This window comes from Macaca mulatta, chromosome 11, assembly GCF_049350105.2.
Source record: "Macaca mulatta isolate MMU2019108-1 chromosome 11, T2T-MMU8v2.0, whole genome shotgun sequence".
NCBI classification, from domain to species: Eukaryota; Metazoa; Chordata; class Mammalia; order Primates; family Cercopithecidae; genus Macaca; species Macaca mulatta.
The window spans coordinates 118,959,401-119,532,266 of record NC_133416.1 but is presented as its reverse complement, the minus strand read 5'-3'; the positions used below and the strand labels follow the sequence as shown (position 1 = coordinate 119,532,266).

At 44.2% G+C, this 572,866-nt stretch overlaps 12 protein-coding genes, 10 long non-coding RNA genes and 3 pseudogenes across 86 annotated transcripts in view; 8 read left to right on the top strand and 17 right to left on the bottom strand.

Moving 5' to 3' along the window:
* HECTD4 (HECT domain E3 ubiquitin protein ligase 4) overlaps positions 1-140,699 on the top strand; it is a 228,744-nt gene extending 88,045 nt beyond the window's left edge. Inside the window, exons 8-76 of one of the 8 annotated variants that reach the window (XM_028829925.2) lie at positions 14,599-14,791; positions 18,813-18,971; positions 23,316-23,429; positions 24,480-24,620; positions 27,802-28,034; positions 28,413-28,558; positions 31,002-31,072; positions 31,980-32,085; positions 32,660-32,780; positions 33,738-33,860; positions 36,462-36,586; positions 38,944-39,097; positions 39,618-39,718; positions 41,745-41,943; positions 44,092-44,211; positions 45,744-45,848; positions 47,137-47,300; positions 47,889-48,122; positions 49,756-49,948; positions 50,097-50,201; positions 50,703-50,791; positions 51,172-51,347; positions 54,237-54,372; positions 54,485-54,626; positions 54,730-54,896; positions 58,221-58,367; positions 59,020-59,204; positions 61,152-61,305; positions 62,471-62,751; positions 62,992-63,181; positions 64,733-64,814; positions 66,098-66,300; positions 67,011-67,146; positions 67,942-68,124; positions 68,985-69,149; positions 69,533-69,702; positions 71,057-71,172; positions 78,372-78,475; positions 80,697-80,858; positions 80,971-81,119; positions 81,518-81,597; positions 84,907-85,070; positions 87,446-87,683; positions 89,039-89,175; positions 89,673-89,799; positions 93,117-93,254; positions 94,944-95,080; positions 97,913-98,073; positions 103,983-104,164; positions 105,535-105,740; positions 106,018-106,148; positions 106,364-106,569; positions 108,494-108,673; positions 113,658-114,964; positions 115,891-116,098; positions 119,866-120,089; positions 120,181-120,332; positions 122,727-122,833; positions 123,571-123,694; positions 127,721-127,911; positions 129,332-129,478; positions 130,147-130,266; positions 130,951-131,106; positions 132,691-132,794; positions 133,073-133,294; positions 136,624-136,790; positions 137,149-137,344; positions 137,622-137,844; positions 138,364-140,699. In XM_028829925.2, the coding sequence (XP_028685758.1) occupies positions 14,599-14,791; positions 18,813-18,971; positions 23,316-23,429; positions 24,480-24,620; positions 27,802-28,034; positions 28,413-28,558; positions 31,002-31,072; positions 31,980-32,085; positions 32,660-32,780; positions 33,738-33,860; positions 36,462-36,586; positions 38,944-39,097; positions 39,618-39,718; positions 41,745-41,943; positions 44,092-44,211; positions 45,744-45,848; positions 47,137-47,300; positions 47,889-48,122; positions 49,756-49,948; positions 50,097-50,201; positions 50,703-50,791; positions 51,172-51,347; positions 54,237-54,372; positions 54,485-54,626; positions 54,730-54,896; positions 58,221-58,367; positions 59,020-59,204; positions 61,152-61,305; positions 62,471-62,751; positions 62,992-63,181; positions 64,733-64,814; positions 66,098-66,300; positions 67,011-67,146; positions 67,942-68,124; positions 68,985-69,149; positions 69,533-69,702; positions 71,057-71,172; positions 78,372-78,475; positions 80,697-80,858; positions 80,971-81,119; positions 81,518-81,597; positions 84,907-85,070; positions 87,446-87,683; positions 89,039-89,175; positions 89,673-89,799; positions 93,117-93,254; positions 94,944-95,080; positions 97,913-98,073; positions 103,983-104,164; positions 105,535-105,740; positions 106,018-106,148; positions 106,364-106,569; positions 108,494-108,673; positions 113,658-114,964; positions 115,891-116,098; positions 119,866-120,089; positions 120,181-120,332; positions 122,727-122,833; positions 123,571-123,694; positions 127,721-127,911; positions 129,332-129,478; positions 130,147-130,266; positions 130,951-131,106; positions 132,691-132,794; positions 133,073-133,294; positions 136,624-136,790; positions 137,149-137,344; positions 137,622-137,844; positions 138,364-138,500 (11,916 nt within the window). In that variant the 3' untranslated portion in view covers positions 138,501-140,699. Of the gene's footprint in view, positions 1-14,598; positions 14,792-18,812; positions 18,972-23,315; positions 23,430-24,479; positions 24,621-27,801; positions 28,035-28,412; positions 28,559-31,001; positions 31,073-31,979; positions 32,086-32,659; positions 32,781-33,737; positions 33,867-36,461; positions 36,587-38,943; positions 39,098-39,617; positions 39,719-41,744; positions 41,944-44,064; positions 44,217-45,712; positions 45,849-47,136; positions 47,301-47,888; positions 48,123-49,755; positions 49,949-50,096; positions 50,202-50,702; positions 50,792-51,171; positions 51,348-54,236; positions 54,373-54,463; positions 54,627-54,729; positions 54,897-58,220; positions 58,368-59,019; positions 59,205-61,151; positions 61,306-62,470; positions 62,752-62,991; positions 63,182-64,732; positions 64,815-66,097; positions 66,301-67,010; positions 67,147-67,941; positions 68,125-68,984; positions 69,150-69,532; positions 69,703-71,056; positions 71,173-78,371; positions 78,476-80,696; positions 80,859-80,970; positions 81,120-81,517; positions 81,598-84,906; positions 85,071-87,445; positions 87,684-89,038; positions 89,176-89,672; positions 89,800-93,116; positions 93,255-94,943; positions 95,081-97,912; positions 98,074-103,982; positions 104,165-105,534; positions 105,741-106,017; positions 106,149-106,363; positions 106,570-108,493; positions 108,674-113,657; positions 114,965-115,890; positions 116,099-119,865; positions 120,090-120,180; positions 120,333-122,726; positions 122,834-123,570; positions 123,695-127,720; positions 127,912-129,331; positions 129,479-130,146; positions 130,267-130,950; positions 131,107-132,690; positions 132,795-133,072; positions 133,295-136,623; positions 136,791-137,148; positions 137,345-137,621; positions 137,845-138,363 lie in introns of all 8 variants that reach the window. The other 7 variants (XM_028829923.2, XM_028829924.2, XM_077955094.1 and 4 more) reach the window with 7 other exon arrangements.
* On the bottom strand, positions 105,061-121,352 carry LOC144333098 (uncharacterized). Its single transcript, XR_013401455.1, has 2 exons — positions 118,803-121,352; positions 105,061-105,367 (listed from the first exon to the last, which is right to left on the bottom strand). It is a non-coding gene; the product is annotated as an uncharacterized LOC144333098 (long non-coding RNA).
* A 10,016-nt stretch (positions 140,700-150,715) lies between the features above and the next one.
* On the bottom strand, positions 150,716-179,476 carry TRAFD1 (TRAF-type zinc finger domain containing 1). Of its 5 annotated transcripts, XM_028828950.2 has the most exons (13): positions 179,418-179,476; positions 178,887-178,951; positions 174,073-174,131; positions 169,160-169,295; positions 168,967-169,020; positions 162,801-163,206; positions 161,727-161,933; positions 158,294-158,370; positions 156,029-156,259; positions 154,458-154,578; positions 152,178-152,517; positions 151,818-151,890; positions 150,716-151,585 (listed from the first exon to the last, which is right to left on the bottom strand). In XM_028828950.2, the coding sequence occupies exons 3-13, from the start codon at positions 174,117-174,119 to the stop codon at positions 151,529-151,531; spliced, it is 1,749 nt and encodes a 582-aa protein (XP_028684783.1). In that variant the 5' UTR covers positions 174,120-174,131; positions 178,887-178,951; positions 179,418-179,476; the 3' UTR covers positions 150,716-151,528.
* On the bottom strand, positions 163,671-167,605 carry LOC144333080 (uncharacterized). The gene is made up of 2 exons (XR_013401432.1): positions 166,963-167,605; positions 163,671-163,999 (listed from the first exon to the last, which is right to left on the bottom strand). It is a non-coding gene; the product is annotated as an uncharacterized LOC144333080 (long non-coding RNA).
* Positions 179,477-194,666: 15,190 nt separating the features above from the next.
* LOC144333088 (uncharacterized) lies at positions 194,667-199,916 on the bottom strand. The gene is made up of 3 exons (XR_013401444.1): positions 199,052-199,916; positions 195,172-196,356; positions 194,667-194,836 (listed from the first exon to the last, which is right to left on the bottom strand). It is a non-coding gene; the product is annotated as an uncharacterized LOC144333088 (long non-coding RNA).
* A 100-nt stretch (positions 199,917-200,016) lies between these two features.
* NAA25 (N-alpha-acetyltransferase 25, NatB auxiliary subunit) lies at positions 200,017-285,683 on the top strand. 2 transcript variants are annotated; one of them, XM_015152849.3, is made up of 24 exons: positions 200,017-200,084; positions 216,530-216,615; positions 218,785-218,923; positions 221,838-221,956; positions 228,818-228,892; positions 230,853-230,960; positions 231,328-231,406; positions 233,809-233,920; positions 234,843-234,932; positions 238,176-238,345; positions 241,463-241,575; positions 249,611-249,818; positions 250,634-250,723; positions 256,384-256,564; positions 257,300-257,399; positions 262,514-262,665; positions 263,190-263,315; positions 268,630-268,873; positions 269,283-269,406; positions 270,388-270,453; positions 271,974-272,071; positions 273,204-273,314; positions 279,720-279,866; positions 283,458-285,683. In XM_015152849.3, the coding sequence occupies exons 1-24, from the start codon at positions 200,027-200,029 to the stop codon at positions 283,578-283,580; spliced, it is 2,919 nt and encodes a 972-aa protein (XP_015008335.1). In that variant the 5' UTR covers positions 200,017-200,026; the 3' UTR covers positions 283,581-285,683. The 2 variants fall into 2 exon arrangements, with proteins under 2 accessions (XP_015008335.1, XP_015008337.1); XM_015152851.3 differs by lacking the exon at positions 221,838-221,956.
* On the bottom strand, positions 267,552-268,235 carry LOC107001024 (low molecular weight phosphotyrosine protein phosphatase pseudogene; annotated as a pseudogene). The gene has a single exon (XR_001448218.3). The product of XR_001448218.3 is annotated as a low molecular weight phosphotyrosine protein phosphatase pseudogene (transcript).
* A 4,273-nt stretch (positions 285,684-289,956) lies between the features above and the next one.
* ERP29 (endoplasmic reticulum protein 29) lies at positions 289,957-300,589 on the bottom strand. Of its 2 annotated transcripts, NM_001195735.1 has the most exons (3): positions 300,407-300,563; positions 293,182-293,320; positions 290,418-290,920 (listed from the first exon to the last, which is right to left on the bottom strand). In NM_001195735.1, the coding sequence occupies exons 1-3, from the start codon at positions 300,548-300,550 to the stop codon at positions 290,418-290,420; spliced, it is 786 nt and encodes a 261-aa protein (NP_001182664.1). In that variant the 5' UTR covers positions 300,551-300,563. The 2 variants fall into 2 exon arrangements, with proteins under 2 accessions (XP_028684782.1, NP_001182664.1); XM_028828949.2 differs by lacking the exon at positions 293,182-293,320 and having other exon boundaries at positions 289,957-290,920; positions 300,407-300,589.
* Positions 297,073-300,618, top strand: LOC144333087 (uncharacterized). The gene is made up of 2 exons (XR_013401443.1): positions 297,073-297,215; positions 298,966-300,618. It is a non-coding gene; the product is annotated as an uncharacterized LOC144333087 (long non-coding RNA).
* A 245-nt stretch (positions 300,619-300,863) lies between these two features.
* On the top strand, positions 300,864-429,722 carry TMEM116 (transmembrane protein 116). 16 transcript variants are annotated; one of them, XM_077955225.1, is made up of 14 exons: positions 300,864-301,027; positions 314,873-314,919; positions 316,639-316,702; positions 328,342-328,473; positions 332,013-332,139; positions 332,422-332,456; positions 335,837-335,941; positions 338,658-338,762; positions 344,322-344,371; positions 345,284-345,367; positions 345,699-345,837; positions 349,155-349,299; positions 350,559-350,632; positions 351,381-351,911. In XM_077955225.1, the coding sequence occupies exons 8-14, from the start codon at positions 338,724-338,726 to the stop codon at positions 351,585-351,587; spliced, it is 738 nt and encodes a 245-aa protein (XP_077811351.1). In that variant the 5' UTR covers positions 300,864-301,027; positions 314,873-314,919; positions 316,639-316,702; positions 328,342-328,473; positions 332,013-332,139; positions 332,422-332,456; positions 335,837-335,941; positions 338,658-338,723; the 3' UTR covers positions 351,588-351,911. The 16 variants fall into 16 exon arrangements, 14 of the variants coding, with proteins under 14 accessions (XP_077811351.1, XP_077811350.1, XP_028685747.1 ...); XR_013401418.1 differs by lacking the exons at positions 300,864-301,027; positions 332,013-332,139; positions 332,422-332,456; positions 335,837-335,941; positions 351,381-351,911 and adding exons at positions 314,090-314,226; positions 410,376-410,729; positions 421,875-421,981; positions 423,597-423,796; positions 429,336-429,722; XR_013401416.1 differs by lacking the exons at positions 300,864-301,027; positions 332,013-332,139; positions 332,422-332,456; positions 335,837-335,941; positions 351,381-351,911 and adding exons at positions 314,090-314,226; positions 397,606-397,776; positions 410,376-411,593.
* Positions 319,385-319,911, top strand: LOC144333072 (immediate early response 3-interacting protein 1 pseudogene; annotated as a pseudogene).
* LOC107001021 (solute carrier family 25 member 3 pseudogene) lies at positions 326,133-326,945 on the bottom strand (annotated as a pseudogene).
* On the bottom strand, positions 367,108-376,358 carry LOC144333097 (uncharacterized). The gene is made up of 3 exons (XR_013401454.1): positions 374,672-376,358; positions 373,392-374,007; positions 367,108-367,172 (listed from the first exon to the last, which is right to left on the bottom strand). It is a non-coding gene; the product is annotated as an uncharacterized LOC144333097 (long non-coding RNA).
* Positions 385,632-388,377, bottom strand: LOC709999 (disintegrin and metalloproteinase domain-containing protein 1a-like). Its single transcript, XM_015152831.3, has one exon. It carries the CDS (start codon positions 388,146-388,148, stop codon positions 385,647-385,649), a length of 2,502 nt encoding a protein of 833 aa, XP_015008317.3. The 5' UTR covers positions 388,149-388,377; the 3' UTR covers positions 385,632-385,646.
* LOC106996133 (disintegrin and metalloproteinase domain-containing protein 1a-like) lies at positions 401,915-405,035 on the bottom strand. Its single transcript, XM_015129240.3, has one exon. It carries the CDS (start codon positions 404,627-404,629, stop codon positions 402,152-402,154), a length of 2,478 nt encoding a protein of 825 aa, XP_014984726.3. The 5' UTR covers positions 404,630-405,035; the 3' UTR covers positions 401,915-402,151.
* A 238-nt stretch (positions 429,723-429,960) lies between the features above and the next one.
* Positions 429,961-433,660, bottom strand: ADAM1 (a disintegrin and metalloproteinase domain 1). Its single transcript, NM_001195734.1, is given in 1 exon segment — positions 429,961-433,660. A coding segment is annotated over 1 exon segment (2,736 nt). The 5' UTR covers positions 433,311-433,660; the 3' UTR covers positions 429,961-430,574.
* Positions 429,973-491,394, bottom strand: MAPKAPK5 (MAPK activated protein kinase 5). 7 transcript variants are annotated; one of them, XR_013400608.1, is made up of 16 exons: positions 490,864-491,394; positions 468,928-469,001; positions 468,023-468,098; positions 466,588-466,685; positions 465,393-465,501; positions 463,863-463,952; positions 463,054-463,149; positions 452,910-452,990; positions 449,370-449,557; positions 447,075-447,195; positions 444,544-444,674; positions 444,138-444,259; positions 442,999-443,103; positions 439,842-439,897; positions 437,893-437,976; positions 429,973-433,985 (listed from the first exon to the last, which is right to left on the bottom strand). XR_013400608.1 is itself a non-coding variant. In XM_077952928.1 (15 exons), exons 1-15 carry the CDS (start codon positions 490,897-490,899, stop codon positions 439,289-439,291), a joined length of 1,434 nt encoding a protein of 477 aa, XP_077809054.1. In that variant the 5' UTR covers positions 490,900-491,394; the 3' UTR covers positions 439,152-439,288.
* Positions 490,868-517,642, top strand: LOC114670951 (putative uncharacterized protein encoded by MAPKAPK5-AS1). Of its 14 annotated transcripts, none has more exons than XM_077955231.1 (5): positions 490,868-492,294; positions 493,151-493,295; positions 509,259-509,405; positions 515,207-515,453; positions 517,164-517,642. In XM_077955231.1, the coding sequence occupies exon 1, from the start codon at positions 490,868-490,870 to the stop codon at positions 491,285-491,287; it is 420 nt and encodes a 139-aa protein (XP_077811357.1). In that variant the 3' UTR covers positions 491,288-492,294; positions 493,151-493,295; positions 509,259-509,405; positions 515,207-515,453; positions 517,164-517,642. The 14 variants fall into 14 exon arrangements, with proteins under 14 accessions (XP_077811357.1, XP_077811353.1, XP_077811355.1 ...); XM_077955227.1 differs by having other exon boundaries at positions 515,207-515,962; XM_077955229.1 differs by having other exon boundaries at positions 515,207-515,978.
* On the bottom strand, positions 494,438-497,755 carry LOC114670950 (endogenous retrovirus group K member 25 Env polyprotein-like). The gene has a single exon (XM_028829908.2). The coding sequence runs from the start codon at positions 497,753-497,755 to the stop codon at positions 495,698-495,700; it is 2,058 nt and encodes a 685-aa protein (XP_028685741.2). The 3' UTR covers positions 494,438-495,697.
* On the bottom strand, positions 507,790-511,463 carry LOC144333105 (uncharacterized). Its single transcript, XR_013401463.1, has 2 exons — positions 508,577-511,463; positions 507,790-507,938 (listed from the first exon to the last, which is right to left on the bottom strand). It is a non-coding gene; the product is annotated as an uncharacterized LOC144333105 (long non-coding RNA).
* On the bottom strand, positions 512,487-518,069 carry LOC144333093 (uncharacterized). Its single transcript, XR_013401450.1, has 2 exons — positions 514,927-518,069; positions 512,487-513,459 (listed from the first exon to the last, which is right to left on the bottom strand). It is a non-coding gene; the product is annotated as an uncharacterized LOC144333093 (long non-coding RNA).
* A 4,812-nt stretch (positions 518,070-522,881) lies between these two features.
* Positions 522,882-562,251, bottom strand: ALDH2 (aldehyde dehydrogenase 2 family member). 14 transcript variants are annotated; one of them, XR_013401413.1, is made up of 14 exons: positions 562,109-562,251; positions 553,307-553,426; positions 546,121-546,225; positions 544,856-544,996; positions 542,485-542,564; positions 540,540-540,651; positions 539,911-540,039; positions 539,051-539,164; positions 538,298-538,400; positions 537,654-537,838; positions 531,820-532,021; positions 530,019-530,222; positions 529,068-529,182; positions 522,882-523,320 (listed from the first exon to the last, which is right to left on the bottom strand). XR_013401413.1 is itself a non-coding variant. In XM_077955213.1 (14 exons), the coding sequence occupies exons 1-14, from the start codon at positions 562,220-562,222 to the stop codon at positions 523,288-523,290; spliced, it is 1,674 nt and encodes a 557-aa protein (XP_077811339.1). In that variant the 5' UTR covers positions 562,223-562,251; the 3' UTR covers positions 522,882-523,287. The 14 variants fall into 14 exon arrangements, 12 of the variants coding, with proteins under 12 accessions (XP_077811339.1, XP_077811346.1, XP_077811345.1 ...); XM_077955213.1 differs by having other exon boundaries at positions 530,019-530,176; positions 531,857-532,021; XR_013401415.1 differs by lacking the exon at positions 553,307-553,426.
* LOC144333103 (uncharacterized) lies at positions 540,948-560,989 on the top strand. The gene is made up of 4 exons (XR_013401461.1): positions 540,948-541,097; positions 541,436-542,232; positions 559,162-559,628; positions 559,954-560,989. It is a non-coding gene; the product is annotated as an uncharacterized LOC144333103 (long non-coding RNA).
* On the bottom strand, positions 547,009-552,050 carry LOC144333081 (uncharacterized). The gene is made up of 2 exons (XR_013401433.1): positions 550,495-552,050; positions 547,009-547,988 (listed from the first exon to the last, which is right to left on the bottom strand). It is a non-coding gene; the product is annotated as an uncharacterized LOC144333081 (long non-coding RNA).
* On the top strand, positions 562,198-565,600 carry LOC144333073 (uncharacterized). Of its 4 annotated transcripts, none has more exons than XR_013401422.1 (3): positions 562,198-562,695; positions 563,553-564,140; positions 564,737-565,600. It is a non-coding gene; the product is annotated as an uncharacterized LOC144333073 (long non-coding RNA). The 4 variants fall into 4 exon arrangements; XR_013401423.1 differs by having other exon boundaries at positions 563,553-564,149; positions 564,746-565,600; XR_013401424.1 differs by having other exon boundaries at positions 563,553-564,149.
* Positions 565,601-572,866: the final 7,266 nt, after the last annotated feature.

The following is a 572,866-nucleotide window of genomic DNA, read 5'->3' as shown; positions in this document are numbered from 1 at the left end:
TCTTCTCAGCCAAAACCTGCTACCAAAACTCTAGGTGCATATTGATGTGGCTGTTTGCTTGCATGTGCACAGAATATTAGACTTCCCCAGTTGGAAATCTGATGGTCACCTCAAGCTAAATATGCCCCCAGCTAAACTCCTGAGGTTAGCTCAGATTTCCTCCTTCCAAAATCTTTCCCATTTCAGATAATAGCATGTGTCTTTCCAGTGCTCGCCAGAGACCTTTGGTGTCACTCTGGACTCTGCCTTCTCCCCCTACCCCTGCCAAATTCCATATCTAGTCAGCAAATACTGTCTACTCTATCTTCAAAATGTATCCCATCCCATTACTTCTATAGAGGTGCTGAATGATTGGGCCCCCATTGCACCTACACCCTCTGTACTGCCATCCACTGCACCTACCACCTGTTGCACCTACACCCTCTGCACCTACATCCACTGCACCTACACCTTCTGCACCTACATCCACTGCACCTACACCCTCTGCACCTACACCATCTGTACCTACATCCACTGCACCTACACCCTCTGCACCTACACCATCTGCACCTACATCCACTGCACCTATACCTTCTACACCTACATCCACTGCACCTACACCCTCTGCACCTACACCCTCTGCACCTACACCATCTGCACCTACATCCACTGCATCTATACCCTCTGCACCTACATCCACTGCACCTACACCCTCTGCAGTTACCACTTGCTGCACCTACACCCTCTGCACCTATACCGTCTCCATCTACACCATCTGCACCTACATCCACTGCACCCATACCCTCTGCACCTACACCATCTGCACCTACATCCACTGCACCTATACCCTCTGCACCTACATCCACTGCACCTACACCCTCTGCAGTTACCACTTGCTGCACCTACACCCTCTGCACCTGCACCGTCAGCATCTACACCATCTGCACCTACACCATCTGCACCTACATGCACTGCACCCATACCCTCTGCACCTACACCATCTATCTGCACCTATATCCACTGCACCTACACCCTCTGCAGTTACCACTTGCTGCACCTACACCCTCTGCACCTACACCGTCTGCATCTATACCATCTGCACCTACATCCACTGCACCCATATCCTCTGCACCTACACCATCTGCACCTACATCCACTGCACCTACACCTTCTGCACCTATATCCACTGCACCTACACCATCTGCACCTACATCCACTGCACCTACACCCTCTGCACCTACACTTTCTGCACCTACATCCACTGCACCTACACCCTCTGCACCTATACCGTCTGCACCTATACCATCTGCACCTACATCCACTGTACCCACACCCTCTGCACCTACACCCTCTGCACCTACATCCACTGCACCTACACCCTCTGCACTTACCACTTGCTGCACCTACATCCAATGCACCTACATCCACTGCACTTACATCTACTGCACCTACACCCTCTGCACCTACCACCTGCTGCACCTACACCCTCTGCACCTACCATACCTTCTTGTTCATGCCACTTAGCCATGCTTCCTCCATGTTACTCACACACACCAAGTATGTTCCCCCTCTGTCCCCTTGTGCTGGAATATTGGACTATAGATAACCACATGGCTGTTTCTCTCACTTTTTAAATATCTCTGCTCAAATATAACCTTATCAGGCCAGGCACAGTGGCTCACACCTGTAATCCCAGCACTTTGGGAGGCCAAGGTGGGAGGATAGCTTGAGGCCAAGGATTTGAGACCAGCCTAGGCAACAGAGTGAGACCACATCACTACAAATATTTTTATATATATATATTTTAGTTTAATGGTGCACATCCGTAGTCCCAGCTATTTGGAGAGCTAAGGTGGGAGGATTGCTTGAGCCCAGGAGTTTAAGGCTGCAGAGAAGTACAGTCACACCACTGCACACAGCCTGGGCAGTGAGTGGAGTGAGACAGACCCTGTCTCAAAAAAAAAAAAGAAAAAGAGGGCCGGGTACAGTGGCTCATGCCTATAATCTCAGCATTTTGGGAGGCTAAAACAGGAAGATCACTTGAAGCCAGGAGTTCAAGACCAGCCTGGGCAACAAAGTGAGGCCCTGTCTCTATTTAAAAAAAAAAAAAATTACCATTAGCCAGTTGCTGAGGTAGAAGGATCACTTCAGTCACTTCAGTCCAGGAGTCCAAGGCTGTAGTGAGCCAGGATTACACCACTGTATTCCAGCCTGGGTAACAAAGCAAGACCCTATCTCTCAAAAAAAAAAAAATCACCTTACCAGAAAGACTTTTCTGTACGAAATATTTCATGTAAAACAAAAGACCATTCTATATGAAATATTTTGTATAAAATAAATCCTCTCTATCCTCTTTGCCCTGCTTTAGTTTTCTTCTTACTACTCATTTATTTGCTTTTTTATTGACTGTCTCCCCTGCTTAGAATGTCAGCTCCAGCACCAAAGGGATTTTTGTTTCTCTCTCTCTCTCTTTTTTTTTTGAGACGGGATTTCGCTATGTTGCCCCAGCTAGCCTTGAACTACTGGACTCAAGTAGTCCAGCCTGCCTTGGCTTCCCAAAGTGCTGTGGCTGTAGATATGAGCCACCGTGCCCTCTGGTGCTAGAATAGTACCCAGCACACAGTAGATGCTTATTAAATGTTTGCTAAATGAATGAATGGATGAAACATCACAAGAGACTGGAGGCATTGGTTTCCCTGGGGAAGGGAACTGGTTGGGGCAAGACTTAACTTGCCACCATTGATCTTTTCATGTGTTTTTAAAGTTTAACAATGGGCTCTTTAGAAAAATTAACTTTTAAAAAAGGAATTTTTTATAAAAAGGAGAACTTGTTTAACAGCATTGAATTCTGCTGGAGAAGTCAAGGTCAGACTGAAAGAGGCCTTTTGAATTATAATATGGAGGCCGTTGCAGTGCTAACAAGAGCTGTTTTGGGGAATAATAGGAGTGGCAACCAGATGGAATTGGTTGAGGGTAAGGTAGGGAGGATAAGATGGAGAACAATAGATCTTTCTCTCCAGGGGTTTGATGTGAAAACAGGAGAGAAATTGGAAGGGGATGATGGAATGGACTGTGGGAACATTGAAATATTTTAATCTCATCTTTAAAAATTTAAGTTATTGAATAGATTTTAAAAAGTCACCTGTTTCTAAATTCACAAATGATAGGGCTTAGCCATAGACCTCCTGTGATTGGCTGGGCCAAACCAGGCAAAAAACTTTATGAAATGATGCTTTGGATGAAATGTTTCATAGAGTTCTAGCCCTGAAATTCTCTACTGAGTTATGATTAATCTTGGTTTCTAAATAATATAGATACTTGTCACATAGATGTGGCTAATAATAATTACTGGAAGGAATTAGATTTGCTGGGAATTATGATTTCACTCCGATACTTAGGAGTACTGATAAGTGCTCACTTCAGCAGCACAGACATCCAAATTGGAAAGATACAGAAAAGATTAGCATGGCCTATAAGAAAAGAAAAAAGAAGACCAGTCTGAGCATCAAAGTGAGACCTCATCTCTCCAAAAAATAAAAAAAAAATTAGCCAGGTGTGGTGGTGCACTATAGTCCCAGCTACTTAGGGGGCTGAGGCAGGGGGATTGCTTGAGCCCAGAAGGTCAAGACTGTAGTGAGCTATGATTGCGCCACTGCACTCCAGCCTGGGTGACAGAGTGAGACCCTGTCTCCCCAGCACCACAAAAAAAAGAAAGAAAACTAAGTACTGATAACTTTCTCTTCAAGGTTGGTAATAGCTATGTTGTTTTAATTAAAAATATTTTTAAGGCCGGGCGCGGTGGCTCAAGCCTGTAATCCCAGCACTTTGGGAGGCCGAGACGGGCGGATCACGAGGTCAGGAGATCGAGACCATCCTGGCTAACACAATGAAACCCCGTCTCCACTAAAAATACAAAAAAATTAGCCGGGCGTGGTGGCGGCGCCTGTAGTCCCAGCTACTCGGGAGGCTGAGGCAGGAGAATGGCGGGAACCCGGGAGGCGGAGCTTGCAGTGAGCTGAGATCGCGCCACTGCACTCCAGCCTGGGCGACAGAGTGAGACTCCGCCTCAAAAAAAAAAAAAAAAAAAAAAAAAAAAAAAATTTTTAACATGATATTCACAGTTATACAACTCAGAAGGTACAAAAGTCTGTCACCTACTCTGCTTCCTAGCCCAGTTTCCCTCAGAGGCAAGTGAGGTTGGCATTTTCTTCTATATCCTTCCACAGACTGAGCACATACAAACAAATGCATGTATATATTTTGTTTTTCCTTTTCTGTTTTTTACACAAATGGTGATTTATTATACACATTCTTCTGTACCTTGCTCTATTATTGAAGTAAAATTCTACTTTAAAGCAAGATGGATTGATTGATTGATTTTGAGATAGAATCTTGTTCTGTCACCCAGGCTGGAGTACAGTGGCACGATCTCAGCTCACTGCAACCTCTGTCTCCCAGGTTCAATAAATCCTCCTGCCTCAGCCTCCCGAGTAGCTGAGATTACAGGTGCAAGCCACCACCACCACGCCCAGCTAATTTTTTTTTTTTTGAGACGGAGTCTTGCTCTGTTGCCCAGGCTGGAGTGCAATGGTGCAATCTCGGCTCACCACAACCTCCGCCTCCCTGGTTCAAGTGATTCTCCTGCCTCAGCCTCCTGAGTAGCTGGGATTACAGGTGCCACCACCAAGCCCAGCTAACTTTTGTATTTTTAATAGAGACAGGATTTCACCATGTTGGTCAGGCTGGTCTCAAACTCCTGACCTCAAGTGATCCACCCACCCCAGCCTCCCAAAGTGCTGGGATTATAGGCGTGAGCCACTGCGCCTGGCCCTCATTGGATATTTGAATTCCCTCAATAACATCCCTCATGAAAGATTTTTTAAATTTTTTTATTTTTTACACAGAGTTTCGCATTATTGCCCGGGCTGGAGTGCAGTGGTGTGATCTTGGCTCACTGCAACCTCTGCCTCCTAGGTTCAAACAATTCTCCTGCCTCAGCCTCCCTAGTAGCTGGGATTACAGGTGCCCGCCACCACCCCTGGCTAATTTTTTGTAATTTTAGTAGAGACGGGGTTTCACTATGTTGGCCAGGCTGGTCTTAAACTCCTGACCTTGTGATCTGCCCGCCTCGGTCTCCCAAAGTGCTGGGATTATAGTATAGGTGTGAGCCCCCGCGCCCGGCCAAAAGATTTTTTCCTGGCATTTTTATTTTGTGGCATGCTAGTAATCCTAATCCACTGTATACAAATGGAAGCTTCTCATCCAGCCTTACTGACGTGAGTTCTGGGCACTTCATGCAGTAGCCTCAAGTTTAAGTAGCTATGTCTTCACATATTCATTCATCTCCTACATTACAAAGGGCCTTCTACATGCGAGGTAGTATCCTAGGAGCTGGTGATACAGTATAGAAAAGACAGTGAGATATCTGTCCTCATGGAGCTTACATTCTAGTGGAAGAGACAGAAGCACAGTTTCAAGCAGTGGTAACTATTAAAAAGGAAGATGAAGTAAAGCAATAAAAAAATGATTTAGTGTGTGTTTGGTATAGGACTAATCTAGGTAATGATCAGGGGAGCCTCTCTAAGGAGGTGGTATTTGCATTGACACCTGAATAAAATAAAGGAATGAGCCATGTAAAGATCTGGCAGAAGAACATTACAGACAGGAAATGGCATGTGCAGAGGCCCCTGAGATAGGCATGAGGTTGGCATGTTGAGGAAGAACAAGAAGTCTGTGTGTCTCAAGTGGAGTGACGAGAGTGAGTAAAGGCAGATGAAGTTGGAGAGGTAGCCAGGGCCATATCTTATAGGGCCTTGCAAAGTATTGGGATTTTATTCTAAGTGATATGGGAGACTCCTGGAAAGTGTTGAGCAGGAAGATGATGGGATCTTGTTTTAAAGGTTCATTGTAGGTTTGGGGTAAAGAATAAAGCCAGAAGAGATTTAAAGAGACAAACCAAATGTATATAATGTCTAGGTTGTATCTTGTTTGGTTCCTGAATCAAACAGACCAACTGCCAACTGTAAAAAGTATTTTTTTTCCTTTTTTCTTTTTTTTTTTTTTTTGAGATGGAGTGACGCTCTGTCGCCCAGGCTGGAGTGCAGTGGCGCAATCTCAGCTCACTGCAAGCTCAGCCTCCCGGGTTCACGCCATTCTCCTGCTTCAGCCTCCCAAGTAGCTGGGACTATAGGCACCCACCACCACGCCTGGCTAATTTTTTGTATTTTTAGTAGAGACGGGGTTTCACTGTGTTAGCCAGGATGGTCTTGATTTCCTGACCTCGCGATCTGCCCGCCTCACCCTCCCAAAGTGCTGCAGGTGTGAGCCACCATGCCCGGCTCTTTTTTCTTTTTTTTAAAGATGGGGTCTCACTATGTTGCCTAGGTTGTCCTTGAACTCCTGGGCTCAAGTGACCCTCCCACCTCAGCCTCCCAAAGTGCTAGGATTACAGACTTGAGCCACTGCACCTGGCCTGTAAAAAGTATTTTTGAGAAAATTGGGGAAATTGAATTATGGACTCAATATTAGATGATGTCAAGAATTATTGCTAATAATAAGTGTGATTACATTGTAGTTATTAAAGAAAATATCTATATTTTATAGTGATATACACTGAAATATGTGGGGGTGAAATGACAATGCCTGGGAGAGATGAAGCAAATATGTCAAAATCTTGATAACTGTTGTATCTAGAGTGGATATTACTTATTAGATAATATCTAATTACACTTAGATAATATCTAAGTGGATATTACTAGTTCTTTTTGTGTATATTTTAGTATTAAGAAAAATTTTGTAATGAAACGTTTTTTAAAAGAATGTACCTTGCGAGAAGGGGGCAAGAATGGGATTAGTAGGAAGCTATTGCCACAGACCAGGTGAAAGATAATAATGTGTTGGACTGAAGGTGAAGTAATGATGGAGGTGGTAAAAAGTGAACAGATTCAGGATATATTCTTTTAAAAATTGGTGACAAATCCTTTTATTGATCCCAGTGGTATCATGCAGCATCCAAAACTATCTGTGATTTGTTTCTTTTTTTTTGTCCTTTTTCTGAGATAGAATTTCGCTCTTGTTGCTCAGGCTGGAGTGCAATGGTGAGATCTTGGCTCACCACAGCCTTCACCTACCGGGTTCAAATGATTCCCCTGCCTCAGCCTCCTGAGTAGCTGGGACTACAGGCATGCGCCACCATGCCCAGCTAATTTTTGTATTTTTAGTAGAGACAGGGTTTCACCATGTTGGTCAGGCTTGTCTCAAACTCCCGACTTCATGGGATCTGTCCTTCTCAGCCTCCCAAAATGTTATTATTACAAGTGTGAGCCACCGCATCCGGCCTGATTTCTTTATTATATTTTATTATTATTATTATTATTTGAGACAGAGTGTTGCTCTTTTGCCCAGGCTGGAGTGGAGTGGTGTGATCACAGTTCACTGCAGCCTAGAACCTTGCAGGCTCAAGCGATCTTCTCACCTCCGCCTCCCTCACAGCTGGGACCACCGGCACCTGCCACCATGACCAGCTAATTAAAAAAATTATTTTCTAGAGCCTATGATTGATTGATTGATTGATTTTTTTTTTTTTTGAGACTAGCTCTCACTCTGTCACTCAGGCTGGAGTGCAGTGGTGTGATGATGGCTTACTGTAGCCTCAGCCTCCTGGGCTCAAGTGTTCCTCTCACCTAGCCTCCCAAGTAGCCGGGACCACAGGCACATGCCACCTTGCTGGGCTAATTCTGGTGTTTTTTGTAGAGATGGGGTTTCACCATGTTGCTCAGGTTGGTCTCAAACTCCTGAGCTCAAGCAATCCACCAGCCTCGGCCTCTCAAAGTGCTGGGATTAAGGGCGTGAGCCACTGTGCCCGGCCTGATTTCTTTAAATGCTAGAACTTAAAACATTAACTGATTATCCCCTTAAAAAGAAAGAATAGGCCGGGTGTGGTGGCTTATGCCTATAATCCCAGCACTTTGGAAGGCCGAGGCGGGAGGATTACCTAAGGTCAGAAGTTCAAGACCAGCCTGGCCAACATGGTGAAACCCTGTCTCTACTAAAAATACAAAAATTAGCCAGGTATGTTGGCACATGCCTGTATTCCCACCTACTCGGGAGGCTGAGGCAGGAGAACTGCTTGAGCCCGGGAGACGGAGGTTGCAGTGAGCCAAGATCATGCCACTGTACTCCATCCAGCCTGGCCGACAGAGCGAGACTGTCTCAAAAAACAAAAACAAAGCAAAAACAAAGAATAATGGTAGCTTTTCTTATTTATAGTTTTCTTTCTTCCCCCCACCAAGATTTCCAAGAGTAACCATAAATTAGTTTTATCATTAGAAAAAAAAAACCTAAACATTAAAAAAATTCTTGGAACACCATCTGTATTCCTCCATAATGTCACTTTTTCCTAAAACAATCAGCTTAGTTTAATCTATTATACCAAATAGATCTCTTGGTACCTAAGACTCAGGGAAAACTAATGGATTGAAATGACTAAGATCAGAGAGCAGAATCTAACTAGCCATGCTTACCTCTCAAAATGATATCTTGTTAACTAAGCATGGAATTAGATAACTAATTGTTATAAAAGGCAGACTATAGAAATCTATTTAGGCCAGCCTGGGCAACATAGTGAGACCCCGTTTCTACAAAAAAAATTTTTTTAATTAGCCAGGTGTGGAGGTTCACACCTGTAGTCTCAGCTACTAAGTAGCATGAGGTGGGAGGATAATTTGAGCCCTGGAGGTCAAGGCTGCAGTGAGCCATGATCATGCCACTGCACTCCAGCTTGGGTGACACACCAAGATCCTGTCTCAAGAAGAAAAGAAAAAGAAGAGAAGAGAAGACATATATTTAGGAATATGATGTAACAAAATGGAATGTCGAGATTATCCTGCTTAACTAACAAACTATTATTAATATAAAATGACCTCTAACATTTGGATCACAGAATTTCTCTGACTTTTATGGTATTTCAGTTATCTACTTTTACTCAATGAACAATCCCCAAGCTAAGTAACTTCAAGCAACAGTGATTTATAGGTTGATGGGGCTCAGCTGGGTGGTGGTTCTGCTCTGCGTGGTGAAGCTGAAGTCACATCTGCAGCCTCATTCAACTGGGAGCTTAGCTTGGGCTGTGCCATTGAAGATGGCCTCTTATCCTCTAGGGCCTCTCTCCACTTGGCACCTAATATTCAGTAACCTATGCTGAAGCTCTTGACATCATGGAGGCTAGTTTTCAGGAAGGAGCTTTTCAAGAGGACAAGTGGGTATCAAGCCTCTGCTTGTATCATGCTTTCTTTTTTTGATATATTGTGTCTCTCTGTGGCCCAGGCTGGAGTGTAGTGGTGCTACTATCTTGTCTCACTCACTACAAATTCCCTGCTTTGGGCTCAAACATTCCTCCCACCTCAGCCCCCTGAGTAGCTGGGACTACAGGCTCATGCCACCATGCCCAGCTAATTTTTGTATTTTTTGTGTAGACTGAGTTTTGCCATGTTGCCCAGGCTGATCTTGAACTTTTAGGCTCAAGCAATCCACCTGCCTCAACTTCCCAAAGTGCTGGGATTACAGGCATGAGCCATCGCCCCCTGCTGCATCTTTTTTTTGTTTGTTTTTGAGGCAGAGTCTTGCTCTGTCACCCAGGCTGGAGTGCAGTGGTGTGATCTCGGCTCGCTGCAGCCTTTGCCTCCTGGGTTCAAGTGGTTCTCCTGCCTTGGTAACTAGAATTGCAGGTGCAAACCACCATACCTGGCTAATTTTGTATTTTTAGTAGAGATGGGGTTTCACCATATTGGCCAGGCTGGTCTCAAACTCCTGGCCTCAAGTGATCCACCTGCTTCGGCCTCCCAAAGTGCTGGGATTATAGGCATGAGCCATCGTGCCTGGCCAGCAACTTGCTTTCTAATGTGGGGAAAAAAAAAGGCATATGACCAAGTCCAGACTCAGTGTGGGATGGGGACTATACAAGGGCATAAATACAAGGATGCATCATTCATTAGGGGCCACCAATGTGACAGTCTACCCACCTGGAGCAACAGGCGTTCTGAAACTCTAGACACAGAATTCTGGCCTTTAAGACTACAAAATAGCTGAGGCATGGAATCTTTCTGCCTGATTTGGCTACTTCTACTCTGGATGCATTCCTGCTTGAGAATCTTCTATAACTCTTTTTTTCTTTTTTTAGAGAATGGGGTCTCACTGTGGTCTCTAACTCCTGGGCTCAAGCTGTTCTCCTGCTTCTGCCTCTCTACCTACTGGGATTACAAGTGTGAGCCACTGCGCCCGGCCTATAACTCTTTTTTACCTTTTCAAGCCTCTTTTGAAAAAATATCCTCACATCTGTTTTGTTCTGAGTGGTCTTTTGCTCCCATGTACTCTGTATAAACTGCAGTTTTTAAAGTGGTTAGATTTAGTGACAATTTTACTGCTATTTTTCTCTCCTCATGTAACTTCCTAAAGATATTGTCAGTGTAGTAATGGACACACTAGGTGTCTTTCCCCCCTTCTCCCTAAGGGTTTGTTATTTCCTTCCAGTTATGATCCAGATTACTAAGCTACCCTTCCTTCATTCTGTATTAATTGAGGGCCTATACTATATTGCCGTATCTGGGTAGCCCAGTAAATAAGCTTTTGTTTTCATGGAGCTTATATTAGAGTATGGGAAGTGGGACAGTACAGAAGTAAACAACAAGAATGAAATAATTTCAGCTAGTGATAAATGCTGGGGAGAAAATTAAAGAGGATAATGTGAGAGGGAGTGCCCGGGGTAGAGATGGGGAGCTCCTTTAGCTTGCAGGGCACATAAGGCCTTTGTAAAGAAAGACATTTGAGCTGAGACCTGAATGATAAGAAGCCATCCATCCTGACAGGGTGACCAACTATCCCAGTTTGCTTGAGACTGAGGGATTGCTCAGGACATGGAACTTTTGGTGCTGAAACCTGCAGTTCCAGGCAAACTGCAACAGATGGGTAGCACAAGAAGAGGGAATAGCAAGTACCAAGGCCCAGCATTAGGAGGAAGCATGGTATTTTGGAGGTGTGACAGAAGGCGAGTGTGGCTAAAAATGTGGTGAGAAAGGGTTGAGTTGAGGCAGATGTTGCTGAGGAGGTCAGCAGTCATTGGCCCTTGTGAAGCCCTGTCAGTAATTTGAATTTTATCATAAGTGTGTTGGAAAACCACTGCAGGGTTTTAAATGAGGGAAGACGTGGTTTTACTTTTTTTTTTTTGGCGGGGTGGGGTGGGATAGGATCTCCCTCTGTTGCCCAGGCTGGAGTGCAGTGGTGCAATCATGGTTCACTGCAGCCTCGACTTCCTGGGCTCAGGCGATCCTCCTGCCTCAGCCTCCCTTGCAGCAGGGACTACAGGCGTATGCCACTGCCTTTGGATAATTTTTGTGTGTGTGTATATGTGTGTGTGTGTGTGTTTGAGACAGGCTGGTCTCAATCTGTGTTGCCCAGGCTGGTCTCGAACTCCTGGGCTTAAGCGATCTTCCCTTCTTGGCCTCCCAAAGTGCTGGGATTACAAGTGTGAGCCACTGTGCCTGGCTTTATTTACATTTTTAAATGATCACTGGCTATGCAGAGAGTAAACCATTGGGGTGCCCGTGGAAGTGGGAAGACAGGTTGGGAGACTGGTCTAATCATCTCTCTTGAGATGATATTGACTTGGACCAGAGTGGTTGCCAGGAAGGAACCTGGGCTGCTTCTCACTCCTCCCAGCTCTTCCTCTCCTTCCTAAATCAGCAGCTTCTTACCCTGAAGAGTGTCTTTGCTGAAGTAGGGATTTCCAGCAGATTTACCATTTTGTAGCAAACTTCAGCCCTAGTTGTATCACACAGGTGCTTTATCAGTTTTTCTTTGCAGTATTTTCATAGTACTCAAATACAATAATATAGCGTTTTGTTTGTTTTTAAAGTATCTATTGATTTTCTCATAGGGCCAGATTGGGTAATGCTTTTGAATGCCAAGCTTAAAGGGATTGATTTTTATCTTGGATGCTTTTGAAGGAGTATATTTAGAATTGCGCGACATAAATAGAGCTATGCTTGCTAAAAGTTAATCTAGTAGGAGAGTTGGGGTAAGACAATGAAGTAAGAGGTGGATGTGTTGAATTTTAGGTGACAGGAGGCTGTTCAAGTAGAAATGTCGGTGGGGAGGGTGAGGGGCAGTTAGAAAAGTAGAACTAGATCTTAGTAGCAAGGTTGGGTCTGTAAATAGAAATGTGGGAGTCACCATAGAGAGGCGGAGTTGGATTTGGGGGAGGGCCCTCATCTGTTTATTCAGCAAGCAATTGAGTATTCATTGAATGCCTCCTAAGTGCTGGGGATGTTAAGGTGAACAAGGCAGGTGGATCCCTGTTCTCAGGAAGTTGGCATTCATTGGGGTATGTTAAAGTAGAAGGGCAAACAATAAATGACTTCATGAGTAAAATAATTTCAGAGAGTAGTAAATGCTGTGTAGATAATGAAACAGCATGATGTGCTGTGGCTTGGGGATGCTGGGGAAGAATCTTTTTTAGATTGGCAACCAGGGCAGGCCTCTTTGGGTAGGTAACATTTAACTGAGACCTGAATGATAGGAAAGAGCCAGCCTCTGGAAGTTCTAGGGATAGAGCATTCCAGATGAAGGTCTTGGACACCAGGGCTAGGTCTAATCTTGGGAAAGGTCCCATTTAAGCAAATGAAGATGTTGACCAGCAAAGAGAGACAGGAAGGAAAGCAGGGACTGTGCTGGCTTCACTCACCAGCACAGTGAGCACTTTACACAGAGGTAAGTGTTCATGTTAAAAAGAAACAAACCAGGCTGGGCATGGTAGCTCACGCCTGTAATTCCAGCACTTTGAGAAGCTGAGGCAGGCAGATTGCTTGAGCCCAGGAGTTCAAGACCAGCCTGGGCAACATGGCAAAACCCTGTCTCTACAAAAAACATTAATACAAAAATTAGCCAGTTGTGGTGGCGCATGCCTGTGGTCCCAGCTACTTGAGAGGATGGGGTGCGAGAACCATCTGAGCCTGGGGAGATTGAGGGTTCAGTGAGCTGTGATCACGCCACTACACTCTAGCCTGAGTGACAGAACAAGACTCTGTCTCAAAAAAAAAAAAAAAGAAACCAGGATTGTGTTCTGCCACCAACACTAAGGAATCAGAATCCCAAGAAGGATGGCAGTGATGGCACGACCTGCAAGAAAGTCGAGGAAAAGGTCACTGGTTTTGGGGTTAGGTCACTGGTGAACCATTGAGATTGCCGACTCATTAGAGGGTGCTGAATTCAGAGACCACCAACTGCAAAGGGTTAAAAAGCAGGGAATGGGGAAATAGAAGCAGCATTTTTGGACTCTGTAACAAATCTTTTTCTTTGTCATTTGTGAACATATCTTAAAAGACTCCCCCACTAAGTACACCCACCTTTGGGAATCTTTCCTGGCTGTGCTCCTGAGTTTACTCACTTTCTCTTGCCCCTTCTGTGTTACCAACCTTTCCCTGTTCTCTCCTCTTTTGCTTTCCCTTTGCTTCTGAAGATTTGCCATTTTGCACTCCCATTCCCTTTTATCTCCACACCCTACAACTGCAAGCCAGTCCTGCCTGTCTTTGCTGGTGGGGGCCTGGTTCTTGGATCTAGAAAGGGGCCATGACAGATTTGACAAAAGGGATGATATTTCGATGGGCCACCAAGGTTTTGTTTAAGACCTGTGAATATTTGAAAACAGAGAAGGAAGTCAATGGAGAGGGAGGCACTAATGATGAAGAGGCAGAGGGGAGCACAGGACATGAGGCAGAAGTGGAAGGGTTCATCTTCATTAATATGAGGTGAAATCCTTTTTCCTCTGAATTAAGACGAAGGAAATAATACATGAGGCTGGGTCCCAAGATTCTTAAGTTGAAAGAGACGTGAGTAGGAGAAGCTTATGGTAAGTGGTCTGGATCTTTTTAGCAATACGGAAAGCCAGGTGGAATAAAAAAAAAAAAAAAAAAAGAAGAAGAAAGAAGAAAACCAGGTGGTCTGCTAAAAGTTAAGCTCAGAATTGGTGAAGGAATTTTGGAGTCACCACTCCAAAGATTTTTCTGGGGAATAACCAAGTGGTGAATGAAAGAACCATAAAGCACCAGCAAAGATCCAGTTGAAGTTGATGTGTATTTTTAGCAAAATCTGCCTTTGTCCAGGCTTGCTCTGCCAGGGCCTGAGCAGCTGGTGCTAATGTTAACTGCTGTTAATAAAGAGTTTGGATTTTAGCCACTGAAGATATTTTGAGACATTATCCTCGTAGTTGTCCTTAACAGTAAATCAAAGACTGATTGATTTGTTTTCCTCTCGTTTGACTTCAACCTGTCAGAGGCATGTAATTAGTAAGTGCTGCCTGTGGAATCCAGTATAAGGAATTTTAATCAACAACTTTTCATAGACTTATTAAACATTATAGCTATTATGAAAAGTGAAAGCTCTCAAACTTATCATAGTCTCTTTTGTTTGTAGTAGTTTCTATAGCGCATTTAAGTTGTAAGGTGTACATCTACTCAGGTGCAGTTTTTGAAATATTTTTGATTTACTCACAATAATATCCTCAAGTAGAAATTTGCTGACAAAATGGAAACAGATATCATTTTAGGACCTCCTTTTTTTCTATATTAGGTTGAAAATGGTGTATTTGTAGCCAACCCTCTTCAGGAACGCACAATTCTAATGAGAAAAGAGGGCGAATCTGCAAAAAGCATTAATGAGATGCTTCTAAGTAGACTTTCTCGGTATAGAGCCTCCCCGTCAGCAACCCTTGCTGCCCTGACTGGTTCCACCATCTCCAACACACTAAAAGAGGATCAAGCAGGTATGTTACTCTGTGCTTCCCAGATCTGTTTCCTTGTATAGCTCTGTTCAGCTACGTCTTATTGTGCACTTCCTCCATGCTGTGCAAAGCCCTTTCCTTTGCATAGTTGACCTTATTTGGTCTTCCAGTCATTGTCCAGCTTTTTATTCCAAGCCAATACATGTTGTAGGCTATGGACATAAATTCATATGAACCTGTAGGAATGCAAAACAACCCCATGTTAAACTATAAACATCTTATCATCGTCACCATTCGTATAAATTAGTTGATTTCATATTTCACATATGCTTTGTGAATGTGAAAACCTGAAAGTTAGCATCATCTTCCCTAAATACAGTCTTGACCAAGCAAATAACAGAAAAGCCTTCTACAGTAGATATTTTGTTTTTTAGAATTTATCATTTAGTTTTTGTAACTTAATGTTTTAAAATAGATAATACATGTACAGAATTTGAAAGTCAAAATAATGTAAAAAGGTATATGCGGCCGGGCGCGGTGGCTCACGCCTGTAATCCCAGCACTTTGGGAGGCCGAGGCGGGCGGATCACAAGGTCAGGAGATCGAGACCACGGTGAAACCCCGTCTCTACTAAAAATACAAAAAAATTAGCCGGGCGCGGTTGTGGGCGCCTGTAGTCCCAGCTACTCGGGAGGCTGAGGCAGGAGAATGGCGTGAACCTGGGAGGCGGAGCTTGCAGTGAGCCGAGATCGCGCCACTGCACTCCAGCCTGGGTGACAGAGCCAGACTCCGTCTCAAAAAAAAAAAAAAAAAAAAAAAAAGGTATATGCGGAGAAGTCTTATTCTCACCACGTTGGTAAATTTTATATTCTGCCCCCACCCTACCCCACCACAGGTAACTATATTTATTAGTTTTCATTTATCCTTCCAGTGTTTATGCAAGCATAATTAAAGATGAATTTATATGTTCATAATTTCTGCCTTTTCTTAATAAAAGGTAGTATACTATATACACTATTCTGCACTTTTAAAGTAGGAATTCTTAACCAGGATACACCTTTAAGGGAATGTGTTTAATAACATGTTATTAAACATACTCCCTCAAAGTTTTAGATATCATTTTATATGTATCTGTCATAATTTTCATCAGATTTTCAGAGTCGTCTATGACCCCCCAAAACATTAAGAACCATTATTCCGTGGAGTTTATAGATTACATACCAAATATTTGGATTAATAACAAACTATGAACTGTAGTAAAAGATAAAGCTAGAAAAAGATACCATATGTAGAAAACTGCATCTGAATTAATAGGCATTTGATGAATTCAGTGTAATTTTATGCTTTATTTTTATAGTTAGAAATGCTAGGAAGAGAAAATATTTATGGTTAATTTGTTATGAGACTACCAAATTAAATACTTATTAGTCCATATTAGAATTTAAGGACAGTATTTTATTTTCACAGGCTTCTATTGTATCAAAGATAAGTGGCAAAATTGTTAATAGTTTTTGTGATTTGGGTAAGTGGATAATTCCAGCTGTAGAAGATACTTTCTAGAGGATAGTCTTTTATGTTTCTGTTTTTGTTGTTACCTAAATAAACGTTTTCATGACAAGCTGAAGGCCTGATCTGGGTTTGTCCCTTGGGAGAAAAGGAAATCTTACCCTAAACAATGGAAATACTAAAGGAATGCTTATTGAAAATATGTATAATATCAAAACAAGACCTCAGAAAGCAAGGATATATTTAGAATTTGGTAGAAATGTGCACGCTTTAGTAGCACGTATACTGGAATTGGTAGAAACTGGTATCTATATTCTAAACATGTGGTCTCATTGTACTTTTTTTTTTTTTTTTTTAAGAGATGAGGTCTTGCTATGTTGCCCGGGCTGGTCTCAAACTCTTGGGCTCAAGCAGTCTGTGGATTCTTTAACATGATGTTGCTACATTAAAAATTCATCAGTTATAAACCAAGAAACTTTTCAAAAGTAAGCGAACATACAAGGTGTCTATACGTTTTTGGCCAGGCGCAGTGGCTTACGCCTGTAATCCCAGCATTTTGGGAGGCCGAGGCGGGTGGATCACCTGAGGTCAGGAGTTCAAGACCAGCCTGGCCAACATGGTGAAACCCCATCTCTACTAAAAATACAAAAATTAGCCGGTCTTGATGGCGGGCACCTGTAATCTCAGCTGCTTGGGAGGCTGAGGCAGAATTGCTGGAACCCAGGAAGCAGAGGTTGCAGTGAGCCGAGATGGCGCCATTGTACTGCAGCCCAGGCCGACAATGGTGAGACTCAATTTTGAGACTCAGTCTCAAAAAATAAAAAATAGAAAAGTTTTTATTCCGTTATAAACTAATACCTATTACCATGTTAGTAAGGGTATGTCTATTAAAAACATCTTGGTGAAAATGTTATACTCACAAAGTTGCTAATTTTCCAGTTATTGCTGTCTTGAGGTTTCTTACCTGTGGAAATTTATCTTCTTGAATTTATGTCCTTAATGAAGAATATACTTGGTGGGGGCTTGCAGCTTAAAAAAAATAAAACTTTTTAGAAGCACAAACATTCAAAACAAATATCAGATAGATTAGGTTTCACTTTACTCACTCTTCTAATCTATACCATTTAAAAATGATTTTCATCTATCTAGGCTATAGATAATAAGTTATATTTTACAGCCTGACAGCTTTCTAAGTAAAGCACTCTGGGCCGGGCGCGGTGGCTCAAGCCTGTAATCCCAGCACTTTGGGAGGCCGAGACGGGCGGATCACGAGGTCAGGAGATCGAGACCATCCTGGCTAACATGGTGAAACCCCATCTCTACTAAAAAATACAAAAAAAAAACTAGCCGGGCGAGGTGGCGGGCGCCTGTAGTCCCAGCTACTCGGGAGACTGAGGCAGGAGAATGGCGTGAACCCGGGAGGCGGAGCTTGCAGTGAGCTGAGATCCGGCCACTGCACTCCAGCCTGGGCGACAGAGCGAGACTCCGTCTCAAAAAAAAAAAAAAAAAAAAAAAAAGTAAAGCACTCTGATTGATTTTCTGTTGACATAATCAATCCTTGCTAGGCTTGTATATAGAAAATCCGTAAATTCACTCCATGTTTTAGATATGCCAGTAAGGGAGATTAAAGTACATTTTACACCTCTTGATTAGAAACAATAATTATTTCCTAATGACAGTTTATGTCATTGACCCTTTTAAACAAGAAAAATGTATGTAAAGGGTTATAATAAATTACACAGCTATAAAACTGTTTTGTGATAGATATTGTGAAAGCTTTCATTAGGTTGAAATTTTTGGCCAATTTCATGTTGAAAGCTGTTTGTTATGAGTTTAATATCACAAACCTTTCAAGAATTTGTTCTATATAAAATGGAAAAAGAACCCAAGATCTTGATTAGAATATAGGTTGTTCATCCCAAATCTAAAGATCTAAAATGCTCCCAAATCTGAAACTTTTTGAGTGCCTACATGATGCTCAAAGGAAATACTCTCACTAATCTCAGATGTAATGAGTAAAAATAAATAAAAAACAAAGGAAATGTTCATTGGAATATTTTGAATTTTGGATTTTTCAGTTAGGAATGCTCAACTCTTAAGTATAATGCAAATATTTTAAATTCTGAAAAAATCTGAAATCCAAAACACTTCTGGTCTTAAGCATTTCAGATAAATGTACTCAACCTATATCAGTTTTCTAGGGGAAACGCAAATAAATAGTAGGATTCTTCTCTTATTTTGAGATTTAGTCCACGTGAGGATGTTTTTTTTTTTTAGAATAATTTGTGGAGGCATGATGGTATATTGAGGATTGGGAACACATTCAAGAAATGTTCAGACCATATAAATAGGAGGCTCAGGGTCAGGCTGTGGAGCCAGAAGATACTTATTTTTTTCCTTAGCTATTACTTCTTACTCTGTTTTCCTAATCTGGAAATCTGTTTTCCAAATCTTAGTTTGAGTTTGGGTCTCCCTCTTTATATCCTAATCTGTGTTGGTAATCAAATTAATTTTTGTGTCAAGTATTTTGACTTAGCATTTTTATTTCTTTGTCCAGCAAATACTAGCTGTGGGCTGCCTCTGAAAATGCTGCGGAAGACACCCATATATACCTGTGGCACCTACTTGGTGATGCTGGTGCCTCCTCCAGGGGGATCAGGCAGCTCTGCCACCCGATCTCTTTTTGGTGGAACAAGTGGTTTGTCATCTTTAAAAAGTAAGTGAATTTTACCTGTGGCACTTTCCTCGATTTATCTCAAACTCTGAAATTTAAGGCTCTCTTATTAATTATTTAAAACTTACTTTGTTAAATAGTTGTTTGCAATAGCTCTCTGATAACAAAAAATACCAATTATCAATATAGGCTAGGAAGATTTAACAATATAATTTTTTGTGGATGACATATTAGTATAGTTTTTGAAAACTATTGTCCTGTAAAATTAATAGAAATAATCAGTTCAACAAAGTTTTAGGAAACAAAATAATATTTTGTCACATTATTTACTGATGATATAGCAAGAGATCTACTCACTGTGATAGAATTTCTTTTTTTTTTAGATGGAATCTTGCTCTGTCGCCCAGGCTGAAGTGCAGTGGCATGACCTCAGCCCACTGCAACTTCTGCCTCCCAGGTTGAAGTGATTCTCCTGCCTCAGCCTCCCTAGTAACTGAGATTACAGGCACACGCCACCATGCCCAGCTAATTTTTTTATTTTTAGTAGAGATGGCATTTCACCATGTTAGCCAGGCTGGTCTCGAATTCCTGGCCTCAGGTGATCCACCCACCTTGACCTCCCAAAGTGCTGGGATTACAGACATGAGCCACCACGCCCTGCGGATAGAATTTCAAAGCTATTAAAATACGTATGCAAAACACCTCCATTTTAGGACACATATACAAAATACTAAGCATAAGACATAGAAAAGCAGATGTGGAAAAATGTATTAATATTTTAAAATATACATATATTTGTATAAGGAGGCACACTACAGTAATTAAAGCAGTGTAATTTTGGCTTCAGAGTGGACACATAATTAAATGGGATAAAGTATAGAATTAAAAAAATGTTCCTCAGGCTGGGGACGGTGGCTTTATTGAGATATAACTCACACACCATAAATTTTACCCGTTTAAAATATACAATTCAGTGGTTTTTAATAAGTTCACAGAGTTGTGCAGTCGTTACCACTAATCTACCCATCACCCCAAAAAGAAACCTCATACTTATCAACAGTTGCTCTCCTACTCCCTGACCCCTGGCATCTACCAATCTACTTTCTGTCTCTGTGGAGTTACCTGTACTCTACTTTTCATGTAAATGGAATTATGCAACATACGGCCTTTTATGACTGCTTTTTTGTTTGTTTATTTGCTTGATTTTTAATTTTTGATTTTACTTGATAGTAGCAAAATACCACTTATTATTTTGTCTCATTCTGTGCATATTATGGTGGCTGAGCTATGAATAAAATCAGGAGGAGCTATAAAAGTAGACAGACATGTAAAAATCTTGTTTCTTCCTTTTAGTAACTATTATCTTGGGAAAATTAATCATTCAAAGCCTCAACTTTCCCATTTAAAAAAATGTGCAGATGATTATACCTACCACATAGGATAGTGTGAGGACACTTGACACATTATGGAGAGTTCTATATAAATATAGAATCATTTTTCCCTCTATGTAAATATAGTTGAGGATTGTGTCAACTGGAGAGCTGTATGATGTGAGAAGAGATGGAGAGTGTTCTCTACTCATGCACAATTCCACCCTCGCTTGTGGATACTCCTTGCTGTAGTGGGCGTGGTCTCCAGGAAGAAAGTACATGGAATGAGGTTTTCTCCTTAGTGCTTGCAAATGTGCATTTGTTACTGGACACCAATGATCCTAGATCTTTCTCAGTCTTTAGCCATGGAATCACTACGTGGTTACTGAGGCTCAGACAGGTGAAGTGATGTGGTCCAAGTCTCTTGACACCAGATCCAGCTCTTTTTCATTGGTTGCAAGTTGTTCTATCCATCAGTTACACATTGCTGGGGAGGCCTTAGGAAACTTACAATCATAGCAGAAGGCAAAGGAGAAGCAGGCATCTTCACACGTTGGCAGGATGGAGCGAGTCTGTGACTGTTTTTTAAACTTAACATAATGTTTTTGAGGTTCATCCATATTACAGCATGAATCAGTACTTCATTACTTTTTATGGTTGAATTATATTTCATTGTGTAGATAATATCCCATTTTGTTTATCCATTCATAAGTTGGTGGACATTTGAGTTGTTTCTACTTTTTGGCTATTTTGAATAATGCTGTTACGAACATTCGTATATCAGTTTTGTGTGGACATTTTTCATACTATGGGCGCATACATAGGAGTGGAATTGCGGGGTCATATGGTAAGTATATGTTTACCCTTGGAGGGACTGCTAAACTGTTTCCCAAAGTGGCCATACCATTTTACGTTCTCATCTCCTAAGTATAATAGTTCTATTTTCTCTACATCCTCGCCAACATTTGTTATTTTCCGTTTTTCTGATTATAGCCATCTTTGTGGATATGAAGTGGTACCTCATTGTGATTTGTGCATTTCCTTAATGACTAATGATGCTTAGCATCTTTTCATGTGCTTATTGGCCATTTGTATATCTTCTTTGGAGGAATATTTATTCCTCCAAAGTCTTTTGTCCATTTAAAGATTGGGTTTTTTGGCTGGGCGCAGTGGCTCACGCCTGTAATCCCAGCACTTTGGGAGGCCGTGGCGGGCGAATCATGAGGTCAAGAGATCGAGACCATTGTGGCCAACATGGTGAAACCCCGTCTCTACTAAAATACAAAAATTAGCTGGGCATGGTGGCACGTGCCTGTAGTCCCAGCTACACAGGAGGCTGAGGCAGGAGAACTGCTTAACCCAGGAGGTGGAGGTTGCAGTGAGCCTAGATCGCGCCACTGCACTGCAGCATGGCGACAGAGCGAGATTCTGTCTCTAAATAAATAAATAAATAAATAAATAAAGCAAAAGTAAAAATTGGGTTTTTATGTTATTGACCATCAGTCTTTTTTTTCCCCTCTTTTTTCCTACTATTACTGCATATTATGACCATTGGTCTTATTAAATTGTGTTTAGTCTCCTTGGCATGGCTTTTTTGCTGAACTGAAATTGACCCCACTGAATTAAAGTGGGTCTTGATGGTACCATTCTTTCATGAGGATATAGCTTACACAGTGATTCTACTTTAGCGCAACAAACCAGTAAATGCTTAAATTCCTTCTATGTCATGAGGTCAAGAGATCGAAACCATCGTGGCCAACATGGTGAAACCCCATCTCTTCTAAAATACAAAAATTAGCTGGGCATGGTGGCGCATGCTTGTAGTCCCAGCTACACAGGGGTGTTCCTCTTTGGCTACTGTGGGGGCTGCTCAGAAAGTGGAAGAATTGGTGCTTGCCTTTAACAACTCGTAGTCTAGTTAGGAGAGATGACGTAGGTGTGTGAGACAATGAGAAAATGATAGACAGTGCTGCATCCCTGCTGGAAGGATCCACGTGGAGCAGATTTGTGAGCTGCAGAATCTGAGAAAGAAAGGCTCATTGTGGAGTGGGGTAGAAAGGAGAGACTTCATGAGGTTTTGAGTTTAAGCCATAAAGAACGGGTATTATTCATATAAGTGGCCAAGTGAGGAGAAAGCATATGTATGTTAAGTACCATGAAAAGAGATTTGGAGATCTATTTTCTACTGTCCCATTTTGTTTAATGGAACAGTAGAAAATAGAAAAAAGAGTATCATTTATGTTATAACTCAAGTTAGGCATGATGCAGATCTGGGCTACTAGGGTGATGAGAATATGAAAAAGAAGCAAACTTGAGACACAGTGCTAAAGTTTTGTTTGAAAATGGGGAAGAAAATAAAATCAGTGATAGCAATTAATGTATATATATGCTGGTGTGGATCCTTGACATATTTTAACTCATTTACTCTTTACAATAACTGTATAAGGTAGGTACTTTTATTATTTCCACTCTAGAAATGAGGAAACTGAGATGTTCAATGTCTTTCCCAGGGCCACCCAAAAGTGTTAGAGCTGGAATTGAAACTCCGAAGCCCAAAGTCCATGCTCTTTACCACTGCACCATCCTGTGTTAAGGGAAAAAGTCAAGGTGTATTAGGAAAGATTGCAGCTAAGTGTACACCAAGCTTTATTGAACACTGACTAACTGCAAAGTGTTTCTTGTAAACATTTTCATCTTGTGATTTAGTGATGGTAACCCCTCTTGCAATTACCCTTTTGATAATGTGTATCAGAAAGAACCATCATGCAAAAGGTGCCGTTTTAAAAACACTTTGAAAACTATGGTTCAATGTTAAATTTAGGAAGATTTCTGGTGGTGACAGTTTTCTTTCTGTGGTCTTATGCATGTATTCTCCATCCCTTTACCACCAATTACCACCAATACGCAACAATAAGAAAGGGGTGTGATTTTTATAAAAATTTTGTTAAAAGCCTAAAATTTAAACTTTGAAAATAATCTTCAGGCTCATTAAACAGCTTAATGTTTGTTTCCAAAGTCCTAGCCTCCAGCTTGGTGTATAATATTTCGGATGGTCAGTTTACAAGTCGTGCAGATCTCATAGATGCTGCTGGAAGCTCACTGGGGCGTGGTGCTCTCGTACCAGGATTGGGTAAGAAATAAACGTGCACATTTCTTTGGAAAATTTAAAGTTTTAGCAAATTTCTCTTGAACTATCTTGCCAGTTCCCTGTGGCATTCTTGTTTCCTTGAAAAGAAAGACGTTTTTTGTTTTGTTTTGTTTTTTTGAGACAGGGTCTCTTCTGTCACCTAGGCTGGAGTAAAGTGGTGCGATCTTGGCTCACTGTAGCCTCCACCTCCTGGGCTCAAGCAGTCCTCCCATCTCAGCCTCCTGAGTAACAGGGACTATAGGAGTACACCACCATGCCCAGCTAATTTTGTTTATTTTTTGTAGAGCCAAGGTCTCACTATGTCACCCAGGCTGATCTCAAACTCCCGGGCTCAAGCAATCCTCCTGCCTCAGCCTCCCAAAGTGCTGGGATTACAGGCATGAGCCATTGTGCCCAGCCAGAAAGAATTTTTTTAATATTAAATTTTAATTTTGGGAATGAGTATAAGAAATTGCCATATGTAAAATTCCTCTGAGTAAACTGCAATTGAAGATACTGTTTATTAGGTTGTGCAATAATGCCTATAGGAAATTCTCAAGGTTTATGCCATGAAAAGTTTATTTCCTGTGAGGAATTGGTATACCTGTTATTGCTAGAAAATGAACGTTAAGTAATATTCTGGATTTTCTCTTTGCCCTGGGTGGTAGGAAGCTTATTTCTAAGTTTTAGGCTCAGTTATTAGGGCTTTTTACTGTGTATTAATATTAAGTGGTTTATTATACCTGGGTTTTTAATGTAAGACACTTAAATCCTTTTTGGAAGTAGGTCACAGATAAATCAGTTACTAAGAGCTCTCTATTTTGTGAGACTTACTCCTTCTCACACAGGAGTTAAGCAAAATTAAAAATTAAATGCTGGCTTCTTGCCGAGTCCCCACCTAGTACCTTGCCAAGTAAATCTATGGGACTAGGGATGTGGGTTGTCAACATTAGAGAGCATCCTTGCCCTTCCACTTTGTAGCAGTGCTTGTGAGAAATATGTATACAGGTAGCTGGTGGCATGATGACTGAATACAGTATGCTCTTTTTGCAGGAGCATGTTATGACACAGTGAATAACATGCTATGGACATGCTCAAATGACTATATCGATCAGTGGTGTAACCCTGGGAATCAAGCCTTCCATTATGTCTGCCAGAGACTTGGAGTCAGTCACATTATCACTGAGCCCAAAGGTGAGGTGCATTCAGGGTCTTGCAGGAAAAGATTTCCTTCTGAAATATGAGAGAATACCACAGCATTTGTAGGTGAAAACATAGCCCAACCCCAGAATGTGTCCCCAGTTTTCCCTCTTTGAACTTTTGAAACCTAAAGTCCTTTGTTCTCTGTAACCATGAAAGATGAGTTATGATTAAGTGAATAAGTATGTAAATAAATAGAGCTTTTGAGGTGGTCAATAGACTTTTTTAAAGGAAAATTGTTATGTCCTTCCTGAAATTGTTGGAACTTTGTTGCAAAAATTATTTGTATTTGGCATGGGATTGTATGCTGTTGTAATGTTTTGCATTGATAATGACTTATTTATATACAAACTTAGATGGAATTACCAGTGAAGGACCTTTGTATTTTTTAATATTAATATGAACATTCTTAATATTAAGTTAATATTAACTTAAAATCTTGTGGCTTTAAAGTCAACTATGCTAATACGGAGGAATTAATCACTCAGCAAGTCCCCTACCCATAAAGCAACACTAAAACAGGTAATTATCAAAAACAACTATTTCCAGGCTCTGGAAATTGCCAAGGCATACACCAAATTGAGAGTTGTTATTCATTTTAAAAAGCCCTGAACTTTGGGTACTAGAACTGCTCCGATCCTCCACCTCAGTCTGCTGTGGGAGAATTACTGTGCTGACCACCTCAAGCTTGGTCAGCATAATAATTCTCTCAGGGTGGGGAAGACTGTGAAAAGCAGCAGCTTTGCTGCCAGAGGGGGCTGACTTGATAGGGAGCAGAGCGTGGAAAAACCTCATGTCCAGTAGCATTGTCAGTAACAGTAGTCATCTTGGTGGCAAACAAACAGAGACCTGTGGCTCAGCAGGCCTTAGATCTTGATCCCAGTTAGGGCAAGCAGTGGCCCAGCTGACTAGCTAGAAGTTTACTAGTGAGATCTGGATAGTGAGAAAGCTGTGGGGGACCACACGCCTACACAGAAGAGGCCTAAGACAGCCTAAGCTACTCGCACAATTCTGGCGAAACATGAGTCTGCATACACATGCAAAGATGTGAGAGGGCCCAACAGGAAGCAAAAACCAGAGCAGAGTTTAAAACCCTGTGAACTTTGCTGCACTTCCCCCAAAACACACAGATCCATCCAGGGTGAAAGTGTTACTGGCTCAAGGTGTTGGAGTACAATCATTGGTTGACAACCACTAAGGAATACAGATAGGGGTGACCCCTAGGAAGCCAGGCTGAAAAAGAAAAACAAGAATAATTAAAAATAAATGGAGCTGGGCGTGGTGGCTCACGCCTGTAATCCCAGCACTTTGGGAGGCCGAGGTGGGCAGATCACCTGAGGTCAGGAATTCGAGACCAGCCTGGCCAACATGGTGAAACCCCATCTGTACTAAAAACACATAAAAATTAGCTGAGCATGATGGCAGGCGCCTGTAGTCTCAGCTACTTGGGAGGCTGGGGCAGGAGAATCACTTGAACTGGGAGGCTGAGGTTGCAGTGAGCCTTGATCACGCCATTGCATACCAGCCGGGGCAACAAGAGTGAAACTCCATCTCAAAAAAATAAAATAAGATAAGATAAAATAAATAAATAAATAAATAAATGAAAGAAAGAAAGAAACAAGTATTTGAGAAAATAAACTGAGCAGAAAAATCAGTAACCACGCAATGCAGGAGAAACGCAGATGTTGGACTAATGACTTTAAAGTCAGATGAAGACTTAAAGCAGCCGTTATAAATGCATTTAAAGAACTAAAGGAATCCAAGTTTAAAAAAATCAAAGGTAAATATGATGACTATGATCAAGCAAATTGAGAATTTCAGTAAAGAGATTATTTAAAAACAACAACAACAACAACAAGAAAATGGAAATTCCGGGTTTGAAAAGAAAAATTCAGTAGAGTGGCTCAACAGCAGATTTGAGCTGCTGGGAGAAGAAAGCAGCAAACCTGGACCATAGATTGGTAGAGTTGTTCTGTCTGAAGAGCAGAACAGGACACCTGGGGAGTACTAGTCAGACGTTTGTAGAATAGAATGTCCTTCCCTGTGGGTTCATCTGATGCTTTCTTATGGTTAAACTGAAGTTATGGATTGGGGGAAGAATACCACAGAAGCAATATCCCCTTCACATTACATCTATTCCAAGGTACATGGTATTGACATGACTTATTACTAGTGATAATAAAAACTGATCACTTGGTTTAAATGATATCTGCCAGGTTTCTCCACTATAAAATTACTACTTCTCCCTTTCAATACTCTGTTAGTCTCAACCACACTGAAGGGAAGGGTAATTAAGCTCCACCTCCTAGAAAAAGTGTATCAGAGAACTTGTAGACTTGGTCCTTCAGAGGACCAAAGCCAGTTCATGTGGATAGACGAATGTTTATCAGCACAGTAATTATTATCTCTAGGGTCAGTTTTTTTTCTCAGCTTTCACTCTCGAATTTGGTGTTTGTGTAAATTTACTAAAACTTGGTGAGTTGTGCATTTAGAGTGGGCGAGTTTTATGGAATATAAATTATATCTTGATAAAGCTATTTTTTTGAAAAAGCAAAAAGTAGAAAAGAAAGTCCACTTTGTATTACTGACTCACAAGCCTCTTGCCTGAACGCCAGACTATGGATTCACTTCCACTTGGTTATCTAATGGGCATTTTCAGCTTAACATGTCAAAACATGAGGAACTATTTATAGACAGGAGTTCTAATATGGAGCAGCCATAGGATATGGAGAGGTTTTACTAGAGTGGTTACCAGCAGGGGTTACCTCAGGGGCTGTGGACTGAGGTGGCCTGAATCCAAATCCCGGTTCTACCACTTCTTAGCTATGTGACCTAGGGCAAGTTCCTTAACTTCTGTGACTCTTGGTTTATTGCTCTACAAAACAGGGCTAAAATAGTCTAAGTTGAGAACCATGTAAAGCATTCAGCCCATTCTTCAGCATATAAAAAGGGCTCAGTAAGTGGTAGCTACTTCCGTTCCAAACAAATGAACTCCTGAAGTGTTTTCACCCCAGCACCTGTGGCAGGGAGAAGGGTTCTCTGGCAGCAGTGAAAGAGATTATAGCCAAAATACCCTTTTCTAGTGTGCACACACCTTTTGTATGTCAGAGGTCTGTTCTTTGGGGACCACCCATAGAGATGTCTTTCCTCACTCAGTTTCCTTTTCATCTTCTAGAAGAGGCTATAACCACGAATGAGGTTATAAACCAATTATTGCACCACGTTGGTGCGATGTGCATACACCAACTTAATCTTCTTGCCACCAACCCCAATCTTCCAATCACAAGTGTCTTGGGCAAGCAGCATCCAATTGAAGCACACCATCTTAGCAGTATTTGTGACATTATGGAGAAGGCCATGGTTAATGGAGATACCTGTATTATACGCTGCATTCTCGTTGTCTTTCAGGTAAATACATTGTTTGGAGATAAATAAGATGATAGAGAAAAGGAAACGCAAACCTTGGCTTCAGCCAGTTCATTTTTACCAGAAGAAAAATTTAATGACTTTCCTGTTCTGTATCCTACCACCTTCTAATCCTGTAGTTAGAATTATCGTATTCATTGCACTGTGATTAATGGAGTATTGCTATACATAGCTTATTACAATTAATATATGCAAAATATTTACTATAATTATACCATTACACACTAGAAGAGATTGTGGTTAAAAAAAATCCACCTGGTTTATTTGTTCATAGGGTATCTACCATGTACTTTCTTTGTAGGGATAATTTTATCCCCAGTAGAATTAGCATTTTTAGATAGACTCCTTATGTTTCTGTAGGTGGTATTTAAATTTTTCTTCAGCCCACAAACTGAAAGGAATCGAGACATCATTCGACGGTCAGGATTGCTTCTTTGGCAGTTGTTGATGGCACCAAAAGATCAAATTTGCCCTGAGATTCAGAAGGAAGTCTGCCTTGCCATCAGGTAAACAGCTAATGATTTTCGTAGTGCTCTCTGCAAAATGGTTCTTCTGCAAGGCATTGTAATCCTCCCTGAAAGCTGGTAGTATAAATGCCTCTTACCCCATCCCACAGTCAGGACCTCATAGATTGGGGATAATTTCACTGAAGAGGGGTTTGTAGCCCCACCTGTAGAGGACCAAAGCCAACTGTGTACTTGCATTTCCTTATCTCACTGTTTGGATCTAAAAAAAAAAAAAAAAAAAAACCCTTTAAGTGGATATTTTGATTATTTGCAGGCTGATGTTCTCATTTTGCAGTGTGGCAGCGTGGTTAAGAAGCAGGCTTTGGCAACAGGCAGATCTGGGTTCTAGACTTTGCCACTCACTAGTGTGACCTTGGTTTAAGGTTCGCATTTCCTTAGCTGTAAGATGAGCATAAAAATAGCACCTATTTTATGGGTCTGTGAGGTTTTCCTAAGGTAAGGCCTGATGCAAAGTAAGTGCTCAAAAATGCAAGTCTTTATCAACCTGTTTAAAGCTTTTGAGACAAGAGAGCAGAATTTATAGGCCATTTTCTATTTCTTGTCAGTCTTTTTTTGTTTTTTTTAGTTCAGTGAACTTTTTTTCTTTTTGCTTTTTTGAGACAGAGTTTTACTCTTGTTGCCCAGGCTCGAGTGCAGTGGTGCGATTTCAGCTCACCGCAACCTCTGCCTCCCAGGTTCAAGTGATTCTCCTGCGTCAGCCTCTCAAGTAGCTGGGATTACAGGCACCTGCCACCACGCCTGGCTAATTTTTGTATTTTTAGTAGAGATGGGGTTTCACCATTTTGGCCAGGCTGGTCTCAAACTCCTGACCTCAGATGATCCACCCACCTTGGCCTCCCAAAGTGCTGGGATTACAGGTGTGAGCCACCATGCCTGGCCTCAGCGAGCTTTTATACAGGAATACAGCCTTAAAGTGACTATAACTATAATTTAGTTTCCAAGAGAGAGCTGAATGGTTGATCTGAAAGATCTGTATGACAGGGGTGAGCATAGATGACAGGAAGTTGTTTTCCTTCCACAGCGCATTATGCTTCAAATCTCTTTCTGTGGAGCATTAAGGCAGTGATTGAAATCTGGTGCTCTGAGGAAACTTTTGGAGGGGATGGGTATATTCACTATCTTGATTATGGTGATGGTTTCTTTGGTGTGTACATATGTCAGACTTATCAGATTGTACACTGTAAATATGTGCACTTGATTAAATGTTAAACCTCAATTAAAAAGAAAAGAGGCTAGCCGGGAGCGGTGGCTCACGCTTGTAATCCCAGCACTTTGGGAGGCCGAGGCAGGTGGATCACCTGAGGTCAGGAGTTCAAGACCAGCCTGACCAACATGGAGAAACCCCGTAAAAATACAAAATTAGCTGGGGTGGTGGCACATGCCTGTAATCCCAGCTACTTGGGAGGCTGAGGCAGGAGAATCGCTTGAACCCGGGAGGCGGAGGTTGCGGTGAGCCGAGATCGCGCCATTGCACTCCAGCCTGGGCAAAAAGAGCGAAACTCTGTCTCAAAAAAAAAAAAAAGAAAAGAGGCTGAATGCGGTAGCTCATACCTATAATCCCAGCACTTTGAGGGGCCATGGCAGGAGGATCGCTGAGGCCAGGTTTGAGACCAGTCTGGGCAACATAGTAAGACCTTGTCTCTACAAAAAAAAAAAATAAAAACAAAATTAGCCCAATGCCCTGGCAAGCACCTGTAGTCCCAGCTATTTGGGAGACTGAGGTGGGAGGATCACTTGAGCCTGGGAGGTCAAGGCTGCAATGTGCCGAGATCACACCACTGCACTCCATGCATTCCAGCCTGGGCGACAGTGAGATCCTATCTAAAACACACACACGCACGCACACACACAAATAAATTAATGAAAAGAAAAAAGATTCTGATGCCATTTGCAATGTTGTTCTTCCCTTCTCTTTGAAAAAGCTGAGAATTAGCAATTTACTTTCTTAATTGTTTTTTTGGGGAGGCACAATTGATATATGTAGGCTTGACTACATTGACTTTTCATAGCTTACCAATTCTTTTTAACCAGTTCTGCGTCTAACCCCAAGTAACTTATTTTGGTAATTCACAGGAAGAGGAGGAGAGGGATGACATTTATCAGGGAAGTGATTGGACTGTATCGTGACAGTGAATTTAGATTCAAATGCCTTTTTAGGCCAGGTGCAGTAGCTCACACCTGCAATCCGAGCACTTTGGGAGGACAAGGCAGGGGGATTGCTTGAGCTCAGGAGTTTAATTAACCTGGGCAACATATTGAGACCCTGTCTCAAATTTTTTTAATGCCTTTTTAGTGATAAAAGTTTTTTCACAGTTTTATATAATCAAATTGACATCTTTAATAAAAATAAGAATTTAAATATTTAGAGTTTTGATTTTCTAGAATTTTTGCTTAAATGTTTTTGACTTTTTTGTCGTTTCAGCTCTGGTTTAAATATCTTGTACCCAGGTGAAACTGAAATCAATAACTTACTTAAACTGGTCTTAACAGAAGGTAAGAATTATCCTTTAATTATCTTTGAACAGCCGTCCTTTTTTTGTCTCGAAAGAAACAACTGCGTATTAAGATAATTGATACTTCTTCATATATGTTAGTTAGCATACCTTAAAAATGTATCTGCAGGCCAGGCACAGTGGATCACACCTGTAATCCCAGCACTTTGGTAGGCTGAGGCGAGAGGATCACTTGACCCAGGAGCTCAAGACCAGCCTGGACAGCATAGCAAGACCCTGACACTACAAAAAATAAAAACAATTAGCTGGCCATGGTGGCCCATACCTTGTTTTCCCAGCTACTCAGGAGTCTGAGGCAGGAGGATTGCTTCCGCCCAGGAGGTTGAGGCTGCAGTGAGCTATGGTGACACAACTACACTAGCCTGGGCAACAGAGCCAGACCCTGTCTCAAAAAGAAAGAACGAACGAACGTATCTGCATATATGCTTACATTTCAACCAACCGTGTTTTATATATCTTCAAGCTTTATAAACTGTCTCCACTGCTTAGCATAATGTATGTGACTATAGATGTTTAACAAATAAAATGATCACTTATTGGTGATTTCTAAGCCACTTGTCTTCACACATTGGAGCCTAACATTTTAAGTTACACTAAACAACACAACAAAAGGTACTGTGTTAAAGACAGTTGGCATTTAAAAGCAATATTAAGGAATGAAAAATCACACTTCATAATATATCAAGAAGGTAATTACACTTTAATCAGGATGCTGGTTAAAAAGTCGGATTCATTGTGATGTCATTTTTGCTGCTTTTATTTCTATAAGTCCGTATGTCTGGTGCCCCTAGCTTGCCGAGAATCTATTTGTTTAAAAACTTTTTAAAAATAGCATCAGTTTTCGAGGAGTCATTACCAGGGTAGTTGATGGAGCTTTGTTCTGTTAGGAGAGAGAAACAGTGGACTCTCCCAGCTACGGGATGTGATCCTAACCAACCTGGCCGAACAGCTCCAAAACAACCGATTTGGCAGCGATGAAGATGATCATTACAGGTGACACAAGTTATATTATTCACTCCTAGCCTTTGTGTTCTCAGTCATTAGTTTTCATTTCAATGTGTTTGATCAACTTTAGTCTCCTGTTATAATTAATATGATCGTTAGCATGTTAAACCTAAAGCATGGACCAGATGAAAGATAATAGATTCTATAGTTCCCCTCAGAACTGATAATTGCACATTTCAGTTTTATCAGTAAAGTAAGTTGGGCTTGGGGAAAGGGTCTTTAGCAAAAATAACAGATGGAACTTATTTAGGAGATCTTGGTTCAGAGTATTGTCCAAATTGCTGGTTTATGAGAAAGGCTGAGTATGTGTGTTAGAGCTGGTGAAGCAGACGAAGGTGTTGTTTTTCTATGTTATTTATAAAATACTTTGACTTTATAGGTGGGTGCCATTTGATTTCTATAAGTTTGATTTAAATAGTGTACCTAGTTATTAGCATTATTACTAAGGTGATTTGCTTACAGAATCAATTATGTATCTTCTATTTGTTATCTTATACTAATTATATAAAATTTATCCTTTTATGAATAAACCATCAATAAACATTTTTCCTGCACTTTAAAGACTAAATGATGAACTTTTACACTACATTCTGAAGATTGTTGTACGAGAATCCTGTATCTTAATCACCAAGTGCCAAACTGTCTCTAAAGATGATTTTCAAAAGCTCCTTTCAACTGTGCCTGTAAGTAAAAATGTGTTTAATGAAAGCAAAATTATATCAAGCATCCCTGTTTTCATTTTATTGTATTGACAGGTGTGTACATACATACAGACTTAAAATAATTTATGAAAGGCCGGGCGCAGTGGCTCATGCCTGTAATCCCAGCACTTTGGGAGGCCAAGGTGGGTGGATCACCTGAGGTCAGGAGTTCAAGACCAGTCTGACCAACATGGTGAAACCCCATCTCTACTAATAATACAAAAATTAGCCGGGTGTGATGGCGCACATTAGTAATCCCAGCTACTTAAGAGGCTGAGGCAGGACAATCACGTGAACCCAGGAGGTGGAGATTACAGTGAGCTGAGATCGCGCCACCACACTCCAGCCTGGGTGACAGAGCAAGACTTCGTCTCAAATAATAATAATTTATGAAAGTCAGTGGATGACTCCTTACCCTAGAAATGTAGACCTAGACAAATGCACTTGAAAAACTTTCCAAAGACTATTCCCCCTGCTTAAATTGCTTGATGCAATAAATTGATCAGATTTGGGGGTTTTTGTTTTATCTAGTGAGAGTGTTTTTCCCTTATTAATTTTTAATTTTACATTGTTTTCTAAACCATGGGTGTTTTATAGAGACCAGTAGGAATCAAAAGATTCTTTTAAGGGTTTGGGTATTCTTCTGTAATGGAGATGTGTGTGAGAGGGAGGAGGAAGGATAATTATTAAGAGGCAAAAATTCAAGTAAGTATTCTAATTAGTGAGGGTTGTGTACCAAAAGGCAGAAAGTTATAGTAAATGTGTCAGAGTATGCATGGAAAGCCATGTGGAAATAAGTCACCTGAAAAACTAACTTGGTCTGTTTTGTGTACTTTCTCTTTTTGTTTTCTTTGTCAAAATCTTTTAAAAACGTGAGGATTACATGATCGCTCTTTCAGTAGGGTTTAGATCATTTAAATGCCCTTATTTGTATTAAAGGCTGCATCCTCCTGCCTGCGCTATCTGATGGCAGTTCAGAATCACCTTCTCAGTAACACTATTTTGATTAAACCTGATGAGAATGATGACAGTGACAGCTCCTTGCAGGGAGAGACATTGAAGGTACAGGTAAACACCAAGCTTTATTTTAACGATGCGTTCTACCCAGTGTGAAAAGCAGCTTAATTGGCTAAATTTCTGTGTATTATGATGTCAGAATTCACCTTGTGGCTTATATTCCTGTGAGAGGTAACATTAGGCCACTCATTCCATAGATTTTTTATGTCATTGCTCAGTAGTCACCTACTTGTGACACTCATAATGTGTCATCCATGTGCTCCTGTCAACCTTTTTGTGCCTTTGTTTACTTCCATCTTCTTTTAAGAACTATAAAATATGGCACTTACAAGTGATCTCATGTGTACCTGAAAGTTACAGTTACATAGACATATATATATGTATGTATGTATAAATCAATCTTGGAGCATTAAATAATTTCAAAATTTTTGATGGTTTATTATATTCTCTTGATTAAAATAACTTTTAAAAGGTTATAATTTTCACAATTTTTGTATGAAATAATCTAATTTCTAAACCTATAGTCAATTTCATTTTCTATAATTATTTTTAAATTAGCTTCTGTGTAAACTCACTAACTTGTTCCCACTTGACAATTTATAGCAGTCCAAAGATTTTTTTATAGCCGTGGTTGTTATAATTTTGACAGATGCTCAAGGCTGTTGTTTGCATTGTTCTTCAGAATTTCATCTTTGTGGGAGAATCAGAGAAATCAACAAGAACTTTATTCTTTCTTAAAATGTTAAACACACTGAAAAATCAACCAAGGAAGCCATAGTTGAAGATAAAAACCAATGCAGTTTGCCCCTTTCTTACTCCTTCATGCATATATACTATGTAAATCATACATCTGATAGTTTGTACTTATTGTACTTGAGTTTATTTCATTGTATAATCCATTTTCAAATAGGCAGACATACATGCACTTTTAATTTAAGTTGTTGATAATATTTATTTAACTTCTCTTGCCTTAGTTTTCTCATCAGTAAAAAGGGACAATAACATCTTCTTTGTAAAGTTGCTGTATTAACAACAAGCCCTGTAAATACCTGGCACTTTGCTGCCATGTGGTATGGAGTCAGTAGATGATTGTGCATGTCATTAGTGTGACTTAAAACATGATTTGGCTTATCATTAGTTCAGAATTCCTACTCTCTTAATGATAAAAAAAAATCTCAATAATACTTACAACAGCTAGGTGTGGTGGCTGACACCTGTAATCTTAGCACTTTGGGAGGCTGAGGCAGGTGGATCACTTGAGGCCAAGAGTTCGAGATCAGCCTGGCCAACATGGCGAAACCCCGTCTCTACTGAAAAATACAAAAATTAGCCAGGCGTGATGGTACTCCCCTGTAATTCCAGCTACTTGGGAGGCTGAGGCATGAGAATTGCTTGAACCCAGGAGGTAGAGGTCGCAGGGAGCCCTGATCACGCCACTGCACTCCAGCCTGGGTGGCAGAGTGAGACTCTGTCTCAAAAAATAACAATAATAATAAAGACCCCGGAAAATTCCAACAATGAGAAAGTTTTTTCTATTTGAAGGCTAAATTTTAGCCTTAGTAGATTCTTTTTTGTTTTTTTGGTTTTTTGAGATGGAGTCTCGCTTTGTTGCCCAGGCTAGAGTGCCGTGGTGCAATCTGGCTCACTGCAACCTCCATCTCCTGGGTTCAAGTGATTCTCCTGCCTCAGTCTCCCGAGTAGCTGGGATTACAGATGTGTGCCACCATGCCTAGCTAATTTTTGTATTTTTAGTAGAGACGGGGTTTAACGTGTTGTCCAGACTGATCTTGAACTCCTAACCTCAAGCGATCCACCTGCCTCAGCCTCCCAAAGTGCTAGGATTATAGGCATGAGCCACCGTGCCTGGCGTAGCCTTAGTAAATTCTTAATTAAACCATAGAGAGAAAGGTAAAGACTCTTAGGAAAGGCTGAATAGGCTCAGTTGTCTAGGTTTCTGGGGAAACATGTCCCCTAAAGAGTTTGTATTTTTTTAACTGAAAATCATTGTAAACTAAACATTTCTATAATGTTAGCTAGTCCTTCTTAACACATTATTTAGTATTTGTACTCCCACGAACTCTGTAATAGTTATTTTAATGTTTAATAGCCTGTAACTGCTTGCTACCTTAATTGAATTTTTTTAACTGCCTGTTTTTAACTGTGATGGCCTAACTGTGATTAGGACATTGAGTAAAAGGTCACTTGTACTGTTTCAGAATGTTGTGTTTTTGTCTCATTTTATTCACCGCCTCTACATGCGCATTTTACTGTTCTGTTTTTCTCTTTAGCTATCCTCATACCACCCAAGGCAGTCTTCCACCTGGACAGTTTCTGGGCTGGCCACCAGGAGCTCTCTTGTGCTGGATGGGATGGGAGATATTTCTTGTGCTGGCTGGGATGGGAGCCTTTTCTCCTAGGGACTCAGTGTGATCCCTCTGAAATACTGCATATTTCTGTCAGCTCTCCAGACCTTGGCCTCCCAATTTGCTACTTGTCATTCTAGCAGAATTTACTGCTTTGGGCTTATTCTGGCCACCTCATTATTTCATTTGGAAATGCATCATTAAATACATCATTTCATGTTGTCATTGTGAACGTATGTTCGTCACAAAGCTTAAAAATAATATGATGATATTTTCTGCCTAGGAGCTAAAAGTCAGTATTTTGGCTCTTGCCACCCAAATCCTGACTGGATGTGATGAAGTGTTGGAAATGCTACAGCAGGTCACAACTGCCCTCATAAATAGTGACATAGCAGACCGTGAGCAGAGGTAAGGAATGGATGGTGAGCTGTGACCAGCTGCCCTGTGGGAAGAAAAATTTGTTTATTGAAATTAAATATTTTTAGAATATAGAAGGATCAATTTTATATAGAGAGATTTTTGTGAGAATAGGCTAAAAGGGCAAGTGTTTGAAAGCCAAGTGCAGTCACACTCTTTCGTGTGCTTTCAGGTGAGATTGGGCCAACAGCCATGATCTAAGGGTAGCGAAGTTGTGGAGGGCACGGCCTAATCTCTGCCACTTGAGACTTCTACTGCCATCACTCCCAAAATGGCCTTTCCTTTAATTATCGAGGTCAGCACCATGCACACTTAGTTTCCTCATGATAAAGACTTTTGGGAGGAATAAGTGACTTGTCAACTGCTACACAAAGGATGACACTGATGTGGTGCCTCAAGATTTTACTGTAATTTTACTTCTCCAAATACATGTCTGACCTCTCTTTCACAGTAATAAAGCCCTTTCTCAGCCCTTCACATTAAAATTTCTGCTGTAACCCCGTCTCTACTAAAAATACAAGAAAAAGGCCGGGCGCGGTGGCTCAAGCCTGTAATCCCAGCACTTTGGGAGGCCGAGACGGGCAGATCACGAGGTCAGGAGATGGAGACCATCCTGGCGAACACGGTGAAACCCCGTCTCTACTAAAAAATACAAAAAACTAGACGGGCGCGGTGGCGGGCGCCTGTTGTCCCAGCTACTCGGGAGGCTGAGGCAGGAGAATGGCATGAACCCGGGAGGCGGAGCTTGCAGTGAGCTGAGATCCGGCCACTGCACTCCAGCCTGGGCGACAGAGCGAGACTCCGTCTCAAAAAAAAAAAAAAAAAAAAAAATACAAGAAAAAAAATTAGCTGGGCATGGTGGCAGGCACCTGTAGTTCCAGCTAGTGGGGAGGCTAAGGCAGGAGAATGGCCTGAACCCCGGAGGCGGAGCTTGCAGTGAGCCGAGATTGCGCCACTGCACTCCAGCCTGGGCGACAGAGCGAGACTCCGTCTCAAAAAAAAAAAAAAAGACAAAATTCTGCTCTGGTTTGATTTTAGAGGTGCATTGCATACTGTGTTTTTTGACGATTTGCATGTTGGAGCTGTAGATCTAAAAGAATCCTACAGTGTAATTTTTGCTTCTGTAACCCTGTCTGTTCCTATGGACTTGGTTCTTACCCACTCCCAGAGAGCAGATAGGAGGTTGGGATTGAGAACAATATAACCCAGATAGGTGTTGCATTGAGGCTTAGTAATACGTAGTTCAGTCTAATGGGAGAGCCTGGGTTTCTGGTTCCACTACCAATATCCTAAGTAGCCTTAAGGAATTTACATAATCCTTTCTTTCTGCATTCCTTAATTCTTCTAGCAGAGGACAGGGATATTAAAAATGTGATTTTAAAGATAAATTAAAAATTTGCCTACTTAAATGAGTCAAAATCATAGAGACAGAAAGTAGAATGGTGTTTACCGGGGGCTGGGGGCAAGGGAAAAATGAGGAGTTATTGCTTAATGGGTATAGAGTTTGGGTTTTATAACACAAAAAGAGTTGTGGAGATGGATGATGGTGATGGTTGCACAACATTATTTAATAACAGTGAAATGTACCCTTAAAATGGCTAAGATGGTAAATGTTATGCTATGTTTATTTTACCGTAATAAAAAAAAAATTGGGGGAAGAAATCTGCCTGCTTCTGCATGCCCCAGACAAGCCTCAATTTCTCTAGACCAGTAATGGATGTCACAGCTCTGACATCCAGGTGAATCAATGTTGATTCCAGGTGAATCAATGTTGTAGCCATTCACTTCCTCCTTTTTAGAGTCACTGTGTAGCATAGTGACCAGCAGCCCCAGAGGCAAGGGAACTTTACAGGTAGTAACCATTGACATTTTAGAATCCATTTGTAAAGTACTTCAAAGGTGCTATGAAATGCACCATGTAGCAACCTAGAACCTAGAACATAAGTGGTTCATACACCTGTAATCCCAACAATTTGGGAGGCCGAGGTGGGAGGATCACTTGTACCCAGGAGATCAAGGCTGCAGTGAGCTGTGATTGTACTACTGCACTCCAGCCTGGGTGACAGAGTGAGACCCTGTCAAAAAAAAAAAAAAAAGGCAGCTTATAAATTTTTTGGCAAAAATCAGAGACTGAAGGTGAAATCTATTAATAGCTTTCTTTCTGTTCTTCCCCTCTCCCTCAGTGGCAGAAGGTGGAAAATTTGTGGACTGAATTGCTATCACTGAAAGTGCTTAAGTGGTTTAAGGAGGTGCAGTTTAGGAGAAATTGTCAGATAAAGATGACATTAGTGCTTCTTCACATGTTTGGGCATTGCTTAGGCTATGTGTTTTTCTTGAACTTTTTGTAGGTTAAAAGGCTTGGAACAAGTTACTAAGGCTACTATGCTTGGTCACCTTCTTCCAGTGTTACTGACCTCCCTGATGCATCCAAATTTACAGACTCTGATTATGGCCGATGCCCTGATGCCTCAGCTAGTGCAGCTGGTACTCTATACAAGCCAGGTATGATCCTTGGTGTGCCAAAGTGAACTGCTTTTTGGCCAACCTGCTTCACAAGGTGGCTGTTTGCTTTCACTGAAGGCAGAATAAACATAATCCTGCCTTTCAGAAACCAAGGGAAATAATGATGGAATGAAGAAAAATATTGTGTCATAAAAATAAACAAATAACAAGGGAAAGCATTTTATTTGTTTGACTAAATTACTAACTGCAATCTTTTAGCAAGTGTTCATGGCTGATCAGCTATAAAAATGCTAATATACAATGCTACTAAAAACCTACCATTATAGTTTGTCTCCTGAGTCCTTGCCAGCTAATAGTAGCTAATATAAATGATGCATTCCATTCTAGCGTTAAGTAAAATAATATTAAGTTGTCTAAGTAGCACAGCATATTTTAGTGAAGGAGAGCCGACTAGGATTGTAAAAAGATGATTTAAGAGAGATCTCTAAGTTTGGCTCTCATACCATTTAGATAACTGACAGTAGCACTGGAAGACATAATGATGGTTTTTGTGTTTCAGACGGCTTTGCTGCTTAAAACCCAGTGTCCAGTTTTTGCTGAGGTGGGCTGTTCCCCGTGTGGTGCACCAGACCAGAAGTGCAGGCTGTTCCCTGATGAGAGGTAATGAATGCTGCTTCCTTTCAGGAACCTTTTTCTTGTTTTCTTCTGGTGAAAGCCTAGTAACTCCTTTTATGAAAATGATTTTTAGCAGGGATTATCTATGTGAAAAGAAAAAGACTTCGAAATGAAAATTTTAGATAACTGTAACATTGCTTTGTAGAGTTACAGCAACTGGTTAGAATAAATTTCCCCATGGAGCAAGAGATTAGTTCAAAATTGATCTGAAATTCTTATATGCTAATAGTGGGGATGTAAAATATTATGACTTTGACAGGCAGTTTGGCTGTTTCTTTTTTTTTTTTTTCTGAGACGGAGTCTTGCTCAGTCACCCAGGCTGGAGTGCAGTGGCTCATCTCAGCTCACTGCAACCTCTGCCTCCTGGGTTCAAGCAATTCTCCTGCCTCAGCCTCATGAGTAGCTAGGATTACATGCGTATGCCACCACACCCAGCTAATTTTTGTATTTTTTAGTAGAGACGAGGTCTTACCATGTTGGCCAGGCTGGTTTTGAACTCCTGACCTCATGATCCACCCACCTCGGCTTCCCAAAGTGCTGGGATTACAGGCGTGAGCCACCGCACCCTGCTGGCTGTTTCTTAAAAACTTAAACATACACCTATTGTATGACTGAACTATTTCACTTTTAGGTATTCACACAAGAAAAGAAAGCACAGGTTCTTACAAAGCTTTTACATTAAGGTTCGTAACAGTTTTGGTTAGAAGAGCCCAAAACTGGAAACAGCATAAATGTCCATCTGGAAACAACATGAATGCCCATCAATAAGTGAATGGATAAGCAAATTGTGATGTAGTCATACAATGGACTCTAATCAGCAATAAAAAGGAATGAACTATTGTTATATACAACAGTGTGTATGTAATCTCAAAATACTTAACCCTGAATGAAAGAAGCCACGTCCCCTTAGGTCACGTACTATATTATTTCATTTATATAAAACTCTAGAAAATGCAAACTAATCTCTAGTGACAGCAAATAAATGATCACCTGGGGGAGAAATGGAGTGGTTACAAAGAGGAAGAAGGAAACTTAATGGTATAACAAATGTCCAAACTTATCAAGTTGTATGCTTTAAATATGTGCAATTTATTATGTCAATTATGTTGCATTAAAGCTGTCTTTTAAAAAGATTTCCTGGGTTTCCTCTAGAGCAGCGGGCTATGGAATTGAGCTTTTCGCAGTGATGCAAACTTCTATCTGTGCTGTCTAGTTCCATAGCCACAGGTTGTTATTGAGTGTCTGCAGTGTAGCTAATGTGACTGAGGAGCTGAATTGTAAATTTTATTTCATTTAAATTCAATTTAATTGAAATGGCCACATGTGACTAGTAGCTACTGTATTGGACAGTAAGGCTCTGCAGCTCAAGCTTCAGAGTTGAAAGAATAAGAGAATTCTGTGGCAACTAAGTTTAAGTATTAGGAGTTTGTATTCCGCAACCTCAGGCTCCATGCTGTCCTTGAGAGTTCAATTACAGTAGGTAAGAGAACCTTTGAAGGCACCTTTCCTTAGTAAAAATTACGGTGAAAAGTAGCTATGTAGACTCCTGGAGTTTTCAGCAATTGGCATGTAGATATCAACAAAAGGAAATTTTTACAGGATGCTAACCCTGTGGGATTTGCAAAGTGGCCAATCTTAAAGATCCTTTACAGTACCTTTTTTTTTTTCCTGAGTACATTTAAATGAGAGTTGATCAGGTCTTCTCTTGGATATCAATTGGGCTTCTCCCTTGAGAAAAAGAAAGAAAAATGAAAATATATCTCTGCTTCTTGTCCTAGAAAAAGGCAAAAAAGAAAAAAAAAAGCAAATATAATATCTAACAACAAAGAAAGAAAAAACCCTTAAATGTGGGAATTTTTAAAATGTTTCTGATTGCCACTGATATCAAGCATGTAAAAGCCTCAGTGTTATCATACTGCATGCTGTGGAAAATTAAAGAGCAATTTAATGTTTATATTGTTTTTCCTTTCCTTGGCTGCTAAGCTAAATCACTTTCTCTATTTCTGTTTAGAATGTTAGAAGAGAAGGAAGAGCCAGGATTTCTCACTGGTTTAAAGATTCCTGCCCCATGGGCTGCTGGAAAGACTGTGGAAACAGTCCACCCCGTCAGAGACAACTATAAATTTAAAGAAACGGTCCATATCCCAGGAGCTCGCTGCCTGTACCTTAGATTTGATAGCAGATGCTCTTCACAATATGACTATGACAAAGTAAGTAAGAACTGGGTTATTATTGGTTCCACCTCAAGTAAGCTGATTCTTAGATGCTTCTTATTTTTCTTTGCTGCTGGTCACCATTCTTGACTGATTTCTGTCTGTAGCTATCTCTAAGGAGAACTTTTCTAAGATAAAGTTCTTATCTTTGAAGGGTAGTGATTTAAGGAAGTTAAAGAAACACCACCTCTGCAGTCTAAGAACAGTGTTTTAATGATATGTTGAAAGTGTACTTTGTAAGCTTTCAGGTGCTTAGATGTGAGTGGAAGGAAATGTTCCTTTTCATTCTGCTTACCCCTGCCCTCCCTCTGTGCTTGAAGTTCTCCCAGATGTGTGATGTCCATTCATCTAGAAAGGTCTCACTGCCCAATTCTTGGGGCTTCTCATGTATCTTTTGGGAAAAGGTGGCTTTTTAGAAGGGTTTCAGAGGTGCTAGGATCTGGTTTATATTTATTTAAACTTTTTTTTTTTTTTTTTTTTTTTGAGGAAGAGTAGTTTCCAACCTTGTGGCTTAACAGTTATGAACAAAAGGAAGCATCTTAGGGGTTGAAACATTTTCTTCCACTTAGAATTATTGAATTGTAACCTGTCATGTGGTCTTAGGGGGAAAGGCTAATGAAATATGTAACATATGAAAGAACAGCTGGAGGATTATCTAATAGCTTTGTGCATACTATTTTTATGTAGCTTGTTAGTGATCTATTGTGTCTCTCTCCTGTGAACTGTGTGAGGGCAAATGGGCTTAAATCCTAGCAGGGGATTCTGACTTCTGAGGCTGGCTTTTAAAAACATTCTATCCGGGGAGGTTTTTAGGTTAAAAATAAAGGACTTCTTAACTGTATATACTATGAGATGGTGAAACACATTTCTGGACAAGTTATAGAATCCTCTTCCCCATTATCTTTTAGGATAGTGAAGATTCCCAGGTGTCACCAAAGCCTTGTCCTCAAAACTCACCTTAGCTGGAACCAAGAAAATATATGAGATGATCTTTAGTAGGCCTTTCAGAAGCATATCTCCTACCATCAGTCCACTGTAATTCATAGCTCCTGGCATTGGCTACCCCCATTTCCCAGGTTCAGGTGAAGTGACTTAATATAGAAATGGGAGAGTCTGCTGTTTTAGTTGGTGTCATTTTGTTTCTCCTTTAAAAACTGTATTTTGCATTTCTGATATGCGCTAACTTATGCCTGCAGTAGACATTAGTGTTAAATGATGAAGCACAAAGAGGCTTACTGCATGGATGAAAGTACATTTACTTTTCCAGTGGTCCCTGGCTGGTGTCAGCAAAAGACCCCAAAGGGTAAGACATCACAAAATGATAAGCATTCAGGGCTGAAGATGGAGCTTCTAAATCTGAAGTTAGATGCAGTGAGAAGCAGTCACAGTACACATTAGAAGATAGGGTTTGGTATTTACAGAAGCCAGAGCTTTATTTTTCCTGTGGAATGCCAAATGAGCTATAAATGTTTCTTCTGCCGATTAGAAAGTCAGCTAGCTGGTTATACATGAATTAGAGAAGTATTGATACATGAAAACTGACCCAAGAAGCAGCCACCCCCTTTCTGGCCCAAATTTGTATCATTTTCTTTTTATACCATTAAGCAACATCCTAAGAATATATGGCTTATTTTCAATTTGTTGCATTTTTTTAAATTCTTATTTATTCATTGATTTTTTTTCTTTGGTGCTTTTATTTGTTGTTCTGTTAGATATAATCATATTTCCATCTGTATTTGCTCACTTTACTAATTTTGGGGAGGACTTAAGGGGCCAAACTGTTATTAATGAGTTATATGTTATTAATTAGCATTAAAATAACTATTTCAAAAATATTGATGTACAATAGCTGAGTATAACTATTTAATGTGAGGTCCCCAAGCCAATTAAAGTGTGCTAATATAAAAAATATACTTCTTTTTATTAAGAATTGTTATTACTCTGTGGCTTCCCTGTAAATACCAATGACTGATTGCATCCAAACTAGTATCAGTTATACCTAAAAAAATCAGGAAATATTAGTTATAATGACACCAATGCCTGGTTATAATTGTATTTTGAACAATTTTTTTTGCAGCCTTTTTATTTGTAGATGTTGTTTTTGTTTTTCTTTTACAGTCTAACAGTATATTTTCTGTTTTGAAGTTGGTGATATATGCGGGGCCTAACACAAACAGTAGGAAGGTTGCTGAATATGGAGGCAACACACTGGGATATGGCAGCCGTAGTGTCTTAGGAACTGGTTGGCCGAAAGACTTGGTGAAGGTATGGTATCCAGTCATAATCGCTTCCTAGAAAAGAAAATGAACTTGCAGTCCTCACAGGTCCAAGTACTAACTGTAATCCCAGAAAAACATTTGCCCTGGGGGCTTTTGTTGAGGTGGGGCCACCTTACTAGGCCTATCACCTCACTCCTATTCAGAATGGTCCTCCTTTCACTTGTAGGACATCAGACCCCTGTTCACTCCCTTTCACAAGTTGCTCCATGGATAGAATTTGTCACAGCATTTTCTTCCTTGTTGATTAAAAGGGTTGCTAGATCTTTTCCAGCTTAGTTCTCCTCTATACTCCCTGTTGACAAGTACCCTAGAACCACAAGGCCATTGCAGTGTAAAAGTATTGAGTTAATGTGTTCAGATGAATTTGGGCCTTTGGAGCAAAAACAATTATCCATTCTCAAACTGATGAAATGAGTGCCATGCTTTGTAATTCGGCCCTCAAACTACTTACTGTGTATCTGCCTGGGATATGAATATAAACTGAAATGTCTGTTAAAACCCAAAAATGTCCCCAAAGTCTATTCCCAGGGCCTTTATTTCATATACGTTATGGACCCTCTTTAATTCAGCCATAGATGGCAAGCCATTTGTTAGAAATTATGGCCAGGTGCAGCTGCTCACACCTATAGTCCCAGCACTATATCACTCAGGTGATCCTCCGGATCACCTGAGGTCGGGAGTTTGAGACCAGCCTGGCCAACATGGTGAAACACCGTCTCTACTAAAAATACAAAAATTAGTCAGGCATGGTGGTACGCGCCTGTTATGCCAGCTACTCAGGAGGCTGAGGCAGGAGAATCATTTAAACCCAAGAGGCGGAGGTTGCAGTGAGTCAAGATTGTGCCACTGTACTCCAGTCTGGGCGACAGAGCGAAACTCCATCTCAAAAAAAAGAAAGAGAGAGAGAGAAATTATGCTCAAGGCCGAGCAAGGTGACTCATGCCTGTAATCCCACCACTTTGGGAGGCCAAGGTGGACAGACTGCTTGAGCCCAAGAATTTGAGACCAACCTGGGCAACATAGTTGAGACCTCGTCTCTACAAAAAAAAAAAACAAAAACAAAAATTAGCTGGGCATGGTGCCACACACTTATAGTTCCAGCTACTCAGGAGGCTGAAGTGGGAGGATTGCTTGAGCCCAGGAGGTTGAGGCTGCAGTGAGCCATGGTTGTGCCACTGCACTCCAGCCTGGGTGACAGAGTAAGACCTTGTCTCAAAAAAAAAAAAAAAAAAAAAATATTCTCAAGATTTGATTAACCTTTACTTTGATCTTGCTAATGGGCAACTGTGGCCCATTTCACAGATGCCTCATCCCAAAGGCTACCTCGTCAAGAGAGACACTTAAAGGACTGGGTGTCTAAATGAAAGGGAATGGAATTTGAATCAAAAAGCAAGTGAGAAAAGGAGTGAAATATTGCTGTGGTCCTTTTTGAAAGTAACCTCTGAAATTCATTGCTCTTTTGAAAATTGTGTATCTTGTTTTTAAAGTGCATTTCCCACCCCCCTCTTAAATTTTAAGGTGGAAGGAGATACAGTCACCTTCTCCTTTGAAATGAGAAGTGGCCGTGAACACAACACTCCTGATAAAGCCATGTGGGGCTTTGCTTGCACAGTTCGCGCTCAGGTACTTGAATCTAACCACTGCCATGGACAAAATGTACTATCTGCTATGTGCCTTGATTACTTACATCATATTTGCCTTGGAAACAGGGCAGAATATGAGTCACTCTTTCATCTTTCTCTTCTAGTTGGCACTAGTCAACTACTAGCAGCTAGTAGTACTTTTACAGAATAAAACTAGCCATGACCTAATATCAGCTCAGCAGCACAGAAATACATCTATTGATTGGGGCTGCCTCTTCAAAGCTTGGGGAGGTGACCTGACCCCAGCATCTTTCCATAGGGCAAAGAGGACTCAATAGAACTTAATAGAAATAAGCACTTGGATCCTGGGTTTTAAGAGTAGTTAAGCATCCAGCTGAGCATGGTGGCTCACACTTGTAATCCCAGTACTTTGGGAGGCTGAGGCGGGCAGATCAACTGAGGTCAGGAGTTCGAGATCAGCCTGGCCAACTTGGTGAAACCCCGTCTCTACTAAAAATACAAAAATTAGCTGGGTGTGTTGATGGGCACCTGTAGTCCTAGCTACTTGAGAGGCTGAGGGAAGAGAATCACTTGAACCGGGAGGCAGAGATTGCAGTGAGCTGAGATCGTACCACTGTACTCCAGCCTGGGTGACAGAGTGAGACTCCGTCTCAAAAGTTAAAAAAAAAGAAAAAAAACAAAACCAGAGTACTTAAACATCCTACTGACCCCTCCAGTTGCCTGATTCCAAAAACGTATTTTAGATTTTGATGTTTCTTAAGCTTAACCACGCTAAGACTCTCCAGAGTGGCATTAACTGCTAGAATGTAAGCTCCATGAGAGCAGGGATCTTCATTTCATTCTCCGATGTATCTCAGGCACCTAGAACAATGGCTGGCACACAGAGGACACCCAGTAAATATTTCTTGAATGAATTCACTGCAGTCATTGACAATATCACAGTTTGAGCACAGGATGGAAGTGAAAAAACAAAATAGTGGTTTATACTTAGGTAGGCACAACAAAGAGGAAGCTATCAAAGAGTCAGGCTTCTTTATTTCATTTATACTATTTATTTGATTTGTACTATTGTATATGGGGTCTGATCAACTATTTTCTCTTCAGAATTATGTTGAGACTTCACTCTGGTCATTGCAGTACCACCATCTAGTCATGATTTGGGTGCTGTACCTATGTTCCCTAGCAGTGATACTCGATGCTGCTCTGTAGAACCCTGTGGTTGGGAACAGTGCAGTGTGGGGCAGCACAGGTAGCAACCTCTGCCAGCGTACACTGACCATTGTGGTTTACCCCTGTCTGCATTGTAGGAGTCTTCGGAGGATGTCTCAGGAGGCTTGCCCTTTCTGGTAGACCTGGCTTTAGGTCTGTCTGTGTTAGCTTGTTCCATGTTAAGAATCCTGTACAATGGACCAGAAATTACCAAAGAAGAAGAAGCCTGTCAGGAGCTATTGCGGTCCAAACTTTTACAAAGGTAACAAAAAGGTTGAATTTGAGCTGGTGTTGCCTGCAAAGGAAAAAGGACTTTATGTGGAAAAATCCTTTTGGTACATTTCCAGGGTGATTGTGCCTACTGCCTGGCAATCTCATGGGTGTCATTGTGTCTAAGAAATAAGATGAAAATTACACCATAGTGCTTTCTGGCCCTTACTTTACTAAATTTAAGATTACATCTTTGAACTGCATAAGCTTTTCTCCGACACAATTATTGTCTAATTAAATTGAATGATCCCCAAGAGGATGAGTGGATGTGTGATAAAACAAACACAGCAAATGTTTATTGTACAATCTAGACAAATGTGTCTGTGGACATTAACCATGTCATTCTTTCAGCTTTTCTGTACATTTAAAAGTTTTAATGATTAAATATTGGGGGGGAGCTAGATCCCCAAAGATGGGCTTTCATACAATGCTCATTTTTCTTTAGCTTCTGGAGAAGGTTTGATGAGTAATTAACACAGAATGTGATTCTTCATATGTTTGATGTGTCTGCAAACATCCAATAGCTTTCCAATAATCTTGATGAGAGAGGAAGTGAAGAGCCTCTTTTCTGTCTGCTCAGGTGCCAGTGGCAGGTGGAGGCCAATGGCGTGATCTCCCCTGCCCTTACTCCGAGCCCCTCTCCACTGCCTCTGACCATAGAGGAAGACAGAGAATTCACCTACCCCTCTGATGTCCTCGTGCCTCCTGTTGGAAACTACTTTGATCTGCCTCGGATCAGGCTGCCTCCAGGAATCATGATAAAGCTCAGGGAAATTTCTGGGCGTGCTAGACCTCAATTTAGACCAAGTATAAAGTATGTTGCTGTGTAGTGTTTTACTTTTCCCAGTAGGAAAAAAAGTTTAAACAATTGAAATGGGTGTATTTCTTCTGTGGTATAGTAAATGAAACTTTAATTTTATGTTTACTCTATGAGTGTTAAAATTAACCGAGTCTGGAGGGCCCACCAGGCAGTATTCCAGATTAGGGGCTCTCAAAATTTGGTCCCCTAGTCAGCAGCATTGGCATCACTTGGGAGCTTGTTAGTTCTTGAACCCCATTTTACACCTATTGAATCAGGAGGTCTGAGGATGGGGCCCAGCTTAACAAGTTTCCCATGTGACTGATACATGCTAAAGTGTGACAAGTGCTAGGTTTATCTCTAGTGTTTTGACCTTCTACTAGCAGTCAGCCTCTACTTTACTTTCCAGAGTCTAGAGATATGTGTTTATTTTTGATGCCTAGAGAAATGGTGAGGAGTTCTGTAATCTAGAATGTACAGACTTACAGTTACAAATGTCTGTGGTGTTCTTGCTTCAAGTCAAGTCTGTTTTGCAGGCCTCTGCTCTGCCTCCTGAGGCAGGATTTCAGAGAGAAAACTTGGAGAATATATGAAATTTGAAATGAAAAAAATACAGAAAACACTATTGTTTTCAGCCCAACATCCATATGCACTGAACACTGCAGGCCATAATACTGCATAAAATTAATTAGTGGATAGATGCTGCTGAAGATCCTTTCTTAGCCTTAGCCCTCTTCCAGCTCTAATATGTCTCTAACTCAAAATATAGCAATCATAGAAAATGAAGTCTTTTTTTTTTTTTCTGAGAGGGAGTCTCGTTCTGTCACCCAGGCTGGAGTGCAGTGATGTGATCTCGGCTTACTACAACCTCCGTCTCCCAGGTTCAGGAGATTCTCCTGCCTCAGCCTCCCGAGTAACTGGGATTACAGGGACATGCCACTATAGCCAGCTAATTTTTGTGTTTTTAGTAGAGACGAGGTTTCTCCATGTTGACTAGGCTGGTCTCGAACTCCTGACCTCAAGTGATTCACCTGCCTCGGCCTCCCAAAGTGCTAGGATTATAGGCTGAAGTCTCTTTACTCTTGATTTTCAGCTTTATCAGCCAATGTCAGTTTTATCAGTTAATATACTAAATTATTTGCCAACATAAGACTCCCGACAGTGCCATTATACTATGCATACCTCTTACTCTATTGTAACAAAGGAGGTGTGGTGAATATTTAATATCTTTATATCAAAGCCTAAGTTCTCCAACCTATAAAATGCTCTCTTGGGCCTGGGGCATGGTGGCTCATGCCTGTAATCCCAATACTTTGGGAGGCCAAGTCAAGAAGATTGCTTGAGCCCAGGAGTTCAAGACCAGCCTGAGCAACATAGTGAGAAACCCCCACCCTAAAATTTTTTTCTCAAATTAGCTGAGCATGGCAGCATGCACCTGTAGTCTCAGCTACTCAGGAGGCTGAGGCAAGAGGATCCCTTGAACCCAGGAGTTTGAGGCTGCAATGAGCCATGATTGCTCCGCTGAACTGCAGCCTAGGTGACAGGGGGAGAGACCCTGTCTCTAAAAAAATTAAAAATAAAAATAAAATACAGTATTGAGAAGCTGAGAGCATGGCATACATCTGACTAATTTCCATTGTGGTCACAGAGAAGTAATTCAGCCAGACGTGATGGAGGAAATGGTGGTATCTTGTGTTATTAAACACTTGAACTTGGTTGATGCACTGCAATCTCTAATAAATTTCCAATATCAAGAAGAACATGCTGAAGAATATGATTTATTGTGTAAAATTATGGGAGAGACTTTTAAGAAGCTCAATGCCATGGAGAGACAGCTGCAGGTAAATGTCTGATAACTGTTGGAAATAATTTCTTTCATGGAAATTTAAAGAAATTTAGAATGTGATCTAATTTTTAAAATTACTATTGTGACTAAAATTTTGAATTGTACTTGTTTTTATTTTGCATCTATTTTAATGTATTTATTAGAGTGTTGCAGAACTGGAACAAAAATGGCAAAGTGAAGTTGATGATGCCATGCAGGGGAAACTGGAGAACAACATGCCTTTCTTTTATGATTACCATTTTAATGAGGTGAGCAAAGTGTATGATTTGTCCCTGGGGCATTGTGTGTGTGTGTGTGTGTGTGTGTGTGTGTGTGTGTGTAGAGGTACAATAATGTCATTTCCTAAAATGTTGCACACTCCAAAACTGTACCCATTCTTTAAAAGAGGTTAAATGAAAATTGATTAGATCAGCATGCAGTATACAAATAATTACTCATGAGGTTGTTTTTCTAAATGATTAATAGTTTTATAAAGATATATAAGGAAGTTGTCATCATGGTCAAATTTTGCTTTCAAGCCTTAAAAAACAAAAAATAGGCAAAATTATAAGCCCTGAAAGAATTCCCAGAAAGTAGTCAATGCCATTCTTAATCATTAAAATATCAAATAATAACTTACAAATGAGTTTCAAGCATAGACATATGGACCAAAGGTGGTGGTTTTTCTCTGAAATTTTCTGTTCATTTTAATATATGTATAGTAAAACTTGGTTCTTGCAGATCCTGCATACATCTTTTTTTTTCTTTAGAACAAAATGAAAGAACTAGAACTTTTGTGTTCAATGAAGGAAGTCTCCTTTGATGGGAATGATCTTGAAAACATGGTCCTATCACTGAGGTTAGTGGTATTAATAACTATTAAGGCTATTATCACCTTGATGCTCAAAACACATTGTAAAGGTCTAGTCTCTTAATAGATATATTTTTTTATATTGTGAGCTTAACTAAATATTTTAGAGTTGGAACTCATTTGGTAAATTGGAAGTTTTGGTTTTAACCTTCAAAAGTTAGCATAGGCATTTGAAACAGAAAAAGAAACCAGAAGTGGCCAGATTTTCTAACACTGTTCCTTGGATGAGGAAACAGGGAAGTAAGTTGATTAGGTTACTTTTGCTTAGTTTCCCCTGTGTCTTCTCTTATTCTTTGTAAACATTTTTTTTAATGGTTGTTTTTGGTAAGCTAGAGAACAACTCAATGCACATCAATCTTTCTTTATAGGGAGAAGTTCCTACAAGAAGTGAATTCTCTTATTCAGAAACCCTCACACCCACTGGCTAAAACAAAGACGTTAGTGAAGAGTTTAATGAACCGAGCCGAGCTTTTGCTGCATGTCACCATCGCGGCCCAGTCAGGCCTCACAAGAAGCATCTCTGGGACCCCTGCTGAAACACCAGGTACTGCTCAAAGATAGCCCCTAATTGGCTTCTGGTCCTACTCTGTTCATATAAGACACGTCAGCTATATTTTGAAAAATTCACTCTTCGGTACTCCAAGAAAGGAAAACAAAAGGAAATTTTAACATATTTAGTTTTGCCTTATACTTTCTCTACAAAGCACTTGAGTGACAAAAGAAAAACAAAGAAATACTTGTATGTCATTAAATTCCTGTAGTCAACTTCTTGTTTCTTTTATATTATTTTACTTTTTGAGACTGAGTCTCGCTCTGTCGCCCAGGCTGGAGTGCAGTGGCGTAATCTCGGCTCACTGGAACCTCTGCCTCCCAGGTTCAAGCAATTCTGCTTCAGCCTCCCGAGTAGCTGGGACTACAGGTGCATGCTGCCATGCCTGGCTAATTTTTGTATTTTTAGTAGAGACGGGGTTTCACTATGTTGGCTAGGTTGGTCTTGAACTGCTGACCTCAGGTGGTCCGCCCGCCTTGGGCTCCCAGCATGCTAGGATTACAGGTGTGAGTCACTGCGCCCGGCCCTGTTTTTGTTTTCATACTAACATATATAATTAGATTTCATAGTATCATATACAATTAGTGAACATCATGAATCTTGTAACATCATTTTTCCCTCTTTACTTGAAGCTGAGTTTGCATTTCATCTTTAGTAATTATGTGGAACCTTGTGCTATGACTTCCTGGGAGTTAACTTTTTCTAGGTCACATTTTATTTATTTATTTATTTATTTTATTTTTTTTTTTGAGATGGAGTCTCGCTCTGTTGCCTAGGCTGGAGTGCAGTGGCATAAACTCTGCTCACTGCAATCTCTGCCTCCCGGGTTCAAGCAATTCTCCTGCCTCAGCTTCCCAGGTAGGTGGGATTACAGGCACTTACCACTATGCCCAGCTAATTTTTGTATTTTTAGTAGAGACAGGGTTTCGCTATGTTGGCCAGGCTGGTCTTGAACTCCTGATCTCAGGTGATCCGCCCACCTCAGCCTCCCAAAGTGCTGGGATTACAGGTGTGAGCCACCATGCCCAGCCTAGGTCACATTTTAATTGTTAGCCTAAAAATGCATCTCTCAGGAAAATCATTGAGTCTTCTTACTTAAGACAGGATCTGTAACATGGCACAGCCCACAAGCATTCATTCTTAACCTAAGAGATAAAATTAAATAAACATGTTCTTAAATGGAAGCGTCCATGTTACATAGCCCCACTGCCCAGTGAGCAGTAGGGAGCAGGCAAACTTGTTTTCATCCCAGCTGGTCATCTAAGGCTCTTCTCACTTGGGATTTGAAGTCTAGGAGGACTCCCAAGGTCTCACTCTGTAATACAGGTTCTCCCTGAGAACTTCAGGGGAAGACACAGGTTTGGGAGAGAGACATGTGCTGAGTGTGTGGTACAATCACATGCCAGGATGGTCTGCTATACACATAAGCCCTTGGTAAAGGTCTTGTATATAGACCTGACCACTTGGTAAGGCTGTTAGTACTGTCCCAGAGGCTCTTGACCTCAGAGATAACAGTATCTTCAAAAATTATATACTTTTTTAATATTTAAGCTGTCTAACCACTCTTAAGACAGATACAAAATGGTTTTCTCAGCTGGGCACAGTGGCTCATGCCTGTAATCCCAGAACTTTGGGAGGCCAAGGCAGGAGGATCGCTTAGACCAGGAGTTCAAGACCAGGCTTTGCCACATAGCAGGACCTCGTCTCTACAAAAAAACATGAAAATTAGCCACGCATGGTGGTGTGCACCTGTAATCCCAGCTACTTGGGAGGCTGAGTTGGGAGGATTGCTTGAGTCCAGGAGTACAAGGCTGCAGTAAGCCATGATTGTAGCACTGCACTTCAGCCTGGGCAACAAAGCAAGACCCTGTCTCTAAATAAATAAATAAGTGAAAATTTTAGAAAAATAAAACAAAATGGTTTTTTTCTGCACTTTCTCAACACCTTTTTTCTTAGCTAGTCTTGACGTATAGTTTTATCTTCTTTCCATTTAAGGGTTGTTTTATAAAACAACTATTTCCCTGGACAGGGTTAAGGAGTATGTCTTATAGAAAGACCCATTCAGATTCCAACTCAAGTGTGATATTTATTCCTACCAACTATGATCAAAGCAGAGGTATCATCAAATGACAATAAATCAGCTAAATAAATCTGGGGTTAAAGTGGGGATAAAGGCCATCTCTGAAAAAAATGGATTTGGATGTATTTGAATTAAGAAATTTGGGCCAGGTGTGGTAGCTCACACCTGTAATCCTGGCACTTTGGGAGGCCAAGGTGGGCGGATCACTTGAAGTCAGGAGTTCGAGACTAGCCTGGCCAACATGGTGAAACCCCATCTCTACTAAAAAAATACAAAAGTTACCTGGACGTGGTGGTGCACGCCTGTAATCGCTGCTACTTGGGAGGCTGAGGCAGGAGAATCACTTGAACCTGGGAGATGAAGGTTGCAGAAAGCCGAGATCACACCACTGCACTGCATCCTGGGTGACAGAGCGAGACCCATCTCAAAAAAATAAGAAATTTAAAAATGTTAAAAAAGAAATTTGTGCTTTCTGGCAATTACTTGCTATGTCCTCCTTGCTTTTTAGAATGCTTAGGTTAAAGTGAACATTGATAGCTATGAAATTAAATGAATTTTTCAGCTTTTCTTTGGGAAACCAATTTAATAAAAAGATTTTAATTTTTTTAAGTTAAAATAATTTTTAACCTAATACTTAGGTTAAAAAATTGATGTAAAAACCATCAGTATGCTGTGCTAGCTAGACTGGTGGCTGAACTGTGATAGAAAGCAAAGATACACTTAAACTGTTGGGTAGTTCTGTGTTGCATTTGGCTGTTGTACAGATAGCAGAAATGTCAGCCTTTTAATTCCTTTTTTTCCAGCTTGTAAATCAGCTTCTGAAACAAAAGTGATATCTCATGCTGTCAGGCAGCCTGTTTTTCTTCGCAGCATGTCAGCTCCTTCTGACCTGGAAATGATTGGTAATGAAGATTTGGAATTTACTAGAGCAAATCAGAGGTAAATGGCTAATGGCCAGGGTTGGGTTCCCACATGCAGCTGAATGCATTCATCAAAACAAGCTCCCTGAGTGTGTTTCTCGTCTTGCCAGTCTGTTCTATGTTCCCTGTAGGCGTCGCCACGTGACCAGCCACCGCAGCAGCTCCTTTACACTCCTGCAGTCGCTGGCCATTGAGGACAGCAGGGACAAGCCCACCTACAGTGTCCTGCTAGGGCAGCTGTTTGCTTTCATCGGCACCAACCCTGACCAAGCTGTACGTTATGTTTTGCAGGCTCCCGATGAATAGCACCTAACAGCATGAGGGGTCTTGGGGCAGTTAGCAGGAGTCAGGTGTCCTTCCTTCTTGTGCATTTCAGGTGTCCAGCAGCAGTTTTCTTTTGGCTGCACAGACAAGATGGCGGCGGGGAAACACTCGCAAGCAGGCACTGGTGCACATGCGGGAATTGCTGACAGCTGCCGTGCGAGTCGGGGGAGTGACACATCTTGTGGGTCCAGTGACAATGGTCCTTCAGGGAGGACCCAGGTTAGTTGTTTCTGTTAGTTTATACTGTCCTTTCTAGAATGGTCAGAGCCATTCCAAAGATTATTCCTGGGGCCCACACATAGGCATAGTATTTGCTAATGTTTTCCTCTAAAATATTTATATAAAAGTGGTACATGATCTTGCAAAAAACTCATCATATTAATAGAATGTAAAACTCTTGGTATTCACCATTTTCTCCTAAATTCCACTCTGTCCATTAAGAGCTCATTATAGCAACCATACATGCATAAGCAGCTGTATAATTCTTCTTGTACACATAAATGTGTTTGTGTATAAATTTTTTCAACTTAATTCAGATTATATTATCCGTGCCTTTCTATAACCACGGTTGTTTTGCTCAGTATGTCTTAGATATCTCAGGTATCTGTTTTCATATCAGTACATATAGGTCTGGTCTGCTTTATCTTTTTTTTATTTGACATAGCATCTCACTCTGTCACCAAGGCTGAAGTGCAGTGGCACAATCTCAGCTCATGGCAGCCTCCGCCTCCCGGGTTCAAGTGATTCTTGTGCTTCAACCTCCTAAGTAGCTAGGATTACAGGCACATGCCACCACACCTGGCTAATTTTTATATTTTTAGTAGAGATGGAGTTTCACCATATTGGCCAGACTGGTCTCAAACTCCTGAACTCAGGTAATCTGCCTGCCTCGGCCTCTCAAAGTACTGTGATTACAGGCATGAGCCACTGTGCCCAGCCTTTTTTTTTTTTTTTTTAACAGGTTCTCATTCTGTCACCCAGGCTGGCATGCAATGACGTGATCATGGCTCACTGCAGCCTTGACCTCCCCAGGCTCAAGCGATCCTCCCACTTCAGCCTCCCAAGTAGCTGGGACTATGGGCGCGTACCATCATGCCCAGCTAGTGTATTTATTTTTTGTAGAGACGGGGTCTTGCCATGTTGCTGAGGCTGGTCTCAAATTTCTGGGCTCAAGGGATCCTCCTGTCTCAGCCTCCCAGACTGCTGGGATTAAAGGCATGGGCCACCATACCTGGCTGCTTTAAGATTTTTAAGAGGTCATAGATATACATTATATAGATGACCTTTTCTAAAAAATTTAACTCATCCTCTACTGATGGACACATAGGTTCATTTGTCTTTATTTCTTTTGTTTTTGTTTTGTTTTTGCATTAACAACCTCGTTTTGCCTATATTTTTGTATATTTCCATGACTCTTATTACTGAACCAATTTCTAAAAATGTAATCGTAGATACTAACTCTGAAGATGGTTTTATAACTCATTTGTGAGTTGTTCTATATGAGTTTCCTATTGGGCTTCAAAGATCTTCAAGTAGAAATAGAAAATGCATTTCTCTACAAGCCCTGGACTTGAGCTGCTGGAGGTGAGGAATTCTGGCCAATAGGCAGAGAGGGTCCAGTGACTGGAGGAAAATGGGTTAATTAAGGCTGAAGTGAGTATCTTGAGAAATCTTGAGATCCTCCCACCTCAGCCTTCCAAGTAGCTGGGACTACAGGAGAGGTCAGACTATTCTTTGGAAACAAGTCCAAAATTTCAGTGGCTTAAAAGATAAAATTTTTGGGGGCACAGTGGCTCACACCTATAATCCCAGCACTTAAGGAGGCCAAGGCAGGAGGATCACTTGAGGCCAGGAGTTCAAGACCAGCCTGGGCAATATAGTGAGACCCTGTCTCTACAAAAAAGAAAAAATTAGCCGGAGTGGTGGGGCATGCCTCTGGTCCCAGCTACTGGGGAAGCTGAGGCAGGAAGATCGCTTGAGGCCAGGAGGTTGAGACTGCAGTAAGCCATGATCGCATCACCCTGCACTTCAGCCTGGGCAACAGAGCAAAACCTTATCACAAAAAAATAAAAAGAAGACAGAATTTTAGGTCTTGCTTCTGTTCGTGATGGGTTCATGCTGGCTCGTGGTAATCACAGAGGAGGAAACCACCACCTCGAGAGCTGCCAGGCTCCTTGTCAGAACTCTCGCTCATTGACCAGACTTGCCACTGTCCAGCCAACCACAGGGTGCCCAGAAAGAAACAGTGAAAAGCCCTCATGATTACCATAGCCTATTTCCAGAATTTAATTTCTCCATAAAACTGGCAACACTATTCCTTTTTCCCTCGATTATTGTCATTTGTCGGAAACTTGAAAAAAAATGTAGAAAATGCCAAAAAATAAAATGAAAATCACCTACAAGTACACCCTCTTAAGGTAACATTTGTTAACGCTTTAGTGTCTGTGTTCTAACCATAGATGTCTCCCGTAGTGTTCTTAGTGGTTCTGTAGCACTGCATTATATGCAGTGAAACTTTATATTATATGCTTGAAACTTTAACAAATTCCCTATTTTTGAACATTAGGTTAGTTTTGCTTGTTTGTTTTTGCTATTGTAAACAATACGATGTTGCATGTCTTTGTAGACAAATCCTGATAGTCTCAGTTCTAAACTAATATTAATTGGTATAGAATCAGCCCTATATTGTGTTTTTTTCATTGTGAAAGTTTTATTTTTTATCAACTAGGCTTTCATCATCTGCTAATAACTGAAGTGGGAACTCAAAAACAGACACTTAGCTAATCCATTTGAGCTTTAGTTGTCTCATTAATAAAACTGCCTTGGCTAGGCACAGTGGCTCAGGCCTGTAATCCCAGCACTTTGGGAGCCGAGGTGGGAGGATTACTTGAGCTCAGGAGTTTGAAACCAGCCTGGGCAACACGGTGAAACATCATCTCTACTAAAAGTAAAAAAAAATTAGCTGGATGTGGTGGTGTGCATCTGTGGTCCCAGCTACTTGGGAGGCAGAGGTGGGAGGATCACCTGAGCCCAAGAGATCAAGGCTGCAGTGAGCTGTGATTGTACCGCTGCACTCCAGCCCGGGTAACAGAGCAAGACCGTGTCTCTAAAAAAATAAAAAAGAAAAAGCACTTACAGTATTCAATGCTACTTAGATTATTGTAGACATGTCTGAAATAACTGGTTTCATGATCAAATATGTTTGGAAAATGTTGAATGTCCTCTGCTTGTAGAGATGCCATTCACTTTACCCTTACTGAAGGCTCTGAAAAGTCTACAGTAGTCTGTTTTAATTTCCCTAACCCAGGATTTCCCAGACTTTTCTGGAGTGTGGACCACTGTTTTGGAGGCACTCCTAAAACTTCTGTCCAGCAGTCTTACATAGTTTGGGAAACACTGAGCTGGATGTTCTCCAAGATCCCTTCAGTTCTGGATTCATCCAGAAACTCTAGAGTTTCTCAAGAGGCCTCTCCTGCTCACATGGTCACAGCCACTGTTCTTGACGTGGTTCAGGAAGCCTGAGCTTTGGTTTCTCTTTCACAGAATTGAAGAACTCACATGTGGTGGGATGGTCGAGCAGGTCCAGGAAGCCTTTGGCGAGACCATGACCTCCGTTGTGTCTTTGTGTGCTCGTTACCCTATCGCTTGTGCAAATAGCATTGGACTCTTATGTACCATACCTTATACCAGGTAAGTACGGAAAGGCCTTTTGTTGTATGTAAGTTACACTGATGTATAGTCAATTAAGTGAAAGTATTTTTAATTTTAAAAATTGGATTTTTTGCTTTCATTATCCGGAACTAGCTATAGAAAACTTTTCTCCTGAAAGACACTTAAGGTTCCTGTGTAAATTTCTTATTATTGAGTTCCTACATGACTAAATGCAGCCATTAGGATTATATTACATTGTGAAGATACAGAGGTTCAAAGAAAAATAAAAGGTCCCTAGGAAATTACTTACATATTTGGCAGGAATATTTTGCATATGCACATTTATTTCCTCTTTTGGGTCACTTAGTTACTAATTTGAAGATGTCAAGCATTCATTGAATCCCCTTAGGACAAAATATATGATTTTTTTACATCACTGCAACATTGAGTTGATTCCATCGATTTTTGCTTTGATATTGTAGATAAATAAATCAGAATTTGAAGTTCCTTGTTAATGAAGGGAATCATCGTTATAAGAAAATCATTTTGTGTTTGATTGCACATGGCAGTATCCTAAGTTGTAGGGAAGGAACTACAGCAGCATGTTTTATGCCCCTTTGAACCTCACGTAAGAGTTTCCTGAGTGTTGGTCAGTTACGTTTATCTAGTGTAATCCATGACCCTTTGTCAGGAGTGAAGAGAAGTGCCTGGTACGCAGTGGCCTTGTGCAGCTCATGGATCGACTGTGTAGCTTGAGCAGTCAGACCGAGTCCAGCTCCAGTGAGAAACAGACCAAGAAGCAGAAGGTGGCCACCATGGCCTGGGCCGCCTTCCAGGTGCTTGCCAACCGCTGTGTTGAGTGGGAAAAAGAGGAAGGTGAGATGCCGGACTCCTTTCTAGAGCTCACTGATTTCTTCTATTGGTGTGTTAGTTTATTAGGTTTTTTATGCTAAATGAGAGAGAGAAAGGCTCCGTTAAATGACATGATCAGATGGGTTAAATCAGTGGATGATTTCATGAGGGACTTTTCCTCAGTGTGGTTCTATGAAAACTTACAGCATTACGATGAGACTAAATATCCCCGTACCCTGAAGGAGTACAGTTATCCCAGGAAATTGAGAAGGTATTTTTTATTCTCTCCCTGTCAACACTGCTAACAGTTTCCAAATATATTTTTTAATTAAAAAAATTTATTAGGCCGGGCGCGGTGGCTCACGCCTGTAATCCCAGCACTTTGGGAGGCCGAGGCGGGCGGATCACAAGGTCAGGAGATCGAGACCATCCTGGCTAACACTGTGAAACCCCGTCTCTACTAAAAATGCAAAAAATTAGCCGGGCGAGGCGGCGGGCGCCTGTAGTCCCAGCTACTCGGGAGGCTGAGGCAGGAGAATGGCGTGAACCCGGGAGGCGGAGCTTGCAGTGAGCCAAGATCGCGCCACTGCACTCCAGCCTGGGCGACTAAGCGAGACTCTGTCTCAAAAAAAAAAAAAAAAAAAATTATTAGACACAAGGTCTGTCACCCAGGCTAGGGTACAGTGGTACAATCATAGCTCACTGTAACCTCGACCTCCCTGACTCCAGTGATAAGCGATCCCCCAACCGCAGCCTCCCAAGTAGGACTACAGGTGCACACTACCATGCCCAGCTAATGTTTTTTTGTTGTTGTTGTTTGTTTTTAGAGTCAGGATCTTGCTATGTTGCCCAGGTTGGTCTCAAAGTCCTGGCCTCGAGCAGTCCTTATGCCTTGGCGTTCAAAAAAACAAATACTTTCTGAAGTGGCTTTTCAGTTGCATTTTCAAGGTGATGTTTCCAAATTTTATTTTTAGTGACCAATCCAAATAAAAAGTAAACCTGGGCTAAGTGCAGTGACACATGCCTGTAGTCCCAGCCACTCAGAAGGCTGAAGTGGGAAGATTGCTTGAGCCAGGGAGGTCGAGGCTGCAGTGAGCTGTGATTGTGCCACTACACTCCCTGGGCAACAGAGCGAGACCCTGTTTCAAAAAAAAAAAGTAAATTTGAAGGATAAATTTCCCCATAAGATTCCAGGCCTGTGTATATAACTTGTTTATTTATCTGTTTATTTGTTCACGATGCATTTTAATGTCTTGAGAGTCTATTATATGCCAGGCAGAAGATAAATAAGGCATTATTCCTCTCTTTAAAAATATGGTCTGGCAGGGAACTAGACTAATAAGCAAATACTTATAGTGTAATCAGTGCTACAACTGAGGTGGATAGGAAGTGCAGTGGGAGTGTAGAGGTCCCAGAGACCAGCTGTGCTAGGGATCCAGCAAAGCTTCTCAGAGAAGGTGACATGGGAGTTACTCTTGAAGGATGGAGAAGACTTTCAAGCAGAACAAATAGTGTGTGTAGACTCAGGGATCTAAAAGAGCATGGAAAGTTCAGGAAACAACAAATACTTTTTCATAACTTCTATATGCTTGGGAGGTTCTGGAACTATGGTGAACATGGAAGAATCCAGAAAGGTCTTTTATTATGTTTGGCAAAGTATGAGTTAAAAAATCAAGATGTTTTCATCACCAGTGAAATAGTGATTCTTCACTATCAATCAAAGTATGTTCTTTGATTATATATGGATTAATCATATTCAATTTTCATGAATAGTAATGTCTACTCCCAACATGGGGTTATTTTTAAAATAACTATTATCCTTTTTATGTATAGATATTATCTAATGAGGAGACACTATTAGATGGTTCATGAAACATTAAGCAAGATAAATGGACAGGGCTCGCCACCCCCGCAGGCTCACCATGGCACCCTTAGGTTTTCACCAAGTTCTTTTTTTCTTTAACTGTGAAGGTGGCTCCACAGAGGCTGTGCACTCAGGTCTGGCCCGGCAGGTGTCCAGCCTTCTCACCAACCATCTTGCCCGAGCCACAGAGTGCTGTGGCAACCAGGCTGCTGGGAATGATGCGCTCCAGGATGTCCTTAGTCTTCTCAATGATCTCTCAAGGTATGCAAGGTCCAGCCTGGAGCTCTGGGAGAAGCTGGCTTTCCTCTTGAACGATTGGGGTTTCTTTTGGTGGTGGTTGTCTTTTCAAAATAGCTAAATTACTAGGCCATTTTGACACACCCTTGCCTCAAAAAAAAAAAAAATGGAGGATGAAGTGGTTGAAACATAGTATTTAGTTCTAAAGTTTAAGGATTATTTAGGTGAATAGCTAAATCATAAAATAATATATTATCATTTGCTTTAATACCTTACTGACAGCAGCTGCTAACCTTTCCCATAGATGCAGTTGTATTCATTAACCAAAAATCTTACCCTCATTATAGCAAGATTAAAGAGTAATAAGTCAGGGCCTGTAATTAACTCACTTTCTCATGCTGTGTCTTTAAAAGAAGATATTCTGTGCTGGTTGTATACCCCCTGTGTGAGCCATGAGGCCCATAAAATATCCACGTATGACTGACTGCATGATATTTAGCTTTCTTGGAATGTAGCAGTTTTAGCTGTGGCAGATCCTAGAACACTGAAGGCTGTACAACACTGTGTGATAGCTTTGGTCTTGAGGCACTCATTAAGAAAGAATAAATAACATAAATTCCAAAGAGAACTATTTACAAGTTAATCTCTGTTTCCAGATCCAGTCATTCTCCCTGGCAATCATTTATTATAGAATGCTTCTCCCCTCTCCCATAACCTGGTTTACCAGGATCCAAGCCCCCATTCTATCTGTAACCTCAAGATGGTAGATAAGCTTCTGTAACTCATGGAAAATTCAGTCTTCACTCTGAAGGCTCCTGTGTATACATGTTAAATAAATTTGTGTGTCTTTTTTCCTATTTAAAAAAATGAAAGAATAGATGACAAACTGAAAAGCTCTTAGTTTGAGTTTGTAAGTCTCAGTGCTCCATGAATCACTCTGAATTTAGGATTTCAAGTAAGCATCAGAGACCAGAAAATATTCAAAAATCTTTCTTTTTAAGTATTAGTGTTGTTTGATTTCATCAAATTTTCCAAAATTCTTAATTCTTCACAGAAGCATAGTGCCAAATTCATGTCTTCCTCATGAAATCAAATTTCATTAGTTTGTTTCATTCAGAGAACTCTTGCTTCTGAATGTCTGTAGATCAACATTTCTAGCACTGTTTAGCTTTTCTTCCTTTTTTCCCAGGAGCCACATAGGTAAAGCCATCCTGAGCCAGCCAGCTTGTGTGTCCAAACTCCTCTCCCTGCTGCTTGACCAACGCCCGTCTCCAAAGCTGGTCCTTATTATTCTCCAGCTGTGCCGGGCGGCGCTGCCTCTGATGAGCGTAGAAGACTGTGGAAACGTGGAGCTCCCACCCTGGAGCTACTCTGTCCCCTCCTTAAACAGTGAGCAGGAGGATCCCAGCGACCCAGCTTCCAAGATCGCCTCCTTGCTCTTAGCAAAGCTGGCAGATTACGTGGTTCCAGGTGAGAAGCTCCTCAACAGGAGAGTAGCATGGCAGTGCAGCCTTTCTGGGCCCAGTCAGGTCCCCACTTGCATCTGTGCTTCCTGTGATGAAAGACTGAGTGACAGAGAAGGGAGTGGGGACAGAGGAATAGAGAAGGGGGAAGAGAGATTCCAAATCCCAAACCATTATTTTTCATTTTAGCAGAGCCGCCAAAACACCACTGCAGTTTTCCTGAACGAGCTTTGTTTTTTACTTAAAGGATGTCAGACAGTTCTTTCTCCAACCGCTTCTGAACCTGACACCACATTGACAAAAACCAGTCCCAAGAATTCCTTGAAAGGAGATAAAGATCCTGGAGAAGAGAGTGAGGCTGTGGATGGCAAGCTCTCGATATTTATCCACAAGCGGGAAGACCAGTCATCCCATGAAGTCCTTCAGCCGTTGCTAAGGTGACCGTAATGATTGTGATAGCTACACGTCCTCAAGCACCACCCATGTCACAGGCACTGTGCTAAGTAAGCCCTGTACATGTATCGACTGCCTCGGCCCTCTTTACACCCCTTTCAGGTAGACACTGTCACTGTGATTCCTGTGGTGACACAGAAAGAAACTGAGGCAGAACTGAAATGCAGATGTAGTCCTCTCTGACCACAAAACCCAAGCTCTGAACCACAACTTGGTGCTGTCTCTCTAAACACAGCTGAGAGCTAAAGCCATGTGGACAATGTATTATTGTCTATGGGAAGTCTCCAGTGTGACTTGGGCTTTGAGGAGGAATAATGCAGTTTGATTTTTAGTTATTGGCATCCTTCAGCTGTCGGTAAATTTAGGTAAACTCCAACTCATTGACTGTGATTTGGAGAAACAAGAGACACTTTTCTAAAACTTTAATTGGTTGAAATATGAAATGGTATGATTACTCAAGCAGGAAGTAAAAATATAATCATTGCCCAAATACTGCAAACCTGCAGGGCTTTGTTAGTGGGATCCAGGGCAACAGGAAGGCTTGCCACATAGCACAAGGGAATTCAGAGCAGGTATTTATGTCTCAGATGGAAGAGGCCTCTCTTTACTTAAATGCTCTGACGATGTTGTCATCCTCATAATTGAATCTGCTGTCTGCCATTATGGCAACTGAAAATATTAATGGGACCATGGTATAAACTAAGCAGGATTATGGCAGGTCAGGGCTTACATGAGGAAATCTCCAGGAAACTTTCCTGGACATTGCAATGCATCATAGTACAAATCTGGTGAAAAATTTTTTTTGGAGAGCCAAGTTCAGGAGGCGGGGGAAGCTGAACTGTTAGAAAGGAAGATCCAGTCATTTGCCAAGGGATCACATTTATGGTGTCGTTAAAGTTCCCTCTCCTTGGGGTTTAGATGATGTCCTCAGGCCCTGCCTTTGTTCTGGGTTCATGTCAGTTTTTCATTTTGTGCATTATTTTCATCTGGATTTCTAGATTTACTTACAACTCTAAAAACGCTGTTGTTTTGGGCCCTAAAGTGCTATAATTAAGCAGTAATAAATGATTTCCTTTTTGAAAAATTGAGTCTTACTGTGGATTTTAAAAGCTAGTGTTAGAGGGCCAGGCATGGTGGCTCATGCCTATAATCCTAGTGCTTTAGGAGTCCAAGGCAGGAGGATGGCTTGAGCCCAGGAGCTCGAGACCAGCCTGGGCAACATAGCGAGATCCCGTCTCTTCAAAATATACAAAAATTAGCCAAACATAGTGGTGTCAACCTGTGGTCCCAGCCATTTGGGAGACTAAGGTGGGAGAATCACCTGAACCTAGGGAGGTCGAGGCTGCAGTGAGCTGTGATCACGCCACTGCACTCCAGCCTGGGTGACAGAGCAATACCCTGTCTCAAAAAAGAAAAAAAAAAGCTCATGTTAGTGTATAATAGGGCCTCACCATGACTGGGTGGCCCCATGACATGCAGCCCACTTTTGGCAGTGCCTGTAAGGTGTGCTCTGCTCTCTGCCTGCCTTTTTTTAGTAGTTCAGAAGGACGACCTTTCCGACTTGGTACTGGCGCCAACATGGAGAAAGTTGTGAAGATGGATCGAGACATGACCAAGGTAACCTCATGAGGTTAAACCGATTAAACCCGAAATTGTAGAGTATTTGTCATGCTTTAGATTTTCAGAACAAATTAAGAAAAGAAAAATTAGTTCAAGTTCCAACGAAGAGGCAACGTGAGAAATTGAAGTCAGTGCCTTAATTGAGGCCATTTTAGTCAAAATCAGTTTGTCAAAATCAGAACTTTTAGTTTTGACCTAGAAATTTTTTCTTAGCTCTTTTAAGAAAGTTTAATAGTTTAAAGTTGAAAATAGTTTAATAGCCTAAAAATAGTTTGAGATAGGTGAGATAGTTGAAAATAGGTGAAAGGTTGCTAAGAAAATAACAGATAATAAGAATTACAAATACCTTATTAAAAATATAAAAATATGCCCAGGCTCACACATAATCAAAGGAAAGGAATAAAAACAATAGTAATACATCATTTTCCATCTGTCAGACAAGTAAAGTCAAGAAAAATTAATAATAGCCTTTATTGTCAAGGTGAGGGTAAATAAAGTCTCAAGTGTCCAGGGAGAAACACAGGGTGTTCTTCACAGTTTTGTTTGAAAAAACAAAATAGGCCAGGTGCTTTGGCTCACACCTGTAATCCCAGCACTTTGAGACACCAAGGCAGGTGGATCACCTGAGGTCAGGAGTTCAAGACCAGGCTGGCCAACATGGCAAAACCCTGTCTCTACTAAAAAATACAAAAATTAGCCAGGCATGGTGGCAGGCACCTGTAATTCCAGCTACTTGGGAGGCTGAGGCAGGAGAATCGCTTGAACCCGGGAGGCGGAGGTTGCAGTGAGCCAAGATCACACCATTGCACTCTAGCCTGGGCGACAGAGCAAAACTCAGTCTCAAACAAAACAAAAACAAAAAATAAGATCCACGTACTCATAAACAGGGGATTGGTTAAGAAATTATTACAGTCATATAATGAAATGCTGTGCAACTATGAAAAACAATGAGATAGATCTCCATGTATTGATATGGAAGAGTCTCTGTGATATACTGATAACTGATAAAAGCAAAATGAAAAGCAGCCTGCATGTCGGGGCCCTCTGATAGGTATGCCAGAATTTGCACGGAAGTGATCTAGATGACTAACCATTATCTCAGCCTGAATGAGGTCTGGGATGTCTATGGAAATTTTACTCTCTACATATAATATTTTATGTTTGAATTTAAAAAAAAATGAGCGTGGATGGCTTTGGTAATTGAGGGGAAATAGACTTGAAAAATATAGTGCTGGGAAGAATGAAATGAATCTTCTCAGCGTCTTCAACCTCACCCCTAGGGTGGCTGTTGTGAAGTGATTACAGAAGAGGCTGCAGCCGCCCTGCGGAAAGCCACCAAGTGGGCACAGTCGGGCCTCATCGTCAGCATTGGGCCACCTGTAGAGTCTATCAACCCAGAGGCTGTGAGTGGACTATCCACAGGTGACAAAAAGAAAACCGCCCAAACTTCCATTTGCCGAGAGAGGAACTCGGAGCTTGCGAGGTAAACCTTCCACAGGTAGAAGCTATCCACACTCATCTCAGGTTTACTTTGTAATGGGTTTGTTTTTCGTATTTTAATTTTCTACCATCCTCTTAACTTCTTGGAAATGAGGCCTCCGTCTGCTGTAGTAGTTGCACTCAAGGTACAGCCTGGAGTACTTCAGAGAGTAATGACTATCCAGGTAGATCTGAGGTTGTCATGAAAGAATAGAGGGATGGTCCTGGCTGAGGGGACATTTATAGCCAGAGGATTCTTTTGAGTAGTATTAAAAAACTCTGGTCTTGCTACCTTTATTTCTTGCAAATGGTACATCTCCACTGCGCCAACTGAACACACACACACGCTTCTTTCTAGGAGCAGAAGCAGCAGTTAAGTGTTACCTCTGTGAAGTTGGTTCGAGGTGTTTTGTGCTTGAAAGCCAGGAATAGTTGCAATGCAGTGTCTTTCCCTGATCCTCATGGCTTATAAATAAAGTTCGAGGTCCATTGTTCGAGGTCCATTGTTTGAGGCAGTTCTTCAGATACCACAAGGAATATGACACAGTGATTTCTTCCTAATGATAATGCAGCTTCTTGTTTTCTCAGTCAATGGAATCCACTTTTTCTTATGTAAATAGAAAAGGTTTCTCTCTGATGGTAACCCTGAAAGCCACTTCCCTGCTGTCTTAATCATCACTGGGCACTGACACTTTTTCCTGTTGACACTTGCAGGACTGATCCCGTGCGTCCCTTCATCAGTGGGCACGTGGCAAACAGCATGGCTGCAGAAGTGATCGCCTTGCTACATAGCTTGCTCATGGCACCCGAATCAAATGCTGCTCAAATATGGACCACAACAGCAGAGAAGGTTAGCACAGTGTTGCTACTCAACTGAGAAAGTAAGAAGTAAGCTAATTAGAGTTAGAATCATACCCAGCAAGGGACATTTTAGTCCATATTCGTCAGATATACCTGTTAACTGACTTTCCCCTGGAATTTGCCTTGCTGTAGTAGTTTCAACCCTGTTAACCTATATCTCCTGTCACTGCCAGTTCTCATTTTGCAGAAGATAGGACAGTATTCCCCGGGAAAGAGTGACAGGCCTTGTTTCTCTTCTTCTTGCTTATGTTAGATTGGTACTGACATTAGGAGATCATGCAGCACTGGTTTATTGGATTTAAGCGTACTCGCTAAGTCCAAGGAGGCCTCTGTGTGATTTACACTGCCTGAGTGCCCTATTAGTAAGTGATTCATCATTACAAACAGTATCCCAGTTGCCTGAAACTACAGATCTGTAATCAATTCCCGCTTTCCACAGCTGCTCTTCAAGTGAACCCCTTATGACATGTCCTGAAGGTAATTGAGTGTTGACAAGTGGACAGTATGCTGGGATGGTTTTCCTTCAGATAAATGATTGTTTCATTTTAGAGGTTTTAGTGACATGATGTTTTATTCTCCCAGTTGTGTATTTCCAGTTTTGTCCAGTTACATAGACAAATATGGGCAAATGTCATTGGCCATACCTGATAGCTTTTTGGTCCCTCACATGTCCAGAGTTCTTTCAATACATGGGACCCAGGCCCTGTTGTAGACACTTTGTCACCCTTGGCATCAAAACAACCAAAGCTTTAACTCCTAGTGCACGGGCTGCTTTTATATTTAGGTTCTGTCTCGAGCACTGATGTACATTCCACAATTGGGGAAATACGCAGAAAGCATTCTGGAAAATGGCAGCAGCAGTGGCAGGAAACTTGCCAAACTTCAGAGAATTGCCCGCCAGGCTGTTGCTGCACTGTGTGCACTTGGAGGCTTCAAAGAGACAATCAAGATAGGATCCGAGGTTCAGGTACCAACCACCATTTTCCCCAAATCATTGCTTCTCCCATATATATAAGCATCCATTGGTTAGCTGATCATCTGTAAGACAAGTATTATCCAACCAGCTGGACAAAAAAACCTGTTTCTTCAGGTTAAATAAGGAATCTGAGAAACTCTTGAATTCAAATCCACACTGTGCCACACATCATTCAGATATTAATGCAATACTATCTTAGGTTAACTGCAATACTTGTGTCCTGTAGTGTGATCAGTATCAGTCTTAGAATTGATGATGGAATTAGAATGGAAGGAAAAGAGTGTCTTCTTGCAAAAATTTATTTACCGTTAAAGAGCAGTAACAAGTTTTTTGTTTGCTTTGAGACAGAGTCTTGTTCTATTCCCCAGGCTGGAGTGCAGTGGTGCAATCTCAGCTCGCTGCAACCTCTGCCTCCCAGGTTCAAATGATTCTCCTGCCTCAGCCTCCCAAGTAGCTGGGATTACAGGCACCCACCACCTTGCCCGGCTAGTTTTTGTATTTTTAAGAGATGGGGTTTCACCATGCTGGCCAGGCTGGTCTCGAACTCCTGACTTCAAGTGATCCGCCTGCCTCAACCTCCCAAAGTGCTGGGATTACAGGCATGAGCCACCGCACCTGGCCTAGCAGTAATGAGTTTCTGTTTGAGAGGACAGCACATTGTGATCACCTTGCAGTTAGGTTTTAGGGCCTATAATAAGTCATGTCTAGGGATTGATATCTGCTACGCTGGTAGTATAAACTACTGTAACGCCAACAATGGCAACTATAAATTTACTCTTTCCTCTTGTGTCATAACACAGCTGCCCACACATCAGAGCTGGTTGGTAGTGCTAATCTATCTCTGTCTCCAGGTTTTAGGTAGAGGAATCTCAGGAAGCATTGGAGTAGTGGCTTCTATCAATGAACAGGAAGGTATAGCTACAGTCAGATTCCCACCCATAGACTGTAGAAAGACTTCGCAAGCATCAGACACATTGACTATTCCATTGTCTAGACTTTGTGTTCCAAGATCAGAGGTAAGGTGATTTTTAAATGCTTCGTAAAATATCTGCCAATGGTAACTGTACTGTAATGAGTCTATGCACATGCTCAGTGCAGAAGCACAAATGCTTGGTTGTCTTAAATTGTACTTGCGATGTATGTTTATATATTGGTTATAGTTATTTAATAGTAATGCTTATGTGAAAATTTTCATCTAGATGACCAAATTCATTTCTTTGTTCGTTAGGGCTATTCTACAGTGTATTTTTAATTGTTTTGATGTGTTTTGCATTTTTCTGTATGGTGATTTTATTTTTTTAACTGAAAATTTAAGAACTCCAGATAATAATAACACCCTCATTTCTTATAAACTAACTACTTGAATTTAACTTTTTGCCATGCCCCCCACCGCCATCAGGCATTGCCTCTTCATAAACTGTCCATTACTGAGAAGGTAGTACAGGCAGTCCAGTCCATGTTGCTTCCTCAGGAGGGAAGTCTCTCTATTCACACCTCACTTCCTGCAACAGGAGATGGGTCAGCTCCTGTGATGGCAGTCGTTCGGCTCCTTGCTGAAATAAGGACAAGGTGAGTACCCTTCCCATGTTGCTTGATGTGCTGATGTGGTGCAAGCTGACAGAAGAAGGGATCCTTGGTGGGCCCCACCACTCCCAACTTAATGAGTCCACAGCTTGAAGCTCACACTAAACTGAGCAACAGTAACCATTCTTTTACAGTTTTTTCCACAGTTCGTTGCATTCCTTAATTTCTGCAATTTTTGTTGCATTCCCCCATGTCTACACTTCAAAATAAAGTTTAGCTGTTCACCTAAGAAAATAAACATACAAATGAAATGTGATGTATGAAACACATATATAAGGCCCCACTGATTTGCTTTGTTAAATAGAACTTTGTTCCAACACAGGAATAACTCTACTACCTTGAGGCAGGAGAATCGCTTGAACCCAGGAGGTGGAGGTTGCAGTGAGCTGAGAGTGCACCACTGCACTCCAGACTGGGCAACAAGAGCAAAACTGCATCTCAAATAAATAATTAAATAAATAAAATGATTCAGGCCACATTGATACATATCTGGCCTATCACTTTCCAAACTGAAGATGGGAAACCTAGGATATGCACACAGGGGTTGGTGTTGGTCTTTTCCTGCAAATACATTTATTTAGCATTAAATAGCAATAACAAGTGTCTCTTTTTGACAGTGGAACTTCTTTTTTTTTTTTTTTTCGACACAGAGTCTCGCTGTGTCACCCAGGTTGGAGTGCAGTGGCATGATCTCGGCTCACTGCAACCTCTGCCTCCCTGGTTCAAGCGATTCTCCTGCCTCAGCCTCCTGAGTAGCTGGAATTACAGGCGGGTGCCACCACCCCTGGCTAATTTTTATATTTTTAGTAGGGATGGGGTTTCGCCATGTTGACCAGGCTGGTCTCAAACTCCTGACCTCTGGTGATCCACCTGCATTGGCCTCCCAAATTGCTGGGATTACAGGCGTGAGCCACTGTGCCTGGCCAACAATGGAACTTCTTAGAAACTTCTAGTATGTATTTTGCATCAGGTGAGAGCGATCACCATACAGATTTTCCCAGTTTTTGAATCCCTCTTGCTTCCCTAGGGCACAGTTAGGAAAAGCTTTTAAGAGACAGTGCTGATTTCTCACCCAGCACTTTGTGTCTCCATTTAGTGGCGATGGCAACCATTTTTCTCTTTTCCAATTCTTCATGCAGTGTCAGCAGTTACTATGTGGCAAAAGAGAAGTTATTTATATATTTCCAAGACAGTCCAGCTCAGAAAAAAAGCAAGAAGAGTTGGGAGTTTGAACCTTGTAAACTGGGGGACAAAATTGATTGAAATGTTTTTCACAGTTGACTTTTTTAGACAATGAACACTGATGACTTTGAAATATTGTAAATCTTTTAACATTAAGAGCATGCCTGGTCATGGCCCAGCTTTTAGAAGACAGCTTATTTTGTGAAGAATTCATACAACAATGTCCAGCAGCTGTTGAAGTTCTTAACCTGGTAGCCCAGGAATGCAGTGCTGGTAAGTACCTGAACTTTCTTTACCACCCTGTTTTATTGAATTTTCTCAGCACTTTTGCAATTTGATAATGGCATGTTAAGTGTTTTTATACACACACGTCAAAACAGCTGAGCTGTAAGGACAACACCTGTCACAACTCACATGCATCACAGACCTAGAAATGTAAATAAAATGCTTTAATCTATACCAGTTAGGAAATCAGCATTTTTCAGTTTAGCTTTAAGACCATCTCAGAGTGTTTTCTTTTCTTCATTCCTATTGATTTGTTGCCTTTATTTACCTATTAGAACTATAATATTTAGGAGCTGTCCTTAGGCCTGGCGTGTACATTTTGACTGTTGTCATTGGCTACACTTGAATTCCCAGTCAAGAGTTTGCACTAACATCTATCCTGGCATGTGGGTGTGTGTCTGTGTGTGTATGGAAAAGTCTAAACAAACAGCAAAACTGAGAGACTAGTATCATGAACCTTTAGGATTCCATTATCCAGTTTCAACAGTTGTCAACTCATAACTGATCCTATTTTATCTGTGCTGCAACCCCTGGAATTATTTTTAATCCTAGATATTATTTTATTCATAAATATTTTAGCATATGTCTCTGAAAAATAAAGAATCTTAAATAACTACCACACCATTATCACCTACCTACATTATTAACAGTAATTTTAAAATATTATTAAGTATCTAAGCTGGGCATGGCAGCACGTGCCTGTAATCCCAGCTACTTGGGAAGCTGAGGCAGGAGGATTGCTTGAGCCCAGGAGTTTGAGTGCAGCCTGGGCAACATCGTGAGACCCTGTCTCTAAAAATATGTGTATATACATATCTAGTCAGTGTTTAACTTCCTAATTTTCCCATAACGATCATTCTTGTTTTTACATTTATTTATTTGAATGGGGATCCAAATAAAGTTTACAAATTGTTACTTTGTTGCTGTGTCTTTTTAATCTATCTTAAAATATAGATTCCTCTTAGTCTTTGCTTTTTTTGTTTTGTTTTTTTCTGCCTTACAATTTGTTTGTGGAAGGTTTCCTAGTCTGAATTTTGATGACTGTATCCCTGTGGTATCATTTACTATGTTCATTTACCCTTCTGTTTCCTGTAAATTGGTAGTTGGCCTGGTTAAATGAAAATTTACCCTTTGTCCCCAAGGATATAACTGGACCCTAAGTGAAATTGTTCACAATTCAATTAGCATTCCTTCAATGCTCTAATGCTAACATTTTCACAAACTTCATGTTAGAAATGGACAGCTTTAAACTCCGTTAGTGTTTGTAGGTTCATCCTCTTTTTTTTTTTTTTGGTCATTTAAAAAATCTGTATTACTTTTTCTCATGCCATTTATTTTGTCAGTAACTCTCTAATATCTTTTCTGTTTGTAATTTTTGTTACTCTTTCACATTGTGGTCATTTCTGTTGTTTTCTTTTTATTTTTAAATTTGTCTATATCTGTTTTACTTCTCACATCTCTTTCTTTTGATAAGGGTAGTGCCTTGGATTCAGCAGAAGCTCCAGCTGGGAGATCCAGGAACCATTAATAAACCTCAGAGAGATCCTAAGAATAGAGAACAAGAACAGAAGCAAGGGGTGTGCTAGGCTTCAAGGGTGAAATTACTTGTGACTTCGTTTTGTACTCTTAGTAGGTCCTTAGTTCACTGCCTCTGACTTTTTTTATATTGTTGGCTTAGATTGCATTCAAAGACATATTTTGACTGATTATAGCAGCATATAACATGCTGAATTAATCATTTGATTTTCTATGATACTGTTTCTGGGTATCCTCTTTTATATATTTTATAGAATAAAGAGGTCTTAATTGTGAAATTTACATTGATTCTGAATGCACAGGGTAGGATTTGTAATAATTTAGAGCAGTGGTCTCACGTGGTTTTGATCATAGTCCACCTAACCTGTTTTTCCTAGCGGAAAACCACTTTGCGGTAACAAAGAGTTGCAAAGAAATGTGTGGGAAGTGCTTGTTAATTACTACAAAAAAGACTATGAGCTTATGCACATTGATTTGTATTCTAAATAGTATCCTATGTAAAGTTGAAGAAGCCTTGGGCCAGGCGCGGTGGTTCACGCCTGTAATCCCAGCACTTTGGGAGGCCGAGGCGGGTGGATCACGAGGTCAGGAGATCGAGACCATCCTGGCTAACACGGTGAAACCCCATCTCCACTAAAAATACAAAAAATTAGCCGGGCGTGGTGGTGGGCGCCTGTAGTCCCAGCTACTCGGGAGACTGAGGCAGGAGAATGGCATGAACCTGGGAGGCGGAGCTTGCAGTGAGCCGAGATCCCGCCACTGCACTCCAGCCTGGGTGACAGAGCAAGATTCCATCTCAAAAAAAAAAAAGAAAAAAAAGAATCCTTAATAACTCACTTATTAGGTTACCAGGAATGGTTCTGACATTTAAAGTAAATAGCAAAGTTTACTGACTCCAGTATCAGTGATAAAAACCAGAGGGAAAAACCTACATTCTGGGTTACTTTGCAGAACAGTGGTAGATTCTTAGGCCTACAAGGGAAGCATAGACTACGCTCAGGAGAAAAACTGTTTAATAAACAAGATTCAAGGTGAGGGGTAGGTAGAGGAGAGAGAGTTACTTGATTTCATTTTTTAAAGTATTAAAATTTTTATTTTATATATGAAAATGTCATGAAATTTATCAGCGATAATGTATTGATACTCAAATTTTTAAAATTTTTAAATTTTAAAATATTTTAATCAACTTCCATTATTTTTCCTCTTCTGGGATGAATTAAGTGGCAAACTTGGCCATTCTAATATTTACTCACTGATAGCTAAATTTTATAGCATCTCTATCTAAAGAAGACAGTACCAGATTCCATTTGGTCTAGGGAGATAGCACTACAAAACTTTTTTCCTTGAAAAAATATTCCTGAAGGACGGGTGTGGTGGCTCACGCCTGTAATCCCAGCACTTTAGGAGGCCGAGGCGGGCAATTCGAGAATAGCCTGGCCAACATGGTGAAGCCCTGTCTCTACTAAGAATACACAAATTAGCCAGGCGTGGTGGGGTGTTCCTGTAATCCCAGCTACTCGGGAGGCTGAGGCACGAGAATCGCTTGAACCCGGGAGTTGGAGATTGCCATGAGCCGAGATCGTGCCACTGCACTCCAGCCTGGGCGACAGAGGAAGACTCTGTCTAAAAGAAAGAAAGAAAGAGAGAGAGAGAGAGAGAAAGAAAGAAAGAAAAATATATTCCTGATACATTAACTAGATCCCTTGGTTGAAATCACAGAGGAAGCCGATTTTTGAGCCTGAGGAAAAGGCACATAGAAACCAAAAAAGTTCTCAACATTATTTTACCCCCTTGCAGAAGCTAGAATCTCCCAGTTTCAGCTGTTTCCTCTTCTCCCAGCTTCCTAATGTACTTATTCCCTGAGCCAGATATTCTCCAACTTTGGAAGTTCCTCGGAACTCCCAGGAAGCATGATTACAAAGTCAGAATTTTAAGTACAGGGTGGTCCCAGATGGCAGGCTACAGGGACCATCAGACCTCACTGGAAGAAACAGGGCTCCAAGTTTTGCCCTGACCCTCCTTTACCTACCCTTCTCCTGAGCTTTCCTGGATTCTACACTGAGCAATCCCTCTGCTGAGATCCAGGCTTAGCAGCTACTTCTTTAAAAATATCCCCCTCCCCAGCCTCATGAATGCACCAAATTGATAACCAAAGTCATTCCTTACTCTGGAATCAGCTCTCCTTCCCGATTTCCCTGCTTTACTTAATATTCAGACTAATTTTGTTTTTGTTTTTGTTTTTGTTTTTTGAGACAGGGTTTTGCTTTGTCGCCCGGGCTGGAGTGCAGTGTTGCAATCAAGGCTCGCTGCAGCCACAACCTGGGCTCAGGCAATCCTCTTGCTTCAACCTCCTAAGTAGCTGGGACCACAGGTACACACCACCATGCCCGGCTAATTTTTTTGTTTTGTTTTTTAAAGGCAGTCTCACTCTGTTGCCCAGGTTGGAGTACAGTGGCACGATCTTAGCTCACTACAACCTCTGTCTCCCAGGTTCAGGTGATTCTCCTGCCTCAGCCTACTGAGTAGCTGGGATTACAGGTACCCGCCACCACACCTGGATAATTTTTGTATTTTTAGTAGAGATGGGGTTTTACCATGTTGGACAGACTGTTCCCAAACTCCTGACCTCAAGCGATCTGCCCAGACCTCAAGTGATCTGTCCAGACCTCAAGTGATCAGCCTGCCAAAGTGCTGGGATTACAGGTGCAAGCCACTGCACCCAGCGTAATTTTTTTAATTATTAGAAAAATGAGGGCCAGGCGCTGTGGCTCACACCTGTAATTTCAGCACTTTGGGAGGCCGAGGTGGGTGGATTACCTGAGGTCATGGGTTCCAGACCAGCCTGTACAACGTGGTGAAACCCCGTCTCTACTAAAAATACAAAAATTAGGCCGGGCGCGGGAGCTCAAACTTGTAATCCCAGCACTTTGGGAGGCCAAGGTGGTGGATCACAAGGTCAGGAGTTCGAGACCACCTGGCCAAGATGGTGAAACCCCATCTCTACTGAAAATACAGAAATTAGCCAGGTGTGGTGGTGCACGCCTATAGTCCCAGCTACTCAGGAGGCTGAGGCAGAAGAATCACTTGAACCCGGGAGGCAGAGGTTGCAGTGAGCCGAGATCACACCACTGCACTCCAGCCTGGGTGACACAGTGAGACTACGTCTCAAAAAAAAAGAAAAAAAAAAATTAGCCGGGCATGGGGGTGAGTGCCTGTAATCCCAGCTACTCAGGAGGCTGAGGCAGAAGAATCGCTTGAACCCAGGAGGCAGAGGTTGTAGTGAGCTGAGATCATGCCATTGCACTCCAGCCTGGTCGATAGAGCGAGACTCCATCTCAAAAAAAAAAAAAAAGAAAAAGAAAAACGAGATGGGGTCTCCCTATGTTGCCTCTGGGCTCAAGTGATCTTCCCTCTTTAGCCTCCCGAAGTGCTAAGATTACAGGCATGAGATACCGTGCCAGGTTAGTTTTGATGCCCAGATACTGAGTCAAGTATAATGCCTCTTCTTTGTCCCTTCACATCCAATCACTTGCCATATCCAGTTCTTCCTTTAAAATACTCCTGAGGCTGGGCACAGTGGCTCACACCTGTAATCCCAGCACTTTGGGAGGCCAAGGCGGGTGGAATGCTTGAGCCCAAAAGTTTGAGACCAGCCTGGGCAAAATGGGAGAAACTCTGTATCTACAAAAAAGCCAGGCATGGTGGTGGATACTTGTAGTCCCAGCTACTCGGGAGACTGAGGTAGGAAGATCACCTGAGTCCAGGAAGTCAGCACTGCAGTGAGCTGTGATTGCACCACTGCCCTCCAGCCTGAGAGAGAGAGTGAGACCCTGTCTCAATAAAATAAAATAAAATAAAGTGCTCCTGAAATTTATCCCTTTCCTGCCCATTTTCACTACCAACCCTTTAAAACAGGTGCTTTTTTTTTTTAATTGTAATTTTTATAGCCTGGGCAACATAGCAAGGCCTTGTCTCTACAAAAAATACAAAAAATTAACCAGGTGTGGTGGCTCACACCTGTGGTCCTACCTGCTTGGGAGGCTGAGGTGGGAGGACCACTTGAGCCTGGGAAGCAGAGGTTTCAGTGAGCCGAGATCACGCCACTGCATTCCAGCCTGGGCAACAGAGCGAGAGACCTTGTCTCAAAAAAACAAAAATTTGTAGAGACGGGTTCTCACTATGTCTCCCAGGCTGGTCTCAAAGTCCTGGGCTCAAGCAGTCCTGCCTCAGCCTCTAGAAGTGCTGGAATTATAGGCATGCACCATCATGCAGGGCCAAGGCAGGTGCTTCTTATCTCTTATTTATTTATTTATTTGTTTGTTTGTTTTTGTTTTTGTTTTTTTATTTAGAGACAGAGTCTTGGTCTGTCACCCAGGCTGGAATGCAGTGGCGTGATCTTAGCTCACTGCAACCTCTGCCTCCTGGCTTCAAGCAATTCTCATGCTTCACCCTCCCGAGTAGCTGGGATTACAAGCATGTGCCACCACGCCTGGCTAATTTTTGTATTTTTTGTAGACATGATGGTTTGCTATGTTGGCCAGGCTGGTTTTAAACTTTTGGCCTCAAGTGATCTGTCTGCCTCAGCCTCCCAAAGTGCTGGGATTACAGGCGTGAGCCACCACACCCGGCTTTCTAAGACCTAACTTCATGATATTTTCATTAAGCCTTTCTGGATGCTTGAATGAAGTCACTGCTCATTCACCTGTGCCTCTGCTTGTACCTTGTATTACATAATCACATACTGCAGCCTTGCACTGTGCTCTTTACCATGTGTGTGTGCCTGTGTGTGGTGTGCGTGTGTGCGCACCTTATTTTCCCTCCATAGTAGGAGCTTTGGCTCATTTATCTTTGTATTCTCCAACACCTTGCAGTGTGCCTTGCTCATAGCAGGTGCTCCATAGATACTAGATTTTTAAAGATTAATTTAGATGATAAGGATAATAGTCTTCATTTATTAGATGATGAGAATAATAACACATTTATTGAATGCCTGTGCCAGGGACTTAGCCACAGGCTTTACTTATTTCATCACGTCTTCACAACAGCCCTGTGATACACAGGTGCTGTTGTTACCCAGTATTGCAAGTGAGATGATAAATACTGAGTACTGAGGCCAGGTTCTGAATCCAGGAGTTGGACTGCACCAGAGGCTAAGCACTTGCCCTCATTGTTGTGCTGCTGAGCTACGTATGGAAGACAAAGATGTCTCGGGGCATTTGTTCTTTTGTAAGAATTTCAGGCCAGGCGTGGCGGCTCGTGCCTGTAATCCCAGCACTTTGGGAGGCCAAGGCAGGTGGATCACCTGAGGTCAGGAGTTTGAGACCAGCCTGGCCAACATGGTGAAACCCTGTCTCTACTAAAAATACAAAAATTAACCAGGTATGGTGGCACGTGCCTGTAATCCCAGCTACTCGGGAGGCCGAGGCAGGAGAATCTCTTGAACCCAGGAGGGGAGGTTGCAGGGAGCCAGGATTGCACCACTGCACTCCAGCCTGGGCAACAGAATGAGACTCTGTCTCAAAAAAAAAAAGATAGAATTTCATTGAGCTCTGTAAGTGCATTTTATTGTTTTGATGCTGCTCCAAAAGAGTCAGCATACTCTTGGGAGTAGCAGGAACTGTTTTCACAGATTCAACATGTACCTTCTACAGGAGAGCGACTTGCAGTTGTGGAGGTACAGTGTGAACGGCTGAGGATGCTGTACCGGGACTGTGCTCGGCCCCCACCGCCTCCTTTGCAGGCTGACCGGAGACAGGTGAGCCCTCTGTGGTGCTTTGCACCTCCTGCAGCCACCACACACATCATTGAGTAAGGCCAGCAGCAAGTTAAGGATATTTAGAATAAGTGTTTGCAAAGCTGTTTGGAGGTGCGTTCTTTTGCGGTGACATGCCCTCCTTTGCGGTGCCATGCTTTCATCTTTGACTATCAAAGCAAATTAAGCTGACATTCTGAATATTGGAAAATTATAGCAGGGGAACAAAACTTAGTAATTTATAAATAGCTTCTTTGTGTTGTCAATAATAAAACGAAAGCTTTTTTTTTTTAAGTTTAGAGATACAGTCCCTTTCATAATAGAGAATATGAGTGAGTAATTAAAAAACAAAAGTGGGCTGGGCATGGTGGCTCATGCCTGTACTCCCAACATTTTGAGAGGCCGAGGTGGGCAGATCACATGAGGCTGGAAGTTTGAGACCAGCCTGGCCAACATGCTGAAACCCCATCTCTACTAAAAATACTAAAATTAGCTGAGCGTGGTGGTGCACATTGGTAATCCCAGCTACTTGGGAGGCTGAGGCAGGACAATCGCTTGAACCCGGGAGGTAGAGGTTGCAGTAAGCCGAGATTGTGCCACTGTACTCCAGCCTGGGGGACATAGCAAGACTCTGTCTTCAAAAAAAAAAAAAGAGGGGCAAAATGTTAAAAAATAGATACATCTGTTAATGTTCTTAGCAGCATTATTCACAATAGCCAAAAAGTGGAAACTGCAAATATCCATCAATTGATGAATAAATAAACAAAATATGCTATAGCCATGTAATGGAATATCATTTGTTTATAAAAAGGAATGAGGTTTTGATATATGCTACAACATGAATGAACTTGAAATTACACTAAGTGAAAGAAGCCAGACACAAAAGACCATCTTTGTAAGTCCATCTATATGGACTTTGTAAGTCCATCTTATGTAAGTCCATCTATATGAAATGTCTAGTACAGGTAAATCCATAGATATAGAAAATAGATTAGTGATTGCCAGGGGCTGGGGGCAAAGGAGAGTTAAGGGAAGAGAGGAACAGGGATTGACTACTAAAGTGTATGGAATTTCCTTCAGTAGGGACAAAATTGTTCTAAAATTAGGTCACGATAATAGTTGCACAATTCTGTGAATATACTAAAAACCATTGACTTACCCCATAAATGTATACACCTACCAGGTACCCATAAATATTAAAAATCAAAACAAAACATTGACTTATACACTTCAAATGGGTGAATTGTGTGTTACATGAATTCGTTTTTTTGGTTTTTTGTTTTTTTTAAATGGAGTCTCGCTCTGTCCCTGAGGCTGGAGTGCAGTGGCCTGATCTCAGCTCACTGCAACCCGACGTCCCGGGTTCAACCGATTCTCCTGCCTCAGCCTCCCGAGTAACTGGGATTCTGCAGCCTGGGCGACAGAATGAGACTCTGTCTCAAAAAATAAAAATAAAATAAAAAAATAAAAAATAAAAAAAGATGCTTTTATCTGATAGAGAAGCTTGAGATTTTTATGGTTAGAATGATTAAAAATAAAACTGAAAGCAAGACAACTAACCTTTAAAAAAAGAAAAAGGAAGTGTCACTATGGTACCCCTGCTTAGCTTTGAGCTGAATATTAAGTCATGCATTTATAAATTGAACTAAAATTTGTTCTGTAACTACATGGGGACTATAAGAGGATAGGGACCAGACCTTGGAATTGATGATAATGGAAGATAAATAGTGTCTTAAAAGGGTAGTAAAAATTTTATTTGGAAAAAAGATACGCTTTTTAAAAAATATATGTGCCTGGCGGGGCATGGTGGCTCACGCCTATAATCCTAGCACTTTGGAAGGCCAAGACAGATAGATAGCTTGAGCCCAGGAGTTTGAGATCAGTCTGGGCAATATAGCAAGACCCCATCTTTACAAAGAAATACAAAAATTAGCTGAGTGTGGTGATGCACACCTGTAGTCCCAGCTACTGGGGAGGCTGAAGCAAGAGGATCACTTGAGCCCAGGAGCTTGAGGCTGCATCTAGCTGTGATTGCACCACTGCACTCCAGCCTGGGTGATGGGAGTGAGACTCTGTCTCTAAATAAATAAATGTGTGTGTGTGTGTGTGTGTGTGTGCGCGCCTATATTTTAATTCTATCAGATAAAATTTTTTTCTTCTTTGAGAAAATAAAGGGATTGGTGTTTGCAGTTCTACTGAATATGGGTTTTTCCCCTCAATGCAGCCCAAAGAGATTACTTGGAGCCCCTCACGAGTGTTTCCGCCTGTTCGAGCCTGCATGTTCTCATCTCACCTTACCTCAGTCACCTTCCTGGCTGACCCCAGTGCTGGGGGAGGCCTGCCCCGGGGCACTTTTATCTATGCCACATCACCACTGCCAGTTCAGGTGAGACATCACATGACACACTGTCTTTTGCATTTTCAAATTTGAAAGAGAAAGCAGGTCTCAGGCCCGGGTTTAGCCCTCTGATTGCTTCTCTCTTCTGGCATCTCTTCAGGCCCCGTCTTTTTACTGGGAAATTGAAATCGTTTCCTATGGAGATACTGATGATGACACCGGGCCCATAGTTTCCTTTGGCTTCACTACAGAAGCAGAGAAGCGAGATGGGGCTTGGACTAATCCAGTGGGCACTTGTCTTTTCCATAAGTAAGTAAAAGAAGTAGCTCAGCGTGACAGAGAACAGTAGCTTCCCACAAGGTGTGTAAGGTGTTCAGGAAGTCAAAATAGAGTTCTGTCTTCAAGTGAGTTTGGAGAAAGGAGAGCATTATTTTTCCATTCTGGAGATTTCCAGTGCACATTAGTAAGATTCCTTCCTAGTTGTCCTGTAATTTTTTAAAAACCTGTTTATTTTCCAAATTCTATAACCCTTTATTCTAGGAATACAGTTTGGGAAATACTGGTGTGGGTATTTTAATACTGAAGTGATATTATAATAAATATCACAATGCTGACCCCCCCCCCCCTTCACCACTTCCCTGCTTGTGTGTTGGCCAGTGAGGCTTATCTTTCTTGTCTTTGACCTCCCTTCTTTGTATTTTTCATAGCAACGGCCGAGCCGTGCACTACAATGGCTCCAGTTTGTTACAGTGGAAGAGCGTTCGCTTAGACGTGACTCTCTCCCCCGGTGAGTGCAGTGGGAGCTTTTCCACCCTGTGTGATTCTGTTGGTCTCAGATTTGGGTCTAAACAGGTTAAAGTTAAATAAATTTAGCAATTGGAAATGGGCAATTTGTCATTTAGTGAAAACCAAACACATCCTTACTGCCCTCTAGTTTACACCAAACACCTCACTTTATGAGCCCTCACCATTAGAGCCTCCATTTGGTAACTCCAGAGTTACATGTACTTTTGTGCCTTCATCATTAGATAATTCAGAGATTTTGCTTCTATCTGAAGTTTAGTCTTTCTTCACTTATTCACTAATGAGCAGATAAATAGCTTCAAAAAAAGAGAACTCCACCTCTAGCTGTGAGGCGCTGGAGAAGTGCCTTATCAGGCCAGGCACAGTAGCTCACGCCTATAATTCCAGCATTTGGGGAGGCTGAGGCAAGAGGATCACTTGAGCCCAGGAGTTCAAGACCATCCTGGGCAACATGGCGAAACCCCATCACTACAAAAAATACAAAAATTAGTGGTGGCACATGCCTGTGGTCCCAGTTACTCGAGAGGCTGAGGCAGGAAAATCACTTGAACCCAGAAGGTTGAGGCTATGGCGAGCTGTGATCATACTACTACACTCCAGCCTGGGTGACAGAGTGAGACCCTATCTCAAAAGAAAAAGAGAGAGAGAGAAATACCTTATTGGTGGTTATAGCCTATAAACATCTGGTCAAGCTTTGACAAATATTCTGCCTCTATGTTTCAGTCACATAGACAGTCAACTCAATAAAGAACCCTTTCCTCCTTCTTTTTAGCCTCTGTAAATAACTAGATCTATATAGTAGTTGAATTAGGATTGGCTCTACATACTCCAGCTGTAGCAAAAAAAACAGAATTGTCCTGCTGACATTTGAAGCAGCCGAATATGTTGGTTACTTATTTTTAGACAATACATCTTAGGCTTCATCTATAATAAAACTTAAATTGAGATACTTAGTAAGCAGTCTGGGATGATGAGATGGGGAATATGAAGTCACTCCAATAGGTAACCTCTTGTAGCTGCCTGGAGGGTACTTTTGCCATCACTTGTCCTTAAGGGAGCTGCTTGTTAAATTACGCTTTTCCTGGGAGCACAGTGTGGTTTTTTTGTGTTTTGTTTGTTTGTTTGTTTGTTCTTTTGAAATGGAGTCTTGCTCAGGCTGGAGTGCAGTGGTGCAATCGCAGCTCACTGCAGCCTCCACCTCCCAGGCTCAAGCAATTCTCCTGCCATAGCCTCCCGAATAGCTGGGATTACAGGTGTCTGCCACCACGCCCAGCTAATTTTTGTATTTTTAGTAGAGACGGAGTTTCACCGTGTTGGCCAGGCTGTCTCAAAACTTCTGACCTCAAGTCATCTGCCTGCCTCAGCCTCCCAAAGTGCTGGGCTCTCAGGTGTCAGCCACCACGCCCGGCCCCTGGCAGCGTAGTGTTTTTACTCAAGCCAAGCCATGTTATGACTTGGAAATCATTTCAGGGCAAAGTAGTTTTTCTCTTACTTCACAAAGCAGAACTCAGACATCTCAGCAGAGTACTTACCTAAGTGCTTTAAACACAAAAGGGTGTGTGGGGCAGGGGGGCGGTGGTAGGTTGGGGGAGTGTTTTCAGTGTTTTTATTTTCTTGTTGCTGTATTTGTTGTTTTATCAGTTTTGCTTTTTGAGAACGTTTAGGACTGGACCACGGGCATACAGACTACCCTCTTCCTAGAGAAATGTGTCTGCAAAGGAATAAGAATTACAACCCAATCTGTCTAACAGAATCTCAACCCCTCTACCAATACATGGGCTTCCATTCATCAGCAGATACTTGCTGAGCATTTCCTACCTGCTAGGCCCTCTTCTGTCCCCTGGGGATGCCGTGGCGAACAATGACAAGTCCCCAACTATTGGGAAGCTCGCATTCCTGTGGTACCTAAGCCATAGGAGACTCTGTGATCAAAACAGCACCTTAGAACTTCATCCACTTATTGCAGAGTTTAGAAAAGATAAATTATAAGGCCACACATGCTAGCAGCTTGCTTGAGACAGCTGATGTAAGAGAGGCTGATACGATTGACAGGCTCCTCTTGATTCTGTGAGTCCTACCTCGGTGTCCAGTCATCTTGTCAGATAGCAGCCTGGATTATGTTAGTTACCTTCACTTTTTGCAAAATGCCTTAAATGCCTATAAGTAGGGAACATAATGGAATTCAATGGTCTATCTTTAGCTTACATTGTGAATGGAGTTTAAAATTATATATGTATTTTTTTCTTTTCTTTTTTTTTTTTGAGACTGGGTCTCACTCTGTCACCCAGGCTAGAGTGCAGTGGTGCAATCATAGCTCACTGCAGCCTCGACCCCCTGGGTTCAAGTGATCCTCCCACCTCAGCCTCCTGAGTAACTGAGACCATAGGCACACACCACCATGCCTGACTAATTTTTGTATTTTTGTAGAGATGAGATCTCACTGTTTTGCCTAGGCTGGTCTTGAACTCCTGTGCTCAAACAATCTTCCCACCTTGGCCTGCCAAAATGCTGGGATTACAGGCATGAGCCACCACATCTGGCCTTAAATTATATATTTTAAGGCCATTTCTGAATATTCCACCGGAGATGATATTACTATTACCTTTTTACTTGTTTGTCATAAGTAATTCTCCATGTGTCAAAAGAGAAAAACTTCCATTTTTTCTATTTCAAAAATAGTACCTAGTGTTTTTCATTTTTGTCTTGCCTGCCAGGAAAATAAAGGCTAAATTTAATATGTAATTGCGGTAACTGATTTAACACAGACACTAGGCATTTTCCTTCTAAAAAATTCTGACAGCTTCTTTAAATGGGTTGTTTCTGTTATGTTGCTTTATATCTAAGTACAAAAACTTAGGCTGGGTGCGGTAGCTCACGCCTGTAATTCCAGCACTTTGGGAGGCCGAGGCAGGTGGATTGCCTGAGGTCAGGAATTCGAGACCAGTCTGGCCAACACAGCAAAACCCCATCTCTACTAAAAATACAAAAATTAACAGGGCATGCTGGTGGGCGCCTGTAATCCCAGCTACTCTGGAGGCTGAGGCAGGAGAATTGCTTGAACCTGGGAGGCAGAGGTTGCAGTGAGCCAAGATGGCACCACTATACTCCAGCCTGGGCAACAGAGTGAGACTCCATCTTGGTAAATAAAGAAATACAATAACTTCATGTCCATTTCAGAAGTAAATGAGGGCATAAATAGTCAGTGATGTGTAGGGTGACACTCTGGTTGCAAATTTAAATTTTACTTAATAAGAGAGAGAAAATGTGTTTTCCTTCCCATTCTCTGCTATAGGTGACGTGGCAGGAATTGGCTGGGAGAGAACCGAGGGGACTCCACCTCCTCCGGGACAACCAGCCAAGGGCCGGGTGTACTTCACGTACTGTGGGCAGCGCCTCTCACCGTATCTCGAAGACGTCTCTGGTGGCATGTGGCCAGTGGTTCACATTCAGAAAAAGGCAGGTTACCTTATTGGGAAAGGAAAACAAATTCTCCTTCGTCACCTGTTCCTGTTAGACATGGAAAAATGAAAGGGAGCAAACAGGCCCTCGTTGTACATAATATTGGTACACAATGGCAGAGGAAGGGCAGAGCCAGCCTGAGCGAATGCATGCCTTCCTTTGTGTTGACCCCACAGTCTTAGATTGAATGATGCTATATCAGGAACTCAGTGCTTCATTGCTTTGACATCTTTTTAGCAACCTTTCCCAGACAACAATGCAAGGAACACTAGAGTTCTTTCAAATGTCAGTAAAATGATTCCATGATCAAGTAAATTTTGAAAATGATTCTCTTTGGTTGCTCAGTATGTCAGAAACTTGGAGAGATCCTTCAGTAAAGATTTGTAAGTTCAACTTAGTTAACCAGCATCCCCATACATATTTAATGATGGAACTCTTGTTTCTTAAGGAGCATCTATTAATATCCAGTGTTCTGGAACATTATTACTTACTACATGCTGGTAGCTCCCAAATCCATATCTCTATTCCAGACCTTTCCCTAAACTCTATGCTCACATACCCAGCAGCCTGGGCAGCATCTCTAAAGAGATGCCTTATTGGCATGTCAAGGTTAACATGACCGAGACTGAGCCTAACTCTTCCCCAAACCCAAAACCGCCACTTCCCCAGTCTTCTTCATCTCTCAGGAAATGTCAGCTCCATGCTTTTAGTTGCTAAGGCCAAAAACCTTGATATTCTCCTTGACTCCTCTTTTTTCTCCTGCTTCACATCCAACCTGTCAGCAGATCTTGGTTCTAACCTTCAAAATGTATCTAGAAGCTGACCACTTCTCCCATTCCTCCATCAGCAACCCAGCCCTACCACCATCTTCCCTTGGGTAGCTCATCACAGTGTTCTAACTCCTCTCCCAGCTCGCATTCTTGCCTGTTCACGTCTTATCTTTTTTTTTTTTCCCCCTTCAGGACATCTCTAAGGTAATACATGTCTTTTCAACCCAGCAATCACAATGATCTTTTTAAAATGTTAGTTGGAATGCCACTATCCAGTCAGTGGCTTCTCATGTCATGCATTTTAAAAGCCCAAGTCTTCACAATGACTTACAAGGTGCAAGGTGTAGTGGTGCCAGAATAGTCCCCATGGCTCTGGAGGCTGAGGTGCAAGTATCACTTGAGCCCAGGAGTTCCAGGCTGCAGTGCGTTACGATTGCACCTATGAACAGTCAGTTGCACTCTAGCCTAGACAACATAGTGAGACTCCATCTTTTTTTTTGTTTGTTTTGAGATGGAGTCTTGCTCTTGTTGCCCAGGCTGGAGTGCAATGGCTCGATCTCGGCTCACTGCAACCTCCACCTCCCAGGTTCAAGCATTCTCCTGTGTTAGCCTCTGGAGTAGCTGGGATTACAGATGTGCACCACCACACCAGGCTAATTTTTGTATTTTTAGTAGAGATGGGGTTTCATCATGTTGGCTAGGCTGGTCTCGAAATCCTGACCTCATGACCTGCCCACCTCAGCCTACCAAAGTGCTGGGATTACAGGCAAGAGCCACCGCGTCCGGTGAAGACTCCATCTTTTAAAAAAATAATCTATAAGGTCGTATAGGATCTGGCCCTGTACCATGCCTCTGATACCATCTTTTATCTCTTTATTTGTTGAGTGAATTAATGATGCCAATAATTTAAAGCAGCAGTTCTCAGCCTGTTCCATTCATGCATTCAACAAATATTTATTGAACACTTACTCTATGTCAAGCACTATGCTAAGCTCTGGGTATATGGCAGTGAGCAAAACAGATACGATCTCTGTCTTCATTGGGTTATGATCAGTTGGAGGAATAAGACCGTACCAAATAATCACATAAATATACATGTGTATGTATGTAATCACAGACTAATAAATGCTGTGAATGAGAATCACAGACTTCCTGGAAGCAAGTGGCAGGCACATCTGACTTGTATCTCTTAATCTGAAGAAGTGCTGCTTGAGCCAGGTCTGGAATATTATTAGCTGGTCTTAACTAGGCAAAGTTGGACAAAAGAATATTCCAGGTGGAAGGAACAGCATGGGTGCTGGTGTCAGGTAGAGAGAAGCAGTATCAGGTAGAGAGGAGCAGTGTTGGAAACAAGAGAGGTCAATGCGTTTGAGCAGCAAAGTGCATGAAAGTGTGAGATGAGGGACGGAGAGGCAGGGCTGGCTGTACAGGGCTCTGAGGGCAGGTGTGTTCAGTCCCTTCAGCCCCTGCCTGGTTTCTGATGCCAGCACACACCTCAGGCTATTCTTCCAAGGTGACGTTTAGTGAGCTGCACCTTGGGCTCTTGCAAAAATAAAAATAAACCTAAGTCTTTCCAAATCCTTCATTTGGTCTCCTTTCCAGAACACCAAAACCCGAGCTAACTTTGGCTCCCGGCCGTTTGCCTACGCAGAAGGGCAGGCCCACCGCAATGCTGCCGACCTGTGCACCGACCTAGCAGAAGAGATCAGCGCTAACTTCGAGGCCCTTCCCTTCGCCATGGCATCTGACAGTGACAATGATGCTGGCACCAGTATTGCATCAGACCCAGGCACTCATGGGCCACCATGCCGGATTGCTGCTGTGGCCACCGCTCAGCAACGTAAGTCACCTCCTGGGAGTTACTGCCTCCATGGCTTCCTGAGACCGTGAATGTTATGAATTCCATAAACCCATTGCACTTGAGCATCCTCATTACAATCAGGAATTGCAAACTCAAGTGCCCATTGGTAATGGGGTCAAATCTGGTGAAAGAAGGTGGGGAGCAGGAGGAAGCACAGCAGACCACAAAGTTCATCCCCATTTCCAGGAAGCCTGCTGTGCCTCAGGGCAGCCAGTGCAAGACCAGTAGAGCCCCAGCACTTTGTATGAAGTCTCCTCATGTCACGTGTTACTCATTTTCAAAACTTGTCCTAAAATTGAGGTAATCACAGAATAATAAAATGCTAGGCAATGGGTATATAGGTGTGCACTAAAAACTCATGATGGTCGGGCGAGGTTGCTCACACCTGTAATGCCCACACTTTGGGAGGCCGTGGTGGGCAGGTCACCTAAGGTTGGGAGTTCGAGACCAGCCTGACCAACATGGAGAAACCCCATCTCTACTAAAAATACAAAATTAGCTGGGTATGGTGGCGCATGCCTGTAATCCCAACTACTCAGAAGGCTGAGGCAGAAGAATTGCTTGAACCGGGAGGTGGAGGTTGCAGTGAGCCAAGATCGCACCATTGCACTCCAGCCTGGGCAACAAGAGTAAAACTCCATCTCAAAAAAAAAAAACCTTTTATAATTACTTGTAACAATTTTGTCATAAAATTAAACAGCTCACCAAAGTAAGGATGTCTGCAAGCCATATTTGGCCCTTGGGATACTGGTTTGCAAACTATTTTAAGATTCTGTTTAGGGCCAGGCACCATGGCTCACATCTATAATCCCAACACTGGGAGGTCAAGGAAGGAGGACAGCTTGAGTCCAGGAGATTGAGACCAACCTAGGCAGCACAGTGAGACCCTGTCTCTACAAAAAATTTTAAAACTAGCCTGGTGTGGTAGCACATACTTGTAGTCCCAGCCACTCAGGCTGTTGAGGTGGGAGGATCACTGGAGCCCAGGAGGTTTAGCTGCAGTGAGCTGTCTTCGCACCACTGCATGCCAGCCTAGGCAACAGAGTGAGCTTCTGTCTCAAAAAAAAAAAAGGTCTGTTTAGTTCTATCCATAGTGAAGGACTTTCTAAATTTTCTCTGAATTGAATGAATTATACTCATAAAAACTATTTTAGGATTCAGGGTAATTATAGATAATTAGTTATTCCTAGACTCTGTGATTTAAAATTCCTCAGCATACTAGGAGTCTTCCTATCATGCAAATTAAGATAATCTGGTTTGTCTAAGGGTAAGAAGTTAAGGATTTTTCTAGCCTGCTCTTGTTTAGAATTCACTGTCCTTGTGCTCTGTTACAGAATATGATAGTGACACCTCCTGTCATTATAAAGTCGAGCTCAGCTATGAGAATTTCATCACCTCTGGCCCAGACCCTCACCCACCTCCCATTGCAGATGATGAGAGCGATGATGATGACGATGATGACATCCCGCAGGTAAGAGACCCACGGCTTAGATCAGGACTCAGCAGCATTTGCTTAGCTCCCTGGTGACTAGGACAAGCCTCACGGAGTGATTTTGATGTGCGAGTGCAAAGCTGGTGTTGTTACTCTCAGTGACATCATCGTGCTTGAACAGTGAATGAACCTTAGAGTGTTCATTTTTCTAAACCTCTATCAATAGCGATATCCGTTGGGCCATTTTGCCCAGTTAAGATCCAGAAACTGGAGAAGTGAAGTGCTTTGCAATAGTTCAGAATCCTGTGACAATGCTTCTATGGCTTCTTTAGAGGGAAAGGAAGAGCTTGCCCTAGTCTTGCCGTTCCCTGCCCTGGCATCTGGGGGTATGTCTAGTACAGGGGTCCATGCCTGATCTTTCTATTACTGGCATTTAAGTGGGGTGAAGACCTCAGGGTGAGGGCTGTAAGTTAGGGAAACAATGATACCTGCACCAGGTGTTCCTTCTGCATTCATGAGGTTCCTTCTCCTTCCAGGAGGACCACTACGCCCTGCTGGTGAAAGCATGGGAGACCAAGGTTTTTCCTACCATCCGAAGACGCTTCCGCAATGAAGCAGAGCGGAAATCGGGCCTGGACCAGATAAAGGGAGCCTTACAACTAGGTCTGGTACTTTTTGTTCTGCTAAGGAGGTTACTTCATGACTTGAAGTGAGGAGTTGCATGAAAATCAGAACGTAAATCAGGAGAGACTCATCTAATGTTGCACCAGACTTAACAATGTCTTTGATCTTACCTTTAGTGAACTCTGATCTTTTGTTTTCATTGCTGGACTTTGATTTGCTTGTCAATTTACCTGAATATTTTGGGTTGATGGGCTGCTGCAATGAAGCTGGAGTGGTTATAATAGGAAACTCTGTGGTCTGGTGGTTAACAGTCACATCTGAAGTCACACTATTTACCAGCTGTGTGGACTTAAGAAAATTACTTAACATCTCTGGGCTTTCCCCATCTTTAAAATGGAATTTGTGCTCTGCAAGGTTGATATGGCAGTCTCTCACTGTTCCCTGATTCTGCTTATTAAACAGTATTTTTGGCCGGCCCTGGTGGCTCACATCTGTAATTCCAGCACTTTGGGAGGCTGAGGTGGGTGGATCACCTGAAGTCAGGAGTTTGAGACCAGCCTGGCCAACATGGCGAAACCCCGTCTCTACTGAAAATAGAAAATTAGCTGGGTGTGGTGGCACACGCCTATAGTCCAAGCTACTCCGGTGGCTGAGGCAAGAGAATTGCTTGAACCCAGGAGGCAGAAGCGGCAGTGAGCCAAGACTATGCTACTGCACTCCAGCCTGGGCAACATAGAACAAGACTCTGTCTCAATAAATAAATAAATAAATAAATAAATAAATAAATAAACAAATGGTATTTTCTTCTCATACCCACTGTTCCTTTTGAAAACATTGCAAAGATTATTGTTCCCTAATCTTCTAATATTAGGCCACAATTTCTTGTTTATTCTAACACTTATTTCCAAAAGCATCTGTCTCTAATCACAGCCCCCTTTTAAACTCTGCTCAGAAAATTGCCTTACTTTTTCCTTACAGTAAGACCAGTGAATAAAAGAATGGTAGATAGGTGGGATGGAGTTAGGCCTTGTATTAAAAAAAAAACAGGTTCTAGGCTGGGCACAGTGGCTCACGCCTGTAATCCCAATACTTTGGGATGCTGAGGCGGGCAGGTCACGAGGTCAGGAGATTGAGACCATCCTGGATAACGTGGTGAAACCCCGTCTCTACTAAAAATACAAAAAATTAGCCAGGAGTGTTGGTGGGCGCCGGTAGTCCCAGCTACTTGGGAGCCCAAGGCAGGAGAATGGCGTGAACCCAGGAGGCGGAGCTTGCAGTGAGTGGAGATTGTGCCACTGTACTCCAGCCTGGGCAACAGAGTGAGACTCTGTCTCAAAAAATAAATAAATAAAAATAAAAAGCAGATTCTATCAACACCCACTTTTTACATTATTTTTTTGAGAGAGTCTTGCTCTATATTACCTGGGCTGGAGTGCAGTGGTGCGATCATAGCTCATTGCAGCCTCAAACTCTTGGGCTCAAGAGATCCTCCTGCTTCAGCTTCCCCAGTATCTGAGACTACAGGCACTCACTACCATGCCTGGCTAATTTTTTTATTTTTTGTAGAGACAGGGTGTTGCTATGTCCCTCAGGCTGGTCTTGAACTCCTGGCTTCAAACAGTCTTCCCACCTGAGCCTCCAAAGTGCTGGGATTACAGGTGTGAGCCACTGCCCCAGACCAACACCTGCCCTTTCACCCACAACGTCCTGGGTGCTATGGGGCCTAAGGCAACAACAGGATATGGAGGAATTGTGCCCATTTTGCTTTCCTCCCATAATGCTTTTCCTCCTAGGTCTTTGGACATTTATTTCCTTAGTTTATTAATCAATAGTAGCTATTGCTATCAAACATAATCATATGTTCTTTCTCTGGGAAGAAAGAGCAATCTCAGTAAGTGGGTAGAAGAAGCTCATATAGCCCTCTTTCTCTCCTAAACAAGCAACATGTGCTTATTGCAGTAAAAATCAAACAGTACAAAAATATATAAAGAAATAAACATGGCTCAGCACAGTGGCTCACACCTGTAATCTCAGCACTTTGGGAGGCCAAGGCAGGCGAATCACTTGAGGTCAGGAGTTTTGAGACCAGCCTAGGCAACATGGTAAACCCCCATCTCTACTAAAAATACCCATTTCTACTAAAAATACAAAAATATTAGCCAAGTGTAGTGGTGCGCGCCTGTAATCCCAACTACTTGAGAGGCTGAAGCATGAGAATCGCTTGAGCCTGGGAGATGGAAGTTGCAGTGGGCTGAGATTGCACCATTGCACTCCAGCCTGGGCAACACAGCAAGACTGTCTCAAAGGGGAAAAAAAAAGGAAAGAAAGAAAGAAAAGAAAAAGAAATGTTACCCTCACTTTCTTCTTCCTCTCTGTTTGTCCTGTAATTTGTTTTGAGTTAACGAAAATGAAATAACTGCAAAATAATGGACCATTTTTAGCCATTTTATACTGATGAACACTTCGGTTTTTTCCACTTTTTTGCTATCTACCAACAGTGCTACAGTGAGTATTCTTATACCTTTGCACACTAGTGCTTGTATTTCTTTCTTTTTTTTTTTTTTTTTTCGAGACAGAGTCTTACTGTGTCTCCCAGGCTGCAGTGCAATGACTCAATCTCAGCTCACTGCAACCTCCACCTCCCGGGTTCAAGCAGTTCTCCTGCCTTAGCCTCCCAAGTAGCTGGGATTACAGGCACCTGCCACCACACCCAGCTAATTTGTATTTTTAGTAGAGACGGGGTTTTGCTGGTCTTGAACTCCTGACCTCAGGTGATCTTCCCACCTCGGCCTCCCAAAGGATTACAGGCATGAACCACCACGCCTGGCCTTTTTTTTTTTTTTTTCTGAGATGGAGTCTTTCCCTGTCGCTCAGGCTGGAGTGCAGTGGCGCCAGCTTGGCTCACTGCAACCTCTGTCTCCCAGGTTCAAGCGATTCTCCTGCCTCAACCTCCCGAATAGCTGGGATTACAGGTGCCCACCACCATGCCTGGCTACTTTTTGTATTTTTAGTAGAGATGGAGTTTCACCATGTTGGCCAGGCTGGTCTTGAACTCCTGGCCTCAAGTGATCTACCTGCCTCAGCCTCCCCACGTGCTGGGATTACAGGTGTGAGCCACTGTGCCTGGCCTTAGTGCTTATATTTCTGTGGAAGAGATTTGAGACATTCCTAAAAGTACTGCATTTAGTATTCCAAACATGGTAGATACTGCATAATTTCCTTTGCCAAAGGATTACATGCTCCTATAAACAGTGTTTGAAAGATTCCCTTATCATTTCACTCTGCATGTAACTTAGTGTCGTGGTTGATCTGTGTGAACTCTTTGGGGAGTTACCCAGTGCTGTTATATTTTTTAGGTATGGTGGATATTGCCCGACAGACGGTTGAATTTCTCTATGAAGAGAATGGTGGCATCCCAAGAGATCTTTATCTTCCCACCATTGAAGACATTAAAGACGAAGCAAACAAGTTCACAATTGATAAAGTTCGAAAAGGTTTTGCTTTCCTCCTTACTCCACCTATGAAATTTCCTTTGAAATGAGAGGTTGAATTTTCCTTAATGTGCACAAGCAGCTGGTAGCTCTCCTAGGGTGACTCTCCTTACTCTTTGAGCTGACCTCTTCCACACGCCCCATGTGAAGCCTTAGAGCAACCCTGGTGGAGCCTTTCCCGCTTCCCAGAATTCAGTAGCATTAGCTGAGTGGGGCAGGCAGCTGTACAAGAAGAGAGGTAGGGCCCAGGCTGAGGATTACAGATGGGCCTCTCAGGCTTAGTCCTGTATTCTGAGATGATAAACCACATGCACATGGCTAAACTGGGCTTTTTAGAATTTTAATAAAATGTATTCTCTTTGGTTAAAAATCTATTGCATATTTTAAAGAATTGAGGGAAATACAGAAAAGCACAAAAAAAGAGAATTGAAAAACCACTATTTTTAGAGTTACCAGAAGACCTTCATAAAAATACCAGAACATCGTAGGCAAGGCAGGAGGAATATATATTTACTTTTCATCTCTCTTTTTTTGCGATGTAATTCACACATCATAAAATACCCTTTTAAAGTATACAATTTAGTGGTTTTAGTGTATTCACAAAGCTATGCAACCATCAAAACATTGCCTCTAATTCCAGAACATTTTCATCCCCACAAAAAGAAATCGTGTGCCCTCATCACTTCTCATTCCTCCCTCCCCTCTGGCCTCTGGGAACCACTAATCTACTGCTACTACTGATACTGCTATGAACATTTGTGTGTACATTTTTGTGTAGATATGTGTTTTCATTTCTCTCAGGTATATATATGGGAATAGAATTGCTGTATCACATGGTAACTTTATGTTTACCTTTTTGAAGAACAACCAAACTAGTTTCTAAAGTGATTACACCATTTTACATTCCCATCAGCAATGTACGAGGGCTCTAGTTTCCCCACATCCTTGCCAACACTTGTTATTAATTGTCTTTTTTATTTTGGCTGTTTTAGTGGGCATGAGGTAGTACCTCATTGTGGCTTTGACTTGCGTTTCTCTAATGACTAATGATATTGAACATCTTTTCATTTGTATCTTTCCATTTCTCTTTGGAGGAATGTTTATTCAAATTCTTTGCCCACTGGCCAAGGGCGGTGGCTCACACCTGTAATCCCAGCACTTTGGGAGGCCAAGGCAGGCGGATCACCTGAGGCCAGGAGTTCAAGACCAGCCTGGCCAACACGGTGAAACTCCACCTCTACTAAAAATATAGAAAATAGCCGGACCTGGTGGTGCACGCCTGTAATCCCAGCTACTCCGGAGGCTGAGGCAGGAGAATCACTTGAACCTGGGAGGCAGAGGTTGCAGTGAGCCATGATCACACCACTGCACTCCAACCTGGGCCACAGAGCAAGGCTCTGTCTCAAAAAACAAACAAAAAATTCTTTGCCCACTTTAAACTGGCTTATTTGTCTTTTTATTCTTGAATTGTAACAGCTTTTACAACGTTCTATTATATTACCTTCCCGACTGAGTTGTGTTCTTGCTTGGTTATAACAAAACTGAGGGTTCTGTTAAAGCCCGTAGAGCTATTTTATTTCATTTTATTTTATTATTTTATTTTTATCTGGAGAGCTATTTTAGATGCTAAATGTAAGAACCCAGATGCAGTGGTACTTTTTCCTGAAAAACTTCTCCCTCTACACTCCTCAGGTCTCACAGTAGTAACCCGCTCTCCAGACAGCAATAATGTAGCCAGCAGTGCTGTTGGAACTGCTCTGCCAAAATTTGCCATCCGAGGGATGCTGAAAACCTTTGGGCTTCATGGAGTCGTCTTAGATGTTGATTCAGTGAGTGAACAGCCATTCTGATTAATAAGCTATTTTATGTATACTGAGGCTGTCATGCCCAGATTCTCAAGTACCTTAAAAAGTGATTATACAGATAAGTTTCTCTTCAAATCAAGGACGAAGACACAAAGCAAAAATGCTCTAATGCCAATTGACTTGCCTGAGCTTTCCTCAGGGACTCAGATCAGGGCTGACAGTAGATAGTAGGCTGTCCAGTCTCAAAGCTGTCAGTGCCTTCAGACCACACCACCTCTACCAATATTTTCTGTCCGACACGTTCAGACTGTTCCTGCATTGTATCTACCTAAGTTCCCAGGGAAAAGTCCCCATTGTCCTTGATGAATGGTTGATCTGTCATTGTCATAATGGTCATAGAGACACAAATCAAAGAAATAGGCTGGGCGTGGGGCTCATGCCTGTAATCCCAGCACTTTGGGAGGCCGAGAAGGGAGGATTACTTGAGCCCAGGAGTTCGAGACCAGCCTGGGCAACATGGTGAGACCCTGTCTCTGCAAAAAATTAGCCAGTCATGGTGGGCATATCTGTAGTCCCAGGTATGTGGGAGGCTAAGGTGGGAGGATTGTTTGAGTCTGGGAGGTCAAGGCTGCAGTGAGCTGTGATGGCGTCAGTGTTCTCTAGCCTGGGCAACAGAGTAAGTCCCTCTCTCCAAAGGGAAAAAAAAGTTGTGTCATTTTGATTACGTCATCTCACTGATTCTCTCAGCCTCAATTTCTGTATCTGTAAAATGAGTGTATTAAACTGGATCAGTAGTTTCCTCCTCCATTTTGCAAAGCTCTCTCCTAGAACACAGCTAGGACTTTTAGGGGTGGGGGCAGAGAAGTAAGAGAGTGAGAGAGGACAAGGCCAGAGCTTTCTTTTGAAAAGAGACTCTGTTTGAAAGCCATGACTGTGATTCTGAGGTTGCATGCACATCCTTGTATTTGAGAAGCTTCCTATGCAGGAAAAACTGGTGAAATAATATACAGATCAAGCCTGAGAGTCTCTGATAAAATATTAATATTATCAATCACTGTATAGATATAAACTTTGGTATCTGTCTAGAGAGATACAGATGATATTAGATTCCATTAATGCTTTGAAATTTACCTTGAAAAAATGTACATCTTTAGGCCAGGTGCAGTGGCTCATGCCTGTAATCCCAGCACTTTGGGAGGCCGAGGCAGGTGGATCAATTGAGGTCAGGAGCTTGAGACCAGCCTAGCCAACATGACGAAACTCCATCTCTTCTGAAAATACAAAAATTAGCTGGGTATAGTGGCGCGAACCTGTAATCCTAGCTAGTTGGGAGGCCGCGGCAGGAGAATCACTTGAACCCCAGGGGCAGAGGTTTCAGTGAGCCGAGATCATGCCATGGCACTCCAACCTGGGCAACAGAGCAAGACTCTGTCTCAAAAAAAAAAAAAAATTACATCATCTGACTATTTTGTCAGAATGTAATTTAACTCATTAAATTTGTTTAGAGGGGCTATTGACTGGTGGTCACTGAGGTGAACTTTCAAATGGAAAATTCCATCAATAATACTGTTAATCTCCCACTGCCTTCTGATGCAAACTTCTGACTCTGATTATAAGAAAATACATTACTGACGATATTTTTGAGCAATCTAAATGTGTGAAAATAAAAGTTAGAAAAATAGAAATGTCCTTATAGTAATCATTCTGTTGTTTCTATGGTAATTTCTCTCCATTTTAATAATCCCTAAATGAAAATTGCATTGGTATTTGCATCCAAAATGCATATGTATGAGCTTACTTTTTATGTTCCTAGCAATAAAATAGAGAGATCAGACAGATTCCCTCCTTTTAAGATATTATTAACATAAAAACAATGAACATAAATTTTACCTAGCAACAGTGTGTGCTGGAAATATAGCACTATTCTCTTTAAATTGCTAACTTATGATTACATTGAAAATCTTTATTGTATCAATTAAAATTTTCCATCTGGTATGGAAAAACTAAAACACTCAGTACTAAGCAGATGTCTTTGAACTTAGACTAAATCAATAGCATGAAACTAGCATTTATTGCTATAGTCTGGTTATACATATGTATAAATATATAGATATATATATTAGTCTGGTTGTGTGTGTGTTTATGTATATATTATCTTATACTGTTTTTATTTTGATTGAAGTTTTTTTTTGTTTTTTTTTTTTAATAACTGGCTTTTGGCCTTTCTAGTATATCGTTAATTCACATTTATATTTAAGAATTCATTTAAAATCTCTGTGATTCCTGGCTGGGCATGGTGGCTCACGCCTGTAATCCCAGCACTTTAGGAGGCCAAGGCAGGTGGATCACTTGAGGAAAGGAGTTTAAGACCAGCCTGGCCAACATGGTGAAACCCCGTCTCCACTAAAAATACAAAAATTAGCTGGTCACAGTGGTGGGTGCCTTTAGTCCCAGCTACTCGGGAGGCTGAGACAGGAAAATCTCTTGAACCTGGGAGGCGGAGACTGCAGTGTGCCAAGATGACGCCACTGCACTCCAGCCTGGATGACACAGTGAGACTCCATCTCAAAAAAAAAAATAAGATCTCTGATTTCTGATGTTTGTTATTTTGTTATTTTCTTAGAAAAGCATATAGCAAGTTTATATAATAATAAGACTACTTATGTGTTTCAACAATGTATTGTGAATTCTCTTTCATTTGTTTTGTCTATGAAATTGCAATTAGTTACAGATTATAATACCTAAAAGCCTGGACTAAAAATACACACACACACACACACACACACACACACACACACGTACACATGGAAAACAAAAGCAAACAGCACAAACAGACATTTTCTTTTCCTATTGTAGGTGAATGAATTGGTGCAGGTAGAAACATACCTCCGCAGTGAAGGTGTGCTGGTGCGATACTGGTATCCCATTGATATGTTGGAAAGGCCCCCAGCAGGCTACCGAAGGACTGCCACCAATGGGCTGGTCACACTGGACAATACCAACCTTCAAATTCACAGGTACAGTTGGGCCCTTCTTTCTACTGGGTCACAGAACTCCACCAACCTCACTCTACCACATGTACCATTTATCCTCGGCAAGAAAGTTTTTCCTTCAAAGCTAACACTTAGAGAAGGCAGCTAATAAAGATAACAGCAAAATTGCAGGAGGTGTGAAGAAAAGTCGGGGGATCTAGGGGCCAGGCACGGTAGGTCAGGCCCGTAGTCCCAGCACTTTGGGAGGCCCAGGTGAGCAGATCACTTGAGGTCACAAGTTTGATACCAGCCCAGCCAACCTGGTGAAATAGCATCTCTACTAAAAATACAAAAATTAGCCGATCTTGGTGATGGGCACCTGTAATACCAGCTACTCTGGAGGCTAAGGCAGGAGAATCTATTGAACCCGGGAGACGGAGGTTGCAGTGAACTGAGATTGTGCCACTGCACTCCAACCTGGGTGACAAAGGGAGACTGTCTCAAAAAAAAAAAAAAAGTTGGGGGATCTAGAATCATCTGGCTTATGCAACATGCACGCTGCTGTGATTTGGAGGGACTACTGGATAGCTAGAGATTGACTGACTCATTGAACTTAAGACCACCCAAACGCTGCAATGCAGTCTTAAACGGAGACAGCAAGAGGTCTTGCCATCTAGACAGATAAGCGTATCTGGAGTTCCAGTGAGAGATGAGAACTGGAGATATACTCAACTTGGTTCAAAATTGTCAACATCGTGAGAATTTGTGATGGCTAATGGATGAATAGCCATCACATTCCACAGATTGGAAGAGCGTCATGGAGTAAGTTACAGAGAGTAAAGCAAGTCAAGAAAAGGTAAGAAGATGTCCAGATACAGTGTAAGCTCCTTTCCCTGTGAAGCTGATCAGGTATTGCTTGAGTGCTTTCTATGGGCCTAGCACCATGCAGGCTTCCAGAAGAGAAGAGAAGGTGTTTGAGGCATGTGCCTGCCCTCAGTGGGCTGAAACATAAAGATCTGGCAAAGCTCCCTCATAGTCACCATTACCAATTCCCCTGAGAATTATTCCTTTCCATCTTAAAATTTCTTGCAATAATTCAGAGAAAAATATAATAATAAATGGAGTTCTCTAATAAAAATTTCCAGAAACTATTTTTCATGCTGTTCATCCATTAGCCATCACAATTTCTCATGATGTTGACAATTTTGAACCAAGTTGAGTGTATCACCAGCTCTCATCACTCACTGGAACTTCAGATATGTTTATCTATCTAGACGGCAAGACCTCTTGAGATAGACCATCTCTGCTTGAGATTGCATTGCAGCGTTTGGGTGATCTTAAGTTCAATGAGTCAGTCAAATTCACAAGACCAAAACAGGTCACACGTGACCTTCTTAGCTTTACTTAGCAAGATACAGGACAGGAAGTAGGCATACCACAGGCAACATCACGAATGTTTCTTCAACAGGGGTCCTCACAGTCATCCCCATAGAAGTTCACGGGTTATTCCCTGACCCTACCTACTGACCCCACCTACCTACCCAAGTGTCAACTCCAGTGTGAAGGAGAAATGTCCCACGGCAGGGCTCCTGCAGCCAGTGACTGAACAGCCCCATGTCCTAATCCAAGCTGATATATCTTGTGAACACTCCACAGGCATGACTTCCAGGGATTTCAGCAAGAGGCATGCCCAGTTACAGGCATCGCCATGCTCCAGAAGCCTCAAAGCTGTGGCTTCCCACCAAGAATGTTCTTCACAGTCCTCCCCATTTAGACACAGCTTGCCTGTGAGGGGTCACTAGTATCATAAGCAGTGCCTTGTGATGTTGCCGACATTCTTTGTCACGTTTTCAGAAGAACTGACTTTAAAACAGCTTAACCAAAGGCAGTTCTGAGGTAGACAAGGATACGGTTTTGTTGACCCTTAACTCACAAATAATCTCATAAGCCCCTAAAATTTAGTGTGTGAGGTGGAATCTGAATTTTTCCCCAAAATCTCCTCTACCACTGGCCTTCCCATATCTGGAAGGGGCGCCATGAGCCATCCTTTTTCCTCAAGAGAGCTGTCGGCAAGTGCCATTGACTGTTCCAAAATATGTCCCCATCTGCACATGTCTCCATTCCCACCTCCACCACAACAGCCCAGGCCTCGGCTCTCCTCTCCACAACAGCTGGAGCGATCTTTTAGACACAGAAATCAGTTCTCCCTTCTGTAATGCACACCTTCCCATCGAGTACATTCAAACCCTAACCTGCCTCACAAAACCCCACAGGAGCCTCTGAGCTTGGCAGCCCCTCATCTGTGGTGCTCACACAGCTAGTGTGCTTCTTCCTTAGGGATGGCCCGAGTTCCCCCTGACTGTCTCATTCTGTGATTCAGATCTCAGTGAATTCTCACCTCTTCAAAAAGCTCTGCCCTCACTGTCTGAGGTGACTGTCCAGGCGCTCTTTGTCAGGAAACTACAGTATTTTAATGCTTTCCCAGGACCTGACATTTTTACTGCTGTTATTTTGCTTGTTTGTTAAAGTTTGTTCTTGTGGGCTGGGTGCGGCAGCTCACACCTGTAATCCCAGCACTTTGGAAGGCCAAGGTGGGTGGATCACTTGAGGCCAGGAGTTCAAGACCAGCCTAGCCAACAGGTGAAACCCCAACTCTACTAAAAATACAAAAATTAGCTGGGTCTGTTGTCATGTGCTGATGGTCCCAGCTACTCAGGAGGCTGAGGCATGAGAATCACTTGATCCCAGGAGGCAGAGGTTGCTAGAGTCCCCAGTGCCTAAGCTAGGCCCTGACACACACTGTAGACCCAAAACAGATGCTGAAAAAGGTCCCCAAACATACACGCTTGAATATCAACATGGTATTATTAAGAAGACATACATGCTTGAATGTCAACATGGTAATTAAAAGCTTTTAAAGCTTTATTTAATAAGTCTTTTGGTCATATTTTTTAGCAAACATCTTTGATAGATGAAACCTGTTGACTGCTGACTAGCAACTGAGAGAGAAGGCAAGAAAGTCCTTGTAGAGTTACAGTCAACTTACAAGTGTAGGACGTTTACTCGGTGTTACTGCGGTGGTCTTGGTATTGGAAGACATAGGAAACATGCCATGCAGATCTGTGTGATCATTCAGTGGTTGGATTTCTGGTCCCAGCACAGATTTTCATCAAGATTGTTTTCTGTGCTAAAGCGGTCACAGTGGTTTTAAAGAAGACTTTGGTGAGCTGGGCCTGGTGGCACACACCTATAGTCCCAGCTATTTAAGTGGGAGGCTGAGGCGAGAGCATTGCTTGAGCCCGGGAGTTCAAGGCTGCAGTGAGCCGTGATTACCAGTGTCCTCCAACGTGGGCAACAGAGCAAGACCTTGTCTCAAACATTTTTTTAAATAAATAAATAAAGAGGATTTTGGAAAACAGAGGCTAGAGCAGCAGTGGCTTCAGAGGCATTAGCAGTGCACAGTGTCCAAACCGGGGCTGCAGGTCAGAAGCGAAGCAAGCTTATAGCCAGGCGCGGTGGCTCACACCTGTAATCTTAGCACTTTGGAAGGCCGAAGAAGGAAGATCATTTGAGCCCAGGAGTTCAAGACCAGCCTGGGCAACATAGAGAGACCCTGTCTCGGCTGGGCACAGTAGCTCCCACCTGTAATTCCAGCACTTGGGGAGGCCGAGGTGGGCAGATCACTTGAGGTCAAGAGTTCGAGACCAGCCTAGCCAACATGGTAAGGCACCGTCTCTACTAAAAATTCAAATATCAGCCAGGCATGGTGGCACACGCCTGTAATCCCAGCTACTTGGGAGGCCGAGGTAGGAGAATCGCTTAAACCTGGGAGGCAGAGATTGCAGTGAGCCGAGGTCACACCACTGCACTCCAGCCTGAGTGACAGAGCAAGACCCCATCTCAAAAAAGGAGAGAGAGAGAGAGAGACCGTGTCTACAAAAATAAGAAAAAAATAGCTAGGAGCAGTGGTACATGTCTGTAGTCCCAGCTATTCAAGAGGCTAAAGCTGGAGGATCGCTTGAGTCTGGGAGGTCAAGGCTGCAGTGAGCTATGATCACGCCACTGCACTCCAGTCTGGGCAACAGGACCCATCTCAAAAAAGCCCAAGAAAACAAAACAAGCAGTTCTGTCCCTGGTAACTTTGGCCTATAAAGTCTGAGGTGAAAGCCATGGGGAGAACCGTGGAGTTCTCAGCTTGCCCATTCAGTCCTTATCAGTTTTGCTGCCATTGTCCTAATGTGCTTTGTTAATGCAGTGAACACATGGGCTTCCAAGGAGGGAGGAGACAGGAGAAGTGTGTTTATTATTCATCCTGGCATGAGAACCACAGAGACTGGTGTTGATAAGGAAGAAACCACCTACGATGTAGTTTCTTAGCTGCCTTCTTTTTGTTTATCTTCACTTCACACATACACTCATCAAGTGTTCCATGTGGGGTTGTTTCTTTAATTGCCATTACACCTAAATTTGAATTATGATATACCAACATTAAATTTAATTAGAGTCAGTAGGAATATCAAATGACCCCCGTGGGTTCAGAGTGAGTTTGGGGCCTAGGTTTTTGTTTTTTAGAAACAGTCTTGCTCTGTCACCCAGGCTGGAGTGCAGTGGCACAGTCATAGCCCACTGCAGCCTCCAACTACTGGGCTCAGCAGTCCTCCCACCTCAGCCTCTCAAGTAGCTGAGACTACAGGGCGATTTCTATTTTTTTGTAGAGAGGGAGTGTCACCATGTTACCCAGGCTGGTCTCAAACTCCTGAACTCAAGTGATCCTCCTGCCTTGGCCTCCCAAAGTGCTAGAATTACAAGTGTAAGCCATTGCACCTGGCCCCGTAAGATGTGCTTAGGCACTAATGAGCTGTTATTCAAGTTGAATGCCGATCACTTCACAGATTTATCACATTAAAAAAATGCCCACAATGGTATTTTTGTAATAGCTTTATTGAGATATAATTCACATACCATACAATTCACCCATTTAAAGTACACAAGTCAGTGGTTTTTATTATATTCACAAAGTCGTCCAACCATTACCACAATCAATTTTAGAACATTTTATCACCCCAAAAGAAACCCCATACCCATAGCAGTTACTTCCCTTCCTCTTTCCTACCATCTCCTGGCAACCACCAATCTATTTTCTATTTATCTGCATTTTCCTCTGGACAATTTACAGAAATGGAGTCCAATATGTGGCCCTTTGTATCTGGTGTCTTTCACTGAACATGATGTTTCAAGGTTTATTCCTGTTGTGGCATGTGTCAGTCTTTCATCTGTTTGATGGCTGAATAATACTCCATTGTATAGACTTACCATTGAGTTAATGGACACTTGAGTTCTTATCACTATTTGGCTATTATGAATAATGCTACTATGAACATACATGTGGGTTGGGCGCAGCGGCTCACGCCTATGGTTCCAGTGCTTTAGCAGGCCGAGGCGAGCGGATCACAAGATCAGGAGATCGAGACCGTCCTGGCTAACACAGTAGAACCCCATCTCTACCAAAGGTGCAAAAAATTAGCCGGGTGTGGTGGTGGGAGCCTGTTGTCCCAGCTACTCGGAGGCTGAGGCAGGAGAATGGCATGAACCTGGGAGACAGAGCTTACAGTGAGCCAAGATCGTGCCACTGCACTCCAGCCTGGGCGACAGAGTGAGACTCTGTCTCAAATTTAAAAAAAAAGCAAAAAACATACATGTACAAATTTTTGTGTGGATGTGTATTTTTATTTTTTTCCCTACAGTACTTTTTTGAGCTGGGAAAAATCAAACTTAACAATATAACTCAATGTGACTTTTGTTTAAAACTCAAGTGACTCCCTTAGGGTTTGGAACATCAGGCTGGAAGAGAAGCCTGCGATGGGATCCTCTCCCTTCAGAACCTGCGGCCTGGTCCCAGTATGGGGGCCGGAGCATCAGGGCTTTGAGCATCTCACCTACCTTTTCCCTTGCAGGGAGCTGCTGCGCTGCGAGGCTGCGCTGGCCAGGCTGTACTGCCGCATGGCCCTGCTCAATATCTTCGCCCCCAAGTTGCCTCACTTGTTCACCCGCCTCTTCCACATCCCTGCCATCCGGGACATTACCCTGGAGCACCTGCAGCTGCTGTCCAATCAGCTCCTCGCGCCTCCCCTCCCAGGTAAAACTTGGCTTTGCTGCTGTCACTCTGGAACTCAGCACCAGGCGGGTGCTGTGCATAGTGTAGTCATTCCCTGCGTGAGGGCAAGAAGTGCCTCATTGTGCACATAGGCTCATGTGAGAAATTGCACCCAGGAACTGGGATTCTCCTGGCAGGGCTTTCTCACTCTTTGAAAAATGTAATGGATTACTCTCTTGAGTCATTACTCTGTTAAGCATTCATCGAGTTTCCCAGAATAATTGTGGATCAAAGAAAATTAAGTATTATTTATGAAGCCAAGTCACGGTATTGTTGCCACAGACAGTGTATTTGACATTAGAAAGAAAGGGAATGTTCCTGTCATCAGCGTCCTCCAAAGCAGACCTATTTGGTTCATCATAAGTTCTGGTGAGGCTGTTCCAAAGGTCAGCCCTTGGCATGAGGGCTGTGTCTGCTACCCAGTGAATGCCAGGTGATGAGTCTGCCCTCAGCCCTGTCCAGGACTGAGGGGCCCTTTCTGTCTTCCCCTGGCATCTCAGCCTCTGACCTGCCCCCTTGATCTCCCAGCAACTAAGATGGAAACAAGAGGTCTTAGCTGGGCGTAGTGGTGGGTGCCTGTAGTCCCCAGCTACTCGGGAGGCTGAGGCAGGAGAATCACTTGAACCCAGGAAGCGGAGGTTGCAGTGAGCCAAGATTGTGCCACTGTACTCCAACGTGGCAACAGAGCAAGACTCTCTCTCTCAAAAAAAAACAGAGGTGAGGCAGGCAGGGGGCACCCCTCAAAGCTCACTTGCAGATAGCATTCTGAGCTCAGTCAGCATCCTGGGTAGCTGCCCTCCAGCTGACAACTGTGGGGTCCCACCCAGCCAGGGCATGTATGCCCTACATCTCTACTGGCCCATATGAGCACCTGGGGTCCACAGCCCACCCCAAGAACTTAGATGCCCTGAAACATACCTGGAAAGCATCAAGTGTGGTGGCAGAAGCTTTGCCATGATGATCTAACAAGCTTCTCTACAGGCTCTGCCCTGAGGTACCCTGCGAGGGCGGGCCAGGGTAGTCAGACAGATCAGGTTCTAGGAACCCCTGGATCCAAGCAGCCCCATTTGATATATTTCATAGACCTGGGCCTCTCTTTAGATTTTATTTTAGGAAACAGTTTCACAGCTGAAAAGAAAGCAAAAGTATGATGCCCATTGATCTCCTGGGTCCCCCTCCACCATCCTAAAGCAGAGGATCTGAGTGCCGGCATCTGTTATCCAGGACATCATATCCAGGATAACCCTCCCATCTGGGGTTTCCGGATGGGTTATTCATTGTCTGTTACTTAGACTCTCGCAGCTACTGGCTGCTTTGATTCTTGTCAACTTCTGTTTCCTTTCCGTCCCCAGACGGCACCATCAGCTCCAGCTCGATCCTCCTGGCGCAGTCTTTACAGCATTGCATCCATTCCCAGAACTGCTCCGCCACGGACCTCTTTTACCAGGGCAACTCCCAGACAGTGAGAGAGTGGCTCAACGTGGCCATCACCCGGACCCTGCACCAGGGCGAGGAGAGCCTTTTAGAGCTGACGAAACAGATCTGCTCTTTCCTGCAGGTAGAAGTCTAAAGCTCATGTTCCTGCAGTGTGGTTACCGTTTTTTACTGGGAGTCTCACTGGCTTGCTGAAAATGACTCTCCTTTCCCCTCCAAGTCCCCATTCCTCTCAATTTCCTTTTCCTAGAAGCTCTTCTGCTTTATCTCATCTGTAGGTTGCTTCCTTCCAGAGGGCTATTTAGTCGTTTGGCTGCTTTCCTGGGCCATGTGAGATGAGAAGATGAAATGCTGTCCCTATGTTTAGCCTGTGGCTTTCCTTATTCAATGTCTCTTTGCAGACAGCACCAGAGCAGTTCCCCTCCGAAGAGTTCCCAATTTCCGAATCCAAAGTCAACATGGACGTGAATTTCCCTGGGGCAGCTTTTGTTGTTGTGTCTTGTAAAGAAAGTCAATCTGGATTCCGCAAAGAGTAAGTTGCCTGTTCTCAAGAAGATGGTGATGGGGAGAGGAAAGCTAAATAAATTCTAGTGAAACTGGCCAAGGAAAAAAATTCAAATCACTTTGATTCTTTAATGCAAATGACTTACAGTTCTCTTCATATTTCTGTGTTTGGGGAATTAGTCTATAAAGAATGACCTTCTAAACTAGACCCTGTATTAACACCCACCCATCCCTCTTTCTCAGCTCCTCTCTGTACAAGGCGCCATGGGCACGGGTGCTTGTATACGGCCTCGGCCACAAAGTGAAGCGAAATGGCCAGCTGAACCTCATCGAGGCCGCCTGTTACCCACGGGACGCATCCCCGGCCAACACTGGGCTTGCACCTCCCCCCACCGCTGACCAGTACCCCTCTGTGGTCCTCTCCACAGACAGGGTCCACATCAAACTGGGTGAGTCTCCAGCAGCTTGTCGTGATGAGAACAGCTGGAGTCATTCTCCGCTTGCCTTCTTTGTGAAGCTATAATGAATTGTGTACCTTGCATTTTCCAATTCCTATTGATAAAGAATAGGACTTCTTGGGACTTCTTCTAGAAGAAACTGCTGTTAGGCCGGGCGTGGTGGCTCAAGCCTGTAATCCCAGCACTTTGGGAGGCCGAGACGGGCGGATCACAAGGTCAGGAGATCGAGACCATCCTGGCGAACACGGTGAAACCCCGTCTCTACTAAAAATACATAAAAAACTAGCCGAGCGAGGTGGCGGGCGCCTGTAGTCCCAGCTACTCGGGAGGCTGAGGCAGGAGAATGGCGTGAACCCGGGAGGCGGAGCTTGTAGTGAGCTGAGATCCGGCCACTGCACTCCAGCCTGGGCGACAGAGCGAGCCTCTGTCTCAAAAAAAAAAAAAAAAAAAAAAAAAAAAAGAAACTGCTGTTTCTTTTAGAGGCAGTAAATTAAAAGACTTATCTTTCCTACCTAGGGAATGCCTGGCAGATGCTGTCCAGAGTACATTGGAGATTTCGTTTCTTTTCACAAGTGTGTGCTGAGATGTGTCTGTTTAGAATGATATAACCAGAGCAATCACAACCTTACAGCTGACTCAGGCTATGATAATCCCAGTTGCCATTCCTTGAGTTCTCATTAACCAAATTCTCAACATGGCTCACTGGGGCACTGGCCACTGTGAGCGTCTGCTCCTCATCTAACTGGAAGCTCGATTGCTCTCATCTCCTGGGCATTTTTTTGAAGCCTCCATGGTTTTAGAGTTAGATGAGGGCTCTGCCTCCACATGCCCTGAAGCTGTCACTGCCTGTCCTCTGTATGCACCAGGGCCCGCTGGCTCTGTATCTGAGTATGCACAGAAAAGAAAGGAAATCCTTGTCACAGGCCTGCACTGCTCCTTCTTGGCATGCTTGACAGGAAAAGACTGACACGTGTTTGCCAGAGACAGAAAACATATATGAACTTTTAGCCAAAATAACAGGCCTGGGCTTCTCCACAGCCCCAGTCCTTAAGACACTGCATCTTAGGGAATGAAATGAAACGACATTTCTTAAGTGATTTGGTCATTGCTAAACAACTTTATGGTCTTTTTTATTAGAGTCTGTTTTTCATAGTATTTTGCCTATACTAGCTATATTTTAAACTTTACATTTAAAACAGAGGATCTCTGTCATTCCACAATTATCACCATGTAAACATTCACCCCAGAGTACACAAGCTAATGTGGTTTGCTTCTGACTTGTCCAAAGCCCTCTGATGCCCTGGCTTCTGTCTGACTGGTGTTTATAGAGGGGCTTGGGGTGCAGTGCAGGATGTGAGGGGGATCAAGCCTTGGACCTTCTTCCTTTCACCGTAGACAGCTTTGGTCACACGTAGGCCACGGCAGTGACAAAAGGTGATAAGATAATCAAAACCCAAGGTGCCAGTAGTCTTAAGTCTTGGGGACCCCTTGCTGGTCCACTGTATAAGCATAATGGTCTTAGTGGGATTGCAGCCATACCAAAGGACTGATTATTTCTTTACCAAGCTGGGAATATCCCAGTGAGGCATCTTTTAAAGTGTTACTTACTGTCCCTGTTCTAGTTGGTATCTAACTGAATGACAAGTGCGTGTCCTCTGTTCTCATCTCTGCCCTTTGTCGCATTTGCTGAATCCACCCCAGTAAGAGGACTCCCTGGAGGGATAGCCTCCATCTCCTCGTGTCCCTGCAGCCCACTGTCCGGAGTGTCGGGAGTTATGTGTCCTCATCCTGGAGCAGATGAGTGGGTGGGCTCTCCAGCCCTGTTTCTGTGTGCACACCCGGCAGGATCTTTTGTGAGGCTTATTTGGGTCAGGTGCTGCCAATCACCTGCTTTCCTCCTGGGTGCTTCTTGCAGGGGTGTCTCCACCTCCTGGAGCGGTTCTGGTGTTACATTCCTTGCCCCTGGAGTTCCCACTGGCTATGGCCTTCGCAGAGCAGCTGCTGTCCTGGAAATCAGAGGACAGTGAAGGGAAGTCCGAAGATGAGCCTGACACCATTCCGACATCCGTCCTCCTGCAGGTGGTGGAGCTGCTAGGTGAGGCTGCCTTCCCTGGGGATCGGAATCTAGGGTGTGGGTGGAGCTGGCATGGTGCCTGAGGAAGGAGCTTGCCAGCTGGTGCAGGGAGTGGCCACAGGTAACCCAGGCAGCTGCAGCCTCCTTCAGATTGCTGTCGTTTGAAGTGGGCTTGGGGAATAGATCTTAAGGTACAACCTAGACTCCCAAATCCATGATTTGTCGGGTATTTTCATTATTTTGAGGAGTGGCAACTAACGAACGACGAAAATAAGATTAACTTTATCCACTTCACTTTAAAACAGAAGTATACGCCATTATTATAACTTTAGGGGTGAAGGGTGGTATGGAAATGAACAATGTTGCAAAATCAAAGGTTATAACTGCATAGGTCCTCAAAGGGTCAAGAAGGTTGCAAAACTCATGGAATGATAAATGTAAAAGTTGTGCATTTTACCATATGCAAATTTACCTAAACAAGTTCTAAATAAATATTAAACTTTAATTAATGATATACCTCTTTAAGTGTGTAGGGAGGAAGCATACAGATGTCTACAACTTATTTTGAAATAATCAAAAACTAAGATGGGTGTGTGGATGAAGAGAGGGGTAGATAGACATGTAGTAGAGCAAATACACAACATGTTTATGGTGGAATCTAGCTGGTAAGTACACAGGTATTTACTGTATAATTTCTTCAGGCTTTCTGTATTTTTTAAATTTTTTCATGATGTTGCAGGGAAGAAAACATTGCACACTCGGCCGGGCGTGGTGGCTCACTCCTGTAATCCCAGCACTTTGGGAGGCTGAGGTGGGTGGATCACCTGAGGTCAGGAGTATGAGACCAGCCTGACCAACATGATGAAACCCTGTCTCTGCTAAATACAAAAAATTAGCCGGGCATGGTGGTGCATGCCTGTAATCCCAACTACTCAGGAGGCTGAGGCAGGAGAATTGCTTGAAACCCAAGAGGCAGAGGTTGCAGTGAGCTGAGATTGCGCCATTGCACTCCAGCCTGGGCAACAAGAGTGAAGCTCCATCTCAAAACAGAAAACGTTGCACACTCGGATGCCTTCAGTGCCTTCAGGGTTCAAACAGATCAGCTAAATGAGGGAAATAAAGAGGAAAGTTGGCAGGGGGACTTTGGTGAGCCGGAGGCACAGAGGACACGTGTCCTGTCACCCACTGCTACAGGAGAACATGGCCCTGCTCCTGCCAGAACCGTAATTTCTTATTTCAAGAAAATCCAGGAATCCAAATGTCGATGTTAATTTCTCAATTTTTAAATGTTGGCAACCAAGTCAAATTCTTTCATACACCCTGGGAGGGCCGAGTGCAGTGACTCACACTTGTAATCCAGCACTTTGAGAGGCTGAGGCAAGAGGATCGCTTGAGTTCAGGATATGAAGCAACATAGCCAGACCCTTTCTCTGCAAAAAAGATGAAAAACACCCAGGGAGTGAATAGGGGGAACATAAGCGGGAACACTGTCTGAGAATGAGTTTCAACTCATAGGCCGCCATGTATAATTTTGGTGAAGAACTATCTCCAAGGTCATCTTACATGAATGCTAAACGGTAAAGCAAGGACAGCGGAGGTGACGTGAATAGTTCTAGCATCTGAGGGCCTAGCCCTGTGCCCCAGTGGAGAGGGGAGCATGGACACCTGTCCTCTGTGAAGGTTCTATGAGAGCCCATGTTCCAGGACAGTCACAAACTTGTTTCCAACCAGAATTCGCAAGCAATGTCAGTCCTGAGAGAGCAGGAAGCTTGGTCCCCTCGTTGGTAGGTGCTGGACTTAATAAGTCAGCTTCAGCAGGCCCTTGGGATTCCCCCGGCCAGTAATCTTTTATCCTGTACAAGAGCCATCTGGATGTAGCAAACTGCAGTTCGCTCTTTTGCAGGGTGAGGGCTCAGCTGGCTCAGTGGGATGCAGGCTTTAGATGTTCATGATCCCTAATCGTGTCTTACGTACATGAGCTTTCTCTCTTTCCACTCAGATCCAGGGTATGTGTGAATGTAAGATACGCGTCTGGTACGAAGGAGACCTTGGCACAAACGTGTGGTCCTAGACAGTGTTTCCCAAACTTCAGTCATTATCATGCCACCATTGTATGATTGTTGCCATGTCCACAAATTGTGCCTATCAGCATTTATTTACTTACTTATTTTATTTTTTTGAAATGGAGTCTCGCTAGAGTGCATTGGCATGATCCACTGCACCCAGGCTGGAGTGCAGTGGCATGATCTCAGCTCACTGCAACCTCTGCCTCCTGGGTTCAAGTGATTCTACTGCCCCAGCCTCCTGAGTAGTTGGGAGTACAGGCGCCTGCCACCATGCCCAGCTAATTTTTTTGTATTTTTAGTAAAAACGGGATTTCACTATGTTAGCCAAGCTGGTCTCAGTCTCCTGACCTCAGGTGACCCACCTGCCTTGGCCTCCCATAATACTGGGATTACAGGCATGAGCCACTGCACCCAGCCAGCATTTATTTATTTAACAGTTTTTATTGCAATCAACTCCTCCTTTTTTAAAACTTAAATTTAGTTTAAAGGAAACCTTGGCCAGGCACGGTGGCTCATGCCTGTAATCCCAGCACTTTGGGAGGCCGAGGTGGATCACGAGGTCAGGAGATCGAGACCATCCTGGCTAACACGGTAAAACCCCTTCTCTACTGAAAATACAAAAAATTAGCCGGGCATGGTGGCGGGCGCCTGTGGTCCCAGCTACTCGGGAGGCTGAGGCAGAAGAATGGCGTGAAACCAGGAGGCGGAGCTTGCAGTGAGCCGAGATCACGCCACTGCGCTCCAGCCTGGGTGACAGGGCGGGACTCTGTCTCAAAAAAAAAAAAGAAAACCTTTACATCACTTCTCTAAATACAAAATTAGTATCCATTGGCATAACTAAAAGGTGCCCATAAAAATAAATACAGGCTGGGCCTGGTGTCTCACACCTGTAATCCCAGCACTTTGGGAGGCTCAGGCAAAAGGATGACTTGAGCCCAGGAGTTCAAGACCAGCCAGGGCAACACAATGAGACCCTGTCTCAATCAGTCAATCAGTCCATCTGTCCATCCATTCATCCATACATACATACATACATTCAAAGAAAAGAGTTGCCGTCACAAAAATCTAGCTGAATACTGTTCCCTGTCAAAGGCTCTGGGACTCTGGCCCACTTTCTCTTAAGGATATGCCAGCCGGCCAGGCACAGTGGCTTACACCTATAATCCTAGCACTTTGGGAGGCCGAGGCGGGTGAATCACCTGAGGTCAGCAGTTAGAGACCAGCCTGACCAACATGGAGAAACCCTGTCTCTGCTAAAAATACAAAATTAGCCGGGTGTGGTGGTGCATGCCTATAATCCCAGCAACTCGGGAGGCTGAGGCAGGAGAATTGCTTGAACCCAGGAGGCAGAGGTGGTGGTGAACCAAGATTGCGCCATTGCACTCCAGCCTGGGCAAGAAGAGCACAACTCCATCTCAAAAAAACAAAAAAGAATATGCCAGCCTTGGCCAGGTACAGTGGCTCACACCTGTAATCCCAGCACTTTGGGAGGCTGAGGCACACGGACCACTTGAGGCCAGAAGTTCAAGACCAGCCTGGCTAACATGATGAAACCCCATCTCTTCTAAAAATATAAAAATTATCTGGGTGTCCTGGCACATGCCTGTAATTCAAGTTACTCTGGATGCTGAAGCATGAGAATTACTTGAACCTGGGAGGCGGAGGTGGTAATGAGCTGAGATCACGCCACTGCACTCCAGCCCGGGTGATAGAGGCAGACTCTGTCTCAGCAAACAAAACAAAACAAACAAACAAACAAAAACAAAGTAGCTTCAAAAATTATTAAAGAAGGCCAGGCACGGTAGTTCATGCCTATAATCCCAGCACTTTGGGAGGCTGAGGCGGGTGGATCACGAGGTAGGTCAGGAGTTCAAGACCAGCCTGACCAAGGTGATGAAACCCTGTCTCTACTAAAAATACAAAAATTAGCTGGACATGATGGTAGGAGCCTGTAATCCCAGCTATGCGGGAGGCTGAGGCAGAGAATTGCTTGAACCCAGGAGTCAGAGGTTGCAGTGAGCTGAGATCATGCCACTGCGCTCCAGTCTGGGTGACAGACTGAGACTCACTCTCAAAAAATAAAAAATAAAAAAATAAAGTATTTTTAAAATATGATTTAAATTTTTAAAAAGATTAAAAAAAAAAAAAGAATGTGCCAGCCTCATGGCCAGGCACAGTGGCACACACCTGTAAACCCAGCGCTTTGGGAGGCTGAGGTGGGAGGATCACTTGAGCCCAGGAGTTCTAGACCAGCCTGGGCAACATGGCAAAACCATGAAAACTGTCTCTGCAAAAGAAAAATAATAATACAAAAATTAGCTGGGCATGGTCTCACACACCTGTAATCCCAGCTACTCAGGGTGAGGTATCGCTTGAGCCCAGGAGGCTGAGGCAGCAGTGAGCTATGATTGTGCCACTGCACTCCAGCCTGGGTGACAGAGCAAGACCCTGTCTCAAAAAACAAACAAACAAAAAAAACCACCCTCAAAGTAAGGCTTTCTTGTTGACAAAAATCAGGACTAAAAGAGGAGTTTAAAAGGAACAATGTTTCAGTGTGTGTTTTAGTGCCATTTGGTAAAATTGGCTTGTGTGCCCCATAGTAAGCATCCAGTACTTTGGGAAACATTATTCTAGGGACTTATCACCAACATGCTGCATAACCTTTTGAGACAGAAAATGATGGTGTTTTGCTGGCACCCTGCCATTGGGCACAAGGGTCAAAGCCTTCACCTCTGGGGCCGACCCCTCAGCTCTGAATCCCAGCTCTTTTGTCTAGTAGCTGTGTGACCTCCAGCCAGGCCTCCACCTCCCAACCTCTGTTTCTCCATCTGTAAGAAGGGACCGAATTGCACAGTCTCTGTTCACAGAGTTGTTATGAGGGGCCTGGAACGTAGCCAGTGCTGCATAGTAATTACTGTTACTATTTTCATTTGCCTCAGGAAACTTCCTGTGGACCACGGACATGGCAGCCTGTGTGAAGGAGCTTGTTTTCCATCTCCTGGCAGAGCTCCTGCGCACTGTGCACACTCTGGAGCAGAGGCGGCACCCCGCTGGCCTGTCCTCCTCAATCGCCCTCCAGCTGAACCCCTGCCTGGCCATGCTGATGGCCTTGCAGTCGGAGCTCCACAAGCTGTACGATGAGGAGACGCAGAACTGGGTCTCAGGCAGCACCTGTGGGGGATCCGGGGGCCCGGCGGCCGGCGACCAGGGCAGGTTCTCTACGTATTTTCATGCACTCATGGAAGGGTGCCTGGCGGTGGCCGAAGTGACCCTGCCTACTAACATGAGTGTCACAGCCAGCGGGGTGACCTCAGCGACCGCCCCAAATCTCAGTGACTCGTCCTCCTCCTCCTCGTCCTCGCCAGGACAGACCCCGCAGAGTCCCAGCCTCCTCTCCAAGAGGAAAAAAGTCAAGATGAAGCGGGAAAAGGCCGCCTCGTCGGGCAAGCGCCAGTCTTCCCGCACCGTGGACTCGGACCCCACTGTGCTCAGCATCGGAGGCAGCAAGCCCGAGGACATGCTGTGGTTCCACCGCGCACTCACCCTGCTCATCATCCTCCGCCACCTCACCAGGAAGGACCCACAGGGGCTGGGCGTGACGAGTGACGCCATCGCTGATGCCTGCCAGGCCCTGGTGGGCCCCACCGCCCACAGCCGTTTGCTTGTGATCTCCGGGATCCCCACCCACCTGGACGAGGGCGTAGTCAGAGGCGCCATCCGCAAGGCCTGCAACGCCCACGGCGGGGTCTTCAAAGACGAGATCTACATCCCGCTGCAGGAAGAAGACCCCAAGAAGCCGAAAGACAAGGCCGAGGGCGGGGACGGGAAAGCTGAGCCCGAGAAGACACTGGCCTTCCCTGGCTCAGACAGCATGGAAGTCAGCACGTCCAGCAGCCTGACCCCCGCCATGAGCATCAGCGCCTCTGCCTCCACCAGCCAGGCTTCCATCTGCAGCTCCCAGGGCATCTCCCAAACTGTCAGCGACCTCTCCGTGGATCCGCTGCCTGCCGGCCTCGAGCTGCCCATCCCTCCGGGCCTGTTGGAGCCCCACGTGGTGTCCAGCCAGGAGAGCCTGGACATTTCCCTGTGCAGCACTGGCAGCCTGGGCAGCCTGGGCAGCCTGGGGGAGCCCCTGGACAATGCAGAGACGGCCTTGGTGTCAGACATGGGCTCCATGTACACAGTAACTTCCCTGGACCACCAGCCCCTAGTGGCACGCCCCATCAAAGGCTTCGCAGTGGTGGAGGTAACAGCTCTCAAGCCTCTGCAACCACTAAATCATGACCCATTTCAATCCCCCAAGCCTCTTTAAACCTTCCAAATTTATTTCCTAGTAGGTAATGGTAGAGCAGTCAGGGGCTCCCTGGGATAGCCCTTGGAATGAGCACAATGAGTCTGCTGGGGATGACATCTCTAAGAGTGACACCAAGTCCCATATCACGAAGTAAAGGGGAGCCAGAGGGCTCAGGGCCTGGCCTTCCATGGTGGGTGGCTGCCATCGGTGCATTCTGACTCAGCCCCGTCGCATCTTCTTGAGCAGCCTTGGGTTCTTTTTGTTCTTTTTGGTGTTGCCATTGGCAGGAGGGATGGTCACTGAGCAGTGTGAGGATAGACGCTTGCCATTCTGTCCCAGGTGATTCTGAGTTTCAGATAACCTGCATGCTAGCGAGTCATAGTTCCACTGCAGGATCCCATGTATTTCTTAAGCCTCGCTGTTTAGAAATCCTGCATCAAAGCCTTTCTGTGCCTTTGCGTAACAATACAGGTAGGGAACTGACATGCGTTATACTCTCCCAGCAGGCTCTGCAAGGAGGGTTCAAGGATCAAGCAGCTAGTTTCTTTCCTAGAATCACTTCTTTGAATCCATCCATCCTCCTTCGTGGGGACTTCCTCAGTTAGGCATGGATTTTTACTCCCTGGGAAACAGAGGCAAGCCACAGACCTAGCCGAGGTTTAGTGACGAGATTTCAGGTTGAGTCGTTTGCTAAAAGTTGCTGTTGCTGGCCTGTGGGAGAAAGTTTCCCAGGAGGTCCAGCTCACCGGAGTCGGGCAGCTCTCACATCTCTCCAGACAAATAGAGAGTTTCCAGGAAAAGGTGGAAGGGAGAAGTTCACTCACACTGAATGCCTGGTCACGCTACTCAAATCCTGACCCTGTTCTCTGTTCACACAGATAAGATCCCGAGCCAAAATTGAGAAAATCCGAGCAAGTTTATTTAACAATAATGATTTGATTGGTTTGTCAAGTTTGGATGGTGAAGATGAATTGATGGAAATGTCAACCGAAGAGATTCTCACCGTGTCTGTAGTAAATCAGAGTCTCTTTGATACTCAAGGGAGCCCAGGGTTAGAAGATTATTTCAATGATAAGTCAATTAAAGGTGGGTTCTGGATTTGTTTTTAATCTGTAGACTTTGTGGAGCAATTTTAGGCTCACAGAAAAAAATTGCATTAAAATCTCCTCTCCTCCCCAGTGTCCCCTATTTTTAACATCTTGCATTAAAGAGGAACTTGGCAGCTATTCCTGGGTTGCAGATTTTGAAAACAATTCAGACAGTGTTGGGGAGATGGGACAAGAGGCTCCATTGTTTGCCAGTAGGGGCTGATTGTGTGCATCTTTGTATGATGTGAAAAGAAGAAATGTTCCCCTCCTCTCCCAGCTGTCAGGGCGCTGAAGGCCATGGGGGCAGCCCCTGCCACAGGCCTGCCGTGTTCCAGCTGGAGAGGCTACCAGGGGTGGCTTTGTACCGCCTGCAACAGGCTTGAATGTGGGCTTGTATTCAAGTCATTTTTTCCTTTTTGTCTAGCCAGGCTTCCCCTGGTTCAAGTGCAAGTGTATTTATTTTGTTCTGTCCTATGCAGCTAGAACATTGCTGGTAAGTACTTGGTCATATGCTTGAGGACAGCTCATGCCTCTCCCTTGTAAACTGACCCCTGGGAAAGAAACAGTTCCAGCCCTTTTTTCTCTGAAGTCCCGTTTGCCAGCCCTTTTGCCATTCTGGTGGCTCTTTTGTGGAGCAAACTCTGTCTCCTTCCCACTAATTTCTTTTTTTTTTTTTTAATTCCTCTTTTTTTCTTTTTTTATTCCTTTTTTCTTTTTAAAATTCTTTTCTTTAAAAAAAATTATTTTACTTATTATTTGTACAGAGAGTCTTCCTATGTTGCCCAGGCTGGTCTCAAACTCCTAGACTCAAGCAGTCCTCCAGCCTCGGCCTCCCAAAGTGCTAGGACTATAGACGTGAGCCATCACACCGGCCTTAATCTAATTCTTTAATGTTTGAAATTTCGTCATAGAGTTGCTATGTTGTTTTGTGTTTTTGAAGTACAAAATTGTAATTTTTTCTTTTTTTTAAGACAGAGTCTTGCTCTGTCACCCAGGCTGGAGTGCAGTGGTGCAGTCTCAGTTCACTGAAATTTCCACCTCCCGGGTTCAAGCAATTCTCCCTGCCTCAGCCTCCCCGGTAGCTGGGATTACAGGCACACCACCATACCCAGTTAATTTTTGTATTTTTAGTAGAGGCGGGGTTTCACCATGTTGGCCAGGCCAGTCTCAAACTCCTGACCTCAGGTGATCCGCCCGCCTCAGCCTCCCAAAGTGCCGGGATTACAGGTGTGAACCACTGCACCCAGCCAAAAAATGTAATATTGAGTAGAGGTTTTGTTGTTTAAAATTATGACCCCAGGCCCGGCAAAGTGCCTCATGCCTGTAATCCCAGCACTTTGGAAAGCCGAGGCAGATGGATTGCTTGAGCCCAGGAGTTTGAGACCAGCCTGGGCAGCATAGTGAGACCTCGTCTCTACAAAAAATAAAATAAGCTGGGCATGGTGGCGCATGCCTGTAGTCCCAGCTACTCAGGAGGCTAAGCTGGGAAGATCACTTGAGCCCAGGAGTCGGAGGCTGCAGTGAGCTGATATCACACCACTGCAGTCCAACTTGGGTGACCCCATCTTTTAAAAAAAAAAAAAAAAAAAACTTGCTTACCCCAATCATGAAATCTGGAAATGTTCCCTCAGAGGTAGGATCAGGGTGAGGTAAGTGAGATCTTGGGGACACAATTTAATGGGGCTCCAGAAAACTCAGTAAGATAAATATTCTAGTACATTTTTTAAGTCAAAATTAATGTAAAGTATCCATGATCAGCAAAGTGTTAAAATTTTAAATAAAGATAGGATCAGCATTACTGATCTTTTTCTCGGGCTCTGATATCGGTCAGCACAGCACTGTAAATATTTTGCTTATTATGGAGGTTTTTTTACATTAATTTTTTTTTTTTTTTTTTGAGATGGAGTCTTACTCTGTCGCCCAGGCTGGAATGCAGTGGTGTGATCTCGGCCCACTGCATCCTCCGCCTCTGGGGTTCAAGCAGTTCTCCTACCTCAGCCTCCTGAGTAGCTGGGACTACAGGCACCACCATGCTGGCAAATTTTTGTATTTTTAGTAGAGGGAGGTTTTCACCACGTTGACCAGGCTGGACTTGAACTCCTGACCTCAGGTAATCCTGCGGAGGCCTGCCTTGGCCTCCCAAAGTGCTGGGATTACAAGCGTGAGCCACCTTGCCCAATATTTTTTTTTTTTTTTTTTTTTTAGCTCACAAGCGCTACTAAATAATTTTGACTGATTAAAATACTACAGTAAAGTATTGTTTATCTTGATGACTGAGGTTTTTGGCATTTCCTTAAATCTTGCCTGGCATTGAGCAAAGGCCTCGGTGGGCTCATCCTGGTCCCAGTCCTGTCCCTTATTGGCATGTGTTTTGCCCCCTCAGCTCTCAGCTGCCCCCAAGGTCGATGTCAGGTCTGCTTGACAGGAAGCCTGAGGTCTTTCTGCCATGATTGTCTTTCCCAGTCTTCTCATACTTAGATACTGAATTTTAGTTCTAGTTCCTGGTTCTTTTACAGTCAAACTTTCCACATATGGTACCTGGTCTTTTGGTACTGCATGGATATGCCTCATGGTGCCAGGTACACTCCTCTTGTGAGGGTTGTTGTTTTGTTTTGTTTTGTTTTGTTTTGTTTTCTGAAACAGAGTCTCACTCTGTCACCCAGGCTGGAATGCAGTGGCACCATCTCGGCTGCAACCTCCACCTCCTGGTTTCAAGTGATTCTTGTGTCTCAGCCTCCCAAGTAGCTGAGACAACAGGCACACGCCACCACGCCTGGCTAATTTTTGTATTTTGCTTCACCATGTTGCCCAGGCTGGTCTCGAACTCTGACCTCAAGTGACCCACCTGCCTCAGCCTTCCAAAGTGCTGGGATTACAGGTGTGAGCTACCGCACCTGGCCTCATGGGTTTTCAACTTGTGACTCTGCTGAGTCAGCTTAGGGCTCAGCCTCTCTCTTCCCCGCACCTGCCCCTCCCACCCTCAGCCCAGATGTGCTGGAGTTGCCACAGCTGGGCCTGGCCTAGGCCAGACTCCCCAGGAGACGGAGCAGGCCAGAGGGAGTGAGGGGCCTGGGTTGCCAGGAGAAGGGAGTGATTCCTGAGAACATGCAGATGGGTTCATGACTGGCCCTTTGGAAAGGCGAGAGCACCTTCTGGAGTGCTTGTTTGGGAACAAAAAAATATTTTTTCAGTGCTCATAGACAGTTTTCTTGTATCTCAGAAAACTTTCTTTTTCACCTGCTCATTGCACCAATTTTGAAGAATATTTCCTAAGAATGCGATCACCTGTTTAACAAGTTGTACTTCCAACTAAAAATACTTGCTGACTGACTATCATCTGGGACTATTCTAGACTAAACTGCTATGATAAATAGCCCCAGGAGGACAATGACTCAAGTTCAGTGGAAGTTAATTCCCTGCAGATGTAAGAGTCAGGGTGAGCATTGCAGTGTGCCCACCTTCGGGGAGGGGCCTATCATCCCCGAGCAGCCAGGTAGGGGCCAAGTGCAGAGGACAGCAGCCTGGCCCCCATGTGCCTCACATCCCACGGTGACCACGGTTGCAGGGCCTCACCTTACAGCAAGGAAGGCTGGGCATGTGCTGGGCTGTGCCCAGAGAGGGAACCAGGCTTTGGTGGGCAGCTCGCCCTTCCTCTGATGTCCATCTACTGCCCCTTTCAAACAGTGTTTGCAAACAGAATGCTCGCAGGGCTTGTCCTGATGTATGTTCACGGCAGAATTATTTTGCCCCCTCTCCATCCAACAGGGGAGAAGCTGGTGCCCGGGGCCAGAGAGGTTCTGACGGAGATATTTAAGAGCTGTGCCCATTCAGAGCAGACGCTGAGCCTGACACCAGCGAAGCCCATCAGAGTCTCTGACATTTATCTTAGCAAAGAGCAGATCAACTCCCAGACCCCAGGCAACCTCCTCCACCTCTTCTTCACCAATGTCCGGCCTCCAAAAAAGGTGCTGGAGGATCAGCTCACCCAGGTAGCTGCCCATCCCCACCATACCCAGGCTGGGCCTCGCGTGCCCCACAGGACGAAACTCAGAGCCTCCCTGCCACCTCTGTGCTCCACAGATCCTGAGGAAGTATGGCGTGCCAAAGCCCAAGTTTGACAAGAGCAAGTACAGCAAAGCCGGGAAGGAGCAGCACCCCGTGAAGGTGGTGAGCACCAAGCGGCCCATCACCAAGCCGCCCACCAAGGACAAGGCCGTGCTCAACAGCGTCAGGTGTGTGCCCCAAGGAGCCTGGGCAGCCTGGCCTGTGGGCAGATGTGGGGGCGCCCTCCGTGCAGGAGCCTGGGGGGCTGCAGCTCCTCTGGAGGAGCTTGGTGTCAGGCTTTGTCACCCAGGCTGGAGTGCAGCGGCCCGATCACAGCTCACTGCAGCCAGGCTCAAGTGATCCTCCCACCTCAGCCTCCTGAGTATCTGGGACTACAGGCACATGACACCTCACCTGACTAATTTTTTAAATTTTTCTGTAGAGATAGGGTTTCACCATGTTGGCCAGGATGGTCTCGAACTCCTGGGCTCAAGTGATCAGCCTGCACTAGCCTCCCAAAGTTCCGAGGTTACAGGCAGGAGCCACTGTGGCCGGTGGGTGTCTGGGTCCTTTCTGCTGAGCTCCTTTCTCAGTCCTCAGCTCCATCAGGTGAACACTGGAGTTTCATTTTATCCACAGGTGTGGTCAAATCCTGACCATGCAGGCTGGAAAGCCGACCCATCTAAATGAAGACAACATCTAAAATGTTGTACTTTTTTGTTGTTGTTGTTGTTGTTTTTTATTATACTTTAAGTTCTAGGGTACATGTGCACAACATGCAGGTTTGTTACATATGTATACATGTGCCATGTTGGTGTGCTGCACCCATTAACTCATCATTTACATTAGGTATATCCCCTAATGCTATCCCTCCCCCCGTACATTTTTTTTAATCCTACTTCTTTTAGCCACACAAATAATGCATAGTTATTGTAGGAAGATTAGAAAATGTATAACGCCTTAAGCCCAGGAGTTCAAGACCAACATGGCAAAACCCCATCTCTACAAAACAATATAAAAATTAGCTGACTGTGGTGGCATGCACCTGTGGTCCCAGCTACTCAAGAAGCTACTCAAGAAGCTGAGGCAGGAGGATGGCTTGAGCCCCGGAAGTCAAGGCTGCAGTGAGCCATAATCACACCACTGCACTCCTGTCCAGCCTGGGTGACAGAGCGAGACCCTGTCTCAAAAAAAAAAGAAAAAGAAAATGCATAGTGCCTATTGGAAAAAATTAAATTGCCCCATGCATAGCAACTACTTTTAAGTACATGACCTTTGATTTATGCCTCTATATTATTTTCTTAAGTTTTGAACGACTAAAATAGTACAAAATTCAAAAGCATGTGCAGTGAAAAGCCGCTCTTCCTTCCGACCATTCTTAAGCCTTGAAGTTCCCCTCCCTGAGCCTGCAAGGTTACTTCTGTAGCCTTTCAGAAGAACCCTTTCTATAAATATAGAAGCAATTCTATACATATGCCCAGTATTGGGTACCATACACAATGTCCACACCTTGCCATTTTTATTTTTCTTATTTATTTTTTATTTTTTGAGACGGAGTCTCGCTCTGCCGCCCAGGCTGAAGTGCAGTGGCGTGATCTCAGCTCACTGCAAGCTCCGCCTCCCAGGTTCACACCATTCTCCTGCCTCAGCCTCCCGAGTAACTGGGACTACAGGCGCCCGCCACCACGCCTGGCTAATTTTTTGTATTTTTGGGAGAGACGGGGTTTCACCATGTTAGCCAGGATGGTCTCGATCTCTTGACCTCGTGATCCGCCTGCCTTGGCTTCCCAAAGTGCTGGGATTACAGGCATGAGCCACCGCGCCCGGCTGCCATTTTTACTTAATACTAATTTTGGAAATCATTTCAGACCAGTACAAAAAGAATTCCCCATTCCTTTTTTAAAAAATAGCTACATGGCATTCCATGTGTGGATATGCGTATATATGTAATAGAATATTCTTTAGATACGGGGTCTATGACTCTCGAGTACACAGAGATGAAACCTTGATAGCAAAATATTACCTAGCAAGAATCGCTAGAGGAATTGTTTAACCAGAAAAATAAAGGTTTTAAAAAGTTAATTCATTATGTAGAAATGGTGTTTTTCAATCAGCACTGTCCCATAGTGCTTTCTGTGCTGGTAGAAATCAGTGCTATGTCTATATCTGTGCTGTTGGGTACAGCAGCCCCTAAGCCACAACTGGCTATGGGGCATTTGCATTGTGGCAAGGGTGAACAGGAACTGAATTTGTGATCATATTTCATTTTAATTAACTTTAGGTAGCTACATCTGGCTAGCAGCTACCTTATAGAACAATGTAGCTCTAAAATATGTAGAAAGAGGGTCTGAAAAGAGTCTCTGCAAGATTTTTCACATTTTAAGGCACGGATTTGTCCTTGTAATTTGCTCAGTAAACTTTTCTCACTCAGAGCAAAGGCGATCTTGAAACTAGCCCTGTCTGAGCCCTAAGCCCTAAGTTGGAGGAGGGGGCAGGAATGAATGACTGTACGAGGCTGTGTATTTCCTATCGGGGGGAGGTGTGAACGTGCATTAGTCTAATTCCAGTGCTTTGGTCTACAGCAGGACTGCCTTAAGTGAGAAGAAGCCAACTGTGAAGCCAAAGTCACCAGAAAAGAGCAAACCAGATGAAAAGGACCCAGAAAAGTCCCCTACCAAAAAACAAGAAGGTGAATGAGCAGATGGGGCCTGGAGTGGGCTGGGACCTGTTTCCATCCTGGAGACTGGGCAGCCCCCCCGGAGCAGGCCTCTGCTTTTCCCGACTGGCCACTCTCCTACTGAGATGGCCTCTGCTCTGGGCTCTGGGTTCCCTGGGGTATCAGGCAGGGCAGCATTTCCAGAGATTCTGGGAAATATTCCTGGCCAGGGATCGCCCCTCGATGCCATCTTTGATGACCGTGAACTTGAGGAGGTAAAATAGCAGTTCCAGAAACACCACACGCCCAGGATGAAGAATAGATGATTGTGACCAAAAAGTGAAAATTGGGAAATCTGCATGGACACTTTCTTCTAGAAGGCACGGCCTAAGCTAGCAGCCCGTGCTGGGGCAGTAGAACGCAAGCCTCCAGAAAGGCCCAGGCAGCATTAGAGAAAGCAATTCTTGTTGTCTGGAAAATTGCTTTGTCAGTCGGGGATGTTTTAGAGATTCATAGAAAGAGGGGACGTGGGAAACTGCAGCCTGTTGAGGGAGACAGAGCCCTTGGGGGCCTGGGCACATGAGGGCTTATGAGTGTCCTGTGCGCAATGGGTTGTGATGGCAAATGACAATTCCCAGAGTTACGGGAGGGAGAGGGGAATTAGGTGGGTTGTGCCTTAAGGGAGAGGCTGTGGTGAGAGCAGAGCACATTGGAGGCGTGCGACGTGCTCAGGTCTCACCAGATTCCTCACACTGGACCCTTTCCACCAGTCCCTGAGGAAAAATACCTGACGCTGGAAGGATTTCACAAATTTGTTGTTGACCGAGCCAAGCAAGACATCCGCAGTGTCTGGAGGGCGATCTTGTCCTGTGGTTATGATCTTCATTTTGAGAGGTAAGAGGGTTACCCCTCAACTCAGTTGGCACCTTGCACAGAAATTGTTTTCAGCCAAGAGCATAATTTCTGAGGAGCTGGTCCATCTCTCCTGTTGATAATGCTTTCTGAGTTATTTCATAATTTCTGAGTTTTTCCCTAAGTGCTAAATGGATTTTCTAACCCACTTGTAAACAAACCTGTTCTTTTCCTCCACACTCCTGACTTGGAGGCTGTGCTGGTCAGCTTGGGCTACCGTGACAGGACACCACACCCTGGGTGGCTTAAACAACAGAAACTTGTTCTCTCTCAGTTCTGGAGTCTGGAAGGCCCAGATCAAGGTGTCAGCAGTGCTGGTTTCTCCTGGGGCCGCTCTTCTTGGCTGCCAGACTGCCACCTTCTCAAGGTCCCCACATGAAGTCTTCCCTCAGTACCTATCTGTGTCCTAATCTCCTCTTCTTACAAGGACCCCAGTCCTGTTGGATTAGGAACCCACTCTGATGACCTCAAGCACCTCTTTAAAGGCTCTGTCTCCAAATACAGTCACACTGGGAATTAGGGCTTCAACATATGTATCTGTTTGGGGACTGGGAGGACACAGTTCAGTCCCATAACAGACAATTTCTTACCCCAAAGAACCTTGTCCTCAGAGTCACACTTTGCCTCGAGTCCCCATTGCCCTCACTCCTTCCCAGGCAGGGGCACAGCTAGGCCACAGCTCTCCAGGGCTCCAGGACTAAATATAGTTTCCCCTTTCTAGCTATAAGTGAATCCCAGGCACTCCAGAAATCACCCTGCCCTGCCCTCCCTCTGGCTCACACGCGTGTGCACATACACACACACACACACACCCCTACTCAGCCTTGTCCACAGCAAGTGCACCCGACATCAATCAATGAGAATGGCTACCAGGCCGGGCGCGGTGCCTCACACCTGTAATCCCAGCACTCTGGGAAGCACGAGGTCAGGAGCTTGAGACCAGCCTGGCCAATATGGTGAAACCCCGTCTCTACTAAAAATATGAAAATTAGCCGGGCAGGGGGTACATGCCTGTAATCCCAGCTACTTAGGAGGCTGAGGCAGGACGATCGCTTGAACCCAGGAGGCGGAGGTTGCAGTGAGCCGAGATCGCGCCACCATACTCCAGCCTGGGCGACAGATTGAGACTCCATCTCAAAAAAAGAAAAAGAAAATGGCTACCAAGGCCGAGCGCGGTGGCTCATGCCTGTAATCCCAGCACTTTGGGAGGCCGAGGCGGGTGGATCACCTGAGGTCAGGAGTTCAAGACCAACCTGGCCAACATGATGAAACCCCGTCTCTACTAAAAATACAAAAATTAGCCGGGTGTGATGGCAGGCGCTTGTAATCCCAGCTACTCAGGAGGCTGAGGCAGGAGAATTGCTTGAACCCAGGCGGCAAAGGGTTACAGTGAGCCAAGACTGCACCACTGCACTCCAGCCTGGGCAACAAGAGCCACACTCTGTCTAAAAAAAAAAAAAAAAGGCCAGACAAGGTAGCTCACACCTGTAATCCCAGCACTTTGGGAGACCAAGGTGGGCGGATCACCTGAGGTCAGGAGTTCAAGACCAACCTGACCAACATGGTGAAACCCCGTCTCTACTAAAAATACAAAAATTAGCTGGGTGTGGTGGTGAGTGCCTGTCATCCCAGCTACTTGAGAGGCTGAGGCAGGAGAATCACTTGAACCTGGGAGGTGGAGGTTGCAGTGAGCTGAGATTGCGCTATTGCAGTCCAGCCTGGGCAACAAGAGCAAAACTCCATCTCAAAAAAAAAAAGATAAAGAAAATGGCTACCAAAACATGCTTTTTTAAAAAATCCATTTTCAGAATTAAGAACTGCTTTACTGCTTGCTGCCAGCCTTTTGTACCATCATTAAAGGCTCAGAGTCAGTCCTTGAATGGATCTTGCATTATGGTGGCAGGGACAAGTTTTCTGAACTTGTTTTAGAAATCAGAAACTGGGCTGGGCGTGGTGGCTTACACCTGTAATCCCAGCACTTTGGGAGGCCGAGGCAGGCGGATCACAAGGTCAGGAGTTTGAGACCCGCCTGGCCAATATGGTGAAACCCCCCTCTACTAAAAATACAAAAATTAGCCGGGCGTGGTGATGCACACCTGTAATCCCAGCTACTTGGGGGGCTGAGGAGGGAAGATCACTTGAGCCCGGGAGGCCAAGACTTCAGTGAGCTGAGATCCTGCCACTGCACTCCAGCCTGGGTGACAGAGTGACACCCTGTCTCAAAAAAACAAAAAAATACCCAATAAAAGGCCACATTCATAGAGGCCCTCTGGGGCGGTGATGATGCCCTGACACATCCTTCCTGCCTCACCGTGGACTTTTCTAAGGGAAGCCAAAGGCTTCTGCTTGGATCATTCAGCCTAGAGAGCCATGGAGGACCCCTTCTGAAAGAGGCTTAGGTCTGTCTTGGAGCACTCTTTGGATTGGACAGAGGTGGCCTGTAGGAAGGAGACACCTGATACCGCCCCCTTCCCCTGGTCCCCAGGGTAATGTTCCCAATATGACAGGTGGCCCACTCAAGGTGCTTTCTCCAGTAGCTGGGACTGCAGGCACATGCCACTATGACCAGCTAATTTTTGTGGGGGGTTTTTTGTAGAGATGGAGTTTTACTGTTGCTCAGGCTGGTCTCAAATTCCTGGCCTCAAGCAATCTGCCTGCCTCAGCGTCCCAAAGTGCTGGGATTACAGGCATGAGCCACCTCGACTGGCCTGCAATCTGCTGTTTAAAAATTTGTCCACATCATCCCATATTATTCCACTTGATCATTTTCCTGGCTTCCTAGCGTTGCGTTGTTAGGTGCAGTGTAATTCAGCTAATCCCCTATCGATGGACAGTTGGGTTGTGTCTGATGTTGCTGCAGTAACACAGCCCTGCAGCAGTGCCCTCAGAAGCACACTGTGGCCCATCTGTTCTAAGAGCTCCACAGGTGAATTCTGGAATGGGCTTGCTGGGAAAAGAGTAATGACATCAGTGACACCAGCAGCTGACAATTCTTGTGCATTTGGAACGTGCTGGGCACTGCTTCACAGGCATCCTGTCACTGAATTCTTATGACTGGCCAGGCACAGTGGCTCACTCCTGTAACCCTAGCACTGTGGGAGCTGAGGCGGGAGGATGGCTTGAGCCCAGGATTTCAGAAACAGCCTGAGCAACACAACGAGACCCCATCTCTACAAAAAAATGTAAAAATCAACCAGGCGCATTGGCTCATGCCTGTAATCCCAGCACTTTGGGAGACCAAAGTGGGCGGATCACATGGTCAGGAGATCGAGACCATCCTGGCTAACACAGTGAAACCCCGTCTCTACTAAAAATACAAAAAATTAGCCAGGCATGTCAGTGTGTGCCTGTAGTCCCAGCTAGTTGGGAGACTGAGGCAGGAGAATGGCATGAACCCGGGAGGCAGAGCTTGCAGTGAGCTGAGATTGGGCCACTGCACTCTAGCCTGGGTGACAGAGCAAGACTCCGTCTCAAAAAAAATAAATAAAAATAAAAAAATAAAAATTTTAAAATTAGGCAGGCGTAGTGGCTTGCACTTGTGGTCCCAGCTACTGGAGAGGCTGAGTAGTGGGAGAATTGCTTGAGTCCAGGAGTTCAAGGCTGCAGTGAGCTATGATCACCACACTGTGCTCCAGCCCAGGCAACAGAGCAAGACTTTGTCTCTAAGGAGAAGAAAGTTTTGTGACACACTGCAAGCTGATGCTATTATGAGCTCCTCCTTCACCCTCACACGCTGCTGCCAACTCTCGGGAGTGAGACACGGGTGGGTGCCTGGTGCTGCCTCCCAGAAGGCTGCAGCGTTCCCACTCCCGCCAGCGTGCTTGGCTTGCTTCTTTTGAAAGAGCTTTCCCCATGAGGAGCGGTACAGGCACCAAGTAACAACCTGGAAGGCGAGGCTGTCTTCTCAATGTGCTCCAGGAGCTGAGGACAAGACTCTAAGAGAAATTCAACAGTCATCCCAGTGCACCCCGCCTCACTTTGCCCTTCTCCCCCTGTTCCCACCCCCAGGTGCGCCTGCATCGATGTCCGACATGCACAGAAGGCCTCAAGAAAGTGGACCCTGGAGATGGACGTGGCACTCGTGCAGTACATCAACCAGCTGTGCCGCCACCTTGCCATCACACCCGCACGGCTCCATCCCCACGAGGTGTACCTGGACCCTGCGGATGCTGCGGACCCCAGAGTGGCCTGTCTCCTGAGTATGTGGCCCTGGGCCTGTCCCCTCCCCTGCTGCCTGATGCGGGCATGCCCCCTGACAAGGGGCGTTTACAAGGGCTAGATTCATTTAGACGCCCGTCAAACGAACACTTCAGAACATGAACACCTGCTACGCGCCAGGTGCGCAAGGAAGGAGGGGGCTGACGAAACAGGGAGAGCAAGGCAGGGGGCCAGGACTGTGGCCTAATTAGTCTGGGGCCTTTTTAGATGCCCATGAAAGCAAAGCCAGGGAGCAGATACAGAAATGCATGGCTGCAGGGGATGCCCAGGCCACTGCCTGGAGGCCCCACTGAGGCCAGGGCTGCCATGGGGAGTGAGAAGCATTTATAGTCTGATAGCTTGCAGTAGAGGCATTAGCCTTCATAATGGAGAACACCATGTTTTTATTAAAAGCTAGGATTGCAGGAAGTCCCATTCAGGTGCCCCTGTCTTTCAAAAGAGAGAAAGCTGTTCTCTGGGCTGGGCGCAGTGGCTCATGCCTTGTAATTGCGGCACTTTGAGAGGCCAAGGCGGGCAGATTACCTGAGGTCGGGAGTTCAAGACCAGCATGACCAACATGGAGAAACCCCATCTCTACTAAAAATACAAAATTAGCCGGGCATGGTGGCACATGCCTGTAATTCCAGCTACTTGGGAGGCTGAGGCAGGAGAATCGCTTGAGCCCAGGAGGCGGAGGTTGCAGTGAGCCAAGATCACGCCATTGCACTCCAGCCTGGGCAACAAGAGCAAAACTCCCGTCTCCATAAAAAAACTAGGATTGCACACAAAATATAAATTGTTAGTTCCCAGACGTCCCCCCTTTACAAGGTGTTGGTGAGCAGCTCATTACACTCGTACCAGGGGCTGTGCTCAGCCGCTTGCCTCATCAGCAACAGGTGCAGAGCCCTTGCTCTCTCCTGGGTGCCAAGGAGGTAAAGGTGGGCAAGAGGTTGTCCCTGACTTCCGTCTGTGGCAATGTGAAGGGTGAAGAACTGAAGGGCAGTGTGCCAGTAGCACAGTTTACTGGTTTTGATATGACATCACCATTGGGGGACGCTGGGTGAAATGTACACGGGACTCTGTGCCATTTTTGCAACCTCCTGTATTATTATTTCAAAATATTAAGTCAAAAAATAATACAGTGGACAGCCCTGGCATGGCCCTGAAGGTAGATGAGGGGGCCTTGGACTCCTTAAGAGCCAGCACCTCCATCTGGCCAGCCAGGGCCTCGCCCTTTGTGTCTGCTTGGCATAGGCACAGGCACATCAGGGGCCGCTCGCTCACTGACAGCGTCTCCAGGGTCCTAGGTAAAAAATCCACCAATCCTGTTCCCAGTGATAGGGACCCCCTGTGTTGCCTGTGAGTCAGGCATCTCAGCCGATCTGGCCAAGATCTCAGCCTGACTGCTCCTGCGCCCTGCAGACGTGCCCATCGAGAGCCTGCGCCTGCGCTTCGCCTTACTGCAGTCCCTCAACACCACGCTGGAGACCTTCTTCTTGCCCTTGGTGGAGCTGCGCCAGACCCCTATGTACACCCATAGCATCGCCGCCCTGTTGAAGGAGGCCAAAGGTCAGTGCCTGCACCCGCCCTGGCCCTGCAGGAAGAGAGAGGTGACCTGCAAGACGCCAGGGCCAGAATCCACAGGCAGGGTCCTTGGGCAGCCCCCCAGGAAGATGCCTTCCCCCCGAAACCTTTCATCTAGCAGGCTGGGCTCCTCTGGAGCAACAGGTCCACCCAAGGGAAGTTACTTTAATTATAAAAGTAACATATGCTCTGAAAAGTAAAATTATTTTTAAGGTTTTCAAATTAATTAGAAATATATGAAGTTCTGTTTACTATCTGGCCTCCACATCCCTACATCCCAGAGTGACATTGTTAACAGATGAGTATCTATCCTTCCAGACTTTTCTCTTCACATACAGACAGACACGTGTGCACACACAAAGCTTTTTGTCTTTTTTTAAATTAAAAATAGGTATCATTTTCTACATTCCATTTTGCAACTCTAGTTTCTTTGCATTGTTTCTGGAAATTGGGTGTCTCCTGGGAATGACAAAGGGTACATGCACTTAGCAGCTGGGTAGATGCGACACACCACCCTCCACAGTCAGGACCCGGCTCTGCTGCCACCAGGGGGCCTGAGAGTGCCACACCCAGGGACGTAAAGAGAGTCTTGGGGGGACTGGGAAGGAAGAGACAAAGCCCCACCCAAGCCTCTCCCACATTCCTCTCCTTAGGGCTGATCTTCTATGACACAAAAGTGACCGTGATGAATCGAGTGCTGAATGCCACTGTGCAGAGGACAGCGGACCACGCGGCACCTGAGATCACCTTGGACCCACTGGAAATTGTGGGAGGTGAGGTTGGCTGCAGAGGGCAAAAAATGCAAAATGGCAGTGCCTAAACACACTAGTGGATTTCTGGAACATAAAAGAAGCTTCTAGAAGAAGGGGGTCCAGGGCTGGTGCGGCAGTTCCTTCTGTCGTTCTGCTGGAGCATCCTGGTGTGTGGCTTCCTGCTGGAAGGTCCCTTCAGGAGCTCGGGGAAGGGGCATAGCAGAAGGAGCTTGGCTTCCGGGGGCCTGCCCAGCTGCATGGGGTCAGATGGGGCAGGCTTTGCTCTGATCAGCCGTGCGACTGCCAAAAATGGGGATTCCAGCATCAAAGGAAAGGGAGAGAAGGGCATTGGGGAGGCTCCCCAGAGTCTCTGCCACAGCGTATAGACAGAAGGGATATGCGCAGAGGAAACGAGAGAGGAATTGGGGGGCAAGGACCTCCCTGAGAGGCAGAGGGAAGCTTCTAGAAAATGAGAAGGGTCCAAGCACTGGTGGCCCAGGAGGGCGGGTTCCAGAGGTGGGAGCCACAAGTGCTAAGGCACAGAAGGCTCTAAGATGTTCTAAGGGCAGAGAAGGCACAGGGGGCCAAGTGAGGGAGCAGGGGTCCAGGGACAGGCACAGGCCTGCTAGGCCCGGGGTCTGTCCTCAACGGGAGGGCAGAGGGCTGCCATGGGGGGTGCTTTGATCAGCTCATCTCACTTTCCAGGGGAAATCAGAGCTTCTGAAAACTCCTACTTCTGTCAGGCTGCCAGGCAGCTGGCCTCAGTGCCGTCGTCTCAGCTCTGTGTCAAGCTGGCCAGTGGTGGCGACCCCACATATGCCTTCAACATCCGCTTCACTGGGGAGGAGGTCCACGGCACCAGTAAGTTGTGGTGGGCTCCCCGCTGAAGGAGCTGTGTTTGGTGTCCAGCCTTAGCCCCAGCTGCCCAGGACCTCCATTCCTAAGAGTAAAAGCTGCGTCCTCAGCACCTGTGCTACAGAAGCCTGGTCTGCACCCAGAGTGGCCTCACACCCATGTCCTCCAGACCGTCCCCGTGTGGAAGCCTCAGCCAGTCCCTCCTGGGCTTGGGGATGGCACTTGTTCTCAGGGCCCTTCTCGTTGCCGGTTGGCCCCCTCCCCGGGAAGGGCCCTGGCTGAGGAGTTGGTAGGCCTGAAAGCTTGTGTGTGCCCCATGAGAGGCAGGGTGTTGGGGAGCCCTTGGTTAAGATGGCACCATCGCACTATGCAAGGATGAGGACTGGCAGCTGAGCAAGTGCTCCCTTGTGACCCTCTCATGCTTAGCCCCAGACATTCAGGAAATGTCTCCACTGCAGATGCAGAAGAAACCTAGTTTCTCCACAGCTGGGCACCCTGGAGGGAAAGGCTGTCCGGGCAGGAGGGAGCCCCCACCCAGCTCCTTCTCCCCTTTCCTCTGATCTGCCCCCATGGGAATGCAGCTGCCTCCCAGACAGAGGACCCTGGCATCCTATGGGCAGGCCTCCTAGGCCTCTCTGAGAGCAGCTCTGGTTCACTGACAGCCCAGACTCACGCACGACACCTTATCCTCCCCACAGCAGTGAACCTGCCCAGAGTGCCAGCCCTGGCCCGTCCTACACATAGGGAAACTGGGACTCCACAAAGCCAAGTCACTTCCCAAGGTCAGGCAGCCAACTGGGGTTCCAGGGTCCAGGCCCCTGGCCTTCGAAGTGTCGGCAGTCGGGACACTCCTGCTTCTCCTTGAAGCAGAGGTGAGGGCCAGGCCCAACATCTGCCCCTGCACTGGGCCCCCACACTGGGCTTCCACGTGGCTCTGACCAGGCAGGGTGTGGGCACAGCTGTGCTCAGAGCTCCCTGACCTCAGGGTACCAATAGGGAACACAGGGAAGGCCAGAGGAAGAGATTTGCAAGGAAACCAAAGGCCCATCTTGAATGGCGGCAGGAGAGGATGAGCAGTGACCGTTGCCCTTTGCACATTCACACATTTGTCCATTCACTTACACATTCATTGGACAGACGCGAGCCCGGGCAGTGGGGGAGGCAGTGCTGAGTGAAACAAGTGGTCCTGCCCTCAGCCTGGGCCAGGGGCACAGACGTGGACCAAACAAGTCCACAACTCAGGCAGGCTTGCAGCTGTGAGGGTTGCCTGTGTGGGGACCTGCAGTGACCTCACTGAATCCTCGAATGGCCTTTGGGGAAGGTACGGTCACTCTCCCATTTGACAGACAGGTGACCGAGCCTCGGGGACATCTTGCCCTCTGTGGTATCACTGGGTGGCCCCACTAGTGAGTGGAGAGCAGGCTTGGACCTGAGGCCTCCTAGGCCTGAGGTGGCTTCTTTCCACCCCGCCACAGTGGCAGGCAGGCCAGGGAAAGAGTAGCCGCTCTGGCCAGCAGGTGAGAGGGAGGGAACGGTGCCACCTCCCACCGGGATGCCCCCAGGTGCCCATGTTTCTCGTCTGTCCTGCAGGCGGCTCTTTCCGCCACTTCCTGTGGCAGGTGTGTAAGGAGCTGCAGAGTTCCTCGCTGTCGCTGCTGCTGCTGTGCCCCAGCTCAGCTGTCAATAAGAACAAGGTAGGCGGAGACCGAGAGGAGGCTCCACGTCCCCAAGCTCAGGTCCCAGTGCAGTGGCTGGTGGTGGTGGGGCAGTGTGTGTCTCATCGAAACTAAACCTTTTCAGAAACCTTCCCAATCTGTGGGGACAGGCCCTTGCCACACTGCCTGGGCAAGCTCTGGGAGCTTGCAGTGACTTCTCTCCTGCCTGCCACAGGGTGCGGTGGCCTGAAACACATGTTCCTTGGCGGGCACAGAGGCCCATGCCCAGGTCACCTCATGCCCACCTCCGCTTCCAGGGCAAGTATATCCTGACCCCGAGCCCCATCACCTACGGGGAGGAGCAGCTGCTGCACTTCCTGGGGCAGCTGCTGGGCATTGCTATTCGGGCAGATGTCCCGCTGCCCCTGGACCTCCTGCCCTCCTTCTGGAAGACGCTGGTGGGCGAGCCCTTGGACCCTGAGCAAGACCTGCAGGAAGCGGACATCCTCACCTACAATTACGTCAAGAAGTTTGAGAGCGTGAGTACAAGGCACAGTTCTTCCGGGGGCGTGCAGCGCCCGGGGCCTCCCCGCCGCCTTGCTTAGGACTCCATGCAGACCCGAGCTGCCTGCTGAGGCTGGGTTGGGATCCCCCAGAGGACCTTAGGGGTGTGAGCCATCTGCCAGGAAGGCTTGTTTCATAGGGACAGAGGCCTCTGGCCTCCCTCCCTGCTGGCAGCAGAGATTGGAGGTAACATGACCAGCCCTGCTGGTCCTCCCACATTGGTGCTCGTCACCTGGCCATGGGTAAGGGCTCCTGGAGCTGAGTGAACAGGCACTAGGGGAACGGCTGTAGGGGTGCAGGTTAAGAGTTGTTTCAGGGCCTCAGAGCACAGGAGTCAACCCTGGGACCACCTGAGGTCAACCAAGGGAGAGGCGTCAGGATGGAGCCCTTCCTGCCTGTCCAGGGCACACGTAGGTTTTGAGAGCATGGTGCTGTTGCTCAGCACCCCCCTGGAGGTGGATGGGGTCCACAGTCCCTCTGTTCACTCAGTGGCCGTCACTGAGGCCCTGTCATGGGCCAGACAGGCTCTGGGCACTCACCCTGTCCTCGGGGAGTGTCCAGGCTTGTCTCCTTCGTGGTGGAGGGTGGAGGGCTTTATTCCATCATCACAAGGTCAGGAGGAAAGTGAGGCTCGCCAAATGGAGGTGACTTGCCCAGGCCCTCACAGCTGGCAGGGAGCAGAGCCACCGGGAGCCCAGGGCTGCCTGCTCTGACTTCTGGGCTCTCCAGCACCACACGCCCTGCAGCTGAGAGAACCATCCTGGCCGAGTGTGGAGGGCAACGTCCCACCCGGCGCCCCTCAAGGCCACGAGAGTGAACATCGTGCCTGAGGCCTGGCAGAAGCTGCTCTCTCCTGGGCCTCAGGTGAAGGAGGTGCCAGCTGCTTCTGCGTACGCCGGCAGAATACTCCATGGCCGACTGAGGCACTGCCTGGCCAGGTCTCTGCCATTGTCCCCCTGGGTCACTCAGGGCAGCCATTGTAAGACAATAGCAGAGCCAGAGTCCCGGATGCCCGTGGCTTCTCGGTAGAAACAGGCATGACAAGGCATTGTCTAAAGGGTGGAAGGAGAACACCCACAGTGGACTGAGGGTTTATGTGTCTCCTGCACTCTTCCAAGGAATCCTTCTGGGGCTCTGGGTGCAGCGCAGGCTGGGGCTGCAGGGGATGCGAGGCGGGGTCCTGCGGGCCAGCTGTGGCTTCTGGCTGCAGGGATGGCCAGGGCCCCAGAGGGTGTGGGGTGCAGAACCACATGGTGTTGTGGGATGTGTACTGGAAAGAAATGCTCTCGACTTGTATCAGTGGAGCGTCTGCAGTGAAGGGGTAGGGAGGCTGCTATTAAGGAGACTCCAGACTTAGACCTGAATGTCCGTCCACCTGTCACTGTCCCCGAGCTGCAGTCAGTCTCCTTTGGGTCTCACCCTGTCGTCTCCCAGATAGCCCAGCAGACACGGTGCGAATCAGTTTCCCTGGACCCTGATTCTGGTCGCCAAATGTAGGGAGGCAGTAGCCTATACACCTCCACAGACAGGACTAAGTCAGGGCTGTCTGGTGGCAAGGGACAGAAATCCCAGCCACAACCAGCTTTAGAAAAAACTGTTTAAAATTAGTTGCTCTTAGACTGGGCGCGGTGGCTCATGCCTGTAATCCCAGCACTTTGGGAGGGTTAGGTGGGCAGATCACAAGATCAGGAGATCAAGACCATCTGGCTAACATGGTGAAACCCCGTCTCTACTAAAAATACAAAACATTAGCCAGGCGTGGTGACAGGTGCCTATAGTCTCTGGCTGCTTGGGAAGTTGAGGCAGGAGAATGGCGTGAACCCGAGAGGCGGAGCTTACAGTGAGCCAAGATTGTGCCACTGCACTCCAGCCTGGGCAACAGAGCAAGACTCCATCTCAAAAAAAAAAAATTAGTTGCTCTTAAAACAAAAACCATGATGGGTTTGACTTCAGGCAGGGCCAAATCCAGGTATTCAAACAGTGTCATCTGGTATTGGTCTCAGGCCTCTTATCCAGATTGCTTTAAAAAAAAAAAAAGAAAGCGGCCAGGTGCAGTGGCTCACCCCTGTAATCCCAGCATTTTGGGAAGCTGAGGCGGGTGGATCAGGAGTTCAAGACCAGCCTGGCCAAGATGGTGAAACCCCGTCTCTACTAAAAATACAAAAACTAGCCAGGCATGGTGGCGGGTGCCTGTAGTCCCAGCTACTCGGGAGGCTGAGGCAGAGAATTGAACCCGGGAGGCGGAGGTTGCAGTGAGCCAAGATCGCACTACTGTACTCCAGCTGACAGAGCGAGAATCCATCTCAAAAAAAAAAAAAGAGGCCGGGCGCGGTGGCTCAAGCCTGTAATCCCAGCACTTTGGGAGGCCGAGACGGGCGGATCACGAGGTCAGGAGATCGAGACCATCCTGGCTAACATGGTGAAACCCCGTCTCTAATAAAAAATACAAAAAAAACTAGCCGGGCGAGGTGGCGGGTGCCTGTAGTCCCAGCTACTCGGGAGGCTGAGGCAGGAGAATGGCGTGAACCCGGGAGGCGGAGCTTGCAGTGAGCCGAGATCTGGCCACTGCACTCCAGCCTGGGTGACACAGCAAGACTCCGTCTCAAAAAAAAAAAAGAAAGAAAAAGCAGTCTGGGTGCAGTGGCTCACGCCTGTAATCCCAGCACTTTGGAAGGCTGAGGCAGGTAGATCACCTGAGGTCAGGAGTTCGAGACCAGCCTGACCAACATAGTGAAACCCCGTCTCTACTAAAAATATATAAATTAACCAGGCGTGGTGGCGGGCACCTATAATCCCAGCTCCTTAGGAGGCTGAGGCAGGAGAATTGCTTGAACTCAGGAGGCAGAGGTTGCAGTGAGCCCAGGTCGCACCACTGCACTCCAGCCTGGGCAACAAGAGCAAAACTCTGTCTCAAAAAAAAAAAAAAAAAGAAAGAAAAGAAAAGAAAAAGCAAAGAAAGCAAAATTAGTCTCAGGCAGGCTCTCCCAGCACACGGGCAGAGGTGGCCTCCAGCAGTAAAGGGTTTCCCATCATAGAGTCTGCCCGTGCCAGTGAGACAGGATCGCTGCCTCCAAACAGTCATGGGAAAAGGCCTGGAATGTGGGTCTCTTCAGCCTGGCCTCGGTCACATGCCCGGCCCTGAACTGATGGCAGGTTCTGATTGGCCAAGCCCATGTCACATGCCCATCCACACGGCCAAGGGTAGATCCCACCAGCTGCACCTGGGATTTGCCCAGCCACCTGGGGATCAGGGTTCCACTTCCCATGGTCTTGTAATGAGCCTCACTCTGCCTCCACCCTCCAGATCAATGACGAGACCGAGCTGGAGGCCCTGTGCGCTGAGATTGCCTCCCAGCACCTGGCCACCGAGAGCCCTGACAGCCCCAACAAGCCCTGCTGCAGGTTCACCTACCTGACCATGACGGGCGAGGAGGTGGAGCTGTGCAGCCGGGGCCGGCACATCCTTGTGGCGTGAGTGTGTGCACGTGGTGGGGGCTGGCGGGGGCCGGCCAGGGTTTGACAGCAGCATCTGTTCCTGGGCAATGGCATGAGGACCTAGGTCAGGTGACAGGTGGATTTCACCAGGGGAGGGAGATGAGGCAGGATGGTGGGTGCCAAGAAAGAGGGTCCTCAGCAGAAGGGGTTTACTAAGAAAACAGCAGCTCTGAGGTGGCGGCACCAGAGGCAGGAAAGGACTGGGATGACCAGGGCGGCTGGGCCGCAGGCCTCTCCCAAGAGAGGATCCAGGACCTCCGGCTGAGTGGGTGTGGCTCCCAGACCCAGCCTCTTTGGTGGTGGTCTCCCTCACCTGTGCCCCTCACCTGGGCAGGTGGGAGAACAAGGACATCTATGCGGCAGCCATCCGGAGCCTGCGGCTGCGGGAGCTGCAGAATGTGGAGTGTGTGACGGCCGTGCGGGCTGGCCTAGGCTCCATCATCCCCCTGCAGCTGCTGACTACGCTCAGCCCGCTGGAGATGGAGCTGCGCACCTGCGGCCTCCCCTACATCAACCTCGAGTTCCTCAAGGTAGACGGCCCAGGGCCAGGCTGGGCGGGGAGGTGGTGAGCCCCAGGCCTGCCTCCCTGTCACCCTTAAGTCCAGCAGCAGGCATCGGCAGTGGCCTGTCTCAGCTCTGTCCTTGCCACAGACCTGTATCATTGTCATCGTTGTCATCTCCCTGTGCTCACAGCCCACACGCTGCACCCTGCCCTGGGATTGGGCCTGGCCCGCAGACCCCAGGGCTGGGGAGGCACTGGGTAGGTGGGGTTCCAGGGCTCCTGACACCTGGGCCTCTCCTCCCCAGGCCCACACCATGTACCAGGTGGGGCTGATGGAGACGGACCAGCACATCGAGTTCTTCTGGGGGGCCCTGGAGATGTTCACCCAGGAGGAGCTGTGCAAGTTCATCAAGTTTGCCTGCAACCAGGAGCGCATCCCGTTCACCTGCCCCTGCAAAGACGGGGGCCCCGACACCGCCCATGTGCCCCCGTACCCCATGAAGATCGCCCCCCCAGATGGCACAGCAGGTACCGCCCTCCCCTGGCCATTTCCCAAGTAGGGACACACTAGCCCTTCTCTGTTTGGAACTGGGGCTGCCAGGCCCCATGTGAAGGGAGAACAATGAACAGGAGCCCCACACGCCAAAACCCAGACATCACTGAGGATTAGGGCCAGGCAGGAGCCAGCCATGTGGGTCTGCTGTTAGATACCTTCTCGTATCTCAAAAGAAGCTGAAAATCCAGAATGCTTCAAATCTTCTAACTTTTAAATGCAGAAAAATGGGTAAAAACAAAACAAAACAAAACATTTTGCTGGGCAGACAAACCCATCAGCAGTTTGGCACATATGCTGTCCAGCAGCTCTCTCCCCTTTTCCCTCCAAGAACTTCTCCCAGGTTCCCAGGCCCTCATTCCCATCCTGCTGGGCGCCAGGATTGGCTTAGGGCTACCCTAGGAGGCAAACCTGGAAGCGGAGGCCAGCCCAGCTTCCATGGGAGCCTCACAGACGGGGGCCCAACCCTCTGACGCTGGCTTGGTTTCTTGTAGGTTCCCCAGACTCTCGCTACATCCGCGTGGAGACCTGCATGTTCATGATCAAGCTTCCCCAGTACTCCTCTCTGGAAATCATGCTGGAGAAACTTCGTTGTGCCATTCACTACCGCGAAGACCCCCTCAGTGGCTGACAGGAGGAAGCCCCAGAATTAGGATGTCACTGAGGCACCTGCTCTGCCGGCTTGGGAAGCCACTACTGCAGCCCGTCCCTCCAGGGCCCTGCGTGAGGAGTTGGCAACATTTTGCTTTTCCGAACTTTCGTCCACGTTCCAGGGCCTCCTGGAAGACTTAACCTTTTGTCTTTGTACGTTTCGTGATGGGTTGGTTCTTTTGCTGCCTGTTTGTGGTCTATTTGTAGGATAGTTTAGTTCCCAGACAGTTTGTGTCTAATTTGATCTTCTTGGACATTGTCCCTCGTGGCCACCAGATTCTAATGCCATAAGGCCCCAGCTGGTTCCCCATCACAGAACCACCGAGCAGGAAGCCAGGGGTACAATGACCTCAGCCACACAGAGCATCCGTGCTTTAGCAGAGCGCCTCCACAGACAAGCCTGTGGCCAGCCCTCCCCTCTGGCCTCCAGCTGGAGTTGCTCCAGAGGCAGCCCCAGCAGGCCTCCCTCCACCTAGAGGTGGCTGGGCCAGTTGCCCAAACATGGGAGACACACAGGGAGCTTTATATGTTCATCTTCCTGCTTTAGAACTTGCTCCCAGTCTTGGTTTTTCTGAGGAAAAGCCCACAGTGGTTTCCCTGCGCGTCCCAAACCTCCCTATCTGCCATCTGTCTCTGCTGGGCCCTAGTCTGACAGTTTTCATCTGAGGCCTCCTCAGGAGCAGGAGACTCAAGGGTTCATCCCGACCTTAATTCACAGAGCCTAGCTGGGTGCATCCCAGCTGCAGGGGGTGAGAAGACACCCAGAGGTGGGAGACAGTGCTCAGGTGGGGGCCTCCTCTGAGACTCTGGTTGAAGAGGAAAGCACATGATTCAAGCCTACCCCACAAAAAAGGAGCACAAAATGCTCAGAAATGGCCCTTCCTCCCTGCAGTGACATAGGACAAGGGAAAGGGCCACACCCCCATTTTCAAAAGAGTGGACTGAGGTGCTCTGCTCAATTCGGGGTCTGCCTTAGTGACCCAGACACGCAAGTCCAGATGGAGACTCCAGGGGGGTCCTTCTGCCCCTCTGGCCAGCCCTGCCTAGCACTCCCCATCACCCCGTGTAAGTGTGTGTGCCAGGGCCGGGCTGCCTCCAGGCTCACCCACTGCCCCAGTGCATCTTTGCCCCAAATAGGTCTTTGTCCAATGGTACTCTGTTCATGAGCAGCACAGGCCATTGTTGGACACTGTCACTTTGGGCCTTGCCAGGTCTCACAGAATCACATCGCTGTATTTATTGTATAATATTGTGAATATTGGAAGTTTTGAGTGAGTGCTATCTAGAAGGTTTTGGAGTGTGGATGCTGGTCCAAGAAAGAAGATGTGCCCTGGCCTGCTGGAAAGATTGTGAGTTCTAGAGATAGAGCTGTTAGCATCCATCTCCTCCCTGTAACTCTTAGGAAATGCATCAAGGACCATTATAGAAAGGATCCCCTGACCTCAGGATGAAATCGACCTAGGGTTAATCATGACAGCTGCATCAGTTGTATTTGATGCGAGTCACCTCTGGAGGTGAGTGCCCGCAAGCAGTTCCCCTGTTTTGAAAGAAGATGGTCAGCCCACTGCCTCCCCAGCAGCCACAGCTCCCTTGAGTGGGGGGGGGGTGGTCACATCCAGGATGTATTCCTGACAACAAGGATCCTTTTATTTTCATTTCTGCAAAACGAAAGAGCCTTTGGATTTATTAGAAATGGTTTTTCCTCCCTGTATCTTTAAATTCTTGGTTCTCTTTAGTCCTCATCCCTTGAATGGACTTGTCAGCTACCTCCCCAGGAGGAGTTCAGAAGCTTCTGTTGGCCATCACTTGAGTAGATGACAGCTGTATCTGCTGCTAACATGGCTGCTTCTCCGAGAGCACATTGAGGTCCAGACAGTTCCAAACCTTGGCCCTAAAAAATGTGTGCTGTAAAGTTACTTGATGTATATTTATTATAATTATTTATGGTTGCATTTAACAAACTTTTCATTCAATCTGATGCTATTTACACCATGCCGTGTAAAGGAAGCTCACTAAAGGAAAAAAGTCACACCAATAAATAACCTTCATCTAATTTTGATTTACCTTAAGAGTTGTGTGATCATCTACTCTTGCTGAGCAAGTTCAAAGACTGGCATGCTTGGATGGCTCTGATATTTAAGTGCTGCCAAGTGGCTAGGAATTAAAGTGTTTCTAATTATTATGGTCTCTTGGCATTTGACGTGATTCTTACCCCATGAGGCTTTTAAACTACCCTTCCCCAAACCTGACTCTTGAGTCTGTGCATTGCATGTAGAAATTACGAAGGCAGGGGAATCCAAGATCAAAGCTAAACCTAACCCTATATTCCCTGCCCACTTTTTGTCCTGGCAGCTAGTCTTTGCACTTGGGCCTGGTGTGGGCATTTTTCTCAAGCGGACTGTTACCGTGGCAGAGTCTGGGCCCCTCAGACACAGCTCCTCCTTCAGGAGCAGGTGGTGGATGTAGACCTACCTTGTGCAGAAGGGACATACAGGAAAGATGTGAGGACTTGCTGAGTCCTGCTGTCCATGATCAACACTCAGCTCCTTGCACAGCTGCCTCACTGGCCAGGGGGCCCAGGTTGGCTATACTCTGAATAATCTCAGTTCTCTGTGACCTGCTTGTCCCCTCCTACTGTTCCATGGTAGTCTTCACCTAGAGTCACTTTATTCTCATGCTTTCAACTCCACCTTTCTTGTACTTCATAAACGCTAACTTTGGAAGGGTGGCAAGATGACCAAGTAGGAACAGCTCTGGTCTGCAGCTCCCAGTGAGACCAACACAGAAGGCAGGTGATTTCTGCATTTCTAACTGAGGTATCTGGCTCATCTCAATGGGACTGGTTAGACAGTGGGTGCAGCCTACGGATGGCGAGCTGAAGCAGGGTGGGGCGTTGCCTCACCCAGGAAGCACAAGGCGTTAGCAAACTCCCTCCCCTAGCCAAGGGAAGTCATGAGGGACTGTGCCGGGAGGAATGGTGCACTCCAGCCCAGATACTACGCTTTTCCCATAGTCTTCACAACCTGCAGACCAAGAGATTCCCTCCCGTGCCTACACCACCAGGGCCCTGGGTTTCAAGCACAAAACTGGGCGGCCGTATGGGCAGACACCTAGCTAGCTGCAGGAGTTCTTTTTTTCATACCCCAGTGGCACCTGGAATGCCAGTGAGACAGAACAGTTCACGCCCCAGGAAAGGGGGCTGAAGCCAGGGAGCCAAGTGGTCTAGTTCAGCAGATCCCACCCCCATGGAGCCCAACAAGCTAAGATCCACTGGCTTGAAATTCTGACTGCCAGCACAGCAGTCTGACGTCAACCTGGGATGCTCGAGCTTCTTGTGGGGAGCAGTGTCTGCCATTACTGAGGCTTGAGTAGGCGGGGTTTCCCCTCACAGTGTAAACAAAACTGCCAGGAAGTTCGAACTGGGTAGAGCACACCACAGCTCGGCAAAGCCTCTGTAGCCAGACTGCCTCTCTAGATTCCTCCACTCTGGGCAAGGCAGCAGCCCCAGTCAGGGGCTGATAGATAAAATTCCCTTCTCCCTGGGACAGAGCACCTGGGGAAAGGGGTGGCTGTGGGTGCAGCTTCAGCAGACTTAAACATTCCTGCCTGCCAGCTCTGAAGAGAGCAGCCGATCTCCCAGCACAGCACTTGAGCTCTGCTAATGGACAGACTGCCTCCTCAAGTGGGTCCCTGACCCCCATGCCTCCTGACTGGGAGACACCTCCCAGCAGGGGCCGACAGACACCTTATACAGGTGAGCTCCGGCTGGCATCGAGCAGGTGCCCCTCTGGGATGAAACTTCCAGAGGAAGGAACAGGCAGCAATCTTTGCTGTTCTGCAGCCTCCGCTGGTAATACTGGTCTGGAGCGGACCTCCAGCAAACCCCAGCAGACCTGCAGCAGAGGGGTCTGTTAGAAGAAAAACTTAACATACAGAAAGGAATAGCATCAACATCAACAAAAACGACATCCACACAGAAACCTCATCCAAAGGTCACCAACATCAAGGACCAAAGGTAGATACATCAACGAAGATGAGGAAAAACCAGCGCCAAAATGCTGAAAATTCCAAAAACCAAAACACCTCTTCTCCTCCAAAGGATCACAGTTCCTCCCCAGCAAGAGAACAAAAGTGGATGGAGAATGAGTTTGACGAATTGACAGAAGTAGGCTTCAGAAGGTGGGTAATAACAAACTCCTCCAAGCTAAAGGAGCATGTTCTAACCCAATGCAAAGATGCTAAGAACTTGAAAGAAGGTTAGAGGAATTGCTAACTAGAATAACCAGTTTAGAGAAGAACATAAATGACCTGATGGAGCTGAAAAACAGCACAAGAACTTCGTGAAGCATACACAAGTATCAATAGCCAAATCGATCAAGCGGAAGAAAGGATATCAGAGATTGAAGATCAACTTAATGAAATAAAGTGAGAAGACAAGATTAGAGAAAAAAGAATGAAAAGGAATGAACAAAGCCTCCAAGAAATATGGGACTATGTGAAAAGACCAAACCACATTTGATTGGTGTACCTGAAAGTGACAGGGAGAATGGAACCAAGTTGGAAAACACTCTTTAGGATATTATCCAGGAGAACTTCCCCAACCTAGCAAGACAGGCCAACATTCAAATTCAGGAAATACAGAGACCACCACAAAGATACTCCTCAAGAAGAGGAACACCAAGACACATAATCATCCCATTCACCAAGGCTGAAATGAAGGAAAAAATGTTAAGAGCAGCCAGAGAGAAAGGTCGGGTTACCCACAAAGGGAAGCCCATCAGACTAACAGCTGATCTCTCTGCAGAAACCTTACAAGCCAGAAGACAGTGGGGGCCAATATTCAACATTCTTAAAGAAAAGAATTTTCAACCCAGAATTCCATATCCAGCCAAACTAAGCTTCATAAGCGAAGGAGAAATAAAATCCTTTACACACAAGCAAATGCTGAGAGATGCTATCACCACCAGGCCTGCCTTACAAGATCTCCTAAAGGAAGCACTAAATATGGAAAGGAAAAACCGGGACCAGCCACTGCAAAAACATATCAAATTGTAAAGACCATCGACACTATGAAGAAACTGCATCAACTAACGGGCAAAATAACCAGCTAGCATCATAATAACAGGATCAAATTCACACATAACAATATTAACCTTAAAAGTAAATGGGCTAAATGGCCAAATTAAAAGACATAGACTGGCAAATTGGATAGAGTGAAGACCCATCGATGTGCTGTATTCAGGAGACCCATCTCACGTGCAAAGACACCTCACGTGCAAAGACACACATAGGCTCAAAATTAAGGGATAGAGGAATGTTTACCAAGCAAATGGAGTGCAACAAAAATCTGGGGTTGCAATCCTAGTCTCTGATAAAACAGACTTTAAACCAACAAAGATAAAAAAAAAAGACAAGGGCGTTACATAAAAGGATCAATGCAGTAAGAAGAGCTCATTATCCTAAATATATATGCACCCAACAGGAGCACCCAGACTCATAAAGTAAGTTCTTAGAGGCCTACAAAGAGGCTTAGACTCCCACACAATAATAGTGGGAGACTTTAACACCCCACTGTCCATGTTAGATCAATGAGACAGAAAATTAACAAGGATATTCAGGACTTGAACTCAGCTCTGGACCATGTGGACCTAATAGACATCTACAGAACTCTCCACCCCAAATCAACAGAATATACATTCTTCTCAGCACCACACTGCATTTATTCTAAAGTTGACCACATAATTGAAAGTAAAATACTCCTCCGCAAATGCAAAAGAATGTATTATAACAAATAGTCTCTCAGACCACAGTGTAATCAAATTAGAACTCAGGATTAAGAAACTCACTCAAAAACCATACAACTGCAATGGAAACTGAACAATCTGCTCCTGAATGACTACTAGGTAAATAATGAAATTAAGGCAGAAATACATAAGTTCTTTGAAACCAATGAGAACAAAGACACAACGTACCAGAATCCCTGGGACACAGCTAAAGCAGTGTTTTGAGGGAAATTTATAGCACTAAATGCCCACAGGAGAAAGCAGGAAAGATCTAAAATTGACACCCTAACATCACAATGAAAAGAACTAGAGAAGCAAGAGCAAACAAATTCAAAAGCTAACAGAAGACAGGAAATAACTAAGATCAGAGCAGAACTGAAGAAGATAAGAGACATGAAAAACCCTTCAAAAAATAAATAAATCCAGGACCTCATTTTTTCAAAAGACTAACAAAATAGACCACTAGCCAGACTAATAAAGAAGAGAAGAGAGAAGAATCAAATAAATACAATAAAAAACAATATAGGGGATATCACCACTGATCCCACAGAAATACAAACTACCATCAGAGAATACTATAAACACCTCTATGCAAATAAACTAGAAAATCTAGAAGCCGGGCGCAGTGGCTCACGCCTGTAATCCCAGCACTTTGGGAGGCCGAGACGGGCGGATCACGAGGTCAGGAGATCGAGACCATCCTGGCGAACACGGTGAAACCCCGTCTCTACTAAAAAATACAAAAAACTAGCCGGGCGAGGTGGCGGGCGCCTATAGTCCCAGCTACTCGGGAGGCTGAGGCAGGAGAATGGCGTGAACCCAGGAGGCGGAGCTTGCAGTGAGCTGAGATCCGGCCACCGCACTCCAGCCTGGGTGACAGAGCGAGACTCCGTCTCAAAAAAAAAAAAAGAAAATCTAGAAGAAATTGATAAATTCCTAGACACACACACCCTCCCAAGACAACCAGGAAGAAGTCGAATCCTTGAATAGACCAATAACAAGTTCTGAAATTGAGGCAGTAATTAATAGCCTACCACCCAAAAAAATCCCAGGACCAGATGGATTCACAGTCAAATTCTAACACAGGTACAAAGAGGAACTGGTACCATTCCTTCTGAAACTATTCCAAATAAAAGAAAAGAGGGACTCCTCCCTAACTCATTTTATGAGGCCAGCATCATCCTAATACCAAAACCTGACAGAGACACAACAAAAAAAGAAAATACCCCTGATGAACATCGATGCGAAAATCCTCAATAAAATACTGGCAAACCGAATCCAGCAGCACATCAAAAAGCTTATCCACCAGTCGGCTTCATCCCAGGGATGCAAGGCTGGTTCAACATACTCATATCAATAAATGTAATCCATCATATAAATAGACCAATGACAAAAAACACATGATTATCTCAATAGATGCAGAAAAGGCCTTCAATAAAATTCACCTCTTCATGCTAAAAACTCTCAATAAACAAGGTATTGATGGAACTCATCTCAAAATAATAAGAGTTATTTATGACAGACCCATAGCCAATATCATACCAAATGGGCAAAAACTGGAAGCATTCCCTTTGAAAACTAGCACAAGACAAGGATGTCCTCTCTCATCACTCCTATTCAACATAGCATTGGAAGTTCTGGCCAGGCAGTCAGGCAAGATAAATAAAGGGTATTCAAGTAGGAAGAAAGGAAATCATACTGTCTCTGTTTGCAGATGACATAATTGTATATTTAGAAAACCCCATTGTCAGCCAGTTGCAGTAGCTCATGCCTGTAATCCCAACACTGTGGGAGGCCAAGGCAGGCAGATCACGAGGTCAGCAGTTTGAGACCAGCCTGGCCAATATGGTGAAACCTGGTCTCTACTAAAAATACAAAAATTAGCTGGGCATGGTGACACACGCCTGTAATCCCAGCTACGCAGAAGGCTAAGGCAGGAGAATCACTTGAACCCAGGAGGCAGAGGTTGCAGTGATTGTGCCATTGCACTTCAGCCTGGGCGACAGAGCAAGACTCCGTCTCAAAAAAAAAAAAAAGAAAAGAAAAGAAAATCCCATTGTCTCAGCCCAAAATCTCCTTAAGCTGATAAGCAACTTCAGCAAAATCTCAGCATACAAAATCAATGTGCAAAAATCACAAGCATTCCTATACACCAATAACAAACAGAGAGCCAAATCCCATTCACAATTGCTACAAAGAGAATAAAATAACTAGGAATACAGCTTAGAAGGGAAGTGAAGGACCTTTTCAAGGAGAACTACAAACCACTGCTCAAGGAAATAAGGACACAAACAAATGGAAAAGCATTCCATACTCATGGATAGGAAGAATCAATATTGTGAAAATGGCCATATTGTCCAAAGTAATGTATAGATTCAATGCTATCCCCATCAAGCTACCATTGAGAATTAGAAAAAACTACTTTAAATTTCATGTGGAACCAAAAAAGAGCCCGTATAGCCAAGACAATCCTAAGCAAAAGGAAAAAGCTGGAGGCATCATGCTACCTGACTTCAAACTATACTACAAGGCTACAGTAACCAAAACAGCACGATACTGCTACCAAAACAGATATATAGACCAATGGAACAGAACAGAGGCCTCAGAAATAGCACCACACATCTACAACCATCTGATCTTTGACAAACCTGACAAAAGCAATGGGGAAAGGATTCCCTATTTAATAAATTGTGCTGGGAAAACTGGCTAGCTGTATGTAAAGCTGAAACTGGATCCCTTCCTTACACCTTATACGAAAATTAACTCAAGATGGATTAAAGACTTAAATGTAAGACCTAAAACCATAAAAACCCCAGAAGAAAACCTAGGCAGTACCACTCAGGACATAGGCATGGGCAAAAACTTCATGACTAAAACACCAAAAGCAAGTGCAACAAAAGCCAAAATTAACAATTGGGATCTAATTAAACTAAAGAGCTTCTGCACATCAAAAGAAACTATCATCAGAGTGAACAGGCAACCTACAGAATGGGAGAAAATTTTTGCAATGTATCCATCTGACAAAGGGCTAATATCCAGAATCACAAAGAACTTAAACAAATTTACAAGAAAAAAACAAACCCCATCAAAAAGTGGGCAAAGGATATGAACAGACACTTCTCAAAAGACGACATTTATGCAGCCAACAAACCTGAAAAACAGCTCATCATCACTAGTCATTAGAAAAATGCAAATCAAAACCACAATGAGATACCATCTCACCCCAGTTAGAATGGCGATCATTAAAACGTCAGGAAACAACAGATGCTGGAAAGGATGTGGAGAAATAGGAATGCTTTTACACTGTTGGTGGGAGTGTAAATTAGTTCAATCATTGTGGAAGACAGTGTGGTGATTCCTCAAGGATCTAGAACCAGAAATATCATTTGACCCAGCAATCCCATTACTGGGTATATAAATCATTCTACTGTAAAAACACATGAACACGTATGTTTATCGCAGCACTGTTCACAATAGCAAAGACTTGGAACCAACCCAAATGCCTATCAATGATAGACTGGATTCAGGAGATTGAAACCATCCTGGGTAACACGGTGAAACCCTGTCTCTATTGAAAATACAAAAAAATTAGCCGGGCATGGTGGCGGGTGCCTGTAGTCCCAGCTACTCAGGAGGCTGAGGCAGGAGAATGGCATGAACCCAAGAGGCGGAGCTTGCAGTGAGCCCAGATTGCACCACTGCACTCCAGCCTGGGCGACAGAGTGAGACTCCATCTCAAAAAAAAAAAAAAGACTGGATAAAGAAAATTTGGCGCATATACACTGTTATAAAGAAAGTTTTGGTGCCACAGAAGAAATAGCACTCAAATATAAAATTTTCTTTTTAATTCTCAGCAAGGCAAGTTACTTCTATAGAAGGGTGCACCCTTACAGATGGAGCAATGGTGCATGCACACTTGGACAAGGGAGGGGAAGGGGTTCTTATCCCTGATGCATGTGGCCCCTGCTGCTGTGTTGTTCCCCTATTGGCACACAGGCTAAACTAATTCCTATTGGCTAATTTAAAGACAGTGACGCAATGAGTGGTTTGGCGGGAAAAACGGTTATGACAAAGCAGGTAATCAGAATGAGTCAGGGTGGAGCAGGGAATCGAAAAAGGTTGCTTTATGAGGAAGTTAAGTTTAAAAGAAGGCAAAGAATTGAACATACTGACATATTGATTCTTTGAAAAGAAATTTAGAACTCATATCTAACACCACCATGGAATACTATGTAGCCATAAAAAAGAATCAGTTCATGTCCTTTACAGGGACATGGATGAAGCTGGAAACCATTCTCAGCAAACTACCACAGGAACAGAAAACCAAACACTGCATGTTCTCACTCATAAGTGGGAGTTGAACAATGAGAACGCATGGACCCAGGAGGGGAACATCTCACACCAGGCTTGTCTGGGTTGGGGGGCTAGTGGAGGGATACCATTAGGAGAAATACCTAATGTAGATGACGGGTTGATGGGTGCAGCAAACCACCATGGCACATGTATACCTATGTAACAAACCTGTACATTCTGCACATGTATCCCAGAACTTAAAGTATAATAATTTTTTTTTAAAAAACGCTAACTTTAGGCCAGGCGCGGTGGCTCATGCCTGTAATCCCAGCACTTTGGGAGGCCAAGGTGGGCGGATCACCTGAGGTTGGGAGTTCAAGACCAGCCTGACCAACATGGAGAAACCCTGTCTGTACTAAAAATACAAAATCAGCCAGGCGTAGTGGCACATGCCTGTAATCCCAGCTACTAGGGAGGCTGAGGCAGGAGAATCACTTGAACCTGGGAGGCAGAGGTTGCGGTGAGCCCAGATCGTGCCATTGCACTCCAGCCTGGGCAACAAGAGCAAAACTCTGTCTCAAAAAAAAAAAAAAAAAAAAAGTGCTAACTTTGGTGGAAGTGTCCCAGATGTGTCTTTTTCATAGGCAGAGCAAGGACCCTCTTGGACAAAGGACAGGCAGCTTTCCTTCCTTCCCCTGTCTGTTGCTTCAGGGTGCTGGGAACAGGGAGCAAACACAACCACTCACAGCAAAGAGAGATTTCTGTTTAGATGAGAAGCTGAGGAAGATGCCTAGCTGTCTCCCTGGCCGAGCAGAACCAGGAGTCCCCTGCTCTCCACTGCTGAGGCCATCGCACTGGGCTGCCTCTTGAGAGATAAGTACTGTTCAAAAAGTGTACCATCCACTAAAGAGAAGATACTCATCCTCATTTGTCAGCAGGGAGATACAGATTAAAATGACAATGAGCCGGCTGCGGTGGCTCACGACTCTGATCCCAGCACTTTGGGAAGCCGAAGAGGGAGGATCACTTGAGGTCCAGATCAAGAGTTCAAGACCAACCTGGCCAAAAAGGCCAAACGCTGTCTCTACTGAAAATACAAAATTTAGCCGGGTGTGCTGCTGCGTGCCTGTAGTCCCAGCTACTCGGGCGGCTGAGGCGGGAGAATAGCTTGAACCTGGGAGGCAGAGCCTGCAGAGAGCTGAGGTTGTGCCACTGCACTCCAGCCTGGACAATAGAGCAAGACTCTGTCTCAAAAAATAAAAAAGAAGTAAAGTAAGGCCACTTGATTGATTGCCCTACAGTGAAAGCCAGCAGTTGAGTTGCTCTTAGTTCCCTATTCTTACATGCATAGCCAGCCAGCCAAGCAGTAGCAGAAGGAAAAGTCTACAACATAAAACACTGAAGTGAAAATAACTCCCAGGAAATGGACAACACAAAGAGTAGAAGATATCAAAAAATATGCCGCAAAAGTACAAGAAAAAGTATCCATTAAATAGGGGGAAAAAAGACTGTGAGAAGATAAAAGATACAGGTTTTGAAAATTACTATTAGAGGCCAGGCGTGGTGACTCACACCTGTAATCCCAGCACTTTGGGATAATTCTTTTCAATAGAGTACTGCCTCCACAAAGAACTGGCCACATGGTTCCCGTGTCTAGTGTTCCATCTATGAAATAGGGCAGTTCCTCCTACCTTTGCCACCCCAACAGGTTGTTCAAAGAACAAAGGAACTCAAAATGACCTAAGGTGCTCGATAGTCCTATGCACACGGAGGCACTGAGGGGTAACAGCTAATCCTGCTAGGGCTCAACTCCTCTCAGGATGGAGGCATTTGAAGAATCTGCTTTTCTCTATTCAGTCAGAGGCACCCATTCTAGCCCCAATTATCACTGGAGCTGCAGCAAGCCTGTCAGTTTTCTCAGAAGTCCAATTTAAAACACTACAGGTTCAATGTCTGTGTAATCCGAGAAGGGACTCACGGTGGAGCTGCAAGGGTTACTGGAGTGCTGGAGAAAGCCCAGCCCCCGCTCACCTCCTCCAACCCCAGGGCTAACTCCAGCCTACCCTGGCCTCCCCTGCAGTCTCTAAAGCACACAGGAGAAGGAACCACAAGACTGAGCTGAACTCCAAGTACAAACTTTATTTCTATTACAAGGAAGTTAATAATAATTATAATAGTAAAATAAAAACAAGGGGAAGGGGCTCTGACACTTGGTTTTCAGAGCAAGCATGGGGCTGCGGCAGAGCCCAACATAGCCCCTGTGGGGACAGGGAGCCCTCAGCCCTCCCCATTAGAGAGCAATGAGGACAAAAGATCCATGCTCCCCCAGGAACAGAAGGCAGTGATGCCAAATGCCAAGGAAGCAGCTTAAAACACAGTCCCCAGGGCACTCACCTCCAGCTCAATACATCAAAAGCCTCGTTACTGACAGACGTTGCAAGTGGCCTGAGCACCTTACCAGAGTGCCTCACACACACCTGGGACCCAATCGAGTGTGGACAGAGGTGGTACAGGGAGAGGTTGCCCAAAAGCCCCCAAATTTAGGCCCCAACAGGGCAGAAAATCACTTTACTGGTTGGTACCAGGTTTCCAAAATCTTCCCCTCCTTCCACCGGGACCGCACAGCACCAAGGGGCAGTGGCGACACTAAGTCAAAAGGGAGCCCTGGCAGCCGAGGTTGCAGCTTGTATTTCACTGCTGCTGAAAGGTGGCAGCTAAGGCTGAAGCATTCCTCAACCACCACCCTGCTCCCTTCCCTCAAACCCAAACCCCCACAGTACAACCCCAAAAGACACGAAATGGCCATAACCTAGAAAAATCTAAAATCTGGAAAATCTCTCCCACCCAAAGAGCCAGAGAGGTGGGCCTGCACGGCGGCAAGTGCTGCTGTGCACAGAAGACAGGAACCGATGTAAAGTCTCTGGAGACACCATTACTCCTCCTCTTCCTCCTCTGCATCCCCAGCTCCTTGTTGCTTGGAGGGCTTTGCCTGGTAAACAACACAACACAAATGAAGCTTTATGTAAAAAGTGAAAGAGCAGTACTCCTCCCCTGGATCCCTGAAAATGTGCTGCTTCCATAGAAACCTCCTCAAAAGTCAAAGGAACAGTCTTTCAACCACAACCAGCCTGGTTCCAGCAACTTCTACAACTTCAGGAGCCACACCAGCCCCACCATGTCTGAGTCCCCCCTGAGCATCGTTGGGTTGGAGCCCACGTTACCTTTGCAGTTCTGCTGCGGTAGTTGGCAGCTGCAGGGGTGACCCGGGAATTCCTGCCACCTTCACTCCTACCGCTGAAAGAAAACAATTGGAAACTAGCTCCTGAGGTGTCCCTGAGCAAAGGTCAACAAACTCAGAGGGAACAGGAAGCAGCCCTATGCTCGCAGACAAACCCCAAAAAACCCATGGGCCACAAAATAATTTTTTTGGAGTCAGGTGACAATACAGGAAAAAATCCATACTCCTCCTCTTACCATGCAAGGACCTCAGTCTTACCCCAGGCCCAGCAAGGGTAACCAGGCCTTTGCCCATGTTTGCTTCAGCTACTCCCAGGCCCCATTCCTGGGCTACTGATTCTTACCTAGCTCCGTATCTCCCTGCAGGCCCATGGGGGAAAGAGGGCACAATGTTTTCTGGGTAGAGACTTTGAGGAGGGCGAATCACTGAAATGTGCCCAGGGGCTATGGCCCCATTTTGACTGTTTTGATTCCGCCCCTGGATGTCCTGGCTGTCTGAGTTGTTAAGCTTCAGCACACGAGGAGGGCTGGGCTGGCACCCAGGTCTGGGGCCTGATGTTGATCTTGATAGCTGGTTGTAGGTAGCTGTCATATTGTTAAAGGGTCGGCTGGGAGGCAGACAGGAGGTGGGCCCATTAGCAGTTTCCTGCTTAATATCATCCAGGTAACCAGAAGACAGGTCTCCTGAGAAGAGAAAATGGTAACAGCTTTAGGAAAAAGCCTGCTCTGGCTATAGTGCCAGGTTTAGGGCAAGAACAAAAAGATTCCAGATAGAAGACAACTGCTCAGCCAGGTGTGGTGGCTCATGCCTATAAACCCAGCACTTTGGGAGGCCAAGGCAGGTGGGTCACCTGAGGTCAGGAGTTCGAGACCAGCCTGGCCAACATGGTGAAATCCCATCTCTACTAAAAAAATAAAAATAAAAAATTAGCCAGGTGAGGTGGCAGATGGCTACAGCCTCAGCTACTCAGGAGGCTGACACCAGGAGAATCACTTAAACCCGGGAAGTGAAGGCTGCAGTGAGCCGAGATCATGCCACTGCACTCCAGCCTGGGCAAGACAGAGCAAGACTCTGTCTCAAAAAAAAAAAGACAACTGCTCACCCCAAAAGGCTGCTGGACCCCACATCTCCAGGGCAGAGTTGGCGATATTTTATCTATTCTGCATATATTATATGAGTCCTCAAAGACAGCCTCCTAACTATTCAACAACAGTGTGCAAGCAAACCTTGAAAAAAATTTTTTTTTTTTGAGATGGAGTCTTGCTCTGTCGCCCAGCCTGGAGTGCAATGGCATGATCGTGGCTCACTGCAGCCTCTGCCTCCTGGATTCAAGTGATTCTCCTGCCTCACCTCCCAAGTAGCTGGGACTACAGGCACCCGCCACCACGCCTGGCTAATTTTTCTATTTTTAGTAGAGATGGGGTTTCATGATGTTGGCCAGGCTGGTCTTGAACTCCTGACCTTGTGATCCACCCACCTCAGCCTCCCAAAGTGCTGGAATTACAGGCGTGAGCCACTATGCCCAAAGGAAAAATAATTTCTAATTGGTTTTGTAGTGGTGAGGTTTCAAAAACAGTTTACTTGCCTAAACATGAGGCTCTTAAGTAATAATAATAAGTTTGAGGCTGGGTATGACGGCTCACACCTGTAATCCCAACACTTTGGGAGGCCGAGCTGGGAGGAACACTTGAGCACAGGAGTTCAAGATCAGCCTGGACAATGTGGCGAAACCCCAACTCTACAAAAAACTAAAATAAAAATTAGCTGGGTGTGGGGGTGGGCACCTAGCCTACCTATAGTCCCAGCTACTCAGGAGGCTAAGGGTGGGAGAATAACTTGAGCTCAAGAAGTTGAGACTGCAGTGAGCTGTGATCACGCCACTGCACTCCAGCTTGGATGACTAAGAGACCCTGTCTTAAAAAAAAAAAAAAGAAAAATAATGTTTGAGGTCAGTCACAGTGGCCCACGCCTGTAACCCCAATGCTTTGGGAGTCCAAGGCAGAAGGACTGCTTGAGGCCAAGAGTTCAAAATCACCCTGGGCAACATAGCAAGACCCTATCTCTACAAAAACAAAAAACTAGGTGGGTGTAGTAGAGTGTGCCTGTAGTCCCAGCTACTTGGGAGGCTGAGGAGGGAGGATCACTTGAGCCCAGGAGTTTGAGGCTGTGGTAAGCTATGATTGTGTCACTGCACTCCAGCCTGGGTGACAGAGCAAGACTCTGTCTCTACAAAAAATTAAAAATAAATAACAATAGGTTTGAGTACCCTAAGTGTATTTCAACTTGAAATGGGGGTCCAGGGTAGCTACCATAAGGTCTGCAAATTATCTACAAATAGTCCACTAAGTGCACAGACAGGAAACCAGAAACTTACTACAAGCACTAACTACTACGTGTATCTCACAGATGTCCGCAAAGCCATTACCCTAAAAATCACACACTTGAGAGAGCTCAGTCTAATGTGGGATCACAACTACCTGCAGGAGTCTCCCATGAGACCCTAGTGTGTTTGGAAATTCGAGATGCAGGTAATCCCCACATTAGAGCAGTGGATGAGAAGTGGTAAACAGGCCGGAGCCAGCAGTGGACCTGCGGCCTTGGCTCAGTCCTGGCTAATAAATACCCTGGTGTCTGACACGCCTCCTGGGCAGCTCTGGTGAGTTCTCTTGAGGCTGGGAATCCAGTCTAGGAATCCCCTCTGTCACATGGTTGGTTGCTGTGGCTGGGCGTTGGTCACACTGGTCCTAAACAAGAAAAAACAGAATTAGTACCTCTGAATTGAGTCATTCCCAGAAAAGAGCACGCGATGGGAGGAACAGCAGGGTATTCCTTATCTGGATGGGGACTTTGACAACCTCTGAAAGTTCTGGGAACTTTCAGAAACCACACATTTGGAATGGTGAATTCAATCCCATCGGCACCTGAGGCACTGACAGAAGCACTTTCTGATTTGTGCAGGGATGAGGGAAGGGCTGGTCTTGGAGCAAAAAAAAACATTTCTTTCTTTTTTTCTTTTTTTTTTTTTTTTTTTTTAAGACTACTCAAGTGCAATAGTGAGAAGAGGGGAAGGAGTAGAACAAGGAGTTCGATCTGTGACTGTGAACAATCAACTGAGATAACTCACTACCTTCAGAGCAGCTGAAAAGCATTTCTATACTCTCACCAGAGTATTTATTTGTGTGGTTGCTTATTTCAGTCTGCCCTAGAGGGTAAGCAGTCTCTTATCTACTGTTTGATCCCAAAGCAGGAGTCTTTTTTTTTCTTTCTTTTTTTTTTTTGAGCCAGAGTCTCGCTCTGTCACCCAGGCTGGAGTGCAGTGGTCTGATCTCAGCTCACTACAACCTCCACCTCCCAAGTTCAAGTGATTCTCATGCCTCCGCCTCCCGAGTAGCTGAGATTACAGGCGCCCACCACCACATTCAGCTAATTTTTGTATTTTTAGTAGAGACGGGGTTTCACCATGTTAGCCAGGCTGGTCTCAAACTTTTGACCTCAAGTGATCTGCCCGCCTCAGCCTCCCAAAGTGCTGGGATTACAGGCATAAGCCACTGCGCCTGGCCTCTGAAAAGCAGGAGTCTTTATTATAGAAATGAAATGTACAATGTTCTAGTAACAGCTGCATGGCATCAACTACAGAAATGGTACCTGCAGTGTTGACTCCCACTCCCCGTAACATATACTATTGAGCAGAAAACATATTTTCCACTAACAGATTGGAATCCTATACTGTAAATGCTGAAAAATGACTTCATATTGTCTAGTCCAACTCCCTCACTTACAGATGGCCCCAGTGAGGGGCATCCATAGGACAAAACCAGAAGTAGACCCTCAGGTGTCCTACAGTGCAAGTCTCAAATGCCACCACAATGGGAAAAACCCACCTGGTGAAAAGCAGGGAGACTCTCATCTAAACCTTCTGACAAGGCTTCCTTCCACACCTGCTCAAATAGAGTCCTGGCTCTTTGGCCCTCAGCTAGTAACAAGATGGCTTCAGTTGCCTGAAGGGAGGGAAAGTCTAAAAGCCTGCGTATTGGTTACTACAGACAGCTTACAAAGATGACACGGCCAGAAGCCAAGTGTGTGCATTCCTTGTCAGGATGGAATGCAACTTAAAGGCTAAGGAAGTGTTCGCAGCTCTGGAAGCCTCAGGTTCACGCACAGAGCCACATGGACAGGGACTCCAGGGACCCTTACCTGGTGATGGAACAGCACCTCCTCTTCCAGCTGTACCCCACAGAATTCACAGGGGATGATGATGCTCTCCTCCACAAGGCGTGAACTGCTCAGGCCCATCAAAGAGTCTAACTGCTTACTTGCAGCCTGTTGCAAGAAGTTCTGGAAGATGACATCATGTTCCTCCACCCCTCTAGGGGAAGAGCTGCCAGTATTGAGTGAAGGTAAGGCACGTGAAGGGTTACAGCTTGTCTGTCATTCAAAAAATATATGTTAAAAACAAAAATCAGAGGTTAAAAAACTACATTCCTAAGATATTTTCTAGAAGTCAAATAATTTTAACAATGCTTGGCTGGGCACAGTGGCTCATGCCTGTAATCCCAGCACTTTGGGAGGCCGAGGCAGGCGGATCACGAGGTCAGGAGATCAAGACCAGCCTGGCCAAGATGGTGAAACCCCGTCTCTACTGAAAATACAAAAATTAGCCGGGCATGGTGGCACTTGCCTATAATCCCAGCTACTCGGGAGGCTGAGGCAGAGAACTGCTTGAACCTGGGAGGCGGAGGCTGCAGTGAGCCGAGATCACGCCACTGCACTCCAGCCTGGGCGACAGAGTGAGACTCCATCTCAAAACAAAACAAAACAAAACAAAACAAAACAAAACAAACAATGCTTAATATTGGAAAGAGGAACTAAAAGGGGGACTATACATAGAACACTCATTTTACTTTTAAATATTTTTGTGGGTTTTTTAAAAGTGTGTTCATGTGTTTATTCTTTTTAAATTAATTTGAAATGATTCAAGGTTCTTCCCCTCACACCCATACAGTAAAAGAGAGGCACAAATATTCTCTATTATCTTTGCTAATGGATTTTCTACAGTACTCCTAAAACAACAACTACATGTATTCAAATAGTATATTATTTCATATATGAGGGAAAGTATGTTCCACTATACAGAGCACAGGCACTACTTAGTAGTTGTGGAAATGCCAGACTAAGCCAAACCAAATGAGCGTATTGAGGGAATAAGAAGTCCCTCCAGGCCAGGCGCGGTGGCTCACTCCTGTAATCTCAGCACTTTGGGAGGCCAAGGTGGGCAGGTCACGAGGTCAGGAGTTTGAGACCAGCCTAGCCAACATGGTGAAACCCTGTCTCTATGAAAAATACAAAATTAGCCAGGCATGGTGGTCCGCGCCTGTAGCCCAGCTACCCGGGAGGCTAAGGCAGAAGAATAGCTGGAACCCGGAAGGCAGAGGTTGCAGTGAGCCCAGATCACGTCACTGCGTTCTAGCCTAGGTGACAGAGTGAGACTCCATCTCAAAAAATAAAAATAAAAAATAAAAAAATAAAAAACACAGAAGTTCCCTCCATCAGGTAATCCTCAAACACATAAAGCTATTTGCTCATCATTCCTAAATGGCTCAAGAATAGTCAGTCATTCAAATAACTGACACCTTTTCGGATACCAAGTATTTAGAGATTCTGAAACCGGGAAAACTCAGAACCTGCCCTCAGGGAACTCAGCCTAGTGACGCAGACCAACAGGAGATCAGAAGACCACATCATAAAGTGATAAACTATAAGAGAGGTGGGCACGGACTTTCAGAAGCACACAGGTGTGGTTCCTGACCTAGCCTTCATAGTACCTCTCAGGATGGCTTCCATAAAGTCACATCTGAACCAACTCTACAAGTAAGGGGGCTCTGTTGTTGGATGTGTTAAGGAGACAGTGGCAGAAGGCCAGACACCTTTCAGGTAGATAAAGGAATGTGTAGAAAACACCCTTGACCTTTCTAGAAAAATGCAAGGACTTCAATACAGCTCCAATAAATCAAAATGTGGCATGAGATGAGACCAGATCACAAGACGGGTAGTGGAGATATATGTGCACCAGTCACTACCACATGAAAGGACTGCTAGCATGAGATTTCTAGGTCTGCTGAAATGAGCATCATTCCCCGCCCCCTTTGTTTTTTTGGTAGAGCTGGGGTCTCACTATGTTGCCCAGGCTGGCCTCAAACTCATGGGCTCAAGCAATCCTCCCACCTCAGCCTCCTGAGTAGCTGGGACTACAGGCACAAACTACTGCCATCACTTTTTCTAAGAAGGAACAAGGCTAAGTTTTCATATCTGTATGCCAGTCACACCATGGAAAAGAACATTTGCTATTCCTACCACGGGCATTGTATTAAAATGATTTGTTCAAGGCCTCATGTGGCCTGTAATGCCAACTATGGCCTGCATACATTCCAACTAAAAGTCCTCAAGTAATTCATAACACACCTGATGGTCAATCAGCAGTTCCTCTGGGTAGAGCTCCTCACAAAATTCACAAGGCAACATGGTCTCGTCAGCTGCACCTAGGTATTGGGCCACATAATGAGACTCAGGATGAACAAAAACAAATTTGAATTTAACCTTTTATCCTCTTTATGGGGTCTTATATAGAAGTTTAGCTTTCTTTAATGTTTCTTATAGACAGCAATTTGTGGGGCTGTATATTCTCAGAGGGAACCCATCTAAGAGATAAACTCTAGGCAAAAACTTCCATTATGAAACAAGAAATGTACTTGACCCCAATTTCCTGAGTAGCAGTATAGTAGTAGTTTACCTGCTACTCACTACTCTAAGGAAGCGATTTAAATCGTAGGCAATAATCTTAAGTGTTTTCCACACACTATTTCAATCCTCAGAATAAACTTACGAAGCAGATCCTACATTATCCTTATTTTACAGATAAAGAAATTGAGCAAACTGGCAAATAATATCATGAATACTCCTCCCAGTACCAAAACACCCAAAAAATCCTGACTAAAAGTAACTGAAGTGAACAAATCGATACATTTTAAAACCAAGATTCCCAGACACAACACCCTCAGTAAGACTGCTAAACAAATGGGAGGGTGAACAATGGGGGGATGCAGGGAAATTAACCCTTCAACCTAACTAGATTTTAGTTCTGGGTAGAAGACAGAAAAGTCTCTACCAAGTAGAGTAACTAGAGCTTGGCCCCTTATATAGGTTTGGGGTCACAGTCTGTGCTTATGATTTTTATGTTTCTATTTTTACATAAATTCACATTTGTGATTTTTTTTTTGAGGCAGGGTCTCACTCTGTTGCCTAGATTGGAGTGCAGTGGTGCAATCTTGGCTCACTGCAGCCTCGATCTCCCAGGCTCAAGAGATCCTGCCACTCAGCCTCCCCAGTAGCTGAGACTACAGGTGTGTGCCACCATGTCTAGCTAGTTTTTATTTTGTGTAGAAATGAGGTCTGAACTCCCTGGCTCAAATGATCCTCTCACCTCAGCCTCCCAAAGTGTTGGGATTACAGGAATGAGATATGATGCTTTCTAAAAGTCCAAGCCGGCCAGGCATGGTAGCTCATGCCTATAATCCCAGCACTTTGGGAGGCCAAGGTGGGTGGATTACCTGAGGTCAGGAGTTCCAGACCAACCTCAGCGACATGGTGAAACCCCATCTCTACTAAAAACACAAAAATTAGCAGGGCATGGTGGTGCAAGCCTGTAATCCCAGCTACCCTGGAAGCTGAGGCAGGAGAAATCACTTGAACCCCAGAGGCGGAGGTTGCAATGAGCCAAGATCACACCACTGCACTCCAGCCTGGGCAACAGAGGGAGACTGTCACAGAGAAGAAAAAAAAAAAAGTCCAGGCCAAAAGCTTAATTTAAAGTTACCCCTAATGGTAGTATCTCTATGGGCCTACCAGAAGCACATATAAATTCTCAGAGGAACATGCCAGAAAACTTGGTGTTCACACAAACACCCACACACACATGCACACACGCGCACACACACACACACACACACAGAGCAAGCCTCCATGAACGGGAGACAGCAGAAACAACATAGCAAAGAAACAGTTTGTGCTATTTTTGGACACAAAAGAAAATAAATATATTTAACATGTTTAAAGACATGTTAAAGAGGGAACTATGCTGGGTGCTGTGGCTAACGCCTGTGATCCCAGTCCTTTGGGAGGCCAATGGGTGGCACAGATTGCTTGAGCTCAGGAGTTCGAGACTAGCCTGGGCAACACAGTAAGGAACCATCTCCACTAAAAATACAAAAACATAGGTAGTGGTGCATCCCTGTGGTCCCAGCTACATAGGAGACTGAAGTGGGACGATCACTTGAGGCCTGGGGGCGGAGGCTGCAGTGAGCTGAGATCACACTACTGCACTCCAGCCTCACTGACAGAGCGAGATTCTGTCTCAAAAACAAAAGACAAAAACAAAACAAAAAAAAACCAAAGAGGGAACTGTAATATGACTATGGAACTAAAGATTATTTTAAAAATAAAAAAAGATTATTTTTAAAAATTAGGAGGTACAATGAGGAAAAGGATCAAACAGAACTCAAAATTAAATATATAATCACTAAAGTGAAAATCTTAATGGACACTTTATACAACAGATTAGAAATAACTAAGGAGAAAAATCAGTGAACTAGAAGACAGATAAGAAATTACCCAGAATATCTGGGCGCAGTGGCTCACACCTATAATCCCAGAACTTTGGGAGGCTGAGGCGGGTGGATCACCTGAGGTCAAGAGTCTGGCCAACATGGTGAAACCCCGTCTCTACTAAAAATACAAAAAAACTAGCCGGGCGTGGCTGGGCGCGGTGGCTCACACCTGTAATCCCAGCACTTTGGGAGGCCGAGGTGGGCAGATCACGCAGTCAGGAGATTGAGACCATCCTGGCTAACATGGTGAAACCCCATCTCTACTAAAAATACAAAAAATAAGATGGGCGTGGTGATGGGCACCTGTAGTCCCAGCTACTCAGGAGGCTGAGGCAGGAGAATGGCGTGAACCCAGGAGGTGGAGCTTGCAGTGAGCCGAGATTGCGCCACTGCACTCCAGCCTGGGCGACAGAGCGAGACTCCGTCTTAAAAAAAAAAAAAAAAAAAAAATTAGCTGGGCATGATGGCACATGCCTGTAATCCCAGCTACTCGGGAAGTTGAAGCAGGAGTATCACTTGAGCCCAGGAGGCAGAGGTTGCAGTAAGCCGAGATTGCGCCATTGCACTCCAGCCTGGGCAAGAGCAAAACTCCATCTCCAAAAAAAAAAAAAAGTTCAGAATAGTATAGCAAATACCCATATACTTCTCATCTATATTCACAAAGTTTAATATTTCCTCACATTACTTTTATGTATTTATTCCCCTGAACTATTTGAGGATAAGTCTGAACATGTAACGTTTTATTCCTAAGTACTTCATCATGTGTCTTTGAAGAACAAGGTCACTGCTTTCTCCTATGTAAACAATACGGATGTCACTCTCAGCAACTTTAATGTAAGTTCTCTACTTGTACAATAATGTCCTTAAGAGCTTTTTTTTTTTTTTTTTTGAGACAAGGTCTCACTCTGTCACCGGGCTGGAGCAGTGGCACAATCTCAGCTCACTGCAACCTCTGCCTCCTGGGTTCAAGCGCTTGCCTGTAATCCCAGCTACTCGGGAGGCTGAGGCACGAGAATCACTTGAACCCAGGAGGCAGAGGGGGCAGTGAGCCGAGATCATGCCACTGCACTCCAGCCTGGGAGACAGGGCGAGACTGTCCCCCCCCAAAAAAAAACGAAACGAAAAATAAGGCAAATTCTATCTCATTAAAATCTTTCAATTGTATAAGAATTGTATAACCTGACTTACAAAAACTGTAGAGAAAGAGGCTAGTACAGAATAAGCAAGCCTACCCTTTATGTCACTCAGAGAACTGGGACCGCCATGAGACTGGTCTGCCTCACATACGGCCCTCCAAAAGTCCTGCTCTGCCACACTGGAGGCTTGGCCTTCATTTTGCAGACTTAGGGCCAACATGAAGTCCAAGTTTGCACTGTCTTCACCACCCTCTTTGGGGGGCTGTTGGCCTCTATTCCGTTCCTGCCTCTCTTGTTCTTCAACTGAAAAATAAAAAAACCAAAAACCAGCATTCAGGATACATTAGAAATGTTACCACCCTCAACTCAAGTCCATGCCTAGCAAATAGTCAAGGTTTACAGGCATCTGGGTAGGAACAAAAATGACCATGCTCAACCAGCTCTCTTCACCCTCTGGGTCTCCTAGCTCTGAACATTAAAGTCTGCCATATGAAAAGGCTCCATTATTATTCTAATTGTATTATTAAGCAATATTACTAAGCCATAATTATGAGACAGGCACTGCGCTAAACATTTTATACTTATTTTCTGAATTATAGTAGAATGGTTTAAAGCACGAGGTCAGATTACCTGAGTTCAAATCTTAGTTCTACCTTCAATTTTACCTACCTTCAAATAATGAGACAATTAAATGAGTTAATACATATAAAGTACTTTGCAAATGCCTAAGGGAAGTAAGATACAGGTTGAGCATACCAATCCAAAAATCCAAAATTTGAAACTTTTTGGGCATCAATATGACTCTCAAAGAAAACGCTCACTGGAACATTTTGGATTTCAGATTTCTCAGATTTGAGATACGCATCCAGTATATATAATGCAAATACTTCAAAAGTCAAAACACTTCTAGCCCCAAGTATTTTGGATAAGGGATACTCAATCTGTATAAGTGCTGGCTATTTACAAGACTGTCATCATCCTCACCATTATGAACCCTAACTATAATCCAATAGAGGCTATTTCCATTTTATAGGAAAGTGAGGTATTCCCAGTGTTACTCAGCTACAGTCAGGTTTCTATAATCAAGATCTATCTGGCCCCAAAGCCCTGTTCCCATTTGCCTTGGGATTTTGATGCCATTCTAGTTCCCTAATCCCAAGCACAACTCACACAGATTATTCTGAATTGAAACCTGGGCTGTAATGTTCCTTTGGTTGGTAGTTCTATCGTGGAAAACATCTGATTCAAAGGCTCTCAAGGGCCTTTGTGGCAGCCTCATGGGTGGGTCCAGAGCCTCAATTTGTCTGAGGAGTTGGGATGCAATCCAGATTCCATCCTGACCCCAAGATTCATCATATGCATTAGGAGGTATGGCAACCTCATTTCTCTTTTCCTCCCCCTCTCTCCCACAAACTTCAGGGTGAGTCTTCAGATCTTTCACAAGGACATTGCGACCACAGTTGCCACATAGTTCCGTCCGGGCACCACAATAATCTTCATGTTCCTTCAGTTTGAGAATGGAAAGTTCTAAATCACAGTGCTGGCAGACAGCAAGCCGCAAAGGGCACTCAGTCTCCTACAAACCAGAGGAATGAGGTAGTTAATATGCATATCTAGGAGACGTGTGTTTTAGTATAGGGCAAGGAAAGCCAAGAGTATCTACTGCAATCTTCTCTTCCAACCCTAGATTATCCTGCCATTTTTTTTATGTATTTAATATTTAAGAGTCACAGCTTCCCCTTTCGTTCCTGCCACAATGTTCTATAAAGGAAAATAAAATATTAGAGGGAGTCCACTACTCAGCCATCCTGACTATCATATCGTTTTGTGCACACATTACTAAGTAATCTAAAACCAGCCAGAGAAGCCCAGGAGCAAATAACAAGAATCATAGCAATTCAGATGTTTGTCAAAGCTCCAATGTCCCTGTCCCCTACCAACTACTCCAATTCAGTCTTAACTACCTAATAATGAGGAAAAGAACCTGCATTTTAGAAAGACACAGGTTTCTCTAACCTTCATATTTGTATTCAGCACAGGTTTTATTTTTTATTTATTATTATTATTTTTTTGAGACAGAGTATCGCTGTCGCCCAATGACAGAGTGGTGTGCATGGTGCAATTTCGGCTCACTGTAACCTCCACCTCTCGGGTTCAAGCAATTCTTGTGCCTCAGCTTCCTGAGTTGCTTGGGACCACAGGTGTGTGCCACCACACCCAGCTACATTTTTAGCACAGAAGGGGTTTCACCACATTAGCCAAGTTGGTCTCAAACTCCCAGCCTCAAGTGGTGTAAGCCACTACTCCTGGCAAATACATGTTATTTATCCAATAAAAGAGATTTGGGGGCCAGGCACAGTGACCCACACCTGTAATCCCAGCACTCTGGGAGGCTAAGGCAGGCAGATCACCTGAGGTCAGGAGTTTGAGACCAGCCTGACCAACATGGTGAAACCCTACTCTACTAAAAATACAAAAATTAGCAAGGTGTGGTGGCATTCACCTATAGGTCCAGCTACTTGGGAGGCTGAGGTAGGAGAATTGCTTGAATCCAGGAGGCAGAGGTTGCAGTGAGCTGGGATCACACCACTGCAGTCCAGCCTAGGTGACAGAGTGGGGACGAAAAAAAAAAAAAAAAAGCTTTTGAAAAAAAACTTCTGAATTGGCATTACATCTACATAGTATCAAATTTTATTTTTTAATTTTAATTTTTCTTTTATTTTTTGAGACAGGATCTCAGTGTCACCCAGGCTGGAGTGCAATGGTGCGATCATGGCTTACTGCAAGCCTTGACCTCCTGGGCTCAAGTGATCCTCCCACCTCGGCCTCCCAAGTAGCTGGGAACCACAGGCACGTGCCATCATGCCTAGCTAGGTTTTTTGTTTTATTTTTATTTTGTAGAGACAAGGGTCTCCTTATGTTGCCCAGATTGATCTCAAACTCTTAGGCTCAAGCAGTCCTCCTGCCCTGGCCTCCCAAAGTGCTGGGATTACAGGCGTGAGCCACTGTGCCCAGCTGGTATACAATTTTAAAGCCCAAAAAGGATATATGTAAAAATCTTGTCTCTTCTTCCCTGTTCCTCAGCTACCTAAGGCCTTTTTATCAATTTATTGTGTTTCCTGCAAGAGATAGTTCATGCATATATAAACAGTGCTGAAAATGTTGGAGTAGCATTTAGAATAGAACTTCAATTTTTTTTTTTTTTTTTTTTTTTTGAGATGGCGTTTCGCTCCTGTTGCCTAGGCTGGAGTACAATGGCATGATTTCGACTCACTGCAACCTCCGCCTCCTGGGTTCAAGCAATTCTCCTGCCTCAGCCTCCCAAGTAGCTGGGATTAAAGGCACCCACCACCACACCTAGCTAATTTTTGTATTTTTAGTAGAGATGGAGTTTCACCACGTTGGCCAGTCTGGTTTTAAACTCTTGACCTCATGTGATCTGCCCACCTCGGCCTCCCAAAGTGCTGGGATTATAGGCATGAGCTACCACGCCCAGCCATTTTTTTTTTTTTTTTTTTGAGACAGTCTCACTCTGTTGCCCAGGCTGGAATATAGTGGTGTGATGTTGGCTCACTGCAACCTCTGCCTCACAGGTTCAAGCAATTATCCTGCCTCAGCCTCCCGAATAGCTGGAATTACGGCATGCAGCACCATGCCTGGCTAATTTCTGTATTTTTAGTAGAGACGGGATTTCACCATGTTGATCAGGCTGGTCTTGAACTGCTGACCTCAAGTGATCTGCCCGCCTCTGCCTCCCATAGTGCTGGGATTATAGGTGTGAGTCACTGCGCCTGGCCTACCTTTTTATTTTTATTTTTTTGAGACAGGGTCTCCCTTTGTCGCCCAGGCTGGAATGCAGTGGCGCAAACAGGACTCACTGTAGCCTCAACCTCCAGGCTCAAACAATATTGTATCTCAGCCCCTCGAGCAGTTGAGACTACAGGAATGGACCACGATGTCCAGCTAATTTTTTAGTTTTTTGTAGAGATAGGGGTCTCACGATATTGCCTAGACTGGTCTTGAACTCCTTGGTTTAAGCAATCCTCTCGCCTTGGCCTCCCAAAGTGCTAGGATTACAGGCGTGAGTGAGTCACTGTAGCCCACTATGAATTACCTTTAATTTAAGGGTAATTTAATTATAAATTAATAAAATTAAGTTGTTACAGTTTGAGGCACATAGAATGAAATGCACAAATCTGTAAGTATATACCTTGGTGAATTTTAACATATGTATATCCACTCTTGCATAACTACCATATAAACAGCTGTTTGGATTTTTATTTATTTTTTTAGACGGAGTCTCACTTTGTCTCCCAGGCTGGAGTGCAATGGCACAATCTTGGCTCACTGCAAGCTCCGCCTCCCGGGTTCACGCCGTTCTCCTACCTCAGCCTCCTGAGTAGCTGGGACTACAGGCGCCCGCCACCACGCCCAGCTAATTTTTTATATTTTCAGTAGAGATGGGGTTTCACTGTGTTAGCCAGGATGGTCTCGATCTCCTGACCTCGTGATCCACCCGCCTCAGCCTCCCAAAGTGCTGGGATTATAGGCATGAGCCACCACTCCCGGCCAAGAAATGCTGAAGATCAAGGCTGCGGGATGCTCCCTACTGAATGGGAAAACTGTCCTTGGTTCCACATAGGCTATAGACACAGCCTTTCTGCCAGCAACTGTTCCTGCAAGGAACTTTAGCTCAACTGAACATACTGTCACATGGTTCCTTGAAGGGGTACAGCACTGATTTCAGTTGCATTATAAAAGATTGAGTGGTGCTTTTGACTATTAGTTTATGTCAACACTTGAAAACATGGTGAGCCCGTTTTTTTGTTTGTTTGTTTGTTTTAGATGGAGTTTCACCCTGTCACCCAGGTTGGAATGCAGTGGTACGATCTCGGCTCACTACAACCTCCTCCTCCCAAGTTCAAGCAATTTTCCTGCCTCAGCCTTCCGAGTAGCTGGGATTACAGGCACGCGTCCCATGCCCAGCTAATTTTGTATTTTTAGTAGAGACGGGGTTTCACCATGTTGGCCAGGCTGGTCTCGAACTCCTGACCCCATGATCCACCCGCCTCAGCCTCCCAAAGTGCTAGGATTACAGGTGTCAGCCACTGCACCTGACTGGATTTTTAAATTGGTGAATTAATATACTCTTTCAACGTTGGCCAGTTTTGGCCAGGTGCCATAGCTCACGCCTGTGATCTCAGCACTTGGGAAAGCCAAGGGAAGATCACTTGAGGCCAAGAGTTCGAGACTAGCCTGGGCAACATAGCAAGACCCCCAACTCTATGAAAAACAAAAATAAATAAAATTAGCCAGGCATAGTGGCCTATACCTGTAGTCCCACCTATGCAGGTAGATCATTTGAGCCCGGGAATTTGAGGCTGCAGTGAGTTATGATCATGCCACTGCATGCTAGCCTGGGTGACAGAGTGAGACTCTGTCTCTTAAAAAAGGTTTTTAATTAAAAAAAAAAAGAAAAATGACAGGGCATGGTGGCTCACGCCTGTAATCCCAACACTGTGAGAGGTCAAGGCAGTTGGATCACCCAAGGTCAGGAGTTCGAGATCACCCTGGCCAACATGGCAAAATTCCATCTCTACTAAAAATACAAAAAAAATTAGCCAGGCATGGTGGAGCACACCTGTAATCCCAGCTACTTGGGAAGCTGAGGAAGGAGAATCGCTTGAACCTGGGAGGTGGAGGTTGCAGTGAGCCAAGATCGCACCACCACACTCCAGCCTCCATGACAGGAGCAAGACTCCATCTCAAAAAAAAGACAAAAAAACTTTGGGCTGAGTACAGTGGCTCATGCCTGTAATCCTAGTACTTTGGGAGGCTGAGGCAGGAGGATCACTTGAGCCCAGGAGTTCAAGAGCAACCTGTGCAACACAGCAAGACCCTGTCTCTATTTTTGGGGGTTTTTTTTTGAGACGTAGACTCACCCTGTCATCCAGGCTGGAATGCAGTGGCGCGACCTCGGCTCACTGCAACCTCTGCCTCCCGGGTTCAAGCGATTCTCGTGCCTCAGCCTCCCAAGTAGCATGCACCTCCACATCCAGCTAATTGTTGTATTTTTAATAGGGACAGGGTTTCACCGTGTTGGCCAGGCTGGTCTCGAACTCCTGACCTCAAGTGATTCGCCCACCTCAGCCTCCCAAAGTGCTGGGATTATAGGCGTGAGCCACCCCACCCCGCCAACCCTGTCTCTATTTTAAAAAAAAAAAAAAGGGCCGGGTGCGGTGGCTCAAGCCTGTAATCCCAGCACTTTGGGAGGCCGAGGCGGGTGGATCACGAGGTCAGGAGATCGAGACTATCCTGGCTAACATGGTGAAACCCCGTCTCTACTAAAAATACAAAAAAAACTAGTCGGGCGTGGTGGCGGGCACTTGTAGTCTCAGCTACTTGGGAGGCTGAGGCGGGAGAATGGCGTGAACCCAGGAGGCGGAGCTTGCAGTGAGCCGAGATCACGCCACTGCACTCCAGCCTGGGAGACACAGCGAGACTCCGTCTCAAAAAAAAAAAAAAAAAAAAAAAAAACCTTCTGCCAGTTTTATCTCAACTAGCAAGCAAATGATACTCTATTCTCTCTCACCAAATGCTGAGGAATTTCTTAGGTTAAGTAGCATGTTATCCAAGTGTTCAAGAATTTAAAATGAGGCTGGGTGTGGTGGCTCACGCCTGTAATCCCAGCACTTTGGGAGGCTGAGATGGGTAGATCACAAGGTCAGGAGTTTGAGACCAGCCTGGCCAACATGGTGAAATCCCATCTCTACTAAAGAAACAAAAATTAGCCAGGTGTGGTGGCGGACGCCTGTAATCCCAGCTACTCGGGAGATCGAGGCAGGAGAATTGCTTGAACCTGGGAGGCAGAGTTTGCAGTGAGCTGAGATTGCACCACTGCACTCCAGCCTGGGCAACAGAACAAGACTCTGTCTCGGAAAAAAAAACAAAAAAAAAACCAAAGAATTTAAAATGAAATGACAGCTTGCAAGGCAGGCTGTGTGCTAAAGAGGTTATCCCATACTGGCAACTCCAGGGCTGGCTTCATATTCAGTGAGACTGCCAATAACTAACCCCCAGCAGAAATGATAGACTCAGTTCCAAAGGGAAAGACTTCGGGAGTCTCAACATACACAAGGGAGTTCCAACAGCCAGGTAGCCGAATCAGGCAGCAGTCACAAAGTCAAGGCCTCAAACAGGCTTTGAGAAACAGTATGCATGTGAGCTCGTGGAGAACTAACACTCAACCAGACTGGCTTTCTGCTCTGCATGTGGGTCTGTAATCTCCGTAGGACTGGGACCACAGTAACTCACTCCATGGAGCAACAAGACTAACCTCATGCTTCTTTAACAGTCTCTTCTCCAACTTCTTGTTACATTTGCAGGTCACCTAGCATAAGAAGTGAGAATCAATAAATTGGCTTTGTGACAATATGCTCATTTGCTATTGCACAATAGCAAACAAAATACATTTATGAACAACAGCAAGTGTAACACATGTATAAACATTTGGGTACTTGGTGGCTCACCTGACAGTGTTCTGCAGCCATGTGAGTCTCCATGTCAGATTTGGGAAATGGTTCCTTGCAGATAGGACACATACCAATGTTCCTTTGACAGTGGATCTCATGGATGGTAAAGTTAAACACAGGAATTTCTTTTTTGCTACAGAAATAGAACAAAGAAAAAGGCAAGCATTACTGACTAATCTATGCCTTTTCTTGCACAGTGGCATCACATGGAAATCTGTCCTGTCCAATCTTTAGTCTCCATTATTTATCTTTAGTGAATACCTAGCCTACAAACTCATGATTATTACCAATCCTGCTTTTCAAGAACTAAATCCTGGCCGGGCACGGTGGCTCACACCTGTAATCCCAGCACTCTGGGAAACCGAGGCAGGCGGATCACCTAAGGTCAGCTGTTCGAGACCAACCTGGCCAATATTGTGAAACCCCGTCTCTACTAAAAATACAAAAATTAGCCAGGCGTGATGGCAGGCACCTGTAATCCCAGCTACTCGGGAGGCTGAGGCAGGAGAATCACTTGAACCTGGGACGCAGAAGTTACTGTAAAAAAAAAAAAAAAAGAACTGGCCAGGCGCAGTGGCTCACACCTGTAATCCCAGCACTTTGAGGGGCCGAGGAGGGCGGATCACCTGAGGTCGGGAGTTCAAGACCAACCTGACCAAATGCAGAAACCCTGTCTCTACTAAAAATACAAAATTAGCCAGGTGTGGTGGCACATGCCTGTAATCTCAGCTACTCAGGAGGCTGAGGCAGGAGAATCGCTTGAACCGAGGAGGCGGAGGTTGCAGTGAGCCTAGATCGTGCCATTGCACTCCAGCCTGGGCAACAGGAGTGAAACTCTGTCTCAAAAAAAAAAAAACTAAACTAAACTAAACTAAATCCTGTCCAGGTGCAGTGGCTCACACCTGTAATCCCAGCACATTGAGAGGCTGAGGCAGGTGGATCACTAGAAGTTAGGAGTTCAAGACCAGCCTAGCCAATATGGTGAAACCCCGCTTTTACCAAAAATATAAAAAATTAATGGGGTGTGGTGGCGGGCGCCTGTAACCCCAACTACTTGGGCAGCTGAAGCAGGAGAATCACTTGAACCCAGGAGGCGGAGGTTGCAGAAAGTTGAGATTGTGCCACTGCACTCCAGCCTGGGCAACAGCAAGATTCCGTATCAAAAAAAAAAAAAAAAGAACTAAATCCTGAAGGCTGACTCTTCTGTGCAACATTCTGAGTTACCAGTGCTATGCACTACTACCTCTAAAAGCTCAGCCTTACTTTCTCAAAGTCAGAGCTGATCACAACATGAAGTCAGATGCCAAAAAGAGTGGAGCTAGGCTATTCCAAAACCATCCATGTCCCAAAGCAGAGTGATACGCTCCAGGATTATTTTATTTTTGTTTGTTTGTTTTTTTTGGTTTTTTTTGTTTTTTGAGACGGAGTCTCGCTCTGTCGCCCAGGCTGGAGTGCAGTGGCGCGATCTCGGCTCACTGCAAGCTCCGCCTCCTGGGTTTACGCTATTCTCCTGCCTCAGCCTCCTGAGTAGCTGGGACTACAGGCGCCCGCCACCGCGCTCGGCTAATTTTTTGTATTTTTAGTAGAGACGGGGTTTCACCGTGGTCTCGATCTCCTGACCTTGTGATCCGCCCGCCTCGGCCTCCCAAAGTGCTGGGATTACAGGCGTGAGCCACCGCGCCCGGCCTAGGATTATTTTAAAACAGAAAACAAACCAAAACAACAATAAAAACAAGTGAAAAAATACCCTACCACTGATTTTTCCTCAGTTTTAAGTAGTTAAATTTCATTGGCTTTTATTCCATGAAAAGTCAAACCAAAAGGAGAAGATGCCAGCTTTGGGATAGTCAAAGGGGAAGGAGAAATTGTCTCCTGTATGCCTCACATGCCTTTCAAAGCAGGCTGGATGCTTCCTGACTACAGGAACATGCTCTCTGGCTGGGTTGGTAGAAACTTCACTTCAAAGCTGCACAAAAATCAAATCCTGAACCCTTTCCTCCACCAGTCTGGTGTCTCCACTTAATTTTCCCATTCTCACTTAGTTTAGTGGTCCAAAGAACATATCTAAGCTACACAAATTAAGGAAGTAAAGTGATAATCTTACATGAAAGAATAAGACCATTTAAACATGAAAAGATTAGACACACACTCGAACTAAAGGTACATTCTATTCAAAGGCCTTACTTTTACTTATTTGGATAGGACCATTGTAAAATTCCAATTTGACCAGCTAAAGACATTAAAGAAGGTACCTATAACAATAATTCAGAAAAATAAAATACGGAACAGGATCAATACAGATAGTCATAAAACACATTATTTAAGATCATATTTTGCCTCTGGAGCTGAATACTAGAAGAACTCTCTCCCACACTAAATAATAGTTTATTTCTCTTTTAATAACCTTTAATATTCAGACATTGTCTAAAAAACATTTCGAAGTAGAATAAATGATGTGCCTCCAGCTTATAGTCATTCTTCCAAACTGAAAGACCAAGACACCAAGGCAGTGCAATTCATTTTCATCCAATGGTGGAATTATCAAGCTGGGGACCCCAAGGCAGCTCTCAAAGCGGCACTGGAAGGTGACAGAACAATCAACCGTGAGAGATGGGAAGAAAACTCAAATGGATAAAGAGGTAAATTACTGACAGATTTAACTTCCCATATTTCTCTCAAATTTCTAGCTTTCTAAGGAAACTACTCATTTTGAATTAATTTAGTTAAAATAATAAATCCCAACTTTTTAAAGATGTTGTGAAACTAATAGTTTAATACATTACTGGTGGTAGAATAAACTATCTAAAAACAGTCTGAAAATGCATTTCTAGGACCATAAAATTATATACTCTGTAACACAATAATCCTCCTCTTGGGATTATGTATGAATATTTTCATTAGAGTATCATAGAATGGTAAAAAATGAAAGTCATTAAAAATACCTAAGCAAGAAAGGAATATCTAAGTTACATATAGTACACCAACAAAGTGGAAGAAGCAATGTTATATTGTGATTGCAAATCATGTATGTACAAATGCCATGAAAATTAAAGCCAGCTGGCCGGGCGCGGTGGCTCAAGCCTGTAATCCCAGCACTTTGGGAGGCCGAGGCGGGTGGATCACGAGGTCAGGAGATCGAGACTATCCTGGCTAACATAGTGAAACCCCGTCTCTACTAAAAATACAAAAAAAAAAACTAGCCGGGCGTGGTGGCGGGCACCTGTAGTCTCAGCTACTTGGGAGCCTGAGGCGGGAGAATGGCGTGAACCCGGGAGGCGGAGCTTGCAGTGAGCCGAGATCACGCCACTGCACTCCAGCCTGGGAGACACAGCGAGACTCCGTCTCAAAAAAAAAAAAAAAAAAAAAGAAAATTAAAGCCAGCAATTACTGCTTAGGGTGTAGAAAACCTGGGTTCCTTTTTCATAATTTTGGCAATAATTTTATTTTAATGGCAAATATGGAGACACTAAATGTCTAGCATTTACTTTACAAGGCTGTTCAGGATAACTTGTCGACATACTACATACACAAGGCCCCTAAAACTTTAGAATTAAAACAAAAAATATTAAGGACCACACCATCATAATATGAAAAAGCAAGAATCGAAAGCAGCTGTCAGGTAAGACCACAAAGCATTTACTAGTCCACATATTCACCTCTTAGGAAATGCTAAAATAAGATATTTGCAACAATTATATAAAATAGTTGCCTGCTGTTTTTTTCTTTTAAAATTTAACTGCCAACATATTCCTACCAAACATTCCAACCAGATGAAGTACTAATATGCTTTCTTCCTACCTTCAGATAAAATGAAGATGTTTTAAGTGAGATAAATGGGCGCACAATTCCGTATCCAGATAAAACTGCTAAAAGTCTCAAGGAAGGGCTAGCAAATTAGAGGTGAAATTTCATTTAGATATAAATAGCTGAAAGGCAAACCAAAGCTTCCAGGAAAATTCCCAAGAGCTTTCCAAACACTAAACACAAACAACCAGAAATTAATTCTTTACAGGTTTAGTCAGCCTTCTATGCTAATTTGCTTTTTTCTTTAATTTCTTTGGCTTTGAATAGCCTTGTTTTTCACTAGCTTTCCATTAACTCACCCTTTAACTCTCTTAGCATAGTTATTTATATATTGTCCTAGGCTTGAGATTCCTCCTAATTGGAGTAGACTGATAAAACAGGTGTATCTTAACTAACGCTAAAAACCAGTGTGTCTGTTTTCTTATGTTTCAGTAGCTATACATATAAAATTCAAAAAAACCTAAAATAGCTTATGAAATGGTAGAAAGTGATAGTGGCATAGCAGAAATACCCTACAATATGGCAAGACACCTTCAATGAGATGAAATCTTAATTCCAAGCAGGTAAAGAATATTGTAACCAGCTCTTGCTCTAATTATATCCTAATTCTGCCAAAGTTAGGCTGAGAAGAAAGAAAAAGACAACAACGACAACAAAAATGTTATTTGACTCAAATATTCTACCAATGAGTCAAACTATTTTTGTTATTCCACATCTCTTTCTACCACAGTTTGCTAAGGTAAACATAGCACATTGTGAAAGAAGTACCCAGTGAAGGAAAATAAAGTAATAAACATAGCAGACAGTTCTGCTTTGCTTTTTTTGTCAGCTTACAGTAAGAGCACTTGTATAGCACCAAGATACCAAGTTAAGTTCTTAGGAAATCCCCAACAGGAACCAGCTGATTACTAACTTTACAACTAGTTTCATTTCATCAGGAAAAAGATGCTCTTTCTTGTAATTCATGTGGGTTATAAACACCAAAATAAAAAACTTAACATTCAAGACTGTGTCAGTCTTCACTAAGAGTTTTTAAATCAGGAAATGGTAGTGATTAAGCTTGACTGTCCTCATTCCACTAACATTTCTTAGATTTAATGTCTTACCAGTTGTCACACAGTCGAGTTTCCTGGTCATCTAGAAATTCAGCCATCTTTAGCTCTTCCTGAAAACCACAAAGGAAGACATGAACTTTCTCTTTCATTTCTGCTTTCAAGATGACATGCAAAAAACAAAATAAAAAACTAGTATACAGAAAATGTCACCCAAACCTGCATGTTAAAGCATTTTATTCAATATCCAGCCCCTTGAGATTTTCTTATTTTAAAATTATCAATTTAAAATAATTTTATTGGATAACGGACTTTTAAAAAATAAAAATAATAAAATAAAATACTTTTACTAGGCTGGGGACAGTGGCTCATGCCTATAATCTCATGCCTATAATCAGTACTTTGGGAGGCCGAGGCGGGTGGATCACTTGAGCCCAGGAGTTCAAGACCAACCTGGCCACAACCTGGGGAAACCCCACGTCTACAAAAAATACAAAAAAAAAAAAATTACCCAGGCATGGTGATGTGTGCCTGTAGTCCCAGCTACTCAAGAGGCTGAGGCAGGAGGAATGCGCAAGAGGAATGCTTAAGCCCAGGAGTTCAAGGCTGCGGAGAGCCATGATCATGCCACTGCACTCCAGCCTGGGTGACAGAGTGAGACCCTTTCTCAAAAATAATAATAATATCCTGGCCAGGTGCGGTGGCTCACACCTGTAATCCCAGCACTTAGGGAGGCCGAGGCAGGCAGATCACAAGGTCAGGAGATCAAGACCATCCTAGCCAACATGGTGAAACCCCATCTCTACTAAAAATACAAAAATTAGCTGGGCGAGGTGGCGCGTGCCTGTAATCCCAACTACTCTAGAGGCTGAGGCAGGAGAATCGCTTTAACCAGGGAGTAAGAAGTTGCAGTGAGTGGAGTTCGTGCCACTGCACTCCAGCCTGGCGACAGAGTGAGACTCTGTCTCAAAAATAAATAAATAAATAAAAATAAAATAACATCCCTCAGAGATTTCATCCAATTACCCTAAAAGCATCATAAATAACAATAGTAAAATTATCAAATACAGGAAATTAACACTAATACAATACTAGTAACTAATCTATAGAATTTATTCAAATTTCACCAACAAGCCAGGCACAGCGGCTCATGCCTGTAATCCCAGAACTTTGGGAGGCTAAGCTAGGAGGATTGCTTGAACCCAGGAGTTTAAGATCAGCCTGGGCAATATGGTGAAACCCCTTCTCTACAAACAATTTAAAAATTAGCCAGACGTGGTGGCGCACACCTGTGGTCCCAGCCACTCAGAAGGCTGAGATGGGAAGATCACTTAAGCCCAGGAGGTCAAGGCTGCAGTGAGCAGTGATTGTATCACCGCACCCTAGCCTGGGTGACAGAGTGAGACCCTGTCTCAAAAAAAAAAAAAAAAAAAAAAAATCACCATCCCACCCTTTTTCTGGTCCAGCATTCAATCTAGGATCACACATTGCATTTAGCAGTTACTTGTACTTAATTTCCTTTGATCTGGGAGAGTTCTTCAGTCTTTCTTTCTCTTTCATGACCTTGTTAAGCATACTGGCTTCTTTTTTTTTTTTTTTTTTAAACAGAGTCTCGCTCTGTTGCCTAGGCTGGAGTGCAGTGGTGTGATCTCGGCTCACTGCAACCTCCACCGCAGCCCCCCGAGTAGCTGGGACCACAGGTATGTGCCACCATGCCCAGCTAATTTTTGTATTTTCAGTAGAGACGGGGTTTCACCATGTTGAGCAGGATGGTCTTGAACTCCTGACCTCAGATAATCCACCAGCCTTGGCCTCCCAAAGTGCTAGGATTACAGGTATGAGCCACCATGCCCAGCCAGCTATTTTATATAATGTCCTTCAATTTGGGTTTGTCTGATATTTTCTCATGATTAAATTCAGGTTACACATTTTTGGCAAGAACACCATAGAAATCATGTTATGCTCGTCTCAGTGCCTTATATCAGAAGGTACATGATGTCAACAGTCTTATTTTACTATTGATGTAAACCATGATCACATAGTTGATATGGTGTCTGCCAAATTTCTTCACTATAAAGTTTCTCCTGCTTTTTAAACAAGATGTCAATGCAGAAAGCAAAGCACTGGCAACTTTACTACCATTGTTTAGTTTAGATTATTCCTTTCCATGATACAAAAATGGTCTTAAATCCTGCCCCCAATAGGGTTCTTTAATGGTTTTGGCATTATCAAGTGAGTTGCCACTTTTCAAAACATGTATTTAGTCATTTGTTCAACAAGCTTAATTAGGACAATACTTTGGGGCTGGGCCCGGTGGCTCACGCCTGTAACCCCAGCACTTTGGGAGGCCGAGGTGGGCGGATCACTTGAGGTCAGGAGTTCGAGACCAGCCTGGCCAACATGGCGAAACACCTCTCTACTAAAAATGCAAAAATTAACCGGGTGCCTGTAGTCCCAGCTACTAGGGAGGCTGAAGCAGAACTGCTTGAACCCGGGAGGTGGAGGTTGCAGTAAGCCAGGATCGCACCACTGCACTCCAGCCTGGGCAAAAGAGTGAGACTCTGTCTCGAAAAAATAAAAATTAAAAAAAAAAGGACAATACTGTAGGCCAGGTGCAGTGTCTCACACCTGTAATCCCAGCGCTCTGGAAGGCTGAGGTGGGTAGATCACTTAAGCTCAGGAGTCGAAGGCCAGCCAGGAAACATAGTAAGACCTTGTCTCTATAAAAAATAAGCAGCTGGTGTGGTGGCTCACCCCTATAATCCCAGCACTTTGGGAGACCGAGACGGGCGGATCACAAGGTCAGGAGATCGAGACCATCCTGGCTAACACGGTGAAACCCGCTCTCTACTAAAAAATACAAAAAATTAGCCGGGCGTGGTGGCGGGCGCCTGTGGTCCCAGCTACTCGGGAAGCTGAGGCAGGAGAATGGCATGAACCCGGGAGGCAGAGCTTGCAGTGAGCTGAGATCACGCCACTGCCCTCCAGCCTGGGCAACAGAGCGAGACTCTGTCTCAAAAAAAAAAGGCAAAAAATTAGGTGGGTGTGGTGGCACATGCCTGTAATCTCAGCTACTTGGGAGGCTGGGGTGGGAGGATGAGGTAGTCCCCAGCTACTTGGGAGGCTTGAGCCCAGGAGGTCAAGGCTACAGTGAGTGAGTTGTGATCACACCACTGCACTCCAGCCTGGGTGACAAAGTGAGACCCTGTCTCAAAGAAAAAGAAGACCATACTGTGTGCCACTGTGCCCTGGCACTAAAAATACTTTACAAAATAAGGAAATATAGTATCTGATAAAGCGATTTAGTGGTAGAGAAAAACAATAAGCAAAAAAATACATATAACTTAAGGTGAGTATTGTGATGGAAAAGTATACAGACAAATAAATGGGGGTGGAGTAGAGGCAAATCTACTTTAGGTAGATAAGAGTGATCAGAGAAGAACTTTCTAGGCAGACGACATTTAAAGTAAGAACTGAAGTACAAGAGCCAACCATGAAAAGACAAAGATGGAGGATGGGAATGGGGGAAAATCCATCCAGGCAGTGGAAAGGGCAAAAGGCCTAAAAGCAATGAAAGAGAAAGTAGGGCCGGGCGCGGTGGCTCAAGCCTGTAATCCCAGCACTTTGGGAGGCCGAGACGGGCGGATCACAAGGTCAGGAGATCGAGACCATCCTGGCTAACACGGTGAAACCCCGTCTCTACTAAAAAATACAAAAACCTAGCCGGGCGAGGTGGCGGGCGTCTGTAGTCCCAGCTACTCGGGAGGCTGAGGCAGGAGAATGGCGTGAACCCGGGAGGCGGAGCTTGCAGTGAGCTGAGATCCGGCCACTGCACTCCAGTCTGGGCGACAAAGCGAGACTCTGTCTCAACAACAAAAAAAAAAAAAAAAAAAAGAAAGAGAAAGTAAAGGCAGACCTGGAAAAACATAATAAAAAAGGGGAATGACTCAAGGTCTTGTCATATAAGACAGAAAGAATATTGGATTAGATTCCAAGCTCAATGGTAAACACTGAAGGGCTTTAAACTAGGGAATGACATAATTCAAGATACCCACTCTGGGCTGGGCGCGGCAGTCACGCCTGTAATCCCAGCACTTTGGGAGGGCGAGGTGGGCGGATCACTGGAGGTCTGGGGTTCGAGACCAGCCTGGCCAACATGGCAAAACCAAGTCTCTACTAAAAATACAAAAATTAGCTGGGCGTGGTGACGGGCGCCTGTATGCCAGCTACTCAGGAGGCTGAGGCAAGAGAATCACTTAAACCCAGGGGGCAGAGGTTGCATTGAGCTGAGATCTCGCCACTGCACTCCAACCTGAACAACAGAAGGTGATTCCATCTCAAAAAAAAAAAAAAAAAGATATTCACTCTCACGAAATGGCAACTAAGGAGGGCTGTCCGACTGATTTCAGGTGTGCTCTATTCCAGACCACTAAATGGCCAACTCTAAGGCCAGAGCTCAGATGTGGCAGGTGCTTGCTTTTCTAGATGCAAGGAGACTGGGGGTGGCCTGCAGGGTCCCCCTCTGGGGGTCAAGTTCTGGCTGGTTCTGCCAGATTTAACCTCTCTGGGCCTCAGATTCTTCAGGCAGAAGACTGACAATACTTCAAAGGATCAAGGAAACGAGCGAATGCACGGAAGAGTCGAGGCACAGAAAAAAGTCTTCAAGCTTATAAGGAGCCCGTTGGGCGTCGGCTAGATCTCTCTGGTCCGCAGAGGGGACCGTCCCTCTGCCCGAGGCAGCGTAGCTTCCACTGCCGGGTCCAGATACCCCAAGGTAGTTTCCAATCGCCCCCTTCCCCAGCAAGGTCGGTGATGGGGAGTGAAGAAGTAAGCGGCTTCTCAAATAATAGCAGTTGCCAAACGCTTACCGGGAAAATCTTTTAATCCCGACTACAATCCTAAGAGGTGAAAGTCTTGGTCCCCACTTTAGAGGCTGCGAAAGCGGAAGGCCACCTGAGTTTTCCGCAGCACCAGCGGGTCGGAGTGCGGGCTCGGACTCGGGTCCTTCGGCCTCGAGGCCGCATTAGGCCACTCGCGACCCCCCAGGCCGGCAGCTCGAGGCTCGGGCTCTAGGCCCAGGCCGGCATTGAGCCCAGCTCCGCCCGGGACGCGGTGGCCACAGAGGCGCTGCGGACGACGCCCGCTTCCCGGCTCCCCAGACCAACCTAGGCCGCGAAGGGGGCGGCGTCGCCGGGGGCTGCCAAGGCGCCGGTTCCCTGAGGAGAAAGCGCGGCCTCCTCCAGTCGCCAGAGATGCCGCCGCGCGGGCATCCTCTCCTCACAGTCGCTACCCCGGGCCCAGAGACCCCACGCCCACACACCCCTCCCTTGGGATGCCGGACCCTTCCTAAACTGGAGGCCTCAGGGAATCTCCAGCCGCGTGCCGCCGCTACACCTCACCAGGGACGAGAGGAGAAACGTTGAGTTGACACACTAGCTGCAGACACGGAGCCTCCTCTGTCAGACCCCGCACTGAACAACGGCCCTCAGAGCTGCCTCACCACTTCCGCCCATCGCGGAGGAGCGCTCCCATTGGCCAGGGGCTGCTCCAGCTGTCGACCCATTGGATAACACCGTTGTCGCTCCCAGGGCCCCGCCTTCTGCGCGTCGATTGGCTCCCCGGAGGCCCACGGGGGCGTGTCCCTGGAAGCCCTGGCCCCTGCACATCTGGAACCAGAGGCACGGAGCTGAGCTGTGAGCCTGTTGCTGAGTTTAACAACTGTCCCCGACACAGGCTAATAATATTTGCATGAATAATTCTGTACAAACATTAGTAATATGCCTAATATATTGAGATAATTAATGGTATTTTTTCTTTTCTCATGAGCCATTAATACTTATTAGTCATTCTTGTTGCTATGATAATGCCCTTGTGCAAGACTTCTGCAGGGCTGTGACCATATTTGAGCACTTTACTTTTTTGCAGTGGAAGAGTGAACCTGAGATGCAGGTTTGAGAGCTAGTTTCTCCACTTGCTGCCTGAATGGATTCCCTGAGCTTCTCTTACCTCGTGTATAATAAAGGAGAGAATAATTATGTAAGTATAATTACCAAGCACATATTACAAACAATACAGCCATTTAAAATTATGATTCCATTGCAGATTATAATTGCAAAATATGGGCCGGGCGCGGTGGCTCAAGCCTGTAATCCCAGCACTTTGGGAGGCCGAGACGGGCGGATCACGAGGTCAGGAGATCGAGAGACGATCCCGGCTAACACGGTGAAACCCCGTCTCTACTAAAAAATACAAAAAACTAGCCGGGCGAGGTGGCGGGCGCCTGTAGTCCCAGCTACTCGGGAGGCTGAGGCAGGAGAATGGCGTAAACCCGGGAGGCAGAGCTTGCAGTGAGCTGAGATCCGGCCACTGCACTCCAGCCTGGGTGACAGAGCAAGACTCCGTCTCAAAAAAAAAAAAAAAAAAAAAAAATTGCAAAATATGGAGGGCAAGGCGGGTGGATCTCTTGAGCTCAGGAATTAGAGACCAGCCTGGGCAATATAGTGAGACCGTATCTCTACAAAAAAAATACAAAAATTAGCCAGGCGTGGTGGCACGCACCTGTAGTTCCACCTCCTTGGGAGGCTGAGGTGGAAGGATCCCTCGAGTCTAGGAGGCAGAGGCTGGAGTGAGCCCTGATCATGCCACTGCACTCCAGCCTGGGGGAACAGAGCAAGACCCTGTCTCAAAAATAATATAATGTAATATAATATAATATAATATAATATAATATAATATAATAGCAAAATGTTCATAAGCTAGTACTAAGCAAGAAAAGCATCTAATGGGCTGGGCGCGGTGGCTCACGCCTGTAATCCCAACACTTTGGGAGGCCGAGGCTGGTGGATCACCTGAGGTCAGGAGTTCCAGATCAGCCTGGCCAACATGGTGAAACCCCATCTCTACTAAAAATACAAAAATTAGCTGGCTGTGGTGGCAGGCGCCTATAATCCTAGCTACTTGGGAGGCTGAGACAGGAGAATCCCTTCAACCCAGGAGGTAGAGGTTGCAGTGAGCCGAGATTGAGCCACTGCACTCCAGCCTGGGCAACAAAATCAAAACTCCGTCTCAAAGCAATATTTATAACAAAATAAAATATTTAGTTTAAATATGCAGTATAATTTGTGCGATTCCAAACATATAAAGTTCAAAACCAGGGAAAACTAACCTAAAGAAGAGAAGTAAGTAACTGGTTCCATTCAGAGGGTATATAGCCTGCAAGGGGATATAAGAAAGATTTTCTAGAAATATTTATATCTTGATCTGCAAAGTGATTAACACAGATGTATTAATTAGTAAATAGTTATTAAGCTACACACCTATGTCTTAAGCACTTTACATTGTATGTTAAAACTTACTGGAGTTCAAAAGAAAGCACAATCATTAAAGATTAAAAAACAATCAGAAAAAATGTGTATTAATATGAATTAAGCATATTAATATATTAAGTATATATAAAGAAAAAATGAACCATATAGTGTGTTCTCTTATGAATAAGGTGTTTTAACTCAGCATAATGTTTTTGAGGTTTATCCATGCTGTTGATAATATCAAGCCTATTCCTTTTCAGTGCCAAGTAGCACAGCACATGGATATGCCACAATTTATACTGACAAACATTAGAACTGGTTCTAGTTTTTGGCCAGGCGTGGTGGCTCACAATCCCAGCACTTTGGCAGGTCGAGGCGGGTGGATCGCCTGAGCTCAGGACTTCCAGACCAGCCTGGGCAACATAATAAAATCCTGTCTCTACAAAAAATACAAAAAGTTAGCCACTGGTGGTGGCTCATGCGTGTAGTCCCAGCTACTTGGGAGGCTAAGGTGAGAAGATTGCTTGAGCCTGAGAGATGGAGGTTTCAGTGAGCTGAGATGGCACCACTGCACTCCAGTCTGGGTGACAGAGTGAGACTCCGCCTCAAAAAAAAAAATTGATTCTAGTTTAAGCAGTAGTAAACATTCTTGTGCAAGTCTTTGGGGATATATGTTTTATTTCTCTCAGATAAATACTTGGAAGTGGGATTGCTGGATCATATGGTAAGTCTATGTTTTAACTTTAGAAACTGCCAAACTGTTTTCCAAAGTGATTGCGCCACTAAGCGTTCCCAACAGCAGTGTAGGAGAGTTTCAGTTGCTCCGCATAGTCATCCACTTGGTATAAACACATTTTGAATAAATAAACAGAAGAATGGCAGTCCTGTCTCCTGGGAACAGCTGTCTTCCCTTGCCTGAGTGACCCAGAAGCTCCTCTAAATTCATAGTTCACAGTGGGAGGAGAAAACAAGGTCCAGGGTAGCAAAGAATGAACTGGAAATAATGATAAGCTCAAATTTCACTTAACCCCTGGGGCGCCTTATTTTCACTGGCCTAAATCCAACAGCAGAAATCAAAAAAGTTTAGGAGCATTTTATTCCTGACCAAAAAAGGCAGGCAAGGCAGGGTGATTACAGTGGCAGCAGAAAGGATTTAGATTAGGTTAGAGGAAGAGCTGCGTCTTGGTTTACCAGGAGTCACCTGTATGAGAGGATTAGATGGAGTTCCCCCCAACCTCCTTGCACCAGAATCTTTAAAGGGCTCGTTAGAAATTTATTTTTTTTTAATTTATTTACTTATTTTTTGTTTTTTTGAGACAAAGTCCCACTCTCTCGCCCAGGCTGGAGTGCAGTGGCGCGATCTCGGCTCACTGCAACCTCCGCCTGCTGGGTTCAAGCAATTCTCCTGCCTCAGGCTCCCGAGTAGCTGGGACTGTAGGCACCTACCACCACACCTGGCTATTTTTTTGCATTTTTAGTAGAGATGAGGTTTCGCCATGTCGGTCAGGCTGGTCTTGAACTCCTGACCTCAAATGATTCTCCTGCCTTGGCCTCCCAAAGTGCTAGGATTACAGGCATGAGCCACTGCGCCCAGCCGGCTTGTTAGAAATTTATATGTCTGCTCAAGGTCAACCTCCTCACTATCCCAATTCCCTAGTATCCCAACCTCATCCCCCAAAACTCACTAAATTAACTGAATCTGGATTTCTGGTGTCATGGCCTAAATGGCACTTCTGGGCTCTGGCAGATTTAGCATTCACTGCAGTGGAATTTTGATAAAGCCCAAAGGGAGAGGTGTTGCCCTACCCTTCCCAGCTCAGCCCTACTCAGAGCCCTGCCAGGCTTGGGGAGAGAAATTCCTCTCCTCTAGCCAAAGCTGTGACTACCTAGTCTGAGAAGCCAACCCAACTCCTCTATTCCCCAACATGCCTCCATCCCTGTTTTAAACCGTCCTCTGCCTCCTGCAGGCTCAGCCCCTGCTCAAGGGCTAGGGATCTTCCCTGACAGTATGCAGCTTTTCCTCATTCTAGCTGCCAACCTATTCACTTCCTCCCACTTTTACTTCCCAGCAAGCAGCTGCTTAGAGTCAGATTCCTGGCCCCATGCCTAGCCCGGACACATGGAAGGCACTCAATTTCTACTTGCAGAATTACTTCAAGGTGCTGCTTTACAATAAACTCTTCTTTTTTTTTTTTTTTTTTTTGAAACAGAATCTCGGCTGGGTGCAGTGGCTCACACCTGTAATCCCAACACTTTGGGAAGCCGAGGCAGGCAGATCACCTGAGGTAGGGAGTTCGAGACCAGCCTGACCAACATGAAGAAACCCCATCTCTACTACAAATACAAAATAAGCCAGGTGTGGTAGTGCGTGCCTGTAATCCCAGCTACTCGGGAGGCTGAGGTGGGAGAATCACTTGAATCTGGGAGGTGGTGATTGCGTTGAGCCGAGATCACGCCATTGTACTCTAGCCTAGGCAACAAGAGCGAAACTGTCTCATAAAAAAAAAAAAAAAAAAAAAAAAAAGGAAGGAAAAAAGAAACAGAATATCTTGTTCTGTCACCCAGCCTTCAGTACAGTGGTGCGATCTCGGCTCACTGCAACCTCTACCTCCTGGGTTCAAGCAATTTTCCCACCTCAGCCTCCCAAGTAGCTGGGATTACAGGCATGCACCACCACACTCAGCTAATTTTTGTATTTTTAGTAAAGATGGGGTTTCACCATGTTGGTCAGGCCAGTCTCAAACTCCTGATCTCAGGTGTTCCACCTCGGCCTCCCAAAGTGCTGGGATTACAGGTGTAAGCCACCGTGCCCAGCCTACAATAAACATTTAAAGGTGTTTTTTTGTTTTGTTTTTGGCCAAAACCAAATCTGTTTTCATCAAATTGGGTTTTCATCAAACTGGGTTCCTTTCTACTCTCTAGCATTCCATCCTTTGCAGTTCTCTCAGCCCTTCCCTAGCTCCCTCTGTCTTTTGAGAGCCCTTCCTGTTGATCTTCCTGGCACTTTTTTGGGTGCATCAAGAGGCAACTTTGGCAGTGAGTCCCTTGCTCCCTGGCGTCCCAACAAGCACCCAATCCCAAATACCTTCTCCTTCTCTGCCCATCTTCTCAGACACCTCTGGTAGGAAACTATTATTTTGTTTTGTTTCAAGTTTGACTGGGGTAAAAGTACACACCATAAAGTGCATAAATCTTAAGTATATTGTGTAAGGACTTTTTAAATAACAGTAACAGTTTTATCAAAGGTACAATTCACATATCAGACAATTCATCCATTTAAAGTGGACCTGGCAGGCCGGGCGCGGTGGCTCAAGCCTGTAATCCCAGCACTTTGGGAGGCCGAGGCGGGCGGATCACAAGGTCAGGAGATCGAGACCACAGTGAAACCCCGTCTCTACTAAAAATATAAAAAATTAGCCGGGCGCGGTGGCGGGCGCCTGTAGTCCTAGCTACTCAGGAGGCTGAGGCAGGAGAATGGCGTGAACCCAGGAGGCGGAGCTTGCAGTGAGCCGAGATCGCGCCACTGCACTCCAGCCTGGGCAACAGCGTGAGACTCCGTCTCAAAAAAAAAAATAAAATAAAAATAAAAAAAAATAAAGTGGACCTGGCATGGTAGCTTACACCTGTAATCCCAGCACTTTGGGAGGCTGGGGCAGGAGGATCCCTTGAGCGCAGGAGTTCAAGATCAGCCTGGGCAACATAGGGAGACCTCGTCTCTACTCAAAGTGATATCAATTAACTGGGCATTAGTGTATGCACCTGTAGTCTTAGGTGTTCGGAAGGCTGAGGTGAGAAGATTAATGGAGCCCAGGATTTTAAGGCTGCAGTGAGCTATGGTCACACCACTGCACTCCAGCCTGGATAACAGACTTTTACCTCTAAAAAAAAAAAAAAATTGTTTTTGGCTGGGCGTGGTGGCTCATACCTGTAATCCCAGCACTTTGGGAGGCCAAGGCGGGTGAATCACTTGAGGTCAGGAGTTTGAGACCAGCCTGGCCAACATGGTGAAACCCCGCCTCTACTAAAAATACAAAAATTAGCCAGGCATTGTGTCGTATGCCTGTAATTCCATATACAGGGATTTGGGAGGCTGAGGCAGGAGAAACACTGGAGCCTGGGAGGCGGAGGTTGCAATGAGCAGAGATTGCGCCACTGTACTCCAGCCTGGGTGACAGAGCGAGACTCCGTCTCAAAAAAAAAAAAAAAAAAAAAAAAAAATAGCCAGATGAGGTGGCAGGCACCTGTAATCCCAGCTACTTGGGAGGCAGAGGCAGCAGAATCGCTTGAACCTGGGAGGCAGACTTTGCCTCCCAGAGTTTGAGACTCCGTCTCAAAAAAAAAAAAAAAAAAAAAAGAAAAGAAAAAAAATAGACTTCACAATGATTTTTTAGTATAGTCACAGATTTGTGCAACTATCACTGCAATCTAGTTCCTGGACTTTTTTTTTTTTTTTTGAGATGGAGTCTCCTTCTGTCGCCCAGGCTGGAGTGCAGTGGTGCGATCTCAGCTCACTGCAACCTCCGCCTCCCGGGTTCAAGCGATTCCTCTGCCTCAGCCTGCAGAGTAGCTGGGACTACAGATGCCTGCCACCACGCCCAGCTAATTTTTGTATTTTTAGTAGAGACGGGGTTTCACCATATTGGCCAGGCTGGTCTGGAACTCCTGACCTCAAGTGATCCACCCGCCTTGGTCTCCCAAAGTGCCAGGATTACAGATGTGAGCCACCGTGCCTGGCGATCCTGGACATTTTTATCATCCCCAAAATAAACTGTGCCCATTAACACTTACTCCCTTCATCTCCATACCTGGACTGACAATCACCCATCAGCTTTCTTTCTTCATGGATTTGCCTATTTGGGACATTTCATATGAATTGAATCATACAATATGGAGACTTTTGTGATGGTTTATTTCACTTAGCATGATGTTTTCAAGGTTCATCCATACTATAGCATTAATCAGTACTTCATTTCTTTCTTTTTCTTTCAATTTTTTTTTTTTTTTTTTTTACTGAGACAGAGTCTCCCTTGATCACCCAGGCTGGAGTGCAGTGGTGGTACAGTCTCAGCTCACTGAAACCCCTGCTTCCCGGGCTCAAGGAATTCTCCAACCTCAGTCTCCGGAGTAGTTGGAACTAGAGGTACACACCAGCACATCCGGCTAATTTTCATATCTTTTGTAGAGATGGGGTTTCCTCATGCTGCCCAGGCTGGTCACGAACTCTTGGACTGAAGCAATCTGCCTGCCTTGGCCTCCCAAAATGCTGGAATTACAAGCTTGAGCCACCTTGCCCAGCCAAGAATGCTGTTCTACACAACCGTGTACAAATTTTGCATGGATGTATGTTTTCTTTTCTTTTTTTTTCTTGAGACCGGTCTCCCTCTGTCACCCAGGCTGGAGTGCAGTGGCCCAATCTCAGCTCACTGCAAGCTCCGCCTCCTGGGTTCACGCCATTCTCCTGCCTCAGTCTCCTGAGTAGCTGGGACTACAGGCGCCCGCCACCACGCCCGGATAATTTTTTTGTATTTTTAGTAGAGATGGGGTTCACTGTGTTAGCCAGGATGGTCTTGATCTCCTGACCTCGTGATCTGCCCATCTCAGCCTCCCAAAGTGCTGGAATTACAGGCGTGAGCCACCACACCCAGCCTGCATGGATGTATGTTTTCATTTCTCTAGGAGAAATTTCACCTAGGAGTGGAGTTTTGTATTTGTTTTTTTTTTTTTTTTTTTTGAGACGGAGTCTCGCTCTGTCACCCAGGCTGGAGTGCAGTGGCTGGATCTCAGCTCACTGCAAGCTCCGCCTCCCGGGTTTACGCCATTCTCCTGCCTCAGCCTCCCGAGTAGCTGGGACTACAGGCGCCTGCCACCTCGCCCAGCTAAGTTTTTGTATTTTTAGTAGAGACGGGGTTTCACTGTGTTAGCCAGGGTGGTCTTGATCTCCTGACCTCGTGATCCGCCCGTCTCGGCCTCCCAAAGTGCTGGGATTACAGGCTTGAGCCACCGCGCCCGGCCTATAGAGTTTTGTATTTGTATACACCCCTGTTACCATTACTCAGATCAATAAATAGAAAATTCCCGGCCAGGCACGGTGCCTCATGCCTATTATCCCAGCACTTTGGGAGGCCGAGGCCGGCAGATCACGAGGTCAGGAGTTTGAAACCAGCCTGGCCAACATGGTGAAACCCCATCGGTACTGAAAATACAAAAATTAGCCGGGCGTAGTGGTGCATGCCTGTAGGCTCAGCTACTTGTTAGTTTGAGGCCGAAGAATCGCTTGAACCTGCAAGGCAGAGGTTGCAGTGAGCCGAGATCATACCACTGCACTCCAGTCTGGGTGACAGAGCGAGACTCCATCTCAAAAAACAAATTAAAAAAAAAGGAATAGTTTTGCTTGTTCTATTCTGTAGGAACAGATAGAATGATGCAATATATACTATTTTGTGTACGACTTCTTTCAGGCAATATCTTGAATGTTATATTCACCCATGTCATTGCATATAACCTTAGTTCATTCCTTTTCATTCTCGTGTAGTGTTCTTAATAAATTGTGAATATCTTCACAGCTTCACAATTTATTAGCCCATTCTCCAGTTAATGAACATTTGGCTTGTTTCTAGTTTCAGCCAAGTATGAATATTCTTGTTCTTGGTTAGGTATGATCTTAATTTCTATTAGGTATACACCCAGGAGTAGAATTACTGGAATGGGCTATAGAGTTTGCCTTTATTTGGCTTTTGGTTATTAAAGTTCCAGTCATCCATGTGTACATAAATATCTCTAGCTCTCATGAGTTATTAATATTTATTTAGCCCTGGCTTTTTTTTTTTTTTTTTTTTTTGAGACGAAGTCTTGCTCTGTTGCCAGACTGGAGTGCACTGGTATGATCTTGGCTCACAGAAACCTACTCCTCCCGGGTTCAAGTGATTCTCCTGCCTCAGCCTCCCGAATAGCTGGGACTACAGGTGCACGCCACCATGCCCAGCTAATTTTTGTATTTTTAGTAGAGACAAGATTTCACCATGTTGACCAGGATGGTGTCAATCTCTTGACCTCGCGATCCGCCCACCTTGGCCTCCCAAAGTGCTGGGATTACAGGCATGAGCCATCGCACCCGGCCCCTGGCTTTTTTTTTTTTTTAATTAAAAAAAATTTTTTTTGAGGCAAGGTCTCACCCAGGCTAGAATGCAGTGACAACAATCACAGCTCACGGCAGCCTTCACCTCCTAGTCTCAAATGATTCTCCCACCTCAGCCTCTTAAAGTGCTGGGATAGCCAGGCACAGTGGCTCATGCCTGTAATCCTAGCACTTTGGGAGGCTGAGGCAGGTGGATCACCTGAGGTCAGGAGTTCAAGACCAGCCTGACTAACATGGAGAAACCCCGTCTCTCCTAAAAATACAAAATTAGCCGGGGTGGTGGCGCATGCCTGTAATCCCAGCTACTCGGGAGGCTGAGGCAGGAGAATCGCTTGAACCTGGGAGGCAGAGGTTGCAGTGAGCTGAGATCGCACCATTGCACTCCAGCCTGGGCAAAAATAGCGAAACTCTGTCTCAAAAAAAAAAAAAAAAGTGCTGGGATTACAGGTGTAAGCCACTGTGCTGGCTCTGGCTTAAAAAACAAAACAATACAGTCTTTTAATTTCTTTTTTTTTTTTTTTTTTTTTTTTTTGAGACGGAGTCTCGCGCTGTCACCCAGGCTGGAGTGCAGTGGCCGGATCTCAGCTCACTGCAAGCTCCGCCTCCCGGGTTCACGCCATTCTCCTGCCTCAGCCTCCCGAGTAGCTGGGACTACAGGCGCCCGCCACCTCGCCCGGCTAGTTTTTTGTATTTTTTAGTAGAGACGGGGTTTCACCGTGTTAACCAGGATGGTCTCGATCTCCCGACCTCGTGATCCGCCCGTCTCGGCCTCCCAAAGTGCTGGGATTACAGGCTTGAGCCACCGCGCCTGGCCAGTCTTTTAATTTCTACATACAAGTTTTGGAAATTCCATCTTTTTTTATTTTTCAGTGGCCCCAGGGTGACTCAGGCACTCACTCATTAGCTGGACATCTGATTACTCAGAGAGGCTTAGATAACTGACACACTGGGAGGGGAAGTAACCAGGGAGTAACAGGGGAGTAACCAGGGAGGGAGCTATTAGGGAAGCAAGAGCAAAGGACAGTGTCTGCCACAGAAGGACACCACGCACTTTTATTTTCTAGTTGGAGTTTGGTCTTCCAAGACGGGCTTTAGACATTCATCTGATTTAATTTTTTTTTTTCTTCTTTTTTTTTTGGCACATAGTCACAAATACATTCATCTCTAACTGGAGAAATATTTGTGAAACCACTGCTAAAAGCCAGTTTCCTAATCAAAGCGACAGGCCCTGAAACACTCTGTGGATATGTCCTCAGGCCCTGAAATGTTCACATTATTTCATCAGTTCTGAAGCGAGGAGCGAGATGTTGCCAGTTATCAAGAAGAGGAAGGGTGAGGGAGGTTTGTGTGGGGAGGGGAGCAGTGGGCGGGGGGGGGGGGTTGAGCAGGGAGGAAGAGGCTCAGAGATGCAGCTGACATCTGGGGACTCATACATATTCATAAGGAGGACTGGGATTGGACCAGAGGCCTCAGAGCATGCTGGGACGTTTTCCAGGCTGCCTGGTTGCCAGGCAGAGTTCCCAGGGGCCACCGCTCCCTTCTCCGGGCAGCTTCATCCCTCAGACACCTGCAGGGACCCTGCTAGTGTTTAGAGGAGGAGACTTAGGATCACTTTGTTTCAGTCTGATTTCCCAGGAAAAGCCCTTACTCAGTTCTCTCCCCTAACAACGCCTAAGGTGTGAGACCAGGCACAGTGGCTCGCACCTATATATAATTCCAGCATTTTGGAAGGCAAAAGTGGGAGGATTGCTTGAGCCCAGGAGTTTAAGACCAGCCTGGGTAACATAGCAAGACCCCTGCCTCTACAAAAAAAAAAAAAAGTAAAAAAATTAGCTGGGCATTCTGGTGTGTGTTTGTAGTCCCAGCTACTCGGGAGACCGAGGGAGGAGGATTGCTTGAGCCCAGGAGTTCAAGGCTGCAGTGAGCTGTGATTGTGTGACTGCACTCTAGCTTGGGTGACAGAGTGAGACCTTGCCTCACAAACAGACCGAATAAATAAATAAAAACATAACCTATGGTTCCATTTACTGGGAGAAAAATCTTTTCTCCATTGAATTTCACTTGGGTCTTTGTCATAAATCAAGTGACTGTATGTATAGAATCTATTTCTGGGCTCTCTGTTCTACACATCTACCTGTTTATCCTTATGCTATTTCTCCACAGTCTTAATGAATGTGGCTTTATTTATTTATTTATTTTGAGAAAGGATCATAGCCCACTGCAGCATCAAACTTCTGACTGGATCAAACAATCCTCCCGCCTCACACTCCAGAGTAGCTGGGACCACAAGGGTGCACCATCACTTCCAGCTAATTTTTTTAGTTTTGTAGAGATGGGGGTCTTGCTATGTTGCTCAGGCTGGTCTTGAACTTAAGCAATCGTCCTACCTTGGCTTCCCAAAGTACTGGGATTACAGATGTGAGCCACTGCAACTGGCCTTGCCATTTTGGCTATTCTAGGTCATTACCATTTACATGTAAATTTTAGAGTCATTTAAAAAATTTCCTGGGTGGTTTTAATTCCTTATCTCCTATGGTTTCTCAGGAAACTGGCCACAGAGCAGCCCTACCCCCACAAGGTGACTTCATTCCAAATTAAGGGCCTCATTCTTAGTATCCAGTAGCCCAAATGCAGCTGACAAGATTCTCCCAATAGTCGAGTGGTTCAGAGACTGTACAGAGCAAGCCCAGACTCAGATCAGAGAATCCAGCCAGCTCTGCAGACTCCAGTTTTGACCTGCCCTTTAATAGAGACTAAGACTGTTCCATGACTAGCCAGAAACGTATATGTAAATTTAATATATGATAATGATGGCATTGGGTGCTCTGTGAAAAAGATGGATTATTCAATAAATAGGGATTGAGGTCAGGCATGGTGGCTCCCTTGGCTTTGAGAGGCCTAGGTGGGAGGATTGCTTGAGGCCAGGTGTTCAAGACCCTGTCTCTACCAAAAAATATATATATAAAATATATATATTTTTGAGATGGAGTCTCGCTCTGTCACCCAGGCTGGTGTCAGTGGCGTGATCTTGGCTCACTGCAGCCTCCATTTTCAAGTGATTCTCCTACCTCTCCTGTAATCTGGGATTACAGGCGTGAGCCACTGCGCCCAGTCTGTGAGCCACTGAACCCAGCAAAAAAAAAAAAAAAAAAGATATATATATATAATATATTCCCTTTATATATTTATACAGCTACTATATATATTTATATATATATATTTATTTATTTTTCAATTTAACTTTTTTTTTATTATACTTTAAGTTCTAGGGTACATGTGCATAACGTGCAGGTTTGTTATATATGTATACTTGTGCCATGTTGGTGTGCTGCACCCATCAACTCGTCAGCACCCATCAACCAGTCATTTACATCAGGTATAACTCCCAATGCAATCCCTCCCCCCTCCCCCTATATATATATTTATATGACCACTATAGATAGATAGATACAACTGAAAAAGATAAAATTGAAATCCCACCTTATTTATTTATTTCTTTTGAGATGGAGTCTCGCTCTGTTGCCCAGGCTGGAGTGCAGTGGTGAGATCTCAGCTCACTGCAACCTCTGCCTTCTGGGTTCAAGCAATTCTCCTGCCTCAGCCTCCCAAGTAGCTGGGACTACAGGCACATGCCACCACGCCCAGCTAACCTTTTGTATTTTTAGTAGAGATGGGGTTTCACCGTGTTGCCCAGGCTGGTTGCAATCTCCTGAGCTCAGGCAATCCGCTCACTTCAGTCTCCCAAAGTGCTGGGATTACAGGCGTGAGCCACCGGGCCCGACCTTTATTTATTTATTTATTTATTTATTTATTTTATTTGTTTATTTTGAGATGGAGTCTCACTCTGTCGCCCAGGCTGGAGTGCAATGGTGAGATCTCAGCTCATTGCAACTTCCTCCTCCTGGATTCAAGTGATTCTCGTGCCTCAGCCTCCTGAGTAGCTGGGAATATAGGTGCATACCACCATGCCCGGCTAATTTTTGTATCTTCAGTACAGATGGGGTTTCATCATGTTGGCCAGGATGGTCTGGAACTCCTGACCTCAAGTGATCCACCCATGTTGGCCTCCCAAAGTACTGGGATTAGTGTGAGCTACCGTGCCCGGCCGAAAGCCCACCTTATTATTCATATGGAAATAAATGCCAAATGGATCAAAGATTTACATGTTAAAAATAAAACCATAAAACTACTAGGAGAATTAATAAAGTAATTTAAAAAGTGATATGGAAGGTCCAGGCACGGTGGCTTACACCTGTAGTAAGCCCAAAACTTTGGGAAGCTGAGGTAAGAGAATCACTTGAGGCCAGGAGTTCAAGATCAGACTGGAGCCAGGCATAGTGGTGCCCAACTGTAGCTCCAGCTACTTGAGAGGTTGAGATGGGAGGATTCCTTGAACATGAGGGATCAAGGCCACAGTGAGCTATGATCATGTCGCTGTACTCCAGCCTGGGTGACAGAAGACCCTGTCTTTAAAAAAAAGCAAAATAAAAATCATTAAATTTTGCACTTAAAATGGGCAAATTTTATGGCATTTAAATTATATCTCAATAAAATTCAGTATAAAAATTAATAAAATGTAGCTTACACAAACACAATATTTGCTATGTTTTATTAAAGCATGCAAAATGAGATGTATTTGATTTGGAAAGTGGCCTGGGAGACTTGGCATTCATAGGCCACCTGGCGGACACAATTGGAAGTGCTGAGGCAGACAGCTACTGCACACAAGGGATTGACTTGGAAAGGGTCTCTTAGTCTCATCATCTCCTTTCCTTTCTTTTTGTTTTTGAGACGGAATCTTGCACTGTTGCCCGGGCTGGCATGCAATGACGCTATCTCGGCTCACTGCAGCTTCTGCCTCCCGGGTTCATGCGATTCTCCTGCCTCAGCCTCCCAAGCAGCTGGGACTACAGGTGCACACCTCCACACCCAGCTAATTTTTGTATTTGTTTGTTGTTGTTGTTTAGTAGAGACGGAATTTCACTCTTTCTTTATTTTTGAGACAGTCCATCACCCAGGCTGGAGTGCAGTGGTGTGATCATGGCTCACTGCAGCCTGGGTTTCCTGGGCTTGAGCATGCACCGCCACACCTGGCTAATTTTTAAATTTTTTGTAGAGATGGGGGTCTTGCCCTGTTGCCCAGGCTGGTCTTGAACTCCTGGGTTCAAGTGATCTGCCCACCTCAGCCTCCCAAAGTGCTGGGATTACAGGCGTGAGCCACTGCGCCCAGCTCATCCTCTCCTTTTCTTTTTTTTTCTTTTTTTGTTTTGTTTTGTTTAGATAGTCTTGTTCTGTTGCCCAGGCTGGAGTGCAGTGGTGCGATCTTGGCTCACTGCAACCTCCATCTCCCAGGTTCAAGCAATTCTCCTGCCTCAGCCTCCTGAGCAGCTGGGACTATAGGGGTGCGCCACCACACCCAGCTAATTTTTATATTTTTAGTAGAGATAGGGTTTTGTCATGTTGGCCAGGCTGGTCTCAAGCTCCTGACTTCAGACAATCTGCCTGCTTTGGCCTCCAAAAGTGCTGGAATTACAGGTGTGAGCCATCGCGCCCGGCCCATCCTCTCCTTTTCTAATGGAAACAAGTCAGAACTTGAATTATTGGTCAAAAGAAGACCATTGCTCAGGTTATCCTAACTCTTAGTTGAAGGCTCTGCGTTTCTCCATCTACCTTTAACTCTGTGCCTACTTTATACTTTAGATTTTCCCTATGCTGACCAGTGTGGGAAATTCCCAGATATTGTTCCTACCAGGAGACATGTCAGACTTGGGAAAATTTCCTTCCTTAGTGTCCTGAAGTGCCAGGAAGTTATTTCTGCAGGGTTTTTGTTGTTGTTGTTGTTTTGTTTGTCTGTTTTGAGACAGTGTCTTACTCTGCCACCCAGGCCAGAGTGCAGTAGCACAATCATAGCTCATTGGAGGCTCAACCTCCTGGGCACAAGCAATCCTCCCACCTCAGCCTCCTGAGTAGTTGGGACTATAGGTGTGCACCACTATGCCTGGCTAATTATTTTTTTGTAGAGCTTGGGTCTCCCTATATTGCCCAGGCCAATTGTGAACTCCTGGGCTCAAGCAATCCTCTTGCCTCAGCCTCTCAAAATGGTGGGATTACAGGCATGAGAATTTCTGCAGTTTTAAATCAAAGGAGTCCTCATACTAATATGAAGGATAATAATAACAACCGTTGTTGAGTGCTTTCTTTGTGCCTGTTTCTTTTCTTTTTTTTTTTTTAGACAGAGTCTCGCTCTGAGTCACCCAGACTGGAGTCCAGTGGTGCAATCTTGGATCACTGCAACCTCCGCCTCCCAGGTTCAAGCGATTCTCCCACCTCAGTCTCCCAAGTAGCTGGGATTACAAGTACCTGCCACCAAGCCCGGCTAATTTTTTTTTTTTTTTTTTTTTTTTTTTTTTTTTTTTTTTTTTTTTTCTGAGACGGAGTCTTGCTCTGTCACCCAGGCTGGAGTGCAGTGGCCGGATCTCAGCTCACTGCAAGCTCCGCCTCCCGGGTTTACGCCATTCTCCTGTCTCAGCCTCCCGAGTAGCTGGGACTACAGGCGCCAGCCACCTCGCCCGGCTATTTTTTTGTATTTTTTAGTAGAGACGGGGTTTCACCGTGTTAGCCGGGATCGTCTCTCGATCTCCTGACCTCGTGATCCGCCCATCTCGGCCTCCCAAAGTGCTGGGATTACAGGCTTGAGCCACCGCGCCCGGCCTAATTTTTTGTACTTTTAGTAGAGATGTGGTTTCACCATATTTGTCAGGCTGGTCTCGAACTCCCGACTTCAGGTGATCTGCCCGCCTTGGCCTCCCAAAGTGCTCGGATTACAGGCGTGAGCCACTGCACCCGCCTATGTCTGTTTCTTTTCATGGAAGACAGCATTTATTCCTTCCATCAACTTGATGAGGTTGGTCATTTTATTATTATAATTTCATAAAGGCAGAAACTGAGGCTCAGAGACATTCAGTCACTTGCTTAGCATCACATAGTTGATAAATGTCAGAGCCTGGATTTGAAGCCGAAATCGGCTTGATTTCAGAGCCAGAGTTGCTGTTTATTCCACTGTCAAAAGTGCAGGATATCAACCATGAGAACTGTGAAATAGGTCAGTGTTCTGTTTAGGATTAGGCATCGGGACATGTCCATCAAGATGGAAAAGAAAAACTAGAAGAATCATTGGGTGGAGACACCCACATCACCACATTCAAGTAATGCAGTCCCTCTTCCTGTGTCCTTAGCTATTCGGGCATAGAGCTTCCAAGTGTCTCACTGCCCTTTAGGGAGAACATTTCTTTTCTTCTTCTTTTTTTTTCGGTGCTGAGGGGACGGAGTTCTGTTGCCCAGGCTGGAGTGCAGTGGCATGATCTCGGCTCACTGCAACCTCTGCCTCCCGGGTTCAAGCGATTCTCCTGCCTCAGCCTCCCGAGTAGCTGGGATTACAGGCGTGGGCCACCACACCTGGCTAATTTTTGCATTTTTAGTAGAGATGGGGTTTTTGCCATGTTGGCGAGGCTGGTCTCAAACTCCAGACGTCAAGTGATCCACCTGCCTCGGCCTCCCAGTGCTGAGATTACAGGTACGAGCCACTGCGCCTGGCCAGGGAGAATGTTTCTCACGGGAGAAAATGTTACCAAATGAAGAGTGTATGCCCCTCCTCTAAGTTGAGAAAATGGAAACCACCATTTAATGAGCACCTGCTGTATGCCAAGCACTTTCCCATAATGTCATCTCTAAGAGGTCCAAGTTCTGAATTGTACAGCAAGGAGGGTTTTTGGCTTCCTCAGAGGTCATCTTGTTACCCGAAATGATTCAGGCCTGCCAAAGGGTGTGGAAGCTGCCTCCCAGCGGCAGGTAAGGACAAGCCCAGAGCCGAGCGAGTCACTACTTCATTCTTAGGTTCTGAGGACAAGCAGTAGGAATGGGAAAAGAGAACAACCAATTAATCCTACTTGGACGCTAAACAGCCTTTCAGAGTGGAGGGAAATATATCCCACTAAGGATGGTGACCTAAGACTCTAGAGGCCTCTGCTAGGTAGGTCCATATGACGCTCTGGTCTTGCCAAGTTCAGGGAGCTGGGTGCCAAGTCTATCAGCATTCCTCTGGGGCCAGGCCAACAAAGGTAACCAAAGAACATGGCTGAGTAACCTGAGCCTTGGTTAGGAGCTCCCCTTAAAGGTGCTGTATTTTTCCATTCCTGGGAAGTTCTTAAATCTCAGGTGACTCATCATCTTTCCCTTGCACCAAAGGTGAACCCCAGCTCTCCTCCCTCCTTTTCCCTGTCCAAGCCCAACCTCAGCAGGGTCATACACCACCTCTGAGTGATCCTGGGGTCAGCTGGCCTGAGGCATCTGCCCTTCATTGCTGCTGCTTAGCACGATTTGGGGGCATGGAGTTTTCCCTAGGGCAGGGCTGCCCCCCAATAAAAATACAGGACACCCAGTTAAATTTGAATTTAAGATAAACAGTGAAGTATGTGTATGTATGTCTCAAATATTTTATTGTACTTTGCCTGATAACTTCATCCTGGGAGTCTTTGTTTGTTTTTAGAGAGTCAGGGTCTCACTCTGTCACGCAGGCTGGAGTGCAGTAGTGCAATCATAGCTTACTACAGCCTCAAACTCCTGGGCTCAAATGATCCTTATCCAGGGAGTATTTATTTATTTATAATTTTTTTTGAGTCTCCCTCTGTTGCCCAGGCTGGAGTGCAGTGTTGCAATCACGGCTCTGCAACTTCCACCTCCTGAGCTCAAGTGATTCTCGTGCCTCAGCCTCCTGAGTAGCTGGGATTACAGGTGCGCACCACCATGCTCAGCTAATTTTTTTTTTCTTTTTTTTTGGAGACAGAGTCTTGCTCTGTCGCCCAGGCTGGACTGCAGTGGCATGATCTCGGCTCATTGCAAGCTCTGTCTCCCGGGTTCACACCATCCTCCTGCCTCAGCCTCCCGAGTAGCTGGGACTGCAGGTGCCCGCCACCACACCCGGGTAATTTTTTTGTATTTTTAGTAGAGACAGGGTTTCACCATGTTGGCCAGGGTGGTCTCGATCTCCTGACCTTGTGATCCGCCCACCTCAGCCTCCCAAAGTGCTGGGATTACAGGTGTCAGCCACTGTGCCTGGCCACTCAGCTAATTTTTGTATTTTTAGTAGAGACGGGGTTTCACCATGTTGCCCAGGCTGGTCTCAAACTCCTGTCCTCAAGTGATCCGCTGGCCTAGACCTCCCTAAATGTTAGGATTACAGGTGTGAGTCATCATTCCCGACCTCCAGGGAGTATTTAAATGCCTTTTTTTTTTTTGTGACAGAGTCTTGCTGTTGCCCAGGCTAGAGTGCAATAACGTGATCTTGGCTCACTGCAACCTCCACCTCCCAGGTTCAGGCCTCAGCCTCAGCTGGGATTACAGGCACGTGCCACCATGCCTCGGCCTCACAAAGTGCTGAGATTACAGGCATGACCCACTGCACCTGGCCTATTTATTTATTTATACAAGAGTCTTGCTTTGTTGCCAAAGGCACGATCTTTGTTGCAATGGCACGATCTCGGCTCACTGTAACCTTCGCCTACTGGGTTCAAGCGATTCTCCTGCCTCAGCCTCCCGAGTAGCTGGGATTACAGGCTCACACCACCATGCCCAGCTAATTTTTGTATTTTTAGCAGAGAAGGGGTTTTACCATGTTGGCCAGGCTTGTCTCGAACCCCTGACCTCATGTGATCCACCCACTTTGGCCTGCCAAAGTGGTGGCATTACAGGGGTGAGCCACTGTAAACCACACTAAAATTACCTCCCTCTCTCACTGCCCCCCTTTCCTGCTTTATTTTTCTCAGTAGCATTTATCACCATGTGATAGGCTATCTACTTATTTATTGTCTGTCTCCCTCACTACAAATAAAAGCTCCATTAAGTCTCCGTCTATTTTATTTATTGATGTATCCTCAGTGCCTAAAACAAGAGTATGTCAAATAATAGGCACTCAATAACTCAGTGTTGTATGAATAAATCTATCTGTAAAAAGAGAGTTAATAATAGGATCTACCTCCCAGGGAAATACGACAACAGTTATGAAAATTAAATGAGAGAATAAATGTAAAGACGTTGCATTTCAATACTCTAGGCATATACCGAGTAAGTATTCATCTAGGATGCTTCTTTGTTGGCTGAGTCCTGGGAGAAGGGTGTGTGGCAGGCCAGGTCTCACTAACACAGGCCTCCATAAAAACTGTTTCAGTACTGACTGAGTGGTTAAGTTAAATATTAAAAGCTACAATAAAGCCGGTGCCCTTATACAAAGGCTGGAATTTAACAAAAGCCCACCAAGAGTTTTGCCTAGGCCTTTCCTTGGCCTTAAAGCATGACAAAATAATGAAAGAATTCCTCACAGGACCCATTTAGGATTAAACAAGTTTTATCCGGGGTCTGAAGTAACTCCCCAAACCTCCGTGATTTAGCAGGAGACAAGATAAGGGTAATCACCTCAGCACCTATTGCCATTTAGATTAAGTAAATTTACTGAGGCTTCAAAGGAAGGTCTTCAGGACGCAGACCTTAGTTATAGACTAAGTTCATCACTTATGTCTTTAGATGAATGCACACTTACATATAGACATATAGCTTAGAAGGTATATAAGCACTGGAAAGCTTTGTAATTTTGAGTTGGTTTGGTGATAATTTCCAGGCCTTCTCCCTGTAACCGGTTGCAGAAATAAAAACTCGCTTCTTCTCCAGTTCATCTGCATCTCCTTACTGGACCACAAGAAATAGCAGTCCGAACCTCCGTTTGGCCCAGGAACAGGTGGTGGAGGGCTCTCAAGGTTTTTTTTTTTTTTTGAGACGGAGTCTCGCTCTGTTGCCCAGGCTGGAGTGCAGTGGCCTGATCTGGACTCACTGCAAGCTCCGCCTCCCCGGTCCACGCCATTCTCCTCGACTCAGCCTCCGGAGTAGTTGGGACTACAAGCGCCCGCCACCACGCCCGGCTAATTTTTTGTATTTTTAGCAGAGATGGGGTTGCACCGTGTTAGCCAGGATGGTCTGGATCTCCTGACCTTGTGATCCGCCCGCCTGGGCCTTCCAAAGTGCTGGTATTACAGGCGTGAGCCACCGCGCCCGGCTCTCTCGAACTTTTTTGGCAGATTTTTGCTGTTCATCAGCCCCACTTCCCCAGCTTTCCCCTGGGTCTCTCTCCGCCAGGAGTTTCTGGTTCCTCTGCAATTAATCACAGCCAAATCTAGCTGGTTCTTCAAGACAAAGAATAAATAGGATAAACAGGAGCAGCCGAACCCTAACTTTGAGAGCTTTCTCCCCTCCTTTCCTCACTTCCCAGTCAGTGACTCAGAGGATTTTAACAGCAACAGCTGCCTCCTCTTTGCCAGCTTGATCCCACCTGCAAAGTGAAGAATCAGCGTTTAAAGAAGTGGCAATCGGCAAGGACTGATGCTTCCCTTTCCGCGCAGGCGCGTTCAGTCGCAGCACCGCGACTATCGCGATAAACAAGCGAGATCGATGCTGGCCCTTTAATAGCCCTTTCCCGGGGTCCTGCCCCGCGCGTGCGCACTGTGGTTCTGCGCTTGTCATCATGGCGACGCGGGGCCATGTGCAGGACCCTAACGACAGGCGCCTCCGGCCCATTTACGGTGAGTGTCTCGGGCCAGCCAGCTCACCAGCCCGACGCGCCGAGGGCTGCCGAGGCTGGGGCGAAAGCCCGGGATGGGTGCTGAGGGCCGGCGCGCGGGCCGGGCAGGCGCAGGGGGCGGGCCGCGCGGGCCACTAGGCCGCAGCCGCGGGCCTCGCGTAGGCGCCGGCCCAGCCTTCCTCAGCCCTGAGGTGGTAGCGGCGCGGTCTGGGCAGCAGCTGGTCGGCAGAGCTGCCTGCCTGGCAGGCCCCGTGGGACGCGTGGTTCTGCAAACACCTGCGCTACCCGCAGGCTGCATTGTTACCGCCGCTCCTAGGGAAACCGGAGATCTCCTCGAAGGTGGAAGCCGGCTCCGGCACTAGTGTGGGACGCCCTGCCTGAGGGAAGATTCCCTACCAGATATGTACATATGTGTGTATATATATATTTTTATATATATATATATATATATTTTTTTTTTTTGCGGGAATTGGGCCTGGAGGGTTGTCTGACTAGGTGGGCTTCGGTGCACAGGAGAAACCGAGGTCTAGAGTGGGGAAGGGGCTGACGCAAGGTCACCCACATCGAGTCGGGAGCAGGCCCGAGATTCCAGGCTCCCAATCCAGAGCTGTTTGGTGGAGAAGCAGCTGCTCTGGTCACACGTGGGAGGCGGGGGGAGGGGGTCTTGGGCCCAAAATAGCGGTGAAGAGGTTGTGATAGCTCGTGTCAGAGGGGCATGCAGAGCTACTGGAGGGCTTCTCCTTTCTGCAGCTTCTCTGTGGTTTTCTCTGCAGCTTTCCTTCCCTATGCTAAGCAGATCCCTCTCCACCACTCTTACCTCAACCCGCAGGCTTGAAGACCTTGATGTCATCCAGTTACCCTGGTAGTGAAAAATCACAGATTTGAGTTTGGGAGAAACCCTTTTCCAATAACCGAGATGTTGTGTAATTGGATTGGTCCTTTTTGCATTTCCTTTCCTGTTAGATGGTTTTATGGTCTTGGTCTATCTCACTTAATGGTGAGGAAGCCTCAAGGTCAGTGGTTTTTACAAAAGTAGACATCGTGTTTATAGACGTTGTGTGGATGTTATTAAATTGGAGGCTTCTTCCCATGGCGGAAATGGTTTTGGGAGTAGGGAGCAGTGGTTAACTTTGTTTCTGGCCACAGTTACTCCTGCTTTTATTTCATAATTTGTGTGATTTTTTACTCTTACATCTCATTTGATTTTAGCAGCAATCCTATAGCTAAAGTTTATAGACAACTCATTATGACAGTCACTGGCCTTGGCCTTTTATATGGGTTATCTAATATAATCTTCACCCATTCTCAAGAGATGGGTACTGTTTTTTCATGGCCCTGAACCCTTTAACAACAACAACAGCAGCAACAAAACCAGATGAGGAAACTGAGGCTTTATTGATGTTGTGTAATTTGTCTAAGGCCACTCAGCTAGTATTTCTTGGAGCTAGAAGTTGAACCCCTGTGAACTGTTTCAGGCTCACCTTTTTTTTTTTGAGATGAGTCTCACTCTGTCACCCAGGTTGGAGTACAGTGACACAATCTCAGCTCACTGCACCCTCTGGCTCCCGGGTTCAAGCGATTCTCCTGCCTCAGCCTCTTGAGTAGCTGAGATTACAGGTGCACGGCACCAGGCCCAGCGAACTTTCATGTTTTTAGTAGAGACAGGATTTTACTATGTTGGCCAGGCTGGACTCAAACTCTTGACCTCAAGTAATCTGTCCTACTCAGCCTCCCAAAGTGCTGGGATTATAGGTGTGAGCCACCATGCCTGGCTCCAGGCTCACCTTTTTTTTTCTTTTTTGGAGACAGTCTCGTTTTGTCGTCCAGACTAGAGTGCAGTTGCACAATCATAGCGCACTGCAACCAACCTCCGCCTCCTGGGTTCAAGTGATTCTCCTGCCTCAGCCTCCTGAGTAGCTGGGATTACAGGTGCCCACTACCATGCTGGCTAATTATTTTATTTATTTATTTTTTTGTTGAGATGGAGTCTTGCTCTGTCACCCAGGCTGGAGTGCTGTGGCTGGATCTCAGCTCACTGCAAGCTCCGCCTCCCGGGTTTACGCCATTCTCCTGCCTCAGCCTCCCAAGTAGCTGGGACTACAGGCGCCGGCCACCTCGCCCGGCTAGTTTTTTGTATTTTTTTAGTAGAGACAGGGTTTCACTGTGTTCGCCAGGATAGTCTCGATCTCCTGACCTCGTGATCCGCCCGTCTCGGCCTCCCAAAGTGCTGGGATTACAGGCTTGAGCCACCGCGCCCGGCCTCTAATTTTTGTATATATTGTAGAGAATGGGTTTTGCCATGTTGCCCAGTCTAGTCTAAAACTCCTGAGCTCAAGCAGTCCTCCTGCCTTGGCCTCCCAGAGTGCTGGGATTACAGGCATGAGCCACTGCGCCTGGTCCAGGCTCACCGTCTTAACCACCGTGCTAGAAACCACATCACTTTGAGCTGAAGACATTAATTTGCCTGAGGTCACGCAGATGGTAAGTGGCAGAGAAAGGACTCTGATTTCCTGTTTCCCCGGGAGTGCATATTCTCATGCCCTTGCCCTCCAGTGTATATTTTCAGAGCGCAGAGGTATGTATACAAGGTGGGTGATGGAAGGTGAGAACTGAATCCAGGGTTCATAGTTTGTGGCTCATTACAGCTTTGTGCAGAGCTGCCTGCAGACTTTTTTTTTTTTAAACTAAAAAGGCTCAGTACTTTCAAGAATAATTTGATTTTTAAAATTGTTCTTGAGGACCAAAGAGAATTTCTTTGGTCCCATAGTTATTTAGAATTAATAGTGTTTTCACTGTCCAGTGGGAAGCACTATGTCCATTTCATATCACTAAACATCAGGATATATTAACAAGTTATATTCTCAAAACTGAAGTCAGAGTTATGTAGTTTTTGTTATGTGTACATGGGAAGAGGATTAGAAGAGGCTTTCTTCAGGAATTCTAAGGCGATTAGTATAAACTGGCAGGTCTAGGAAAAGAACAGTACAGACTGTCCGTGAATTCAGCACTTTAGCACATTTGACTTTTGAACTCCACACTTTTGTTGTTTAAATACATTAGTACCCCCAAACAACTATGGTTCCTTGAATTCAGACATTCTGACAAATGAACGAACTCATCTGTGGTGGTACTTGCCCACCAGCCAAAATTTCAACAACTATCAGCATTAATGAGTGTTTCCTGGTGGGCTAACAGCCCTATTAGGTAGGTAAGATTATTGTAATCAAACTGAAGCCTAGAGATTAACTTGCTCAAGGTTGTAGCTACCAAGTTGTAGAGCTGGGATTCGAACATAGGCATTCTCACTGAGAGCTCAGCTCTTCACGAAGTTCAGATTCAGTAGCACCACTGTCTTTGTACAACAATATTTGTACTGCCAAGATTTCAGGATTTGTTTTACAATTGTGTTGGAAACCTTGCTTGGGGCCTCAGCTCTTGCTGGAATTCATTGAGGGCTACGTGGACAGGGCTATGAGGTGATAAATTATGGTGGGTTTAAATTTTACTGGTGGTGTGTCTGGGGTTGGAATAGCTTTTCTGTGTACATAGATTTGAAACATCTTCACAGTGCATCTCACATTACTAATAAGTTTGGGTATTGCATTTTTTGTTTTTGAAAACCTCCACCCATGACCTTACTAGAACCCATACTTGATTATTTGGTCTCCTTTTGCTAAAATTATTCTCTTTTGCTATGTAGTTCTCAGCAGATTTTGTACTCTTGTGTGACTTGGTAAGCCCCAGTGCCTTCTTTCATTATTCTTTTTTTGAGACAGGATCTGGCACTGTCACACAGGCTGGAGTGTCTTGGCTCACTGTAATCTCCACTTCCCAGGCTCAAGTCATCCATCCACCTCAGCCTCCTGAGTACTGGGATTACAGGCGGGTACCACCACGCCTGGCTAATTTTTGTATTTTTTGTAGAGACAGTATTTCACATGTTGTTCAGGCTGGTCTCGAACTCCTGAGCTCAAGCAGTCTGCCTCCCTTGGCCTCCCAAAGTGCTGGGGTTACAGGCGTGAGTCACCACGTCCTGCCCATTATTTATGTGTTTATTTATTTGAGAAGGAGTCTTGCTCTGTCACCCAGGCTGGAGTGCAGTGGCGCAATCTTGGATCACTGCAACCCCCGTCTTCTGGGTTCAAGCAATTCTCTGCCTCAACCCCCTGAGTAGCTGGGATTACAGGTGCTCACCACCATGCCCTGCTAATTTTTGTAGTTTTTTTTTTTTTTTTTTTTTTTTGAGATGGAGTCTCACTCTGTCCCCCAGGCTGGAGTGCAGTGGTGCGATCTCTGCTCACTGCAAGCTCCATCTCCCAGGTTCACACCATTTTTCTGCCTCAGCCTCCCGAGTAGCTGGGAATACAGGCGCCCACCACCACGCCTGGCTAATTTTTTGTATTTTTAGTAGAGATGAGGTTTCACCACGTTGGCCAGGCTGGTCTTGAACTCCTGACCTTGTGATCCACCTGCCTCAGCCTCCCAAAGTGCTGGGATTACAGGCGTGAGCCACTGCGCCTGGCCCCATTATTCTTAATTTTAAAATGTTTTCAGTGGTTATGGATTAGGGAAGGGAAGGGATGGAGGGAGATAATAAATATTTGACTCTGTTTTGTTATGCAGCCTCCTCTACACCATACTTTTATTTATTTATTTATTTATTTTTCTTTTTTTTATTTTTAGTTTCACTAAACTTTAAGTAATTGACTAAACTTTAAGTAATTGAAAGTGGAATTGATGGTCAGGTATGGCACTTAATAAATTTGTATAGAATATGGGAATTTCTAGGTCAGCAAATTGCATAATAGAAATAGAGAAAGTTCAAAGTAGAAAAGATGTTTGCGCAGTCTTTAGAATATACACACATACACAGGCATGAGATCCCTTATTTTAATATGTCATACTGACCTACAGTCTTGGACTAGCCTGAATCAGGTGTAAGATATTTTCCAGTGTGTCTCCCCAGTGGCAATGACTTCTTTGCTGAGTTAGAACATTTCTCTTGGGTCCCTGGCTCAGTTAATTATTCTACTACAGTTCATAGTTTAGGAGTTCCTGACCCCGAGATGGTGGACTGATACTGGTCTGTGGCCTGTTAGGAACTGGGACGCACAGCAGGAGGTGAGCAGCAGGGTGTTGTAGGGGAGAGCATTACTGCCTGAGCTCTGCCTCCTGTCAGATCAGCTCTTAGGAGTAGGAGCACAAACCCTATTGTGAACTGTGCATGTAAGGGATCCAGGTTGGCGCTCCTTGTGAGAATCTAATGCCTTATATCTGAGGTGGAATAGTTTTATCCCGAAACCATCCCTCCCTGCCATCTGTGGAAAAATTGCCTTTCATTAAATCGGTCCCTGGTGCAAGAGGTTGGGAACCACTGCTCTAGTTCATAAATGAAAACTTGTAAGTCCTCAATCAAAAGTGATATTATTCTGACCTCCCCTTGGACAGTGTGGTAGCTTTGCGAATCTGGTCCTATTTTGCCTCAGAAGTGACAGGGTACCTTGGTGAGTGAAGACTATCTTGCCTTTCTGTAGAAAAGTCACTTGGCACAACCTATTTTTTTCCGTTCTGAAAATATGACCATTTAAAAAGCCCTGACTTACTAGAACTTGTCTCAATGAATCTAAAACTTCCATTGCCATTGGATGGCTGAGACCACTTCTGAGACTCACCTTGCTCATAACCAAAACAGTCCCTGTTGGTCCTTTGCCCTGGACCTGTGACATTCTGGACTATTTTTGTGTTCAGTTTTGGCCAAGTGTAACAAGCATACAAGGCTGGGCACAGTGGTTTGGCTGGGTGAGGTGGCTCATTCTTGTAATCCCAGCACTTTGGGAGGCCGAGGTGGGTGGGTTGCCTGAGGCCAGGAGGTCGAGACCAGTCTGGCCAAAATGGCAAAACCCCATCTCTACTAAAAATACAAAAATTAACCAGACGTGGTGGCAGGCGCCTGTAACCCCAGCTACTCAGGAGGCTGAGGCAGGAGAATCACTTGAACCCGGGAGGCGGAGGCTGTAGTGAGCTGAGATTATGTTACCATACTCCAGCCTGGGGGACAGAGCGAGACTTCATCTCAAAAAAATAAAAAATAGGGCCGAGCGCAGTGGTTCACGCCTGTAATCCTAACACTTTGGGAAGCCAAGGTGGGCGGATCATGAGGTCGAGAGTTCAAGACCAGTCTCGCCGACATAGTGAAACCCCATCTCTACTAAAAATATACAAATAGTGAAACCCCGTCTCTACTAAAAATATACAAAAACTTAGCCGGGTGTGGTAGTGTGCATCTGTAATCCCAGCTACTTGGAAGGCTGAGGCAAGAGAATTGTGTGAACCCACGAGGTGGAGGTTGCAGTGAGCCAAGATTGCACTGTTGCACTCCAGCCTGGGCGACAGTGTAAGAGTACATCGCGGGGAGGTGGGGGACGAGGAGAGCCAGTGTGGTGGTGCATGCTTGAAACCAGGAAGTCCAAGCTGCAGTGAGCTGAGATTGTGCCACTGCACTCCAGCCTGGCCTCACAGAGCAAGATGCTGTGTCAAAATACATGAACAAAAAACTCTTCTGCTGTCTTAGCTAAAGAATTAAAAACAACAAAAAACCCTGACATTTTAGACTTAAAATGAAGGTTTTAATGCACAAAAATACTCTTACATAGATTAGAGGGTAGTTGTTGAAACATAGGACAAGATGAAGAGATTAGTACATTTCTTTTTTTTCTGTTTTTGGAGACAAGGTCTTGCTGTGTTGTCCAGGCTTCAGTGCAGTGATGTGAACATGGTTCACTGCAGCTTCGACCTCCTGGGCTCAAGCGATCCTCCCATCTCAGCCTCTGGAGTAGCTGGCACTACAGGCACAGGCCACCATGCCTGGCTAGTTTTTTAAATTTTTATTTATTTATTTTTTTGAGATGGAGTTTCACTCTTGTTGCCCAGGCTGGAGCGCAATGGTGCGATCTTGGCTGGCTGCAACTTCCGCCTCCTTGGGGGGATCTCTTGAGGCCAGGAGTTTCAGACCAGCCTGGCCAACATGGTGAAACCCCGTCTCTACTAAAAATACAAAAAAATTAGCTGGACATGGTGATGCGCGCCAGTAATCCTAGCTACTCGGGAGGCTGAGGCAGGAGAATAGCTTGAACCCAGGAGGTGGAGGATGCGATGAGCTGGGATTGCACCACTGCACTGTAGCCTGGGCGACAAAGCTAGACTCTGTCTCAAAAAAAAAAAAAAGTTGAAAGGATTTGGAAAAAATCTAATTTAATAGCTGGTAGCCATCACTAATCATTGGTTCTTTGAACTTCCTTTGGTTCTTTGATCACTTTGTATTATCTTTTTTTTTTTTGAGATGGATTTTTTTGAGATGCAGTCTCCCTCTGTCGCCTGGGCTGGAGTGCAATGGCGTGATCTCCGCTCACTGCAGCCTCCGTCTCCCAGGTTCAAGTGATTCTCCTGCCTCAACCTCCCAAGTAGTTGGGATTACAGGTGCCTGCCACCATACCCGGCCAATTTTTGTATTGTTAGTGGAGACAGGATTTCATCAAGTTGGTCAGGCTGGTCTTGAACTCATGACCTCAAGCAATCCACCTTCCTTGACCTCCCAAACTGCTGGGATTATAGGCATGAGCCACTGCATCTGCCCTGTATTATCTTATATATATATCATATATATCTTTCATTTTCCTAACAGACTACCCTTTTTTTGCCATACTATTTGTTCGTTTATGCATTCCTTCATTCAACATTTATTGAGGGCCTGATATGTGTTAGGCACAATATAGATGCAGGGAATGAGTATTAAACAACACAGACATAGTTTCTGCTTTCAAGGAGCTTATCTCCTTGAAATGACAGTACACATCACCATTACAGTTGTGTTAAGGGATTTGAAGGAATAGGACAGTTTGCCATGAGAGCATACAATATGGGCATTTGGGATGTTGGGGTCAGGTCAAGAAAAGGTTTCCTGTGGAAATGATATTTTACTTTGGACATGAAAGGAGAACCAGGGTTAGGCAGAGAGATGGGGAGAGGGTGGTGAAGACCCTGAGAAAAGGAGCTTGGTCCACTTGAGGATGTAAACAAAGGCTTGTGTAGTTGGAATGAAGGGATAAGTGAGGAAGTGAGATGAGACTAGGGGTGGGCAGCGACTCAGCTTTGTAATCCATTTTAAGGATACTGAAATTTGTTTTAAAGACAGTGGAATCAATACCTGTGAAAAGAAAGAAAGACAGTGGATGATGTTGAAAGGATTTAACCAGAAGAATAGAGTGACAAGGTGTGCATGTAAAAAAGATAGCTATGAATACTGTGTGGGAAATAAACCTTTAAACTAAAAGGGAAGCAAGGCCAGGTGCGGTGGCTCACGCCTGTAATCCAAGCACTTTGGGAGGCTGAAGCGGGAGGATCGCGAGGTCAGGAGATCGAGACCATCCTGGCCAACATGGTGAAACCCCATCTCTACTAAAATACAAAAAAATTAGCTGGGCGTGGTGGCACGTGCCTGTAGTCCCAGCTACTCAGGAGGCTGAGGCAGGAGAATCACTTGAACCCAGGAGGTGGAGGTTGCAGTGAGCTGAGATCGTGCCACTGCACTCCAGCCTGGTGATGGAGCAAGACTCCATCATGAGTAAATACATAAATGGAAGGCTAATGTAGGATGGGTCGGTCAGTTAGGAGGCATTATTCATTTTTAGGTTCATCCTTGTCCCTTGCAGTCTTGCACGTGGTAGGTATTTAACAAAGGCTTGCTGACTGAAGGAATGTTTCTTCTGTAATTTGTATTCATGGTAAAAGCAAGGCTCCTATTCTCCAACTTTTAGGGTTTTTAAGTAAAGGATATTGTGTTTACAGATGGAGCTCTCTTCTATTTAGTGTTTTTCTAAGTTGGGGCAATATCTTTAATAGTGTCTGAAATTCTTGTAGTAAGTGGAAACGAGCATATTATTTCAGCTGCTAAGGAGACCATTCATGACAGGTGCAAGAACATGCAGATTAAAAACTTTCCTTTTTATTTGCAAAATTGACACTTTTCCTACTGTCAGTATCCATCCCTCAGTAAGATTGGATGAACAAATCCCAGGACCTCTTCTCCAGGGCATGTGGACAGCAGGCCTGCATGTGTCCAGGCCTGCTGCTGCCTGCATCTTCAAGGATTAGAAACTTCTTTGGGAAGTGTTACCTCTGGAGTGCAGCTTGTGTATTCATTCAACAAATTTTGATAGTGTCTTGCCAATGATTTATCCCTATCCTTCCCAAATTTCTATCATTCTTTTACTGATCTCATTATTTTAGCTGCATTATAGTATTATCTGTGCTATTACTTAATATTTTTCTCCAAGGTGACTTTTACAATTAAATTTATTTTACAATAATCTATGTTATTGCTATGAGTGGAAAACCTGTATCACTTGCTCTAGGAAAATAAAACTATAAAAGTAAAGTATAATGAAAACTAAACAATGTTATTAAATTAACCAGATTCTGATACTTGTAAAACTCGAGGACCTATTCCTTCCTTCTGGAAAGAAAAGAAAAGGCTGAGCGCGATGGCTCATGCCTGTAATTTCAGCACTTTGGGAGGCCGAGATGGACAGATTACGAGGTCAAGAGATTGGGACCATCCTGGCCAACATGGTGAAACCCTGTCTCTAGTAAAAATACAAAAAAATTAGCTGGGTATGGTGGTGCGTGCCTGTAGTCCCAGCTACTCAGGAGGCTGAGGCAGGAGAATCGCTTGATCTAGGAGGTGGAGGTTGCAGTGAGTCGAGATCACGCCACTGCACTTCAGCCTGGCGACAGAGTGAGACCCCATCTCCAAAAAAAAAAAGATATTAGCAATTATTAGAGAAATAGTAGGCTAGCACTAAACTGACACTTTCTCCTTAATGTAAAGGAAGTATTAGAAAAGAGATTAGGGTCAGGTGTGGTGACTCACGCCTGTAATCCCAGCACAATCCCAGTTGAACCCAGAGGTGGAGGCTGCAGTGAGCTGAGATCGTGCCACTGCACTCTAGCCTGGGCAACAGAGTGAGACTCCGTCTCAAAAAAAAAAAAAAAAAAAAAAAAGAGATTGACTTTTTCATGGTGAGTATTATCTAGGGCTGTCTGCAAGGACTAAAAGCATTTCATTTGGAATGGCACTCACCCATGCTTTGGAAAATATTGCTTTAACCAGTAAATTTTATTGTTTCCATTGCCTGATTTGTGGATGGCTGATTTTGGCTGACTCCTGTTATTAAGGGAACAGCACCATTCCTCATGGCCAAACTACAATTCCCCTTGAGTAACTTTTTAAAAAGACTTACTGAGAAGACAGACTTAGGATATCATTTTTATTGGCCTGTTTTCTCCAAGGACTACTTAACTTATATTACAGATTTAGTAATGTAAAATGAAAATAAACTTTCCCAAGAGACTTAGCAGCCAATTAATCACACTCTCCTAGGTGTCCAGGAAACGGGAGCCTCATACCTGGTTGAATGTGGTAAAGTGTTTTAAACTCTTTCAGGTGAAGAAACAATCTCATCGATACCAGCGCAAGTAAAGAGGGTTACTGTAAATCTTGCCAAGGCAAGAGTGTAGTGCCCCAGGACCTGATGGAAATGAGAAAGTTGTCAGGACCTGAAGTTTCTTTCTCAGTTGCTCATCTCTGCTTTTCTCTGTGTCTGTTTTTTTTTCTCTGCTTGGTTCTCTTTTTGTTTTTTTTTTGTTTTTTTTTTTTTTTTTTGAGATGGAGTCTTGCTCTGTCGCCCAGGCTGGAGTGCAGTGGCGCAATCTCAGCTCACTGCAACCTCCGCCTCCTGGGTTCAAGTGATTCTCATGCCTCAACCTTCCCAGTAGCTGGGATTACAGGCGTGTACCACCACGCCCAGCTAATTTTTGTACTTTTTTTTTTTGTTGTTTGAGATGGAGTCTCACTCTGTCACCCAGGCTGGAGTGCAGTGGCCGGATCTCAGCTCACTGCAAGCTCTGCCTCCCGGGTTTCCACCATTCTGCCTCAGCCTCCCCAGTAGCTGGGACTACAGGTGCCCGCCACCTTGCCTGGCTAGTTTTTTGTATTTTTTAGTAGAGACGGGGTTTCACCATGTTGGCCAGGCTGGTCTCGATCTCCTGACCTCAAGGGATCCGCCCGCCTCTGCCTCCCAAAGTGCTGGAATTACAGGCGTGAGCCACTGCGCCCAGACTGCTTGGTTCTTCAGACTGTTTTTTCCTGCTTACTCATCAACTTACCCAGAACCCAACATGTTAACTTCTGTAGCCACACCAAGCTGTGGCTGGAGAAGGGAGGGTTCATTAGCCTCACCCCATAAGCTTAATCTCTCTAGATTTCCCAATAAAGGTAATTGACATTTTTCATTTTTATATAAATGCTATGTGAATAAAGAGTCAAGAGGCAACTCTTTTTCTTTGCTCCACATCAATCAAATTGCATCCCCGAAAGTGCCTTCAAAATAGAAATTCTGGAGCTGCCACTGGTAAACTCAGACTTAAAATTTTTAAGATTTTCCAACTGAGGTTCCTTGTAGCTTACTGACTCTGGCTTTCAGTGTTATAGTTACAGAGTACCAGGAAGAAACCTGATTTACCCAGCTTGGATCAAATGTCCAACCTGGGGCGGGCTGCAGTTACATAGTCTAGACATGGTCATCTAGTCCTACCCCTTAAGCAGGGGTACTAGAAACCATTCCCAGACAAGAGGGCATGGGCAAGTAGGTACATTATATCGGAACCTCGTCAACTACAGAGGGGAAGGGGAAAATACCCTAATAGTCCTAACCTCTGGTCTGATCCATTTATGGGCAGACCTTCAGAGATGGGTCTCATCAAGATGTTTACCCTTTGAGAAGGCTTCAAGATAGGTTCTATGAACCTGGAACCTTGCAGGACCACTGAGTCAGCAGTGACTTAGAACTGACTCAGAATGAGATAGGCATCAAGTTATGAGGAAGAGAGGGTGTTGTTTATTGAGCTGGTTTGTCTTTGTCAGATAGTTTATAAGGACAAATGATGGCCTGTCAGCTGAGCTAAGGATTTAAGAAAACTGGTATTAGATATTTAGGTATTTAGGCCAAGATTATGTGCTTTTAGATTTCTGTGATTTTCCAATGTCTCTCCAGAATATTAGGTCTTTGGCCTTCCTCTCTAAATTGTAATTCCCTACAGAGTAAGGCTTATCTTTTTACCTAGCATTATTGGTGCTCATCAATATTAAGTGCATTGAACTCATGCATTCATGTGACTAAGTTTTAGTTTAAGTGTTCATTGCAGAAAAATTTAAACCATATAGTAAAATGACAGTTTATTTCTGTTCTTTGGGACACTGAGCCACCAGGATCATAGATTATTTTAAGTTGTCTGTGCCTTTACTGTTATGGGACCTTGATGAGCAAAGAGGAACCTGGTAGTGGTGAGGATTGTGAACTGGCCTGTGTTCAGTCATCTTTGTATATTTAGAATTGACAGCTACTGTACTGTTTCCCATTTATAACACTTCTCATTTTTCTTCTCTGGAAATGAATCTTTGCTTTTGTTAGCCTTTTTTTTTTTCTTTTTTTGACACGGAGTCTTGCTCAGTTGCCCGGACTGGAGTGCAGTGGCATGATCTCGGCTCACTGCAAGCTCCGTCTCCCTGGTTCACGCCATTCTCCTGCCTCAGCCTCCCGAGTAGCTGGGACTACAGGTACCCACCACCACGCCCGGCTATTTTTTTTTGTATTTTTTAATAGAGACGGGGTTTTACCATATTAGCCAGGATGGTCTTGATCTCCTGACCGCGTGATTCACCCACCTCGGCCTCCCAAAGTGCTGGGATTACAGGCATGAGCCACTGTGCCCGGCCCTGTTAGACTTTTTAAAATAATTAATAGACTGTTTTTATTTATTTATTTATTTTTATTTTTATTTTTTTTTTGAGACGGAGTCTCACGCTGTTGCCCAGGCTGGAGTGCAGTGGCGCGATCTCGGCTCACTGCAAGCTCCGCCTCCCGGGTTCCTGCCATTCTCCTGCCTCAGCCTCCTGAGTAGCTGGGACTACAGGCGCCCGCCACTGCGCCCGGCTAATTTTTTGTATTTTTAGTAGAGACGGGGTTTCACTGTGGTCTCGATCTCCTGACCTTGTGATCCGCCCGCCTCGGCCTCCCAAAGTGCTGGGATTACAGGCTTGAGCCACCGCGCCCGGCCAATAGACTGTTTTTAGAGCATAAAACTGCTTTATGGTTTACAGAAAAATGAGTAGAAAGTACAGAGTTCCCAACTGCTCCCTCTCCCCAACCCCATGGTTTCCCTTGTTGTTAACAACTTGGATTCATACGCATTTGTTACCATTGCTGAGCCAACATGATATATAATTGTTAAGTAAAATTCATAAATAGTTTAGGATTCATTCTTTGTGTTGTGTATTCTGTAGGTTTGACAAATGTATGAAGACATATATCCACCATTACAGTATTATACAGAATGTTTCAGTGCCTTAAAAATCCCCTGTGCTTCACCTATTCATCCCAACCTCCATCCTCTGTCAACCACTGATTATTTTACTATCTCTAGTTTTTCACCTTTTCCAGAATGCCAGGTAGAAGTTATGTGTATATATAACTTTTCAGATTGGCTTATTTTCCCTTAGCAACATGAATATAAGTTTCCTCCATGTCTTTTTCTTTCTCTCTGTCTTTTGTGCTTGATAGCTCATTTCTTTTTTTTTTTTTTTTTTTTGAGACAAGGTCTTGTTCTGTCACCCAGGCTAGAATGCAGTAGTGCAAGCATAACTCATTGCAGCCTCTACCTCCTGAGCTCAAGCAAACCTCCCAAGTAGCTGGGACTATAGGCATGCGCCACCATACCTGACAATTTTTTTTTTTTTTTTTTTGAGACGGAGTCTTGCTCTGTCACCCATGCTGGAGTGCAGTGGTGCGATCTCAGCTCACTGCAAACTCCGCCTCCCAGATTCACGCCATTCTCCTGCCTCAGCCTCCCGAGTAGCTGGGACTATAGGCATCTGCCACCACGCCCGGCTAATTTTTTGTATTTTTGGTAGAGATGGGGTTTCCCCGTGTTAACCAGGATGGTCTCGATCTCCTGACCTTGTGATCTGCCCGCCTTGGCCTCCCAAAGTGCTGGGATTACAGGTGTGAGCCACTGCGCTTGGCCATACCTGACACATTTTTAAATTTTTTTTTTTTTTTTTTTGAGACGGAGTCTCGCCTGTTCCCCGGGCTGGAGTGCAGTGGTGCAATATTGGCTCACTGCAAGCTCCACCTCCTGGGTTCACGCCATTCTCCTGTCTCAGCCTCCTGAGTAGGTGGGACTACAGGTGCCTGCCACCACGTCTGGCTAATTTTTTGTATTTTTAGTAGAGATGGGGTTTCACCATGTTAGCCAGGATGGTCTCCATCTTCTGACCTCGTGATCCGCCTTCCTCGGCCTCCCAAAGTGCTGAGATTACAGGCGTGAACCACCACGCCCGGCCAAATTTTTAAATTTTTTGTAGAGATGGGATCTTGCTGTGTTGCCTGGGCTGGTCTTGTACTTCTGGCCTCAAGTGATCCTCCCACTTCAGCCTTCCTAAGTGCTGGGATTGCAGGTGTGAGCCACTGCACTCGGCCTAACACAATTTTGTGATGGGTCTCCATATTCCTTAAAATTAGAAATGTATCAGCTGGGCATGGTGGCTCACGCCTGTAATCCCAGCACTTAGGGAGGCTGAGGTGGGCAGATCACTTGAGGTCATGAGTTCGAGACTAGCCTGGCCAACATAGTGAAACCTTGTCTCTACTAAAAATACAAAATTTAGGTGGGCATGGTGGTGCACATCTGTGATCCCAGCTACTTGGGAGGCTGAAGCAGGAGAATTGCTTGAACTCAGGAGGCAGAGGTTGCAGTGAGTCAAGATCGCACCATTGCACTCCAGCTTGGGTGACTGAGCAAGACTGTGTCTCAAAAAAAAGTACTATTTTCCCTACATCCTTGCCTACTCCTGCTATTATTGGAATTCATTCCCTACCTCCCAATCTTATGGGTAAAACTTTCTCTTATTTTTTTCTTCAGCAAATTAAACTTAACTCTGTGGCAAAGTCAGTACTCATTAAATATATTTTATTGAAGGAACATAGTCCACTTGGTAGATTTGAGGCTTGAATACTAGAAAGGCTTCTTTTTTGGTTTTTAATTTTTAAAAGATTTTAAGGTTTCGGTGACTAAACTCAATTATCCATAGATAAAAATATTAATGTCATCTTATCTAAATATGTATAGTCTTGAATCTTCCCTAAGGATTATATAGTGCGATTATATTACTTGTAGATGAGAGATGACTATAGGCAAGTAAGTTTGTATACTTTTTTTTGTTTTTGAGACAGAGTCTCACTCTGTTGTCTAGGCTGGAGTGCAGTGGCGCCATCTCAGCTCACTGCAAGCTCCGCCTCCTGGGTTCACACCATTCTCCTGTCTCAGCCTCCCAAGTAGCTGGGATTACAGGAGCCTGCCACCACGCCTGGCTAATTTTTTGTATTTTTTAGTAGAGATGGGGTTTCACCATGTTAGCCAGGATGGTCTCAATCTTCTGACCTCATGATCCACCCGCCTTGGCCTCCCAAAGTGCTGGGATAAGTTTGTATTCTTGACTGTCCTAGCCATTTATAGTTAAAATTAGATCCATAATATTTTTATTTAAAAATTCAAAAAAAATTTTTAATTAAAAAAAAAGTGTTTTTGAATCAGGGTCTCACTCTGTTGCCCAAACTGGAGTGCAGTGGCACGACTGTGGCTCACACTGTAGCCTCAACTTCCCAGGCTCAAATGATCACCCCACCTCAGCCTCCTGAGTAGCTGGGATTACAGGTGCATGGCGACATGCCTGGCTAATTTTTACATTTCTTCTAGAGATAGGGTCTCACTAAGTTGCCAGAGCTGGTCTTGAATTGCTGGGCTCAAGTGATTCACCCGCCTTGGCCTCCCAAAGTACTGGGATTACAGGTGTGAGACACTGCACTGTGCCCTTGATGTTTTATTATTTTGTTTTATTATTATTATTTTATGTTATTACTTTTTTTCTGAGACAGAGTCTCACTGTTTTGCCCAGGCTGGAGTGCAGTAGCATGATCTCAGGTCACTACAACCTCTACCTCCCAGGTTGAAGCGATTCTCATGCCTCAGCCTCCTGAGTACCTAGGAATACAGGTGTGCATCACCACTGCCTGGCTGATTTTTGTAGTTTTAGTAGGGACAGGGTTTATCCATGTTGGCCAGCCTGGTCTTCAACTCCTGGCCTCAAGTGATCCACCTGCCTTGGCCTCCCAAGGTGCTGGGATTACAGGCGTAAGCCACCACTCCCTGCCTCCATGATGTTTTATATAGCAGATTAAGATACTTTCCAAAACATCTCATACCAGTTGGTGCATTTTTTATGTTTGTTGTTGAAGGAGTATAATAACTGTCACATAATTTGTTTTTTCATAGATTATCTTGACAATGGTAATAATAAAATGGCAATTCAGCAAGCAGATAAATTGTTGAAGAAACATAAGGATCTTCATTGTGCTAAGGTAACTTCATTTGCCCTTCAGTTACTTACCTGTGGCGGGTTATATTTGTAATTCCTTACCTTAAAGAGAAAGGAGGGCTGGGCGCTGTGGCTCACACCTGTAATCCTAGCACTTTGGGAGGCCAAGGTGGGGCAGATCATGAGGTCAGGAGTTCGAGACCAGCCTGACCAACATGTTGAAAACCTGTCTCTACTAAAAATACAAAAATTAGCCTGGCTTGGTGGCGTGTGCTTGTTATCCCAGCTACGCAGTAGGCTGAGGCAGCAGAATCACTTGAACCCCGGAGGTGGAGGTTGCAGTGAGTGGAGATTGCGCCATTGCACTGCATCCCGGGCGACACTGTGAGACTCTGTCTCAAAAAAAAAAAAAAAAAAGAGAAAGGATGGCTAGTAGTGTCTTTTTTGTTTTTGAGACGGAGTTTTCCTCTTGTTGCCCAGGCTGGAGTGCAATGGCTTGATCTCAGCTACCGCAGCCTCTGCCTCCCAGGTTCAAGCGATTCTCCTGCTTTAGCCTCCCACATAGTTGGGATGACAGGCATGCACCACCATGCCCAGCTAATTTTGTATATTTTTTAGTAGAGATGGGGTTTCCTCATGTTGGTCAGGCTGGTCTCAAACTCCTGACCTCAGGTGATCTGCCTGCCTCAGCCTCCCAGAGTGCTGGGGTTACAGACGTGAGCCACTGGGCCCAGCTGACTATTTGTGTTTTTTCTCAGTACTTTATAGGTCATTTATTTCCATAGTCACTTACATGCCACAAGTGATATTTCTCTTTTTTTTTTTTTTTTGTGATGGAGTCTTGCTCTGTTGCCCAGGCTGGCGTGCAGTGGCATGATATCGGCTCACTGCAACCTCTGCCTCCCGGGTTCAAACGATTCTCCTGCCTAAGCCTCCCAAGTAGCTGGGACTACAGGCGTGTCCTACCACGCCCAGCTAATTTTTTTGTATTTTTAATAGAGACGGTGTTTTATGGTGTTAGCCAGGATGGTCTTGTTCTCCTGACCTCCTGATCCACCTGCCTTGGCCTCCCAAAGTGCTGGGATTATAGGCGTGAGCCACTGTGCCTGGCTGTGATATTTCAATAAAAGCTAACTTTATTTCTTTGCATATTGCTTACCTAATTTATTTTATTTTCACAGAATCCTTTTATGCAATATTGTGCACTTTTTTTTTTTTTGGGACAAAGTCTCTATTAGCCAGGCTGGAGTGCAGTGGCGCAACCGTGACTCACTACAGCCTTGGTCTTCTGATCTCAAATGATCCTCTCTTCTCAGCCTCCTGCATAGCTGGGACTATGGGACTACAGGGTGTACCACCATGCCTGGCTATTGTTTTTTTTTTTTTTTGGAGATAGGGTCTCTCTCACTCTGTTGCCTAGGCTGGACTGCAGTGACGTGATCACAGCTCACTGCAGCTTTAACATCTTGGACTCTAGTGATCCTCCTACCTCAGCCTCTTGAGTAGCCGGGACCACAGATGTGCACCACCACACCTGGCTAATTCTTAAACTTTTTGTAAAAATGGGGTCTCACTATGTTGCCTAGGCCAGTCTTGAACTTGTGGGCTCAAGTAATCCTCCCGCCTTGGCCTTCCAAAGTGCTGGGGTTACATTCCTGACCATCGAACCTGGCCTATTGTTTTCCTTCAAATTTTTTCTAGAGATGAGGTCTCACTGTGTTGCCTAGGCTGGTCTCAAAGTCTTGGGCTCAAGTGATCCTCCTGCCTTAGTCTCCCAAAGTGTTATAGGCATGAGTGCACCATGCCAGTGCTATTGTTCACTTTTTTTTTTCCAAGACAGGTTCTCATTCTGTCGCCCACGCTAGAGTGCCTTGACGTGATCAACCTCCCAAGCTCAAGCAGTCCTCCCATCTCAACCAGTCAAGTAGCTGGGTGTACACCACCATACCCAGCTAATTTTTTATTATTTTTTGTAGAGATGGAGTCTCACCACGTTGCCCAGGCCGGTCTTGAACTCCTGGGCTCCAGCGATGTGCCCGTCTTGGCCTCCCAAAGTACCGGGATTACAGACGTGAGCCACCGCACCCAGCCTGAAACTAGTATATCAGCAACTTAGGCATACCTTAATACTTGTTCTTTCAGATCAGCTTTCTTTGGTTCATATTTCCTTTTCTGTCCTTTTAAAAACTAATTTTTCTGTTGTTACTATCAGGTTTTAAAGGCAATTGGTTTACAGAGAACTGGAAAGCAAGAGGAGGCCTTTACTCTTGCACAGGAGGTGGCAGCCCTTGAACCCACAGATGACAACTCACTGCAGGCACTGACTATCCTTTACCGAGAGATGCACCGACGTATGTTTCTTTCTTTTCATTGTTTTTAAACTTGAGCTGAAAATTTTGGATATTTCTGACTGAGTTATCTGTTTGCCGTTGTCTGATTTGTCATTCATGATTTGAATGGATGACAGTAGGTAGAATAACACATTAGCCAGGGTTTGCAAGAACTGTAGCTAGAAAGGATAGTTTACATGCATTAGGATCCTTGAATTGGAATGAGGATTAAAGTGACTTCATTTGTGATATTTTGATTTGCTAAATGGAGGCTTCACCCTTATTTTCACTTTTTAATATGGAAAATTTCAAGCAGACAAAAATAGAATAGAATAATAAACCCCGTTGTTCTTATTATCCACCTTCAGCAATTAACACATGGCCCAAATTTTATTTTGTTTCTACCCTTTCCCCTGGCAGATTATTTCAGAGCATATCCTAAGTAGTCCATCGTTTCTTCTGAAATAAAGGTTTTTATTGTTAATTTCTTAAATATTTCATTGTGAAATAATACATATTTTTCATAGTACATATTATAAAATAATCTTTTTTATGTAACATATAAATAAATTTGATGTGTAATAATGAAAACTCATGAACCTACCTCCTAATTTAAGAAGTGGAGCATTGCCGGGCGTAGTGGCTCACACCTGTAATCCTAGCACTTTGGATGGCGAGGCAGGCAGATCATTTGAGGTCAGGAGTTTGAGACCAGCCTGGCCAACATAGTGAAACCTTGTCAGCTGGGTGTGGTGGTGCACGCCTGTAATCCCAGCTACTTGGGAAGCTGAAGCAGGAGAATCAAAACCTCCACCTCCTGAGTTCATGCATCCTCTCCTGCCTCGGCTTCCCAGGTAGCTGGGATTACAGGCATGCACCACCATCCCCAGCTAATTTTTGCATTTTTAGTAGAAACGGAGTTTCACCATGTTGGCCGGGCTGGTCTCAAACTCCTGACCTCAAGTGATCTACCTGCCTTGGCCTCCGAAAGTGCTGGGATTACAGCCGTGAGCCAAGTGCACCTGGCCTCCTCAATCAATCTTAATTCTCCTTTTACCTATCAAGAGTTACTTGCTATTCTGAATATTTTTTATTCTCTTGCTTTTCTTTAAATGTTTATTACATTTATTTCTCTTAGTAATACATTATTAATTTTGCTTAATTTTAAAATTTTGTTAGTGTATCTGTACTGTATATGTTCTGTGACTTGCATTTGTCATCTAGTAGCCAAGTGGCTATAGTTAATCCATTTTCACTACCACAAAATATTTCACTGGGTAACTACATTACAATATCTAGGAGTGGAATTTTCAAGTCATGGGGTAAGTGTATGTTTAGCATAAAGCAAGATAATGTCAACTTCTTTTATAAATAGAATAGCAGTTTTTGAGTTCTGATTGCTTACATGCTTGTCAACACTTGGTATGCTTTGTCTCTTCATTCATTCAAATAGCTCAGATTGTAACATTTGGTATTTGTAACCTTAAACATTGTTGCCAATTTCTTTTGAGAGGGGGTTTTGCTGTGTTGCCCAGGCTAGTTTTGAACTCTTTAGGCTCAAGCCATCTGCCTGCCTCAGCCTCCCAAAGTGCTGGGATTATAGGCACAAGGCACTGTGCTCAGCTTCAATTTTGTTTTTAATTTTTACAAAAGATAAAACTTAAGAGTTGAGGTATTATATCTGAATATTTACAGATTATGTTGGTTTAGGGATATGGATTCTTCTCCAGTGTTTTAAAAAAATCATTTACTCCACAGATATTGGTGGCATGTTTCTCTATAACTGCTATTCTATCAGAGTCAAAGATAAAAAATGCACTTTCAGCTGGGCGCGGTGGCTCACACCTGTAATCCCAGTACTTTGGGAGGCTGAGATGGGCAGATCACCTGAGGTCGGGAGTTTGAGACCAGCCTGACCAACATGGAGAAACCCTGTCTCTACTAAAAATACAAAATTAGCCGGGCATGGTGATGCATGCCTGTAATCCCAGTTACTTGGGAGGCTGAGGCAGGAGAATCACCCGAACCTGGGAGGCGGAGGTTGCGGTGAGCCGAGATTGCGCCATTACACTCCAGCCTGGGTAACGAGCAAAACTCCATCTCAAAAAAAAAAAAAAAAAAAAAGCACTTTCTGCTGTCATGTCACTCATTGTCTATAAGGGGAAGTAGATCACTAGACAGTATACTACATTATGTGTTAATAAATGCTACAGTACAGCCTGGGCAACATGGCGAAACACTGTCTCTACAAAAAATAAGTCAGTTGTGGTGGTATGTGCCTTCAGAACCAGCTATTGGGAGGCTGAGGTTGGAGAATCACCTGAGCTTGAAAGGTCAAGGCTGCAGTGAGCCGTGATTGTGCCATTGCACTCCAGCCTGGGCAACAGAGTGAGACCCTGTCTCCAAAAAAAAAAAAAAAGCTACAATATACTTATTTATATAAGATTCCAAGATGGCAGAAGGAGGCAGTAGTCAAATTGCAGTGGAGGAGCAGAGATGGTGTTCAGAGAAAGTTTACAGTTCAACTTACATTTGAATTGGGTCTTGGCTGATGTTCACTAAGATAAAAGAGAGGAAAGGAGAATTCAGGCAGAGGGAAGAGTGTAGAGGCATAGAGGTATGCATGATACATCCCAGAGAATCTGGTGGAACTACAAATAGTTTGTGGCTACATGATAAAGTGCTGAGGGAAAGAGGAGACAGGGGCCAGATCCTATAAGGTCTTATATGTTGTAAATGCTATGAGGAGACTTGACCTATTCCATGCTTCATTTAAACACCACCTAACCGAGAGATGAATGATGATTGGATGAGGCCAAGCAGATACTTCTTCTATAATGATAGGAGACATCTATTTCTGCCAGATAGGAAGAACATTAAATGCCATTAGAATTTTCTTGAAGTATAACTTGAATCTTATTTCTCTTTATCTTAGCGGAGTTAGTTACAAAACTTTATGAGGCAGCTGTGAAGAAAGTTCCCAATAGTGAGGAGTATCACTCTCACCTCTTCATGGCCTATGCCAGAGTGGGTGAATACAAGAAAATGCAACAGGTAATTTGATCCCCAAACCTACTGGGCTATGGGATTTACTATTAGAAGTAAAAGTCTCTTTCGTGTGAGTTAACTGCGCTGGGTGTGTGTGTGTAGAATTGAATTTATGGATTTTTTTTGTGTGGAGGTCAGTCAGTTGTTTTCCTTATGTGTTTAAAGTTGAACTGTTTTTCAAGATCTTTAAATGTTTTATTTGGGAATAAGTTGATTGTTCTTTTGTGGCCTGATGTTATGTTTTGTTTGGTTTTGGTAATTCAGCTTCAGATTGTCCCACTGCATCAGATTGCTGTTAAATTTTTAGAAAATGGGCAGATATACCAGAGCAAAAAATGAACAACTATGGAAAGAGTAAATTTAAAGGTTACATCTAATTTGTAAATTTAAACTGTTGATAGCCTGCTAAGATTTTTAAATCCACCAGGGGAAGAATCCCTGTTGCCTGACATGTTTCTTTTTAAATTTATTTTTTGTTTTTTTTTGTTTTTGGTTTAAGGCAGCTTATTTGGCTGCTACCATATTTTAGGTATTCTTTACATACATCTGAAGGAGCCTCATTTGAACACATTTAAATTAGGTTGCGGGTAAAGCTAACATCTCAGAGAAATGAAATCAGAACTATTAAGTCCATAAATGGCTATGATGTCAAGCTAGTATTTTTCTTTTTCTTTTTTTGAGATGGGATTTTTCTGTTGTTACCCAGGCTGGAGTGCAATGGTGCGATCTCGGCTCACTGCAACCTCTGCCTCCTGGGTTCAACGATTCTCCTGCCTCAGCCTCCTGAGTAGCTGGGATTACGTGCATGCGCCACCACTCCCGGCTAATTTTGTATTTTTAGTAGAGACAGGGTTTCTCCATGTTGGTCAGGCTGGTCTCGAACTCCCAACCTCAGGTGATCTGCCCGCCTTGGCCTCTCAAAGTGGTGGGATTACAGGCGTGAGCCACCACACCCAGCCCAAGCTAGTACTTCTTTAGAAATGCTTTCTTCGTGGGTATAATATCTTCTGAAGGCAAAATGTTTTGTGTTTTCATCTTATTCTTTACATTAAATATCAAGTTACAACAATAGATAATTTGGGCAGGGTGGCAGATACTATATTAATATAAATATAAATTCTTAAAATCAGTCTCTGTATTTTAAGTTTATGCAAGTTTTAACATTGGAGAATTTTTTTTTTTTTTCTCTCTTGTGATGGAGTCTTGCTCTGTTGCCCAGGCTGGAGTGCAGTGGCACGATCTTGGCTCACTGCAACTTCTGCCTCCCAGGTTCAAGCGATTCTCCTGCCTGAGCCTCCCAAGTAGCTGGGATTACAGGTGCACACCACCACACCCGGCTAATTTTTGTGTTTTTAGTAGAGGTGAGGTTTCACCATGTTGGCCAGGCTGGTCTCAAACTGCTCACCTCAAGTGATCCGCCCACCTTGGCCTCCCAAAGTGCTGGGATTACAGACGTGAGCCAGTGCGCTCAACTGGAGAAATTTTTTGAGGGATCCCAATGTAATTATTTAATAACATTTTATTAATTTATTTACGGAAAGGTATTTAGACATTATAATTTTTAAAAATGTAAAATGGCTATGGGTGTGTATTTATATATAAATATAAATATATATATATATATATTTTTTGGAGACAGTCTGGCTCTGTCATCCAGGCTGGAATCCAGTGATACGATCTCGTCTCACTGCAACCTTCATCTCCTGGGTTCAAGCGATTCTTCTGCCTCAGCCTCCCGAGTACTGGGACTACAGGTGCACGTCACCACACCCGGCTAATTTTTGTATTTTTAATAGAGATGGTGTTTCACCATATTGGCCAGGCTGGTCTCGAACTCATGACCTCATGATCTGCCCACCTCAGCCTCCCAAAGTGCTGGGATTACAGGCGTGAGCCACCGTGCCCAGCCATAAAATGGGTATATTTTTTTAAATTGGCAATGCTAACATATATACATATAAATCCTTAATATCATTTTTATTTGTAAGATTATGTTTTTTTTGTTTGTTTTTTTTTTGTTTGTTTTTTTTGAGACGGAATCTTGCTCTGTTGCCCAGACTGGAGTGTAGTGGCCGGATCTCAGCTCACTGCAAGCTCTGCCTCCCGGGTTCACGCCATTCTCCTGCCTCAGCCTCCGGAGTAGCTGGGACTACAGGCGCCTGTCACCTCGCCCGGCTAGTTTTTTTGTATTTTTTAGTAGAGACGGGGTTTCACTGTGTTAGCCAGGATGGTCTCGATCTCCTGACCTCGTGATCCGCCCGTCTCGGCCTCCCAAAGTGCTGGGATTACAGACTTGAGCCACCGCGCCCGGCCTAAGATTATGTTTTAAGCAAAGTGTATTAAATATTCATTCAGAAGGACAGAGTAAAAGAAGTTATAGTTCATCCCTATGGTACATAAAATGCATTCCCCCATCTCTCCAAATAATACTGGGTGTCTTTATATGGTTGACATAGAAAGATGTTCCCAGTATATGTTAATTGAGACAAGCAATGGCCTTCTCTTCCCATTCTTCTCATGTTGTCCTCAAAAAGGATATACTTCTTTTCTTTCTTTTTCTTTTTTTGAGATAGACTCTCTCTGTCGCCTAGGCTGGAGTGCTGTGGTGTAATCTCAGCTTAACTGCAAACTCTGCCTCCTGGGTTCAAGTGATTCTCCCACCTCTGCCTCCCAAGTAGCTGGGATTACAGGTGCCTGCCACCACACCTGGCTAATTTTTTTTTTTGTTGTTGAGATGAAGCCTCACTCTCTGTTGCCCAGGCTGGAGTGCAGTGGCGTGATCTCGGCTCACTGCAACCTCCGCCTCCCGGGTTCAAGCGATTCTCCTGCCTCAGCCTCCTGAGTAGCTGGGGTTGCAGGTGCACACCGCCATGCCCAGCTAATTTTTGTATTTTTAGTAGAGACGGAGTTTCACCATATTGGTCAGGCTGGTCTCAAACTCGTGACCTCGTGACCCACCTGCCTCAGCCTCCCAAAGTGCTGGGATTACAGGCATGAGCCACTGCACTCGGCTAACTTCTGCATTTTTAATAGAGACGGGCTTTAACCATATTGGCTGGGCTGGTCTCAAACTCCTGACGTCAAGTGATCTACCTGCCTCAGCTTCCCAAAAGTGTTGGGATTACAGGTGTAAGCCACTGCACCCGGCTAATTTTTATTTATTTACTTATTGAGTCTCGCTCTGTCTCCAGACTGGAGTGCAGTGGTGCGATCTTGGCTCACTACAACCTCGCCTCCTGGGTTCGAGAGATCCTCCTGTCTCAGCCTCCTGAGTAGCTGGGACTACAGGTGCGCGCCACTATGCCCAGCTAATTTTTTGTATTTTTAGTAGAGACAGGGTTTCACCATGCTGGCCAGGCTGGTCTCCATCTCTTGACCTCATGATCCGCCCACCTTGGCCTCCCAAAGTGCTGGGATTACAGGCTTGAGCCACTGCACCCTGCCTGCGCCTGGCTAATTTTTATACTGTTGCTGCTTAAGGAAGTTACAGTTTCTTAGCTTAAGTATGTTTATTTTGAGTGTGGAATGTCAGTCTGAGGTATTTCACAAATTTAATGTCATATTTCATATGGATAAAGGTTTTTGTTTGATTTGCTGATTGTTGATTTTCCATTGCCTAGAATAGCATCTGCACATTAATTTGTTAAGCGAATACAGTTTGTATAAACTGGTGGAGGTAGGAGGGAGGGAAACTTAAGAGCTTCTGCTGCCCCAAATAACATTTCTGGCTGGTGATTCTGAAACCACCATAAATGAAGAGTAGCTAGTTTTTCATATGGTGATAAGGTTTTTCTTTTCCTGTAAATGACATTCTCATTCTGCGTCACCAACTTAGATTCATGTTTTTAAACTTGTCTGTCATCAAAAATTTTGTTTTAGCAGATTATCAGAGCCTGCAAGATCATAGGGTATGGACATGAAATTTTTGCCTTGCATTTTATATTAATTCATATTCTAATGTTACATATTTTTATCTCTGTATGTCTTATAAAAATGTTTTCCCATATTCTCAAGTAAAATGGATTTCTTAACTTTTATTTATTTTTAAACATTTATTCATTTTTTGTAGAGATGAGATTTCACTATGTTTCCCAGACTGGTCTTGAACTGCTGGGTTCAAGCAATCCTCCTGCCTTGGCTTCCCAAAGTGCAGGGATTACAGGCATGAGCCACTGTACCCAGCCAGTTTTCTAACTCAAAGAAAAAATTATTATTTTTTATTTTGATTGTAAAGTCTTCCCAGGGATCAGTTGAATTTCCTAACATTTTTCATTTTATACCTGTGGAGTATATGTACCCCAGTGTTAGAAGCAGGAGCCTCAAGCCATCTTCGACTCTCCTATCCTTTATGTCCTTGTTGTCTCTAGATCATCTTCATTCTACTGCTGCTGTATCTTTTTTTTTTTTTTGACATGGGGTTTCACTCTTGTCGCCCAGGCTGGAGTTCAGTGGTGCAATTCCGGCCTACTGCAATCTCCTCCTCCTGGGTTCAAGCGATTCTCCTGCCTCAGCCCCCTGAGTAGCTGAGATTACAGGCACCCACCTCCATGCCCAGCTAATTTTCATATTTTTAGTAGAGACAGAGTTTCACCATCACTTTTTCTTTTACCTTAACTTTATTGGCCAAGCTGGTCTCGAACTCCTGACCTCAGGTAATCCTCCTGCCTCGGCCTCCCAAAGTGTTGGGATTATAGGCGTGAGCTATGGTGCCCGGCATCTGCTGTATCTTTCCAGGTTTCTTTTCTGTTTGATCTACCCCATCCTGGTTTTGTGCCTCATCACCTCACCTTTTCTTTCTTCCTACTTTGTCTCTTCACAGTACTGCTAAGATACTATTCCTAGAAGAGTGTAGATTTATATATATCACTTCTCTATTCTGTATAGGCTCCTTTTTTTTAACACCTTACAACAAAAGTACCTTGGCCTATCTTTCAACACTTTTCCTACTACTCTGAATTGTTTTAGCCAGATATCCTACTTGTTTTTATCAGCATATATCCCTTAACTTTCTTGAATGTTTTTTGTTCAGACTCATTTTTCTCCTACTTTGAGGTGATTCATTTACCCATTCACTGCAAATATTTGTAGTTTTATATGTATCGTTACCACACCCCCGCACCCCGCCGCCATGTTCTGTTTGACCTTCAAAGTCATCTGAAAGATGGCTACCTTGGAGGGGCTTTAATTATAACGTTCTCCTCTCTACTTTCCCTTAAGGAAGAAAGAGGTAAGAAAATGAACAACTTTGCCTTCCTTGGAAAAACCCTAGCATGGTGTTTTATATAGGACATTTATTTTTATATTTTAGTTTTATCATTTTGATTTTGAAACAGAGTCTCTGTTGCCCTCGCTGGAGTGCAGTGGTGTGATCACAGCTCACTGCAGCCTCCATCTCCCTGGGCTCAGGTGATCTTCCCACCTTAGCCCCTCACCAGTAGCTGGGACCACAGGTGCTTGCCACCACGCTGGTTAACGTGTGTGTGTGTGTGTGTGTGTGTGTGTAAGATTTAAAATGTTGCACAGGTGCTTGCCACCACGCTGGTTAACATGTGTGTGTGTGTGTGTGTGTGTGTGTGTGTGTGTGTGTGTGTGTGTAAGATTTAAAATGTTGCCCAGGCTAGTCTCAAACTCCTTGAGCTCAAATGATCCTCCTGTCTCAGCTTCCCAAAATGTTGGGATTACAGGCATGAGTCATCATGGCTGGCCTAGGACATTTATTTTTTATTATTATTTATTTATTTTTTGGAGACAGAGTCTCACTCTGTTGCCCACGCTAGAGTGCAGTGGCGCAATATCTGGTCACTGCAACCTCCACCTCCCAGGTTCAAGCGATTCTCTATCTTAGCCTCCCGAGTAGCTTGGATTACAGGTCCCTGCTGCCACATCCAGCTAATTTTTGTATTTTTAGTAGAGATGGAGTTTTTCCATGTTGGCTCGCCTGGTCTCGAACTCCTGACCTCAGGTGATCTGCCAGCCTCGGCCTCCCAAAGTGCAGGGATTACAGGCATGAGCCACTGTGCCTGGCCCAGGACATTTATTTTAAATGCTAAATACATTTCAGTCATTTATGTATTTGTTTTCTCCCTCGCTTTTAAATGGCTTTGGGACAGGGACTCGATCTTTGAATCTTTGTTGGGAATAGATAGTTTCTTCTACTTCATAGGAGCTCCATTAGATTGGCAGTAATTTTGGAACTAGATTGGCGGTAGGCAAAAGATTAAAAAACATATGAAAATTACTTGATGGAGTTTTTAGCGTCAATTACTAGTTGGCTAATTATGGATACAGTCTAAATTATGCTTGAATAGGTCTATTCTTTTTTAAAAGCATGTTCTTGCTTTTAAGTATTTGCATATTATACATTTTATAATGAAAGATTTTAGTTCTAATTATTGGAATCTTGAAGTAACCATATTATTTTCCTAAGAAGAATTTTTGAATTATGGCATAGTAATCTTTTCTGATATTGAAGTTTAAGTGTATTCTCTGGGCTTGTTTATTTGTTTTTACTAATAACTGGTTAGTATGGTATCTTCAGTAAAGTTTATTGATGTATAGTACACTTACAAGCCAAATTTTGTGTTTGCTTTGTAGTTTGCTAGAACTATATTGGATTGCAGTGTATTCTGGAAATATCGGACTTTAATTTTAGAAAATTCTGGTTCAGAAATTGAAGTGTCACTCATAACATGAATATTCACCTTTGTGATTACTACTATTGCTATAGCCATCAAGTCACTAGGCATTTACTAACTGGAATATGTAAATATATTGCTGTTCTCCCAATAAATTTTTTGTCATGTGTCTAGATCATTAATCCCCCTCTGTATGGTGTTTCTAAATAAAATATTTATGGTTCTCTTTTAGGCTGGCATGGCTCTATATAAGATTGTCCCCAAAAATCCCTACTACTTTTGGTCTGTGATGAGCTTAATTATGCAAGTGAGTATGGCATTCAGAATGGGATTGAGGTTTGGTTTTATTTTTTATATAGTCATTGTCCTCAATGTGTCTTCTGAACTTTTTTTTTTTTTGAGACAGGGTCACGCTGTCACCCAGGCAGGAGTGCAGTGGTGCAATCAATCATAGCTCACTGCTGCCTTGACCTCCTAGGCTCAAATAGTCCCTCTATCTCAACCTCCCAAGTATCTGGGACTACAGGTGCATACCACCTTGCCTGGCTAATTAAAACAAAATTCTTTTTTTTGGTCAGATGTGGTGGGTCACACCTGTAATCCCAGCACTTTGGGAGGCCGAGGTGGGTGGATCACGAGGTCAGGAAATCGAGACCATCCTGACCAACATGGTAAAACCCCATCTCTACTAAAAATATAAAAATTAGCTGGGCGTGGTGGCACGTGCCTGTAATCGCAGCTACTCTGGAGGCTGAGGCAGAAGGATCACTTGAACTTGGGAGGTGGAGGTTGCAGTGAGATGAGATTGTACCACTGGATTCCAGCTTGGGCGACAGTGAGACTGTTCAAGACCAGGCTGGTCTTGAACTCCCGGCCTCAAGCAATCAATCCTCCTGCCTCAGCCTCCCAAAGTGCTGGGATTACAAGCATCAGCCTCTGCATCTGACTGTGAACATTTTGCGTAATGTGTTGTAGCATGTCAGACAGGGAGTTTGTGTTGTCAGTTGACTTAAGTTAGGGATTTTGAGTATTGTTTATGAGTTGGTATATCAGTTTATTTGTGGGTAGCATGGACTGTATTTCCCCTGAATCTCTGATCTATTGCTGGGTTGCTTGATCAAGCATGAGCCTTGAAATGTTTGATATTACAACTTGATGTTTGCCTTTAAGACAACATTGCTGGTTAGTTAATGGCTCATTGAACTGGGTGGCCTTCTTTTATCACTTCTCCTTTCTGAGCCTCAGTTTGCTCTTTTGCAGAAAGGAGACACTTCTCTCCCAGGGACCAAAGTGAGATTCTGTATAGGAGAGGATGGGGAGGAAGGATTTAAAAGTAGTGATTAAGAACAGATGTTATGGGGTCAGACAGGTCTGCTTTCATACGTTAGCTTTACCACATGTCTGGTAAAGCTGTTTGGGAAATCTCTTAACTTTAATTTTTTTTTTTTTCTGTTGTCCAAACTGGAGTGCATGGCACAATGCACCTCCTAGGTTCAAGTGATTCTCATGCCTCAGCCTCCCGAGTAGCTAGGATTACAATCATGCACCACCACACACACCCAGCTAATTTAAAAATTTTTTTTCAGTAGAGATGGGAGTTTTGCCATGTTGTCCAGGCTGGTCTCAAAACTTCTGGCCTCAAGGGATCCACCTGTCTCAGCCTCCCAGAGTGTTAAGTTTACAGTCATGAGCCACCACACCTGGCCTAACCTTAGTTTCTTTGTAAAATAAGCATAACATCTACTTTGAAAGGTTGTTTACAAGGGTTAAGTGATCTGTGAGCAGATTCTGACGTTATTAACTTTATGAATTTCATGTGTTAATTTTTGTTACCAATTTAAGGTAACTAGCTACTAGTAAACTGTGTAATGAAAGGAATTGGCATTTCTCTTGCAGTATGTGAACATCTCAAAGATACCTGGAAGGCTTTCCTCTTCAAATACCTGATAATACTCATAAATAATAAACAGTATAGGCATGCTGCCTCTTTATATTCTTTTAGAAAAATGTATAAATAACCGACTTAAATGCTAGGTTGTATTGTGGAAGCTCAGTATTTCAAGAACACATAGGATAATGAATCTTTAGCAGAGAAATCTTTTGTAAAACAAACCACTCTGTAATGTGCCTCCTTGGCAGGGAATTCATATTAGATCTGATATTTGACATGATGGATTGATAATTATGTGCCCAATTAACGGTAATGTTACTATCAATAGCGCAAGCAGGGGAGAAATTAGAATGAAACGTTATTTTTCTTCTTTCAGTCTATATCGGCACAGGATGAAAACCTCTCAAAAACAATGTTTCTGCCCCTTGCTGAGAGAATGGTAGAAAAAATGGTGAAAGAGGACAAGATAGAAGCTGAGGCTGAAGTGAGTATTTTAAGCCCACTTTTGTGTTCTCATTTTTTTGCTGGTGCTACACTATTATGTTATAATACTATAAACTGTTGTTTTGTTCCAGTTTGATAGCTGGGTCCTCACTCTTGGCCTTTGGGTAAATGTGAAGCCCTCAGCTTAGGTCTAATCACTGAGCTGTTTCTAGCAAGTACTCTAGGCTGAGATGTATATAGATGGGAGAGAGATAGATGGAGAAGATCCTGTTACCTTTTTCTTACTGTCAGTTTCATCTCATTTGAAGACATGCTCTATTAAATAACTTTTTAAAAACCTATAAATGACTATCTTTTTATTATTGAAAAGTTTCAGAGGTTGCACTTCTTGTTTTTTTTTCTGTAAGGTTGAACTTTATTATATGATCCTGGAACGTTTGGGAAAGTACCAGGAGGCCTTGGATGTCATCAGAGGGAAATTAGGAGGTAATTTTTAAAAATTTTCTTAAAGCTTTTTTTTTTTCTTATTTAAACATGAAAAATGTTTATCGTAGAAAATTTCCACATAAGGATATAAAGACATAAACACTTTTGATCATTTTGTTATATTCTTCCAGACTTTTCTGTATGTTGTAAATTTATTTTTAAAAATGTTTTTACTTGAAAATAACAGATTCAGAAACTTCAAGGAATGTGAAAGGTTATGCTTCAGATCTCTAGCCCTCTTCCCATAGCTTTTCCTCCAGTTATACTTTATATTCTTCGAAAGATTCATCTTCTCCACTTTTTTTTTTTTCTTAAACACGAATGAAAACATAGTATGCCTGGCTCATAGAATAATCTTATTCAGTTAGTGCAATGTTTTTATTAAAAAAATTTTTTTCTTTAAAAATTGCCCCTCTAGTTAGGATTTGTACTCTGTAGATACCACAAACATTCCTTCTTTATTTACATTTTTGTCCTATGAAGGCATTTGAGTTCGTGAACTCTGCTCTGCATACTCTTATACCCATTATTTATTTTTATTATTTGTTGATTTATTTTAAAGAGATGAGGGCTCACTGTGTTGCCGAGGCTGGGAACTCCTGGGCTCAAGCAATTCTCCCATCTCAGCCTCCCAAGTAACTAGGACTAGGGGCACACACCACCACACTGGGCTCCATTGTTTCTTTTTTTTTTTTTTTTTTTTTGGAGGCAGAGTCTCGCTCTGTGGCCAGGCTGGAGTGTAGTGGCGTAATCTCAGCTCACTGCAACCTCCGCCTCCTGGGTTCAAGCCATTCTTCTGCCTCAGCCTCCTGAGTAGCTGGGATTACAGGCATGCACCACCACGCCCAGCTAATTTTTGTATTTTTAGTAGAGACGGGGTTTCACAATGTTGACCAGGCTGGTCTCAAACTCCTGATCTCAAGTGATCTGCCTGCCTCGGCCTCCCAAAGTGCTGGGATTATAGGTGTGAGCCACCACACCTGGCCTCCATTATTTTATTATTATTTTAACTAAATTGTATTTCCTAGAGATAAAGTTCACTACCTCACTCTCTTTAATGACTGTCCAGTGTTCCACAGTGTGAATATAGAAATTTACTTAACAAGTTTTTGGTGCATATTTAGGCTACTCCCAAGAAACTTTTTTTTTTTTTTTTTTTTTTTTTTTTTGAGACAGGGCTTTGCTCTGTTAGCCAGGCTAGAATGCAGTAGCACCATCACAGCTCACTGCAGCCTTGACCTCCGGGGTTTAAGTTATCCTTTCACTACAGCCTCCTAAATTGTTAGGACTCCAGGCGTATGCCACTAAACCTGGCCAATTTTTACATTTTTTGTAGAGGCAGGGTCTCACTATGTTGCCCAGGCTGGTCTTGAACTCCTGGGCTCAAGTGATCTGCCTGCTTCAGCCTCCCAAAGTGCTGGGATTACTACAGGTGTGACCTGTCATGCCTGGCCTTTTTTTTTTTTTTCCTTTTTTTTTAAACTAGATTATAGTTCTATGGATAGTTAAAATTTAGATTCTCAACAGGAAATTCATAATGTAATTTTTGGTATCCTTAATCTACTAAACAGTTGGGCAAATCTAATTTGGTCAGGAGTATCATCCTAGTTTTTTTGTTTTCAGTTGTTTGGAAAGAGTTTGATTCATCTCCACTCTTTTTTTGTGTTCTTTCAACATCTCATCTTTCTTACCTCACGTCAGCCCAGCCCTATTTGATATTTTGGAACTGTATGGATGGGCAGCCTGTCTATGGACTAAATTTACTAGTCCCTAGATGCTGTTGGGATTTTATAAGTATAACCCATGTACTGTTAATAGATCTTCAACCCAATACATTGTGGAACCTATCATTTTACAAAGAAAATGATTATAAAAATTTACTGTCAGTAATGTACTTTTTTCTTTGAAGTAAAATAATCTTTAATAAGATAGTAGTAGTTTGTATGTAATAGTGGTCCCATTTTGTAAGAGAGTGAATTAAAAAATGTGACATTTAGGCCAGGCCCGGTAGCTCACAGCAGTAATCCCAGCACTTTAGGAGGCTGAGATGGGTGGATCACCTGAGGTCAGGAGTTTAAGACCAGCCTGGCCAACATGGTGAAACCCTGTCTCTACTAAAAAATACAAAAATCAGCCAGGCGTGGTGGCAGGTGCCTGTAATCCCAGCCACTTGGGAGGCTGAGACAGGAGAATCACTTGAACCCAGGAGGTGGAGGTTGCAGTGAGCCAAGATCATGCCATTGCACTCCAGCCTGGGTGACAAGAGTGAAACTCCATCTCAAAAAATAAAAATAAAAAAGGAAGAAAGGAAAATGTGACATTTTCCTTCTTGTGGTTGGACTGTATCTGGTAATTGTCAGAAATGAAACCAGCTTACCAACTTTTACAACTTTTGATTTTAGAGAAGTTGACAAGTGAGATTCAGAGTCGGGAAAATAAATGCATGGCTATGTACAAGAAGCTGAGCAGGTGGCCAGAGTGCAATGCCCTTTCCCGGCGCCTCTTACTAAAAAAGTAAGTAAAAGCTTTCTTTTATACCATTTGACTGTAGTGAGGCTTTAAGACCTCACTGTTGATTTTCTTGGTGTCTTGTGTTTTAAAGTTTCTGGGCATAAAGTTTTCTTATAGTAGTTGTGTCCTGCATGTTTGTAAAGGTTTGTAAGGAGCCTTCATCTTTCAGTAGAGTATTATAATGGTACTTGTAGTCTGGGCGTGGTGGCTCATGCCTGTAATCCCAGCACTTTGGGAGGCTGAGGCGGGCAGGTCACTTGAGGTCAGGAGTTTGAGACCAGCCTGGCCAACGTGGCAAAACCCCGTCTTTACTAAAAATACAAAAATTAGTTAGTCGTGGTGGTGCGTGCCTGTAGTCCCAGCTCCTTGGGAGGCTGAGGCACAAGAATCACTTGAACCCAGGAGGTGGAGGTTGCAGTGAGCTGAGATCGTGCCACTGCACTCCAGCCTGAGTGACAGAGTGAGACTCCATCTCAAAAAGAAAAAAAAAGATACTTGTGATCATGGTGCTGAATTCTAGTTAGGGTTTAAGAATGAACACTGAAAATCATTAATTTCTCAAATTCAGTATTCCCCTGAAAGAGAGAGCCTTCATTCTTTGCTACAGCACTTCTCTCCCCTTCCCTTCATTTTGGAAGTGCTTATGTGGGGACTTGTCTGTTATGAATATTAGTTTTCTAGACCTGGTCATTTTATTGAGGGAAAGAGTAGCTTACTAGTCTTTACAAATACAAAGTAGTATTACTTTGAAAATGCCTCTGGAATGCCTTTTAGAGTTGCAAAGGAAACATGGAGTGGGTGGGGGTGAGCCAACCTACTACATACTAAAATGTAACTTACAAAATAAATTGAATATCATAGTTCCTAAGGCAGATCTGTCACAACTTGAGTTTAATCCTGTGTGCATCATTCAATCTGATTTTAGCTCAGATGACTGGCAGTTCTATCTGACTTATTTCGATTCTGTCTTTCGACTGATTGAAGAGGCCTGGACTCCTCCTGCTGAAGGTGAACAGTAAGTTGTCTTCTTTCCTGAATTACAATGGCGCTTTTTAATATAGTGTAGTGAAAGGATTTCATTATAAGCCAATCGAATTCTCTTTTTCTGTCTCAATAAAGTATTCCTTTCAAAGTAAGAGATTTTTTCCTATTTTTTAAAGTATAAAATACACAAGTTCATTCTAAAAATCACGTTAGTGCCGAAATATGTGGTGTGCTAATTTCCACTTATCCTACCATTCCAGAAATAACTATTTTTAACAGTTTGGTGCCTTTCTGCCAGATTTATTTTCATGTTTATGCTAAGATAATTATTCTTTTTCTTTTTCTCTTTTTTTGTTTTTGAGACGGAGATTGACTCTTGTCACCCAGGCTGGAGTGCAATGGCATGATCTTGGCTCACTGCAACCTCTGCCTCCCAGATTCAAGCAGTTCTCCTGCCGCAGCCTTCCGAATAGCTGGGACTACAGGTGCCCGCCACCATGCCCAGCGAATTTTTGTATTTTTGGTAGAGGCGGTGTTTCACTGTGTTGGCCAGGATGGTCTCGAACTCCTGACCTCAGGTGATCCACCCACCACCACATCTTAGCCTCCCAAACTGCTGGGATTACAGGCATGAGCCATTGCGCCCAGCTTAATTATCCTTATATAATATAAAAATGGGATTGTATTAGACATGATTTGCAACCTGTTATTTTCTGCCTTAAAATATTTCTTGAACATCTTTCATTTCTGGTACATATAGATCTCTTTCATTTTATTTTTTCCCCCAGCAGCTTAGGAGTACGCCAGATGTACCATAATTCATTTAGCCTTTTCCCTATTGATGATACTTGGATTTTTGAAGATCTCTTTTTTTTCCTTTGTCCTTTTGTTATTGGCTATCGTAGGCAGTACTACAATAAAATTTTTTTTTCCTTTTTTTTTTTTTTTTTTTTTTTTGGAGACGGAATCTCGCTCTGTCGCCCAAGCTGGAGTGCAGTGGCCGGATCTCAGCTCACTGCAAGCTCCGCCTCCCGGGTTTACGCCATTCTCCTGCCTCAGCCTCCCGAGTAGCTGGGACTACAGGCACCCGCCACCTCGCCCGGCTAGTTTTTTTGTATTTTTTAGTAGAGACGGGGTTTCACCATGTTAGCCAGGATGGTCTCGATCTCCTGACCTCGTGATTCGCCCGTCTCGGCCTCCGAAAGTGCTGGGATTACAGGCTTGAGCCACCGCGCCCGGCTTTTTTTCCTTTTTATAGGCATCTAGAGGTAAATGAATAAATGGCATCTTTTAAAAAATCAATACAGAAGTAAGATTCAAGATGACAGTTATGAGCTGATGCTTGCTTCATAATATTAACTACATTACCTAATTTTTCTTAGTTTTCATTCTTTTTTTTTTTTTTTTTTGAGACGGAAACTCTCTCTGTTGCCTAGGCTGGAGTGCAGTGGTGCAATCTCGGCTCACTACAACCTCTGCCTGCCAGGTTCAAACAATTCTCCTGCCTCAGCCTCCCAAGTAGCTGGGACTACAGGCGCTCCCCACCACACCTGGCTAATATTTTTTGTATTTTTAGTAGAGACAGGTTTCACCATGCTGGCCAGGCTGGTCTTGAACTCCTGACCTCATGATCCGCTGCCTCGGCCTCCCAAAGTGCTGGGATTACAGGCGTGAGCCACCACACCCAGCTTCAGCTTTCTTTTTTTTTTTTTTTTTTTTTTTGAGACGGAGTCTCGCTCTGTCCTCCAGGCTGGAGTGCAGTGGCCGGATCTCAGCTCACTGCAAGCTCCGCCTCCCAGGTTCACGCCATTCTCCTGCCTCAGCCTCCCGAGTAGCTGGGACTACAGGCGCCCGCCGCCTCGCCCGGCTAGTTTTTTGTATTTTTTAGTAGAGACGGGGTTTCACCGTGTTAGCCAGGATGGTCTCGATCTCCTGACCTCGTGATCCGCCCGTCTTGGCCTCCCAAAGTGCTGGGATTACAGGCTTGAGCCACCGCGCCCGGCTCCAGCTTCAGCTTTCATTCTTAAAGCGGTAAAATGTACAAGACCCCATCTCAAAAATATATGTATGTGTGTGTATTTAATTTTTAATTTTTGTTTTTTTTGAGACAGAGTCTCACTCTGTCACCTAGACTGGAGTGCAGTGGTGTGATCTTGGCTCACTGCAACCTCTGACTCCTGGGCTTAAGTGATCCTTTTGCTTCAGTCCCCAAAGTAGCTGGGACTACAGGCATGAACCACCACACCTGCCTAATTTTTGTATTTTTTTAGAGATGGGGTTTCACCATGTTGCCCAGGCTGATCTTGAACTCGTAAGCTCAAGTGAGCCACCCTCCTTGGCCTCCCATACAAGTGTGAGCCACCATGCCTGGCCTTTTTTTTTTTTTTTTTGAGATGGGGTCTTGCTCTGACACCCAGTCTGGAGTGCAGTGGTGTGATATTGCCTTCCACTGTAATCTCTGCCTCCCAGGCACAAGTGATCATCCCACAGCAGCCTTCCAAGTAGCTGAGACTGCAGGTGTGCACCACCACAATTGGCTAAGTTTAAAATTTTTTGTAGAGATGGGATCTCCATGCATTGCCTAGGCTGGTCTCAAACTCATGGGCCCAAGCAGTCCTCCCACCTCAGCATCCCAAAGGGCTGGAATTTCAAGTGTGAGCCACCACACCCAGCCTTATATTTTTATTAGGCAATATTTTTTCTTTTTCTTTTTTTTTTTGAGATGGAGTCTCGCTCTGTCATCTAGGCTGGAGTGCATTGGCGTGATCTTGGCTCTCTGCAACCTCTCCCTCCCGGGTTCAAGTGATTCTCCTGCCTCACCCTTCTGAGTAGCTGGGACTACAGGTGCATGCCACCACGCCCGGCTAATTTTTTGTACTTTTAGTAGAGATGGGGTTTCACCATGTTGGCCAGGCTGGTCTCGAACTCCTGACCTCACGTGATCCGCCCACTTTGGGCTCCCAAAGTGCTGGGATTACAGGTGTGGGCCACCATGCCCGGCCAGGCAATATTTCATATAGACAAAATTATTCATTCTTTTTTAAAAAAGGTTAAGTTATGCCGCAGTAATCAAATGCCAAAATTGAAGGTAATCTTATAACATGTTATCTGTTAGAATATGTTCATAGTTCTCTTTTATTCCTTTTTCTATTATTTTATAATTATCAAAGTTTTTTTTTTTTTTTTTTTTTTTTTAAATGAGTTTGGCTTGACTTTAAGCTTTGGGAAGGATGATAGAGGCAATAAAATACCTTTTTCACGTGCTTCTCCTCAGCTCTTTAGAAGGAGAAGTACATTATTCTGCAGAAGAAGCTGTGAAGTTTATAGAAGATCGGATAATGGAAGAATCTAAAAGTTCTCGCCATCTCCGAGGACCACATCTAGCTAAATTGGAGCTGATTAGGCGTTTACGAAGTCAAGGTTGTAACGATGAGTACAAACTGGGTAAGAAACCATATGATATCTAGGAAGCCTGGAGAATGCCCTTAATACCCAAGTGCTATATACGTTATTTGAGATCTACACTGGATAGAGTCATGTTTGGGAAGCAGATGTCTTCATAGCCTGAAAATATTTGCTAATGAATGGATCACTTATAAAATTAGTCCTTTATCATATATTCATCTTGGCTTAACATTAACTTATCTCCCTGTTCCGTCAGAGTCTTTGTCAGGCATTCTGTTGCTGACCCAACAATAAAGTCAAAATCAACTGGTTGCGGTGGCTCACACCTGTAATCCCAGCACTTTGAGAGGCTGTTGTGGGTGGATTGCTTGAGCTCAGGAGTTGGAGATCAGCTGGGGCAACATAGTGAAACCCCGTCTACAAAAAATACAAAAAAATTAGTTGGGCATAGTGGTGCACATCTGTAGTTTTAGCTACTCAGGAGGCTGAGGCAGGAGAATCTCTTGAGCCCAGGAGGCAGAGGTTATAGTGATCCGAGATCGCGCCTTCACTCCAGCCTGGGTGACACAGCCAGAAATTGTCTCAAAAATTTAGTTATAAAAAATGAAAAAACCTGGCTGGGTGCAGTGGCTCACACTTGTAATCCTAGCACATTGGGAGGCCAAGGTGGGCGGAACACTTGAGCTCAGGAGTTCGAGACCAGCCTGGGCAACATGGCCGTAACCCTGTTTCTGCTAAAAATACAAAAAATTGGCTGGGCGCAGTGGCTCATGCCTGTAATCCCAGCACTTTGGGAGGCCGAGGTGAGTGGATCACCTGAGGTCAGGTGTTCAAGACCTGCCTGGCCAACTTGGTGAAACACTGTCTGTACTAAAAGTACAAAAAATTAGCCAGGCGCGGTGGCACACGCCTGTAGTTACAGCTACTTGGGAGGCTGAGGCAGGAGAATTGCTTGAACCTGGGAGGTGGAGGTTGTGAGCTGAGATCGTGCTGCTGCGCTCCAGCCTGGGTGACAGTGAGAGTCCGTCTCAAAAAACAAACAAAAAACCAAAAAGTTATCTGGGCGTGTTGGCGTGTGCCTGTGTCCCAGCTACTTGGGAGGTTGAGACACGAGAATCGCTTGAACCAAGAGATGGAGGTTGCAGTTAGCCAAGATCGTGCCACTGCACTCTGGCTTCAGCCTGGGTGACACAGTGAGACTCTGTCTTTAAAAAAAAAAAAAAAAACCTCAAAAATAATAAAGTCAAAATCAATTTCAAAGTAAAATCGCCAGTTTTGGAAAAGTTTCATGAAGTGGATGAAAGGTTTCTTGAAAATCTGCTCGAAGCACTCAAAAAACTATTGACAAAAGAATATTTGGTGGAATTAGCAATTTGTAACTGAAGAGAAAATTTACTTGGATAATGACAAGATAGCGGAAAAGAATGACGTGGATAGTAAAGCATTGAGAGAATCCTTCAGGAAATTTGATGAAGCCTTTATATCTTTTTATAAAATGATTCTTTATGATCTTGTTGCTCAATAAGTAAAGGATGTCGTCATCGTACTAGTTCACAATTTTGCTGGAAAAATTACCACGTCCCTAAAGGAAAGCAGTAATTCTTTGCTCATACTATGAGTTTGCTTACGGGTTTTTATTTTATAATTATTTCTTTTGAGACAGTGTCTCCCTTTGTTGCCCAGGTCCCAGGTTGGAGTGTAGTGGTGCAGTCTCCACTCACTGCAACCTCTGCCTCCTGGGTTCAAGTGATTCTCCTGCCTCAGCCTCCCAAGTAGCTGGAACTACAGGCAAGCGCCATCACATCTGGCTAATTTTTGTATTTTCAGTAGAGATGGGGTTTTGCCATGTTGCCCAGGCTGGTCTCAAACTCCTGGCCTCAAGTGATCTCCCCACCTTGGCCTCCCAAAGTGCTGGGATTACAGGCGTGAGCAACTGCACCTGGCCTAGCTTACAGTTTTTTTTTTTTTTTGAGATGGAGTCTGTCTCTGTTGCCCAGGCTGGGGTGCAGTGGTGCAGTCTCGGCTCACTGCAACTTCCGCCTCCCGGGTTCAAGCAATTCTCCTGCCTCAGCCTCCCAAGTAGCTGGGATTACAGGTGCGTACCACCACACCCAGCTAATTTTATATATATATATATATATATATATATATATTTTTTTTTTTTTTTTTTTTTTTTTTTTTTTTTTTGAGACGGAGTCTCGCTTTGTCGCCCAGGCTGGAGTGCAGTGGCCGGATCTCAGCTCACTGCAAGCTCCGCCTCCCGGGTTTATGCCATTCTCCTGCCTCAGCCTCCCGAGTAGCTGGGACTACAGGCGCCCACCACCTCGCCCGGCTAGTTTTTTGTATTTTTTAGTAGAGACGGGGTTTCACCATATTAGCCAGGATGGTCTCGATCTCCTGACCTCGTGATCCGCCCGTCTCGGCCTCCCAAAGTGCTGGGATTACAGGCTTGAGCCACCGCGCCCGGCCAATTTTATATTTTTTAGTCGAGATGAGTTTCTCCATATTGGCCAGGCTGGTCTCGATGATCTGCCCTCAGGTGATCCTGACCTCAGGTGATTTGCCCGCCTTGGCCTCCCAAAGTGCTGGCATTACAGGCATGAGCCACTGCACCCAGTCTATTTTATAATCTTTATTTTAATTTAAATTTTGAATGAAGTCTTGCTCTGTTGCCCAGGCTGGAATACAGTGGCATGATCTTGGCTCACTGCAATCTCCACCTTCTGGGTTCAAGTGATCCTTTGCCTTATCCTCTCGAGCAGCTGGGATTACAAGCATGCACTATCACACCTGGCCAATTTTTGTACTTTTAGTAGAGATGGGGTTTCACTATGTTGTCAGGCTGGTCTTGAACTCCTGACTTCAAGGGATTGCCCGCCTTGGTCTTCCAAAGTGTGGGATTACAGGTGTGAGCCACTGCATCCAGCCCATTTTTTTATTGTTTAAAGACTAGTCAGGTGCAGTGGTGAAAAGGGGGAAAGAGTAGGACAGTGAGTTCAGTTTGTAACTGAACAAGCAGTTGAGATAACCCACTATCTTGGGACCAGCCTCAAGCAAAATTTTGTTTTAATTGAGTGTTTTCAAATTAGATTCTCACTTAAATAGAAAATGCTTCTGTTCATGAGTAATAAAGTGATTTTGTTTCCCGTCGCCCAGGTGATCCAGAAGAATTAATGTTCCAATATTTTAAAAAGTTTGGCGATAAACCTTGTTGTTTTACAGACCTTAAGGTGTTTGTTGACCTCTTACCTGCTACACAGTGTACAAAAGTAAGTACTATACAGTTTAGAAGTTTGTTGGGTGCCTCTATTTGTTGAAACACAGAGTTTAAATGTTTGGGTTTCTTTTCTAAAATGTGTGGAGCTGATAATCATGAGATAAATGATAACTGCCCTGTCAGGCTAAGTACTCTATGTGTTACAACATTGAAGGCATAATTTCTGGTTAAGACACAATGGGAGTAAAGCCCTAACAGATGGTGGATTCTCCTTTTTTTGACTGTTTTATTTTGAGATAATTAAGGATTTACATGTAGTTAGAAGAAATAACACATCTCATATCTTTTATCTGTTTTGTCCCAATGGCAACATCTTGCACAATTATAGTGTAATATAATTAGGAAATTGACATTCCTCTCTTCTGTTGAACTTATTCAGTTTTTGCCAGTTTTGCATGCACTGATTTTTATGTGTTTGGGTGTTATGTGTGGATTTAGTTCAGTATGTGGTACGTATGGGTGTGTGTCAAGATACAGAACAGTCCCACCACCACCAGAATCCCACATGCTACCGTTTAATAACAATAGCCACCCCCCCCCCATCTCTATCTCTGGGCAGCTACTATGTTTTCTGTCTTTATAATTTTGTCATTTTATGAATATGAAGTACAGCCAGGTGCGGTGGCACGTGCCTGTAGTCCCCGGCTATTTGGGAGACTGAGGCAGCAGGATTGCTTGAGCATAGGAGTTTGAGGCTGCAGTGAACTGTAATCATGCCACTGCACTCCATCCTGAGTGACAGAGTGAGACTCTGTCTCTTTTTTTTTTTTTTTTTTTGAGACTGAGTCTGGCTCTGTCGCCCAGGCTGGAGTGCAGTGGCCGGATCTCAGCTCACTGCAAGCTCCGCCTCCCGGGTTTACGCCATTCTCCTGCCTCAGCCTCCGGAGTAGCTGGGACCACAGGCGCCCGCCACCTCGCCCGGCTAGTTTTTTGTATTTTTTAGTAGAGACGGGGTTTCACCGTGTTAGCCAGGATGGTCTCGATCTCCTGACCTTGTGATCCGCCCGTCTCAGCCTCCCAAAGTGCTGGGATTACAGGCTTGAGCCACCGCGCCCGGCAGAGACTCTGTCTCTTAAAAAAAGAAAAAGAGAGGCTGGGTGCAGTGGCTTACGCCTGTAATCCCAGCACTTTGGGAGGCTGAGGTGTGTGGATCACCTGAGGTCAGGAGTTCGAGACCAGCCTGGCCAATAATGGTGAAACCTTCTCTCTACTAAAAATACAAAAAATTAGCCAGGTGTGGTGATGAGCACCTGTAGACCCAGCTACTTGGGAGGCTTGAGGCAGGAGAATTGCTTGAACCCAGAAGGCGGAGGTTGCAGTGATCTGAGATCACAGCAACCACATGGTTGACTCTCCAGGAATTTATGCTGAGTGCAATAAGCCAATCTCAGAAGTTACTCATAGTATGATTCCGTTTATTTAATTTTTTTTTTTTTTTTTTTGAGACAGGGTCTCACTCTGTGGCCCAGGCTCATTGCAACCTCCGCCTCCTGGGTTCCAGGGATTCTCATGCCTCAGCCTCCTGAGTAGCTGGGACTACAGGCACATGCCACCATGCCCGGCTAATTTTTTTTTTTTTTTTGAGACGGAGTCTGGCTCTGTCACCCAGGCTGGAGTGCAGTGGCGCGATCTCGGCTCACTGCAAGCTCCGCCTCCCGGGTTTACGCCATTCTCCTGCCTCAGCCTCCCGAGTAGCTGGGACTACAGGCGCCCGCCACCTCGCCCGGCTAGTTTTTTGTATTTTTTAGTAGAGATGGGGTTTCACCGTGTTAGCCAGGATGGTCTCGATCTCCTGACCTCGTGATCCGCCCGTCTCGGCCTCCCAAAGTGCTGGGATTACAGGCTTGAGCCACCGCGCCCGGCCCTAATTTTTGTATTTTTAGTTAGAGACAGGGTTTTGCCATGTTTGCCAGGCTGGTCTCAAACTCCCGACCTCAAGTGGTCCACCCGCCTCAGCCTTTCAAATTGCTGATAGTACAGGTGTGAGCCAGTGTGCCTGGATTTTTTTTTTTTTTTAACTTTTGAGAATTGGGCAACACTTTATTCTATAAAATAGAACAAGTGTTCCCTACTGTTGAGTTTGCAGAGTTCTTCATATATCCTAGATACAAGTTCTTTGTCGGATATGTGGTTTCAAATGTATTCATTATCTTCATGAAATTCTGCAGTACAAAGTTTGCATTTTGAAGTCTAGTGGGCTCTCCTTTTAATGTCTTTTTTGTTTCTTTGTTTCTTTCTTTTTTTTTTTCTTGAGACGGATTCTTGCTCTCACTCTGTCGCCCAGGGTGGAATGTTGTGGCACGATCTCTGCTTACTGCAACCTCTGCCTCCTGGTTCAAGCGATTCTCCTGCCTCAGCCTTCCAAGTAGCTGGGATTACTGGTGTGCTACCATGCCTGGATGATTTTTGTATTTTTGGTAGAGATGGGGTTTCACCATGTTGGCCAGGCTGGGAAGATTGGAAGTCTTTCTGTGACAGGGCTGCCACCATCCATTCTCCCAGAAAACTTTCTGTTGTCCCCATGTGGAATGGATGAAGTGCACTGGAAGCACAGTAGATATAATTAGAGTATTTTTTTAGTGACCACATTTTTAGTCCATGAAGGTTCAATACTTTGGCAGACCTGGGGTTACACATTTGGGGCAGATAGAGCAGTGTATTCCCCAACTGATAAGTAACCAGTGGTCTCGGGTTCTGAAATGACTGCTGCCATTCACATTGGTTTAGTAAAGCTCTGTTTGAGTTGCTGTGGTTATAGGGCTCAGGCCAAGCCTGGAAGTTTCTGGATAAATTGTAACACATTCAGAAAGGAAAGTTATGGGTTATAGGATTTAAAAGCATATAAGAGGGAAAAATGGTTGAGTGGAGGAGAGGTTTGGTCTGTCAAGGACAGAGTGATATTGCTGTTCACTTATTTGAAAAGCTGTATTTAGAAGAGGGAGGAGAACAAGGACCAGCAAGAAGTTCTACAGGGAGCTCAGAATTTGACTCACTGAGAAAAAGATCTTTCTTAGTAGTGAGAATTCTCTCGAATACTGTGTGGGAGCTTCATGTTACTGGAGGGATTGAAGTGGAATGTAGATAAACCATGTGGGAGGGATTCATTCAGTAAGTGTCGAGCATATTGTGTGCTAAGCCCTAAGATAAGGAATAACTGATCTTGTCTTACAGTGCTTATTGTTTTGCTAGTTGAAGCATCAAATGGTGGGGCTGCATTAGAGGAACACTTGCTGCTTTTAGCTGAGATTCATAAAGGTTTGCTACCATGAATGTAGTACCAGTAACCTTTTCTGTACAGCTCTACTTCATTGGTATGTTTGAGAATCTTAGGTCATCTCATGTGATCCCACATAGTAAGAATCATCTATTCAGATGACCCTTACTAGAATTCTAGCAGTGATAAGCTCTAGTCACTATTCTGTGAGAATAAGGATTTAAAGCTGTTACATTGAGTTTATAGTCCTAGTCTATGTAAATTTTACTTGAGAGAGGTAATTTTGCTGCCACTTTTTGACTGTAGAATGACTTCAGTAGGTAAATATCCTGTCACTCAGCAAGTATGTTTGTCAGAGGATTACGAACTGTCCAAGTCAAGCTGAGAATTGTTGTCCTAATGAATTATGAACCAAATCTTTTTAAAGTCTGACTAGCCCCTAAGAGTGAGCCAGTGAGTTCAGTTATCCTGAAGTGGCTTACCCTGGGTATGTTGTAATCTTTGTTTCCTTTGCTTTAGGGTTTTAGCTAAACAACAAAATGATTCTAGTTTTTTTTTTTTTGTTTTGAGACGGAGTCTCGCTCTGTTGCCCAGGATGGAGTACAGTGGCATGATCTTGGCTCACTGCAACCTCCACCTCCTGGGCTCAAGTGATTCTCCTGCCTCAGCCTCCCTAGTAGCTGAAATTATAGGTGTCTGTCACCATGCCTGGCTAATTTTTTTTTTTTGAGACAGTTTAGCTCTTGTCGCCCAGGCTGGAGTACTATGGCGCAATCTTAACTCACTGTAACCTCTGCCTCCTGAGTTCCAGTGATTCTCATGCCTCAGCCTCCCGAGTAACTGGGATTACAGGCGCCTGCCATCATGTCCAGCTAATTTTTTTTGTATTTTTAGTAGAGATGGAGTTTCATCATGTTGGCCAGGCTGGTCTTGAACTCCTGGCCTCAAGTGATTTGCCCACCTTGGCCTCCCAAAGTGCTGGGATTACAGACCTGAGCCACTGCACCCAGCCTAATTTTTGTGTTTTTAGTAGTGATGGGGTTTCACCATGTTGGCCAGACTGGTCTCGAACTCTTGACCTCAAGTGATCCACCCACCTCGGCCTCCCAAAGTGTTGGGATTACAGGCCCGAGCCACCGCGCCCGACTGCTTCTAGTTTTTATTTTTTATTTTATTTTATTTTTTGAGACGAGTTTCGCTCTTGTTGCCCAGGCTAGGGTGCAATGGTGCCATCTCGGCTCACTGCAAGCTCTGCCTCCCAGGTTCAAGCAGTTTTCCTGCCTAAGCTGCCCGAGTAGCTGGGATTACAGGCATGCACCACCATGCCTGGCTAATTTTGTATTTTTAGTAGAGACGGGGTTTCTCCATGTTGGTGAGGCTGGTCTCGAACGCCCGACCTCAAGTGATCCACCCGCCTCAGCCTCCCAATGCTGGGATTACAGGCGTGAGCCACTGTGCCTGGCCTCAGCGATTCTAGTTTTAAAGGAAATATTTTACACAGCAGTAAAACTGTACAGACTAAAGAATGAGCAGATTGTTTTGTAACAAAACCTTGTCAGGAAGATTTTTCTTTAGCATCCACTAAAGAAGGCCGCAATAAACCTAACTAATACATAAAATGGCTTGCAAGGTTAGAAGAACTGGCAATAGAAACTATACAAGCATTTAATCAAAAACATGAAAATAATGGCTAGGCCGGGCGCGGTGGCTCAAGCCTGTAATCCCAGCACTTTGGGAGGCCGAGACGGGTGGATCACGAGGTCAGAAGATCGAGACCATCCTGGCTAACACGGTGAAACCCCGTCTCTACTAAAAAATACAAAAAACTAGCCGGGTGAGGTGGCGGGCGCCTGTAGTCCCAGCTACTCAGGAGGCTGAGGCAGGAGAATGGCATGAACCCGGGAGGCGGAGCTTGCAGTGAGCTGAGATCCGGCCACTGCACTCCAGCCTGGGTGACAGAGCGAGACTCTGTCTCAAAAAAAAAAAAAAAAAAGAATATAATGGCTAGGCATGGTGGCTCATGTCTGCAATCCCAGCACTTTGGGAGGCTGAGACAGGCAACTTGAGTTCAGGAGTTTGAGACCAGCCTGGCCAACATGGCAAAGCCCCGTGGCTACTAAAAATACAAAAATTAGCCGGGTGTGGTGGTGCATGCCTGTAGTCCAGCTACTCTGATGGCTGAAGCAAGAGAATCGCTTGAACCCGGGAGGTGGAGGTTGCAGTGAGCCGGGATTGCACCACTGTACTCCAGCCTGGGCAACAGAGTGAGAGACTGTCTCAAAAACAACAACAAAAACATGAAAATCAGTGCTGCAGTTTGTTAAAAGTATGGAATATATATATCTGATCATAATGATTAAAATTAATAGAATTATAGGTAAATCGAAGCAAATTCATTACAGATGTGAAACTGCAGGATGAGTGGGATTTTGTTTTAATTTTTTTTTTCATTTGTATCAAAAAATTACATGTATTGGAGCTAGGCGCAGTGGCACGCACCTATCATCGCAGCTACTCAGGAGGCTGAAGCAGGAGGATTGCTTGAGCCCAGGAATTCGAGTCCAGCCTGGACAACATAGTGAGACCCCTTCCCAAAAAAGGAAAAAGAAATACATGTGCTGTGTACAATTGAAAAAGTCAGATAGTATCACAAGGCTTGTGTTGAGAGGCAGTAGTCACTCTTTTTTTCCAGCTCAACAGATGCAAATCACTTTCAACTAAATTCTTTTGTTATTTTCCTCCATATTTTGAGATTATTTTCATATTTCCTCCATATTTCTATATTATTTCAATTTATTTTTATAGTTATAGTCTTAAACTATTGGTGCCCTTCTGTGGAAGGTGATTAGTTGTTTATAACAAATCAATTGCCCCCTTATATACTTAGGATAAAACATAAGATTCTGTTGTCTCTACCCTTCTCTTCACCAATGTAAGAAATGCTTTCCATTCCAAAATGCCTGTTTGCTACTATCTGTTTAGGAACTTACATATTTGTTTGATAGCATTCTGGGATATGGTTGGGAGTACGGGGTGGGAGCCTGAAATTATCACTGAATAAGCAAATTTCACTTTATTCCCCTGTTTTCAGCTATGACTGCTGTCTCTGACTCTTTCTCTGGTTCAGCGCATTACGGCTATAAAACCCAGGCTATTCTACTCACACTTAGAAATTCCGTCTGTGGACTTTGGGAGGGGCCTAACTTCTTAGAAATTTATATATTCTATTTTAGTCCCATCAGCACTTTAGCCTTTAGGGACACCTGGTGCCCTTAGTCTCTGAGTCTTCCAAGATTCTGTGACTAGAGTGCGCTTCCTGCTTATTGGGGTCTGCCTCATTGCGTACTGTTAGATTTCGGTGTTCTTGGCAACATAAGTTATTTCTTACCAACTGTTCTTGTATCTTTTGAATCTTGATGATTTTTATTTGCTGTCGTCTCTCATTTCTTCACATATTCTTTTTTTCTTCTCTTTTTTGAGACAGGGTCTCACTGTGTCACCCAGGCTGGAGTGTAATGGTGGGACGATGGCTCACTGCAGGTTCAAACTCCTGGGCTCAAGCCATCCTCCTGCCTCAGCCTCTTGAGTAGCTGGAACTACAGGCGTGCACCACTATGCCTGGCTGTGTGTTTTTTTATTTTATATTTTTAGTAGAGATGAGATCTCACTATGTGCCCAGGCTGATCTTGAACTCTTGAGCTCAAGTGATTCTCCCGTCTCTGCCTCGCAAAGTGCTGGGCTTATAGGTGTGAGCCACAGCTCCCGACCTCTTCACACATTCTTGATCTGTGGGTTTATCCTTTTTTTTTTTTTTAATATGGAGTTTCACTCTTGTTGCCCAGGCTGGAGTGCAGTGGCGCAATCTTGGCTCACTGCAACCACCGCCTCCTGGGTTCAAGCGATTCTCCTTCCTGCCTCAGCATCCTGAGTAGCGGGGATTACAGGTGTGCGCCACCATGCCTGGCTAATTGTTTTGTGTATTTTTAGTAGAGATGGGGTTTCACCATGTTGGCCCAGCTGGTCTTGAACTCCTGGCCTGAAGTGATCTGCCCGGACCTGAGCCACTGCACCCGACCTCTTCTTTTTATTCCTTACTGGCATCTTAATAGGATTTTAGAATTGAGAGGAAATAATCATGTGTTTAATAAATAAATGACTAGAACTGGTATGTGGGTTTTATTTTGTAATTTGAATCCAAATTTAAAGGATGAAAAACATTTTAAGGCAAGATGTAACCATTGGGAGAAAACTGGATGAATGGTATATGGGATCTCTGTTATTTCTCATAGCTGAGCATGAATCTATAATTATAATAAGTTCAATTAAGAAAAATGTAGGGTCACTGACATGAGGTAAACAGTGTCTTTCCATGTATAACCTTTCCTTTCAGAATTTACCAGCATAATTACAGATTAAAATTTTAAAAATTGTTTGGTAATCTGCTCTTTTCTATAGTCTTCCTAATGTTCTCATTGCTGTAATATATATTATGTTAATATGCTAAAAGTTGTGGAACATTTTCAGAATTATAACAATCTTTCACTGCCTGTAGTACATGGTATTGACGAATACTTTTGGCCAGTAATGAATGAGTGTGCCAGTTTCATTGGAGCTTCACCAGTGTTGTGTGCTGTCACAAATTTTTTTCATTTTAGCTATTTTGGTAGATAGAAAATGGTGTATGAAAGGAATTTTAGTTTTTGGGTTTTTTTCTTGATGTCTTTTTCTAGACCATTTCAATTTCTGTTAATTATGGCCTACTGAAGACTAGTTGTGTTTTGAGACCTTTGCTCCTTTTTTCCCCACTTTGCAGTTTATTAATCAGTTACTTGGAGTTGTTCCTTTGTCGACACCAACAGAGGATAAGCTGGCACTGCCTGCTGACATCAGAGCTCTGCAGCAACATTTGTGTGTGGTGCAGCTGACGAGGTTACTTGGCTTGTACCACACCATGGATAAAAATCAGAAATTGAGTGTGGTCAGAGAATTGATGTTAAGGTACCAGCATGGACTGGAATTTGGTGAGCAACCATTCAAAATGTGCAGTAGTTCCCTGATCTACGCTAAGACTTAGAAGTCAGTTTTTTAATCACCTGTAGCACCCTGTTTTAATGAGTTTTGTAAGGAGACTATTTTGTCTGGGAAGACCATCTAAGTAATATGATGTAAAGCCTTTCTTAAGCCTGGAGTTTTAAATAATTTGGATTGGCTTTCAGTTGTCTATGTTCTTGATCTGATGAGCTAACTTTTTATTAGATTGGGGCTCATATAGATTGCATAGTTTATAATTATCACATTTTCTGCTTGTAGGCCTAAGTATTCTTAATATACAGACTGTAAGTGAACAAAAGGAATATTGTAAATTGTAAGATAAATATTTAGTTTAGAAATAGATGATCTTCAGATAGGTGTGGCTTTTGCTAGATATATGTGATAGACACATAATTGTCTGACTATAAGATGTCAGTATTTATCTGTAATCTAAAGAATTAGATGAAGTGAGGAGCATATTGTGAATTTAGTTATACATGGCACTTGGCTTATGTTCTTTTCTTCACTTCGACCTCCTTCAAATCTTCCTTTTCTCCCTTTGGGACCATCATAGATACCACCTCTGCTCTGGAACCCTACCTTCTGTTCCAGCTGAGTGTGGTTTCACCTTCTTTTGAACCCTTTGATTCATGGTTCATATTTTTCTCCTGATACTTATCTTGTTCTTAATTTTCTTTTACTTTTCCTCTATTCCCTCCTGTCACTTTCCTGCTTTTAAAAACTCCTATGGGGTCAGTAATAGTTGAACAAACATTAAAATAGATATGATTTTTTTCCCCCGTAGGGAAAACCTGTTTGAAAACAGAATTGCAATTTTCTGACTATTACTGTCTCCTTGCTGTCCATGTGCTTATTGATGTATGGAGGGAAACAGGTAAGTAGCAGTGATTTCAGTTCAACTTTACTTTTTGCTTTTATTGATTATAAGTCCTGCATTCTTTTGTTAGACTAATTATACAATCCATAAATTTTATTTATGCTTTTAGGTTCTACTTTTCTTGATATTTCTAGGGTGCTTCCAGAAAAACCTGTTTTGGCCAGGTGCGATGGCTCCTGCCTGTAATCCTAGCACTTTGGGAGGCTGAGGCAGGTGGATCACCTCAGATCAGGAGTTCAAGACTAGCCTGGCCAACATGACGAAACTTCGTCTCTACTAAAAATACAAAAATTAGCTGGGCATTTTGGCGCATGCCTGTAGTCCCTGCTACTTGGGAGGCTGAGGCAGGAGAATTGCTTGAGCTTGGGAGGCGGAGGTTGCAGTGAGCCGAGACCGTGCCACTGCACTCCAGCCTGGGCAACAGAGCAAGATACCGTCTCACAACAACAACAACAACAACAACAACAAAAACTGTCTCCAATTTATCCCCTTGTAACCAGGATAATGTTAAATGAATGGATATCTGTTCTGTTTTTAAGTGTTTGTGAATAATAAGTAGTGACTATAAAAAAAATACTATGACAAAGCTACAAAAATTAAAATACAATGAAACTGACTAAGAAATACATGCACAGGCCTATGGAACAGAATATCTTTTATTCACTTCAAAAAATTTTATATACAGAAAAATGCATTCTTTCTGGAATGTAGTCTGTCTCATTTAGGATAAAAATATAAGACGTGGTAAAGGAAGCATCGTGAGTGATTGGGGAAGAAAAGGATGATTCAGCAAATGGTATTGGGTTGCCTTTTCTTTAGGTCCCACACCCTGACATATTCTCTTATTAGCAGTTTTGGAGAAAAAGTAACTTTAGGTGCTTATTGCATATTATTCATGAGAATTAAACTATAGAAGAAACAAAGGGCTGAAGAGGCAATGGTAAGCAAGATAAACACAACCTCTGCCCTCATGGATCATTTCACAGAGCTCTCAATTTTGCTTGTTGTTGAGATGGAGTTTTGCTCTTGTTGCCCAGGCTGGAGTGCAGTGGCGTGATCTCAGCTCACTGCAACCTCCGCCACCTGGGTTCAAGCGATTCTCGTGCCTTAGCCTCAGAGTAGCTGGGATTACAGGCATGTGCCACCACACCCGGCTAGTTATTGTTTTGTTTGTTTGGTTTTTTTTTTTTTTGAGACGGAGTCTCGCTCTGTCACCCAGGCTGGAGTGCCGTGGTGCCATCTCAGCTCACTGCAAGCTCTGCCTCCTGGGGTCATGCCATTCTCTTGCCTCAGCCTCCCAAGTAGCTGGGACTACAGGTGCCTGCCACCACGCCCGGCTAATTTTTTGTATTTTTAGTAGAGAGGGGGTTTCACCGTGTTAGCCAGGATGGTCTTGATCTCCTGACCTCGTGATCCGCCCATGTCGGCCTCCCAAAGTGCTGGGATTACAGGCGTGAACCACCGCACCCGGCCAGGTTTTGTATTTTAAATAGAGACGAGGTTTTGCCATGTTGGCCAGGCTGGTCTCAAACTCCTGACCTCAGGTGATCCGCCCACCTCAGCCTCCCAGAGTGCTGGGATTCAGGTGTGAGCCACCGCACCCGGCCTTATCATGCCATTCTTAAAATCCTTCAGACCTCAGGAAGCTGAGGCTTGAGCCCAGTAGTTCAAGGCTGTAGTGAGCTATGATCACACCATTACACTCCAGCCTGGGTGACAGCAGGACCCTGTCTCTAAAAAACTTAAAAAGAAAAAAAATCCTTCAGAGGTACCCTGTTTTCCTGAAGATAAACGTCAAGTGTTTTAGGATATTTTATAATGCTATTTATAATCTGGCCTGTGTCCACATCTCCAGATTGTTAGGTATTTGTGGTCTTGAATCTGCTTTAAAATTTTTTTGCAACTATCACTTAACATCATGTTGCCTGTCTTTGAAATAACTTTCTTACCTCCCTCATCTAACTTTTACTCAAATGGTGCCTTTAACAAAGCCTGTCTTGATTTTAACTCCTTCACCACTGGGGATTTTATGCTCCTCTGAACTTCTGTAGAACATTGTATGTAACCATATGGTAGTGTGTTTTTTTTTTTTTCAGTTTGTTTTGAGATGGAGTCTCACTCTGTTGCCCAGGCTGGAATGTAATGGCACGATGTTGGCTCACCGCAACATCGTCCTCCCGGGTTCAAGCGATTCTCCTGTCTCAGCCGCCCAAGTAGCTGTGATTATAGCACGTGCCACTATTCCTGGGTAATTTTTGTTTTTGTTTTTTGTTTTTGAGACTGTTACCAGGCTGGAGTGCAGTGGCGCAATCTTGACTCACTGCAACCTCTCCCCTCCTGGGTTCAGGTGATTCTCCTGCCTCAGCCTCCCGAGTAGCTCGGACTACAGGCGCCCGCCACCACACCCGGCTAATTTTTTGTATTTTTAGCAGAGACGGAGTTTCACCATGTTGGCCAGGATGGCCTCCATCTCTTGACCTTGTGATCCACCCACCTTGGCCTCCCAAAGTGCTGGAATTACAGGCGTGAGCCACTGCGCCCAGCCTGATTTTTGTATTTTTAGTAGAGTTGGGGTTTCGCCATGTTACTCAGACTGGTCTCAAACTCCTAACTCCGGTGATCTGTCCGCCTCGGCCTCCTAAAATGCTGGGATTACAGGCATGAGCCACCGAGCCCAGCCCATGTTACTTGTTACACTGTAATTGTACCAAGGATGACAGTGAAATCCTTGTCATCAGGTAACTTGTTATTTGAGCCCCTAGATTCATGAGGCTGCATAGGGCAGCAAAAGTCATTTTTACATGAAAACATTAATGAACTGCTCACATAATTTGATCCCCACACAGATAGCCTTTCTTACTTATGCCTAGCATCTGTTCTCACCAATAGTGACTATGGCTTTGCTAGTCTCATATATTAATATTTTGAGCAAGATACGTGGCCATATGATAATAGTAACAACTGACAGTTGATTAGCAGGCATGTGAAAGTACTTTACACAAATTAAACAATTTTATTTTAGTTTATTTTTTTGAGATGGAGTCTCGCTCTGTCGCCTGGGCTGGAGTGCAATGGTGCAATCTTGGGTCACTGCAACCTCCGCCTCCCAGGTTCAAGCGATTCTCCTGCCTCAGCCTCCTGACTAGCTGGGATGACAGGCGCGCACCACCACACCTGGCTAATTATTGCATTTTTAGTAGAAACAGGGTTTCACCATGTTGGACAGGTTGGTCTTGGACTCCTGATGTCGTGATCCATCTGCCTCGGCCTCCCAAAGTGCTGGGATTACATGCATGAGCCACTGCGCCCGGCCAATTTAAACATTTTAACAATATAGTTACTATCACAGTTTTATAGATGAGAGAAGTGGAGGGCAGAGAGAAAAAAAGGTAAAGTGTCCAAAATCCTGCAGTGCAGACAAATACATGGGAATCATTTGCAAAATGAAATTGTAGATCTTGTAAAGATGCAGGGCTTCTTAAAGTCAGTGAAAGGGATGATGATGAAGTATTCCAGTCACAGTCATAATCATTGTTCAAGGTGCACCTGGCAGAACTTAGAATTCTATCAATAGAAAGTTGATGAGGGCATTTAAAGAGATTCATTTGAATTCAAAAGGATTGAGTGCTTCAGGAAGTTGATGTTCTCGAATATTTTTTTCTGAAAGGCTTTTTTTTTGAGACAGAGTTTCACACTGTAATCCAGGCTGGAGTGCAGTGGCACCGTAGTAGCGCTCTGTAGCCTCAACCTCCTGGGCTCAAGGGATCCTCCCACTTCAGCCTCCTGGGTAACTGGGAGTATAGGCACATGCCACCATGCCTGACTAGTTTTTGTATTATTTATTTAGTTAGTTAATTTTAAATGTTTTTAAAATTATTTTTTATTTATTATTAAATTTTATTTTTATTTTGAGATGGAGTCTTACTCTGTCACCCAGGCTGGAGTGCTGTGGTGTGATCTCGGCTCACTGCAACCTGTGTCTCCTGGGTTCCATCAGTTCTCCTGCCTCAGCCTCCTGAGTAGTTGGAATTATCCACCACGCCTGGCTAATTTTTGTATTTTTAGTAGAGAAGAGGTTTTACCATGTTGGCCAGGCTGGTCTCGAATTCCTGACCTGAGGTGATCCGCTTCCCTGGCCTCCTAGAGTCCTGGGATTACAGGTGTGAGCCACTGCGCCCAGCCAGTTTTTGTATTTTTTGTAGAGATGGGGTTTTGCCATGTTTCCCAGGCTGGTTTGAAACTCCTGGGCTCAAGCCATCTCCCTGCCTTGTCCTCCCAAACTGCTGGGATTACAGGCATGAGCTACTGTGCCCGGCCTATCTTTCTTTTCTTTTGGAAAACAGCATATAGAATATTACCTTAAAATCTTACTGTATGGTGCTTTCATTTTTGCTGTTGTTACTGACTGTAAAAGTAGCTTGTTAAAATTTTGGAAAGCAGTTTACTTAAAATCTCACCTTTTTGGACCTCAAAAGCACTCTATCACTTTTGCATTTTTTTCTTTTTTTCTTTTCTATTCTTGAGACAAAGTTGCACTCTGCTGCCAAGGTTGGAGTGCAGTGGCATGATAACAGCTCATTGCAGCCTCAACCTCCTAGGGTGAAGCAGTCCTCCCAACCTCAGCCTCCTGAGTAGCTGGAACCATAGGCAGTGTGCACCACCACATCTGGCTAATTTTTTAAAAAATGTTTTTAGTAGAGACGAGGTCTAGCTATGTTGTTCAGGCTGGTCTCAAACTTGTGGGCTCAAGTGATCCTCCCACCTCAGCTTCCCAAAGTGCTGGGAATATAGGCATGAGCCACCATGTCCAGCTAACATTTTTTTTGTGTTTTTCTTCTCTCTCTCTTTGTGCATATTTTAAGAGTTGAGATCAACTCTTTGTACTAACTTGAATTTTCTCTCTCTCTGTGTGTTTTACTGAACATTATTGCACAAACATTTTCCTTTGTAATTAAAAAGTCTTCATTACTGTCAAGTAGTTATATGATGTTTCCATGTGTGGAAGTTACCATAATTTACCTAATCAGTCTCCCATCATTATATCACTAGATAGTACGATAACTATTTTTATATATAAAGCTTTATCTGTATTTCATAGTATTTTCTTTAGATGGATCCTAAAGAATAAGTTACTTAACCTTGAAGCCTACAGATACATGTACCTTTTGAAATTTCATAGACCAAAAAAAAAAAAATTTTAGTTTGATTATTAATGAGTAAATATTTTCAAACATCCTATTTGCCATTCTGTTAGTAGAGTTACATATGGAAGAAAAATGATGTCTATAGAGAACATCTGTCTGGGGTTTCATAAAGGAAATCCTGCAGGGTCAAGATGCTGAGCTCCAGTTTTCCTTCAAAGTCCATGTCTTCCCAGAATCTGAGATTCTGTAACTTCCCCCCATAAGACCTGGCCACTTAAAATCTGCATCATTTTTGCCGTGGGCATGTTTAAGAATAGACTTAACTATTAAGGGACTCTCTATTTAGGCGAAATTCTCTATTTTGGTTATAGATGTATATCTAAAATTTGTTCTCTGTCATTTAACTTCATTTATAGAGTGGGGGTGATGATGTCAATAAGGTTTTGTTTTTTGTTTTTGGGAAGCTTTCATTTGCTGTCAAGATCAGTGGATAATATTGTATTTTGGTTCTAGGTGATGAGACTGCTGTGTGGCAGGCCCTGACTTTGCTGGAAGAGGGATTAACCCATAGCCCTTCCAATGCTCAGTTCAAATTGCTGCTTGTTCGAATCTACTGTATGCTGGGTGCATTTGAACCAGTGGTGGATCTTTACTCCAGCCTTGATGCTAAGCATATCCAGCATGATACCATTGGGTTGGTAGTATATACTCTGAATAATGAGCAGCCAGCTACACCAGTGTGGGGTATACAGGACTCTAAGTTAGATTTTAAAGTTGATCCTGACATTAAGCCTTTTTGATTAAATAATAATCTGTTATGATTCATTGCAAAGCAGAAAGATTTTTATATCTCCCAGCATTTTGTAGTAATTTGAAAATTTGCACAATTTAGAAATGTAAGAGAGTTTTCCTCAGAGATAGCAAACATATATATATACACACACACACATACACTTTGAACCCTTATTCTTAGCACACATTATTTTGAAGTGTTCATTTCCGCTTTGCAGTTGAAGTTGACACTTGTACTTTATTGACCTCAACAAAGTTTGAATTTGTATTTTGGATTTGTATTTAGACTACTCTTTATTATTATGCTATTATCACTTAATGGCATTTTCTCTGTTGTCTATGGTGCTGTTTTAGGAAGACAGCATTATGTTCTCTTAGACCTTTTATGTGCCATTAATCATCAGAGTGTAAGAAAGCCTAGTATAGAACTTTACGTCTCCCACAAAACTGAGTTAACTTTTTGCTTTTTTAAAAATTTTAACTTGTGAATTAGATCATTTCTGTGGGTGTATGTTTTAGTGTTTTCTTATGCCTAACTATTTTTTTGCCAAGTAATTTGAAGCGTAATATTTGTTACTTGAGGTAGGTAAGTAAGTATAACATGTCTTTTTTTTTCCCTTCTTTCCTTCTGATCTAGTTATCTTTTGACCCGATATGCTGAATCTCTAGGTCAGTATGCTGCTGCATCCCAATCCTGTAACTTCGCACTCAGGTTTTTTCACTCCAACCAGAAAGATGTAAGTGAAAAACTATTTCTTAACGTGATCTTGCCTGCTGACTGCACACTGTTGAGGAGTGCGTCACCTCATGTCACAAGTACACGTGTTAAGGTGCACTATGCTGAACTAGCAAGTGCCATTAGACCACAGCTTACTGTCCAAGGCTGGTAGGGAGAGGTAGAGAGTTATTTGTGTTTGTTAGAATGGGTGTGTTTGATAGATTCTTTGGAAAGTTGCATTTAAAACTGGTATTTAGTGAATGGGAAGTGTTATTCATCTTAGACCTGTCTTTTGATCTCTAAGAGACTTTTCCAAGGGTAAAAGAAACAGCCCATAAGCATTCATAGCCTGGGATGCCATTTAACATTCTGCAGTAGCAGCTGCTCTCCGTTACTTTTATTTAACTCTGAAATGTATGTCCATTGTGCTGTTTGCCAACAGTGAATGTACTTGTATTTTCTTAGAAAATTAAAAGGCATTCCAAGAAACTTAGGTGAATGATATGTTTTTTAAAGTAGAAATAAATAAAATAGAGCTTCTCTGTGCCATAATGAAAGGATGGGATTTGCACCATATTTTTCACTGCAAGCAGACTTGGGCTCTACTTGTTGGTTAAGCAGAAGTTTTTGTAGGAAAACCATATGGTCTGTACTCAGTCGACCAATTGTGAAAAACTGCCCAACAATGAATGTGGAGAAAAGGAATGTCTCCAGGGTGGTCACTGCCTACTTGGTTTTCACAGACTTCTAGGCCTCATCGCTTGAAGTTGGCTGTGCCAGCTATCTGCCCATAGCCTTCCATTCTCATGGTCTACCAGCAATTAAGGAACTAGCAAGGAAGCTAGTTTCTGGGGTTCTTCTTGGCAAACACTCATGAGGATTTTTTTTAAACCCTTTCGTTTTAGTATAACAGGTTAACTAATCTATCTTCCATCTAATTCTTTAAGGGTATGTTGTATTAAATAGAAGCATTTCTGAACATGGGATATAGGTTTGTTCTCAGTTTATGATAATTACGTTCTGACAAGTTTCAGGGAATGGCCTAGAGGGCTGGAGTAGCAAAAGGACAGCTCGGAGCAGATGGAAAGCAGCCTCTTGTGCTTAGATAATGAGCTGTGTACCATCAGTTGGTTCTTAGTCCTGTATCCCCTCCCCAAAGTGGTCCCCCTACCCCCTCCCAGTGATTGGTATCTCCGTTCAGACCTCATTTTGTGGCACGCCTCTGATCAGGGAGAGAAGAAAATGAGTATTAGTATCTGAGCATGTTGCTCAGAAGGTGTGCTGGCCTGGCTTAGTGGTCAGAAGGTCATCTCTAGGATGTTGGGTTTCTAAAATCTAGCATGGATGAACTATAAACCTATGAATTTTCATTGTGTATTCAAGTATCTGTACTTGACCTCCTGTTTTCAAGAAGTTTCATTAAAAAAAAAAATAGGATTGGTTTCCTCATCTCATTTATCCCCTCATTTCTGTATTTATAAGAGAGATTAAAGAAACATTTGATTTACTGAAGATTCCTTTTCAAAGGTTTGTTTCTCAAATAGCTTTGAGGTAGTGGGAGCAAATAAGGGATTCATTCCAGCCCGGTGGCTTTTCCTCTAGCTTTCAATCATCCAGCATTCTAGAAGAACTGTATTACTCATGAAGATGTGGTCAATAAAGACACATTACTTTATATACATCAGACTTAGGCTTTAATTTTTTTTTCCCACAAATACTGTGTCTGAAGAGTTTTTTTGAAAGAAAACTCTAAAAATAAAATTACAGAAGTATTATAATATAGGCAAAGGAGACCCCTGGGAGCAATTTGAGGGGATGTGTCATCCTCAGTGTTTTTTTTTTGTATCTTTGTTTGATGTTTTGCTGATGGTTGTGTGTGGCAAAAGTGACTAATTCATCTGAATGTATGTGATGTTGAACCTGATAAAATCATAGCATTTTATTGATCAGAGACTAAGACACTTCAAATATATTTTGATTACTGCTAAGAAGATGGAGCTTATTTAATCTGCTGAAAGGAGAAAATCTTGAGGAGTCCTAGAGGCAAAAGAAAAATATGGTACAGGCTGGGCACAGTGGCTCACACCTGTAATCCAAGCACTGGGAGGCTGAGGCAGGTGGATCACCTGAGGTCAGGAGTTCAAGACCAGCCTGGCCAACGTGGTGAAACCCCGTCTCTACTAAAAATACAAAAATTAGCCGGGCATAGTGGCAGGTGCCTGTAATCCCAGCTACTCGGCAGGCTGAGGCAGGAGAATTGCTTGATCTGGGAGGTGGAGGTTGCAGTGAGCTGATATTGTACCATTATACTCCAGCCTGGGTGACCAGAGAGAGACTCTGCCCCCCGACCAAAAAAGAAAAACACAGTACAGCTAGGAACATGTAGCTTGACCTTAATGTTGAGTGCCAGATAGAGACTGTGATGTGAGCTGTTTCCTAAAGAAATCTAAGGCTAAGAAAGATTATGATTGTAGTGTCTTACTGTGTGTGTTCAACCTTGTGCTTAGAGTATTAGAAATATCTCTGTTCAAATCCAGAGTTCTGTACTCTGCGTCTTCTATTCTTGGTAGTTTTTGGGATCCCCGGATGCTTTTTCCTTGGGTGACTGATGCATTTCAATTCCCACCTAGCTCTTTGACAGAACACTTTTACTTAAATGGAAAATCTGGTGTTCTGCTTAGTAACATTTTGTGCTATGGGATTGAAAGTTGTATTTGGAAGGTCTGCACAGGGATTTTCTTTCTAGAAAGGTTATTTTCTGTTGTCATCTTACTTTGGAATAGATTTTTAAAAAAATATGAGAATGAGCACTAGATTTTCTATCTTCAAAAGTCACTTATGTGTTTTTACTTCTTTAAAATTTCACTTTAAAATCTCTATTTTACACAAAAATTAGCTGGGTGTGTTGGCAAATGCCTGTAATTCCAGCTACTTGGGAGGCTGAGTCAGGAGACTTGCTTGAATCTGGGAGGTGGAGGTCACAGTGAGCTGAGATCATGCCACTGCACTCCAGCTGTCACTCTTGGGTGACAGAGTGAGACTCTGTCTCAAAAAAAAAAAAGTAAAGAAAATCAAATCTCTATTTTAAGTATTCACAAAGATCATTATTCAGGGGTTTTATGTCCATATATTTCACTAATTTTTACAGTGACCAGGGTTCATTTCAGGAATCCATTCGGGATCTAAATAGCCTCATTGGTGCGTAAATTAGTAGAAATAGGTACGGACAACATACTTTGATATTCAAAAGTCTTTAAAGTGCCTGTGGCTTTCAGTTTTGCCTGCAGTTCCAGTGCGGGGTTGTTTCTTCACATAGTACTACTTCCATAGCCTTGGTCCTACTGGTTGCATCCCAGGCCCTTGTCTAGCTCTGCAGTGGTACTTTACTGCAGTGTTACAGAAGGACTATCTAAAAAAGATAAGCCAGAGAACTGTGACTACCTTCTTAGTTTGTTAAAGACTATACTCTCTTCGTTACCCCTTATTTTTCTCTTTGAAAAGCCATTGCTTTTTTTTTTTTTTTTTTTTTTAAATAAAGTGGTGTTCCACGGACCACTTAGAAATTAAAACTGCCTCTACACTTGGTAAGGCTGGGTTGCCTCCTTAAATCATAACTTACTTTGGAACTATAATTATAACTTTGATTGGAATTACTAAAGTCATATTTTCTTTTTGATTAATTGCTGAATCATGTGTTCCTAACCAGCTGTTTTTTTTTCCCCGCCCCAGCTGTAATTTCCTATTACAAGAGCTGATAGTAAACCTTGCTGTGTTTTCTAAGCCAAGGGGCCATACGATAGGCACATGTGTTTAGAGTATCCTGGCCTCCTCTTGATAGGGTGTATCACTGTCCTTTAATCAAGCTAGAAGGTATACTCGAACTTTTTCAGGTAGTCCTTCTTGAAACCTGCAGGATCACAAGTAATCTTTTTAATTTTCTTGTGTCCGTCCGTCTTTAATTTCTCCAGATACTGCAGGCAAACAGCTCGCCGAGGTGTCCCATGGGGGTTTAAAAGCCGCATCGAATGCAGTTGAATTAGCGCCCGTGGCGCAATCCCGCGGCCTGAAATGAACCCTGCAAGGCTGTATATCAGAGGGTATGTTGTTGACTATTGGCCTATTTTCCTACTGGGCAAATTATTCAGACGTAATGGAGATGGGGGCAGAGCTGATTAACTGAGGCTGTGTAAAAAGACTGTTTTTTCTAGAAAGGATCTTTTTTTGGGGCAGACATCAGCTTTGAGCATAATAGTTTCCTTGGTCTAAAGGGGTAATCTCCTATCTTCTGATCCTGATGGCATAGACCCACACCCATGAAATGTTCTTCCCTGAGATTTTCTTCTATTGTGCCAGAATTTCTGCTTAGAATTCTTTATCTTGCCTCTGTTCTGTAATGTTTAATCTCTGTATATGTATTAATCTACAATTAAAGCACATATGGTGAATGTTCCCTTCACATACTTGTTTAAGGAAATTTCCAGCAGAGGTCTTATGTAATGTAGATGGACAAGAAACTTGGTTCTTGAAGTCTTTGTCCTCAGAATACATTATGACATGAATTTTTATAGGTCTTTTGTTTGGTGTCTTCTATCCTGACGTAATGCTTATATGCCCTGTGTTTCTAATACAGTATTCAGAAATAAGCAAAACCAAGGAGTAACCTGTCTTTTTCTGAAGGAGAGTGGTTTTTATTTGGGCTGGGGGGGCAGGTGGTTCTATTATTCTGGTGCTTTTGGAACCTTTGTATGAAACACAGTTTATCTTAGATGCAGAAAAACATGGGGTAACATCCCTTCCAGAATGGCACTAACCAAATTTTTGACTGATGCGGCAAAACAAAACCTCAGTTCCTATTGAATTGAAAGACATGATTGCCAAGAGAAGGCTTATGTGATGATGGCAGAAGCTGGTTATTACAATTAGTAATATTAGTAAAGGAGACATTTGTCTAAAGTATAAGAAGGAAGAAAAACAACATTTTAAAAAGCTAATACTCTACTTGGTGACCAAGACCTTTAAAGATTAGATTTAAAACTTAATTTTAGTTTGAGTGTTTTGTTTTGACTGGCAAGGTTTGCTTACATTGCCTGACTTGTGAACTATTTATACCAAGGTGATATCTTTCCTTCTCAGACCTCAGAATATATTATTCAAGCTTACAAATATGGTGCATTTGAGAAGATCCCAGAGTTTATCGCTTTTAGGAACAGGCTGAATAATTCTCTTCATTTTGCACAAGTCCGTACTGAACGGATGCTGTTAGACCTTCTACTTGAAGCAAATATGTAAGTATTGCATGAGAGCTCTAAAGGAGCTAAGGGATTAGATCAGTTAAGAGCCGTTAATGGGCTCATGGGTGTTATTAGCAGGCTTAAGGTAAAATATGGGGAAAAAAAGGGAGACAGACAGTGGGGAAACAGAACTTGGTACATGTCATGGGAAATGATAGAATACTGCCAGCAACATCTTGGGACCATTACGGAAGCCATTTAGGTCATGGTCATCAACACCTGGTCCCTATTGTGCTTACAAAGGTTCCTCCTTCCCTACAAATCAAGAGATTTCAGGAATTAATGCTGATCCCCTTTGTTTTGTGTGGGCTTCCAGAAGCCTTTTTCTTGCCATGTAGCAAGCCAGTTTGATCTGTGCTTGGTTCTATTTCACCCTATATGAGCCCTTCCTTCCTCTTTCCCTTCCTGTCTAGTAAAACAGGAAGTCCTGATTAATAATATTTTCTGGCTATTTTACTATTAAAATAATACATGAATTTTTTTTTTTTTTTTTTTTTTTTTTTTTTTTTTAATCACAGATCAACCAGTTTAGCAGAAAGTATAAAGTCAATGAACCTTAGGCCAGAAGAAGATGACATTCCATGGGAAGATTTACGAGACAACAGAGACTTAAATGTTTTTTTCAGCTGGGATCCAAAAGACAGGTAACTGGAATTTAACCCCAAGCAATTTTTAAAGTTTTTTTTCTTTCTTTTTTTTTTTTTTTTTTTTTTTTAAAAGAGACAAGGCCTTTAAAGAGACCAAAATCATAGCTCACTGCAGCTTTGAACTCCTGGGTGAAGCAATTTATTTTTAAAGAATTAAGATGGGCCAGGCGTGGTAGCTCAGGCCGATAATCACAGCACTTTGGGAGGCTGAGGCGGGTGGATCACTTGAGGTCTGGAGTTCAAGACCAGCCTGGCCAACGTGGTGAAACCCTGTCTCTACTAAAAATACAAAAATTAGTTGGACATGGTGGCATGTGCCTGTAATCCCAGCTATTCAGGAGGCTGAGGCAGGAGAATTGCTTGAACCCAGGGACCGGAGGTTGCAGTGAGCCAAGGTCGCACCATTGCACTCCAGCCTGGGCAACAAGAGCAAAACTCCATCTCAAAAAAAAAAAAAAAAAAGAATTAGGATGAATCTAAAGTTAAAAAAAACAAACTGCACTTTACACAAATATAAAATAATGTGTTTGTTGTAGTGATAGAAAATATAGGTAAGCCAAATGAAGAAAGTGTAGCTCACCCCTATGCTGGGATTGCCGGTTAATCTAAAAGTTAGATCAACTTTACAGCATATATGAGAATTCCAGACGGATTAAAGACTATATGCTAAATTTTAGATTCCTTAGAAATTGTAGAAGAAAATATAGAAAATATTTTTAAATAGGCGAGGAAAGCCTTTCTTAGCATTATACCAAATCTGGAAACATAAAGAATTTAACTTCTGTAAATAGAAATAATAAATTTGTTAAGTTCTAAAGGTTTGTAGTAAATTTCTTCATATAAATATCCTTCATATGTAGAGAGAACTCTTAATAGTCAATAAGAAAACAAGAAATTGGGCAAAGGGCTTAACAAGAAGTTCAAAGAAACACATCTTACAGCAATAAAGATTTTGTTTCTAGCAAAAAAAGATGAATACTTGTGGTCAGCAAGACTGTGTGGAAAATACTTATTATGCATTTACACAGGGATAAATTTTATACAGTCTTCCTATAGGGGATTGTAGTGATCTCTACCAAGATTTAAAACGCCACACACCATTTAATTTGGCAGATCTGCTTGTAGGAAAATAGAACCTAAGGAAATAAATGCAGAAACATGCTAAGATGTGTATATGAGGTGGTTCTGAACATTCTGTGATTTGTGGGTTGCCAAGGCCACATTCAGTGATTTAGAATTTTTGAGTCCCAGAAGGACTCACAGGGCTGAGCACATAGTTGCACTCAACGGCTAAGGCTTATTATAATGAAAGGACACATGACAGAATCTGGAAGGGAAAAAGGAACAGGCAGAGTCTGGAGAATTCAGACTTCCAGTGTTTTCTCCCTCCTCTGAGGGGAAACACTGAGTATGCTCCTTTCTCTAGCAGGGAAAAATGCAGCAACACAGGTGGAATGTTCCTGCCTAGGGAAACCCAGTAGAGACTTGGTGCTTAAGGTTTCATTGTTATGTAGGTACACTCTGTCTATCCTGAGTGGAAAGAAAGCAGGTATTCACCATAAACAACATGGTTTATATAAACAGTTTAGGCACAGCGAGCCACTCTTATTTTAGGGAACTGTTGGAGTGCAGAGTTCCCAGACATCAGCCAAGGGCCAACCTTGCAAGTAGGCCCTTCTAATGATAATAGCTATAGGCCTGCTATGTTAACTCTTTTCTGCACACAGTCATAAAAAGATGAAGTTTGCAAAATAGTGTAAATACTCTAACCAGTTTGTTTAAAATTAAGTTGTATACATACTATTTTTAGTTACTTGTTTTTTTAGATAGAGCCTGTTGCGTACTGTAACCAATTTGTTTAAAATTATTAAGTTGTATAAGTATTATTTTTAGTTGCTTTTTATTTTTGAGTCCTAGTCTTTTTCTGTTGCCCAGGCTAGAGTGCAGTGGCGTGATCTCGGCTCACTGCAACCCCCACCTCCTGGGTTCAAGCAATTCTCCTGCCTCAGCCTCCCAGGTAGCTGGGATTACCGGTCCCCACCACCATGCCTGGCTAATTTTTGTATTTTTAGTAGAGACGAGGTTTTGCCATGTTGACCAGGCTGTTCTCAAACTCCTCACCTCAGGCAGTCCCCCGATCTGAGCCTCCCAAAGTGCTGGAATTAAAGGTGTAAGCTATCTCACCCAGCCCCAATTTTTTTTTTTTTTTTTGGTGGGGGAGACAGAGTCTTACTCTGTCATCCAGACTGGACTGCGGTGGCGCAGTCTCGGCTCACTGCAGCCTCCACTTCCTGGGCTCAAGCAATTCTCCTGCCTTAGCTTCAGCTGGGACTACAGGCGTGTGCCACCACAGCCGCCTAATTTTTTTTGTATTTTTAATAGAGATGGGGTTTTACCCTGTTAGCCAGGATGATCTCGATCTCCTGACCTCATGATCTGCCTGCCTCAGCCTCCCAAAGTGCTGGGATTACAGGTATTAGCCACTGCGCCCGGCCACAGCCCCTATTTTTAGTTAGATTTTTATACATCCGCATTACAAAAGTCTAAAAAGATCTATACCAAACTTGATAATACTGTGGGTATTGGTTATCAGGGCAGCTTTTCTACCTTTTACATTTTTCTGTCATTTGAATTTTTTATATCATGTATTATTATTTTTATTAGAGACAGGATCTTACCCAGGCTGGAGTACAGTGGCGTGACCATATCCCACTGCAGCCTTGAACTCCTGGGCTCAAGCAATCCTCCAATCTCAGCCTCCCTAGTATCTGGGACTATAGGTGTGTGCCACCACGTCCAGCTAATTTTTTGTATTTTTTTTTGTAGAGACTGGGTCTTGCTATGTTTACCAGGCTGTTCTCCTACTCCTGGCCTCAAGCGATCCCTTACCTCAGCTTCCCAAAGTGCTGGGATTACAGGTGTGAGCCACCACTCCTGTCCTCATGTATTATTTTTATAATCAGAGAACAAAGTGTCATTTATAGGGAAAATGACCTCTTTTTTTTTTGAGATGGAGTCTCTGTCGCCCAGGCTGGAATGCAGTGGTGCAATCTCGGCTTACTGCAAGCTCCTCCTCCCTGGTTCACGTCATTCTCCTGTCTCAGCCTCCCGAGTAGCTGGGACTATAGGTGCCTGCCACCATGCCCAGCTAATGTTTTTGTATTTTTAGTAGAGACGGCGTTTCACCTTATTAGCCAGGATGGTCTCGATCTCCTGACCTTGTGATGCGCCCACTTCGGCCTCCCAAAGTGCTGGGATATCAGGCGTGAGCCACCGTGCCCGGCCGAAAATGACCTGTTGAATAGGTTATCATTCCCATTTTATTGATAGTGAAATGGTGTTTGAGAACATTTTGGCTTGTCTTAGGTCATTCAGCTAGTAAATGAAAGCCGGAACCATTCAAAGCATCTTAACTGGTGAAAGTTAACTTTTATTTTATTTTATTTATTTATTTTTTATATCTCTAGTTGTATTTTTATAACTCCCCAGTTTATTTTGAAATATTCATGATTTCAACATTATCTCAAAATACACAGAAATTACCTATATCTGCCTATACATTTATTAAATGCTGATGAAGAATACTTAATATTTAAGCATGCCAAATAATAAAGCGTTTCCCAACTTTTAAAATTATTTTTAAAAATAAGCCAATTTATATTGGACATTTGGGTTACATGTGCATATAAAAAGTGTCATATTCCTCAACTGACCATAGTTAAGACTAGCATACAAGCGTCCTTCTTTCTGGATATAATTAAGTTGCAGAGGCAAAGTGGTTCAGATGGGAGCAAATGAGCTGACCTCCTCATGAAGTAAACTCGACAAAAATCATGAAGTATTGAAGGTGCTAACTACTGTTTCCATAAATGTTTCTCTCTTCCCTATCTTTTCAATATACAAGTGTGCACTATGGGTGTGTGTAAATTAAAACACTTCTAATCTAGACTGTGAGCTCCTATGGAGAGGACTACTGTCAATCCATAAAAGGCCCTGGGGAAGAGAGAGGTAGCACAGGGAGCAGAGGGCACCTGCACTCCATCAGGCCATCCACACAAACCTACTGAAGAGGTAGACTTGACTATCTAAGTCTCAGCGGGCTTAGATGCTGACCTGGGCCTTCAAGTGAGGTTTTCCTTCATTATGTTTTATGTTGCTTGTTCTACTATTTTTGTAATTGGGGCAAAGTGAGATGTTCAAGTAGTCTAAGAATGCTTAATATACCCCATAAACTGTCAGAATCAAATAATTTTATTGATTCTTCTGCCAAACATAACTGATTTCCATCTACAATATTTTTTAAGGTAAGAAACAGTAAGTCAGCTGAACAAAGAGCTGGGCATTTGGGCTCTGGAACATGATTACACACTGACTGAGAATGCAGGACCTCAGGGTGGGGTCTAGTCAGGCTGGCCACAGCAGGGCATGAACCTGCCTCAGTCGGCCTTCTCCAAGAACGCTCTGCAGCACCTGACACATTGCTGGTACACCGTCTCAAAGTCAGTCATTCCCATGATAGGGATCTTCAATAATAAGTTGTTTTTGTGGATCATAGCTCCCAAGTAGTTCAATTTTAGCTTTGCAGGTTTTAACTTGATTACTTTTTCTATTCAAATCTCTCAGATTGCTTTCATCCATACATAGTATATAATCAAACGTGGTAAAATCTTCTTTGGTAATCTGCCGGGCAACGTGGCTCATGGGGATGCCGTGCCTCTTCATGCAGTTCTGCCCTCGGTAGTCAGGGGCGTTCCCTATCTCATACCCGGAAGTCGCCGCGCTGTCTACCCTCCAATTCTCTGAGATGTTTTGATCAGTTACAAGTTTCCTGAAAACTGCTTCTGCAATGGGTGATCGACAAATGTTACCCAGACACACAAACAGCACGGACTTGGTAGCCTGTTCCGCCATCTTTCCCGAAAGTTAACTTTTAAAAGATTTGAGGCCAGGTGCGGTGGCTCACGCCTGTAATCCCAGCACTTTGGGAGGCCGAAGCGGGCAGATCACGAGGTCAGGAGATCAAGACCATCCTGGCTAACACGGTGAAACTTCCAAGCTGTTGGAAGTCTCTACTAAAAATACAAAAAAAAAACTAGCCGGGCGTGGTGGCGGGCGCCTGTAGTCCCAGCTACTCGGGAGGCTGAGGCAGGAGAATGGCGTGAACCCAGGAGGCAGAGCTTACAGTGAGCTGAGATGGTGCCACTGCACTCCAGCTTGGGTGACAGAGCAAGACTCCGTCTCAAAAAAAAAAAAAAGATTTGAAAGCAATGAATTGAATAAGTTAGATAATTTGGGGATGTTTCTGTTTAAGGGACGTTTCTGAAGAACATAAGAAACTTTCCTTAGAGGAGGAGACCTTGTGGTTAAGAATCCGATCCTTAACATTGAGGCTGATCAGTGGACTTCCAAGTCTCAACCACCCTGTGGAGCCAAAGAACTCGGAGAAGACTGCCGAGAATGGGGTATCCTCCCGGATTGATATTCTTCGTTTGCTCCTTCAACAGCTGGAGGCAGCCCTGGAGACAGGAAAGCGATTTATTGAGAAGGATATTCAGGTACCATCAATATATATAATTTACCATCAAAGTTGCAATAATTATATTTATGACTGTTTTATAAACAGGCGTTTGGGGTGAGTGAGTAGTAAGGAATTGTTTTGTCCCAGTTTATGGCTTCTGTAGGAGAAAGAGGAATATTTTAGACTCAGAGGGAATTGCAGAGGCTTCCTCAATATCCAGACTAGTGAGGGAGAAAGCAAAATAACTTTTTGTGATGGTAAGTTTTTAATAGCTAGCAACAAATTTATATAGATGTTCTGTTTTTACTGTAATGATTCAGTTTATTAGTTTGCTGATGAGTGGCTTTTAGCTGAGACAGGTTTTTATTCACTAGTTACTTGATTTTCTTATTTTGTATGCATTTAGATGGATCTAGAAGAGCATTATTTTTCTCCCTTTTTTCCAGTATCCTTTCCTTGGTCCTGTACCTACTAGAATGGGTGGATTCTTTAATTCTGGCTGTTCTCAGTGCCAGATAAGCTCTTTTTATCTTGTCAGTGATATTTATGAGCTGGATACCAGTGGTTTAGGTAAGTATACACTGTGTGTTTACAGGGTGTTTGTCATAGAAAATGTAGTACACGTAATAAAATGTCTATAACCTCACATTTGGAAAATTTTAGAGTATATGGCAGCTGGAAGCTGTTCTGGAGATGTCTGGTTTAGTATACAAGAGGGTACAGTCATAGGTTACAAAGTAATGTTTTAGATGCTTAAGTCCATTCCATATTTAAAATCACTTCTTAGGTCCAGAAGTTGAAGAAATTCTTCATTTGTTGAAAGGCTGTTGGATTTTAAAAATGAAGCAGTAGGCCGGGCGCAGTGGCTCACGCCTGTAATCCCAGCACTTTGTGTGGCTGAGGCGGGCGGATCACCTGAGTTCAGGAGTTCGAGACCAGCCTGGCCAGCATGACAAAACCCTCTGTCTACTAAAAATACAAAAATTAGCCAGGCATGGTGGGGGGTGCCTGTAGTCTCAGCTACTCCGGTGGCTGAGGCAGGAGAATCGCTTGAACCTGGGAGGCAAAGGTTGCAGTGAGCCAAGGTAGCACCACTGTGCAGCCTGGACGATAGAGTGACACTTTGTCTCAAAAAAAAAAAAAAAGGAAAAGCACTGAACTTTGTAGAGAAGAGATTTTTTTTTTGTAAGCTCTCAACCCATGAAAATCACAAATACTCTATAGACTTTTCCTTTTATTTATCTATTTTTTTTAAATCATAAGGTTAGTAGATCCTACCATTTAGAGTGTTTGAAGCACATAGATTTTAAGCCCTGTTAAAGAATTTTAGGTAGTACCTTTGGCAGAAAGGTAATTAGTGCCTTTCCTTTTATTCTTCCTTTTCCTTTCATTATCTTTTTCTTTTTGTCTCAAAATAATGAAAAATGCATAAGGGTCTGTAGAGAAAAGAAAATGTCCTTGCCCATGAACTTCTTGCAGGTATTTATCTTGCTTCTTTATCTTACTAAAAATGGAATTGAACGTTTTTCATTTTTTGTTTTTCAATTTTAGAGGATACAATGGAGATCCAGGAACGAATAGAAAATAGTTTTAAGTCTTTACTAGACCAGTTAAAAGGTAAGTTTTCCTACTGTAGATTCATGTATTTGTATCTGGTTGTATGGCAATAGCTTGGAAGTTCTTTCCCCCATTCCCAAACCCAATCACCCAGAGATAAGTAAGTAGTGTTAACACTTTGGAGTCAATACTCCTAGATGCCACCTAAGCACTTATATGTGTGTGAATGAAAATACAGATAAAAAATAATTTTTAAACATAGAAAATGATGTAATACATGCTTTTTTGACTTTAATTTTTTTTTGTTATTTTGGATACCTTTCCATGTTAGTTATATATACTCCATTTATTTTCAAGATTGCATAATATTCTATAGTATTGTATTAACATTTTTTATGTTCTCCCCAATTGGTGACATATTATGTATATGAGTTATTTCTTCTACCAATGCTGAAATGAATATCTTGGGACAAATTGTTAGGATATTATTTGAGTCCTTCCTTGGGATTAAATTCCCAAGAATTTAATAGAATTATTAAATTGTTAAATTCCCAGTAATTTAATAGAATTGTTAAAGGGCACATATATGCATCTTATATCTATAAGAGTCTTTCTGGCCGGGCGTGGTGCCTCATGCCTGTAATCCTAGCACTTTGGGAGGCTGAGGTGGGAGGATCACAAGGTCAGGAGATCGAGACCATCCTGGCGAACACGATGAAAACCCGTCTCTACTAAAAATACAAAAACATTAGCCGGGCGTGGTGGTAGGTACGTGTAGTCCCAGCTACTCAGGAGGCTGAGGCAGGAAAATGGCATGAACCCAGGAGACGGAGATTGCAGTAAGCCGAGATAGTGCCACTGCACTTCAGCCTGGGTGACAGAGCGAGACTCCATCTCAAAAAAAATAAAGGAGTCTTTCTTTTTAGTACCCTAAAGGATTTTTTTTTTTTTTTTTTTTAAAGAGATGAGGTCTTGTTATGTTGCCCAGGATGGACTCTAACTCCTGGACTGAAGCAGTCCTTCTGCCTTAGCCTCCTGAGTAGCTGGGACTACTGGTGTGCGCCACCGAGCCTGGCTTGGTCTTATATTTTATTGCCCAGATGAAGAATGTCTGAAAACTTAATGATTAAGATTATGATAATAAAATTTATTATCTGTTATGAAGATGCATTTCTACAATGTACCTTTTTGGTCTTTCAGTATGAAGATGCATTTCTACAATGTACCTTTTTGGTTTTTCAGTTCATAATGGCACAAGTCCTCTGAATCATTCACTTAAGAGTCTTAGTCTTACTGTGCTCATGATCTGTCTGAAAAGGCTTCGCTGGTGTTTAGACCGTAGAATATATAATTTTTAAGGCTACCTTTTATATTTTGAAGACTATAGAGCAATAGCATGGCTTTTTAAAGAGCTTAAAATGGATAGTCTGTCCTTTGGAGTTGGGTTCATTATGGAAAATGAAAAAAAAATTGCTTTCTAAATTAAGTTTTTATTTGCTTATTCTTTATTTGTGTGTTGTGTTCCTTAAAATAGCATTGAAATAAAAGCTGAATACAACTAAACTGTTTTTTGTTTTCAGATGTCTTCAGTAAATGTAAAGGTGACCTCTTAGAAGTTAAAGACGGTAACTTGAAAACACATCCTACTCTTTTAGAAAATCTAGTTTTCTTTGTTGAGGTAAGTTTTTGTTCTCTTCCTACAAGACAGTGTTGTTCTTAATGGTCTACAGGATTCATTTTTCAACAGTGAACAGGTAATAGGCACCTTATACCTGCAACTTAACCCTCCATCCCTGTTTTTGTTAATTGAAAAGCAAATTTAAATCATTTTTAAACCAATTCCTTCCAAGAATTCTAAGATGATTTCATTCCTAATACTTAGGTAAAACTTCTTGAAATTTGCTATACTCATCTCTAAACTTCTCCAGATTCACCCCAAATCTAGCTGTTTTCATTCTCCTTTCTGACTCACTCTTTATTATGTAGTTTAATTCTTTCAGCTTCTTTTATTTGTTGTTGTCATTTATTAATTGCTGAGATATGCATTATGACAGCATCCAACAACTGATACAGCAAAACTCCGTCTTCTTTTTTTGCCAGAGAGAAAAGGAGGAGGATTGCAAACACTCATAATCTATTATCTTTTCTTTTATTCCTGTCATATATTTGTTAACCATTCTCCCATTACTGCTGTGTATGGGGAGTGTACACTGTTCTGGTGATTGGCAAATTGTAAGTGCCTAAGAGATTTTTATTGAATAATAAGCGGACATATATGTACATGCACACATTGTAGTATAGATGAATACATATAAACAGCTAATTTGATACAATGCAGGATATGTGCTGATCAACTGGGTAGATTTCTCCATACATATGTAAGTTAAGATTTGCAGGTAAGGTGGTATCTTACCTGCTTGGAGAGATGTGAGGGGAGAGGCATATTGTAAAGAACCTTTGGATTCCATGCCTAGGAATTTGGACTCTTCCTTGAGTGAAAAGGATGTTAATCAGTCCCCACTTCTCCAGGGAAGTGACAGAAAATTGGAGTGAAGTGGAGGATGGATTTTGAGCTAGGAGAGCCATAAGAAAGGCTGAAGAGTTAGGTCATTGTAGTATTCTGAGCAGGAGATGATGAAGGCCTGGATCAGTAGAGTGATTGCAGAAACCAGAGTGGAAATTCACATGAGAAATTGAAGGGATTTACATAGAAGAACTGCGTTAGAATTTGTTGAATCCATTGCCTCTAATTTCCTGATAGATATTTTTAGTGTAATCCTTATTGGTGAATTTGCAATTTTTCCTTTCAGACTATTTCTGTTATCCTTTGGGTATCCAGTTACTGTGAGAGTGTCCTGCGACCATACAAACTAAATTTACAGAAAAAGAAAAGGAAGAAAAAAGAAACCAGCATCATCATGGTAATAACAGTAATACAAGTGATATACAAGTACCAATCTGACCACATGCTACTTTTTCTTTTCACTATTTTCCTCCAGGTTGAGTCCTTAGGATCCTATATGCCAAGCTTCTCCAACCCACAGCTTTGAATGCATCCCAAACCCGTAAACTTTCTTAAAACGTTATGAGATTTTTTTAGTTTATTATTATTTTTTTAGGCTCATCAACTATTGTTAGTGTTTTGTTTTGTTTTGGTTTGGTTTGGTTTGAGATGGAGTCTTACTCTATTGCCCAGGCTGGAGTTCAGTGGTACTATCTTGGCTCACTGCAACCTCTGCCTCCTGGGTTCGAGCGATTCTCCTGCCTCAGCTTCCCAAGTAGCTGGGATTACAGGTGCCCGCCACCACGCCTGGCTAATTTTTGTATTTTAGTAGAGATGGGATTTCTCCCTGTTGGCTAGGCTGGTCTCGAACTCCTGACCTTAGGTGATCTGCTCACCTCGGCCTCCCAAAGTGCTGAGATTACAGGTGTGAGCCACTGCGCCTGTCCAACATTAGTGTATTTTATGTGTGGCCCAAGATAGTTCTTCCAGTGTGGCCCAGGGAAGCCAAAAGATTGGACGTCCCTGCATATGCATTGTTTTTCTCCCCAACCTTAAAAAAAATTTACACACCTACAGAAAAGTTGAAAGATTAATATGACACCCATAAAGATCTTTTTTTTTTTTTTTTTTTTTTTTTTTTTTTTGAGACGGAGTCTTGCTCTGTGCCCCAGGCTGGAGTTCAGTGGCGCGATCTCGGCTCACTGCAAGCTCCGCTCCCCCGGGTTCACGCCATTCTCCTGCCTCAGCCTCCCGAGTAGCTGGGGCTACAGGCGCCTGCCACCACGCCTGGCTAATTTTTTGTATTTTTAGTAGAGACGGGGTTTCACCGTGTTAGCCAGGATGGTCTCGATCTCCTGACCTCATGATCCGCCCGTCTCGGCCTCCCAAAGTGCTGGGATTACAGGCTTGAGCCACTGCGCCCGGCCGACACCCATAAAGATCTTTACCTAGATTATCAACTTTTAACCATTTATCACATTTGCTTTATCTCATTTGTTGAACCATGTAAAAGGAAAGTACAGACTTGTGACATGTAACACATCAGGATAGAACAAGGACAGGTCTCTGTAAAACCGTAATACTCAAGAAAATTTCAAACTCAAGAAACTTAGCATTGATACAATAATACTATCTAATAAAGTCCATATTCAGGCCGGGTGCAGTGGCTCACGCCTGTAATCCCAGCACTTTGGGAGGCCAAGACAGGCAGATCACTTGAGGTCAGGAGTTCAAGATCAGCCTGACCAACATGGTCAAACCCCATCTCTACTAAAAGTACAAAAATTAGTCGGGCATGGTGGTGAGTGCCTGTAATCCCAGCTAGTTGGGAGACTGAGGTACAAGAATTCCTTGAACCCAGGAGGCAGAGGTTGCAGCGAGCCAAGATAGCGCCATTGCACTCCAGTCTGGACAACAGAGTGAGATTCCGTCTGAAAAAAACAAAAAACAAATCAGTATTCAAAGTTTTCCACTTATTCCAGTTATGTCTTTTATATCCTTTTCCAGAATACTAGAATGCCGTCAGGGATCTGACATGACCTTTAGTTGTCATGTCTGTTTACCCTTCTTTAATCTAGAACGCTTCCTTAACCTTTTGCTTTGTTTTTGTTGTTGAAGACACTAGCTAGCTTTTTGGTAGAATGTCCCACAATCTGGATTTAGATAATCGCTAAATGTAAGCTGATTGCTTATATTGAAGTTAAATATAGACTTGTTGTCCGTTTTAGTGAGTTAAATCAGGAGTCACTAATGTTGTTGTGTCCCATTATTAAATAATGAAATCTGAAATCACCAATAATGGGACACTAATGTGATTCATGTTGTTGTGTCCTGTTATTGGTGATTTCAGATTTCATTATATGATTAAGGACATATCTACCAGATTTCTTCATTATAAAGGTGCATTTTTCTCTCTGTAATAAGTAAGGTATGGGATAATGCTTGAGTCTGTGAAAATCCTATTTCCCAGTGGCCCTTCACCCACTGGTTTTAGCATCCATTCTTCGTTCAACGCCTGAATTAGTTATTACATTGATGTGTCCCAAATGATTTTTTAAAATTCTGTATTTTATCATTTATCAGCTGCTGTTATTTTGTAAGATAAGAGATGTCCCAACCCATTCGTATATATTTGAATATATTCTAATTTGAATATATATATATTTTTAAATGTCACTATTTGAGTATCACCATGGACTCTTTTTAAAAAAATTCACTTTATTATAATCCATTATCATCATTTTCGTTTGGATGCTCAAATTGTGCCAAATTTATTTAGCTCCTTTAATCTAGTTTCTGTCCTTTAACATGTCCTCATCAGTTTTGGGGCCCTTTCTGGAACAGCATAAATGCTCCACATACTTGGTATTTTCTCACTGAACTGAAATCAGACATTTTTTCAAGAGCACTGGTTCCTTTATGGGCAATGAATTTCAAAACCAAGATCTAAGTGTTAGTGTGCTCATTGCTATTGGGGTTTCATTGCTTCTAGTTTATTTCTGTGATGAGACCTTAGGCAGTGTTTTTATGCATGCGCGTACACACACACACACACACGCACACGCACAGTTTTACGTAATTTTTTTTTTTTTTTTTTTTTGAGATGGAGTCTTGTTCTGTGGCCCAGGCTGGAGTGCAATGGCCTGATCACTGCAACCTCCACTTTCCGGGTTCAAGTGCTTCTCCTGCCTCAGCCTCCTGAGTAGCTGGGATTACAGGCAGGTGCCACTTTCCCAGTTAATATTTGTATTTTTAGTAGAGATGGGGTTTCACCATGTTGCCCAGGCTGGTCTGAACTCCTGACCTCAGGTGATCCACCTGCCTTGGCCTCTGAAAGTGCTGGGATTATAGGCATGAGCCACGATGCCCGGCCTACAAAAAGAATTTTTAGTGATACTTTCAAGCCAGCATTTTAGTGATACTTTCAGTTTCAAGAGTTCTTTCCACTCTTTCCCTCATTTCCTTTTTGTAGCTTCTTTTTCTCAGAGTGAGAACCCTGCATCCAAATATCAATATATTTATTTGTTGTTTCACAATAAATACTAAATAGTTTTGGGAATTCATACATCAGTTCCACTACTAGTTCCAGTAAACTCATTAAAGTTCAAATGTTTTGCAATTCTTTTTGTCCTTAGAATATGTTCCAGTGAGTGTAGACAGTTAAGATACTCTGTAAAAACACTGGAATTAAAAACTGAGATTACTTTTTATTAATATGATATAAAGTTTATTTCCATTTGTATTCAGTTTAAGGGTTCCCCCATCTTTATTGATTTAATTTTTGAATGTGAAAAACAGTAACATAATTTTTTTCCATTTCACAGGAAAATAATTTAGTGCTCATTACAGCTCATGATGTGCTGTTTTATTAAGGTTTGAGTTTATGTTGGATTTTTGTTCACTGTAGCATTATAATAATCATTATCGGCCGGGTGCGGTGGCTCAAGCCTGTAATCCCAGCACTTTGGGAGGCCGAGGCGGGCGGATCACGAGGTCAGCAGATCGAGACCATCCTGGCTAACATGGTGAAACCCCGTCTCTACTAAAAATACAAAAAATTAGCCGGGCGTGGTGGCGGGTGCCTGTAGTCCCAGCTACTCGGAGGCTGAGGCGGGAGAATGGCGTGAACCCGGGAGGTAGAGCTTGCAGTGAGCTGAGATTGCGCCACTGCACTCCAGCCTGGGCAACACAGCGAGACTCCATCTCAAAAAAAAAAAAAAACATTATCATTTGAAAATGTTGGCTGGGTGCTGTGGTTCACACCTATAATCCCAGCACTTGGGGAGGCCATGGTGGGGAGATTGCTTGAGCCCAGGAGTTTTGATACCAGTCTGGGCAGCATAATGAGACCCTGTCTAAACAAAAAAAAATTTTTTAATTAGCTGGGCATGGTGGCATATGCCTACAGTCAGTCTTAGCTACTCAGGAGGCTGAGGCAGGAGGATCACTAGAGCCTGGGAAATTGAGGCTGCTATGAGCTGTGATCGCACCGCTGCACAAGGCTGGATGACAAAGTGAGACGCTGTCTCAAAAAAAAAAAAAGTTGATGTTTCAGTTATAAATTGACTTTCTGAACAATTCAGTTAAATTCAGGAGTTCCTTAGAGTGGATGCGCTGCTGAGTGTTGCTATTCATTCAAAAACAAAGGATATTTAGATATGAATGAGGGCGCTTCGAAACTTTCCTCTATTCATGAGAATTAAACAACAAGAACAGAGACAAAGATAATTTAACTCATCAAGAGTACAAAGTTCGAGGCTGGGCACTGGTAATCCCATGCTTGTAATCCCAACACTTAAGGAGGCAGAGGCAAGAGAATAGCTTGAGCCCAGGAGTTCAAGACCATGCTGGGCAACATAGCAAGATCTCGTTCTCAACAAAAAGGAAAAAAAAAAAAGAGGGCAAAGTTTGAAAGTATAGGTCAGACTGGCTTTGTTGCTGTCCTTCTAATGAAAGCTTACAACCCTAGAACATGTCAGATAGCTTTTTGGTAATTGCCTTTTGTAGCGTTTTTTTGTTGTTTTTCTGGTTTCTAAAAGTGAGAATGGTTTTTCTGATACCAGAGTAACCCATAAAGGTGTGAATAAAGTGAAGATCATTCATATACCCACCAGTCAGTAATAACCACTGCGAAAATTTTCATGGTAAACAAACCTGCTATCCAGAAGGTTCTGTAACTTGCCTTTTTGTTTTCATATAACAGGGTATCTTGGATATCTTTTCATGTTAGTAAATATAGATACATCTCATTACTTTTAATGGTTATATATTGTACTGTTATATTAATATGCTATAATTTATATTGATGAATTGTTCTAATTTTTTGAATATTATAAATATGCTGCTATTGAGATACAGAGCCACAAAGATACATTTATAATATAATTTTTTTTTTTTTTTTTTTGAGATGGAGTCTCACTGTCGCCCAGGCTGGAGTGCAGAGGATCTCAGCTCACTGCAGCCTCTGCCTCCTGAATTCAAGCGATTCTCCTCCCTCAGCCTTCCGAGCAGCTGGGATTACAGGCATGCGCCACCATGCCCAGCTAATTTTTTTGTTGTTGTTGTCATTGTTGTTGTTTTTGAGACAGAATCTCGCTCTGTCGCCCAGACTGGAGTCTAGTGGCGCGGTCTTGGCTCACTGCAACTTCCACCTCTCAGGTTCAAGTGATTCTCCTGCCTCAGCCTCAGGAGTAGCTGGGATTACAGGCGCCTGCCACCATACCCGGCTAATTTTTGTATTTTTAGTAGAGATAGGGTTTTACCATGTTGGCCAGGCTGGTCTCGAACTCCTGACCTCAGGTGATCCGCCTGCCTTAGCCTCCCAAAGTGCTGGGATTACAGGCATGAACCACTGTGCCTGGCTGTATTTTTGGTAGAGATGGCATTTCACTATGTTGGCCAGTCTGGTCTTGAACTCCTGACCTCAAGTGATCCACCCACCTCAGCCTCCCAAAGTGCTGGCATTACAGGTATGAGCCACCATGCCTGGCATATAATATAGTTTCTTTAGGATAGCTCTTAGATCTGAAATTAACTGTATATATATATTTATACAGTTAATAAATGTATATACATATATACATTTGTACTAATCCCCAACAGTGCTGAATGTGTCTGTATCTTTAACCATCTGGGTAGGTAAATATTGGTATCTCCTTTTTCTAATACTGATTTTTAAATTTTTGTTGATATTGAACTGTCCAAGAATACTTCTTGAGTGAAAAGCTAGCCTTATTGATGGATTGGCTAGGTTTTTTAGTTGTATCACATGTTTCTTGGATTTCTTTGATATGTTTTCTATTCTTTGTCCAAGTTTCTTATTGTGGTAGTAATATTTTTCCTATTTATATGTGTTGAGCTACTGGGTTCTTAACATAATAATGTTACTAATCGCCTGTCATAGGTGATGCAGTTTTTTTTCAGTTTGCTATTTGTCTTTTAACTTGAGTGATTTTTTTGGTCAATGTAGTAATATTTTTAAAAACAAGGATAATCTTTTTAATTGTTTTTAGCTTACTGTGATGTTTAGAAAGGCTTTTTTAACGTCAGTGTCATGATTGCAGAAGTTGTTACCTAATTTTCTTCCAGTGCTTTGATGGATTTTTTTATTTAAGTATTTATCTGAAATTTATTTTAATATTACTGTGTGTTATTTTGTATCTCCAAATGTCTAGCTGGTTATTTTAGTACCGTTCATTCACTTGAAACCACTAGTGTGAAATGCCACTATTTAAATTCCCTCATATCTTTCAGTAGCTTTTGTGATGTAGATATGGGTAATATGTTTGATAATGTTTCAACTCTTTTTTAATCTTTTTCCCAGCCACCTGTCTTTACCAGTTTCCAAGACTATGTTACTGGGCTCCAGATTTTAATTTCCAATGTTGTGGATCATATTAAAGGGCTTGAAACATATCTAATTGCACTTAAACTTGAAGAACTTATTTTAGAAGACACTTCTCTCTCACCGGTAAGAGATTGTAGGCAATCAGCAATGTTTTCTACACAACACACACACACTTTCTCTCTCTCGTGCGCTCACTCACTCTCTCTCTCTCTCTCTCTCTCTCATCTTTATCACAAGGATAAGTTAAAGTTCAGTTTATCATTTCCTCTTTATAAGACTTGTGACTAGAAGGTGCTTGGCAGTAGTTTCTTGTTGTGTTGGTGGTGGTAGGTTTTTTCCCCCTCTTCATTTTTTCCCATACCTCCTCCTTTCTATACATTTTTGGGGTTGTTCTTTTACTATGAAAACTAATGCCAGCATTTTGAGGAACCAGCCATATTTTGAAATCCAGGGACAATCTTGTTGAGTAGAATTTACCTGCTGCTGAGTTAGCTGTCTTCCTTGCCACCCAGTTATCACCTAAGAAAGGAGAAATGCTGGACATCAGAGGTAATTATGTCAGTAATAATTAGGCTAGAGCAAGCCAACCAAAAAGGGAATGAAACCAAGTATGGAATCAAACGTACCACCATCAAATGTCTTCTGATATTATTTTAGGTCTTTTCAAATTCTAGTAGTTAGCAAAATCCTTATAAAGCCTTTTCCCTTAAAATAATAATTCTTTTTTGTAAATGTTAATTCATCGGCCTGGAGTAGATTTAGGATTTTGATAGGGGCCAGAAGGACTCCACCAGTGGTGGAGTCATCTGTTTCTAGTCTGTTGCTCCAGGCTGATTTTTAAATTTTTGTTGATACTGAAACTGATCTTAAGAAAATGCTTCCCTCCAGGAGTTTGTCTGAGCTAAACTGCTGATGAGGGAATTTATCCAGTAACCTGCGGGCAGCCATCATCATAGCACCAGACCTTCATAGGAAAGGGAATGAATAGAATTTTCCTTCTTAGCACACCAGCCTTAAGAGATTGTAAGCCCCTCTTTTGTAAAGCTTAAAAACGTTAGACTTTGAACAAGGTATTTACTGTGGGAAAGGGCTCAGAGCAGTTCATATTACCAAATACTGATTTAAAAAAGCAGACATGGGTTGGGCGTGGTGGCTCACGCCTATAATCCCAGCACTTTGGGAGGCTTAGGCAGGCGGATCATGAGGTCAGGTGAAACCCTGTCTCTACTAAAAAAAATACAAAAAAATTAGCCGGGTGTGGTGGTGGGCGCCTCTAGTCCCAGCTACTCGGGAGGCTGAGGCAGGGGAATGGCATGAACCCCAGAGGCAGAGCTTGCAGTGAGCTGAGATCGCGCCACTGCACTCCAGTCTGGGTGACAGAGTGAGACTCCATCCCCCACCCCCCTAAAAAAGCAGACATGTTCATATTGAACTGAGTGAGTGAAAAATTACTCCTTTCAAAATGAACATGTCTGCTTTCTTTAATTAGAGTGGGGACATTTGAGGAAGATTAATTGGTTTTCACCAGGTAGAAAGAAATGTAGGAAAAGGATCCCAAGCAGAAGGAGGCACAGATAAAAGCACAGGGGCAGGAAAGTGAATTCTGTGGTGCAGTGTGACACAGTTGGCAGGGCCAGAGCTTATGGTGTACGGGAAGGGATACCATAGATATACTTTTAGATATGAAGGTGATAGGCACAATAGCCCTGTTTTGACTATCAAGTGGTTGTTTATGTTAAAAGATCTCTCTGCATCCTGAAATGATGAGCAAGAGTTATTTTCAGAGTTCTAGAGGTTATCCTTAACTTGGCCATGCTCTAGATTTTTGAAGCCCTAGCTTCTGTTCTTGTCTTTTGACCTTGGGAAAGTTATTTAACCTCTCTAGGCTTCAATCTCTTTATCTGTAAATGGGAATGATAATAATGCCTACTTCATAGGATTATAGCAAGGATTAAACAAAGCAGTAATCGGCTTTATATTGCCTACCTTAGTTAAAGTCATGTTTCATATAGTTACTGAGCAGTACCAAATACCTGATGCATATGGTGCTGGCTACTTGTCTTTTAAAGGTAAAAATCTCTTCAATTCAGTTTCCATTAGGCTCCTTTGCTTTCTTTCCTCCCTTTCTTTCTAAACTTGAAACACTGTGAATAAGGTCTCTGGACTATGACCTCTAGTCCTGATTCCCTTTCTTCCTTCCTATGGGGTATCCCAGTGAAACTGGTGTGTGTTAGGACTTTTTTGTGTGTATTTATATTCATAGAGAAAATATACAGTATTTTATTATTTTGTACTTTAAAAAATGTAAATTCGGCCAGGTGTAGTGGCTCATGCCTGTAATTCCAGCACTTTGGGAGGCCCAAGGCTGGAGGATTATTTGAGCTCAGGAGTTCAAGATCAGCCTGGGCAACTTAGTGAGTCCTGCCTCTTGAAAAAAAAAAGTTTTTTAAAATCAGTTTTATATTCAAGAGATCTGTTCAAGCTAATGCCTATGGATCAATCTTGTTCATTAAACAGCTGCAGAATATAAATGCACCCCTGCTGCTGGACATTTTAGGTTGTTTCTTTATATTTGCTTTTACATATGTTACCGAGTGAAATGTGCACACCCTTCTATGCACATTTGTATTTCTAAGGAAAATTAGACCTGAAGTACTAGTATTGTTGGGTCAGAAAGTATATTCCCTGTTTCTTCTACAGTTCTGGGCTCTGCAGCACTCAACTTCATGTAAACCTAATCAGTCTACAGCCAGCCTCCTTTCTCTGTGAGAACTCACTCCTTCCCCTTTGTTTTGTGTGATCTCCCCAAACATTTGTCAGCAAATAATAACTCATATTAAAGAATATATATTTGGTCTCTTGAACTCAGGGGCTTTGTCAATATGGAGGGAGACTAGTTAATATTGTAACTGGAAATGATGGAGTTGGTAAAGTTGAGGCCATTATTAAAAGTGGCTGTGATGATGTACAAATTAGTAATAAATTTTTACTTTTTTCTGATGAAAACAATCAGAAATCTCAAATTTTCCACTTTGTACAGCTTATAACAACATAGTAGGGATTTTATGTCCAAACTAGTCATAATTTTCTATTTTTATTGATTAAAAAGTAGTAATCAGAAATCTCAGTTTTTCTTCTTTTTTTTTTTTTTTTTTTTGAGACAGCTTCACTCTGTCGCCCAGGCTGGTGTGTAGTGGCACGATCTCAGCTCACTAATACCTCTACCTCTCGAGTTCAAGCAATTCTCGTGCCTCAGCTTTCTGAGTAGCTGGGATTACAGGTGTGTGCCACCATGCCTGGCTAATTTTTGTATTTTTAGTAGAGATGGGGTTTCACCATGTTGACCAGGCCGGTTTCGGACTCCTGGGCTCAAGTGATCCACCTGCCTGGGCCTCCCAAAGTGTTGGGATTACAGGCGTGAGCCACTGTGCCTGGCCCAGTTTTTCTACCTTATATAATTTACAACAAAGGGTACTTGAAAGAGTAATGATGCTAAAGCAATAGGGTTTCCATGAAGAATCACATGGAAAAATACCCATTTTTGATGGCCTTTTGCCTTCTTTGCATTTTATGCAATTGAAAATGACCCACTGTGTTCTGATGGAGCTTGCGATGAGACCAAAGGTAATGGCAGCTTTAACTTTTATCTGAGAAGTAGAATCTGGGGGCATGGTTTTTAAACAAGATTAATTATTCTTGTCTCCTCCTTTATAGGAAGAGAGAAAATTTTCAAAGACTGTGCAAGGGAAGGTGCAGAGCAGTTATCTGCACTCACTTCTGGAAATGGGGGAGCTGCTGAAAAAAAGACTTGAGACCACAAAGAAACTAAAAATTTAAGAAAGTATCAACCACGGGCACTGATGACTCTGCAACAGAAAATGACACCATCTTCCCAGGCAAAAGCAACATCTGGTTGACCATGATTTTAATCCAGAACTTCCTCATAAAATGCATGAAGGACTTTGATCGTGAATTTTTTTAGGTGTTAAATATATACAACTGATTAAATTATTGTATATAAACCAGAAGCAGGACCCTTATCTGGGTTTGACCACTTTTTATACATGTTCATATGCATATGGCAGCAACAAGAGAACCCTACTTTTCTTCTTCCCATCACCAGAAACATCTTTTCAGGGAATCGGGGGGGTCTATAAAAACAGCAATAGAAATTAAGCATAAAGCATCAACCTCATAGCAACTGAGTAGCCCTTCCATTATAAATAACTATGAGAGTATTTGGTCTGGTCCTTGAGCCACAAGTCATGGAAGGGAGACCATGCCTGCGAACAGGTCCCCTTTCCACAGCAGTAAGTTTGTTTTGAGGTTTGCTCAGCTACTTGGCTCCCACAGAACCCAAGGCAGTTACACAGAGGACCTTAGATGAGATCTGGCATATGCACCCGTCATAGAAGGGCACCACTTGGATGACCACAGGCCCTCACTTTTTGGCTTAGTTTTTGTCTGATAGTTAAGACATCCCCATCCTAGCTTCTGTGAGAGTTAAAATCTCAGGAAGGCAAGGAAGGCTCTGTTAATTTATAGCTGTTTAGAGGGGAAAGCAGTGCAGACCACTTATTAAGCCCGCTGAGGACTAGCTTTCTGTCTTTCATATATTTGGGAAAGATGGGAATGACTGTTTCAAAGAAGAGAGGTGTACATAATTTATGCAGGCAAGTCTGATACTTATTTCATTGGTTTTGTGAGTCATATATATACATATATATGATGAAAATTAAGATTTAATACTTTAAGTGGGGGGTTTGGGAAGGAAGGAACGTAATATTATGGATTTAACCTTAGGCTTTAAGTTTTAGGCTGGCAAAAGAAATGTTATTCAGTGGGTTTGAGGTTTGAACTACTTTCTTCAAACTTAGAGAATTGTAACAGGATGGTGTTTACTTTGTTTGCCTGGATGTCCCGAAGACTATAGCTTCTTCTGTCAGAGGTTGGTCTGATAGAAGAGGTAAAAATTGCTCTTGAAAATGTCATACAATTTATAGTTTCTTTGATAATATTTTTCTGTTTGAATCCCTGCTTCTGTTTTTGGTCTGTTACCTAAATATAGTTCAAGTTTAATTCTGTAAGAGCAAAGAAATGAATTTGGTGAGGAAATTAAGCATCCAATGGAGGATTGGTCTTGAAGACCTTAAAGGTGCTTTCCAATCTGCACTGCTCCAGTGAAATGTGATACTTTTTTCTTTTAAAAGCAACCAAGAGAGCTGGGAATATCTGTGTATTCATAGTAATTGCATTTCGTCCCTCCATTTTGACTTTCTTAGATTCATAATTTGATATAGTGCTTAAACTTCCAAGGAAAATTTAAACAGTTACTGCATTACCTGTTCAAAATAAGGCTTGTTGGAAATCCTAGTCCATCAAGTAATTTCAAAAATTTATTTTTGATATGAGTAGCCACAGCTGTCATATACCCCATCCCAAAAGGAAGAACTGTCTTAAACAAGATGAATGGAAAGGTCTGGTTAATTCTGAATTTTATGTAATGATAACATATTCTTTCATAAAACTATGGCCTGTTTAAGATGGAACTTTGCGTGTGTCTGCTGGGGAGGGTGGGGTACGTGTGTATGGCATGTGTTCTTGAAATGATGTCTCTCTGAATATCCAAACAAGTACTGTACTGTAGAAATGCTCTTTGAAAAAGTCTGTCAACTGACCATGATCAATCTAGCATATATATATGTTCAGTGGGCTGGCCTTGGTCCTCAGGGACAGTGTGTGACTCTAGTGGTCTTCCTAACCAGTCTCTTGCCTGAAGATATCTGGGACCTCTACTGGCTTTAATGACAAATAATGTTATGTTGAGGTTATGCTTCCTTTGTTATTTGCTGATTTTCCTACTAAATGTAGCATTTCAATTAGATCCAGCTTTCACATTTTGAGATAATTGTAAAAAGAATGAAATTATGCAGAAATGGCCAATATCTCTTATCAATCTGTTCTTTTGGTAACCCTCATGCACTATAAATTGTGTACAGTTAAAATATATATATATATATACATATATATATTCTTACATGAGTAAAAAGCACCCTCTCCCAGCAATCGTATGTCATTGGTATTTGAAGAGAATTCCCAAATAACTCATTGCTGCTGCTGCTGTTTTTGATTTGTATGGGTTTTTTTGTTTTGTTTGTTTTTGTGTGGTAAATTGATATTTAAAAAAGGAAAGGAGAAAAATCACGACTACTGTTTACAGACTGAAAAATTATTGCTTTTTATACTACTGAGATCCTAAGTTAAGACTCTCCAAAGCAAACATTTGGTTTAAATCATTTATCTGATGTGGATAAAAGGTAGAGAAACTTGTAGTGTTCTCCACATAATGGAAAATGTAAAAATGCCTAGTTGTGTTGCCCATCAATTTTGTATATTTTCATAATTTCAATTGTTCAAAATTGCATTATATTTTGCAATCACTATGTTCAATCTGGATTTGTCTTTCATTTTAACTTTTAATATAAAAAGGGGTTTCAATGTATCTACAGGCTTGTTATTGAAACTTCCTACTTATTTGATGTGATTTATTAATATGGGAAGTATATATTCTTCCTTCTTAAGTAAGTGAAGCATAGCAAATCTACTTTAAACTGGATGGGTTAATTTATATAAACATTTTCATTTTAAGTTGGCATTTCTGCCTGGTTCCTTTTTGTTCAGATTCTTAGAAGCCACAACCTTCTAAATGGTGTAATTCATCTCAATTGTGAATTTAGTGCTATATCCCAGCATATTTTCAATATTTGAGAATTTAGAATTTTTATTTGAAGTCAACTAGTCCTTTTGGCTCAAAAGTTAGTACCTTCTATACTTGCAGTTATTAATTCAACATACATGTACTGAACACTTAATTAGCATATAGTAGATTCCACTTTAGGCTCTGCTGAGATGCTGTGTCCTAGTTAGTAAATGAGTAACGTATATCCCAGTTAGTGGCTGTGAGATGGGGAAGAGGCAATAAAAATATTAGTTTGTAATTACATCCTGCTTAATAATGTAAATCACAGTATGTGAATTGAGTGTGTCTAGATGGTCACTTCAGACTGGGCCACAGGAGGACCTCCCAAGTGGTGACCTCTGATTTGAATGATGAAGTCTCAGGAAAAAAGTAACACATATGCAAATGCCCCAAGGCAGGAGACTGCTGAGCCAGTTCCAGGAAGTGAAAAAATGTTCAAGTGGCTGGGACTTAATGAAAGGGGTAGGATTGAGATAGAAAGTTGAGCAGGGATGAGATCCATCAGGACTTTGTAGTCTGGGGAAGGAATAAGATTTTATTCTCAATTTAGTGGGAAGTTACCGGAGGATTTCAGGCAGGCTGATGACATGATTTATCCAAGGGAACTCAAACCCACAAGCTGGGATTCAGAACTTATTCAGGTACATTGACAACATGGTAGAAGTAGGAACTTTTTCTCTTTTTTACTTTCTGTCTTGTCATATTGTCCCCTTGTATGAGCCCCCAAAGAGTCAGTTTTTGCCTCTTTCTTCAGTTATGAATTAACTCCATCCCAAGGTTTTTCTTTTTTTTTGAGACGGAGTCTTGCTCTGTCACCAGGCTAGAGTGCAGTGGCATGATCTTGGTTCACCAGTCTCCGCCTCCCAGGTTCAAGTGACTCTCCTGCCTCAGCCTCCTGAGTAGCTGGGATTACAGGCGTGTGCCACCACACCCAGCTAATTTTTGTATTTTTAGTAGAGACGGGGTTTCACCATGTTGGCCAGGATGGTCTCGAACTGACCTCGTGATCTGCCCACCTTGGCCTCCCACAGTTTTTCTCTAGCAAAAGATAGGTACTTGGGCATACCTCGCTGCCATTCTTTTCTCCAGAGATGGGCTCAGGTTTATGCTTTTTTACATGCCGTTTTTTTAGATGCTGTTCCTGCTTTGATGCAGACATGTATTTCATAGTACAACTGGAGGGTAAGCTACCATGAACCAAATGCTTATACAAATTATTTGTGGGGTTCCTACAGAAGTTTATGCTTCAGAAGTGCAGAGCTTTTCTGCAACCTTCAGCTTCCATATAGTCCAGTAAATTTAGGCCTCAGATACTGTAGTTTTGGTTTTTTTTTGAGACAAAGTCTTGCTCTTGTCCCCTAGGCTGGAGTGTAGTGGCGCGATCCTGGCTCACTGCAACCTCCACCTCCTGATTTCCAGCGATTCTCCTGCCTCAGCCTCCCGAGTAGCTGGGATTACAGGCACCTGCCACCACGGCCTGCTAATTTTTATATTTTTAGTAGAGATGGGGTTTCACCATGTTGGCCAGGCTGGTCTTAAACTCCTGACCTTAAGTGATTCGCCCGCCTTGGCCTCCCAAAGTGCTGGGATCACAGGCGTGAGCCACCACACCGGCCCAGACACTGTACTGTTTTACAAATCAGAAAAGTAGTTGTTGTAGGTAAGACTACTATTTAATATTGAAATTATTGAACTCTCCTGCAAACGATTCAAACTTCCTTAAGCTTTGAGGAAATGAGCTAAAATCCAGATCCCCCTCACCATCTCTCTCACATTCTTAAGTCTTGTTGGCCATGTTCATATTCCCAGATTAGTTCCCTATGTATAATCTCTGCTGATGCAGTTCCAACATTTTTTTTGTGGTGCCAATTACCAAGAACTATTTGTAAATTACTCTTGGCACCATTTGAAATAACTTGTAAGTTCCTTAAACACAATTCATGTTGGATCCAGTGTCTGCTTTGCTTCAGGTTATCAGGAAACTCCCTTAAAATTGAAAATACTTAACCAGGTGTGGTGGCATGCACCTGTACTCCCCAGCTACTCAGCAGGCTGAGGTGGGAGGATCACTTCAGCCTAGGAATTCAAGTCTAGCCTGGGCAACATAGCAAGATGCCCATCTCTTTTAAAAAAACAACTATAAATATTTGATTGATTCTGGGATTCCAGTCCATAGTCTTCATTAGAATCTGAGTAGCAGTACTTGAGCCACAGGATTAGTAAATGCTAACAGGTAGAGGAAAGGAATCCATTTGACTTGGGTCAGGGAAGACTGGATTTTATGTGACATATGCAAATCACAAGACTCTAGAAAGAGGGCTCATCTTTAATGAAAACTATTGGCTAACAAAGGGCCTCTGACATACGATAATGTAGTTTTGCCCAATAGCTCAGGTTTCTTCAACTCAAGGCCCTGGGGTTGTAAAGAACCATACCCAGCCAGAACGCATCCAGTGCCGTGCCCATGGAGGTAGTCACATTCCTGCTTCTTACAATTGAGAATCAAGATTAGTCTTCATTCACGGACTGTGGATGCATTTAATATTAGAGTCCTTTCCCTACCTGCCATTTGTCATCTTATTCTAATTTCTATAAAACAGTGAATACTTTGCTCTTTGGAAGTGATCCTGTTTACATGGTACACACTAGAACAGCCAAAGAAAATTTACCAGTTAGAAGTGTCCAAAAAGATCTTCCAAAAGTTTCAGTGAGAACTAATGAGAAGGGAAAATGTAGAAATTATTAGTCTTTCATCATACGTGGAGTACGTAAGCTGTCAGCAGGTGGATGTTTAGGTTTAAACATCTCTTACTTACTTGGTTTGAATTGTTAGCCTAAGCTATCACAATTTTTTTGTCCCATCCAATTCAACACATGGAATTTCCTCTATTTTTTTGTTTCCAGTAACTAAATATACCAACCTGGATAAAATGGAGGAAAATAATTCAAGGTCTTATTTGCCAACTCCATTCTTTGTGTGGGTGCAATTAGACATACTTCAGGAGCTGTGGTCTGATAACATTTTCACATAGTTAAATATGAAAGTAGGGCTGTCATGAAGCTCACTATTGCAGATAACTGCTTCTGAGTCTGAAGAAAAGATGTGAATGTTGGCACAAGTGCTCTTTAGTCTGCTTTCTAGAAGTTAGTATTTATTTAGTGACAGATAGTGATTTAGATGGAAAATATTTTTTAATTTTCAGATTGGACTGGACTATATCATTTAGCTGTGTAAATCCAAGTCACAGAATATATCAGTAAAACTAATAATTTGCTATGTGTACCTCACAGAGCATGGAAAATAATCACACCATGGTCCATCAATGTTGGTTCAATGTATTCATCAATACTGCTACTGAGTTTTAAGGACTGGAAAATGGACAAAACACTTGACCATTAACAGTCAATCCATGTCAGTCTGAATATCACTGGAAAATAACAAAGGTATGCCAGTTTCCACAGTGTTACGAGGATAGTTTATTACGCTGGGAAAGTGGAGTCCATACCAGCTTAGATTCAAAGAGGAAAGCAGGTCATAGACCAAAGTGTAATTTGAAAAGACAACAGAATGGCTTCAGGTCCACTTAACCAAAACACTGAAACTTTAATTGAATGAGAATTACACCTGTCAAAGACCTGGGCCGTATACTCCTCTCTCCTCTATAGCACTAATTCCTTCTGAGGGGTCATTTCACCAGCCACCTGAGTAAGTGCTCCAGCTATCCCCAGACCAGCTAGAGACATCCCAAGCATGGTCACATCAGCATCAATGTCCAGGCATACTCAGGGCTCAGAATCGTGGGTTAGTACCACTTTTCCCACTACCCCCTTATATTCCACAAGGGACTCACAGCCAGCAGGTTAACTCTCCCCTCCCTATCCCCACCAAACCCTGGAAAACCACAGACGGCCTTTTAAAGCTCCTCTTTCTCGGCCCCCTTCTTCTGGAAGGCAGTCAGGATGTTTAAGCTCTTCTGGAGCTCCTCCTTCTTCCCATCACTCATCTTGTTCTTCTCAATCAGCCTGGCAATCCGAGTCATCTCTGATGCTGGGAAGTCCTCCCCTTGGTCTAAGATCTTCCCCATGATCTTCAGGTATTGCTCGGCCCACTTCTTCTCAGTCTCCTTCACACTTGAGAGGTTGTCCTGCCCCCGCTTCAAGAGGGCCTGGCGGCCCTCCACACCAGAGGCCCTGATGAACTCCCCGGCGAGAGCGTCATATACAGGCAGGCAACCAGGCATACCTAGGTAGACCCCTTGCCCCTTCAGCCAGCGCTGGATGGCTCCAACCTTAACTGCCCCAGTGTATGGGACTGGGTTCTCAAAGTCCCCATCCCGGAAGAGGTAGAAGACTGGGTAGCTCTCTTTGTCCAGCTTGTATTTCTCACTCAGTTCCATGTTCAGTTTGTCACCATAATCTGTGAGCAGAAACCAGACACAAAAAGCAAGACCATGAGGAACTCAGGGCAGAAAATTGCTATGGGACCTAGCTGCACTGAAGGGAAGAAGAATTTTCTTGGCCATGTAATGGTTCAAAGTGAGGAGCAACCATACATACCTGGGTTTGAATTCCTCCTCTACCACTTCCTAGCCATGTAGCACTAGGCAAATAATTAAACTCTGAACTGTTAGATGAAAAAATGGAGATTCTTCTGAATATTTATTATATGCCCACTATGTGTCAGATGCTGTTCTAGGTGCTGAGGGTCTAGTTGTGATTAAGAGTATTAAGCTCGGCCGGATGCGGTGGCTCATGCCTGTAATCCCAGCACTTTGGGAGGCCAAGGCGGGCAGATCACGAGGTCAGAAGTTAAAGACAAGCCTGGCCAACATAGTGAAACCACCATCTCTGCTAAAAATACAAAAAAAAAAAAATATAGCAGGGCATGGTGGCACATGCCTGTAGTCCCAGCTACTCGGGAGACTGAGGCAGGAGAATCGCTTGAACCCAGGAGGTGGAGGTTGCAGTGATCTGAGATCGCATCACTGCACTCCAGCTTGGGCAACAGAGTGAGACTTTGTCTCAAAAAAAAAAAAAAGAAAAAAAGACTATTAAGCTCATTCTTCTAAGGGAGAGAAGAGACATAACAAACACATAAACATAGGTGATGAGTGGCATCGGGAAAACAAAACAGCATGATGTGACAAAGTGACTGGGTAAGAAAGCCCACTTCGGGTGGTCATGGAAGGCCTCCCTGTGAAGGTGACATCAGCTAAAGGACCTGAATGTCCTGGAGCCAGCCACATGAAGATCTGGGAAGAGTGTCTCAGGCAGAAAGGACTGCAAGTGCAAAAGCTCTGAGGCAGGACTAAGCTCAGGAGTTTTCAGTCTCCTGAAAGGCCAGTCTGGCTGGAGCTGGGTGAGAAAGGGGAGCATGTGGAAGGGAAGGAACACAGTCCCTGCCACATGGGGGCTGTTGGGAGGACCGGATGAGGGAATATGTGCATGATACTTGGCCAGGTTAAATGCTTAATATGTGGTAGCTGCTGTTAGTATCTGCAAAACACCCTTCCTAACGGGCAGTAGCAGCCCCAAGGGCTGATGCTGTGACAACTGGTTTCTTACACTTTGCCAAGAAACAGCTAAGACCAACTACTAGTAGTGGTAGTATTGGATGCCTAGGGTTCCAAACCTAGTTCTGCCACTTAACAATTCCACATTCTTGAGCAAGTTACTCTAAGCATCCATTTCTTCATTTGAAACAATGGAGGTAATAGTACCACATGGGACTTCCTTCATAGAGCTCTTGCAAAGATGAAACACATGTAAAACACTCAGCACAGTGGCCTGGCAGACAGTAAACATCTGATAAATGTTAACTATTATTATTTTTCTAATAAAAGCACCAAGGGAGTTACCTAAAGTTGAGTCAAATCTGACTGACTGTCCTGGAGAGGTGTGCCAGCTATCTCTATCGGTATACCCAGGACCAGACTCTCTACTAAGTTCCCAGCTTACTACGGAATGGAGGCATCCAAGCTGGGAGGGAAGTGAGACAAGTAAGTCCCTGCCTGGGACTAAACACTTAGGTGGAGCTCTGGATGAGCCACTCCATAGCCCACAGTCCTTTAAGCTTTGAGCTTCAGGTTTTTTTCCTGAAGTATAACATGGAGATAATACATCTTGCTTCTCAGGCAGAGTTCAAGTGAAGATTTAAAATGCAATGGGGGGCGCAGATCTTTACCCTGTCGACCACTAAATGCTGGCGACTACTGAAGCTGTCACTGTGGTTGGGAGGTGCCCTTGGATTAGTGGTGGCATCAGTGCATTTGAGCTAAAGCCAAAACCAAACAGTTTTGGTACAGAAGCTGAAATGAAGACAGAAGAACTGACTATGCAGTCCACTAGGGGACATAGCACCCCCTCTGCCCTCTTCATTCTGTTCACTGCAAGGAGAGCTCAAAGTTCTCACAGTTTAATGTCAGAGAGGGGTGGAATGTCAGGGGTTCCCTTCCCTTCAGGCACCTGCACGGCTGAGCTGAGATTCCATGGTCCCAGAATCTGCTCAGGTTAAGCCTACTATGGGCACCAGATTCCTTTAGAGGCCATGAACCTGTTTACTTACACTCCTTGAGGGTGGCTCAGAAGGAAAGATGCTGGGTACTCCTCTTCCAAGTGGAAACGATTCCTAGCTTCCTCCCTCTCTGCCCTCCCCAGCCATCCTGGACTTGTCCATACCTGAGATCCCCACCTCTGCCACCAAGAGATCATCGCTGGAAGCCGAGTTTTCAGCAAGACGCTTGAACTCATCCTGCTTCTCACCGTAGGGGTACTGGGTGTCGAACTTCACCAAGACGAACTTGCTTTTGGTAATGACCTGAGGGCGTATAGAGCTGAGCAAGTGGGTGTTCCAGGGACTTTTGGGGCTAACTCCCCTTCCCAAGGGGCCCCTGTTTAAGAAATAGAGTGGAAACAAGCCCACAAGCGAGGCAAGCTCTCACAAATTAATATTTATTCATTCATCCATTGACTTATTTAACAATTTAGTGAGTGCCAGCGATGTGGAGGGCACCCCATTAGTACCTGTTCACACTAATCAAAGATATACACAACCCTGTCCAGAATAAACAAGGCTGCAGACATAATAAGGCCTTCTCCTGCAGGGTTCCTTTCAGTTAGGTGAAGGAGACCCTTTGCACACTACATCAGCCCCTGTCGTACTCATCATCCCAGGAGGCCTTTCTCAGTAAACCCTGAACAAGAAATCTGACAAAAATAAACAAAACCACCTACAAAGGAGTTGGCATCATGGAGGACGCTTTGGCTAGATAGGCTGGAGTTTGAACCCAGCAATTTCAGGGCAGTTAAGTTAGTGAGAGGCCAGGCGTGGGACAATGTGCTCTCCCTAGACTACACTTCTCTCTGGCTAGATCTCTGGGTTTTAAACTGTCGGGGCGAGACATTTAATTGCAGTAAAATTCACATAATATTTGCCATTGTAACCATTTAAAAGTGTACATTCTGTGTGATTCAGTGCATTAAGAATGTGCAACCATCACTACTATCCAGTGCCAAGAACATTTTCATCATCCCAAAAGGAAACCCCATACTCATTATGCAGTCACTCCCCAGTCTTCCTCCTCCCAGCCCCAGCAACCACTAATGTATTTTCTGTCTCTATAGATTTGTCTATTCTGATGGAAATGTACAGTATGTGGCCTTTTGTGTCTGGCTTTTTTCACTTAGCATTTTTTTTTTTTTTTTAAGACGGAGTTTCACTCTTGTTGCCCAGGCTGGAGTGCAATGGTGCGATCTCAGCTCACCACAACCTCTGCCTCCCAGGTTCAAGCGATTCTCCTGCCTCAGCCTTCCCAAGTAGCTGGGATTATAGGCATGCGCCACCAAGCCTGGCTAATTCTGTAATTTTAGTAGAGATGGGGCTTCTCCATGTGGGTCAGGCTGGTCTCAAACTCCCGACATCAGGTGATCCACCCACCTTGGCCTCCCAAAGTGCTGGGATTACAGGCATGAGCCACCGCGCCCAGCCAAGCATGTTTTCAGTTTATCCATGTTGTACCATGTATTGGTACATTGTTACTTTTTATGGCCAAATAAATATTATATTGTACAGAGGGACCACATTTTATTTATTCGCTCATCAGCTGAATGTTTGGGTTGTTTCCACCTTTTGGCTACTGTCAATAGTGCTGCTATGAACATTCACATAACATGTTTTGTTTGAACACCTGTATTCCACTCTTTTTTTTTTTTTTTTTGAGACAGAGTCTTGTTCTGTCGCCCAGGCTGGAGTGCCGTGGCGCCATCTCGGCTCACTGCAAGCTCCACCTCCCTGGTTCTGGCCATTCTCCTGCCTCAGCCTCCGGAGTAGTTGGGACTACAGGCGCCCACCACCACGCCCAGCTAATTTTTTGTATTTTTAGTAGAGACGGGGTTTCATCATGTTAGCCAGGATGGTCTCAATCTCCTGACCTCGTGATCCACCCGCCTCGGCCTCCCAAAGTGCTGGGATTACAGACGTGAGCCACTGTGCCTGGCAACCTGTATTCCACTCTTTTGGGTATACACCTACAAGTGGAACTGTGGAGGTCATATCCTAAGTCTACATTTAACTTACTGAGGAAGCCAAGGACTTCTTTTGATGGTTTCTCCCAATGCACAAGTTTTATCTAACCAGCCACTTTAGCATAACACTGCCTTTCTCACTTCCATCAACTTTTTGTTTCCTAATCCAAGTGATCCCTATCATCGAGTTTTTTCATCACAAGCAATCACTGTAAATAATCATGTCACGGCTGAGCATGGTGGCTCACACCTGTAATCTCAACACTTTGCGGGCCTAAAGTGGGAGGATCACATGAGGCCAGAAGTTCAAGACCAGCCTGGACAACATAGCTGGCTTAAAAAAAAAAAAAAAAATTGGCCAGGCACGGTGGCACACACCTGTATTCCCAGCTAAACTACTCAGGAGGCTGAGGTGGAAAATCACTTGCGCCTAGGAGTCAGACGTTACAGTGAGCTATGATTGCACCACTGCAATCCAACCTGTTTAACAGAGTGAGACCCCATCTCTGTCTCTCTCTCCCAAAAGAAAAAAAAATTATGTCAAGCTGACATAATTCTGGCTGAAGGCAAAGATACAATGTTCTGGGCTGGGCGCAGTGGTTCACTTCTGTAATCCCAGCACTTTGGGAGGCTGAGGCTGGTGGATCACTTAAGGTCAGGAGGTGGAGACCAGCCCGGCCAACGTGGCGAAACCCCGTCTCTACTAAAAACACAAAAATTAGCTGAGCATGGTGGCGGGCACCTGTAATGCCAGCTACTCGGGAGGCTGAGGCAGGAGAATTGCTTAAACCCGGGAGGTGGAGGTTGCAGTGAGCCGAGATCGTGCCATTGCACTCCAGCTTGGGTGACAAGAGCGAAACTCCATCGCAAAAAAAAAAAAAAAAAAAAGATACAATGTTCTTGTTAGTCTTTGTCCTTTACCGTGTACTGATGTCCTCTTGGTTTTTAAAAATATTTAACACTGTTTAGGGACACAAAGGAGGGAGGAAAAGACACCAGAACAGGTCATCTTTAAATGCCAAAAAGCCTGAGCTCTGGAGGCCTAAAAGCAGGAAAGACTTAAAATACAAATGAGTTCACATCCCTCTGGCCCAGCTGGCCTTATTTCAGTTCAGCACATGAAACTTACTCCCACTCAGAGCTTTTTCATTTGCTCTCTGCTGGCTGGAATGTCCTTTCCCCAGTTCTTTTCATGGTTATCTCTTTATCATTCAAGGCTCAGTTCAAATGTCCCCTGCTACTGGGGACTCCTCCAATCAGACTGTCTAATATGGCTGCATTTTCATCATACCCTGGTATCATTACCCTGCTGTATTTTCTTCAGTGCATTACTCACTCTCTGAAATCCTTATTTGCTTGTTTTCCATCCTCTCCACTAGAATATACATTTATGAGAATAAGGACCTTGTCTGACCTGTTTTCTGCTGTATCCCTAGTGCCCAACAGTGCCTAGAATGTGGCAGATGTTCTGAAAATATCTGATGAATGAACAATACTCTGACAGGCTTTGTAGCAGATGCTACATGTTGGGGAAGGGGAGAAGCACTTGTTTAAAAAGCACAACACGGGATACCTACTTTCAAGGGCCTGCATTTGTATTATGGAATAATATTAATAATTATACGGTGGTCTAACATTAAAATATAATTCAGAGATCTCCACCTTTTACTTCCACCATTCTTAGTTACAAGGGTAAGGCAGAATGGTTTTGAATGGCAAACATTCGCATAAAGAATTTTCTCTTGTTATCTTAGTCTGTTATGTATGTATTTATTTATTTTTTTGAGGCAGAGTCTCACTCTGTCACCCAGGTTGAAGTGCAGTGGCGCCATCTCAGCTCCCTGCAAGCTCCGTCTCCCGTATTCATGCCATTCTCCTGCCTCAGCCTCCCAAGTAGCTGGGACTAGAGGCGCCTGCCACCACACCCAGCTAATTTTTTTGTATTTTTAGTAGAGACAGGGTTTCACCGTGTTAGCTAGGATGGTCTCGATCTCCTGACCTCGTGATCCACTCGCCTTGGCCTCCCGAAGTGGTCTGTTATCTCTCTTTTTTTTTTTTTTTTTTGAGACGGAGTCATGCTCTGTCGCACAGGCTGGAGTGCAGTGGCCGGATCTCGGCTCACTGCAAGCTCCGCCTCCCGGGTTTACGCCATCCTCCTGCCTCAGCCTCCCGAGTAGCTGGGACTACAGGTGCCCGCCACCTCGCCCGGCTAGTTTTTTGTATTTTTTAGTAGAGACGGGGTTTCACCGTGTTAGCCAGGATGGTCTCGATCTCCTGACCTCGTGATTCGCCCGTCTCGGCCTCCCAAAGTGCTGGGATTACAGGCTTGAGCCACCGCACCCGGCCTGTTATCTCTTAATGATAGCTTTAGAAATCTATTTTCCTCATCTACTTCCTACCAGCCCTTGGTGTCCAATGGGCTGGTAGGAATCAGCTCTACCATTACCTATAATTAGGCAACTCACTTCTTTAAAGTATAGATAAGTTCATTATTCATTCATTCATTCGTTCACTGAATAAAAAGTTACTAAGGATCTATCATGTGCCAGGCCCCATACTAAGTGAACACAGCAGGGAACAAAATGGGATCTCTTAGATCATGAAGCTAACATTCTAGTGATGGTGAAGGGAAAGAAACAACAACAACAAAAAAAGATACTGGAAATCACCAAAAGGCAAAGCGTGGAACAAGGCTGCCAGACACAACACTAGTACATTTCCCTTTGGTTCAATGGTGATGAAGAGAAGATCTGAAAAGAGACTGGAGAAAACGTTTTGTTCATTCATGCAACAAATTAGTTATTGTGCACCTTCTATGAGACAGGTAATCTGCTACGCAGTGCAGATGATCAGGAACAAAACAGACACGGAGCTTCTTCATGAGCACATAATATTCCAGGGAGAGAGAAAGATAGCAAAATGGATTTTAAAAAAATCAGTGATGAGTGCTGTATGGAGAAATAAAACAGATTAACGTGACTGGCACTTTAGACTGGGGGAAGATAAATCAAGGAGGAATTCTAAGAAGGAAACACTTAACCTAAGTCTGAATGATGAGAAGTAACCAACTAGCCTTTCAAAGTTTGGGTAGAGAATATTCCAGTCACAAGGAACAACTAGTGCAACACATCCTAAGGCAGTAAAGAGCAAGGAATATTCAAAAGACAGGAGGAGAATGGTTGGGAGATGAACGGGAAGCCAGGAATCAGGTCATGTAGGACTTAGGCTACTGTGTGGAGACTCAAGAGTGGAAGCAGGGAGACCAGAGAAGAGGCTATTGTAATGTTGACCTAGATTAGGGTGATAATAGTAGAAAACACTGTTAGCTTTATGGTGCAAAGTTTCCCTTTGGGTTACACTTGTTCTGTGATATTATCTCACTCCCATGGAGCAGGGTAGGGTAGGGGTGTCACTTTGCCAATAAAGGCCCCCAAATCATAGGGTGCTGTAGGGTGTGTCTGTGTGTGCCTGACAACCAACCAGCCATACCTACACCTTTTTTTTTTTTTTTTTTTTGAGACAGAGTTTTGCTCTTGTTGCAGTGCAATGGCATGATCACAGGTTACTGCAACCTCCGCCTCCGGGGTTCAAGCAATTCTCCTGCCTCAGCCTCCCCAGTAGCTGGGATTACAGGCGCCCACCACCACGCCCAGCTAATCTTTGTATTTTTAGTAGAGACAGGGTTTCACCATGTTGACCAGGCTGGTCTCCACCTCCTGACCTCAGGTGATCCACCCACCGCCACCTCCCAAAGTGCCAGGATTACAGGCATGAGCCACCACACCCGGCCCACACTTTTTTTTTTTTTTTTTTTGAGATGGAGTCTCGCTCTGTCGCCCAGGCTGGAGTGCAGTGGTGCAATCTTGGCTTACTGCAACCTCTGCCTCCCGGGTTGAAGCAATTGTCCTGTCTCAGCCTCCCAAGGAGCTGGGACTATAGGTGCCTGCCACGACGCCCAGCTAATTTTTGTATTTTTAGTACGGACAGGGTTTCATCTTGTTAGGCTGGTCTCGCCTGACCTCAGGAAATCCACCCACCTCAGCCTCCCAAAGTGCTGGGATTACAGGCATGAGCCACTATGCCCGGCCTACACTTTTAAATTCTTGAAACTTTGCCTTGAATGAGCTACAAGTGCCAAGTCCATGACAGGGAATGCTTGAAAACAGGGAAGACTTCAACCACTGGAGAAAACTACTTCTTGGTTTCACTTCCCCACAATGAGTACAAAACTCGAAAATGAAATGACTGGCTCTCTCGCAACACTAAGCTTGCCCATCTCCTAGAGGAAGTTAAAAGCTGCTCGTGGGTGAAGACAGGTGCAAGAGGAGGGGACTGGGACTGCGGTATTGCATTCTGCCACCATTTCCAACCGTCCATTTACCCAGGCCAGGATCCCTAATTCTGCAAAAATGGAAGGGGGAGGGGCAGAGGTAGTGGCAAATTCTTCCATGCCTTGACCCAATTTTATTCATTTTGTTGCCAAACCCAAGATGTTTTCTACAACAGCTATCCCCAACCTTTTTGGCACCAAGGACTGGTTTCATGGAAGACAATTTTTCCACGGGGGTGGGGGGTTGGGTGGTTTCGACATGAACCTGTTTCACCTCAGATCATCAGGCATTAGATTCTCATAAGAAGCACACAACCTGGATCCCCCAGTTCACAATAAAGGTCGTGCTCCTATGAGAATCTAATGCCGCAGCTGATGTGACAGGAGGTGGAGCTCAGGATGTAATGCTCGGTCACCCGCCGCTCACCTCCTGCTGTGCGGCCCGGTTTCTAACAGGCCACCGACAGGCCTGGTGGTTGGGGGCCCCTGCTTTTCAGGGTGGCTGAACTGAAGCTTATTCTTCAAGCTTGCACTATTCAAGATGTATGATATCTGATCATTGTTTGCATATGCAAAGCAGGCTGCAATCCATGCCTGGGGAAGAGGGGCGCGAACATGCAGGCTAACGCGCCTGCATTTCTCCCCGCCAATCCCTCCCCGCTACCACAGCCGGGAGCCCAGTGGCGTCGGCCTCGCACCGCCCTCCGGTTCTCGCACTTGGGATTCGAGGGTTGGATCTCTCCAGGCACCACCCTCTCCCCCTAGGTGAAGGGAAGGGGAACACAGTTCCCTCGGCATCTTTGCAAGGGAGGATGCAAGTATAAATGCTGCAAAAGCACGGGTGCGCCGGGGCCCTGAAGCGTGCATGCCCGGTGGTCATAACATTCCCCCGGCTCAGAGTCCACTAGGCCTGTAGGACTCCGGGAAGCCCTGGGACCATTGCTACAGACCACCTCCCGTCAGCTCCCGGTGTCCAGCGTCCATCCACTAGCGCGCGCTCTTCCAGGCGGCCCGACAGCACCTGCGCGCGACGTCCCACGCCCCTGTTACCTTGTAGAAAGTGACCGTATCCAGGGGAAGGGCGCCCTTAGTGTGCAGGCCGCTGCCGCCATGCGGAGCGGAGAGGAGCAGGAAGCCCAGGAGAAGGGGAAGCAGCGGGGAGAGAGACGCGGCGCGGGACACAGCTGCAGCCATATCGCCGGGTTCCGGGCCAGGGAGGTAGGTAAGCCGTAGTGGAGAACGCCGGGAGTCAGCGATCACGTGACTGGGGGGGGGGGCGGGCTCACGCGCGCTCACGTGGACACCCCAGGAGGCTCCCGTCTGTCTAGGGTGAGAGGGTGGGGCCACGTGAGGGGCGGGGGTGGGGGGTGGGGTGGGGAGAAAGCTGCCGCGCACGCGTACTCGGCGAAGCTCGCGTAAGGCCTGGGTAAAAGGGCGGGCCACGTTGGGGGCGGGAAAATGGGCTGCTGCGCGCGCGCACTCGGCGAGTCTTCCGGCGGGTTCGCCCACTTCCTTTCCTGCTCCGCGTGAGAAGAGGCGCGAAGCGCGCGTAGGAACGCTACGGCAATTCCTTTGCGGCCCTTCCTCTCCTTCGAAGATGACAAGGCCTGCCATCCCTTCTTACTAACTTTGGGCCGTCAGGCAGTTGGTTGGGACCCGCTCCAACCCTAGGTCAGTGTGTCAGTCAAGTTCAGCTGTTATTATCAGTCAGGCTCCGTCACCGCCCTGACCCAAGCGGGCAGTGGCTACGCGGCTTCCCTGAGCTTCTTGGCCAGGCTTGGCGGTTAGTGTGGCAGGCAGGGCCGTCTTAGACCCGCCCTGAGGTGAGCACCTCCCCTGGGAGACGCCAGGCTCCTGGGATCCGCCCAGCCAAGGCCCACCCTCCAGGAACCCCAGACGCAATTCTAGTAATTGTGTTCCACAGGTAGTCACTCGGTCCTTGGCTTGTGCCAGACGCTGGCTTTGCCTGCGAGGCTACGGAATAGACAGAAACAAGACAGTTCTGTGTTGAAGGCACGCACCTTGTTGGGGGAGGAGGCGGCATAGGAATAATCATCTAAGCAGTGCAGTGTAATTGCTGTAAAATATTATTTCTGGCTGGACGCGTTGACTCACGCCTGTAATCCCAGCACTTTGGGAGGCCGAGGCAGGTGGATTGCCAGAGGTCAGGAGTTCGAGACCAGCCTGGCCAACATGGTGAAACACCGTCTGTACTAAAAATACAAAAATCAGGCGAGTGTGGTGGCACGTGCCTGTAATCCCAGCTACTCAGGAGGCTGAGGCAGGAGAATTGCATGAACCCAAGGGGCGGAGGTTCGAGTGAGCCGAGATTGCACCATTGCACTTCAGCCTAGGTGACAGAGCGAGACAAGGTCTCAGAAAAAAAAGAAAAGAAATTTAAAAAAGACTGTATTTGCTTATTGTAAAGAGGCAGGGATTCAGCCAGCCCTGCTCAGGAGCATCAGAGGAAGTTGTAGACAGGAGGTGACTTTTGAGCTGGACCTTGAAATAAGACGGGGTGTGCATGAGGCAAAGAGAAACAGGGCATTTCTAGCAATGGGAAAATTATGCACAGGCATATTGGGGAACTGGTTGAGATCAGTCTGTGTAAAGGCGAACTGGGGCAGCAGCTGCTGCCACTCTTTTTTATTTTGGTTGGTTATTACTGAGCTTCCATGGGGCGGATTTGAAAAGGTCTCACCACGCTAAAGAGTTTGGAGTCACCAGAAGTTTTAACCAGGAGAATAAGGTTAGATTTGTGTGTAGACACAGCACTCAGGTCAGCCTGGGCAATGTAATGAAACCTCGTCTCTACGATAAGTAGAAAAATTAGCCATGTGTGTTAGTGTGTACCTGTGGTCCCAGGTACTTGGGAGGCTGAGGCAGCAGGATCACTTGGACCTGAGAGGTCGAGGCTGCAGTCAGCCCTCATTGCTGTCACTGCACTCCAGTCTGGTCAACAGAGCAAGACTCTGTCTCAAAACAAAAACATTACTCAGGAATGAAGGGAATGGATTGAAAGTGAGAAGATTGGACTGAAGCCAATTAATGGGGTATGGCAGTAGTCTAGTTGGAAGAGGTTAAGGTCATACAGTAGGACATAATAAGGCTGAAGTGTGGATGGAATTGACAAACTTTTAAAGGGTAGAATTCACAAGATTTGATTAACAAATGCATGTAAGGGTAAGAGAACATATACAATGCATTGTAAGGGACTTACTGCTATAATTAACCATTGTATGTATCCAAAATTTATGTGTATAAATAGTCATCAGTGATAACAGGATCCAATCATGGACAACCAGTTTGATTATATATAAATTTTGAAAGAGTCGTGTGTGTGTGTGTGTGTGTTTGGGGAAGTTCAGAAAAATTTGAGTTTGCCCTATTGATCCAGCCAGCTGCAGCAGGGAGGTATGACTAGGGCTGCACACTCCATGAAGCCTGTGGGAACCCTGCCCCTTCTGAGTTGACTCAGGAGCCCCTGGTGCCATTGTGGCTGCCCTCCCAGGTGTAGGACCTGGGCATCTCTGCAGCCTGCACCCTTGGGGGACCAGCTAGACACCCTACCGCAATCCCTGCAAGCTCAGGAGTGTCTGCTCCCACCGCCTGGCCTCTCTCCACTCTCATGCCCTGCTCCAATGTCAGAGCAGGCTTGGGGCCAAGAATGGCAGCGGGAGGCAGATTGATTCCTGGGTAGAAGAGGGTGAGTCCCCAGTAAGACCCCCACCTTCAGGTCAGGGAGGGCCTGAAGACAGGGGTCCAGGCTGCCAGTCCTGCAGACTGGAGTAGGGACTCGTGGTGCATCTTCTTGGCCTGCCATGGCTGCCCATGGACCAATCGGCATGTACTTCCCTCTGAGGTCCATAAAAGCCCTGGGTTCACCCAGAGCAGGGCAGAGGACTGCCAGAGGACCAAGAGGGCAGAGACCTATGGGTCAACCAGCCTAAGAGAGAAGCTACCCTCTCTGCTGATAGTTGGAGATGACGGAACAACCAGTTGCAGAAAGGACCTACCCTGCCTGCTGAGAGCTGCAGAGACAACCTGTGGGCAGAGAAGAGCCACCCTCTCCAGGGCCTCTTCTGAGAGCTGCAGACATCAGGAAGATCAGTTGCAGAGAGGAGCCACCCTCTCCAGGGCCTCCTCTCTACTGAGAACTGAATACTCGATGGACAACCTGCCTACAGAGAGGAACTACCCACTGCAGGTCTCCTCTGAGCCGCTGTAACGCTCAATAAAGCTCATCTTTGTCTTTTTCACCCTTCATTGTCCACATACCTCATTCTTCCTGGATGCAGGACAAGAACTCGGGCAAAGGCACTGTGGCCACAGAGGTTTCTGGCCAGAAAATGGATACCCCAAAGATCCCGTAACACTATGAGCTACAAGACAAGTGATAGAAGTTAGAAGAGGGGAAAACTATGAACTGAGGTGGTGAAACAAGGCTTTATGTAATTGGTGGAAATAGAGTTAAGGCTTGGAAGAAAGAACATTTTAGAGAACAAGTGGAAAAGGAGCAGATGTGGGAATGAACATGATGCTTTGGGAGAATGACTGGCTTGGTTGGAGGGAGTTCTCAAAACGGGAGATAGTAAAACAGTTTTAAGCCCAGGTAGGGGAGAATCTTGAAGTCAAACTAAGAATTTTCTGTTCTGTAGTCTATATGGAGCTATTAAGAGTTTTAAAATTTCTTTATAAAACATTTAAACTTTTAAAATTATTCACTTCTCAGTATAAGTAACTTTGGTTATATCTAGTTAGTAGAATTGATCAACAGTGACTATCTAGTCATGGTTAGTTTAGAAGTAGGTTTTTATTTTTTATTTTTTAATTTTTTTCGAGACAGAGTCACTTGGTCACTCAGGCTGGAGTTCAGAGGCCTGACCTCAGCTCATTGCAACCTCTACCTCCTGGGTTCAAGTGATTTTCCTACCTCAGCCTCCTGAGTATCTGGGATTACAGACGTCTGCCACCACACCTGGCTAATTTTTTTTTTTTTTTGTATTTTTAGTAGAGATGGGGTTTCACCATGTTGGCCAGGCTCATCTTGAACTCCTGACCTCAAATGATCCACCCGCCTCGGCCTCCCAAAGTGCTGGGATTACAGGCGTGAGCCACCATGCCTGGCCTAAAAGTAGGTTTTGTAGAAGTAAGGGAAGAGGATTGGTTGGATAGGGAAAGGAAAAATTGGCACTTTTGCTATAAACTGCAAAAGTAATTGTCCCAATCCTTCCTTTGAATAGCACTCTGGTCCTAGTCAGTTGTGTTAAGATATAATTAGATTTTTGGGCTGGGCACGGTGGCTCACACCTGTAATCCTAGCGCTTTGGGAGCCCAAGGCGGGTGGATCACCTGAGGTCAGAAGTTTGAGACCAGACTGGCCAACATGGTGAAACCCTGTCTTTACTAAAAATATAAAAATTTGCCGGGTGCAGTGGTGGGCACCTGTAATCACAGCTACTCAGGAGGCTGAGGCAGGAGAATTGCTTGAATCTGGGAGGTGGAGGTTGCAGTGAGCCGAGATTGCACCATTTCACTCCAGCCTGGGTAATAAGAGTGAAACTCCGTCTAAAAAAAACAATAATAATAATAATAATTAGATTTTTGGCCTCAGGACCTTGATGATGATCTACAAAAATAAACTGAGTATAGTTCCGGCATATTTTGGAAGTCATAAAATCCCACAGTTGACACTGATGTGGAAAATCAAGAGTTACCCTGGGTGTTGTATGGAGGTGAAGAGGAGGGGGCATGTTGCATGAATGTCCACAAGACTCAGCATAGCAACTGGAGTGAAGAGAAAGAAAAATAGCATGATTGGCTAAGGCAATTAATATATAAATTCCCATTTTTCTGTCCTTAAGCCAGTGAGGCCCCAGTTTCACTGACCTCTTTGCTATTCCTGGTATACACAATGCATGTCCCTTACCTCAAGACCTTTGTATTTTCTCCCTCTGGAATGCTTTCTTTTAGGATATCCACATGGCTGACTACTTGACTTCCCTCAAGTCTTTGCTGAAACCTCAACCTCCTACTGAGACCTATCCTGAGCATCTTTTAAAAATTGCTTCTACCTGACTGCCCTGCTTTCCATCTCCTTTCCCCTCATTATTTTTTTCCATAGTACTTTCAACTTGTAACACACTATATAATTTGCTTAGTTTGATTTTGCTTATTACCTTTCCTGTGAGGCCTAAATTTTTTTTTTTTTGTCTGAAGGAGAAACTATTCCATGTCTGTGTCTCAAAATACTTTTGGCTCTTTTTACATTCCCTTCTTGAACCACATGCAAGCAGACTTCAAAAAGTTCATGGAAAAAATGAGATTAAGGCCAGATGCAGTGCCTCACACCTGTAATCCCAGCACTTTAGGAGCCTGAGGCAAGAAGATGCTTGAACCCAGGAGGTCAATACCAGCGTGGGCAACATAGGGAGACCCCATCTCTACAAGCAATTTAAACAACTTTTAGCTAGACATGGTGGCACATGCCTGTGGTCCCAGCTACTCAGGAGGCTGAGGTGGGAGGACCCTTGAGCCCAGGAGTTTGAGACCAGCCTGGGCAACATAATGAGACCTTGCCTCTAACAACAACAACAAATCAGCACAGAAGATTATATGTGTTGGGATGTTTATTGCTGCATTGTTTGCAGAAAACAAAAATAATCTGCATGTCCATCATTAGAAGAATTGCTGGATAAATGATTTTATGTGGAATATTATGTAACAATCAAAATGGATTATAACTATTTCTATTAAAGCAGAAAGATATCTGTGAAATAGTGTGAAAAGCAATGTGTACAGAAACATATGATCCCATTTTTAAAAACCCTGCCGCCTCAGCAATACCCCTTGCCATATATGTGTGTATATATTTGAATGTGTATTGCTGAGCATAGAGAAAAAATACAGAGAAATACACTAGGATTTAACATTGGGTACAGTCTGAGGGAGTGGAGAGAAAGCACATAAGACTAATAAAAGGAAAAAATTATGGCATAATGCTGAGAAAAAAGAATAGAATGTAAAATACTAGCTGCAGTTACTGCAAATTTGTAAAAATGGAATATGCATATAGGCAAGAATTAAATCATTGTTTTAGCGAGATAATAGGACTACAGGAAACTTTTTACTTTGGATTTCTATTATGTTAATACTGTTTTTGCAATAAAATAACATTTAAAAACTCAGAGTTTAACATTCAGGAATCAAGTCACATCAGCAGAAATGTTCCTTCTTTTGTCCCACTTTCAACTCATGTTATTTTGTCTTATTTATGTAGTTTTGTAAATGACCTGAAATATTATCTAAGTCAAAGAGGGATATAAGTAAGTAAATAAAAATAACCTAACTCTTGTCAGTCTCATCTTTTAGTACTGTATATTGCCATTGTGTTAATATTCACAATTTTATCATGTAAAATTAGGATAGTAATAATTCATAGGATTGTGAGTAGATGAAATTAGTTAATGCATATGAAGCATTGAGAGTGGTGCCTGGCATAAAGTATGTACTCACTAAAGCCTTTATAATGCTCAGGAATTTATAATGGCACTTCTGCAGGATAAAATCCAAATGCAACAGCCTCCATAACCTAGTTATAAAAGCTATCTAAATAGAAATGCATTTATAATAATACATGTAGCAACTGAACTTTTGAAATGTACCCAATCCAAGTTGAGACATGGAAGTGTAACTACCCACTGAATTTCAAAGTACAAAATTAAAAATGTAAAATATCTCAATGACATCCTTACATTGATTACACATTGCAGTGATAATAATTGGGATACTTCAGTTAAATAAAATATGTTGTTATTACTTTTTGAGACAGGATCTCACTGTCACCCAGGTTGGCATGCAGTGGCCCAATCTTGACTCACTGCAACTTCTGCCTCACCCCAATCCTCCACCTCTGGGGTCAAGCGAACCTCCCGCCTCCACCTCCTGAGTAGCTGGGACCGAAGGCGCATGCCACCAAGCCCAGCTCATTTTTGTATTTTTTTGTAGAAATGGGGTTTCACCATGTTGTCTGGTCTTGAACTCCTGAGCTCAAGCGATTCGCTTACCTTGGCCTCCCAAAGTTCTGGGACTACAGGTGTGAGCCACCCCACCCAGCCAATAAATGTATTATTAAAATTAATTTCAGTCAGGCGCAGTGGCTCACGCCTGTAATCCCAACATTTTGGGAGGCCAAGGCTAGAGGATAACTTGAGACCAGCCTGGTCAACACAGCAATACCTCATCTCTACAACAAATTTAAAAATCAGCCAGGCATGATAGGAGGCACGCATTCCTAGCTACTTGGGAGGTAGAAGTGGGAGGATCTCTGGGCCCAGAAGTTTGATACTGCAGTGAGCTATGATTGTACCATTATAATTAAACAAGAGTGACAGAGTGAGACCCTGTCTCAAAAAAAAAAAAAAAAAAAAAGTCACTTATTTTTTCTTGCTTTTTTATGTTGCGTTTAGAAAATTTAAGATTACATATGTGACACACGTTATGTTTCTATTGGATAGTAGCACTTAAGATTTTAAAAATAAGATAATTGTTATATTCTTCATCTTAATCTCTGCCCTGTTGGTTTTTTAGACCCAAGTACAGTATACTTACATTTATTTCTATTAACTTTTATTTAATAAAACTCATTCTGAAGTGTTTAGATCTTTTTAGATCTTAAGTCTGTCATTCCTCACAAGTTTGGTACATTGTTGAGTAAATATTCAACAAATACTGAGTGCCTCTTCTAAGCACTGTTTTAGGTACTGGAGATACTGTATCTCCAGATATCCAAAATAATCTTGTGTAATAATTTAGATAATAGGCCGGGCGCGGTGGCTGATTCCTGTAATCCCAGCACTTTGGGAGGCCGAGGCAGGTGGATCACTTGAGATCAGGAGTTTGAGACCAGCCTGGCCAACATGGTAAAACCGTGTCTCTACTAAAAGTGCAAAAATTAGCCAGGCATGGTGGCTGGCGCCTGTAGTCCCAGCTACTTAGGAGGCTGACACAGGAGAATTGCTTGAACCCAGGAGGTGGGGGTTGCAGTGAGCTGAGATTGCACCACTGCACTCCAGCCTGGACAACAGAGCGAGACTCTGTCTCAAAAAAAAAAAAAAAAAAGTTAGATAATATCCCAAATATCCTTGCAACATACAATCAATATAAATATGTCATTGAGATATTTTACACCCTTTCTTTTATACTTTGAAATTCAGTGGATATTTACACTTACAACATGTCTCAACTTGGATTGGCCACATTTCAAAAGCTCGACAACTACAGGTATTATTATAAATAGCATTTTATTTAGAACGCAACAGATAAGTTACCTGCCCTCAAGGAAGTTATAGTCTATTGGGGGAATCCGACAACAAACATATAACCAAGGTACTTGGAAATTTGATAAATGTTACATTTCAGAGATGATATTTGAGCTGATACTTGAAGGATGAGAAGGACCCCATTGTGATTATCTGGAGGAAGGGGCACTCAAGACAGAGGAAACAACTGTTGCAAATGATCTGAAGTGGAAAAATGCTTGATGTGTTGGAGGAATACACAGTGGTAGGCAGACTCTTAAGATGACCTCCAGTGATCCCTGCCTCTGGATGTTCGTGTTCTTGTATAATCCCTTAGTAAGATCTATGACCAAAACAATATGCTAAAGGTGATGGGATCTTGCTTCAGTGATTTGTTTACATAAGATTGTACCTTCCATCTTTCTAGGAGAAGATCTTGCGGAAGTCCATATGGCAAGGAACTGAGTGAAGCCTTTCGGTAACAGCTAGGAACCGAGGCCCTCAGTCTAACAGCCCTCATAGAACTGAATTACAACAATGACATGAGCTTGGAGCCAGATTCTTCCCTATTTGAGCCTTCAAATGAGGGAGGCTCTACCTGTGGCCGATATCTTGATTATAGCCTTTTGAGGGACCCTGAAGTAGAGGACCCAGTTAAGCCATGCCATGGACTTCTGACCCACAGAAGCTGTGAGATAATAAATGTGTATTTTAAGCCACCAAATTTGTAGAAAATTGTTATGCAACAATAGATACGTAATACTCATTTGATAAATATGCTCACTATGTTTTATTTCAAGTCATTGATGAAAATGTTTTACAGAACAGTGCCAAGTCAGTATGCTGGTTCATATCAATAGAAGTCATTGCTAGGTTAATATTGATCAATTACTTAGCATTCACTTAGGTTTATTTGTGCAGTGAATGACCTTAATTATGCTTCTACTTTGTCTACTTTGTTTTTCTTTTTTCTTTTTAAGAGACAGGGTCTCATTATGTGGTGTGATCATAACTCTTTGTAACCTCAAACTCAAGTTATCCTCCCACCTCAGCCTCCCGAGTTGCTAGGACTACAGGCATGTGCCACCATACCTGGGTAATTTTTTACTTTATTTTTTGTAGAAACAAGATCTTACCGTGTCACCCAGGCTGAAGTGCAGTAGTGTGATCGTAACTCACCAAAGCCTCAAACTCCTGGGCTCAAGGGACCCTTCCACCTCAGTCTCCTGAGTAACTGTGATTACAGCATGAGTCACTGCATCCAGCCTATATTTTCTAATTTTTTTTTTTTTTTTTTAGATGGAGTTGCTCTGTCATCCAAGCTGGGGCGTGGTGGTGCTATCTCGGCTCGCTGCAACCTCCACCTCCCGGGTCCAAGCAATTCTTCTGCCTCAGCCTCCCTGGTAGCTGGGATTACAGGCATGTGCCACCACACCTGGCTAATTTTTGTATTTTTAGTAAAGATGGGGTTTCTCCATGTTGGCCAGGCTGATCTTGAACTCCTGACATCAGATGATCTGCCTGTCTCAGCCTCCCAAAGTGCTGGGATTACAGGCATGAGCCACCGCACCTGGCCTGTTTTCTAATTTTTATTGCATGAAATGTCTCACCAAATGCTTTGTTAGAATTTCAGATATATGTCTAGTAATTCTATCCAAAAAGAGAACAGATTAGTCTGGCATTATTATTATTTTGAGACAGGTTCTCCCTCTGTTGCCCAGGCTGGAGTGCAGTGGTGCAATCATGATTCACTGCAGCCTCAAACTCCTGGGCTCAAACGGTTCTCCTATCTCAGCCTTTATAGTAGCTAGGACTATAGGCATGTGCCACCATGCCTGACTGATTTTTGTATTTTTTGTAGAGATGGGGTTTTATTATGTTGTCTGGGCCGATCTTGACCTCCTGGTCTCAAGTGATCCTTCCTGCCTTGACCTCTAGTGTTGAGATTATAGGTGTGACCCACTGCACCCAGCCTTTTTTTTTTTTTTTTTTTTTTTTAGGTAAACCCATGCCGACTTAGCAGTTACTTTTTTTTTTCTAATTGTTTGCAAACACATCTTTTGGACAATTCATTCTAGATTCTTATTTGGGATCAATACTAAGATCCTTGATGTATGGTTTGGTTTGCAGATTTCACCATCTTTTTGCCTTTAATTTAGTTATCACCAGGTTTCTAGCAACTTTCCCATTTTTACATGAACTCTCAAATTTTTCTCAAATGGTTTATTAGGTTAACTGGCAAGTTTTATCAAAATTCTGGAGTGTAATTTGTTCAGTCCAGGAGTGGTGGATTTATTTAGAGTAGTCAAGTGCCCTCTTACAATCTTTATCTTCAGTTCCCTCTTACAATGTTTGTTTTATACTTTATATTCTGAGTATTATCCTTTTTAGTCAGACAGAAACATATCCATTAATCATTACACCATGAATTCTAGCACTGGGCATTTCCTTCCTTGCTTTTGTTCCAAACTTCATTTTATTGGCAATAATGTTACTAAGATATAACTCAAAAGCACTTCTTGTTGCCCAGGCTGGAGTGCAATGGTACAATCTTGGCTCACTGCAACCTCCACCTCCTGGGTTCAAGCAATTCTCCTGCCTCAGCCTTCTGAGTAGCTAGCTGGCATTACAGGCACCTGCCACCATGCCCAGCTAATTATTTGTATTTAGTAGAGATGGGATTTCACCATGTTAAGTCAGGCTGGTCTTGAATTCCTGTCCTCAGGTGATCCACCCACCTCGGCCTCCCAAAGTGGTGGGATTATAGGCATGCTCCACCATGCCTGGCCCTAGAAATCTTTAAATGTTATTTTTAGAAAACTTTTTGGTTAAATAAAAATATTTTACAAAGGCAAGTGTCTTTCTTGACTTTGAGTAACTTGCTCATGATAGCAATTTTATGAATATGTGTTAACTTCAATTGATATGTAATATATAGTAGCCCAATAAGTTAAGAATTGGGATAGGTTTGAACTTGCTAAGGAGCTTTTATTTATTTATTTATTTTTGAGATGAACTCTTGTTCTGTCATCCAGGCTGGAGTGCAATGGCATGATCTTGGCTCACTGCAACTTCCACCTTCCGAGTTCAAGCAATTCTCTGTCTCAGCCTCCCTAGTAGCTGGGATTCCAGGCGCCCGCCACCATACCCAGCTAATTTTTGTATTTTTAGTAGAGATGGGGTTTCACCATCTTGGCCAGGCTGGTCTTGAACTCCTGACCTTGTGATCCGCCCGTCTTGGCCTCCAAAAGTATTGGTATTAATAGACGTGAGCCACCACACCCGGCTGTTTTTTGGTTTTGTTTTTGTTTTTGTTGTTGTTGTTATAAACACAGGGTTTCACTCTGTCACCCAGGCTGGAGTGTGAGTGCAGTGGTGCAAACACAGCTCACTGTAGCCTGGACCTCTTGACCTCAAGAGATCCTCTTGCCTCAGCCTGCTGAGTAATTGGGACCGCAGGCATGCAAGGAGCTTTTTGCTAAAAAGAGATAAAGGAAAACAAAGTAAATATCACCTACTTCATCATTTGAGCTTAAGTTAGCCTTTTTAGAAAAGGAAGATGGCAAGATTGTTTCCAAAGATACTTCAAAGGGACAAAGTACTGAATATACAGCAAGCAGGGGATTAATTTTGATAGAAAAACTGGAAAGTAAATCCCCAAATGTTGGTAGATGGTATAGATGTTTTAGAAGAGAATGCCAAAGAGAAAAGTTATTCATCATTGATTGTCCTGACAAGAGCAGCAGACTAATTTGGCATGGCTGTTCTCTGAACAACATGAGATTTGTTCTTGACTGAAACAACGGTCCTTTGTCTCAAAGCATTTTCTTATCACTTGGTGAAACTGTCAGTAGTCTCCTCACCTTTATGAGGTAAGACGTGTGTGTAGAGGCCTTAAAATACTTCCTAAGACTTTATGCTGGGGATTTCTGATCTAGAAATTTCCTGGTATTTTTATTTATTTGTTTACCTAACAATTTAAGCAAAGTGATTAGAACGTAACCTTTATTTAACAATGTCTGGTCTTCCACTATAGACTATAATCTTTTTGTTGGTTTGGTTTGGTTTGGTTTCTGTTTTGTTTTATTTTTATTTATTTATTATTTTGAGATGGAGTCTCGCTCTATCATCCAGGCTGGAGTGCAGTGTCATGATCTTGGCTTACTGCAGCCTCCACCTCCTGGATTCAAGTGATTCTCATGCCTCAGCCTCCCGAGTAGCTGGGATTACAGGTGCATGCCACCCCGCCTGGGTAATATTGGTATTTTTAGTAGAGACAAGGTTTTGCCATGTTGGCCAGGCTGGTCTCAAATTCCTAACCTCAAGTGATCCACCCGACTTGACCTCCCAAAGTGCTGGGATTACAGGCGTGGGCCAGCACACCTGGCTGTGTTTTATTTTGTTTTAGAAATGGTGTTTTGCTGTGCTGCCCAGGTTGGAGTGCAATGACTGTTCACAGGAACAGTCATAGCACACTGCAGCCTCAAACTCCTGGCCTCAAGAGACCCTTCTGCCTCCACCTCCCAAGTAGCCAGGACCACAGGTGCATGACATTGCATCTGCCTGTTTTTTGTTTTGCTTTGGACTGTAATTTTAACCTGATATGAATAAATTAGTCATGTATTTAAATTACTCTAGTCATGCAAGTGATTTAATTTGTTATCAATAAGGATTTGTAGACTATATGCAATTATAGCTAGATGAAAGATAAATTACTCAGATGAATGGTCTTCCTTCTGCTCTCTTTTTTCCTCCAGTCTTTGTCCAAATTTTATCAGTTCTTCCAAATCCTCTTTGAATGCTACTCTGTGTAGGTATATTCTTGCTGTGCACAGATCATTTGAATTTTTGGTATTCAGGCCATTTTTCCTACTATATTATAAGCTGTTAGAAGGCTGGGTCTGTATCTTATTTATCTCTATATCTTCCATAACACACTGCTTTGCACAAAGTTGATATTTAAGCATCAGTGTATTAATGAATAATGTAATTGATGACAAACATTAATAACCACCTCAGCTTTCCACTAGTATTACTAAAACTTTATTAATTGAGTGAATATGCAATCTCTCTTTTCCATCACAGGCTTCTGTCTCTAAACAAGGGCAAATTTTAGGGAGACCTCCTTTCTATCCCATTTATTTCTCCCCCTACCCCTTTTTTTAGTTCCATTTCTCTATTGCAGCTCTATTTATCTTTTCACTATGACTCATTCTTTTTTTCTCAATCCTGCCCCTTCTGTATCTGTCTGTTTTTTATTACTCTGCCTCTTGCTCCTTTTAATTCCTAATGCCACTTACAACTTTGTTTTCCTGTCACCTGGTCTTTCTGTTTTCGTTCTTTCTGTTTGGCTTTCTCCTGCACTTGTCAGTACCTCTCTCCTTGCCCTCAAGGTACAGGGCAGGATTAGGTATAGGAGGAGCCCAACTGGGGTAGGGGTGGAGCCACCTGTTCACTGCTTCAGGATTCAGAACCTGACTAGGAAGGATCGGCTGCTCAAGGGTAGCTGGGACTGAAGTCCCTATGACCTTTTCACTAGAGGCTAGCATTCTGGAGGACAGTTGGGACTTGGTAAGCTCAGAAGCTCTCCCTGTCTTCCTTTGTGTTCTCCCTTTCTTCTTTCCTGTTCTGCATTTTTCACTCACAGTCTCTCTCTCCATACTACTAACTTTTCTTCAGTTTCTCTGTTTTACTGTTATTCTCTTTCCTCTTTCTTCCTATCAGTGAACTCTAGTATTTGTCTTTTCTCTTACCTATTCTTTCCACACATCTCTGTATTCTCTGTCAACATTTTTCCTACCCCCTCTCCATTTTGTTCTTCCTTTTATTAGTTTTCTCACCCAGGTTTCTTTTTTCTTAAACTTCTGGCCTCAAGTGATCCTTTTACCTCAGCCTCTCAAAGTGTCGGGATTACAGGTATGAGCCACAGTGCCTGGCTAGCTTGCTTTTTTCATTTAGTCATTTTTAATCCACATCTCTATTTTTAAAAAAATCATACTATTTCCCAGAGAAACAGAAATAAGAGAGGAAAAAAGGAGCACCTTGTCTTTCCCGGGGCCCGTTCAGCCTTTGACTCATTCTCAGGCTTGTAGTACGTTTTGAGATTAGGCTTTGAAGAAAATTTATTCTGTATAGATAGTTAATAATGAACATAGAGTTAGGTTGAATATTCAATGTAAAAGGTTTAATTTTATTCTTTTTTCCTTGTTTTATTTAGGTTTTTCCTGCAATACAGTGGATACAATTTGTCATGGCTACTCTGAGGTATGTTTATTTAATCTCATATAACTAAACTAGTATAAGCACAATTGGTCAATTCTGTAGTTTTCCACATTTCCCCCTCGGGGATTTGCTTTTACTCTTTAGTTAAAAAGAAATGATGTTCTTTATCATGTTGATATCTTCTTACTAATAAAATGACAACATTAACAACAATAACAACAAAAAACTGATTAAAGGATAACATCTGAACAACAGTGGACAACCTGGTCAACAGGATCAATTGCAAAATCAATAGCAAAGTGCTTACTTAAGCAGTATCTATGCTAAAAATTGGAATGACACAGAGAAAATAGGCAGGGCTGAGCTCACACCTATAATCCCAACACTTTGGGAGACTGAGGTGGGCAGATCGCTTGAGCTCAGGAATTTGAGACCATCCTGGGCAACATGGTGAAACCCTGTCCCTACAAAAAACAAAACAAAACAGAAAACAAAAAACCATAAAAATAGCTGGACATGGTGGTATGTGCCTGTAGTTCCAGCTACTCAGGAGGAGCTGTGATTGTGCCACTGCACTCCAGCCTGGTTGACAGAGCAAGACCCTATCTCAAAACAAATTAAAAAAAAAAAAAAAAAAAAAGATTGACATGGCCTCTGGATAAGGAAAACATGCAAATTTGTGAAGCATTCTATATTTGTTTAAAAGTATTGGCTGGGCCGGGCACGGTGGCTCAAGCCTGTAATCCCAGCACTTTGGGAGGCCGAGACGGGCGGATCACGAGGTCAGAAGATCGAGACCATCCTGGCTAACATGGTGAAACCCCGTCTCTACTAAAAAATACAAAAAACTAGCCGGGCGAGGTGGCGGGCGCCTGTAGTCCCAGCTACTCGGGAGGCTGAGGCAGGAGAATGGCGCAAACCTGGGAGGCGGAGCTTGCAGTGAGCTGAGATCGCTCCACTGCACTCCAGCCTGGGTGACAGAGTGAGACTCCGTCTCAAAAAAAAAAAAAAAAAAAAAATTGGCTGGATATGGTGACCCATGCCTGTAATCCCAGCATTTTTGGAGGCCAAGGCAGGAGGATGACCTGAGCCCAGGAGTTTGAGACCAGCCTGGGCAACATAGTGAGACCCTGTCTCTACAAAAATTTTTTTTAAAATGAGCTGGGCATGGTAGCAGATGCCCGTAGTTCCAGCTACTCAGGAGACTGAGGTGGGAAGATCACTTTAGCCCAGGAGTTGGAGGCTGCAGTGAGCTGTGATTATACCACTGTACTCTAGCCTGGGTGACAGAAGGAGACCCTGTCTCTAAAAATAAAAATAAAAATAAAAAAATATGTGCAGGGCTGGGCATGGTGGCTCACACCTGCAATCTCAGTGCTTGAGAGGCCAAAGTGGGAAGATCCCATGAGGCCAGGAGTTTGAGACCAGCCTGGGCAACATAGCAAGATCCTGCCTCTACAAAAAATAAAATAATTAGCCAGTTGTGGTGATGCACACCTCTAGTCTTAGCTATTAAGGAGGCTGAGACAGGAGGATCACTGGGGCCCAGGAGTTCAAGGTTACGTGAGCTATAATGGCACCACTGCACTCCATCCTGGCTGACATAGCAAGACCCCATGTCTAAAAATTTTTTTTAATGCAGTTTATTTTATATCAATCATGCCAATAAAACTGTAAAAAAAAAAATCCCAAAATTAATAACAAAAACCATGGCACTCCATTGTCCTGCTTTAATGATCAGTCATCTTCTAAATCTCTCAGTGTTATAGGTTCAAGTTCACTTATTGCCTATGCTGTATTCCAGAATATACAGAAATCTCCAGAGGTGAGTGATTTCTCTTTGTGTTGGATTTGAACTTTTTAGTGACTTAGTCTCCAAAACAAATAACAGATGTTACCTATAAATGGTGAAATAATTCTATGAATTACTTTTAAATTTGTCATGATGATACAATGAGATATTTTTGGCTTGGTCAATAGAGCTCCCTTTTCTTCTAGGTAATTATTTTAGCTATAACTTCGAATTCTGAGAGATTAACATTTTTTTTTTTTTTTTTTTTTTTGAGACGGAGTCTTGCTCTGTCACCCAGGTTGGAGTGCAGTGGCGCAATCTCGGCTCACTGCAAGCTCCACCTCCCAGGTTCATGCCATTCTCCTGCCTCAGCCTCCTGAGTAGCTGGGACTACAGGCGCCTGCCACCATGCCTGGCTGATTTTCTGTATTTTTAGTAGAGATGGGGTTTCACCATGTTAGCCAGGATGGTCTAGATCTCCTGACCTTGTGATCCGCCCACCTCGGCCTCCCAAAGTACTGGGATTACAGGCGTGAGCCACCACACCCGGCCCCGAGATTAACTATTAAATGTGGATTTCTTTGGTATGTGTTAATTGCTAAGGCTAAGGAAACAGAATGTTGTCTGACCAATATTCACTCTAAGCATAGCAGGAGCCTGCCTAGAGGTGAGTTCTCGGATTTTGATACTTTAGTAAAATTGCTACTGGGACTAGGAGATAGTTTAAAAACTTTAGTATATGAAACATACTTATTTTGCTTCTCTGGCCTTCTAGGCAATTGCAATTTTATGGTGAAAACAGAGTAAAAATACATCTTAAACTATTCATACCAAAAAGATCAAATTAAAAACCTTCCTGATTAACAGAGTACTAGGGAGAGTGATGTATTTTCTAGCTTAGTAAACAGATTTTAAGAGAAATATAACAGCTATTTTCTAACCAGACCAAATAGCACAAAATTAGGCAAAGCATAGGTCAGGACGTGTATGGGAGAGCTTTTTATATGTGGGAAATGCCATTGGGTTTTATTGGGCCCACTTTAATAATAAAAATAACTTCTGTATGTTAAACGCTTACTATTTTCCAACTATGCTGAGTGCTTTACATACTTTATCTCATTGGTCCTCATCAATCTATAAGAGGGATAGTATTAGGCCCATTTCACAAAAGAGGAAATTGTGGTTCAAGGTCAGGAAATAATTTGTTCAAGTTACACAGTAAGTAGAAGAGCAGGGTTTTTTTTTTTTTTTTTTTTTTTTCTTTCTTCTTGAGACGGAGTCTCACCCTGTCACCCAGGCTGGAGTGCAGTGGCACGATCTTGGCTCACTACAACCTCTGCTGCCCAGTTTCAAGTGATTCTTCTGCCTCAACCTCCTGAGTAGCTGGAATTACAGGTGACTGCCACTGTGTCCAACTAATTTTTTTTTTTTTTTTTGAGACAGAGTTTCACTCTTGTTGTCCAGGCTGGAGTGCAGTGGTGCAATCTCGGCTCACTGCAACCTTCGCCTCCTGGATTCAAGCAATTCTCCTGCCTCAGCCAGGGTTTCGCCATCTTGGCCTGATTGATCTTGAACTCCTGACCTCCTGATCCACCTGCCTGGGCCTCCCAAAATGCTGGGATTACAGGTGTGACCCTGGCCAAGAGCAAGGATTTTTAAAAGTCCATACTCTTAACTAATTGCTCTCCAAATTAAAAAAAAAAATTAGTATTTATTATATTCTAGATACATTTGCTCAGTGCTTTCAATGTATTTTTCATTTAATCCTTAAAAAACTTTGAGATGGATATTATTAGTAGTCTACAATAGATGATATTGTAGACAAGGAAACTAAATCCTGGTAAGGTTAGGGGACTTTCCTAAGTTCTTACAGCTAGTAAGTGTTGGAGCTGGAATTTGAATGCAGCCTTGTCTTATTCCAGAGCCTCTCCCCCACACACTTTTAAACCACCAAAATATAATGTCCAATAAAAATGGATTTTGAAGTTTCAGAGGTAGATTGTGACTATGTAAGTCAAACTGGAAAGTAAAAGTCTTGATACTGTATTGTCATTGCCTGCTAAAGTAATTTTAAGTCAAACATCTTCTGATTCAGATTTTCCTAATGTTTATTTCCTTTACTGGAATTTGAGTTCAGATGTGATTAAGTTAATAAAGTATGAGTTACACAATAGAGAGAGCTAAGTTTTATCTCTGAAAGCAGGGTTTCTCAACCTCAGCTTTATTGAGGTTTGGGGCTAGATAATTATTTGTAGTCCTGTACATAGGACGTTTGGCAGCCTTTATCAGCTAGATACTAGTAGTAAACCCTCTGTTCTTCAGTTGTGACAACGAAAAATTTCTTCAAACAACACCAGATGGTCCAGGTGTAGTGGCAGGTGCCTATAGTTCTAGCTACCCAGGAGGCCGAGGTGGGAGGATTGCTTGAGCACAGGAGTTCAAGGCTGCAATGAGCTATGATCATATCACTGCACTCCAGCCTGGGTGACAGAGCAGGACCCTATCTCTTAAAAAGAAAAAAATTGCTGAATGTCCCTGTGAGGGTGGGATCGGGGCGAAATTGTTCTTGTTTGGAAACTACTGTCCGAGGTGACTTTCTGGCATAACAGTCGGTTGGGACTGTATAAAGATATAAGGTGTTGAGGTCTAATTTGGCTTAGGAAGTGACTTTTTTTTCTTATTATTTATAATTAAAACAAAATAGAGATGCTCTTGAGTAGGGAGAGCTCTTGGTTTATTCTGCCCGTGGTTTAAATTAAAGACAAATAGAGAGGAAAGCACCAGCCATGGTGGTGACAAGTCCCTTGTGGCAACAGAGAAGAATCAGTTGGACCTCAGGGGAGCTTGGATGGTCGTGACCTTTACCTTGTACTCACTGCTGCAGGCAGCCCTGCTCTGTGTCAGCGCCATCACCATGCTGCACAAGGAGAGATTCCTCAAGAACATTGGCTGGATAATAGACTAGAGAATTGGTGGATTCGGGGAGGAGCCAGGAATTAAATCTCAGCTAATGAACCATATTCAATCTGTAACAACTGTGATGAGAATGCCATTGATAATAGTAAACTCAATTGCAACTGTGTTACTTTTATTATTTGGATGAATATCCGTGGAGGAAATAGAGACTCAGAAGAGATGCTAGCAGAAGTTATTATTTAGGTCATTATTGGAATAAAGGCTGAGACACAAGGATCACTTGAGCCTGGAAGGCTCAGTAAGTAAGTAAGAAAGAAAGAAAGACTGCAGTAAGACAGACTGCAGTAAGCCGAGATCGGGCCACTGCACTGCAACCTGGGTGACAAAGTGAGACCCTATTTCAAAAAAAAAAAAAAAAAAGAAAGAAAAAAAAATCAGATCATGAGAGGCAATAACTCTCCAGGACTGGAATATTTGCTCACTCTTAATAGTAGCTCACTCTGTGCTGAGATTGTTAAAAGAACACATAAGTCTGTTGTTTCTGTTTTTAAAGATATTTTTCTATCTCTCATTTCTCAGGGATGAATTTTTAAAAAATGTTTTGAAGTTCTTTGGGACTTAGCCACGATGTGAGTGCTTATCCCTAGATAAAATTTAAAGGATTTTTAAAAAGTAATTGCCACATGTAAAATGATAAATAGGTAATTTGAGTAATTTTCTTTTGAACCGCTTGATTAATTATGTTGTTTGTATATTGTTTCAGCTATGAATAATTCAAATTTATAGACACTATTGAGGATTAATACTCTCTGATTTATCAAGGAGAATTGTGTTAGTCACATGATGATTTTGTTTTACTTTTTTGATGCATTTATTATTTTATTAATTGGCCTAAATGATGAGACCAGACCAGTATCTACATATTTTCATTGTTAGAAAAATCTACAAAGGTCTACCGTTTTTACAATGATGACTTAAAAAAAACAGCATAAATATTAGCCTGCAAGAGCAGTTCTAAACAACCACAATTAAACTGTACTACACAAGAAGACTGTTGTGAAGCATTTACCTCTACCAAAATCATTCCAGTTCCATTTCTTGGTAAAGTGGCACACTGTGGGTTGTGATTTTTAATTCTTCATTGTGTTTGTCAATAGGATATTCATGCTGGATAGGTTGTCTTTTGTTTATTTTTTTATGTCTCAAATCATCTTGTGGGATTGTTTGCTCATCTCATAGTACAGTTTTAAGCAGAAAGGTTGAAACAATATAAATGGTTTTTGTGAAAATTATTAGTTGCTATATATATGTGTATATATAATATACACACATATACACATATATGTATATATAATATACACACATATACACATATATGTGTATATATAATATACACACATATACACATATATGTGTATATATAATATACACACATATACACATATATGTGTATATATAATATACACACATATACACATATATGTGTATATATAATATACACACATATACACATATATGTGTATATATAATATACACACATATACACATATATGTGTATATATAATATACACACATATACACATATATGTGTATATATAATATACACACATATACACATATATGTGTATATATAATATACACACATATACACATATATGTGTATATATAATATACACACACATATGTGTATATATAATATACACACATATACACATATATATACACACACATACACACGTGTGTGTATGTGTGTATATGTGTGTATATATTATATACACACATACACGTGTGTGTGTATTATATGCACACATACACACACGTGTGTGTGTGTGTATATATATAACTTTTTTTTTGAGATGGAGTCTTGCTCTGTAGCCCAGGCTGGAGTGCAGTGGCACAATCTCGGCTCACTGCAACCTCCATCTCCCAGGTTCAAGTGATTCTCCTGCCTCAGCCTCCTGAGTAGCTGGGACTACAGGCATGTGCCACCATGCCTGGCTAATTTTTTTGTATTTTTAGTAGAAACAGGGTTTCACCATATTGGTCAGGCTGGTCTCGAACTCCTGACCTCAGGTGATCTGCTCCCCTCAGCCTCCCAAAGTGCTGGGGATTACAGGTATGAGCCACTGCGCCCAGCCTCATAGGGCTATTTCTTGAATTAATGATCAGAATTATGTTCTTGCTCACAAAAGCTGCATGGCCACTTTTCTTCTCCAGGGATTATTTATGTGAAAGTTGATTATATATATATTGGATCATTCTTGTCATACCCAACTAAATCAGAGTCGAGAAGCCAGGGGGAACAAGCTCTCAGAGCACACAGTACCTGCTCCAATAATTAATATTTTCACAAGCCCAGCTACTGAAATGGCCCAATATAACCCTGAGACCAGTTTGACCTTGTAGTTGCTGAAATGACTTGCCTGACTCTTAGGACCAGTTTTACATACCATGGTCACTCACTAATCAGAGTTTGCCAACTCCCAAAACTTTCTCTGGTGCCAGTGAGGTTGCTTTCAAAATAACATGTACTATTTCCCTTTCTAATAAAACTCAGTCATCTCTTTGTTCTTCAGACATGTCCAAGACCACCCAGTCTGTGTGTATGCCCTGAAACACAATTCTTGCTTCCCAAATAAAACATTTTAAATTTAGAGATTTGTCTCTATATATGTCTTGACTTCACCATTTCATATTTAGTCTTAGTTTTTTTAATCTCTTAACAGTTATAAACTTGTGATAGGTAGAATCTGTGACTGTGCCATCCAGCTGGAATTTTAGCAAGCTTACCCAGAGAAAAGGCCATATGTGGTTAACATAATAGCTGATATTTATTAAATACTTTATACTTTTAAATGTTTTATTACGTATTAGTTCACTTGTTTATGTTTCTGTTAGCCAAGGCAACGTGACCGTCTAACCCTATTAACAAGATATTAATTAGCATCTTACCTCTTTTTCTGGTTTGGGAGAAATATATGAGAAAAATCCTCTTGTACAGGTGGGCTTGGGAGAAAGAGATGAGAAATTCTCTTTTGTATATATAGGGAGATTAGTTCTCGTATTAGGTAATATCTGTTTTTTTTTTTTTTTTTTTTTAAATAACAGGATTTTGCAATGTCACTCAGGCCATAGTACATAGCCTACTGTAGCCTCAAACTGCTAGACCTAAGTGATCCTGCCACCTCAGCTTCCTGAATAGCTGGGACTACAGGTGCATGCCACCATAGCCAGCTAATTTTTTTAATTTTTAATTTTGTAGAGACAGGGGTCTCGTTTATGTTGCCAAGGCTGGCCTGGAACTCCTGGCTTCATTCAGTCTTCCCGCCTCAGCCTCACAAAGTGCTGGGATTATAGGCTTGAGCCACAATGCTTGGCCAGGACTTTAAAATTTGTAAATGTATTTTTTTATTGTGAGATATATCAGACATGAACTAGAATGCATGAAACATATATGTACTGTTTAAAGAATGATTATAAACAAACACTAGTGACAAGAAATGGAACATTACCTGTACCTCCAGACATATACCTGTTGAGGTTCTTCCCAATCACAGCTCTCCCTCTCACCTTTAGAGATAATCAGTATCCAGATTTTTGTGGTAAGCATTTTTTTACTCTTATGTACAGTTTACCAGAAATGTATGTATGTTTAAACAATTTAGTTTTGCTCATTTTTGAACTCGATATAAATGGAATAATGCTATATGTATTTTTGTATGTATTGTTTTGTGAGTTGCTTTTATCCCTCAATATTATTTGTGAGATGTATCCACGTTGTATAGAGCACGAGGTCATTTCATTTTCATTGATGTTTGGTATTCTGTAGTATGAATATACTAGAATTTATTTACCTGCTTATGCTGCTATAAGCATTCTTGTACATGTTTTCTTGTACATAAGCATTCTTGTATAAGCATTCTTGTACATTATGCTGCTATAAGCATTCTTGTACATGTTTTCTGGTGCACAGATGAACAAGTTTATCTAGTGTATTTGCCCAATATCAGAATTGTCATAGGATTTCCACTGCCCCTAAATTAATGCCAAACTCTTTTCCAGCTGGTTGTGCCAGCAGTGTATAAAGGGTCCTGTTGCTTTTTGTTCCCATTAATACTCGCTGTTATCAGACTTAAAATTTTTGCCATGGGTGTATAATTATTTTCTTATTGTAGTTTTAATTTTTCATTTCCTTTATTACTAATAAGGTAGGGCATATTTTCATATGTTTATGGCCATTTGGACTCCCAGGAAAGGGAAAGGGGGAAAGAGGAAAAGGAAAGGAAAGGGACCCTATGTATAGGGAGATGTTAAAACATATCAAAAGTCTTTGGCAGGGCAAAGGAGGGCAAAACGAGGTGAGGTTTGCTTGCACTTCTTTCTAGGTCTATGTTAGTCTTTTTACTAACATAGGAGACCCCCTGAAACTATTGCTACGGAATAAAATGACATAGAATGTAAAAAAAAGATTTATTGTTTTTGCCCTTTCACATTTTGGTCTTTAAACCACTTGGAATGGATTTTTTTTTTTTTTTTTTTTGAGACAGGGTCTTGTTCTGTTGCCCTGGCTGAAGTGCAGTGATGCATTAATGGCTCACTGCAACCTCGACCTTCTGGTCTCAAGTGATCCTCCTGCCTCAGACTCCCAAGTAGCTGGGACCACAAGTGTATGTCACCGTGACCAGCTAATTTTTTTGTGTTTTATATTATTTGTAGAGATGGAATCCACCATGTTGCCCAGTCTGGTCTTGAACTCCTGGGCTCAAGCAGGTCTCCTGCCTTGGCCTCCCAAAGTGTTAGGATTGTAGTCATAATCCACTGAGCCTGGCCTAGAACTGATTAGATGGAGTCTCACTCTGTCGCTCAGGCTGGAGTGCAGTGGCGCGATCTCGGCTCACTGCAGCCTCCGCCTCCTGGGTTCAAATGATTCTCCTGCCTCAGCCTCCTGAGTGTGGGATTACAGACGCCCACCACCATGCCCAGCTAATTTTTGTATTTTTAGTAGAGATGGGGTTTCGCCACGTTGGCCAGGCTGGTTTTGAACTGCTGACCTCAGGTGATCTGCCCACCTCCCAAAGTACAGGGATTACAGACATGAGCCACCGTGCCCGTCCTAGAACTGATTTTTTGAGTGTAGTGTGATACAAAGTAGGGGCCTAATTTCATTTTTTTTTCCCTGTATGGATACCCAATTGTTCTAGCTTCATATTTTGAAAAGACTGTCCCTTTTCCACTGATTGAAAAAGTCACTTGTATCATACATCAGAGAGAGATATATATATTGCTGGGCTTAATTTGGGATATTTTCATTCTATTCACCTATTTGTCCATCCCTGTACTAGTACCACAGTATCTTCTCTCTAGGTCTATGTTAGTCTTTGTAGGGAGACCCCCTGAAACTATTGCTACGGAATAAAAGATTAAATGCTCCTGATTATTGTGAGTACAAAATTGCATGCAGGACTGTGTAAAGACAATGTCAGGTTGGACTGCCAAAATGAGCCAACAGCACGTGATGTGCTTCCCCCTGCAGAGAGCCTATAAACGGATGTGCAGTCAGGGAGGTTTCACATCACCAAGATTCCTATCCCAGAAAAGCAGATGTTCATAGCTCTGGGAATGGAATGAGACCATTCCATTATAGGCTCTCTTGTGGAGAGCCTATAAATGGACACATGAGGGGCACCTGTTTCATATGGAGAAGATAGGGTTATAAATGCCTTTATCTTGCCACAGCTCTTCTAGGTCTCTTTAGGGTTAAGGCATACTCCTTTCTGAGAATTTGTGGTCTAACTGGTTGTTTCACGTCCTGTTTCTATTGATTGTTTGCAACCAGCTTTTGCTGCAGTTATTATTGCTGATTAGTATCTTACTAAACATAGGTTATGGATAGACTGTGTTTCTGTTTCAAGGCTCTGTTAGAAATTGCTGACGCACACACTATATTTAAATTCTTATCTCTGTATACTGCACCTCTGCATACCGATGTTATGTTAAAGAATTATTTCATCTCCATGTGATCATCTCACCTCATAAACGACCCTAAATCCCTCACTAACCTGCCCCCGCCCTCACTAAACTTAATAATAAATGCTGATATATCCAGTGCATTGGCGGCATCGTAGGACCAGAAGGTGGTGACCCCCCTGGACCCAGCTTTCACTATTTCGTGTCTGTCTTTTATTTCTCAACCTGCCGATCCGTCTGGGAACAAAGAAAGAGCCCCGTTGCATTGCAGGCTGCTGGCCAGATCCCGCAATAAGTCTTAAGATGAGGTGGGGCAAGTTCTCCTTTTTTTTTTCAAGAGTGTCTTGGTTATCTTAATATTTTGTATTTTTTTTCCCTGAAGAATTGGGTTTATTTCAATGGTAAATTTGAAATTCTTGACTTAAGCAAGAGTACTATAGTAATAATATCAGGAATAGACAATTTCCTACACTGTCAAATATATGAAAGTTCCTTTTGTACTTTCTTCAACACTGATCAACAGGCAGATTCAGCCCACATTTGCTTTGATCTATCTGCTGAGTTAACCCAAGCCTCTTCTTCAGAGATTCTGGCATCTAGAATCATAGATAAACTACTGTAGTGCAGTCAGAGTACCAGTCATAATGATACAGGCAAACAGTCCCTTCCATACACCTTTAAATCCAAGTCTCTGGAGAACTTGAGAAGCACTGCTACCTTTTTCTTTATTTAACACAAATACCACAGAATCATCAGGGTGAGAAACAATTGCACAAAACACTCCAGGTATGTAACCTGCTACAAATGTTACAACCAGCTCCTCTGCCTTTGAACATTCACTACAGGGCTTCTGAACCACAAACTTGTACAATGCTTCAACAGTACCTTAAAAGCAGGCAAACTTATCATGGCATATGCTATCTGTCTCATCCAGAGAGGAGCAACCCCTCTGTAGAATGTTTTTAGGCCTTCTTCCTTATACATCTTGGGAGCTGCATCCCTCAAAGTCTTGGTCTAACCTGATTGGGTTTGAATTTGAACCTTACCAGCTTCCATAGGGCAGTTACAGCAAATAATTCAGCACTGGCAGAGGCAGCCAAGTATAGTGATGTGCACCAGAGATAACATGCTCTGGGAGTATGTTGCTATACAAGACTTTAAAGACTTCATAAAAGCCAAACTTGCAGAGCCCCTGCATGGAGTGACCAATGAAAGTTAGAGCCCGTCCTTTAGCCAAACAATGAACACCATCCTCCTTAAGTGTAACTGAGAATCCATTAAATATTCCCTTGTACTTTTGGGGATCCACCTGCATACAGCATTTCACTAAACCTAGGGGAATGACCACAGTGTGTGTCAGACCACAACCTAAGACCCCACGAGAACCACACAGTGCATAATACTTCCTGGAGTCAAATTCACAACTGTACTTTTATAAGGCAGCAGCTGCCAGGTTAAGAGAGCAGTGAGGGGGGCCTGTGGGTCCTGTGGGGCTGCTGTGGAGGTCCGTGAGGCCATTGTCCACAAGCTGCAGGTGTGGTGCATTAAAGGGGTTTGCCCATGCCAGGTGTGCCATGGATGAGAGCTTCTCCCTAAGATGGCAAACACCCAACCGTTACTCCCTTGGATTGCGGCTCACAGGGTGATATTTTGTATTTCTACATCAGATTTAGGGTCAGCTTGTCAAGTTCCACAGGAAAGTAGGTTGAGCTTTCATTGAGATTGCATTTAATCTATAGAACGATTTAGGCAGAATTGAAATTTTTATAGTATTGCATCTTACAATCTATAAGCATATGACATATTTCTTCACTTTAGACCTCCTTTAGGAGTCCCTCAATAAATGTTATAATTTTCTCCATAGAAGGACCAAAACTATTTTTAGATAAGTGGGAATGGGGATGCCAAAAGGAGAAGGATAAGAAGACAGATTTCACTAGTGTGGTCAGAAATTGAAAGGCAACATGTACAGTTCATTCTGACATTTTTCACTATTACTGACTTTTTACCCTGACTTTTTATTACTGTAAACATGTTTTCATTTTCTTTAAGTCTTCAGCCACATCCCTAAACACTTAGCAGATTACCTCATTTTTTATATTTAGAAGATGTTGCCACTGGGCACAGTGGCTCACACCTGTAATCCCAGCACTTTGGGAGACCGAGGCGGGTGGATCATGAGGTCAGGAGATCGAGACCATCCTGGCTAACATGATGGAGCCCCGTCTCTACTAAAAATACAAAAAATTAGCCGGGCGCGGTGGCAGGCACCTATAGTCCCAGCTACTTGGGAGGCTGAGGCAGGAGAATGGTGTGAACCTGGGAGGCGGAGCTTGCAGTGAGCTGAGATTGTGCCACTGCACTCTAGCCTGGGTGACAGAGCAAAACTCTGTCTCAAAAAAAAAAAAAAAAAGTAGAAGATGTTGCCTGTGCCACTAAAGCACTCTCAATTGTCTCCTTGTGGTACATGTCCACTGCAAAATTTCTCATCTTTCCACTCTTTTTTTAACCCTATACCTAAGAAAGGAGTGTCCCTATGAGTAAGAAGTTTCAGTACTAATCTATCCATGAGTACTCTGATTCCAGAACAGTTGGGATAACTGTAGTTATGTTATAGATTCCTTCCTATCTGTAGTCTTCATTTGCATTCCCCACAATCAGCCAATGGCAGAGGCCCCAGAAAAATGATGCCAGTTTCCTACTAGAAAGATAAAATGTAAGAATTGTTACATTGTTAACATTCTCCTAGCTACATCATGTATGAAATGAGGATTTTATTACTTTGACAGATAAGACCACTTTTTTATCTGAGCTTCTGTGACCTGCTCCTGGGACTTTGCTGGCTCACAGAGACACTTCTCTATGGAGCTTCAGTAGCAAATAAGGACATCATCTGCTATAACCTACAAGCAGTTGGACAGGTAAGTGCTACAAGACTGTCACTGCACCTTGCAAGAAAGGCACACTCAGATCTAAATAGAAACAAAGATGATTCACCTTGGGAAGTGGAGACCCATTTATTTATTGTTACATTTTGAAACAATAGCTTCTATCTTTTTTCATACAAAAACACTATTTATTTATTATAGAAAATTTTGAAAATTCAGAGAAGCAAAAAGATAAATAATATTATCTTTACTCTTTAATTTTTGTTTGTTTGTTTTGAGACGGAGTCTCGCTCTCTCTCCCAGGCTGGAGTGCAGTGACATGATCTCAGCTCACTGCAAGCTCTGCCTCCCGGGTTCATGCCATTCTCCTGCCTCAGCCTCCCAAGTAGCTGGGACTACAGGCGCCTGCCACTACGCCCGGCTAATTTTTTGTATTTTTAATAGAAACGGGGTTTCACCGTGTTTGCCAGGATGGTCTCTATTTCCTGACCTCGTGATGCTCCCGCCTCGGCCTCCCAAAGTGCTGGGATTATTTTTTTTGTTTTTTGAGACTGAGACTCGGTCTGTCACCAGGCTGGAGTACAATGGCACAATCTCGGCTCACTGCAAGCTCCGCCTCCTAGGTTCAAGTGATTCTCCTGCCTCAGCCTCCCGAGTAGCTGAGACTACAGGCGTGCACCACCAGGCCCAGCTAATTTTTGTACTTTCAGTAGAGACTGGGTTTCACCATGTTGGCCAGGATGGTCTTGATCTCTTGACCTCATGATCTGCCAGCCTCAGCCTCCCAAAGTGCTGGGATTACAGGTGTGAGCCTCCGTCCCCAGCCAATGAATACTTTTTTATAACCTGTTTTTATTACTCAACATATTGTGACCATATTTCCAGGTAATGAAATACTTTTCTATAACATCATTTGAAATGATTGGATGGTTTTGTGTTACAAGAATAAAATGAACATTGGATTTTGAAAATACTACAGATAATCATATATGGATTGTATATCTTTCATGAATTTTACCAATGCATTAATTCACATAGTGCCATCAGTATATAATACTGCTTCTATATTTCTGAGACGTGGTGTGAAAAAAGTAAAGGTTAAAATGCAGCCTATGCTCACTGCTAGATATTTCCTTTGGAATTTGTTACTAGAGGGGTAATTTCTTTCAATTTAGTAAGAAATTAATGATATATAATTGGTGGTATAAAATCTGTGCACTAATATATTACCAATCTCATATGAGTTTAAAAAGTTTTAGAGTCATACTTTGCTCAGTCCCGCTAATAACCTCAGGAGTTAAATAGAATTAAGACTGTATTGTTTACTGAGATAATTATAGTCTTTGATCAGAAAAGTCTGTATTAGAATCCTGGACCTGATTAACTTTGTAATGTTTGGCCAGTACCTAATCTTTCTGAACTTCAGTCTCCTAATCTGTAAAATGTTCATTAATAATATTTACTTTGTGCTTGGTACGGATGTGGTTAATGTTACTTTCTTTTTTTTTTTTTTTGAGATGGAGTCTCGCTCTGTCATCTAGGCTGGAGTGCAGTGGCACCATCTCGGCTCATTGCAAGCTCCACCTCCCAGGTTCACACCGTTCTCCTGCCTCAGCCTCCCAAGTAGCTGGGACTACAGGTGCCTGCCACCATGCCCAGCTAATTTTTTGTATTTTTAGTAGAGATGGGGTTTCACCATGTTAACCGGAATGTTCTCAATCTCCTGACCTCGTGATCTACCCGTCTTGGCCCCCCAAAGTGCTGGGATTATAGGCATGAGCCACTGCACCCGGCCTGTTACTTTGTTTTTTTTTACAACTTTATTGAGCTATATCTATAGTAAACTATATGTATTTATAGTGTATAATTTAATCAGCTTTTACATATCTATTCCCCTGTGAAATCATCACCACAATCAAGATAACAAACATTCCTGTTTCCATCACCCTCCAAATCATTTCAGATATGTTTTCCTTTACCTTGTTCAGCTATGTAGTATAATAGCTGCTTTTAAAAATATTTGTTGGATATTTCCAATGTCTGGTTCATTTCTAGGTTGGTATCTGTTGATTATCTTTTCCCATGAGAATGGGTCACGTTTTCCTATTCTTTGTATGTCAGGTAATTTAGGATTGCATCTTAGATGTCATGAATACTATGTTGCATACAATCTGGGTCCTTTTGTAACTCTCTAGAGATTGTTAATACTTTTATTTTAGCAGGCAACCTGATTAGGTTTAGAATGTAAATTTGGTCTCATCATCTGTGGACAATGGTTCAAATCTCAGTTTAGTTCTATAAGCCTTGGCTGTGTTGGTTTGAGACTGTCATGCACATGCATAGTAGACAGGTTAGGCTGAGACTTGTTTGGATTAATACACAGAATTAAAGCATCCCTTTTCCTGACTGCCTTTCTTCTAGGATTCCCTCCATACTTTCCTGCCCAAAGGGGGCCCTTTTCTGATCTCTGTTTCCTTAAGATAGATTTCTGTTAGAGTTGGAGGTGCCTTCATTGAGCACTATCATGACTGAGGTACATGCTTGAGCAAAACTAAGAGAAAAGAGAGGAAAAAGTTTGGGAAACTCACTTCTTCTGTTCGGTTTACTTCTCCAAGTTTGACTCCTTTCCACAATCTACCTGTTTTTGTTTACTTTTCAGTGTCTTCAAGTGGTTGTTTTTTATATTTTTCCTAGGATTCTTACTTGTAATCAGGGATGAGCTGGAGAGGGCTTACACACACTAGTTTGTTTGTTTGTTTGTTTTGGTTTTGGTTTTGTTTTTGAGACAGAGTCTCACACTATTGCCTGGGCTGAAGTGCAATGGCATAATCTCGGCTCACTGCAACCTCTGCCTCCCAGGTTCAAGCGATTCTCCTGCCTCAGCCTCCCGAGCAGCTGGGACTACAGGCGTATGCCACCATGCCCGGCTAATTTTTTTTTTTGTATTTTACTAGAGATGGGGTTTCACCGTGTTAGCCAGGATGGTCTCAATCTGGAATCACATAATGTTTGTCCTTTTGCATCTGACTTATTTCATTTAGCATGTCTTTAAGGTTTATCTTGTTGTAGCATGTGTCAGAATTTCCTCTGTTTTTAAGGCTGAGTAATATTCCATTGTATGGATAGACCACATTTGGTTTATCTGTTTATCTGTCAATGGACACTTGGGTTACTTCCACCTTTTAGATGTTGTGAATAATGCTGCTATGAATATTGATGTACAAATACGTTTGAGCCCCTACTTTCAGTTCTTTTGTACATATACTCAGGAGTAGAATTACTGGATCAGAAGGAAATTCTGTGTTTGATTTTTTGAGGAAACACCATATTTTCCATAACAGCAGTGCACAGTGCCCTGGTTTCCACATTCGTGCCAACATTTGTTGCTGTTTTTTTTGTTTTTTAAGTAATAGCCATCCTAATGGGTACAAAGTGGTATCTCATTGTGGTTTTGATTTGCATTTCTCTAATCATTAGTAATGTTGGATAACTTTTCATGTGCTTATTGGCCATTTATATATCTTCTGAAGAAATGTCTCTTCAAGTCCTTTCCCTTTTTTTTTTTTTTTTAGGGGGCACAAAGTCTCGCTTTCTTACCCAGGCTGGAGTGCAGTGGCGCTATCTTGGCTCACTGCAACCTCCGCCTCCTGGGTTCTAGTGATTCTCCTGCCTCAGACTCCTGAGTAGCTGGGATTACAGGTATGCGCCACCACACCTGGCTAATCTTTGTAGTTTTCGTAGAGATGAGGTTTCACCATGTTGGCCAGGCTGGTCTTCAACTCCTGACTTCAAGCAATCTGCCTGCCTTGGCCTCTCAAAGTGCTGGGATTACAGGTGTGAGCCACCATGCCCAGCCCCTTCCCCATTTTTTAATCAGATTGTTTGCTTTTTTGTTACTGAGCTGTAAGAATTCTTTATAAAGTATTTATATTAATCCCCTGCCAGACATACAATGTGCAAATATTGTCTCCCATTCTGTAGGCTGCCTTTTTATTCTGTTGTGTCCTCTGATGCATGTAAGTTTTATAAATTTTGTTACAGTTCATTTTCTCTTTTGTTGCTTATGTTTTTGGTGTCCTACCCAAGAAATCATTTTCAAATCTAACGTTATGAAGCTTTTACACTATATTTTCTTTTAAGAGTTTTATAGTTTTAGTCTTACGTTTAAGTCTGTGATCTATTTGTAGATTTTCGTATGTGGTGTAAAGTAAGGGTCCAACTTCATTCTCGTGCATGTGGATGTTCAGTTTTCCTGGTACCATTTATTTATTTATTTGAGACAGAATCTTGGTCTGTTACCCAGACTGGAGTGCAGTGACATGATCATGGCTCACTGTAGCCTCGACCTTCTGGGCTCAATTGATCTTCCCACCTCAGCCTCCCAAGTAGCTGGGACTACAGGTGCATGCCACCACACCTGGATAATTTTTGTATTTTTGGTAGAGATGGGGCCTCCTATGTTGTTCACACTAGTCTTGAACTCCTGGGCTCAAGCAGTCTTCCTGCCTCAGCCTTCCATAGCATTGGGATTACAGGCGTGAGCCACCATGCCTGGCCCCATTTGTTGAAAAGAGTGTCCTTTCCCCATTGAATGATCATGGCACCCTTGTCAAAATCATTTGATTATATATGTAGGATTTATTTCTGGGCTTTATTTTTATTTTTTTATTTTTTTATTTTTTTTTGAGACGGAGTCTCGCTCTGTCACCCAGACTGGAGTGCAGTGGCGCGATCTCGGCTCACTGCAAGCTCCGCCTCCCGGGTTCACGCCATTCTCCTGCCTCAGCCTCCGGAGTAGCTGGGACTACAGGCGCCCGCCACCACGCCCGGCTAATTTCTTTTTGTATTTTTAGTAGAGACGGGGTTTCACCGTGTTAGCCAGGATGGTCTCGATCTCCTGACCTCGTGATCCGCCCGCCTCGGCCTCCCAAAGTACTGGGATTACAGGCTTGAAATTCTGATCCATTCGTTCTGTATGAAACCAGAAAGTGTGAGTCTTCCAACTTTTTACTTTTTGAGACAGGGTCTTGCTCTGTCGCCCAGGCTGGAGTGCAGTGGGATGATCTTGGCTCACTGCAGCCTCGACCTTCTGGGCTGAAGGGATCCTCCTGTCTCAGCCTCCTGAGTAGCTAGGACCACAGGTGCACATCACCACACCTGGCTAATTTTAAATTTTTTTTTTTTTTCCTGTAGAGATAGGATCTTGCCATGTTGCTCAGGCTGGTCTCAAACCTCTGGGCTCAAGTGATCCTCCTACCTCAAACTCCCAAAGTGCTGGGAATACAGGCGTGAGCCATCATGCCCGGCCTCTCTTTTTCAAGATTGTTTTAGCTATTTAGGGTCCCTTGAGATTCCATATGAATTTTAGTATGGTATATTTTATTTCTGCAAAAAAAAAGTTATTGTGATTTTGATAGAGATTGCATTGAATCTGTAGGTCACTTAGGGTAGTATTGAACATCTTAACAACAGTAAGTGTTTCAGCCAGGTGTGATGGCTCATGCCTACAATCCCAACGCTTTGGGAAGCTGAGGCAGGCAGATTGCTTGAGCCCAGGAGTTTGAGAACAGCCTGGGAAACATGGCGAGGCCCTGTCTCTACAAAAAATACAAAAATTAGCTGGGTGTGGTGGTGTGCACCTGTAATTCCAGCTACTCTGGAGGCTGGGATGGGAGAATTGCTTGAGCCCAAGAGGTTGAGGCTGCAGTGAGCTATGATTCCGCCACGACACTCCAGCCTGAGTGACAGAGCGAGACCTTGTCTCAAAAAAACAAAAAACAAAAAACTAAATAGTAACTCTTCCAGTCCATAAACATGGGTATCTCTCTATTTATTGGTGTCTTCTCTAATTTCTTTTAGCGATGTTTCATACTTTTTAGTGTACAAGTCTTTTGCCTCTTTGGTTAAGTTATTCCTAAGTATTTTATTGTTTTTAATGATATTGTAAATGGAACTATTTTCATAATTTCTTTTTTGGACTGTTCATGTTGATACGTAGAAGTGCATCTGATTTTTGCATGTTGTTTTGTATCTGGCTACTTGACTGAATTCTATTATTTGTTTGAACAGTTGCGTGTGTGTGTGTGTGTGCGCGCGCACGTGTGTAATCTTTAGAGTTTTCTACATATAAGATCGTGTTATCTGCAAACAAATATGATTTTATATCTTCCTTTTCAATTTCATTATCTTGTGTTTCTTCTTGTTTAATTGCTCTAGCTAGGACTTCCAAAACTACATTGAATAGAAGTGGTAAAAGCAGGCATCCTCACCTTGTTCTGAACTTAGAAGAAAAGCTTTGTCTTTCATCATTGAGTATGATGTTTTCTCTGGGCTTTTCATATATGGCCTTTATTGTTTTTTTATTTTGTTTTTGCTTTTTTGTTTATGAAATGATTTAATATTGTAAATGTGTAATAAAATGGGAATTGTTATATACCTCTGGTAGAGGAAGACTATAAATTGGTAACATTTAAAACAATTTTTTAAAATTTTGTGGGTACATAGTAGGTATATATATTTATGGGGGTACATGAAATATTTTGATACAGGCATGCAGTGTAAAATAATTACATGATGGAGAATGGGGTTATCCATCCCTTCAAGCATTTTTCCTTTCTGTTATAAGCAATACAATTATACTGTTTTAATTCTTTTAAAATGTACAATTAAGTTATTGTTGACTATAGTCACCTTGTTATGCTATCAAATAGTGGGTCTTATTTATTCTAACTATATATATTTTTGTACTCATTATTATATATGTATTTTGTACCCATTACTATATATATTTTTTGTACGCATTAACCATTTCCACCTCTTTCCTACCTTCCCACTACCCTTCCCAGCTTCTGGTACCATCCTTCTACTCTTTATGTCCATGAGTTCAATTGTTTTGATTTTTAGATTCCACAAATAACTGCAAATATACAATGGTTGCCTTTCTGTGCCTGGCTTGTTTCACTTAATATAATGATCTCCAGTTCCATCTATGTAGTTGCAAATGACAGATCTCATTTTTTTTATTGCTGAATAGTACTCCAGTGTGTATATGTACTAGCCTTTATTTTGTTGAGATAGTTTTCTTCTGTTCCTAGTTTGGGATTTTTTTTGGTGGCTTTTTTTTTTTTTTTTTTTTAAATCATGAAAGGGTATTGAATTTTGTCAGATGCTTTTCTGCATTAATTGAAATAGTCATATAGTTTTTTCCTTACTTCTATTAATGTGATATATTAATTGATTTTTGTGTGTTGAACCATCCTTGCATTCCAGGAATAGCTCCTATTTCATCATGGTATATAATCCTTTTAATGTGCTGTTGAATTTTGTTTGCTACTATTTTGTTGAGGATTTTTACAACAGTTTTCATCAGGGATATTGGTCTGTTCTTTTCTTGTAGTGTCATTGTCTGGCTTTGCTATCAGGGTTTTGCTGGCTTCATAGAATGAGTTGGGAAGCATTGCATCCTGTTCAACTTTTTGGAATCACTTGACAGGTTTTGGTGGTAATTATTCTCTAAGTGTTTGATATAATTTACCAGTAAAGCCATTTGGTTCTAGGCTTTGTGTTTGGGGAAATTTTTTGATTACTGATTAAATCTCCTTACTAGTTATAGGTCTGTTCCAATTTCCTATTTCTAAACTATTATTATTATTACTATCATTATTGTTTGAGACAGGGTCTTGCCCTGTCTCCCAGGCTGGAATGCAGTGGTTCAATCACAGCTCATTGCAGCTTCGACCTCCTGGGCTCAAGCAATCCTCCCACCTCAGACCCCTGAGTAGCTGGGACCACAGGTGCATGCCACCATGCCCAGCTAATTTTGTGATTTTTATTTTTTTGAGACAGAGTCTTGCTCCATTGCCCAGGCTGGAGTGCAGTGGCGTGATCTCAGCTCACTGCAACCTCCGCCTCCCAGACTCAAGCGAATCTCCTGCCTCAGCCTCCCAAGTGGCTGGGATTACAGGCACACACCACCATGCCTAGCTAATTTTTGTATTTCTAGTAGAGATGGGGTTTCACCATATTGGTCAGGCTGGTCTCAGACTCCTGACCTCAGGTGATCTGCCTGCCTCGGCCTCTCAAAGTGCTGGGATTACAGGCGTGCACCACCACACCCCGCTAATTAGAAGGCTTGCTTTTAAGCATTGTGAGGGCAGCCTTTTATGTATGGCTAATTTGATCCCATTACAGAAGCAATGTTCTTCTTATGATTATGCCCTGTGTATTTTTCCACTCTGGTTGATGAGAAAGCAAACAAACTATTCTTGGCCCTGTGTGAGCTTTAGGGATTGTCCCATCTACTCCTTTCTGATGGTTCTTTCTCTGGTTTTCATGGTTTTCTCTCCCATATACATTGATTAATACTTAACCAAAGACTTGGGGTGACCTCTGCAGCTCTCCTGAGAATCATGTCACTATATAGCTTCCCCTGCTCTGATACTGTACTTGACAAATTTTAGCTGCCTTGGCCTCCCAAACTCTGAATTTTGTCTTCTGAACTCACCAAGACAGTGGTCTGTTTGGATTCCCGCTCCTGTACTCACTCTTTTTCTTTTCTTTGTTTTTTCTTTTCTTTTTTTTTCTTTTTTTTTTTTCTTTTTTTTTTTTTTTTGAGATGGAGTCTCGCTCTGTCGCCAGGCTGGAGTGCAGTGGTGCAATATCAGCTCACTGCAACATCTGCCTCCTGGGTTCAAGTGATTCTCCTGCCTCAGTCTCCCAAGTAGCTGAGACTACAGGCATGCACCACCACGCCCAGCTAATTTTTGTATTTATAGTGGAGATGGGGTTTCACCATGTTGGCCAGGATGGTCTCGATCTCGACCTCGTGATCCGCCCACCTTGGCCTCACAAAGTGCTGAGATTACAGGGTGAGCTACCATGCCCAGCCCTCTTGTTCTCTTACCAGCTGGTGAGCTGGGGCACTTGATGGACTCACCTTGCTTTTCTTTTTTCAGGGATTGCTATTCTCTTCTGCTTGTTGCCTACTGTTTGAAAACTGGATGTTTTCATATATTTTATTCAATTTTTAGTTGTTTAAGGCTGGAGGGTAAATTCTATTCCTGTTATCTCATCAAAGCTGGAAGTAGAAATTCCTTCCCTTAGATTTTATCCTACTAGTTCTTTGATATCATCTCAGTTCTTAGGTTCTTTTAAGGATTTTAAAAAATATATCTTATTCATCATGTTTAGTACTTTTGAATGGAAAGTTGATTCAAATAGCTTAGCCTGTCATTACTAGAAGTAGAAATCCTTATTGCCTTTCCAATTAAAAAATAAAATAGAAAGGCTGGGCGCGGTGGCTCAAGCCTGTAATCCCAGCACTTTGGGAGGCCGAGACGGGTGGATCACGAGGTCAGGAGACCAAGACCATCCTGGCTAACACGGTGAAACCCCATCTCTACTAAAAAATACAAAAAACTAGCCGGGCGAGGTGGCGGGCGCCTGTAGTCCCAGCTACTCAGGAGGCTGAGGCAGGAGAATGGCGTAAACCCGGGAGGCGGAGCTTGCAATGAGCCGAGATCCGGCCACTGCACTCCATCCTGGGCGACAGAGCGAGACTCCGTCTCAAAAAAAAAAAAAAAAAAAAAAAACAACCAAAAAATAAAATAGAAAAAGATTATATGATATCTTCATAAAAGTGGGACTGTTGGGCAGGTAGAGGTGGGATAATGCTGTGGTTCTTCTGAACAGTCCAAAGGATAAAATAAGAAAGCAGGGCATGTTTTAGGTAGGCCTGTTAGAATTTCAGACTTGGGACCAGGTGCGATGGCTCACACCTGTAATCCCAGCACTTAGGGAAGCCAAGGTGAGTGGATCACCTGAGGTCAGGAGTTCGAGACCAGCCTGGCCAACATGGTGAAACCCCATCTCTACCAAAAATACAATAAAATTTAGCGGGGCATACTGACACGTGCCTGTAATCTCAGCTACTCGGGAGGCTGAGGCAGGAGAACCATTTGAACCCGGGAGGCAGAGGTTACAGTGAGCCAAGATTGTGCCACTGCACTCAGCCTAGGCAACAAGAGTAAAAACTCTGTCACACACACAAAAAAAAGAATTTCAGACTTGGTATGGTTTTGCCTGATAGACACTAGATGGTACATTACTAATAGACTAGTAGGTAGGATTCCCATAATAGAAAATAATGGAATATGTTGAAAGAACTTCACAGTGTCAGAGTGAGATAGTTGTGATGGGTTGTTTTGATTTTAACCTAGATATTCTACATTTCCTCATTTCTCTACACCATCAATTACATCTGGTATTTGTACACAGAACTGAGGATGAAACACACCCAGAGTGGACAGAGCACATCTCCACTGGTAAGTTTTATTCAGAGCTGATAGTTAATAATAGTATGCTAAGCCAGGTGTGGTGACTCCTACCTGTAATCCCAGCAGTTAGGGAGGCTGAGGGGGGCAGATTGCTTATGCCCAGGAATTCGAGGCCAGTCTGGGCAAAGTGGTGAAAGCCCATCTCTACAAAAGATACCAAAAAAATTAGCCAGGCATTGTAGCGCATGCCTGGAGTCCTAGCAACTTGGGGGGCTGCAGCAGGAGGATCACTTGAGCCACTGTACCCCAGCCTGGGTGACAGAGACAGACCCTGTCTCAAAAAAAAAAAAATAATAGTATGTAAAAACAATCCCCGTATATCCCTGATAAACAGTGTAAGCATGTAGCCCTAGCTAGGTGCATTTATGGAGGTTAATCGAAGGAAAAACGTGTTCCCACAGTTTTCATTCTTTTGACATCACTTCCTCCTCTCCCTTTCTCTCTCTCTCTCTCTCTCTCTCTCTCACACACACACACACATACACACACAGGTTTGATTATAGGAATATTATTTACAGTGCTGGCATGCCTGCCTGGTTTGATTCAGGAAGGGAAATTCTTCTTGACTCCATGCCAACCCTGGGAGACCCAGTTCTGTTATTTATCTCCTGTTGTGACCTTAGACATACCATCTCCCTTTCTTGCACCTCCAATTTTTCATTGTAAAATGAAGTGTTGGCTGGGTGCAGTGGCTCACGCCTGTAATCCCAACACTTTAGGAGGCTGAGGTGGGCAGATCACGAGGTTAGGAGATTGAGACCATCCTGGCTAACATGGTGAAACCCAGTCTCTACTAAAAATACAAAAAATTAGCCAGACGTGGTGGCAGGTGCCTGTAGTCCCAGCTACTTGGGAGGCTGAGGCAGGAGAATGGCGTGAACCTGGGAGGCAGAGCTTGCAGTGAGCCGAGATCACGCCACACTGTACTCCAGCCTGGGCGACAGTGAGAGACTCCATCTCAAAAATAAAACAAAAAAAAAAAGCAAACAAACAAACAGAATGAAATGTTGGCCGGGCATGGTGGCTCACACCTGTAATCTCAGCACACTGGGAGGCAGAAGCGGGCGGGTCACCTGAGGTTGGGAGTTCAAGACCAACCTGACCTATATGGAGAAACCCCATCTCTACTAAAAATACAAAATTAACTGGGCATGGTGGCACATACCTGTAATCCCAGCTACTTGGGAGGCTGAGGCAGGAGAATTGCTTGAACCCAGGAGGCAGAGGTTGCAGTGAGCCAAGATTGTGCCATTGCACTCCAGCCTGGGCAACGAGAACAAAACTCTGTCTAAAAAAATAAATAAATAAAATAAAATAAAATGAAATGTTAGTCTGTGTGATCTTTAATGTCCCTTCCACCTCCAAGATGCTATGATTCTATGAACTCTTCATCTGATTGATTTTTTTTTTTTTTAGACGGAGTCTTGCTCTGTTGCGCAGGCTGAAGTACAGTGGTGCGATCTCGGCTCACTGCAAGCTCTGCCTCCCAGGTTCATGCCATTCTCCTGCCTCAGCCTCCTGAGTAGCTGGGACTACAGGCACCTGCCACCACACCTGGCTCATTTTTTGTATTTTTAGTAGAGACGGGGTTTCATTGTGTTAGCCAGGATGGTCTTGATCTCCTGACCTTGTGATCCACCCACCTCGGCCTCCCAAAGTGCTGGGATTACAGGCTTGAGCCACCACACTTGGCCCTGATTAACTTCTTAAGGAGATACTCTTCTTACTTTTTTCTGTTGTTCTAGATGTTCATGTTTGAAGAAGGGCAGGGGCAGAGAGTGCTTTTAAAATTTCTTCTCTCACTCTCTCTTGCTGTAAGGAGAAAGGGCACTGAGGAAATAACTGAAAAAGTAACATGAAGAGGCCCTTAAGCAGTATCCTGAACAAGATATCATAGTTTACATAAGAGCTGTTCAAAGTTTTTCAATAATAAAAATTTTTAATTCACAGTCTAGTTCAGTAGCTACTAGCTATATGTGGATACCAAACACCTATAATGTGGCCAGTGTGATTGAGGAATTGAATTTTAAATTTTATTTAATTTTAATTAATTTTAATTTAATTAGCCACATGCAGCTATAGCTACTGTATTGTGCAACACAGGATTATACTCTGGGCCCTTTTCTTTAGTTTACCTCTGGGTATTTATTCCATACTAATAATTACTCTTCTTTTTTTGTTGTTTGTTTTTTTTGAGATAGAGTCTCGCTCTGTCGCCAGGCTGGAGTGCAGTGGCGCGATCTCGACTCACTGCAGCCTCTGACCTCCTGGTTCAAGCGATTCTCCTGTCTCAGCCCCCCAAGTAGCTGGGATTACAGGCATGTGCCACCATGCCCAGCTAATTTTTGTATTTATCGTAGAGATGGGGTTTCACCATGTTGGCCAGGATGGTCTCGATCTTCTGACCTCGTGATTTGCCCTTCTCGGCCCCCCAGAGTGCCGAGATTACAGGCATGAGCCATCGTGCCTGGCCTACTCTTCCATATTTTAAACTCACATAGTTTCTTAGCTCCCTACAAGTTAGTAAGGACCCGTGGCTATATATCCTTTAGTATTCTGTAACTGAAAGATACTATAAAGAAATAATGGCCGGGCGCGGTGGCTCACGCCTGTAATCCCAGCACTTTGGGAGGCCAAGGTGGGCGGATCATGAGGTCAGGAGATTGAGACCATCCTGGATAACACGGTGAAACCCCATCTCTACTAAAAATACAAAAAATTAGCCAGACGTGGTGGTGGGCGCCTGTGGTCCCAGCTATCAGGAGGCTGAGGCAGGAGAATGGCGTGAACCCAGGAGGCAGAGCTTGCAGTGAGCCGAGATTGTGCTACTGCACTCCAGCCTGGATGAGAGTAAGACTACTCCGTCTCAAAAAAAAAAAAAAAGAAAGAAAGAATTATTCAATATCTTTCCCTTTAGGTAAGTGAATGTATAAAAAGTCCAACAGCCTTACAGGGATAGCATTTCAAGTTTTTATTTATTCATTCATTCACTCAAAAGCCAATAGACTGACTATAGATTGTGAGACTTATTCAGCCACAAGTCATTCCCTAAAGAAGTTGCCATGATTAGACTGGAAGCCAAGAATGGAGAAAACATGGGGCAATAATTTTCTGAGGCTTGAGCTCCTGGCAGCAGAACAAAAAATATTTGAAAGAAAAATGGGAAGGACATGAGATTAGCTCTAAAATATGGTATCCTACTGCTTTCTATGCATACAGATGCGTATACTATATTTCTCTTTATAACCCATACTCTGTCACTGGTTTCAAGAAGAAAAGCTTTAGCCTAAGATATATATATATATATATATATATATATATATATATATATATTTTTTTTTTTTTTTTGGTAGGGGACAAGAGATTGAGGCCACAGTGAGCTGTGATCATACCACTCCCCTCCAGCCTGGGTAACACCTTGTCTCAAAAAAAAATGAAAACCCAAAGAGGAAAAAGTATTTATGTGTGTGTATATATATATGTGTGTGTGTGTGTGTGTGTGTGTGTGTATATTTGGGGGCAGAGTCTCACTCTGTTGTCCAGGCTGGAGTGCAGTGGCGCGATCTTGACTCACTGCAACCTCCGCCTCCCAGGTTCAAGCGATCTCCTGCCTCAGCCTCCTAAGTAGCTGGGACTACCGGTGCATGTCACCATACCCGGCTAATTTTTGTATTTTCAGTAGAGACATGGCCAGGCTGGTCTTGAACTTCTGACCTCAGGTGATTCACCCACCTTGGCCTCCCATAGTGCTGGGACTACAGGCATAAGCCACCGTGCCCAACCACGGCCTGATATATTAACTCTACTACCTATTAGTCTGCTATTATAGCTACATACACACACGCGCGCACACACACACACACACACACAAAGAGCTTTGAAGATACTTTTTCTTCTTTGGGTTTTCTTTTCTTTTTGTTTTTTTGATACAAGATTTCACTCTGTCACTCAGGCTGGAGTGCAGTGGTATGATCACAGCTCACTGCTGCCTCAGTCTCCTGGGTCCAAGTGATCCCCCCATCTCAGCCTCCCAAGTTGCTGGGACCACAGGTGTGTGCCACCATGCCTGGCTAATTTTTTCTTTTCTCTTTTTTTAATTGTAGTTTTGTAGAGATGGGAGGGTCATATTATGTTGCCTAGGCTAGTCTCAAACTCCTGGGCTCAAGTGAACCTTCTGCCTTGTCCTCCCCAAGTGCTGGGATTAGAGATGTGAGCCACCGTGTTCAGCCTGAGTTCTCTTTGAATACCCTAGCAAGACTTCTGCCATAAACGCAAGACTTCTGCCATAAACTTTTTTTTTTTTTTTGAGACGGATTTTCATTCTGTTATCAGGCTGGAGTGCAGAGTGCAGTGGCGTAATCTCTGCTCACTGCAACCTCCACCTCCCGGGTTCAAACGATTCTCCTGCCTCAGCCTCCCGAGTAGCTGGGACTACAGGTGCCACCACAGCCAGCTAATTTTTGTATTTTTAGTAGAGACAAGGTTTCACCATGTTGGCCCAGATGGTCTTGATCACTTGACCTCATGATCCATCTGCCTCGGCCTCCTATAGTGCTAGGATTACAGGCGTGAGCCACGGCACCCAGCCAACAATAAGCTTTTTATCAGAGATTCATTGGTACCCAGGTAAAAATAAGAGTTAAACACAGGATAACCACCTGACAGAGGAAAGAATGAAAAGTGAAGAAGGGAAGTGAGTGGGAGGGGTCACAAAAAACAATTTTACTTGTTTCCCTAAAGTCAACAGTAGCTGTCCTATTCCTGGTCCAAACTGTTTGGGGCAGATTAATTACCAATATCTGATTATTGATTAATTGCTCACTTAATGCTTATTGATCCCTAACAATGCCATTCCAAATATATTTTTTCTGTCTAAAAACTAGAAAAAAGCTTATTTTTAATTCTATTATTTCTTTAAGATGTTCTATTCAGTCTTACATCATAAAGTCCTAGAGGATAGGAATAATTCTTCTATAAGTTGTTTTACGGTGTCTAACACAAGTCAAGATTTTGAAAATGTTCTATCATCTAGTATCTTAACAGTCTTACATCCAAAGGGCATATTTGACCCTGCCCTATTATACTAATCCTGGCCTATTACACTTTTTACTGGTCATCTTATAAGAAGGGTTTCATTCCACTCATAAAGCCTGAAAAAGTCCACACCTCTCTGGGTCTAAGAGAAAAGAGCTGAACTGTTATTAGAAGATGGAGGATTACTATATGATTTCATATATGCCTGTCTTTTTAAGAGAATTTGTTTGAGTACCCAAATTCCATATTAGGCTACTTCCTGCAGGCTTTCTTTGTGGCTTTGTTGTTGTTGTTGTACTTTTTAGAATATAGTAATAGAGATAAAATTCTATTATATACAGTGCTAATAAGGAACTATCTATTTGATGAATTTTATAGCAAATATTGCTTGACAGAAGCAAACTGGCTTTTGGAAATCTTTTTGTTCTATTGAGTGTTAACTGATGACTTGGTATTTATAATTATATGATTGACAGTGTCTTAAGACATTTCTCACATTTGTTCTTTTCACAGGTGATAGATTATACTTGTCGAGTTGGTCAAATGGCCTTTGTTTTCTCAAGGTAAGATTTTTTCTTTACTTCTTAGCAAGGTGTAGACTCTCATTATTCTGGTGTTCAGGTGGGAACAAATAGGACAATGCCCTTTATTTCTGTTGTCACTCCTAAGTCCTCACAGAGCCTAACTTAGAAACAACAAATATGTGTTCATTGGTTCCATTTTTCCACGTTGAATAGGGAAGTAGCTTGATGTTATAGATTTGGGTTTTAGCTCCAATTCTACCATCAACTCTATGTAACCTTGAAAAATTTCTTTGAGTCTTTGGATCACTTATTCCTTTTCCTGTATCATAAAGAGTTGTAATAGACGGTCTTCAGGATATCATCTATTTTATAACATTGGGTAAGACTCTTAGGATTACAGAGTCCAGAAAGGGTTTGGATCTCACCTAAAGTGGTGGCCGTATCAGAGTTGGTTTTAGACTTTGTGACTTTTGCTCCTGGATCTTTTCCTCTTACAGGAAGCTGGCTGTATTTAGTTGGATAAATAGCTGGCTATTTAAAGCTACATTTTGGAAAAGCTTCCAAGAAGGGGCTGATGAGAATGAGATTATCCCTAGTCACCACAGAAAGTAAAAGAGACTGCACACAGAACTCCTTAGTAGATTTTCCTTTCACTTTGACCCACTTGCATTTTTATCTGACCATACAGCTCCCAGAGATTCTCTGTGAAACTATGGTAGGGTTCATTAACCTAGATATAAAATTAATTCCCCACTGCATTGTACTTCCCTAGGAACTGGAAAAGAAGGAATACCTAAGGTATTTGAGGTATTTTTCTTGAAGAAATGAAATGTGTTATTTGTGGAGATTGGTGGGATGATAGAGTTGAGGGAAGAGCAGGAGAATATTCTGCAAAAGAGGAAGGGCATGAAAAAGACTGGATATTAGGGTGATACTTTTTTTCCCTCCCAGCTTGATACCTCTACTATTGATGACACCTGTATTCTGTCTGGGCAATACTAGCGAATGTTTCCAAAACTTCAGTCAGAGCCACAAGTAAGTAAGAACTAAATGTATCATTTTCATGGCAGACTACACCTATTTGTTTCTATAAATAAAGCTGGAAAAAGACTTTCTACATACATTCTGACCAAAGTGCTAATATTAGAAATGGGCTAGGGAATAAGATGTAGTAAAGGCTAAAAATACGTTAAGTAAAAGTGTAACACAAAGTGACTACAAGATAATGTGTCTGTGGGGGAGAGACAAGGTTTTATGGTCAAGAGTTAGCAAAATGATAAGTAAAATAACATGCTTATTAACTTTTGTTGAGCAGCTCTTTTCTTAAATCTGTAGTGGTACTTCTGTTTATTGATTTTCTTCCTAGGTGTATCCTGATGCACTCACCACCATCAGCCGTGGCTGAACTCCCACCTTCTGCCAACACATCTGTCTGTAGCACACTTTATTTTTATGGTATCACCATTTTCCTGGGCAGCTTTGTACTCAGCCTCCTTACCATTATGGTATGGTACCACCCTACCTTCCTTTGTGGAGAGATGGGGAAATGAGGGGGATGGGCCAGTATTCCCAGGACTTGGGAAAGATGGGGCAGAGAGGCACTTCTTGTGGTCCTAGAACTAAGAAAGTAGCTAGGAGATCTTGACAATATAATTATTGCCTCAGACTTTTGCACTTCCCCAAATCAAATGATAAGAGAGAGAAAACAGCTTGTATTCATTAGGTGAAAATTATACTCACTCTACAACTAATATAGGCTTCATCAATCCCCCATGGCCAGAAAACTCGTGTGTCAAATATATCCTTTACATAGTTAGGATGACACTGTGAAACACAGAACATATACTTTGATTTAATTTTCCAAATAAGAAAATAATTTTCTTTTTAAAATTCTTCATTTGGCCATTAAATTTGCATTTATGCTGTGTCTAACTGGGGCTAAAGTGTTAAGTGGCTCATGAAGTTTTCAGATACTCATTTCATGTCATCAGGATGATGTACAATTATAATAATTAGCCAGGGGATAAGTTACATAACTGTTTCATACAAAAGCAGTAAATGAGCATATATGCCTTTGTATTTCCCATATCTATTTTTCCGTATCATTTTCTCCTCTTTTTATATTTCAGTTCAAGAATTACAAGGTATCTACCTGCAGATCAAATGTATATCCCACTAGTACCTGTGAACTAGATACAGTTATGGGGAATTTCCTTTGGCAATTCAAACATAAGTTATAGAGATGGCTCAATTTGGCTGGGCACAGTGACTCATACCTGTAAGACCAGGACTTTGGGAGGCCAAGGCAGGTAGATCACTTGAGGCCAGGAATTTGAAACTAGCCTGGCCAACATGGCTAAACCCCGTCTCTACTAAAAATACAAAAATTAGCCAGGCATGGTGGCATGTACATATAGTCCCAGCTACTCAGGAGGCAGAGGCATGGGAATCGCTTGAACCCAGGAGACAGAGGTCACAGTGAGCCGAGATCATGCCCCTCCAACCTGGGCAACAGAGGATACTCTGTCTTTTTTTTTTTTTTTTTTTTTTTTTTGAGACGGAGTCTTACTCTGTCACCCAGGCTGGAGTGCAGTGGCCGGATCTCAGCTCACTGCAAGCTCCGCCTCCCGGGTTCACGCCATTCTCCTGCCTCAGCCTCCGGAGTAGCTGGGACTACAGGCGCCCGCCACCTCGCCCGGCTAGTTTTTTTATATTTTTTAGTAGAGACAGGGTTTCACCGGGTTAGCCAGGATGGTCTCGATCTCCTGACCTCGTGATCCGCCCGTCTCGGCCTCCCAAAGTGCTGGGATTACAGGCGTGAGCCACCGCGCCCGGCCCGATACTCTGTCTTAAAACAGACACACATGGCCGGGCGCGGTGGCTCAAGCCTGTAATCCCAGCACTTTGGGAGGCCGAGACGGGCGGATCACGAGGTCAGGAGATCGAGACCATCCTGGCTAACCCGGTGAAACCCCGTCTCTAGTAAAAAATACAAAAAAATAGCCGGGCGAGGTGGCGGGTGCCTGTAGTCCCAGCTACTCGGGAGGCTGAGGCAGCAGAATGGCGTAAACCCGGGGGGCGGAGCTTGCAGTGAGCCGAGATCCGGCCACTGCACTCCAGTCTCGGCGACAGAGCAAGACTCCGTCTCAAAAAAAAAAAAAAAACAGACACACACACACACACACACACACACATACACATACGAGATGGCTCAGTTCAAATCATCAGGTTGTAAAGAGTTCACAATGACTAGTTCATATTAAAATGGGTTTGATGGTTTACGTTTGGAACTGACTAACAAGAGAGACAGGTCCCAAATCCTGGCACCTTGAGGATTCCTGATTGCTTCTTTAGAATAGCCCAGGTTTCAATATATATTCAGAATTAGCATTCTAGATTCTTTAAAAATCAGCAGATGGTGGCCAGGCATAGTGGCTCATGCCTGTAATCCTAGCACTTTGGGAGGCCGAGGCGGGCAGATTGCCTGAGCTCAGGAGTTCAAGACTCGCCTGGGCAACACAGTGAAACCCCGTCTCTACTAAAATACAAAAAAAATAGCAGGGCATGGCAGCATGCACCTGTAGTCCCAGCTACTTGGGAGGCTGAGAGAGGAGAATTGCTTGAACCCAGGAGGCGGAGGTTGCAGTGAGCTGAGATCATGCCACTGCACTCCAGCCTGGGTGACAGAGCAAGACTCCATCTCTTAAAAAAAAAAAATCAGCAGGTGGTGAACTGATTCTTTTAGATGTAAGTATTCTCAAAATCCAGTCTCCTTTTGATGCTTATGTAGGGAAAAGAGACTATGTACATGGCTGAACTTGATTAAGTAATGAGGTTATTAACTTAGAGAGTAGATCTGGATTAGGAAAAATACTCAGATTTGTTACCAAGAGTGTTATCTAATTTATTTTTTGCGAAAAACCACATTGAACTTTTGAACTGATTTATATTTGTTTCATGAGCTAAACCTTATTCAGACAGCTGAAGTAGGGAAAAGCAATTTGTTTTCCATCTAAAGGCAAGAAGTGACTTTCTTTTTTTTTTCTTTTTCTTTTTTTTTTTTTTTTGAGACGGAGTCTTGGTCTGTTGCCCAGGCTGGAGTGCAGTGGCGCATCTCAGCTCACTACAACCTCTGCCTCCCGGGTTCAAGCAATTCTCCTGCCTCAGCCTCCTGAGTAGCTGGAATTACAGGCACACACCACCACAACTGGCTAATTTTTGTATTTTTAGTAGAGACGGTTTTCACCATGTTGGTCAGGCTGGTGTTGAACTCCTGACCTTGTGATCTGCCTGCCTCAGCCTCCCAAAGTGTTGGGATTACAGGCGTGAGCCACCACGCCCGGCAAGAAGTGACTTTCTAAAACTTGTGTTGCTTAGAGTTGAGAATTTAAGCTCAGCCATGGTGCTAAAGTGTTTAAATGTGTTAAGCATAGAATACTTTTTAACAGAATCTCTTAATAAAGTGTTTTAAGAGGAACTAGTTAGAGCTTACTTTTAATTTCCTGTGTAAACTGTGATTAGCCTCAGAGGGGGAAATGCCCAGAGGCTGATGTAAGGTTCATGTGTTAAACATGGTACGCAAGTTTGGCTAGTATCTGTCCATTTCCCTAACCTAGTAAAAGTTCACTCTGAAAGTAATTTTCTCTCAGAAAAAAAGCCTGATCTCAGAAAGTAAAGACAAGAGAATGGGGTCATTCCTGTTGTGAGATTCTAAGAGAATAATCTTTTTTAAATGATAGGAGGATAGATTTAAATGACAGGAGGATAGAGGGGCGTTTTACTAAGCTTTAAGCAAACTGCTCACTGCTGTACTCATATTTAGGTCTTACTTATCCGGGCCCAGACATTGTATAAGAAGTTTGTGAAGTCATCTGGCTTTCTGGGGAGTGAACAGTGGGCAGTGATTCACATTGTGGACCAGCGGGTACGCTTATACCCAATGGCCTTCTTTTGCTGTTGGGGCCCAGGTAGGTATCTTAACGAGAAGAGATGGGCAGTGAAGAGGGCAGTTATTAGGTTCTGATCAAGCAAAGTGGTCTCACTAAGAAGGATGGCTGTGGCCGGGTGCGGTGGCTTACACCTGTAATCCCAACACTTTGGGAGGCCGAGGCGGGCGGATCATGAGGTCGGGAGATCGAGACCATCCTGGCTAACGCAGTGACACCCCGTCTCTACTAAAAATACCAAAAAAAAAAAAAAAAAAAAAAAAATTAGCCAGGTGTGGTGGCAGGTGCCTGTAGTCCCAGCTACTTGGGAGGCTGAGGCAGGAGAATGGCGTGAACCCGGGAGGCAGAGCTTGCAGTAAGCCGAGATCGCACCACTGCACTCCAGCCTGGGCGACAGGGCGAGACTTTGTCTCAAAAAAAAAAAAAAAAAAAAAAAGAAGAATGGCTGCAAATTCCTATTCAGCTTATAAAATTTGTATGGGCCCTACCCATATTTCCAGTTTTTACTAACCTCCTTAACTCCTTTTGCTTCTTATGTTTTAGAAATTAAGATAATTAGACATGATATGCACCACAATATAAGAGGAAAAAACATCATGACAGATTTGGAGATATTAACACCTGCCCTTCCTAGTACATAAGGTTATAGTGAGGATCAGGTTGGATAATTTTTTTTTTTTTTTTTTTTTTTTTTTTGAGATAGAGTCTTACCTCTGTTGCCCAGGCTGGAGTGTGGTGGTGCCATCTCACCTCACTACAACCTCCGCCTCACAGGTTCAAGCAATTCTCCTGCCTCAGCTTCCCAAGTAGCTGGGATTACAGGCACATGCCACCATGCCCAGCTAATTTTTGTGTTTTTAATAGAGACAGGGTTTCACCATGTTGGCCAGGCTGGTCTCAAACTCCTGCCCTCAGGTGATCTGCCCACCTTGGCCTCCCAAAGTGCTGGGATTATAGGCATGAGCCACTGTGCCCACCCAGATTGGATAATTTTTATGAAAGAGCTTGGGAAAATCTGAATTGATAGGAAGTATAAATTATTACCTTCCTATAGTATATCCTGCTACCATTACTACACTAATAATCTACAAAGTTTCATCAATAAAGACTAGAAGTTGGAGGCCTAAGACTCATTGGTTTGCATAACACGTTAACCTCACTGATGGATTTTATTATGCCTGTTGTTTCCATTCTGATAATGCTCAGGCATGTGTGTGGAGGAACCTGATACTTTAGACAGTCAGGACTGAAAAAAAGGTTTACACTTTGTGTATTCACAGCTGTCATTCTGATGATCATAAAGCTGACTAAGCCACAGGACACCAAGCTTCACATGGCCCTTTATGTTCTCCAGGTAACACCTTCAACGTCTAGTATCTCTGTTCTTATACCCGCTCAGCCTATTTTCTTATACTACCTTTACTCGGTAAGCACAATTTTTCCCTCAGGGTATTTCTACATTGCAAAATAGAAAATGTATTATTTACACTCAGTTATGAATAATGTGAAAATTTTCTCAAAGTCGAGGTAGATGATGATGTAAAAGTACCCCCATGCATTCCAGAGCATATATATCTCTGGTCAACTTCATTTTACTGATGTGTTTTTAAGGAATGGACAGTAAAAATAAACCAGATCTGCCAGGCATGTTCTTATGAAACATTGATAGTGACATGGTTCTTTCCCATCCAGAGTGAATTGAATGGGATAAATGAGCTATTCTTGGTGAATGATGAGGAGGGGATGGAATGATCATCTCTCTTTTTTTTCTTTATTGGGTTTAAGAAGATTTTTGGGCTATCTGACTATTCTGATGAGAGTTTTCTCAAGGCTACCCTGAGGTAATAAGGAGGGGCATTGAAGCTACTTCATTATCCCTGTGTATATACTAAGAAATATGACCAACTCTTAGTCATCCATAACAGTGTAGTGTAGAGAGTGAGTTCAGGACAAACTAGAAAAATACAAAAAACTGAAGTCAGATCTTCATGTTTGAGATAGGGAAAATGTAACAATGCTTTATGAATAAGGGGAGTGGGAATTATTCCCTGGATCCCTGAAAACCTGAAGCATGGGCTGCATCACCCCTTCATCTCCTCCAGGCTCTGACGGCAACATCTCAGGGTCTACTCAACTGTGGAGTATATGGCTGGACGCAGCACAAATTCCACCAACTAAAGCAGGAGGCTCGGCGTGATGCAGATACCCAGACACCATTATTATGCTCACAGAAGAGATTCTATAGCAGGGGCTTAAATTCACTGGAATCCGCCCTTACTTTTCCTACCAGTACTTCTACCATTCTTTGAAACTACAATACTGGAACATCCAGGAACTGGAGTTATTCTGCGCTAATGGATTGGAAAGAATGTTGGGAAAGGACATCTTAAATCTTTTCTAACTATGCCCTAAACTGCAGAACTCAAAGGAAATATAGTGCCATTGGTTGGTAGTCATTCTAGGTGAACTGGCAGTATCTCTGCGGTTATTCCCAGATTTACTAGTGATCCTTAAAGTCTAGGGGTTCAGGGAGAGGAAGACACTTTCCATCTCAGAGATAGACTCATGTTACCTTGATGGATGTTAGATTTGTCCAAGTCTTTTCTAGAAAAAATAAATTCTAGATTATTATTTATATGTGTCATTTCAAGGCTCTCTACTCCATGGTTGCAGGGGAAGTGGGGGTAGGGGACATGCAACAACTTGCTCAGGTCTTGCTATTGCTATTACTGTCTCTAAAGTTGGACACAGAAAATCCTGGGTTTCTATTCTGTGAAGAGTTTTGGAAACTCATAAAGAAAACTACTATAAAAAAGTGACAGTGGGATCTTTAGACATACCACATCTTAGTCTCATATGTTCAATTCTGTTCTAGGACTTGAACAATAGGGATCACCCCATTCTAGAATACTAAGACTAATCTTTTGAAGTTAGAGGAACAATAAGATTTATGAGAAATAGAGACTAAAAAAACCTCTAGTAATCAATAACTGTTAACTTGCATTTATAAGCAGAAGTACAAGGTTGGTTTCATTGTGTTCATTTATCAAAGTATAAAGTTAGGTTGAACAGTATCAACAACTTGCCATTTTTATAGGTGAAAATGGTCTAATATCATCAATTTCACATGGTTCAGCCTAATAGTAAGTGCTAAATATATGTTTATAGGATAAATGAGTGAACAAGCAAATTAGTGACTTATAGGTAAAATTTAAATCTTTTGGGAAAGAAAAGATTCTCAGACTCCAGAGCTTCATTCCGGGGCAGGAATATCTATCTAATCTGTTTCTTCCTCGTGAATCATGTAACAGTGATACTTGGTTTCTCCAGCTAAGTTATGAAGGCCAGTCTGAGGCCAGAGCATCATATACTATGATGCCGAAACAAAGGGAAAGCCAAATGGACAAGGTGACTGGAATGATAAGTAATCAAAACATCTAGACCTAATAATCTGATGATCACAAAGGTGGTCTTATTCTCACTTGATGCATACCTTGGTATGTCCAAGGCAAAATCTTTAAGATTAGAGAAATTGACTAAGAGGATTATAATGGAAGATTAGACAGGATATTCTGATAAGTAAGTTACAGAGATCTTTCCAAAAGAGCTCTCTATAGAAATGTCAGGGAGCTCAATGATAGCTCTTTCAGTTTTAGACCATGAGCTTCATGGAAGTTATGGAGGGTAACCTGGCCTTATTCTGTCAAGATCATATCTTGAGGCTTCTCATTGTCCCAGAGATCCTGAGACCTGATTTCATGATAGCACAGAACAAAAAAAGACTGCTTCACCTAGAAAGCTGTGTTAACTTCTTTTCATTTAAAAACTACTAAGCAGTCAGCATATAGAAAAATAGATGGAAGCAAGAAAGAATTCCTATATCCATAGTCCCTGAGGGACACCAGAACCAAGAAGCCCAGTCTTTTTTTTTTTGAGACAGAGTCTTGGTCTGTCGCCCAGGGTAGAGTGCGTTGGCATGATCTCAGCTCACTGCAACCTCCGCCTCCCGGGTTCAGGCACATGCCACCATGCCCAGCTAATTTTTGTGTTTTTAATAGAGACAGGGTTTCACCATGTTGGCCAGGCTGGTCTCAAACTCCTGCCCTCAGGTGATCCACCCACCTCGGCCTCCCAAAGTACTGGGATTACAGGCGTGAGCCACCACGCCCGATCAGAAGTCCATTTCTTAAAAGGTCCTTTCGGCCGGGCGCGGTGGCTCACGCCTGTAATCCCAGCACTTTGGGAGGCCGAGACGGGTGGATCACGAGGTCCGGAGATCGAGACCATCCTGGCTAACACGGTGAAACCCCGTCTCTACTAAGAAATACAAAAAACTAGCCGGGCGAGGTGGCGGGCGCCTGTAGTCCCAGCTACTCGGGAGGCTGAGGCCGGAGAATGGCGTGAACCCGGGAGGCGGAGCTTGCAGTGAGCTGAGATCCGGCCACTGCACTCCAGCCTGGGCTACAGAGCGAGACTCCGGCTCAAAAAAAAAAAAAAGGTTCTTTCAGTATCACTTCATATTTGGCCTTATTACCAGAAAGAAGGTAATTATCAAATATTTTTCAGGTTTGTTCATCTTGCTGTTCCAGTGATGTACTGACAGTTTCTTAGATCATGGATGTAAGCAAACAAGATGGTAGGAATGAGAAATAATAAGTGGCTAGGTAAGACTTGAATTAGGATTATCAGCTTTTTGTCATACTGAGAGTCAGAGGGGATGTGTGGAGCTGGGCCACTGTTAGACTGCCTCCTAACCATTATATTCTCATGTAGGAGGGGCATAGTTGTAGACAAGTGCTAGTTCTTAAAATTGTTGCAAACAACCTTCCCATGACACTTGTCCAGGTTGCAGTCATAGTGGAGTACAGTGGTATCGAAGCACGACTGATTGATACAGATCTTTTGTGGACCACATGGACTATCTTTTACCTCCCCCTCATCAGCCCTGTTTATACTCCAACACTACATGTCCTGCATGGGGAAATGGGTGTTTGATGTTTTTCAGTGTGTGGGATCTTTAGATGTTTTCACATAGCAGTCTCACATCTTACATATTTGGCCTTGTACTTCCTTAAGACTTTAAGCAATCCTTTAGACTCACTGCCAGTTTCCAAACCTATCCCCCTTGGTAATGATAATTTTTCCAAGCAGCTCATGTGCCCTTTCCAGAGATTTTAATGCACTGATTCTCTAGGCTTCTGCACTGGCCCTGGTAACAATAACCTTGTTCTTTGCAAGGGATGCCATCTTCCTTGTATGTATCTGTGTGGCACCACTCAGAGGTGCCATTAAAGTACTCTCGGAGGTCATATTCACGTACACTGAGGCAGCAGGGTGTGGTTGGGTTTGGCAATTTGCAGTGTCTGCAACAGAATCCAAATGCATAATCTGAACCCTTATGACAGACAAGGCATGTCCAAATGCATGTCTGAACCCTGAGGGTAGACAATCGTGATCCCTTTCACAATCATGGACATTGCCACACTTGCATTCTTCTCTGTCATCACTATCTCGTTCCCACAATATGGTTTTCCAAAGGAGATTTGGTGCTCAAGTTTATTAAACCGGCAGTCTTCTCTGTGCCTATGCAAAAACTAATGGAAGCAGTGGAAGCTTCAGTTGCTGTAGCCCATATCTGTAGTAATAAATTTATGCATAGTATAGAGGTTCTGGCCATGACACTTGTAGGCCATATAGTCATGTTTTATATCCAAGCTGTGGCCAAGCTCATGAGTTATGAGAGCTGCAAAGTGGGATATATCTTCATGAAAGAAAGATTCAACACTCATTGTATTCTTAGCTCTACAGATACAACTGAGAAATGCATAGCCCTGGTACTTTCTGGGATTTTGAACAATGATCCAAATATGAGCAACAACATGTTTCACCTTTCTGAAGGGGTGCCGGCCGGTCTCTCCAGCAGTTAAAATTTTGAAACGTTTTCTGCAGATTCAGGGGCATTTGCACTAGCCTTCTCTCTGTCCGTATCTCCAAACTAGTCCATATAACTAACCAGTAAGTACTATTTAGCTCCTTATTGTACCACTTGACCAGCGTGTGTACATCTGTTACCATCTGTGCAATGTTGGTCACATTATATTATTCCACATTTGTAATCACTTATTGTCAACCACAAGAAACATTTCTACATATTTGGGAAGCAACCATATATGGGGCATGTGGTCTGGGCTCTATTCTGCTCTGAATCCTTATTTCAAGATATGCTGTACACCATATGTTCAAAATTGTTTGCGTTATGTTGGTCAGGCTGGTCTTGAACTCCTGACCTCAGGTGATCCACCCGCCTTGGCCTCCCAAAGTGCTGGGATTACAGGCATGAGCCACTGTGCCCCACCAGAAGTCCAGTTCTTAAAAGGTCCTTTAAAGTGCTGATAGTCACCAAAGAATCTAGGTCACCTGTTGATTCTGCATTATAGTAACAGTGATCCTGTGTAAAAGGCATGCCCAAGCTTTATTTCTCATTTTAATGTGTACAGATGGGGAAGTTTTTGACTAACAATCCTTAATTTTGCTTCAGATTTAATAATATTCCATTTTCTCATATTAAGACATAGACCACCTTTTCTCCTTTTTCTTCTAGTCCTCTGAATATCATCAGGTTTCTAGGACGACTATTTTATAATAAAGATATTTCCCCCATTCTCAAAACCCCATGTAGGGATTCCTGGATGAAAAATATTTCCAAGGCTAGGCATGGTGACTCACACCTATAATTCCAGCACTTCAGGAGGCTGAGGTGGATGGATTACTTGAGGCCGGAAGTTTGAGACCAGCTTGGGAAACATAACAAGACCCCTTCTCTACAAAAAAATAAAAAAATTAGCCAGGCGTGGTGGCATGTGCCTGTAGTCCTAGCTACTCAAGGAGGCTGACACAGGAGGATCACTGGAGCATAGGAGTTTGAGGTTACAGTGAGCTATGATTACACTATTGCATTCCAGCCTAGGTGGCCTGGGTGCCAGAGTGAGACCCTGTTTCTAAATAAATAAAATACAAATCATTCCAAACTTTACCTATGACCGCTTGATTTCACAGAAGAAGGATCAAGAGGGAGGCAAAGTAATTAATTAGGGATGTCATTGTCATGGCCCAAGTGAAGCAGCCAATAATCCTGGACCTCCTCTGTATCTCAGTTGTTTTTCCTGGACCCAGACTTTGTCAGTGATATAGTTGTTTGGTTAAAGCTCAAAGCTATGCTGCCTGCCAGAAGGATAGCTGCTGTCACCTGAGTATTACATGATGACACCTGCCTTTTGATCATGTTTATTCCTACTCCTCTCTCTCCATGATTGTCCTTACTTTGCAACCTACCTCAACATTTTAGTGCTCTTTAGCTGAACTCCTGCTGTTGTTTTTGTTTGTTTTGTTTGTTTGTTTTTTGAGAAGGAGTCTTGCTCTGTCGTCCAGGCTGGAGTGCAATGGCGTGATCTCAGCCCATTGCAACCTCCGCCTCCTGGGTTCAAGCAATTCTCCCTGCCTCAGCCTCTTGAATAGCTGGGATTTCAGGCACCTGCCACCATACCCGGCTAATTTTTGTATTTTTAGTAGAGAGGGGTTTCGCCATGTTGGCCAGGCTGGTCTTGAACGCCTGACCTAGGACGATCTGCCTGCCTTAGCCTCCCGAAGTTCAGGGATTACAGGCATGAGCCAAACGCCCTGCCTCCTGCTGTTTTCATGGAAGAATATACCAAGGAGAGGAAGATTTCAGAGGTCCAGCAAGTTCCATGACCCAGGATCAGGCCTCAAGAAAAGGAAAAAAAATAACCTTTTTCTGTCAGTTGTAGTACCCATGGAACAGCTTCTACCACCTCTCCTGGCATATGTTATTCTTTTGGCTCATTGAATCTAAAGGTTCCAGAGCAGGCTTTTGTGGGTCTCTGGGTAGGTCACAGGCCTCTGCTGTCCAGTGCCTCTTGCACCATTCTCTACTCTGTACCACACAGTCCATTTCAAACCCCCAAACCTTTTCTGCCTCCAAAAGAGTTTGTGGGCATGGTCTTTGACCTACCACTTTGTTGTCCTAAGAATCTCTTCTGCATGGACGTTTACCTCATTTAAATAGACTGATTTTGATCCTTGCTCTAAAATTACTTCTACATCTGAGATATGGGCACTTCCCTATTTGATATGATATATGTCCATTAGTATAAGGGGAATCGGCTATGAGATCCTGAATATGAAACACCAGGGATCGGCTTAAAAACAAACAAACAAACAAAAAAAACCAGCAAGTCCTGGAAGGAAGTATGAGTAGACCTTTCCTATAATACATAAGTAACATGGAAAGGAAAAAGAGATTTGATCTTTAGGAATCTAGAGACCCAAGTTGTTTTAAATGTTCCAGAGTCTAGGGAATAAATCTCTCAGATGTACTTATATCTAGGGCATCAGCATCTTTTCTCTGAGACCAAGATAATGTGTATAATAGCCCATTATAATCTCGTACTGTGCATCTCTGATGGAGGCATTGTAATTTATTTGGCTCTTCCCAGTAGAAATGCTCCCTGTGAAAACACATATCCAGCATCCCAGCTCACTGTCATTTTTGTGAATCGGAGACATTTTCCAATTGCATTCTGATATTAAATCCTTATTTTGTTTTGTTTTGTTTTTTGAGACAGAGTTTCACTCTTGTTGCCCAGGCTGGAGTGCAATGGAGCGATCTTGGCTCACTGCAACCCCTGCCTCCCAGGTTCAAGTGATTCTCCTACTTCAGCCTCCTGAGTATCTGGGATTACAGGTGCCCACCACCATGCTTGGCTAATTGTCATATTTTTAGTAGAGATGGGGTTTCACCATGTTGCCCAGGCTGGTATGAAACTCCTGGCCTCAAGTGGTCCTCCTGCCTCGGCCTCCCAAAGTGCTGAGATTACAGGCGTGAGCCACCACGCCTGGCCTTCTTTTTAAACCAATAGGCTTTATTTTGTGGAGCAGTTTTAGGTTTACAGAAAAATTGAGCTCGGTAGGGTGCTATGGCTCATGCCTATAATCCCAGCACTTTGGGAAGCCAAGGCAAGTGGATCGCTTGAGCCCAGGAATTTGAGACCAGCCTGGGCAACAAGGTGAAACCCTGTCTCTACCGAAAGTACAAAAAAAATTAGCCAGGCATGGCCAGGTGCAGTGGCTCACACCTGTAATCCTAGCACTTTGGGAGGCTGAGACGGGTGGATCACGAGGTCAGGAGATCGAGACCATCCTGGCTAACACGGTGAAACCCCGTCTCTACTAAAAATACAAAAAATTAGCCGAGCGTGGTGGCGGGCACCTATAGTCCCAGCTACTCGGGAGGCTGAGGCAGGAGAATGGCGTGAACCCAGGAGGCGGAGCTTGCAGTGAGCCGAGATCGTGCCACTGCACTCCAGCCTGGGCGACAAGGCAAGCCTCCATCTCAAAGAAAAGAAAAGGAAAGAAAAAAGCCAGCCGTGGTGGCACGCACCTGTAGTCCCAGCTACTCAGGAGGCTGAGGTGGAAAGATCATTTGAGCCAGAGTAGTCAAGGCTGCAGTGAGCTGTGGTAGCACCACTTACTCCAGCCTGGGTAACAGAGCAATACTCTGTCTCAAAAAGAAAAAAAAGAAGAGAAAATATAAACTGAACTGATATTACAGTGTTCTCATATACCTCCTCTACCTCCACACAGGATTTCACCATTAGCCTTTTTCATTAGTGTGGTGCATTTGTTACAATTGATGAACCAATACTGATACATTATTATAAACTAAAGTCCATAGTTTACATTAGGGCTCATTTTTTGTGTTATATACTTGTATGAGTTTTGACAAATGTATAATGTCATGTAGCCACCATTGCGATGTTGTACAGAACAGTTTCACTGCCCTAAAAATCCCTTGTGTTCCACCTATTTATCTCTCCCTCTTTCCAAACCCCTGGCAACCACTGGTCTTTTTGCTTGCTTTATAGTGTTGTGTTTTTCAAATGACATATCTTTAGCATACTGTATGTAACCTTTTCAGACAAGATATTGTCTTCTTTTACTCGACAATGTCCATGTAAGTTTCCTCTATGTCTTTTTGTGACCTTACAGATCATTTCTTTTCATCACTGAATTATATTTCACTCTGGATGTACCACAGTATGTTTATTTACTCACTTATGAAGGCAAATCTTGCCAATTGAAGGACATTTTCCTGTGTTTGGCCATTATGAATATGCTGCTGTAAGCATTTGTATACAGGTTTTGTGTGTACATAAGTTTTTGAGTAAATACCTAGGGGCATGATTGCTGGATCATATAGTAAGCCCATGTGTAATGTAAGAAACTGCCAAACTATCTTCCAAAGTGGCTATACCATTGTTCAGTGGATTACAGTTCCTGATGCTCCACATTCTAGTCACCTTTTGGTATTGTCAGTGTTTTGTGTTTTAGACATTTTAATAGGTATCGGTGTTTGTTGTTGTTGTTGTTTGTTTGATTTTTGAGACAGAGTCTCGCTCTGTCACCCAGGCTGGAGTGCAGTGGTGCAATCTCAGCTCACTGCAACCTCTGCCTCCCTGGTTCAAGTGATTCTCCTGCCTCAGCCTCCCGAGTAGCTGGGACTACAGGCACGTGCCACCACACCTGGCTAATTTTTTGTATTTTTACTAGAGACGGGGTATCACCATGTTAGCCAGGATGGTCTCGATCTTCTGACTTCCTGATCTGCCCACCTCGGCCTCCCAAAGTGCTGGGATTACAAGTGTGAGCCACCGCACCCGGCTTCGTTTTGCAATTCCCTAATGTCATATGATATTGAGAATTTTTTCATGTGCTTATTTGCCATCTGTATATCTTTGGTAAGGTGTCTGGTCAGATCTTACGCCCTTTTTAAAATCGGATTGTTTTCTTATTGAGTTTTAAGAGTTCTTTGTATATTTAGGTACAAATCTTTTATCATATATGCATTTTTGAAATATTTTGTCTCAGTCTATTGCTTGTCCTTTCATTCTCTTAGCAGTGTCTTTGACAGTGCAGATTTTTAAAATGTTATTGAAGTCCAACTTACCATTTTTTTCTTTCATGGATCATGCTTTTTTGGTGTTGTCTCTAAGAAGTCATCATTGGCCGGGCACGATGGCCGGCTGTAATCCCAGCACTTTGGGAAGCTGAGGCAGGTGGATTGCTTGGCGCTCAAGAGTTCAAGACCAGCCTGGACAACATGGCAAAAGCCCATCTCTACCAAAAATACAAAAAATTAACTGGGTGTGGTGGTGTGCACTTGTGGTTCCGGCTACTCAGGAAGCTGAGGTGGGAGGATCGCTTGAGCCTGGGAGACAGGGGTTGTTGCAGTGAGCCAAAATGGCACCACTGCACTCCAGCCTGAAAGTTGTACAGCTTTGCATTTTACATTTTAGTATATGATTCATTCTGAGTTAATTTTTGTGTAAGGAGTAAGTTCTGTGTCTAGATTCCTTTTTTTTTTTTTGTAATGTGGATGTCTACTTGTTGCAGCACCATTTGTTGAAAAGGCTGTATTCTCTCCATTGAATTTCCTTTGCTCCTTTGTCAGAAATCAGTTGATTGACTGTATTTTTGTGGGTCTGTTCCTGGATTCTCTATTCTGTTTTATTGATCCACTCTTCCACCAAGATCACACTGTCTTAATTACTATAACCTTATAGTAAATTTTTAAGTCAGATAGTGTCAGTCCTTCAACTTTGTGCTTCTTCAGTATTGTGTTGGTTTGTGATTTCCTTATAAACTTTAGATTCAGTTTGTGTTCGCAAAATAATTTGCTGGGCTTTGGATTGGGATTGCCTTGAATCTGTAGATCAAGGTGGGAAGAACATCTTAACAGTATTGAGTCTTCCTATCTATAAACAGGAAATATGGCTCCATGTATTTAGACCTCCTTTGATTTCTTTCAGCAGAGTTTTGCAGTTTTCCTCATATAGGTCTTGCACGTATTTCATTAGACTTATACCTAAGTATTTCTCCCTTTGGGAGTTCTCATGTAAATGGTATTATGGTTATAATTTCAAATTCTACTTGTTTATTGCTAGTATGTCGGAAAGTGATTGATTTTTTATATTAACTTTGTAACCTGTAACCTTCCTATAATCACATCTTAGTTCCAGAAGGGTGGTTTGTTTTTTGTTTTTGCCTATTCTTCGGGACTTTTCTACATAGATAATTGTGTCATCTGTAGGCAAAGACAGTTTTGTTTCTTAAATCTCAATCTGTTTGCCTTTTATTTCCTTTTCTTGTTTTATGGTGTTAGCTAGGACTTCCAGTATGAAGTTGAACAGAAGTGTTGAAAGGGGTCATCCTTACCTTATTCCCAATCTTAGTAGGAATGCATGCAGTTTCTCACCATTAAGTATGATGTTAGCTATAGGTTTTTTGTAGATAGATTTTTTTATCAAGTTGATTTTTTTAAAATCAAGCTCCCCTCTATTCCTAGTTTGCTGAGAGGTTTTATTATGAATATGTGTCGATTTTGTCAAATGCTTTTTCTGCATCTACTGTGTATTATATGGTTTTTCTTCTTTAGCCCATTGATATAATAGATTATTTTAATTGATTTTTGAATGCTGAACCAGCCTTGTATACCTGCACTAAATCCCACTTGGTTGTGGTGTGTAAGTCTTTATATACATTGGTTCAATTTGCTAATATTTTGTTGAAAATTTTTTCATCTGTGTTCATAAAAGATACGGTCTGTAGTTTTGCTTTGATTGTCTTTATCTGGTTTTAGTATTAGGGTAATGCTGGCTTCATAGAATGATTTAGGAAATGTTCTCTCAGCTACCGTTTTCTGGAAGAGATAGTAGCTAATTGGTTTTGCTTCTTTCTTTTTTTCCTTTTTTCTTTTTTTTTTTTTTTTCTTGAGCTGGAATCTCCCTCTGTCGCCCAGACTGGAGTGCAGTGGCACGATCTTGATTCACTGCAACCTCTGCCGCCTGGGTTCAAGCAATTCTCCTGCCTCAGCCTCCCAAGTAGCTAGGATTACAGGCACCTGCCATGGCGCCCAGCTAATTTTTGTATTTTTAGTAGAGACAGGGTTTCACCATCTTGGCCAGGCTGGTCTTGAACTCCTGATCTTGTGAGCTACCCGCCTCAGCTTCCCAAAGTGCTAGGATTACAGGTGTGAGCCACCATGACCAGCCAGTATTGCTTCTTTCTTAAATGTTTGGTGGAATTCACCAGTGAACCCCCATCTAGGCCTGGTGCTTTCCTTTTTGGAAAGTTACTAATTATTGATTCAATTTTTAAATAGATACAGGCTACACTAAGATGATCTGTTTCTTTTTGTGTGAGCTTTACCAGATTATGTCTTTCTAGGAACTGGTATATTTCATCTCATTAAATTTGTGGGCATGGAAGTATTTCTAATATTTATTATTTAAATTAATGTTTATGGGATCAGTAGTGATGGCCCCTCTTTCATTTCTGATATTAGCAATTTATGTCTTTTCTAGTTTTTTCTTGGTTACTTTACCTAGAGGTTTATCAATTATGTTGATTTTTTCCAAAGAAACATTGGTTTCATTCCTTTTCTCAGTAGATTTCTTATTTTCAGTTTTATTTATTTCAGCTTTTATTTTTGTATCGCTTTTCTTCTGTTTGCTTTAGGCTTACATTGCTTTTCTTTCTCTAGTTTCCTAAAATGAAGCTAAGATGATTGATTTTAGATGTTCTTTCCTAATATATTCATTAGGTGCTATAAATTTCATTGAAGTATTACTTTCACTGCATCCCACAAAATTTTGACAAGTTGTATTTCATTTTAATTTAGTTCAAAATATTTTAAAATTTCTCTTGAGACTGCTTTGACCCATATGTTATTTATTTATTTATTATTTTTGAGATGGTCTCACGCTGTTGCTCAGGCTGGAGTGATCCTCCTGCCTTAGCCTCCCGAGTAGCTGGGACCATAGGCGCATGCCATCAGCTAATTAGTCCAGCTAATTTTTCATTTTTTGGAGAGATGGGGTCTCCCTGTGTTGCCCAGGCTTGTCTTGCTCAAGCAGTCCACCCCCTTGGCCTCTCAAAGTGCTGGGATTACAGGCATGAGCCACCATGCCTGGGTGACCCATGTGTTATTTAGAAGTGTATTGTTTCATCTCTAGATATTTTAGGATTTTCCAGCTATCTCTCTGTTACTGACTTCTAGTATAATTACATTTTTAAGAAATTTATTTTTTATTTTTTAAATTGAAATAAAAATATAGATCTGATTTACCATCTTTACTGTTTTTAAGTGTACAGTTAATAAATAGTTTATATATTTTTTTCAAAAATAATTTCACTGTGGTCCAGGAGCATACTTTGTATGATTTCTGTTTTTAAAATTTTGCTGAACTATGTTTTATAGCCCACAATGTGGTCTTAGGGAATATATCATATGAGCTTGAGAAGAATGTATATTCTGCTTTTGGTGAATGAAGTGTTCCATAAATATCTTCAATTCTCAGCTACCTTCCATGTCTTCTTAGTGGAGGTAGAAGTAGGTATAACATTTTTTGGGTTCTTTTGTAGTGATGAGGTTTCACCAAGTTGACCAGGCTGGCTTGAACTCCTGGGCTCAAGAGATCCGCCCACGTCAGCCTCCCAAAGTGCTGGGACTACAGGAGTGAGCCACCACACCTGGCCGGGTATAACTTTTTAATAAATTAGCCACTGCTTTCAACATAAACCACTTCTATATCCAATTCCCAAATCTATCTTGGAATTTTTATAGCTCTTCTAACAGGGTTTTAACTCTAAGGCAGCAAGCCTTTACACCAGTGTCAAAATTACCTCACTGTTCTATTTGAATATTCTCCAAGGTCCTTCCTCCTTCCTCTACCCAGAGAGGATTTTTATTTCTTTTGTTTTTTTTTCAATAACGAATAAACTGGTCTTTTTTTCCTGTGTGCCTTATAGTATAAGCCCTATTCTCTTTTTTTTTTTTTTTTTGAGACGGAGTCTCGCTCTGTTGCCCAGGCTTGAGTGCAGTGGCGCAATCTCGGCTCACTGCAAGCTCCGTGTCCCAGGTTCACGCCATTCTCCTGCCTCAGCCTCCCGAGTAGCTGGGACTACAGGCACCCGCCACCGCACCCAGCTAGTTTTTTATATTTTTAGTAGAGATGGGGTTTCACCGTGGTCTTGATCTCCTTATGTTGTGATCTGCCCGCCTTGGCCTCCCAAAGTGCTGGGATTAGAGGCGTGAGCCACCATGCCCGGCCAGCCCTATTCTCTTAAGGAATCCAGGTCTTGACTTCTAGGAACATGACTCTCCTAGCTGCTCAAAAAATCACCCCCAACCCCACCTTTTTTTTTTTTTTTTTTTTTTTTTTGAGACAGAGTCTTGCTCTGTTGCCCAGGCTGGAGTGCAATGGCACAGTCTCAACTCACTGCAAGCTCAGCCTCCCGGGTTCACGCCATTCGCCTGTCTCAGCCTCCCAAGTAGCTGGGACTACAGGTGCCCACCACCATGCCCAGCTAATTTTTTGTATTTTTAGTAGAGATGGGGTTTCACCATGTTAGCCAAGATGGTCTCGATCTCCTGACCTCGTGATCCAACTGCCTCGGTCTCCCAAAGTGCTGGGATTACAGGTGTGAGCCACTGTGCCCAGCATTTTTTTTTTTTTCTTTGACAGAGTCTCACTCTTGCCTAGGCTGGAGTGCAGTGGTGCAATCTCAGCCCACTGCAACCTCCACCTCCCAGGTTCAAGCAATCCTTATGCCTCAGCCTCCCAAATAGTTGGGACTCCCGGCGCATACCACCACACCCAGCTAATTTTTGTATTTTTAGTACAAACAGGATTTCATCATGCTGGCTAGTCTGGTCTCGAACTCCTGGGCTCACTTGATAAGCACACCTCGGGCTCAAAAGCACAATTCCTGTTTTGTTTTGTTTTGTTTGTTTTGTTTTTGCAAACAGAATTTTGCTCTGTCACCCAAGCTGGATAGCAGTGGTGCGATCTTGGCTCACTGAAAACCTCTGCCTCCCGGGTTCAAGTGATTCTCCTGCTTCAGCCTCCTGAGTAGTTGGGACTGCAGGCACGTGCCACCACGCCCGGCTACATTTTTGTATGTTTAGTAGAGAGGGGGTTTCACCATGTTAGCCAGAATGGTCTCAATCTCCTAATCTCATGATCCGCCCGCCTCGGCCTCCCAAAGTGCTGGGATTACAGGCATAAGCCACTGCGCCCAGCCTAAATTCTTGTTTTAAAACAATATGGCAATCAAGAATGAAATAATATATCACTACAGACCTAAGAGATACCAAAAGAATAATGAGGAAACATTACAAACATTTGATAGACGTACATTTGATACCTAGATAAATGGACCAATTTCTCAAAAAGCACAAACTACTACGTCTCACTCAATGTGAACTGGATAAGTCGAATATCTTTATAGCTATTAAGAAAATTGAATTTAGCCAGGTGCAGTGGCTCATGCCTGTAATCCCAGTACTTTGGGAGGTTGAGGTGGGTGGATCACCTGAGGTTGGGAGTTTGAGACCAGCCTAACCAACATGGAGAAACCCCATCTCTACTAAAAATACAAAATTAGCCAGGCATGGTGGCACGTGCCTGTAATCCCAGCTACTTGGGAGGCTGAGGCAGGAGAATCACTTGAACCCAGGAGGCGGAGGTTGCAGTGAGCCGAGATCGTACCATTGCACTCCAGCCTGGACTACAAGAGCAAAACTCTGTCTCAAAAAGAAAAAAAAAAAAAAGGAAAAAAAAAAAGAAAATTGAAGTTATAACTTCAGATCTCCCAAGAAAAATAAATATCAAGCCCAGATGGTTTCACTGGAGAATTGTAACAAACCTTTAAAAATTAACACTAATTCTACACAATCTCTTCTAGAAAAATAAAAGAGAAGGGAAGGGAACCTTATCCAATTCATTTTATGAGGCCAGTGTCACCCTGATACCAAAACCAGAGAAAGACAGTACAAAAAAAGAAAACTACAGACCAATATCCCTCATGAATATAGATGCAAAAAAAATTTAACCAAATATTAGCAAATAAGATTCAGCAATGTGAAAAACAGAATTATACACCATGACCAAGTTTTGTTTCTTCCGGGGATGCAGGATTGGTTTATATTTGAAAATCAATCATTGAATTCACCATGTTAGCAGGCTAAATAAGAAAAATCCCATGATCATATCAATTGGTGCAGAAAAAAGCATTTGGCTAAGCTTTACGCCTATTCATGATAAAAACTCCCAGAAAACTAGGTAGAGAGTGAAAACTACTTCAATGTAATAAGAACATCTACAAAAAGCCTACAGTTAGTGTTTTACTTAATGGTGAAAGACTGAATCTTTCCCCCTGCAGGATACAGTAGCAAGATATACAAATCAATTATATTTCTGTATACTAGCAATGAACAATTTAATCAAAATAAAAATACAATTTAAAATCACTCAAAAAATGAAATATTTAGATGTAAATTTAACAAAATATGTATAGGACCTATTAAATGGAAACCACAAGACACTGATGAAAGAAATCAAAGATGTAAATAGAGATATGCTGTGTTTACAAATTGGAAGACACAAGGTAATAAAGGTATCAGTTTTCCTCAAACTGATACATAGGCTTAACCCAATTCATATCACAATCCAAACAAGATTCTTTGTAGATACAGACAAGAAAATTTTCAAATTTATATTTTACAATATAAATTTTCTAAAAGACAATGGAAACAAGACTAACTAAAACAATTTTGGAAAATAATAACTTGGAGAAATCGCTTTTTTCTGTTTCAATAGTATGTGGTATTGCTGATGGGATACACACATAGATCAATGGAACACAGGAAACCCTTAAATAGAGTTTTTGCACTTTTTAAATTTAGCATAATATTCTTTTTTTTTTTTTTTTTTTAACAGTGACATTTGAACTATGGTAGTCCATGAAATGCAGATCTGTCACTCAACTCACTGGGTTTCACTTATTTGTGAAAGAGTGATACCTTCTTTTGTTATTATTATTATTATACTTTTTTTTTTTTTTTTTTTTTTTTTGAGATGGAGTCTCGCTGTGTCGCCCGGGCTGGAGTGCAGTGGCCGGATCTCAGCTCACTGCAAGCTCCGCCTCCTGGGTTTACGCCATTCTCCTGCCTCAGCCTCCCGAGTAGCTGGGACTACAGGCGCCCGCCACCTCGCCCGGCTAGTTTTTTGTATTTTTAGTAGAGACGGGGTTTCACCGTGTTAGCCAGGATGGTCTTGATCTCCTGACCTTGTGATCCGCCCATCTCGGCCTCCCAAAGTGCTGGGATTACAGGCTTGAGCCACCGCGCCCGGCCATTATTATTATACTTTAAGTTCTAGGGTACATGTGCACAACGTGGAGGTTTGTTATGTATGTATACATGTGCCATGTTGGTGTGCTGCACCCATTAACTCGTCATTTACATTAGGTATATCTCCTAATGCTATCCCTCCCCCCTCCCCCCTCCTCACAATAGACCCTGGTGTGTGATGTTCCCTTTCCCGTGTCCAAGTGATCTCATTGTTCAGTTCCCACCTATGAGTGAGAACATGCGGTGTTTGGTTTTCTGTTCTTGCGATAGTTTGCTGAGAATGATGGTTTCCAGCTGCATCCATGTCCCTACAAAGGACATGAACTCATTCTTTTTTATGGCTGCATAGTATTCCATGGTGTATATGTGCCACATTTTCTTAATCCAGTCTGTCCCTGATGGACATTTGGGTTGATTCCAAGTCTTTGCTATTGTGAATAGTGCTGCAATAAACATATGTGTGCATGTGTCTTTATAGCAGCATGATTTATAATCCTCTGGGTATATACCTAGTAATTGGGATGGCTGGGTCAAATGGTATTTCTAGTTCTAGATCCTTGAGGAATTGCCACACTGTTTTCCACAATGGTTGAACTAGTTTACAGTCCCACCAACAGTGTAAAAGTGTTCCTATTTCTCCACATCCTCTCCAGCACCTGTTGTTTCCTGATTTTTTAATGATTGCCATTCTAACTGGTGTGAGATGGTATCTCATTGTGGTTTTGATTTGCATTTCTCTGATGGCAAGTGATGATGAGCATTTTTTCATGCGTCTGTTGGCTGAATGAATGTCTTTTGAGAAATGTCTGTTCATATCCTTTGCCCACTTTTTGATGGGGTTGTTTTTTTTTTTCTTGTAAATTTGAGTTCTTTGTAGGTTCTGGATATTTGCCCTTTGTCAGATGAGTAGATTGCAAAAATTTTCTCCCATTCTGTAGGTTGCCTGTTCACTCTGATGGTAGTCTCTTTTGCTGTGCAGAAGCTCCTTAATGTAATTAGATCCCATTTGTCAATTTTGGCTTTTGTTGCTGTTTCTTTTGGTGTTTTAGACATGAAGTCCTTGCCCATGCCTATGTCCTGAATGGTATTACCTAGGTTTTCTTCTAGGATTTTTATGGTTTTAGGTCTAACATTTAAGTCTCTAATCCATCTTGAAATAATTTTCGTATAAGGAGTAAGGAAAGGATCCAGTTTCAGCTTTCTACTTATGGTTAGCCAATTTTCCCAGCACCATTTATTAAATAGAGAATCCTTTCCCCATTTCTTGTTTTTGTCAGGTTTGTCAAAGATCAGATGGCTGTAGATGTGTGGTATTATTTATGAGGGCTCTGTTCTGTTCCATTGGTCTATATCTCTGTTTTGGTACCAGTACCATGCTGTTTTGGTTACTGTAGCCTTGTACTATAATTTGAAGTCAGGTAGTGTGATGCCTCCAGCTTTGTTCTTTTGGCTTAGGATTGTCTTGGCAATGAGGGGTCTTTTTTGGTTCCATATGAACTTTAAAGCAGTTTTTTCCAATTCTGTGAAGAAAGTCATTGGTAGCTTAATGGGGATGGCATAGAATCTATAAATTACCTTGAGCAGTATGGCCATTTTCACAATATTGATTCTTCCTATCCATGAGCATGGTATGTTCTTCCATTTGTTTGTGTCCTCTTTTATTTCACTGAGCAGTGGTTTGTAGTTCTCCTTGAAGAGGTCCTTTACATCCCTTGTAAGTTGGATTCCTAGGTATTTTATTCTCTTTGAAGCTATTGTGAATGAGAGTTCATGCATGATTTGGCTCTCTGTTTGTCTGTTACTGGTGTATAAAAATGCTTGTGATTTTTGCACTTTGCTTTTGTATCCTGAGACTTTGCTGAAGTTACTTATCAGCTTAAGGAGATTTTGGGCTGAGACGATGGGGTTTTCTAAATATACAATCATGTCATCTGCAAACAGGGACAATTTGACTTCTTCTTTTCCTAACTGAATACCCTTTATTTTTTTCTCTTGCCTGATTGCCCTAGCCAGAACTTCAATACTATGTTGAATAGGAGTGGTGAGAGAGGGCATCCCTGTCTTGTGCCAGTTTTCAAAGGGAATGCTTCCAGTTTTTGCTCATTCAGTATGATATTGGCTGTGGGTTTGTCATAAATAGCTCTTACTGTTTTGAGATATGTTCCATCAATACCGAATTTATTGAGAGTTTTTAGCATGAAGGGCTGTTGAATTTTGTCAAAGGCCTTTTCTGCATCTGTTGAGATAATCATGTGGTTTTTGTCTTTGGTTCTGTTTATATGCTGGATTATGTTTATTGATTTGTGTATGTTGAACCAGCCTCGAATCCCAGGGATGAAGCCCACTTGATCATGGTGGATAAGCTTTTTGATGTGCTGCTGGATTCGGTTTGCCAGTATTTTATTGAGGATTTTTGCATCGATGTTCATCAGGGATATTGGTCTAAAATTCTCTTTTTTTGTTGTGTCTCTGCCAGGCTTTGGTATCAGGATGATGTTGGCCTCATAAAATCAGTTAGGGAGGATTCCCTCTTTTTCTATTGATTGGAATAGTTTCAGAAGGAATGATACCAGCTCCTCCTTGTACCTCTGGTAGAATTCGGCTGTGAAACCATCTGGTCCTGGAGTTTTTTTGGTTGGTAGGCTATTAATTATTGCCTCAATTTCAGAGCCTGCTATTGGTCTATTCAGGGATTCAACTTCTTCCTGGTTTAGTCTTGGGAGAGTGTTAGTGTCCAGGAAATTATCCATTTCTTCTTGGTTTTCTAGTTTATTTGTGTAGAGGTGTTTATAGTATTCTCTGATGGTAGTTTGTATTTCTGTGGGGTCGGTGGTGATATCCCCTTTATCATTTTTTATTGTGTCTATTTGATTCTTCTCTCTTTTCTTCTTTATTAGTCTGCTAGTGGTCTATCAATTTTGTTGATCTTTTCAAAAAACCAGCTCCTGGATTCATTGATTTTTTGGAGGGTTTTTTGTGTCTCTGTCTCCTTCAGTTCTGCTCTGATCTTAGTTATTTCTTGCCTTCTGCTAGCTTTTGAATGTGTTTGCTCTTGCTTCTCTAGTTCTTTTAATTGTGATGTTAGGGTGTCAATTTTAGATCTTTCCTGCTTTCTCTTGTGGGCATTTAGTGCTATAAATTTCCCTCTACACACTGCTTTAAATGTGTCCCAGAGAGTCTGGTATGTTGTATCTTTGTTCTCATTGGTTTCAAAGAACATCTTTATTTCTGCCTTCATTTCATCATGTACCCAGTAGTCATTCAGGAGCAGGTTGTTCAGTTTCCATGTAGTTGAGCGGTTTTGATTGAGTTTCTTAGTCCTGAGTTCTAGTTTGATTGCACTGTGGTCTGAGAGACAGTGTTATAATTTCTGTTCTTTTACATTTGCTGAGGAGTGCTTTACTTCCAACAATGTGGTCAATTTTGGACTAAGTGCAATGTGGTGCTGAGAAGAATGTATATTCTGTTGATTTGGGGTGGAGAGTTCTGTAGATGTCTATTAGATCCACTTGGTGCAGAGTTGAGTTCAATTCCTGAATATCCTTGTTAACTTTCTGTCTCATTGATCTGTCTAATGTTGACAGTGGGGTGTTAAAGTCTCCCATTATTATTGTATGGGAGTCTAAGTCTCTTTGTAAGTCTCTAAGGACTTGCTTTATGAATCTGGGTACTCCTGTATTGGGTGCATATATATTTAGGATAGTTAGCTCTTCCTGATGAATTGATCCCTTTACCATGATGTAATGGCCTTCTTTGTCTCTTTTGATCTTTGATGGTTTAAAGTCTATTTTATCAGAGACTAGGATTGCAACCCCTGCTTTTTTTTGTTTTCCATTTGCTTGGTAGATCTTCCTCCATCCCTTTATTTTGAGCCTATATGTATCTCTGCAAGTGAGATGGGTCTCCTGAATACAGCAAACTGATGGATCTTGACTCTTTATCCAATTTGCCAGTCTGTGTCTTTTAATTGGGGCATTTAGTCCATTTACATTTAAGGTTAATATTGTTATGTGTGAACTTGATCCTGTCGTTATGATATTAGCTGGTTATTTTGCTTGTTAGTTGATGCAGTTTCTTCCTAGCATCGATGGACTTTACATTTTGGCATGTTTTTGCAATGACTGGTACCAGTTGTTCCTTTCCATGTTTAGTGTTTCCTTCAGGATCTCTTGTAGGGCAGGCCTGGTGGTGACAAAATCTCTAAGCATTTGCTTGTCTGTAAAGGATTTTATTTCTCCTTCACTTATGAAACTTAGTTTGGCTGGATATGAAATTCTGGGTTGAAAATTCTTTCCTTTAAGAATGTTGAATATTGGCCCCCACTCTCTTCTGGCTTGCAAAGTTTCTGCCAAGAGATCTGCTCTTAGTCTGATGGATTTCCCTTTGTGGGTAACCCGACCTTTCTCTCTGGCTGCCCTTAACATTTTTTCCTTCATTTCAACTTTGGTGAATCTGACAATTATGTGTCTTGGAGTTGCTCTTCTTGAGGAGTATCTTTGTGGCATTCTCTGTATTTCCTGAATTTGAATGTTGGCCTGCCTTACTAGGCTGGGGAAGTTCTCCTGGATGATACCCTGCAGAGTGTTTTCCAACTTGGTTCCATTTTCCCTGTCACTTTCAGGCACACCGATCAGACGTAGATTTGGTCTTTTCACCTAATCCCATATTTCTTGGAGGCTTTGTTCATTTCTTTTTACTCTTTTTTTTTCCACACTTCTCTTCTCACGTCATTTCATTCATTTGCTCTTCAATCGCTGATACCCTTTCTTCCAGTTGATCGAGTCGGTTACTGAAGCTTGTGCATTTGTCATGTAGTTCTCATGTCATGGTTTTCATCTCTATCAGTTCTTTTAAGGTCTTCTCTGCATTGATTATTCTAGTTATCCATTCATCCATTCTTTTTTCAAGATTTTTAGTTTCTTTGCACTGGTTACGTAGTTCCTCCTTTAGCTCTGAGAAGTTTGATCGACTGAAGCCTTCTTCTCTCAACTCGTCAAAGTCATTCTCCGTCCAGCTTTATTCCATTGCTGGCGATGAGCTGCGTTCCTTTGGAGGGGGAGATGCGCTCTGATTTTTTAAATTTCCAGCTTTTCTGCACTGTTTTTCCCCCATCTTTGTGATTTTCTCTGCCTTTGGTCTTTAATGATGGTGACGTACTGATGGGGTTTTAGTGTGGGTGTCCTTTCTGTTTGTTCATTTTCCTTCTAGCAGTCAGGACCCTCAGCTGCAAGTCTGTTGGAGTTTGCTTGAGGTCCACTCCAGACCCTGTTTGCCTGGGTATCAGCAGCGGAGGCTGCAGAAGATAGAATATTGCTGAACAGCGAGTGTTACTATCTGATTCTTGCTCTGGAAGCTTCGTCTCAGGGGTGTACCCAGCCGTGTGAGGTGTGAGGTGTTGTTCTGCACCTAGTGGGGGATGTCTCCCAGTTAGGCTGCTCAGGGGTCAGGGACCCACTTGAGCAGACAGTCTGTCTGTTCTCAGATCTCAACCTCCATGCTGGGAGAACCACTGCTCTCTTCAAGGCTATCAGACAGGGACTTTTACATCTGCAGAGGTTTCTGCTGCTTTTTGTTTAGCTATGCCCTGTCCCCAGAGGTGGAGTCTACAGAGGCAGGCAGGCCTCCTTGAGCTGCGGTGGGCTCCACCCGATTCTAGCATAATATTCTTAAAGTTCATCCACATTGTAGCATGTGTTAGTATTTCATTCCTTTTTTTTTTTTTTTAGAGTTGGGGTTGGCCAGGCGTGGTGGCTCATGCCTATAATTCCACCAGTTTGGGAGGCCGAGGCAGGCGGATCATGAGGTCAGGAGATCGAGACCATCCTGGCTAACACGGTGAAACCCCATCTCTACTAAAAATACAAAAATAAAATTAGCTGGGTGTGGGGGCAGGTGCCTGTAGTCCCAGCTACTAGGGAGGCTGAGGCAGGAGAATGGTGTGAACCCGGTAGGAAGAGCTTGCAGTGAGCTGAGACCATGCCACTGCACTCCAGCCGGGGCGACAGAGCAAGACTCCATCTCAAGAAAAAAAAAATTGTTGGGGTTTCTCTGTTGCCCAGGCTGGAGTGCGGTGGTGCAGTCATGGCTCACTGCAGCCTCAAACTCCTGGGCTCAAGAGATTCTCCTGGCCAGGCACAGTGGCTCACGCCTGTAATCCCAGCACTTTGGGAGGCCAAGGCAGGTGGATCACTTGACCTCAGGAGTTTGAGACCAGCCTGGCCAACATGGTGAAACCCTGTCTCTAGTAAAAATACAAAAATTAGCTGGGCGTGGTGGTGCACATCTATAATCCCAGCTACTTGGGATGCTGAGGCAGGAGAATTGCTTGAACCTGGGAGGCAGAGGTTGCAGTGAGCTTGTCACTATACTCCATCCAGCCTGGGTGACAGAGCAAGACTCCATCTCAAAAAATAAAAATAAAAATAAAAAAGATTCTCCCACCTCAGCCTGCTGAGTATCTGGGACCACAGATGCATGCCACCACAAACTGTTAAGTTTTACATTTTTTTTAGAGAAAGAGTATCACCATGTTGCCCAGGCTAGTCTGGAACTCCTGGCTTCAAGCAGTTCTCCCACCTTGACCTCTCAAAATGCTGGGATTACAAGCATAAGCCATTGTGCCCAGCTCAACTCATTCCTTTTTATTGCTGAATAGTGGTCCATTGTATGGATATACTACATTTTACTTGATGATAGACTTTTGGATTGTTTTCATTTAATGTATAAGTAACATGCTATAAATACTCAGGTACAAGTTTTTGTCTGGATATGTTTTTGTATTTCCTGGGTATATTATGCATATATGAGTGGAAGTGCTAGGTCATATGATAACTCTGCATTTATTTACATTTTAAGAAACTACCAAGCTTTGATTCAAAGTGACTGCACCATTTTACATTCACACCAGCAGTGCATATGGGTTCTAATTTCTCTACATCCAGAATCTGTGTTTTTTATCTTTAGCCATTTAGTTCCTAGCATATAAATATTTCTTAAAAGTAAATATTTAATTTAAAGAACGAAGTCAATGAGAAAATAAACAAATGAACTGAGGTCAGATTAGTTTGTTGGGTTTCTTTTTTTTTTTTTTTTTTTTTTTGAGACAGGGTCTTACTCTGTAACCCAGGCTGGAGTGCAGTGGCACTATCACAGCTCACTATAGCCTTGACTTGACCTGGGCTTGCTGATTCTCCAACCTCAGCTTCCTGAGTAGCTGGGACTACAGGTGCAAGCCACCATGCCTGGGTAATTTTTATATTTTTAGATTAGATTTTACCATGTTATCCAAGCTGAGCTTGAACTCCTGGATTCAAGCGATCTGCCCCTCAGCCTCCCAGAATACTGGGATTACAGGGGTGTGCCACCACGCCCAGCCTGAAGCCCAGATTTGTATAATTTGCCTGTTTCTGTGGTACAAATACTCCCACCACCATAACATAACAAGATATGGTAGTGGAGTATACAGATATACGGGGGAGAGTTATGGAAGATTTTCTTCCCATGGCAGAGTAATTATCTGGAGCCATATTACATATACAACGGGGATGTGATAAAAGAGCTCACAATTTTTTAAAGCTTTACATCTAAAAGCAGGGTGAAAACATTTTACAGTTGTTCAACATTTTGCATTCTCATTAGTAGAGGAAGACTGCCTTTTTTCTTTTTTGAAAAAACACTTCAGTGATACTTTCATGCCCCTTTCCCACAGCTTGCCCACAAAAAATGACAAAATTCAAGAATGAAGTTTGGGGGAATAAGAAGCTAAACTTTTTTCAAATTAGTGTAACACTTTGCCTTCATTGTGGACAGAATTGCACCTATCTGAATTTGTGATGGTGTGATCTGGGTTTTCAGTAAACTATTTAAAAAAAACTTTTTTCCCTTTCACTGAGTCCAGAGAATGACATGGAGTATGACCCCAGGTTAGGAGGAGCTTCCCTCAGACATTCCTAAAGTGACAAGAAAAGATGTCAGGTTGGGGCCAAGGAGAGAGATAGCCAATCCAAGTCCCCCAGGGAGGGACTTGGCCCCTGGACTTCAGGAACACTAATATCTGTAACATCCAAATGTGTTTTCTTTCCCATATCATCATTCCCTTGGTTTCCCTCAAGTCTAGATAAAACTAGAGCCTGAACTTGGCAGTGCTTTGGGTAAGTAAAAGAAGGACCTGGTTCTCCGCTGGCCTGAGGCAGCACAGAGAAGACAAAAGTGGTCCAGAGAAGGCAGATAAAGGATGGCAAGAAGTCACCAGCCAACACCAGAGTCTCTTGGGGCAGCATCTGGCTGGGTTACAAGTGACTACCAATGGCAACACGTAAACATTCCTCATAATCCTCCAACACACTGGGGAGAGGAACCAGGAGAAAGGCTATGCTTCCTAGAGGCACAAACACACCATGCAGAACAGACTGTTCTCACTCGTGCTTAAGGGAACTCTGACTCTTGAACCCAGACATTTAAGATCCCAAGTTCCATGTACATGCTCATTCCTGCCCCCATTAAAACTCATCCTTCCCTGCCACAGTCTATCATAAACGGCTTCAGCCTTATTTGGCTGGAGTTTGCGATTTATAAACATTCAAAATTTACTTCATGAGCTTTATAAAATTAACAATATTGTATCTGAACAAGATTTTGGATTGTGCAGTGGCTATGGACTGGCAAAAAGCATCCTGCGTGGCTGGGCACAGTGGCTAATGCCTGTAATCCCAGCACTTTGGGAGGCCAAGGTGGAAGAATCACTTGAGGCCAGGAGTTCAAGACTAGTCTGAGTAACATAGACCTCCATCTCTAAAAATAAAAATAAAAATACTTAGCACAAGAGGCTGAAGTAGGAGGGTTGCTTGAGCCCAGGAATTTGAGGGCTATGACTGCGCCATTGCACTGTAGCCTGGGCAGTAGAGTGAGACCTCATCTCTCTTTTTTAAGAAAATGTTATCCAAAGCAGTTTATTAATTTTTTTAATTCTAATTTTTGTGGGTACATAGTAGGTATATATATTTATAGGGGTACATAAGATGGTTTGATACAGGTATGCAATGCATAATAATCTCATTATGGAGAATGGGTTATCTGTCCCCTCAAGCATTTATCTTTAGTGTTATAAACAATCCAGTTATACTTTTTTAGTTATTTTAAAATGTATAATTAAATTATTACTGACTATAGTCACCCTGTTGTGCTATCAAATAGTAGGCCTTATTTATTCTTTATTTTTTTCTGTACCCATTAACCATCCCTACCTCCCCCTACCCCCAAATGCCCTTTCCCAGCCTCTGGTAGCCATCCTTCTATTTTCTATCTCCATGAGTTCAGTTGTTTTAACTTTTAGATCCCACAAATAAGTGAGAACGTATGATGTTTGTCTTTCTGTGCCTGGCTTATTTTACTTAATGATCTCCAGTTCCATCCATGTTATTGCAAATGATAGGATCTTATTCTTTTTTATGGCCAAATAATACTCTGTTGTATACATGTACTGCAGCCTCAACTTCTGGGGCCCAGGTGATTCTCCCACCTCAGCCTCCTGAGTAGCTAGGACTATAGGCACATGCCACCACTCCTGGCTAATTTTTTATATTTTTTGTAGAGACAGGGTTTTGCCATGTTTCCCAGGCTGGTCTCAAACTCGTATGCTCAAGCAGTTCACCCACCTCAGTCTCCCAAAGTGCTGGGATTACAGGCATGAGTCACTGCACCCAACCTGCATTTTCTTTATCTATTCATCTGTTGATGGACACTTAGGTTGCCTCCAAATCTTGGCTATTGTGAACAGTGCTGCAACAAATATGGGAGTGCAGCAGATATCTCGTCAATAACTGATTTCCTTCCTTACCCAGCAGTGAGATTGCTGGGTCATATGGTAGCTCTAGTTTTAGTTCCATAGTGATTGTACTAGTTTACATTCCCACCAACAGTGTAGAAGGGCTCCCTTTTCTCCACATCCTCGCCAGCATTTGTTATTACCTGTCTTTTGGATATAAGCCATTTTAACTGGGGTGAGATGATATCACATTGTAGTTTTGATTTGCATTTCTCTGATGATTAGTGAACAGTCACTTTTTCATATGCACGTTTGCCATTTGTGTGTCTTTTTTTGAGAAACGTCTATTCAAATCTTTTGCCTATTTGATCAGATTAGATTTTTTCCTATATTTGAGTTTCTTATATACTCTGGTTATTAATGCTTTGTCAGATGGATAGTTTGCAAATGTTTTCTCATATTCTGCGGGTTGTTTCTTCACTTTGTTGATTGTTTCCTTTGCTGTACAGAAGGTGAGCCCATTTGTCTATTTTTACTTTGTTTGCCTGTTTGTAGGGTATTACCCAAGAAGTTTTTGCCCAGAGCAATGTCCTGGAGATTTTTCCCCATGTTTTCTTGTAGCTGTTTCATAGTTTAATGTCTTAGATTTAAGTGTTAATCCATTTTGATTTGATTTTTGTATATAGCAAGAGATAAGGGTCTAGTTTCAGTCTTCTGCATATGGATATCCAGTTTTCCCAGTACCGTCTATTGAAGAGACTGTCTTTCCCTGTTCTTGGCACCTTTGTCAAAAATGAGTTCACTAGGTGTGTGGATTTGTTTCTGGGTTCTCTATTCTGTTCCATTGGTCAATGTGTCTGTTTTTATGCCAGTACCATGCTGGTTTGGTTGCTATAGCTCTGTAGTATAATTCAAAGTCAGGTAATGTGATTCCTCCAGATTTGTTCTTTTTGCTTAGGATACCTTTGGCTATTCTGGGTCTTTTATGGTTCCATATAAATTTTAGTATTGTTTTTTCTCTTTCTGTAAAGAATGTCATTGGTATTTTGATAGGGATTGAATTAAATCTGTAGATTGCTTTGGATAGTATGGACATTTTAACAATGTTGATTCTTCCAATCCATTAACATGGAATATCTTTCCACTTTTTGGTGTCCTCTTCAATGTCTTTCATCGGTGTTTTATAGTTTTCATTACAGATATCTTTCACTTCTTTGGTTACATTAGTTCCTAGGTATGTAATTTTATTTGTGGCTATTATAAATGGGATTACTTTTTTATTTCTTTTTCAGATTGTTCACTGTTGCATACAGAAATGCTTCTGATTTTTTATGTTGATTTTGTATCCTACAACTTTACTGAGTTTATCAGTTTTAATAGTGTTTTTGTGGAGCCTTGAGGTTTTTCCATATACAAGATGATATCATCTGCAGAGTTAATTTGACTTCTTCCTTTCCAGTTTGCATGCCTTTTCTTTCTTTCTCTTGTCTGATTGCTTTAGCTAGGACCTCCAGCACTATATTGAATAACATTGGTGAAAGGGGGCATCCTTGTCATATTCCAGATCTTAGAGGAAAGGGTTTCAGTTTTTCCTCGTTCAGTATGATACTAGCTGTAGGTCTGTGGTATATGGCTTTTATTATGTTAAGGAATGTTCCTTCTATACCTAGTTTTTTGATAAGGGTTCTTATCATGAAGGTATGCTGAACTTTATCAAATGCTTTTTCAGCATCTACTGAAATGACCATATGGATTTTGTCCTTCATTCTGTTGATATGATGTATCACATTAATTGATTTGCATATGTTGAACCATCCTTGCATCCCAGGGATAAATTCCACTTGGTCATGATGAATAATCTTTTTAATATATTCCTGAATTAGATTTGCTAGTAATTTGTTGAAGATTTTTGTCAGAGATATTCATCCGAGATATCTGATATTCATCAGAGACCAATGCCTGTAATTTGTTTCCTTCCTTCCTTCCTTCCTTCCTTCCTTCCTTCCTTCCTTCCTTCCTTCCTTCCTGCCTTCTTTCCTTCCTTCTTTCCTTCCTTTCTCTCTTTCTTTCTTTTTCTTGATGTGTCTTTGTCTGGTTTTTGGAATCAGGGTAATATTGGCCTTGTAGAATGAGTTTGGAAGTATGTCTTCCTCTTCTGTAGTTTGAGTAGGATTGGTATTGGTTCTTCTTTAAATGTTTGCTAGAATTTAGCAGTGAAGCCGTCGGGTCCCAGGGGTTTCTTTTTTTTTTTTTTTTTTGAAACGGAGTTTCACTCTTGTTGCCCAGGCTGGAGTGCAATGTTGCGATCTCGGCTCACCGCAACCTCCGCCTTCTGGGTTCAAGTGATTCTCTTGCCTCAGCCTCCCGAGTAGCTGGGATTATATAGGCTTGTGCCACTACACCCAGCTAATTTTGTATTTTTGGTAGAGATGGGGTTTCTCCGTGTTGGTCAGGCTGGTCTCAAACTCCTGACCTCAGGTGATCCTAATATTATAATAATAATAATATAATTATTATATTATTTTTATTTTTATTTATTATTATTTCTAAATTATTAAGAAAATAATTTAGTTTCTTGCTTTTTATTTTTGTGTATCTATTATATGTTTTTTTGGCTTGAGGTTACCATGAGGCTTGCAAACACTATCTTATAACCCATTATTTTAAACTGATAACAACATAACACTGTTTGTATAAGCAAACAAGCAAAAAGAAAACTAAGAACTCTACACCTTAACTTCATACCTCTGCTTTTTCACTTTTGGTTGTTTCTGTTTATATTTTACTGTGCTATGTCTTGAAAAGTTGTTGTTGTTATTATTTTGATTGGTATATTATTTATTCTTTCTACTTAAAATAAGAGTAGTTTATACACCACAGTTACAGTGTTATAATATTCTGTGTTTTACTGTGTATTTCTATTACCAGTGAGTTTTGTACCTTCAGGGTGATTACTTATTGCTCATTAATATTCTTTTCTTTCTGATTGAAGTGCTCCCTTGAAAGCATTTCTTGTAGGACAGGTCTGATGTTGATGAAATCCCTCAGCTTTTGTTTGGGAAAGTATTTCTCCTTCGTGTTTGAGGGATATTTTCATTAGATACACTATTCTAGGGTAAAAGTTTTTTCCTTCAGAACTTTAAATATGTCTTGCCACTCTCTTCTGGCCTCTAAGGTTTCCGCTGAGAAGTCTGTGACCAGAAATATTGGAGCTCCACTGTATGTTATTTGTTTGTTTGTTTTCTTTCTTTCTTTTTTTATTAAAAAAATAATTGATTTTCTCAGCCCCAGCCCTGGCAGTTCATGTGGCTGAGGAAGCCTGGCCTGATTTGTTTGTTTTCTCTTTCTGCTTTTAGGCTCCTTTATCCTTGATTTTTGGGAGTTTGATTATTAAATCTCTTGAGATAGTCTTCTTTGGGTTAAATCTGCTTGGTGGTCTACAACCTTCTTTTACTTGGATATTGATACCTTTCTCTAGGTTTGGGAAGTTGTCTGTTATTATCCCTTTGAATAAACTTTCTACCCCATCTCTCTCTCTACCTCCTCTTTAAGGCCAATAACTCAGATTTGCCCTTTTGAGACTATTTTCTAGATCCTGTAGGCATGCTTCCTTTTTTCTTTTTCTTTTTGCTCCTTTGGCTGTTTATTTTCAAATAGCCTGTCTTCAGGCTCACTAATTCTCTCTTCTGATTGATCAATTCTGTTATTGAAAGACACTGATGCATTCTTCAGTATGCCTATTGCATTTTTAGCTCCAGAATTTCTGCTTGATTCTTTTTAATTATTTCAATCTCTTTGTTAAATTTATCTGATAGAATTCTTAATTCCTTCTCTGTGTTATCTTGAGTTTCTTTGAATTTCCTCCAAGACAGTTATTTTGAATTCTCTGTCTGAAAGGTCAGATATCTGTTTCTCCAGGATCGGTCCCTGGTACCTTATTTAGTGCATTTGATGAGGTCATGTTTTCTTGGATTGTCTTGATACTTGTAGATGTTTGTCTGTGTCTGGGCATGGAAGAGTTAGGTATTTATTGTAGTCTTCGCAGTCTGGGCTTGTTTGTACCTATCCTTCTTGGGAAGGCTTTCCAGATATTTGTAAGGACTTAGGTGTTGTAATCTAAGCGGTATCTGCTTTAGGGGGCACCCCAAGCCCAGTAATGCTGTGGTTCTTGAAGATTCATAGAGATACTGCCTTGATAGTCTTAGGCAAGATCCAGGATAATCTGAATTGCCAGCCAGAGACTTGTTCTCTTCCCTTAATTTCTCTCAGACATACAGAGTCTCTATCTCTGTTCTGAGCCACCACTGGGGGTGCAGTGACACAAACACCCCTGTGGCCACCACCACTATGACTGCACTGGGTCAGACCTGAAGCCAGCACAGTTCTGGGTCTTGCCCAATGTCTGCTGTAACCACTCCCTGACTACCACCTATATTTGCTCAAGGCCTTGGGGCTCTACAATCAGCAGGTGGCAAGGCCAGCCAGGCTTGTGTCCTTCCCTTCAGGGTGGTGAGTTTCCCCGGGCCCTGAGTGGGTCCAGAGGAGCCAGCCAGGGACTAGATTCAAAAACCTTAGAAGTCTACCTGATGTTCTCTTGTACTGTGGCTGAGCTGGCACTCAAATCACTAGATGCAGACCTTCTCACTCTTCCTTTCACTTTCCAAAGGCAGAGAAGCCTTACCCTGTGGCCACCACCACCATGGGCCCATGGGGAGTACTGCCAGACTACTGCCAAAGTTCCCTTAAGGCCCAAGGGCTCTTCAATCAGCTTGTGGTGAATGCTGTCTGGCCCAGGACTCACTCTTCAGGAAATTGGGCTCCCCTCTGGCCCAGGGCAGGTCCAGAAATGCTGTCCAAGGCTAAGTCCTGGAATCGGGGACTCTAGCCCACTTGATACTCTACTCACCTGTGGCCGAGCTGGTACCTAAGGTGCAAGAGAAAATCCCATTTACTCTTCCCTCTGCTTTTCTCAAGTGGAAGGAGTCTTGCCCCATAACCACTACAGCTGGGAATGTGCTTAGTCTCACTTGAAGCCAGCAAGTCTCAGACTCTCACCCAAAGCCCTCGATGTAGTGCCTGGGTATTGTTGCTGGTTATTCAGGGCCCAAGGGCTCTTCCATTCGCAGGTGATGAACGCTGCCAGAACTGAGTCTTTCCCTTCAAGGCAGCAGGTTCCCTTCTGGCCCAGGGTGTGTCTAGTATTATCATCCAGAAGTTAGGGCCTGGAAAGTGGGCCCCAGAACTCTGACCAGTGCCCTATCTTGCTGTGGCTGAGCTGGTATCTAAGATATAAGACAAAGACCTCCACACTTTTCCCACTCCTCTCCTCAAGTGGAGGGAAGGAGAGTCTCTCACAACTGTGAGCTTTGCAGCCTGGGGTGAAGGGGGAGGGGTGATGCTCTTAGCCACTCCAGCTGGTTTCAAAGTAGGTCATGTCCCCACCACCCTCTCACCCAGTTCACTGTCTCGGGGCCAATTCAGCACTAGGACTCCACCTAGGTTTTGCAGTCCTTGTGTCCTGGACTGCCTTTCAAGTTTCTTTGGGGCCCCAGAACGCTTTAACCCATGGTGGTGAGGCTTACAGGAACTCAAGTTCCAGTGCTGGGATCTATCATTTCCCTCTGGCTAGAACTGGTTTAAATGCTCCCTCTGTTGGCAGGTGTCAGCTGTGTTTGGTCCAGTTATCCCTTCTGATTTTTAATTCTTATGAATGTGCTTTTTTGTGTGTAGATAGTTGTTAAGTTGGTGTCCTTGCTGCAGGGGGATGATTGGTGGAGCCTTCTATTCCACCATCTACCGTGCCTAGACACCATCTTTGGGAAAAAAAAAATCCTTCTCAAGGTACAAATATTGCCACGGTTGTGACAGTTGGATTTGATTAAATTATTCACTTGGTCAACATTTGTTGAGCAGTGAGCTAGGCCTACAAAACTGAATAATGATGCCAACTTGCCACTCCATTCTGTCAGGATGTAGTAGGGGAAAAGACATTTTAATCCATAATGACTACACAATGCAGTAGATTCATGACAGAGATCAGCATGTGTTTGTAAGGCTTCGGTTTCATTAGAGTCACTGAAGAAGCACCTCTGTTCTGGGCAATTAAGGACATGTCTTTCCCTTCAGTTTTTTTTGTTTGTTTTTTTGTTTTGTTTTGTTTTTAACGGAAGGAAAAAGCTCATGAGGCAGTAGATTCACTCATTCCTGGGGAGGGATGCAGGTCCTACCACTTACTGGCTACCTCTATAGCAAACTCTTCAGTCTCTGTTTCCTCATATACGAGATGGAAGTTTTATTGGGAAGTTGGGAGGATTAAATTAAGGCAATGAATGTAAAGTATTGCTTTAACACAGTGCCTGGAACAGAATGAATGTTTTTTATTTATTTGAGACAGGGTCTTGCTCTGTAGCCCAGGCTAGAGTATAGTGGTGGTATCATAGCTCACTGCAACCTCGAACTCCTGGGCTCAGCAATCCTCCTGGCTTAGCCCCCTGAGTAGCTGGGATTATAGGTGCACACCACTATGTCCGGCTAATTTTTTTTTTTTTTGTAGAGACAGGGTCTTACTATGTTGCTCAGGCTGATCTTGAATTCCTGGCCGAAAGTGATCCTTTCACCTTGGCCTCCCAAAGTGTGGGGATTACAGGCATGAACCACCGAGCCTGGCCTAATGTTAACATTATATTTTCTTTGTGCTCTCTTCTCAGAGAAGTAATTGCCACCTCCAGAATTCTATTACCTGTACAGAAGTTCCTTCTGATATTCAGTCAACAGGTTATTAATGTGAATAATTTTTTTAAACGAAAACTAGAGGAAAAAATATTTATTTTTAGTTTTTTTTTTTTGAGACAGAGTCTCGCTTTGTCACCCAGGCTGGAGTACAGTGGTGTGATCTTGGCTCACTGTAGCCTCAACGTCCCGGTTTCAAGCAGTTCACCTACTTCAAGCCTCCCAAGTAGTTGGAACTACAGGCGCATGCTACTTACTACTCCCGGGTAATTTTTGTATTTTTAGTAGAGACGGGGTTTAACTATGCTGACCAGACTGTTCTCAAACTCCTGACCTCAGGTGATCCACCCTCCTTGACCTCCCAAAGTGCTGGGATTACAGGCCACCGCGCCTGGCCAAAAATATTTTAATTTCATACATATAGTCAGCACTGTGGTAGATGCCTCTATACTATTATAGAATTAATGTAAACACAGTTTCCTAACTCTAGGTGATGTTCATCAGCCATGAATTATCTGAGGGGTATGAAGTTCATCCCAGGGAAATTAGTAAAACAGAAAAGCTATGAAAGTTGGCCTCACTTTGGGAGGCTGAGGCAGGTAGATCAGGAGTTTGAGATCAGCCTGGCCAATGTGGGGAAACCCTGTCTCTACTAAAAATACAAAAATAAGCCAGGTGTGATGGCATGCACCTGTAATCCCAGCTACTCAGGAGACTAAGGCAGGAGAATCGCTTGAACCCAGGAGGCGGAGGTTGCAGTGAGCTGAGATCACAGCACTGCGCTCCAGCGCTCTGGAGTGACAGAGCGAGACTCCATCTCAAAAAAAAAAAAAAAAGCTGGCCTTGAAGATAAAAAGTATTTTAGGTACAAAGGGAAGATGGCTGTAGGAAGCATCTAGAAATATTGGGAAATAATAAATCAAATATACATATATCATATTAAACATCTGCCAGATTTGGAAAGCAGGTGACCTCAATGCTGACCTCTTAACCAACAAGCAATCAGGATTTTCTTCTTTGATACAGTCCCTCCCGCAGTGCCCCAGAATAAAGTGGACTCAATAACTAAACCATGTGGAACCTGAAGGCATGTCTAATATGAATAGGGTTTTATTTGTTTTTGGATTTAAAAACTCTTCCTTTGATGAATGCATATTTATAGGTCAAGTTAGAACAACTAATCATATAACAATTGTCCTCACATAATAGGTAGTTGTTACTTAAAATAAAAATTCCAGAGACAGTAATAAATTCAGGCACATATGATTCTGTATGTCAAACAAATAGAAGACAGCATGTCCTGAAAAAGTTTCTGGTGACTAAAACAATTGGCCCCAAAAGACAAGGACATTGATGTCCAAAGATGCATGTTAATGGTTCCAATGAAATGTGAAAAAGCAAAAGGTACCAAAATATTTGACATATTAAATTAATGTAAATTTAATTACTAAAATGAATAATAAAAGTGAAAGAATCCTTCCTTCCACATTAGTATATCTGAGTCAGAGCCACTAAAGCTATCTATTTCTACTTCACCAAACCTCTCATTTCCACTCAGTGCTTGAGAAGTTTGATATACTTGGCTTCATCTCCCTATTTCTAATCTTAAGAATCTGATGCTTCCTCCTCCTTTTCTTCTTCTTCTTCCTTCTCCTCTTCTTCTTCTTCTTCTTCTTCTTCCTTCTCCTCTTCTTTTTCTTCTTTTTCTTCTGGGGCCACTTCTGCTGCCTCTGGCTTTATTTCTGGGGCCGGTGGTGGAGGCACTGCTGGAGGAGCTTCTGCTGGGGAAGCCTCTGGTGATTTTTTAAGCAAGCAGATCAAGCAAGTAATTACACTTAATAATAGTATTATAAAAAGTATAATGAATGATAATATCATCATGTCTACAGCACGTTCTTCCTGTTTGGAACTAGATATCTTTTGATTTTGACCTCCTGAAGGTGTCCCACCTGGCTTACCAGGAGGGCCACTGTCCACACTACCTCCACTTCCTGCAGTAACACAGTCAGGGGGGGCATGCCCTTCATTACAGTGGCAGTGCCCTAAATCGTTACAAACTCCGTTCCCATTACACGTTTTTTCTGGGTTGCAGGCAGACATCACTGGGGTTTTATCTGTGCAGGCGGAATTTAGGCAGACTTTATTTGGTGCACAGTAAGTGCCATTGTGCACGTCTCCTTCATCAGGAATGTCAGTACTTGTATAGGCATCCATGCTCCAACATGAGTCATCTCCCCGAGGGACCTGAATCATTGTATGTTGGAGACTGATTTTTGGTAAGCCTGTAAATCCAGAACATATAAGTTTCCCACAAAATGTATTACCATCTGAACACCGAACATATTGTGACCCAGGACTGGTAGGAATGCCACAGTTTCCAAATCGGTCCCCTTTGCTGTTCATTGAATTGTAACACTCTTGTGAGGCTGATTTTGCACCATATCCAAATACTTGTTTGCACTGATTGTTAGGGTCCATACAATTACCTTTAATGCACTGGTAAATTTTATGACATTTTGAGCCATCTTGCTTATGCCTGTTGTCGGGGCATACTGCAGATGTACCATTGCAAAATTCTGGGAGGTCACAGGAATCACTAGAAGGACGGCAAGAATATCCCTTAGGTTGAAATTTACAGTTATGACAACATGGACCATCACTGCACTCTGCTTTCACCTTCAGTATACAGTTTTCATCACAACATGGGTGACGCTGACATAGAGAACCACAGTCACACTGCTCCGTGTCCTCCACCACGCCATTTCCACAGGCAGAATCCCTACGCTTGCGGCCCCTGGGCCGTGGCTTGTTAAATAGGCAGGCCCCTTTGTGTTCTCGAAGGAACTGGTGGAAGTAGTCAGAGCTGCAGTTGCTGAAGCCACTTTCTTTTGTGATATTTTCATGCATGAGGCAAAAGTGCTTCTCTCTGCAAAAGCAGGCCGAGTGGTCGTGCTGAATACCCAGGTTGTGCCCGAGCTCATGGACCATCAGGGCTGCAAACAACAGCATATCTTCATGATGGAAGGATTCAACAGCCGCCGCAAAACCGCTTGAGCAGGCACCACTGAGAAAGGCCTGGCCCGTATTCTGTCCAGGATGATGCCCGACGATCATGTGGGCAACATCGTGCTTCGCACGACGGAAGAGCATCTCTTGTCTCCAGCGATTGAAATTCCTGAGTGTGATTTGCAAGTCCACTGCGATATCTATTAGGTCCCCCTCGGTCCAAATCTCCATTCCGGCCAGCACCACCTCTGTGTTTATTCCCCTAGTGAAGCCGTTGGCCAGAGCAATGACATCCACTACTCTCTGGACCGTCTCATTGATGTTACTGCCCCACATCTGGAACCGCTGGTTGTTGACCACAACAAACATCTCCACGTACTTGGTGTGTGACCACAAGTAGGACAGCGCCTGTAGATCATGAGGCTTCCTGCTCCCTTGTTGCCAGCTAGTGGACACCACATGGCTGTCTCTGGAAGTGACACCACAGGAGACTCGCGCTTCATGTGCCATGGTGTATAACACATGTTCAAACCGTCTTGAAGAGTCCATGGGCTCAATGCTGTAAGATTTTTCCTCCTTAATCAGGATGCCCCTGAGACCTGCACAGGTGTTGACAGAAACAAAAGAACCTGACACTCCTTCTATGTAGCCTTCATAGTGGCAGTCATGTGAGATGAAAGGCGATTCTTGCCCCAGGATGCCATTGTGGTAACTGTAGACTGGAAAGTTATTCACAAAATGGCTTCTTTTCACCTTCAGGTGAACCAAGTGCTTCTGGCCTTGCATAAGTAGCAAATAGGTTGTCTTTTCCACTGAGTCTTCACTTCCCCTGACCATCAGCCGCTTTGGGATGACTATTTCATAGGAAGAGTAATATACCGAAGCCATGTCACAGCATATGCTCGGGAGAAAAATTATCCCCAAAAGCAACATCATCCCCAGCCTGACACACGATTGACCTGGCACTAGCCCCAGCCTCAAATTTTTCATCTGGGGAGCCCAGGTCTGAAGCACCCTCCTAGCCTCATACAACACCACATGGAGTTTCATCAGAGAAGACAGGAAGGAGGCAGAGTCTCTCACAGAGGCTGTCACTGACATGGCCCTAGGGAATCAGTTGATGATGCAACTTGTGTCCATGAGCAGCAGCTCTCCCTGACACGCAGACCGTCAGACACAGGTACTAGCCCCAGATCTATGCCAGCTGCATGAAGCTACTTTCACCTCTGAAAGACCCAGCTTTCTGGCTGAGTCTCTGCCTAGTCTTCCGGGTCTATCTCATATCTTTCAGAAATTTTCCATACTTGATGACTTTCTCTTTCAGTTTCAGCTTCAGTGCCCCTGGTTAAGGTCCTATCGACATCATGGAGGGATGTATTATCAAAAAGACCAGAAACTCTATAATGTAGGACTATACTGTGCGAGGGGAAACAAAATCTCCATGCCTTTCTCAACTGGCCTACATGGAACAACCCCTCCCCCACCCCTCCTGTTGTCCGTTGCTCAGCTAACTCCACATGTTCCAGACCAGGGGTCTTGGAGATCTCTCTGGTGGGCATACACCACTGTCCATTTCCTCTCTTCTAAAACTCATCTCTAAGCACACAAACATCTTTACCTATGGTGCTCTTTTCTGCTCAGTGAGGCATTATAGATATGTGTGTCTGCATTTCAGGGGCCAGGCTGTTGGAAAATGCAAGTATGGTGGCTACCCTGTGCCCCAACATAGATCCCAGTGGGCTGATGACCCATGGGCAAGGCATAGTCCTGTTTTTTAACATTGCCAACATTGAGTTTCTAAATTCTGATTGTAACACTATCCAAAAGAGTATATGGGAGATGCCAGCAGAGCAGCTTTCTGTTATATGTGATTATCATAGACCATTGGCTGGTACCTCCAGAACTACACTCTCCTTGGGATAGTCTCACATATGGAGGTGATAAGATTATTATTATTATTTTTTTGAGATGGAGTCTTGCTCTGTTGCCCAGACTGGAGTGCAGTGGCGCGATCTCGGCTCACTGCAAGCTCCGCCTCCCGGGTTCACGCCATTCTCCTGCCTCAGCCTCCCGAGTAGTTGGGACTACAGGTGCCCGCCACCATGCCCAGCTAATTTTTTGTATTTTTAGTGGAGATGGGTTTTCACCATGTTAGCCAGGATGGTCTTGATCTCCTGACCTCATGATCCACCCACCTCGGCCTCCCAAAGTGCTGGGCTTACAGGCGTGAGACACCGTGCCGGGCCAAGATTATTCTTATGAGGCTGGGTGCTGTGGCTCACGCCTGTAATCCCAGCACTTTGGGAAGCCGAGGCAGGTGATCACCTGAGGTCAGGAGTTCGAGAGCAGCCTGGCCAACATGGCGAAACCCCATCTCTACTAAAAATACAAAAAATTAGCCAGGTGTGATGGCAGGTCCCTGTAATCCCACCTACTCAGGAGGCTGAGGCAGGAGAATTGTTTGAACCTGGGAGGTGGAGGTTGCAGTGAGCCACGATCACACCATTGCACTCCAGCCTGGGCGACAGACCGAGACTGTCTTTAAAAAAAAAAAAAAAAAAAAATTATTCTTATGCTCATTGAAAAGTAGGTGTCCTAAAATCTCCCCTGTGTTAGAATATAATCTCCATGTTTTCAGTGACCACTTGTATTTGTTCATCCTGATACCACCATGTCTATAAGAGGTATTGTCTAAGAGTAGATTAAAAAGAACCATGTTTGAATGAATAAAGGACTCCTGGGTATGAGTGGTACAGGAGTGGTACAGTGGTGTGTTATTTGTACTTGTTGCATGCCTGCCCCAATGGCTAAAAATGTCTTCAGGGAAACCCACATGCTGACTGACCTATACTGACTAATGGCACATTCCTGATCTCCAGATTTACCTCCTACAGCATTTTGCTAGTCAGCTCCTCTCCTGATTTCTTCTTGCCTCATATTTCACTGAAAAAAAAAAAAATAGAAGAAAATGTTGCTCCCAGATGAATCCACCTCTATCTAAATTTTCCTGTTATAATGGATGAATCATCTATGGTCTTATATAAGGTCAGTTCTTTCATTTTTATGTAAGGTCTCCTTTAATTTCAATTTCTTATGAACTTTGCTTTTACAATGGGCCCTTCTCTCTTCTAATCTTAAAAATGTGTTTGTCCACTGGATCAACCTTCTTATTTGTTGTACCTCCTCACCTTAAAAAAATTACTTCTTTCAGCCCACATCACTCTCCAGTAACCATCCAGATCTTGCCTCTGTTTTATAATGGCTTTTATAAAAAGTACATACTTGACCAGGTATCACTCACACCTGTAATTCCATCACTTTGGTGAGGTGAATGGACCATTTGAGCCAGGGGTTGGAGACCAGCCTGGGAAACACAGCGAAACCTCATCTCTACTAAAAATACAAAAATTAGCTAGGTATGGTGGCTTGTGCCTGTAGTCCCAGCTATTTGTGAGGATGAAGCAGGAGGATTGCCGAAGCCCAGGAGTTGAAGGTTGCAGTGAGCCAAGATCCTGCCACTGCACTTCAGGATGGGCAACAGAGTGAGACACTGTCTCAAAAAAAAAAAAGTATACGTACTTGCTGTCTCCATACTTCATCACCTATTATCTGTTTTTAACATTTTAAAATTCTGGAGTACTGCACATTCACTGAAATGTTGATTTTAAAAATAGATGTAGATTTTGGGGAATTATGAAAAATAGAAAAGCTATATAAGCATAATTTTGTTCAAACAACACTTTGAGCTCCACAGCAGTAACCTAGGTGCCCCTTTGTAATTACAAATTCCTCCTCCTGCACAGATACTCATGATCTTTTTTGTTTTTATTGTTACTTTTCTTTGAGACACAGGGTCCTGCTCTGTCACCCAGGCTAGAGTGCAGTGGTGTGATCGTGGATCACTGCACCCCTGAACTCCTGAGTTCAAGCAATCCTCCTGCCTCAGCCTCCCACGTACCTGGGAGGATAAGTACATGCCAACACGCCTGGCTACTTTTTACTTTTGGATTTTTTTGTAAAGTAACAGCTTCCTCACATTTTCTTGTACTTTCACATTCTAAATTTGCAACCTGTAACGTGTAGTTTCATTTCACCTGTCTTTAGACTTCATATGAATACATAAAAGTACAACTTTCTATGGGGCTTCTTTTATCCTGCAGTTCACTTAAGTTGCCTCCACATTATTGTGTGAAGCCAAAGTTCATTCCTCTCCATAGCACAACACTGGTATTTCTCTGTGTGAATCCCTTAAGATTCATGATCCTTTCTTTATCTGTTATCCTTTGCTTTCAGGGTATACCCATAAACACTGCTGCTGTGAATATTATTGTCTGTGTAACATGATGCAAATGCATATGACCTTCTACAGTATAAACCTAGAAGTAGATGCTAGGTTACAGGATAGGCAAAATTTCAGTGAGCTAGAATATAATAAATCATATTACAAAAGAATGTGCCAATTCACATTCCCAAAGCAGATTGGGAATCGCTAGCTGCTGCACACTCTCATTAAGAATTGGTGGTGTGACTCTTAAATTTTGCAAAGCTTGCGATATGCAATGATATTATTTTGTAGCTAGGCTTCGCATTTCTGTGAATACTAATCAGGATGAAGACCTTTACAAATGTTTATTGACCCATCCTTTCTATATTGATTCTGGTAGAATAAGGCTTTTATCCTTCCACCCCTATCCAGCTAAGTGTTCTACTACAAGCTACTAGTGAATAACTCCATTGTCAAATCACATGATCAACACTCAGTCCTGTCTTTATGCAAACATGAACACCATTTGCTGAGGCAGGAGGATAGCTTGAGAGGAGCCCAGGCAACATAGTGAGGCCCCTTTTATTTATTTATTTATTTATTTATTTAGAGACAGAGTCTCACTTTGTTGCCCAGGCTGGAGTGCAGTGGTGTGATCTCGGCTCACCACAACCTCCGCCTCCCGGGTTCAAGCGGTTCTCCTCCCTCAGCCTCCCAAGTAGCTGGGATTACAAGCGCCCACCACCACGCCAGGCTAATTTTTGTATTTTTAGTAGAGATGTGGTTTTGCCATCTCATTGGCCAGGCTGGTCTCGAACTTCTGACCTCAGGTGATCTGCCTGCCTTGGCCTCCCAAAGTGCTGGAACTACAGGCGTGAGCCACTGTGCCTGGCCACAAGACCCATTTTCCATTTTTTAAAAAAAATTAGTGTGAGGTGCCTTATACATTAAGAGAATCACTCTGCCTGCTGGATGAACAACAGGCTATAAGGGCAGTCAGAATGGAAGCAGAGGACTAGTTAAAGACTTGTACAGTTGACTGGGAGGAAGTTGAAGGTGACTTGTACAACACTGGAGAGTGGGGATGGGGTAAGAGGTCACTTTCTGGACATATGTTAAGCATAGAGCCAAGAGGATTTCCTGCTGAACTGGGTTTGTCATGAAAACCCCTCCATGGCCGGGCGCGGTGGCTCAAGCCTGTAATCCCAGCACTTTGGGAGGCCGAGGCGGGCGGATCACAAGGTCAGGAGATCGAGACCACAGTGAAACCCCGTCTCTACTAAAAATACAAAAAAATTAGCCGGGCGCGGTGGCGGGCGCCTGTAGTCCCAGCTACTCAGGAGGCTGAGGCAGGAGAATGGCGTGAACCCAGGAGGCGGAGCTTGCAGTGAGCCGAGATCGCGCCACTGCACTCCAGCCTGGGCAACAACGTGAGACTCCATCTCAAAAAAAAAAAAAAAAAAAAAAAAAAAGAAAACCCCTCCAGAAACACTTTCTTTTCTTGGTTTTCTGGACAGAGCTATCCCTTGCTGGTATTCTACCACAGTGTCCAGTCTTTCTGTGTCCCATCTTTCTCTGACTTATTTCCTGACACCACTGCCTCGTAGCAACAACTACATGTGGAATACCCTAGAGCTAAGTCCTCACCCAGTCCTCAGATCCCTTCTCTAGCTATAATCCCTCTCTAGGCAATGTCAACCACTCCCCATGGCTTGAAGTGTCACTGATGCATAGACAGCTCTCAAATATACTTCTCTTGATCATGTCTCTCCTGAAATCCAGACCCAGTCATCTTACTGCATAGCCGACATGCCTGCTTTGATGTTTAGCCGGCATCTCAAACTGTCAACACTTCCAACACCTGCTCTATCCAGACTCATCCCCATCTTAGTAAATGGCAACTCCGTTGTTGCAGTGGCTTGGGGCAAAGCCTCTGGAGCCATCCTGCTCTGCTTCCTTTATCTCACACTCTACATCTGCTCTCTCAGCCAACCTTTTAACTCCATCACACAGTATTTCCATATTCCAACCATTCTCACAGTACCACTCCAACCACCTTCCTACAAGCTTCTGACATCTCCTGCTTGGCAAATCACAGGCACTGCTAAGCATTGTTGGCTTCTACAATGGATTGCCCATTGCCCTCTCCTGCCTGGTCCTCATATAGCAGATGAAGTACTCCTTCCATGCGTCTCAGCTCATATCACTCCTATGCTACAACCTTCCATGCTTGCCATCTCCACTGCAATAAAAACACCATTCCCTACCAAGGCTTTATGTGACCTGTGTCCACCCACAGCCCTCATTCACTGCTCTTCACACTGCTCACTCTGTCCAGAAGTGCCGACCCTCCTTGCTGTTCTTACGTGCCGAGCAAGCTCCTGTGTTAGGACCGTCTGCCTAGAGTTCCTTCTCCCTGGTTTGCCCATCCGCGGATACCTGCAGAGCTTTTCCCCTCATTTTCTACACGTCTCTCCTCAAATGACTCCTTATCAGACAGGACCCTGTGACTACTGTTTAATATAGCACACCACCCTAACATCACTATCAATCCCCTTGCACTGCTCATTTTACTACACTGCACATAATGAAACTTGGCACATCATGTAGTTATCTGATTATTGCTCACCTGCCCCAACCCAAGTTTATAATTTTCATGGGAAGAGGCTTTGTCTTACTCACTGCCACATGCCATAGTGCCTAGAACTATGCATGAATAAAGTCTCAGTACAGAGTTGTGGAATGAATGAATGAATGAATGAATGAATGAAAACATAGGAAGCTACAGCAGGTGCAAGCCTCTCAGTACAATGGCACTTCTTTTAAAAAGTATAAATCTGGGCAGTCAAGGCCTGGTGTGGGCCGACAGATTTCCTCTGGAGATTTGGGCACTAAGAGCAGAAGACAGGGTCAGAAGAGGCAAAAGATCAGGATTCTTGATTTGGGATCCAAGAAACTAAATTGCTTTAATGTCACCATGGTCTTGAGTGAAGCGCTGAGGAAAGCAGGAAAGTCCATGCCAGCCTTAGCCATAACTGGGCCCAAAGCAGTGATTTTCAAGTTAACCAAACCTTGCTCCTAACCCACAGACATTTGCTATATAGTAGCAGAGCCGGAATATGTTTGCAAATGATCACATAGTAGGTCAGAATGCCATATCAGAGAAATTCAGTATTATAAGTTGATGGTGATTAAATCTGATCGTTGCTGAACAATACACAATTAATAATACAATCTATATTCGTCATGGTGTTTGATTGGAGATCCATCAGCATTTATTTGAGCACAGGCTGTATGCCAGGCGCTGCACTAGATCATCTCACAAATACTCTGTGTGGCATCTTACTGAGGAAGAAACCCAGGTCTCAGGAAGTTCAGTTCCGTGTTTTAAGACCAAGCAGTGAGAACGTGACACCTGCTACTTAAGAATGTGGAACATGGAAGTCCCCTGATTTAGAACAAAGATGACTTTCTCCCTTTTAAAAAGGTTCATTTTTGCTCTAAAAAAATATCTTCCTGGTTGGACTTATTAGGCTAGCAAAACACAAGATGCAGAGCTGACATAGTTCTCATGTTCTTAGCATCCAAGGCAAGAAGAGAGCTCCTGGAGGGCTCAAGAAAGGTGTCTCAAATCTCTTCTCTTGAGTTGTTCCGTAAAACATTTTTAGTTATTTAGATTGGTTATAAACATGGCCAATGTACTGAGTCTAATCAGAAGTTGTCTGCTCTTGTAAAAGCTGATGAACAAGATGAACAGGCTCTTATTTTAGGGTATTAGTGTAAAAATATAAAACTTTCTATTCAAACCCTTCATAGTTGTAAGATTTGATATACTTATATAATTTTATGGCAGCAGTTTTCGTTTTTCCATAAAGAGATACTTGAATGTCTGGAGCTTTCCATAAATCCCGACATATCTGTTACCTCAAAGTAGGAACCCATTCTTACTTTTTTTTTTGAGACGGAGTCTCACTCTGTCGCCCAGATTGGAGTGCAGTGGCGCGATCTCGGCTCACTGCAAGCTCCGCCTCCCGGGTTTACGCCATTCTCCTGCCTCAGCCTCCCAAGTAGCTGGGACTACAGGCGCCCGCCACCTCGCCCGGCTAGTTTTTTGTATTTTTTAGTAGAGACGGGGTTTCACCGTGTTAGCCAGGATGGTCTCGATCTCCTGACCTCGTGATCCACCCGTCTCGGCCTCCCAAAGTGCTGGGATTACAGGCTTGTGCCACCGCGCCCGGCCCATTCTTATTTTTTTAAACCAAATAACTAATTGGTGTCTTTTTGCTTTAATCTTAGCATTTATATTTGTGTCTCTGCCTGTTTATAATGACATAAGTTATTCATGGAAATAGAAAGGATGGCTTTGGGTGGGTAAATAGGATGGCAGTGGAGGGCATGAGGAAGAGCTTTTTCTCCTGTTCCTTAGCACTGACACTATGCCTTTTTTATTTCTATTTTTCATGTGAAATTGTCTGCAACACCCAGCTCATGGCTATTAGATCCACTACCAGAGGAAATTTCGTGTGTCTCTTACAAGGTTTTGTTTCTATTTCTCCAGAATTGCGGTTCTGAGAACATGTCTCATGAGTAAACATATTTCTCACTCTCACAGTACCAATTGGAAATTTCACTTAATAAAGAAGCATATATTCTCCCTGTTGCCTAGAAAACAACCACCTGATGGTCTGTTTCGGACTGCCTCCTCTATAGGTTCTGCCTCACTTTCCATGAGTATCCTCAAGCCTTATTTCATCTGGGAAAGAAAGTTGAGAAAGATATGTGGGAGCAGTTTCAAGAGCCTCACCGGGACTGTGAGGGTTAAACTAAATAGGAATAGGGAAGAGTAAGGTCATTCCCTGGAAACAAGACCATGATCTGATCCAGAGTGGCAAATGGACATGATATGTGATTATGACAGACATGTTAGGCATGCTGATAGGAGGAAATACTTGTTTTCAGAAACCATAGACCATAATAGTTGGAAACAACCAGGGGGTCCTAGTCTTCACTGTCCTTCAGTGTCACACCGAGTTTACATTTTCAACTGTAGATAATGAGCAAGAAGTTAAAGTTCCTGGACTCCAGACTGTGATGACAAATGTGTGTCTGGGGAATCTTAGTTAGGATGTTAGAGAACCCAGTTAATTAGATTATAGCAATGAAACAGGCATGATGTGTCAGACACTTGGTCAGTCATGATTCCATCTATGATGTTTTCCTTTGAATTTTTTTTTTTGTTGAGATAGAGTCTCGCTTTGTAGCCCAGTCTGGAGTGCTGTGGTGTGATCTCGGCTTACTGCACCCTCCACCTCTTGGGTTCAAGCGATTCACGTGCCTCAGCTACCTGAGTAGCTGGGATTACAGGCTCGCACCACCAAACCCAGCTAATATTTTGTATTTTTAGCAGAGTCGGGTTTTCACCATGTTTTCCAGGCTGGTCTCAAACTCCTGGCCTCAAGTGATCTGCCTGCCTCTGCTTCCCAAAGTGCTGACATTACAGGTGTGAGCCACGACACCCAGCCCTCCTTTGAAATATTTTTAAAAATATTTCCTAACTATGGGAAGTCACCATGGCTTTGTCATTGACAAATTCCTCCCAATATCCTCTGTTAGTCCATTTTCAGACTACTATAAAGAACTGCCTGAGACTGGGTAATTTATGAAAAAAAGAGTTTTAATTGACTCACAGTTTCACAGGCTTCTCAGGAAGCATGACTGGGAAGCCTCAGGAAACTTACAGCCATGGTTCAAGGTGAAGGGGAAGCAAGGACCTTCTTCACATGATAGCAGGAGAGACAGAGAGAGAGCGAAGGGAGAAGTGTGACACACTTTTTAACCATTAGATTTCATGAGAACTCACTCACTATCACAGAACAGCAAGGGGGAAATCCGCCCCCATTATCCAATCACCTCCCACCAGGCACCCCCCGCAATTGGACATGAGATTTGGGTGGGGACACAAATCCAAACCATATCACCCTCTTACACTTTATTCTGGCATGACCTCCTTATGTAAGACTCACATCTTTATTAAACACCATAAGTGAGTCTTTTTTTCATATTCCTGCCTAGCTCAAACATTTTTCAAGGATAATGTCCAAAAGCAGTATTAATATTAAAGCTACAGCACATTGCAACCTTATTCTTGGAAGAAATCTGCCCTTAATTTTGAAGAAACACTTCAGTGGGCACATTGACCCAATGGCAATACCAAAATGCTATTGTGGAATTAAGTTTGTAAACAAAAGAAGTTGACTTATTTATTTATTTATTTTATTTATTTTTTTGAGACAGAATCTCACTGTTGCCCAGGCTGGAGTGCTGTGGCACAATCTTGGCTCACTACAACCTCTGAAGAAGCTGATTTATTTTTGGCAAGCTAATATAACTCTTGAGATATTGAGATAATCTTCATTGTGTGCAGAATTGCATCCCTGTGAGGCCATAATGTCCTCTGGGTTTAAGGTCAGTCTTTACTTTTTCTTTAACTGAACCCCAGAGAAGCGAGTGCAGTATGACTCCAGGTTAGGAAGACATTTCATCAGGTATTCCTGAAGGGACAAGCAAAGATGTCAGATTGGGACCAAGGAGAGGGAGGGCCAATCCAAGTTTCCCAGGGAAGGGCTTGACCCCTGGGCTGTCCAGTAGCATTAATATCTGCAGCTTCCCATTTCTTTCTTTCCCACAGTGTATTTCCCTATGTTTTTTCCATGTCAGGATAAAAATCTAGAGCCTGGGCTTGGCTATACTTTGGTGAAGTAAAGGAAGGGCCTGGGTCTCCACTGGCCTAGGAGAGAACAGATAGGACAAGATTGGCCCAGAGAAGGCAGGTAAAGAACGGCAAGAAGTCACCACCAGAGTCTCCTAGGGTAGCACCTGGCTGAGTCACATGTGACCACCAATATTATTGTGTTGTCACTGGAAGGTACAAGCATTACTCAGAAGCCCCCAGATATTAACAGCAAGAGGCAAAAGAGTGTACTTCCTAAAGACAGTCATACATAATGCAGAAAGCTGCCCCTTGAACCCCAGAGATTTCAGGCCTACCATATCTTCTTTGCTCTGCCCACATTAAAACTGGTCACTTTCCTGTAATAGTCTATTCTAATGGACCTCAGCCTTCATGGCTAGAGTTTGGGGTTTCTAGACATTTTATAATTCATGTGAGAGTTTACAAACATGTCCAATTTTTTAACATCATTTCTGAGAACATTTATTCAAACACCAGTTCTAGGCAAGGCACAGTGGCTTATACCTGTAATCCCAGCACTTTGGGAGGCCAGGGCAGGAGAATCACTTGAGGCAAGAAGTTTGAGACCAGCCTGTGTAACATAGTGAGACCCCCATGTCTTTAAAAAAAATTAAAAAATAAAAATAAAAATTGGCTGGGCGCAGTGGCTCACGCCTGTAATCCTAGCACTTTGGGAGGTCGAGGTGGGCAGATTGCCTGAGCTCAGGAGTTCGAGACCAGCCTGGACAACATGGAGAAACCCTGTCTCTACTAAAATACAAAAAAAAAAAGAAAAAAAGAGAAATTAGCCAGGCATGGTCACAGGCATGTGACTGTAGTCCTAGCTGCTTGAGAAACTGAAGCAGGAGGATTGCTTGAGCCCAGGAGTTCGAGGATGCAGTGAGCCATGATTGCGTCACTGCACTCCAGCCTAGACAACAGAACTGGAACCTGTCTCAAAAACAAAAGAACAATAACCAAACACTTGTTCTAATCTTGGTTTCCCATCTTCAACATGGTCTTCACAGGGTTTGAGCTACAACAAGGTTTGAGCTACAAACCCTAAAAATAAGGATAAACAACTAAAATCTTAAAAGTCTATTACAAAAAGATTCCTTGTTTGCTAAAATTTGTAACTTCTTTGTCCAAGGCTGTGAAATCGTGTATTGGCTTTATTTATTGATTCCCAATTATCTACTTGCCTTTTGGTCCTTAAAGAGCTCTATTAAATCAGCCAAGAATAATCATCCTCTGTGTAAATCATGATTTATATTGTGATTCCCTTACCCTTGATGCTTTAAATATGTGATGCTCATTCTCTTTCATTACAGTCACCATCAGCATGCCCACTATGAGGGTTACCCCTTCTGTAACCCTCTGTATAAGTTCTCTGTACAAGTGCTTTTCAGCATTTTCACTTTATTTATTTTTTTTTTTGAGATGGAGTTTCACTCTTGTTGCCCAGACTAGAGTGCAATGGTGTGATCTCGGCTTACCGCAACTCTGCCTCCCGGATTCAAGCGATTCTCCTGCCTTGGCCTCCCCAGTAGCTGGGATTACAGGCATGCACCACCACGCCTGACTAATTTTGCGTTTTTAGTAGAGACGGAGTTTCTCCATGTAGGTCAGGCTGGTCTCAAAGCGCCAACCTCAGGTGATCCGCCCGCCTCGGCCTCCCAAAATGCTGTGATTACAGACCTGAGCCTAGACACCTTTAGTTACACAGTTTCACTTTTGTCCTCAAAACTCTCAAGTGCTTACCAACTGATAGCATGAGTTCTTTCTTTTTTATTTTGTTTTTTTGAACCAGAATCTCATTCTGTTGCCCAGGCTGGAGTGTGGTGGTACGATTGTGGTCCACTTTAGCCTCTAACTCCTAGGCTCAAGGGAGCTTCTCGCCTCAGCCTCTGAAGTAGCTGGGACTACAGGTGCACACCAGCATGCCCAGCTAATTTTTTTAAATTTTCTTGGTAAATTTTTTTATGTTGCTCAGACAGGTCTCAAAGTCCTGGATTCAAGCCATCCTCTTACCTTGGCCTCCCAAAGTGCGCTATGATTACAGGCGTGAGTTCCCACACCCAGCCTGATACCATGGTCTCTCACTGTGAATTTTGATCTTTTGGCATAAAATTTATCCTGGATTTGATTATCAGAATCAGACCTGAGAACTTGTGACCTGGTTTTCCTACCTGTTTTCCTTGTAGTCACATATCCACAACTGAAAACTTTGTTTCGGATTTTGCTTTGAAGTTTTTATTCCACTTAGAGTAACTAACATAAGCTTCTTGAAAGCAGACAGCAGGTGTTATCCTTTGGTTTGCTCTGTTATCGCGCATAGAGTAGGCAGTTAGAAAAGAGGCTCGGCAAGTGTATGCTTGGGGACTGATGCTCAGGACCTTCCCTGAGACAGAACATTTGCTCAGTCTGTAGCTCTGTTGTACCTGAGAAATATTTTGCAAGTGCCATGCGTAGAGACTAGCAATCCCCCATATTTTGAGGTTGGCTCTGGTTAAGTCATTGACTTGGCCAACACTTATTGAGCACCTACCATGAGCTGGGCCCTCAAAACTAAATAAGATGCCAACCTTATTGCCAGCCATCTGTCAGGATGTAGTAGGGGAAAAGACACTTTAATCCGTAATGACTACACAATGCCATAGGTTCATGATAGGATCGACATTTATTTGTACGGCTTTGGTTTCATTAGAGTCACTGAAGATAAAGCCGTGTTCTGGGAAGTTAAGGACATGTCTTTTCCCTCACTTTTTTTTTTTTTTTTTTTTGAGACAAAGTCTTGCTCTTGTCCCCTAGGCTGGAGTGTGATGGCGCGATCTCTGCTCACTGCAACCCTGGCCTCCTGGGTTCAAGCGATTCTCTTGCCTCAGCCGGGATTACAGGCGCCTGCCACCACTCCGGGCTAATTTTTGTATTTTTAGTAGAGACAGAGTTTCACCATGTTGGCCAGGCTGGTCTTGAACTCTTGACCTCAGGTGATCTGCCCGCTTCGGCCTCCTAAAAATTGCTGGGATTAGAGGTGTGAGCCACTGTGCCCGGCCTTTTTTTTTTTTTTTAACTGAAGGAAAAGGCTCATGAGGCAATAGATTCACTCATTCCTGGGGAGGGATGCAGGTCCCACCACTTACTGGCTAGCACTAGAGCAAACTCTTCAGTCTCTGTTTCCTCATGTACAAGTTGGAGGTTTCACAGGGCATTCGGGAGGATTAAATGAAGACAGTGAATGTAAGGTGTTTAGCACTGGGCCTGGCACAGAATGGAGAATGTTACTGTTATACTTACTATGTCCTTACTTCACAGAGAAATGACTACCATACTGAAAATTCTGTTACTTCTAATTCGAGATATTCCTATCAATCATCAATAAACAAAGTATGAACTTCAGTAGAATTATTAAGACAAAAAATGAAGAAACAAATCCTTCAAACAAGAAGTGAGCATCTTAGCAAGGGGCATCTTGCCTAGGTTGCCTTCCCATTCTTTAGGTATCTGGACTAAGAGTTTGAGAAGGGCCTGGATCAGGTCTAGCCTTTTCTAGAGAGCCCCCAAACATTAGGAGTCCCAATTATTAGGTCACAAAAAGCCTAACTTACATATTATCAACAAATAGGCGTTTCTGTAGCTTTATGTTAAAATATCATTTTATGAATAAACTTCACAGGGCAAATTAAAACAACACATCACATAAACAACTTTTGTAACATAATATGTAGTTATGATTGGGATATAAAATTCTAGAAAAGCAATATGTACATATGCAGATAGTATTGCATGTTAAACAAAGTAGATGGGAGATGGCATTACCTAAAAACAGGCAACTCAAAAATTGGTCCTAATAAGACAAGACATTGATAGGAATGCTTCAAAACAAAAATTTAATTAAAATGGTTTCATTAAATGTGATCGCATAAAAATAGTTTATCTTACATATAATTTTAAATTATAGGTACTCAATTACTAAATGTACTCAATTACTAAAATGAAGAAAGTAGAAAAAAAATCCCTCCTTCCACATTAGTACATTTTTACAGACTTTTAGTCAGAAGTACAGCAGCATAAATGCCCACTTCATCTCTGAAGTACTGAGCCTCCTCCTTACCCAGTGTATCCGCTGTTAGCTTTATTGGACGACTCATTTTTTGCCTCTTCTTCCTGTCCTTTGCCTAGTTTCTGTTCTGGTGCAACCTCTTCTGGAGTTCCTTCTGTGTCACCTTGTGACCTCTGTAATATCTCCTTTCTAGCTCCCATACTGGCAAGAATAATTAGACCTGCAAATAATGCTAAAAGCAACAGGGGAACTATGTACACTAACTTCCCTAGGCTTTTGTTTTTATTATTACTCACGTCACCTCTTTGGGGATTACCATGACCAACAATATGATTTCTATTTTCTTCTCTACTTATAATTTCATCACTTGGCTTACCAGCAGGGCCACTGTCCACACTGCCTCCATTTCCTGGATTTTTACAGTCAGGAGGAGCAAAACCAGACCCACAATGGCAGTGCCTTAAATTGTTGCAAACTCCTTTCCCATGACACGATTCCTCCGGTCTGCAGTCATACAGGAGTATGGAGTGATGAACGCAGGAGTAATCCATGCAGACTTTGTTTGGGGCACAAGAAGTGCCGACGTGCACGTTGCCATTATCAGGGGTATCAGTAATGTTATCGGCATCCATGCTCCAGCACCAGTCATTGTCATGAGGGACCTGGATCACTGTATGTTGAGCTTTGACTCGTGGTAAGGATTGAACACCTGTACATATGAGTTTCCCACAAAATACATTATCATCTGAACATGTAACATATGTTTGCTGATCCTCAGTGGGATGGCCACAGTTTCCAAACCGGTCTCCTCTGGTATTCATTGAAATGTAACAGTCTTCCGGGGCAGATCTTGCAGGGTACCCATATATATTCACACATTGGTTATCAGGGTTCTTACACTGACCCCCAGAGCAATAGTGAATTCTATCACACAACGTGCCATCTTGCTTGTAGCTGTCTGCAGGGCATTCTGCAGAGCTACCGTCACAATATTCTGGGAGGTCACACTCATCCTGAGTAGGACGGCATAAAAACCCCTTCCTTCTGAAAGTGCAGTCCAGACAGCAGAGGCCATGGCTGCACTCAGCATGCTCCTTCAGAGTACATGTGGGATCACAGCATGGGTCGAGGTGACAGGCAGAACCACAGTCACACTCCTCCGTGTCCTCCACCACGCCATTTCCACAGGCAGAATCCCTACGCTTGCGGCCCCTGGGCCGTGGCTTGTTAAATAGGCAGGCCCCTTTGTGTTCTCGAAGGAACTGGTGGAAGTAGTCAGAGCTGCAGTTGCTGAAGCCACTTTCTTTTGTGATATTTTCATGCATGAGGCAAAAGTGCTTCTCTCTGCAAAAGCAGGCCGAGTGGTCGTGCTGAATACCCAGGTTGTGCCCGAGCTCATGGACCATCAGGGCTGCAAACAACAGCATATCTTCATGATGGAAGGATTCAACAGCCGCCGCAAAACCGCTTGAGCAGGCACCACTGAGAAAGGCCTGGCCCGTATTCTGTCCAGGATGATGCCCGACGATCATGTGGGCAACATCGTGCTTCGCACGACGGAAGAGCATCTCTTGTCTCCAGCGATTGAAATTCCTGAGTGTGATTTGCAAGTCCACTGCGACATCTATTAGGTCCCCCTCGGTCCAAATCTCCATTCCGGCCAGCACCACCTCTGTGTTTATTCCCCTAGTGAAGCCGTTGGCCAGAGCAATGACATCCACTACTCTCTGGACCGTCTCATTGATGTTACTGCCCCACATCTGGAACCGCTGGTTGTTGACCACAACAAACATCTCCACGTACTTGGTGTGTGACCACAAGTAGGACAGCGCCTGTAGATCATGAGGCTTCCTGCTTCCTTGTTGCCAGCTAGTGGACACCACATGGCTGTCTCTGGAAGTGACACCACAGGAGACTCGCGCTTCATGTGCCATGGTGTATAACACATGTTCAAACCGTCTTGAAGAGTCCATGGGCTCAATGCTGTAAGATTTTTCCTCCTTAATCAGGATGCCCCTGAGACCTGCACAGGTGTTGACAGAAACAAAAGAACCTGACACTCCTTCTATGTAGCCTTCATAGTGGCAGTCATGTGAGATGAAAGGCGATTCTTGCCCCAGGATGCCATTGTGGTAACTGTAGACTGGAAAGTTATTCACAAAATGGCTTCTTTTCACCTTCAGGTGAACCAAGTGCTTCTGGCCTTGCATAAGTAGCAAATAGGTTGCCTTTTCCACTGAGTCTTCACTTCCCCTGACCATCAGCCGCTTTGGGATGACTATTTCATAGGAAGAGTAATATACCGAAGCCATGTCACAGCATATGCTCGGGAGAAAAATTATCCCCAAAAGCAACATCATCCCCAGCCTGACACACGATTGACCTGGCACTAGCCCCAGCCTCAAATTTTTCATCTGGGGAGCCCAGGTCTGAAGCACCCTCCTAGCCTCATACAACACCACATGGAGTTTCATCAGAGAAGACAGGAAGGAGGCAGAGTCTCTCACAGAGGCTGTCACTGACATGGCCCTAGGGAATCAGTTGATGATGCAACTTGTGTCCATGAGCAGCAGCTCTCCCTGACACGCAGACCGTCAGACACAGGTACTAGCCCCAGATCTATGCCAGCTGCATGAAGCTACTTTCACCTCTGAAAGACCCAGCTTTCTGGCTGAGTCTCTGCCTAGTCTTCCGGGTCTATCTCATATCTTTCAGAAATTTTCCATACTTGATGACTTTCTCTTTCAGTTTCAGCTTCAGTGCCCCTGGTTAAGGTCCTATCGACATCATGGAGGGATGTATTATCAAAAAGACCAGAAACTCTATAATGTAGGACTATACTGTGCGAGGGGAAACAAAATCTCCATGCCTTTCTCAACTGGCCTACATGGAACAACCCCTCCCCCACCCCTCCTGTTGTCCGTTGCTCAGCTAACTCCACATGTTCCAGACCAGGGGTCTTGGAGATCTCTCTGGTGGGCATACGCCACTGTCCATTTCCTCTCTTCTAAAACTCATGCTCTGAGCACACAAACATCTTTACCTATGGTGCTCTTTTCTGCTCAGTGAGGCATTATAGATATGTGTGTCTGCATTTCAGTGGCCAAGTGAGGTGGCTACCCTGTGCCCCAGCATAAACCCCAGTGGGCTGGTGACCCATGGACAAGGCACAGTAGTCTTTTTTTTTTTTTTTTTTTTTTTTTTTTTTTGAGACAGTTTTGTCCTTGTTGCCCAGGCCGGAGTGCAATGGCCCAGTCTCGGCCCACTGCAACCTCTGCCTCCCAGGTTTGAGCAATTCTCCTGTCTCAGCCTTCCAAGTAGCTGGGATTACAGGAACCTGCCACCGCGCCCGGCTAATTTTTGTATTTTTAGTAGAGACGAGGTTTCACCACATTGGTCAGGCTGGTCTCGAACTCCTGACCTCAGGCAATCTGCCTACCTCAGCATCCCAAAGTGCTGGGATACCAGGCATGAGCCACCGCACCCGGCAAGTCCTATTTTTTAACATCATCGAAGTTGAGTTTTTACTGTCCAAAAGAGTATATGGGAGATGCCAACAGAGCAGCTTTCTATTATGTGTGATTATCATAGACCATTGGCTGGTACCTCCAGAACTACACTCTCCTGGCGATAGCCTCACATAGGGAGGTGCTAAGATTATTCTTATGTCTTTTGAAAGGAAGGTGTCCAAAAAGTCTCCCCTATGTTAGAATATAATCTCTACACTATCAGTGACCACCTCTATTTGTTCATCCTGATACCATCAGGCATACAAGAGGCCTTGTCCAAGAGTAAGTGAACACAAATTCTTTTTGAATGAATAAAGGACACTTGCGTATGAGTGGTACAGTGTGTCATCTGTTGTGTGTTATTTGTACTTGTTGCATGCCTACCCCAATGGCTAAAATGTCTTCAGGAAATCCTACACACTGACTGACCTGTACTGACTAATGGCACATTCCTGATCTCCAAATTTACTCCCTACCACATTTTGCTAGTCAGCTCACTCTCCTGATTTATTTTGCCTCATATTTCACTGAAAAAAAAAAAAAAAAAAAAAAAGACAGAAGCAAATGTAGCCCCAGATGAATCCACCTGTATCTAAATTTTACTCCTGTTAGGATGGATGAATCATCCATGGTCTGGTCTAAGATCAATTCTTTCACTTGTGTATTAGGTCTCCTTTCATTTCACTTTCTTATGAACTTCACTTGTATGGTGGGCCCTTCTCTCTTCTAATCTTAAAAATGTGTTTATCCATTGGATCAACCTCTTTATATGCTGCATTTTCTCACCTTAATGAAACCATTCCATTCAGTTCATATCATTCTCCAGTAACCATCCAAATCTTGCCTATGCTTTATACTGAATGGCTTTGAGAAAGAGAACATAGTTGCGCTCTCCATTGTTCATCACCTGGTGTTTGATTTTAATATTTTAAATTCTGGAATACAGTGCATTCACTAAAAGGTGCTTTTTTTTTTTTTTTTCAGACTGAGTTTCCCCCTTGTCACCCAGGCTGGAGTGCAGTGGTGTGATCTCAGCTCACTGCAAATTCCACCTCCCACTGTCCATTTCAAGGTTCTCCCAGGTTTAAGTGATTCTCCCACCGTCCATTTCAAGGTCTCCCAGGTTCAAGTGATTCTCCTGCCTCAGCCTTCCAAGTAGTTGGGACTGTAGGCACCTGCTACCACACCCAGCTAATTTTTGTATTTTTAGTAGAGACGGGGTTTCTACTAAACCAGGCCAGGCTGGTCTCGAACTCCTCACCTCAGGTGATCCACCCACCTCAACCTCCCAAAGTGCTGGGATTGTAGGCATGAGTCACAGCGCCCAGCAAAAAGTGCATTTTTGACATAGATGTAGATTTGGGGGAATTATGAAAAATAGAAAAGCTGTGTAAGCATAAATTTGTTAAAGCAATCAACAATTTAAACTCCACAGAATAAACATAGGCACCCCTTTATAATTATGAATCCCTCCTCTTGCGTATGTACCCAGGATGCTGTCTTATTATTATTATTATTATTATTATTATTATTATTATTTTTGAGAGACAGGGTCTTGCCCTATCACCCAGGCTGAAGTGCAGTGGTGTGATCATGGCTTGCTGTACCCCTGAACTCCTGAGCTCAAGCAGTTCTCCTGCCTCAGTCTCCCAAGCACCAGGGAAGACAAGTACATGCCAAAACACCTGTCTAACATTTATTTTTGAACTTGTGGTAGATTAACAGCTTCTTCGCTTTTTTTGTACTTTTGCCTTCTAAATGTGCAACCTGTAGCATGTAGCTTCATTTCACCTGTGTTTAGACTTCATATGAATACATAAAAGTACAACTTTTTAACGGGGCTTCTCTTATTCCATAGTTCACTTAAGTTGCCTCCAAGTTATTGTGTGAAGCCAAAGTTCATTCCTCTCCATAGCACAACACTGGTATTTCTCTGTGTGAATCCCTTAAGATTCATGATCCTTTCTTTAGCTGTTATCCTTTGCTTTCTATACCCATAAACACTGCTGCTGTATTATTGTCTATGTAACATGATGCAAATGCATATGACCTTCTACGGTATAAACCTAGAAGCAGGGCTGGGCGTGGTGGCTCACACCTGTAATCCCAGCCCTTTGGGAGGCTGAGGCGGGCAGATTACGAGGTCAGGAGATCAAGACCATCCCGGCTAACATGGTGAAACCCCGTCTCTACTAAAAATACAAAAAATTAGCCGGGCATGGTGGCGCACGCTTGTAGTCCCAGCTACCCGGGAGGCTGAGACAGGAGAATGGCACGAATCTGGGAGGCAGAGCTTGCAGTGAGCTGAGATCGCACCACAGCACTCCAGCCTGGGTGACAGAGCGAGACTCCATCTCAAAAAAATAAAAAAAATAAATAAAAAATAAACCTAGCAGTAGATGCTAGGTCATAGGAAAAGCAAAATTTCATTAAACTAGAACATAACAAACTGTATTGCAAAACTGTGTGCCAGTTTGCATGCCCAAAGCAGTTTGGGAATCTCTAATGCTGCACATTCTCAATAATAATTGGTGTTGTGACTCTTAAATTTTACCAAGCCTGTGATACGCAATGATATTCTTTTGTAGGTATGCTTTGCATTTCTGTGAATACTAATTAGGATAAAGACCTGAAGACCTTTATAAATGTTTATTGACCCATCCTTTTTTTTTTTTGAGACAGAGTCTTGTTCTGTTGCCCCGGCTGGAGTGCAGTGGCACAATCTCGGCTCACTGCAACCTCTGTCTCCCAGGTTCCAGCGAGTCTCCTGCCTCAGCCTCCCAAGTAGCTGGGATCACAGGCATGCACCACCATGCCTGGCGAATTTTTTTGTATTTTTAGTAGAGACGGGGTTTCACCAAGTTGGCCAGGCTGATCTGGAACTCCTGACCTCAAGTGATCCGCCTGCCTTAGTCTCCCAAAGTGCTGGGATTACAGGCGTGCTCCACCACTCCCGGCCCATCCTTTCTGTTTTGATTCTAGTAGAAAAAGGCTTGCATCCCTCAGCCCCTATCCAGCTAACTGCTCTACTACAGGTTACCAGTGAATAACTCCATTGTCAAATCACATAATCAACCCTCAATCCTGTCTTTATGCAAACATCAATACCATTTGCTGAGGCAGGAGGATGGCTTGAGCCCAGGAACTTGAGACCAACCAGGGCAACATAGCGGGACTCCATTTAAAACAAAGTTGGCCGGGCATGGTGGCTCACGCCTGTAATCCCAGCACTTTGGGAGGCCGAGGTGGGCAGATCATCTGAGGTCAGGAGTTCGAGACCAAGTTAACCAAACTTTGCTCCTCACCCGCAGATTTGCTTTATAGTAGTGGAGACAGAATATGTTTGCAATGACCATGTAGTAGATCGCAATGCCGTATCAGAGAAATTCAGTATTAAAAGTTGATGGTGATTAAATCTGATCATTGCTGAATGATACGCAATTAATAATACAATCTATATCCATCACGGCGTTTGATTTGAGAGGCCATCAGCATTTATTTGAGCACCAGCTGTATGCCAGGCACTGCACTAGATCACTTCACACACATTATCCACTTTAACCTCACAAATACTCTATGAGAGGCATCCTTTGTGTGGCATCTTACTGAGGAGGAAACCCAGATCTCAGGAAGTTCAGTTCCGTGTCTTAAGACACAGTGAGAACGTGACACCTGCTACTTAGGAATGTGGAACATGGAAGTCTCCTCATTCAGAACAAAGATGAATTTTCCCCTTTTAAAAAGATTTGTTTTTGCTCTAAAATATATCTTCCTGGTTGGACTTATTAGGCTAGCAAAACACAAGATGCAGAGCTGACATAGTTCTCATGTTCTTAGCATCCAAGGCAAGAAGAGAGCTCCTGGAGGGCTCAAGAAAGGTGTCTCAAATCTTTTCTACTGAGTTGTTTCGTAAAACATTTTTAGGTATTTAGATTGGTTATAAACGGCCGGGCACAGTGGCTCACACCTGTTATCCCAGCACTTCGGGAGGCCAAGGCAGGTGGATCACCTCAGGTCCGGAGTTTGAGACCAGCCTGACCAACATGCTGAAACCCCATCTCTACTAAAAAAGATACAAAAATTAGCCAGGCGTAGTGGCGGGTGCCTGTAATCCCAGCTACTTAGGAGGCTGAGGCTGGAGAATTGCTTAAACCTGGGAGGCAGAGGTTGCAGTGAGCCGAGATCGTGCCATTGCACTCCAGCCTGGGTGACAGAGGATACTCCGTCTCAAAAAATAAATAAGTAAATAAATAAAAAAATAAATAAACAAACATGGCCAGTGTACTGAGTCTGATCAGAAGTTGTCTGCTCTTGTAAAAGCTCATGAATAAGATTAACAGGCTCTTATTTTAGGTGTATTAGTGTAAAAATATAAAACTTTACATGAAAACCCTTCATATTTGTGAAATTTGATGCACTTATGTAATTTTGTGGCAGCAGTTTTAGTTTTTCGATAAAGAGATACATGAATGTCTGGAACTTTCCATAAATCATGACACATTCATTACCTCAAAGTGGGAACCCATTCTTATTTTTTTAAACCAAAGAATTAATTGGTAGCCTTTTGCTTTGTCTTAGTATATTTATTTGTATCTCTGCCAAGTTATAATGACATAAGTTATTCGTGGAAATAGAAAGCATGGCTTTGGGTGTGTAAGAGGCCAGTGGAGGGCATGAGGGAGAGCTTTTTCTCCTGTTCCTTAGCACTGACATTATGCCTTTTTATTTCTATTTTTCATGTGAAATTGTCTGCGACACCCAGCTCATCACTATCTGTGAGAAGAAAGGTTTCCACTATTGAAAATCCACTACCAGAAGAAATGTTGTGGTTTGAGGATTATTTCATGTGTTTCTTAAAAGGTTTTGTTTATATTTCTCCTCTAAGACATAAGTATACCTCTAGAATTGCAGTTCTGAGAACATGTCTCATGAGGAAACACATTTCTCACAGTACCACCTCATCAGTCTGGGTAACAGAGGGAGACTATTTTTTTGTTTGTTTGTTTTTGAGACAGGGTCTCACTGTTGCCCAGGCTAGAGTGCAATGGCACAATCATGGCTCACTATAGTCTGGACCTCCGCCGACTCAGGTGATCTTCCTGCTTCAGTATCCCAAGTAACTGAGACCAAAGGTGCTCACCACCACATCCGGCTAATTTTTGTATTTTTTATGGAGACAAGGTTTTGTCATGTTGCCCAGCCTGGTCTCGAACTCCTGTGCTCAAGCGATCTGTAACCTCAGCCTCCCAAAGTGCTGAGATTATAGGCATGAACCACTATGCCTGACCAGGGTGATCTTGTCACTACAAAAAAATTTTAAAATTAGGCCAGGCGCAGTGGCTCACGCCTGTAATCCCAGCACTTTGGGAGGCCAAGGTGGACGGATCACGAGGTCAAGAGATCAGGACCATCCTGGGTAACATGGTGAAACCCCATCTCTACTAAAAATACAAAAATTAGCTGGGCGTGGTGGCACACGCCTGTAGTCCCAGCTACTCGGGAGGCTGAGGCAGGAGAATCGCTTGAACCCAGGAGGTGGAGGTTTCAGTGAGCCGAGATCACACCACTGCACTCCAGCCTGGTGACAGAGCAAGACTCCATCACACACACACAAAAATAATAATAGCCAGGCTTGGTGGTACATGCCTGTAATCCCAGCTACTCAGGAGACTAAGGCTGGTAGCTGCTTGAGCCAGAGAGTTCAAGACTGCAGTGAATCAAGATCACACCACTGTACTCCAGCATCAGTGACAGAGCAAGACCCTGCCTCAAAAATAAAAGGCAGAAACAAGAATTAGGAAGACAATTAAGGGTTAATATTGAAAACAAAAACATTTATTTTCAGCTCCAGGCTTCGTTGATCTAGAATTTATGAACACTCAATTTCAACAATGCAGTATCTGTTTTTCTTTTTTTACATTTTTTGCAATTTTAGAAAATGAGATGAAATTCAATAATATAAAGTTCTTTATTTTAAAGCGTACAGTTCAGTGACTTGTAGTATATTCACAAGGTTGTGCAACTGTCACCACTATCTAATTCTGGAACACTTCCGTCACTTCCAGAAGAAATCCTGTATCCTGTTAGCAGGCACTCCTCATTTGTCTCTTCCTGCAGCCCTGACAACCACCAGTCTACTTTCTGTGTCTATGGACTGGCCTATTCTGGGTATTTGTCAGATACCTTAGCACTCAATTTTATATCAATCTGATATATATATTTTAATCAAATATAGGAACACTTCACACTTACATCTTCAGATTTGAGCACTTCAGCTCTTTCCACATACAGTAGCTGGCAAATGTCACCTTCTATTGAGTTGAACTGACGGCCATTGCATGCCATGTATAAACTATCCGCATCAGCCTAGGTACACCAATGGGGAAAAGGAAAAAACTAAGACAGATACCCTGAAAATCTGCTTTATATTCAATATGCATGGCTTTATTCATTCTCATCAGCTTTTTTTTTTTTTTTTTTGAGATGGAGTCTCGCCCTGTCACCCAGGCTGGAGTGCAGTGGCACCATCTCGGCTCACTGTAAGCTCCGCCTCCCGGGTTCATGCCATTCTCCTGCCTCAGCCTCCCGAGTAGCTGGGACTACAGGCACCCACCACCATGCCCAGCTAATTTTTTTGTATTTTTAGTAGAGACATGGTTTCACTGTGTTAGCCAGGATGGTCTTGATCTCCTGACCTCAGGTGATCCGCCCACCTCGGCCTCCCAAAGTGCTGGGATTACAGGCATGAGCCACCGTGCCCGGCCTCTCATCAGCTTTTAAAATTTATACTTAGGAGAGAAAGCAACCACCAAAAGTCGCATCTACTGAAGCTGATTGGTAGGCTAATCGCACTCTATAAGTCAGTAGTCTATGTCTGCAATGTTTCCTGGGCTATGACAGAGTTTTTAGTTGAACTGGCAGAAGGTACTGAAGTGCAACAAGCTGAAAGCTGCTACTATTTTAATATTCAGCCAGCAACAGTCAACATTTCCCTTAACAGCAGTTTTTTTTTCTCTAGTCATCACTTGTGCAGCTGAAAGTAAACAGTCACTTCTGCAAAGCCTGGAACCAAATCATAAGTGACGCTTGCTATGAAAGAACTCTTTAAGAAAATCTCAGTATTTATGTTAGAAAAAAATAAAAGACCAGGGAAACTGGTATGAGATGAAAAACCAACTCCTCTTCAATAAATTGAATAATAATAATACATGATAGTTAGATCCCATTTAATGGATCCCATCAGGAGGTCTTAAACCGCCACCTAGTGTCCAATACCAAAAGAAAAGCTCTTGGTCAAGGTCAAGAGGCCCCAGATGAACCAGCCTTTAAAATACTAACAGTCACATTCCCTAGCGGTAGAAAATGGGTGAAAATGCCGAGAAACAGCCCCCTTGAGGCTAAGCCACAAAGGCACATGTGTGTGTGTCTGTGAATTGGACGCAGGTAAACAGGACCTTCTAGTCTAGCCTTAGTAGAAAGCAACAGAGATGATTCCAGTTTTTAAACTCAGCCAATTTTTTGAGGCAAGCAGGGAGGCCAAGGCTAGTCTGGATTTAATTCCCACATGGGCATTAGCCCAAACAGAGAAAGTTGTGTGCTTTGGGCCGACCAATGTTGACGGGCTGCTTCTGGGAATTCTGCAAAAGGAAAGGCTGCATTGTTAGCCTTAAGGAAGAGACTCAAGGCTACGCCAGACAAAAATAGTCCTGCCTGTCCACCCTCGTAGGGTTCTGAATCTCACAGACACTGTAAGCTTCTCGGCAGCTTTTAGTTACCCTCCAATGCAGTAATTGTGGATTCTTGATTACCTCTGCTTTTTTTTTTTTTTTTTTTAGACAGTGTCTCACTCTGTCGCGCAGGCTGGAGTGCAGTGGCATAATCTCGGCTCACTGCAACATCCGCCCCCCGAGTTCAAGGGATTCTCCTGCCTCAGCCTCACAAGTAGCTAGTATTATAGGCACCCACCATGACACCCGGCTAGTTTTCCTATTTTTAGTAGAGACGTGGTTTCGCCACTTTGGTCAGGCTGATCTTGAACTCCTGACCTCAGGTGATCCGCCTACCTTGGCCTCCCAAAGTGCTGGGATTACAGGCATGAGCCACTGTGTCTAGCCTTATGCTTTCTTAATATGACCAAGTGAGCTAAGCAGCTGAGGAAGGATGATCAATGCTGAATGTACTTTTATTTTGGAGGGGCAAACTGGCAGAAGGTGGGGAGGCTTTACTTAAGGAAATAATCCGTCTATTGAGTATAGTGCATTTTAATTTCAAAATGTTTAAAGCTGGCTGTTTGATAAGAAGCCTCTTTAAGACTGGGCGCAGTGGCTCATGCCTGTAATCCCAGCACTTTGGGAGGCCGAGGTGGTGGATCACAAAGTTAGGAGTTCCAGACCAGCCTGGCCAATATGATAAAACCCTGTCTCTACTAAAAATACAAAAATTAGCTGGGCGTGGTGGTGGGTGCTTGTAGTCCCAGCTACTCAGGAGGCTGAGGCAGGAGAATTGCTTGAACCCAGGAGGCGGAGGTTGCAGTGAGGTGAGAAGAAGATCGTGCCACTGCACCCCAGCCTGAGCGACAGAGCGAGACTCCCTCTCAACAACAACAACAACAAAAGCCTCTGTAATACTAAGAGGTTACAACCTAAGATGGCTTCCCCCATTCTTCAGGAGCAACGGCTTCTTCTTGAAATGCTTTTGGCTGAGTAAGCAGCAAAGTCAGCACATGGATTCACCAGGAGAAAACTGACTGTCTGAAAGTCAGGGCCTCCGCTCATCTCTTCAGAGCCTCAGGCACCACCAGGGGCTGGCAGAGCCCTCCTGGGGTCTAGAGCTCTGCAAATGCTCAGTAAATGACCAGGCCTCCTCAGAGGAAAGGACAAGGCATGTGATCAAATCCATTTAATGAATGATTTCTTTCTGCTACCTGAGCCCAGGAGTTTGAGACCAGCCTGGGCAACCTGGCGAAACCCCGTCTCTACAAAAAAAATACGAAAATGAGCTGGACATGGGGACAGAAGCCTGTAGTCCTAGCTATTTGGGAGGCTGAGATGGGAGGATCGCTTGAGCCCTGGAGGTGAAGGTTGCAGTGAGCTGAGATTGTGCCACTGCACTCCAGCCTGTGCAGCAGAGTGAGACCTTGTCTCCAAAAAAAAAATAAAATAAAAAAGGAGAAGAGGCATCCAGGTGAGTTATGATGGTGACCTAAACTAGAATGATTGCAGCAAAAAAAATTTTTTTTAATGTACTTTTTTGAAATGACAACATCACTGAATGGTTCAGATTTCCCAATTAACATATTGGTCTTTTCTTTAAAACCTTTTTTTTTTTTTTTTTTTTTTGAGATGGAGTCTCGTTCTGTCGCCCAGGCTGGATTGCAATGGCACAATCTCGGCTCACTGCAACCTGCGCCTCCCGGGTTCAAGCAATTCTCCTGCCTCAGCCCCCTGAGTAGCTGGGATTACAGGTGTGCACCACCACACCCAGCTAATTTTTGTATTTTTAGTAGGAATGGGGGTTGGTCAGGCTGGTCTGAAACTCCTGACCTCATGATCCACCCACCTCAGCTTTCCAAACTGCTGGGATTACAGGTGTGAGCCAATGCGCCCGGCCTAAAATCTTGGTATTAGAAATGCATCTTTGTCTGTTCACATATTTTCTGAGCATTTAGTATGTGCCAGGCACTGTGCTATGAACTAGGTTGAGAGTAGGGAACAAAATTCACATGGTTTCTACTTCAACTCACCACCTAAATGCACTAAACAAAAGCCTGAAGCTAACTGCAAAGGACATAGAAGGAACAGCTTTTATTGAAAATGTTTGCATTGTATGGACCCAAAACTTTAAAGAAACCTGGCTTTTGTTTCCTTCTAGTCCTTTGGTTTTATTGTTCTTTTCTCAGGATGAACTCAGAAAAAGACAAATCCATTATGATCAAGGTCCTTCACAGGAATCAACTACAGAGTTGAGAACATACCTCTACTTCTCCAAGGAGGCGTCTGCTAAGGCTGTGGTAACTAAGCATGCATGTGAAAAGGAGCCAACATACTCTATTAAGTGGTCATCTGTCCTTTTCTGCCCCCGAGAACAACAAAATTGAAATTCCTTCTGCTTTTCATATGTCCTGAAGAACTGTAAATTCTTTACCCAAAGACCAAGTTTCCTGGGTGTGACACTACAAGTTTGTAAGCACAACCTTTGTTTTTTTTTTTTTTTGAGACCAAGTTTCACTCTTGTCGCCCAGGCTGGAGTGCAGTGGCATGATCTCAGCTCACTGCCACCTCCGCCTCCCAGGTTCAAGTGATTTTCCCGCCTCTGCCTCCTGAGTAGCTGGGATTACAGGCACCCACCACCATGCCCGGCTAATTTTTTTGTATTTTTAGTAGAGATGAGGTTTCACCATGTTGGCCAGGCTGGTCTTGAACTCCTGACCTCAGGTGATCCGCCCGCCTCGGCCTCCCAAAGTGCTAGGATTACACGCCTGAGTCACTGTGTCTGGCCTAAAAAAATTTTTTAAGACACAGGGTCGGGCCGGGCGCGGTGGCTCACGCCTGTAATCCCAGCACTTTGGGAGGCCGAGGCGGGCGGATCACAAGGTCAGGAGATCGAGACCACGGTGAAACCCCGTCTCTACTAAAAATACAAAAAATTAGCCGGGCGCGGTGGCGGGCGCCTGTAGTCCCAGCTACTCGGGAGGCTGAGGCAGGAGAATGGCGTGAACCCGGGAGGCGGAGCTTGCAGTGAGCTGAGATCGCGCCACTGCACTCCAGCCTGGGCGACAGAGCGAGACTCCATCTCAAAAAAAAAAAAAAAAAAAGACACAGGGTCTCGCCATGTTGCCCAGGCTGGTCTTCAACACCTGGCTTTAAGCCATCCTCCTGCCTTGGCCTCCCAAAGAGTTGGGATTACAGGCAGGAGCCACCATGCCTGGCCTCACAACTCATTTTTATAAGACCTCCCGCATACAGCTAAGGCCAACAGAAATTCAAAAAATTATCAAAGAGAAGGCTCATGAGTCCTTATTTTAAAATCTGTGGTGAGGAAAATAAAAATGTAGTTAGCTGCCCAGGCTATGGAGTCACGCTGCCTAGGTTTGAACCTTAACTCTGACACCTATTAGCTCTCTAGCTGCAGGCAAGTGACATATCTGTGCCTGTTTCCTCAACTGTAAAATACATGGCATCTTTTTTTTTTTTTTTTGGAGACAGAGTCTTGCTCTGTCCCCCAAGCTGGAGTGCAGTGGAGTGATCTTGGCTCACTGCAGCCTCTGCCTCCCAGGTTCAAGTGATTCTCCTCCTCAGCCTCCCAAGTGGCTGGGATTACAGGCGCCAACAGTCAAGGTAAGTTTTGTATTTTTAGTAGACATGGGCTTTTGCCATGTTGGCTAGGCTGGTCTCAAACCACTGCCCTCAAGTGTTCCACCCACCTCAGCCTCCCAAAGTGCTGGGATTAAAGGCATGAGCCACTGCACCCAGCCAACATGGCATCGTTGAGAGAATTCAAGGAGACAATGCATGGAAAGCACTTGGCACAGGATCCGGTCTCTAAAAAGTGCTTCATAGTTGGTAGCTACTGAGCCCACTATTCTCATTACAGTCGATATTAGTTGAACTTCCAGTCTTACACCAAGAGGGTATTATTAGGTCTTAGAAAATCCTTGATGGGATGATAGGGATCAGCCCCTAAGATCCAGAGTTAGCAATAAACAATACAACTCATGATACCAAGATAAAGGGCTCTAGCCCCATGGGGAAGAACGTGCAGCAACCTGTTTCACAGTCACAGAAAAAGATCTGTCAACTTGAGCAACCTTCACTTGATCAAAAGACAGAAGGGGAAGGACAGTGCAGAAGTACAAGGAAAATCCATTCACAGTAAATATTCACAGTATTACCTGCACATTACGAAGGGCAGTACTTGTTATAGGGAACTGTGTGGGTTTATTAAACAGGTGAGTGTGGTGCGTTTATAAGACTTCAGACTATTTTAAAAGCCTAAATGTTCTTGAACATTTTGTCTGGGTCTTTTCCTTTGTTATTTGCTTATTGCCCTAGTTGTTAAGTAGAAACTATAACAATACTGCTGTCATCGAATGTCTCACAACCAACTGCCTCCCTTCCCCACACCTTCATCCCACTTCCTACTAGAAGAGGAACGCGTCCCTGGAACTAAAAGTGAGGATGCCACTCTTGCTTGCCATTTATGTCTAGCTATGTAACCCTGGGCAAACCACTTATCTCCCTCTGCAGTCACCCCCCACATCTGTAAAACAAGGATAACAATACCGTTTCCGCAAGGGATTGTAGTGAGGATTAAATGAGGTAAAGTGTGTTGAACACTTAGCATAGTGAGTGACACAGAAGCCATCGATAAACGCTGGATATTATCATCGTTATCCTTATTATTACATGTGCTACCAGACTGAAATGGCTCAAGGCAGGATTTTCTCATGGTTTGCAAAGCTCCTTGGCAACCTTGGAAGGCTTTCTGACGGTCAGTGAAAGGAGGTATTCAAGTGCTTTTCTGTTCTTAATGTCAACTTGTAAACTCTAAATCCACTGGATAATTGAAACGTGTTTTAAATGTCTCCCTATAATTGTCCCTGTTTTACAGAGGAGTAACCTGAAGCATAGAGAAAGAGTAACTGGCTCAGGATTTCACACGTAGTAAGTGGCAGAGCCAGAATTTAAATCCAGGCAATCTGAATCCAGAGACGACACTCTTTATCTCTTTACCAAACAAACCATCTTCTTAATGTATGACAACACACACTGTGTGTGCATATTTATGAGAGCATCGTTTAGGTAGCAAATCTGCATTATCATGCTAATCCCATTCTGAGTGTCAGCAAGAAGACAAATCTTTATGGTAGATGTCAGTAACAGACAGCTGTTAGCCAGAGTTGGGCACGTTGGGAATGTTTCAGCTATTTGTGGCTCCCAAGGACTAAACCGGTCCCCAGCTTTTCCCTATTTTCTGATATCTCCAGTTTATGCATCCTTCCAACTCATATGGAGCACCTGCTATGTGTCTAAAAATTGTACTAAAGGCCGGGCGCGGTGGTTCACACCTGTAACCCCAGCACTTTGGGAAGCCAAGACGGGCGGATCACAAGGTCAGGAGACCAGCCTGGCCAACATAGTGAAACCCCGTCTCTACTAAAAATACAAAAATTAGCTGGGTGTGGTGGCAGGTGCCTGTAATCCCAGTTACTCGGGAGGCTGAAGCAGGAGAATTGCTTGAACCCGGGAGGCGGAGGTTGCAGTGAGCTGAGATGGTGCCACTTCACTCCAGCCTGGGTGACAGAGCAAGACTCCATCTCAGGGGAAAAAAAAACAAACACAAAAAACTGTACTAAGTCCCATGGGATGTATACCAAGATGACTAAGATACTCCTTGTCTTAAGGAGTTTATGACTATAGAAACACATAGACGTGAAAACAGGCTGGGTGCAGTGGTTCTCACCTGTAATCCCAGCACTTTGGGAAGCTGAGACAGGAGGATCACTTGAGGTTAGTAGTTCAAGACCAGCCTGGGCAACATGGTTAAATCCCAACTACTAAAAAAATTAAAAAGTTAGCCGGGCATGGTGGTGCACACTTGCAGTCCCAGCTACTCAGGAGGCTGAGGCAAGAGAATTGCTTCAACCTGGGAGGTGGAGGTTACAGTGAGCCGAGATTGCACCACTGCGCTCCAGCCTGGGTAATAGAGCAAGACTCTGTCAAGAAAGAAAGAGAAAGAGAGAAGGGGAGAAAGGGAGGAAGGAAAAAAGGCAGGAAAGAAGGAAGGAAGGACAGAGAGAGAAAGAGAAAGAAAGAAAAAAGAAAAAGAGAAAGAAAGAAAAAGAGAGAGAAAGAGTAGCTCGCTGCCAGCGCAGTATTCTTAGGGTAAATGGGTACGAGTTAAGTAATCTCTAAATTACTTATAATACCTAATACAGTGTAAATACTGTGTAAATAGTTGTTAAACTGTATTTTTTATTTGTATTTTTGATTGTTGTACTATTACTTTTATTGGGGTTTTTTTGTTTGTTTTTGAGACAGAGTCCCACTCTTATCACCCAGGCTGGAATGTGGAGTGCAGTAGCGGGATCTCGGTTCACTGCAAACTCCACCTCCCGGGTTCAAGCGATTCCTGTACCTCAGCCTCCCAAGTAGCTGGGATTACAGGCATACACGACCATGCCTGGCTAATTTGTGTGTGTATGTGTGCGTGTGTGTGTGTGTCTTTTTAGTAGAAACAGGGTTTCACCATGTTGGACAGGTTGGTCTTGAACTAGGCCTCCGTCCTGGAGTTGAGAGGGGCCAGCCAGACATCTCTAACCCATCTCCAACAGGCACTTCGAATCACACCCACAACTGACCTCAGTGTCTCCTCCCTCCCTGGCTACTCGGTCAAGGGCTCCATCACCCACTCAGCTGCCCAAGCTAGAAAGCTGGGACTCACCCAACTTTCCGCAGTCTCAACCTCACCACATCCCATCTAGTTCTGTGCTGTCAAATCTTCCTCCTGAGAATCTCATCTACCTCTTTGTATTCTCACTGCCACCATCTTGCCCATGGATCCTAACTGGCCCCCTTGCCTCTTCTCAGATCTCTCTCCAATTCTTTTTTTTTTTTTTTTTTTTTTTTTGAGATGGAGTCTCGCTCTGTCGCCCAGGCTGGAGTGCAGTGGCGCGATCTCGGCTCACTGCAACCTCCACCTCCCGGGTTCAAGGAATTCTCCTGTCTCAGCCTTCCAAGTAGCTGGGACTACAGGCGCATGCCACCGCGCCCAGATAATTTTTTATTTTTAGTAGAGACGGGGTTTTACCATCTTGGCCAGGCTGGTCTCGAACTCCTGACCTTGTGATCCACCCGCCTCGGCCTCCCAAAGTGCTGGGATTACAGGCTTGAGCCACCGTGCCTGGCTCTCTCTCCAATTCTTTAATCACCCTCCAGTCAGAGTATTCTTTCAAAATTGCAAATCTGATCACATCCTAACTCCATTTAAAATCTTCAGTGGCTCCCCATTGCCCTCCAAATAAACTCTTGGTTCCTAAGCCTGGCTTAAAAGGCCCTCTAAGATCTACTCCCACCAGGTGTGGTGGCTTACGCCTGCAATCCCAGCACTTTGGGAGGCCGAGGCGGGCGGATCAGTTGAGGTCAGCAGTTTGAGACCAGCCTGGCCAACACTGCAAAACCCCAGCTCTTTTAAAAGTATAAAAATTAGCCAGGTTTGGTGGCGGGTGCCTGTAATCCCAGCTACTCGGGAAGCTGAGGCAGGTGAATCACTTGAACCTGGGAGGCAGAGGTTGCAGTGAGCCAAGATTGCACCACTACACTCCAGCCTGAGCGACAGAGCAAGACTCTGTCTCAAACAAACAAAAGGTCTGCTTCCTTTCCGTAGCAATTCCCCATTTTTTCAACCTGGGATGATCTGGACATGCACGTCTACATGTAGTTTCCTCAAACGCATGTTCTCCTCCTGCTCCAGACCTTTGCATCCACTGTTCTTTTCCTCTGGAATGCTCTGTTCCACCTATTGCTTGGCTAATTCCAAACAGTCCTTTGGGTTGTAGGTTACCAGTCGCCGTCTTCATGAAACCCCTTCTGTCTACCAGAAAAGACTCATTAGGAGTCTCTCCTGTGTGCTCCTAAGATGTCCTATACTCACCTCCTCCTAGCACTTACAATGACACCCTCACACCACAAAACACCATCATTTCCACTTACAGATCACTGCAGCAGCGCCTCCTCCTAGCACTTACAATGACACCCTCACACCACAAAACACCATCATTTCTACTTACAGATCACTGCAGTAGCCTGGTAACTGTTCCCCAAACTTACTTGCAAATGGTTCAGAAATAAAAGACACACAGAACACACATACATGCGCACATATACATATGCATACCTATATACACCCGTGTATAGAGATAACCAAATACGGCCAGATGGTAATAGTGAGTCTAGATGAAAGTTATAACAGGAGATCATTATACTTTCTTTCAACTATTCTTTTTTTTTTGTTTTTGAGACAGAGTCTTGCTGTGTTGCCCAGGCTGGGGTGCAATGGCACAACCTCAGCTCACTGTAACCTCCACTTCCCAGGTTCAAGCGATTCTCCTGCCTCAGCCTTCCAAGTAGCTGGGACTACAGGCGCCTGCCACCACGCCTGGCTAATATTTTTTGTATTTTTAGTAGAGACGGGGTTTCACTGTGTTAGCCAGGATGGTGTCGATCTCCTGACCTTGTGATCCACCTGCCTCGGCCTCCCAAAGTGCTGGGATTACAGGCATGAGCCACCGCACCTGGAGAAAATCTTTAAGCTTTTTATGTGATTTCTACAGTTTAAAAGCTTACTGGAAATCAGGAGAGCACAAAACAGGTTGGTAAACAGCCTCTGAGTTTATGGGAGTCACTTCAGTGGGGCCAAAAGAACTCCAAAAACTCTGTAGTTTGAGCATCCCCATCCAAATATCCGAAATCTGAAATACTTCAAAATCAGAATTTATTTTATTTTATTTTATTTTGAGGCAGAGTCTCTGTCACCCAGGCTGGAGTGCAGTGGCACGAATTTGGCTCACTGCAACTTCCGCCTCCCAGGTTCAAGCAATTCTCCTGCCTCAGTCTCCTGAATAGCTGAGACTACAGGCACCGGCCACCACGCCTGGCTAATTTTTGTGTTTTTAGTAGAGATGTGGTTTTGCCATGTTGGTCAGGCTGGTCTCAAATGCCCGACCTCAGGTGATCCACCTGCTTTGGCCTCCCAAAGTGCTGGAATTACAGGCGTGAGCCACCGCGCCAGGCCAGGACTCAGAAAACTGTACAGAGTGAGCGTCCCTAAACCAAATATCCAAAATCTGAAATGATCTAAAATCCGAAACTTTTTGAACACCCCCAACACGATGCCATAGTGAAAAATTCCACACACATAAGTACTTAACACAAACTTTGTTTCATGCACAAAATTATTTAAAATATTGTATAAAATTACTCTCAGTCTATGTGTATAAGATGTATATGAAACATAAGTGAATTTCATGTTTAGACTTGGTCTCAACCCTAAGATAGCTCATTATATATATGCAGATATACCAAAATCCAAAATCTGAACTAGTTCTGGTTCCAAACATTTGGGATAAAGGATACTCAACCTCTATAAGCACCTAGAGAAAGGACTCTTAAGTGGTAAATGGTAAATCTTGAATATAATGTGTTTCTCATATATAGTCAGCCCTCTGTATCTGAGTTCCACATCTACAAACTCGACCAACTATAATAGAAAATATTCGAAGTAAAAAACAAAAGAAAGAAAAAAAGAAAAAGAAAAAACAGTCCAGGCACGGTGGCTCACGACTGTAATCCCAACACTTTGGGAAGCCGAGGTGGGTGGATCAGCTGAGGTCGGGCATTTGAGACCAGCCTGACCAACATGGCAAAACCACATCTCTACTAAAAATACAAAAATTAGCCAGGCGTGGTGGCCGGCGCCTGTAGTCTCAGCTACTCAGGAGACTGAGGCAGGAGAATTGCTTGAACCTGGGAGGCGGAAGTTTCAGTGAGCCAAATTCGTGCCACTGCACTCCAGCCTGGGTGACAGAGACTCTGCCTCAAAAAAAAGAATTGGAGAGAGATCTGAGAAGAGGCAAGGGGGCCAGTTAGGATCCATGGGCAAGATGGTGGCAGTGAGAATACAAAGAGGTAGATGAGATTCTCAGGAGGAAGATTTGACAGCACAGAACTAGATGGGATGTGGTGAGGTTGAGACTGCGGAAAGTCGGGTAAGTCCCAGCTTTCTAGCTTGGGCAGCCGAGTGGGCGATGGAGCCCTTGACCGAGTAGCCAGGGAGGGAGGAGACACTGAGGTCAGTTGTGGGTGTGATTCGAAGTGCCTGTTGGAGATGGGTTAGAGATGTCTGGCTGGAACCTCTGACTCCAGGATGGAGGCCTGCGTGGGAGGCAGTGCAGGCACGTCACGCCCTGTGCCTTCTTCCCACACAGCCTCGGCTTCACCATGTGTGTAAGGAGCTGTTTCCAGTCCTCCTGTCTCCAGTGGGCGTGGAGGACAGCCTTCCTGAAACACATCCAGCGCAGGCACCAGGGGTCCCACCGATGGACGCACCTTGGAGGCAGCACCTATAGAGCAGTGATTTTCGACATGGGCGGAGTTCTCATTCCTTCTCCCGGGAGAGTCGCTGCGGGTGAGCTATTCATTCTGTTTTACTTTGGGGGACTAGGGTGGCGGTGGGAGAATGGAGGGTAATCAGGAAGGCAGAGGGGAACACTTGGGCAGCAGTGTGTCCTAGCAGGCCATGCTCTGGCTCTCGAGTCAAACTCCAAGCACCACTAGGGGGCTGAGTGTCTTGGGCACATGGTTTAGCTTCTCCAGATCTTACTTTCCTCATCATTAAATGAGAGCTAATGGTAGTGCCTTCCTCCTTGGGATCTGGCGGAGAGTTATCCATGGGAAGCACTTGCTTAGCACAGTGATTGCTCAGTGCATCCTAAATTCTCAATCAATGATGAGCTGCCATGAGTACTGTGATTAGAATTTAACCACCAAGGCAGGGCACAGTGACTGAGGCCTGTAATCCCAGCACTTTGGGAGACCGAGGTGGGAGGGTCGTTTGAGCCCAGGAGTTCAAGACCAGCCTGAGCACATAATGAGACCCCATATCTGCAGAAATTTAAAAATTATCCGGGCACAGCCAGGCTCAGTGGCTCACGCCTGTAATCCCAGCACTTTGGGAGGCCGAGGCAGGTGGATCACCTGAGGTCAGGAGTTCAAGACCATCCTGGCCAACATGGTGAAACCCTGTCTCTACTAAAAATATTAAAAAATTAGCCAGGCATGGTGGCATGTGCCTGTAATCACAGCTACTCAGGAGGCTGAGGCAAAAGAGTCACTGGGAGGTGGAAGTTGCAGTGAGCCAAGATCGTGCCATTGCACTCTAGCCTGGGCAACAAACGTGAAACTCCGTCTCAAAACAAAAAAAAACAAAAAAAATTATCTGGGCACAATCACATGCACCTGTAGTTCTAGCTACTTGGGAGGCTGAGGTGGGAGGATCACATGAGTCCAAGTGGCTGAGCCTGCAGTGAGCCATGATCACACCACTGCACCCCAGCCTGGGCAACAGAGCAAGACCCTGTCTAAACAAAACAAAACAAAAAAACAGCCAGGCGCAGTGGCTCACACCTATAATCCCAGCACTTTCGGAGACCAAGGTGGGCAGATCACAAGATCAAGAGATTGAGACCATCCTGGCTAAAATGGTAAAACCCCATCTCTACTAAAAATACACGAAATTAGCCAGAGGTCGAGACCAGCCTGACCAACATGGTGAAACCCTGTCTCTACTGAAAATACAAAAAAAAAAATTAGCCAGATGTGGTGACGCACACCTGTAATCCTAGCTACTCAGGAGGCTGAGACAAGAGAATCGCTTGAACCCAGGAGGCGGAGGTTGCAGTGAGCAGAGATCGCGCCACTGCACTCCAGCCTAGGCAACAGAGTGAGAGTCCGTCTCAAAAAAACAAGGTCGGGCATGGTGGCTCACGCCTGTAATCCCAGCACTTTGGGAGGCTGAGGTGGGTGGATTGCTTGAGGTCAGGAGTTTAAGACCAGTCTGGCCAACATGGTAAAATCCCATCTCTACTAAAAACACAAAAATCAACTGGGCATGGTGGTGCACGTCTATAATCCCAGCTACTCAGGAGGCTGAGGCAGGAGAATCACTTGAACCCGGGAGGCAGAGGTTGTAGAGAGCCGAGATTGTGCCACTGCCCTCCAGCCTGGGCAACAAAACGAGACTTTGTCTCAAAACAACAACAACAAAAATGAAAAACAAAGAATTTAACCACTTTTTCTTGGGAACTGTGCTGCTTCTGAAATCTAGAATGCTGAAATTCCCCCTTTGATTACAGCCTTCCTCTATTCTACCCCACTCCCTCTAAACCTGCTTCTGGACCAACAGGGTAAGAGTCAGCCCTCTGGTCTCTGGTCTTCTCTTTATCAGCCCCTTCCTGGTTTTACTTCTTTTCTACTCAGTTCAGCTTTTATTAGAGTTGTTTTGGCTTCAAGCAGTAGAAAACCTAAAAAAAAAAAAAACAAGCTGGAAGTTTCCTTCTCTTGCACATAAAAGCCCAGGTATGTGGTCTGGGGCACTGTGTGATGTGACTCTGTGGTATCAGGGACTCCAGCTCTTTCTAGCATGTTGCTCTGCTGTGACTTTTCATTTCCACTCTCACCTCGTGGTCCGTCTTGGCTGCCTCACCTCCTGCTATCACATTCTCATGCCAGCCAGGAGGAAGGACAAAGGGTCAGAGAGCCATCCCTCTCCTTCTGACCTTCTGTGGTGGCTGGTTGGCCAGTTCTCCATCCTAAATCAACCCAGGCACAGGTTTTCTATGCCTGCATGTCTAGGCTTTCCAGCACTGCTGACCAAATTACTCAGCCGTGCGAACTGGCTGCACAAGCTAGTTTCTGAGCTCCAGCCTCAGGTGGGCCCTTGGTGCTATGCCTGAGCCTCTCTGTTCCTCCTTCACTCATATCTCTCTCAGGTTTAGGATTGCACCACTGCACCCCTGCCTAGGCAACAGGCTTTTTCAGAGAACCTGCTCTAAAAAAAAAAAAAAAAAATGCAGTGGAGAAGAACATACTGGACAGAAAGTTTCTTACCATTCTCCAGAATATCTTAAAAACCAGTTCACTTCTCTCCATTCCCACTGCCTGCACCCTTGCCTTCTCTCACTTGAATGGTCATCATCCTCCTATCTTCCCCTGCCTCTGGCTCTCTGGATTTTACAAAATCCCCTCCCAGCTCCAGAATTACTTTTCTAAAACACAGATCTTGTGGCTGGGCGTGGTAGTTCACACCTGTAATCCCAGCACTTTGGGAGGCCGAGGCAGGCAGATTGCTTCAGCACAGGAGTTCAAGACCAGCCTGGCCAACATGGTGAAATCTCATATCTACGAAAAATATAAAAAAGTAACAATTCATGTGAGAGTTTATAAATATATCCAATTTCCTAACATCATTTCTGAGAACATCTATTCAAATACCTGTTTTGGGCAAGGCACGGTGGCTTATACCTGTAATCCCAGCACTTTGGGAGGCCAAGACAGGAGGATCACTTGAGGCCAGGAGTTTGAGACCAGCCTGTGTTACATGCTGAGATCTCCATGTCTAAGAAGAATTTTTTTTTTTTTGAGATGGAGTCTCATTCTGTCACCCAGACTGGAGTGCAGTGGCATGATTTCGGCTCATTGCAACTTTCGCCTCCCGGGTTCAAGTGATTCTCCTGCCTCAGCCTCCTGAGTAGCTAGGATTACAGGCATGCACCACCATACCTGGCTAATTCTTTATATTTTTGATAGAGACGGGGTTTCACCATGTTGGCCAGACTGGTCTAGAACTCCTGACCTCAAGTGATCCACCTGCCTCGGCCTCCCAAAGTGCTGGGATTACAGGCGTAAACTACCGTGCCCGGCCCTAAGAAGAATTTTTTTAAAAAATTACTCAGGCATGGTGGCATGTGCCTGTAGTCCTAGCTGTTTGAGAAACTCCAGCAGGAGGACTGCTTGAGCCCAGGAGTTTGAGGCTGCAGTGAGCCATGATCATGCCACTGCACTCCAGCCTGGGCAACAGAACTAGACCCTGTCTCAAAAGAAAAGAATAAAAACCAAACACTTGTTCTTATCTCAGTTTCTCATCTTCAACATGGTCTTGTAACCCTGAAGCTCAAATCAGTCATAAAGATAAGCAACTAAAATCCTAAAAGTCTATTACAAAAAAACTCCTTCTTTGCCAAATTTCTTAACTTCTTTGTCCAATGCTGTGAAATGCTGTTGGCCTTATGTGTTGATTCCCAATTATCTACTTGCCTTATGGTCCTTAAAGAGTTCTATTAAATCAGCCAAGAATAATCATCCTATGTATAAATCATGATTTATGTCATGATTCCCTTATCCTTGATGCTTTAAATATGTGATGCTCATTCTTTTATTACAGTCACCATCAGCATGCCCTCTATGAGGGTTACCCCTTCTGTAACTCCCCAGTTCTCTGTACAAGTGCTTTTCAGCACACATCTTCACATCTTTTGCAGAAGTCTCTAATACAAGTTTACATTTGGAGAACTTTAGTTATACAGTTTCACTTTTGTCCTCAAAACTCTCAAGTGCCCACCGACTGATAGCATGGGTTCTTGCGTTTTTATTTTGAACCAGAATCTCACTCTGTTGCCCAGGCTGGAGTGTGGTAGTGCGATTGTGGTCCACTACAGCCTCTAACTCCTAGGCTCAAGGGAGCTTCTCGCCTCAGCCTCTGAAGTAGCTGGGACTACAGGTGCACATCAGCATGCCCAGCTAATTTTTTTAAATTTTCTTGGTAAATTTTTTTATGTTGCTCAGACAGGTCTCAAAGTCCTGGATTCAAGCCATCCTCTCACTTTGGCCTCCCAAAGTGCACTACAGATTACAGGCGTGAGTTCCCACACCCAGCCTGATACCATGGTCTCTCACTGTGAATTTTGATCTTTTGGCATAAAATTTATCCTGGATTTGATTATCAGAATCAGACCTGAGAACTTGTGACCTGGTTTTCCTACCTGTTTTCCTTGTAGTCACATATCCACAACTGAAAACTTTGTTTCGGATTTTGCTTTGAAGTTTTTATTCCACTTAGAGTAACTAACATAAGCTTCTTGAAAGCAGACAGCAGGTGTTATCCTTTGGTTTGCTCTGTTATCGCACATAGAGTAGGCATTTAGAAGAGAGGCTCGGCAAGTGTATGCTTGGGGACTGATGCTCAGGACCTTCCCTGAGACAGAACATTTGCTCAGTCTGTAGCTCTGTTGTACCTGAGAAATATTTTGCAAGTGCCATGCGTAGAGACTAGCAATCCCCATATTCTGAGGTTGGCTCTGGTTAAGTCATTGACTTGGCCAACACTTATTGAGCACCTACCATGAGCTGGGCCCTCAAAGCTAAATAAGATGCCAACCTTATTGCCAGCCATCTGTCAGGATGTAGTAGGGGAAAAGACACTTTAATCCGTAATGACTACACAATGCCATAGGTTCATGATAGGATCGACATTTATTTGTACGGCTTTGGTTTCATTAGAGTCACTGAAGATAAAGCCGTGTTCTGGGAAGTTAAGGACATGTCTTTTCCCTCACTTTTTTTTTTTTTTTTTTTTTTTTGAGACAAAGTCTTGCTCTTGTCCCCTAGGCTGGAGTGTGATGGCGCGATCTCTGCTCACTGCGACCCTGGCCTCCTGGGTTCAAGCGATTCTCTTGCCTCAGCCGGGATTACAGGCGCCTGCCACCACTCCGGGCTAATTTTTGTATTTTTAGTAGAGACAGAGTTTCACCATGTTGGCCAGGCTGGTCTTGAACTCTTGACCTCAGGTGATCTGCCCGCTTCGGCCTCCTAAAAATTGCTGGGATTAGAGGTGTGAGCCACTGTGCCCGGCCTTTTTTTTTTTTTTAACTGAAGGAAAAGGCTCATGAGGCAATAGATTCACTCATTCCTGGGGAGGGATGCAGGTCCCACCACTTACTGTCTAGCACTAGAGCAAACTCTTCAGTCTCTGTTTCCTCATGTACAAGTTGGAGGTTTCACAGGGCATTCGGGAGGATTAAATGAAGACAGTGAATGTAAGGTGTTTAGCACTGGGCCTGGCACAGAATGGAGAATGTTACTGTTATACTTACTATGTCCTTACTTCACAGAGAAATGACTACCATACTGAAAATTCTGTTACTGGCCAGGCGCAGTGGCTCATGCCTGTAATCCCAGCGCTTTGGGAGGCTGAGGTGGGCGGATCACAAGGTCAGGAGATCGAGACTATCCTGGCTAACACAGCGAAACCCCACCTCTACTAAAAGTACAAAAAGAAATTAGCCGGGAGTGGTGGCAGGCACCTGTAGTCCCAGCTACTTGGGAGGCTGAGGCAGGAGAATGGCGTGAACCGGGAGGTGGAGCTTGCAGTGAGCCAAGATCGCGCCACTGCACTGCAGACTGGGCAACAGAGTGGGAGTCTGTCTCAAAGGGAAAAAAAAAAAAGTTCTGTTACTTGTAATTCAAGATGTTCCTATAAATTGTCAATAAAGGAAAAAGGAACTTCAGTAGAATCATTAAGACAAAAAAAAAATGAAGAAATAAATACTTCAAATGTGAACTCAGCACTTTACACTTTACAATCTACTTCACATACTGCCTAGGTTGCCTTCCCTCCTCCATACACCCAAACGGAGTGTGTGAGATGTCCCTGGATCAGGTTTACCCCCTTTCATAGAGCCCCAAAATAAAGGATCCCAAGCACTAGGCTGCTTGGAGTCTGGAGTGATGATTCATGTGGAAAAAAACTTTTATTTAAAATCACCTGTATTTATTGAATAGAAGCAGACAGGGCTTATTAGAACATTCAATCATTATAATAACATTCGTAACATAATGGGTCACTATTACTGGGATGAATAACCTAGTCACAACAATGCAGGCATGGATAATTGATAATACATTATGTCAGATCATGTGAATGAAAGTTTATATGCCCTGAAAAGCAAACTGGGTGACTCAGAAACTGGCCCAACTGAAACAAGACATTAATAGCAAAGACCCATGAGAAGAGCTAAAATTATTTCATGAAACATGAAAAAACAGAAATAAAGAATATTTTATATATGATTTTATGTATGAAAATATAATGAGTTTACAATGAATACCGTATGTTGGGAAATCCCTCTTCGTATATTAGTATGTTTCTACAGATTACATAGTCCAGTCACAGCCTCTGAAGACACCAATTCTCACTTCACATTTGCTTCTATGAGCTTCTTATTCCCACTCAATGCCTGACATGTTTGAGATATTTGGCTTCATCCTTCACTCTTCTCTTTTAGCCTTCCCTGTCTTTTACCTGCTTCCTCTTTTGGTGTGGGCTCTTTCTGGGCCTCTGGTGGAGGGGCCTACTGTGCTGGTGGGGCCTCTGGTGGAGGGGCAGCCTCTGGTGGCGGGGCCTGTGGTGGGGCAGCAGCCTCTGGTGCTGGCGCAGCCTCAGGTGCTGGGGCAGCCTCTGGTGGTGGGGCAGCCTCTGGTGGTGGTGCAGCCTCTGGTGGTGGGGCAGCCTCTGGTGGTGGTGCCTCTGCTGCTGGTGGGGCCTCTGCTGCTGGTGGGGCCTCTCCTGGTGGTAGAGTTTCCTCTCCTGGTTGTGGAGCTTCCTCTCCTGGTGGTAGAGTTTCCTCTCCTGGTTGTGGAGCTTCCTCTCCTGGTGGTGGGGCCTCCTCACCTGGTGGTAGGATTTCTTCTGCTATTGGGACTAGATCTGCTGAAGTCAACTCTGATTCCAGTGTTGTCTCTGTTGATGACTCCTCTACTTCAGCCACTGCTGTCTGAACTTCAGAGCAGAGGTAGGATATTGTAAGTAGAGAGCACAATAATAGTACAAGAAACAAAGGGACTAGTAACACTACCAGTTTATAGTCTACGTCTTGTCTCAGACTTTGACCACGAGCAATACTTTCACTACCACTTTCACTGTTGTTGGTAACTTGCATTCCCGGGGGGCCACTGTCCACACTGCCTCCATTTCCTGGATTTTTACAGTCAGGAGGAGCAAAACCAGACTCACAATGGCAGTGCCTTAAATTGTTGCAAACTCCTTTCCCATGACACGATTCCTCCGGTCTGCAGTCATACAGGAGTATGGAGTGATGAACGCAGGAGTAATCCGTGCAGACTTTGTTTGGGGCACAAGAAGTGCCGACGTGCACGTTGCCATTATCAGGGGTATCAGTAATGTTATCGGCATCCATGCTCCAGCACCAGTCATTGTCATGAGGGACCTGGATCACTGTATGTTGAGCTTTGACTCGTGGTAAGGATTGAACACCTGTACATATGAGTTTCCCACAAAATACATTATCATCTGAACATGTAACATATGTTTGCTGATCCTCAGTGGGATGGCCACAGTTTCCAAACCGGTCTCCTCTGGTATTCATTGAAATGTAACAGTCTTCTGGGGCAGATCTTGCAGGGTACCCATATATATTCACACATTGGTTATCAGGGTTCTTACACTGACCCCCAGAGCAATAGTGAATTCTATCACACAACGTGCCATCTTGCTTGTAGCTGTCTGCAGGGCATTCTGCAGAGCTACCGTCACAATATTCTGGGAGGTCACACTCATCCTGAGTAGGACGGCATAAAAACCCCTTCCTTCTGAAAGTGCAGTCCAGACAGCAGAGGCCATGGCTGCACTCAGCATGCTCCTTCAGAGTACATGTGGGATCACAGCATGGGTCGAGGTGACAGGCAGAACCACAGTCACACTCCTCCGTGTCCTCCACCACGCCATTTCCACAGGCAGAATCCCTACGCTTGCGGCCCCTGGGCCGTGGCTTGTTAAATAGGCAGGCCCCTTTGTGTTCTCGAAGGAACTGGTGGAAGTAGTCAGAGCTGCAGTTGCTGAAGCCACTTTCTTTTGTGATATTTTCATGCATGAGGCAAAAGTGCTTCTCTCTGCAAAAGCAGGCCGAGTGGTCGTGCTGAATACCCAGGTTGTGCCCGAGCTCATGGACCATCAGGGCTGCAAACAACAGCATATCTTCATGATGGAAGGATTCAACAGCCGCCGCAAAACCGCTTGAGCAGGCACCACTGAGAAAGGCCTGGCCCGTATTCTGTCCAGGATGATGCCCGACGATCATGTGGGCAACATCGTGCTTCGCACGACGGAAGAGCATCTCTTGTCTCCAGCGATTGAAATTCCTGAGTGTGATTTGCAAGTCCACTGCGACATCTATTAGGTCCCCCTCGGTCCAAATCTCCATTCCGGCCAGCACCACCTCTGTGTTTATTCCCCTAGTGAAGCCGTTGGCCAGAGCAATGACATCCACTACTCTCTGGACCGTCTCATTGATGTTACTGCCCCACATCTGGAACCGCTGGTTGTTGACAACAACAAACATCTCCACGTACTTGGTGTGTGACCACAAGTAGGACAGCGCCTGTAGATCATGAGGCTTCCTGCTCCCTTGTTGCCAGCTAGTGGACACCACATGGCTGTCTCTGGAAGTGACACCACAGGAGACTCGCGCTTCATGTGCCATGGTGTATAACACATGTTCAAACCGTCTTGAAGAGTCCATGGGCTCAATGCTGTAAGATTTTTCCTCCTTAATCAGGATGCCCCTGAGACCTGCACAGGTGTTGACAGAAACAAAAGAACCTGACACTCCTTCTATGTAGCCTTCATAGTGGCAGTCATGTGAGATGAAAGGCGATTCTTGCCCCAGGATGCCATTGTGGTAACTGTAGACTGGAAAGTTATTCACAAAATGGCTTCTCTTCACCTTCAGGTGAACCAAGTGCTTCTGGCCTTGCATAAATAGCAAGTAGGACAGTCCTTCCACTGAGCTATCTCCTCCCTGGACTGTCAGCCTCTTTGGAATAATTATTTCATAGAAAGAGTAATAGATTGATCCCAGGTGACAGTGCATGCTTGGCACAAAAATCACCAAAAGCAGCAAAATCTCTAACCTGATACATGAAGGTCCGGGTACTAGCCCCATTCTCAAGTTCCACTTCTGTGGAGCCCAAGTTTGGAACTTTATCTTAACCTCTTCCAAGGCCACTTGGCTTTTCCATAGATACAGCAGGATGTTGGCAGAGTCTTTTAATAATGCCAGCACTGACATGGCCCAAATAAATCAGTTAATGATTCTGGGCCTATATCCATCAGCAGAGCTCCCCCTCGCACACAAACCTTTGGAGGCTCAGATGTTAGTCTCAGATCTACACTGGCTCCCTCACTGGCAGTTCTTGCCCAATTCTGAGTCTTACAGATAACTTCAAGCTGTGTTTCTCTTCCTGCTTCTCTCCTGGCCTTCGGCAGTTTCTTTAGTATGTCTTCCTTCCAACGGCAACAACTGTAATCTTCCTTAGTTATATTCCTTTTACCTTCATGGAGAGATATTCCAAGCAGAAGGCCTGTAGTGATCCAGCCAGTACTGTAACTCAGGCAAATTATTCTTTATCCTCAGCTCAGGCCACACAACTTGATATCCGTTAATCTGCTCATTCTTTGAAACCCAACATTCTGGCAGGGGGTGGGGGGAAGGGGACAGGGCTTCTCTGGGGAGCTCTGAAAAGGACAAAGTTCTTTGTGGCCCACTGCCTCTTTCCCTCATTTTTGCAGTTTTCAGGGTACCATTTCTCAGTTCAACTCTCCTTTGTCAGTGTCTGGTTTTTTTTTCTCTTTAATTCAAGAAAATCCGTATGTGTATGTCCAAGTTTTCCCTCATTATTGCCGGTTCATAACAAATGAGTTTAGATATTTTATATCTGCATATAATCTTCTCTATCAAGTTTTCCTAAAGCACAGATATATTACATGTTAAGTAAAATGGGCTCAGTTTCACCATGGGGGTATATAAAGGATCAGGATCAAAGTTCAGTTCCTCCAACTGCCCTAATATGAAAACAAACTGTGGGGTCCGGGCACAGTGGCTCACCCCTGTAATCCCAGCACTTTGGGAGGCTGAGGCAGCTGGATCACCTGAGGTCGGGAGTTCAAGACCAGCCTGGCCAGCATGGTGAAACCCCGTCTCTACTAAAAATGCAAAAAGTAGCAGGGCGTGGTGGAGCGCGCCTGTAATCTCAGCTACTCAGGAAGCTGAGGCAGAAGAATTGCTTGAACCCGGGAGGCGTAGGTTGCAGTAAGCCGAGATCACGCCATTGTACTCCAACTTGGGCAACAGAGTGAGACTCCGTCTCAAAAAATACTGTGGGGTCAAAATAAAAGCTGACTAACCAGATGTCTAGTGAACATTTCATCAAGAAAAGAAAACTGGGCTATAGAAGAACTTTTAAAAGATTTCTTCAGTTTGGAACTAAAATCGATCTGAAATGTCTGTGGAAGTCCTTGAATTTGGTTTTCATGTCAGTTTCCTTGGTGTATTTAGCAGTACAAATTTAAAAGGAAAAGAGGCCGGGCGCGGTGGCTCAAGCCTGTAATCCCAGCACTTTGGGAGGCCGAGACGGGCGGATCACAAGGTCAGGAGATCGAGACCATCCTGGCTAACACGGCGAAACCCCGTCTCTACTAAAAACACAAAAAATTAGCCGGGCGAGGTGGCGGCGCCTGTGGTCCCAGCTACTCGGGAGGCTGAGGCAGGAGAATGGCGGGAACCCGGGAGGCGGAGCTTGCAGTGAGCTGAGATCCGGCCACAGCACTCCAGCCTGGGCGACAGAGCGAGACTCCGTCTCAAAAAAAAAAAAAAAAAAAAAAAAAAAAAGGAAAAAGAAGCCCTATGCACCCATTCCTTATGCAGTTATTCTGTGCATTCTAGATGAAGAAAAATAAAGCTCTACATTTTTTATCTTGCATAATTTTACAGCAAGTCAAATATTTACAACAAGAGACCTTTCAAATATGAGATATGACTACAGAAAGGAATGTAATGGTACCAGATCTTAGGTAACAGCATGAGAACAGATCATTTTATTCATTATTCCTTAATTCCTAATACAGATAATACAATGTATCAGTAGCATCTAGCAAGAAAATTTATACTGTCACAAACCCACTAAAAAAATTTACAGCAAGAAAAGTGAAATGATTTCCAGCTGTACTTCTTGTGATTTATGTAAGCACAAAGCTTCTTAAAATTATATTTTGAAAATTATCACAGATTTTAGGGTGTTTCCCTGTGTCTTAACCAAAATAGGGCAAATTAGGTTAAGCCATTTGGTGGGATAAAAGAAGATTCAAGAATAGAACATTCTACTTTAAATAAACAATTAAAATGAAGTATCCAATTTTCTGATTCTCAAATTGAAACATATTTTCTTCAATAAATACATGCACACACACATACCCACACACAAGACCTGATTTAAATCTTTTGGCTTCTTTGACCAACAATTACCATTTCTTCAACTCGTTTTTTCTCAAATGAATACAAGCAACATAAACTCTTTTTAAAGAGTAATTCCTGCCAGGCACAGTGGTTTGCTCCTGTAGTCCCAGCTACTTAGAAGGCTGAGGCAAGAGGAGTGCTTGAGCCCAGAAACTTGAGTCTAACCTGGGCAACATAGCAGGATCACGTCTTTTTTAATTTTAATTTATTTATTTCTGAGATGCAGTCTCGCTCTGTCACCCAGGCTGGAGTGCAGTGGGGCGATCTCCACTCACTGCAACCTCTGCCTCCCGGGTTCAAGCAATTCTCCTGCCTCTGCCTCTCAAGCAGCTCGGATTACAGGCATGTGCCACCACACCTGGCTAATTTTTGTATTTTTAGTAGAGACGGCGTTTCGCCATGTTGGCCAGGCTGGTCTTGAACTCCTGACCTAAGGTGATCCGCCCGCCTCGGCTTCCCAAAGTGCTGGGATTACATGCATGAGCCACCGCGCTGAGCCTTATCTATGTTTCAAACAATAAATTCAGACTGGCATTCTCCTATGTTCATACATTAGAGAGATACAAGTGTTTTTTACTACATCAAGCTGACTTTTATAACTGTGGTAAAGTCTAAAAGTATTTGACAAGTAATGGCTTTAATAAGCAGAAGGTTAATAAATCATGTAGGCAAACAGGAGAGCATAACCTGCTGCTTTATAAGAATTGTTTTTACAGTGTTGTTTCCACAGGTGTAGGTGTTAGGCCAAAAAATATGAGAAAGATACTGTTTCACTTCCAGTTACGTGCAAATTTCGAGTAGCAAACCTGACGGTTATGTTAAAGTAGAATTTACTGCTGGACTAGGAATACACAAACAAAACTCCACTTCGAAGACCAAGCCATGCTGAGTCCCTTGGGAGCTACTGTTTTTTTTCAAGGCATGCTGTTGCGTTACAACAGCTGGGGCATCCTCCAGAGTGTTCACAAACTTCCAGCTTGGTGCTCATTTGGATGTGTCTGGACACAGCACTTATATTAAGGGTCACATGAATTCAGCTTGAAGTAACTGAAACATGGGCAACAGATGCTCAGAGTCAAAGGAAGGATCACTTTGGATACCTTTTCCATCGCACCTAAAATTCAGCATACACTGAAGGAAAAAAAAAATCATCCTGAGCCTTTTTAGAAGACACCCAAGTCACAATTTTAAGAAGTTACGGATATACTGGATATGCTAGAAGATTCCTCTAAAGAAAAGAACAGTAACAAAGGTAATTACTACTGTTTTTTTCTCCCCATGGAATACTGAACCTCTGCCCTAAGATAGGAAAACTACAGTTGTTCTAATATCACACAAAAGTTAGTGCAGTTTTCCTAACTGTAAGAAGCGATCTGTAAGATTTACATTTCATTGAAAAACACAACAGGCACTTAATTCAACTCTCAGCCAAGTTCTCTGGTCAGTAAATTAAAAAACGTTGGGTTTTTTTCTGTTGCCTGTTAGATTTTTGCCATCATGAAAAGTATTCAGGTCAGGCGCGGTGGCTCATGCCTGTAATCCCAGCACTTTGGGAGGCTGAGGTGGGCGGATCATGAGGTTGGGAGGCCGAGGTGGGCAGATCACAAGGTCAGGAGTTCGAGACCAGCCTGGCCAATATGGTGAAACCCTGTCTCTACTAAAAACTCAAAAATTAGCTGGGCATGGTGGTGCCTGCCTGTAGTCCCAGCTACTCGGAAGGCTGAGGCAGGAGAATCGCTTGAACCCGGGAGGTGGAGGTTGCAGTGAGCCGAGATCAAGCCACTGCACTCCAGCCTGGGGGACAGAGCGAGACTCTATCTTGGTGGTGGGGGGTGGGGAGGTGGGGAGATATATTCAATTCTCCTTAAAGGAAATCCATTTACAACAGTTACCAGTCACCTAAGATTAGTGAACTTTACCTCAAAAAATATCTTTTAATTACAAATTCTCCAAGATAAAAAGGAACCAATGTAGGCCGGGCGCAGTGGTTCATGCCTGTAATCCCAGCACTTTGGGAGGCCGAGGCGGGTGGATCACGAGGTCAGGAGATCAAGACCATCCTGGCTAACACAGTGAAAATCCGTCTCCACTAAAAATACAAAGAGAAATTAGCTGGGTGTGGTGGCAGGCACCTGTAGTCCCAGCTACTCAGGAGACTGAGGCAGAAGAATGGCGTGAACCCAGAAGGCGGAGCTTGCAGTGAGGCGAGATTGCGCCACTGCACTCCAGCCTGGGCAACAGAGCGAGACTCCATCTCAAAAAAAAAAAAGGAACCAATGTAGTAAGGTAATTCTTAAGACACTTTGTGTTTTTATCATCTATTCCCACAGGCAGTCACACACATACTGGGCATACTAACCGAATGTCATCCTGAAGACTCAGGGTGGAGGAATTACTCAGCACAGTGGAGGAGTTAGAAAATAAGTTGCTGGTGAGATCAATTCTGATAGAAGAGAATGCGATGAGAAAAAACTGAATAACAGATGACTATCCTCTCCCTCTGCTCTGGGAGGTGGAGCCTATCTGCCAGCTTTTCTATGTACCAAAGTAAGTATCCACCAAAAACTGCTTCACACACACACACACACATGAAAATTGGTTATGGAAACCCATACGCACAACAGAAAACTGAAAAAGGACCTAGCCTTATTTTTCCTTCAAACAGCTGCTCTCTGGGCCAAAATCGTGCTTCCTGAAAATGAAGGGTAATAAACAGGATAAACAAAGCCCAGAGAATGCCAACACAAAACCCAGGCAGACATATTACAGAGAAACAAGGCAACCTTATGAAAAAAAAAAACCCAAAACTGGATCATCTTACATGATAATCCAATAGTCCCACTTCAATTATATGTACATTTCTCAGACAAATTATTCCAAAAACAGGACCGGAGGAACAGGGAACGGAAAAAAGGAATGATGGAGGTGGTGAAGGCTGCAGGGAAGGGGAAAGGACAAAGCAGGACCTCCTGGAAGGAGAAAGGGAAGCTCCGGTTAAACATATAAAGAATAGGCCAGGCTTGGTGGCTCACGCCTGTAACCCCAGCACTTTGAGAGGCTGAGGCGGATGGTCAGGAGTTCGAGACCAGCCTGGCCAACATGGCGAAACCTTGTCTCTACTAAAAATATAAAAATTAGCTGGGCATGGTGGCGGGCACCTGTAATCCCAGCTACTTGGGAGCCTGAGGCAAGAGAATCACTTGAACCTGGGAGACAGAGGTTGCAGTGAGCCGAGATTGTGCCATTGCACTCCACCCTGGGTGACAAGAGCAAGACTCCATCCCAAAACAAACAAACAAACAAAGAATAAACCCAAGGCCGGGCACACTGGCTCATGCCTGTAATCCCAGCACTCTGGGAGGCCAAGGCAGACAGATCACCTGAGGTCAGGAGTTCAAGACCAGCCTGACCAACGTGATGAAACCCTGTCTCCACTAAAAATACAAAAATTAGCCAGGCATGGTGGTGGGCACCTGTAATCCCACCTACTCAGGAGGCTGAGGGAAAATCGCTGGAACCTGGGAGACGGAGGTTGCAGTGAGCGGACATAGTGCCACTGCACTCCAGCTTCCACGACAACAGCGAGACTCTGTCTCAAAAAAAAAAAAAAAAAGAATAAACCCAAAAGAAAACCCTGTTAGATTTAAGAAACACACCAGTATCCTTTTTGAAAATATGACAAAAAGGAAATGTTCCTGCTTTTCTCTAAGGAATTAGGTACAGGAGAAATGAGGGCTCAGCTCCTTCTTCTTCCATCATGGGAGTTGGCTCCCCAAGCTCAAGTGTGCCTTCTGTGAGTTCCAGCAGGCAGTCTGCAATGACTGAGCCACAAAAATGTCTTGGCAGTAGAGCTCATCTAGCAATGGTGTGGAAAACAAATACACAGGGCAATTGAAACCAGAATCCAGAGTCCTTAATTCAGCTGTTTACTAATCAGAAAAGTCAGTATAGTCGGTCCTTTATCTACTGCTGGCAAGTGATTTTTGTATATTTTATTACAAATAAAATAATATTGCTTGACAGCATCATCTGTCATCTTACAAATATACAACTACACAGTCCTAAAGTAATAGTGTATCTCTAGACGTGAGCTTTTCTTAAAAACAAACAATAACTATACTATTATTAAGTCCTGCACCCTAAATCTATACAGCAACTTTAATCAACGTGGAAATGAAATTATGATTTATTAATTTACATAAAATTACTTTATACATTTAAGAATAATTTTTCAAATTATTTAAAAAACCACAAAGTTTGAAGCTGTCATTATTGGGATTCATGGGACGTGGTTTGCTCTTCTATCACCTGCTTCACAATTTCTGCCAGTTTTAGTCGATCTACTTTATCTGTGAATCCACGACCTGAAAACCAAAAAAGAACAAGATCAGCCCTCAAATTCTTTGAGAGGTGGCAGACTCTTGACAGAGGCCCAATAAGGTCCACCTTACCAGTATCAAATTCACCCTCACCAGTGGAGGAACCACCCCCACCACTGATCAAAAGCAGTTCAGATCCCCCATTTTTCAGGTAGCAATTGTACCGTTCCACTAACCTGGCAGTAAAAATCCAAAGTTCACAACACACAAGCAAACCACAAAGAGAGAGAAGATCTTTGTAATACATACAGCTGACAAATGACTCATATCCAAATATATAAAGAATTCCTATATATCTATAAGAAAGACACAATTCAGTGAAAAAAAAATGGGCAAAAGACTTAATAGGTACTTCACAAAAGAGGAAATCTAACTGGCCCATAAACATTTAAAACGTACATCAGTACGTTTTAAGGGTACATTTAAGGGTAATGCAAACTAAAACTACATTGCAATACCACCTACAAACTAACCAAGATAACGAAGATTTTTTTAAAAGACAATAGCAAGAGCTGGTGTGGATATGAAGTAACCAGAACCCCCAAACACTGCTAGTGGGAGTTCATAAATTCATACAACCACTTTGAAAAACTGGTAGCAGCACCCACTAAAGCCAGACAGATGAAGACCTCCGTGAACCAGCAATTCTAATCCTATACACGTAAGATAAATGAGCTCATCAAAAGACATTCACAAGAGTATTCACCACAGCCCTTAATTCCCCAAATCTGGAAATAATCCTAAAGTCCATTCAACAGTACAATGGACAAATATAGCACACATTCATACAGTGAAAATGAATGATCTGCTGCTACACACAACATGGATGGATGCCACAAATATAATGACTAAAATATAACTGACTAAAAGAAGCCAGACATAAAAGAATGCAGACTTGTCTGACTCCATTCACAAAGAATACAAAACCAGGCAAAATGAGGCTCCAGTGCTAGAAATCAGGACTGTGATTACCCTTGAATGGAGGGAGGGAGGGACTGGAAGAGGACGCATGTTCTACTACATGATCTAGGTGCTGGTTACAGAGGAGTGTTTACTTTGTGAAAATTCACTGAAGTTCATATTTCATATGTGATCACTTTTCTAAAATGACATTTCAAATTTTTCTTTTTTTTTTTTTTTGAGACGGAGTCTCGCTCTGCCGCCCAGGCTGGAGTGCAGTGGCCGGATCTCAGCTCACTGCAGGCTCCGCCTCCCGGGTTCACGCAATTCTCCTGCCTCAGCCTCCCCAGTAGCTGGGACTACAGGCGCCCGCCACCTCGCCCGGCTAGTTTTTTGTATTTTTTAGTAGAGACGGGGTTTCACCGTGTTAGCCAGGATGGTCTCGATCTCCTGACCTCGTGATCCACCCGCCTCGGCCTCCCAAAGTGCTGGGATTACAGGCTTGAGCCACCGCGCCCGGCCTCAAATTTTTCTTTTTTCTTTTTTTTGAGACGGAGTCTCGCTCTGTTGCCCAGGCTGGAGTGCAGTGGTGTGATCTCGGCTCCCTGCAACCTCCACCTCCCAGGTTCAAGCAATTCTCCTGCCTCAGGCTCCCAAGTAGCTGGGACTACAGGCGCATGCCACCTCGCCCGGCTATTTTTTTTTTTTCTTTTTTTGGATTTTTAGTAGAGGTGGGGTTTCACCGTGTTAGCCAGGATGGTCTCGATCTCCTGACCTCATGATCCGCCCACCTTGGCCTCCCAAAGTGTTGGGATTACATGCATGACCCACCATGCCTGGCCCTGAAATTTTTCTTTAAAAAAATCCCAGGAAAGTGAATCTCCTCCAAGAATGGGAATGGCCAGGCTAGCACTTTAGATTTCTTATGGCATGTCTAAGAAACAAGTGAGGCAGGCCGGGTACTGTCGTTCACACCCGTAATCCCAGTACTTTGGGAGGCCAAGGTGGGTGGATCACCTGAGGTCAGGAGTTCGAGACCAGCCTGGCCAACATGGTGAAACCCCATCTCCACTAAAAAAAAAAAAAAAAAATACAGGTGCGTGCCTGTAGTCCCAGCTCCTTGGGTGGCTGAGGCAGAATCACATGAGTGCAGGAGGGGGAGGTTGCAGTAAGCCAAGATCGCACCACTGCACTCCAGCGTGGTGACAGAGGGAGACTCCGTCTCAAAAAAAAAAAAAAAAAAAAAAAAAGAAACAAGTGAGGCATTGAAATCTTAAGTTTGCCCCCTTCCCTGAGCATCCTGGAGTGTAAGTCTAGTACAGTTTGCTCAACTGGAAAGACAATATTAAAATCAGTTCAAGCCAGGTACAGAGGCTCATGCCTGTAATCCCAGCACTTTGGGAGGCTGAGGCAGGTGGATCACTTGAGGCCAGGAGTTCAAGACCAGCCTGGCCAACATGGTGAAACTCCATCTCTACTAAAAATACAAAAATTAGCTGGGCATGGTGGCACTCACCTGTAGTCCCAGCTATTCGGGGGGCTAACGCAGGAGAATCACTTGAACCCGGGAGGCAGAGGTTGCAATGAGCCAAGATTGCGTCACTGCACTGCAGCCTGGGGGATAGAATGAAACTCCGCCTCAAAAAAAAAAAAAAAAAAAGGCAGTTCAAGAAATATATCTCTACCTTATTTGCTTTGGGAAAAAAACTTAACCAGCAGTAGATCTGGCAAACTTTCTCCTCTTTCGTGAAACAGCTCTTCTCTAAGCTAAGCAGATCAGCGGGGTCAGCAGGGTGGACTTGCTGGCACTTTGTCCTCTCTCTCCCCTTCAGCATCTGTTGCTTCTTAATGACCTGGTAAATAGTCCTGGTATCCGAGAGGAATTCTGAAATCTGGGTTTTTTTTTTTTTTTTAACCCAAGTGGTGTGTGATGGGGGCTTTCCAGTGTTGAATCTGCAACACACAATTCACTTGAACTCTGGAAAATAAGTGAAAGGGCCAGATATCTAGGTATGCCGGGGCAGTTAATATAGAGCTAACCCCCATTCCACAATGCTCCACTCACTCTCCAGCCAGCCTCACTTCATTTCAAAACAGCCGCAGCTCAGGCACCAAAGAGATCCTATGTGTTCTAAACATAATCACTTGTCTGTATTCCTGGGGAAGAGAGTGATGAAGGCTCCTACCATTCCAGCTGAAGCTCTGCAGAGTATCTCTTAGGAGTTTGCATTCTCGGTTATACTTCCAAGCCTCCTGCATTACTTCATTCAGCTTCTCATCTTCATTCTCTCCTATTGGTAAGGATGAAGAGGAATTTGCATTTTTCCTGCAGCATCATGGGGTTTTAGTGTGAGAGATGGAAGAACGTGATGTCCAACTGGTTGAAAAATGATGACTGAATGTGCAAAACTTCACCAGACACGGGCTTTACTGCTAGTCCCTACATTATGTAGACTGCATCTGGTATTTGGACTCTTTTTTACTCTGACATCTTCATACAAATCCACTGATGGCCCCAGAGTCTCAGCACCGGGGGGATGGGAAATAGGCTGTGGCAGACTCTATTGCTGAACAAGACACCTGGTCAACCAAAGACCAAAAGTGGGAGAGTGGGCTACTTTCTCTCTGCTAAGCTCATTTCTTACTTTAGAAAGCTATCTGAGGTACACTATATGAGTTCTCTTAAAACCCAAGGAATCTAGGGAGATACCCATTTTCTGGCCTAGTACGTGAAGCATCTATCTGCTGAGAACAGCCCCTCACCCGCCGATGAGTGGAGAGAGAACATAACGAAAGAAAGCTCTCACTCCAAAGGACCCACGTGTAAGTCTCACTCCAAAGACCCACTCATATCATGCTGCCCATGATATGAGTAACAGCAGGAGTCACTTCTGAACTAGGGAGGTATTCTCATATTTATGAGCTAATGGCAGCCTTGCACTCAAAATGCTCTGGAAATGGTGAACAGCCTGCAATGAGATTTAGACCCTACCCACATTTTCCATTCTCCATCCCCCAGTCTGTGCCCTTGTTGTCAAACTAAGAAAACACAAAATTGCATGCTTGCACCTGACACTGCCAATTAAGTCTAAACTAGAAATTTCACAGAAAACCAAAGGAGAGGTAGAACTTAACTGCATTTCTGAACTCCCACTGTCCAGTCTTTTTAGTGGGCACAGACTACCTTATATAATATACTTTTCTTATAACACAAGATGAAACAGACAACCCAAAATTAAGCCATTCCTTTTGCCATGTACATGCATACACCCACCCACCCCTGCACACACTCACACACACACAAAGGATTAGTAAATGGTGTGACCTTTACCAGCCTGGGGGAGAATACACTGAGCAATCACATCTCGGAGTTTTTCCAAGGCAACATTGGAATCCTCGGCTCCATTCTCATGGTCGTGGATATAGACACTGTCCTTTGGCTTGGTGCTTTAAGAGTTTGAGGGAGGGGTAATGACAACGTGAGAATCCAAAAACCAACTCTGGATAGATATTAACTCTAAATATAAGGTAACAGATATATCAGAAAAATAACAATAGAAAAATAACAATAGTGTCCAACTCCTGATACTATTTAAAGAGCTTATCCTCTCCACCCTCTTCAGAGGCCAAAGAAAGATCCCTAGCTGAGCAAGTTAAATTTCTTAAATTTGAGAACCCAGTACTCAGCCATTCCAGCCATGAAGAAGAATCGAAGAAATAAGCTCAGTTACCCAAGTAACTTCCTCTTCCGCAGAATGGGGTTGTTCACTGAGTGCAGGGGTTTGAGGCTGACTTTCAGATCCTGAATTCTCATGTTGGCCAACTGTTCCGCGTGAGCCTGCTGGATTCCTGCAACCACTGCCTGAATGCAAACACTGCCGTCAGTTTTTCATATTCATTGCTGGGCACCTAAAAAGCCAGACTAAGAAAGTGGAAAGGAAAAGCTCAAAGTACTAAGAAGGCAATTTCACTCTTATGTTGAAGGAATAGAAATATTTTGATAAGGCAGAGGACTCTTCCCCATGGATCAGCAGGAACCAGGGAACACCAAGCCAACCAAAGGTCACACAACAGCTAGCCCTTCTTCCCTGGTGGGGCGACAGAAAAGCAAGTAAGAAATACCAGCAGGATCCCCACTCATAGCCATTACTGAGGGGAAGTGTAAAGAGAGGCACATATGGACATCAGCGGAAAGGGGGGCAGGCTGCTGCCCAAGAAGTCTCACAGACGGTATTGATTCACCTCAGCCCCGACAGCTCAGAGCCCTGACCATCTCACATGGAGGGCATGGCCAAGCCTAAGGCCACATGACAGAGGCCACAACCAGTCAAATAATTTACAGTGAGAAATAGCTCTCATGGAGTCTGGAACTCTTGAAGTTTGTGCTTTTGTGAACAGTGTATGATCTCACTACAGGCAGACCAAATCATCAGAAGGCTTCACAGGAATATGATCCCATTTTTGTATTTTTTTTTAAATTTTTTTTTCCATTTTTGTATTTTAAAAGGACAAAATGTGTGTATCTGTGTACGTATCCCAGAAAACGATCAGGAAGTATACATCAAGCCATAGATTACCTCACCTCTGAGGGGTGTGACTGTGGCAGGGGAATGAAAGGGAACTTTTACTTTTTCTTTTAACACTGCTGTACCATCTGAGTTTTCACAACAAAAGTTTTTTTTTGAGACAGAGTCTTGCTCTGTCTCCCAGGCTGGAGTGTAGTGGTGCAATCTTGACTCACTGCAACCTCTGCCCCTGCTGGGTTCAAGCAATTCTCCTGCCTCCGAGTAGCTGGGATTACAGGTGTGTGCCACCACGCCTGGCTAATTTTTGTATATTTAGTAGAGACAGGGTTTCACCATGTTGGCCAGGCTGGTCTCGAATTCCTGACCTCAAATGATACGCCCACCTCAGCCTCCCAAAGTGCTGGGATTACAGGTGTGAGCCACTGCACCCAGTCAAAATTTGACTATTTTAAAAAGTAGTTCCATGGTGAGCATAAAATTAGATCAGGAAAAGTTGGAACTCATTTAAGGGCTCTGTATACTCATACCCAGCCCTGGCTATGCCTTTCTGCACCTTCACATCCCCCTCATCAGTAATGACCTGACAGAAGGAGGAAACAGCTCAAAGTCATGAGCTTAGGCTCCTAGACAGGGCTTGGTTGGACAGTGTTCTACACTTCCAAAGTTGATCACTCACATCCTGACCACTTTTTTTTTTGAAACAGTCTCACTCTGTCACCCCGGCTGGAGTGCAGTGGTGGATCTCAGCTCAATGCAACCCCCACCTCCTGTCAATATTATCACCAGATATGTCATTCCTGTCCCCTTATATCTAGTCTTATCACAAAAAGCTGTAGAAATTTTTCTTCAAAACTATTGAGCCTATTCACCTCTACTTCTCTGCTCCCATAGCCACCCCTGACTTCTAGATTACTGCAGAAGTATTAGGTTGGCAAGTCCGTGAGTTGCCAAGTCTGACTGACTATCTCTAAATACCTTCCTAGTGGGAAATCTCTTCTCAAAAAGCTACCATGGCCTCTCAGTTGCGTCCCACTAAGACTTAAACCCCTCTCTCCACTTGCAAAGCCTGGCCCTGACACACCCGTCTCATTAACTTCCCATTAGTGAGGCCAAGTTATTTTTCCTGACGATGCCCATGTGTGGTGAACAGCATAAGCAACAAAACAGATGCAAATACATCATCGTTACATTAACTGTCTACTGTGTTGCAGCATCTGAGTTCTCATGTTTGGGCATGCGCTGTCCTTGAAGAATTTGAGTAGTTAATACATGTGAGGGGTTCTGCCTTCTCTTTGGGCAAATTACATCCCTTCAAAGATGTGCTCTTTTTCTGAATTCCCACAGCATTCACAGAACAGTTAACATGCAAAGCTCTGATGTTTGAAATGTTCCCTCTTTGTTTCATGTTTATTGGCCTTGCCTTCTCAGCCAGTCTTGTTTAAACCCCTTGGGGAAAGGGAGGGTATCTTAAACTGCTCTGTGCCCCCAGTCCTGTAGCAGAAATATGGAGGCTATTCCTTTGAGTGCTCCCTTAGTGTGTATTCACTAGGCCTTGATTTGGTCTTTTACCAAAAGAAGTTCCTTATTTTGGATCCTGACTCTGAGGAAACCAGAGATGTTTCTCTGGGAAGGATTGTGTACTCTGCACTGTTTTGCCTTTAACCCCTCACTGAGCCAAGCCCCAGCATTCCTTCCCAACAGTCTTTTCAGTCAACAAAGTAAACATCATTCAAAACCTTGTCCATCATCAGCTGAGCAGAAGGCAGCACATTATCCAGGGCCTCGGTGGAATTGAGCCAGGGGTGGTCCAGCACTCCCTCAATGGTGAGTCTCTCCTCCGGTTTGACCTTCAGGAGCCTGTAGAGAAAACGCCAACAGGGCTGCCATGCACAGTTGCTACTAAAAGGCCATAGGAAGTTCCTGGACCTGGCTCTAAACAACTCTGGTTGCTTCTGACTTCTGTTAAGTCTGGGCCTTCCACCTGCAGAGCACAGGTGGGATTCTAGTCTCCAATCACTGGTAGGGGTACTATGGCTAGAGGCAATCTTTTCTATACTGCAAAAAGTGAGATTACAAAGGTAGAAAAAGGCTTAATCCAGTGATACTTTTGAGTTCTAGGGTTTAATAAGGTAATCCTACCTATGGTTTATAGTTCCTAAGACCTTGAATCTCCATACTGAGGTTTCTAGGACAATGGGCTTTAACTTCCAAAAGGAACTCAGAGTGCTCTTTTTGGCTGATAGTGGTGCAGAATTAGTTGAAGGGTCATGAGGTTCTGGAGAAGCAGGTTGCTACCCAAGATAAAACTCTTAGATGTCACCATATGGCAGGTCATGAGCCCATTATTCCACAGACATTCAAAAGCTAAAAACCTAGAGTCTCTGAGACAGGGATGGCATTTCCTTCTAAGCCCAGGGCGTTGCTTCTGTGCTGTCTGCCTTCAGATCATGCTTCTTTCCATCTCGTTCATTCCCAGTGATGTGGTTTCTAGCTCATCTCAGCCCGTTCCCTCCTTCCAACTCCATCTCTCATTACAAATGTCAGGACAACATGCCTGACTGCTCCTTCAGCTTGTCTGCCACCTTCCTCTGTATCATTCTGAACAGATGGCTTCAGATTCTAAAGTAAGGATTATTTGGAAGATCCCAAAACCAAAAAGATAATCAGTGTTGCTCTAGGGACAGGAAATGTATTTTATAGAAAGCTGGCAAAGAACTACTTCTAGGACATTGAGATTTTGGTCAAATAGTTGGGATTACAGCAAGGAAATAGCATGTGAAGACAGATGGTGATTTAATCATTGCACCCACGTTCCTAAAAACTTGTACTTGTCTATTTTAGAAAACAGTTCCTCTTTACAGCACACAGAACCTGGCCCCAACCCCCACCCTCCAATCAACAGGACGAGCTCACTTTTGAAAGGGAGTAATTTCCATGGAGAAATGGCTGTGCTGTCGGGAGACAGTTCCCAGGTATTGCCCCTAAACACGTACCTTCATCCCATTACAGAGGAAGAAACTGAGATCAACAAGGGAGACACTGCTCAGTGAAGACCCAGCAGTGGGAAGACAGGAGCAGTGCCTAAGTCCACGGGCACCCAGCCTCCCACACGGGGGCAGAAAAAACAAACATATTCAAATTTAGGTCTGACTTCCTACCTAGTCCTCCAGCTACCAAAAGACTCTGAATATCAACTCTCCCTCACCCACTCCCTAGCCCTAATTCTTACTAAATCTTCCCATCTTAAGATGTGTCAGAGCGGCTGGGTGTGGTAGCTCACACCTGTAATCCCAGCACTTGGGAAGGTGGGCAGATCACTTGAGATCAGTAGTTTGAGACAAGCCTGGCCAACACGGTCAAACCCCATCTCTACTTAAAATACAAAAATGAGCTGGGCATGGTAGTGGGCGCCTGTAATCCCAGCTACTGCCGAGGCTGAGGCAGAAGAATCACTTGAACCTAGGGGGCAGAGGTTGCAATGAGTCAAGATTGCACCACTGCACTCCAGCCTGGACAACGTAGCAAGACTCCATCTCAAAAAAAATAAAAAATAAAAAATAAAAGATATGTCAGAGCAACCAACTGGCAGTGTCAAGGTGGAGGGTGGGGTCCAGGCCTGACAAACCCACATGCCCACAGCATCCAAGGATGCTGTTTGTCATCTCAGCCCCTAGTTCATCTCCTGGCATTGTATCTGTCCCAAATGACATGCCGGCTCACATGTAAGAAGGACAGTACGCCAGGTTTATAATTTAGGGTCCTGAATTAATGTGCAGAGACTGGCTATGGAGGGACCTGGGTTCACACCCTGGGGACAAAGTCTAGGGATGCAACAGGAGGGAGGAAAGCTTCATTCGCACCCAGGTGTGGACACTGAGAAGAGTCACCTCAGGCTCCAGAGAGATTTCTGTGATATTAAAACGGGGAGGAGCCTGCCTAGGAAACCAATGACTTTTCTCTACCCACATTCCCTTGAGCTCCACCACCTGGAGGCTTCCTTGGCCTCCCTGCCCAGCAGCCCATGAACTCACTTCCTCACAACATCTTTGGCCATCTCTGAGATCTGACTCCACTCTTCCTCTGGGAACTCAAAACTGCCTGTCATGATCTTTCTTCGCATATCCTTTGGGATAGTCCGGCTGTGGTGTTTGGAGTAAAAAGGAGGGTATCCGCACAGCATCACATAGATAATCACCCCTAGGGACCACAAATCACAGCTCTGAAACCAAAAAAAGAAAATGGTCACTCACAGCAGAAGCAGAGCCCCCAAAGAAACACCCCGTGACAGACAGACTCAGGAATAGCCCCTGCAATATATAGGCTGCTATAAACTAGAGTCACTTAACAGAGACTAGGAAAGCTGAAGGAAATCTTAGGAGAACTAGTCTTTATCTCCGTATTTTCCTTTTTCCTTTTTTTTTTTTTGAGACAGAGTCTTTCTCTGTTGCCCGGGCTGGAGTGCAGTGGCGTAATCTCAGCTCACTACAATCTCCGCCTCTCAGGGTCAAGTCCTTCTCCTGCATCAGCCTCCTGAGCAGCTGGGATTATAGGCGTGCCACCATGCTGCCCGGCTAATTTTTGTTTTTTTTTTTTTTTGAAACGGAGTCTCGCTCTGTCGCCCAGGCTGGAGTAAAGTGGCGCAATCTTGGCTCACTGCAAGCTCCGCCTCCCGGGTTCACGCCATTCTCCTGCCTCAGTCTCCCGAGTAGCTGGGACTACAGGAGCCCACCACCACGCCCGGCTGATTTTTTGTATTTTTAGTAGAGATGGGGTTTCGCCATGTTAGCCAGGATGGTCTCGATCTCCTGACCTTGTGATCCGCCTGCCTCGGCCTCCCAAAGTGCTGGGATTACAGGCGTGAGCCACTGCGCCTGGCCTGCATTTTTTTTTAGTACAGACGGGCTTTCACCATGTTGGTCAGGTTGGTCTCAAACTCCTGACCTTGTGATCCTCCTGCCTCGGCCTCCCAAAGTGCTGAATTACAGGCGTGAGCCACCGCACCCGGCCTCTCTCCATATTTTCAATAAGCTACCAATACTACATACATGCATTCCATCATACAAAGCCAGTCTGGGATAAAATGTACAGGTACTTTCACTCTCACTCTTTAGGCCCAAGCACCTATCTGATCCCTGTGTACAGGCACAGGATGCTTTGCCCCAGCCAGAAAAGAATAGATATAAACCAGCTGGCTGTGAAACCTCTATGTAGAAACAAAGCAACTAAGACACAGGTAGGCTCACCTACAATACAGCACAGGCCACTTCGTAAAGGCCCAAAGCAGTACACAGATCATGGAGAGGACTGGAGGGAAGAACAGAAGGTCTAAATGCATTCCTTTGACCATGAAGGACTCACTAGGTCCATTTGCAAGCTCTTACACCATTCTGGGGGAAGATACTGTGAAAAAAAGGAAACTGCTACCAACTACCATGTCTGCAGGAAGTAAGGTGACTCCATGGCCTATAATCACTGCATAAAGAAAGGACTCCTATTTTAGTTAAATGCAGCTCCATTTGCTTTGAAAACTGGGTTTGCAGAGGCTTCAATTCAAGCCTTTCCTGAATGGCGAGATAAAAGAGGTATCTGCCTAAGATGGCAGCCCAGTGAGCCTGCCACTGGGGCCCCACACTCCCCCTCACACCACAGCTATGTGGTGCTCTGTGCAAAGGCTGAATAATGGGGTGTCTCAGGTACTCTCACTCATGTTTTCTTGTTTTTTTTTTTTTTTTTTTTTTTGAGATGGAGTCTCGCTCTGTCGCCAGGCTGGAGTGCAGTGGTGCGATCTCGGCTCACTGTAGCCACTGCCTCCTGGGTTCAAGCGATTCTCATGCCTCAGTCTCCCAAGTAGCTGGGATTACAGGTGCCCGCCACCACGCCCGGCTAATTTTTTGTATTTTTAGTAGAGATGGGATTTCACCATGTTGGCCAGGATGGTCTCGATCTCCTGATCTTATGATCCGCCTGCCTCGGCCTCCCAAAGTGCTGGGATTATAGGCGTGAGCTGCTGAGCCCAGCCTGTCCATGTTTTCACATTATACTAGTAGATATTTGTGGATGACACAGCCCATGCTGTAGAACAGAATAAAATTACAGGGGTGGAAAGGGACCTTCAATCCCTTACTTTACAGAAAGGAAACTAATACTACAGAGATCATGTCCTCTCTCAGGTCCTCTGTCAAGAGTGAAACCAAGTGACCTCACCAATGTCACAGATTAAGAGTAGTGGAGCCACAGCAAGTGTCCCAGCCTACTGCCTTTTTACCATTCTCAGCCCCTTCTGTCATCTACATCTAGCCTCAAGTCCCCAAGTAGCATCTTTTCTCTGATCTACTTACTCAGTGACTCCGCGGTCTATTTCAAGAGGCCCTAAACCTCTTGTGCTTTAGAATAGACAGGATCGGCCAGGCGCAGTGGCTCACGCCTGTAATCCCAGCTCTTTGGGAGGCCGAGTCGAGTGGATCACCTGAGGTCAGGAATTCAGGACCAACCTGGCCAACATGGTGAAACCTCATATCTACTAAAAATACAAAACATTAGCCAGGCGTGGTGGCAGGCGCCTGTAATCCCAGCTACTTGGGAGGCTGAGGCAAGAGAATTGCTTGAACCGGGGAGGCGGAGGTTGCAGTGAGCCGAGATTGTGCCACTGCACTCCAGCCGGGGTGACAGGGTGAGACTCTGTCTCAAAAAAAAAAAGCAGACAGGATCAATATGGGGGCTACAGGCTGGGTGCAGTGGCTCACACCCGTAATTCCAACACTTTGGGAGGCTGAGGCAGGCGGATCACTTGAGGTCAGGAGTTTGAGATCAGCTTGGCCAACACAGAGAAACCCCGACTCTACTAAAAATACAAAAATTAGCCGAGTGTGGTGGCATGCACCTATCATCTCAGCTACCTGGGAGGCTGAGGCAGGAAAATCGTTTGAGCACAGGAGGTGGAGGTTGGAGTGAGCTGAGATCACGCCACTGTACTGCAGCCTGGGCGACAGAGCAAGACACTGTCTCAAAAAACAACAACAAAAAAAATGTGGGCTACAGATTAAGAACCATCACACTACCAAGTAACATTTAGGAGCCCATGCTATGTGTATCAGATACTGTTCTAAGTTGGGTATTTTATGGGGTAAGAAAGAATGGTGCCATAAATGATCACAAATTGTTCTCTAGCGTCTGTGTCTCAGAAATGGCCTCCCCCTCAAAACCACAAGCCAACCATATCTTTTCAGTGTGGCCAGTGGACTGTATGGACAGTCAAAAAAATAACCTGAATGATGATCACAGCCCCTAATTACTGCTGCAAAAGCTAAATGGGTACAAACTTTATTTGATATTTCATTAAACAAAAACCTGAATTCCAAATACTTTTCTGCGAGTCTGGCTGAACCTTATCTGATATTTCATCAAACAAAAACTTGAATTTCAAATACTTTTCTGTGAGTCTGGCTGCTTCTCTGGGGCAGGAATATTAAGGGGTGAGAAAGGAATTGGCCACACTCCCAGAGAGACACAAACGCCTCACTAAAGGAGAGGGGCTGCATCGGCCAAATGAAGAGAAGTATCTCTTCCTGTACCTTGTTGTAAGTGTAGGGCGTCGGTGAGGTAGGTATGATGCCAGATTTCTCCTTCTGATGCCTTCTTTGCGCCTCCAGTACCTGTTAAGAGTCAGACCAAAGGGGACCATTTACTGAAAATCACACCCCCGATAACCTGCCTTGAGACACGCTACTGTAAGACTAAAGGAGGTAAACAACTGGCAATCAGCCATTAAAAAAAAACTCCACATAAACACTACACTTCCAAAAACTTTTTTTCTTACAACCAAGTCATTTACCCATCAGCCAAGTAAATACTCAGGTCAAGGACATGAAGATGAAGTTCCTAGAGGAGATTCTCTCTTCTTCCTGCCCATCAGGGAATCTGAGATCACTGACTCTTTCCTGGGGATAGCCCTTATGCCTATGCAAAAGCAGACCTGTCCGGCAGATGAGCTTCAAGCCATCTGTTACCATCAGGGACTACAACAGTCATGTCTGTCTAGGTGTTAAATGCTCCAAGGAGGTAGCCACTGCCACTGTGAGACCATTATCCTGGCCAACCTCTCTAATGTCCCATGAGGAGGGCCTCCAGAGGGGGACACAACATTAGCAGCCCCACACTGTTCCCAGAAAAGTGACAGGACGCTGAGGCTCTGTGCTAGGGGACTTCATCCCACAGCCAGACCTACTTGATACTGTCTCAGCCCCTGTGCCCACGAAGCTGGGGCGGATGGGATACAACTGCTACCACTTAGCCAGGGGCTGCACTGCCATCTTGGGCAACTTTGCAAAGGCCATCTTCAATGCCATCTCTAAGACCTGCAGCTATCTCACCTAATAGAAATTCACTGGCCGGGCGCGGTGGCTCAAGCCTGTAATCCCAGCACTTTGGGAGGCCGAGACGGGCAGATCACGAGGTCAGGAGATCGAGACCATCCTGGCTAACACGGTGAAACCCCGTCTCTACTAAAACATACAAAAAACTAGCCGGGCGAGGTGGCGGGCGCCTGTAGTCCCAGCTACTTGGGAGGCTGAGGCAGGAGAATGGCATAAACCCGGGAGGCGGAGCTTGCAGTGAGCTGAGATCCGGCCACTGCACTCCAGCCTGGGCGACAGAGCGAGACTCCATCTCAAAAAAAAAACAAAAACAAAAACAAAAAAAAGAAATTCACTGACCATCTTATGAAAACCTATACTAGGCTGGGCGTGGTGGCTCACACCTGTAATCCCAGCACTTTGGGAAGCCAAGGCAGGCAGATCATGAGGTCAGGAGTTTGAGACCAGCCTGGCCAACGTGGTAAAACCCCATCTCTACTAAAAATACAAAAATTAGATGGGCATGTTGGTGGATGCCTGTAATCCCAACTACTCAGGAGGCTGAGGCAGAAGAATCACGTGAACCAGGGAGGTGGAGGTTGTGGTGAGCCGAGATGGCACCACTGCACTCCAGCCTGGGCAACAAGAGCAAAATGCCATCTCAAAAAAAAAAAAAAACCTACTCCAAAGTCTCCATGCAGAGGACCTGGGCTCCAACCATGACCACCACATAGAGTTTTTACACAAGAACAACAAAGTGAGTTAATGAAACCTGAAAAATAAAACACCATTCACAACAGCAGAAAAAATATTAAACATTAAGAATAAATCTCACAAAGATGTGAGAGACCTATAAACTGACTACATCATACTGCTGAGCAAAATTATGAGACAAACATGAATGGAGTGATACAGCTTGCTCATAGGTCAGAAGACTCAGTATCACCAAAATCTCAGCACCCTCACACTGAATGATAGCTCTAAAACAACCCCAGTCAAAACTCCCAGTAGGCTTTTTTATAGAAATCAACAGCTGACTGTAAAGTTCACATGGAAATGCAAGGAAGTTAGAATAGCAAAAACAACTTTGAAAACGAAGAACAAAGGTGGAGGGCCAACGCTACCTGATTTCAAGAATTATTATAAAGCTACAGTAATCAAGACAGTGTGGTATTGGGGTAAAGACAGAAAAATCAATGGAATAGAATAAAGAGTCCGAAAATAAATTCACACATATATGTTCAATGATTTTTGACAAAGGCTCAAAAGCAATGCTGCAGAGAAAAGAGAGCCTTTTTCACGAACGGTTGCTTCTGAGGGTGGGGCTTAAAAGATAAAAATGGCGGCCAGGCGCGGTGGCTCACACCTGTAATCTCAGCACTTTGGGAGGCCGAGGTGGGTGGATCACGAGGTCAGGAGATCAAGACCAGCCTGGCTAACACGGTGAGGCAGGAGAATGGCCTAAGTAAACCTGGGAGGTGGAGCTTTCAGTGAGTCTAGATTGCGCCACTGCGCTCCAGCCTGGGCGACAGAGCGAGATTCTGTCTCAAAAAAAAAAAAAGAAAAAAAAAAAATATATATATATATACACACACACATAAACACATATATATAAAAACAGAACAACAGGCTGGGCGCGGTGGCTCACACCTGTAATCCCAGCACTTTGGGAGGCCGAGGCGGGCGGATCACGAGGTCAGGAGATCGAGACCATCCTGGCTAACACGGTGAAATCCCGTCTCTACTAAAAAAAAACAAAAAATTAGCCGGGTGTGGTGGCGGGCGCCTGTAGTCGCAGCTACTCAGGAGGCTGAGGCAGGAGAATGGCGTGAACCCGGCAGGTGGCCGAGATCACGCCACTGCACTCCAGCCTGGGCGACAGAGCGAGACTCCGTCTCAAAAAAAAAAAAAAAAAAACAGAACAACAGGGCCAGGCACGGTGGCTCACGCCTGTAATCGCAGCACTCTGGGAGGGCCAAGGCGGGCAGATCACAAGGTCAAGAGATCGAGACCATCCTGGAAAACATGGTAAAATCCCGTCTCTACTAAAAATACAAAAATTAGCTGTGTTTGGTGGCATGCGCCTGTAGTCCCAGCTACTTGGGAGGTTGACAAATCGTTTGAACCCTGGAGGCAGAGGTTGCAGTGAGCCAAGATCCGCCACTGCACTCTAGCTTGGCGACACAGCGAGACTCCGCTTCTAAATAAGTAAATAATAAATAAATAAACATAACAACAAATGGTGCTGGAACAACTGGATATCCAAATGCTAATAAGTGAACTTGGATCCATACCTCATGCATTATATAAAAATTGACTCAACATGGATCACAGACCTAAATGTAAAACCTAACATTATATAAAACTTCTAGAAGAAAACATAGGAGACTGATCCTGGGTTAGACAAAGATTTTCAACATGGAAAACCAAAAGCACAGGCCCTAAAAATGTTTTCTGATAAACTGGCATTCATGAGAATTAGAATTTTCTGCTCTTCAAAAAGACACTGTTAAAAGAATGAAAAGATAAGTCACAGACTGGGAGAAAATATTTGCAAAGCACAGATTAGTAAAAGATTCGTATCCATCTCCTGACAACCTGAGAGAGTTTAAAAAAAAAAAAAAAAAGTCAGTTGGATGTGGTGGATCATGCCTGTAATCCCAGCAAGTTAGGAGGCTGAGGCAGGAGGATCACTTGAGCCCAGAAGTTCAAGACCAGCCTGGACAACGTGGTCAGGCCCCATATCTTAATTTAAAAAAAAAAAAAAAAACTTCTTAATTAGCCAGGTGTGGTGGCATATGCCTATGGTCCCAGCTCCTAAGGAGGCTGAGGTGGGAGGATCGCTTGAGCCCAGGAGGTTGAGGCTACAGTGAGTCGTGATTGTGCCACTGCACTCCAGTCTGGGTGGCAGAGCAATACCCTGTCTCCCAACAAAAAAAAGAAAGGAATTCATATCCAAAATATACAAAGAACTCTCAAATTCAATAATAAGAAAATAACCCAATTTTGTAGATACAGAAAAGGTCTGAACAGACACTTCCCAAAGAAAATATACAGAAGGCAGGTGCACACACAAATGTGTACACAAAAGAAAAGATGGCAGACATCATTACTCATTAGGGAATGCAAATTAAAACTACAAAGAAATACCACTACATATCCACTAAAATGGCCAAAATTAAAAAGACTGACCACACCAAATGCAAGTGAAAATGTAGAAGACCTGAAACTTTCATACACTGCATTAAAAAAATGAGCTAATGGAATCATTTGTAGGCCAGAAATATTAAAGAAAAAAATAGGCCGGGCACAGTGGCTCACACCTGTAATCCCAGCACTTTGGGAGGTCAAGGTGAGTGGATCACCTGAGGTCAGGAGTTTGAGACCAACCTGAACAACATGGCGAAACCCTATCTCTACTAAAAATACAAAAATTCTCCAGGCATGGTGGCGCATGCCTTTAATCCCAGCTACTCGGGAGGCTGAGGAAGTAGAATCGCTTGAACCTGGGAGGTGGAGGTTGCAGTGAGCCGAGATCATGCTACTGAACTCCAGCTTGCATGACGGGAGCAAGACTCCATCTCAAAAATAAATAAATTAATTAAAACTACAATGAAATATTACCTCACACCTTTTACAATGGCTATTATAAAAAAGATAAAAGATAAGTGTTGACAATGATGTGGAAAAAAGGGAACCTTTGTACACTGTTTATAAGAATGCGTATTAGTATGACCGCTATGGAAAACAGTGGGAAGGTTCCTAAAAAAATTAAAACTAGAAATACCTTATCATCCAGCAGTGCCACTACTGAGTATGTATCAGAAGGGAAGGGAAAGCAGAAAGAAAAAAGGATGAAAGAAAAGGAAAAAAGGATGAAAATACAAAAGATCAGAACTCCAGTTCCCTGTACAGTCTAACATACATGTAATTGATTGAAAGTCTCAGAAATCAAGTAGAGGAGTAGAAAAATCGTTGAAGAGATGATGTCTGAAAAATTTCCTAATTTTTATTTGGATCCAAGGAGCTCAAGAGCTCCCTGGCAGGAAAAACAAAGGAACAAGAGTGCACACATAATCAAATTGTTGGGCCTTTATTTTTAACTTTTATTTTAGGTTCAGGGGTATATGTGCATTATACATGTAATTATACAGGTGAATTGTAGTGGTTTCACAGAGGTTTGGTATACAGATTATTTCGTCACCCAGGTTATAAGCATAGAACCTGGTAGGTAGTTCCCTCCTTCCACCCAAATTGTTGGACTTCTATTTCTGCTAGGATATAGAAAGCTGGAAAGTGTCAAAGATAAATTATAAAATCATCACTTTTTTTTTTTTTTTTTGAGACAGTCTTGCTCTGTCACCCAGGCTGGAGTGCAAAGGCTGAATCTTTGCTTGCTCACTGCAACCTCCACCTCCTGGGTTCAAGCAATTCTCCTGCCTCAGCCTCCTGAGAAGCTGGGATTACAGGTGGCTGCCACCACGCCCGACTCATATTTTGTATTTTTAGTAGAGACAGGGTTTCACCATGTTCACCAGGCTAGTCTTGAACCCCTGACCTCAAGTGATCCACCCCCCTCAGCCTCCCAAAGTGCTGCGATTATAGGCATGAGCCACAGTGCCTGGCCCATCACTTTTTTTGAACCCATCAAGGATCAGGTCTCAGGGCAACCAATTATTCTGAAATCTTTAAGTCAGGCCCTTCCAAGGAGAGATGGGGAGTGAACGCTGGCTCACCTATGGCAGAGCCCAGGAGGAAGTGATATCACATGCTATTTGGGTAAAAAGAATTAAGCGAGGTTTTTAACTGCTAAAGGCAAAATGTGGGCTAGGATAAGAGTACAGACCCTGTAGGAGCTGTAGAAAACAAGGAAGACTCATGCCTGCTCCCATGCTCTTCTGCACAGACTTCCACCAGATGTTAATGAGACTCAAAAACACAGGTCCTGCCCAACAGCAGAGAAACAGAGATACCTCTCGGTCCCCTGTTGCCATCACTCTGCAGGCTTGCAGGGACCAAGCGGTAACTGACAGCAATCTACTGCTAAGGGGGGGGCCAAGACTGTAAAGAGAGATCCCCTCTGAGGTATAGGTGCACTAGCAAGGCCAAGGCTGAGGGTAGAAGTGGAATATTTTTAAAAAAATAAAAATAAAAATAAATAAATAAGGGCATTTCAGACCTCACCTAACCAGAAGGTAACAAACAGGATCCCATGCCAGTGGGGCACTGAAGACAATGATAGCAACAACAAAACTCACACTCAGCTCAGCTTTTGAGTAGACTGATTTAACCCTCAAACCCAACACTTGGACCGAGCAACAGAAGAGGCATGCCCACTTTTAGGCTCTCAAAAAAAAAAGAAAATCCTAATAAATCTACAAAAAATGTACCAGATTTAATAAATGAATTTAGCAAGGTCTCAAGATACAAAGTCAATATACAAAAATCACTAGTATGGGCTGGGTACAGTGGCTCACGCCTGTAATCCCAGCACTTTGGGAGGCCAAGGCTGGCGGATCAGGTCAGGAGATTGAGATCATCCTGGCTAACACAGTGAAACCCTGCCTCTACTAAAAATACCAAAAAAATTAGCCAGGTGTGGTGGTGGGCACCTGTAGTCCCAGCTACTCAGGAGGCTGAAGAAGGAGAATCGCTTGAACCTGGGAGGCGGAGACTGCAGTGAGCAGAGATCGTGCCACTGCACTCCAGCCAGGGCAACAGAGTGAGACTCCACGTCAAAAAAAAAAAAAAAAAAAAAAAAAAAGTCACTAGTATGGCCAGGGGCGGTGGCTCACACCTATAATCCCAACACTTTGGGAAGCCAAAGCGGGTGGATCACCTGAAGTCAGGAGTTCAAGACCAGCCTGGCCAACATGGTGAAAACCTGTCTCTACTAAAAATATAATATTTTTATTTTTTGTATTTAGAACAAAAAATACATTGGCCTTACCTGGATAACTCCCCATTTTAAGATTCTTAACTTAAGTATTCTGCAATACAAGGTAACATAATCCAGGGATTATAACATGGACATCTTGGGGGGCCCAAGGTGGCGTGGTGGCGGGCGCCTGTCATTCCAGAGGCTGAGACAGGAGAACTGCTTGAACCTGGGAGGCAGAGGTTGCAGTGAGCTGAGATTACGCCACTGCACTCCAGCCTGGGCAACAAAGAGCGAAATTCCATCTCAAAAAAACAAAACAAAACAAAACCAAAAAAAACTAGTATTTCTATAAACTAGTTAAAATTAGAAAATGGCCGGGCGCGGTGGCTCACGCCTGTAATCCCAGCACTTTGGGAGGCCGAGGTAGGCGGATCACGAGGTCAGGAGATCGAGACCATCCTGGCTAACACAGTGAAACCCCGTCTCCACTAAAAATACAAAAAATTAGCTGGGAATGGTGGCGGGCGCCTATAGTCCCAGTTACTTGGGAGGCTGAGGCAGGAGAATGGCATGAACCTGGGAGGCGGAGCTTGCAGTGAGCCGAGATCACGCCACTGCACTCCAGCCTGGGCGACAGAGCGAGACTCCATCTCAAAAAAAAAAAAAAAAAATTAGAAAATGAATTTTTTTTTTTTTTTTGAGACATAGTTTCACTCTAGTCGTCCAGGCTGGAGTGCAATGGCACGATCTCGGCTCACTGCAGCCTCCACTTCCCGGGTTCAAGAGAGTCTCCTGCCTCAGCCTCTCAAGTAGTTGAGATTACAGGCACCAGCCACCACACCCGGTGAATTTTTGTATTTTTAGTAAAGATGGGGTTTTACCATGCCGGCCAGGCTGGTCTCAAACTCCTGACCTCAGGTGATCCGCCTGCCTCAGCCTCCCAAAGTGCTAGGATTACAGGCGTGAGCCACCACGCCCAGCTGAAATGTTTTAAAACACCATTTCCAATAGCATCCAAAAACAAAATTTAAGGATAAATTTAAGAAAATATGTGCAAGACCTGTAACATTAAGAAGTATAAACATTTTTAAGAAAAATTAAAGACCTAAATAAATAGAGAGATATATACCTTGTTCATCGATTGGGAGACTTTTATATTGTTAAGATATCAATTCTCTCCAAATTCATCTATAGATTAAATACAATCCCAGTCAAATCCCAGGAGGCTTTTCTGTTATACAGAAGTGAATTCTAAAATGTAGAGAAATGCAAAGGATCTAGAATAGCCAAAACAATTTTGAAAAAGAATGAATCTTAAGACTTAATATAAAGCTACAATAATCCAGATGCTCTTGCTATAAACACATACATATATTAAACCAACAGAACAGAATCCAGAAAAGACCTGCAATTCAGGCCAGGCGCAGTGGCTGACACCTGTAATCCCAGCACTTTGGGAGGCCAAGGCGGGTGGATCACGAGGTCAAGAGATAGAGGCCATCCTGGCCAACATAGTGAAACCCCATCTCTACTAAAAATACAAAAAATTAGCAGGATGTGGTGGCGGGCTCCTATAATCCCAGCTACTTGGGAGCCTGAGGCAGGAGAATTGCTTGAACCCGGGAGGCGGAGCTTGCAGTGAGCCGAGATTGCACCACTCCCGCCCAGGCAAAAAGAGCGAAACTCCGTCTCAAACAAACAAACAAATAAAAAACTGCAATTCAATGATGCAATTCTTTTACAAATCCTTTTACAAATGATGATTTGTAAAAAACAAATGATGCTGCAATAACTTGACACCCTGAAGGGGGAAAAAAAGAACCTTGTCTCTCATTTCATACACACACAAACTCAAATGAATTACAGACCCAAATGTAAAACCTAAAGCTATAACATCTTATAAGAAAACATCAGAGAAAGTATTTATGCTTGTGGATCTTAGGAACAAAAAGTACTAAGCATTAAAAAAAAAAATGGTGAAATAGACTTCATTAAATTCAAAACTTCTGCTATTCAAACGCCATTAAGAAAATTAAAAGGCAAGTCATAGACTGAGATAAATATTCATGATATATATATGGAAGGCAGAATAATGGGCCCCCCAAGACGTCCATGTTATAATCCTTGGGATTATGTTACCTTGTATTGCAGAATAATTAAGTTAAGAATCTTAAAATGGGGAGTTATCCAGGTAAGGCCAATGTGATCAGCAGGGTCCTTATAAGAGGCAGGCAAGAGGGTCAAAGTCATAGAGAGAGACATTCACTGGAAGATGCTGTGCTACTGGCTTTAATGATGAAGGAAGAGGCTACAAGCCAAATGATGTAGGCAGCCTCTAGAAGCTGGAAAAGGCAAGAAATGCCTCCAGAAGGAACACAGCCCTGCTGACAACCTTGATTATAGCACTGAGTACCATTTCAGACTTCTCATTTCCAGAAGTATAATACATTTCTGTTGTTTTTATCTACTAAGTTTGTGGCAATATGTTACAGTAGCAGTAAGAACACAACATACATATGGCAAAGAACCTGTGTCCAGAATATTTTGAAATCTTTAACAAGAAACCAACAATAACAAAAGGGCAAAAGATGAATGCCCATACTTCACAACAGAATGGCCAATAAACTTGTACAAAAAGTGCTCCGAAACAGTGGCCATCAGGACAATGTCGTGATTAAAACCATAATGAAGTAACACTCTACCCCCTACTAAAATGACTAAGATGACAAATGCTGACAAGCAACAAGCATGAGGCGTTAGTAAAAATGTGAAATGACTGGAACTCTACACGTTGCTGGTATAACCATTTTGGAAAAAAGATACGGGCATGGGGGAACATGTCCCCCAAAACCTTAAATGAAGTGTTCCTAGCAGCTTTCTTCATAATAGCCAAAAATGAGAAACAACCCAAAATCCTGTCAGTGAATGAAAAAAACAAATGCAGCTTAAGTATATAATGAAATACTACTTGGCAATGCAAAGGAAGTAACGAGTGATAAATGCAGGAACACGGACGAATCTCAAAAACATGCTAAGCAAAAGAAATGAAGCTTGGAGCTGAGTGGTGCCATCTCAGCTCATGAAATTTGGAGGGGGTTCAAGTGATTCTCCCAACTCAGCTTCCTGAGTAGCAGGGATTACAGGTGTGCGCCACCAAGTCCGGCTAATTTTTTGTATTTTTTTTTTTAGTAGAGACGGGGTTTCACCGTGTTAGCCAGGATGGTCTCCATCTCCTGAACTTGTGATCCGCCCGCCTCAGCCTCCCAAAGTGCTGGGATTACAGGCATGAGCCACCACACCTGGCTAAAGTTGATTTTAAAAGAATAAAAGATCTACACCAAATAAAGCAATCTGTAGGTTTCTAAAGTTAAGTTCTCCCCCTCCCATCTGTAATATATGCCTACTTGTGCTGTAGAATAGAAGGAACACAAGTCTATGGGCAGCTTGGTGACAGATCTTAGGACAGAAACAGCACATGCTTACCTGGGGTGCTACATAATAAGGGGTGAACTGGGGTGTCATCAAGTCACCTTGGTCAATCTTGGCAAATCCAAAGTCACACAACTTCACTGGGGCATCCTGAAATTTTTAAAAAAAGGGAATCACTGCTCCAGAGTGCTCAGTAAACATTAAAGGAAAATCCAGGTGCAAGACATGTTACCCTGAGCTCTAACAAGTTTCTTTCTGGCTGAGATGTGAGCTTATGAAAATAACATGTCCCCGGGTCTGGAGACAATGATTCACACTGAGGAACTGTTCTTAGTAATGCAGAAGGAATTCCTACCCACTCACACAGCTATTTTTGCTTTAGAACTTGTAAGGGCAGCACTAACATCAAGGTCTTGGCCTAGGGCCCCTTCACCTCTCATCAGTCTGGGCTACTTCACTCTTAATATCTGCCATTAAGCTTTGTGACAGCCAGAGCAACTTATCTGGTGGGACATGGGGCAGGGGACAGGGCTGAAAGGGAAAACACAAATGAAACAATCAAATTTCAAGATAATACATAACAGCATATAGATTCCTGCCCCTTCCCAAAGGTCCTCCAAATAATATCCAAAATCATAAGTCCCACAAATACATATCAGTATCATCCAAAATTATCAATGCCGGGAGTACAGTAGTACAGCTTCTCTGAGTCTCTAGCAAGGGAACGAGTAGAAGAAACAAGCTGTTTGAAGCACTTTGGCCTAAAGCTTCTTCACCATGAATTCAGAGCACTCCAAACACACCCACTCCTGAACTATGTTAAGAGTAGCAGCACTAAAATGCAGAAAAACAAGTCTTCTCACCAAAGAGTTATCCTTAAAAAGCAGATTTTCGGGCTTGAGGTCTCTGTGCGCAATGTTTAACAAGTGGCAGTGCCGCAGAGCCAAAGCTATCTGAAAAAAGACACAATGGAACAGCCACTTCTTAGAAAAGATCGCTCTTTAATACACCTGGTATAGAGAACTCAGGATGTTAAAAAACAAGCCTTCATTAAGACTGCATTCAGTTTCAATTTTAAAGCAGAAATTAAGAAAAACTTGGAATACCAAGAAACAGAATGGATTAAGCTTAGTTTAACTGCAACTTGTATTTTGTCAAACAGAAAGAAAAATATGATGGTACAGCAATTCTTTGTCAGAATAAACTGATGGGTAAATCCTGTAAGGAATGGGAAAATGAAATGCTCCCACTTTCATTCCTCTGAGGTATGACAGGCACTGCAGAAGAAACACCTAAGCTGAGCAATGGTCAGCAGGCGCGGTCCCCGTAGCAGGGCTACCGGCAGGATGGCAGGATGGCCTGGCTCAGACAAGAATGGCACTCTCCAGGGAGCTGAGAGTCAAGAAACCAGCTGACTGGGTTTTTCCAACTAATACTGGAAACTCATTTTGCTCATCATGCTTGTTGAAAATGTTGCCTGTTTATGTGAATTTGAAGGGGTTTTATTTTATAGAAGATTATCAGAGCTCATCCTTTAATCCTAATATTTGAAAAAATTAAAGGTATAATTTTTAAAATCAAACAGAAAGAACAGATTCTACTTGTTCTTTAACTCTCAATATGGAATTTTCTCAGCAATCCAAGTATCAGTTCCTCCCTACCAGAAAGGAGGCATCCAGAAATGCTTAAGGTTCATGGGAAACTTGGAAGAACTTTTTATTAAGAAGCAATTGGGCTGTGCTTCCTAATTCTCTTTGCTTTGCTTGCTTGGTATTCTGAAGATAACCCTTGAGGGTTTAGCTTTTCACCTCTGCAGGAAGTGATTATCAGTTGGATTCCTCGTATTGTTCATGACATAAATCATTTCTATAGCAATAAAATGTGATGTCAAAATAGAATATAACCAGGAATAATCCAGAATTACAAAGATCTTAGGATATTATTAAATCTGAAGAAATCACAGAAAGGTGGCTCACATGCAGGAAGCATCTTATGTACAATTCTCTTAGAATATATTTTTATACCATACAATCTTTCAGGTGGTATCAGCAGCATTTTATCGCAAAGTCCAATACCAGTACTTGGTAGCTACATGCCTAAAGATACCTGCAGTCTACAAAGGAGTTAAGGTCGCCTTCCTCCCAGAATTTATTGAAATCTCACAGCAGCCCCAGGAAACAGTTGACAACCAATTAAGAACACAGTACCCCCACCCCCAAGTATAAAAGGGGTCACATTTCTCCTGTCAAAACATCTTTTCTGATTACATAACAAAGCAGGCAATGAGAAGTCAAATAGAGATTTTCTTTAAGTTTTCTTTTCTTCCCCCCAATGAAATTGCGCTTGTTAACCAACTTTGTTGGCAGTTTGATTGGTACCTGGGGTTAACTTGCCTGCTTTGTTACTTGGCTGGCTTGCTTCTCTGTAAAGTGCCGGTGCTGGCTGATTCTGTGAAATAGCTCTCCCCCTTCCATCATCTCCATTACAATTAAGAGTCGGGCCCTGTTTGAAAGCATTTGATTTTGTTAAGTTAAAAAAAAAGGAAAAAAAAAAAAAAGAAAAAGAAACAAAAAAACCCTGAAACATTAAGAAGCTGACCTAAAGATACTGCATCTACAAAGTGTGTAACAACTTCCTAAGTCCAGGGTAACACAGTTACTAAGAGCAAAAATTCTCATGTTCTGAAAAAAAAAATTTTAATGTGATTTTTGGCTACCATTCTTTCATATATGCTTCCAGCTTCCATCCAAATGCTTTCACCAACAGAGCACAGTTGTGAAAAATAATCGTTTGATTTCCCATTTAGTTTTAAAATTCTATCCTCTTTTTCCATCTGGAAAATTCCTACCCTTCCTTCAAGTCCTAGCTTCCACACAGCCTCTGTGAGACACCTCTCCTCCCAGACTATAGTTATCAGCTCCTCTCCTTTGTAAGCTTAGAATATTTTAGGGATGCCTGTCTTTAGTGCCTATTGCACTGCTATGATGATGGGTTTACATCTCAGTCTTCCCCAAAAAAACCATACCTTATTTAATTTTGAATTTCATCAAAGAGACTTAGAATGCCACCCAATATGCTTGCCAAACATTTGTTAACTGAAAGAATAATGTTGATTTCTTTCTTTAAAAGGAAAGTCAGACTAAGCAATAATAAAAGCTTTTTGTTTTATCAGCCTCTAAGACTTTGCCTAGAATAATATTTGGGTCCCTTTCACTGATTTGAAACAGAATCTGTTTAAATTCCACATTAAATGCTTTCCTGAAATGAGAAAGTAATCAGAATAATCAGGTGACTTGAAGAGTGGTAGGGGCATAGATGAAATTAGACTGGCCACGAGAGGATTACTGTTGAGGATGGGTCATGAGAACTTGGGGATTCATTACATAATTCTGTCTGCTTTCACAAATGCTTGACATTTTCCAAATTACAAAAAGGGAGATGGAGGGGAACGGGGAGAAGGAAGGGCACAGGAAGGGAGGGTAGGAGGAGGAAGGAGAGGGAAGGGGAGAGAGCACATAAAAGAGAGGATGACTCCACTACACATTGGCCTACATATGGGCATATGATGATGACACTGTGTAGTCTTACCTAGGGCTGGACTCATGAGGAAACTGGACACTGTTGGCAAACACTTCAATAATCTGAACTATGTTTGGGTGTGTGGCACACATCATGTGCAGACGTACCTTAAAGAGAACAGAGGAAATGTTTCCATAGGTAGGCGATACCAACATTTTCTCTCCAAAAACTGACCACACTAGATACAAGCCAATTACAATAAAAACTTAATCACCCAGAATGATGTAAAAAGCCAGTGTTTTCAAAGATTGTCTCCTTAAGAAGGCTTTCTCCATGAATAAAACCTCACCAACAGGTTTACTTCCTACTGTTCCATTTATTTGCAAATGAAAATCTGGCAAACATCTCATTTCATTTTAGAAATTATTCACATCTCTTTATGCAAAAGAAGTCCTTCATTGCACATGTTATTAGAATGTCATTACCATATCCAGATAATTTAAAACCAGTGTATAGCCAGGGTCAGTGGCTCACACCTGTAATCCCAACACTTTGGGAGGCCAAAGCGGGCAGATCGCTTGAGCCCAGGAGTTTGAGACCAGCCTGGGCAACATGGCAAAACCCCATGTCTACAAAAAATGCAAAAAAACTTAGCCTGGCATGGTGGCAAATGCCTGTGGTCCCAGCTACTCAGGAGGCTGACGTAGGAGGATCACTTGAGCCTAGGGAGGTCAAGGCTGCAGTGAGCCGTGATTGTGCCACTGCATTCAGGCCTGGGTGACAGAGCAAGACCCTGTTTCAAACAGAAACAAAAACCCAATGTATATTTTTAAAAACTAAAGGCTGGGCACAGTGGCTCACGCCTGTAATCCCAGCACTTCGAGAGGCTGAGGCGGATGGATCACCCGAGGTCAGGAGTTTGTTAAGGCCAGCCTGATCAACATGGAGAAACCCTGCCTCTACTAAAAATACAAAAAATGCATGGTGGCGCATGCCTGTAATCCCAGCTACTCAGGAGGCTGAGGCAGGAGAAGCTTGAACGCAGGAGGCGGAGGTTACAGTGAGCCGAGACTGCATCATCACACTCCAGCCTGGGCAACAAGAGCGAAACTCCATCTCAAAAAGAAGAAACAAACTGGAAACATCCTCAGAGTCCTCCTGTAGCATCACTTTTATACACCATTCACCTGACCCTTCCTCGTGCTATTTTATCTCCACCTTTAAGTATCTTTTTCAATAAGCAAAACTGAGGTAAATCTGAATACATGAGGGTACAAGAATCACATTAATTTTAAAAGAACAAGAGGTGGCTGAAAGGAAATGACTCAATGGCCTTTGACAGATCTAGGACTACTTTACAATGATAGCATTAATGGGGAAGAGAAGTAAACTTTGGACATAAAACTTTTTATGCATCACTGTATTCTCTCTAGGAAGCCGCCTTACTTGCAAAAGAACAATTCTTAGGCACTTCAAGTATTTAAGTCGAGGCAATAAAGCGTACCTCATTTCTAGCTTTTGGACGATCAAGAAGAATTTTCAGTGCAAACCGTTCTTGAGTAGATTTCTTTACACAGACTCTAGATTTGGAGGGAAAAAATCAATCAGAGATCATATATGTTAGAATGAAAATTAATTTAACACATTTTTTCTTTGAGATTTGTACTTCTCATCAAGGATATGGCCAGGTGCATCAGAACAAACTTGCCCCCAAGGGTGGCAGGTGAGGGCGAAGAAGCATCTCACCCCTCTGCCCAGCAGCCAATGCTCAGGCCTCAGCTTCTAAGTCATGCAACAGCAACTTGCTGCTGTGGGTCAAGGAACAAATAATGGCCTCAGCTGGCTACAGGTGACTCTCACAGTGGCCCCAAAGTCTCCACATTTTTTTTTTTTTTGAGACAGAATCTCACTCTGTGACCAGGCTGGAGTGCAGTAGCATGATCTCAGCTCACTGCAATCTCTGCCTCCCTGGTTCAAGCGATTCTCCTGCCTCAGCCTCCCGAGTAGCTGGGATTACAGGCACGCACCACCACACCTAGCTAATTTTTGTATTTTTAGTAGAGACGGGGTTTCACCATGTTAGCCAGGATGGTATCGATCTCCTGACCTCATCATGATCCGCCTGCCTCAGCCTCCCAAAGTGCTGGGATCACAGGCATGAGCCACCGCGCCTGGCCAGTCTCGACATCTTAAATGACTCTATAAAAAGACCATGCGATTCAGTCACTCTTGACTAATTTCTAAATACATGAGAAAAAGCCTAACATAAAAACCTGTACTTGTTAAATTCAGCCAATTTCTCAAACCTGGCACACTTGATGTATCTAATTCAAGATGTATTTCAAATGGCCCTTCTCAGAGTTTGCACATGCCAACATTTTGCCATAGTTTCTCATATGGATCGCTTACCTAACTGGACCACTAATTCCAGCTCCCAGCTTCTGAGTCCAATTGATACTGTATTCTTCTAAAATGGAAGTTTCCTATTAATATAAAAAAAGGGAGAGGACAGAGAATGATTCCCCAGTTAACAAGCTGAATAAGCAGAGATGGGACAACAGACGACCTGTTGCTCAACAGCTCATCTTCTAAAAGAATCTGATAAGCAGAACTTTGTGTTCTACAAGGCTTTATAACTAGACATTTTGTCTAAATGACAATGACTCAGTTATACATTGTTTTCCAATTTTCCAACAAGAAAGCAAAGACTTCAGGATAAAAGGAAATTATTCAGCTCATCTAGAAGGTACATTTCCATAGACAATCAATGCTTTTGGGGGAATCTGAGACCAAGATATTCTTTCAAAATGCTTCAATTACTAAATGCCTCTTTGCTACAATGGTCAAGTATATTTTATGAGATTCTGGAAAGACTAGTCAGATATATGCTGCCAAGCTATAGAGGCCTATATCCCTGAACAAGTTGATTACATTATTGGAATAACTGAATAAACTGAGACCTCAAAGTTCAAAAAAAATAGCAATTAATCAATATCATAGTAACCATCTAATTTCCAACAGCACCATTTTGTGTACAGATATATTGTGTCATATTCATTATGTAAGTATATTTCTGATATAAATAACTTTCAACAGTTTAAGATAGAGCCTCTACAGTTTAATGAAAGTTGTAATGAAATTCCTGGCTAACTATTACATGTTAGCTTCTGTTGCCATATGCTTTTAGATAAAAAAGAATTTAATTAATTAATTCATTCACTCACTCATTTATTATAAGAGACAGGGTCTCAGCCAGGCTCACGCCTGTAATCCCAGCACTTTGGGAGGCCGAGGCAGGCAGATCATGAGGTCAAGAGATCGAGACCATCCTGGCCAACATGGTGAAACACCATGTCTACTAAAAAATACAAAAATTAGGCTGGGCGCGGTGGCTCAAGCCTGTAATCCCAGCACTTTGGGAGGCTGAGACGGGCGGATCACGAGGTCAGGAGATCGAGACCATCCTGGCTAACACGGTGAAACCCCGTCTCTACTAAAAAAATACAAAAAACTAGCTGGGCGAGGTGGTGGGCGCCTGTAGTCCCAGCTACTCCGGAGGCTGAGGCAGGAGAATGGCGTGAACCCGGGAGGCGGAGCTTGCAGTGAGCCGAGATTGCGCCACTGCACTCCAGCCTGGGCGACAGAGCGAGACTTCATCTCAAAAAAAAAAAAAAAAAAAAAATTAGCTGGGCATGGTGGCATGCGACTGCAGTCCCAGCTACTCGGGAGGCTGAGGCAGGAGAACTGCTTAAACCCATGAGGCGGAGACTGCAGTGAGCTGAGATTGTGCCACTGCACTCCAGCCTGGCAACAGAGCAAGACTCCATCTCAAAAAAAAAAAAAAAAAAAAAAAGACGGCCTCACTCTGTCACCCAGGCTGGAGAGCAGCGGTGTGATCATTTCTCACTGCAGCCTTGAACTCCTGGGCTCAAATGATCCTACCACCTCAGCCTCCCAAGTAGCTAGGAAAACAAGCGCACACCACAACATGTGGCTAATTTTTTTCTTTTTTCTTTTTTTAGAGATAGGGTCTTGCTATGTTGCCCAGGTTGGTTTCAAACTCCTGACTTCAAGCAATCCTCCTGCCTCAGCCTCCCGAATAGCTGGGGTTATAGGCAAGAAAGTCATATATTTATTTTTTCTTTGTTTATTTTTGTGTGTGTGTGAGATGGAGTCTCGCTCTGTCGCCCAGGCTGGAGTGCAGTGGTGTGATCTCGGCTCACTGCAAGCTCCACCTCCAGGGTTCATGCCATTCTCCTGCCTCAGCCTCCCGAGTAGCTGGGACTACAGGTGCCTGCCACCACACCCAGCTAATTTTTTGTATTTTTAGTAGAGATGGGGCTTCACCGTGTTAGCCAAGATGGTCTCGATCTCCTGACCTCATGATCCGCCCACCTCGGCCTCCCAAAGTGCTGGAATTACAGGCGTGAGCCACCGCGCCCGGCCGAAAGTCATATATTTAAATTGTGATAGTCTAAAATTCATTTTTGCAGGGTTCCACAGGTAAAACAGGAAACCAGCTGCAGACCTTAAGAAAGTCAAAATCCTGCCAGGCGCGGTGGCTCATGCCTGTAATCATAGCACTTTGGGAGGCCAAGGTGGGAGGATCACCTGAGGTGGGAGTTCAAAACCAGCCTGACCAACATGGAGAAACCCTATCTCTTCTAAAAATACAAAATTAGCCAGGCGTGGTGGCGCATGCCTGTAATCCCAGCTACTCAGGAGGCTGAGGCAGGAGAGTCGCTTGAACCCAGGAGACGGAGGTTGCTGTGGGCCAAGATCACGCCATTGCACTCCAGCGTGGGCGACAAGAGTGAAACTCCATCTCAAAAAAAAAAAAAAAAAAAAAATCAAAATCCATAAGACTTTTACATTGTTTTGTTGCAATGAAAATCTGATAGACAGGCCGGGCGCGGTGGCTCAAGCCTGTAATCCCAGCACTTTGGGAGGCCGAGGCGGGCGGATCACGAGGTCAGGAGATCGAGACCATCCTGGCTAACACGGTGAAACCCCGTCTCTACTAAAAATACAAAAAACTAGCCGGGCGCGGTGGCGGGCGCCTGTAGTCCCAGCTACTCGGGAGGCTGAGGCAGGAGAATGGCGTAAACCCGGGAGGCGGAGCTTGCAGTGAGCTGAGATCCGGCCACTGCACTCCAGCCTGGGTGACAGAGCAAGACTCCGTCTCAAAAAAAAAAAAAAAAGAAAATCTGATAGACCATATGTAGCACAAGAATCCTGCTTGCTAGTATAAAGGAATAGGATATTTGCTCATGTAATACATACTCATTGTTCATGTAATACATACTCACTGAGCAGCTAAGTTCAGACTAAGTTCAGACACGAAAACAAGGCCTCTACCCAGTGAATGTGCCAGGCTTGGAAAGTCTTCATGTCTACCCCTGTGTCCAATTATTGGTAAAGGTTCTCAACATACAGTAAATAACTATGGAATAAATGACTAGAAAGGAATTAATCCCTAGGAGGGCAGACTAAAGCCCTATGATGAAGGGATATTGAGTTAGGAGGACCCAGCAAGATCGCTACACAAACTCCCTTCTGAAAAACTGTGCATCAGGGTTATGGAGCTTGTCAAGCTCACATAGTGAGTTATGGGCACTATCAAGGTTATATAATCTATGGATCTGGTATCCTCTACCATCCCCTATCCCAAGCACCTTTCAATCTATTAAGGGTAACTGCCCAGGCCCTAGCATAAAGATTAGGAACAAGTACTGCCCAATCAGAGAGGTCCTAAGCTCCATCTTCACTCACCACCTCCTAAACAGAACTCAAACCTACCCACTTAACCTGCCTACTTTCTTCACTTATCTGCTGCATGACCTGTTTGACTTAGGAGTGTCTGACGAGACCCAGGGGAATAGAGTAGTGGGAAGGAGGGAGTTGAAGCAGAATTTAAGCATCGTGGTGAAAACTGTTCCACTCAACTAATGGAATCATACACTCACAGGAGACTATGGAAAATAAGATTTGTTCTACTGAACTATTCATTATAATCAGAGTTTATATGCCCAACCCCTTGGATGTAAAAATAAGTTGACCAAATTCTCCACTGTACTTACTTTTTTGTTTTTTTAGACGGAGTCTTGCTCTGTTGCCCAGGCTGGAGTGCAATGGTGTGATCTGGTCTCACCACCTCCCGAGTTCAAGCAATTCTCCTGCCTCAGCCTACCAAGTAGCTGGGATTACAGGCTTGCACCATCGCACCCAGCTAATTTTTGTACTTTTAGTAGAGACAGGGTTTCACCATGTTGGCCAGGGTGGTCTCGAACTCCTGATCTAAGGTGATCTGCCTACCTCGGCCTCCCAAAGTGCTGGGATTACAGGTGTGGAAATTCTTGTATTCACAGCATGAAGTGGTAGGCAATTCCTCACCACAACGCAAAAGTTAAAAATTAAAATTGTCAAAAAGAACTATTTTAATACAGTGTAAATCAAACAAACTGAGAAGTACAGATTCTTGAAAAATCTGCTAGAGATTCAGGTAAAAATAGTAAGCTTTCTAGCCTAGGATCCTGCCATCCTTCTACCCCTCTATCCCCACTGCTTACAGCATAGTCAGGTGGTGACAATGCTAGTTTTCCCAGCATGGGGCCAGCTATGAAAATCAGCAGTTCTGCTGCTCTAGGGGGTGGACTCAATTTGGGGTGAGGAAGAAAATTCACAGATCTGCCAGCTAAAAGTTGTGAATGTGGATGGAAATGAATAGCTTTGGCAGTGGTCCTTGTTAGATGGGCAGAACATCCAGAGATTTAATGGGAAAATCCTGAAACAGAGCCATAGAAAGGCTGAGATTAAGCTCTTCACATGACCATCACTGACTAGGAAATTATACCTAAGAGAACCAGGAAAAACTGAAAACCTAAGGAGACTTTAGAGCCAGTTGCAATTTTTTAGAGTTTCTCCAAACCCACATACAAATTGACCGGGCGGGGGGGTATAGCTCAGCAGTAGAGCATTTGACTGTAAGTAGATCAGGATAGGGTAAAAGCCTCAGGGGCTGAAAGTATTTCAGAACCTCTGCCCAAATCACTGGCTGACAACTAAGTTAAACAGATACAGGGACAACCCACCAAAAGCCAGGCTAGGAAGAAAATAATGAAAAAATTTTTTTTTCTTTTGAGACGGAGTTTCGCTCTCGTTGCCCAGGCTGGAGTGCAGTGGCGCCACCTTGGCTCATTGCAACCTCCACCTCCCGGGTTTAAGTGATTCTCCTGCCTCAGCCTCCCAAGTAGCTGGGATTCGCTGGGCACAGTGACTCACGCCTATAATCCCAGCACTTTAAGAGGCTGAGGCGGGTGGATCACCCGAGGTCAGGAGTTCGAGACCAGCCTGACCAGCATGGTGAAACCCTGTCTCTACTAAAAATACAAAATTAGCTGGGCATGGTGGTGTGTGCCTGTAATCTCAGCTACTCGGGAGGCTGAGGCAGGAGAATCGCTTGAACCAGGGAGGCAGAGGTTGCAGTGAGCTGAGATCATGCCATTGCACTCTAGCCTGGGCAACAAGAGTGAAACTCAGTCTCAAAAAAAAAAAAAAAAAAAGAAAAAGAAAAAAGAAAGTGCTGGAATAACAGGCGTAGGACACTGAGTCCAGCTGAAAATAAAAATTTTAAAATTGACCGGGTACAGTGGCTCACACTTGTAATCCCAGCACTTGGGAGGCCAAGGCGGGAGGATCATGAGGTCAAGAGTTTGAGACCAGCTTGAAACCCCATCTCTACTGAGAATACAAAAAAGCTGGGCATGGTGGCAGGCGCCTGTAATCCCAGCTACGTGGGAGGCTGAGGCAGGAGAATCGCTTGAACTTGGGAAGTGGAGGTTGCAGTGAGCCAAGATTGCGCCACTGCACTCCAGCCTAGTGACAAAAAATAATAATAATAATTTAAAACTAGGCAGAGACATTAGCACACCAAAGGAAAAATAGATTCTGGTTTAATTCTAAGCAATTAACTATAAACATAACAAGCCACAGGGGGGAAAACTCAGAATCCAGAGTTGCTACAATGTATTATCTGAATGTCCAGTTTTCAACCAAAATTAGTAGACTTGTAAAAACCAGGAAAGTGTCACCCAAGTTCAGGAAAAAGAGAAATCAATAGCATCCGTCTCTGATTGGATGCAGATACTACATTGAGCAAATAGTTGCGCTTAAAAGCAACTATTTTAAATGTCCACAGAATTAAAGAAAACCGATGACAAAGTAAAAAAAAAAAAAAAAATGGAGATTTTCAGCAGAGAAACAGAAAAAATGAGGAGGAACCACATGGAAATTCTAGAGTTAAAAATTATAAGGCCGGGCGCGGTGGCTCAAGCCTGTAATCCCAGCACTTTGGGAGGCCGAGACGGGCGGATCACGAGGTCAGGAGATCGAGACCATCCTGGCTAACACGGTGAAACCCCGTCTCTACTAAAAAAAATACAAAAAACTAGCCGGGCGAGGTGGCGGGCGCCTGTAGTCCCAGCTACTCGGGAGGCTGAGGCAGGAGAATGGCGTAAACCCGGGAGGTGGAGCTTGCAGTGAGCTGAGATCCGGCCACTGCACTCCAGCCTGGGCGACAGAGCAGACTCCGTCTCAAAAAAAAAAAAAAAAAAAGGCCGGGCGCGGTGGCTCAAGCCTGTAATCCCAGCACTTTGGGAGGCCGAGGCGGGCGGATCACAAGGTCAGGAGATCGAGACCACAGTGAAACCCCGTCTCTACTAAAAATACAAAAAACTAGCCGGGCCAGGTGGCGGGCGCCTGTAGTCCCAGCTACTCAGGAGGCTGAGGCAGGAGAATGGCGGGAACCCGGGAGGCGGAGCTTGCAGTGAGCCGAGATCGCGCCACTGCACTCCAGCCTGGGCAACAGCGTGAGACTCCGTCTCAAAAAAAAAAAAAAAAAAATTATAATGACTGGCATGAAAAACTGATTAGAGGTGCTCAACAGGCTGAGCGCGGTGGCTCACGCCTGTAATCCCAACACTTTAGGAGGCCAAGGCGGGTGGATCACGACATGAGGAGTTCGAGACTAGCCTGGCCAACACAGTGAAACCCTGTCTCTACTAAAAATACAAAAATTAGACACGCGCGGTAGCAGGTGCTGTAATCCCAGCTACTCAGGAGGCTGGGGCAGGAGAATTGCTTGAACCCAGGAGGTGGAGGTTGCGTGAGCTGTTATCACACCACTGCACTCCAGCCTGGGTGACAGAGCAAGACTCTGTCTTGAAAAAAAAAAAAAAAAAGAGGTGCTCAACAAATTTTCAGGTGACAGAATAATTAGTGAACATGAAAATACATAGAAAGAAATTATCAAATCCAAAGAATAGACAGAAAAAAGATTAAAGAAAAATGAGACCTATAGAATAATGTCAAGCATTCCAACATATGGATAACGGGAGAGCCAAAGAGCGGTGAAGATGGGGGAGGTGGGAATATTTGAAGAACAGGCAAAAGCTTCCCCAACTTGATGAACAGTAATAACCTATGGTCTCCAAGAAGCTCAACAAACTCTAAATAAGATAAACACAAAAAGAACCACACCTAGATATATCACAGTCAAAACACTGAAAGACAAGACTGGGTGCAGTGGCTCATGCCTGTAATCCCAGCACTTCGGAAGGCTATGGCACGAGGATCACTTAAAAGTCAGGAGTTTAATAGCCTGGGCAACATGGCAAAACCCCGTCTCTACATAAAATACAAAAATTAGCCTGGTGTAGTGGTGCATGCCTGTGCCTGTGGTCCCAGCTACTGGGGAGGCTGAGGTAGGAGGGTTGCTTGAGACCTGAAGATCAAGGTTGCAGTGAGCGGAGATCATGCCACTGCACTCCAGCCTGGGCAACAGAGCGAGACCCTGTCTCTCTCTCTCTCTCTCTCTCACACACACACACACACACACACACACACACACACACAAAACCACTGAAAGAGAAAGAGAAAATAATGTAAGCATGACGGAAAAAATGGCAAATCATGGACAGCAATATAAATAATGGCTGACTTTTCATCAGAAACAATGGAAGCCAGAAGACAGTAGAATCACATAATGAAAGTATTGAAAGAAAAAACTGTCAAGCATAAATTCTACATTGAGCAAAATTATCCTTCAAAAATTAACAGTGAAATAAAGGCATTATCAAATAAATAAACACTGAAAGAATTCACTGCTAGTAGACTTGGCCTACAAGAATTACCAAAGGAAGTCCTTTGTCGAGAATGGCAATGCTACTGTATGAAAACTTGGATCAGGCCGGGCACAGTGGCTCACGTCTGTAATCCTAGCACTTTGGTAGGCCAAGGTCGGGGGGGATCACATTAGGACATGAGTTCAAGACCAGCCTGGCCAACATGGCGAAACCCCATCTCTACTAAAAATACAAAAAAAAAAAAAAAAAAAAAGGCATGGTGGCACACACCTGTAATCCCAGCTACTACGGAGGGTGAGGAAGGAGAATTGCTTGAACCCGGGAGGTGGAGGTTGCAGTGAGCCAAGATCATACCACTGAACTTTAGCCTAAGCGATGGGAGCGAGGCTCCATCTCAAAAAAGAAAAGAAAAAAGAAAACTTGGATAGACAAGAAGGAACAGAAAATACTAGAACAGGTAAACATGGGAAAAAATTATTTTCTTCTCTTAATTTCATAAATATACATAAGATAGGTTACAACATATAAAGATATACATGACAATAAGAACACAAGGGAGAAAGGAGGAAATAGAGCTACTTTGGAGCAAAGGCACTGTATCTTACCAGACTTTAGTCAATTTTAACCCAAAGTAAGACTGTGATAAATTAAAGATGCATATTATAATCCTCATAAAAGTATTTCAAAAATACATATCTAGAAAATCAACAGAGAAATTACATCAGATAGTAACTTGGATCAAGAAGGAAAAAATGAAGAATAACAAAAATGGTAAATATACTGTAAGTCCACATAAAAGGCTGTAAATATATTTTACTCCTTTCTCTTATTTAAAACACGTAAGATTTAACTGCATAAACAAATAACTACAACACTGTATTTTCTGGTTTGTAATATCTATATACATAATACACAGACAACAGCAACACAAAAGAAGAGGGCCTGTAAGCCCAGCACTTTGGGAAGCCAAGGCAGGTGGATCACCTGAGGTCAGGAGTTTGAGACCAGCCTGGCCAACATGGTGAAATTCCATCTCTACTAAAAATACAAAAATTAGCCAGGCATGGTGGTGCACACTTGTAATTCCAGCTACTCAGGAGGCTGAGATGGGAGAATCACTTGAACCTGGGAGGCAGAGGTTGCAGTGAGCTGACATCGTGCCACTGCACTCCAGCCTGGATAGACAGAGTGAGACTCTGTCTCAGAAAAAAAAAAGAAAAGAAAAAAAAAAAAAAGAAGAGGGAGACACTGGAGCTAAACTGGAGCATTTTCTATAAAACTGAAACTATTAGTATTAATTTAAAGTTAGTCTTCATCTGAAATGGCTTATGATAGGCCATATTCTAGATCATAAAAGAAATCTAAATAAATTGAAAATAAATTATATGAAGTTCCCCAACAACCATGGAATTAAGCTAGAAATGAATAGAAGGAAACTTGGGAAATCCATACATATTTAGAAATTAAACAACATGACTGGACACGGTGGCTCATGCCTGTAATCCCAGCACTTTGGGAGGCGGAGGCGGGCAGATCACCTGAGGTTGGGAGTTCGAGACCAGCCTGATCAACATGGAGAAACCCAGTCTCATACTAAAAGTACAAAATTAGCTGGGCGTGGTGGCGTATGCCTGTAATCCCAGCTACTCGGGAGGTTGAGGTAGGAGAATCACTTGAACCTGGGAGGCAGAGGTTGCGGTGAACCAAGATCACGTCATTGCACTCCAGCCTGGGCAACAAGAGTGAAACTCCATCTCAAGAAAAAAAAAAAAAGAAAGAAAGAAATTAAACAATGCTTTTTTTTTTTTTTTTTTTTTTTGAGATGGAGTCTTGCTTTGTTTCCAGGCTGGAGTACAGTGGCACGATCTCAGCTCACTGCAATCTCCACCTCCCAGGTTCAAGCAATTCTTCTGCCTCAGCCTCCCAAGTAGCTAGGACTACAGGTGCACACCACCACGCCCAGCTAATTTTTGTATTTTTAGTAGAGACAGGCTAAATTCTACATTGAACAAAATTATCCTTCAAAAATTAACAGTGAAATAAAGGCATTATCAAATAAATATTGGCCAGGCTGGTCTCGAACTCCTGACCTCGTGATCTGCCTGCCTCGGCCTCCCAAAGTGCTGGGATTACAGGCGTGAGCCACTGCACCCGGCCTAAACAACACACTTTTAAATAACCAGGAGGTCAAAGAAGATTTAACATGAGATATTAGAAAATATTTTATCTCAATGAAAATGCAAACACAATTTGCCAAAAATAATGAGATGAAGTTGAAGTGGTGCTGAAACAAATTTATAGCTGTAAATGCCTACATTAGAAAAGATCACAATCACTAACCTAACCTTCTACCTTTAAAATGTAGAAAAAGAGCAGACTATACTCAAAGCAAGCAGAAAGAAGAAAATAATAAAGATTTGAGCAGAAAGCCATAAAATAGAATACAGAAAAATAGAGAAAATCAATGAAAACCAAAAGGTGATTATTTGAAAAGATCAACAAAGTTAACAAACCTTTAGCTGAACTGACCAATTAAAAAAAAGGGGAGGACACAAATTATTAATATTAGAAATGAAAGAGGGAACATCACAACTGACTTTATAGAAATCAAAGTATTAAAAGGGGAAACCATGAACAACTTTATGCCAACAAATTAGAGCACCAGATAAAATGGACAAATATCTAGAAAGACAGAAATTACCAAAACTCACTCAAGAAGAAAAAGAAAACCTGAATAGACCCATAACAATAAAAAAAAAAAAAAAAAAAAAAAAACTGAATTAATAACTGAGTATCTTCCCATGAAACAAAGTCTAAGCCCATGGGTTTCAGTGGTAAATACTACACATTTGTAGGGTTTCTCAACCTCAGCATCACTGACATCTTGAGCCAGAGAGTTCTCGGTTGTGGGGTTGCCTTTGCCTTTTAGGATGTTCCGTAGCATTCCTTCCCTCTACCCACTAGGTGCCAGAAGCACTCGCCACCAGCTGTGATAACCAAAAATTTCTCCAGATGTTACCAAATGTCTTCCAAGAGGTAAAATCCCTGCCCCTTCCATTGAGAATCACATATTTAAAGAAATCATGTATTCCAAACTTTGGCCTCCCAAAGTACTGGGATTATAGATATGAGTCACCACACCTGGCTGTAAAACACCCTTTTATTTCATATTGAAAATCATTTTGGGAGGCCGAGACGGGCAGATCACGAGGTTAGGAGATCGAGACCATCCTGGCGAACACGGTGAAACCCCGTCTCTACTAAAAAAAATACAAAAAACTAGCCGGGCGTGGTGGCGGCGCCTGTAGTCCCAGCTACTCAGGAGGCTGAGTCAGGAGAATGGCCGGAACCCGGGGGGCGGAGCTTGCAGTGAGCTGAGATCTGGCCACTGCACTCCAGCCCGGGCGACACAGCCAGACTCCGTCTCAAAAAAAAAAAAAAAAAAAAAAGAAAATCATTACTGGCTGGGCGTGGTGGCTCATGCCTGTAATCCCGGCACTTTGGGAGGCCGAGGCAGGTGGATCACGAGGTCAAGAGACGAGACCACCTGGCCAACATGGTGAAATCCCATCTTCACTAAAAATACAAAAACTAGCTGGGCACGGTGGCACGTGCCTGTAGTCCCAGTTACTTGGGAGGCCAAGACAGAAGAATCGCTTGAACCAGGGAGGCAGAGGTTGTAGTGAGCCGAGATTGTGCCACTGCACTCCACTCCAGCCTGGCAGCAGAGCGAGACTCTGTCTCAAAAAAAAAAAAAAAAAAAAGAAAGAAAAGAAAATCTTTTCTACGTTCATAGTAATGATCCAATAGAGGAGGGTATACTTTCTAACTTATTCTATAAAGCTAGCATTACATTCATACCAAAACCAGAAAAAGGCATCACAAGAAAATATCTATCATGAATATAGATTTAACAATCCTCAACAAAATATTAACAAACTGAAACCGGCCACATGTAAAAATGATTCTACACCAGATTAGTGGGTCTAAGTGGGGTTTATACCAGGAATGCAAGATTGGCTTAATATCTGAAAATCAAGTAATATTACCATATACTACATTAAGAATACAAAACAAAAACCACGTAATTAACTCAATAGATGAAGGAATAATATTTAATAGAAACTCAACACCCATTCCTGATAAAAACTGTCAGCCAGGCCAGGCATAGTGGCTCAAGCCTGTAATCCCAGCACTTTGGAGGCCGAGGCGGGTGGATCACCGGAGGTCAGGAATTTGAGACCAGCCTGACCAGCAAGGTGAAACCCCGTCTCTACTAAAAAACATAAAAATTAGCCATAGAGACATGGGTCCCACTATATTGCCCAGGCTGGTCTCCAGCTCTGGAGCTCAAGCAGTTGTCCCACTTTGGCCTTCCGAAGTGCTGGTATTATAGGCATGATCCACCACGACTGGTTGTGAAATATACTTTTTTTTTTTTTTTTTCTGAGATGGAGTCTTGCTCTGTTGACCAGGCTGGAGTGCAGTGGCATAATCTCAGCTCACTGCAACCTCTGCCTCCCAGGTTCAAGCAGTTCTCCTGCCTTAGCCTCCCGAGTAACTGGGATTACTGGTGTCTGCCAGCGTGCCCGGCTAATTTTTGTATTTTTAATAGAGACGGGGTTTCACCATATTGGCCAGTCTGGTCTCGAACCCTTGACCTTGTGATCTGCCTGCATCCCAAAGTGCTGGGATTACAGGCATGAGCAACTGTGCCTGGCCAAAATAACCTTTTATTTCATATTGAAGATGCAGCTTTTATGTGGGTGCAAGAGTGCTATAAGAAAGGCATACCTGGCCGGGCGCGGTGGCTCACGCCTGTAATCCCAGCACTTTGGGAGGCCGAGACGGGCGGATCATGAGGTCAGGAGATCGAGACCATCCTGGCTAACACGGTGAAACCCCGTCTCTACTAAAAAGAAGTACAAAAAACTAGCCGGGCGAGGTGGCGGGCGCCTGTAGTCCCAGCTACTCGGGAGGCTGAGGCGGGAGAATGGCGTAAACCCGGGAGGCGGAGCTTGCAGTGAGCGGAGATCCGGCCACTGCACTCCAGCCTGGGCGACAGAGCGAGACTCCGTCTCAAAAAAAAAAAAAAAAAAGAAAGACATACCTATAGCCTCTAATATTTTTCGAGAAAAATCAGTCATTGTGTCTTAAAGCAAAAGGAAGGTAAAGGATCTAAAGTTGGAGAATTTAATGCCAACAAAGAACGGTTTGATAATTGTAGAGAAGTTTGGCTTAAAAAATGTCAGAGTTACAGGAGAAGCAACTTCTGCTGACCAGGAGGTTGCAAACAAGTTCCCAGATGCCATTAAGAAAATCATTGAGGAAAAAGGATATCTGCTTGAATGGGTTTTTAATGCAGACAAAAATGCCCTATTCTGGGGAAAACAATGCCACAAAGGACATTTTTTAGTAAGGAAGAGCAGTGAGTGCCAGGATTTAAGGCAGGAAGAGCTAGGTTAACTTCTGTTTTGTGTAAATGCAGTCAAGTTTATGATCAGGACTACCCTTGTCTATAAAGCTGCTAACCTCTGAGCCTTGAAGGGAGAAGATAAAACACCGCTGCCAGTCTGTTTATATCAAAAGAAAGCCTAGATAATGAGAACGCATTTTCTCTCTCTTTTTTTTTTTTTTGAGATGGAGTCTTGCTCTGTGGCCCAGGTTGGAGTGCAGTGGCGTGATCTCGGCTCTCTGCAAGCTCTGCCTCCTGGGTTCACGCCATTCTCCTGCCTCAGCCTCCCGAATAGCTGGGATTACAGGCGCCCGCCACCACACCCAGCTAATTTTTTGTATTTTTAGTAGAGACAGGGTTTCACTGTGTTAACCAGGGTGGTCTTGATCTCCTGACCTTGTGACCTGCCCGCCTCGGTCTCCCAAAGTGCTGGGATTACAGGCATGAGCCACTGAGCCCGGCTGAGAACCCATTTTCTGATTCAGTTCCATTGATGCTTTGTCCCTGAAATCAGGAAGTACCATGCCAGTAAAGGACTACATTTTTTTTTTTTTTTTTAAGACAGAGTCTCGCTTTGTCCCCCAGGCTGGAGTGCAGTGTCATGATCTTGGCTCACTGCAACCTCTGCCTCCCGGGTTCAACCGATTCTCCTGCCTCAGCCTCCTGAGTAGCTGGGATTCTAGGTGCCTGCCACCACGCCCAGCTAATTTTTGTATTTTAGTAGAGACAGGGTTTCAGCTTGTTGGCCAGGCTGGTCTCAAACTTGTGACCTCAAGTGATCCGCCTGCCTCGGCCTCCCAAAGTGCTGGGATTACAGGCGTGAGCCACGGTTCCCGGCCAGGACTGCCTTTTAAAGTTCTTTTGATACAATGCCTGTGGCCACCCAGAATCCCATGAGTTCAACACTAGGCTTTGAAGTGGTCCGCTTGTCCAGAAACAGTGTCTCTAATTCAGCCTCTAGATCAGGAGGTTGTAAGGACTTTTTTTTTTTTTTTTTTTTTTTTTTAGAAAGAGTCTGGCTCTGTCGCCCAGGCTGGAGTGCAGTGGGGTGATCTCGGCTTATTGCAACCTCTGCCTCCCAGGTTCAAGCAATTATCATGCCTCAGCCTCTCGAGTAGCTGGAATTACAGGCACGCACCATGATGCCTGGCTAATTTTTGTATTTTTTTTTTTTTTTGAGACGGAGTCTCGCTCTGTCACCCAGGCTGGAGTGCAGTGGCCGGATCTCAGCTCACTGCAAGCTCCTCCTCTCGGGTTCACGCCATTCTCCTGCCTCAGCCTCCCGAGTAGCTGGGACTACAGGCACCCCCCACTTCTCCCGGCTAGTTTTTTGTATTTTTTAGTAGAGACGGGGTTTCACCGTATTAGCCAGGATGGTCTCGATCTCCTGATCTCATGATCCGCCCGTCTCGGCCTCCCAAAGTGCTGGGATTACAGGCTTGAGCCACCGCGCCCGGCCTAATTTTTGTATTTTTAGCAGAGATGGGGTTTCACCATTTTGCCCAGGTTGGTCTCGAACTCCTGGCCTCAAGTGATCTGCCCGCCTTGGCCTCCCAAAGTGCTGGGATTACAGGCTTGAGCCACTGCACCTGGTCCAGGACTTTCAAGACTAATTATTGGGATACTCTGGAAAAGACTGTTAACACCAAGGAAGAGAATCCTGATAGTACGTCATGAAAGTCTAGAGGGATTACACCACGGAAGATGCCATTGTTATAGAAAAAGCTGTGGAAGCCATCAAGCCTGAAACAATAAATTCCTGGTGGAGAAAACTCTGTCCAGATGTGCATGACTTCATAGGATTTATGACAGCTGGTTAAGGAAATCATGAAAGAGATTGTGGATATGGCAAAAAAGGTGAAGGGTGAAGAGTTTTAAGGTACAGATCTTGGAGAAATTCAAGAGCTAATAGACACCACACCTGAGGAATTAATAGAAGATGACTTGATGGAGATGAGTGCTTCTGTGCCAGACAGTAAGGAATAAGATGTACAAGAAACAGGGGCAGGAAAAAATTGACATTAGACAATTTGCCAGAAGGGTTCCAATTATTCAAGACTTCCTTTGGCTTTGTTTATGGAATATGGAATGGACCGTTCTATGATACTGGCACTGAAATGAAAGCGAATGGTGGAAGAAGGATTAGCATTGTATAGAAATGTTTTTAGAGAAATGGAAAAGCAAAAAAGTCAGACAGAAATGAGGATGTATTTTTGTAATGTTACACCAGATGTGCCTGCCTCTCCTGCCCTCCTTTCCATGCCCTTCACCTCTTCTACCTCTGCTACCCCGAGACAGCAAGACCAACCAACTCCTTTCTTTCCCTCAGTCTGCTCATCCTGAAGATGGGTGAAGATTTTTATGATGATACACTTCTACTTAATGAGTAGCAAATATGTTTTCTCTTACGATTTTCTTAATAACATTTTTTCTCTCTTACTCTATTGTAACAATATAGTATGCAATACATATATAAAATATGTGTTAATTGACTTTCTGTTGTCAATCTGGTTAACAGGTTATTAGTAGTTAAATTTTGGGGGAGTCAGAAGTTATATGCAGATTTTTGACTGCCCATGGTATCAGTGCCCTTAACCCTCACATTGTTCAAGGGTCAAGTATATTATCTTGTCCATGAACGTAGTAGAGCTCTCCATTTCTTTAGGGCTTCTTCAGTTTCTCTAAGCAGTGTTTTCTAGTTTCCAGTGTATATAAATCTATAAATCTTGCCCTTTGATAAATTTATTCCTTTTTTTTTTTTTTTTTGACAGAGTTGCACTCTGTCTCGCAGACTTAAGTGCAGTGGTGCAGTCTTGGCTCATGTCAACCTTTGTCTCCTGGGTTCAAGTGATTTCTCCTGCCTCAGCCTCCTGAGTATTTGGGATTACAGGCTCGCTCCACCATGCCTGGCTAATTTTTGTATTTTCAGTAGAGACAGGGTTTCACCGTGTTGGCCAGGCTGATCTTGAACTCCTGACCTCAGGCAATCCACCTGCCTTGGCCTCCCAAAGTGCTGGGATTACAGGCAAGAGCCACCGCGCCCAGCCTGATAAATTTATTCCTATTTTCTTCTTCACGCCTGTAATCCCAGCACTTTGGGAGGCCGAGACGGTCAGATCACGAGGTCAGGAGATCGAGAACATCCTGGCTAACATGGTGAAACCCTGTCTCTACTAAAAAAAAACCAAATAATTAGCCAGGCGTGGTGGCAGGCGCCTGTAGTCCCGGTTATTCAGGAGGCTGAGGCAGGAGAATGGTGCGAACCCGGGAGGCGGAGCTTACAGTGAGCCGAGATCGTGCCACTGTACTCCGGCCTGGGCAACAGAGCAAGACTCTGTCTCAAAAAAAAAAACAACAAAAAAACAAAAAGAATGGAATTGTTTTCTTCATTTCATTTTTGGATTGTTTGTCGCTAGTGTATGGAAATACAGTTGATTTCTATACATTGATTTTGTATTTTGTATCCTTAGTATATTTGCATACCAGTTCTTATAGATCCCTTAGGATTTTCTACGTATAAAACAAATTTTTTTTGTTTTGAGATGGAGTCTCTGTCTGTTGCCCAGACTGGAGTGCAGTGGTGTGATCTCAGCTTACTGCACCCTCTGCCTTCCAAGTTCAAGCAATTCTTCTGTCTCAGCCTCCTGAGTAGCTGGGACTACAGGTGCCTACCACCAAGCCCAGCTAATTTTTCATCTGTTTAGTAGAGACGGGGTTTCACCTTGCTGGTCAGGCTGGTCTCAAATTCCTGACCTCCGGTGATCCACCCGCCTCGGCCTCCAAAGTGCTGGGATTACAGGCTTGAGCCACTATGCCTGGCCTGGCTGACAGTTTTTATCAGGAATGGGTGTTGAGTTTCTATTAAATATTATTCCTTCATCTATTAATTACGTGGTTTTTGTTTTGTATTCTTAATGTAGTATATGGTAATATTACTTGATTTTCAGATATTAAGCCAATCTTGCATTCCTGGTATAAACCCCACTTAGACCCACTTATCTGGTGTAGAATCATTTTTACATGTGGCCGGTTTCAGTTTGTTAATATTTTGCTGAGGATTGTTAAATCTATATTCATGATAGATATTTTCTTGTGATGCCTTTTTCTGGTTTTGGTATGAATGTAATGCTAGCTTTATAGAATAAGTTAGAAAGTATACCCTCCTCTATTGGATCATTACTATGAACGTAGAAAAGATTTTCTTTTCTTTCTTTTTTTTTTTTTTTTTCGAGACAGAGTCTCGCTCTGCTGCCAGGCTGGAGTGGAGTGCAGTGGCACTATCTATGGATAGTGGTGAAACCTATATATACTGTTTGTTCTGATAACCAAGATGACTACTAAGTAATTACAGTATAGGAAGCATATACAGTGTGAACATGTTGGACAAAGGGATGATTCATGTCCCAGGCAGTATGGTAAGATATTTCATTACACTACAAAGAATAATGCATAATTTGAAACTAATGAGGGCCAGGCGCAGTGACTCATGCCTGTAATTCCAGCACTTTGGGAGGCCGAGGAGGGTGGATCATGAGGTCAGGAGTTCAAGACAAGCCTGGTCAACATACTAAAAATACCAAAATTAGCCAGGCGTGGTGGCGCACACCTGTAATCCCAGCTACTCAGGAGGCTGAGGCAGGAGAATTGCCTGAACCCAGGAGGCAGAGGTTGCAGTGAGCCAAGATCGCGCCACTGCACTCCAGCCTGGGCATCAGAGTAAGACTCTGTCTCAAAAAAAAAAAAAAGAAAGAAAGAAAGAAAAGAAACTTATGAATTAATGATTTCTGGGTTTTTCCACTTAATATTTTCAGACTGCAGTTGACCATATGTAACTGAAACTGTGGAAAGCAAAACCATGGATAAGGGAGGATGAGATCTTAAAGTCCAATCAGTCCACTCTCAGGTAGCCTGGCAGCAAGAGTTCAAGCGCTATGGCTGGAGGCCAGGAAAACAGCTTTCCAGCTGAACACTACAGGTTTGTCTCAGTGCTCACCATCTGCTGATCACCTCAAAAAAACCAAAACAATGAATACAACACAATGCCACAGACCAAATGTTTTTTATTTGATGTAATGCTGGCTTGCTTCCAAAGCAGTACATCCTAATCAGTACTGATTTTCAGCTCCACCAATAGGTATTGGTTGGACATGCCCAAAATAGTGTAGATTCACCATGACCTATTGAGTACTTTTGAGTGAAGAAAAGCTAAAAAAATTTTAAGAAAATTGGGCTGGGTAGCCGAATGCAGTGGCTCACGCCTGTAATCCCAACACTTTGGGAGGCTGAGGCGGGTGGATCATGAGGTCAGGAGAGCAAGACCATCCTAACACTGTGAAACCCCGTCTCTACTAAAAATACAAAAAAATTACCCAGGCATGGTGGCGGGCACCTGTAGTCCCAGCTACTCAGGAGGCTGAGGCAGGAAAATGGCGTGAACCCGAGAAGGTGGAGCTGGCAGTGAGCCGAGATCGCACCACTCATTCCAGCCTGGGGGACAGAGCAAGACTCCGTCTCAAAAAAAAAAAAAGAAAAGAAAAAAAAATTGGGCTGCGAAAGAGTCAAGTGAAAAAAACAACTCTTTGTAAAGCACCTTTAAATTGCTACGAGCTAATATTCATTGAGCTCTTGCTGTTAGGTATTATTATTTTTTTGAGGAGTCTCACTGTCACCCAGGCTGGAGTGCAGTGGTGCGATCTCAGCTCGCTGCAACTTCCGCCCCCCAGGTTCAAGCGATTCTCCTGCCTCAGCCTTCTAAGTAGCTGGGATTACAGACGTGTGCCACCACACTTGGCTAATTTTTCTATTTTTAGTAGAGATGGGGATCTCACCATGTTGGCCAGAGTGTTCTCCAACTCCTGAACTCAGGTGATCCGCCCACCTCAGCCTCCCAAAGTGCTGAGATTACAGGTGTGAGCCACTGTGCTTGGCCTAGGTATTATTATAAGCACATTTAGGTATATCTGCTCATTTAATCCTCAAAAACTAACAAACAAACAAACGAAAAACCCTATCAGCTGGGGAGTGCTTTTATCCCGTCTACAGATGAGGAAACTAACAAGACAGAAGTGAAGTGACATCGTACTCAGACACACAGCTAATAAAATAGAAAGGCTAGGCTGGGCGTGGTGGCTCATGCCTGTAGTCCCAACACTGTGGGAGGCTGAGAAGATATCTGAGAGCAGGAGACCAGCCTGGCCAACATGGTGAAACCCCGTCTTTTCTAGCAATACAAAAATTTTAGCCGGGCATGGTGGTGTGCACCTGTAGTCCCAGCTACTCAGAGGGCCAAGGCACAAGAACTGCTTGAACCCAAGAAGAGGCTGCAGTGAGCCGAGATCACACCACTGCACTCCAGCCTGAGTGACAGAGTGAGACTCTGTCTCAAAAAAAAAAAACGTAGGCTGAGATTTCAATTGAGTCTACCTAGAGAAACTATAACAACCACTAAGCAACATTGCTGCCCTATTTGTATACTTGTCCCGTGGAACTATGTTTCTCTTCTGCTCAAAACTCTCCTATAGTTCCCCTTTTAATCAGGGTCAAAGCCAAAGGTCTTACAATGGCCTACAAGGCCCTAAGTGACTTGCTTCCCATTGCTACTCTACACCATTTCCACTGACCCACTGCATTCCAGCAACCTTGCTCTTCCTACATCACACTACACCTACTTCTACCTCAAGGTCTGTCCTTGCTGTTCCCACTGCCTGTTATACTCTTCCCTGAGACAGTAGTGGCTTGCTCTCACATTTCCATCAGAACTCTACACAGTGTTACCTCCTTGGACTACCCTATTTAACACAGTACTCCTCACCCTTTCCACACTTAATTAAAACCACCTAGCAGTAACACCACCCTCTAAAATATAAGCTACATGACAACAGGGACATCTAGGAGTCTGGCTTGTACCATTTGTGTCTAGGACACCACCTGGCACACAGGAGATAATGCTTAAAAACTGGCCACATACGCTTTGATTCACAACCCAATTAAATAACTTCAGGCAGCAAATCATGCCTGTGTGCCAATAAAACCCAAACCAAGGCTGGGCGCGGTGGCTCACACCTGTAATCTCAGAACTTTGGGAGGCCGAGGTGGGCAGACCACGATGTCAGGAGATGGAGACCATCCTAGCTAACACGGTGAAACATCACCTCTACTAAAAACACAAAAAAATTAGCTGGGTGTGGTGGCACACGCCTGTAGTCCCAGCTACTCGGGAGGCTGAAGCAGGAGAATCACTTGAACCTGGGAGGCGGAAGTTGCAGTGAGCCAAGAGTGTGCCACTGCACTCCAGCCTGGGTGACAGTGAGACTCCGACTCAGAAAAAAAAAAAAAGAAGAAGAAGAAGAAAAGGATATATCAAAGCAGTCTTGTAGAATCTTTATTTTTATGATTAAAAACCTGGTCTTCCTTGGGCCAGGCACGGTGGCTCACGCCTGTAATCCCATCACTTCGGGAGGCCGAGGCAGGTGGATCATGAGGTCAGGAGATCGAGCCCATCCTGGCTATTACGGTGAAACCCCCTCTCTACTTACAAAAAAAAAAAAAAAAAAAGGCAGGGCATGGTGGGTGGGCACTTGTAATCCCAGCTACTCAGTAGACTGAGGCAGGAGAATGGCGTGAACCCAGGAGGCAGAACTTGCAGTGAGACGAGATCGCGCCACTGCACTCCAGCCTGGGGGACAGAGTGAGACTCTGTCTCCAAAAAAAAAAACCAAAACCTGGTCTTCCTTAATGTATATATGTTGATATCTCCTTTAAAGGGTTAAGTTTCTTTGGAATGACTTGATAATTTTGAGAAACTATATACACCACCTAAAGAATTGGTAGAAGTGTAAATTCTTAATCAGTTACTAGTAATAGTCATTGCCTTGAAGGGGAAAATAACCCCAAGTTAACAACAGATGCCTGTCCTTCCAGATAAAATGAAATTATTCAACGCACTGGGTTGACTTAACACTGCAAGCAAATAAATAACACATCAAACTTTAAGCTTGTTTAATTTTCATGAGACTAATTTCTTAGCTACAGCTGTCAAAACAGGTAACTAGCCCTAAGTGGGCAAAATGTGCCTTAAAAAAAAAATTAAAAACAGGTTTTAGAAAACTTATTTTATTGTGTAATTTTCGAATACACATTTGCTTTTCTTTGGGTTTAAGCGCAGTTAAGTCACAGGAACTGTTAACTTTTCCTAAGTAAACTCAATGCTTCCTAGGAGAGAGAAGAGGAAAGAGAAATGGGGGAGAACACACGGAAAAGTGAGGACAACCTATTTGACAAAGGACAGGTTTTGTATGGCGAACCACCTTCTTCCGAAACTGCAGATTTCCAGAAGGTTGATTTCAAACAAATCGGGAGGGATGGATAAATTCCAACTCTCCAAGTGCTGTAGACCATCCGGAAGCAAATGCCGGCGGCCCTTGGGGAGTGATCGAAACGTGTAGTAGTAGCAGGGCTCTCTTCGTCCCATTCATTGACACTTGATAGTGTCTCCAGAACACTCACCTCCGTTCTAGCTGAGCACAAGTCACACTCACCAAGGAAGCTGGTGGGAGTCGGACACACACCCAGACGTACACCCACACCCTTGGCCCCAGGGCTGTAAAGCGCGATCCACGGAATCCAGAGGAGACCGAAACCCAGGAGTCGATGGAACCTCTCACTGCAAAATCTCCCCGCTTTCTGAGGCTGAAGCCGAGAAGAACGCCACAGGACAACGCAGGGGAAGAGGGGGCACCTCCCCCTTACCTTGATGGCTTTCTCCATGTCGCTCTCCTCCGACATACTCAGTGGGGCCCCCACAGCCGGGAGAGGCAGAGGCTGCGCAGCCGCCCTGTCCCCGCGTGGCCGAGGAAGCAAAGGGCTCGGCTCTCGGGCCCCTGGGCCTCGTGACGACGGGAGGCAGCCGCCCCTCGGGACCGGTGGGGATGAAGACCCCGGAGCCGGCTCTGCTTCGGCGGGCGGCTCTAGGCTGGCGGCAGCAGCAGCGGCGGAGGCGGCGGCCCCTGGGGACAAGTCTTTGTGCTGGGCCCCGCGCGGCCGCCTCCTAGCCTCATCCCCGGCTGGGGAGTCAGGCTCCCGGGGTAGGGCGAGGCGGGGAGGGCCTCCACCCGGGGCGCTGTGCAGGGGCCTCGTGGGGCCGCCGCTTAGACCCGGGCTCGCCAGGTCCTAAAGAGGAGCCTGCGCCTCCGCCTCCGCCGCCTGCACCGCCGCGAAGCCGAAGCCGAAGCAGAGCTCGGCGCCGCTGCTCCCGCCGCCGCCTCAGCGCCACACATCGCCGGGACACCCGCGCCGGGCAGCCCCGCCGGCCGCCCTCACGCACGCGCTGTGCTCCGCGGGAGCTCCGGGCCGCCCCTTTTGCCGCCCAGCTTCGTGACTCCACGGCCCCACGCGCCCCTTGCTGCCTTCAGCTGGGGTTTCCAAGCCGCCCCGAAGCCGCGCACCCGACTTGCAGGCGCCCGCCTGGGCCTCCCTAAGTAGCGCCGCTTACAGAACAGGCCCCTGGACCTTCCGCGGCGATGGCGCTGCGCTAATGACGTCATGGGTCCGAACTCGCGTGAGTGCGCGTGCGTTGGAGCCTCAGCGTTTATCTCCACTCTGCAGGGATTCACACCTGGGAAACGCTCTTCTGAGAGGATCCATGAAGGTCAACCCGGGAGAGAGAAGAGAGGACTGAAGCACCTAAAGTGTCCTGCCTTAAGGGAGCAGGATTGTGTAGAATATATAATAGCAGTAGCAGCGGTGTTTACGGAGCATTAACCTTACGTGGAGTTCTTTCCTACGTTACCTCCTTTCATCTTTACAAGGGAGCCATTTGGTGTTGTGAGGTATGGATGTTCCCATCCCTAATTTGCAGAATAGGTAACTGAGGCTCAAGAGAGCTAGTTTGCGCACAGCCGAGAAGTGGTCAAGTTAGAATGGGACCCCAGGTTTGTGCTCCCTACTCTCCACCGATAACCTATCAAAGGGCTTTGAAAGAGCTTTTGACTAATCGCCTCTCAATGGTTCTTCATTCACTTATTAATTGCACATCAGTATGTGCCAAATCTACTAGACATTGGAGAAACAGTAGGAACAAGACACGGTACCGGCACATGGATCTTTCAGGAAAAGGAAGTAGGTAATAAACAGGAAAAAGCCCGAGTCTGATGCTAAGAAGAACATAAACAGGATGCTGAGGTAAGAGAATAACGGGATGTGGAGACTGCTTCGTATTAGATTATTAAGGAAGGAATCTCAGGAGGTAACATTTAAGCTGAGACCCCTGAGGAATGAGAAGGGGCTGGCTATTGGAAATCCAAGGAAAGATTTCTGAGCAGATGGGTAAAAAATTTAAGGTGGAAATATGCTAAATATGTTCAAGGATCAGCAAGAAGGTCATTGTAGCTGGAGTAGATCGAGTAGGAGGAGACTGATAAAGGATGAGGCTGGAGGCCGGGCGCGGTGGGTCATGCCTGTAATCCCAGCACTTCAGGAGGCCAAGGTGGGCAGATCACTTGAAGTCAGGAGTTCGAGATCAGCCTAGCCAACATGGTGAAACTCCGTCTCTATTTCAAAAATATTTTTTAAAAAAGTATAAAAAGGATGAGGTTGGAGATGTGGGCAGTGGCTTCATCATATGTGGCCTTTGGGGGTCATAATCAGGACTTTGGATTTTATTCTAAGCTATTGTAAGGTTTTAAACTAAAGAGTGGTGTGATCAAATTTGTTTTAAAATATCACTCTGCTTTGTAAAAATGGAATATAGGAAAGCAAGAATGGAAACAGAGCTATTAGGCTATTGGAGAATAATGCAGTTGAGAGATTATTACACTGTCTGAACTAAGGAGGTGGCAGTAAAGGTGTAGAGAAGATGGATTTTTTTTTTTTTTTTTTTTTAATAGGGTCCCACTGGCTAGAGTGCAGTGGCATGATCACAGCTCACTGCAACCTAGACCTCCTGGGCTCAGGCAATCCTCCCACCTCAGCATCCTGAGTAGCTGGAACTACAGGGACATGCCACCACGCCTGGCTAATTTTTCGTATTTTTTTGTAGAGATGGAGTCTCTCCACATTGTCCAGGCTGCTCTCCAACTCCTGAGTTAAAGTGATCCACTTCCCTTGGCCTCCCAAAGTACTGGGATTACAGGCATGAGCCACTGGGCCTGGCTGAGAAGATGGATTTAAGACATGTTTCGGAGGTAACATTTTCAGGACTTCCTGAAGGATTAGATGTGGAAGGGGAGGATAAGAAACAGACCAAGGATAACTTTCACATGTATGCTTAAGCAACTGGATGGATAATGATGCCACTGAGTGAGTGAAAAACTTGATGGAAGTGGAAGATTCAGAGTTCATTTCTATCTAGGTTAATTTGAGACATACCAGAGCATAAGTAATTGAATATTGGAGTGGAGACTTAGTTGTCTACCAAATTATTATTTTCTTTGTTGGACATACACCTACACTGCATTATCAAAGTAAAATAAGTGTGGCTCTGTGCCTATGCTCTGCCCAGCAGAAAGCGAGCAGAAGAGGTGTGCACAGTTTCCAGGCCTGGCCCATACAGACCTCCAACAGGTGCTCCCCTGTGCTCTTACTCCTTCTGCCACCTGGAAGCAGATGGTGACCAGGCTCTGGAGAAGGCAAGGCCTGAAGATGAGAGATTCCTGAGTGGAGGAGAACTGTGCCTTACTGACCTAAATATCCACTCAGTATTGTTATGTGAGAATAAAGAAACTTAGGTTGACCTTTTACTTACTTTGAGTCTTTTGTTCTAGCAGCTTTGCCTATGCTACCTACTATGAATAAGAGCAATCATCCGGCAGTTAACTTCGGGAGAAAATTTTTAAATGACTTGAATTGACATCTGTAATAGGAAATATTCGTGCAAAAGTAATTGTGGTTTTTGCCATTTAAAAGTAATGGCAAAAACTGCAATCATTTTTGCACCAACCTATATAGAAGATGCCCGGGATTCATTCATTTCCTCCAGTAAGAATTTCTCTCTGCCAGGCTCTGTGTCTTGTAATACAGATGCAGAGATGATGTCATATAATAGAGATGCAGTGATGAAGAGACAAGGTCCCTGCCCTCAGGCAGCTTTTAGTCTAGCTGCTCAACTTACTTATTTGTACATGCTTTCCCACTACCTAGAAACTCTTCCCTCCTAACACACACACATACACACAAACACACACAAACACACACACACGCACACCCTAGTTTCTACTCATTCTTCAACCTTATTCTTGAAGGGGTGGCCTGCCCCTCCACACCTGTGGGTGTTTCTCGTTAAGTGGAACGAGAGACTTGAGAAAAGAAATAAGACACAGAGACAAAGTATAGAGAAAGAAAAGCGGGGCCCAGGGGACCGGCGCTCAGCTTACAGAGGACCCACGCCGGCTCCGGCCTCTGAGTTCCCTTAGTATTTATAATTATCTTTACCATCTTAAAGATAAGGGAGTGGCAGGACAATAGGATCATTTTTAGGGAGGAAATTAGCAGTAAGACATAAGAACAAGGATCTGTGACATGAATAAGTTTAAAGGAAAATCCTGTGCCTTGAGATAAACCTTTTAGCAACATTGTTTCATCCTATCACATGGGGATAAACCTTGGACAATACCTAGCTTTTCTAGGAACAAAGTCACACCCTGCACGCCCAAAATCCATTAAACCTTGAGTTACCACAGCACATGTCTCTTGCAAGGACAAGGTTGGGGGTAGGGTCACAGATTAACAGCATCTCAAATACAGAACAAAATGGAGTCTCTTATGTCTACTTCTTTCTATATAGACACAGTAACAGGCTGATCTCTTTCTTTTCCCCACATTTCCCCCTTTTCTTTTCAACCAAACCACCATTGTCATCATGACACCGAGATTACATACTTCACAAAGTAACAGAATATCACAAAGCAAGTGGAGGCAGGATGAGATCACAGGATGGTGTTAAAATTAAAATTTTTGGGCATGCATAGTCATGGATAACATCTTATCAGAAAACAGGGTTTGAGAGCAGACAACCTGCCTGACCAAAATTTATTAGGTGGGAATTTCCTCGTCCTAATAAGCCTGGGAGCGCTACAGGAGGCCGGGGCTTATTTCATCCCTTCGGCTTCAACCGTAAAAGGCGGCACGCCTCCAAGGGGGTCGTTTATAGGCCTACCCTCAGAGCGCATTCTCTTTCTCAGGGGTGTTCCTTGCTGAGAAAAAGAATTCAGCGATATTTCTCCTATTTGCATAATGAAAAGAGAAGCAATATGGCTCTGTTCCGTCCGGCTCACCGGCGGCCAGTTCAAGGTTGCCTCCCTTGTTCCCTGAACATTGCTGTTATCTTATTCTTTTTCCAAGATGCCCAGATTTCATATTATTCAAACACACATGCTCCACAAACAATTTGTGCAGTTAAGGCAATCATCACAGGGTCCTGAGGTGACATATATCCTCCTCAGTTTACAAAGAAGATGATAGAATTAAAAGATTAAAGTAAAGACAGACATAAGAAATTACAAAAGTATTAATTTTGGAGAACTAATAAATGTCCATGAAATCTTCACATTTTATGTTTTTCTGCCGTGGCTTCAGCCAGTCCCTGTGTTCAAGGTCCCTGACTTCCCGCAACGTTCTCCCTCCCTTTTCCTCTATATAAATGTGCCATGGCGATGAAGGCTTGTTCGTTCTCTCGATTTTGACGCAGGATTCTTCGACTGGTCCAGCACACTAAAAACAAGCCGATTAAACAGAGACACATAATTCCAAAATTTATTGCAGTAGAGTTTCCAATAGACTTAATCCAAGTCGTGGGGTTTAATTCATAAAGATTTTTTGCCACTTGATCTAATGCCTCAGCTCCAGGCACAATATTTAAGTGGCTTTGAGAGGCTTCAAAAATTTGTTCTTTTAATTTAGAAATGTCTAAAGTGAGATTATCTTCTCTTCCCTGTAGATGGCATCTAACCATGTCCCAGTGATGCTTAGACTCATTATAAACTTGGGGTGTAATACAAAAATCTGACGTATTCCAGTCACACTGTAACTGGAAACGATGTTCCAAGCTCATGAGTCTATCTCCCATCCAAATGACGGTTTGTCTAAGATCATTAATTTGATTTGCCAATTTTTGATCGATACCAGATTGTGAATTCCACAACCTTGTGGAATTCTTTTGCCAATTGTCAACAAAGCTTACTGTCTGAACAGAAGAGTGCAATGCAACTCCTGCCACAGTGGCTGTAGCTGTGACTGCAATTAATCCCATAATCACTGCAATTAAAGTAAAAATGAATCTTTTAGATCTACTTAAAATGCCTTTTAATACTTCAGTCAAAATATGGATGGATGGTGAGGCCTCCCATGGTCGGTCCATGGACACAGGGATCCACACGCCTTCTCTTGCTCTCACCAGCAGAATACGGTGCTGCCAATCAAAAGTTGAATCAATGCAAGTAAACAATCTGCAATTTTCACAAGTTATAGTTTGGGAGTCTGGTTTAATAACTATATTTCCTATGACTAACATATAAGGGGGCTTTACACAACTTTGTAAAGGAACTGTTAGACTGGAATTTAGGTTGATAGAGTAAAATGGCTTATAATCTCTTGTTTCTATAGTTTGATTTCTAGACCAAATTCTAAGGCGGTATGAAGCCACAGTAAGTCTCCATAATTCTGGATGTTCAGGACCAAAAACGGGACTTATCATTTTTGGTCTTGGAGTAGAGATTCCCTTTTCTTCCCATATCCAAGGGTAGCAAGACTGTAATTTTTTGTGCTTATGTTTATCTAAATTTTCCGTTAAATCACTATCAACAGTTGGACTCACTAGTGCACTGGGACAGAATTGAGTTTGTCCTGTGCAATTGTGGTAGAATTGACCTCTAGGTGCCCAATCTATAACTGTTCCGAATGTATTGTTTTGTAATATCACTGCACTATCGGCCACACGTTCTTCCCAAACTAAATCTTTTGATTCTCTGGAAATCTCTTTGGGGCAAGGTTTCCCTTTTGGCCTAAATTTTGATGATCTTTGATAAGAAAAGTCTTGTAAATAGTTTACCTGTGGTTTGAGTGACATTCCGCTTACCATGTGATAAGTAAATCTACTGGTGGGACTGACAGTAGGTACTTCTACCAACCAATTTTGAATAGCAGGCATTAAACATCCTGGTGCTCTCCCTAGGCAAATAGGAGGATAACGATACCCAATGGAAATATTTATCATCATTCCTTCTTCCTCCGGTTTGGCAGGGCAACGATCATCTGTGGGACCAGGTACCCACACACTATTATTAACATATACTTCAATAGGATTATCCATCCATGTAACTGCCCGAATTAAGGGCGGGAAAGGCACATAGGCCCAGTAGGTATAATTAGCTGCAGCTGCTCCTGCAGGCATGGGGAGACTTACCACCATTGATACAATCATTAAAGCTGTAAGCAGCATTTTTTCTGGGGTTTGTGTCACCTTTGTGCTAGCTAGGCTTTTTCCAGCTAACGGTGTCAGCTTCTTTAACTGTGCCCAGGTCGGCAGCTCCGCCTTCTTGGTGCGTGGTGACTTCATCTGTTCTTCTGATATCATCACTTGGTTCATCATGCGAGTCAATGGTGCTCGATTGCGGTGTTTCTGTCTCCGTGGAGGCGCTTTTCTTTGCATCTCCGATGGGTTCATTGTAGAACTTCAAATGTTTAGTGGGTATCCAAACAGGAAGCTGATTTGCTCCTGGTGAAACACAAGCAAAACCTCTTCCCCAGGTTATCACCTTCCCTATTTCCCATGTCTTATTTTTGTTGTCTTTCCACCAAATCAGTTTTCCTTCATGTGGACTGTTCTTTTTACCAGTAAGATGTTGTTCTGCAGAAGTAGTAGTCTGATTTCTATAAATGTTTAAAAAATTTAAAGTATAGAGTGCTAGATTAAGCTGCATCTGAGGAGTGGTATACTCCTTACTGTCTCCCCCTTTTTTTTGTTTAACTAACTGAGTTTTGAGTGTTCTATTAGTTCTTTCAACTATGGCCTGTCCTTGGGAATTATAAGGAATTCCTGTTGTATGTGTAATATTCCACTGATTTAAGAATTTTTGGAAAGCTTTACTACAATAACCTGGTCCATTGTCAGTTTTAATTTTTTTTGGAACTCCCATTACAGCAAAACAAGATAATAAATGTTTTTTAACATGGGAAGTACTTTCTCCTGTCTGGCATGTTGCCCATATGAAATGTGAATAAGTATCAACTGTTACATGAACATATGATAATTTTCCAAATGAAGGTACATGGGTAACATCCATTTGCCATAATGCATTAGGACACAGACCTCTGGGATTCACTCCTGCCTCTTGAGTGAGTAGGTGTAGTACTTGACACTGGGTGCAATGTTGTACAATATCTTTTGCCTGTTTCCATGTGACATCAAATTTGTTTTTTAACCCTGCTGCATTTACATGAGTCAAAGCATGAAGTTCTTGTGCTTTTATGAATGCAGAGGATACCAGTAAGTCAGCTTGTTCCTTTGCTATAGTTAAAGGTCCTGGCAAATTAGTGTGTGCTCGAATATGAGTAATATAAAATGGGAAATTTCTTTTTCTTACAGTTTGTTGTAATAAATTAAACAACTGCTTTAACTGATCATCCATGCTGTATTTAATTAGAGCTGTCTCAACATCCCTTGTAGCCTGTACTACATATGCAGAATCTGATATAATATTAACAGGTTGATTAAAATCTTGTAACACTGTAATGACTGCAACCAACTCTGCTCTTTGAGCTGATTGATACTGAGTTTTGATTACTCGCTCTTTTGGTCCTGTGTAAGCCGCTTTTCCATTGCTGGAACCATCAGTAAATACTGTCAGAGCATTTTCTAAAGGCTCATGTCTGGTAATTTTAGGTAAAATCCAAGTAGTCAATTTTAAAAACTGGAAGATTTTTGTTTTTGGGTAATGATTATCAATAACTCCCACAAAATTAGCAAGGCCAATCTGCCATGCACCAGAATTGATAAAGGCTTGCCTAACTTGTTCCTTGGTTAAAGGAACAACTATTTTGTCTGGGTCATTACCACACAATTTTATTATCCGTAATCTTGCCTGACCAATTAATGTAGCTATTTGATCCAAGTACAATGTAAAAGTCTTAATTGTACTGTGAGAAAGAAATGACCACTCCACAAGATCAGTGTTTTGAATAATGATGCCTGTTGGAGAATGTGTAGTAGCAAAAATCAAAAGTTGGAGTGGGGCTAAAGGATCTATCCTATTTATTTGCGCTGACTGAATTTTTTCTTCCACTAATTTAATTTCTTTTGTTGCCTCTGGGGTTAATATTCTTTTACTATTTAAGTCTGGATCTCCTCTTAGGATAGAGAACAAATTTGACATGGCATAAGTAGGAATGCCTAGAGTTGGCCGAATCCAATTAATATCGCCTAACAATTTTTGAAAGTCATTTAATGTTTTTAAAGTATCTTTTCTTATTTCTATTTTTTGTGGCTTAATTTTTCTATTTTCTATCTGCATCCCTAAATAATGAAAAGGAGCAGAGGTTTGGATCTTATCCGATGCTATTGTTAGTCCTGCGTTGGCAACCTCTGCTTGCAGAAATGTGTAACAGTCAATTAATTTTTCTCTTGTTTCTGCAGCACATAAAATATCATCAATATAGTGAATGATATAACAATCTGAAAATTTGTCTCTAACTGGTTGAAGGACTTGACCTACGAAAGTTTGACAAATAGTTGGACTATTAAGCATTCCCTGAGGTAGTACTTTCCACTGGAACCTGGTGGCTGGTTCTTTATTATTTATGGCTGGTATAGTAAAGGCAAATTTTTCACAATCTTGCTCTGCCAGAGGAATGGTAAAAAAGCAATCCTTAAGATCAATTATAATTAAAGGCCAACAGTGCTCCAATTTTGACCTATTCCTAATAGTTGATCTGCATCTATGTCAATTGGAGGATTGGCAGTCCTATTTTTTCGGACCTGTACTTGTGCCCCATCAATCCACCAAGTCTTAAATTGTAAAAATTGAGAGGGTGAGAGTGAGGATTTTGCCAGAATCTCCCAATCATAAGGAATGAGTCTATGTCCATGAGCAATGGAATCTAATAATGTTCTCATGTAAGGAGAGTTGGGTCCATACTGTTTTACTCCTTCTTTCATTTCTTTTAGCATTTTTATAGAAAAAGACTTATATCTGGCTTCAGCTACGGGAAGCTCTCCCTCTTGGGCCCCTTCTCCAGGTGGTCTTGCTTCTAATATTACTGGGAATTGCCACGCCTCAATATCTCCATGTTTTCTTGCCTCATCAATAATTTTATGTAACGCACTACCCTGTGTACTAGGCAGTGCTGTAGGATTAAGTCTCATGGTGGGCGGTTGAGGATATGGTACCCTACCCTGTGGCGCTGGAAATGTTCCTGGCTGTCCACACAGATTTTCTGGGGGCAACCGATACCGCAGTTCGGCTGGCAGCCAGTATTGATAGGCTACTGGCGGCTGGGTCTTATCTTCTACCGGCTGATATTGTGGACACTGCATTTGGAATGGCATTGCCATGACAGAAACTCTATCTTTTTCTATTTGATCTTCTTTTGGAGTTTGTACTTGTTTAACCTGCATTTGAGGTTGTAAAGTTACAGGCATTTGAGCTGCTGGAAGAGCAGTTGGCCATCGTGGTTTAGACTCTGATGGCTCTGCTAATTCTGGATTTTTTTCTTCTAATTTTAACGTTTCAGGATATACTACCTCCTGTAATTGATTATCGTCAACATTTTGCGTTGACCGAGCCATAGCCGGCTCTGATACACATTCACAGTGTGAACTTTCCTTTCCTTTCCGGGATTCTATCCCTGCCTCTTTTTCACAATCTACTGCACAGCTTTTAGGGACATCAGAAATTGGAACGCTATCTTCTTCTGTTTGAAATGGTTCTAAAGCTACTTTAATAATGACCCAATCATTCCATACTGTGAGCGGAATGATTTTACCTTCCCTACTTGCTTGTTTTAATTCTTTGCCAATTTTTTCCCAGTCTTTTAGATCTAAAGTTCCCTGTTCTGGAAACCATGGACAAAACTGCTCTATTGTTTGAAATAGTGTAATTAGATTTTTGGTAGAGACTTTAACTCCCCCTCTTTTTAAGAGAATTTTAATAAAGCTGCGATAAGAGGCATATTTACTCTTAGTTTGCCCCATTGTTACCCTAGGTTCTTCCGAGCGCACAAGCTTACCGCAAGGCTGACTGTAGACGTACTCGGGGGTCTCTCGTCGACTTGTCCTCAATGACCACGCTCCAGCGTACCTTCACCTTAGAGAAAAGCTTCCACGTTGGGCACCAGATGAAGGGGTGGCCTGCCCCTCCACACCTGTGGGTGTTTCTCGTTAGGTGGAACGAGAGACTTGAGAAAAGAAATAAGACACAGAGACAAAGTATAGAGAAAGAAAAGCGGGGCCCAGGGGACCGGCGCTCAGCTTACAGAGGACCCACGCCGGCACCGGCCTCTGAGTTCCCTTAGTATTTATAGATAATTATCTTTACCATCTTAAAGATAAGGGAGTGGCAGGACAATAGGATCGTTTTTAGGGAGGAAATTAGCAGTAAGACATAAGAACAAGGATCTGTGACATGAATAAGTTTAAAGGAAAATCCTGTGCCTTGAGATAAACCTTTTAGCAACATTGTTTCATCCTATCACATGGGGATAAACCTTGGACAATACCTAGCTTTTCTAGGAACAAAGTCACACCCTGCACGCCCCAAATCCATTAAACCTTGAGTTACCACAGCACATGTCTCTTGCAAGGACAAGGTTGGGGGTAGGGTCACAGATTAACAGCATCTCAAATACAGAACAAAATGGAGTCTCTTATGTCTACTTCTTTCTATATAGACACAGTAACAGGCTGATCTCTTTCTTTTCCCCACAATTCTTCTTTGAGGTGGAGCCTTGCTGTGTCCCCTAGGCTGGAGTGCAAGGGCGCAATCTCAGCTCACTGCAGCTTCCGCCTCCTGAGTTCAAGTGATTCTCCTGCCTCAGCCTCCCAAGTAGCTGAGATTACAGGTGCCTGCCACCACACCCGACTAATTTTTGTATTTTTAGTAGAGACAGGGTTTCACCATGTTGGCCAGGCTGGTCTCGAACTCCTGACCTTAGGTGATCCGCCCACCTCAGCCTCCCAAAGTGCTGGGATTACAGGCATGAGCCACCACACCTGGTCAATTCTTGATAATGTTTTTTCAGAAAGACATGCCTTGCCCATACCCTCCTTTCCTAATCTAAATCAGATGTTCCTATTATCCTGTAACTAAATAGTCTCAACAAGGGAAAGAATCTTTTTTGTCTTATTGGTCATATGTCCCTAATACCCAATCCATTGTAGGTACTTAATAAATTTATCCGTTGAAGGAATCAATGAATGGAGAAGGCAGAACCCTGAAGAAAGCGGTTTCTTCCAATGAAATTCCTCTATTGTTTGCTGGTGAGGCTGCCCTGGTTCACAGCCTTCAGTGATGCTCACCTCCTGGTACTTATGATCTTATGTAGTCCTCTCACCCTGCATGTGGGCTGGATCAAGTGGTTTGCTTCCAGTGAACGGGATGTCATGTTCAAGATTAGGTTACAGAAACACACTGGCTTCCAATGGGGCCCTCTCTGACTCTTACTCATTTGCTCTTAGGGAAGCTGGCTCACTTGGTTCCTAAAGCTGCTGTAATAAGGTATCACAAATTGGGTGGCTTAAAACAACAGAAGTTGATCCTCACAGCTCCAGATGCTAGAAGTCTGTAATGAATGTGTCAGCAGAGGCCAGGCACTGTGGCTCACTCCTTTACTCCCAGCACTTTGGGAATCCAAAGCAGGCAGATCACTTGATGACAGGAGTTCGAGACCAGCCTGGCCAACATGGTGAAACCCCGTCTCTACTAAAAATACAAAAAAAAATTTGCCAGTGGTGGTGGTGGGCACCTGTAATCCCAGCTACTCTGGAATCTGAGCCAGGAGAATCACCTGAACCAGGAAGGCAGAGAGGTTGCAGTGAGCTGAAATTGTACCTGTGCACTCCAGTCTGGGCAACAGAGCAAGACTCTATCTCAAAAAAAAAAAGTGGCCAGGCACAGTGGCTTATGGCCAAGGTGGGCAGATCACGAGGACAGGAGATTGAGACCATCTCGGCTAACACGGTGAAACCCCATTTCTACCAAAAATACAAAAAAGTAGCCAGGCGTAGTGGCGGGCACCTGTAGTCCCAGCTACTCGGGAGGCTGAGGCAGGAGAATGGCGTGTTCCCAGGAGGCAGAGCTTGCAGTGAGTCAAGATCACGCCACTGCACTCCAGCCTGGGTGACAGTGTGAGACTGTCTCAAAAAAAAAGTCAACAAAGCCATGTTCCCTCTGAAGGCTACAGGGAAGGCTCCTTCCTTCCGGTGGCTTTGGACAGTCCTTGGCATTCTTTGGCTGTATCACTCCAGGCTGTGCCTCTGTCTTCACATGGCCTTCCCTGTGTGTCTCTCTGTGTACTCTCTTATTAAAACAGTCGTTGGATTTAGGGTCCAACATCATCCAGCATGATCTCATCTTAATTACATCTGCAAAGACCCTATTTCCAAATAAGGTCACATTCTGAACTTCTGTGCAAACATGAATTTGGGGGCAACATACTATTCAGTCCATTAGAGACATGTCAAGGAACTAACGTCTCTTACCAGCTGCCAGTGAGTACCTAAGGACTACCAACACATACATGAGCTTGGACAGGATACTCACCAAATTGAGCCTTTAGCTGACAGCATCCTCAGCCCACAACATGATCGTGGCCCTGTGAGAGTCTCTATGCCAGGCACACCCAGCCAAGCCATACCCAAATTCCCGTCCCACAGAAACAGATTTTTTTTTTTTTTTTTTGAGACGGAGTCTCGCTCTGTCGCCCAGGCTGGAGTGCAGTGGCCGGATCCCAGCTCACTGCAAGCTCTGCCTCCCGAGTTTACGCCATTCTCCTGCCCCAGCCTCCCAAGTAGCTGGGACTACAGGCTCCGCCACCTCGCCTGGCTAGTTTTCTGTGTTTTTTAATAGAGACGGGGTTTCACTGTGTTAGCCAGGATGGTCTCGATCTCCTGACCTCGTGATCCGCCCGTCTCAGCCTCCCAAAGTGCTTGGATTACAGGCTTGAGCCACCGTGCCCGGCCAGAAACAGATTTTTTAATGTTGTTTTAAAGTACTAAATTTGGCCGGGCACGGTCGTTCACACCTGTAATCCCAGCACTTTGGGAGGCCGAGGCGGGTGGATCACTTGAGGCCAGGAGTTCAAGACCAGCCTGACCAACATGGTGAAACCCCATCTCTACTAAAAGTACAAAAATTAGCCGGGTGTGATGGCGCCTGCCTGTAATCCCAGCTACTCAGGAGGCTGAGGCAGGAGAATGACGAACCCGGGAAGCAGAGGTTGCAGTGAGCCAAGATCATACCACTGCACTCCAGTCTGGGCAATAGAGCAAGACTATCTCCAAAAAATTTTTAAAAATTAAAAATAAATAAGGTTGGGCATGGTGGCTCATGCCTGTAATCCTAGCACTTTGGGAGGCCAAGATGGGCGGATCACGAGGTAAGGAGTTCAAGACCCGCCTGGCCAACATGGTGAAACCCCGTCTCTATTAAAAATACAAAAAATTATTCAGGCATGGTAGTGCATGCCCGTAATCCTAGCTACTGGGGAGGCTGAGGCAGGAGAATTGCTTGAACTTGGGAGGCGGAGGTTGCAGTGAGCCGAGATCGTGCCATTGCACTCCAGCCTGGGTGACAGGGTAAGACTCTGTCTCAAAAAAAAAAAAAAAAAAAAAAAGGATCAATGTGGGATACAGGCTGGGTGTGGTGGCTCATGCCTGTAATCCCAGCACGTTGGGAGGCTGAGGCAGGCGGATCACTTGAGGTCAGGAGTTTGAGATCAGCTTGGCCAAAATGGAGAAACCCTGACTCTACTAGAAATACAAAAATGAGCTGAGTGTGGTGCCATGCACCTATCATCAAAATAAATAAGCAGGTTCTGATTCCTTAGCTGTGGGGTGGTGCCTGGGTTTCTGCATTGCTAAGAAGCTGCCCAGTGATGTAGATGCTGCTGCTCGGTCCAGGACCATACTTTGAGGAGCGGGTGTTGACACCTCCACAGTGCCTGTCACTCAACAGCCCCTACTTACAGGATGGGCCTTGCTTCATGTGGGTGCCATGTGACTCCATCCCCTGGCCACAGCTGACTGGCCCAGGAATGGCCATCTGACCCAAGCTGGGCCCTTCAGAGGATCCTGGGAAGTGAGACTGGAACATTAAGCCAGTTGTGGGTGGCTGTGGACACGGAGAGGTTGTTTTGTCCCAGGCTGAGGCAGTCCTTGTCTGCCTCAGGAAATGGAAGTGGTGAGGCTGTGGAGAGGCCAGAAGGAGCAGCCTCCCAGCTCAGAGAGATTTGGCCCTGCCTCCCATTCCTCACTGCACTAACTGTCCCATGTCCTTTCCAGGTGTACCCCTATTGCCTGATGGTTGTGTTACCAGTGGAGGGTGTCCAGGTTCTTGGCGTCTTGAACAAAAAATTGGACAAAACGCACAAAGCAAGGAAAGAAATGAAGAAAATTATTGAAAATGAAAATATACCCCACAGTGTGGGAACAGGCTGAGCATAGGGGCTCAAAGACCCCATTATAGAATTTTGGGGGGTTTAAATACCCTGTAGAAGTTTCCATCAGTTCCTTGGTATATGTCCTACATAAATGAAGAAGATGAAGTAAAGCTACAAAGTCATTTACTCGGTGTACGCCATATGTAAATAAAGAGGATGAAGCAAAGTTACAAGGTCATTTACTCGGTGTATGCCCTATGTAAAAGAAGAGAACAGGCCGGGCGCGGTGGCTCATGCATGTAATCCCAGCACTTTGGGAGGCCAAGGCAGGTGGATCACAAGGTCAGGAGATCAAGACCATCCTGGTTAACGTGGTGAAAACCCATCTACTAAAAATACAAAAAGAAATTAGCCGGGTGTGGTGGCAGGCACCTGTAGTCCCAGCTACTCGGGAGGCTGAGGCAGGAGAATGGTGTGAACCCATGAGGCAGAGCTTGCAGTGAGCCGAGATCGTGCCACTGCACTCCAGCCTGAGTGACAGAGCGAGACTCCATCTCAAAAAAAAAAAAAAAAAGTAAAGAGAATGAAATAAAGGTACAAAGTCATTTACTTGGTGTGTGCCCTGTGTAAATGGAGAGGATATTTCCTGTCATAGCTGAAGTGTGAATTGGGCTTATGTTCCCTGCCTCCAGACCCTATTTTCATGGCTCAGTTGGAGTGATCTCTGATCCCTCTAAATGCTGCCGAGCAGTCACCAGTTTTTCTCAGGCCATCTTCGTTGGTTGAAGTTCACAACAGTGCTCTTCCCTAACTTCACACGCTTGCCCAATTGTGTTCTTGGATTAAGTTCTTAGTCGTGAATGCCTGCCAGAAAGGTTGTGCCTTCTGGGCACCTTGGCTCACACCTGTAATCTCGGCACTCTGGGAGGCCAGGAGTTCAAGACCAGCCTGAGCAACATAGCAAGACCTTATCTCAATAAAATAAATAAAAAGGCTGGGCATGGTGGCTCACACCTGTAATCCCAGCACTTTGGGAGGCCGAGGCAGGCGGATCACCTGAGGTCAGGAGTTTGAGACCAGCCTCGCCAACATGGAGAAACCCCGTCTCTACTAAAAATACAAAAATTAGCTGGGCATGGTGGTGCACGCCTGCAGTCCCAGCTACTCAGCAGGCTGAGGCAGGAGAATCGTTTGAACCTGGGAGGCAGAGGTTGCAGTGAGCCAAGATCATGCAAGTGCACTCTAGCTGGGGCAACAAGAGGGAAAATCTGTATCAAAAAAAAAAAGAAAGAAAGAAAGAAAATAAATAATAAAATTCAAAAATAATAATATAAATGATAATACTAAAGGTTGTATCAAGTTATGTTTTCGTAGTAGTATGAAAGCATGCCAAGGTCTCTGACCTGTTTCTGTTCCTCAAATATAGCAAAACTGGACAGTCTATGAATGGAAAGTTCTAGCATCTGCTGACCTGACTCAGCTCAAATCCTTCAGACCTCTGAGCTGGAAGGGGCCCAGAGGTCTCCAAGGCCAGCCTCACCTCAGGTGCAGCATCCATGCTGGGGCTCTGCGGGCTGGCTGGAGCACTCAGTGTTTGCTAACTGGCTCCTGTCTCCCCTCTCAGAGCTCACAGAGTAAGTATCATCCCTCTCCTGGGACAGCTTTTTAGGTATCTCACATGGTGTACATTTCCTTAAAAATTTTGTTAACTCTGGGAAACAATGCATAACATAAAATGTACCAGCCTAACCATTTCTTTTTTCTTTGAGATGGAGTCTCGCTCTGTCACCTAGGCTGGTGTGCAATGGCGCTATCTTGGCTCACTGCAACCTCCGCCTCCCGGGTTCAAGCAATTCTCCTGCCTCAGCCTCCCAACTAGCTGGAATTACAGGCACCTGCCACCATGCCCGAGTAATTTTTTTGTATTTTTAATACAGATGGGGTTTCACCATGTTGACCAGGCTGGTCTCAAACTCCTGACCTCACGTGATCCACCTGCCTCAGCCTCCCAAATTACTGGGATTACAGGCATTAGCCACTATGCCCAGCTTTATCCTAACGATTTCTAAGAGTACAGTTCAGTAACGTGAAGTATATCCATCCACACTGTTGCACAGCCGGTCTCCAGAACTTTTTCATGTTGCAGAACTGAAACTCTATACCCACTGAACAACAACTCCACATGGTAGCTTTGTGAAGCTGCTGAGGAGGCACTATTCCAAAGAATTTTAATATCTCGGCTGGGCGCGGTGGCTCAAGCCTGTAATCCCAGCACTTTGGGAGGCCGAGACGGGCGGATCACGAGGTCAGGAGATCGAGACCATCCTGGCTAACACGGTGAAACCCCGTCTCTACTAAAAAATACAAAAAACTAGCCGGGCGAGGTGGCGGGCGCCTGTAGTCCCAGCTACTCGGGAGGCTGAGGCAGGAGAATGGCGTAAACCCGGGAGGCGGAGCTTGCAGTGAGCTGAGATCCGGCCACTGCACTCCAGCCTGGGCGACAGAGCGAGACTCCGTCTCAAAAAAAAAAAAAAAAGAAAAAAGAATTTTAATATCTCATTTCACAATGATTATTCTTACTTTACAGCTGAAAAAAAAAAAAAGACAGTGTGTTAGTCTGTTTTGCATTGCTATAAAAGAATACCTGAGGCTGGGTAATTTTTTTTTTTTTCGACACGGGGTCTGGCTCTGTTGCCCAGGCTGGAGTGCAGTGGCATGATCTTGGCCCACTGCAACCTTTGCTTCCTGGGTTCAAGCGATTCTTGTGCCTCAGCCTCCTGGGTAGCTGGGATTACAGGCATGCCCTACCATGCCTGGCTAATTTTTGTATTTTTATTAGAGATGCGGTTACACCATGTTGGTCAGGCTGGTCTCGAACTCTTGACCTCAGTAATCCACCTACCTCGGCCTCCCAAAGTGCTGGGATTACAGGCATGAGCCACTGTGCCCAGCCATGAAGCTGAGTAATTTATAAAGAAAAGAGATTGATTTGGCTCATGGTTCTGCAGGCTGTACAAGCACAGTGCTAGCATCTGTTCTGCTTCTGGTGAACCCTCAGGAAGCTTAGAAATCCTGGCAGAAGGCAAAGGGGGAGCCGGCATATCCCATGGCGACAGACAGCAAGAGAGATGCCAGGCTCCTTTTCGTAGAGAGCTGAATGCCCATGGGTTGTGACCAACTCAGCATTCCACTGAGGCTATATGCTCAAACAGCAAACTGTTTATCATGAATGCAGAATGTGGGCAAACTTGCTTCTGCTCCAGCCACCAGAAGGTTTGCTGAGGGCAATCAATCCCTGGCGCTGTGCACCTTGAGGTTATCTACTGGGACATCTAGAGCCTACTGTTCAAATAATGCAGTCTTGTGAGCCTGCTGTAAATCAAGCTGCTGACCGACAACCACCCCACCCCCCTTCTCCCTGTCTCCTTTACCCAATAAATATGAAGGGCTCTAAAGCTCAGGGCCCTTGTTCATCAAAAGCAAGGAGCCCCCTGACCCCTTCTTCCAAATATGCTCTTTTGTCTTTATCTTTATTCTCACATTCGTCCCACTTTGTTCAGTCCACCAAGGTCCATTCACGCATCAAAGTGGCACCCCAGAACAGGAACTCCGAGGACATGAACGAAGAAGTTCTGCTGGAGCAGAGAAGCTGAAGTTGACAAGACGAATGGGGACCCTGGAATGAGTCTGCTGGCAGCTGATATAAGGTCAGTGCCCTAAAGAGGTACTGATCAGTGCCCTAAAGAGGTACCAGGAGCAATATAAGGTCAGTGCTCTCTTAAAGAAGTACTGGGAATGGGAAGTTTTCTGAATCAGGTAACATGGGGCAGAATTTTTCTGTTGAAAAAAAAATAAGTGCAGTTGTTTAAAGTTTTGTTGAAACAATCTGGTGCTCAGGTTAATCCTCAGACATTAGTGAAGATGCTGCAGGAGGTTATTATGCATAACCCATGGTTTCCACAGGCAGGCACTCTTGATGTAGAAAATTGGCAAAGAGCAGGAAAAGAATTAAAACAGGCTCATCAAAAAGGTCTTAAAGTTGATTCTTCTGCTTTCTCCACTTGGAGTTTAGTTCGTACTTTCCTGCCATTATCTCCTTCTTATTCTGCTGGACAGCAGGAGTCACGTTCTGAGTCTAAAAATCTGAAAGAGTGTTATCCCACCCACAGCACCAATTGAAAATAAAACACAAGAGAGGGAGGATAAAAATTGGCCTATACTGCCCCCTCCAGTTGCAGAAATATCTGTACCGCTTCCTTCAGTAGCAGAAATAGAGACCTCAGTACAAAGAATTTTACGCTCTGCTGCCATAGCTGGGGAGCCCTTAGGACGTTGCACGTTTCCTATTTCCATAAGGCCTGATCCAAACAATCCACAGCAGTTTATTCATGAACAAACCCCACTAGAGTTTACGTTGTTGAAGGAATTAAAAACCAGTGTAATTAATAATGGGGTACAGAGCCCATTCACCTTAGGATTGTTAGAAACTGTATTTGGTGCTATGCGCCTTCTACCCTTTGATGTAAAACATTTGGCCCGCACTTGTTTGTCTGCTAGTGCATACCTGACATGGAATTTAAATTGGCAAGAAATGTGTGCAGACCAGGCTAGACAGAATCATGCTGCTGGACACGGAGACATTACAGAGGATATGCTGTTAGGTAATGGCCCTTATTCAGACCTGGAACTTCAAATGACACTTCCAGATGCTGCTTATCAGCAGTGTGCACAGGCCGCTAAACATGCCTGGGTCACAATTCCAGAAGAGGGAGTCCCAGTACAATCCTTTTTATATATCATGCAAGGGTCGCAGGAGCCCTATGTGCAATTTCTTGCAAGATTACAAGCATCAGATTCCTCATACCGCTGCTACAGAAATGTTAACCTTAACTTTAGCTTTTGAGAATGCAAACGCAGATTGTAAATGTGCACTGGCACCTGTGAGGTGTACAAAACTTGAGAAATTTTCTCAGAACTTGTCAGGATGTAGGAACTGAGCTCCATCGCTCTGCAATTTTAGCTCAAGCAACGGCTAATTTAGTAGTTGACAAATCTAAAAGGAGCCAAGGGTCAAACCCTAAAGTGGGAAAATGTTATAACTGTGGAAAAACTGGACATTTTAAAAAGGAATGCCTTATAATGCGGTGCCCCCCCATCCCCCCCAGCAGAAAAAACGCCAGTACTCTGTCCTCGCTGAAACAAAGGAAATCACTGGGCTATTCAATGCCGCTCAAAATTTCATCAAAACGGTACCCCCGTCAGGAAACGAGAAGGGGGCCTGGACCCAGGCCCCTCAAACAATGAGGGCATTCCCAGTTCAGACTACAACCCCACTTCAGGGGTGGGTCCCAGGAGGAACATTGATTCCCTCATCCCAGGAACACCAGGAAGTGCAGGATTAGATCTTCCAGTCAGAGAAAGAATTACATTAGTTGGTGGAGGCCCCAACTGGCATTTGGGGACCTTTACCAGCAGGATACATGAGACTAATTTTAGGCAAAAACTGCCTTAACTTGCAAGGCATCACTGTAGTCCCAGGAGTAGTTGACTCTGACTATGAAGGAGAAATTCAAGTAGTTTTACTGTCACAAGATCTTTGGGTTTTGGAACCGGGAGAATATATTGCTCAATTATTGCTTATTCCCTGCAAATTATACTCTTCTCCACGAAAGGAGAAACGAGGAAATAAAGGGTTTGGGAGCACAACTACATGAGAAATCTATCACAACCTATAGCCTCTAATAGGCCCACCTGTGTAGTACAAAGGAAAGGAAAGAAATTGTATGGGCTTATGGACACCGGAGCTGATGTGTCAGTAATATCCAGTAAGGACTGGCCCCCAGCATGGCCTCTCAGACTAACCTCTACATCCCTAGTGGGAGTAGGAGCAGCTAAAAGTGTTCAACAGAGTGCTGAGATTTTACCTTGTCTTGGTCCGGAGGGACAGTCATGTACTTTCCAGCCTTATGTTGCAAATACAGCTATCGATTTATGGGGTCAAGACTTACTTACAGCATGGGATATGAGACTTACAAGTGAAAACTTTGATAACCCAGGATTTAAAATGTTGAAGGACATGGGATATCAGAGTGGAAAAGGTTTAGGGAAATTCCTACAAGGAAACCCTAACCCGGTATGTATAACTGGAAAAACAGTTAGCAAAGGGCTAGGATGTCAGGATTTCTGATGGGGATCATTAATATTTCTCCTCCACCCACTGCCTTACCATTAGAATGGCTTTGTGACAAACCTGTGTGGGTGGATCAATGGCCCCTAACACAGGAGATGCTAGATCAACTTCATCTGTTGGTAAAAGAACAATTGAACGCAGGACATACAGAGAAGTCAGCCCCTGGAATTCACCGGTATTTGTTATTCCAAAACAGTCCAGAAGATGGTAACTACTGCATGATTTGAGAGCTATTAGTGCACAAATTAAACCGATGGGTGCCTTACAGCAAGGTTTACCTTCCCCAGCAGCCATTCCAAGAGACTGGCCTCTTGTAGTAATAGATCTTAAGGATTGTTTCTTTACTATACCATTACACGAGAAGGATAAGCCTAGATTTGCCTTCTCTGTGCCTTCTATTAATTATAGAGAACCTGTTTCTCACTATCCATGGAAAGTTTTACCTCAAGGCATGCTTAACAGTCCTACATTATGTCAGCACTTTGTGGGAAGAGCATTAAAGGAGCCTTGAAATATGTTTCCCACTGTGTATATCATTCATTTTATGCATGATACTCTTTTGGCCGCTCCTACAGATCAAATTTTACATCAGTTATTCAGAGAAACAAAACAGGCTTTAATTAAAAGGAATCTCAAAATTGCTCCAGAGAAAGCACAAACAACATCCCCATACCAATATGTAGGAACTATTGTTATGGAGAGGAGTGTACGGCCTCAGAAAGTAGTTCTCCGTAAAGTCAGGTTACAGACTTTAAATGATTTTCAATAATTATTAGGAGATATTAATTGGTTGTGATCAATGCTAAGTACTGCAACTTACCAACTTACACACCTTTATCAAACCTTGCAAGGAGATTCTTCCTTAAATTCCCCACAGCAATTGATCAAAGAGGCAGAAGTGGAGTGACGACTTGTAGAGCAGACGCAAGGGCAATGATATGCCTCACGGCTACAACCACAAAAACCTTTGCTTTTGTTTTTCCTATCCCTCACTCTCCAACAGGACTTTTAGGCCAGTGCTTAGACAAATCTGTAACAGTAATAGAATGGCTCTTTCTACCTAATCAAACAGTCAAAACCTTGCAATAAAAAACCTTTCTTTAATTACACAAATTGTGACTGTCCGGGCAGGCATAGGTCAAAGATGCTTATGGGATATGATCCAGATAAAATTATTGTTCTTTTAGACTCTCAGCAACAGTCTGGAGCTTGGGAAATGTCGACTGCCTGGCAAATCACTTTTGCAGACTTTGTGGGTGCAATAGACAACCACTATCCCTCAGACAAAATTTTGCAGTTTTATAAAGTCCATTCTTTCATTCTTCCTGTGATTACTTACCACAAGCCTATTTCAGGTGTCCAGACTTCGTTTACTGATGGCTCTTCTAAAGGTCATGCAGCTATTTATGGACCTAAACATACTCAAACAATAATGACCTCTGGGGTTTCAGCTCAAGGCTCAGAGTTAATTGCAGTCATTCAGGTTTTACAGCTCACAGCTGCAGATCCTATCAACATTGTCTGTGATTCAACTTATTTATTTATTTCTTTTTTTGAGACGGTATCTTGCTCTGTCGCCCAGGCCAGAGTGCAGTCTCCCGGGTTCAAGCACTTCTCCTGCCTCAGCCTCCCGAGTAGCTGGGACTACAGGCGCCCGCCACCACACCCGGCTCATTTTTTGTATTTTTTTTTTAGTAGAGACAGGGTATCACCATGTTAGCCAGGATGGTCTCGATCTCCTGACCTCATGATCCGCCTGCCTCGGCCTCCCAAAGTCCTGGGATTACAGGCGTGAGCCACCAGGCCCTGCCCGATTCAACTTATGTTGTAAGTGTAGCCAGTTGCATAGAAACTGCTACAATTAAAAATACACTAGACCCAGAACTGCTTAATTTGTTACTAAGACTTCAACAAACTATTTGCTCTCCTGCGGCTCCTTTTCATATTTCTCATATTCGCTCTCACACACAACTTCCTGGGCCACTACCTCTAGGTAATGATAGAGCAGATAAACTGATTAGCTCTGTGTTTCAGCAAGCTCAAGCCTCTCATGCACGACTGCACCAAAATACTTCCGCCCTACTCGCGTGTTCCATTTGTCTCGCAGCCAAGCTAGGGCTATAGTACAAGCCTGTCCTACTTCCCAGCATGTCCCTGGAGCCACACCTGTGGAAGATTGTAACCCACGAAGTTTGGCTCCAGATGAAATCTGGCAAATGGATGTTACACATATAGCAGCCTTTAGTAAACTTAGCTATGTTCATGTGACTATAGACACTTATTCTCATATGCAGCATGCTACATGCCAAACAGGTGAGACAGCTGGTCATGTATGGCAACATTGTCTGTCATCATTTGCTCATATGGGGATACCTAAATAATTAAAAACTGACAATGGACCCGCTTATACTAGTCATGCTTTTCAAAATTCTTACAGCTTTAGGCTATAACCCATAAAATAGGAATTCCTTATAATCCTAGAGGACAAGGAATTATAGAGTGGGCACATCAAACATTACAACGCAAGTTGAAAAAACAGAAAGGGGCTGGGTGCGGTGGCTCTCTACTAAAAATACAAACATTAGCTGCGCATGGTAGCGCGTGCCTGTAGTCCCAGCTACTTGCGAGGCTGAGGCAGGAGAATCACTTGAACCTGGGAGGTGGAGGTTGCAGTGAGCCGAGATCCCACCATTGCACTCTAGCCTGGTGACAGAGCAAGACTCCATCTCAAAAAAAAAAAAAAAAAAAAAAAAAAAAAAAAGGGGCCGGGCGCGGTGGCTCAAGCCTGTAATCCCAGCACTTTGGGAGGCCGAGACGGGTGGATCACGAGGTCAGGAGATCGAGACCATCCTGGCTAACACGGTGAAACCCCATCTCTACTAAAAAAATACAAAAAAATAGCCGGGCGAGGTGGTGGGCGCCTGTAGTCCCAGCTACTCGGGAGGCTGAGGCAGGAGAATGGCGTGAACCCGGGAGGCGGAGCTTGCAGTGAGCTGAGATCCGGCCACTGCACTCCAGCCTGGGCGACAGAGCGAGACTCCGTCTCAAAAAAAAAAAAAAAAAAAAAAAGGGAAAAACAGAAAGGAGGGATAGAAGACCAGTTACCACCTCAAACAAAACTATACTTAGCCTTATTTACTTTAAATTTTTTGACTCCTGATATGGATGGTAAGACTATAGCAGAAATACATTGGCAAGTGTTAGAGGAAAAGAGAAAAGTTTATCTGAAAGTGTTAAGGAAATCCCCAGAAAAAGGACAATGGAAAGGTCTGGTGGATTCACTGACGTGGGGATGACAGTATGCTTGTGTTTTTACAGGAGATGGACAAGCCGTGTGTGTGGGTGCCCTCAAGGTGCATGCGACCATGGAACAGGAGACTAGAGGAACCCAGGGTGGCCAACTATGGGCCCGGTCCCTCTGGTACAAGCCATGAGCCAGCTGAGCCTGAGTGCAAAGATGGAGAGAAGGCCGACCGGAGTCATGAGAACCTCAACCCCCATAACCCGGGGGCAACTCAAGAATACCCCGCAGGAAGCTGAGAAACTACTGGAGCATCAAGGCCAGGCAAAAACCCCTGATTCCATGTTATTGGCCATATTAGCCATAATGTCCTGTGCGGTGTTTACCCTGTGCAGAGGCAAAAATATATTGGGCATATGTTCTCAATCTACCAGTAGTGCAACCTATACTTTGGAGTGACACTCCTCCTGAGATTTATTATGATCAGGGAGTGTGGGCTCCAGGACCCCTGACTCCCCCGACATAGAATAGTTGGGCTCTCAGAACAACGTCATTAATTATAGCGCCCCACTAGAAGGACTCCCTTTATCACTACAAAGACGTCACTCAACCATAGCTGTCTTATAATTCAAGCTCAAGAAAGGTTGAGTCATTATGGTAAAGTCATGTACCTATTAAGTCTTGGTTCTATTAATGTAACTGGTGTGCTAACCAACCATTCCCGGCCCAATCACCCTAATTGTGCTGACTGTATGGAATGGATTCCCTTTGATAGTTCCTACCCACCTCCATGGACCCAGTATCTCGGCCCACTGGCTAGAAAACAATCTATGGTAAGTTGGAGACATTGTGGATTGGGGACCTAAAGGTCAACTATATGGAAAACATGAAAATCAGAAATCATGGCACAAACTTCGCTGGCATGGGGTGGCAAGCTTTTAATGCTGCTTCTTTATACCGTACCGGGATCCAATCCCAGTCTGCCACCCGGATTGCTTGGCATGGAGCAGGCTTTAGCCTGCCTTTTCCTCAGTGGCATTATCTAGGGAGGAAAGGACCAATCCAAGAGACATTATGGAAGGCAGCACTCCCATTTATGAATGCCAGCATCTGGGATGGGATACTATCCAATAATAGCAATAGTAAGCAACACAGTCTTAATGTTACGTTTGTAAAGAATATCACCACTCGATTTATAGTTTGTGTTTTTAATCCTTATGTCTTTTTGGCAGCTAAGAAGGACCAGCTCCAGGTAAACGATACCCAGTTGACCTGTAAATCTTGCCAGTTATATCACTGCATTAATCATAGCACATTGCACACACATAATATCTCTACTTTGATTATTCTGGGTTGCATCCCTGGGCTATGGATTCCTGTTCATCTGTCTGAGCCTTGGGCTACCACCCCTGCTTTGCACTTCATGAAACAACTTTTAACTCATCTTACTCATTGTATCCATAAAGCCTTAGGCATCATAATTTTTGCTATTGTTTCCTTGGTCACATTAATAACTTCTGTTGTGATGTCCTCTGTAACTTTGCATAGTTCTATTCAAACAACTCAGTATGTGGAAAACTGGATGCGTATGGCCAACCAAGTATGGCTACTTCACAATAAAATTAACACTGAGTTACAAACTGAAGTAGCAATGTTGAAATCCATGGTTCTATGGTTAGAAGAACAAGTACAAAGCTTGCAATTGCAACAGCAATTGCACCATCATTTTAATCACACTCATATTTGTGTAAACAACTTAGAATATAACCAAAGTGAGTATCCATGGAACCTTGTGAAAGCCCATTTGCAGAGAGCTTGCACATCCAACATCACCTTTGATATTGGTCAATTACAAAACAAAATTCTTGATTTAAATAAACAAACTCAAGAGTTTCAGCCTTCTTTAGAAGACTGGACCGAATTCTAGCAAGGCCTGGAGAGCCTCAACCCTTGGACCTATCTAAAGCACCTCATTAACATCTTATATGTAGTCCTTGCAATAATGTTGTTTTTTTCTCTGTCTTCTGTTCACAGTCTGTAAAATTGGATGGACCGCCAATCAGAAAATGAGAGCTGCCCAGCCTGGCCTTACATTCTTTCAATTAATTCATAAACAGAAAGGGGGAAATGTAGAGAGCCGAATGCCCATGGGTCGTCACCAACTCAGCATTCCACTGAGGCTATATGATCAAAGAGCAAACTGTTTATCATGAATGCAGAATGTGGGCAAACTCACTTCTGCTTTAGCCGCCAGAAGGTTTGCTGAGGGCAATCACTCCCTGGTGCTGTGCACCTTGAGGTTATCTACTGGGACATCTAGAGCCTACTGTTCAAAGAATGCAGTCTTGCGAGCCTGCTATGACTCAGGCTGCTGACCAACAACCACCCTCTCTTCTCCCTATCTCCTTTACCCAATAAATACAAAGGGCTCTAAAGCTCAGGGCCCTTGGTCACTAGAAGCAAGGAGCCTCCTGGCCCCTTCTTCCAAATATACTCTTTGGTCTTTATCTTTATTCCTGTGTTCATCCCCCTTTGTTCAGTCCAACAGAGATTAGGTCCACACCAGCTCTTGCGTGAACTCATTACCATGGGGGAGGACACCAAGCCATTCATGAGGGATCCACCCCCATGATCCTAACACCTCACACCTTGCCCCACCTCCAACACTGAATATTACATTTTAACATGAGATTTTGAGGGGATACATATCCAAACTGTATCAGAGAGGTTACTTCAAATGTTCAGGTGCATGACATTTTGATATAGCTTTAAAAATAAGCTATTAGGTCTGTGCACAGCGTCTCATGCCTGTAATCCTAGCACTTGAGAGGCCAAGCCAGCAGGATGACTTGAGGCCAGGAGTTCGAGATCAGCCTGAGCAACATAGCAAGACCCCATCTCTCTCTCTCTCAAGAAAAAAAAAAAAAGAAAAAAAAAATATATGCATGGTAGTGCACGCCTATAATCCCAGCTACTCAGGAGGCTAAGCTGGGAGGATCGCTTGAGACCAGAAGTTCAAGACCAGCCTAAACAACACAGTGAGATCCCATCTCTACAAAAAATAAGCCATTAGACTCTAGGCTTATTATTATTGCCAGGTATCCTCACTGTTACTCCTGGCATGGAAGATATAGTAGGAGTCATAGATGGCTGTAGGTCAGGTGCTGTCTCACAAGTAAACCACATATCGCCAGGCATCACATCTATGCTCTCACTCTAGTATATCTATATTGTAACCCCTTCTATGTACCAAGGCAGGAGGATCACTTCAAGCCAGAAGCTGAAGACCAGCCTGAGCTACATATTGAAACCCTGACTCTCCACAAATAATTAGCTGAGTGTGGTGGCACGTGCTTGTAGTACCAGCTATTTGGGAGGCTGAGGCAGAAGAATCACCTGAGCCTAGGAGGTAGAGGCTGCAGTGAGCTATGATCGCACCACTGCACTCCAGCCTGGACGACGGAGTGAGATCCTGTCACTAAAAAAAATAAAAAATAAAAATATTTTTAAAAAGCTCTTGAGAAGACTCCAAGTATAGTTCCTGGCATGTAGTGGGTGCACAGTTAATACTTCTTCTTGGGGCCACAGGATTGGGCATCAGATTTACATTTCACTGAAACTTTCTTCACCATCTGTATCTATTTCCTTTTCAAAAATGTAAATAAAACCGATACAAATGAACAAATGTCAGCTCTGTTTTATCCTTCACAGAATAAGCCAAATGAGACTTGGAAGTGACTTCAGAGATTGTGAGGAAATGGAAGCTTAGAGGTTGTATGGTTTGCCCAAGTTCCCCTGACCAGCTCTGGGATCCTGTTTTTTTTTTCAGTTGAGGTGAAATTCACATAACATAGAATTTACTTTTTTTTTTTTTTTTGAGACAGAGTCTCTCTGTGTCACCTAGGCTGGAGTGCAGTGGCACAATCTTGGCTAACCGCAACCTCTGCCTCCCAGGTTCAAGTGATTCTCCTGCCTCAGCCTCCCAAGTAGCTGGGCATGTGCTACCAAGCCCAGCTAATTTTTTGTATTTTTTAGTAGAAATGGGGTTTCATCATGTTGGCCAGGCTGGTCTTGAACTCCTGGCCTCAGGTAGTCCACCTGCCTCAGTGTCCCAAAGTGCTGAGATTACAGGCATGAGTCACGGCACCTGGCCATTTTTTTTTTTTTGAGACAAGAGTCTCGCTCTGTCACCCAGGTGGAGTGCGGTGGTGCGATCTCGGCTCACTAGAACCTCTGCCTCCCAGGTTCAAGCAATTCTCCTGCCTCATCCTCCCGAGTAGCTGGGATTACAGGTGCCAGCCACCATGCCCAGCTAATTTTTGTATTTTGGGTAGAGATGGGGTTTAACCATGTTGGCCAGGCTAGTCTCGAACTGTTGACCTCATGGGATCCGCCCACCTTGGCCTCCCAAAGTGCTGGGATTACGGGCGTAAGCCACTGTGCCTGGCCTGAATTTACTGTTTTTAAGTGAGCAATTTGGTTGTATTTAGTAAATTCACAATGCTGTACAACCACCACCTGTATCTGGTTCCAAAACATTTTCATCACCCCAAAAAGGCACCCCACCCAATAGCAGTCACTCCCCATTGGTCCTTTCTCAGGGCCCCCAGCAATCGACCTTCTCTATATATAGATTTGCCTGTTCTGGACATTTCCTGTAAGTGAAATCATACAGTCCTTCTCCTTTTGTGTCTGGCTTCTTTCACTCAGCATCATGTTTTCAAGGTTCACCCACATCGCAACATACATCAGCACTTCCTTCCTTTTTATGGCCAAATAATATTCCATTGCATGGATATGTCACATTTTGTCTGTCCATTCATCTATTGATGGACATTTGGGTTGATTCCACCTTTGAGCTGTCATGAATAGTGCTGCTGTGAAGGTTCGTGTACAAGTTTTTGTTGGGAGTCCCTGTTTTCAATTCTTTCGAGTCTGTGATCCTGGTCTTTGATTCCCTCATTACACTGCCTGCCAAATATACAGCCAAATTGTATGCAACACTGTTGGAAGGACACTGGTGGGAGGGACTGTCCTGTTACTTCTCGGAGAAATAGCATCTTAGTTCAATGTGTGTCCCACAAGGTGGCGCCCACACTTAGGAAGCTTCTCCGGGCTGAAGGAAAAGCTCTCTGTGCCCTCTGTGCAGCCAGAAGTGGAGGCTCTACCCAGAAGCAGTGGCTTTACACCTAATACTCCTGTGATTAACGCATATCCAAATACCCAGAGAGATTAGATGGTTCATCACCTGAGAGCTTTGTTTTTACTTCAGACAGCTGCTTAAGGTTCTAATGTCACTAACAGTGCAAGGAGATTAATGTGTCTAGGATGTCAAAATCAACATGATAGACATTTCTTCATAGCTAATATTTCCTTTCTTATCCATTGGTTAAAAGAGCCAATTCTCTCACAGTTACAGTGAGTACAGCAGTCAAGAAATATTATATTTCTCTACTTTTTCCAATTCACCCCTACCAAGGGTCTTTGCAGTATTCTTTTCCTGTATTTTGTGGTTTTTTCAGAGATGGGGTCTCACTCTGGGTTGCAGTGAAGAGGCACGATCACAGCTCACTGCAGCCTCGACCTCCTGGGCTCAAGTGATCCTCCTACCTCAGCCTCCAGAGTAGCTGGGACCACAGGCACACATCACCACACCCGGCTAATTTTTGTATTTTTTTGTAGAGATGCGGTTTCACCATATTGGTCAGGCTGATCTTGAACTCATGGGCTAAAGCAAATCACCCACCTCAGCTTCCCAAAGTGCTGGGATTACAGGCATGAGCCACAGTGCCTGACCTAAAATATTCTTAAATGATGCACTCCATACACAGAAAATCTTCCTAGAAGTAATCTCATCCTATATAATGAGATGAGGGTTAAGCTTGTGATAAAGTTAGGCATAAGGAGGGTATCACCCTAAATCCTGAGTAGTTAAAGAGGAGTTTGCTGTAGTTTGGGGAGTATATTGAAAATACATAGTCAGCCGGGAACGGTGGCTCACGCTTGTAATCCCAGTACTCTGGGAGGCAGAGGTGGGTGAATTACCTGAGGTCAGGCCTTCAACACCAGCCTAGCCAACATGGCAAAATCCCGTCTCTACTAAAAATACAAAAATTAGCCAGGCATGGTGATGCATACCTATAATCCCAGCTACTCAAGAGGCTGAGGCAGGAGAATTGCTACAACCTAAGAGGCAGAGGTTGCAGTGAGCCAAGATCACGTCACTGCACTCCAGCCTGGGCGACAGACTGAGACTCAGTCTCAAAAAAAAAAAAAAAAAATACATTGTCAAGACTGTCAAATCACAGAGTGTTGTTTTACATGATGGTAGAGACTGCCGATTGCCCTCTTGAACCCAGCTTCCATTTCTTCTTTTTCTTATTTTATTTATATTTTGAGACAGAGTTTCACTCTTGTTGCCCAGGCTGGAGTGCAATGGAGCAATCCTGACTCACTGCAGCCTCCGCCTCCCAGTTTCAAGTGATTCTCCTGCCTCAGCCTCCCAAGTAGCTGGGATTACAGGCATGCGCCACCGTGCCCAGCTAGTTTTTTTTTTTTTTTTTTTGTATTTTCAGTAGAGATTGGGTTTCTCCCTGTTAGTCAGGCTGGTCTGGAACTCCCAACCTCAGGTGACCCGCCCACCTTGGCCTCCCAAAGTGCTGGAATTATAGGTGTGAGCCATTGTGTCTGGCCTCTGACAGGTATCTTGACTACAGGAAGATAGTGTTCTGGGTGGGAGACTCAAGAGGTCTGATTACTGAAGATACAGATCTCACTTAAACTGAGTAAACTGACATCTGGTTTCCAAATCAATCTATTATGAAATTGGCCAATGTCACTTTTATTTGGCCTGATCAAGTTTTTACTAAGAACTGAACTGGGCAAAGTGGCTCACGCCTGTAATCCCAACACCTTAGAAGGCTGAGGCGGGAGGATCAATTGAGTCCAGGAGTTTGAAAACAGCCTGGGCAACATAACAAAACCCCATCTCCACAAAAAATACAAACATTAGCCCAGGAAGCTGAGACAGGAGGATCTCTTGAGCCCAGGAGGTTGAGGCAGCAGTGAGCTATGATTGTGCCACTGCACTCCAGCATGGAAGACAGAGCAAGACCCTGTCTCCAAAAAAAAAAAAAAAAAATTGAGAACACTGGACATTCAGTGTCTCTTTTCTGGCTTACCTCTCCCCATCTTGGGCATCATGTTTAGGTTTTGTCTCTAGAGCACATCTCAGAGCCTGCTACGGGTAAACAGGCCAGAAGTTAAGTGCATGAAACATTCAAGCACATTCTTATTGGTGTAATTAAAATAAAAAACTAAATGCATGAAACAGAAGCTGTTTACCCACAGCGGAGGAGGAACAGAAATCATACCCAGTGTGCCATATCATTACTGCCTGCCAGTGTTTCCTTAGGCTATTTTATTATTTTTGTTGAGATGGAGTCTCACTCTGACTCCCAGTCTCGAGTGCAGTGGCACGATCTCTACTCACTGCAACCTCCATCTCCCAGGTTCAAGCAGTTTTCCTGCCTCAGCCTCCCAAGTAGCTTATAAGTGCCAGCCACCATGCCTGGCTACTTTTTGTATTTTTAGCAGAGACAGGGTTTCACTATGTTGGCCAGGATGGTCTCAAACTCCTGACCTTGAGTGATCCACCTGCCTCAGCTTCCCAAAGTGCTGGGATTACAGGGGTGAGCCACCACGCCCCACCTTCCTTTGGTTATTGAGATGAACAAAGAGTTACCTAGTAAGTTGAGAGCAGCTTGTTTTTAATGAATCTTAGCCCAGAATACAAAGCAGGGTGTAGCAGTTGCCTTGATGCTGATATAATTGTAAACAATGGCTTTTTCTTCCCCTATAAACTCAAGTTACAGGAGGCGTTTCAGAGAGAGGATAAGACATTTGAATCTATTTTTTAAAAATGCACCCTGAAAGCTAGCAGTATTGTTGTCATTTAAAAGGTTTCTCATAGACTCTTACCCTCAGCCAACCCACCATGTTTATCAATTCAAATTCTAGAACTTTCTTGACCCAAGAGATTTTGTAGGAAGAATTTCTCTTTTCAGATATTCAGCACGCAAGGATCATTTTTCTTGGTTTTGTCGCTGATCTTGCTGAACTTTCCATCAATGGCTGAGGGAGAAAGCCCACATGGTTCTTATGAGTTCTTCTGAGGCACTTTGACTGTGATCTGTAAGGGGGACAGAGAACTGTTAGATCTTCCTGTTTCCCTGTGATCTGTAGGATTCTCAGCTCGTTGCTGACTGAGAGTGAGCAGAAAGGGCTTTTCTTTTTTTTCCCCCAGGCTGGAGTGTAGGAATGCAATTACAGCTCACTACAGCCTTGACCTCCTGGCTCAAGCAATCCTCCCACCTCAGCCTCCCAAGTAGCTAGAACTACAGGCATGCATCATAACACGCAGCTAACTTTTTGTATTTTTATTAGAGGTGGGGTCTCACTATGTTGCCCAGGCTTGTCTTGAACTCCTGGGCTCAAGTGTTCCGCCTGTCTGGGCCTCCCAAAGTGCTGAGATTATAGGCGTGAGCCACCACACGTGGCCTGTAACTACGATTTTGATGAACAGTTATAGGCCAATGATGTCAGAATTTCTATTTCAAATCTGGGTCTTGCCCCTGGAGCTCCAAGCCCATCTCCCTAGATGTGTTCTCCACATCACCTCTTGGGTTTGGACAGGTACCTCAAACACAACCCTAAAGAGAACCACAGTACTTCAGTGTTCTCTATCATAGGACTGGCGTCACCACTCAACCCCTCCTTGGAAACCTGGGCGCCATCTTTGATTCCTAGTTTTGCTTTTCCTCTCCATATCCAGAGTCACCAATCCTACTCCTGGCTTCCCGTCACATATACCGTCTTTTCTCCACCTGCACTGCACCACTCCAATCCAGACCACCATCATCTTTTTCCTTGGAGCAGTCTCCTGACAGCTCCCTCATCCCCCCTCTTACCAGATGGTCCATTCTCCCTATGGCAAGCAGAGTGACGTTTCTTACATTTTTTTTTTTTTTTTTTTTTGAGATGGAGTCTCGCTCTGTTGCCCAAGCGGGAGTGCAGTGGCATGATCTCAGCTCACTGCAACCTCCGCCTCCCAGGTTCAAGCAATTCTCCTGTCTCAGCCTCCCGAGTAGGTGGGACTACAGGCACCTGCAACCAAGCTTGGCTAATTTTTCTATTTTTAGTAGAGACGGGTTTCATCTTGTTGGTCAGGCTGGTCTCGAACTCTTGACCTCAGGCAATTCACCTGCCTCGGCGTCCCAAAGTGCTGGGATTACAGGCATGAGCCACGGCACCTGGTTGCTTTCTTAAAAATTTTTTTTTTTTTTTTTTTTTTTTGAGACGGAGTCTCACTGTGTCACCCAGGCTGGACTGCAGTGGCGCGATCTTGGCTCACTGCAAGCTCCGCCTCCCGGGTTTACGCCATTCTCCTGCCTCAGCCTCCAAGTAGCTGGGACTACAGGCGCCCGCCACCACGCCCGGCTAGTTTTTTGTATTTTTAGTAGAGACGGGGTTTCACCATGTTAGCCAGGATGGTCTCGATCTCCTGACCTCGTGATCCACCCGCCTCAGCCTCCCAAAGTGCTGGGATTACAGGCTTGAGCCACCGCGCCCGGCCTTTCTTAAATTTTTAAACAACTTTCTTGAGATATGATTTATGCACAATCAAGTGTAATTGCTTTTAGAATATTTTAAGTTGTGCAATCATCATCATACTTCAATTTTAGAACATCTGTATCATCTCCAAAAGCAATCTTGCACCCATGAACAGCCACTCCCCATTCCCCATGCCCTGGACAACCAGTAATAAGTTTCTGTCTCTATAGATTAAGCAGAGCAATCTTTTAAAAATACAAATTGAGCAGGCCAGGCACAGTGATTCACACCTGTAAATCCCAGAACTTTGGGAGGCCGAGGCAGGTAGATCACTTGAGGTCAGGAGTTCAAGATCAGCCTGGCCAACATGGTGAAACCCCATCTCTACAAATACAAAAAATCAGCCAGATGTGGTGGCAGGTGCCTGTAATCCCAGCTACTCAAGTGCTGAGGCATGAGAATCCCTTGAGCCCGGGAGGCAGAAGTTGCAGTGAGCCAAGATCATGCCACTGCACTCCAGCCTGGGCAACAGAGCGAGACTCTGTCTCAGATAAAAAAAAAAAAAATTGAGCCACGTAATTCTTCTACTAAAAATGCTCCCACAGCTGAGATCAAACTCCATTATCAAAGACATCAAACCCCACATCATGGCCAACAAGGGCCTATGTATTCTGGCCCTGCTCTCTCCCTACTAACCACTACATCTTCCACCACCAGCAACTTTCCTGCAGTTCCTGGAAGAGCCGTATTTCTCACCATCACAGCTTTTCCAGAAGTCATGCTCTTTGTCTAGAACGTTATTCTCTTCCTCCCTTCACCAAATCAACTTCCACTCATCCTTCAGGTATATCAGCTTAGATACCACCCTGTCATGTGGCCATCCTGGACATCGCCTCCTTAACACTAGTCATGTGCCAAGATTTAAGAGTCTCCCTCAACTGAAGTTGGACCTTTTATCCAGTGCCATAACTCAAAGCCCAGCACAGGCTGTCCATTCACATGGCCATCTCCTGCTGCTGTGGGCTCTGCTCGGGCAGTGGATGAAGTGTACATGCTGGGAAGTGGGTAGGGCATACAGGAAACAAGACTGACTGTGAGCTGGTCTTTGTTATAGCTTTATGGTGGGGACACAGGGGCTCATTCTACTGTTTTGTTTGTTTGTTTGTTTTTTGAGACAGAGTCTTGCTCTGTTGCCCAGGCTGGAGTATAGTGGTGTGATCTCAGCTCACTGCAACCTCTGCCTCCCAGGTTCAGACAACTCTTGTCTCAGCCTCCTAAGTAGCTGGGACCACAGAAGCCTGTCACCAGTCTGGCCAATTTTTGCATTTTTAGTAGAGACGGGGTTTCACCATGTTGACCAGGCTGGTCTTGAACTCCTGACCTCAAGTGATCCACCCACCTCGGCATCCCAAAATGCTTGGGATTACAGGCATAAGCCACTGTGCCTGGTCTCATTCTACCTTTATACCTATTCTTTGCATAGATTGGAAAGTTTCCACATTAAACAAGCAAACACGTTTAGTTGATTCCAGTGAGCTATTCAGAAACACAGGGTGTGTCCTCGGCCTCTCCAGTCTCAGGCTTGGCACTGTAGCCCTGAATGAGTCCTGTTTGCCTTTTCTCACCTGCTCCACAGCTGGCAGGCTTGCCTTGAGCCTCCTCTTTTCCAATCCTGGAAAGGCCAGCTCAACCCATTTACCTCTTCCTTAAACATCACTTGTGCTTATGTTTTCTGGTTAAACTATAATTAGTATTCACGGTAGGTAGAAACTCATTTTCACTTTAGTGTATTTCCCTGTTTTTTTTTTTTTTTTAGACAGAGTCTTGCTCTGTCACCCAGGCTGGAGTGCAGTGGCATGATCTTGGCTCACTGCAAGCTCCACCCCCCAGGTTCATGCCATTCTCCCGCCTTAGCCTCCAGAGTAGCCGGGACTACAGGCTCCCACCACCACACCCGGCTAATTTTGTTTTTGTGTTTTTAATAGAGACGAGGTTTCACCATGTTAGCCAGGATGGTCTCAATCTCCTGACCTCGTGATCTGCCCGCCTCAGCCTCCCAAAGTACTGGGATTACAGGTGTGAGCCACTGCGCCCGGCCTGTTTTGTTTTTTTTGAGTCTCCCTCTGTTGCCAGGCTGGAGTGCAGTGGTGCAATCTTGGCTCACTGCAACCTCCGCCTCCCGGGTTCAAGCGATTCTCCTGCCTCAGCCTCCCAAGTAGCTGGGACTATAGGCGCGCACCGCCATGCCCAGCTAATTTTTGTATTTTTAGTAGAGACAGGGTTTCACCATGTTGGCCAGGATGGTCTCGATCTCTTGACATCGTGATCCACCCACCTCGGCCTTCCAAAGTGCTTGGATTATAGGTGTAAGCCACTGCGCCTGGCCATTTTGTTTTTAATAAGATGGTGTCTCGCTACATTGCCAAATTAGTCTCTTATGAAATTGGCAAACACGACTCTTTAATTTGGCCTGTCCAAGTTTTTCGACTTACAAAACTGAGAGCCAGGCTGGGTGTGGTAGCTCACGCCTATAATCCCAGCACTTTGGGACCAAGGCAGGAGAATCACTTGACCCCAGGAGATTGAGACCAGCCTGGGTAACATAGTGAGACCCCATCTCTACAAGAAATAAAAAAATTAGTCGGGAATGGTGATGTGCACCTGTAGTCCCAGCTACTTGGGAGACTGAGATGCGAGGATCACTTCAGCCCAGGAGGTGGAGGCTGCAGTGAGCTGTGATGGCACCAGTGCACTCCAGCCTGGTGATTTCAATCCTGGAAAGCCTTCTCAACCCATTTTCCAGGCTGGCTTCAAACTTGTGGCTCAAGCGATCCTCCCACCTCGGCCTCCCAAGTAGCTGGAACTAAAGGCATGCACCACCACACTCCACTTTTTCCTGTCTTTTTTTATATTTATAAGTAAATGTATCTGAGTATCTATGTACATATATTCCAAAAATTCGCTTATATTGAATATATGTTAGTTTGTATACTGTTTTTACTTTAAAGGCTAAGCATTTTCCATATCAAATATTCTACAAAAACATCTGTAACAGATACCTGTTACTCCTTGAACGGGGTGTTCCATAATTTATTGGGCATTAAGGTTACATCTGATTTTCCCTTCTTAGAGATAAAGCAGTGAAGAACATTTATGGAAGGAACGCTTTCTTTTATTTCTGATGAGTCCTTCAGGCTATATTCCAATCATTGAAGTTGCAAATCAAAGGAGATGGGTATGGTTATGGGCCTTGATATCTCATGCCTAATAGCTTATTTTTTTATTATTTTAAAATATTTTTATTACTGTGGGAATTGCTCCATTCCAACCTAATAGCTCTCTCTCTCTTTTTTTTGAGATGGGGTCTTGCTCTGTTACCCAGGCTGGAGTGTAATGGCACAATCTTGGCTTACTGCAACCTCCGCCTCCTGGGTTCAAATGATTCTCCTGCCTCAGCCTCCCGAGTAGCTGGGATTACAGGTGCACACCACCACGTCTGGCTAATTTTTGTATTTTTAGTAGAGACGAGGTTTCACCATGTTGGTCAGGCTGGTCTTGAACTCCTGACCTCGTGATCCACCCACACTGGCCTCCCAAAGTGCTGGGATTACAGGTGTGAGCCACGGGCGCCTGGCCAGCTGATTCTTTTTTTTTTGAGACGGAGTCTCGCTCTGTCACCCAGGCTGGAGTGCGGTGGCCGGATCTCAGCTCACTGCAAGCTCCGCCTCCCAGGTTCACGCCATTCTCCTGCCTCAGCCTCCCGAGTAGCTGGGACTATAGGCGCCCGCCACCTCGCCCGGCTAGTTTTTTGTATTTTTTAGTAGAGACGGGGTTTCACCGTGTTAGCCAGGATGGTCTCGATCTCCTGACCTCGTGATCCGCCCGTCTCGGCCTCCCAAAGTGCTGGGATTACAGGCGTGAGCCACCGCGCCCGGCCTGATTCTTACTATAAGCTTTTCCTCTTGGCTCCAGCCCCTGAGGTCTCTCCCTCTTCTCAGGCTCTACAGGCCTTGGCATATAACGAAGCCCAGCAAATGACCGCATAGGTCTGGCTGGGGCACGTCCCTCGGTATTTCTCATGGGACAGAGCAGAGGCTGGGTCTTTACCCTCTCTTGTCACTTCTCAGGCTTAAAATGGGAAATTAGTAGGAAACGCTGATGGCCTCAAGCATGAGGGAAAGGCCAAAAGGTGGCCTGCCCAGCAGACCCTAAACCCCTGGCAGGCCCTGAGATTCCAACAGACCCCAATCCTCCAGCAGGCTCCGAGCCACCAGCAGACCCTGAACCCCCAACAGGCCCTGAGCCCCCAGCAGGTCCCACACTCACAGTTTTCACTTCAGTGTATGCCTGCAGGCCGTACTCGCCCAGCTCCCGGCCACTGCCCGACATCTTGTAGCCGCCAAAGGGTGACTGGGCTCCAAACACATCATAGCAGTTGACCCTGTAATTTGAAATGAGATTGCAGAAGTCACTCTTGGGGGTTATGGGTTACACTCCCAGGATCCCCTGTATTGCCCCAAAGTCTGTATTTTATTTTTAACTTAAAAAAAAATTTTTTTTTTGAAATGTAATCTTTCTCTGTTACCCAGGCTGGAGTTGCCATGGCATGATCTCGGCTCGTTGCAACCTCCACATCTGGGAGGTATATATAAATATTTATATATTTAAAAAATATATTTTTTTATATTTATTATGCCCAGCCCGGGCAACGTGGCAAGATCTCATCTCTACGAAAAAAATTGTTTTTAATTGGCCAGGTGTGGTGGTACAGACCTGTGGTCCCAGCCACTCAGGAGGCAGAGGTGGGAGGATTGCTTGAGCCCAGGAGTTCAAGGCTGCAGTGAGCTATAATCGCACCCCACAGCACTTCAGCCTGGGTGGAGTATTTTTTTCTGTCTCAAAAAATAAAACTAAAAATAAATAAAATAGTAAATATATAGCCATCCTAGTGGGGCTAAGTGTGAAGCGGGGGCTAAGTTTTTAGGATCAGTGTCACAATCACGGGTCCCTCTGCTCTGGTCTCCTGCCCTGAGGCAGCTGGGGAGGAGGCCCACCACCCAGCTGCCTGTCAAGGACAGGTGCAGGGCGTTTGCACCACAGAGAAGCTTGATCCCTCGGAGGTGAGGTAGCAGGACCTCTCAAATCAACATCACACCCTGACCCAGGAGAAACTGAGCCCAGCTCCCCAAATTCCAGGATGCTGACCACTGGATTCCAGAAGGCCCTGGCTTTGAGGAATCTCTGTTGGGTTGTGAGGGGCTGCTGGAAGGCTCTTACCACACGGTGCCCGCCTGGAGGGCCTGGGACAGGTAATTGGCCTTGTCCAAATCCTTTGTGAAGACAGCTGCGGCCAGCCCGTACGTGGAATTGTTGGCTCTCCCAACAACTTCCTCTATGGTCTTGAACTTCAGGATCTGCATCACTGGCCCGAAGATCTGGAGGGACAGAGCAGAGTAGGGGGTTTCAGCAACACAGAGGCACCTGCCATCGAGCTCTCGCAGAGCAGAACAGATGATTCCAGATTGGGGGATGAGCCCCCAGCCATGCTCTAACAGTTCCAGGGGAAGACAACAGTCATCAAGCTCAGCAGAACACACAGGGAATGGAGCTAACAGGGGCCAACTTCCTCCTGTGGTCCCCGGGCTTTACATACAGTTTCCCATTTCTAAACAATTCTGCCAGGTATGTTATTCACACGTGACATGTAGATTTAGTGTGAAAGAATTTAAGTCAGCTGGGCACTGTGGCTCATGCCTGTAATCCCAGCACTTTGGGAGGCCAAGGTGGGAGAACTGCTTGAGTCTAGGAGTTTGAGTCCAGCCTGTCAAACACAGTGAGACCTTGTATTTACTAAAAAAAAAAAAAAAAAAAAAGAAATTCTGACTGGGTACGATGGCTCACACCTGTAATCCCAGCATTTTGGGAGGTTGAGGCAGGTGAATCACCTGAGGTCAGGAGTTCGAGACCAGCCTGGCCAACATGGTGAAACCCTGTCTCTACTAAAAATAAGAAAAATTAGCTGGGTGTGGTGGTGCGTGCCTGTAATCCCAGCTATTAGTAGGGGCTGAGGCAGGAGAATCGCTTGAACCCGGGAGGCAGAGGTTGCAGTGAGCCGAGATCGTGCCACAGCACTCCAGCCTGGCGACAGAGTGAGACTCTATCTCAAAAAAAGAAAAGAAAAAATAAGCCGGGTGTGATGGCTCACACCTGTAATCCCAGCACTTTGGGAGGCCAAGGCAGGCAGATCACGAAGTCAGGAGTTTGAGACCAGCCTGATCAACATGGTGAAACCCCGTCTCTACTAAAAATACAAACATTAGCCAGGCGTGGCTAAAATTGGAGACAGAGTCCTGCTCTGTCACCCAGGCTGGAGAGCAGTGGCATGATCTCAGCTCACTGCAACCTCAGCCTCCCGGGTTCAAGTGATTCTCCTGCCTCAGCCTCCAGAGTAGCTGGGATCACAGGCAAGTGCCACCACACTGGGCTAATTTTTTCTTACTTTTAATAGAGACAGGGTTTCGCCATGTTGGCCAGGCTGGTCTCGAACTTTTGACCTCATGTGATCCACCCGCCTCGGCTTCCCAAAGTGTTGGGATTACAGGCATGGGCCACTGCACCCAGCCTCTACTAAAAATTTTTTTAAAAATTAGCCAGGGATGGTGGTGAGCACCTGTAGTCCCAGCTACTCAGGAGGCTGAGGTGGGAGGATCACTTGAGCCCAGGAGTTCAAGGCTGTAAGGAGCCATGATTATGCCACTGCACTCCAGCCTGGGCAACAGAGCAAGACTCTGACTGAAAAAAAAGAAAAACAAAAGGTCATGGGAAGGAGCAGGCAACGTCATTCCTAGACTCTTGGCTCTGAGGGCCACGACACGAAGGCCTGCAGGCCATGCTAAGGAATGCAGACGATCTCCCAGACAGAGGGTACAAGCTGAAGAGGAGCGACAAGATCAGATACATACTATGAATAACTTGTTATGGGCACTGGTTCTGGGCATTAACTCCAGATCTGGCCCCAAGCCAGCAGATGGGTGACAGTGGCAGGATGCCAGGCTGAACTGTTTACCTCATCTCCCACCAAAAACGTTCCCAGAACACCGGCCCCAGGTGCTCACCTCCTCCTTGGCGATGGTCATGCCATCCTGCACATCTCCAAACACGGTGGGCTGGATGAAGTAACCACGGTCAGCAGCAATGCCCCCACCACACAGCAGCTTCGCCCCCTCTTGTTTCCCAGTGTTGATGTAGCCGAGGATCTTCTTAAACTGAGTTTCATCCACCTGTGGGAGAAGGAACCCAGAGTTATGGAGGCATCAGATTCAGACCTCTCCTAGGCTTCAGGCTTGGAATTATGCAGGCAACAAGACAACTGGGAAACGGACCAAGGTCATGAGTAAGCAAGATCAGAAGAGGAAACACACAGGGCCAATAGCAGAAAACACCAAAAAGGCCCAACTTCCTCAGCGTATCAGAGAAAAGGACATCAAATCAATTTTTACTTTTCAACTGTAGGATTACCAAAAAGTTTAGGAAGAAAATACACTGATAGCAAGAGACTGTTACATACACTGTTAGAAGGATGACAGGCTGGTACAGCCTTTAGAGCAAGTGGTTTATTAATATTGCTCAAAAATTATATGCTCAGACCCTTTGGCCCAGCTATTTAACTTCTAGGAATTTATTCTACATATGCACAAAGAGAAATGAACAAGGATATTCACTAGGGAGTATCTTTTTTTTTTTGTATTTTTGTTTTTGAAATGGGGTCTCACTCTGTCACCCAGGCTAGAGTGCAGTGGTGTGATCTCTGCTCACTGCAACCTATGCCTCCCATGCTCAAACGATCCTCCCACCTCAGCCTCCCGAGTTAGCTGGGACTATAGGCATGCACCACTATGCTGGGCTAATTTTTGTATTTTTAGTAGAGACAGGGTTTCCCTTGTTGCCCAGGCTGGGGAGCATTTTGTAAAGGCGAAAGATGGAAGCAATTCTAAGTATAAATCAGTAGAGGAGTTGGTTAAAATTATTACGGTGCATCCGATATATTCTATTGTCACTAATAGATCTGAGAACTAACTGACACAGAAAGATGGCCCAAGATATTCCGTAAAAAGAAGGAAAGCTTGGGCCAGGTGCAGTGGCTCATGCCTGTAATCCCAGCACTTTGGGAGGCCAAGGCAGGTGGATCATGAGGTCAGGAGTTCGAGACTGGCCTGGCCAACACAGTGAAACCTCATCTCTACTAAAAATACAAAAATTAGCTGGGCATGGTGGCACGTGCCTGTAGTCCCAGCTACTCGGGAGGCTGAGGCAGAAGAATCGCTTGAACCGGGGAGGTGGAGGTTGCAGTGAGCTGAGATCGCACTATTGCCCTCCAGCTTGGGCAACAGAGTGAGACCTCGTCTCAAGAAAAAAAAAAAAAGAAGGAAAGCTTGTAGAATATGCACTATATACTTCTTTATAGGGTAGGGGGAAGGGTGACAGGGTCTCACTCCATTGCCCAGTCTGAAGAGCACTGGCAAAATCACGGCTCACTGCAACTTCAACCTCCCTGGGTTCAGGTGATCTTCTCACCTCAGTCTGCCTAGTAGCTGGGACTACAGGTGTGTACCACCACACCTGGGTAATATTTATATTTTTAGTAGAGATGGGGTTTTGTTATGTGGCCCAGGCTAGTCTCGAACTCTTGGGCTCAAGTAATTGGCTCACCTTGGCCTCCCTCCCAAGTGTTAGGATTACAGGGGTAAGCCACTACACCCAGCCTATTTTTAAAAAAATAAACATACAACAACATAACTGTGTGTTCATGTGTGGTTACCAATGGAGAATAAAAGAAATGCAACAGAGTCTTATTTTTTACATTAAACACCTTTTTTTTTAAAAGAGTCAGGGTCTCACTCTGCCGTTGAGGCAGCAGTGCAGTGGTGTGATCACTGCTCACTGCAGCCTTGACCTCCTGGGCTCCCACCTCAGCCTCCCAAGGAGCTGAGAGTATAGGCACGCATCACTACATCTGGCTAATTTTTTTTGCTTTTTTAAAAAAGAACAAAATTTATTTATTTTTTGAGACAGAGTCTCACTCTGTCGCCCAGACTGGAGCGCAGTGGCGCCATTTTGGCTCACCACAACCTCCGCCTCCCAGGTTCAAGTGATTCTCCTGCCTCAGCCTCCCGAGTAGCTGGGATTATAGGCGCCCGCCACCATGCCCGAATAATTTTTGTATTTTTAGTAAAGATGAGTTTTCACCATGTTGGCCAGGCTGGTCATGATTTGTTTTTTGTTTTTTTTGTTTTTTTTTTTAAGTAGAGACGAGGTCTTGCTGTAGTGCCCAGGTTGATCTTGAAATCCTGGGCTCAAGAGATTCTCCTGCCTCAGCCTCCCAGTGGTGGGATTACAGATGTGAGCTGCCACACATAGCCTACACACTTTCTCATTAAATTTATTAATGCAAGTTTATATTACCTTAATAATTAGCCACAAAGAGAAATGAGACAAAAAGAAACGTTAGAATGGGCGCAGTGGCTCATGCCTGTAATCTCAGCACTTTGGGAGGCTGAGGCGGGCGGATCACGAGGTCAGGAATTTGAGACCAGCCTGGCCAACATGGTGAAACCCCGCCTCTACTAAAGATACAAAAAGATTAGCCACGGATGGTGGTGGGCACCTGTAATCTCAGCTACTTGGGAGGTTGAGGCAGGAGAATCACTTGAACCTGGGAGGCAGAGGTTGCAGTGAGCCAAGATCGCGCCACTGCACTCCAGCCTGGAGACAGAGCGAGACTCTGTCTCAAAAAAAAAAAAAAGAAAAGAAAAGAAAAGAAATGTTAGGACAGGTGCAGTGGCTCACACCTGCAATTTTAGCACTTTGGGAGGCTGAGGTAGGTGGATCACCTGAGGTCAGGAGTTCAAGACCAGCCTGACCATCTTGATGAAACCCCGTCTCTACTAAAAATACAGAAATCAGCAGGGCGTGATGGCATGCACCTGTAGTCCCACCTGCACAGGAGGCTGAGACAGGAGAATTGCTTGAACACACGAGGCGGAGGTTGTAGTGAGCCGAGATGGTGCCACTGCACTCCAGCCTGGGTGACAGAGTGAGACTGTCTCAAAAGAAAGAAAGAAATGTTAGTGTTCCTAGCTGCACTATTCACAGTAACCAAAAGGTGGAAACAACCAAGTGTCTGTCAGCAGATGAATGGAAAAATCAAAATGTGGTCTATCCACACAACGGAATATAACTTGGCCTTTTATGTTCTGTTACATTCTTGTTACAACATGGATGAACCTTGAAAACATGCTACATGGAAGAAGCCAGACACAAAGAACCATGTAGTGTAGGATTCCATGTGTATAAAACGTCCACAATAGATTAATCTATAGGCAGAACATAGATTGGTGGTTACCTGGGCCTGGTGGGGGGAGGAATGGGGAGTGACTGCTAATGGGTACAGGATATTTTGGGGAAGTGACGACAATATTGTAGAATTAGTGGTGATAGTTGCATAATGTTGTAAATATACTAAAAATCACTGAATCATACACTAAAATGGTACATTTCACACTACATGAATTATATCTCAATAAAGCTATGAAAGATAGAGATGTTAGAGGCCAGGCACGGTGGCTCACACCTGCAATCCCAGGACTTTGGGAGGCTGAGGTGGGAGGATCGCTTGAGCCCAGCAATTCAAGATCAGCCTCGGTAACATAGCAAGACCTCGTCTCTACAAAAAATATGAATATCAGCCAGGTGTCGTGACGTGTGCCTGTAGTCCCAGCTACTTGGGAGGCTGAAGCAGGAGGATCACTTGAGGCCAGGAGGTTGAGGCTGCGGTGAGCCATGATCACACCACTGCATGCCAGCCTGGGCAACAGAACAAGACCCTGTCTCGGCCGGGCGCGGTGGCTCAAGCCTGTAATCCCAGCACTTTGGGAGGCCGAGATGGGCGGATCATGAGGTCAGGAGATCGAGACCATCCTGGCTAACACAATGAAACCCCGTCTCCACTAAAAATACAAAAAAATTAGCCGGGCGTGGTGGCGGCGCCTGTAGTCCCAGCTACTCGGGAGGCTGAGGCAGGAGAATGGCGGGAACCCGGGAGGCGGAGCTTGCAGTGAGCCGAGATCGCGCCACTGCACTCCAGCCTGGGCGACAGAGCGAGACTCCGCCTCAAAAAAAAAAAAAAAAAAAAAAGACCCTGTCTCTAAAAAAAAAAATCACAGAGGGGAATGTTGGGCACATAACCCTGTCCCATGGCAAGGCCAGTCCATCCTCAGACATGAGGAACCATGTGCAATGAGGAACCAGAAATGCAAATTGCTAAAAGAAAAAAGCCAGTCTGAGAAGGCTGCCTACTGTATGATTCGTGTAAGACAATCTGGAAAAGGCAAAACTAGAGAGACAATAAAAGGATCGGCCAGGCACAATGGCTCATGCCTGTAATCCCAGCACTTTGGGAGGCCGAGGTGGGTGGATCACAAGGTCAGGAGATTGAGACCATCCTGGCCAACACAGTGAAACCCCGTCTCTACTAAAAATACAAAAATTACCTGGGCAAGGTGGCATGCACCTGTAAGTCCCAGCTACTCAGGAGGCTGGGGCAGGAGAATCACTTGAACCCAGGAGGTAGAGGTTGCAGTGAGCTGAGATCTCGCCACTGTACTCCAGCCTGGTGACAGAGCGAGACTCTGTTTCAAAAATAAAATAAAATAAAATTTAAAAAAATCAGTGGTTGCCTGCCAGGGCTCAGGGGAGGAAGAGAGGGAATAGGTGGAGGACAGTAGGTTTCAGGGCACAAATCTATTTGTATGATACTAGCATGATGGTATTATACATATTATGATACATTTGTCTAGGCCCATAGTAAGTACAACACAAAAAAATGACCCCAAGGCTGGGAGCCTGAGGGCAGATTGCCTGAGGTCAGGAGTTCGAGACCAGCCTGGGCAATGGTGAAACCCTGTCTCTACTAAAATACAAAAAATTAGCCAGGCGTGGTGGTGCGCACCTGTAGTCCCAGCTACTCAGGAGGCTGAGGCACAAGAATTGCTTGAACCCAGGAGGCATGAGCCAAGATCGCGCCACTGCACTGTAGCCTAGGCGACAGAACAAGACTCGGTCTCCGAAAAAAAAGAAAAAAAAGTGACCCCGAATGTACTCTACAGACTTAAGTTAATAATAAAGTACCAGTATTGGCTCATTGGTACTAACAGATGAACCACGCTCGTGCAGGACGTGAATAAAGGGGAAACTGGGGGACCAGAGAGGTGCAAAGGAACATGTGGGCACCCTTGTATGTTCAGCTCAATTTTGCTGTAAACCTACAACTGCTCAAAAGTAAAATCCAGGCCAGGCGTGGTGGTTCTTGAGCCTGCTTGAGCTCAGGAGTTCAAGGCTGAGGTGAGGTATGATTGCACCACTACACTCTAGCCTGGGCAACAAAGAGAGACCTTGTCTCTAAAATATAAATAGGTAAATCAATAAATAAATAAAATCAAACAGCTCAAAACATGAAGTGAAATAAGGTCCCTACACTAGTCATATCATGACTCTCAGACACCAAGGTTTGCAGGGCTGTGTATCTTCTGGTGGATACATTTCTACTGATGACCAAGGTCTTGGAAACACACACTCCCTTTTGCAGACACTCCTGGTATTTGTTACATATATGCAATTTACAAAGTGCTTCCCAGGATTAATTTCCACATCATAGCCACCCCATGAATGAGGCAGGGCAGGGCTTGGGATGGGGAAATGAAGGCTGAGGGAGGGAACACAGCTTCCCAAGGGCACACAGCTGCTGTGTGGCAGAGCTGAGACCTGAACCCAGTCCCAACCAATCTGAACCTGATGCCCTCTCTGCTTCTCATGCTGGCTCTGGACACCCAGACCCTGCTGCACTGCCTGGCTCACCTGCGGCCCCTGCTCGGTCTTGCTGTCAAAGGGGTTCCCGACCACCCGAGACTTGGCCCGGGCAACGCTCCGCTCCACAAACTCGTCATAGATGTCCTCCTGCACGAAGGTCCGGGAGCCAGCACAGCAGCATTGGCCCTGGTTGAAGAACAGGGCGAAGTGGGCCTGCTCCACGGCCCAGTCCACTGCAGGAAGTGGTCAGGGGACAGAAAGGTGACAGTGAGAAGAGGAGGAGGACCCTGGCCCCTGTGGCCGCCTGCCCAACGAAGCCTGTTCCCACCACTGTCAGGAATGATGCCTGCTGAGTGCCAGAGACAGACAGAGGGAGAAGAGGGGCGATCTGGGAGCCCACTGCCCACCAGGACAAAGGGCGTGATGGCGGCGAGTGGATGAGTCAGATAGCAGGGGCGTGGCCTAGCCTGATGCTGCAGGGAGCAGCCAGGGAGAGGCTGGGGACAGGCCAAGGCCAGGCCACGCGGGCCTTGCGCTGGCGTCTTATCCCGAGGCCGCTGGCATCTTATCCTGAGGCCCGAGGGACAGCAACCAACACCACTGGGCAGTGGGGGCGACAGGATCAGCTGGACCCACAACACAGGCGGCCAGGGCTGCGTTTAAGGCCAGGCCTCCTCCAGCTGGAAACTCACTGTCGGCATCTGACATGATGATGTTGGGGCTCTTTCCCCCCAGCTCCAAGGTCACTCTCTTGAGATTGCTGCTCCCGGCAGCAACCTGGATGAGGCGGCCAGTCTGTGGGGACAGAGAGACAGGAACGAGCTCTCAGTGCAGGGAGAAAGAGCCCAGTACTCTGTACACACAGAACAGAGGTCCCCACGGCTTGAGCGAGCAACTGGACCAAGAGAGACCTAGAGAATTTCACCAAATAGACATTCACTTTTTTTTTTCTTTTGGACAGGGTCTCGCTCTGTCACCCAGGCTGGAGTGCAGTGGCGTGATCTCAGCTCACTGCAGCCTCGACCAACCCTCCTGCCTTGGCCTTCCGAGTAGCTGGAGCCACACGCACACACCACCACACGAGGCTAATTTTTAACCACAATGGCAGTCCTGGTCAAGGAGTCTGACCTAGCCAAGGTGCTTTGATTTGGGGCAAGCGGTCAGCTCTGCGCTATGTGGAGCCTGGCCAGGCCTGGCCTCCTTAGTCCACATGGGACACCGGCCCCTCCCAAGGGCAGCTAGTGTGGCAACCAGACCACAAAGGGCTCAACCCTGCCCACCCCTCCTGGTACCTACAGGGTCCTCTCCTGAGCTCTGCACAGGCAAGTCCTGGAGGAAGAGGCCTCCACTTGACACCCAGGAGCTCACCTTGAGCATGTTGTCCACTGAGGACAGGGGGAGCTTGGGCCAAGGAGGTTGCAAACTTGAGGTCAGGGTCACCTTACCTCGGTGGAGCCTGTGAATGCCACTTTGTCCACATCCTCATGGGAGGCGATGGCAGCCCCGGCTGTGGGGCCAAATCCAGGAACAATGTTGACCACACCAGGGGGAAAGCCGGCCTGTGAGCAAACAGCCAGGGGACATTGGGAGTCACCCTCCTGTTCCAAAAGGCTCGGCCAGGGGAAGACACATCCTTTCTCAGAGAGGGTGGGACAGTCTGCCAAGGGACACACATGGGCAGAAGCTAGTTTTATGGGGCACTACATGGGAATTCTAAATGGGACGGAGAAGGAGCCTGTTCGCTGGGGTTCCCTGTGTCTTTGCCCCTCCCCTGACAGCATTCACTTAGAACAATAGTGGGTTTTTGCTTGTTTTTTGAGACAGAGTCTCTCTCTGGCACCCAGGCTGGAGTGCAGTGGTGTGATCACAGCTCACTGCAGCCTCAAACTCCTGGGCTCAAGTGATCCTCCTGCCTTAACCTCCCAAGTAGTTGGGACTACAGGTGCATGCTACCACACCCAGCTGATTTTTAATTTTTTGTAGAGACTGGGTCTTGCTATGTTGCCCAGGCTGGTCTCAAACTCCTGGGCTCAAGCAATCCTCTGCCTTGGCCTCCCAAAGTGCTGGGATTACAAGTGTGAGCCACCAAGCCTGGCCTGGAGCAATATTTTTAATTCTTCAAAGGGGATCTTGAGTGAAGTCCAATGTGGAAAAGAGGTAAGAGGGAGCCACTCTGGTTCACATGATGATGAGGGCTCCAAAAACACACCTCCCTGTTTAGGGACCCCTGAGACCCTCCTCAGAACTCTTTAGAACAAGCCTCAACAAGGGCATTTAGAGGTTAAGACCGGGACAAGCCACGTACCTCCTTGATCAGGTTGGCCACATAGAGGGCAGTGAGGGGTGTCTGCTCAGCTACCTTCATCACAACCACGTTTCCAGTCGCCAAGGCTGGGCCCAGCTTCCATGCTTGCATCAGGAGCGGGAAATTCCACTGCAACAAACAGCAGCAGCCCTCGAAATCCAAGCTTCCTCAGAACTACACTGGGTAGCGGAAAGTGGCACCCCCAGAGGACAGAAGCAGCGCTGAGTTCTCTGCACCCTGTGTATCCTCCCCTAACTCCGTCCATCGTGGTTTTAAGATGGATGGACAAGGCAGGTGGTGCATGAGGATGAAAGAGACTCATACTTATTTGTGCTTTTACATCCATGACACCATGCTAAGCCCTAATTACCTCCCTAAGACAGGCACTATGTTCATTTCCACTTTTCAGATGGGGAAACTGAGGCTTGGGGGATAAGTGACTTGCCCAAGGTTACAGAATTCACGAGTGGCAGGGCTCAGACTCAAACCGGATTGGCTTTGTCAGAGCCCATCTTCTTACCTGCCACCCAGGCTGCCTTCCAACGCCACCCCCAGAACCTCTGCAAAGAGCCTGGAAGACTGCCAAATCTCAGGGCACCCTGAAGAAACTCCAGGGAGGCTGGACTCACCGGAATGATCTGCCCGCACACCCCCACAGGTTCATGGCGGGTGTAGCTGAAGAAGTCTCCGTCAATGGGAATGGTTTTCCCGTGGTACTTATCAGCCCAGCCGGCATAATACCTTTAAAAAAAGAAACATTCAAGATCTAATCAATGATTGTCAGGGATCCCTGCAAACCCTGGCAGAAAGAGAAGACTCAAACTGGTCCAGCTGAGTCTTTCTGATAACTGCCCTTGCTTTTGGCTTATTCAGAGAAAGACAAGTGACTGCTAAGGTCATGATAATCTACTCTAGGTAGCTAACCCCTAAGCCTCAGAATCACCTGGGGTTCTTGTAAAAAAAACCAGATCCCAAGAGTCTACTTCCAATATACTCAATCCCACTCACTGGGGCTCATGTCCAGGAATTAGAATTTTTTTCTTTCTTCTTTTTTTTTTTTTTTTTTTTTGGAGAAGGAGTCTCGTTCTTTTACCCAGGCTGGAGTGCAGTGGTGCGATCTCGGCTCACTGCAACCTTTGCAAACTCCGCCTCGTGGGTTCAAGAGATTCTCTACCTCAGCCTCCCGTGTAGCTGGGATTATAGGTGCCCGCCACCATGCCTGGCTAATTTTTTGTATTTTTAGTAGAGATGGGGCTTCACCACCTTGGCCAGGCTGGTCTCAAACTCCTGACCTCATGATCCAACCACCTCGGCCTCCCAAAGTGCTGGGATTACAGGTGTGAGTCACCATCCCCGACCTTCTTTCTTTTTTTTAAGAAACAGGGTATTGCCAGGCACGGTGGCTTACACCTGTATTCCCAGCACTTAGGGAGGCCAAGGTGAGCAGATCATGAGGTCAGGAGCTCGAGACCAGCCTGGCCAAGGTGGTGAAACCCCCGTGTCTATGAAAAATACAAAAAATTAGCTGGGCGTGGTGGCAGGCTCCTGTAATCCCAGCACCTCCGGAGGCTGAGGCAGAGAATCGCTTGAACCCGGGAGGCGGAAGTTTCAGTGAGCTGAGATTGTGCCACTGCACTCCAGCCTGGGCGACAGAGCGAGACTCCGTCTCAAAAAAAATAATAATCAATCAATAAAACATTTTTGATTAAACTAAACCCAGAGCTAGTAAAAGGAAGGAAACAATAAATACTGAAACAGAGATAGACAAAAGAGAGTATTTTCTTGAATAGAAAAACAATAAAATCAACAAAACCAAAAGTTTGGTTCTTTGAAAACATTCACAAAATGGACAAACCTGTAGCTAGGCTAAGAAACAGAGAGAAGACCCAAATAAGTAAAACTGAAAATGGAGACATCACTACAACATCTTACAGAGATAAAAAGGATTATAAGAATACTGTGAACAATTGTACACCAACAAATTAGATAACCTCAATAAAATGGACAAGTTCCAAGTAACAGAGAAAGTACCAAAAGTGACTCAAGAACAAAAGAAAGCATTTATGACTAAGTCACAATTTGTGATATTGAAGGATTTTCCCACGAGCTGGAGTCTAAATGGAGTAGGCTTCTCTCACAGCTGTGATCCTTTTGGATTTTTGTAATTTATTTGTTTTTCATTTTTGTTTTTGTTTTTGAGACACAGTCTCACTCTGTCACCTAGGCTGGTGTGCAGTGGCATGATCTTGGCTCACTGTGACCTCCACTTCCAGGGATCAAGAGATTCTTCTACCTCAGCCTCCTGAGTAGCTGGTATTACAGGTGTGCACCACCATGCCCAGCTAATTTTTGTATTTTTAGTAGAGATGGGGTTTCATCATGTTGGCCAGGCTGGTCTCAAACTCTTGACCTCATGTAATCCGCCTGGCTCAGCCTCCCAAAGTGCCGGGATTATAGGCATGAGATACCGCACCCTGCCCCTTTTGAATTTTTGTAATTTAATTTTTACCTCCTAACAATGTTGCCTCCCCTTTTCCCCTGCCAGAACAAAGAATAGGAAAGCTGAGCCCGTACCGGAGACATTTGAGGACCATGTCCAAATCCACCAGGTAGGAGGTGACATAGGGTTTGCCATTGTCCAGAGTCTCCAAGGCCTGAGAAGAAAACAAGGTCAGCAGAGACGTGAGTGCAGGAATGAGAGGAAAATAAAGGGCTGACAGAGGGAGCCAAGGCTGGGACTGAGAAGGGCTGGTGCAAGCCCAGGGTGAGAGTCCCTTTTGTGCTGCCAAATGTCACTGGCATCTCTGGACTATTGCCATGGTCTCTCCAAAGGCAGGGAGGAGGAAGGGGGCCAGGCAGGATGAGGCACTGACTTCTCACTCAGTGATTTCACATAACACACTCTTTTAGCTTCTGCTCTCTGCCATATCCCGGTGCTGAGATAGAGACCAGAGTGGAGCTCACAGAGCAAAGAGACTGTGCATAATGACACAAGTCCTCAGTCACATGTGTTAACAGTGCTAAAGGACGGACACAGTGACTCGCACCTATAATCCCAGCACTTTGGGAGGCCAAGGTGGGTCAATCACCTGAGGTCAGGTGTTCAAGACCAGCCTGGCCAACACAGTGAAATCCTGACTTTATCGAAAATACAAAATTAGCTGGGCATGGTGGTGCACACCTGTAATCCCAGCTACTGGGAGGCTGAGGCAGGAGAATTGCTTGAACTCGGGAGGTAGAGGTTGCAGTGAGCCGAGATTGTGCCACTGCACTCCAGCCTGGGTGAAGAGTGAGACTCCATCTCAAAAAAAAAGAAAAAAAGAGTGCTAAAAAGTAGAAAGCAGGGAGCCAGGCTGCCCAGCCCTGTCCAGAAATATCAGCTAGAGATAAGCCCTTTAGGCTAGAACCTGAATGATATGTAGGGGCAACTGGGCAAAGGGGATGGTACGGATGGCAGCAGGGCAAAGAGCATCCCAGGCAGCTGCAAGTGCTGATGCTCAAAGAGGCTTAGCCATCAAGCATGGCAGCCCAGGCTCGGGAGCACATGGGAATATGAGGACTGCAGTGCAGCATGACTCAGATGATGGAACTAGAACAGGTTGGGTCATTTTTTTTTTCTTTTTGAGATGGAGTCTCGCTCTGTCGCCCAGGCTGGAGTGCAGTGGCCGGATCTCGGCTCACTGCAAGCTCCGCCTCCCCGGTTCACGCCAATCTCCTGCCTCAGCCTCCCGAGTAGCTGGGACTACAGGCACCCGCCACCTCGCCCAGCTAGTTTTTTGTATTTTTTAGTAGAGACGGGGTTTCACCGTGTTAGCCAGGATGGTCTCAATCTCCTGACCTCGTAATCCACCCATCTCGGCCTCCCAAAGTGCTGGGATTACAGGCTTAAGCCACCACGCCAGGCCCATTTTTTTTTTTCTTTGAGACAGGATCTCAATCTGTTGCCCAGGCTAAAGTGCAATGGTGCTACCAAAGCTCACTGCAGCCTGGAACTCCTGGGCTCAAGCAATTCTCCTGCCTCAGCCTCCCAAGTAGCTAGGACTACAGGCATATGCCACCATACCCAGCTAGTTTTTTAACTTTTTGTAGAGACAGGATCTCGCCATGTTGAAGGCTGGGTCTTACAGACCATGTTGAGGGTTTTATCCTAAGGACACCGCATGCCATGCAGGGCATAAGAGCAGAGTGCCACGTATAATCTGCCTTCTGGAAGGTTCGCTCTGGCTTCTGTGTGCAGAATCAATTGTGGCTGGGAGGAGATTGCCTCCTGGTTTCTTCTCTTCTTGCAGCCAGGGAGAATGCCCATCATGGAGGAGCCCAGGGAGAGGTGTCCATTCCCAGGGGTCTCTCTCCTGGGAAGGCCTCCCTGACACAGCTCCTCTTCCCTCCCCTAGATCCTTCTTGCTTAGCCAAACCCACCACATCAAAGGAGACACTAAGGCCGGGTGTAGTGGTTCACACCTGTAATCCCAGCACTTTGGGAGGCTGAGGCAGGTGGATCACTTGAGCCCAGGAGTTGGAAACCAGCCTGGCCAACATGGTGAAACCCTATCTCTACTAAAAATACACAAATTAGCTGGGCGTGGTGTCTTGTGCCTGTAATCCCAGCTACTTTGGAGGCTGAGGCAGAAGAATCACTTGAACCCAGGAGGTGGAGGTTGCAGTGAGCCAAGATGTCGCCACTGCACTCCAGCCTAGGAGACAAAGCGAGACTCCATCTCAAAAAAGCAAAACAAAACAAAAAAACAAAGGAGACACTGAAAGCCTCCTCTGCTTAGTACAGAGGTGCCCCCCAAAGGTGTCCATCCTACGCCACTCCCATCAGTCCCATGTCCGATGTGTGGCCCCTGGCTGTTCACAGGATGCTTGGTTCCTGGCTGTTCACAGGATGCTGCGAGCGCATTCGCCACGTGGGATCTGAGGGGGAGAAGGGCTGAGGACTCACCGCCAGGTAGGTCCGGTCCCGCTCGATCAGATCAGCCAGCCGGTTCAGCAGCCGGCCCCTGTGTGACGCGTCCATGCGACGCCAAGGTGAGCCCAGCTGGAAGGCGGCCCGGGCGGCCTTCACTGCCTTGTCCACATCTTCCTGGAAAACACAGGAAAACTCAAGCCTTCCTGGAAAACTCAGGCCTTCTCAGTAACAACCAACTCCGAATACAAACACATCCAGAGGGTCATCAGCACATCGCTGCATAGAAAACCTGCCCCGTAAACAATGTTCCTAGCCCGGCAGAGCCCTGACCAGCACCAGACTTCAGCAACGGGGTTGAATAACACAACCTTCCCCTCCTTTCATGAAGTCCTGGTGGGAATGAGAATCCGGACAACTTCTGTATTTTCTTTCTTTTTTTTTTTTTGAGATGAAGTCTCGCTCTGTCACCCAGGCTAGAGTGTAGTGGCACAATTTCGGCTCACTGCAACCTCCGCCTCCCGGGTTCAAGCAATTCGCCTAACTCAGCCTCCTGAGTAGCTGGCATTACAGGCAGACGCCACCGCGCCCAGCTAATTTTTATATTTTTAGTAGAGACAGGGTTTCACCATGTTGGTCAGGCTGGTCTCAAACTCCTGACCTCATGATCCACCTGCCTCAGCCTCCCAAAGTGCTGGGACAGGTGTGAGCCACTGCGCCCGGCCTGTATTTTCTTATTTTTAAATTATTTATTTGTTTCTTTGTTTACTTTAGAGATGGTATCTATGTTTCCCCGGGCTGGTCTCAAATTGCTGGGCTCAAGTGATCCTCCCACCTCAGCCTCCCAAAGTGCTGGGATTACAGGCCTGAGCCACCGTGCCCGGCCAAAAACACAAAATATTTTTACTAAGAGTCTAATTTAAAAATTGTAAACATAATATTATCAGTTTCTATTGGTTCCTACAGTCTATATAATTCAAACCTCCACAGGAGCTACATCTTAGGAGACCCTAATTCTACCCAACAAGGTTTCCATCTCTGACCTTCAACTTCCAGGTCTGGAAAGGAGACACTGTATTAGATATTTGCCAAGTTCACTTTCAAGTCTGTAGTTCTGCACTCAGTGAATTAACACCGTTGTCTGCAGGGAAGTTTCTATTGATTAATTTACTTGGAATTTTTCATTGGTATCTGTTACTTGTGAAAGTAATACACATAAATAGTGAAGCTTTCAGCACACAAAAACATACAAAATAGAAAACGAATCCATCCCTCCCCCAAGGTAAGTCACCAGTTCTCACCTTGTCCCCTTCAGCTACCTGGCAGATGACCTCTCCAGTGGACGGATTGACTGTGGGGAATGTTTTCCTGCTGACGGCATTGTGCCATTCATTGTTTATGAAGATCTGCAGTGAGAAGGAAAGAAGTTCTCAGGACCAGCTCTCAACCTAATACTGACTACCAGTATTGTAAGGGTAAAACAAAAAACAAAACAAGCAGCAGCAAATATGAATTAATTTCAGAGTGGTGTAGCCTAGAAATGAAAAGCACAGGCCTTGCAGACAGTCTAGGCCAGAATGCCCACTCTGCCAAGTGATTTGGAGTCATTTGACTTTTCAGTGCCTTGGTTTCTTTGAAAAAATGAAGAGAATGTTCCTACTTGTTCTAGTTATCCATTGCTGTGTAACACAGCACCCTAAAACTTGGTGGCTTAAAGTGATTTCTTATCTCCCACAGTAGGGTCCCCTGGTTGGGCTCATCTGGTTAGAGTTCCCTTGTGTGGCTACAGTGTGAGGGCAGCTGGGGCCATAGTTATCCAACTCTGAGGCTGGATGTGCAAGATGGCTTCTGCACCCACTGCTCTGCTCTGGCACCACGTGGCTGCTTGGGCTTCCTGACCGCATGGCTGGCTCAAGCTAGTCCAACTTCCCACATGGCAGCTGGCTTCCCCTGAGACAGTGTTCCTAGAGACCCAGGTGGAAGCTGAACGGCTTCCTAAGATCTAGCTTCAGAAGTCACCTGGCCTCATTTCTGCCACCAAATTCGGTTGGTCAAAGTGAGTCACAGGCTCAGTCCAGAGACCCAGGTTGAGGAGAAAGCCTCCCCTTCTTCCTAGAAGGAATGGCAAACAATTTGCAAACACCTTCACTCCCACACAAATTCATTGTGAGAACTAAATTAGATTATTCTTTTTATTGGTTTTTTTTTTTTTTGAGACAGGGTCTCACTCTGTTGCCCAGGCTGGAGTACAGTGGTACGATCACGGCTCCCTGTAGCCTCTTCCTCCCAAGCTCAAGCGATCCTCTTGCCTCAGCCTCCTGAGTAGCTGGGATCAGAGGCACATGCCACTATGCCTGGCTAATTTTTGTATTTCTTGTAGAGATGAGGTCCCTCTATGTTCCCCAGGCTGGACTCAAGTGATACTCCCTCCTCAGCCTCCCAAGGTCCTGGGATAGCAGGGGTGAGTCACCACGCCCAGCCTTAGATTATTCTTTCACTCACTCAGCAAATACTTAATGAACACCTGCGATGGGCCAGACACAATTCTAGGGCTGAGGACACAGTAGAGCCAAAAGCTAACAAAGACCATGCTCTCATGGTGCCCAGAAAATAAAGAGGCAATCAAACACAGAAGACCACCTCAGACTGTACAGATGAAGGCAAAGGGAAGAACAGGATCCAGAGAAGGTGACTAAGGTGGGGGGTAGAGAACTCCAGCAGTGGTGGTAGGGGCAGGCCGCCCTGAGGAGCAGACATTTGACCGAGTCCTGAATGATGAAAAGGAGGGGTCCACAGGAAGAGCCGGAGGACCAGCAGTCCGGGCTGTGGCATAACAAGTGCAAAGGCCCCAGGGCAGGAATAAGTCTGGTAGATTTGAGAAAAAGCAAAGGTGGCCAGAGTTACTGGTGAACCAGAAAGGAAGTGATAAAAAACAGGGTCAGGGAGGAGGGCGGGTCCCAAGACGCCCTCAGTTCTGCCTCTATAATGTAATTCAGACCAGGCCATCACCCAACCAAGCTACATCTGGAGGAAAGACTGCCTTCCTCATGAGGCCAGTGTCAGAGAGCTAAAGCCCCTCCATTTGCTCAGAGGAAGGGTCTTTACCTATTACCCAGTCACCTGTTAAAATACAAGGCTGCGCACGGTGCTAATGTCTATGATCCCAGCACTTTGGGAGGCTGGGGTGGGTGGATCACCTTAGGTCCGGAGTTTGAGATGAGTCTGGCCAACCCGGTGAAATCCCATCTCTACTAAAAATACAAAAAATTATCCAGGCGTGGTGGCAGGTGCCTGTAGTCCCAGCTACTCGGGAGGCTGAGGTAGGAGAATCGCGTGAACCTGGGAGGTGGAGGTTGCAGTGAGCCAAGATCACACCATTGCACTCCAGCCTCGGCAACAAGAGTGAAACTCTGTCTCAAAAAACAAAAATAAAAATAAATACATAAATAAAGTGCCAGAGTTCACCCTCTGCTTTCCAAGCACTGGGGGATGGTCTTGGGGAGTACAGAGAAGACATCTCCCAGAAAGCTGTCCCCTTCGGGCTTGGTAAACAAGTATCCTGGCAGAGTCCATGGTCACCTTACCAGTGTTGGGGCAAAGGCTACAGGTGACATGAAGGCAAAGACATCTGCCTCTCTGCCTGCCTTCCTTGGGGGACCCTTTGGCCCCAGCATCCCTGCATGTTCTGGCCCTGGCCTAGAACTCCAGTGAGACACCCATGGTCACTCTGGGCCAGAGTCTCGGACCATAAAGAATACCGAGCTGCCAAGCAAAGCCTGGAGCGAGGCTCACAACAGGGCTGGGGAGGGGTGGCCAGGCTCATTGGTCAAAAGCAGACATTTGGCCTGGCACAGGGGCTCATACCTGTAGTCCCAGCACTTTTGGAGGCCAAGGTGTGAGAATTGCTTGAGCTCAGGAATTTGAGACCAACCTGAGTAACATAGTGAGACCTCCATCTCCACAAAAAATGAAAAATTAGCCAAGTGTGGTAGCATGCGCCTGTAGTCCCAGCTACTTAGGAGGCTGAGATGGAAGGATCACTTGCTTGAGGCTGGGAGGTTGAGGCTGCAGTGAGCCATGATCACACCACTGCCTCCAGCCTGGGTGACAGAGCAAGACCCTGTCTCAAAAAAGAAAACACAAAAAGGAGCAGAGGTTCAAGACAAGAATCTGGGTGGCTGGGCGCAGTGGCTCACGCCTGTAATCCCAACACTTTGGGAGGCCAAGGCAGGAGGATTGCTTGAGCTCAGGAGTTCGAAAACAACATGGGTAACATAGTGAGACCCTCTCTCCGCAAAAAATGGAAAATTAGCCAGGCATGGTTGCATGCCTATAGTCCCAGCTACTCAGGAGGCTGAGGTGGGAGGACCACTTGAGCCTGGGAGGTTGAGGCTGCAGTGAGCCGTGATTGCAACACTGCACCCCAGCCTGGGTGACAGAAAAAGACTCTTAAAAAAAAAAAAAGAGGCCGGGCGTGGTGGCTCACGCCTGTAATCCCAGCACTTTGGGAGGCTGAGGTGGGCGGATCACAAGGTCAGGAGATAGAGACCATGGTGAAACCCCGTCTCTACTAAAAATAGAAAAAATTAGCCGGGCGCAGGGGCGGGCGCCTGTAGTCCCAGCTACTTGGGAGGCTGAGGCAGAAGAATGGCGTGAACCCGGGAGGTGGAGCTTGCAGTGAGCCGAGATTGCGCCACTGCACTCCAGCCTGGGCGACAGAGCGAGACTCCGTCTCAAAAAAAAAAAAAAAAAAAAAAAAAAACGAGGCCGGGCGCGGTGGCTCAAGCCTGTAATCCCAGCACTTTGGGAGGCCGAGACGGGTGGATCACGAGGTCAGGAAATCGAGACCATCCTGGCTAACACAGTGAAACCCCGTCTCTACTAAAAAATACAAAAAAACTAGCCGGGCGAGGTGGCGGGCGCCTGTAGTCCCAGCTACTCGGGAGGCTGAGGCAGGAGAATGGCCTGAACCCGGGAGGCGGAGCTTGCAGTGAGCTGAGATCCGGCCACTGCACTCCAGCAAGGGGGACAGAGCGAGACTCCGTCTCAAAAAAAAAAAAAAAAAAAAAAAGAATCTGGACAAATATGGGCTTTTAAATTTTTTTCCTGAAATGGAGTCTCGCTCTGTCACCCAGGCTGGAGTGCAGTGGCGGCGCAATCTAAGCTAACGGCAAGCTATGCCTCCCAGGTTCACACTACTCTCCTGCCTCAGCCTCCCGAGTAGCTGGGATTACAGGTGCCTGCCACCACGCCCGGATAATTTTTCTGTATTTTTAGTAGAGACGGGGTTTCACCGTGTTAGCCAGGATGGTCTCAATCTCCTGACCTCGTGATCTGCCTGTCTTGGCCTCCCAAAGTGCTGGGATTACAGGCGTAAGGGGATTTTTTTTTTTTTTTTTAAGACAAAGTCTGGCGTTGTCCCCTAGGCTGGAGTGCAGTGGCGCGATCCCGGCTCACTGCAACCTCTGCCTCTCAGGTTCAAGTGATTCTCCTGCCTCAGCCTCCTGAGTAGCTGGGATTACAGGTGCCTGCTACCATGCCCGGCTAATTTTTTTATTTCTAGTAGAGACGGAGTTTCACAATGCTGACCAGGCTGGTCTCGAACTCCTGACCTCAGGCGATCCACCAGCCTCGGCCTCCCAAAGTGCTGGGATTACAGGCATGAGCCACCGCACCTGGCTGAATATGGGCTCTTTTGCTCCTGATTTTGTCACATGGGACAAGGACCTCACCCCTGTGTCTTTGTTTCCTCATCTGTAGGGTGGGAATCACCCTAGATCCCCCTTTATAAAGCCGTGTGAGGGTCTGAAGTCTCTGTGCCAAGCATGGAGTAAATGCCCAACGCCGTGACGGTGGCAGGGTGGTAACAGAGTGCCCCAGGAAGGAGTCGCTCAGGTAAGGGTCTAGCAGGAATCACCTTCCCAGGCTAAATTTGTTCCGCAAAATCTCTATGGTGGAATCCGAAGCTGCGCACCCACAGGAAAGGCTCTGGCACCGGAGAAGAACACGGGTAAACATTAACCGGGGTTCTGGAGGCATGCTTGTGTAGTTTCATATTAGTTGGTCAATCATTAATCTTTAGGGAAATGGCACCCTTCTTTCTTTCCACAGGAAGGCTGGGTCGTTTCCAGTGTGGGGACAGGCGTGGCAATAAAGAGCTCAGGTTCAAAGTCAGGAGACTGCCAAACCTAAGTTCGAGTTGAACTATGCCGTGCCTGGGCAGCAGGCCCTGTTCGCTCCCCGACTGAGAGTCAGCTCCTCCTCTGGGTGCCTGTGGAGGAGAAGGGAGTTCCCGGGGCTGCCTGCTGGAAGAAGGGGGCTCACGGGCGTGGGGGGCGGGCAGGCAGCCTGCAGCTGTTGGGTGAGTGTCCTTCTTTTCTTCCCCCTGCAGCATAGGCTCAGGGTTCACGCCTCACACGCAACTGCCTCACAGCAAAGTACTTGGGTCAGCAGGATTAGGAGAGTACAGAGAAGCACCAGGCTGGGCTGGGTGGAAGTAGGTCTGGTTGGCCTTGTACTGTCCCCAAGCTTCTCCTTCCTCCCCTACCGAGGGAGGAAGTCCACTTGGCCCTCTGTGTGTCATGGACACGGCTAACATTCACTAGCTACTCCTCAAGCAGTAGCCCCGCACCAGCGGTTCTGTATACTTGGATTGTTCCCACTTAAACCTCATAGCAAACCTAGGAGGTGAACTTCATCCTCTCCACTTCACAGCAGAGGATGCTGGGCACAGAAGAGTCCAACCACTTGGCTCTAGGTCACACAGCAGCAAAGGCAGAGACAGGATTTGAAGGCAGGTCTTTGGGACTCCAAGGCCTATGCTCTTTCCTCAGTTCTTCCAACTCCAACCTCCAGCCACAGCCCAGGTCTGCCTTCAAGGAGGCTGGAATTCTGATTCCCGAATCTCCATCTTTATGGTTTACTTACTGATTCAACACAGGTTGATTTCAAATTTTGATTCTGAGCCAGGCACAATGGCTCATCCCTGTAATCCTAGCACTTTGGGAGGCCAAGGCAGGTGGATCATTTAAGGTCAGGAGTTCGGGACCAGCCTGGACAACATGGTGAAACCCCGTCTCTACTAAAAATACAAAAATTAGCTGGGCATGGTGTTACTTGCCTGTAATCCCAGCTACTAGAGAGGCTGAGGCAGGAGAACGGCTTGAACCTGGGAGATGGAGGTTGCAGTGAGCCAAGATGGCACCACTGTACTCCAGCCTGGACAACAGAGTCTCAAAAAAAAAATTTTTTTTTTTAAATTCTGCATGTTGTAAAAAGCACCAACCTCAAAGCCAAACAGATCTGGGTTTGAATTTTTTTTTTCTTAAATAAAGGCGGGATTTTTTTGTACTTTTTGTAGAGATGGGCTTTCACCATGTTGGCCAGGCTGGTCCTAAGTGCTCAAGTGATCCTCCTGTCTCGGACCCCCAAAGTGCTGGGATTACAGCCGTGAGCCACCGTGCCCAGCCTGGGTTTGAATTCTGGCTCCATCCCTCACAGATTTGACCCTGCGCAAATCCCTTCACTTCCCAGATGCCTCACCGAATACTTCCGGCGGCCGGATGTGAAGGTTAAATGCATGAATGGGTGTACAGTTCCTAAGCTAGGACCTTGCCCGCAGGGGGTCCTGCAGTGTTCTAGATCTTGCAGCTGTCATAGCCTAAAGATTCTTAGGAGCGAGGGCCAGGTCTATACTCTTTATGTTGTTCCCTGCACCAAAGCTTACTACATTGTCCTGGATTTTAAACTCTATTTTGCAAAGATCGGGAAGTAGGAAGGGGAGAGGTGGGCCAGTCTGGCTAAAGCCCCACCAGCCCCACCCCTTCCTCGCTGGGCTGGCCCCTCTGATTTAGATTAGGATCCTGGAAAGACCACTCCCCGGCATGTTTGCCTTTCAAAGCCCAGAATGTTCTCAGTCACCCTTCACCCTTGAATCAGGCTGCACTTTCAACAACCCACTCTCCCTTCTCCACTGATAAGATAAACCTGGGTCTGCTGAGTAGGACCTTGGACACATCCTCTGGTTTACATTTCCCATTTCCCTTCTCCTAGGGCCAGACTCAGTGGCCTCCCTCCCCGGTGGGGGGCTGGGTAGGAACTGTTCTCACACTGAGTCTCTGCCAAAGTTTTGCTTCAAGTGAGGAGCAGCTCTCCTGAATAAACACCAGGGCAGACTCTGGGCCAAATGCTCTATAACCTCCTGACCCGAAACCCAAAACTCGACTTACATAACGCACTTAACCCGTACACTCTTGGGCGGGGTGGATGCTTTATAACCTCCTGACCCAAAACCCGAAGCTCGACTTACATAACACACATAACACTCTTGAGCGGGGTGGGGGTGTCCTAGCTCCCACTTCCTCTTTATAGTTTCTAGAAGCAGAGTGATGTCTGGAGTTGACACTTTCAATCTAGACTGTTGGCAAAACATAAAGATTTTCTATCAAAATACTCTAATTCCTACATATTTTAATAAATACATCTCACTTTGTTTTGTAAAAGTTGAGATTCATTCACCCACGCATTCCATAAGCTTTCACTGACAGCCCTGGCCACTCCAGCACTGGAAGTCCAACAGCCAAGTCCTGGCTTCTGGGAGCTGAAGTCCTGGTGAGGAGAGGGCGCGGTAAACAAGCAAAACCAAGCAAGTGAGAAGTGGCCAGCTGAGGGGTCAGACGGTGCGCTAAGAGGGGACCTGAAGGGTGACTGCTAGCAAGAGCCTGGGGACAGGAGAAACAGAATGGGCTGATATGGCTGCAGGGTGTAGGTGAGGGGAGAGGGGGTGGGGGGGGGCTTGCAATTCCACCCACTGTGTGCCAGGATCTGCACTTGGTGCTGGGAGGACCCAGGAGACCGGGGAACCGGGACACTGCCGTGTCCTTTCTAAGTGGGGGTAATAGACTAGCTATTTGCTAACTCGTTTTTCTCAGTTAGTTTCTCTTGGACATTATTCCACAGGCAGCTCTGCCTCATGTTAAGCCACACAGCATTCCTCAACACGGTCAGGCCATGGTTTATTTAACGATTTCCTACAAATGCACTTTCAGGGCAAGTGATCATCATTCCAGCAACAGCTGTGGCGAATCCTTTCCCATGCGTTTTTGCAAACGTGGGGCAGATTACTGTGTAGAAATCAGAACTACTGAGTTAGAGGGTAACAGGATCCCTCTTCACCTTCGATATCTTGTTCTCCATGCCAGGCAAAGACTTAGTGGTGATGGTGGTGGCCGAGGGGCTCAGAAGTTGGGTCAGGGTCAGTACCCAGAGCAGGACAGCTGGACCTTGGGGGCGGAGGCCAGACCAAGGCCAGGAGAGAATGAAATTCCGGCCACCACCCCCCAGACCTCAAGACAACGGGTGGTTATCATATGCCCAGGGTCTCCAATGAAAGGCTAAACTGTGTTCATTAGTTCTGATTTAAGGAGGTAGGACACATTCTAGAAAGATTTCAGTTCAATCTTTGAAGCATGAAAGAACTGGGCATGTTACCTAGGAAATCCCCATCCCTGGAACACCTTATTTTCCCAGAGTGTACAAGCTAATGGCGGGGTTTTGCAGCCTGGGATCCAATGGCATGTGCTCTTTCACTTGCTAATCTGCGGTTAGGTAATTAAGTCTGATGGAAAGCAGATGCCATTGCTTGTATTACAAGATCCCAGGGAGTAAAGTCCAAGACAAACATGGAATGCCACATACATTTCCTCTTCCCCACACATCATCCAGAACCCCAGGTTAGTTCGGGATCAAGGTGAGGGGCAGCCATCTCCCCAGGCTTGCTCGTGATGCTTCTGAACAAAGACTAACCGACGCCAGCCCTCCGCCCCACTCCTCCACCCCAGGGCCTTTTTTCACCACTTCAAAGATGGGAGGTTCGATTCTACTCTGGACTGTTTGCCAGACAGGCGCGGTTTCAACTTGTCGTTCTGCTTACAGTTTGGCAACCTCTATCTTGCTGCAATGGACTGTCCCTAGGCCAATTTCACCACTCCCTATGCGTCCCCACATTCCCACTCTTTTAAATTACCAAATACTTTGCAATAAGGCACTTTTGAGTAGAAATTCTGGGTTCCCATTAAGCAACCCTTTACCTCACTTCTGGAGCACAAAACGGTATACATGGTTTCATAAATGGCAACCACTCATTATTGAATAAATATTTACCCAACAGTGATCCTATGCCAAGGTGCTAGGTGCCAGGAATGCAAAAGTGAACAATACAAACATGGCTCCCCCTGATTTTAAAATTCTGTTCAATTGTCCCTTAAATGTTTATTAATACATTCTTATGGTCTGATCATCAGTTAGTGAGGTCAAGTTCACACTAAGTTTTAAGTTTGAAAGTGGGCTTCAAATTCTGCCCTGCCCAACCTTCACACAGCATGCCCTTAGTTATACTTAATGTGAACTTGACCTCCCTGAGCCTCAGTTTCCTCACCTGCAAGATGGGACAGCATATAAGACATATGGCTTATAGAGTTGCAGGAAGGATGAAGGGTGAAATGCAGGTAGAAGTCCTCAGTAGAGGGCCTGATAGAAAATAAGTGATGAGGCCGGGCGCGGTGGCTCATGCCTGTAATCCCAGCACTTTGGGAGGCCGAGGCAGGTGGATCACGAGGTCAGGAGATCAAGACCATCCTGGCGAACACGGTGAAACCCAGTCTCTACTAAAAATACAAAAAAATTAGCCGGGCGTGGTGGTGGGCGCCTGAAGTCCCAGCTTCTAGTTAGGCTGAGGCAGGAGAATGGCGTGAACCCAGGAGGTGGCGGAGCTTGTAGTGAGCGGAGATCGCGCCACTGCATTCCAGCCTGGGCGACAGAGCGAGACTCCGTCTCCAACAAAAAAAAAAAAAAAAAGAAAGAAAATAGGTGATGAATAATCATGATTACTGGAGCAGGGGATACATACCCAATGTCCACAACATGTACATTCTCAACTCAACTTGACCTCAGGAACACAAACATTATTATAGCCCCATCATCTGAAACTCAAGTGTGTCCTACAGATTCTGGGCAGGCAGGAAGTACCGAATGCCCATTTGTGTTCTCTGATTAAAAACATGGGCCGGGCGTGGTAGCTCATGCCTATAATCCCACCACTTTGGGAGGCTGAGGCGGGCGGATCACGAGGTCAGGAGATCGAGACCATCCTGGCTAACATGATGAAACTCCGTCTCTACTAAAAATACAAAAAAATTAGCCGGGTGTGGTGGCAGACGCCTGTAGTCCCAGCTACTCAGGAGGCTGAGGCAGGAGAATGGCGTGAACCCAGCAGGCGGAGCTTGCAGTGAGCCGAGATCGCATCACTGCACTCCAGCCTGCGCGACAGAGCAAGACTCCATCTAAAAAAAAAAAACATGTTATTAGAAGCAGAAGTAACCAAGGTGGGGCCCAGTGACACCCCCAGACTCTCTGGGCTGCCTAAATCTATTTCTTTTTTTTCTCTTTTTGAAATGGGAGTTTCACTCGTTTCCCAGGCTGGAGTGCAATGGTGTGATCTTAGCTTACCACAATCTCTGCCTCCCGGGTTCAAGCGTTTCTCCTGTCTCAGCCTCCGGGGTAGCTAGGATTACGGGCACATGCCACTATGCTGGCTAATTTTTGTATTTTTTGTAGAGACAGGGTTTCAACATATTGGTCAGGCTAGTCTTGAACTCCTGACCTGAGGTGATCCACCCGCCTTGGCCTCCCAAAGTGCTGGGATTACAGGCATGAGCCACCACACCCAGCCTGCCTAAATCTATTTCTTTTTGTTGTTGTTTTTTTTTTTTTCAGATGGAGTCTCACTCTGTTGCTAGGCCTCACTCTCTCTCGGCTCACTGCAACCTCTGCCTCCCGGGTTCAAGTGATTCTCATGCCTCAGCCTCCCGAGTAGCTGGGATTACAACCGTGGGCCACCATGCCTAGCTAATTTTTGTATTTTTAGCAGAGACGGGGTTTCACCACGTTGGCCAAGCTGGTCTCGAACTCCTGTGCTCAAGCAATCTGCCGGCCTCAGCCTCTCAAAGTGCTGAGATTACAGGCGTGAGCCACTGTGCCTGCTCAATTTTTAAAGAAATCAAACATTTAAATGAAGCCAGAGTCCCTGTTCATTACTACCCTTATCCTGTCCTGCCTGTTCCCTATCCTGTCTTGCCCACTCAGGCAGTAACCATCCTCACACCAAGGAGAATTTTCCTTCCAGCACATTCTTACATATTTTTTATGGAGATCTGTCTATCTACGTGCAATATAAAATTTTGTTTTATACAGTTTTCATGGTTTCATATGGTGTAGAGTACTGGACATTTTTCCTCCTTGACATATTCTTTTTGAGATACATTATTTGTACAGGTCCAGCCAATGATTTGTAACTGCTACGTGCAGAGGATTATTCCCTACTATAACTGTAACATAGGTGTTCGTCTATTTCCCAATGGAGCTCAAGCTGGCTTATTTCCTAAGCTTTTACTGACATAAAAGAAGTTGCAATGAACATTTCTGCACGGTGCCTATGTAGACTTGCAGGGTTGCCCAGGATGGACTGCAGTGGCAAGATCAAAGCTCACTGAAGCCTCAAACTGCTTGGCTCAAGCAATCCTCCTGCCTCAGCCTCCCAAGTAGCTGGGACTACTGGCGCTCACCACCACGTCCAGCTAATTTTTTAAAGTTTTTGTAGCGATGGGGTTTTGCTATGTTGCCCAGGCTGGTCTCGAACTCCTGGGGTTAGGCAATCTTCCCACCTTGGCCTCCAAAAGTGCTGGGATTACAGCTGTGAGCCACCACACCTAGCCTTGGGAAATCCATCCTTAATTGCCTTTCTGTCAGTTCTCTCTTTAATTCAGTGCTTCACGCCTGTCATCCCAGCACTTTGGGAGGCCAAGGAGGGAAGACTGCTTGAGCCTAGGCGTTCAATACCCAGCCTGGGCAACATGGCGAAACCCCATCTCTATAAAAAATACAAAAATTAGGCTGGCCACAGTGGCTCACGCCTTAATCCTAGCACTTTGGGAGGCCAAGGCAGGTGGATCACCTGAGGTCAGGAGTTCAAGACCAGCCAGCCTGGCCAACACGGTGAAACCCCATCTCTACTAAGAACACAGGCCGGGCGCGGTGGCTCAAGCCTGTAATCCCAGCACTTTGGGAGGCCGAGACGGGCGGATCACGAGGTCAGGAGATCGAGACCATCCTGGCTAACACAATGAAACCCCGTCTCCACTAAAAATACAAAAAAATTAGCTGGGCGTGGTGGCGGCGCCTGTAGTCCCAGCTACTCGGGAGGCTGAGGCAGAAGAATGGCGGGAACCCGGGAGGCGGAGCTTGCAGTGAGCCGAGATCGCGCCACTGCACTCCAGCCTGGGCGACAGAGCGAGACTCCGCCTCAAAAAAAAAAAAAAAAAAAAAAAGAACACAAAAAAATTACCCAGGCATGGTGGTGGGCACCTGTAATCCCAGCTACTCAGGAGGGTGAAGCAGGAGAATCACTTGAACCCAGGAGGTGGAGGTTGCAGTGAGCCAAGATCACACCACTGCACTCCAGCGTGAGCAACAGAGCAAGAGTCTGTCTCAAATAAATAAAATAAAATAAAATAAAATAAAATGAAAAATACAAAAATTATCAGGTGTGGTAGGGTATGCCTGTAGTCTCAGCTACTTGGGAGGCTGAAGTAGGAGGGTAACTTGTTGACTGAGCCTGGGAGGTTGAGGCTGCAGTGAGCATCACTATACTCCAGCCTGGGCAACAGTGAGAGACCCTGTCTCAAAACAAAAACAAAAATAGAAAGAGAGAGTAAGAATAAAGATGCAAGTTTTAATTCACCCCAAACTCCCATTCTACTTTACCACAACCTAGCTCACCCCTTCAGGAAACAAATTGCAAATATAACAGCATCCATATCAAATGGAGTTTGATCACCAAGATACTGCAAGTTCACAGCGTCACTATTATCCCAGTTCCTGCTTAAGGCTGCAATCAATATGGAGGCACCAGCGGCCATGAAGCCTCACCCCATTTGGTCTTCCCAGCAACTCGGTGACGCAGATGGAATTTTATCCCCTTTTGTTTTTGAAACGGGGTCTCGCTCTGTCACCCAGGCTGGAGTGCAGTAGCATGATCTCGGCTCACTGCAACCTCTGCCTCCCAAGTTGAAGTGATGCTCCTGCCTCAGCCTCCCAAGTAGCTGGGATTACAGGCGCGCCACCATGCCTGGCTAATATTTGTATTTTTTTTTTTTTTGAGACGGAGTCTCGCTGTTAATTTTTGTATTTTTAATAGAGACAGGGTTTCACTACATTGGCCAGGCTAGTCTCGAACTCCCAACCTCGTGATCCACCCGCCTCAGCCTCCCAAAGTTCTGGGATTACAGGTGTGAGCCACTGCACCCAGCCATTTTACCCCATTTTACAGATGAGGCAGCTGAGGTGCAGAGTCCACTGCTGTACACAACATCCCTCTTTCCTGCTGAGTTGGCATCAAGGCCACACAGCAAACAGCCCAGAGGGCTCTAAGAGGGCCAGTTCCAGCATGGTGCCGCCAAAGTGGAATGCTCTGTAGTCCTTGGAAAGGGTTAAATAAGATCTGAACGTACTCAGAATGATAACCCAGGTACATTGTTCAGTGAGACGGGGAGCTTCAGAATATAAGTGGTTGCATCTCATTTATGTCTAAAAAAAAAATTCTGGTGTGCTTGCATTCTCTCTCTCTCTCGCTGCAGGCACTTGTAAATGAAAAAATGTCTACAAGAGACACACCCACCTGTTCACAGTGCTCTTGGAGGGAGTACAATGGGGTATCCAGAGAGGTTTATTTACTTATTATTTTTTTAAGAGATGGGTTCGGCCGGGCGCGGTGGCTCAAGCCTGTAATCCCAGCACTTTGGGAGGCCGAGACGGGCGGATCACAAGGTCAGGAGATCGAGACCATCCTGGCTAACATGGTGAAACCCCGTCTCTACTAAAAATACAAAAAAACTAGCCGGGCGAGGTGGCAGGCGCCTGTAGTCCCAGCTACTCGGGAGGCTGAGGCAGGAGAATGGCATAAACCCGGGAGGCGGAGCTTGCAGTGAGCTGAGATCCGGCCACTGCACTCCAGCCTGGGCGACAGAGCGAGACTCCGTCTCAAAAAAAAAAAAAAAAAAAAAAAAAAAAAAAAAAAAGAGATGGGTTCTTGCTCCATTGCCCAGGCTGGAGTGCAGTGGCACAATCATAGCTCACTGCAGCCTTACATCTAACCTCAAGCGATCTTCCCACTTTGGCATCCCAAAGCGCTGGGATCACAGGCATGAACCACCTTGGCCGACTGTGTCCAGAGAGTTGTCAGTCCTCTGCAATTTTATACAGTGGGCATGTGTTACTTTAATGATCTCAAAAAGTCTGATAAAGAAAAGCAACCACGGGAATTGGCTCCACTCCTCCAGCCTACACCCACAGAGTAAATCTGGAGAACAGGAAGTGTTACCCACAGGCCTGGGTGCACCTCTGGACCCAGCTGCCTCACCTGCATGTGATGAAGGATAAAGATCTTAATCAGATCCTGTGGCCACAAGGGTTCCTAGTGTGATGGCTGTTCCTTGAGAACGTTTATGAGACAGGGTCTTGCTCTGTTGCTCAGACTAAGTGTAGTGGCCCAATCATAGCTCACTGCAGCCTCGAACTCCTAGGCTCAAGGGATCCTCCCACCTCAGCCTGCCATATAGCTGGGACTATAGGCATGTGCCACCATACCTGACTAATTTACTTTTTTAGTAGAGACTAGAGACAGGGTCTTGCGGTTGCCCAGGCTGATCTCGAAGTCCTAGGCTCAAGGGATCACCCCAAAATGCTGGGATTTACAGGCATGAGCTACTGCTCCTGGCCTCTGCTAGATCTTTTGATGCTCAAGTCTTCCAAGCATGAACTCCTCAGTTGCACAGGCTGCCAAGGGAGCCACAGCTGCTGCCTTTTTAGCTTGTGTTATACAAAAGACATTTTATTTTATCTTTTTAAAAATTCCCTTGCAAATGACTTTTGTAACATCCCCTAAAATCACACGCATGTGGCTTTACCCATCACCTATATCCAGATTTGCAGCCACACTCAGGGCCAGACCAGCAGGTGTGCTGTTGAAAGCAGCTGGCTAGGAGTCAGCTCTACAGCATCCCAAATCAGCAACAGTCCCAGAGGATCGGTGTTCCCTTTGTTCCCACCCAGAGTCACAACATACCATGGAATGTTCTGGTCAGGGGCTTACTCCTGGAAGTTCAGCTGTGAACCCCAACTATGCCACTGACTTTGGTCTTCAGGTGAGTCACTAAACCTCTCTGTGACTCAGTCTCTTCATCTATAAAATGGAGAATTATAGTCCCTACCTACTGAGGCTGTTGTAAGAATTACCTTAAATTGCAAAACAGGTAGACCCTTAGAACAGTGCCAGGCACAAAGGCTGTGCAGAGAGGACAGGAGCTGTGATTAACTATGAAGTGACCGGTTGATGACGACCTGTGTGAACCTCACCCTCTGAGCCCCTTACCATTTATAGGAGAAACTTAAGTCAGAGAAAGCAGCCAACATGCACTGGCACAAACAAAACAAACTCTTTCATTACCAGTTTCGGCCTCTGTGAAGTCTAGAACTTTGCCCAAACTCAAAGATCAAAATAAAAAATATTCCAAAGTATTACTGATTGAGCAATCAATAAATGGACCACGGGAATCGGTTTTATCCTGGAAAGCTCCTCCTTGGTTTGGTCGAAGCCGGCGTTGCAAGCCGCGGACACCCCTTGGAGTCGGCGCCCTGGGGCCTAAGGTCCTCCAGGATTCCCCACTCCCAGCGATGGAAGCAGTCGAGCGCCCACTGGCGTGGCCTCGCCCTTGGCGAACTGGAGAACGCTGGCTGCAAATCATCTCTTTCCTGGTTTTTCCTTTTGAACTCTTTGGATGAGGGCATGAGTCAGGGGGTAAAGGGGATGACTAAGGAAAAGACAGAAAAGTTCCCGCAAAGAGGGACTTGGCCGCGTCTTCTAAGTGGTTGAGGGTGGGGACCCCGCGGAGACCCGAAAGCCAAGGACCGTGGGGGGAACGGAGAGTTGGCGCTGGAAAACAGACCGAGGCTGGGCGAAGACCGAGCGGGGGCCCAAGTCAGGGGAAACGGGACGGGGACTGTCAGAGGCGGCGAAGGGGCTAAAATGCTTGCAGGGGAGGAAGGGGCAGATGTGCTTCCAGCTCAGCCTCTGCAAGTCCCTCGAGCCCCAGATGGGTACACTGAGGCCCATGGCGGCGCGGGGCCTGCGGGAACTTGGGCCGGAGAACAAAGCGCGAGCCGAGCCAGGGAGCTCACCTTGTTGCAGAAGACCTCGGGCTGCTGGTTGGGGGCGGGCACGGCCTGGGTGGCGGCGGCTGACAAGAAGCGGAGGCCCAGGCGGGGCCCGAAGCGGGCGGCAGCACGCAACATGGCAGCAGGATAGCGGGCTGCGAGCGGACGGAGGGCAGGGCTAGGGGGGCTCAGGGCCACAGAGCCGACCCCGCTCCCCGCCCCGCGCGACCGCCAATGGGAAGGCGGGGGCGGGCCGGGGGCGGGGCCGCGTCTTCCCATCCTTGGGCTGGGGCGCGCAGCTGAAGCAGGCGGAGCGGGTGGCGCTAGGTATCCCCTGCCCTTGGCTGCCTCCCGGCTCGCGCGGCGCCTCCGCACCCGCCACCGCCCTCCACGTGTGCCGGAAGACCCGGCCCCGCGAACGCAGCTCGCCTTGGTTGAGCCCCCAATGTGTGCCTTTGACCCCAATGTGAACAGGCCCGAGCCAGGGCGACCCTGACCTCCCTGGCTGATGCTCCAGGGGAAGAGACCGGCCGTAAATCCAAAAGCGAGATCATTTCGGAGATGAAGGAGATGAACGAGGTGACATGGATGGGGCAGAGGGCACTGCTTTTGTAAGTAGCATGGTCAGGAAATGACAATGAGACCTGAATGATGAGAGGGAACAGCAAGGGCAAAGGCCAGGAGATGGGACATGGCACGTGTTAGAGAAATGGAAAGAATGAATGCAGCCCAGTTAACAAGGGGAGAGAGAGGGGTACAGGCGACCAGGGCCAGGGCAGGGAGGGTCTTGGAACGCAATCTCGGCCCACTGCCAGCTCTGTCTCCCGGGTTCACGCCATTCTCCTGCCTCAGCCTCCCAAGTATACTGCTGGGACTACAGGCGCCTGCCACCACGCCCGGCTAATTTTTTGTATTTTTAGTAGAGACGGGGTTTCACCATGTTAGCCAGGATGGTCTCGATCTCCTGACCTCGTGATCCGCCCACCTCGGCCTCCCAAAGTGGTGGGATTACAGGCATGAGCCACCGCGCCCGGCCATGAATTTGCTTCTTAACTCTTCTCAGGTGGATCTAAGGATTTTGCCAACTCTTTTTTTCTAGGGACATGCTGGGGTTGGGCACTGGGTATGCAGGAAGGAACAGAGGACACTGGCTGGGAAGGGAGGTGGGATACCCAGTCAAATGTGTGTATTTCAGCCAGATAAATGTCAGCAAAAGCCGGAGGAGTGGGTGAGAGGAGCTCAGCTGTGCCAGGAGAAGTGACAGGAGCTGAGCTGTGCCAGAAGAGATATGTTTGGACAGCAGAGAATTGCAGAAAAGGTGCACATCTAGGCAACAAGCGTCCAGGGAGCTGTTTGTGGCTGGAGCCCCTGGAGCTGAGGCCAGAGAGTTTGGCTAAAGCAAAATGTGGATTCCAGGGCCAAAGAAGGCCTGCAGAGTGTGTGAATTTTGTTTTGCTTTGCTTTTAAGGGCTAATACGATGCCAAAGGGATATTACAGCTAATTACTGTCTGCAAGAGAGACGCCCCAGAATTCCAGTGGAAATGCAATGAAGTCCCTGCTCATGTTGCTTCCAACAGGTGGACTCCTGGAATTCTCCTCCAGCTGGGAACTCAGGGACCCAGGCTCCTTTCTTTGCGGGACTCTGATTTGAATACCAGATTCCACCAAAGTCGTCCTGGGGCTCAGCACCATTCCACACAAACCAGAGGAAGAAAAGGCATGGAGGGTGGCCCAGGGGAGGTTTCCGTGGGCTGAGCCTGCTTGCCTGGCTGGATTTCAATCACACAACTGTGCCTCCATGCAAGAGTCTGGGAAATGAGTGGCCCTGTGTGCCAGGAAGAAGGGAAATAGGTTTGGAGATCAGCTGCAGAGATAATCTGATAAGCAAGACTCCCTTCCTTCTCTGAATGCAGCCATGAAGGCCCCAAATTCCCCTTCCCAACAGCACCTTTTTTTTTTTTTTTGAGATGGAGTTTCACTCTTGTTGCCCAGGCTGGCACCATCTGGGCTCACTACAACCTCTACCTCCCAGGTTCTAGCGATTCTCCTGTCTCAGCCTCCCAAGTAGCTGGGATTACAGGTGCATGCCACCACACTTGGTTAATTTTTTTGTTTTTAGTAGAGATGGGGTTTCATCATATTGGTCAGGCTGGTCTCGAACTCCTGACCTCAGGTGATCCGCCCACCTCAGCCTCCCAAAGTTCTGGGATTACAGGTGTGAGCCACTGCGCCAGGTACTTTTTTTCCCTTAATACTGTGTGTGGAGATCGCTTTGTCACAGCACATAAGGAACATGTCCCCATTCTCTTCGACAGTTTCATGGTATTCCTCTGGATACATGAAGTAGTTTTATTTCATGAATTTCCTACGATGGACATTTAGGTTGTTTCCAATCTTTTGCCACTACAAACAATGCCACAATATATGTTCTTGATTTGCTTAAGAAATTAATAGAAATGAGGCTGGCACGGTGACACATGCCTGTAATCCTAGCACTCTGGGAGGCTGAGGTGGGTGGATCACTGGAGATCAGGAGTTCAAGACCAGCCTGGCCAACATGGTAAAACCCCGTCTCTACTAAAAATACAAAAAAAAAAAAAAAAGAAAGAAAAAATATTAGCCAGGAGTGGTGGCAATGCCTGTAATCCCAGCTACTCCAGAAGGTAAGGCAGGAGATTGCTTGAATCTGGGATACAGAGGTTGCAGTGAGCCAAAAGCCGAAATTGTGCCACTGCACTCTAGCCTGGGTGATAGAGACTATGTCTCAAAAAAAAAAAAAAAAAAGAAGAAGAAAAAAGAAATTAGTAGAAATGGAACAAAGAATATTTACAATTTTTTTTTTTTTTTGAGACGGAGTCTCGCTCTGTCGCCCAGGCTGGAGTGCAGTGGCCGGATCTCAGCTCACTGCAAGCTCCGCCTCCCGGGTTCACGCCATTCTCCTGCCTCAGCCTCCCGAGTAGCTGGGACTACAGGCGCCCACCACCTCGCCCGGCTATTTTTTTGTATTTTTTTAGTAGAGACGGGGTTTCACCGTGTTATCCAGGATGGTCTCGATCTCCTGACCTCGTGATCCACCCGTCTCGGCCTCCCAAAAAATATTTACAATTTAAATACAGATAGGACTATATTACCCTCCAAAGAAGTTTGGTTAATTTATGCCCCACTCCCTGTCATGTCTGAGTTTCCTTACACCCTCACCAGTAGAAGTTTCAGGATTTTTGTTTAGCTTTGCTAATCTGAGAGACAAAAAAGTAGCATTTCGCTACCACATTAATTTGCTTCTCTTTTACAAGTGAGCTTGAGCATTTTTGCCTAGATGAAGTCATGCATGTTTCCTCTGCTATGAACTAGCTGCTCATGTTTCTGGCTCACTTTTCTATTGGATTGTTGGTCTTTCTGAAATGGATTTGTAGGTACTTTATATGCATTATATGTAGGTACTTATATGTATATGCAATTAACATTTTGTCTATCATATATGGCACAAATACATCCTCCCAGTCATCTCTTTACTACTAAGTGCTGTAAGTAGTTATTTCTGAACTACAGTATATTCTGTGTCATTGATCTCTCTATTCATGTGCCAGTATGACACTGTTTTCTTTTCTTTTTTTTTTTTTTGAGACGGAGTCTCGCTCTGTGGCCCAGGCTGGAGTGCAGTGGCCGATCTCAGCTCACTGCAAGCTCCGCCTCCTGGGTTCACGCCATTCTCCTGCCTCAGCCTCCCGAGTAGCTGGGACTACAGGCTCCCGCCACCTCGCCTGGCTAGTTTTTTGTATTTTTTAGTAGAGACGGGGTTTCACGGTTTCACCGTGTTAGCCAGGATAGTCTCGATCTCCTGACCTCGTGATCCACCCGTTTCGGCCTCCCAAAGTGCTGGGATTACAGGCTTGAGCCACCGCGCCCAGACCGACACTGTTTTCATCACTGTAGCTTTCTCTTTTTTGTTTTTTTCCCCAAGACCAGGGTCTCACTATCACCCAGGCTGGCGTGAAGTGGTGCAATCACAACTCGCTGCAGCCTTGACCTCCCAGGTTCAATTGATCCTCCCATCTCAGCCTCCTGAGTAGCTGTGACTACAGGTGCATGCCACCATGCCTGACAGGGTTTTGCTGCATCCCCACCCAAATCTCATCTAGAATTTCTAACTCTCACAATTCCCACGTGTTGTGGGAAGAACCTGGTGGGAGGTGATTGAATTACGGGGGTGGGTCTTTCCTGCACTGTTCTTTTGATAGTGAATGAGTCTCACGAGATCTGATGGTTTTAAAAATGGGAGTTTCCCTGCACAAGCTCTTTTTCTGCCTGCTGCCATTCGTGTAAAACGTGACTTGCTCCTCCTTGCATTCTGCCATGATTGTGAGGCCTCCCCAGTTATGTGGAACTGTAAGTCCATTAAACTCCTTTTGTCTTTTTTTTTTTTTTTTTGTGAGACAGAGTCTCACTCTGTCACCCAGGCTGGAGTGCAGTGGTACAATCTCTGCTCACTGCAACCTCTGCCTCCCAGATTCAAGCGATTCTCCTGTCTCAGCCTCCCAAGTGGCTAGTATTAAAGACATGCCACCACGCCTGGCTAATTTTTGTATTTTTAGTAGAGATGGGATTTCACCATGTTGGCCAGGCTAGTTTTGAACTCCTGACCTCAGGTGATCCATCTGCCTTGGCCTCCCAAAGTGCTGGGATCACAGCACCTGGCCTAAACCTCTTCTGTAAATTGCCCCGTCTCCAGTATTTCTTTATCAGCAGCATGAAAACGGACTAAGGCACCAGCTAATTTTTTTTTTTTTTTTGGTAGAAATAGGGTCTCTTTATGTTGCCCATGCTGGTCTTGAACTGCTGGGCTCAAGCAGTCGGCCCACCTCGGCCTCCCAAAATGCTGAGACTACAGGCATGTGTCACCACGCCCGGCCGCCTCCTGTTTTAATAGCTTGTACTAATATTTCTCTTAACCAAGATCTTTCAGCCTAGAAATGAAGAGGTTGCACATGTGCCTTCAAGGGATTCCTCTGAGAACTGCATGGAAACTCAGTTGTAGAGGGGAGGCAGGCCACAGCCAGAGAGATGAGGAGGGCCCAGTTGGCAGAGAGAGCATGAAGGTGGAATTGACAGGTAGCTGTGTGGAGATGAGGGCGAGAGAGGAGTGGAGGGGGTGCTGAGGTTCCTACCATGTGCTCTTCCCCAGGATGGGGGAGCCAGGAGCAGCAGTAAACTTGGTTGTGGGGAGGGGAAGGAGAAAATGAGCTGACTTATCCACAGTCACATACATCGATACCGTGTGGGCAACGTGCTTATTCGTCCCTCCTGGTGTGTGTGGTGTGTGTCTCAGTGCAGGACACGCTGGTCCACAGGTTCATTTATTCTGGTTTGTCTGCGGTCTGTGGTGCTCACCATAACCTTATCAGCAGCTCTCTCATCCCTGGTGCCCTACTGTTGATGCACCTCTTCCACCCACGTCCTGCCCTCTCTCCTTATGGAAATCTTCCCTATCAAGATCCAGCCCAAGTCCCATCTTCTGGGAAGTCTTTTGTGACCATAGTAGCCTTCCTTAGGTGCTTTTTTTTTTTTTTAAATTTTGAGACAGCGTCTCTCTCTGTTGCCCAGGCTGCAGTGCAGTGGTACCATCTCAGTTCACTGCAACCTCCACTTCCTGGGTTCAAGCAATTCTCCTGCCTCAGCCTCCCAAGCAGCTGGGATTACAGGCATGCACCACCACGCCTGGTTAATGTTTGTATTTTTAGTAGAGACAGGGTTTCACCATGTTAGCCAGGCTGGTCTCAAACTCCTGGCCTCAAGTGATCCACCCGCGTCAGCCTCCCAAAATGCTGGTATTACAGGCATGAGCCACCCCATCCGGCCTCAGCTGCTTTCATGCTGTCCTCAACAAAATACTGCAGACAAAGATCACCTGGATGTGCTGAAACTCTAATATAATTATGGCTCCTTGTGGCTCAGTCTCTCCAAAGCATGAACTAAAACTTAAATCTCAACCAAGATTTTGCCCTGACAGAGCGCTTTCCTCTCTTCCACGTTTCTTTCCATCTGTTTCCTGGTTCTTCATCGCCCCATGTCTGTGGGCTCACTGGCAGGAATGGGGCCGGCAGAAGCACAGGCATTCTCTCAGTGCTGAGACCTTCTGTGGAAACACCTCAAGCCACTTAACTTCCTCTAAGATATTCAAATTCTTAGCTTTCAACTACTCGAAACCTTTCATTGTTAGGGCACAACTGATGTGTTTTCAGGCTTAAAAAAAACCCTAGTTCCACTTGCTCTCTAACAAAGATGGTGACTGAGGTCTCCTTCAGGGTCACTGACTGGTGAGATTCTAGATGTTTGGTTGTTTAGTCCCCATTCTGGGACACTGACTCAGTCTATGGAAGCTCTTTGTTGTTGTTGTTACAAACAATGATGTTAGGTGGGGAATTCAAAGCTCCATTTTAACAGGAAGACATCTGGCTGGGCGCAGTGGCTCACGCAGTGGCCAACACTTTGGGAGGCAAGGTGGGCGGATCATCTGAAGTTGGGAGTTCTAGACCAGCCTGACCAACATGGAGAAACCCCGTCTCTACTAAAAATACAAAATTAGCCAGGCGTAGTGGTGCATGCCTGCAATCCCAGCTACTTGGGAGGCTGAAGAAGGAGAATCGCTTGAACCCGAGAGGTGGAGGTTGCGGTGAGCCAAGATAACACCACCGCACTCCAGCCTGGGCAACAAGAGCAAAACTCTGTCTCAAAAACAAAACAAAACAAAACAAAACACAGTAAGACATCTGCCCTCACAGGTAGGAGGAAAAATGTGGTCAGCCCTGAGCCCCAGCTCTGCCCTCTTTGTTTGCATATGTTTTTTTTTTCTCTCTCTCTCTCTCTCTCTCTCGGACACACAGCTGGCTCGACACCCCACATGCAGCCAAGGGCACAGGGCAGACACCCCCTGGTGGAGCCTGACCCCCTAAGAGGCAGTCGGGGGGTGCATCCCGGAAATTATTCTGGAAGTATCAGAAGCTCATGCGCTTCTTGAGGGCACAGCATGCTCTCCTTGGTGACGTGAGCCTCATCATCTTCCTCCTTTCCTAGGCGAGGAGGCCAGTATCTCTCAGGAGGTGATCTTAACAATCTATGCCATGGAGTAGAAAGAGCTCCAGGATCTTCTGAATTTAGGTTTGAATTCACTGACAAGCTGTGTGATCTTAGGCAAGTTGTGCAACTCCTTTGAACCCCTGTCTCCTCATCTCTAGCAGGGGCAGAATAAAAGGATCTGCCAATTGTTAAGAGAGTTCAAAATAACCAGCCGGGCACAGTGGCTCATGCCTGTAATCCCAGCACTTTAGGAGGCTGAGGCGGGTCAATCACCTGAGGTCAGGAGTTCAAGACCAGCCTGGCCAACGTGGTGAAACCGTCGCAACTGAAATTACAAAAATTAGCCGGGCGTGGTGGTGCACGCCTGTACTCCCAGCTACTCAGGAAGCTGAGACAGAAAATCACTTGAACTCGGGAGGCAGAGGCTGCAGTGAGCTGAGATCATACTACTACACTCCAGCCTACATGACAGAGTGAGACTCTGTCTCAAAATAATAATAATATACAGATAGTTCTTGGCATCTGGTATGTACTAAATACCCAGTAGCTCTTATGATTCCAGCCAGGTGGTGTCGCTCATTCTCCCTCCCCTGGGTATCAGGTTAGGGAAGTCAAGCCTTTCTTACCCTCGCTTCTCAAAGTGGGTCCCAAAACAAGGAGCACGACCTGCAAGTGCGTTAGGAAAGCAGGCCCACCACACCACACTCTGCATTTTTTTTTTTTTTTTTTTGAGACGGAGTCTCGCTGTGTCTCCCAGGCTGGAGTGCAGTGGCGTGATCTCGGCTCACTGCAAGCTCTGCCTCCCGGGTTCACGCCATTCTCCCGCCTCAGCCTCCCAAGTAGCTGGGACTACAGGCGCCCGCCACCACGCCCGGCTAGTTTTTTGTATTTTTAGTAGAGACGGGGTTTCACCATGTTAGCCAGGATAGTCTCGATCTCCTCACCTCGTGATCCACCCGCCTCGGCCTCCCAAAGTGCTGGGATTACAGGCTTGAGCCACCACGCCCAGCCTTTTTTTTTTTTTTTTTTGAGACGGAGTCTCGCTCTGTCGCCCAGGCTGGAGTGCAGTGGCGTGATCTCGGCTCACTGCAAGCTCCGCCTCCCGGGTTCACGCCATTCTCCCGCCTCAGCCTCCCAAGTAGCTGAGACTACAGGTGCCCGCCACCACGCCCGGCTAGTTTTCTGTATTTTTAGTAGAGACGGGGTTTCACCATGTTAGCCAGGATAGTCTCGATCTCCTGACCTCGTGATCCACCCGCCTCGGCCTCCCAAAGTGCTGGGATTACAGGCTTGAGCCACGGTGCCCAGCCCACACTCTGCATTTTAACCTGATCTCAGTGGCATTCCTTTGCTAGTTAAGTGTGAGAAGCATGGCATCTTAGCTGGTCCAGGCTAGTCCTCAGCCCATATGAGGCCCCACATGCTTGCACCCCAGTGTGAGCATAGCCGAGACCTCCTCTTTAGCCGGTCCTGCTCCTGACTCCAGCCACACAGGAACAGCTGGTGTGTGCTGTGGCTTATGGTAAGCCACGCATCATCCCATTTAATCCTCAGGTGATTCTGGGAGGCAAGGACTGGTCTATTCATTTTTCAAATGAGAAATCTGGCCAGGTGTGGTATAATTCCAGCACTTTGGGAGGCTAAGGTAGGAGGATTGCTTGAGCTCAGGAGTTTGAGACCAGCCTGACCAACATGGTGAGACCTCTGTCTCTAAAAAAAATTTAAATAAATAAATAAAACAAGAGATCTAAGTCTCTAAGATGAAGGAACATTTCCCAAGGTTGCCCAGCTACTCTGTCACAGAGCCAGGATTTAAACCCATTTGAGGCCGGGCGCAGTGGCTCAAGCCTGTAATCCCAGCACTTTGGGAGGCCGAGACGGGCGGATCACGAGGTCAGGAGATCAAGACCATCCTGGCTAACACGGTGAAACCCCGTCTCTACTAAAAAATACAAAAAATTAGCCGGGCGAGGTGGCAGGCGCCTGTAGTCCCAGCTACTCGGGAGGCTGAGGCAGGAGAATGGCATAAACCCAGGAGGCGGAGCTTGCAGTGAGCTGAGATCCGGCCACTGCACTCCAGCTTGGGCGACAGAGCGAGACTCCGTCTCAAAAAATAATAATAATAAAATAAAAATAAATAAAAATAAACCCATTTGAATTTGGGCCACTTGAATCCAGAGCCACAGTCCTGACAAAAATTCTCTCCTTGACCACACTCTTGCCAGCCTCCCTCTGAGCTCCCATCTCCACTAGACCTCAAACTTGGCCTAGAAAAACTGCAGACTTTCAACACAAATGCTTAAGTCCACATCCCCATACTCTCATGAAAAGACTTAACAGTTACATGGTGTCCAACAGCTCAAGACCACATCCCTGGGATGCCCATACCTCCCTGAGAAAGCCCAAAGCTGCTGAAAGAAGTTACTGTTTGTTCCAGCAACATTAGAAGATGAACCCTGTCCCTGAGCCTCCGAGGGAAGGCAGGAGCCTAACCCTAAGAGCCAGTTAGCAAACCCAGACGGGTGTCACGCCAACCACGCTCCTTCCTGCTCTCCATAGTTCCCCTTCCTGACTCTTGAGCCCCCCTCCCAAACACCACTCCTCCCATCACCTACGCACAAATCCAAGTGGAGCTCAGTTCCCACTGGGCCCTGCTCCCTATGGCAATGACTTATGACTGATTAAAACCTGTCCCTGCTGGGTGCAGTGGCTCATGCCTGTAATCCCAGCACTTTGGGAGGTTGAGGCAGGCAGATCACTTAAGTTTGGAGTTCAGTATAAGCCTGGTCAACATGGCAAAATCCTATCTCTACTAAAAATACAAAAATTAGCCAAGCATAGTGGCGCATGCTTGTAATCCCAGCTACTTGGAAGGCTGAGGCAGGAGAATTGCTTAAACCTAGGAAGTGGAGGTTGCAGTGAGCCAAGATGGCACCGATGCACATCAGCCTGGACAACAGAGTGAGATTCTGTTTCAGAAAAATAAATAAAAACCTGTTCCTACCACTTTAGTGTCCACCTTTACCTCTGACAGCTCTTCACCATTGTGTCATCCGTCTAACGCTGATAGGATAGAAAATCCCCTGGGCCATTTCTCCATTCAGTCAACTTGATTAAAAGAAACCCTGTCCCAGGTTACTTGCAGATGTGGGCCCAGGCCGCTGGAGTCTGGGACTCACCTGTCCCAACGCACATCCATTTTGGTAAAATGGACGAAGGGGAGAAATCTGCACCCATGTCACAGCAGGGAAGGCAGCAGAAATACCAACCAGAGCGGTCTCTGAGTGACAGCTCTGGCACACCCAAGGCATTCCTGGGGAACTCTGAAGCCCTGGGTGGTGACAGACAACCCCAGGGGACTTACAATGGGGACATGCAGCAGAGATCGCTGGAGCCTGTTCTTTCGGTGTCACTCCCAGCTGCCGTCTTGAAGGGGACCTGCCCAGACAAGTTGCCTGGAATTGTCTCTTTGCAGCCTCTGTAGGATTGTTGTGGAATGATCTGACAGTATCTGAAATCAGGCCCTGGCGAGCACAGGTCTTGGCATCCAGATGCCATCTGGCCTCCCAAAGTGTTGACATTATGTGTGTGACCCGCAGCACCCAGCCTGCCCTTTCTTCTTGTCAGGCAGGTTTGGCTGAGACACCTCTTCTGGAGAGAGTCCTCCCCTCAGCCTCCAGCCCCAGCAGTGCTTGCCCCATCACGTG

Coding starts and splice junctions, on each gene's coding strand:
- LOC106996133 (XM_015129240.3), bottom strand. CDS start 404,629: ATGTCAGTGACAGCCTCTGTGAGAGACTCTGCCTCCTTCCTGTCTTCT.
- ERP29 (NM_001195735.1), bottom strand. CDS start 300,550: ATGGCTGCAGCTGTGTCCCGCGCCGCGTCTCTCTCCCCGCTGCTTCCC. Junction 293,321..300,406: donor ATACGGTCACTTTCTACAAG/GTAACAGGGGCG, acceptor ATACGCCCTCAG/GTCATTACCAAAAGCAAGTT. Junction 290,921..293,181: donor GGCAGAGGTGGGGATCTCAG/GTATGGACAAGT, acceptor TTCTGCTCACAG/ATTATGGTGACAAACTGAAC.
- LOC114670951 (XM_077955236.1), top strand. CDS start 490,868: ATGGCTTTCTCCATGTCGCTCTCCTCCGACATACTCAGTGGGGCCCCC.
- MAPKAPK5 (XM_077952928.1), bottom strand. CDS start 490,899: ATGTCGGAGGAGAGCGACATGGAGAAAGCCATCAAG. Junction 463,150..463,862: donor TTTTTAAGGATAACTCTTTG/GTGAGAAGACTT, acceptor TAAAAATTTCAG/GATGCCCCAGTGAAGTTGTG. Junction 444,260..444,543: donor CGGAAGAGGAAGTTACTTGG/GTAACTGAGCTT, acceptor AAACTCTTAAAG/CACCAAGCCAAAGGACAGTG.
- NAA25 (XM_015152849.3), top strand. CDS start 200,027: ATGGCGACGCGGGGCCATGTGCAGGACCCTAACGACAGGCGCCTCCGG. Junction 200,085..216,529: donor GCGCCTCCGGCCCATTTACG/GTGAGTGTCTCG, acceptor GTTTTTTCATAG/ATTATCTTGACAATGGTAAT. Junction 241,576..249,610: donor CTGCTACACAGTGTACAAAA/GTAAGTACTATA, acceptor CCCACTTTGCAG/TTTATTAATCAGTTACTTGG.
- LOC114670950 (XM_028829908.2), bottom strand. CDS start 497,755: ATGCAAAGAAAAGCGCCTCCACGGAGACAGAAACACCGCAATCGAGCA.
- TMEM116 (XM_028829913.2), top strand. CDS start 314,179: ATGACCTTTTCACTAGAGGCTAGCATTCTGGAGGACAGTTGGGACTTG. Junction 314,227..314,872: donor TGGAGGACAGTTGGGACTTG/GTAAGCTCAGAA, acceptor TGTTTTATTTAG/GTTTTTCCTGCAATACAGTG. Junction 345,368..345,698: donor AACTTCAGTCAGAGCCACAA/GTAAGTAAGAAC, acceptor TTTTCTTCCTAG/GTGTATCCTGATGCACTCAC.
- TRAFD1 (XM_015152833.3), bottom strand. CDS start 174,119: ATGGCTGAATTTCTAGATGACCAGGAAACTCGACTGTGTGACAACTG. Junction 169,021..169,159: donor TGGCTGCAGAACACTGTCAG/GTGAGCCACCAA, acceptor TTCTTATGCTAG/GTGACCTGCAAATGTAACAA. Junction 151,586..151,817: donor ACCGCAGCAGAACTGCAAAG/GTAACGTGGGCT, acceptor GTTGTTTACCAG/GCAAAGCCCTCCAAGCAACA.
- LOC709999 (XM_015152831.3), bottom strand. CDS start 388,148: ATGTCAGTGACAGCCTCTGTGAGAGACTCTGCCTCCTTCCTGTCTTCT.
- ALDH2 (XM_077955210.1), bottom strand. CDS start 562,222: ATGTTGCGTGCTGCCGCCCGCTTCGGGCCCCGCCTGGGCCTCCGCTTC. Junction 544,997..546,120: donor AGGTAGCTGAAGGGGACAAG/GTGAGAACTGGT, acceptor TGTGTTTTCCAG/GAAGATGTGGACAAGGCAGT. Junction 529,183..530,018: donor CTCCAGGCGGGCACCGTGTG/GTAAGAGCCTTC, acceptor TTCAAATTACAG/GGTCAACTGCTATGATGTGT.